This window comes from Bombina bombina, chromosome 3 (assembly GCF_027579735.1).
Source record: "Bombina bombina isolate aBomBom1 chromosome 3, aBomBom1.pri, whole genome shotgun sequence".
NCBI lineage: Eukaryota > Metazoa > Chordata > Amphibia > Anura > Bombinatoridae > Bombina > Bombina bombina.
In genome coordinates this window covers 1158140758-1158705757 of record NC_069501.1, presented here as the reverse complement: position 1 = coordinate 1158705757, position 565000 = coordinate 1158140758, and the positions used below count along the sequence as shown (strand labels likewise).

At 39.9% G+C, this 565000-nt stretch overlaps 2 protein-coding genes across 3 annotated transcripts; one reads left to right on the top strand and one right to left on the bottom strand.

The window, feature by feature from the left end:
* Window positions 1–99043: 99043 nt before the first annotated feature.
* KBTBD3 (kelch repeat and BTB domain containing 3) lies at window positions 99044–121311 on the bottom strand. Its single transcript, XM_053705060.1, has 3 exons — window positions 120725–121311; window positions 113896–114129; window positions 99044–100954 (listed from the first exon to the last, which is right to left on the bottom strand). The coding sequence occupies exons 2-3, from the start codon at window positions 114117–114119 to the stop codon at window positions 99352–99354; spliced, it is 1827 nt and encodes a 608-aa protein (XP_053561035.1). The 5' UTR covers window positions 114120–114129; window positions 120725–121311; the 3' UTR covers window positions 99044–99351.
* A 159-nt stretch (window positions 121312–121470) lies between these two features.
* Window positions 121471–523498, top strand: AASDHPPT (aminoadipate-semialdehyde dehydrogenase-phosphopantetheinyl transferase). Of its 2 annotated transcripts, XM_053708567.1 has the most exons (7): window positions 121471–121745; window positions 176803–177028; window positions 312404–312525; window positions 333004–333162; window positions 466875–466949; window positions 507757–507795; window positions 523146–523498. In XM_053708567.1, exons 1-7 carry the CDS (start codon window positions 121563–121565, stop codon window positions 523293–523295), a joined length of 954 nt encoding a protein of 317 aa, XP_053564542.1. In that variant the 5' UTR covers window positions 121471–121562; the 3' UTR covers window positions 523296–523498. The 2 variants fall into 2 exon arrangements, with proteins under 2 accessions (XP_053564542.1, XP_053564543.1); XM_053708568.1 differs by lacking the exon at window positions 507757–507795.
* Window positions 523499–565000: the final 41502 nt, after the last annotated feature.

Here is a 565000-nt window from a genome sequence, read left to right as displayed (position 1 = left end):
CAGTGGTGACTGTAATTTTAAAAATAAAAACACCTGCCTTAAAGTGACAGGGCGGGCCGTGGACTGGATACACCACAAGAGAAAGAAATGTATCAGGTAAGCATAAATTTTGTTTTCTCTTGTAAGGTGTATCCAGTCCACGGGTTCATCCATTACTTGTGGGATACCAATACCAAAGCTCTAGGACACGGATGAAGGGAGGGACAAGGCAGGAACTTAAACCGAAGGCACCACTGCCTGTAAGACCTTTCTCCCAAAAATAGCCTCCGAAGAAGCAAAAGTATCAAATTTGTAAAATTTAGCAAAAGTATGAAGCGAAGACCAAGTCGCCGCCTTACAAATCTGTTCAACAGAGGCCTCATGTTTAAAAACCCATGTGGAAGCTACCGCTCTAGTAGAATGAGCTGTAATTCTTTCAGGAGGCTGCTGGCCAGCAGTCTCATAAGCTAACCGGATTATGCTTCTCAACCAAAAAGAAAGAGAAGTTGCTGAAGCCTTTTGGCCTCTCCTCCATCCAGAGTAGACAACAAACAATGCAGATGTTTGACGAAAATCCTTAGTAGCTTTTAAATAAAACTTTAAAGCACGAACCACGTCAAGATTGTGTAACAGACGTTCCTTCTTTGAAGAAGGATTAGGACACAGTGACGGAACAACAATTTCCTGATTGATATTCTTATTAGATACTACCTTAGGAAGAAACCCAGGTTTGGTACGCAAAACTACCTTATCTGCATGGAAGATCAGATAAGGGGAATCACACTGTAAGGCAGATAACTCTGAAACTCTTCGAGCCGAAGAGATAGCCACTAAGAACAGAACTTTCCAAGATAAAAGCTTGATATCTATGGAATGCAAAGGTTCAAACGGAACCCCTTGAAGAACTTTAAGAACTAAATATAAACTCCATGGTGGAGCAACAGGTTTAAACACAGGCTTGATTCTAACTAAAGCCTGACAAAATCCCTGAACGTCTGGAACATCTGCCAGACGCTTGTGCAAAAGAATAGACAGAGCAGAAATCTGTCCCTTTAAGGAACTAGCTGATAATCCCTTTTCCAATCCTTCTTGGAGAAAAGATAAAATCCTAGGAATCCTGACCTTACTCCATGAGTAACCCTTGGATTCACACCAATGAAGATATTTACACCATATTTTATGATAGATTTTCCTGGTGACAGGCTTTCAATCTCCAAGCAGTCAGACGCAGAGAAATTAGATTTGGATGTTTGAATGGACCTTGGAGTAGAAGGTCCTGCCTCAGCGGCAGAGTCCATGGTGGAAAGGATGACATGTCCACCAGATCTGCATACCAAGTCTTGCGTGGCCATGCAGGTGCTATCAAAATCACTGAACTCTCTCCTGCTTGATCTTGGCAATCAGACAAGGGAGGAGAGGAAATGGTGGAAACACATAAGCCAGGCTGAAGGACCAGGGCACTGCTAGAGCATCTATTAGCGCTGCCTGGGGATCCCTTGACCTGGACCCATAACAAGGAAGCTTGGCGTTCTGACGAGACGCCATCAGATCCAGTTCTGGTTTGCCCCATAGTTGAATCAGCTGGGCAAATATCTCCGGATGGAGCTCCCACTCCCCTGGATGAAAGGACTGCTGACTTAGAAAGTCCGCCTCCCACTTCTAATACTCCTGGGATATGGATAGCTGAGAGATGGCAAGAGTGAACCTCTGCCCATAGAATAATCTTTGAAACCTCCATCATTGCCAGGGGACTCCTTGTTCCCCCCTGATGGTTGATATAGGCTACAGTCGTGATATTGTCCGACTGAAATCTGATGAACCTGGCTGCAGCTAGTTGAGGCCAAGCCTGAAGAGCATTGAATATCGCTCTTAGTTCCAGAATGTTTATCGGAAGGAAGGCTTCCTCCTGAGTCCACGAACCCTGAGCCTCCAGGGAATTCCAGACTGCGCCCCAGCCCAGAAGGCTGGCACCTGTCGTCACTGTAGTCCACTCTGGTCTGCGGAAACTCATTCCCCTGGACAGATGGACCCGAGATAACCACCAGAGAAGAGAATCCCTGGTCTCTTGATCCAGATTTAACAGAGGAGACAAATCTGTGTAGTCCCCATTCCACTGATTGAGCATGCAAAGTTGCAGTGGTCTGAGATGTAGGCGGGCAAACGGAACTATGTCCATTGCCGCTACCATTAGGCCGATCATTTCCATACACTGAGCCACTGACGGCCGAGAAGTGGAATGAAGAGCCCGGCAGGAATTTAGAAGCTTTGATATCCTGACCTCTGTCAGAAAAATTTTCATTTCTACTGAATCTATAAGAGTTCCTAGGAAAGAAACTCTTGTGAGAGGAGAGAGAGAACTCTTTTCTCTGTTCACTTTCCACCCATGAGACCTCAGAAAGGCCAGAACAATGTCCGTATGGGACTTGGCGATTTGAAAAGTCGACGCCTGGATTAGAATGTCGTCTAGGTAAGGAGCCACCGCTATGCCCCGTGGCCTTAGAACCGCCAGAAGAGACCATAGAACCTTCGTAAAGATTATTGGTGCCGTGGCTAACCTGAAGGGAAGAGCCACAAACTGGTAATGCCTGTCTAGTAAGGCAAACCTTAGGAACTGATGATGATCTCTGTGAATCGGAATGTGGAGATAAGCATCCTTTAAGTTCACGGTAGTCATATATTGACCCTCCTGGATCATAGGAAGGATGGTTCGGATTGTCTCCATCTTGAAGGATGGGACCCTGAGAATTTTTTTTAGAATCTTGAGATCCAAGATTGGTCTGAAAGTTCCCTCTTTTTTGGGAACTATAAACAGGTTTGAATAGAAACCCTGTCCCTGTTCCTCCCTTGGAACTGGGTGGATCACTCTCATAACCAGTAGGTCTTGAACGCAACGTAAGAATGCCTCTCTCTTTATCTGGTTTGCAGATAGTTGTGAGAGATGAAATCTCCCCTTTGGAGATGAACCTTTGAATTCCAGATGATATCCCTGGAAAACAATCTCTAGTGCCCAGGGATCCTGGACGTCTCTTGCCCAAGCCTGGGGGAAGAGAGAAAGTCTGCCTCCGACTAGATCCGGTCCCGGATCGGGGGCTACTCCTTCATGCTGTCTTAGAGGCAGCAGCAGGTTTTTTGGCCTGCTTCCCCTTGTTCCAAGCCTGGTTAGGTCTCCAGACTGGTTTGGACTGGGCGAAATTTCCCTCTTGTTTTGTATTAGAGGAAGCTGCAGCTGCACCACTCTTGAAGTTTCGAAAGGAACGAAAATTATTCTGTTTGGTCCTTAACTTATTGGACCTATCCTGAGGAAGGGCTTGACCTTTTCCTCCGGTAATGTCAGAGATGATCTCCTTCAGGCCAGGCCCGAATTGGGTCTGTCCCTTGAAGGGGATGTTAAGAAGCTTAGACTTTGAAGTAACGTCCGCTGACCAGGACTTAAGCCATAGCGCCCTACGCGCCAGAATGGCAAAACCTGAATTCTTAGCCGTTAGCTTGGTTAAATGAAAAACGTCATCAGAAATAAAGGAATTAGCTAACTTAAGAGCTTTAATCCTGTCTAAAATATCATCTAACGGGGTCTCCACCTGTAGAGCCTCCTCAAGAGTCTCGAACCAAAAAGTCGCTGCAGCAGTAACTGGGGCAATGCATGCAAGAGGCTGGAGAATAAAACCCTGATGTATAAAAATTTTCTTAAGGAGACCCTCCAATTTTTTATCCATAGGATCTAGGAAAGCACAACTGTCCTCTAAGGGGATAGTTGTACGCTTAGCTAGGGTAGAGACTGCTCCCTCCACCTTAGGGACCGTCTGCCACGAGTTCCGTATGGCGGCATCTATGGGAAACATCTTTTTGAAAGCAGGAGGGGGAGAGAACGGCACACCTGGTCTATCCCATTCCTTAGTAATAATTTCCGAAAACCTCTTAGGGACTGGAAAAACATCAGTGTAAACAGGCACTGCAAAGTATTTGTCCATCTTACACAATTTTTCTGGGACTGCAATGGGTTCACAGTCGTCCAGAGTCGCTAAAACCTCCCTAAGCAATAAGTGGAGGTGTTCGAGCCTAAATTTAACCGCTGTCATTTCAGAATCAGACTGAAGCAACGCTTTCCCTGAGTCTGAAATGTCACCCACAGATAGAAGCTGACCTGCCTCGGCTTCTGAGTATTGTGAGGGTATATCGGATACAGGTATTAAAGCATCAGAAAGCTCTGTATTAGTTCTAGCACCAGAGCTGTCTCGCTTTCCTTGTAACCCTGGCAGTTTGGACAATACCTCTGAGAGGGTAGCATTCATAACTGCCGCCATGTCCTGTAAGGTAAAAGAATTAGACGCGCTAGATGTACTTGGTGTCACTTGAGCGGGAGTTATAGGTTCTGACACATGCGGAGAGCTAGATGGCATAATCTCCCTTTTTTCAGTCAGAGAATCCTCTGGAGATAAATCTTTAAGCGCCATAATATGGTCTTTATAGTTTATAGAAATTTCAGTACATTTGGTACACATTCTAAGAGGGGGTTCCACAATGGCTTCCAAACATATTGAACAAGGAGTTTCCTCTATGTCAGACATGTTTCACAGACTAGTAATGAGACAAGCAAGCTTGGAAAACACTTTAATAAAGGTGAAACAGCAATTAAACAAAAACGTTACTGTGCCTTTAAGAGAAAAACACTTAAACTGCAAAACAGTGTAAAAATAAAGTAAAGTCTTTGAAATTTTTACAGTGTGTGTAAGGGACTAAAGCAAGATTGCACCCACTTGCAAATGGATGATTAACCCCTTAGGCCCCAAACCTGATTTAAGAAACGTTAAAAGACAGTTGAGCACCTTGCCACAGCTCTGCTGAGGCTCCTACCTGCCCTCAAATACGATTTTGTGCAGAAATAAACCCTTTGTAATGGTCCTCAGATGCCAGAGGACTCCTCTAGGGAAGCTGGATGTCTCAGTCTGAAGGAAAACTGCGCATCTAGAGCGTGAAAATAGGCCCCTCCCACCATGTACTGGATGTCAGAGGGGCCTTAAGAAAATACTCCTAGGAGTATCTAACTAGCCATGTGGAAAACTAGGTCAAATAAAGACTTATCTCCCTCAGAGAAAAAACGTCCTATTTATGAAACATATAAAACGTTTTGTCACTAAGTAATATGAGTATTAACATGACTATTACCCTGTTTTGTAAGCATGATCCCAGTCGTTGTTAAATCACTGCATCTAGCTTACCTCAAATACACAAGGCTCTGTCAGGATTTTATAGAACTTATTTATCTCTCTAGAAATAAAAATGCTGAACATACCTCAAAGCAGGTAATCTGCAGACCAACTGAAGTTTTCCCATGCTCTTCAGTTATGTGTGAGAACAGCAATGGTCCTTAGTTACAAACCGCTAAGATCATCAAACCTCCAGGCAGAATTCTTCTTCTAATTTCTGCCTGAGAGTAAAACAGTACAACGCCGGTACCGTTTAAAAATAACAAACTCTGGGGCGGAGCCAACTGCCAAACAAGCTAGACGCACATAGTAAGAGCTCTGGCTCTAAATCCTATTTTTTTAGGAGATAATTGCTAATATTTACTGCAACCAAAGTACCTAAAGAAGGTTCCAACACACTTAGGCCTAGATTTAGAGTTCGGCGGTAGCCGTCAAAACCAGCGTTAGAGGCTCCTAACGCTGGTTTTGGCCGCCCGCTGGTATTTGGAGTCAGTGATTAAAGGGTCTAACGCTCACTTTTCAGCCGCGACTTTTCCATACCGCAGATCCCCCTACGCCATTTGCGTAGCCTATCTTTTCAATGGGATCTTTCTAACGCCGGTATTTAGAGTCGTTTCTGCAGTGAGCGTTAGAGCTCTAACGACAAGATTCCAGCCGCCTGAAAATAGCAGGAGTTAAGAGCTTTCTGGCTAACGCCGGTTTATAAAGCTCTTAACTACTGTACCCTAAAGTACACTAACACCCATAAACTACCTATGTACCCCTAAACCGAGGTCCCCCCACACCGCCGCCACTCGATTAAAATTTTTAACCCCTAATCTGCCGACCGCCACCTACGTTATATTTATGTACCCCTAATCTGCTGCCCCTAACCCCGCCGAGCCCTGTATTATATTTATTCACCCCTAACCTGCCCCCCACAACGTCGCCGCCAGCTACTTACAATAATTAACCCCTAATCTTCCGACCGCAAATCGCCGCCACCTACGTTATCCCTATGTACCCCTAATCTGCTGCCCCTAACACCGCCGACCCCTAGATTATATTTATTAACCCCTAATCTGCCCCCCTCAACGTCGCCGACACCTGCCTACACTTATTAACCCCTAATCTTCCGAGCGGACCTGAGCGCTACTATAATAAAGTTATTAACCCCTAATCCGCCTCACTAACCCTATCATAAATAGTATTAACCCCTAATCTGCCCTCCCTAACATCGCCGACACCTACCTTCAATTATCAACCCCTAAACTTCCGATCGGAGCTCACCGCTATTCTAATAAATGGATTAACCCCTAAAGCTAAGTCTAACCCTAACACTAACACCCCCCTAAGTTAAATATAATTTTTATCTAACGAAATAAATTAACTCTTATTAAATAACTTATTCCTATTTAAAGCTAAATACTTACCTGTAAAATAAATCCTAATATAGCTACAATATAAATTATAATTATATTATAGCTATTTTAGGATTAATATTTATTTTACAGGCAACTTTGTAATTATTTTAACCAGGTACAATAGCTATTAAATAGTTAAGAACTATTTAATAGTTACCTAGTTAAAATAATAACAAATTTACCTGTAAAATAAATCCTAACCTAAGTTATAATTAAACCTAACACTACCCTATCAATAAAATAATTAAATAAACTACCTACAATTACCTACAATTAACCTAACACTACACTATCAATAAATGAATTAAACACAATTGCTACAAATAAATACAATTAAATAAACTAGCTAAAGTACAAAAAATAAAAAAGAACTAAGTTACAGAAAATAAAAAAATATTTACAAACATAAGAAAAATATTACAACAATTTTAAACTAATTACACCTACTCTAAGCCCCCTAATAAAATAACAAAGCCCCCCAAAATAAAAAATTCCCTACCCTATTCTAAATTTAAAAAGTTACAAGCTCTTTTACCTTACCAGCCCTGAACAGGGCCCTTTGCGGGGCATGCCCCAAGAATTTCAGCTCTTTTGCCTGTAAAAGAATAAATACAATACCCCCCCAACATTACAACCCACCACCCACATACCCCTAATCTAACCCAAACCCCCCTTAAATAAACCTAACACTAAGCCCCTGAAGATCTTCCTACCTTGTCTTCACCATCCAGGTATCACCGATCCGTCCTGGCTCCAAGATCTTCATCCAACCCAAGCGGGGGTTGGCGATCCATAATCCGGTGCTCCAAAGTCTTCCTCCTATCCGGCAAGAAGAGGACATCCGGACCGGCAAACATCTTCTCCAAGCGGCATCTTCGATCTTCTTCCATCCGGTGCGGAGCGGGTCCATCTTGAAGCAGGCGACGCGGATCCATCCTCTTCTTCCGATGTCTCCCGACTAATGACGGTTCCTTTAAGGGACGTCATCCAAGATGGCGTCCCTCGAATTCCGATTGGCTGATAGGATTCTATCAGCCAATCGGAATTAAGGTAGGAATTTTCTGATTAGCTGATGGAATCAGCCAATCAGAATCAAGTTCAATCCGATTGGCCGATCCAATCAGCCAATCAGATTGAGCTCGCATTCTATTGGCTGTTCCGATCAGCCAATAGAATGCGAGCTCAATCTGATTGGCTGATGGGATCGGCCAATCGGATTGAACTTGATTCTGATTGGCTGATTCCATCAGCTAATCAGAAAATTCCTACCTTAATTCCGATTGGCTGATAGAATCCTATCAGCCAATCGGAATTCGAGGGACGCCATCTTGGATGACGTCCCTTAAAGGAACCGTCATTAGTCGGGAGACATCGGAAGAAGAGGATGGATCCGCGTCGCCTGCTTCAAGATGGACCCGCTCCGCACCGGATGGAAGAAGATCGAAGATGCCGCTTGGAGAAGATGTTTGCCGGTCCGGATGTCCTCTTCTTGCCGGATAGGAGGAAGACTTTGGAGCACCGGATTATGGATCGCCAACCCCCGCTTGGGTTGGATGAAGATCTTGGAGCCAGGACGGATCGGTGATACCTGGATGGTGAAGACAAGGTAGGAAGATCTTCAGGGGCTTAGTGTTAGGTTTATTTAAGGGGGGTTTGGGTTAGATTAGGGGTATGTGGGTGGTGGGTTGTAATGTTGGGGGGGGGGGTATTGTATTTATTCTTTTACAGGCAAAAGAGCTGAAATTCTTGGGGCATGCCCCGCAAAGGGCCCTGTTCAGGGCTGGTAAGGTAAAAGAGCTTGTAACTTTTTTAATTTAGAATAGGGTAGGGAATTTTTTATTTTGGGGGGCTTTGTTATTTTATTAGGGGGCTTAGAGTAGGTGTAATTAGTTTAAAATTGTTGTAATATTTTTCTTATGTTTGTAAATATTTTTTTATTTTCTGTAACTTAGTTCTTTTTTATTTTTTGTACTTTAGCTAGTTTATTTAATTGTATTTATTTGTAGCAATTGTGTTTAATTTATTTATTGATAGTGTAGTGTTAGGTTAATTGTAGGTAATTGTAGGTAGTTTATTTAATTATTTTATTGATAGGGTAGTGTTAGGTTTAATTATAACTTAGGTTAGGATTTATTTTACAGGTAAATTTGTTATTATTTTAACTAGGTAACTATTAAATAGTTCTTAACTATTTAATAGCTATTGTACCTGGTTAAAATAATTACAAAGTTGCCTGTAAAATAAATATTAATCCTAAAATAGCTATAATATAATTATAATTTATATTGTAGCTATATTAGGATTTATTTTACAGGTAAGTATTTAGCTTTAAATAGGAATAAGTTATTTAATAAGAGTTAATTTATTTCGTTAGATAAAAATTATATTTAACTTAGGGGGGTGTTAGTGTTAGGGTTAGACTTAGCTTTAGGGGTTAATCCATTTATTAGAATAGCGGTGAGCTCCGATCGGAAATTTAGGGGTTAATAATTGAAGGTAGGTGTCGGCGATGTTAGGGAGGGCAGATTAGGGGTTAATACTATTTATGATAGGGTTAGTGAGGCGGATTAGGGGTTAATAACTTTATTATAGTAGCGCTCAGGTCCGCTCGGCAGATTAGGGGTTAATAAGTGTAGGTAGGTGTCGGCGACGTTGTGGGGGGCAGATTAGGGGTTAATAAATATAACATAGGGGTCGGCGATGTTAGGGCAGCAGATTAGGGGTACATAGGGATAACGTAGGTGGCGGCGTTTTACGGAGCGGCAGATTAGGGGTTAAAAGTGTAATGCAGGGGTCAGCGATAGCGTGGGCGGCAGATTAGGGGTTAATAAGTGTAAGGCTAGGGGTGTTTAGACTCGGGGTACATGTTAGGGTGTTAGGTGCAGACGTAGGAAGTGTTTCCCCATAGGAAACAATGGGGCTGCGTTAGGAGCTGAACGCTGCTTTTTTGCAGGTGTTAGGTTTTTTTTCAGCTCAAACAGCCCCATTGTTTCCTATGGGAGAATCGTGCACGAGCACGTTTTTGATGCCGGCCGCGTCCGTAAGCAGCTCTGGTATCGAGAGTTGCATTTGCGGTAAAAATGCTCTACGCTCCTTTTTTGGAGCCTAACGCAGCATTTGTTTGAACTCTCGATACCAGAGTTAAATTTATGGTGCGGCCAGAAAAAAACCCGCGGAGCGTTAACAGCCCTTTTACCGCCGAACTCTAAATCTAGGCCTTAATGTGGAAGTTGAGCAACGAACCGGATTTTGAAGCGAAAGAGTAGATTTATTCCTCAACTTTCATGCTCAATATTCGCCATGTGGACTCCGAGCCCAACTACAAACTCCAGAAGCCTTGAAATAGATTGTTTTATGGACTATTCCTATACTATTCGCTTGAATAAAGCTGATTACTTTTGCAAAAATGTTCCTGGTACCCACAGAAGATCTGAACACTACAGTACAGTCTCTGCTGGAACGACTGGCATGGCGGATGGATGAGAATCTAGCTGAAATCAAACGGCTATTACAACCAGTCAATTCTGATTTGCAAAAAATGGAGACCGTGAGTGCTGGCATACGGCTATCTAGCGAGAACCGCGCTCCTACAGAGAGCCCAGCAATCGGAAGTTTAGTGACCCGTCCGAGATCGGCACCGCTGCTGCCAGAGGATAAAGATTGCAAGCACCCACCTGCGACCTCGTTATCTGCCGACTCCATGGGCTTTCAATGCACCCGGGCCCCAGGGGATGCGGCCAGCCCTCGAAGCTGGGAAACAACTGTCGCAGTGGAAGAAGCGATGGAGCGCATGACTACACAAGCGGCCCCCGGTTCTCTACACTACAAGCCTGCTCCGGAGGGACAGATGCTGAATCCCAGTATCTCTTACCTAATAGAGAAGGTTCTAATTTTTATGATGAGAACCCAGGTGCCTTTCATCGGAGTAGGTGGTTTTCTCTGCTCTGCAGCCCATATGTCTTATGTTTTGGGAGCGGGTCTAGTGCCGGAGCTGCGGAGTAAGCCTGCTAGAAGTGGAGTGGGTTAGTGTTCGCTTGTGTCAGAGGGCCAGTGTCCGTTCAAAGGAATTCCAGTATTGTGACACTAAGCATGAACCCACATAGACATGGTATTGACTAAATCACATTGCCATTTATTACGTTAGAGAGAACTTCCAGTCTTACTAAGACTACGTTCAGGACTGTACTTAAAGTTTGCCTATATTGAGTGTTCACTGTTTCTCTGTATTTGTAATAGTGTTACCTTTGTACTGGGTGTTATTAAGAGGTTTGTCATAACGTATACACAACGTTTGTTCTGGGGGTTAATCTTCCATAAGCAATATGGCGTCAATTAATATATATTGCAGCAAATACAGTAAACTTACTTTGCCAAGTTTATTTTGATATGCTATGATATGCTCAGCCATAGTCACATAATAGTTATATTAACCCTATAGGGCTTAACGCTTAACTTGATATGTTAGAGGCATTTGCAACCTTTTGTGCTCTAGGAGTTCTGGTCTCATGAACATATACTATAGGTTGTTATTAATCTTTGTACAAGTTTCCATATATATCATAGAGACTAACAATGCAAAATATAGGAGGGTTTGGCTTTGCAGTATACTGCTACTTGTCAGCTATACATTTATCACTGCTTTTCACTCTGATATTTTTGCTTATGTACACACTTTCTACTGTGGGACTTTGCATTAGATAACCTTACCCTATGTTTGATTATCATTATAGTACCCCAAAAGTTCAGCATGCCACATTTAATGGTGGATTTAATATTGGGCATTTAGATATCAAGTCATTATATCATTCTTTGAGGACCTAGAACTGTATGTAATATGCTCCCTGAACTCCTGCCAAGGTTTTTTTTCCCAAAGCTCTATAAGTCGGAGTTTTTGTTAAATGATGATGCCCTTCTTTAATATTTGAGATCTATCTAATGTGCATCCTTATACAAGGTTCAGTTATATAGCAGTTATTTATATATGCTTGTTTAGCTAAGAGGTTCCTAGGTTCCTTCCTGTTTGCTAAACTACCTTATGCACAGGGTTTATATAGGTGCCTCTGTTTTTGGGCAATTGACACACACTGCAAACCATTGTGGATTACTAATTAGCCTGCACTCGAATAGAATCACTAGCTCTCCAGGCACTATGTCTGGTTAATTTGTCATATGGGTGGAGTTCAGTATATAGGCTATTGTTTACTTATTTTGGAAATTCAATAACTATAATACATTTCCTCAGCTTACCACGCATATCTCACACCGACAATTCTAGTTTCATAACTCACAACCCCATATTCAAGTGATTATCATTTGACTGTACTATTATATATCATATACCTAGTGAACTGTCTGCGGCCGGGATGGTTTACTCATGCTTTCATTATCAGATATAGTCAAACCAATGTACAGGTTTTCTCACCTACAATATTCCAGGGTGTAAAACTTAGCTCAATATCTAGAAGTATGCAGTTGAAATTTAGGTTGTTAAGACCGGCTCCGTATCCCCTCTCTAAGGGTTTCCCCTTAGTATTGTCCTTTGTACCCCACAAAATCTTATATTATAGGTTTGTAGTTTCAGACACAGTACCACCTCATTACTAGAGCACATTATTTATTTCTGTTGGGCCCCTCTCCTCCCTTTCCCGCAGGTTCTTGTTGCTTGCGGGTCATACCCCTACTCCCTTTTCCCTCATCGCCTATAGGTGGCATCTCCCCAGGAGAGGAGCTCATCTGGAAGTCCCCTATATCTCATCTTATACCATGTCTTATACCACATATCTCATATCACATAGTACATACATCCTCCTTGAGAATAACTGTTCCAGAATGTAATCTTATTCATCCTTTACACAAAAAAACAGGGACTTTTATCAGATCTTTATTTAAGTACACTCATAGAATACAGCTACAATGATAACAGCCTGGGAAAATTGTTAGTCCCAATATGACTTATGGCTCCGCCCTCCACCCTCTCATCTAGCTCCCGTCCACCCTTATTTTAGGTGGACAAACAGCGGTATTTATCCGCTATTGATTTTGTACTGTTATAAGTTGCTCTTATCCTATTGTCTACAAGGAAAGTGAGGCAATTTGCCCTCCAATTACGTGCATTAAGTAGGAGTAACTTGTTATGACTTACCATAGTTTGTAATTTTTCAGATAACAAATACACCTATTTTACAATTAATATACCATTCTATAAGAAGTATACGTTTTTTTGGTTGTTCAAATTCTATCAGTTTCTTATGCGTTTATATAGGAAACAAAAGGAAAAAAAGAGGTAATGCTTGATTATATGTAGTTGATTTTGTACTCGCATACTATGTCCTTTATTTTCATTATATTCTTTTGGTGAGATACACATATGATGTTTGAATTAAGATTTCTTCATTCTCTTATATGAAAAGGTTCCACTGCCTAATGGATAAACAATGTCTTGAATGCAAAATTTGCCAAAGAGATGCAAAATGTATATTATGTTTATGTTCGCTCTTTGTCTTGTATTGCATCAATAAAAATCTTTGATTAAAAAAAAAAAAAATAACAAACTCTTGATTGAAGGTAAAACTACACTAAGGCCTAGATTTGGAGTTTGGCGGTAGATGGGCTGTTAACGCTACGCGGGCTTTTTTCTGGCCGCACCATAAAATTAACTCTGGTATCGAGAGTTCAAAAAAATGCTGCGTTAGGCTCCAAAAAAGGAGCGTAGAGCATTTTTACCGCAAATGCAACTCTCGATACCAGAGTTGCTTACGGACGCGGTCAGCCTCAAAAACGTGCTCGTGCACGATTCTCCCATAGGAAACAATGGGGCTGTTTGAGCTGAAAAAAAAACCTAACACCTGCAAAAAAGCAGCGTTCAGCTCCTAACGCAGCCCCATTGTTTCCTATGGGGAAACACTTCCTACGTCTGCACCTAACACTCTAACATGTACCCCGAGTCTAAAAACCCCTACCCTTACACTTATTAACCCCTAATCTGCTGCCCCCGCTATTGCTGACCCCTGCATTATATTATTAACCCCTAATCTTCCGCTCCGTAAACCGCCGCTACCTACATTATACCTATGTACCCCTAATCTGCTGCCCCTAACACTGCCGACCCCTATATTATATTTATTAACCCCTAACCTGCCCCCCACAACGTCGCCGCCAGCTACTTACAATAATTAACCCCTAATCTGCCGACCGCAAAGCGCCGCCACCTACGTTATCCTTATATACCCCTAATCTGCTGCCCCTAACACCGCCGACCCCTATATTATATTTATTAACCCCTAATCTGCCCCCCTCAACGTCGCCGACACCTGCCTACACTTATTAACCCCTAATCTGCCGAGCGGACCTGAGCGCTACTATAATAAAGTTATTAACCCCTAATCCGCCTCACTAACCCTATCATAAATAGTATTAACCCCTAATCTGCCCTCCCTAACATCGCCGACACCTAACTTCAATTATTAACCCCTAATCTGACGACCGGAGCTCACCGCTACTAGAATAAATGGATTAACCCCTAAAGCTAAGTCTAACCCTAACACTAACACCCCCCTAAATTAAATATAATTTTAATCTAACGAAATTAATTAACTCTTATTAAATAAATTATTCCTATTTAAAGCTAAATACTTACCTGTAAAAAAAATCCTAATATAGCTACAATATAAATTATAAATACATTGTAGCTATTTTAGGATTAATATTTATTTTACAGGCAACTTTGTAATTATTTTAACCAGGTACAATAGCTATTAAATAGTTAAGAACTATTTAATAGTTACCTAGTTAAAATAATAACCAAATTACCTGTAAAATAAGTCCTAACCTAAGTTATAATTAAACCTAACACTACCCTATCAATAAATTAATTAAATAAAATACCTACAATTACCTACAATAAAACCTAACACTACACTATCAATAAATAAATTAAATACAATTTCTACAAATAACTACAATTACATAAACTAACTAAAGTACAAAAAATAAAAAAGAACTAAGTTACAAAAAATAAAAAAATATTTACAAACATAAGAAAAATATTACAACAATTTTAAACTAATTACACCTACTCTAAGCCCCCTAATAAAATAACAAAGACCCCCAAAATAAAAAAATTCCCTACCCTATTCTAAATTAATAAATTTAAAAGCTCTTTTACCTTACTAGCCCTGAACAGGGCCCTTTGCGGGGCATGCCCCAAGAAAATCAGCTCTTTTGCCTGTAAAAAAAAACATACAATACCCCCCCCAACATTACAACCCACCACCCACATACCCCTAATCTAACCCAAACCCCCCTTAAATAAACCTAACACTAAGCCCCTGAAGATCTTCCTACCTTGTCTTCACCATACCTGATCAGAACAGCCAATAGAATGCGAGCTCAATCTGATTGGCTGATTGGATCAGCCAATCGGATTGAACTTGATTCTGATTGGCTGATTCCATCAGCCAATCAGAATATTCCTACCTTAATTCCGATTGGCTGATAGAATCCTATCAGCCAATCGGAATTCGAGGGACGCCATCTTGGATGACGTCCCTTAAAGGAACCGTCATTCGTCGGGAGACACCGGAAGAAGAGGATGGATCCGCGTCGGATGCTTCAACATGGACCCGCTCCGCACCGGATAGAAGAAGATCGAAGATGCAGCTTGGATGAAGATGTTTGCCGGTCCGGATGTCCTCTTCTTGCCGGATAGGAGGAAGACTTTGGAGCCTCTTCTGGACCTCTTCAGCACCGGATGCCAGGACGGATCGGTGAACCTGGTATGGTGAAGACAAGGTAGGAAGATCTTCAGTGGCTTAGTGTTAGGTTTATTTAAGGGGGGTTTGGGTTAGATTAGGGGTATGTGGGTGGTGGGTTGTAATGTTGGGGGGGGGGTATTGTATGTTTTTTTTTTACAGGCAAAAGAGCTGATTTTCTTGGGGCATGCCCCGCAAAGGGCCCTGTTCAGGGCTGGTAAGGTAAAAGAGCTTTTAAATTTATTAATTTAGAATAGGGTAGGGAATTTTTTTATTTTGGGGGTCTTTGTTATTTTATTAGGGGGCTTAGAGTAGGTGTAATTAGTTTAAAATTGTTGTAATATTTTTCTTATGTTTGTAAATATTTTTTTATTTTTTGTAACTTAGTTCTTTTTTATTTTTTGTACTTTAGTTCGTTTATGTAATTGTAGTTATTTGTAGAAATTGTATTTAATTTATTTATTGATAGTGTAGTGTTAGGTTTTATTGTAGGTAATTGTAGGTATTTTATTTAATTAATTTATTGATAGGGTAGTGTTAGGTTTAATTATAACTTAGGTTAGCACTTATTTTACAGGTAATTTGGTTATTATTTTAACTAGGTAACTATTAAATAGTTCTTAACTATTTAATAGCTATTGTACCTGGTTAAAATAATTACAAAGTTGCCTGTAAAATAAATATTAATCCTAAAATAGCTACAATGTAATTATAATTTATATTGTAGCTATATTAGGATTTTTTTTACAGGTAAGTATTTAGCTTTAAATAGGAATAATTTATTTAATAAGAGTTAATTAATTTCGTTAGATTAAAATTATATTTAACTTAGGGGGGTGTTAGTGTTAGGGTTAGACTTAGCTTTAGGGGTTAATCCATTTATTCTAGTAGCGGTGAGCTCCGGTCGTCAGATTAGGGGTTAATAATTGAAGTTAGGTGTCGGCGATGTTAGGGAGGGCAGATTAGGGGTTAATACTATTTATGATAGGGTTAGTGAGGCGGATTAGGGGTTAATAACTTTATTATAGTAGCGCTCAGGTCCGCTCGGCAGATTAGGGGTTAATAAGTGTAGGCAGGTGTCGGCGACGTTGAGGGGGGCAGATTAGGGGTTAATAAATATAATATAGGGGTCGGTGGTGTTAGGGGCAGCAGATTAGGGGTACATAAGGATAACGTAGGTGGCGGTGCTTTGCGGTCGGCAGATTAGGGGTTAATTATTGTAGGTAGCTGGCGGCGACGTTGTGGGGGGCAGGTTAGGGGTTAATAAATATAATACAGGGGTCGGCGGGGTTAGGGGCAGCAGATTAGGGGTACATAAGTATAACGTCGTGGCGGTCGGCAGATTAGGGGTTAAAAAAATTTAATCGAGTTGCGGCGATGTGGGGGGACCTCGGTTTAGGGGTACATAGGTAGTTTATGGGTGTTAGTGTACTTTAGGGTACAGTAGTTAAGAGCTTTATGAACCGGCGTTAGCCCAGAAAGCTCTTAACTCCTGCTTTTTTCCTGCGGCTGGAGTTTTGTCGTTAGAGCTCTAACGCTCACTTCCGAAACGACTCTAAATACCGGAGTTAGGAAGATCCCATTGAAAAGATAGGATACGCAATTGACGTAAGGGGATCTGCGGTATGGAAAAGTCGTGGCTGAAAAGTGAGCGTTAGACCCTATTTTGAGTGACTCCAAATACCGGCGGTAGCCTAAAACCAGCGTTAGGAGCCTCTAACGCTGGTTTTCACGGCTAACGCCAAACTCTAAATCTAGGCCTAAGTCACCACATATCTCTTGATACTTCCTATCTTGTCGAGAGTTGCAAGAGAATGACTGGAGGTGGGGGTTAGGGGAGGAGCTATAGAGACAGCTCTGCTGTGGGTGTCCTCTTGCAACTTCCTGTTGGGAAGGAGAATATCCCACAAGTAATGGATGAACCCGTGGACTGGATACACCTTACAAGAGAAAACATCAGATATATACAGAAATATTTATTTATGAATAAATAGAACATATTCTTATATGTGAAGAACATTGGAATGTGACATATTCATATTTTATGTTGGGTTACCGCACTTGGTTAAATACAATTGGGTTTGCATGCGAGTAAGGGTGTATTTTTTACTTTTCATGCTCTACTGCCCTATTGGCGGTCCGGGCCTGATTCACCCTGCTATAGACTAGATTATAAGTGGTGCACTATTTAGGGTTCCCACTTGCGTGTTCATTTTGCTAGAAGTAAGCCTTTTGCGTGCGTCGGGTAGCGTGTGTATTACAAGTTGAAAGTAAAAAGTTTTCACATGCGCAAAAAGCCAAACTTTGAATATCGCAAATGCGTTAACGTATTCTCACATATACTTAATTGGAATAAACAATTTCCTTGGAATAAACAAAGCTTCCACCAACTCTGCATATGGGCATTGAATATATTTATATAAAGGGCCTTTTTTCTAGAGAAAACAGACCCAGTTTGGCTAACCTCTCCTCACAGTTTAAATTCTCCATTCCCCTTATTAGTTTTCTTTGAATTTTCTCTAACTCTGCAATGTCTTTTTTTAGAAATTGGTCCCCAGAACTGCACTCCATACACAGTAAGGTCTTATAGTGACAGAATTATTCCTTCCTCCCTTGCATCAATGCCTCTTTTAATACATGCTAGTATTTTATTAGCCTTAGAAGCCGCTGCCCTACCTTCTGCACCTATTTTCTCCAACATTGGTGTGTCCGGTCCACGGCGTCATCCTTACTTGTGGGAATATCTCTTCCCCAACAGGAAATGGCAAAGAGTCCCAGCAAAGCTGGCCATATAGTCCCTCCTAGGCTCCGCCCACCCCAGTCATTCTCTTTGCCGTTGCACAGGCAACATCTCCACGAAGATGGTTAAGAGTATGTGGTGTTTAGTTGTAGTTTTTTTATTCTACTATCAAGAGTTTGTTATTTTAAAATAGTGCTGGTATGTACTATTTACTCTGAAACAGAAAAGGATGAAGATTTCTGTTTGTGAGAGGAAGATGATTTTAGCAGACAGTAACTAAAATCGATTGCTGTTTCCACATAGGACTGTTGAGATGAAGTAACTTCAGTTGGGGGAAACAGTTAGCAGACTTTTCTGCTTAAGGTATGACTAGCCATATTTCTAACAAGACTGGGTAATGCTGGAAGGCTGTCATTTCCCCTCATGGGGACCGGTAAGCCATTTTCTTAGTCTCAAACAGAATAAAGGGCTTAATATGGGCTATAAAACTGGTAGACACTTTTATGGGCTAAATCGATTGCTTTATTTGGACATTTTATACATGTTTATGCTGATAATTCACACTTATAAACTTGGGGAATGTTTTTTAACGTCAGGCACTATGTTAGACACCTTTTCCAGTCAGCAAGGGCCTTCCCAGTTGTAGACTGAGCCTCATTTTCGCGCCATTACTGCGCAGTTGTTTTTGAGAGCAAGACATGCAGATGCATGTGTGAGGACCTGAAAGTAGTTGGAAAAGTTCCTAAAAGGCGTCATTTGGTATCGTATTCCCCTCTGGGCTTGGTAAAGTCACAGCAAAGGCTGTAGCTGAGACTGTATAGGGGTTAAATCTGTAACCGACTCCGGTTTCGTTATTTTAAGGGTTAAAGCTCTGAAAATTGGTGTGCAATACTTTTAATGCTTTAAGACACTGTGGTGAAATTTTGGTAAATTTTGAACAATTCCTTCATATTTTTTCACATATTCAGTAATAAAGTGTGCTCTGTTTAAAATTTAAAGAGACAGTAACGGTTTTGTTTTAAAACGGTTTTTGTGCTTTATTGACAAGTTTAAGCCTGTTTAACATGTCTGTGCCTTCAGATAAGCTATGTTCTATATGTATGAAAGCCAATGTGTCTCCCCCTTCAAAATTGTGTGATAATTGTGCCATAGCATCCAAACAAAGTAAGGACAGTACTGCCACAGATAATGAAATTGCCCAAGATGATTCCTCAGATGAAGGGAGTAGACATGGTTCTACATCATCTCCTTCTGTGTCTACGCCAGTTTTGCCCACGCAGGAGGCCCGTAGTACTTCTAGCGCGCCAATGCTTATTACCATGCAACAATTGACGGCTGTAATGGATAACTCCATAGCAAATATTTTATCCAAAATGCCTGCATATCAGAGAAAGCGCGATTGCTCTGTTTTAAACACTGAAGAGCAGGAGGGCGCTGATGATAATTGTTCTGTCATACCCTCACACCAATCTGAAGGAGCCATGAGGGAGGTTTTGTCAGATGGGGAAATTTCAGATTCAGGAAAAATTTCTCAACAGGCTGAACCTGATGTTGGGACATTTAAATTTAAATTAGAACATCTCCGCGCACTGCTTAAGGAGGTGTTATCTACTCTGGATGATTGTGACAACTTGGTCATTCCAGAAAAATTATGCAAGATGGACAAGTTCCTAGAGGTTCCGGTGCACCCCGACGCTTTTCCTATACCCAAGCGGGTGGCGGACATAGTGAATACCTTTTGTTCCCCCTCCTATATTTAAGAAATTATTTCCTATGGTCGACCCCAGAAAGGACTTATGGCAGACAGTCCCTAAGGTCGAGGGGGCAGTTTCTACTCTAAACAAGAGCACTACTATTCCTATCGAGGATAGTTGTGCTTTCACAGATCCTATGGATAAAAAATTGGAAGGTTTGCTTAAAAAGATTTTTGTACAGCAAGGTTACCTTGTGGCGCGCAGAGCGCTTTGGCTAAAGTCTTGGTCAGCGGATGTATCATCCAAGACAAAATTGCTTAACATTCCCTTCAAGGGTAAAACTCTCTTTGGACCAGAATTGAAAGAGATTATCTCAGACATCACTGGGGGAAAGGGTCACGCCCTCCCACAAGATAGGCCCTTCAAGGCCAAGAATAAGTCTAATTTTCGTTCCTTTCGTAATTTCAGGAACGGACCGGCCTCTAATTCTGCATCCTCTAAGCAAGAGGGTAATGCCTCACAGTCCAAAACAGCCTGGAAACCGATGCAAGGCTGGAACAAGGGTAAGCAGACCAAGAAGCCTGCTACCGCTAACAAAACAGCATGAAGGAGTAGCCCCCGATCCGGGACCGGATCTAGTGGGGGGCAGACTCTCTCTCTTTGCTCAGGCTTGGGCAAGAGATATTCAGGATCCCTGGGCGCTAGAAATAGTTTCTCAGGGTTATCTTCTGGAATTCAAGGAACTACCCCCAAGGGAAAGGTTCCACATGTCTCACTTATCCTCAAACCAAATAAAGAGACAGGCGTTCTTACCTTGTGTAGAAGACCTGTTAAAGATGGGAGTGATACACCCAGTTCCAATGACGGAAAAAGGAATGGGATTTTACTCAAATCTGTTTGTAGTTCCCAAAAAAGAGGGAACCTTCAGACCAATTCTGGATTTAAAGATCCTAAACAAATTTCTCAGGGTACCATCGTTCAAAATGGAAACCATTCGAACGATTCTGCCCACTATCCAGGAAGGTCAATTTATGACTACCGTGGATCTAAAGGATGCTTACCTACATATTCCTATCCACAAAGAACATCATCAGTTCCTAAGGTTCGCCTTTCTGGACAAACATTACCAGTTTGTGGCCCTCCCATTCGGATTAGCCACTGCTCCAAGGATTTTCACAAAGGTACTCGGGTCCCTTCTAGCGGTTCTAAGACCGAGGGGCATTGCAGTAGTACCATACTTGGACGACATTCTAATACAAGCGTCGTCCCTTTCAAAATCAAAGGCTCATACAGACATCGTTCTGGCCTTTCTCAGATCTCACGGATGGAAGGTGAACATTGAAAAAAGTTCTCTGTCTCCGTCAACAAGAGTTCCCTTCTTGGGAACAATAATAGATTCCTTAGAAATGAGGATCTTTCTGACAGATGTCAGAAAGTCAAAACTTCTAAGCGCTTGTCAAGTTCTTCATTCTGTTCCACGTCCTTCCATAGCTCAGTGCATGGAAGTAGTAGGGTTGATGGTTGCAGCAATGGACATAGTTCCTTTTGCGCGAATTCATCTAAGACCATTACAACTGTGCATGCTGAAACAGTGGAATGGGGAATATACAAACTTGTCTCCAGTGATTCAAGTAGATCAGAAGACCAGAGATTCACTCCTTTGGTGGATATCCCTGGACCACCTATCCCAGGGAATGAGCTTCCGCAGACCAGAGTGGGTCATTGTCACGACCGACGCCAGTCTAGTGGGCTGGGGTGCGGTCTGGGAATCCCTGAAAGCTCAGGGACTATGGTCTCGGGAAGAGTCTCTTCTCCCGATAAACATTCTGGAACTAAGAGCAATATTCAATGCTCTCAGGGCTTGGCCTCAGCTTGCAAAGGCCAGATTCATAAGATTCCAATCAGACAACATGACGACTGTTGCGTATATCAATCATCAAGGGGGAACAAGGAGTTCCCTGGTGATGAAAGAAGTAACCAAAATAATACAATGGGCGGAGAATCACTCCTGCCATCTATCTGCGATCCACATCCCAGGTGTGGAAAACTGGGAAGTGGATTATCTGAGTCGTCAGACATTCCATCCAGGGGAGTGGGAACTCCACCCGGAGATTTTTGCCCTATTGACTCAATTATGGGGCATTCCAGACATGGATCTGATGGCGTCTCGTCAGAACTTCAAGGTTCCTTGCTACGGGTCCAGATCCAGGGATCCCAAGGCGACTCTAGTGGATGCACTAGTAGCGCCTTGGACCTTCAACCTAGCTTATGTGTTTCCACCGTTTCCTCTCATTCCCAGGCTGGTAGCCAGGATCAAACAGGAGAGGGCCTCGGTGATCTTGATAGCCCCTGCGTGGCCACGCAGGACTTGGTATGCAGACCTGGTGAATATGTAATCGGTTCCACCATGGAAGCTACCTTTGAGACAGGACCTTCTTGTTCAGGGTCCATTCGAACATCCAAATCTGGTCTCCCTCCAGCTGACGGCTTGGAGATTGAACGCTTGATTCTATCAAAGCGTGGGTTTTCAGATTTTGTGATTGATACTCTGGTTTAGGCCAGAAAACCGGTAACTAGAAAGATATATCTGCTGGTGTGAATCCAAGGGATTACCTTGGAATAACATAAAAATTCCTAAGATTCTTTCCTTTCTGCAAGAAGGTTTGTATAAAGGATTATCTGCGAGTTCTCTAAAGGGACAGATTTCTGCTTTATCTGTCTTACTACACAAACGACTGGCAACTATGCCAGATGTTCAAGCATTTGTTCAGGCTCTGGTTAGGATCAAGCCTGTTTACAGACCTTTGACTCCTCCCTGGAGTTTAAATTTAGTTCTTTCAGTTCTTCAAGGGGTTCCGTTTGAACCTCTACATTCCATAGATATTAAGTTGTTATCTTGGAAAGTTTTGTTTTTGGTTGCTATTTCTTCTGCTAGAAGAGTTTCAGAGTTATATGCTCTGCAGTGTTCTCCGCTCTATCTGGTGTTCCATGCAGATAAGGTGGTTTTGCGTACTAAGCCTGGTTTTCTTCCAAAAGTTGTTTCTAACAAAAATATTAACCAGGAGATAGTTGTACCTTCTTTGTGTCCGAATTCAGTTTCAAAGAAGGAACGTTTGTTACACAATTTGGACGTAGTCCGTGCTCTAAAATTCTATTTAGAAGCTACAAAAGATTTCAGACAAACATCTTCTCTGTTTGTCGTCTATTCTGGTAAAAGGAGAGGTCAAAAAGCGACTTCTACCTCTCTTTCCTTTTGGCTTAAAAGCATCATCCGATTAGCTTACGAGACTGCCGGACGGCAGAATCCTGAAAGAATCACAGCTCACTCCACTAGGGCTGTGGCTTCCACATGGGCCTTCAAGAACGAGGCTTCTGTTGATCAGATATGTAAGGCAGCGACTTGGTCTTCACTGCACACTTTTGCCAAATTTTACAAATTTGATACTTTTGCTTCTTCGGAGGCTATTTTTGGGAGAAAGGTTTTGCAAGCCGTGGTGCCTTCCGTTTAGGTAACCTGATTTGCTCCCTCCCTTCATCCGTGTCCTAAAGCTTTGGTATTGGTTCCCACAAGTAAGGATGACGCCGTGGACCGGACACACCAATGTTGGAGAAAACAGAATTTATGCTTACCTGATAAATTACTTTCTCCAACGGTGTGTCCGGTCCACGGCCCGCCCTGGTTTTTTAATCAGGTCTAATTCATTATTTTCTCTAACTACAGTCACCACGGTACCATATGGTTTCTCCTATATTTTTCCTCCTGTCCGTCGGTCGAATGACTGGGGTGGGCGGAGCCTAGGAGGGACTATATGGCCAGCTTTGCTGGGACCCTTTGCCATTTCCTGTTGGGGAAGAGATATTCCCACAAGTAAGGATGACGCCGTGGACCGGACACACCGTTGGAGAAAGTAATTTATCAGGTAAGCATAAATTCTGTTTTTAGCTCGTTATCTAAAAAGTACAACCAAATCCCTTTTGTTCCATTTAAATAGGATGCCTGTTTATTTTTATTTCCAACATTTAGAACCTTACATTTCTTTCATGTAATTAGCAAGAGTCCATGAGCTAGTGACGTATGGGATATACATTCCTACCAGGAGGGGCAAAGTTTCCCAAACCTCAAAATGCCTATAAATACACCCCTCACCACACCCACAAATCAGTTTTACAAACTTTGCCTCCTATGGAGGTGGTGAAGTAAGTTTGTGCTAGATTCTACTTTGATATGCGCTCCGCAGCAGGTTGGAGCCCGGTTTTCCTCTCAGCGTGCAGTGAATGTCAGAGAGATGTGAGCAGAGTGTTGCCTATTTGAATTCAATGATATCCTTCTACGGGGGCTATTTCATAGGTTCTCTGTTATCGGTCGTAGAGATTCATCTCTTACCTCCCTTTTCAGATCGACTATATACTCTTATATATACCATTACCTCTACTGATTCTCGTTTCAGTACTGGTTTGGCTTTCTACTACATGTAGATGAGTTTCCTGGGGTAAGTAAGTCTTATTTTTTGTGACACTCTAAGCTATGGTTGGGTACTTTTATATAAAGTTCTAAATATATGTATTCAAACATTTATTTGCCTTGACTCAGAATGTTCAACGTTCCTTATTTCAGACAGTCAGTTTCATATTTGGGATAATGCATATGAATCAATCAATTTTTTTCTTACCTTAAATTTGACTTTTTCCCTGTGGGCTGTTAGGCTCGCGGGGGCTGAAAATGCTTCATTTTATTGCGTCATTCTTGGCGCGGACTTTTTTGGCGCAAATTTTTTTTTTTCTGTTTCCGGCATCATACGTGTCGCCGGAAGTTGCGTCATTTTTTGACGTTTTTTTGCACCAAAAGTGTCAGCGTTCCGGATGTGGTGTCATTTTTGGCGCCAAAAGCATTTAGGCGCCAAATAATGTGGGCGTCTTTTTTTGCCGCTAAAAAATATGGGCATCACTATTGTCTCCACATTATTTAAGTCTCATTATTTATTGCTTCTGGTTGCTAGAAGCTTGTTCACTGGCATTTTTTCCCATTCCTGAAACTGTCATTTAAGGAATTTGATCAATTTTGCTTTATATGTTGTTTTTTCTATTACATATTGCAAGATGTCCCAGGTTGTCACTGAGTCAGAAGATACTTCTGGAAAAACGCTGCCTGGTGCTGGATCGACCAAAGTTAAGTGTATCTGCTGTTAACTTGTGGTATCTGTTCCTCCAGCTGTTGTTTGTAATGAATGTCATGACAAACTTGTTAATGCAGATAATATTTCCTTTAGTAATGTTACATTACCTGTTGCTGTTCCGTCAACATCTAATACTCAGAGTGTTCCTGTTAACATAAGAGATTTTGTTTCTAAATCCATTAAGAAGGCCATGTCTGTTATTCCTCCTTCTAGTAAATGTAAAAGGTCTTTTAAAACTTCTAATTTTTCAGATGAATTTTTAAATGAACATCATCATTCTGATTCTGATAGTGGTTCCTCTGGTTCAGAGGATTCTGTCTCAGAGGTTGATGCTGATAAATCTTCATATTTATTTAAATGGAATTTATTTGTTCTTTACTTAAAGAAGTCTTAATTGCATTAGAAATAGAGGATTCTGGTCCTCTTGATACTAAATCCAAACGTTTAAATAAGGTTTTTAAATCTCCTGTAGTTATTCCAGAAGTTTTTCCTGTCCCTGATGCTATTTCTGAAGTAATCTCCAGGGAATGGAATAATTTGGGTAATTCATTTACTCCTAAACGTTTTAAGCAATTATATCCTGTGCCATCTGACAGATTAGAGTTTTTGGACAAAATCCCTAAAGTTGATGGGGCTATCTCTACTCTTGCTAAACGTACTACTATTCCTACGGCAGATAGTACTTCCTTTAAGGATCCTTTAGATAGGAAGATTGAATCCTTTCTAAGAAAAGCTTACTTATGTTCAGGTAATCTTCTTAGACCAGCTATATCTTTAGCGGATGTTGCTGCAGCTTCAACTTTTTGGTTAGAAGCTTTAGCGCAACAAGTAACAGATCATAATTCTCATAGCATTGTTAATCTTCTTCAACATGCTAATAACTTTATTTGTGATGCCATCTTTGATATCATTAGAGTCGATGTCAGGTATATGTCTCTAGCTATTTTAGCTAGAAGAGCTTTATTGCTTAAAACTTGGAATGCTGATATGTCTTCTAAGTCAACTTTGCTTTCCCCATTCTTTCCAGGGTAATAAATTATTTGGTTCTCAGTTGGATTCTATTATCTCAACTGTTACTGGAGGGAAAGGAACTTTTTTACCACAGGATAAAAAATCTAAAGGTAAATTTAGATCTAATAATCGTTTTCGTTCCTTTCGTCACAATAAGGAACAAAAACCTGATCCTTCACCCACAGGAGCGGTATCAGTTTGGAAACCATCTCCAGTCTGGAATAAATCCAAGCCTTTTAAATGAACATCATCATTCTGATTCTGATAGTGGTTCCTCTGGTTCAGAGGATTCTGTCTGAGAGGTTGATGCTGATAAATCTTCATATTTATTTAAATGGAATTTATTTGTTCTTTACTTAAAGAAGTCTTAATTGCATTAGAAATAGAGGATTCTGGTCCTCTTGATACTAAATCCAAACGTTTAAATAAGGTTTTTAAATCTCCTGTAGTTATTCCAGAAGTTTTTCCTGTCCCTGATGCTATTTCTGAAGTAATCTCCAGGGAATGGAATAATTTGGGTAATTCATTTACTCCTAAACGTTTTAAGCAATTATATCCTGTGCCATCTGACAGATTAGAGTTTTTGGACAAAATCCCTAAAGTTGATGGGGCTATCTCTACTCTTGCTAAACGTACTACTATTCCTACGGCAGATAGTACTTCCTTTAAGGATCCTTTAGATAGGAAGATTGAATCCTTTCTAAGAAAAGCTTACTTATGTTCAGGTAATCTTCTTAGACCAGCTATATCTTTAGCGGATGTTGCTGCAGCTTCAACTTTTTGGTTAGAAGCTTTAGCGCAACAAGTAACAGATCATAATTCTCATAGCATTGTTAATCTTCTTCAACATGCTAATAACTTTATTTGTGATGCCATCTTTGATATCATTAGAGTCGATGTCAGGTATATGTCTCTAGCTATTTTAGCTAGAAGAGCTTTATTGCTTAAAACTTGGAATGCTGATATGTCTTCTAAGTCAACTTTGCTTTCCCCATTCTTTCCAGGGTAATAAATTATTTGGTTCTCAGTTGGATTCTATTATCTCAACTGTTACTGGAGGGAAAGGAACTTTTTTACCACAGGATAAAAAATCTAAAGGTAAATTTAGATCTAATAATTGTTTTCGTTCCTTTCGTCACAATAAGGAACAAAAACCTGATCCTTCACCCACAGGAGCGGTATCAGTTTGGAAACCATATCCAGTCTGGAATAAATCCAAGCCTTTTAGAAAACCAAGCCAGCTCCCAAGTCCACATGAAGGTACGGCCCTCATTCCAGCCCAGCTGGTAGGGGGCAGATTACGTTTTTTCAAAGAAATTTGGATCAATTCAATTCACAATCTTTGGATTCAGAACATTGTTTCAGAAGGGTACAGAATTGGCTTCAAGATAAGGCCTCCTGCAAAGAGATTTTTTCTTTCCCGTGTCCCAGTAAATCCAGCGAAAGCTCAAGTATTTCTGAAATGTGTTTCAGATCTAGAGTTGGCTGGAGTAATTATGCCAGTTCCAGTTCTGGAACAGGGGCTGGGGTTTTATTCAAATCTCTTCATTGTACCAAAGAAGGAGAATTCCTTCAGACCAGTTCTGGATCTAAAAATATTGAATCGTTATGTAAGGATACCAACATTCAAAATGGTAACTATAAGGACTATCCTGCCTTTTGTTCAGCAAGGGCATTATATGTCCACAATAGATTTACAGGATGCATATCTGCATATTCCGATTCATCCAGATCACTATCAGTTTCTGAGATTCTCTTTCCTAGACAAGCATTACCAGTTTGTGGCTCTGCCGTTTGGCCTAGCAACAGCTCCAAGAATTTTTACAAAGGTTCTCGGTGCCCTTCTGTCTGTAATCAGAGAACAGGGTATTGTGGTATTTCCTTATTTGGACGATATCTTGGTACTTGCTCAGTCTTCACATTTAGCAGAATCTCATACGAATCAACTTGTGTTGTTTCTTCAAGATCATGGTTGGAGGATCAATTTACCGAAAAGTTCATTGATTCCTCAGACAAGGGTAATCTTTTTAGGTTTCCAGATAGATTCAGTGTCCATGACTCTGACAGACATCTAAAATTGATCTCAGCTTGTCGAAACCTTCAATCACAATCATTCCCTTCGGTAGCCTTATGCATGGAAATTCTAGGTCTTATGACTGCTGCATCGGATACGATCCCCTTTGCTCGTTTTCACATGCGACCTCTTCAGCTCTGTATGCGGAACCAGTGGTGCAGGGATTACACAAAGATATCTCAATTAATATCTTTAAAACCGATTGTACGACACTCTCTGACGTGGTGGACAGATCACCATCGTTTAGTTCAGGGGGCTTCTTTTGTTCTTCCGACCTGGACTGTAATTTCAACAGATGCAAGTCTGACAGGTTGGGGAGCTGTTTGGGGGTCTCTGACAGCACAAGGGGTTTGGGAATCTCAGGAGGTGAGATTACCAATCAATATTTTGGAACTCCGTGCAATTTTCAGAGCTCTTCAGTCATGGCCTCTTCTAAAGAGAGAATCGTTCTTTTGTTTTCAGACAGACAATGTCACAACTGTGGCATACATCAATCATCAAGGAGGGACTCACAGTCCTCTGGCTATGAAACAAGTATCTCGAATACTGGTATGGGCGGAATCCAGCTCCTGTCTAATTTCTGCGGTTCATATCCCAGGTATAGACAATTGGGAAGCGGATTATCTCAGTCGCCAAACGTTACATCCGGGCGAATGGTCTCTTCACCCAGAGGTATTTCTTCAGATTGTTCAAATGTGGGGACTTCCAGAAATAGATCTGATGGCTTCTCATCTAAACAAGAAACTTCCCAGGTATCTGTCCAGATCCAGGGATCCTCAGGCGGAAGCAGTGGATGCATTGTCACTTCCTTGGAAGTATCATCCTGCCTATCTCTTTCCGCCTCTAGTTCTTCTTCCAAGAGTAATCTCCAAGATTCTGAAGGAATGCTTGTTTGTTCTGCTGGTGGCTCCAGCATGGCCTCACAGGTTTTGGTATGCGGATCTTGTCCGGATGGCCTCTTGCCTACCGTGGACTCTTCCGTTAAGACCAGACCTTCTGTCGCAAGGTCCTTTTTTCCATCAGGATCTCAAATCCTTAAATTTAAAGGTATGGAGATTGAACGCTTGATTCTTAGTCAAAGAGGTTTCTCTGACTCTGTGATTAATACTATGTTACAGGCTCGTAAATCTGTATCTAGGAAGATATATTATAGAGTCTGGAAGACTTACATTTCTTGGTGTCTTTCTCATCATTTTTCCTGGCATTCTTTTAGAATTCCGAGAATTTTACAGTTTCTTCAGGATGGTTTGGATAAAGGTTTGTCTGCAAGTTCCTTGAAAGGACAAATCTCTGCTCTTTCTGTTCTTTTTCACAGAAAGATTGCTAATCTTCCTGATATTCATTGTTTTGTACAAGCTTTGGTTCGTATAAAACCTGTCATTAAGTCAATTTCTCCTCCTTGGAGTTTGAATTTGGTTCTGGGGGCTCTTCAAGCTCCTCCATTTGAACCTATGCATTCATTGGACATTAAATTACTTTCTTGGAAAGTTTTGTTTCTTTTGGCCATCTCTTCTGCTAGAAGAGTTTCTGAATTATCTGCTATTTCTTGTGAGTCTCCTTTTCTGATTTTTCATCAGGATAAGGCGGTGTTGCGAACTTCTTTTAAATTTTTACCTAAGGTTGTGAATTCTAACAACATTAGTAGAGAAATTGTGGTTCCTTCATTATGTCCTAATCCTAAGAATTCTAAGGAGAAATCATTGCATTCTTTGGATGTAGTTAGAGCTTTGAAATATTATGTTGAAGCTACTAAGAATTTACAAAAGACTTCTAGTCTATTTGTCATCTTGGTTAAAATCTTTAATTCATCATGCCTATGTCGAGTCGGGTAAAACTCCGCCTCAAAGGATTACAGCTCATTCTACTAGGTCAGTTTCTACTTCCTGGGCGTTTAGGAATGAAGCTTCGGTTGATCAGATTTGCAAAGCAGCAACTTTGTCTTCTTTGCATACTTTTACTAAATTCTACCATTTTGATGTGTTTTCTTCTTCTGAAGCAGTTTTTGGTAGAAAAGTACTTTAGGCAGCTGTTTCAGTTTGATTCTTCTGCTTATATTTTCAATTTAAACTTTATTTTGGGTGTGGATTATTTTCAGCGGAATTGGCTGTCTTTATTTTATCCCTCCCTCTCTAGTGACTCTTGCGTGGAAGATCCACATCTTGGGTAGTCATTATCCCATACGTCACTAGCTCATGGACTCTTGCTAATTACATGAAAGAAAACATAATTTATGTAAGAAATTACCTGATAAATTCATTTCTTTCATATTAGCAAGAGTCCATGAGGCCCACCCTTTTTGTGGTGGTTATGATTTTTTTGTATAAAGCACAATTATTCCAATTCCTTATTTATTTTATGCTTTCGCACTTTTTTCTTATCACCCCACTTCTTGGCTATGCATTAAACTGATTTGTGGGTGTGGTGAGGGGTGTATTTATAGGCATTTTGAGGTTTGGGAAACTTTGCCCCTCCTGGTAGGAATGTATATCCCATACGTCGCTAGCTCATGGACTCTTGCTAATATGAAAGAAATGAATTTATCAGGTAAGTTCTTACATAAATTATGTTTTTCCAGTATTGAATCTCATTTTCCATTTACCAGCCCATTTTGCCAATTTTTTTAAATCCGCTTGCAAAGCAATTTCATCATGCACTGACATAATGACCTTGCACAACTTTGTATCATCTGCAAAAATAGAGATGTTGTTATTTAATACTTGCTCCAAGTCATTAAAGTGAAGGTCAGCCGGATTTACCGCATGGATATTGGCTAAGAGGTAAAAACGTCAAAAATGTTTTTAGCCGTGGGCTGCTGTAGCAGCTAAGAATGGCGATCGGTTGAAACAAATAAAGGAGCTTTCTACATGAAGTATCTTATACTTCATGAATGAAAGTCCCCTTTATTTGTTTCAATAATCAATCCTAGCGTTTGTACAATGCTAGGATTGACTTTAACAAAAAATATTAATAAAACAAAAAAACAGGGTCCAGTATTAATCCCTGTGGGATTCCATTGATAACCTTAGTCCAATCTGAGTATGATCCATTTCCAGTTAAGTAAAGTAAATTATGAAAATGTACCGCTCATTTAAAATTCAGAGGGGGGGAGGGGGAAGGAAGGTAGGGGAAAGGGAGGGAATTAAAGGGGGAATAGAGAAAAAGAGGGATACAAGGAGGAGATGGAGTGGAAGGGTTGAAGATATCTCCAAATGGGTCAGGCGTTAAGATCAGGGTAAGAATGGAGGTGGATGATGTGGTCTTAATGTGTTTATGTATATGTCCTCAGCCTATCTTATTGGGAAACATGACTCCCAAAGAAACATCAATTCAGCATAATAATCTAGTTTACCATTAATGTAATAAAAGTATCTCTCTAGAGCTAGGTTTCGCTTCATTTGTTCTATCCACAGTTGTAGGGTAGGAGTCCTATCAGATTTCCAAAACCTGGGTATTATCTGTTTTGCACTACTTATGGTAGTGGTATAGTGTTTGAAAGGGAGCTTGGGAGTGACATGAAATAAGTAGATAATGGGGTCCAAGGGGATATCACTATTTAGAAGTTTGCACATAACTCGATTAATGTCCTGCCAAAATTGGCCTATCAGAGGACATGTCCACCAAATATGGAATGGAGTGCCTTCTTCTGAGCATTTCCTCCAGCATCTATCGGATGCTTCGGGAAAGATGTATTTTAATCTGTGAGGGGTGAGGTACCATCTTAGGAGGAATTTATAATTTGTCTCTAGGACCGTTGCCGAGTGAGCAGACCTGGAGGTGTTCTGAAAGATAGTGAACCATTCTTGCTTGGTAAGAGTATATGGGAGTTCCCTGTGCCAAGAGACCACTGTTGTATTTTGTATGACTTTTATAGGTGTTATAAGTAACCAATATAATGCAGAGATTCCATGACTAGGGGGCGTTTCCTGTGTGCACATTTTTTCAAAGGAGGTGCGTTCCCTAGTTATCAAGGTTTTATTCCTATGGGAGCTAACGAAGTGCTTGAGCTGTAAATACCTATACTAGTGTGAGAAATGCATTATATGAAGGTCCTCAAGGTGCTGTTGGGGCATCAGATTACCTGCTTCCATAAGAGAATATAAGGGTAGTGAGCTATTCAAATTAACTGTAGATGTAGGAGATAGGTATATTCCAATTGGAAAGTCGGTATTGTAGAATACAGTTGTCAGTGGGGAAGGGACTGAAGAGATGTGTTGGTGTGTATGTATAACCGTAGACCAGACTTTGAAAGTTTCCCCGATGATGGGGTTCTTGTAGATATTTGGTGGGATATTATTTTTATGTTGCCAGCAAAAGACCCCAAGTTGGGGTATATGTGTAATATCATGTTCCAAGACTAGCCATGTTTTATTATATGGTATTGGCAATGTGCACCAGTCCACAATCCTCCTCAGGAACACTGCCTGATGGTATTTAGATAAGTCTGGGGCTCCCAAGCCCCCAGAGTCTTTTGGGAAATAAAGTGTGGATTTGGCAACTCTTGGCAGGCGTTTTTTCCATATATAGGAATTAACAATTGTTTGTAATCTGGGCAAATATGATGTAGGGAGTGATATTGGAAGGGTTTGAAATACATATAACACTTTTGGAAGAATGATCATTTTATTATTTCCAATTCTGCCGAGCCAAGATATTTTTTTATGGATCCATAGCAACGTATCTCTTGTAAGAGTAGTTAGGAGGGATTCATAATTCAAGTCGAACAGTTGCTGGGGTCTCGTGGACAGGTGAACACCCAGGTATTTTAGGGAGTCATATTGTATCATATAGGGTGACTGCTGTTGCAGTGTGTATAAATCAGTCTCAGGTAAATTAATTGGGAGCATTTCAGATTTGCGTTGGTTCACTAAGTAGTTAGAGCAGGCACCAAACACTTCCAGGGAGCTCTGCACCACAGAGAAAGAGGACGTTGGTCATGTTAGCGTCAGTAGTAGGTCATCTGCATATAGCGCTAATTTATGGGTGGTGGAGTTTATTGTGAGTCTATGTATGTCAGGGTTATTATGTAGCGTGTTGGCTAAAGCTTCCATAGATAGCACAAATAGTAATGGGGAGAGCGGGCACCCCTGACGAGTGCCGTTTGAGATATTGAAAGAAGAGGATAGCAAACCATTTACTCTAATTTTAGCTGTCGGTAAGTTGTATAATGCAAAGATCCTATGAATAAAGTTATTGGGAAAGCCACATTTTTGTAGTGTGAGTTTCAGAAAGATCCAGTCAAGTCTGTCAAAAGCCTTTTCAGCATCTGTCGATAGTAAAAGAAAGGGAAGGTTATAGTCAGAAACATATTGCATGAGGTGGAGAATTTTCACTGTGTTGTCCTTGGCCTCCCTCTGCGGTACAAAGCCCACCTGGTCAGTGTGGATAAGGGAAGGTAATATTTTATTTACTCTAGTAGCTAGAATTTTGGCATATAACTTAATGTCTACATTAAGTAGAGAGATGGGATGGTAATTAGATGGTATTGTCGGATCCTTATGTGGTTTAGGAAACACTGTGACTATTGCCTCCAGCATGGAGGGTGGCAGACCCTTAGTGTCATCAATATGATTAAATACCGATAGCAAGTATGGTGTGACTATGTGGCTAAATTTCTTGTAATAAGTGCCTGTAATCCCATCAGGGCCAGGACTTTTCCCTGTCTTTAGGGATTTAATCGCCACTACAATTTCCTCTGCAGTAATTGGGGCTATCAACATATCTGAGTGTTCACCTGAGATAGATGGGAAAGATGTGGAATCTAAATATTGCAAACATTTGCTTTGATGAGTACTGGTATCCCTGTCTGTTGTCAAGTTATATGGATCAGAATAATAGTTCTTGAATATCTCTGCAATTCTTTGAGTTTCTACAGTTGTCCCACCCAGGGGATCTTGCAATGCTGTGATAAAGTGTGTTGATTTTTTGGTCTTGACTGCCCTAGCTAGTAACCTAACTGGTCTATTTCCCTCTAAGTAGTATCTTTGTTGGAGTCTGAGCGCCTGTATTTGTGCTGTTTGGTCCAAGAGTTCTGAGAGTTTATGCCTAGCCTGATCTAGTTGTACCTGTAGAGTCGTGTCTCTGGGGTTCAATTTATGAAGACAAACAGATTGCTGACAATGTGTAGTGGTCTCCTGATACAGGGCCCTGTTTTTTTTTCTGTTGGATGGATTTAAGTTTTATCAATTCACCCCTCAGGGTGCATTTATGAGCTTACCATATGATATAAGGATCTATGTCAGGGGTATTATTAGTACGGAAATAATCTGTTAAGAAGGTTTCTAGATGTTTTAATGTAAAGTAATTGTTCAATAGCGTATCATCTAGTCACCATTGAAAAGGTTTGTAAGGTAAGGAGTACCAATGCAGCGAACACAGGACCGCCGAGTGATACGACCATGCTGTGGGGGATATTTCAGCGTTAGAAATGTAGGCTATGGTGGTGTGGTCTATAAGTATATAGTCTATTCGCGAATGCGAATGATTAGGGGTAGAGTAGAAAGTAATTTTTGCTGGGATATTGGACCCACCAGGTGTCATGCATTCCCATAAGCGCCAAGTCATCTTTTATTGATTTAAAAGACCGTTTGGACATGTGGGAACGAGCAATGGAGCTATCTAACAATGGATTTAGTGGGGTATTAAGGGCTCCTCCAATGATAAGTGGCCCTTTAGAAAGAGATAATATATTGTTTGTGATCTTGCGAAAAAAGGAAGCCTGATGAGTATTAGGGATGTATATATTTACTTGTGTGATTGGTCTGCCTGCCAGCAGGCCCAACAGTGTTAGATATCGCCCCTCCTCATCTTTTTTCATTTGTTGTAGGTGAAAGGTTAAAGATCTGTGGAGTAGGATACTAACACCTGAAATTTTTTTAGAAGCATGACTGCTGTGGTAATGAGTGGGGTAAGTGGATGAGAAGAAAGAAGGCTCCTGACCATCTAAGTAATGAGTCTCCTGTAAAAACAGGATATCCATATGTCTATGAGTGATGTCAATAAATGCTTTGGAACATTTATGGGGAACATTAAACCATTTGACATTCTGTGTAATTAGTCTTATAGATTGTGGATTACTCATTTAGATATAAACTTTATACTTTATATGTTTAGCTATAAATGAATAGATAGGGTGTTGAACTGCAAACACAGGTTCTTGAACAATGCTGGCTTAGTATAAGATAATTTAGTGGGTCTGATAATATCATCTGAATGCAATACAATAAACACTGTAATATAGTAAATGTGAACAAAGAGTGAACAACACATAAACAACACAACGAAAACAACAACAATACAAACAAATGGTGTGACATCTCATGTCACTTGAACAGGGAAGACTGGCCTTACCCATTCTTAGAAGTGTAAGAAAATTAATTACGAGACATATTGCCTTTGTTAAGCTAAAAAATTATAAAGGCAATTAATTGACAACTACATACTGAGGTTCAGAATGTTCTATTCTATATCACAGTATAAACTTGTGGAAGGAAAAAGTGATAACAGATTATACAAATTAGGAAGTATTAAAGCACTGCAAGCATGTCTCACCACTCCGGCGAGTGACAAAAATCATGAGATATCCATATGTGTTACCACAGGAGGGTTCTTTATCGTCTTCGACTGGGATTGCACCTAGGGATTACGGGGAGGTCTTTGTGGTAGTGGCCTGTTGGAGGGTGGTTGGTGATCAGAATCCGGTATTGATGGTGGGAGTCTATTCCCAGGTTAGAGCAAAAGGTTGTGGCATAGACTTGCATATGAACTTGGTGCCTCTGTAGGATACTTGTATGTCGCAGGGAAACCCCCATCTATATAAAATTCCTTTTGCCCTGAGGATGGTCGTGAGGGGGAGAAAGTCTCTCCGTCTTTGCAACATGCGAGGGGCAAGGTCCATGAATATTTGCAGACGGCAATTTTGGAAGTTTATTTCTTTAAGTTGTCTAGCTGCACAAAGTATCTCTTCTCTGGCTTGGTATTCTTTTAGCTTTAGAACAATATCACATGGAGGTGCGTGGTCTGGGGGTTTCGGCCGCAATGCTCTATGGGCTCTGTCCATTGAGGTGTCTATTGTCGACGATGGGCCTAGAAGGTGTGAAAAAAGGCCTTGTAGATATTCAGTAATAGTGTTAGGTAAGATAGTTTCAGGGATTCCTGTTATGCGAAGATTCTGGCGGCGTTCCCTATTTTCTAAATCTTCCAATTTATCTTGTAACTGAGTAAGAAATAGGTCGTGAGCTTGGGTTGTATTTTGTAGGTTAGGGATTTCAGCTTGGTTGAAATCATTTTCTTCCTCTAACGCTTTAACTCTGTTACCAATTTCTGTCATATCTTTCCTTAGGCCTGCCAACTCCTCCTTAATGCAAGAGCGAACTTTTACTACTATATTGTCCAAATCTGCTTTTGAGGGGATAGAAGCCAGAAAAGCTTTACTTATCTGTATAGGTTCTTCTGCAGCACTGTCATCACTTTCTGATGATGTAGTAGCAGTGTTTTTAAGCATGGCATGTTCCTGTGAAATAGCTTGAGGATTATCAGAAACCTTGAAAAAGGAGCTCACAGATTTATTTGCAGCTGCTGAGCTTTTCACTTGTTTGTCTTGTTTGGGTGCTCTTTTTGGCGACATGCTGATAGAGTTGATATGATGCACTATACTGGGTTCTCCCAGACAAATCCAATTATTGAAGGACACTATTGCGCAGTCTGTATAAAGTGGTAGAATCTCCCTCACCACAAACTAGGTGAGCTGTGATAGTGTGTGTTCAATTGTGTTACATGCTGCCTCTGATAAGTCCCAGCTCAATTATTGTAATTGCTGAGCATCCCACCTCCAATCCAGCTGTCTTATATGGAGAAATATTGCAGGAGTATGCAGAAGCCCATAACAACATAACCTCTGGTATAGATCCTTTAGGCATTTAAATGTATGTCTGTTGCGCTCCACCATGTATACCATGTAAATGCTATTAGTGTGGTTAGGCAAACAAGGTGATTCAGATGATGCAGATCGTGTGAAAAAGTCAAAATAGTCACTTACAATTTTCATCAATGTCTTCTGGGGAACCCTGGTTAATTGCAAGGATTAACGGTATGAGCCCATGCGTGCATTGTAGTAGATAGGTCCAAGATGGCGACCGCAACTACGATCTCTTATAATAGGGAAGTTCACCTTTTCCCTGCTGTAAAAGTTCCGCTTATAAGAATTATTGACCAGCCTGGTTGTAGCACCTGAATGCTCGTTTTCCCAAAGATCTCGGGTAATGGCTCACGGAGCTCACTCACTGTGCGACCATCTAACTTGGCAGCCAGCTCCGCCCCCAATGCTACTGTTTTTTATACTCTATTAATGGCCTTGTAGGACTTCCCTGAACTAGCTAGTTCTGAGATAAAATTTCAAAACAATATGATTAAAGGGACAGTCAAGCCAAAATAAACTTTAATGATTCAGATAGGGCATGCCATTTTAAACAACTTTCCAATTTACTTTTATCACCAATTTTGCTTTGTTCTCTTGGTATTCTTAGTTGAAAGCTAAACCTAGGTAGGATCATATACTAATTTCTTAGACCTTGAATGCTGCCTCAAATCTAAATGCATTTGACAGTTAAACAATAATAAATAATTTATAATCAGACACAAAAAAATAACTAATAAATGTGATAAAAAGGATATAAAGTGTCAAACAATGCTGGAGTTGCGATTTTCACAATATCTCAAAGGAAAAAAAGAAACAAATTATGGTGCAATATTGAATACTGAAAATCGAAACTCCAGCATTGTTTGACAATTTATATCCTTTTTATCACATTTATTGTTGCATTTTGACAGTTTTTCGCCACTGGAGGGCATGAAGTTACATAGGAGTCAGCACTGATTGGCTAAAATGCAAGTCTGTCAAAATAACTGATATAAGGGGGCAGTTTGCAGAGACATAGATACAAGGTAATTAAAGAGGTAAAATGTGTATTATTATAACTGTGTTGGTTATGCAAAACTGGGGAATGGGTAATAAAGTGATTATCTTTCTTTTTAAACAACAACTATTCTGGTGTTGACTGTCCCTTTAATATTCTTTGAGATCAATGAAGCCCAGTAGATGAACAACACTTCATGGTTGCAGGAGCCCAAGTATATCTGAGTAATGTGTGAGCTGTGTTTGAAAGGCAGTGGTGTGAATTACTTTCAAAATATTCTAAGTGAAGAATCTAAGAGCCTTTCTGAGGAAAACCGTAAGTTTACCCATGTTACATTTTAAATCATGTAACATAAGAAAAACATAAATTATGCTGACCAGATAATTTCCTTTCCTTCTGTATGAGAAGAGTCCACGGCTTCATTCCTTACTTGTGGGAATACAGAACCTGGCCACCAGGAGGAGGCAAAGACACCCCAGCCAAAGACTTAAATACCCCCCCCCCCCCTTCTTCTCTTATCCCCCAGTCATTCTGCAGAATGACTGAGGGAACAAGGAACAGTAGGAGAAACATCAGGGTATAAAAGGTGCCAGAAGAACAAAACCAAATTTAAGTCCGCCCAACAGAGAATTCGGGCGGGGGCCGTGGACTCTCCTCATACAGAAGGAAAGGAAATGATCTGGTAAGCATAATTTATGTTTTCCTTCTTAATATGAGGAGAGTCCACGGCTTGATTCCTTACTTGTAGGAAACATATACCCAAGGTCTAGAGGACACTGAATGAAAAACGGGAGGGTAAAAAGAGAGGCGGACCCTGTTTTGAGGGCACCACAGCCTGAAAAACCCTTTCTCCCAAAAGCTGCTTCTGCCAAAGCAAAAAAGTAAAATATGTAAAATCTTGAAAAAGTATGTAAGGAAGACCAGGTAGTCACCCTAAATCTAATCCAAAAACCTAAGAGGAAACCACAGCTCTAGTTGAATGAGCCTTCATCCTCTGAGGAGGCTTGTGTCCCGCTGACCCATAGGCTAAGCGAGAAATGCTCCTCAACCAGAAAAACAAAGAAGCGGACGAGACTTCCTGCCACTTACGCTTCCCAAAATAGACACAAACAAGGAAAAAGTCTGACGAAACACCCTTGTAGCCTGAAGATAGGACTTCAAGGCCCGAACCACATCCAAGTTATGAAATAACTGCTCCTTCGAAAGAGAAGGGTTAAGACATAAGGAAAGAAGCACAATCTCCTGATTGATTTTGTGACCTTAAACAACTCTAGGAAGAAAACCTAACTCAGTATGAAGAACAGCCTTAGCCACGTGAAAAACTTGGTAAGGAAACTCACAATGCACGGCAGCAATCTTAGAAACTCTGCTTGCCAAAGCAATAGTCATTAGAAGAAGAACCTTACAAGACAGTAAATGTTAATGTCAACACCATGCATAAGCCTAAACGGAGCCTTCTGCAAAACTTAGAACAAGATGTTAACTCCAAAGAGGAGCACTAGATCTAAACACAGGTCTGATCTAGTCAAAGACTGGACCTCTGGAAGCTCTGTGAGCCTCTCAAGCAGTAAAACAGATAGGGCCGAAATCTGTCCCCTAAGGGAGCCAACAGAAACGGCCCTTTTTACAGAGCCTCCAGGAGAAAGGAAGGATCCTGGAAAACCTGGCCTTACCAGAAAAAGAAGGTCCTGCACTCCTTATGATAGATGCAACGATAGCCGGGGGCTTATGAGCTAAGACAAGAGTATCAACAATACTTTCAGAAAAACCTCTTGTGGCTAAGACTAAGCATTCAAGTGCACACAGTCAGCCTCAGAGAATCCAGATTGTGATGAACACAAGGACCCTGCACCAGCTAATCCCTGTAACAAGATCCATGGAGGCGAAGCCCCTGAACTGCGATACAACTCATAGATATAAACGGAGCAAACCGTCTCTCTGACGCCTGCTCCTGCTAGGATTGAACCATCCACAACAATGCGTGACATGGCAGAAAGAGAAGAAGGTTAAAAAGAAACCTCTAAGGAATGCTAGATGTCTAGCATATTCTGGATGAAAAGGCCAGAGCCCCACCTGGGTTCAAACCCACCTTCTGCTACAGAAGTGGTGGAGCTAACACTGATGCCTTGAAATCTTGATCGTCTTTCCCATCAGATACACACATTCGAGCAGTGAATGATTGTAGGGGACATCCGATCCTGAAAAGTATGCTCATAGAGAAGGTCGCTGGCAATAAGCCAAAGTGGGCCTCTGCCCACCATCAAACACCAGACCCCCCAGAAGACCAAATCTTCCAAGCAGAATGCTCGCTGAGGGACCAAAGGAATAATTGGAAGGAAACTTCCAACCCACGGACCTCCCTAGGACCTACCTAGGACACTCTCTCCCCACGGACATGGAAGCGACAAGGACAAAACCGCGAGAAAAGTTTCTGAGAACAGGGAGATCTGAACAGAACACTGGGAATTGATTTCCCCCACCGGTATTCCATGTAAGTCTGATAAGACAGAATCACCAGCACCATGCCAAAGTCACTGCCATGGCTGTGTCTATCACTCTCCATTCCCGCGTCAACAAAGAACAGAAGGAGGCTGGAGGGCATAACCTGATGGAAAATTTGCAAGATCTCAGGATTAAAAGAAAGCTGTCACAGCAGGATTCAACACTAAGTCTTCAGCTTGCTAGACAGGGTAGATAAAAATCCCTGTCCCTAAGACTAAACAGCATCCACCCTGGTGTTGACACCAGCACTTCAGGTCTAGATACAACTCTGAGGATCAAAAAGACAAGAGAAATCCCTAAAAGTCTATTAGCAGGCGAAGGTAAGAAACCCAGAAAAGCCGAGATCCGGGAACTACTGTAAATTTTGAAAGCAGGATACTGCCTCCTTAAACCCCAGATCCCAAGAAAGATCAGAACGAGGTTTACTGAAAGATACGGTTCCTAAGAACCAAATTTGCACAAAAAAGATGAAACAGGAAAGACATCCTTCTTCCGAACAAAGGAAGGGAGAACCTTACATTCTCCAGCGAAAAGATGCTTCAATATCATAGAACCCAATTAAGACCCTCCCCCTATTAGGGCATGCACCAAGAGTGGGAGAAAATATCCCGCAGTGTGATAGATACCGGGACAATGACTCCAAAGGTCACTTGACTTCTCGGACAAGACAGTTGCCCAGAAAAGAAGCCTAGTTCTGGTCTCTTGGACCCCTAGATCCATATGATCCAGTTTCAAGCACCCATCCCAGATAATACCTAAACAGGTCCAGCCTGTTAACTAGGATAGATGAGCCTGCTGTACCTGGACCAGAATGTAGAAGAAAAAAACTCCTTCTCCTAAGTAGAAAGAAGGAACAGACCTAACTAGTATCTACAACAGGTCCTACCTTTCATCTAGGATACAACGTATCTTCCGGAACACTCCCAGGCTTAAATTAAACTTTTTAGGTTCCAGCAAAGCTAGAACAACTGAATAATCAAATTAAAGAAATTAATCTCTGAGGCTTAACATTTTCCTCTAAAATATCGGGGAAACTATCACCCCGAGCAGAAATCTATAAACTTCCACCAGAAGTCTCCAACAATCTCGACCATCATAGTCGATAGTATCAAAAATCCCATGTGACGAAACGTCTTTCTAAGAAGAGTTTTTAAAACAATCCAGAGCTAAAAAAAAACAGAATTTATGATTACCTGATAAATTTCTTTCTCCTACGGTGTGTCCGGTCCACGGCTTCATCCTTACTTGTGGGATATTCTCATTCCCTACAGGAAGTGGCAAAGAGAGCACAACAGCAGAGCTGTCCATATAGCTCCCCCTCTAGCTCCGCCCCCCAGTCATTCGACCGACGGTCAGGAGAAAAAGGAGAACCATAGGGTGCAGTGGTGACTGTAGTGTACAAAAACAAAAATTTTAAACCTCACTAAAAGCCAGGGCGGGCCGTGGACCGGACACACCATAGGAGAAAGAAATTTATCAGGTAAACATAAATTCTTTTTTCTCCTACATTGGTGTGTCCGGTCCACAGCTTCATCCTTACTTGTGGGAACCAATACCAAAGCTTTAGGACACGGATGAAGGGAGGGAGCAAGTCAGGTAACCTAAACGGAAGGCACCACTGCTTGTAAAACCTTTCTCCCAAAAATAGCCTCCGAAGAAGCATAAGTATCGAATTTGTAAAATTTGGCAAAAGTATGCAGAGAAGACCACGCCGCTGCCTTACAGATCTGTTCAACAGAAGCCTCATTCTTGAGGGAACTGATGGTGAACTTTGTGGATCGGAATATGCAGGTATGCATCCTTTAGGTCCACGGTAGTCATGTATTGACCCTCCTGGATCATTGGTAAAATTGTTCGAATTGTTTCCATTTTGAATGATGGAACTCTGAGGAATTTGTTTAGGATCTTTAAGTCCAGAATTGGCCTGAACGTTCCCTCCTTTTTGGGAACTACAAACAGGTTTGAGAAAAAAACCCAGTCCTTGTTCTGCTTTTGGAACTGGGTGTATCACTCCCATTTTTAAAAGGTCTTCTACGCAATGTAAGAATGCCCGTCTCTTTGTCTGGTCTAAAGACAAGCGAGACATGTGAAACCTTCCCTTTGGAGGAAGGTCCTTGAATTCTAGGAGATACCCCTGAGAGACAATCTCTAAAGCCCAGGGGTCTAGGACATCTCTTGCCCAAGCCTGAGTAAAGAGAGAGAGTCTGCCCCCTACCAGATCCGGTCCCGGATCGGGGGCTATCCTTTCATGCTGATTTGGTAGCAGCAGCAGGCTTCTTAGCCTGTTTCCACTTGTTCCAGCCTTGCAATGGTTTCCATGCTGGTTTGGGCTGGGAAGGGTTACCCTCTTGTCTAGAGGCTGTAGAGCTAGGAGCCGGTCCGTTCCTGAAATTGCTTTAAAAGGTCTATCCTGTGGAAGGGCATGGCCCTTTCCCCCAGTGATGTCTGAAATAATCTCTTTCAATTCTGGCTCGAATAGGGTCTTACCCTTGAAAGGACTAGTAAGCAATTTTGTTTTGGACGACACATCCGCCGACCAAGATTTTAGCCCTGCGCGCCACTATTGCAAAACCTGAATTTTTCGCCGCTAATTTAGCTAATGAAAAGCGGCATCTAAAATAAAGGAATTAGCCAACTTCAGTGCGTGAATTCTGTCCATGACTTCATCATATGGAGTCTCCTTCTGGAGCGAATTTTCTAGTTCATCGAACCAAAAAGACGCCGCTGTGGTGACAGGAATAATGCACGAAATTGGTTGAAGAAGGAAACCTTGCTGAACAAAAATTTTATTAAGCAATCCTTCTAATTTTTTATCCATAGGATCTTTGAAAGTGCAACTGTCCTCTATTGGAATAGTTGTGCGCTTAACTAACGTTGAAACTGCCCCCTCTACCTTAGGGACCGTCTGCCATGCGTCCCTTCTGGGGTCAACAATGGGGAACATTTTCTTAAATATAGGAGGGGGAACAAAAGAAACACCTGGCTTCTCCCACTCCTTAGTCACTATATCCGCCATCTTAGGTATCGCAAACGCATCAGTGTGTACTGGGACCTCTAGGAAATTGTCCATTTTACACAATTTTTCTGGGCTCACCAAAGGATCACAATCATCAAGTACAGCTAGGACCTCCTTAAGTAGGGCGCGGAGGTGTTCTAGCTTAAATTTAAATGTTATGGTATCAGGCTCTGCCTGCTGAGAAACTTTTCCTGTCAGAAATTTCTCCCTCAGACAGGCCCTCCCTCACCGCCAATTCAGCTTGATGTGAGGGCACTACAGATAAATTATCCTCTGCGTCTGCTTGCTCATTGTCTGTGTTTAAAACTGAACAATCACGTTTCCTAGGAAAGGCTGGCAGTTTGGATAAAAAATGCTAATTGTAGCATAGTAATCGCAATTGGTGCACTAGATGTACTGGGCATCGCCTGCGCGGGCATAGCTGGTGTTGACACAGAAGGAGAGGAAAGCAAGCTATCTTCACTACCTTCAGCTAAAGAATCATCTTGGGCTATATTTTTAAGTGTAATTGTACTGTCGTTAAGCTAGTTGGACGCTATGGCACACTGCACACATAAATTTAATGGGGGAACCACCTTGGCCTTTGGACATACAGAACATAGTCTATCTGAAGATACAGACATGTTTGACAGGCTTAAACAGAACTACAATGCAATAAAAATTATTTTTGACAAAAACGTTACTGTCTCTTTAAATAATAAAAGAGCACACATTATTACTGAAACATCAAAAAACCATGAAATAAACATCCGATTTTAATGAAATTTTCACCACAGAGCCTTAATGCTTTGAAAAGATTGCACACAATTTTTCAGACCAATTAACCCCTTAATGCCCAAACCGGAGCTAATAACAGTTATTAACCGGTTAACACACTACAGTACTAGCCCCAGCTTCCCCTGGAGCCTTTACCTTTGTTAGGGATTATTTTAGTAGAAATAAAAAACTACAACTAACACCACATACTCTTTACCACCCCCGTGGAGATGCTACTTGTTCAGAGCGGCAAAGAGAATGACTGGGGAGCGGAGCTATATGGACAGCTCTGCTGTTGTGCTCTCTTTGCCACTTCCTGTAGGGAATGAGAATATCCCACAAGTAAGGATGAAGCCGTGGACCGGACACACCAATGTAGGAGAAAATCAAAAAACTATCCGGAACGGAATAGCAAAGAAAAAGGCAAGCTCCCACAGTGATAAGCTGAAAAGGAGTTTGTAAACAAAAACAGGTCCTGCCAACCCTGGTTCCATTACCAGGAAGGCCCTGGGTAAACGCGCTATGCTTCTCCCCCTTCTTCTCCTACTCCCACCTAGTTTGGGTTCCACCCTGCCCTCACTTTGATTTATTCACCCCTCCCCCTCTTCCTCTTTCATATAAGTTGTATCCCCCCCCCCCCTTGCTCAGTCACTCCTTGCCCCGCCTGGATAACCCGTTTGAATCTGAGTTCATTATTAGAGGTTTACATACTTTTCATAACAATGTATAAACTGACTTTCATATTTATCACAGTATTTATGTCTCCTCGAATATGTGCTTGTAGTATATTTTGAACTAGCCTGAGAGATTAGATCCATATCACACTATAAGAAAAGTGGTTGTTTTTAAAGGGATTTCCCAAAAGATCTCATATAGCAGGCTAGATGACAAGTACTTAAATTATAAAACTGTTTATCCTGACACACCAAAATGGTCTTTAAGTTACCTCAATTGGGCATATGAGATATGATAGATTTTTGTGCAATACCGGAGATCAATGTCTGTCATTATAATGTTGTCATTTTGATTTGTTATATTCTCAATAAAAACTTATTTGGAAAAAAAAAACAGGTCCTACCTGTTATACGACACAACCCCCCATAGAGCTTGGAAATGGGATTCTAAATAAACAATAAAACAAAAAGTAAAACAAGAAAACAAGGAATATCACCATCCTCCACTCGTCTTAGTTAAGATCATTATCTGAGGACTGAGATTCAACTGACGGAGTAGTAGTGGAAACCTCTAACATCGCCAAAACATCTCTCAGAAGTAAACGCAGGCGTGCCAATCTAAATCTAAATGCTAAGCCCTCCGCAGTCGAAGGACCAAAGTCAGCAGACTCCGACCCTGGAGGTTCTCCCTCTGAAGCCTCAGAGGGAACCGCAACCCCAGAGGACTTATCAGACACCAATTGTCCTTGGGCAGGAGAGCCCGGATTAACTCCTCGCTTGCGCGTAACAGGAATAGGTAACCACACTAAAGCCGTAGAGAAGGCCATGCAGAACTGCGTAGTAACGTCTGGTGGAAACAAACCCCTTACAGACGAAGGAGGATCGGAACTCAGGAAAACTGCTTATGTAGGAACAGAATTAAGGGAACACACCTCACTGGATGAAGAATCCTCAGAGGCGGATGGCTCAGTGGTCTTTAACATTGGTTGATGAGAACACTCTATTGTAGCATACAGAACATAATTGAGCAGGCTGGATTACCCAGGCCTCCTCACAATATACACAGGTATCAAATTCTGTATCGGAGGGATTCCCCTCTAAATTATCAGAATCCTCCATAAATCGTCAATATCAAATTATAGAAAGGAAAAACAACTGGCACCTTATATCCCCAATGGCTGGGGCACTCACCACCTCCTATGACCCAGACAGATAGAGAAGAAGCTCCTCTCCACAGACACCTTGTCAGGAATCAGAAGTGGTGAAAAAAACTTGACCATTCCTGGTCTCATGGTGCTCATGCAGGACCTGCCCCATCTAAGGTAAAAGCGCCCCAGCTTAATGTAAAGAAACTGCGTAGCTCTCAAAATGAAAATAACCTGTACGTTCCGTATCAGCCTAAGAGCCCAAACGTTCTTACACATAAGCAGTCAAAATCACATAACAAATATGATTAAAAAACCCCACTGTTCAATAATCCCCCTCAGGAGATATGAACCCTTGATTCCAAAAAGTTAAAGGAGTCCCACTGTGACCCTGTCTACTATCGTTAACATTTGTGTAAAATAATGAAACGATCTTACAGGAATCTATGCCGTGGAACAGTGACACGGTCCTTCAAGTTTGACAGATTGTAGCCGCACTTCTGACATGGACTTGAGTGAAGAAAGCAGGCAGTGAAACTCGTCAACACTGATTGCTTAAGGAGCTGTTAATGAGTCTGGATGGCTTCGCAGAAATACTTTCCCCACATCTCCAGACTCTAACTTTCGTCAATGCTCTCACTGAGAGGCTGACAAGACTACTTAAAACCCCAGTCCCATCTTGAAGGGTACTACCCTCCATAAGGAACTACTCCGAAATCTTCTGACACTTCTCTGCCAACCTCCTGTGACGAAAGCAAAGAATGACTGGGGGATAAGGTTAGTGGGGGAGGTATTTAAGCTTTTAGCTGGGGTGTCTTTGCCTCCTCCTGGTGGCCAGGTTCTGTATTCCCACAAGGAAGGAAGCCGTGGACTCTCCTCATACTAAGAAGGAAAAATATAGCTCTTATTCTTCAAACTTCAATGTAACATCAAGGTTATCTGAGTTCTAATCTACCTCAACAGTGAAAGACTGTACTCTACTTTTAAACTGACATGTCTATCCAGTCTATAATGTAGCCTTGGTAAAGTATTCCAGATCATTTGATTCTGTTTCACACATTTATGCAGAATACTGCTGAAATGTTGTTCATACTCAACTATATGCAACATCAGGTGTTCTTTATCAAGAACTTGATTGCAAAACTGCAAACTGCAAAACTTTGTAACTGCATAGACCTGCTCTCACACATGAGCCAAAATGACTCTAGCTCTATGAGATATGGGTGGTTCCAAAAGATAGGTGTCCCTTTCCAGGCTTCTATGTGCTCCAAAGCTAAATAAGCTTTTTCTGGATGTCTTGAGAAAGTGGAAACATATTCAAGTAATGAAAGTTGAGTCATAAATGTTACGTTTTCAACTTTCGAAGGGACCGACAATGGAGAGAAACAGGAATGTTTGATACTTTATAGAAGACAAACATAGACCTATTATCTGTGCTCAAAATTTAGTGGAAATTATCTTTCTTTAATATTGATTTAATCCCCTTTTAATATTTGTATGTTATCCATTTATGTTATATGGTTTTTTTTTTTTAAGCCTGATGAATCACAATGGTTAGGAATTTTATTGGATAACGCAATCTCTGACTTGTCTGTGAAGAACAAAAGAATTTAGGATCTTTGAAATCATAAACAGTCTGGTCTAATATTTTTTATTTTGCTCAAGGAAGTTGCCTAAATCCTTAAAAAAACATAAATTATGACTTACAAGATAATTTCCTTTCCTTCTATATGGGAAGAGTCCACAGCTGCATTCCTTAGTTGTGGGAAATACTGAACCTGGCCACAGGAGGAGGCAAAGACACCCCAGCCAAAGGCTTGAATACCTCCCCCACTTCCTCATAACCCCAGTCATTCTGCCGAGGGAACAAGGAACAGTAGGAGAAAACATCAGGGTGAAAAGGTGCAAGAAGAATAAATTTTAATTTAGGGCCGCCCATCAGAGAACACGGGCGGGAGCTGTGGACTCTTCCCATACAGAAGGAAAGGAAATGATCTGGTAAGTCATAATTTATGTTTTCCTTCTTAATATGGGAAGAGTCCACAGCTGCATTCTTTACTTGTGGGAAACATATACCTAAGCTCTAGAGTACACTGAATGCTAACAGGAGGGAAAAAGAGAGACGGACCCTAATCTGAGGGCATCACAACCTGCAAAATCTTTCTTCCTGAAGGCTGCTTTAGCAGAAGCAAAAATATCAAACTTTTAAAATTTGAAAAAAGTATTTAAGGAGGACCAGGTAGCCGCCTTACAAATCTAATCCTTAGAGGCCTCATCTTGAAGGCCCAAGAGTAAATCACTGCTCTCGTAGAATGAGCTGTAATCCTCATAGGAGGCTTATGTCCCGCTGACTCTATGCTAAATATATGACACTCCTCAGCCAAAAAGATAAGGAAGTCGAAGAGGCCCTCTGAACAGCGAAAGAAGTTCATCTAAATTCCACCGTGGCCTGAAGAACGAACTTCAAGGCACAAACCACATCCAGAAATTACATTATAAACGTTCCTTCGATGAAGAAGGATTAGAACATAAGAAAAGAACCACAATCTCTTGATTGATGTTGCGAAAAGACACAACCTTAGGAAGAAAACCTAACTTGGTTCGTAGAACAGCCTTATCAACATGGAAATCAAGATAAGGTGGGATGCATTGCAAGGCAGCAATCACAGAAGCAACAGCCAGTAGAAAAGGAACCTTCCAAGACAACAATTTATTGTCTACTTCATGCATAGTCTCCAACAGAGCCCGTTGCAAAACTTTAAGAACAAGATTTAAACTCCAAAGAGGAGCATAGATCTAAACACATGTCTGATCCTAGCAGAGCCTTAACAAAAGATGGCACATCTAGAGGCTCAGCGAACCTCTTGTGCAGTAACACAAACAGGGCCGAAAACTATCCCCTCAGGGGACTTGCAGAAAAGCCCTTCTCCAGTTCATACTGGAGAACAGAATAAGTAGGTCCTCCACAACTTATGATAGATGCAAAGAGCAACCAGCTTATGAGCTTGAATGAGAGTAAAAATAACTCTCTCAGAAAACCCTCTCTTGGCTAGGACTAAGCAATCAATCTTACACGCCTCAGCCTCAGAGAATCTAGACAATGATGAACAAAGAGAACTTGGTCAGCAGATCCCTGCAACAAGATAACTTCCACGGAGGAGATGATGACATCCCCACTAGATCCGCAAACTATATCTTTTGCAGCCAAGACGGAGCAATCAAAATCACTGACGCCTGCTTGATTCGAGCCACTACACTAGGAAGTAGAGAAAATAAATTAGATTAAAACTCCAAGGTGCCGCTAATGCAACTGTTAGCTCTGCCTGAGGATCCCTGTACCTCGATCCATATCTGGGTAGCTTGGTATTGAGACTTCATAAGATCCTCCTCTTGCAAATCTCCGCAAACATCCAGGATGGAAAGACCATTCCCCCAGATCAAAGGATTGTTTGCTGAGGATAACCACTTCCCAGTTGTCAACACCCGGAATGTGGATCGCTGACAGCGAACAAACGTGGGTCTCAGCCCACTCCAGAATACAAGATACTTCCCTCAAAGCTAGGGAGCTACTCGTTCCCCCCTGATGGTAGATGTAAGTCACAGAGGTTATATTGTCTGATTGGAATCTCATAAACTGGGACAAACCCAGCAGAGGCCAAGCCTTCAGAGCATTGTATATTTCCTGAAGATCCAAAATGAGATCGGGAGGGAGCCTTGCTCCTGAGTCCCAGTCCCTGTGCCTCCCTGGCACCCCAAACAGCTGCCCATCCTTACAGACTTGCAACCGTTGTCACAATCACCCAGGATGGTCTTAAGACGGATGTCCCTCAGGACAAGTGATCTGGACAAAAACACCAAGAGAGCAGTTCTCTTGATCTGATGTCCAGAGAAATCTGTTGAGACAGATCCGATGATCGCTGTTCCACTGCTTCAGCATGCGCAGTTGCAACTGTCTGAGGTAAAACCTGGTAAAGGAATGATGTCCATGCTGGACACCATGAGACCAATAACCTGTATACACAGAGCCACAGATGGCCTTAAGGAGGTCTGGAAAGCAAGACATGTTGAAGCTAGCTTGCAACGTCTCTGGTCCGTTAGAATATTCCCTTTCTAATATAGTACCCATGAATTCTATCCTGGTTCTTGATACAAGAGAACTCTCTCTATTTATCTTCCATGCATGGGATCGAAGAAGACAGAGGAAAGATTCCGAATGGTCCACTCTTCGAAAAATTTCTTGGAGCCGTAGCTAGACCAAACGGAAGTGCAATAATTTGGAAGTGCTGGTCCAGGAATGCAAACCTTAGGAACTGGAAGTGGTCCTTGAGTATTGGTACGTCAAGGGAGCATCCTTCAGATCTATCGTGGTCATGAACTGCCCTTCTCGAACGAGGGGAAGAAAATACCTATTGTCTCAATCTTAAACGAGGGGACATTAAAAAACTTGTTTAAGCACTTTAGGTCCAGAGTTGGACGGAAAGTTCCCTCCTTCTTCGGGACCACGAAAAGGTTAGAATAGTATCCAAAACCTCTCACTGCGATAGGCACCCGGACAATAAGAGGACAGATCCCGTACGCACCCCAGAAAGGCACTCCTTTCTGGTCATAGAGACAGGAGAGAGAGGAGGAATCTGCCCTTGGAAGGCTGAGACTTGAAACCTATCTAGTAACCCTGAGCTATGACCTCCGGGGCCCATGGAATCCTGCACATCCCTGAACCAAGCGACTAAAAGAGCGACAGACTGCCCCCTACACGATCAAGAAGAGGACCGGGACCACCCATTCATGCCGGCTTCTTGCTCTGCTTGGATTTATTCCAGGACTGAGCCGGCGTTCAAGAGCTCTTGTTTTGCTCTGGCCTAGCGGAGGACTGCTGACATGGGTTTTATCAGAACGTAAAGAACTCACAATTTTGAATCCCGTGGACCACTAACATGATTTTTTTTTTAAAAAGGTACAAACCTCTATAATGTATGTGTTTATGTATATATATATATATATATATATATATATATATATATATATATATTTACAAAAGACCAAAAGCTTGCGTGCCAACCTCACTTATGTAAATACAAAAGAACAAAAGCTTGCATCAGCACTATTTTCTTTAAAAGGTTTCCATTCTTTATTTAAGCAACAAACAGAATAAAACAGCAATGTTTCAAGTCATGTAGACCCTTAGTCATGTCTAAGGGTCTACATGACTCGAAACGTTGATGTTTTAATCTGTTTTTTGCTTAAATAAAGAATTGAAACCTTTTAAAGAAAACAGCGCTGATGCAAGCTTTTGTTCTTTTGTATTTACATAAGTGAGGTTGGCAAAAAAAAAAAAATTCCTAAATTACAAATTTAAATAAACCCTAAACACTACGAAAAAATAAAAAAAATCTAACATTACAAAAAAAACTAAGATTACAAAATATAAAAAACAGAATTATCCAAAATAATAAAAATTACACCTAATCTAATAGCCCTATAAAAACAAAAAAGCCACCCAAAATAAAAACACCCCTAACCTAACAATAAACTACCTATAGCCCTTAAAAGGGCCTTTTGTAGGGCATTGTCCTAAGTTAAACAACTCTTTTACATTAAAAAATTACAAAGTCCCCACAAAAAGTAAAAACCCCCCACCCAACCAAGGAACCATGAGTAGATTTTCTGGGGTTAGAGTTAGTTTTTTTTTTTTTAGACTAGGGATGGGCAGTTAAAGAGCTGAATGCACTTTTAAGGGTCGTAAAAGAGATGAATGCCATTTTAAGGGCAGTGCCCATACAAATGGGTAGCAATGGGTATTTTAGGATTTTTAAGACTTAGGTTTTTTATTTTGGGAGGTTGGTCGGGTGGGGGGTTTTACTTTTAGGGGGACATTGTAATTTTTTTTAATGTAAAAGAGCTGTTTAACTTAGGGCAATGCCCTACAAAAGGCCCTTTTAAGGGCTATTGGTAGTTTATTGTTAAGTTAGGGGGTGTTTTTATTTTGGGGGGCTTTTGTTTTTATAGGGCTATTAGATTAGGTGTAATTTTTAATCTTTTGGATAATTTCATTTTTTATTTTTTGTAATCATACGGCTAGATTTGGAGTTTGGCGGTAGATGGAGTGCTAACGCTACGCGTGGTTTATGTCTAACGCACGGCATTGTTTGACTCCGGTATTTAGAGTTCAAACAAAACCTTCTAACGATACTCCTAACGCGTGTATTTCACACGCGGAATCCTGCCCGCGTTTGACAGTCTCCCATAGAGATCAATGGAAAAACAAACAAACACGCTTTTTTCACCTAACACTCGATCTCGCGAGAAATACAGCTCGGTCATATGACGCATACCACATCATGCACAACAATAACACGCCGCAAATGTCACAACAACAATCACTAAACAAAGCACATAAGCATTACACATTCACAAGCGGGGGGAATTTTAATAAAATAAAATACAGGGAATACGCATATACTTTAAAATGCGGAAATACGCAAAATAACAATAAGGAAAATAAAAAAAATGCATACACTAGCAAAATAATCGCATTCAATATCACTATATATTAGGACAAACATACATATACAACACTTCACTAATACCACACCATCGCAAATTCACATTTAAACATAATACTATTGGTCAATGTTATAGAAAACGAGCACTATGACATCATCGCATTCTACACATTCCACAAATACTAACTCAAAATGAGCATGCGCAAATTCACACACCTAATACACATTGCACAAATAATAATTGCTAATAAAGCACACCTGAACACAATTTACAACGCAAATCGGTACATAATTAAACATTTACACAGGGTATATAAGCACCACACAAGCATGGCTTCTTTGACTGTGTTGCTGGTGGGTCTTTGGAGATTGGAGGTTTAAGATTAGAGAGTTTGTGCATTATTGTGAGTGAGTTAGTGTTAGTGTGAGAGAGTCAGTTGTTAGTGTTATCGTGAGTGGGAGTTAGTGGTAGTGGGAGAGAGTCAGTTAGTGGGAGCGTGAGTGAGTGAGTTAGTGGTAGTGGGAGTTAGTGAGAGTTAGTGGTAGTGGGAGCTAGTGAGAGTTAGTGGTAGTGTGAGTTAGTGAGAATTAGTAGTAGTGTGAGTTAGCGAGCGAGTGCTTTTTCTGTACACTTAACACATTTACACGCAAACACATTCAATACATACATACACTTATCAATAACACTACATACACTCCATACCCCATACCCTCTCATACTACACTCCATACCCCATTCCCTGTAGTCCCATTCCCTTTCATCCCATTTACTCTTACCCATACCCCATCCCATACCCATCCCCTAGTTACATTTAGTTTACATATCCTCCTTTTAGTCTTCTTCTTCATTTTGTTCATTTAAATACTCCTTACCCTCTTTTATTTATATCCTTTTCACACTTTCAGCACTTTTTTTGGGTCTTTTAGTTCTTTATTTTGACCCCCTTTCATTTGATCACACTCACTTTTTGTTTGCTTAGTTGGGGTTTAGTTTAGGGAAGAGATGGAGGGCAGGCAGGGGAGAGGTAGAGGGGGGAGGAGAGGGAGGGGGAGTGGAACAGGGCAGGAAGGGGGGCAGGAAGCGGGGGTGGAAGCGGTGGGTGGACCCAGCCACTTGATTCAAGATGAACAAGTGGCTGGGCCCAGTGGCGGACAGAGTAGGGCTTCACAGTCCGGGAAACAGAGGGCATCGTCACAGGGGAAGGCCAAGGCGACTAGGGAGGCGAGGTTTTCGATGGAGGAGGCCCTTGTAGAAGCCTATATGGCCAGGTATAGGAGGCTGCAGCATCAGAAGACCACCCCGACTGAGACGAGGAAACTCTGGCATGAGATAAGGAATGCAGTCAATGCAGTGGGTGGCCGGAACAGAGATATGGACTCTATTAAACATCGATACCGGGACTGCAAGATGGATCTTAAGAAAAAGTTAAGCCTGGAGGCCCGACATGCCGCAGGAACCGGTGGCGGCCCTGCACTGGAAATCGATTACTGCCGATGGGAGGAAATGTTGCGTCCCAGCATCTACGAGGTGGATGTAGTCGGTATCGGAGGAATTGATACCGGGAACCTGCCATTCTCATCTGACAGTAAGCTCATTTAAGAATAAATTCACATACGAATATATTTCAAGGGACACTATACGCAAACCTTTACTTTCATGATTGAGGTAGAGAATACAATTTGACAAAACATTCAAATTTACTTATATTACCTAATTTGATTCATTCTTTAGATATACTTTAATGAAGAAATAGCCATGCACACGGTGAACCAATCACAGGAGGCAGCTATATTCAGCTACCAATCAGCATCTTCTAAGCATATTTAGATATGCTTTTCAGCAAAGAATATCCAGAGAATCAAGCTAATTAGATAAGAAAAGTACATTAGAAAGTTGATTATAATTGTATGCTTCTAAATCATGAAAGATAAAACATTGGGTTTCATGTCCCTTTAAGGATCAGATTAATGCTATAACGTTGTTTACACGCATTCACAATTACTTTGCGGTTACATCAGTATCTAGGCTATAGGTTAGGTGTGCATTTAAACAGACTGAAAACAAACGCTAAAACATTCAGATTGACCAGAGATATCACAAACACGGTTTAGAAAATGCGGAAATCATACTGATTGTTAGATTTCAAAGTGGATTAATGAGGCTGCATTTGTAATTGTATCGTAAGCTAAGTCATTTAAAGCTTTATTTGGAAATATGCTAATATATACATTTCTTTCTTTTTCAAATATACAGAGTCTGGGGAGGAGGCAGCACAGCAAATACAGGCTCCTCCTTTTCCCCGGGATGAGAGTGGTGGGGATGAATATCCACCTCGGAGGGAAGAGGCCCCCCGTGACGAAGAGGCCACGGAAGCAGAGGAAGAGGCCCCGGAACCAGAGGAAGAGGCCGCGGAACCAGAGGCCCCTCAAGGACCCGCACCCCGCCGTGCACGGGCACCCCGCCAAGCACAACAAGAGGAAATAGCGGAGGTGCGGGTTCTACTAGACTACATTGACCAGATGCGTAACTCCCGGATACAAAATATAGAAGGCAGAACTAGAATTCTTGAAGGACAAAACAAAATCATTGAAGGCCAAAACCAAATAATAAACATCCTTACTCGAATAGAAGAAGGCCACAACAGAACCTTTAATCTCCAACAAGAGATGTTTAATTTCTTCCGGGAGACGCATGCTGGTCTGCCTCCTGCTGGTCTGCCTCCTGGTCCGCCTCCTGCTGCTGGGCCTCCTGCTGCTGGGCCTCCTGCTGCTGGGCCATCTTCTCCTGCCGGGCCATCTTCTCCTGCCGGGCCATCTTCTCCTGCCGGGCCATCTCCTCCTGCCGGGCCATCTCCTACTCCTCACCTTGGTCGTCCCAGTACTCTTCCTTCCACTCTTCCCACAACATATCCAATGAGAACTCGTCGGAGTCGGCATTTGACCCTCCCAGAGCCTCAGCCCCGTGGGAAGAGGGGAAGGAAGAGGAAGTAAGTATTTGTTTTCATGTTTAATGTTATTTTTATTTAATGTGTAATGGATAGGTATGTAATGATGTGGTTTTCATACACTTGTGGACCATACTCTGTATATAATCTACTTCTATGGGACCGGGTCCATGGAGGAAGATTGTTTGCAGAGTGTGGGTTATAAGTGTGTGAAAACCACATCACATACCTATCCTTGTTCATGATATTGATTGGTTTCTGTGATGTGATGTCCAAACTGTTTCCCGAATCGCTAACAAAATTACCATTACAATTATCCATGATGGCATATTACTGTTTGAATGCCAATAACACAGCTTAAAGGGACAGTCAGAAAATTATTGATTACAAAGAAAACACGGTATTACGCATAATCAAGTTGGAAACAACAAAACATGGAGAAATACGTGTCACTTATGTGCTTACCCTTGTATCTATGCCTATGAAAAATGACCACTTATTTGTTGTTCTGACATAACAACATTTTAGACATCAATGATCAATACATGGTAAATATGCTGTATGAGCACCAGGTTTTAGATATACAAATGCTATCCAAATGCCCTCTAGTGGTCAAATTGCATAATGATTACATGCACTCTACAAGCTCTAAGAAATGAGCCCACGAACCTCATAGGTTTAGCTAGCAAATTAAAATAAACACAGACAAATGATTAATTGGTGAGAAACCTTTGATATCATTGATATTACAAAATTGACTTTTATAATAATGCAAAACATGATTTGTTTTCTAAACTGTCCCTTTAACAAAATTACATATGCTAACATATATTTGCAGATTGTTGGTATATCTACATGTACTTGTTCAAACAATAAATATTGAAAACAGATTTATATTGACGTGTTAAATAAAGTCTATTTTAAAGAGACATTATTGTGTTAATTTATTTTTATAAAGACATTTGTTTTAACAATGAATATGGTTTAAAGTCCTTTTAGGAGTGGGGGGTGAAAATATGCTAACAATAATATATTTGGAGATTAACCAATGTGGAACTCATACATGATACAAAAATAAACATTTGCATTAAAGGGACAGTATACTATATTTTTAACAGAACTGTATGTAATAGACACTACTAGAAACAACAAGATTAACATATACTGATATCAATATTACAAAGCTTTAAACACTTTCAAAGAAAATCGGGTTAGCTCTATTGAAAATATAGATGAACCCCCATTACAAACGTAAAACAAGACAATACCCCATCATTAACATATGAAAAGACCCTTTACACAAACAGGAGAAAGCTGGAGATGGTACTCACATGAAACTTAGAGGCTTGGCGAGGAGTCTGAAAATTACTTACATTTTATTTGAACAGAAGCAAAATGAGACGTGTATTTGTTAAACAATGGACTATCTAACTAGAGACAAAATAAAATATTTTGATTTATAATGTGAGTGTCTAATGAACCTTTAATAAAATATACAACGAAATTACATTTAGAAGAAGTCGGCATCATATATTTAGCATATGATAAAGATAAATGCATATTGATTACTTTATTCTAACACAATAGCGCATATTTATGAATTAGATATCTTTAACATTAAAAACAACAGTCATTTTTCATAAAAAGGAACATATTGTTGACAAACATATTAAACAACATGGACTATAGAGATTTGCACTTGCCTCGAAATATCTTATGCATGAAAGCATTTTGCTTTCGTTCGTTTATTCAACCAGACATCCAGCAAAAGAGAATGTGGTGGTCTTTATCAGCTATGGGTCAACAATGTAACATGATGCAAACAATCCATATTTGCCATGTTTTTAAACTTGGCTTCATTCACAAACGTGTTTAACGTGCACAAACAAATATTGCGGGATTACGTAATACAATCAGACGTTTTTTTACCTTTGCATGTGACGTCTTAATTAACATGGCGCTTCCTTGATCACGTAAGAACGCAATCCAATAAAAGGCACATTCTTGATTACGTAAGAACGCAATCCAATAACAGGCACATTCTTGATCACGTAAGAACGCAAACCAAAAAAAGGCGCATCCTTGATCGCGTAAAAACGCCATCCAATAAAAGGTGCATCCTTGATCGCGTAAAAACGTCAGTCAATACAAGGAATCATTGGACAGCCTGGCAGGTGACGTCTTAAGCAACATGGCGCATCCAAGATCGCTGAAACAACGTAGCCAATACAAGGACTCAGTTGACAGCTTGGCATATCACTAAGAAACGTATTTATATTTTAGTAACTAGTATGTGTCTAGATTGCTATCTAGGAATGTCACGAAATCATGAATCATCTTTTCGGACTTGACTGTCCCTTTAACTATAGCTATGGTGTATATCTTTAACATTTAAAAGATACACATGAGAAATACATATGCCATTGATGTTTTAAGATATGCTTAGATTGTTTTGGAATAACAATAATGACACATGTATTGATCAAACGTGTCATTTATTCAAGTTGAAATATGGTCAGCCTACCTATAGCCATATATGGGAGGAGAAGTATTTTTTAACAATATTTGGAAAAACATATTCCTCATCTAAAATATGTGCATTACACACAGAGATTGATTTGGTTACACTTTTACAATAAGATAGAATTGAAAATGAAATACATGTGCTGTCAACATTACAATAAGATTGTTTATTAATAAGATTATATGTCCTTGTTCATGTAAAAAGGACAAAAACGCTTTAGAAATGGAAATCCATTCATTAACAATTGTGCTCACCATCACTTAAAGGGACATGATTTTTATTTTTAAAAAGAGGATACACAGAGACAATACTATTTCAATAAAATGAACACTTTACAGGGATTATATCAATGGATCAATCCTCAGATCATTTGTTAAAGGTGCATCAATTCATGCAGAGTTTATAAATACACACATGGATGTGAAATTTGAAATATACATATATAACAATCTATATATACATATATAAAAGAATTACTATGCTAATCATAATCATGCAATGATAAAGCTTTTAGAAAAATATATAAAGACAAAAATTAAAATTACATTGGAGATGTTAATCTTAAAGTCATTTACAATTGTATTACATATATGATTCAGGAAACACCATTATTTTTGGTAGGTCCCTTTAAGGATCAACAAGATAAACTAGAGATTTCAATCAATGACATGAATAAGGAGGACAAAGAATCGTGCAATGACATGTCTTTTATTAGTATGTCAGAAAACATCAACAACGTTTATAAATAATCTGGTAAAGATCAGGAAAATTGGAGCCATATGACAAGGTAACAGAGTGCATCACAGTCCATGAAGAGAGTTGCCAAGGGCCAGCATAGCCCCATTGGAGACATATGACAAGGTAACAGAGTGCATCACAGTCCATGAAGAGAGTTGCCAAGGGCCAGCATAGCCCCATTGGAGACATCTGACAAGGTAACAGAGTGCATCACAGTCCATGAAGAGAGTTGCCAAGGGCCAGCATAGCCCCATTGGAGACATCTGACAAGGTAACAGAGTGCATCACAGTCCATGAAGAGAGTTGCCAAGGGCCAGCATAGCCCCTTTGGAGACATCTGACAAGGTAACAGAGTGCATCACAGTCCATGAAGAGAGTTGCCAAGGGCCAGCATAGCCCCATTGGAGCCATATGACAAGGTAACAGAGTGCATCACAGTCCATGAAGAGAGTTTGCCAAGGGCCAGCATAGCCCCATTGGAGACATATGACAAGGTAACAGAGTGCATCCACAGTCCATGAAGAGAGTTGCCAAGGGCCAGCATAGCCCCCATTGGAGACATATGACAAGGTAACAGAGTGCATCACAGTCCATGAAGAGAGTTGCCAAGGGCCAGCATAGCCCCATTGGAGACATCTGACAAGGTAACAGAGTGCATCACAGTCCATGAAGAGAGTTACCAAGGGCCAGCATAGCCCCATTGGAGCCATATGACAAGGTAACAGAGTGCATCACAGTCCATGAAGAGAGTTGCCAAGGGCCAGCATAGCCCCATTGGAGACATATAACAAGGTAACAGAGTGCATCACAGTCCATGAAGAGAGTTGCCAAGGGCCAGCATAGCCCCATTGGAGACATATGACAAGGTAAAAGAGTGCAACAGGCACAACAATAAACAGAAAAAAAAGGCCAAATGGCAACCATAAAACCAAACATCAACATGTGGACGGAGGATTCTTATCAGCGCCCTTGGAGCATCTCCAGATCCTCCACTTACTGGTCATCCCCTTCATCGTCCTGTGCCTGTCCAACTACAGATTCAAGCATTGAGTTCCACCGCCTCATCTGACGTAGAGTCATATGCTGAACCTGTAGCTGGGCCTGCATGGTGTCGGCCATCCCTCTCAGGACAGCTGCGTTCCTCAACACGGCCTGCTCTATGCGTGCTAGACCTTCGAGCGTGAGCCATGTTGAGTCACAGCCTAAAATAAAGAAAAAAACAAATATTAATGATAATTACAAAACAGACAAAATAAAAAGCAAAGATACATTGTCATCATAAAGACAAATCATTCTTTAAATTAATTTGTTGACATTGATTATTTACACATGAAATATGTTCTTCAGACAGACCTAAACCATTAAATGGACATTTTAATCCAACATGTTGTCCCCTTTAATTGGTTTTTGATGATCCACTTTTACCGCTTGAGTGTCTAAAATCTTGTTAAAGGATTTACATTGTACTTACATTAGCAATTTAAAGATTTTTGTTATACTGTGGTAGGCACACCTATCCTTAAACATTTTGGCGTTGAGGACAAGCTGTGTAAACATAGCAACCAGAAGAAATTACATTCCCACTGGGTTATACAAGAGATACTGTATGAACATTTGTACATACATTGTTGGATCCAAATAGTGGTGATTGGTATATGTAGTGATATCAAATTAAAGGGACAGTAAACCTAAATATTTTAGTTACTGATTCAGATAGAGCATGACATTAAAAAAATAAAATAATTTACTTGTATTCTTTAAATGTTAGAATTCTCTAGCTATATTTTAAATGCAAGAATGTAAGTTTATAGGGCAGGCCATTTTTGGTTATCAACTTTGGTTGTCCCTGCTGATTGATGGATACATTCATCCAACAATAAAGAAAGATGTCCATATTTTATTGGAATAAAAAAAAATATAGGCATTTCTTTGTTTCAATAAAGATAGCAAGAGAATGAAGAATAATTGATAAGAGTAGTAAATTATAAATTTGATTAACATTGCATGCTCTATTTGAATCACAATTGAAAATTTTTCATTCAGTGTACCTTTAAGTATCTTATAATGTTGATTTTGAATGATACTTACAGCTGTGCCTGGGAAGGACAATCCGACACCCAGGACAATGAAGGTTGAGACAGGGGGGAGGGATGGGATTGGGTTGTGGAGGGATGGGATTGGGTTGGGGAGGGATGGGATTGGGTTGGGGAGGGATGGGCTGCTGCTCTGGGGTAGCCCGTACAGCTGGGGAGTTGTGAGTTGGGGGCAGGGCAGCTGGGGTAGCTGTACGGGCCAAAAGGGAGAGCGGCGAAGGGGGACGAAGGGGCGTTTTTTTGGAGGTATAGAACAGGACAAATGGGAAGGGCCGGGAGGGGCAGGGGGTTGGGCAGGGGACTGGGCAGGGGGCTGGCCAAGGGACTGGTCAGGGGAGGAACAATGATGACCAGAAGCGGAGGATCCATCTGAAATAAATATAATAAATATATTAACATCTCATACATAATGAAATCAAATCAACGCATTTCAACTTGATTATGTTTGCAATATACTTAGAAGTGTGTTTGAATTTCTAAACAATGATGACATGAGGATATGGTATGCATATAGGCACTCAGATGAATAGCAATGACTGTCTGTACAATTATAAAATTATTATTGTGGTTTGGCCTAGAATATGCATGTGACATCATGATGGCATGAATTTCAAATCCAAATATTTAAACAAATCCAAGCATAACTTAATGATGCCTACAGAAAAGGGGATTTAAAAAAAAAAAAAAGATTCCTTTTTTTACTAAACTGGGTACTGGCAGACAGCTGCCAGTACCCAAGATGGCGCCCGCTAAGGCAGAGGGGGAGGGTTAGAGAGCTGTTTGGTGTGGGATCAGTGAGGTTGGGGGCTAAGGGGGATACTACAAAGCAGCATATGTAAATATGCTAAAACAAAACAAAACAAAAAAACAAATATACCTTTTATTTTAGTACTGGCAGAGTTTCTGCCAGTACTTAAGATGGTGGGGACAATTGTGGGGTGGGGGAGGGAAGGGAGCTGTTTGGGAGGGATCAGGGGGTCTGATATTTCAGGTGGGAGGCTGAGCTCTACACTAAAGCTAAAATTAACCCTGCAAGCTCCCTACAAGCTACATAATTAACCCCTTCACTGCTAGCCATAATACACGTGTGATGTGCATCGGCATTTAGCGACCTTCTAATTAACAAAAAGCAACGCCAAAGCCATATATGTCTGCTATTTATGAACAAAGGGGATCCCAGAGAAGCATTTACAATCATTTGTGCCATAATTGCACATGCTGTTTGTAAATGATTTCAGTGAGAAACCTAAAATTGTGAAAAATTTAACGTTTTTTTTTTTATTTAATCACATTTACGGTGAAATGGTGGCATGAAATATACCAAAATGGGCCTAGATCAATACTTTGGGTTGTCTTCTACACTACACTAAAGCTACAATTATCCCAAAAAGCTCCCTACATGCTCCCTAATTAACCCCTTCACTGATGGGCATAATACACGTGTGGTGCGCAGTGGCATTTAGTGGCCTTCTAATTACCAAAAAGCAATGCCAAAGCCATATATGTCTGCTATTTCTGAACAAAGGGGATCCCAGAGAAGAATTTACAACCATTTATGCCATAATTGCACAAGCTGTTTGTAAATAATTTCAGTGAGAAACCAAAAGTTTGTGAAAAAATTTGTGAAAAAGTGAACGATTTTTTTGTATTTGATCGCATTTGACGGTGAAATGGTGGCATGAAATATACCAAAATGGGTCTAGATCAATACTTTGGGATGTCTTCTAAAAAGAAATATATACATGTTAATGGATATTCAGGGATTCCTGAAAGATATTATTGTTCCAATGTAACTAGCGCTAATTTTAAAAAAATAATGGTTTGGAAATAGCAAAGTGTTACTTGTATTTATGGCCCTATAACTTACAAAAAAAGCAAAGAAGATGTAAACATTGGGTATTTCTAAACTTAGGACAAAATTTAGAAACTTTTTAGCATGGGTGGTTTTTGGTGGTAGTAGATATGTAACAGATTTTGGGGGTCAAAGTTAGAAAAAGTGTGTTTTTTTCCATTTTTTTCCTCATATTTTATAATTTTTTTTATAGTAAATTATAAGAGATGATGAAAATAATGGTATCTTTAGAAAGTCAATTTAATGGAGAGAAAACGGTATATAATATGTGTGGGTACAGTAAATGAGTAAGAGGAAAATTACAGCTAAACACAAACACAGCAAAAATTTAAAAATAACCTTGGTCCCAAATGGTCAGAAAATGGAAAAGTGCTGTGGTCATTAAAGGGTTAAATCAATCTCTGTAAAACATAACATGTTGTGTACACGTTAAGATCAGATATTATAACATATGTTACTGTTGCTCAAAGACACACATCAATGTTGCATTAAAGATATACACACCCAAAGTTATGATTTACATCATTTTGATGGAGCATACAAATGACATTAGATTTGTTATTCTCAATGATTCAGATTTTCAATTTATTGTTTGTATTAATTTTTAAATCATAAAAGCATAGTACATTGAACATTTAAGATTTCTCATGTGTGTATCACTTGATGATTGTTGTCAAAAATTAACATGGAAACAAACATATGCTATACATCTTCTGAATAACAAAGGTGTAGACTAAGAAAGTTTTAATTATTAATCTTTCAATATTCAAATAAAATGAATATATAATCAGAGGAGTAAATTATATGTTTGTTTCAAATATTATGCTTCATCAGAATCATGTTCATAATATTGATTAACAATACACCTTCAATGACATATAAATGAGTCAATGGACTTACCAGAAGACCGCAAGGGCATCTCTGCATCGGTGCTGGATTCCTCTGGGCTCCCCACACCAACTCTCTCTATGAATGATATAGATATATATTAGTGAACACATTTGGGATATCACTAAATCACATCTGTATCGATTTATACGAATAATCAACTTTAAAATGTGAAGAATAGAGCAGTCATTATAAAAAAATTTTTTTTATTGAATCAAGGGGATTCCGTAAAAAATGATGTATTGAACATATGTTTAATTTCTGACTATATTAGACATCGAACTCATCTCATACGATGCTATTGCATATCTAAATATACCCATTGAGCAATGTTCTTAAAAGAATACACACAAACCACATTTTGAATAACAGCTGTTGACAAATATAAACAAAGACATGTGGCACATCGAGCCATTTGTGCAATGTACAGTAATATTGTTTAGGACACAACACATATTGATCACAATACCAAACCAAATTGATTAGTACAAATATGTAATCATGGTGCTGTTAGAGTATGCTTATATCTATAAAGTAACTCCAACAGTGAATATGTGAATTATATATCAATATTGTCTAAGGATTAACGAATCTATTGTTTATTAAAGGGACACTGACATGCTTTATTTCAATCATTGATTTCACTGTTCAAAGTGTTCCAAATGATTTAACATTGACTCCTATTATAATTTTAATGTTGCTACATTTTAATCTTAAAGGCAGATAAGCAATATTGGATTCAATAAATATTGTTTGTTGAAGGTATCCACCAATCATCAATAAAAACCCAGGTTTGTCAACCAAAATTGAGCTGCAGATAAACGTACATTCTTGATTTTAAAATACATTTAGCAATAGAATATTTCACATATGATTATAGTATTATATTTAAATGTTGCTTAACATTGCATGCTCTATCTGAATGACAACATTAATAATTTTAGATCAGTGTCCCTTTAATATAAAAATATATTGATTTGACAATGTTGGTGTTAATGAATTCTCTACTCCATATGTTGATGTAATGAATGGGATTGAGCATGCAATTCCAATCTAATATGTTATTTAAGGATATCCTAGGAATTATTTAATTTTCATCTATTAAAGGGACATGAAGCTCTAAAAGTGTAATTGTATACTTTTTGAAACTATGTACTACTGTTATCTGAACACATGATTTTAACTTTTGACCCAATGCCAATTTATGCATAAAAAAAGCAGGATAATACCAGTAATGCATTGTTTAACCTAAACCAAAACCAATATGTTTTTAGAAGAACTAAAACAATAGACTGAACCAATGTAGCTCATAAAATGTTTAAACAAAACAATAAAATCACGTTTAAAAATCATTCAATGTAAAATTTAGTTGGCATGTCCCTTAAATGATGTGATCAATTTCAATAATGGAATCTATATTTTTAAAATCAAATCATATGCAAAAGTGTGTGAATTTTTTCAAAATGTATACAAATAAGATTAAGCAATACACAAGGGAAGAATATAAATTGGACATTCAAAGAATCTTACATTAAAATTAAGATATCCAGAATAGATGGGATATCTTAAATTCGAAAAAAATTCAGAGTAGTCTTACAATGTAATCCTATGTTTTTTTTTGTTTATTCTTATTTGTAAAGATTTTAATAATCCATTTTGCAGATACATATAAATATTGAACAATGTGGATTTAGTATGTAATGTTCTGTCCATGTTTCTAAGACAAATGTCAATTAAAATGAGACATACCATACTGTGACAAGCCCTGGCTTGAGGATCCAGCACCAACATCCAGATCTGTAATATATTAAATGAGGATTGGATATCATTAATACAAATCATGCCATGTTTAAAATCTTTACATTATTTGCAAATCAATTAAAAACTATTAATCTTTTGGTAGTCCCATGAGTTAATTGTTTCCTCAATTAAATTCATGATAAATATATCCTGTACTCTTATTTTCAATCATTTGTGTTGTTGTAGCTTTAATTATTTTTTAGTGTTATTTCATTCTCATCAATTGATGGGCATATGTTATTATTTTTTGGTATTCTGCAATTTTGTTTTTATTATGTATAATATTGAAAATAAGAATACTGTATTCTTCACATATATAATAATTCACATTTCATTTTGACCAACATGTATAAAGCAATGCCACTTACAGCAAACCCATGTTAACGTGTATGCGCAATTCCATTTTCGCGATCATTGCGCAATGATTCCAAGCGGAATTACGCATCCGTCATTTGACCAACATGTATAAAGCAATGCCACTTACAGCAAACCCATGTTAACGTGTATGCGCAATTCCATTTTCGCGATCATTGCGCAATGATTCCAAGCGGAATTACGCATCCGTCATTTGACCAACATGTATAAAGCAATGCCACTTACAGCAAACCCATGTTACCAAGGGCCAGCATCCGTCATTTGACCAACATGTATAAAGCAATGCCACTTACAGCAAACCCATGTTAACGTGTATGCGCAATTCCATTTTCGCGTTCATTGCGCAATGATTCCAAGCGGAATTACGCATCCGTCATTTGACCAACATGTATAAAGCAATGCCACTTACAGCAAACCCATGTTAACGTGTATGCGCAATTCCATTTTCGCGATCATTGCGCAATGATTCCAAGCGGAATTACGCATCCGTCATTTGACCAACATGTATAAAGCAATGCCACTTACAGCAAACCCATGTTAACGTGTATGCGCAATTCCATTTTCGCGATCATTGCGCAATGATTCCAAGCGGAATTACGCATCCGTCATTTGACCAACATGTATAAAGCAATGCCACTTACAGCAAACCCATGTTAACGTGTATGCGCAATTCCATTTTCGCGATCATTGCGCAATGATTCCAAGCGGAATTACGCATCCGTCATTTGACCAACATGTATAAAGCAATGCCACTTACAGCAAACCCATGTTAACGTGTATGCGCTATTCCATTTTCGCTCTGTGACGCATATTCTGTAGAGCGCAAGAAACATCATTCCTATTTCATGTGTCACTAATCTAAAATCAGATATCTAAACATCATATGTAGTGTATGTTGTGAGATCTGTATAGGTTTAGTATCTGACTATATACACATTTTCTAAAAGTCTAATCAAATATTAAGATATTATATGAAGTTGGATAGTTACCTGGTTCAGATTCTCTTTCATCTCCTCCCAGGCCACCGGACGGAGAAGCAGCTGCCCTGGCCCCCGCGTCAGGACTTTCAGATCCCGCAGCTGGGAGGGAAGAAGAGGAGGCTGAGGATGGCGAGGATCGAAATCTTTTGGGGACCCGGAGAGTGAGGAGCTCGCATAAAGTCACCTCATAAGGGAGTAGGTATAGTTTCCGCGGGGCCTTTCTTTGGCCCCCTCTTTTACGGGCTTGTACCCAGTCCCTTATGAGGTTGACTTTTTTTGACAAGCGCAACCTCATATCTCCGAATCTCCTCATGATTTGATCCTGGCTCCTCTGGACACCACACACCAATTTAACCACATTGGTGATAGACTCCCAGAGGGCCTTCTTAACAGGCGCATCTGTCGACCTCCTCTTGTTCCCAAACAGCTGGGGATAAAAGTCCTTGACGGCGTGGACCAGTGCAGCGCTCTCCTGCTTGGTGAACCTGGGAGATGACATGCCTGCTGGGTTGTAGAATATATGTAGGGATATAATATATACTGCCTGCAGGCATTAGAGAACTGACAAAGATGGCAACGTGTAATGGACTTTTATATGGTGAAGTAAACATGAGATGCACCATTGGACAAGTTATCTGTACATCTGATTTGATAAATGTTTGAAATATTGTTAGAATGTCTGTGAGACCATCCTGACTCAAGTTGTGTTTGTGTGATGAACTCTGATTGGCCGTTCCTTAATGTTTCATATCTTAGTAACTTCCTTACACATACCTCCTGGTGGTGCTGTTACTTCATTTTTCATGTAGACTTATTTGTAACTCATGGGCCTGTCATGCGGATATGTATGACGCAGATTTAATATCCGTGATCCATTAAATCTTAATGTTTAAATTAACTTTAAAATCTAATACTGTCACATTATTAAATGTTGTATACATTTTTCGGTTTAATAACGGTCTGTTTCTTTAATACAAATACACATTTAATATTGTATGTCTTTATTGTTCATAAAATCAATTTTTTGACTTATTGTGAAGTATTGACATTGCTCTATTAAATGTATTTTAGAATGCACATTGATTGTGTGCTATTGCGTGACATTAGACTCTAATGTTTAAAGATGCAAATCTGGTGTTTCAAGATCCGTTTCCCACGCAACATTTCTGAATGCTCAAATTCAGGTTATAATGTCAGTAACTTGGATAATCTGTTTATAGATGTTAAACTGTTTGTTTGTTTGTTATTAGTAAATAAACCTCGAGCTTGTATTTGTCTGAACTGCTCATATATGTTATTGTGCAATGGCGTCTTTATTTTTAAATAGACATTACAAACAAACAATTGTATCAAATGATCTGTAGAGATAGAAAACTGTTTAGACTTTAAAATGTAACTCAATTTATCTTTGTATTTAGATATCCTCAACAGAAGAAATTTAAATGCACATGGTTGAGCCAATCATATAAGGCATCTCTGTGCATCCACCAATCTTCATCTACTGAGCCTATCTCGATATGCTTTTCAAGCAAAGTATGTCAAGATAAGAAGAGAAGTAAATACACTCTTTAAATCTCTTAAAGGGACACTGTCCAAACAAATTTAGTGTTCGTGATTCAGATTGAGCATGAAATGTTAAGCAACTTTATAATTTAATCCGATTCTCAAATGTTAAGAATTATCTTGTTATCTTTCTTAGCAAATCAATAATGATATTTTAGATTACGGACAATTTTTGAAAAAAAACTGGGTTGTCCTTGATGATTGTTGGAGAAATTAATCCAACCAAAAAAAAAAAAGTTCTGTCCAGAGTACTGAAGCAAATAAATAATCAATTTAATGCCTTATTTTTAAAGTAATGATAGCAACATCACGAGGAACATTGATAATATGAGACAATTTATAAAGTTGCTTAAAATAGAATACTCATTCTGAATGTATAAATCATTACTTTTTTAACTGTCTCCCTTTAAGTATATTTTGAGTTCATGTCCCTTTAAAGAGACATTTCACAATAATGCTTGAAAAATCAGAAACCTAGGCACCTTCCTTTTGCTAAATTAGTATAACATATGAGTAAAGCATATTTAGATTAACTTCTGGATTGTTTTACACACTGACTGAAATATATATTGTAATGGATGTATTTCGCAGTCTTCAGCTTAGAGGGACATTAAGCTATATGTTATTTATGCATTTTGGATAAGATTATAATATTTGAACAACTTAATATGTTTTGGTATTCAATCATTAGATTGTAATTATATATATTCTTGGATTAAATACATATCTACATAGGCTACTTTGATGCTGATTGTTGGTTGCACATAGATGCCTTATGTAATTGAATAAGATATGTGCATTGATGTATATTTTTCCAAGTATATTTAAAGACTGAATGTAATTCTATAGTACTTTCTAAATATGTTTAAATTCTTTTATGATTTTTTAAAAATCAATACACAATATATTTTGTGAATGTCCCTTTAAGGACAAAAACATTCGGAATGTTGATTTAACATTGTCGAAAGAAACTAAAGGGGAATGAAAATTATATATAAATATGTGATGTCTAACCCAAGAGGTAAGATTTTAAAAACTACATAATATTAATAACTATAGTTAAATGTCCCTTTAAATGACTCCACTAGAAAATAAAATCTATTAACATGGCATCCAATAACTAGCTTGTGCAAAATATGAAGTTAAATGACCTACCATTTATAAATTTAACAATTTATACATTTTATAAAATAATGTTTTGAGATACAAGATCTTATAAAATTAATTTTACATTCAACAACACTGTCACTTTAATGTAAGTGAACCACTTCCCCTTCTTAAAAGTGAAAAAAATTAATTTAGGGCAAATTCTGACTACATATCCGAAATTATTTTAACATCTAAGATTTTCACAAGAAAAGCATCGATGGATCTCACTCCCCAATTAATTTAAAAAAGATAGTTTAATTTAAGATTCTCTGAATCAGTGGATTTTCAAAAATTAATGCATAATTTGATCTTATGCATGTGCTTGTCAAATAGACAACTACCAGTCATGGGAGTCAAATTGTTTTTTATTGACAGATTATATGGATATTTATTATAATCTGTTCAAAAGAGGGTATTTAATAATAAAATGTTGATTATTACCATTTAAAAATAAATTTTTTTTTTAAACAAAACCAAAAAAATATTCCTGGAAGTCATCAGATGACAATCTGAAATTAAAAAACAAAATTTGACAAAGTTAATACACACGTTGTAAAATATTCATAAAATACATTTACAATCATCTTGTGTCTATGCTCTAACTTTGTGCATAATTTTATCAAGATATTTCTGATTAAAATTTAAAAATTAAAAAAACAAACATACACCATTATATTGTGTAATAATAATAAAAAAAATCAGAATTTCTAATTATACATAATAATGTATATCACATTTCAATAATAAATAAATATGTATGCTGAACATAAATGTAATATTTCATGTCCATTCAAATACCTCTATATCAACTATAATATGTATTCCTTTTTAAGATTGTGATACCTAAATATCTAATTATGAACTAAGTATGACTAATGTATGTAAGCTACTAATATTCGACATTCTTCCTGTGATTCTTAACTAGCATGCATTGGTAAACCAACCTGGATAATGCATGGTCTTTGAAAGTCAATTCAGGGGTAAACAGTTGATCTTCAATAGGTGTCTTATTCATCACTTCATAAATAGAGGACTGAAATACCAATCTAGAAATTAGAAAATCATCTAAGTGTCTGATTGTGATACCTAAATATCGAATTATGAACTAAGTATGACTAATGTATGTAAGCTACTAATATTCGACATTCTTCCTGTGATTCTTAACTAGCATGCATTGGTAAACCAACCTGGATAATGCATGGTCTTTGAAAGTCAATTCAGGGGTCAACAGTTGATCTTCAATAGGCGTCTTATTCATCATTTCATAAATAGAGGACTAAAATACCAATCTAAAAATTAGAAAATCATCTAAGTGTCTCCAATAGGATGCCTCCACAGCCTTATTCTATCAAATAGTTGGCACTTACCATGTTAAAATGTCTTTGTATGCTTTTCAAGGTCAGCAGATTTGAAAGATAATGCCAGACATGATCCCATTGGTATCCTTCAATTTCAATCTTGTCTTTTTCCACTGTCAGTCTGGGAATTCTTCACTGTCATTCTTCGAATTCTTCCCCTTTCATTCTTTACATGAAGTCATCTCCCTAATGGCATAATTTTTTTTTTTAAATTAATAATACAAGTGTGTGAATCAGTTCTGTACCCCTCTCCCACCCCCCATTTCTGAATCAATTTCTGTCACTAGCTTACTAAGCGTGTGTAGCATCTTGTGTTATGTTCTATGAAGTGTGAAGATGAGTCATATTGAGCAGAACTAACCTCTAATGTATGACATTGAACCATAGTCATGCTAGAGGATAGTTATGCTAGAGGATCCCTTGCTGAGTATTTACATTTTAAGTAATGTGTAAACTAAATACTATTTTAGAAAATGTATGCCATATGATGTATTTGTGTACAATTCATGCCAGCAACAGTCCATACATCTATACTTACCAGCTGATGTCCTCTTTAAAAACCAGGTGGCAAAGACTCGCTACAGGACCCAATGACCAGAGCATCACCTATATTAATAAATGAAACACATTTTTAGCATTTGATGAACAATCCTAACATATTTGCACAATTCTCTACTTGTCATTTCCCTAGAGTTCACATCTATTGACAATACTCCAGTCTAACTTCTATTATTTACCGTCTAAAGTGGCGGTTGATGATGTCTGCTCTGACATTGAGCCCCTCGTCCCGGAATGGCCCCTCTAGAACAGGATCATCCTCCTCATCTCTGAGGAGGTTTCGGTGCGCCTGGACGCCCTGCAGCATCCCAGCCCGCTGTGCAATATTATGCAGGACACTACAGGCTATAACGATCTTAGCCAACTTCTTTGGGTTGTACTGGAGGGCTCCTCCCGACCTGTCCAGGCACCTGAACCTCATCTTCAGGAGCCCAAACATTCGTTCAACCACCGCCCTGGTTCTCTTATGAGCCCTATTGTAGCGCTCCTCAGACACATCAGTCGGGCTACGCAAGGGGGTAATAAGCCAAGGCCGGCTCATGTACCCAGAATCACCTATAAATGATGAACAGAACATAATTCAAACTGAATCCTCAAAATAGTATTTTGAGTCCAAAAAAAGTTTGTGTACACGATAATCCACTAACAAATGTTTTATTTTTACAAGAATAGTCTAGTTCAATATTATTATCTATCTTCCCATTTCAGCCAAGACATGCTACATATGCGTATTTCTCCTAAACCAAACCTTCTGTAAAATAAAAACTAAATTGTTACATTGCATTCTCTGAGCATTTAAGGTAAGACATGCTACATATCTGCATTGAACTAAAAGTAGACATTAGCGGAAAGAGACAATGACATGGTTAAATTGCATTAGCTAATATCTTCCCATTTCAGCTAAGACATGCTACATATGCGTATTTCTCCTAAACCAAACCTTGTGTAAAATAAAAACTAAATGGTTACATTGCATTCTCTGAGCATTTAAGGTAACACATGCTACATATCTGCATTGAACTAAAACTAGACATTAGCGGAAAGAGACAATGACATGGTTAAATTGCATTAGCTAATATCTTCCCATTTCAGCTAAGACATGCTACATATGCGTATTTCTCCTAAACCAAACCTTGTGTAAAATAAAAACTAAATGGTTACATTGCATTCTCTGAGCATTTAAGGTAAGACATGCTACATATCTGCATTGAACTAAAACTAGACATTAGCGGAAAGAGACAATGACATGGTTAAATTGCATTAGCTAATATCTTCCCATTTCAGCTAAGACATGCTACATATGCGTATTTCTCCTAAACCAAACCTTGTGTAAAATAAAAACTAAATGGTTACATTGCATTCTCTATCTGAGCATTTAAGGTAAGACATGCTACATATCTGCATTGAACTAAAACTAGACATTAGCGGAAAGAGACAATGACATGGTTAAATTGCATTAGCTAATATCATCCCATTTCAGCTAAGACATGCTACATATGCGTATTTCTCCTAAACCAGACCTTGTGTAAAATGGCAAATAAATGGTTACATTGCATTCTTTATCTGAGCATTTAAGGTAAGACATGCTACATATCTGCATTGAACTAAAACTAGACATTTGCGGAAATAAAAATAAATGGTTAAATTGCATCCTATAGCTGAACATTACGCTAACATTTTAAAACTACAGTGGCAATTGTCAAACTAATTAACCATGTTGTGCACAAATACTCACCAACGAGATAACCAGGGAGCATTTGTCTTTCCTCAAACGGTCTCCACAGGGACGACTGAGCGAGGATGCGGGCATCATGACAAGCTCCTCCAAAATTCGCACACACATGCATAATCCTCATCTGTGCGTCACAAACATACTGCACATTGAGGCTATGAAAATGTTTGCGATTTCTGAAGGGCAAGTCATCAATTGGAGCACGCAGCGCAATGTGGGTACAATCTATGGCTCCCAAGACATTGGGCAATTGAGCAATATCAAAGAATTCCCGCTTCAGGCGCCTCCACTCACCATCATTCTGTGGGAATCCTATGTATTGTTTACTGATACGTACCATGGCATCCAGAAAGTTATCAAACACCACAGAGAATGTACCTTGAGCCAGGCCATGCATGTACATTTCTCCGGATTGAAAACTCCCGGAGGCCAGGACGTATAGACAACTTAGCATCTTACTCATGGCGAGAACAGCAGTCCTTATTCTTATACGTGGCTCCAAATGAGGTTTAAGAAGATCGTAAAAGCCAATGAGCTGTTCGCGATTGAGCCGATACTTATCATAAACCTCAAAGTCGCTCATGTTTTCCAAGGTGGGTCTCACCCTGTAGACACGAGGACCTCGAACCAGACGACCCCCTTCGTCTCAGTCTGAGCCACCGAGCTGCCTGATTCGATCAACAGCTAGTTCGCCAATAGCAGCACCAGCAGTGTCTACCATGTCATCGTCATCCATCTTTCAAAACAGCGTAACAAGGTATGCACTTGATCTGATGTGGATCACAAGTGATGCTTTGGCCATGTTGTTTGGGGGATTTATAGTACAATTAGTCCAATGGTAGTGAGTTTGTAATGATTGCTGATTGTATTCACTTGTTTGTATGTGAGCGGCGCGAATGCTTTCACAGTGGGCGTTTTTTTGTTGTTTGCTGAAATGTTGTTTTCCCACAATGAATCTCAATGTGAAAGTGTACAATATCACACATACAGTGCATGTTTGTAATGTTTGATCATATGCGTAATCAATATTTCTTAAACACGATCTTATAGTAACAAGCACACGTCCAGGCTAACATGAATGAAAGTGCATAGTTGTGTATAATGTGCATCGAATGTGATCGATCAATGTTGCTGCAACATTGTTTGTAAACGATAAAGTAACATCTGCCATCTGTAGTATTGTATATATAAGTGATTGCCGAGCTGTCAATATTGTATGCGTCCCTTTCAAATCGCAATAATAATTCAGAACTTCCCGTCTGCCATCTGTAGTATTGTATATATAAGTGATTTCCGAGCTGTCAATATTGTATGCGTCCCATTCAAATCTCAATAATACTGAATAACTTCCGGCTGTCATCTGTAGTATTGTATATATAAGTGATTGCCGAGCTGTCAATATTGTATGCGTCCCATTAAAATGGCACTAATACTGAAGAACTTCCGGCTGTCATCTGTAGTATTGTATATATAAGTGATTGCCGAGCTGTCAATATTGTATGCGTCCCTTTAAAATCGCACTAATAATTCAGAACTTCCGGCTGTCATCTGTAGTATTGTATATATGAGTGATTGCCGAGCTGTCAATATTGTATGCGTCCCATTCAAATCTCAATAATACTGAATAACTTCCGGCTGTCATCTGTAGTATTGTATATATAAGTGATTGCCGAGCTGTCAATATTGTATGCGTCCCTTTCAAATCGCAATAATAATTCCGAACTTCCCGTCTGCCATCTGTAGTATTGTATATATAAGTGATTGCCGAGCTGTCAATATTGTATGCGTCCCATTAAAATGGCACTAATACTGAAGAACTTCCGGCTGTCATCTGTAGTATTGTATATATAAGTGATTGCCGAGCTGTCAATATTGTATGCGTCCCTTTAAAATCGCACTAATAATTCAGAACTTCCGGCTGTCATCTGTAGTATTGTATATATAAGTGATTGCCGAGCTGTCAATATTGTATGCGTCCCATTCAAATCTCAATAATACTGAATAACTTCCGGCTGTCATCTGTAGTATTGTATATATAAGTGATTGCCGAGCTGTCAATATTGTATGCGTCCCTTTCAAATCGCAATAATAATTCCGAACTTCCCGTCTGCCATCTGTAGTATTGTATGCGTCCCATTCAAATGGCACTAATACTGAATAACTTCCGGCTGTCATCTGTAGTATTATATACAGGTATACCTCACTTTACAGCGCTTCACTTTACAGCGATTCGCTAATACAGCGCTTTGTGGAGCTGAAGTTCAACCTCCAAGCATTTTGAAACAGTGCTGTAAATCATTGTGAGATTGCGAGAAAAGTGACTGGCACCATTTTGCTATGCTTAGTTCACTCTGTTAACTGCATTGCAGTGCAATCTGTGTCTCAGTGCTATAGTCTGGCAAATTTTACTACAGTAATTGTCACTATTTTACAGGTACAGTATTTATTGAATACTGTGCTGTGCTAGTGTTAAACTAAACGTAGCACTATTGCACCCCTAATATATGTTAGTTCAAACATGTTTTTAAGATTTTAAACACTGAAAAGAAAGCTAAAACTGACTTGTTTCACTTTAAGGCGGTTTTCACTTTACAGCGGGGCTCCGGTCCCTAACCCGCTGTATGAGCGGGGTATACCTGTATATAAGTGATTTGCGATCTGACAATATTTCTTAATTGTCCCATTCAAATCTCCCTAATAATGCTGTTCCAAACTGTTATTTACGTATATGTTGTATTGTAGTATTGAGTGTTAAAGTTCAGAAAGGGGCGGTACAGTCGTGAATCTGTAATGTGTATGGTTGAATCTTCTAATGACGTCATGATATTATTAACCTGCCTATGTAGTTCTGAAATCCTCATTGTGTTGTTGTATTGTGCTACATTGTTATTGTGTGCTGAATAAAATCTAAATGTGTGCTTTGTGGTTGCGTGATGGGTGATGCGTGTTATGTACATGTACGTATATATTGTGATTGTGTCCCACATATGCTGACTTCTATATAGCGGTCTGGCATTGTTGTTTCTTCCCATAAAGTGACATCTGTAATCTGGTGTAATGATGTTCTTCTTGTACGTAATTCCTAATGGTTTATTGTGATGGAATCATGATGTTAAAAGTACAGTAAAATCCATATGTTCTGTTTTGTGATTCCTAGAGAGAATGTAATGTGTTTTTCCACCATCATTTGAATGCACATGTATGAGTGAATGATAAAAGTTATGTATGTGCATCCATGACTGATCATGTGTTAAGCCTATGTAGATATGCAGTTGCTGCAAGCATATGAGTTGAATAAATGAAATGCAATAATAAAGGTAAACGAGAGGTGTTTCCCATTGTGTACTGTTTGTGAATCCTGAAATTTTAAAATTATTTTTGTGTCCGTTTAAATGTGATTTTTTTGTTTAAAATGTTTGTTACTAGTGATGTTGATTTGTAGTTGATGTAATATAAAAGTATGAAACAATTTAATGCTGTTGTGAATATTCAATAAGTACAATCCATAAGTCCACCATAGGGAAATAGTCATTTCTTGATCTATTTATCATAGCTGGGTCTAACGCAGAAAAGCATGTATTTTTTTCCTATTTCTAGCGCTGGTATTTGGAGTTTTTAGGTCTACGTTATTTGCGTGCGTTAGGGAAATCTGTCTTTCGCGTGCACGAGCACGTCTTCCCCATAGAAGTCAATGGAGGCTCTAAATTTTGTTAATTTTTTTTTCAAAGACTGGTTTTCCTCGTAAAGTGAGTGACGTCATGAGCTTGTGTGAAAAAGTAACTAAATCGTGCGGAAAGAGACAATGACATGGTTAAATTGCATTAGCTAATATCTTCCCATTTCAGCTAAGACATGCTACATATGCGTATTTCTCCTAAACCAAACTTTGTGTAAAATAAAAACTAAATGGTTACATTGCATTCTCTATCTGAGCATTTAAGGTAAGACATGCTACATATCTGCATTGAACTAAAACTAGACATTAGCGGAAAGAGACAATGACATGGTTAAATTGCATTAGCTAATATCATCCCATTTCAGCTAAGACATGCTACATATGCGTATTTCTCCTAAACCAGACCTTGTGTAAAATGGCAAATAAATGGTTACATTGCATTCTTTATCTGCACACTCAGTCTAGGTTCAATTTAGACTTTTTTCATTAACTGGATTTAATCCTTGAATATATGGTGAATCAATATCGGGATCAAAGTAATACTATTAACATATCCATATAGATTTAATCTTAAACTAGTCGTTTCATAGCTTTTCAACTATACATAGAAATCTGGGTGTTTGAATAACAGTCATACCATTGAACATGTTTTATTAATAAATAATGTGACTGCAGTTAGCTATCCTTAAATAACCAGCTTTAAACTGACAGCGTGATTATTACTGCCAAATAGCACGTGATCTTGGATACAATATTGGCATACTTAATACCTTCGTATTTAATTGATGTTCAGATACAGGCATAAATATAAACAGACTTAACATATTTTTCAGCTCACTACCAATATGTATATGGACCATAGTTACATTGGACTTACCAATATTATTTAGTAACTATTTAAATAGATATATACATATCATTTACAATCTTGAGCCTGAAGATTAATTATTCAAGTTTATCACATTGATACTGGTTTTCAGATCATTATTTACCCTGACTACATATTTTGTTCTGGCTTATTTGTAGCAAACAATTGAAGAAATACAAACTAGCGAATACTGTGGGTCATAATTTAGATCACTCATTACTTTAATATTATACTGGCCTAATTATCACTTTCTGTGATCTGACCGAATATTTACTACACGGATCAGGGTACTGGAGTGTATTTTAATTGTATGTGTCATAACCTATTTAGGTTTTTAATTTTTACAATAAAGGTTATATTTTAACAGTCTTGAAATATGCGTTACCTGCCATTCCACTCGCAATGGCCATACCGCACCATAATGCAAAACTTTTAGTCTAGCCGTTTATTTGAAAAAGCAGGAATGTAAGCTTAGGAGCCGGACTATCTTTGGTTCAGCACCTGGGTAGCACTTGCTGATTGGTGGCTAAATGAATCATGAAAAAAGTTTGGGTTCAGTATCCCTTTAAACATTATAATGTTATGTTTGTGCTTACTGACCTTTTAACCCCTTGGCAACCGAAGAAGTGTCAGACACGTCCTACAAAGGGTGTCAGTTGATGACCAAGGATGTGCCTGGCACATTGTAAGGTTGTAAATGTAGCTGGACAAGAAACCAGAATGTTATTCTGTAACAACTGGTAAAAACTGTGCCAGCAAGTTGATAAGACATAATGGATAGCAGACAAGATATAGTTAATATCACAATCTGTGCCTTTAGAAATCTCATGCAACTAGTAACAGGAGTTGATAGGTTAACAGTCACAGGTAATGAATTTCCCTTGGTCAATAAAGAGAGTTCATAAATGATTACTGAGTCAGTGGATTAATATGCAGCTTAAGCAAACAGAGGTTATAACAGCTTGTTATGCCTGTAAAAGGTGGAGGATATGGCATAAATAGTTAATGAATGTTTGTACCTTAGTTGCAGATGAAGAAAGGACTGGATCCAGTTTTCAGAGCAGTGAACAATGTTTTAGATAACAATCTACTTACAACTTGGTACTAGGAGAGGTTGCTGGGAGGAACAGATGAGAGCTTTGCAGACAGTGTGCAGCAGGTGAGCAAAAATGAGGAAGTGATCCTTGTGGCCGGGACTTGATGCAGTGTAGGAATCCAAAAGGAAAAAGATCCAGTATGCTGAGCTGATTGAAGCAGAGAAGCAGGTTCCAAAGTAAGAATCCTTCACAGTTGAAAAAGTAGCAAGGTAACACAGCAGTAAATAACTATAGTGATTGCTTAAATAAAATAAGCATTTGAATTAGAGGTCAGACTTGAAAGTGGCTGCTGTGGACAAGTTGAACACAACAGGCTAAGCACAAAATAATCAAGCAATGATGTGAAGAAAGGGGAGTGGTTTTATAGGCAGGAGGAATTGAGTGGAATGTCTTAAAGGGACATTACATATCCCCCCACTCAGGACATCCTCTCTGAGGATGCAGTAGAAGGTTTATCAGGATAATGGAGATGGAAAGCCCTAAGCAGCTGAGGAGCATTAACACGGGAGCGAGGTACCCAAGAATCTTCCTCAGGACCGTAACCCTTCCAACGGAGGAGGTACTCCAGACGTCCACGAGAGATTCTGGAGTCCAAGATAGTTTCAAGCTCAAACTCTTCCTGACCATCCAACTGAATGGGCGGTGGAGGTGCCTGGGGACGTGAACGTGATGCACTCGAGATATAGGGCTTCAGAAGCGAAACATGAAATGTGGGGTGAATTCTGAAATGTCTCGGTAAGTCCAAGGTAACAAACGTCGGACTTAGAATTCGAACAATGGGGAATGGACCAATGTATTGACTGCCCAGCTTCTTGGAGGGCACTGCCGGTTTCAGGTATTTGGTGGAAAGCCAGACTCAATCTCCCAGTTTGTAATCAGGACAATAAAGTTTTTGCCCAGCTTTAGCAGTGTTTAAATGTTCTTTTAGTAAAGTCAAAGTGTTTTGTAAATTGGTTAAGTATGTTGAAGCTGAAGGGGATGCCCTTCTATCTGGTGATAGTAGAATGGATTGAGGATGGTAGCCATAAGTAGCATAAAAAGGTGTTACCCTAGTGGAGGATGAAATTGAGTTGTTGTAGGAAAACTCTGCCAAGGGAAGGAGAGAGATCCAATCGTCCTGTAGGTGAGTGATATAACAACGTAAATATTGCTCAAGTAAGCCATTCACTCTTTCTGTGAGACCATTTGCCTGCGGATGGTAAGATGAGGTTAGTCTTGGTTGAATACGTAAACTGGTACAAAGAGTTTTCCAAAAATGAGAGGTGAACTGAGTACCGCGATCGGTAATGATGGACCGTGGTATGCCATGTAAGTGCACAATGTTATTAATGAAAGCTTGTGCGGTCTCTGTTGCGGTGGGAAGAGATTTTAAGGGAACAAAATGGGCCAACTTGGTCAAATGATCGACCACGACCATAATGGTATTATGGTTTTGAGATAGAGGTAGTTCCACTATGAAATCCGTAGAAATCAGTGACCATGGAATTTCTGGTATAGGTAAGGGATTAAGATATCCAATGGGTTTCTTTCTTTCAACTTTATTTCTGGCACAAACATCACAGGAATTGACATAATCCTGAACAGAATCTGATATTTTGGGCCACCAGAAATCCCTGCAAAGTAGTTCTTTGGTTTTGTGTATACCTGGATGGCCTGATAATGGGTTGTCATGGTAGTAGTTTAGGATAAAATTCCGTAATTGTTTTGGAATGTATAACTTTTTATGATAAGTGTAAAGTCCAGTATTTTCTTTTATTAGATGGCTATCGTTTGGTAGGTCATCTGTTTGGAGTGCTCTGATAATGTCATTCTCAAATGTTGTTAACTGACCTATTATCTTTTGTGGGGGTATTAAATACATATTTTGATCTGGCCTTAAGCTTTGTTCATGGATGCGGGACAACGCGTCTGCTTTTGTGTTTAAACTTCCAGGTCTATAAGTAATCAGGAAGTTAAACCTGTCCAAAAATAAACTCCATCGCACTTGACGGGAGGAGAGAGTTTTACTTTGGCGTAAATATTGTAGGTTTTTATGGTCTGTATATATTATAAAAGGAGTCTTTGTGCCCTCTAATATATGCCTCCATACTTCTAGTGCTGATTTGACAGCTAACAATTCCTTGTCCCCTATGGAGTAATTAGCTTCAGCTGGTTGTAAGGTTCTGGAGTAATAGGCTATGGGATGTTGTGTATTGTCTAATTTAGACTTTTGAGAAAGAACTGCCCCAATTCCAGTGTCTGAGGCATCTGCTTCAACTATAAACTGACAAGTATGGTCAGGTATATTCAATATAGGAGCAGTGATGAATCTATCTTTTAATAAGAGGAAAGTTTCCTCTGCGTGAGGAGACCAGGTAAACTTAGTATTTTTGCTGGTTAAACTGGTTAGGGGTTTAACAATTGTTGAAAAATTATGATTAAATTTGCGATAGAAATTTGTAAAACCCAGAAATCTCTGTAAGGATTTCACATTAGTGGGTCTTGGCCAATCCTTTATCACAGATAACTTATCTGGATCCATTCGGATTTGATCTGGTGTTACTATGTATCCAAGAAACTTTATCTCATGGACATGAAAAAGGCATTTTTCAAGTTTAGCAAATAACCTGTTTTCACGCAATCTTGTCAAAACCCACCTAACATGTTTAATGTGATCAGATGTAGTCCGAGAATAAATTAAAATATCATCCAGGTAGATTATAACACACACATCAATGAGGTCTTTAAATATCTCATTTATAAAATGTTGGAAAGTGGCAGGGGCATTACAAAGGCCGAAAGGCATGACCTTATACTCAAATAGCCCATATCTTGTCCTGAATGCAGTTTTCCACTCATCCCCATCTTTAATTCTTATCAAATTATATGCCCGCTTCAGATCTAATTTGGTGAAAATAGTTGCACCATTGAGACGTTCTAAAAGTTCAGGGATGAGTGGAAGTGGATAACGTTTTTTTACAGTTACTGCATTCAGAGCTCTGTAATCTATAATGGCCCTTAATGATTGATCTTTATTTTTTACAAAAAATATTCCGGCAGCTGCGGGTGATACAGATGGTACTATGAAACCTTTCCTAAGATTCTCGTCTAGATATTCTCTGAGATACTGTAACTCATCTTGAGAGGGGATATATTTTCCCATATGGAACTACTGCTCCGGGTACCAAATCTATGGGACAATCAAAATCCCTATGGGGAGGAAGAGTCTCTGCTTCCTTTAAATCAAACACATCACTTAAATCCTGATACTCTGTTGGTATGCTAACATCTAACATTCCTATAGTTTGTTGTTGAAAACAAGTGGTTTTACAAAATAAGGAGGGGAATGTTATCTTTGAGTGTTTCCAGTCTATAGTGGGATTGTGTTTGACTAACCAGGGAAAACCTAAGATGATGGTATGTAGTGCTGAGGGTATTATATCAAAGCTTTGATATTCTGTGTGACCATCAGTAGTAGTTATTAATAAAGGTATCGTGTGTTGTTTTATAGGACCACTATGAATCAATGAACCATCTATTACTTTAATAAACAGAGGTTTTTGCATTGTAACACACTGTATTTTATTAGCACTAACAAAAGTGGCATCCATAAAACACCCATACGCCCCTGAATCAACAATGGCCTCAGTCTTGATTTGAAGTCGATCCCACTGTAAAGATAAAAGCAGTGTGAGTGCATTGTTGTGGTTATAAAGGGAGGTATTGCATAAATGTAATGGCTTACCCTTCCTTGATCTCTGTAGTATGGGACATGTTGCTACTGGGTGGTCTCTACTGGCACAATAGAGGCACAAATTGGAGATGCGTCTTCTATTTTTCTCCTCTGAGGTTAGTGGGGCTTTAATTACACCAATCTCCATTGGTGTGGGGAAATGGGATGCTCTTTCTGTGTAAATAGGTGAGGGTCTCTTTAAAGTGGTCTCTGTAGTCAGTCTTTCTGAACGGCGTTCCCTAAGTCTGCGGTCCAGTGTAGTTGCTAATTTAATAAGTCCAGTCAGAGTTTCTGGCATATCAAGTCTGGATATTTCATCCTTTAGTCTGTCATTAAGTCCCAGTCTGAACTGGTTTCTCAAAGTGATATCATTCCATAATGTGTCTGTGGCCCACATTTGGAACTCTGTTATAAAGTCCTCCACAGGACGTTTTCCTTGTTTTAATGCTCTTAGTTTTGTTTCTGCGCTTATTTGACTATTGCTGTCTTCATAAAGGGATGCCATTGCAGCAAAAAATTGATCTAGTGAGTCTAACAACTGACTTTGTGTCTCAAAAAAGCGGTTAGCCCACGCCCTGGGTTCACCTGCAAGATAGGATATGGCAACGCAAACCTTTATTTTCTCTGTGCAGTAAGTTCTTGGCTTCATTGAAAATAGTAGGTAACAGGCGTTTTTAAAACCTTTGAAGTCAGATCTTTTACCAGAAAAAACAGCAGGTGGGTTAATTAAAGGTTCTGGAGGGTCTGGAGATTTTGGGGCAACAATATCTTTAAGTACATTTTTCAGTGCAGCATTCTCTGCCTGAAGTTCTGTGAGCCCTCTTGCTAGAAAATCAACTTTCTGATTGAGAGTGTCAAACTCTGCTTTAACTGCCTGTGGATCCATTATGCTATATAACTTTAACTTTATAGGCTTGATTATTATGCAAGGTTGTAAATGTAGCTGGACAAGAAACCAGAATGTTATTCTGTAACAACTGGTAAAAACTGTGCCAGCAAGTTAATAAGACATAATGGATAACAGACAAGATATAGTTAATATCACAATCTGTGCCTTTAGAAATCTCATGCAACTAGTAACAGGAGTTGATAGGTTAACAGTCACAGGTAATGAATTTCACTTGGTCAATAAAGAGAGTTCATAAGTGATTACTGAGTCAGTGGATTAATATGCAGCTTAAGCAAACAGAGGTTATAACAGCTTGTTATGCCTGTAAAAGGTGGAGGATATGGCATAAATAGTTAATGAATGTTTGTACCTTAGTTGCAGATGAAGAAAGGACTGGATCCAGTTTTCAGAGCAGTGAACAATGTTTTAGATAACAATCTACTTACAACTTGGTACTAGGAGAGGTTGCTGGGAGGAACAGATGAGAGCTTTGCAGACAGTGTGCAGCAGGTGAGCAAAAATGAGGAACTGATCCTTGCGGCCGGGACTTGATGCAGTGTAGGAATCCAAAAGGAAGAAGATCCAGTATGCTGAGCTGATTGAAGAAGAGAAGCAGGTTCCAAAGTAAGAATCCTTCACAGTTGAAAAAGTAGCAAGGTAACACAGCAGTAAATAACTATAGAGATTGCTTAAATAAAATAAGCATTTGAATTAGAGGTCAGACTTGAAAGTGGCTGCTGTGGACAAGTTGAACACAACAGGCTAAGCACAAAATAATCAAGCAATGATGTGAAGAAAGGGGAGTGGTTTTATAGGCAGGAGGAATTGAGTGGAATGTCTTAAAGGGACATTACACACGTCTTCAGGGGTTTGAAGCGCTGGAAGCGATCGTGGAGTAACTTCCGTATCCTGTCCCTGCAGTGGGCACAAGTGAGCCGGAGCGCGTGCGGGAGGAGTGGAGGACGGGAGCGCACATGCGACTCAGACACAATTTATGGGAAGGAGGGAGGGGGAATAAATGTTGGAAAAGGGATCTGGGAGGGGGAGGGGGTAGGGTATTGAAAGGGTGCAGCTACACTACAGAAAATTGGGGTTGAAATAAAAAAAACAAAAAAACTTTTTTTTTAAGCAAACTGGGTACTGGCAGACAGCTACCAGTACCCAAGATGGCGGCAAATATGTAGAGGGGGAAGGGTTAGAGAGCTGTTTGGGGGAGGTTGGGGGCTAAGGGGGATCCAACACTGCATTATATATATATAAATTATGTAAAAAAAAAAAAGCCTTTTATTTTCGTACTGGCAGACTTTCTGCAAGTACTTAAGATGGCGGTGACAATTGTGAGGTGGGGAAGAGAGCTGTTTGAGGGGGGTCAGGGAGGGATCAAGGGGTGGGATGTGTCAGGTGGGAGGCTGCTCTCTACACTAAAGCTAAAATTAACCCTAAAAGCTACCTAATTAACCACTTAACTGCTGGGCATAATACAAGTGTGGTGCGCAGCATCATTTAGAGGCCTTCTAATTACAAAAAAGCAATGCCAAAGCCATATATGTCTGCTAGTTCTGAACAAAGGGGATCCCAGAAAAGCATTTGCAACCATTTGTGCCATAATTGCACAAGCTGTTTGTAAATAATTTCAGTGAGAAACCTAAAATTAGTGAAAAAGTTAATGATTTTCTTTTTATTTGATCGCATTTGGCGGTGAAATGGTGGCATGAAATATACCAAAATGGGCTTAGATCAATACATTGGGTTGTCTACTAAAAAAAATATATATACGTGTGAAGGGTTATTCAGGCATTCCTGACAGATATCATTGTTACAATGTAACTATCGCTAATTTTGAAAATAAAAAATAATTTGGAAATAGCAAAGTGCTACTTGTACTTATTGCCCTATAACTTGCAAAAAAAGCAAATAACATGTAAACATTGGGTATTTCTAAACTCAGGACAAAATTTAGAAACTATTTAGCATGGGTGTTTTTTGGTGGTTGTAGATGTGTAACAGATTTTGGGGGTCAAAGTTAGAATTATTTTTCATCATATTTTATATATTTTTTTTAGTAAATGATAAGATATGATGAAAGTAATGGTATCTTTAGAAAGTCCTTTTAATGGCGAGGAAAACGGTTTATAATATGTGTGGGTACAGTAAATGATTAAGAGGAAAATTACAGCTAAACACAAACACCGCAAAAATGTAAAAATAGCCCTGGTCCCAAACGGTCAGAAAATTGAAAAATGGGTTAAAGGGACTTTCTAAAAGGAAGCAGGATTTAAACTTAAAAAGTTTATATGTTGCCAAAACTGCTACATTTGGATACCTGGAAAATATATATTACAAAGAAGCTAATGCTTGTTTTCATTTTCATGTTGTTGTCTAAATATTTTTATTTTTTATTTTCAATTAACCCTTTGAGTGCTAAGCTAAATTTAATATTTTTCTGTTTTTTACTATTTTCAAAAAACATTTTTTTTTACTTTTTTATTCCCCCCCCCCAGATCCCCAAGACTTATACCATTGGAAGGGTCAGGCGATTACCTTTCCTTTCCAATGGTGGGTCTTAGGGGTCTGTAGCTGCTTAGATCCCCAAGATACAGGTTTCTAAGCATCATGCCCCCTTTCCCTATACTTTGTATTGACAATTTTAAATAAAGTTGCGCGGTGATGTCATCACGTCATTGCGTGTGACGTCACCGCCGGGGTAGGCGCGGATGGGGGCCCCCAGATTGCAAAAAAGGTAGTTGAGTGCTAATGACGGCTCTGAGCCAGCATTAGCACTCTTTAAAGCTAGTTAAAGCTAGAAAAGGGATAGTAATGTTTAAAATGCACAGTGATGTATTTCAAATTTGAATAGGTGCATTTTTGCAGTACACATTTATTTTAAAATGCTTCTAGTGAAAGTGACCCACATCTTGTGTGTGCTCTGACTGCAGCTGGTGTTGCCTAATGTTACATCGCCAGTGCATGCCCAGTGGGTTGTGTACACGGTAATGCTGCAATAACTCTTATTAGGAACACTAGTGTGCATTTCAGTTTTTCTTTCATGTAATTGGCATGTGCCATGAGCTAGTGACGTATGGGATATACAATCCTACCAGGAGGGGCAAAGTTTCCCATACCTCAAAATGCCTATAAATACACCCCTCACCACACCCACAATTCAGTTTTACAAACTTTGCCTCCTATGGAGGTGGTGAAATAAGTTTGTGCTTAGATTTCTACGTTGATATGCGCTTCTCAGCTTTTTTGAAGCCCGATTCCTCTCAGAGTGCAGTGAATGACAGAGGGATGTGAAGGGAGTATCACCTATTGAATGCAATGGTCTTCCTAACGGGGATCTATTTCATAGGTTCTCTGTTATCGGTCATAGAGATTCATCTCCTACCTCCCTTTTCAGATCGACGATATACTCTCATATTCCATTACCTCTACTGATAACCGTTTCAGTACTGGTTTGGCTATCTGCTATATGTGGATGGGTGTCTTTTGGTAAGTATGTTTCATTTACTTAAGACACTCTCAGCTATGGTTTGGCACTTTATATAAAGTTCTAAATATATGTATTGTTCTTATATTTGCCATGATTCAGGTTTCAGTATATTTCCTTTTTTTTGCAGACTGTCAGTTTCATATCTGGGAAATGCATTTTTAAGAGAAAAATTATTTCTTACCTGGGGTATAGTCTTTTTCAAATTGACTCTTTTTTAAATTGCGGGCTGTATTAGGCTCGCGAGGGCACAAAATGCCAAAATTTATTGCGTCATTCTTGGCGCAAGATTTTTTTGGCGCGAAAGTTACATTTGTTGACGCAAATTCGTCATTTCCGGCGTCTTAGTTGGCGCTAAGTCCTTCACGAGGTTGCTTCATCTATGATGCTAGTGTTTCGTTTCCGGACGTTTTTGGCGGCAAAAAATATTTTTCTGTTTGTGGTGCGTCATTCTTGGCGCCAAATATTTTCATTATTTAAGGAACCATTCCTTTTGCCGCTGGCCTTTTTTTCTATGTCAGAGGGCTATGCTGTTTGCATTTTTTCCCATTCCTGAAACTGTCATATAAGGAAATTGATAATTTTGCTTTATATGTTGTTTTTTCTCTTACATTTTGCAAGATGCCTCAAACTGTTCCTGTCTCAGAAAACACTGTTGGAATCCTGCTGACTGATATCAGTTCTACCAAAGCTAAGTACATTTATTGTAATGTTATGGAGATTATATCTTCAGCTGTGGTTTGTAATAAGTTATCATGATAAACTTTTACATGCAGAGAATATGTCCATCAGTAATAATGCATTGTCTGTTGCTATTCTTTTAACATCTAATGTACAAGATATACCTGTGAATTTATAAGAATATTTTTTTGATTCTATTCAGAAGGCTTTGTCTGCCATCCCGCCTTCTAATAAATGTAAAGGTCTTTTTTAAACTTCTCATAAAGTTGATGAAATTTCAAATGACCGACAACATACTGAATTATCCTTCTCTGATGAGGATCTATCTGATTCAGAAGATCATTCATCAGATATTGACACTAACAAATCTACTTATTTATTTAAAATGGAGTACATTCGTTCTTTGTTGAAGAAGTGTTGATTATATTGGATATTGAGGAGACTAGTCCTCTTGATTTTAAAGCTAGTAAACATTTAAATTCTGTTTATAAACCTCCTGTGGTTATTTCAGAGTTTTTTTTCCAGTTCCTAGTTCTATTTCTGATATGATTTCTAAGGAATGGAATAGGCCTGGTACTTCTTTTATTCCTTCTTTAAGGTTTTAAAAATTGTATCCTTTGCCAGCAGTTAGATTGGAGTTTGGGAAAAGAAGTTGTTGGGGCTATTTCTACTCTTGCTAAACGTACTACTATTCCTATGGAAAATAGTATTTATTATAACCCCTTAATGACCACAATGTACCCTGTATGTCACTGGTCGTTAAGGGTTTTTTCAGGGCATAATAGCACAAGTCTAGCAAGAACACGCTATTAATGCCCTCCCTCCAGCAGGCTTTGTGGAATAGAGCAGTCTCAACGCTGGTGGCAAGACCGCACTATAAAACAAACAAGTCCCAAAAAAAGGCGAGCGACATACAGGGTACGTCGCTGGTCCTTAAGGGGTTAAAGATCCTTCAGATAGGAAACTTGTATCTTATCTAAGGAAAGTTAATTTATTTTCAGGTCCTTTTCTTAGGCCTGCAATTTCTTTGGCTGATGTTGCAGCTGCTTCAAATTTTTGGTTGGAAACTTTAGCACAACAAGTATCGGATCATGATTTGTCTAGCATTGTTAACTTAATTCAACATGCTAATAATTTCATTTGTGATGCCATTTTTTGATATGATCAGAACTGATGTTAAATCTATGTCTTTAGCTATTTTAGCTAGAAGAGTTTTGTGGCTTAAATCTTGGAATGTTGATATGATTTTTAAATCCAGGTTTTTTTTTTCCTTCCAAGGTAATAAATTATTTGGTTCACAGTTGGATTCATTTATTTCATCTGTTACTGTGGGGAAGGGAGTGGCTCAAAATTAAGTTCTAAGGGTAAATTTTAAGCTTCTAACCGTTTTTTCGTTCTTAATAAGGAACAGAAACCTCTTCCCCAAGGAATATTTTCTAAGTGGAAGCCTTCTTCAAATTGGAATAAATTCGAGCCTTTTAAGAGTTCAAAGTCAGCCCACAAGTCCGCATGAAGGTGAGGCCCTTATTCCAGTTCAGCTGGTAGGGGGCAGATTAAGATTTTTCTAAGTTGTTTGGATCAATTCGGTCCAAAATCCTTAGATTCAGAATATTGTTTCTCAGGGGTACAGAATAGGATTCAGAGTAAGACCGCCTGTGAGAAGTTTTTTTCTCTCACGCATTCCAGCAATCCCAGTAAAGGTTCAGACTTTCCTGAAGTGTGTTTCAGACCTGGAGTTATCTGGGGTAATCATGCCAGTTCTGTTTCAGGAACGGGGTCTGGGGTTTTATTCAAAACTATTCATTGTCCCAAAGAAAGATAATTCATTCAGACCAGTTTTGAATCTAAAAATTTCGAATTGACATGTAAGAGTACCATCTTTTAGAATGGTGGCTATAAAGTCTATTCTGCCTTTTGTTCAGCAAGAGCATTATACGCCCACAATAGACTTACTGGATGCATATCTTCATATTCTGTTTCATCCAGATTATTTTCAGTTTCTGAGATTCTCTTTTTTAGACAAGTATTACCAATTTGTTGCTCTTCCTTTCTGGCCTAGCAACAGCTCTAGGAATCTTATCAAGGTTCCTGGTGTTTCCTTATTTGGACGATATCTTGGTACTTGCTCAGTCTTTACGTTCTGCAGAATCTCATATGAATCAACTTCTGTTGCTTCTTCAAAGACATGGTTGGAGGATCAATTTACCTAGAATTCCTTGATTCCTTAGACAAGGGTCACCTTTTTAGGTTTCCAGATAGATTGTGTCCATGTCTCTGTCTCTAACAGACAAGCGACAATTTAAATTGGGTTCAGCTTGTCAAAACCTTCAGTCTCTATTATTTCCTTCAGTAGCTATGTGCATGGAAGTTTTAGGTCTCATGACTGCAGCATTGGACTCGATTCCCTTTGCTCGTTTTTCATATGAGACCTCTCCAGCTTTGTATGCTGAATCAATGGTGCAGGGATTATTCTAGGATATCACAATTAATATCCTTAAATCCCAATATTCAACTATCTCTGACTTGGTGGAGATCACCATTGTATAGTTCTAGGGGTCTCTTTGGTTCGTCCAACCTGGACTGTGATCACAACAGATGCAAGTCTTTTCAGGTTGGGGAGCTGTTTGGGGATCTCTGACAGGACAAGGGGTTTGGAAATCTCAAGAGGCAAGATTACCAATAAATATTTGGAACTCCGTGCAATTTTCAGGGCTCTTCAGGCTTGGCCCCTGTTGAAGAGAAGACCATTCAATTGCTTTCAAGACAGACAATATCACAGCTGTGGCATATGTCAATCATCAGGGTGGGACTCACAGTCCCCTAGCTATGAAAGAAGTATCTCTAATACTTTTTGGGGCGGAATACAGCTCTTATCTAATTTCTGTGGTTCATATCCCAGGTGTAGACAATTGGGGAGCCGATTATTTCAACTGTCAGACTTTACATCCAGGGGAGTGGTCTCTCCATCCAGATGTGTTTTCTGATTGTTCAGATGTGGGGTCTTTCAGAAATAGATTTGATGGCGTCTCATCTAAACAAGAAAACTTCCCAGGTACCTGTCCAGGTCCATGGATCTTCAGGCGGAAGCAGTGGATGCGTTGACACTTTCTTGGTGCTACCAGCCTGCTTATATTTTCCCGCCTCTAGTTCTTCCAAGAGTGATATCCATAATCATCATGGAACAGTCATTTGTTTTGCTGGAAGTTCCAGCATGGCCTCACAGGTTTTGATATGCGGATTTTGTTCGGACCTCTTCCATTAAGGTCGAATTTTCTGTCTCAAGGTCCGTTTTTCCATTAGGATTTCAAATCATTAAATTTGAAGGTATGGAAATTAAACGCCTAGTGCTTAGTCATAGAGGTTTCTCTGACTCAGTGATTAATACTATGTTACAGACTCGTAAATCTATTTTTAGAAAGATTTATTATCGAGCTTGAAAGACTTATTTGCATGGTGTTCTTCTCATAAGTTCACTTGGCATTCTTTCAGAATTCCTAGATTTTTACAGTTTCTTCAGGATGGTTTAAATAAAGGTTTTGTCTGCAAGTTCCTTGAAGGGACAAATCTCTGTTCTTTCTGTCTCATTTCACAGAAAGATTGATAAGCTTCCTGATATTAACTGTTTTTGTACAGGCTTTGGTTTGAATCAAGCCTGTCATTAATTCAATCTATCCTCCTTGGAGTCTTATTTTGGTTTTGAAGGCTTTACAGGCTCCTCCATTTGAACCTATGCTCTCTTTGGACATTAAAATACTTTCTTGGGAAGTGTTGTTCTGCTAGAAGAGTTTCTGAAATATCTGCTCTTTCTTGTGAAGCTCCTTTTCTGATTTTTTTTCCTCAGGATAAGGCGGTTTTGCGGACTTCATTTAAATTCTTAACTAAGGTTGTGAATTCTAACAACATTGATAGAGAAATTGTTGTCCCTTCCTTGTGTCCTAATTCTAAGAATTCGTTGGAGAAATCCTTGCATTCTTTGGATGTGGTAAGAGCTTTGAAATATTATGTTGAAGCTACTAAAGATTTCAAGAAGACTTTTAGTCTATTTGTTATCTTTTCTGGTTCTAGGAAATGTCAGAAAGCTTTTGATTCTTTCAGCTTATTTGGGGTCGGGTCAAGCCGATTAGTCTCCACTTCGTGCGCTTTTAAGAATGAAGCTTCAGTTGTTCAGATTTGCAAAGCAGTAACCTGTTCAGATTTGCTTACATTTACTAGATTCTACCGTTTTGATGTATCCGCTTCTTCAGAAGCAGTTTTTTGGTAGAAATGTTTTTCAGGCAGCTGATTCAGTTTGATTCTTCTGCTTATGTTTTAAGTTTTTTCTTTTCATTTAATGAGAATTAACTTAGATTTTGGGTTGTGGATTATTTTTTTCAGCGAAAAATGGCTGTTTTTATTTTTGTTCCTCCCTCTCTAGTGACTCTTGCGTGGAGTCCCACATCTTGGGTATTGCTATCCCATACGTCACTAGCTCATGGACTCTTGCCAATTACATGAAAGAAAACAAAATTTATGTAAGAACTTACCTGATAAATTAATTTCTTTCATATTGGCAAGAGTCCATGAGGCCCACCCTTTTTTGTGGTGGTTATGATTTTATGTATAAAGCACAATTATTTCCAAATTTCTTTGTTGATGCTTTTTACTCCTTTCTTTATCACCACACTTCTTGGCTATTCGTTAAACTGAATTGTGGGTGTGGTGAGGGGTGTATTTATAGGCATTTTGAGGTTTGGGAAAATTTGTCCCTCCTGGTAGGATTGTATATCCCATACGTCACTAGCTCATGGACTCTTGCCAATATGAAAGAAGTGAATTTATCAGGTAAGTTCTTACATAAATTGTTTTTTTATGTTTCATTAAAGAGACTGGAATCCTGGCATTGTGCAAAATAGAAAAATGTGGTTGAAATCCTACAGACATTTTCTATATGCATTTAAAAACTATATTTTAAATATTAAACAATAGGCATGTGTGTAGTCACGAATCATCAGCTAGCTCCCAGTAGTGCTGCCCCTGAGCCTACCTATGCATACCTTTCAACAAAAGATAACAAAATAATTAAGTCATTTTGATAATAATAAAATTGCATGCTCTGTCAGAAACATGCAAGTTAAATTTTGATTATCATGTCCCTTTACGGTATTAATGGGACAGTCTACTCCAGAATTGTAATTGTTTAAAAAGATAGATTATCCATTTATTAATCATTCCCCAGATTTGCATAACCAACACTGTTATATTAATATACTTTTTACATCTATGGTTACCTTGTATCTAAGCCTCTGCAGACTGCCCCCTAATTTCAGTTCTTGTGAAAGACTTGCATATTAGCCAATCAGCGCTGTCTCATAAATAACTTCATGGGAGTGAACATAATGTTATCTATATGGCACACATGAACTAGCGCTGTCTAGCTGGAAAAAACTATTAAAGTGCACTGAGATAACAGTCGGCCTTCAAGGGTTTAGAAATGAGTATATGAGCCTACCTAGGTTTAGCTTTCAACAAAGAATACAAAGAGAACAAAACAAATTTGATGATATTGGGAATTTTTCTTTAAAATTGCATGCCCTGAATTATGAAAATGTAATTTTGAATAGACTGTCCCTTTAATTTAGAAGAGCAGCACCATAATGGCTATATTTGTAAATGGCAAATCTGATACTAAAATGTTTTTAATAAAGTGGAGCAACCAAGCCCCTTGTTGGCATGGAAAGGTAAATAGATGTAAAAACATGTTTGTGCTGCAACATAAGAGAATTAATTTGCAGGGTTAAAGTGATGGTAAACTTCAGACTATAAGAATGTTGCAATAAAAAATATATTAGTTTGCAAGTAAAATCAGATCATTATTTTTTTTAAGTGTATATATTTTATAATAAAAGATGTATAATCCTTATTGGTATTGTCTGATTCTTCACCCTCCTTCATTTCCTCTTTTGGCTGGGCTGTGATGTATAGAGCAAGTCGCATCAACTCTCTACATAGGCTTTCTTAGGCCTAGATTTGGAGTTTGGCGGTAGCCGTGAAAACCAGCGTTAGAGGCTCCTAACGCTGGTTTTAGGCTACCGCCGGTATTTGGAGTCACTAAAAAAAGGGTCTAACGCTCACTTTTCAGCCGCGACTTTTCCATACCGCAGATCCCCTTACGTCATTTGCGTATCCTATCTTTTCAATGGGATCTTTCTAACTCCGGTATTTAGAGTCGTGTCTGAAGTGAGCGTTAGAAATCTAACGACAAAACTCCAGCCGCAGAAAAAAGTCAGTAGTTAAGAACTTTCTGGGCTAACGCCGGTTCATAAAGCTCTTAACTACTGTGCTCTAAAGTACACTAACACCCATAAACTACCTATGTACCCCTAAACCGAGGTCCCCCCACATCGCCGCCACTCGATTAAATTTTTTTTAACCCCTAATCTGCCGACCGCCACCTACGTTATACTTATGTACCCCTAATCTGCTGCCCGTAACACCGCCGACCCCTATATTATATTTATTAACCCCTAACCTGCCCCCCACAACGTCGCCTCCACCTGCCTACACTTATTAACCCCTAATCTGCCGAGCGGACCGCACCGCTATTATTATAAAGTTATTAACCCCTAATCCGCCTCACTAACCCTATAATAAATAGTATTAACCCCTAATCTGCCGACTGGAGCTCACCGCTATTCTAATAAATGTATTAACCCCTAAAGCTAAGTCTAACCCTAACACTAACACCCCCCTAAAATAAATATAATTTTAATCTAACGAAATTAATTAACTCTTATTAAATAAATTATTCCTATTTAAAGCTAAATACTTACCTGTAAAATAAATCCTAATATAGCTACAATATAAATTATAATTATATTATAGCTATTTTAGGATTAATATTTATTTTACAGGTAACTTTGTATTTATTTTAACCAGGTACAATAGCTATTAAATAGTTAAGAACTATTTAATAGCTAAAATAGTTAAAATAATTACAAATTTACCTGTAAAATAAATCCTAACCTAAGTTACAATTAAACCTAACACTACACTATCAATAAATTAATTAAATAAAATACTTATAATTATCTACAATTAAACCTAAAACTACACTATCAATAAATTAATTAAATACAATATCTACAAATAAATACAATGAAATAAACTAACTAAAGTACAAAAAATAAAAAAGAACTAAGTTACAAAAAATAAAAAAATATTTACAAACATTAGAAATATATTACAACAATTTTAAACTAATTACACCTACTCTAAGCCCCCTAATAAAATAACAAAGCCCCCCAAAATAAAAAAATGCCCTACCCTAATCTAAATTACTAAAGTTCAAAGCTCTTTTACCTTACCAGCCCTGAAGAGGGCCCTTTGCGGGGCATGCCCCAAGAAGTTCAGCTCTTTTGCCTGTAAAAAAAAACATACAATATCCCCCCCCAACATTACAACCCACCACCCACATACCCCTAATCTAACCCAAACCCCCCTTAAATAAACCTAACACTAAGCCCCTGAAGATCTTCCTACCTTATCTTCACCATACCAGGTTCACCGATCGATCCAGAAGAGCTCCTCCGATGTCCTGATCCAAACCCAAGCGGGGGGCTGAAGAGGTCCATGATCCGGATGAAGTCTTCTATCAACGGCATCTTCAATCTGCTTTCTTCAGGAGCCATCATCTTCCATCCGACGCGGAACATCCTCTTCTCCCGACGCCTACTAGCCGAATGACGGTTCCTTTAAATGACGTCATCCAAGATGGCGTCCCTCGAATTCCGATTGGCTGATAGGATTCTATCAGCCAATCGGAATTAAGGTAGGAATATTCTGATTGGCTGATGGAATCAGCCAATCAGAATCAAGTTCAATCCGATTGGCTGATCCGATCAGCCAATCAGATTGAGCTCGCATTCTATTGGCTGATCGGAACAGCCAATAGAATGCAAGCTCAATCTGATTGGCTGATTGAATCAGCCAATCGGATTGAACTTGATTCTGATTGGCTGATTCCATCAGCCAATCAGAATATTCCTACCTTAATTCCGATTGGCTGATAGAATCCTATCAGCCAATCGGAATTCGAGGGACGCCATCTTGGATGACGTCATTTAAAGGAACCGTCATTCGTCGTTCAGTCGTCGGCCAGGATGGATGTTCCGCGTCGGAGGTCTTCAGGATGCTGCCGCTCCGCTCCGGATGGATGACGATAGAAGATGCCTCTTGGATGAAGACTTCAATCGGATGGAAGACCTCTTCTGCCCCGCTTGGATGAAGACTTCTACCGGATGGAAGACCTCTTCTTGCTCCGCTTGGATGAAGAATTTGGCTCGGCTGGGTGAAGACGACTCAAGGTAGGGAGATCTTCAGGGGCTTAGTGTTAGGTTTATTTAAGGGGGGTTTGGGTTAGATTAGGGGTATGTGGGTGGTGGGTTGTAATGTTGGGGGGGGTATTGTATGTTTTTTTTTACAGGCAAAAGAGCTGAACTTCTTGGGGCATGCCCCGCAAAGGGCCCTGTTCAGGGCTGGTAAGGTAAAAGAGCTTTGAACTTTAGTAATTTAGAATAGGGTAGGGCATTTTTTTATTTTGGGAGGCTTTGTTATTTTATTAGGGGGCTTAGAGTAGGTGTAATTAGTTTAAAATTGTTGTAATATATTTCTAATGTTTGTAAATATTTTTTTATTTTTTGTAACTTAGTTCTTTTTTATTTTTTGTATTTTAGTTAGTTTATTTCATTGTATTTATTTGTAGATATTGTATTTAATTAATTTATTGATAGTGTAGTGTTAGGTTTAATTGTAGATAATTATAGGTATTTTATTTAATTAATTTATTGATAGTGTAGTGTTAGGTTTAATTGTAACTTAGGTTAGGATTTATTTTACAGGTAAATTTGTAATTATTTTAACTATTTTAGCTATTAAATAGTTCTTAACTATTTAATAGCTATTGTACCTGGTTAAAATAAATACAAAGTTACCTGTAAAATAAATATTAATCCTAAAATAGCTATAATATAATTATAATTTATATTGTAGCTATATTAGGATTTATTTTACAGGTAAGTATTTAGCTTTAAATAGGAATAATTTATTTAATAAGAGTTAATTAATTTAGTTAGATTAAAATTATATTTAATTTAGGGGGGTGTTAGTGTTAGACTTAGCTTTAGGGGTTAATACATTTATTAGAATAGCGGTGAGCTCCAGTCGGCAGATTAGGGGTTAATAATTGAAGTTAGGTGTCGGCGATGTTAGGGAGGGCAGATTAGGGGTTAATACTATTTATTATAGGGTTAGTGAGGCGGATTAGGGGTTAATAACTTTATAATAATAGCGGTGTGGTCCGCTCGGCAGATTAGGGGTTAATAAGTGTAGGCAGGTGGAGGCGACGTTGTGGGGGGCAGATTAGGGGTTAATAAATATAATATAGGGGTCGGCGGTGTTAGGGGCAGCAGATTAGGGGTACATAGGGATAATGTAAGTAGCGGCGGTTTACGGAGCAGCAGATTAGGGGTTAAAAATAATATGCAGGGGTCAGCGATAGCGGGGGCGGCAGAATAGGGGTTAATAAGTGTAAGGCTAGGGGTGTTTAGACTCGGGGTACATGTTAGAGTGTTAGGTGCAGACGTAGGAAGTGTTTCCCCATAGCAAACAATGGGGCTGCGTTAGGAGCTGAACGCGGCTTTTTTGCAGGTGTTAGGTTTTTTTTCAGCTCAAACAGCCCCATTGTTTTCTATGGGGGAATCGTGCACGAGCACGTTTTTGAGGCTGGCCGCGTCCGTAAGCAACTCTGGTATTGAGAGTTGAAGTTGCGTTAAAGATGCTCTACGCTCCTTTTTTGGAGCCTAACGCAGCCATTCTGTGGACTCTCAATACCAGAGTTATTTTAAAGGTGCGGCCAGAAAAAAGCCAGCGTTAGCTTTTCGGGTCGTTACCGACAAAACTCCAAATCTAGCCGTAAGTGCTTTAGAGGGGCTGGACTTCAAGATTATCATATTACACACACATTGATTGGATGTTCACTGTAATTGTCACTAAAAATTTTTTATATCCTTATGTCTTTATGGAACTGTTAAAATTTGCCACTTAAATATGTCAATCCTGAAAATGTATGCTAATATGCTGAATGTGTCAAATAATGAAACACATCACTCTGAAATTTATATATTTGTAAAATCTGTAAAACATCAATAGGGTTTGGAAATATACCATGCTGATTAGGCAAACTATATCATGATGGTAGAATATTAGTAACAAAGTTACAAAGTGAAACGCTCTAACAGAGCTTTTATTGTGTGGCGCCTTAAAATGGAGGCGTGACTGGGTACCTGCTATTAAGGATGGCTCAACAACACTGCAAACTATCTGATGAAGCCCGGCCAGCCCTAAAGTGGGAGGGGCGAAACGCATCTGGCAATTGTTTGGCACATGTGGTGGAGCAGTAGTATGTGACGAAACTACCTTGCTGTTGCTCAAGATCAGTGGCCGCATTATGTGAACTGAGAACCGGATAAATACTCACCCTGGAGAGATGAAGCATCTGTTGGTGCGCAAACGTTTTAAGGATCAGCTGTTAAGCGGGCAGTAGTTGCTATGAGAGGGAAGGCAAACCTTACCTGCTTCTAAGTCTAAGGCCCCAATTTATCAAAGTCTGGCGGACCTGAACCGACAGTGCGGATCAGGTCCGCCAGACCTCGCTGAATACGGAGAGCAATACGCTCTCCAAATTCAGCATTGCACCAGCAGCTCAAGTCTGAAGACTCGCCAGAAACACGGGCCGTCAAGCTCCTTTCAGAGCTTGATATATAGACTCCCAAGGCATGTGATAGCCCTGAAGAGGGTTAGCCATTTTACCCCTTTACAAGCACACCTGAATATCCTGTATTTGACATTTCAAAAAACCGCAATCCATCTATTTCTCTGTATATTTACTGTCAATACCTGCCTACAAGCCGGGAAAAGGATTAAAGTTTGGGAGCGTGCTTTTGCACTTATGTGCTCCTATTTCCCAGGAAGTCGTGGGTGCCACTGAAGAGTCATTTGCAAGGACATTTGTTCACATACCCATGTATATGTTTTTTATGTATTTTATCATTGTGGTGTATTTAAGTATGCTTAGCAGACAGATGCATTAAAGCCTTTTTTTCTGTACACTAGTGCGGTCTTAGTCACTTGTTAGTAGTTAAGGAATTGTTAACTGCTCTTTCTTTTTTAATTTTGATACATATATATTAGTGACTATCAGAACATTGTTACATAATTACTATCAGCTTGAGTAACAGTATGAGCTAATCTTTTTATATATTTAAGTTCATCCATGTGGGCCGGCATAACATTGTAATAAAAGCATTATTATATGAACTAATTTAACCCTTTCACAGATGGATTAAAAACAAAAAAACGTTCATATACTTTTTTACTGGCAAAGATTAAATTGGCATTTGATTAGTTAAAGTTTACCATTACTTTAAGACCACTTTTTATTATGCCAAATGAATAAATCCTCATGTTTAAACCTGCAGTTAAAAAAAGCACAAAAGAAAATATGTGAGTTTATAATTGTTTTAATGGCTTTTGCAAACATTTATTTTGTAGATGTAAAAATGTATAGTTATTTTTAAACTTTAGATATATAGCACAGCAGTATCCTAATATTGTAAGCATTTGCAGGCTATCAGTTATTTAAAGCTAATATCAGTCAGATACATGCAATAATAAATCCACTTTAATTCAGAGCTACTAGTAGTTAAAAATATAAAATATTACAAGAACACAACATAATATAGAACTGGTAATAAAAAATAAGTCATTGTAAAAATGACAGGTGTTTTTTTAAATGCAGCATTTAACTGATATTTAGAGATGGCTTGTACCCCACGGATCCCTGTATTTATTGAACTGAATTACTTCACAAAAAAATTCTGTTAAGGCCAGAGGCATTGGAGAGACTTCCTCCCACTCAGATCTGTTGCTATGGTAGACTTGCACTTCGTCAGTAATTTCATCTGGAGCATAATCACCTCCTAATATATAAATTTTATCCTCAATTCCAACAGCTCCTGCATTAAAACCAGCACACTCAAAAGACCCTTCCCCCTTCCAGACACAAGTTTCTGGGCAAAAACTATAAACTTTGTATGTAGAAAGATCACATATATATAATGTATTGTTTACTGGAACTGCTTTGATTAAAGTTGCATGGAAAAACTGACCAAACTCTGCTACAAGCTCACACCATTGATCAGTCTCAGCATTATACTTAAAGAAACAATCAAGTGACGGATTAAAAGCATCAGTAATTTCAACCTCAGATCCAAGTACATAGATTACAGATTTGCATGCACTTGCTTCTGGGTAGTATATTCCTCTTGGTAACTGGCTGACAGACTTCCATTCTTTACTAAGAGGATCATAAGATTCCACATCTAGAAGACTTCTTACGTTGTGTGCTCCTTTGGTTTTTCCACCTATTACAAATAATTGTTTAAGGGCCATGACTGATGTATGCATCGTTCTAGAGTTTTTCATGGCAGGGACAAGGGAAGAATTATTGCTAGCTGGACAGTAGCACCATGTTTGATCAGTAGCATCATGATACGATTCAGCAATATGAAGCCTCACTGCTCTACAACAGCTGCCTTTACATCCACCCGTTAGAAAAATCTTTTCTCCATAGCTAGATATGCTAGACCCTGGTAAATCAATAATATGTGTATGTGGAAGCTCCAACCATTTATCAGTTTTTATGTTGTAACAAAAAGTATGCTGAGCCGCCCCATCTTCTGCAGTTTTGTGAACAAATATGTATTTCTCTGTTGTAGAAAGACGTGCATCAGGAAATAATCCCCCAGCATCGTTAATGGATTTTATTGCAGAGTCGATGACCGGCAAGCAGTTTGTGCTTTTTAATAATTGCTGCTCAGAGACTAGAATTTCTTGCAAAGTAGACTGGGCTAATTGGTGTAATCTAACTTTGCTTATTAACTGCGAGAAAAACTTCTCTCTTGTTTCCAAACTATGTTTAGTCCACAAAAGAACCGCCGTCAACACAAATTCCTCTTCAGGAACATTCAGATCATCATCTTGTAAGCACTTTTCCAGAACGCCAATATTTAGTTCCAAGAAATCTACTGATTGTGTTAGCAGTGAAAAATGCTGCAGTGCAAACTCTAAGGCTTGATCATATAAACGGGTCGAGCCATAACTTTCCGATATTGACAACAACTGCAAACAATTGTTTGTATCAATTATCTTGATAAGAAAATCACTGCAGGCTTTGGAAAGCAGTGGGACCTGAAGAAATGACGACATTTGAAAGAGCATATCCACATTTTCATCCGTTATCTCTGCTCGGCCAGTGTATGCATAATCAAGAAATGCTTTAACAGCATCTGGCGATAAATTGCTTATGGTAACACTTCCGCCGTCTCTTTCTTTCATATTTACTTCAAACATGGCTCTATAATTAAAGATAATGAGACAAACAATAATAAATACCTACTGTAAAAAAATAACCTTTGTTAATTAAAGAAGAAAAGTTTTCAAGTCCACATCACAATTAAATCACAAGAAAATCATGATTATTCATTTCAAGGATAATTGATTCTTGCAGGATGACTGCGATGCTCTGTAAGCTATTATAGCACCAAGTAGGCTCAGACATTTTAAACTTAAAGGAACATGAAAGTTAAAGGGATTAGTACAGTCAAAATTAAACTTTCATGATTCAGATTGATCATGCCATTTTAAGCAACTTTCTAATTGACTCCTATTATCACATTTTCTTCCTTTTCTTGGTATCTTTATTTGAAAAAGCAAGAAAGTAAGCATAGGAGCCGGCCCATTTTTGGTTCAGCACTTTGGTAGTGCTTTCTGATTGGTGTCTAAATGTAATCACCAATCAGAAAATGCTATCCAGGTGCTGAACCAAAAATGGGCTGGCTCCTAAGCTTACATTCAAATAAAGATACCAAGAGTACGAAAAAAATTGATAAAAGGAGTAAATTAAAAAGTTGCTTAAAATTGCTGCTCTATCTGATGAATCATGAAAGTTTAGTTTTGAATAGACTTTTCTTTTAAGGACAGGACAGTAAAGTCAAAATTAAACTTCAATGATAGACCATGAAATTTTATACACGTTTTCAATTTACTGTTATCAATTTTGCTTAGCTTTCTTGGTATCCTAGATGAGCTCATGAGCGTGCACATTTCTTTAGCCATCTAGCAGCAGTGTTTACAACAATGTTTATAGCAACACTGCTTCTATTGACTGCTAAAGACCCGTGCATGCTCCTAAGTTCCTATCAGCCTACCTAGGTTTACTTTTCAACAAAGGTTACAAAGAGTAGAAAACAAAGCAAATTTGATAATAGAAGGTAATAGGAAAGTTGCTTAAAATTGCATCCTCTATCGGAATCATAAATGTTTAATTCTGTGTTTACTGTCCCTTTAAAGGGATATTACACTGCTAACAACAACTACAGTAACATGGTTACTACTCATCATGTTGTTGTTTTTCCTCTTGTACCTGAGCTCTAGTTAGAGATGCTCTCTATTGTAACCCATTACAGAAACCAGTTAATGCTCTGTATCTTTATACTGGGTGCCGCCATCTTGTAGCTGGTGTATTGTTGCGTCCTGTGATAGAAACAGTGGGATTTAACAGATCAGTGCTGTTACTGACTTTAGACAGCTGTACATGCACTTTGGTTTAGAAAGCAGAGTCTTTACATATTTACAGTTTTTGGTACACAGTTTACAATAATAAATATAAAAAAGCCCTCAGGAATGATATAGAGCAATGCAGCCAGTGCAAAACATATGGCTCCTGCTCTGTATTCTACACTTTAAACTGAAGTGTACAAGATAACAATATAACTGATCTGTGAGTGCACACTGTTTCTGTCAAAGGGTGTGAGAAAACTCCAAGATGGCGGCTCTCAGTGTGAAGATGCAGAACTTCACTAACCAGCACTTGTAAAGGGTTGGGAAGGGAACGTCTTTAAAGAGAGCTGCAGGCACAATAGGAAAAACAATAGCATGGTTTGTAGCGGCAATGCAACTGTAGTTGTACCAAACTTTTTTATGTTTCAATTTACTTCAGGTATCACATTGACTTTGTTCTCTTGGTATCATTTGTTAAAAACATATCTAGGTAAGCTCAGGAGCAGCAATGCACTAAAGGGAGCTAGCTGGTGATTGGTGGCTACACACATTTGCCTTATCACATTTGGCTTATCACATGTGTTCACCTAGCTCCCAATAGACTACTGCTGCTTTTGAGCGGAATTTACCTATGTGTTTAACCCTTTTGTAGGGCTAAACAAAGTTATATGCAACTAATAGTGCAATTATACAATGCTGCAAAAATGGACATAAAGGATCAATGTTAAAATACTTTGCTGGCCCAGATCTGATCCATTTGTGGGGTTAAAGACATAGTTGCAATAAAAATAGCACATTACTGCATTTTATTTATCGCTCCCTTATGTCTTTTCAAAATGAATAACATTTATTTAGAGCTTAATAAGACTTTAAAATAAAAGGTGCTTTTTAACTGCATTTCCTGGTTTTGGAACTATTCTGTAGCATTGATTAGTTACAGCTAACGAACAGACCAGTTACATTGCATATAATGGGTTGTAATATAGACATCATGAGGAGTGACAAATGGAAATTATGGGGTTGATTCATCAACCCGTCAAGATGCTAATTCCGCACAAGCCTTCAGGCTCGCAGGAATCTAGAGTAAGAAGCAGCGGTCATAAGACCGCTGCTTCTTAACACGTTCGCCACCTCTCAAGACGGGGGACAGCAATTACCCCGATCGGATACGATCGGGATGAATGACACCCCCTGCTAGCGGCCAGGGGGCGGTATTGCAAAAAACATTTCACAAAAAAAATGCTTGTGCAATGATAAATGCAATAAATGATGTCCACCCGCACAATGATAAACCGCCCCCTATGGGGAAATGGAAGAAAATAAAGGATGAAGATGGAATTAAATTGAGGAAAGAGACAGATTTACTAAAAACCTCTCAGTCTCCTTTTTTCTGTGCAGCGAGTTCACTAAAGAATGGAGAGTTATGTGAGCTTTAGTGAACATGCTCTATGTAATGATGTAGTAATTGGTATCATTGAATTGGCTGGAAAAATCTACCCAGTGGGTGGTCAAAAACTAAGGAGTGTGATAAAAGGATATGCAACAAGATAAAGAATTGTAGATTGAGCAAACTAAGGAACTGCTTATTTGTGTAATACATTCAGGCACAAAAGATTGTCCCCTTAAACTTGTCACTCTGGTTACTTATAACTCAAGCTATATTACTGCATAATGGCCTGAAAATCAGAAGTTAAAATGTGAAAATAATTTGCTATAGCAAATCATGTCCGCTCGACATCGCTAAATGCCGACAGCATACACTGTCGGCATTTATCATTGATATATAGTGAAATGCTTGTGCAATGGCACCCACTGCTCACTGGCGGCCAATCGGCCACCAGCAGGGAATGTCAATCATCCATATTATATTGGACCAGGATGATTTCAATCCGCCACCTAAAAGGTGGCGAGCAGGTTAAGGAGCAGCAGTCTGATGACCGCTGCTACTTTACTTCCGTTTCATGCAAGTCTGAAATGATGGGTCTCCTAAACAGCATCCGCTGCTTAATAAATGGAGCCCCTGGCCTCAAATTTGGTTCTATTTACTATAGAAAGTTGGGCAACGAATCTTGCATGAAAAATGTATATTACTGTTCTGTAATTTGTGTTTTGTTCTTGCTGCACCTGGATTGTATAAAGCATATTGGATAAGCATATACAACATATTATAAGAATAAAAATGTGCTGATTTTAAGCTACTCTTAATTAGAATATATAAATCACCATGCCATGTGCTCCTAGAAAAGATGGTTGAATTGTGCAACATTTCAAAAGCTGTCCAAAAATAAACAGCATATGTGGATATACAGATTCCAGTAAAGAAGACTGTAATTATTCTATGTGCATCTTATATTGATGTCCACAGCTTGTGTTTGCTGTTAAAACACATTTACGTAACATAGCTCAGAGAAGAAATCTCTGTTGCAACTAACCCACCCACAGACCACTATTTCATCTTTATGGTTCTCACCAATGGGGAATAAGTGGTAGCCCATGGGAGTGAACCTTGATGCAAGTCTATTTTTATAACCGCATGGCAGCCAATTAAAAGGACAGTCAAGTCCAAAAAGGGCATTAGTTCATGTGTTTCATATACAGGGAGTGCAGAATTATTAGGCAAATTAGTATTTTGACCACATCATCCTCTTTATGCATGTTGTCTTACTCCAAGCTGTATAGGCTTGAAAGCCTACTACCAATTAAGCATATTAGGTGATGTGCATCTCTGTAATGAGAAGGGGTGTGGTCTAATGACATCAACACCCTATATCAGGTGTGCATAATTATTAGGCAACTTCCTTTCCTTTGGCAAAATGGGTCAAAAGAAGGACTTGACAGGCTCAGAAAAGTCAAAAATAGTGAGATATCTTGCAGAGGGATGCAGCACTCTTAAAATTGCAAAGCTTCTGAAGCGTGATCATCGAACAATCAAGCGTTTCATTCAAAATAGTCAACAGGGTCGCAAGAAGCGTGTGGAAAAACCAAGGCGCAAAATAACTGCCCATGAACTGAGAAAAGTCAAGCGTGCAGCTGCCAAGATGCCACTTGCCACCAGTTTGGCCATATTTCAGAGCTGCAACATCACTGGAGTGCCCAAAAGCACAAGGTGTGCAATACTCAGAGACATGGCCAAGGTAAGAAAGGCTGAAAGACGACCACCACTGAACAGACACACAAGCTGAAACGTCAAGACTGGGCCAAGAAATATCTCAAGACTGATTTTTCTAAGGTTTTATGGACTGATGAAATGAGAGTGAGTCTTGATGGGCCAGATGGATGGGCCCGTGGCTGGATTGGTAAAGGGCAGAGAGCTCCAGTCTGACTCAGACGCCAGCAAGGTGGAGGTGGAGTACTGGTTTGGGCTGGTATCATCAAAGATGAGCTTGTGGGGCCTTTTCGGGTTGAGGATGGAGTCAAGCTCAACTCCCAGTCCTACTGCCAGTTTCTGGAAGACACCTTCTTCAAGCAGTGGTACAGGAAGAAGTCTGCATCCTTCAAGAAAAACATGATTTTCATGCAGGACAATGCTCCATCACACGCGTCCAAGTACTCCACAGCGTGGCTGGCAAGAAAGGGTATAAAAGAAGAAAATCTAATGACATGGCCTCCTTGTTCACCTGATCTGAACCCCATTGAGAACCTGTGGTCCATCATCAAATGTGAGATTTACAAGGAGGGAAAACAGTACACCTCTCTGAACAGTGTCTGGGAGGCTGTGGTTGCTGCTGCACGCAATGTTGATGGTGAACAGATCAAAACACTGACAGAATCCATGGATGGCAGGCTTTTGAGTGTCCTTGCAAAGAAAGGGGGCTATATTGGTCACTGATTTGTTTTTGTTTTGTTTTTGAATGTCAGAAATGTATATTTGTGAATGTTGAGATGTTATATTGGTTTCACTGGTAAAAATAAATAATTGAAATGGGTATATATTTGTTTTTTGTTAAGTTGCCTAATAATTATGCACAGTAATAGTCACCTGCACACACAGATATCCCCCTAAAATAGCTATAACTAAAAACAAACTAAAAACTACTTCCAAAACTATTCAGCTTTGATATTAATGAGTTTTTTGGGTTCATTGAGAACATGGTTGTTGTTCAACAATAAAATTAATCCTCAAAAATACAACTTGCCTAATAATTCTGCACTCCCTGTAGATAACATTGAGCTCACGCACGTTAAGCTCCTAGGAGCACTGATTGGCTAAAATGCAAGTCTGTCAAAAGAACTGAAATAAGGGGGCAGTTTGCAGAGGCTTAGATACAAGGTAATTACAGAGGTAAAACGTGTATTATTATAACTGTGTTGGTTATGCAAAACTGGGGAATGGGTAATAAAGGGATTATCTACCTTTTTAAACAACAAAAATTCTGGTGTTGTCTGTCCCTTTAAAGGGACAGTCTACACCAGAATTTTTATTGTTTTAAAAGATAGATAATCCCTTTATTACCCATTTCCCAGTTTTGCATAACTAACACAGTTATAATAATATACTTTTAACCTCTGTGATTATCTTGTTTCTAAGCCTCTGCAAACTGCCCCTTTTTTCAGTTCTTTTGACAGACTTGCAGTCTAGCCAATCAGTGCCTGCTCCCAGATAACTTCTCGTGCACAAGCACAGTGTTATCTATATGAAATACGTGAACTAACATCCTCTAGTGGTGAAAAACTGTTAAAATGTAATCTGAAAGAGGTGGGCTTCAAGGTCTAAGAAATTAGCATATGAACCTCCTAGGTTAAGCTTTCAACTAAGCATACCAAGAGAACAAAGCAAAATTGGTGATAAAAGTAAATTGGAAAATTGTTTAAAATTACATGCTCTATCTGAATCATGAAAGTTTATTTTGGCCTAGACTGTCCCTTTAAGTAATTTTTTTTTAAGAAAAAAAAGTGTGTATAGTAAAGCCTGCAGAAAAGGTCTCCCAAACAATATTTTTTTTTCTCACAAATTAGAAATAAAGAGATAGTAGAGTCAAAATTAAACTTAAATACTTCAGATAAACTCCACGACGTCATTCCAAATACTAGCAGGAGGAGGCAAAGTGCCCCTCAGCAAAGCTGTTAAGTGTGACTGCCTTACCCATAACCCCCAGTCATTCTCTTTGCCTTTGTTAATGGAGGTTGTGCAAAGTTAGAGTCTGAAGAAATTAATTCTTTTATGGGTACTTTTCCCTGCAAGCAAGGATTGGGGTCTAGCTTTGTCCACATGAATCTCTTGAGTATGAGTAGTAGTGGCTTTTAGCAGTTAAAAGGTGGCGAGGCAGTCCTTTGCTTTACTTTTAACACTTTTCTACCCCTTTGTGGAAAGCCAGAGTTGGTTATTCTGTTCTTTCTTTTCCTACAGGCCCATGACAGGGAGCGTAATGCCTACCACACCTTGAGGATCAGCATCTCTTATACAATCCAAGGTAAGTGCCTTTGCCTTCTAGGTAATGAAGGACAGCAGCACTTATGGGGTTAATCATTGTTATTTTACAAGATAATAATCCTTGTTTAACTTAAGGATTCATATGGGCACATTTTATTGGAATTTTTCTAAAGGGGATGTTATTTCTTATTTTGAAAGAGGCAGAGTTCTCTCAATAACTAGGACAGATATATATATATATATATATATATATATATTTTTTTTTTTTTATTAGAGACATGTGTAAAAGGATCAGAAGGGTTAAGACTGGTGAGCCAAAGTATTATGTTTACTTGCGCTGTACCAAGGAAGAGTTAGTTTGTGTATTAAATGTTTAGGCATTTATTATAGACAGTTGATTTTAACTGGCACCTTTTTCTCTCTACAGAGAAGTTGTTGCGTACTTTCTTTTCAGTCCGGTCACGTGACACCCAAACTTCCGGTGGAGCGGTGCCGTTGCGACCGGACTGATTCGCAGTTGAATTTAGCTTTTGAAGTGGAAGCTGCATTTGGTGTTCTCATCAGATCGTATTGCTGAGCAAGTCATACTCCATTCATATTTCTAGTGGGGTATTTCCTTGCCGGTAGGTACCTCAGGCAATCTGAGGTATTTTTGGTATTAAGGTTTTTTCTTTCCCTAATTTTTAAGCTTTATTACATTTAAAGCTTTTTACTTTTCTGTCATAGGCAATCTGTGTTATTTTTTATCTAGGGTGTCTAAGGACATTTGATTTTTTACATTTTATAAAATGTAAAGCTTTTTATTTTTGTATCTCATTGCCTATTACTTGTGGGAATTATTAGCTATGGACTTAGAACAGGATCAGTCCAGCTCCATGGATAAATGTTTACTTTGTTCGGAAGCCCAAATTGTTTTGCCTATGCAATTTTGTTCTTCTTGTTTATCTAAGACTTTAAAATTTAAAGACAAATTACTCCCTTCTGAACCTAATGTCTCTCAGGATAATGCTGTGCGTGATATGCCTCAGCTTTCTCCTCAAACGTCCCAAGCCTAAGTTGTTTCTCATACTATGCCTTCTGTGTCCTCTCATTCACCTAGGGGTGTTTATCTACCTGGGGATTTTGCCGCTCAGGTTTTTTTCTGCAGTAACAGCAGCTTTGTCAGCTTTCCCTTCATTGGGTAAGCGTAAGAGAAAATCTAAACACTTGCCTAATGCTAAGGTTTCTGATTCTAGAACTACATTAGCCACTCTTGCTCAGATGTCTGATGATGAAACTTCAGTAGCTTCTGACTCTGACACTTTAGCAGAAAAATCTTCAGAATCTGAAGAAGTTAATTTTAAAATTTAAGCTTGAGCACCTCTGACTACTTTTGAAGGAGGTTCTAGCTACTTTGGACAACTCTGAACCGGTGGTTGCTATCAACCCCACAAAGTCCTTAAAATTGGATAGAGTCTATGATTTATCATCTTCTGAGGAGGTGTTTTCTGTACCAAGGAAGATGTCTGAAATTATTGCTCAGGAATAGGACAAACCAGGGGTTCCTTTTTTCCCTTCACCTGTTTTTAAGAAAATGTTTCCTGTGGCTGACCCTATTCATGACTCATGGCGCACTGTTTCTAAAGTAGAAGGAGCTATTTATACTCTTGCTAAGGGAACAACCATTCCTATAGAGGATAGTTGCTCGTTTAAGGATCCAATGGACAAAAAGCTAGAGGCTTATTTAAAAAAGATGTATGTCCATCAAGGGTTACAATGGCAACCAGCAGCAAGTATTGCTACGTTTGCAGGTGCTGCATCTTATTGGTGCAATGCGTTATCTGATCTTATTACAGAGGAAACTAGATCCAGGATAGGATCAAAGCTCTTAAATTGTCCAACACTTTTATCTGTGATGCCAATATGCAGATAATTCGTCTGGGAGCTTAACAGTTCTAGCTCGCAGGGCTTTGTGGTTAAAATCTTGGTCGGCTGATGTCTCTTCTAATGCCAAGCTTTTGGCTTTGCCTTACAAGGGAAAGACTCTGTTTGGGCCTGGTCTGGCAGAGATAATTTCAGAGATTACGGGTGGAAAGGGATCTTTCCTAACTCAGGACAAGAAGAACAGACCTAAAGGTTGTTAGACTTCTCATTTTCGTTCCTTTCGTAACTTTAAGGGACAAAAGTCTTCCTCTTCCTCATCTGAACCAGATCAACCTAGATCTTCTTGGAAATCCAACTAGCCCTGGAATAAGGGAAAACAAAACAAGAAGCCTTCTACTGACTCAGCATGAAGGTTCCTCCCCCGATTCCTGTGCGGATCAGGTGGGGGACAGGATTTCTCTTTTTCATCAAGCCTGCATACGCAATGTCCCAGACCCTTGGGCAGTGGACATAGTATCTCAGGGTTACAAAATGGGATTCAAGTCTTGCCCTCCCAGGGGCAAATTTCTCCTGTCAAGGCTTTCCTCAAACCAAATAAAGAAGTAAGCCTTCTTAAACTGTGTAAAAGACCTATTCTCTCTGGGAGTTATTGTTCCTGTCCCTCTAGCAGAACAGGGTCTAGGATTCTACTCAAATCTATTTGTGGTTCCCAAAAAGGAGGGAACTTTTCAGCCAATTTTAGACCTCAAGTGTTTAAAGAAATTCCTTAGGGTTTCGTCCTTCAAGATGGAAAGTATTCGTTCCATTCTCCCTTTGGTACAGGAAGGCCAGTTTATGACGACCATAGACCTGAAGGACCGATACCTTCACGTTCCCATACACAGGGAACACCATCAGTATCTGAGGTTTGCCTTGCTGGACAAACACTTCCAATTTGTTGCACTTCCTTTTGGTCTGGCCACGGCTTCCAGAATATTCACAAAGGTTCTAGGGGTGCTTTTGGCTGTGATCAGATCCAAGGGAATTGCTGTAGCGCCTTATCTAGACAACATCTTAATTCAGGCGTCATCTTTTCAACTAGCCCAATCTCATACAGAGATGATGTTGTCTTTTCTACGTTCCAATGGATGAAAGGTGAATTTGGAAAAAAGTTCTCTTGTTCCATCTACCAAAGTGTGTTTCCTAGGGACTATAACAGATTCCCTGTCCATGAAGATCTTTCTGACGGAGGTCAGAAAAGAAAAGATTCTTGCTTCCTGCCTTTCTCTCCAGTGTACTTTATGTCCATCTGTGGCCCAATGCATGGAGGTGATTGGTCTGATAGTGGCATCAATGGACATCATTCCTTTTGCTCGGTTTTATTTATGACCGTTGCAACTTTGTATGCTCTGTCAATAGAACGGAGATCATTCGGATTTAACTCAAAGAATAAATCTGAATCCTCTGACAAGAGACTCTCTCTCTTGGTGGGTGTCACAGGAACATCTGTCTCGAGGGAAATTGCTTTCTGAGACCTTCCTGGGAAATTGTGACTACGGACGCCAGCCTATCTGGTTAGCTGTTTAAGGCCCTCTATAAGCTCGGGGCCTGTGGTCTCGGGAGGAGTCCTCTCTTCCCATAAACATTTTGAAGTTGAGAGCTATCTTCAATGCTCTATTAGAATGGCCTTAACTGGCATTGGTCTGGTTTATAAGATTTCAATTGGACAACATCACCTCAGTAGCTTACATCAAACACTAGGAGTTCCTTAGCCATGAAGGAGGTAACTCGAATTCTGCTGTGGGCAGAAGCCCACAGTTGTCTCCTATATGCCATCCACATTCCAGGAGTTTGACAATTGGGAGGCAGATTTTCTGAGCAGACAGACTTTTCATCCAGGGGAGTGGGCTCTCCATCCGGATGTGTTCTCTCAGATAACCCTCAAGTGGGGGGTTCCAGAGTTGTATCTAATGGCATCCCACCAAAATTCCAAGGTTCCAAAGTACGGTTCAAGGTCAAGAGATCCTCAGGCTTTTCTGATAGATGCTCTAGTGGTTCCTTGGAGGTTGTCTCTGGCATATCTGTTTCCTCCGTTTGCTATCCTTCCATTAGTCATTGCTCGTATCAAACAGGAGAGAGCATTGGTGATCCTAATAGCTCCTGCATGGCCTTGCAGAATATGGTTTGCGGATCTGGTGAGGATGTCTTCTCTACCTCCTTGGAGGTTACATCTGAGGAAAGATCTTCTACTTCAGGGTCCTTTCCTCCATCCAAACCTAGATTCTCTGAAGCTAACTGCGTGGAGATTGAATGCCTAGTTCTGTCTAAGCGTGGTTTTTCTGAAGATGTCATTAATACTATGATTTAAGCTTGGAAGCCGGTTACTTGCATGATTTACCATAAGATATGGCATAAATATCTTTATTGGTGTGATTCTAAGGGGTTCTCCTGGAGCCAGGTGAGGATTCCCCAGATTTTGTCTTTTTTTCAGGATTGACTAGATAAGGGTTTATCGGTCAGTTCTCTAAAGGGTTATATTTCAGCGTTATCTATCCTTTTGCACAAACGTTTGGCTGATCTACCAGATGTTCAAGCCTTTGTACATGCCCTGATTAGAATCAGGTCAGTGTTTAAACCTGTTGCTCCCCCATGGAGTCTTAATTTAGTTCTTAAGGTTTTACAGCAGTCTCCGTTTGAGCCTATGCATGTTGTTGATATAAAACTTATCCTGGAAAGTGTTGTTTCTTGTGGCCATTTCTTCCGCTCGCAGAGTGTCTGAGCTTTCAGCTCTGCAGTGTGATTCCCCCTACCTTATTTTTAATGCTGATAAGGTGGTCCTTCGTACTAAATTGGGGTTTCTTCCTAAGGTAGTATCGGTAGTATCGGATTGAAACATTAATCAGGAAATTGTTGTTCCTTCTCTTTGTCCTAATCCTTCTTCTCAAAAGGATTGTCTTTTGCATAACTTGGATGTTGTGCGGGCTCTAAAGTTTTACTTACAAGCTACTAAAGATTTTATGCAATCTTCTGCCCTGTTTGTTGTTTTTTTCTGGTAAATGTAAGGGTCAGAAGGCCACTTCTACTACTCTGTCTCTCTGGTTGAGAAGTTTGATTCATTTGGCTTATGAGACTGCTGGATAGCAGCCTCCTGAGAGAATTACGGCTCATTCCACTAGGGCTATATCCTTGTCTTGGGCTTTCAAAAATGAAGCTTCTGTGGAACAGATTTGCAAGGCGGCAACATAGTCCTCTGTGCATACTTTTTCCAAATTCTACAAATTTGATACTTTTGCCTCGGCTGAGGCTTCTTTTGGGAGAAGGTGGTGCCTTCTGTTTAGGTCCTCCTGCCTTTTTTTCCTCCCTCCCTGCTCATTCCGTGTCCTCTAGTTTGGGTATTGGTTCCCACTAGTAATTGGAATGACGTTGTGGACTCTCCATATCAAAATTTATGCTTACCTGATAAATTTCTTTCTTTCCGGACATTGAGAGTTCATGACCCCGCCCTTTTTTAATTATAATTCGGCAGTGTAAACTTCAGGCACCATTTCACCCTTGTGTTTCTTCCTTTCCATTTCCTTCAGGTGAATGACAGCGGGTTATGGGTAAGGCAGTTACACTTAACAACTTTGCTGGGGTGCTCTTTGCCTCCTCCTGCTGACCAGGAGTTAAATATCCCACTAGTAATTGGAATGACGTTGTGGACTCTCCATGTCCGGAAAGAAAGAAATCTATCAGGTAAGCATACATTTAGTTTTAAAGATATTTTTAAATTCACTTCTCTTAGGAAATATACTTTGTTCTCTAAATATTGTTTGGTGAAAACAATATGTACATATCCTACACGAATGGGAGCTAGCTGGTACATGCTGGTATTTGCTCATCAGATGTATTCCTGCTAGTTCCCAGTAGTGCATTGCTGCTGTGGAGCTGATTTTAATGATATGCTGAATCTATTTTCAAGGATTAAATACAGTTATATACAAGGAATAAAGAAATAATAACATGGTCTAACATGATAGAGCATTTTCTATTTCAATGTTTATATACCTTTAAGTATAGATTAAGGGACAGCCTACATAAACATTGCTATTGTTTCAAAAGATAGATGATCCTTTTATTACCCATTCCCTAGTTTTACATAAACACTGTTATATTAATATACTTTTTACCTCAATGATTACCTTGTATCTAAGTCCCTGCAGACTGCCCCTCATCTCAGTGCTTTTTACAGACTTGAATTTTAGCCAATCAGTGTTGATTCTTGTATAATCATTAACATTCTCCACTGGAGTGCTTTTACAGAAGGGCAGGTTATCAAAGGGGAATAGCTGCGGCTTTGGGGACCAATATCTGGGGGCAAAGCAACTTTATTACAGGTGAGTGCCCCCGAACAATCTTTCTTTGTGCACATAATGATCAGTTATATCAAATATTTTTGATGTTTACTGTCCCTTTGATAGTATCTGCTGCTTTAGCAAAGGCTTTTCAACAAATTACATTATATGAGTGAAACAAAGACAAACCTGAAAAAATCGCTACTTGCTGCTAGAACACAACGATGACAAGGGATTAATTTATCTTTCACACTTATGATAAAATCAAAGAATATTTTCTGGTCTCTGAAACTCTGCAATATATTTAATATTTGCTGTCCGTGACCTTCTGCCACAAGAGAGATTGTTTTCTTTGGAGCAAAAGGAAATCCGTTGCTAACTCCTCTTCCAAATGAATCTCGAGACAAATCCATAATGATTTACCTAAAATAAATTAAAAAAAAAAATTATTTTACATTTTCAGTGCCAGTATTTAGAGTAATAGTAAAGAATATTGGCTATGAGTACGACATATAAATCTATGTAATATACAAATACCGTCTGTGAAAGGATTTTTTTTAAAAAATGTCCCATTAACCCTGTACATTGCATGTTCTTAAGGTGTTTTCAGCCCTGTAATAGCCATGGTGTAGCTGAAAGCTATTACTAGATGTCTTACTCCATTTACACTATGCAGCAATAGTGCGGTCTTGCCTGTGTTGTTGAGAGCTGCGCTATTTAACTCCTTAGTGTGAAAAAGACAGCCAGCGGTTATGTACAGTAGTACTGCACAATCAACAAAAGCATAATAAAAATATGCTGCAATGAAACCTACTCTGAATTTCAAATGAGTAGTAGATTTTCTTTTTAGACAAATTTCAGTTACTTCTATTTTTCCTGCCTCCAATATCATGTGACGGCCATCAGCCAATCAAAAACACATATATGAATACACTGTGAATTCTTGCACATGCTCAGAAGATGGTGGCTCAGAAAGTGTGCATATAACATTTTTCGCACATTTAGATAAAGTATGTGAATTGGATTTTAAAAAAATGACATTCTCTATCTGAATCATGAAATTTTAATTTTGACTTTAGTTCACCTTTAAATAAATAGCGTAGGTTTTTATTTTTTTACTAAAAAAAAGTCTCACTGTTTCTCAAACTGCCAGCCACCCTATAAAGCTCTTTCAGATAGAAAATACAATTATAAACAACTTCCAAGTTTACTTCTGTTATATATTTGCTTCATTCTCTTGTTATCCTTTGTTGAAGAAGCAGCAATAAACAAAAATGGGAGCTAGCTGAATGCAGTGGGTGAGCCAATAAGATGAGGCATGTACAGTCATGTGAAAAAGAAAGTACATCCGCTTTGAAATCTATGGTTTTATGTATCCGGACATAATAAAAATCATCTGGTCCTTAGCAGGTCTTAAAATTAAGTAAATACAACCTCAGATGAACTAAACAACACATGACATATTACACCGTGTCATGATTTATTTAACAAAAATAAAGCCAAAATGGAGAAGCCATGTGTGAAAAACTAAGTACACCTTATGATTCAATAGTTTGTAGAGCCACCTTTAGCATCAATAACTTGAAGTAATCATTTTCGGTATGACTTTCTCAGCCTCTCACTTTTTTGTGGAGGAATTTTGGCCCATTCTTCTTTACCACGTTGCTTCAGTTCATTGAGGTTAGCGGGCATTCGTTTATGCACAGCTCTCTTCCAAGTTTACTTCTGTTATATATTTGCTTCATTCTCTTGTTATCCTTTGTTGAAGATGCAGCAATAAACAAAAATTAAGTAAATACAACCTCAGATGAACTAAACAACACATGACATATTACACCGTGTCATGATTTATTTAACAAAAATAAAGCCAAAATGGAGAAGCCATGTGTGAAAAACTAAGTACACCTTATGATTCAATAGTTTGTAGAGCCACCTTTAGCATCAATAACTTGAAGTAATCATTTTCGGTATGACTTTCTCAGCCTCTCACTTTTTTGTGGAGGAATTTTGGCCCATTCTTCTTTACCACGTTGCTTCAGTTCATTGAGGTTAGCGGGCATTCGTTTATGCACAGCTCAACTTCCAAGTTTACTTCTGTTATATATTTGCTTCATTCTCTTGTTATCCTTTGTTGAAGAAGCATCAATAAACAAAAATGGGAGCTAGCTGAATGCAGTGGGTGAGCCAATAAGATGAGGCATGTACAGTCATGTGAAAAAGAAAGTACACCCGCTTTGAAATCTATGGTTTTATGTATCCGGACATAATAAAAATCATCTGGTCCTTAGCAGGTCTTAAAATTAAGTAAATACAACCTCAGATGAACTAAACAACACATGACATATTACACCGTGTCATGATTTATTTAACAAAAATAAAGCCAAAATGGAGAAGCCATGTGTGAAAAACTAAGTACACCTTATGATTCAATAGTTTGTAGAGCCACCTTTAGCATCAATAACTTGAAGTAATCATTTTCGGTATAACTTTCTCAGCCTCTCACTTTTTTGTGGAGGAATTTTGGCCCATTCTTCTTTACCACGTTGCTTCAGTTCATTGAGGTTAGTGGGCATTCGTTTATGCACAGCTCTCTTAAGGTCCCACCACAGCATTTGAATCGGTTAGAGGTCTAGACTTTGACTGGGTCATTGCAACACCTTGATTGTTTTCTTTTTCAGCCTTACTGTTATAGATTTGCAATACAGAAGCTATTGAAGATCACATTTAAATAAAGAATAATCACTTATTGCTCATCAGCCTGTGTAGTCACATTTACTTAAATCAGGCAACTTAGCCACCAATGAGCAAGCGCTACCCAGGTGCTGACCCAAAAATAGGCCAGCTCCTAAGTTTACATTCTTGCTTTTCAAATAAAAGTACCAAGAGAAAGAAGAAAATGTGATAATAGGAATAAATTAGAAAGTTGCTTAAAATCGCCTGCTCTATCTGAATCATGAAAGAAAAAATGTGGGTTTCATATCCCTTTAAGTTGTACAATGGCTTATTAATTCTGCACATTATCATTTATAATAAAATTTACCTGGAATACAGACAGTTAAAGGGACATTCCGATCAAACTTTAAATGCACATAGATGAATTACGTCTTTGAATAGAAACATATTTGCAATATAGATGTATTGGCAATAATTCTTCTAGTAAAAGTTATCACTGTTTTAATGTTAACATTTTGTCTCTGCAGGTGCATATGATGCACAGCTAGATATTCTCAGTGCACCAGCAATTTAAATACTGCAGCTGCTCAGAGCACAAGTGGGGCTTGTATCATGTCATCAATTAACAAATTGAGTAATTACCAGATGATAAAAAAACCTTAGGCTCTCTAATCAAGTGCTGTGTTTAAAAAGCAGGTGCACGGTGCATACTTAAATACAATTTTGAAACTACTACAGCTTTTATTAGTAGCATTTTTGCTAATACAGGTACTGCATATTACAAAAATGTTTCTATTTGAAACTGAAATGCAACCATGTGGATTAAAATTTTGGCTGGAAAATGTATTTAAAGGGACACTGAGCACAAATGTTTTCTTTCGTGATTCAGACAGAGCATGCAATTTTAAGCAACTTTCTAATTTACTCCTATTATCAATTTTTCTTTGTTCACTTGCTATCTTTATTTGAAAAAGAAGGCATCTAAGCTCTTTTTTGTTTAAGAACTCTGGACAGCACTTTTTTTTCATTGGTGGATGAGTTTATCCACCATTTAGCAAGAATAACCCAGGTTATTCACCAAAAATGGGCCGGCATCTAAACTTACATTCTTGCATTTCAAATAAAGATACCAAGAGAAGGAAGAACATTTGATAATTGGAGAAAATTAGAAAGTTGCTTAAAATTGCATGCTCTATCTGAATCACGCAAGAAAAAATTTGGGTTCAGTGTCCCTTTAAGGGGACATAATACTTATATGCTAAATCACTTGAAACTGACGCAGTATAACTGTAAAAAGCTGACAAGAAAATATCACCTGAGCATCTCTATGTAAAAAAGGAAGATATTTTACCTCACATTCTCCTCAGTTTAGCAGAGTAAGTGCTGTGTAAAAAGTTATAATTCAGCTGCTGTCCAGCTGCAGGTGAAAGAAAAAAACTGAAGAAATGATCTGCAGCCAATCAGCATAAACAGTGCTGAGGTCATGAACTCTTTTACTGTGATCTCATGTGATTTTACTTTCATGAGATTTCATAGTAAACTTCCTTAAACTGAATAGGAAAATAACATGAGTGTGCACGAAGCTCACTCCCTTGCCTGTCCCGGGACAGACATACTGATTTGCTGCTTAAAGTCACTCACAATGGGATGTGAATACTTAGGACATTTTCAGGTAAAATATCTTTCTTTTTAACATAGAGATGTTCAGGTGATATTTTCTAGTCAGCTTTTTACAGCTATGCTGCATCAATTTCAAGTGTTTCAACATTTGGGTATCATGGCCCTTTAAGAAATATTACGCTCAGAAAATGGCTTAACCCCTTGGCGACCGAGAACGTGTTCGGCAGGTCCAACAAAAAGTGTCAGTTAATGACCAAGGATGTGCCTGCCACGTCCTCTGGGGTTTCAAGCACTGGAAGTGATCGTGATCGCTTCCAGATGCTTTCAGGGTATTGTAGCGATGCCTCGATGTTGAGGAATTGTGCAATACCCTTTTTTAGGCAACTGATGCAGAGAGGGCCACTCTGTGTCCCCCTCTGCAGCTGCCAGCAATGGTGGCGTGGGAGGGATACGAGGGAGGCGGGTGGGCGGCCCATCGCTGGAGAGGAGTTCCTGATCCGGAAGTGCCGTCAGAGGGAGCGCGTGCACGCACGCTACTGTGATGGAGGGTGAGGGAAGGAGGGTGAGGGAGGGGGGAAAACGTGTTGGGGAAAGGGATCTGGGAGGGGAATGTGGGGAGTGTATTGAGGGGGGCAGCTACACTACAGAAAAATGGGGGGGGGGGGGGTTTATTTATTTTTCATAAAAAAAGCACATTTTGTAGCAAACTGGGTACTGGCAGACAGCTGCCAGTATCCAAGATGGCGACAAATAGGTAGAGGGGGGAGGGTTAGAGAGATGTTTGGGAGGATCAGGGAGGTTGGGGGCTTAGAGGGGGTACTACACTGCAGAATATATATGGGAATTTAGAAAAAAAAAAAAACAACTACTTTTATTTTAGTACTGGCAGACTTTCTGCCAGTACTTAAGATGGCAGTGACAATTGTGGGGTTGGGGAGGGAAGGGAGCAGTTTGAGAGGGGTCAGGGAGGGATCAGGGGGTGGGATGTGTCAGGTGGGAGGCTGATCTCTACACTAAAGCTAAAATTAACCCTACAAACTACCATTTTTTCATAATATTTTTTTATAGTAAATTATAAGATACTAGTCCTAAAGCCTGTGTACACGGGCCATTTTTTTGCAGTACAGCGGTCCCACCCCTTGCACTCTCTCTCCCCCCTCTCTTTTGCTCTCTGTCTCCCCCCTCTTTTTCTCTCTCCCCCCTCTCTTTTGCTCTCTCTCCCCCTCTTTTGCTCTTTCTCTCCCCATTCTTTTGCTCTTTCTCTCCCCCCTCTTTTGCTCTCTCTCCCCCCTCTTTTGCTCTCTCTCCCCCCTCTTTAGCTCTCTCTCTCCCCCTCTTTAGCTCCCCCCCCATCTTTAGCTCTCTCTCCCCCCTCGTTTGCTCTCTCTCCCCTTCTTTTGCTCTTTCTCCCCCTCTTTTGCTCTCGCTCCCCCTTCTTTTGCTCTTTCTCCCCCCTCTTTTGCTCTCTCCCTCCCTCTTTTGCTCTCTCCCTCCCCCCTCTTTTGCTCCCCCTACCCTCTTTTTTCTCTCTCTCCCCCCTCTTTTGTTCTCTCTCCCCCCTCTTTTGCTCTCTCTTCCCCCTCTTTTGCTCTCTCCCCCTCTCTTTAGCTCTCTCTTTCTTTCTTTTGCTCTCTCTCTCCTCCCTCTTCTGCTTTCTCCCCCCTGGCCTTTTATTATATAGGATGATGAAAATAATGGTATCTTTATAAAGTCCATTTAATGGCGAGAAAACGGTATATAATATGTGTGGGTACAGTAAATGAGTAAGAAGAAAATTACAGCTAAACACAAACACTACAGAAATGTAAAAATAGGGGTTAAAGTGACATTCCAGCCAAAATGTAAATCTGGCAATGACTCAATTTGTTAATTGTTGACATGATACATGCCCCACTGGCACTCTGAGCAGATGTAGTATTTAAAATGCTGGTGCATTGAGAATATCTAGCTATGCCTCACGTGCATGTGCAGAGAAAAATGTTAACACTAAAACAGTGATAACTTTTACTAGAAGCATTTTTTGCCAATACATGTACTGTATGTTGCAATGATGTTTCTATTCTAAGATCTAATTCATTTATGTGCATTTACATTTTGACCGGAATGTCCATTTAATGATATTTAATCACAAAACATATTTTTCCTATCTGCATTTAAATCTACTGACGTCTTGGTTGACAGAGATTAATTCAGTGCAGTTTATAGACAGAGGTGAAACAAAGAGAAAAAAATAAATTAAAATAAACATAATGTTTTCGATTCAATGGATTTAGAAGCCTCTCAAATTCATATATTTTCACTAACATCTAATGCTCATATGAGTAAGTGAATAGGCTTCAAAGAAATGTATTTTATTTTGAAGGGTACAGAGGCCTCTCAAATCCTAGTGAATTACATACCAGCATAAAAATTCAAATGTCAGCATAATCTAGAATAGATTTGCTAAAAAAAATCAGATGTTATGAGAATATTATCTCTCATTCTTTTATCGACCTCTAGACAAGATTCACTAAATAATGAGTCCTCCAAAAGTTTATACACTGGATCTGGAGAGATTTACCTCACATAATGTTTTTATTTATTTGTTTAATTATTCATTAATTTAGGCCAGTGACTAATCAATCTGCCTGGAGACTTAACCTCTTACATAAGAGAGAGAGTGATGCAGCACATTGCATAAGGATAAAAAGGGGTAGAGTTATTTAACATGCATTATATTGATTACCTGTGACGATTGTCTGCAGATTAACTATATTCTGTACAATGCATAGACATTAAGCCCCCAGTTTCTGCTATGTGCAGGATGCGATGAGACGTATCTCCGTTCTCCGAGCAGGACCACATCTGAAACATCTGGCAGGTAACACAGGCATCAACGACAGCCAGCCAATAGATATGCGTGTTGAAGCTGCTAGTAACATAAGGGATTACGGTACCTCTGTTGTTATTGGACAGAAATTACTATTTTTTGATTGGTCAGTGGGCATAATATAAAAGGAGAAGAACATCCAATCAAAAAGTAGAGTGTAAATGTACCTAACAAGAATATGAACTGCACAGAGGTTGGCTGCAGCTCCTGCTCCATGGGAACTGGGAAGCAATTGGGCTTGATAAAGTAAAACAACATTTGACAACCTTTTGGGCACAACGTTATCGTTATACCGTGAAGAAATTAATTGCATCAACTGTGTTACAGACGTGTAAACAATAGCATTCTGCTGATTCTGGACATTCACGCATTTCGGCGCCGATATTTTGCTGACACAAAATATTACTAAAGGACACGTGAGAAATGCATAGGAGCTACTTCAATATTACCTAAAACGCAAACTGTAAAATACAAATAAAGTTTTTGTTTTTCTTTAAGAAAAAAAAGATCAGCGTTGTGACTTATCTTTAACCAATAGTAGTTAGTGTTTCAAAAACGTGTATGTATGTGTTGCGGCCTTTAATTGGTTGTGGAGTTAGTGGAAGAGTGATCGTCGCTGTGTAGGGAAGTATGTGACTAGGGAGTAATGTCAGCTGCCTTTCCCCATAGCGTGCCCACGAATTATTGAGGGTAGATGGTGGGTTTGAGGGCAGCTGCCTGCAAGCTTCTTATCATGGATAGTATACGATGGGCATTTCCTTGCGGGTCGTGGGTTCCCACTCGTGATGAGTGGCTGCTATGCGCGAGTTGTGTGCAACCTGAAGAAAAACATCGCATCGGGCAGTTTGTTTTCACCCGTGATGCCAAAGCTGCCATGGTATAATTCTTATTACTGATCGTTGTTTTCATGATTCACAGAAAATCTTATTTTAGTTTTCTCTACTACTTGCTCGTTTATACATCATTATTTATCTATTGAAATATGACTAAATGCTGACCTCTGGTAGGGCCACACGTATCACAGGCAAATTCATATATTGGAGCTGTATTTCCCCAGCAGATTCAGTCATTCAAGTCCAAGTATCTCAGGAGTGATACAGTTGTGCTCATAAGTTTACATACCCTGGCAGAATTTATGATTTCTTTGCCATTTTTCAGAGAATATGCATAACACAAAAACTTTTCTTTCACTCATGGTTAGTGTTTGGCTGAAGCCATTTATTATCAATCAACTGTGTTTACTCTTTTTAAATCATAATGACAACAGAAACTACCCAAATGACCCTGGTGATTTTGGCCTGATAACATGCACACAAGTTGACACAAAGGGGTTTGAATGGCTATTAAAGGTAACCATCCTCACCTGTGATCTTTTTTTCTTGTAATTAGTGTTGTGTGTATAAAAGGTCAATGAGTTTCTGGACTGCTGACAGACCCTTGCATCTTTCATCCAGTGCTGTACTGACGTCTCTGGATTCTGAGTCATGGGGAAAGCAAAATAATTGTCAAAGGATCTGCGGGAAAAGGTAGTTGAACATACTGCATTCATCTTGCCATCAATTCTGACCAAATTTCCTGTGCCTTTGTAGCTCACACATCCCCAAAACATCAGTGACCCACCTCCGTGTTTCACAGTAGGAATGGTGTACCTTTCATCATAGGCCTTGTTGACTCGTCTCCAAATGTAGCGTTTATGGTTGTAACCTAAAAGCACAATTTTGGTCTCATCACTCCAAATGACTTTGTGCCAGAAGGTTTGAGACTTGTCTCTGTGCTGTTTGGCGTATTGTAAGCGGGATACTTTGTGGCATTTGCGTAGTAATGGCTTTCTTCTGACGACTCAACCATGCAGCCCATCTTTCTTCAAGTGCCTCCTTATTGTGCATCTTGAAACAGCCACACCACATGTTTTCAGAGAGTCATGTATTTCACCTGAAGTTATTTGTGCGTTTGTCTTTGCATCCCGAACAATTTTCCTGGCAGTTGTGGCTGAAATTTTATTTGGTCTACCTGACCGTGGTTTGGTTTCATCAGAACCCCTCATTTTCCACTTCTTGATTAGAGTTTGAACACTGCTGATTTGCATTCTCAATTCCTTGGATATCTTTTTATACCCCTTTCCTGTTTTTTACAGTTCAACTACCTTTTCCTGCAGATCCTTTGACAATTCTTTAGCTTTCCCCATGACTCAGAGTCCAGAAACGTCAGTGCAGCACTGGATGAAAGATGCAAGGGTCTGTCAGGAGTCCAGGAACTCACTGACCTTTTACACACACACACACACTAATTACAAGCAAACAGATCACAGGTGAGGATGGTTACCTTTAATATCATTCAAACCCCTTTGTGTCAACTTGTGTGCATGTTATCAGGCCAGAATCACCAGGGTATGTAAACTTTTCATCAGGGTCATTTGGGTAGTTTATATTGTCATTATGATTTATAAAGAGTAAACACAGTTTATTGATAATAAATGGCTTCAGCCAAACACTAACCATGAGTGAAAGAAAAGTTTTTGTATTATCATTCATATTCTCTGAAAAATGGCCAAGAAAACATAAAAAACATAAATTCTGCCAGGGTATGTAAATTTATGAGCACAACTGTATTCTGTCTCTCTAATCCTTCAGTGTACAATGATGTACAAAAATAAACTTCTTACTGTAAGGTTATTTAACATTGTGAGTGTTATGCTGTGTGTGGTCCCTGTTTAATCAGGTATATCCTCTCTTACTGTCTGTCCAGCTCCACAGTGTTTTTTTTATTTTTTGGCAAGCAGGGTGCTACAAAGTCAGTCAGAAACCATATTGTTCGCTCCTATTAAAGTTTTCCTGCTGCCCTAAGTAAGCCATTGTAAGCAGTCAGTGACCAAATCATCCCTTGATATTAAACAGCCTCTGAAATAAATTTACTTTTGCATTTGTTCTGTAAGTGCAGTTTTTTGTCTGCTGTGTGATCCGGATAAATTATAGATACTCTTAGGGGGAAATTGATAAACTTGTAATAGACTGTCACTAATGTGAGCCTGCAACCATAATTTAACAAGATGCAGTGTAGTCGTCTGCTTCATAACTTCTCTGCCGCCCCAGAGGGGCTGGTGTTGCATGAGTCTCTGCTTGTAGCTATTATAAATAAGGGTTGGTTTTCTGCTTGTGATCCTTGGCTATCCCCTAGTCAAAATGGATGATCTTCCTGGAGTCATACTGAAGACTAGTCATCAGAAGCCATCCTGAAGTATGCCCACAGGCCAAAATATTTAAATGAGATGACTCTAGAGCAGTGGTTTTCTGGATAAACTTGGTTGAGAGCAGGTAAAATAACCGTGTTTACTAATCAGCTGATTGTTTCACTCGGTCTTTAGTTCAGATATACTCAAAATATGGCCGGATATGGAGGCCTGAGGACAGGTTTGAAAACCAGTGCTCTAGAAGCAATCACTGGCTGTTCATGCTTGTGAAGTAATCAGTAAGGTAATCTGCTAATAATCCTCAAGTCATCACCCAGGTTGTGTTTACCTTAACTGTTTACTTTACAAGTCCTGATGATTTACAAATGATGTAAAAGTAGTTTGATGTTTATCAAATGACTCCAGGATGGTCTCTAAAGTAATCCTGTCTTGGGTCTGCAGAATGCTAACTTAGGTCCATTAGGTGACCAAGTGGGATCTGCACCTGTTTTTTTGTTATATGGGACTTGCTCAATTAGTAAGGCATTCTGTACCCCAAAGCAGTCCCTTGTTCCGTCTTCTTAGACAACCTTTTTCCAGTTTTTTTCTAAAGAGTGTCTTATGTTTGTTTGCAAATGACATCCCTCTCAATTGCACCGTTTACTATAGCAAGCTACCGAGCTGGATAAAGCTGTCAGCACTATCAACATGACAGATGAGCCAACCAGTGGCAATCGTAAAAGTGGTAACTGCCATTGGCTCAGAGGCTGCAGCAGTTTTTCTACAGCTCATGATACATACTTTAACTATGTGTTTAATACATTTGCAGGGGGTTGGTAGGGCTAAAATAACCTAATTAATTGGATCATGAATTTGTGCACTATAATGTACATTTAATAATACTGAGAAAAAAAAATGAGCATGCAGCTAAGAAGAGGAGGTGGAATAGCTCCTACAGTGAGCCAGAATCTTGCTGTTACCCAGAAGTCATGATATACAATTGCCTTACTGTGTAGGTAAAATTCTTGTTAAATTGGCTGGGGTGCCATTTCAGAATTTTTAGTTTATGTACTCCGTTATAAGAATTTTAAGTTGATTTAAATGGACATGGAGTCAAAAATAAAGTTTTGGGCAAAGTGTGCAGTTTTACAAATGTTACCATTTACATTTATCAAATTTACTTTGCTCTCTTCTAATCCTTTATTGAATCTTAGCTCCGTTCCATGAAATAATACATAGGTAGGCTTAAGAGTGTGCACTTGGGTACATAAATATTTGGACAGTGACACAATTTTCATTGATTTAACTCTGTACCCCACCATAATGGATTTTAAATATTGTGATTAAAGTGCAGACTTTCAGCTTTAATTCAAGGGATTTAACAATAAAATACAAACCGTTAAGAATTGCAGCAGTTGCTATACATAACCCCCTCCCCCTATTTTCAGTGGCTTAAAGGGACAGTAAACGCCTTGTAATTTCAAGACATTTGTGTTGTGTTGCTATAGAACAGACATCCTCAAACTTGGCCCTCAAGAGGTTTTGGAAATACATTTACCATAATGCTCAGCCAGCTGATATGCTGGCTGAGCATCATGGGAAATGTAGTTCCAAAACCTCCGGAGGGCAAAGTTGGATGATGCCTGCTATAGAAATTAACATCCTTTTTTCTGCAGTTATTTTTCACTAGCCAAACTGCACCCACCATTTGCTTTATTTGGAGGAGCCAATCTGAGCTTTAGTCAGCAGACAACAAGGCTAGCTACTGTCATAAAGTTAGTATACAATGCAGTTAAAGCCAATAAGGGACAGATACAGTATCTAGCAGAGTTAGCCTTGATAAGTCAGCATTTCAAGTTCTGAGTATTAGAAATTGCTCAATTCTCAGAGCTAAATAACATAAAAGGGGACAAAATAAACAATGAAAATATATTGCAAAATGGTTTCATTATGAATAACTATATCTCAAGGTGTTTGTTGTCCCTTTAAAATGATCATTCTTAATACTTAGGTGAAAATCCTTTTAATTGAATTACAGCCTGAAGTCTGTAACCCATGGACTTCACCAAGTTCTGCGTTTCCTCCATAGTGATGCTTTGCTAGGCCTTTACTACCACAGTCCTAAATTTCTAAATAAAACAAGAGAAAGGAAGTAGGTACTTCAAATAAGAAGTCCCTAAAAGTCTATGGAAGAACAGCACAACGGCACAAAAATCAGAAGAGACCGAATATGCCAAAAATACAAAACACACTTTTAATATACTAATAAAATAATACACACATACTAGGGATCCCTTAGTATAATGTTAATGAAACCAGTTTAAAAAAATGTCTGGTGCATCAAAGAGAACAAAGGAATAAAGTCAGATCCTCCAGTTACAAATATATGTGACTTTATATGGGTAAAACCAAAGTTATGAAGGCAATAAGACGTATGGTGGATAATTCACAGTCTCAAAGGTGCCAGAAATCCAGGCATTGTCCCCACTCTGAAGGTATGTAACAGACACGCTAGCATAGAAAAGAGGAGCCTTATATACACGTATCAACAGGTATGACCACCGTTGAAGCGTCCTCCAACAAAACCGGTCATAGTTTACAGTACCTTTACGCAAGTGCTCCTCCTAACATTGCTGCTGTATTCACGTCCTGCCTTCTGGGGTGATCCTGCACATGGGGGGATCCCATGTAGGTAAAAGCTGCTAAGCACCTTTTACCTACATGGAATCCTCTTTGGTGCACCAGACATTTTTTAAGCCGGTTTCATTAACGTGATACTAAGGGATCCCTAGTATGTGTGTATTACATTATTAGTGTATTAAAGTGTGTTTTGTATTTTTGACATATTCGGTCTCTTCTGATTTTTGTGCAGTTGGGCTGTTCTTCCATAGACTTTTAGGGACTTCTTATTTGAAGTACCTACTTCCTTTCTCTTGTTTTATATATAATTTATTCTAGGATGCATCTGCCTTACATAATATATGCATACTATTTATAAGTGAGCTCTCCCTTTATACCATATTTTCTTAGTCGTAAATTTCTGCTTATGTGTTAGTTTTGTCTTCAGCAAGTGCAATGCATGCTGAGTTGGGTTAGGGTCAGGTGACTGAATAATTGATTTAAGAATTTTCCACGTCTTTACCTTGAAAAGTTGTTTTGTTGCTTTTGCAGTATGTTTTGGGCCTATGTTCATCTGTACTGTGAATGGCTCTTCTATCAGTTTTGGAGCCTTTTGTTGAATCTGAGCAGATAGTATAGCTCTATACACTTAAGAAATCATCCAGCTGCATCTGCCAGCAGTCACATCATCCTTAAACACTAGTGACCCAGTTCCATTGGCAGCATTAGAAGCCCATGCCGTAACACTACCTCCACTGTTTCACAGATGATGTGGTATGCTTCTGATTATGAACTGTTCCCTTCTTCATACACTTAGTTTTCCATCATTTTCTGGAAAAGTCTAATCTAGCCTTCCTATTCTTGAGGCTTCCTAGTGGATTTCACCTTGTGGTAAACCTTCTGTATTTACTTTCCTAAAGTCCTTCTCTTGATTGTAGATTTTGCCACTGATAAGCCTACTTTCTGAAGCATGTTCTTGACTTGACTAGATGTGGCAGTGTTTTTCTTCACCAAGGAAATAATTTTGTGCTCACCAGAGTTGTCGCCTGTGGTTGTTTTTGGTGTTGTTAGCTCACCAGTTATATATAGCAGTGTCTACAACAATGTTTTTTATATTGTTATACATTGTGGCAAACAGTGCTGCAATTTTTTGTTTCCATTTAGATCAGTTGAAACCCCTGCAAAAACTCCATAGAGAATTTTGAACAAAACTTGTTTCTTACAGTTTTTGTGTGTTTAACCAATCCAGGTCTAAAAAGCACTTCTTTTTATACGACACACATATTTCATAGACATATCTAATTTGAATAGCCTGCCATGGATTGGCTAGCCATAGAAATGAAAGCCAAAAAATACCTAGTTTGTATACAAGTTTTCACATGGTAGCTAGGCCGGTGAGGTAGCTATTAGGCCGGTGAGGTAGCTCAGTTGGTAAAATGCCCTGACTACAAAAAAAGCCTGTTTAAAAGATCCAAGGTCACAGGTTCAAATCCTGGCAGGGCTGACTCAGCCCTTCATCGTTCCGAGGTCGATAAAATGAGTACCATTAAATTGGGTAATAATAACAACTATTACTATTCAGTTAATACGGAGAGCGAACGCTTTGAGTCCCACTGGTAGAAAGGTGCTATATAAAAAATACTAGTTAATGGATTGCACAGGGGACCCATATTCTTTCCAAAAAGTAAATATTATTATCATCATTTATTTGTATAGCGTTGCTAAATTCTGTAGCGCTGTGCACTTATCAAAATAAAAATGATCAAGGGGCATAAAAAATGGAAATGTGCTAATGTATTTTGCATTTTGTTATTGCACCAGTGCTTGCATATCCTATAATATAAAAGGCCAAGTGTGTTTGTCCGAAGCTGTCATGCGCAGTGTCCGAAGCTGTCATGCGCAGTAGAGACAGCACGAGGACAAACACACCTGGCCTTAGAGTCTACCTGATCTGCTGCGGCACGGTGATGGTGGGCGGAAGTGGGCGTGGGCGGACGTGAGCGTGACCGGGCATGGCAGGGGCGGTCGTGCGAGAGAGAGGGGAAGGAGATAGAGAGGGGGAGAGAGCAAAAGAGATGGGAAAGAGCTAAAGAGAGGGTAAGAGAGAGCAAAAGAGGGGGGAAAGAGCAAAAGAGAGGGGGGAGAGAGATCAAAAGAAGAGAGGGGGAGAGAGAGGGGGAGAGAGAGGGGGATAGATAGCAAAAGAGGGGGGGGGAGAGGGAGGGATGGAGAGAGAGCAAAAGAGGGGGGGAGAGGGGGGAGAGAGAGCAAAAGAGAGGGATGGAGAGAGAGCGCAAAAGAGATGGGAAAGATCTAAAGAGAGGGTAAGAGAGAGCAAAAGAGGGGGGCAGAGCAAAAGAGTGGTGAAAGAGCAAAATAGAGGGAAGAGAGAGGGGTAGAGAGAGAGCAAAAGAAGAGAGGGGGAGAGAGGGGGATAGAGAGCAAAAGAGTGGGGGAGGGGGGAGAGGGATGGAGAGAGAGCAAAAGAGGGGGTAGAGGAATGGAGAGAGCAAAAGAGGGGGGATAGGGGGGAGAGAGCGCAAAAGAGAGGGGAGAGAGCGCAAATGAGAGGGGGGAGAGAGCGCAAAAGAGAGGGGGGAGAGAGGGATGGAGAGAGCAAAAGAGGGGGGATGGGGGGGAGAGAGAGCAAAGGAGAGGGATGGAGAGAGCGCAAAAGAGAGGGATGGAGAGAGAGCGCAAAAGAGATGGGAGAGAGAGAGCGCAAAAGAGATGGGAGAGAGAGAGCGCAAAAGAGAGGGGAGAGAGAGCGCAAAAGAGAGGGGAGAGAGAGAGCGCAAAAGAGATGGGAGAGAGAGAGCGCAAAAGAGATGGGAGAGAGAGATCGCAAAAGAGAGGGGAGAGAGCGCAAAAGAGAGGGGAGGGAGAGAGCGCAAAAGAGAGGGGGGGAGAGAGCGCAAAAGAGGGGGGAGAGAGAGGGATGGAGAGAGCAAAAGAGGGGGGAGGGAGAGCAAAAGAGAGGGATGGAGAGAGAGCGCAAATGAGAGGGGAGAGAGAGCGCAAATGAGAGGGGAGAGAGAGCGCAAATGAGAGGGGAGAGAGGGCGCAAATGAGAGGGGGGAGAGAGCGCAAAAGAGAGTGGATGAGAGAGCGCAAAAGAGAGGGGGGGAGAGAGCGCAAAAGAGAGGGGGGGGAGAGAGCGCAAGAGAGAGGGGGAGAGAGCGCAAAAGAGAGAGGGGAGAGAGCGCAAAAGAGAGAGGAGAGGGAGAGAGTGCAAAAGAGAGGGGGTAGAGAGAGGTGGAGCGAGAGAGCACAAATGAGAAGGGGAGAGAGCACAAGAGAGAGGGTGGAGACAGCGCAAAACGGGGAGAGAGAGGGAGCAAAAGAGAGGGGGGGAGGGAGAGCAAAAGAGAGGGGGATAGAGAGAGCAAAAGAGAGGTGGAGCAAGAGAGAGAGCAAAAGAAGAGGGGGAGGGAGAGAGAGCAAGGGGTGGGACCGATGTACTTCAAAAAATGGCCCGTGTGAACAGGCTCTAGGACTAGTATCTTATATGCAAATTAAGGTTTCTTACAGTTAAACAGCAAGGCAGACTATTCCCCTGGGTTACATATAGCATAACTTAAAGGGACATTAAACCCAATTTTTTTTCTTTCATGATTCAGATAGAGAGAACTTTTTTTTAAACAACATTCCAATTTACTTCTATCGTCTAATTTCCTTAATTCTTTAGATATCCTTTGTTGAAGAAATAGCAATTCACATGGGTGAGCCAATAACACGAGGCATCTATGTGCAGCCACCAATCAGCAGCTACTGAGCCTATCTAGATATGCTTTTCAGCAAAGGATATCAAGAGAATGACGCAAATGACATAATAGAAGTAAATTAGAAAGTTGTTTAAAATGACATGCTCTTCTAAATCACAAAAGAAAAAAAATTGGGTGTCATGTCCCTTTTAACAGGATGATGGCGTGACACCATTTACTGAAATAGCTTACGGTTTTATAGGCAGAATCAAGTAATTTACAAAGATTACATCATAACAAAGGATGTGTGATGTTTTTAAGATTAACAGGTATATTGTAGTAATCACTGTCTTATTTACAGTTAAAATGACACACAAATAATAGTGTTAATATGAATAGCCTCTTGCTTATGCTCTGACACACAACAAATATCCTTTATTTACATGAAAATGTTTGATTCGTTATTAAAGTGATGGTAAAGTTTATCAGTTTAGGTACACAAACTAGTTTGTCTGTCACTTTGTAAGCTTAATGGCTAAGTTTTCAAAGCTTGTAAATTATTGACAACAATAAATCGCAATGTTTAAAACTTTTTCCCTTACAGCTCATCGCTCCTCCCATCTGACACTTCCTGCTCCGATATCTACTTACACTACAGAGTGGTCCCACCCGCTCCTACGTCACAGCTATCCGCTCGATCCCGAGAAAAATGTTTTGCGCATGCGTGGAAATAGAAGTTTTACAATTTAACATAAAGTTTGTGAGCGAATGCGATACTTATAATGGGCAGTATAGAAAATTTGCCTTTTAACCTAAAGGGAGAGGTGGGAAAGAACTGGAGGTGACAATCACAAACCTAAATCCAAATAAGCCTACGTATAGGATAAGGTAGTGCCTAATGCCAAACATAATATAATAATTTAGAAGAGAGAAAGAACAGAGGCATTAATATGGCACACTTGGGGGGGATTGTCCTCTCATACATGAGGGATAGGTGATTAAGTGGTGTTGAGAAGTGTATTAATTAAAACTTAACATTTATTATACAAGTAGATAAAATAGTATCAATGTTGTGGACCATGCCACTTTTAAATAAAAAATAGGTTTCGTCACGTAATTTTAGAAAAGAAAGAAAATAACTATAAAAATAAATATAATAAAAATAAGAGATAGTAGCACTGTAAGCTCTCTATTATAGGAGTAACCTCCTATCAACCTCAAAATTAAGTTAAGGTATATTGCACCAGGGTAAATAAGTAATACTTCACTATAGATTCTGTTAGAGACCGCAGCGAGCTTAGAGGGAAGTGTAGGAGACGTCACTATTATCTGATATACTTCTATTGCCTTTAGTTGCTAATTCAAATATTATCAGTCTCCACACTCTCCTTATCGCCAGCTAGGCTGCGCAATTCCACCTAAGTAGGTGCCCAAAGTGAGGGCCAACAATTTACCTATAGTTAAACAAATTTTAAGCTAATACCCGGTAAACTATATTTAAATACCAATTTTCAAGAGAGCAGCAGTGCGAACGGCCTAAAGCGCGTTTCGCAATGGAAACAACAGAACATACCCCCAAAAATACATTCCTAGTGAAATTACTCAAATTTGTACTGAGCCATAATTTCTTTGTCTTTAATGACAAATTTTTCCTGCAAATTCGAGGAACAGCGATGGGCACAGCATGTGCCCCCACCTATGCGAACATATATTTAGGGTGGTGGGAGCGAGAATTTGTTTTTGGAATGGATATGGAAAAATATGCGGACATTGTCCTGTGGCTCCGGTACATAGACGATGTCTTCCTGATTTGTAAAGGAGACATATCCTTATTGAAATAATTTATTGGAATCCTTAATACCAACCACCTGAATTTACGTCTAACATATGAAATTAATCACGAAAGTGTAACATTCCTCGACCTGAGAATATCGAGAGATATGTTTTGTCGGATTAAATCAGACCTCTATAGAAAGGAAACTGCCACGAACTCAATACTTAGTTTCCAAAGTGCTCACTATCCAGCAACTAAGAAATCCATTCCCTTTGGGGAATTTCTTAGATTACGGCGCAACTGTTCTGACATCAGTGATTTCAAAAATCAGGCAATGGATATAAAAAAGAGGCTAAAAGCTAGGGGATACCCAAATAGCACTCTTAAAAAGGCATATCACAGAGCCCTTCATACACCTACTAAAACTGAAATCCAAATCCAACCGGGATAATAAAGTACGGTTTGTCAGCACCTTCAATACAGCACATAAGGAAATAAGGGATATCCTCAATACTCATGTACATATTTTAAAAACAGATAAGGATTTATCCCAGTGTATTGGAGATAAAATTGCAATGAGCTGGAGACGAGCCCCTACAATTAGGGATAAGATAACGAGGAGTCATTTTGTTAAATCAATTCCTAAAAAAAGAAAGGATTTTAAGGGAACATACGCATGTGGGACATGTAAATTCTGTCCATACATGCTGAATGTAAAGCAGATGAGTAGCTTCCCATCCGGTACTATTTTGATGAATGACTTCTACAACTGTAGGAGCAAAAATATTATCTATTGTATTGAGTGCAATTGCAATAAGAAGTACGTGGGAATGTCGACACGTGAATTCAGGAGACGCCTAGGTGAACATATATGTAACATCAAAAATATGATGAATGATTTGGAACATGACAAAAAGCTGACCACAGTGGCAAGACACTTTCTAGAATTACGAATGCAAACCAGAATTACGAAGTTGGATCCTTCAGAAGGTTTCACTAGGAATAAGAGGGGGGAACATTGAAAATGCACTCCTTAAAGCAGAGACGAAATGGATTTTTAGACTACAGAGTATGAGTCCTAAGGGGCTCAATGAAACATTAACATTTAGTGCATTTTTGAAGTAAAAAACAAAGAAATTTAATGAATAAAGAAAAATAAGAAATGAACATATCTATTCTATAAGACATCTCCCAATAGTATACAATGACCTTTATTTACAGTGTGGACAAGGTTTAAATAGATACAATTTACTATCCCTGTGATCCCTGAATAAAGTAAGAACTGCAGAAAGTACAAGTAATACAAAGATGCAAAAATTTGAGTATATGAGTGGTTATAAATTAACCTTCTCTCATGACAAGACTGTTAGGATCAGATGTCCAAATTGGACTACTATAAGCTTTGAAAATGATTTCGTGGTAATAGTAGGGAAATCTCCAATACATACATATTTGAATGTTAATAACATCTTGAGTCCTTAGGGAATGTTTTGTTTAAACGTATAACATTCATAAATTTTACATCATCACTAATAGATTTAGAGATATAACAAACCTTATATAAAAAGGAATAATATATGTTAGGATGAAAATCCATAAATGGTTAAGATAGTTATCATTTCAACTTATACCTATATATTTCTTGACATTATGGATACATGAATGGACTGTTCAGTTGATATGTATCAGTATGCTCATGCAAACACAATAATGGATTATGAAGAAGTCAATAAATCTATATATCTATAGAATAAATGACCTAATTTACACACATTATAACAAACTAAGAATCGCATAATAATGAATTATTGATAAGAGGATCGTTTTGGCTGCCTCTGTATTGTCATAAATAAACATGGATTGCAAATACATTAAACATATGAGGACTTAATGTTATCGTTAGCACATAGTGCTTGTATATAACATCTCCCTCTATCAGAAAAGGCAGTTCGTAGTGAGGAGCGGAATAGAGAGATGTGACAAGGGGCGTATCTACGCCCACGTCAGCACCTAACCGCACACTATTGGGTGAACGGCACACACCCTCTGCCTTAGCCAATCGCGCATGGTTTTACGCAATTGGTACACTAGATCTGTCTGTAAAATTAGCGAACCAGGATTGGTCAGTGGACCTTTATAAGGAAACCCCGGGTGGTGATCGGGTCAGCCTTTGAAAAAGCGTATGCGAAACATGCGTTAGGCCGTTCGCACTGCTGCTCTCTTGAAAATTGGTATTTAAATATAGTTTACCGGGTATTAGCTTAAAATTTGTTTAACTAAAGGTAAATTATTGGCCCTCACTTTGGCCACCTACTTAGGTGGAATTGCGCAGCCTAGCTGGCGATAAGGAGAGTGTGAAGACTGATAATATTTGAATTAGCAACTAAAGGCAATAGAAGTATATCAGATAATAGTGACGTCTACTTCACTTCCCTCTAAGCTCGCTGCGGTCTCTAACAGAATCTATAGTGAAGTATTACTTATTTACCCTGGTGCAATATACCTAGGCCGTTCGCACTGCTGCTCTCTTAAAAATTGGTATTTAAATATAGTTTACCGGGTATTAGCTTAAAATTTGTTTAACTATAGGTACATTGTTGGCCCTCACTTTGGCCACCTACTTAGGTGGAATTGCGCAGCCTAGCTGGCGATAAGGAGAATGTGGAGGCTGATAATATTTGAATTAGCAACTAAAGGCAATAGAAGTATATCAGATAATAGTGACGTCTCCTACACTTCCCTCTAAGCTCGCTGTGGTCTCTAACAGAATCTATAGTGAAGTATTACTTATTTACCCTGGTGCAATATACCTTAACATAATTTTGAGGTTGATAGGAGGTTACTCCTATAATAGAGAGCTTACAGTGCTACTATCTCTTATTTTTATTATATTTATTTTTATAGTTATTTTCTTTCTTTTCTAACATTACGTGACGAAACCTATTTTTTATTTAAAAGTGGCATGGTCCACAACATTGATATTATTTTATCTACTTGTATAATAAATGTTAAGTTTTAATTAATACACTTCTCAACACTACTTAATCACCTACCCCTCATGTATGAGAGTACAATCCCCCCAAGTGTGCCATATTAATGCCTCTGTTCTTTCTCTCTTCTAAATTATTATATTATAATGGGCAGTATCAAAAGTAAAGTCAAGCGATTGTTGGTATCTTTTACAAGATGCCGATGAAATAGTAAGGGATTCCTACCTCTAATTATCATGCATGCGTTTCACAGGCACGCGCACCATTTACAATGCCGTGAGAAATGAAATAGCGCATGCGCAGTTGCTTGAAGGGGCGGATGATGCGAAGTGACGGCCGCCTAGCGGCCTAAATTTCAATTGGTTTAGTCAAGAACTTGATCAAAAGGTGGAAAAAAAATATATAACGGGTTGAGTATATGAGGTTTAGAAATTGCCTTTATAAAGGTTATAACTTGATTGAAACCCACATTTATTAAAAACGATAAATTAAACTTTTATTGATTTTTATCAATTAATGCAATACTTGATAGCGATTAACGGAACCTTACCATCACTTTAAGGACTATTAAATTTGACAACGCATAACATTTTGTATCTTTGAAAGTGTAACATTATTGCAGCATGCATTCATTATTTATTATGCTTCCTTTTGCTGTAAAATACATCTGAAATGTGTACTTGTTCCACTTTCTTCTAGGGAGGCTTTGGTTAGTACTTTTTAGCATAATTTCTGTGAGCCAGTTTACCCCACTTCTCCCTCACTTTGGGCTAGGTTCCGAGCTGTTGCGTGCGAGCGATAAGGGGTTTATAGTGGATCTTTGCAGATGTCAGAAGTAGCGCATGTATAATGATTTGAAAGTAAACGCGTTCGCTTGAGCGTCATTGAATTGAACATGCGTCGTGTTAGCGCGACTTCAGAGCTTTGGTTAACTGTTACACAAGACAAAGTTACACAAAACACATCAAAAATACATGTTAAAGTATAGTTACACTCATAACAACACTATATGATAGAAATTAATAATAAAGATTGCATTAAAAAGTTATAAGGGCTCAAAGATATGAGGTCTGCAAAGGGCTTTAACCCTTTGAGTGCTAATGACGACTCTGGTGCTAATGACAGCTGAGGGAGATCTGGGGGCTCCCATCCCAGCGTTCGTGCCTGTAGAGTGACAGGCATCGCCGGGGCTTCCCGTTTTGAGTAGTGACGTCACGCGCAATAACGTGATGACGTCACTGCACAACTTTATTTATACTTAACAATGTTAAGTATAGGAGCAGGTGGCATGCTGCTTAGAAGCCTGTATCTCAGGCATCTAAGCAGCTACAGACCCCCAAGACCCACCATTGGAAAGTCTTGGGGGTCTGAAAAAAAAAAAAGTTAAAAAAATTTTGTTAAAAAAATAAAAAAAAGTTAAAAAATCTTAGCACCCAGGTGGGAAAGTGCTTAGCACTCAAAGGGTTAACATAGAGATACGTACATACATATACAGGTCTAAATATGTAAATATGTTTTCTCTTGTTAAGTGTATCCAGTCCACGGATCATCCATTACTTGTGGGATATTCTCCTGCCCAACAGGAAGTTGCAAGAGGATCACCCACAGCAGAGCTGCTATATAGCTCCTCCCCTCACTGCCATATCCAGTCATTCTCTTGCAACTCTCAACTAAGATGGAGGTCGTAAGAGGACTGTGGTGTTTTATACTTAGTTTATTTCTTCAATCAAAAGTTTGTTATTTTTAAATGGTACCGGAGTGTACTGTTTATCTCAGGCAGTATTTAGAAGAAGAATCTGCCTGCGTTTTCTATGATCTTAGCAGAAGTAACTAAGATCCTTTGCTGTTCTCACATATTCTGAGGAGTGAGGTAACTTCAGAGGGGGAATAGCGTGCAGGTTTTCCTGCAATAAGGTATGTGCAGTTAAAATATTTTTCTAGGGATGGAATTTGCTAGAAAATGCTGCTGATACCGAAGTAATGTAAGTAAAGCCTTAAATGCAGTGAATAGCGACTGGTATCAGGCTTATTAATAGAGATACATACTCTTATAAAAGTGTATTTTAAAACGTTTGCTGGCATGTTTAATCGTTTTTTACATATGTTTGGTGATAAAACTTATTGGGGCCTAGTTTTTGCCACATGGCTGGCTTGAATTTTGCCTAGAAACAGTTCCCTGAGGCTTCCCACTGTTGTAATATGAGTGGGAGGGGCCTATTTTAGCGTTTTTTTGCACAGCAAAAATTAGACACAGACATCCAGCTTCTTCCTGCATGATCCAGGATTTCTCTGAAGGGCTCAAAAGGCTTCAAAAGTCGTATTGTGGGAGGTAAAAAGCCACAGTAGAGCTGTGGCAGTTGCTGTAACTGTTTAAAAAACGTTTTTGTCATTTGTTATTCCGTTTTTGGTATTAAGGGGTTAATCATCCATTTGCAAGTGGGTGCAATGCTCTGCTAACGTATTACATACACTGTAAAAATTTCGTTAGTGTAACTGCATTTTTTCAAAATTTGGGAAAATTTGTGTTTCTTAAAGGCGCAGTAACGTTTTTTATATTGCTTGTAAACTTGTTTTAAAGTGTTTTCCAAGCTTGCTAGTCTCATTGCTAGTCTGTTTAAACATGTCTGACACAGAGGAACCTACTTGTTCATTATGTTTGAAAGCCATGGTGGAGCCCCATAGGAGAATGTGTACTAAATGTATTGATTTCTCCTTAAACAGTAAAGATCAGTCTTTATCTATAAAAGAATTATCACCAGAGGGTTCTGTCGAGGGGGAAGTTATGCCGACTAACTCTCCCCACGTGTCAGACCCTTCGCCTCCCGCTCAGGGGACGCACGCTAATATGGCGCCAATTACATCAGGAACGCCCATAGCGATTACCTTGCAGGACATGGCTGCAATCATGAATAATACCCTGTCAGAGGTATTATCTAGATTGCCTGAATTAAGAGGCAAGCGCAATAGCTCTGGGGTTAGGAGAGATACAGAGCGCGCAAATGCTGTTAGAGCCATGTCTGATACTGCGTCACAGTATGCAGAACATGAGGACGGAGAGCTTCAGTCTGTGGGTGACATCTCTGACTCGGGGAAACCTGATTCAGAGATTTCTAATTTTAAATTTAAGCTTGAGAACCTCCGTGTATTGCTTGGGGAGGTATTAGCTGCTCTGAATGACTGTAACACAGTTGCAATTCCAGAGAAATTGTGTAGGCTGGATAGATACTATGCGGTGCCGGTGTGTACTGACGTTTTTCCTATACCTAAAAGGCTTACAGAAATTATTAGCAAGGAGTGGGATAGACCCGGTGTGCCCTTTTCCCCACCTCCTATATTTAGAAAAATGTTTCCAATAGACGCCACTACACGGGACTTATGGCAGACGGTCCCTAAGGTGGAGGGAGCAAAGCGTACCACTATCCCGGTTGAGGACAGTTGTGCTTTTTCAGAGCCAATGGATAAAAAATTGGAGGGTTACCTTAAGAAAATGTTTATTCAACAAGGTTTTATTTTGCAGCCCCTTGCATGCATTGCGCCTGTCACTGCTGCGGCGGCATTCTGGTTTGAGGCCCTGGAAGAGGCCATCCAGACAGCTCCATTGAATGAAATTATTGACAAGCTTAGAACGCTTAAGCTAGCTAACTCATTTGTTTCTGATGCCATTGTTCATTTGACTAAACTAACGGCTAAGAATTCCGGATTCGCCATCCAGGCGCGTAGGGCGCTATGGCTTAAATCCTGGTCAGCTGACGTGACTTCAAAGTCTAAATTACTCAACATTCCTTTCAAGGGGCAGACCTTATTCGGGCCTGGCTTGAAGGAAATTATTGCATTACTGGAGGCAAGGGTCATACCCTTCCTCAGGACAGGGCCAAATCAAAGGCCAAACAGTCTAATTTTCGTGCCTTTCGAAATTTCAAGGCAGGAGCAGCATCAACTTCCTCCGCTTCAAAACAAGAGGGAACTGTTGCTCATTCCAGACAGGCCTGGAAACCTAACCAGTCCTGGAACAAGGGCAAGCAGGCCAGAAAGCCTGCTGCTTGCCCCCAAGACAGCATGAAGGAACGACCCCCTATCAGGAAACGGATCTAGTGGGGGGCAGACTTTCTCTCTTCGCCCAGACGTGGGCAAGAGATGTTCAGGATCCCTGGGCGTTGGAGATCATATCTCAGGGATATCTTCTGGACTTCAAAGCTTCTCCTCCACAAGGGAGATTTCATCTTTCAAGGTTATCAGCAAACCAGATAAAGAAAAAGGCATTCCTAAGCTGTGTGCAAGACCTCCTAGTAATGGGAGTGATCCATCCAGTTCCGCGGACGGAACAAGGACAGGGATTTTATTAAAATCTTTTTGTGGTTCCCAAGAAAGAGGGAACCTTCAGACCAATCTTGGATCTAAAGATCTTAAACAAATTCCTCAGAGTTCCATCATTCAAAATGGAAACTATTCGGACCATCCTACCCATGATCCAAGATCAGTACATGACCACAGTGGACTTAAAGGATGCCTACCTTCACATACCGATTCACAAAGATCATCATCGGTTCCTAAGGTTTGCCTTTCTAGACAGGCATTACCAATTTGTAGCTATTCCCTTCGGGTTGGCCACTGCCCCGAGAATTTTTACAAAGGTTCTGGGCTCACTTCTGGCGGTTCTAAGACCGCGAGGCATAGCGGTGGCTCCGTATCTAGACGACATCCTGATACAGGCGTCAAGCTTTCAAATTGCCAAGACTCATACAGAGATAGTTCTGGCATTTCTGAGGTCGCATGGGTGGAAAATGAACGTGGAAAAGAGTTCTCTATCACCACTCACAAGAGTCTCCTTCCTAGGGACTCTTATAGATTCTGTAGAGATGAAAATTTACCTGACGGAGTCCAGGTTATCAAAACTTCTAAATGCTTGCCGTGTTCTTCATTCCATTCCACGCCCGTCAGTGGCTCAGTGCATGGAAGTAATCGGCTTAATGGTAGCGGCAATGGACATAGTGCCATTTGCGCGCCTGCATCTCAGACCGCTGCAATTATGCATGCTAAGTCAGTGGAATGGGGATTACTCAGATTTGTCCCCTCTACTAAATCTGGATCAAGAGACCAGAGATTCTCTTCTCTGGTGGCTTTCTCGGGTCCATCTGTCCAAGGGTATGACCTTTCGCAGGCCAGATTGGATGATTGTAACAACAGATGCCAGCCTTCTAGGTTGGGGCACAGTCTGGAACTCCCTGAAGGCTCAGGGATCGTGGAATCAGGAGGAGAAACTCCTCCCAATAAATATTCTGGAGTTAAGAGCAATGTTCAAGGCTCTTCTAGCTTGGCCTCAGTTAGCAACACTGAGGTTCATCAGATTTCAGTCGGACAACATCACGACTGTGGCTTACATCAACCATCAAGGGGGAACCAGGAGTTCCCTAGCGATGTTAGAAGTCTCAAAGATAATTCGCTGGGCAGAGTCTCACTCTTGCCACCTGTCAGCAATCTACATCCCAGGCGTAGAGAACTGGGAGGCGGATTTTCTAAGTCGTCAGACTTTTCATCCCGGGGAGTGGGAACTCCATCCGGAGGTGTTTGCTCAACTGGTCCATCGTTGGGGCAAACCAGAACTGGATCTCATGGCGTCTCGCCAGAACGCCAAGCTTCCTTGTTACGGATCCAGGTCCAGGGACCCGGGAGCAACGCTGATAGATGCTCTAGCAGCTCCTTGGTTCTTCAACCTGGCCTATGTGTTTCCACCGTTTCCTCTGCTCCCTCTACTGATTGCCAAAATCAAACAGGAGAGAGCATCAGTGATTCTGATAGCGCCTAGTATGCAGACCTAGTGGACATGTCATCTCTTCCACCAGGGACTCTGCCTCTGAGGCAGGACCTTCTAATACAAGGTCCTTTCAATCATCCAAATCTAATTTCTCTGAGACTGACTGCATGGAGATTGAACGCTTGATTCTATCAAGGCGTGGCTTCTCCGAGTCAGTCATTGATACCTTAATACAGGCTCGGAAGCCTGTCACCAGGAAAATCTACCATAAGATATGGCGTAAATATCTTTATTGGTGTGAATCCAAGAGTTACTCATGGAGTAAGGTTAGGATTCCTAGGATATTGTCCTTTCTCCAAGAGGGTTTGGACAAAGGCTTATCAGCTAGTTCTTTAAAAGGACAGATCTCTGCTCTGTTTATTCTTTTGCACAAGCGTCTGGCAGAAGTTCCAGACGTCCAGGCATTTTGTTAGGCTTTGGTTAGGATTAAGCCTGTGTTTAAAACTGTTGCTCCCCCGTGGAGCTTAAACTTGGTTCTTAAAGTTCTTCAGGGAGTTCCGTTTGAACCCCTTCATTCCATTGATATTAAACTTTTATCTTGGAAAGTTCTGTTTTTGATGGCTATTTCCTCGGCTCGAAGAGTCTCTGAGTTATCTGCCTTACATTGTGATTCTCCTTATCTGATTTTTCATTCAGACAAGGTAGTTCTGCGTACCAAACCTGGGTTTTTACCTAAGGTGGTTTCTAACAGGAATATCAATCAAGAGATTGTTGTTCCATCATTGTGTCCTTATCCTTCTTCAAAGAAGGAACGTCTTTTGCATAATCTGGACGTAGTCCGTGACTTGAAGTTTTACTTACAGGCTACTAAAGATTTTCGTCAAACATCTGCCCTGTTTGTCGTTTACTCTGGACAGAGGAGAGGTCAAAAAGCTTCGGCAACCTCTCTCTCCTTTTGGCTTCGGAGCATAATATGCTTAGCCTATGAGACTGCTGGACAGCAGCCCCCTTCAAGGATTACAGCTCATTCTACTAGAGCTGTGGCTTCCACCTGGGCCTTTAAAAATGAGGCCTCTGTTGAACAGATTTGCAAGGCTGCGACTTGGTCTTCGCTTCACACCTTTTCAAAATTTTACAAATTTGACACTTTTGCTTCTTCAGAGGCTGTTTTTGGGAGAAAGGTTCTACAGGCAGTGGTTCCTTCCGTTTAAGTTCCTGCCTTGTCCCTCCCATCATCCGTGTACTTTAGCTTTGTTATTGGTATCCCACAAGTAGTGGATGATCCGTGGACTGGATACACTTAACAAGAGAAAACATAATTTATGCTTACCTGATAAATTTATTTCTCTTGTAGTGTATCCAGTCCACGGCCCGCCCTGTCCTTTTAAGGCAGGTCTAAATTTTAATTAAACTACAGTCACCACTGCACCCTATGGTTTCTCCTTTCTCGTCTTGTTTCGGTCGAATGACTGGATATGGCAGTGAGGGGAGGAGCTATATAGCAGCTCTGCTGTGGGTGATCCTCTTGCAACTTCCTGTTGGGAAGGAGAATATCCCACAAGTAATGGATGATCCGTGGACTGGATACACTACAAGAGAAATAAATTTATCAGGTAAGCATAAATTATGTTTTTATGTGTGTTTATATATGTATTTACAGACATATATATATATACACATGTATAAACACATAAATAGATATATAGATAAGTGCATTGGAGCCCTTTGCAGTCAAGTAGCTGAAAACATGTAAAATCATATTTATGCAATATTCATTTTTAATATATAGGGCTCAAAATTTCAAGTCCTAAGCTACTAGCCAGGACAAAATGTTACTCGCCACTTCTGATCACACTCTCTTCTTCACTCCCCTCTTTGCATATGTTTAGCCACTGTGAAACATTTTGTAATATAGTTTTTATGTTATACCATAATATATTACATAATGCTACATGCAGTAATTAATTAACAAAAATAAGTTAATAGCAGTTAGAATAGAAACATCAACTAAGGGTTCTGGGGAACAGCTGGATAGAAAAAGGAAATTGTTGAACTGAAAGAATGCTGATAGTCATGGAAGGTCATAGCAGACCTGGAGATTTTTTTTTAATAATTATCATCTCTCCCTTCTCGCTTTTAACTATCTTTCTCGACTCCCGCCTCTCTTCAATTTCTCTTTTTACCCTCTCCCTTCTCTCTCAGGCCATATCTTCTCTTTCCCTTCTCTCATATCTTTTCACTCTTTTTATCTCTCTATTCTCTCTTTAAAGTGAATGTATAGTTTAATAAATGAGTGCCTGGTTTTTAAAAATACAATTAAAAACGGGCCCTTTCATTCATTAAACGTTACATTGCAGCATTTTTAAAAAATACTTACCTTTTTCTTTAGCAAACACAGACCGGCGTTCCCCCGTCCGCTTCTCATGCTGTACTTAGCACAGCAATGACGAAACTGGCTTACTCCAATCACGGCGTGACTTCACAAGATGGACGCTTTGGGGTGCATGCCATGATTGGAGGAAGCTGGTTTCGTCATTACTGAGGTAAGTACAGAGGAGCTGCAGGCAGGGGATCACCGGTCTGAGTTTGCTAACGAAAATGGTAAATATTTTTTTAAAAAAATGCTGCAATGTAAAGTTTAATGAATTAAAGTGCCCCTGTTTTTAATAGTATTTTTAAAAACCTAACACTTATTCATTCAACTTTACATTCACTTTAACTCTCTCAGAAGTAACAGTCTAAGCACTAATGTGGTCCCTACAGTCCTAGAGGAATAACATATCCTTGCACTTTCATGGATATATAATATCCCTTTAGATTATAGTTTTAGCACATAGCCCAAAATGTGTGTTTGTCAGTTTTGCAATAGGAATGTACATTCTGCAAATACAATGTGTAAACTTTGCTACTTACAACATGCCATCAGACTTCAGAACCTGCATTCACTAACTAACTAACTTTCACTCGCCACCATTACATTTCCACTCACCAATGGCTAGTGGGCTAGTGTAAATTTTAATATATATATATACATACACAGGTAGCCCTCAGTTAGGTTCCAGAAGGAATGGTTGTAAATGAAAACCGTTGTAAATTGAAACCCAGTATACAATGTAAGTCAATGGGAAGTGAGGGAATTAGGTTCCAGGCCCCTCTCAAAATTGACATAAGTAACACATAATACATTATTTTTAAAGCTTTGAAATGAAGACTTTAAATGTGAAACCGCATTATAAACCTAATAAAATAGATTGTATCATCATCAAACTAAGACTAATGAACAAAATCATTTGCTAAACCGCACCTAATAAAATTATCACACAGACTGTTTCATCATCAATCTAAGTTTAATGAACAAAAACCAAAATAATCACACAACAGACTGTATCATCATCAAACTAAGTTTAATGAAGAAAAACGTTTTTTTTACTTGCATTTTTCTGCAGCTAAGGGAAGTGGCTGCTAGATCTTGTTCCTTTAAAAACGGCTCCATTGCTCAGGTCTTTTTATACACTGATTAATTTCAGCCTGCCTGTGTTTAATCACACAACAGACTGCATCATCATCAAACTAAGTTTAATGAACAAAAACGTTTTTTACTTGCCTTTTTCTGCAAATAGTTCTCTGCATTGAGTCTGCAGCTAAGGGAAGTGGCTGCTAGATCTTGTTCCTTTGAAAGCTGATCCATTGATCACGTCTGGCTTGCTTTTCTTTGCATGTGTTTGCTGCAACACAAGCGGACAGCTCCACATACTGGCTATTTTAATGTATGCATGTGCTAATGCTCTCAATAGCAGTCAATGCTTTTCAATACCAGTCACATGACTGAAAAACAGGGCGTTATTCTGAAACGGCGCAAATTGAACCGTCGTAAACCGAGGGCCACCTGTGTATATGTGTGTGTGTGTGTGTGTGTGTATATATATATATATATATATATATATATATATATACTTCCACAATATATTCAAATATCTTTATTTTTCAAAGAGATGCGTTACATTCCAACGTTTCAGCCCACAACTGAGAAAGACCCAGTTGTGGGCCGAAACGTTGGAACGTAACTAATTTCTTTTTGAAAAGTAAAGAAGATATTCTTTCTCTATTTATTTATAAAGAATCCATATTGGATATATATATATTTCCACAATATATTCAAATATCTTGAAACGTTGGAACGTAACTCATCTCTTTAAAAAATAAAGAAGATATTTAAATATATTGTGGAAGTTTAGCTTTTATGTTTAGGATATATACAGGGAGTGCAGAATTATTAGGCAAGTTGTATTTTTGAGGATTAATTTTATTATTGAACAACAACCATGTTCTCAATGAACCCAAAAAACTCATTAATATCAAAGCTGAATAGTTTTGGAAGTAGTTTTTACTTTGTTTTTAGTTATAGCTATTTTAGGGGGATATCTGTGTGTGCTGGTGACTATTACTGTGCATAATTATTAGGCAACTTAACAAAAAACAAATATATACCCATTTCAATTATTTATTTTTACCAGTGAAACCAATATAACATCTCAACATTCACAAATATACATTTCTGACATTCAAAAACAAAACAAAAACAAATCAGTGACCAATATAGCCCCCTTTCTTTGCAAGAACACTCAAAAGCCTGCCATCCATGGATTCTGTCAGTGTTTTGATCTGTTCACCATCAACATTGCGTGCAGCAGCAACCACAGCCTCCCAGACACTGTTCAGAGAGGTGTACTGTTTTCCCTCCTTGTAAATCTCACATTTGATGATGGACCACAGGTTCTCAATGGGGTTCAGATCAGGTGAACAAGGAGGCCATGTCATTAGATTTTCTTCTTTTATACCCTTTCTTGCCAGCCACGCTGTGGAGTACTTAGACGCGTGTGATGGAGCATTGTCCTGCATGAAAATCATGTTTTTCTTGAAGGATGCTGACTTCTTCCTGTACCACTGCTTGAAGAAGGTGTCTTTCAGAAACTGGCAGTAGGACTGGGAGTTGAGCTTGACTCCATCCTCAACCCGAAAAGGCCCCACAAGCTCATCTTTGATGATACCAGCCCAAACCAGTACTCCACCTCCACCTTGCTGGCATCTGAGTCGGACTGGAGCTCTCTGCCCTTTACCAATCCAGCCGCGGGCCCATCCATGTGGCCCATCAAGACTCACTCTCATTTCATCAGTCCATAAAACCTTAGAAAAATCAGTCTTGAGATATTTCTTGGCCCAGTCTTGACGTTTCAGCTTGTGTGTCTTGTTCAGTGGTGGTCGTCTTTCAGCCTCTCTTACCTTGGCCATGTCTCTGAGTATTGCACACCTTGTGCTTTTGGGCACTCCAGTGATGTTGCAGCTCTGAAATATGGCCAAACTGGTGGCAAGTGGCATCTTGGCAGCTGCACGCTTGACTTTTCTCAGTTCATGGGCAGTTATTTTGCGCCTTGGTTTTTCCACACGCTTCTTGCGACCCTGTTGACTATTTTGAATGAAACGCTTGATTGTTCGATGATCACGCTTCAGAAGCTTTGCATTTTAAGAGTGCTGCATCCCTCTGCAAGATATCTCACTATTTTTTACTTTTCTGAGCCTGTCAAGTCCTTCTTTTGACCCATTTTGCCAAGGAAAGGAAGATGCCTAATAATTATGCACACCTGATATAGGGTGTTGATGTCATTAGCCACACCCCTTCTCATTACAGAGATGCACATCACCTAATATGCTTAATTGGTAGTAGGCTTTCGAGCCTATACAGCTTGGAGTAAGACAACATGCATAAAGAGGATGATGTGGTCAAAATACTTATTTGCCTAATAATTCTGCACTCCCTGTATATATATATATAAAATATACAAAATTTATTAGGGAGATGGTATCAAAAATCTACTTTTATTATTTGTTAATTATTATTTGGGTGCAGACCCTGTAAAAAACATAATTTTTCTGCAATTTCAAGAGAGAAAGGTTTGAAGAGAACACCGTAGTGTTATCTCCGAAATAGACAGGGATTTCAGCACTCCATTTATTTAGATCAATGCACACATTCAAAAGAATTCATTTAGAGCAGGTGTTCAAAGGCCTTCACGCAGCCAAACAACTTCTGGGTCCCCTAAACCAAAACCACACAAAATATGTTGTAAATAATAATGAATTTATTTGTGCAAACAGTCATTAAAAGAAATAAAAAAACCTCATACATTTAAAAATACGTTTTTGTACATTAAATGCATAGATAAAGCTGGCCAGCTCACTCAAAATTAATACGATGCAGATAGATATCTAAACAGGTAACTGGGTTATTGGGCAACACCCCTACCAGCGGGTAGCCCTGTATGCCTACAGGAATATGCTACCATGGATATTATTGGGGATCCATGCATAATAACTCGTTTGGTACACAAGCAAAAATGGCAACACCTATCTCAGAGGGTAACAAAAACGAGCTAGACAAGCTTGTTACCTTGATAACAATCTGAGGATCTATGAAAATTACTTGTGTGCTGAGCAAAAGCAGTGTAGCAGAAATTACATACTTTTCATTTTACACACTTTCATCAAGAAACAACACTCTGACCAGAGGGTAGCACCAATATTGAAAAAAGGTTCCGGCTACCTTAGTACTATATAGGGATCTATGTTTCTCTATTGATAGATGTGTAATCACAGCAAAAGTAACAATCACATTTGTAATGCAAGCAGTATAGGCTGTTTGAGAAAACTATCAATAAAGCTTTTCCTCATTCGCTTTAACCTTGTTTAAGGCTTAAATGTGTGCTCTTTAGTGCATTTTCCAGACAGTACATTCCATTTTAGACTTGTGAGTCCATGAATACTTTACAAATCACTTTTGTGCGATTGCAAATCCTCCTCCTTTTAGGCTGATAAAAGTCCGGGTGCGGTGCCTGCTTGCTGCTGTAGTTAGAAGAGCTGTTTGCTGTATCGAGTATCAATCAGGTGGCTGGTTCTCAGCTGTGCAAATGACGTCACACGCCAACGGCCGTTTCACCCCCCACGTGACCAGGTGTCATTGGGGCTTCCTCAGGGCGTATACTTAGCAACTCCATATGCGCTCTATTTAAACTTAGCCCTTACTTAGGATTGGTGAAAATATCTTCAGTGAAAATTGAAACAGTGTTTTTCATTGCTCAAATGTAACAAGTAAGGTCAGTAGTTCTATCAAAACCCATACTAACATTAGCAATATGGTAACATATTATAACCATTTCAGTAATTGCAAATATAAAGAAACAAAAACCAAAAAACATTGTTTGCACATATTTATAAATTAGTTACTTCCAGCAAAGCTAATCCAGCGCAAGATAAACAATAAGAAGCAGAAAATTATTGTCAATCACAATTTTTAAGTATTTAAATATTTCGGCTAAGGGAGAATAACCTCCCTATTCTTTACCATAACTGAATATAATACCATAATATTCTTATGCAGATTGTGCAAGTTTTTTACCTTTACAAGAAAGGAGCAAAATCTAGCTTTTCATTCAGGCCATTTGGTGACAATGTTTTTAGTCGAAATATCCATGCTACTTCTTTCCTAAGTAGTAAGTTATCTATATCGCCGCCCCTGCCATGTAAAGAGCATCTTTCGATAACTATAACTTTTAAATCATCAGTAGAGCAGTTGTGGCAGAGTTTAAAATGCAAGGCTATATTACTATTTATAGTGCCTTCTTTTGCATTAGCAATGTCATTGCGATGTTCTGTCACCCTGTCCTTCAGAATTCTCTTAGTTTTCCCTGTATAGTAAAGGGGACATGGGCAGTACAGTAAATATATTACATTATCAGATTTACAATGAATAAATTGTCTGATTTCATATGTTTTCTCGCCTGTGCAAAACTGTCTAGTTTTTACTATGAATTTGCAAAAGACACAGTTGCCACATTGGAAGCAACCTTGTAGCTTTTGTCGTTTTTCAAGCCAATTTTGTGCTTTTGGATTGCGTGAGAAATTGCTCTTAACCAATTTATCTTTTAAATTGGGAGCCCTCCGTGCGACTAGTGATGGAAAGTCACCCACCACGCTTTTAACATTCTCATCTGAAAGTAGAAATTGCCACTTACTTTTTAGAATATTTCAAACTTGATTCCAGTGTCCATTAAATTCAGTAATAAATCTAACCCTATTATCTACTGTTTTCTCCCTTTTATCAAAAAGCAAAGAATCTCTATTGGCTTTTAGAGCTTTCTTCATCGCAAATTTTACGTTACGTTTGGAATAACCCCTCGCTATAAATCGATTGGCCATTTCTTGTGCATGTATCTTATATTTGTTCCTACTGGAACAATTTCTCCAGAGCCTGAGAAATTGTCCAGTAGGAATTCCTCTGATCAAGGACGGTGGATGATGGCTGGAACCAACCAACAATGTGTTCGTTGCAGTGCTTTTTCTATAAATTTCTGTACTGAGCTTGTTACCTTCTTTTTTAATTATAATATCTAAGAACGGTAACTCTGATGCACTATATTCATACGTGAAAAAAATATTAAATTTGTTCTTATTCAAGTTGGAAACAAATTCTTTCAAAAGATCTACAGACTCTCTCCAAAGTATGAATATGTCGGCCGTTGGCGTGTGACGTCATTTGCACAGCTGAGAACCAGCCACCTGATTGATACTCGATGCAGCAAACAGCTCTTCTAACTACAGCAGCAAGCAGGCACCGCACCCAGACTTTTATCAGCCTAAAAGGAGGAGGATTTGCAATCGCACAAAAGTGATTTGTAAAGTATTCATGGACTCACGAGTCTAAAATGGAATGTACTGTCTGGAAAATGCACTAAAGAGCATACATTTAAGCCTTAAACAAGGTTAAAGCGAATGAGGAAAAGCTTTATTGATAGTTTTCTCAAACAGCCTATACTGCTTGCATTACAAATGTGATTGTTACTTTTGCTGTGATTACACATCTATCAATAGAGAAACATAGATCCCTATATAGTACTAAGGTAGCCGGAACCTTTTTTCAATATTGGTGCTACCCTCTGGTCAGGGTGTTGTTTCTTGATGAAAGTGTGTAAAATGAAAAGTATGTAATTTCTGCTACACGGCTTTTGCTCAGCACACAAGTAATTGGCATAGATCCTCAGATTGTTCTCAAGGTAACAAGCTTGTCTAGCTCGTTTTTGTTACCCTCTGAGATAGGTGTTGCCATTTTTGCTTGTGTACCAAACGGGTTATTATGCATGGATCCCCAATAATATCCATGGTAGCAGATTCCTGTAGGCATACAGGGCTACCCGCTGGTAGGGGGGTTGCCCAATAACCCAGTTACCTGTTTAGATATCTATCTGCATCGTATTAATTTTGAGTGAGCTGGCCAGCTTTATCTATGCATTTAATGTACAAAAACGTATTTTTAAATGTATGAGGTTTTTTTTATTTCTTTTAATGACTGTTTGCACAAATAAATTCATTATTATTTACAACATATTTTGTGTGGTTTTGGTTTAGGGGACCCAGAAGTTGTTTGGCTGCGTGAAGGCCTTTGAACACCTGCTCTAAATGAATTCTTTTGAATGTGTGCATTGATCTAAATAAATGGAGTGCTGAAATCCCTGTCTATTTCGGAGATAACACTACTGTGTTCTCTTCAAACCTTTCTCTCTTGAAATTGCAGAAAAATTATATATATACAGGTGGCCCTCGTTTTACAACGGTTCAATTTACACCGTTTCAGAATAATAACAACCTTTTTTTTCCAGTCATGTGACTGCTATTGAAAAGCATTAAAAAGCAGTGCATTTATTAAAATAGCCAGTAGGTGGAGCTGTCCGTTGGTGTGGCAGCAAAGCCAAGCAAGCTGAAAATAATCAGTTTAACCAGACCTGAGCTAAACTCAAAGGAACAAGATCTCTCTGTCTATAAATCAGTCTAGATTGGAATGCATAGAAAGAACTGTTTGCAAAAAAAAATGCAAGTGAAGTCTGTGTTTTGTGATTATTTTATTAGTTTTATAATGCTGTTTAGCAAATGTTTTTGTTAATTTAACTTAGTTTAATTATATATTCTGTGTTGTGTGATTATTTTATTAGGTTTATAATGCTGTTTAGCATTTAAAGTCTTCATTTCAAAGCTTTAAAAATAATGTATTAGGTGTTACGTATGACAATTTTGAGAGGGGCCTGGAACCTATCTCCCTCACTTCCCATTGACTTACATTATAAACTGGGTTTCAATTTACAACGGTTTCGATTTACAACCATTCCTTCTGGAACCTAACCCCGGCGTAAACTGAGGGCTACCTGTGTATATATATATATATATACAGTATATATTTATATTTATATATATATATATATATATATATATATATATATATATATATATATATACACACACACATATACAGGTAGCACTCAGTGTACGCCGGGGTTAGGTTCCAGAAGGAATGGTTGTAAATTGAAACCGTTGTAAATGGAAACCCAGTTTATAATGTAAGTCAATGGGAAGTGAGGGAGTTAGGTTCTAGGCCCCTCTCAAATGGTAAACAGCATTATAAACCTAAAAATATACTGTAGATTGTATCATCATCAAACTAAGTTTAATGAACAAAAACGTTTTTTTATTTGCCTTTTTCTGCAAACAGTTCTGTGCATTGAGTCTGCAGCTAAGGGAAGTGGCTGCTAGATCTTGTTCCTTTGAAAGCTGATCCATTGATCATGTCTGGCTTGCTTTTCTTTGCATGTGTTTGCTGCAACACAAGCGGACAGCTCCACCTACTGGCTATTTTAATGTATGCATGTGCTAATGCTTTTAATACCAGTCAATGCTTTTCAATAGCAAAAAAAAGGGCGTTATTCTGAAATGGCGCAAATTGAACCGTTGTAAACCGAGGGCCACCTGTGTATATATATATATATATATATATATATACTGTATGTATGTATGTGTATATATATATATATATATATATATACATATATATATATATATATATATGTGTGTGTGTTATGAATAAATAGAACATATTCTGCTATGCGAAGAACGCGTTAGTGCACTTGATTAAATGTGATTAGGTTTGCGCATGAGTAAGGGTGTTTGCAATATTTAATGTTTGGCTTTTTGCGTGTGTCGGGTTAGCGCTCTTGAGAAAACATTTTAGTTTCAACTTGTATTACGTGCCCAAAAAGCCTCCGTCTAGTGAAATTAAAGTGATTGTAAAGTTGAATGAATATGTGCCCGGTATCTAAAAATAATTTTAAAAAACGGACACTTTCATTCAATAAACGTTACAATGACGCTTATTTTTAATAATACTTATCTGTGTTATGGTTAACATAACGCTGATCCTCCGCCCGCAGCTCTTTCTTTAGCAGATTAATGACAAATCCGGCTTCCTCTATTTGTTGTGTGCCCCCTTTGGCGTCACGCTCGTGAGTCAGGCAACATTTAGGGGATTGTCGTTGATAGCTATTTTAAGGTGGATTTTCATTTTGGGATCAACTACCAAGATAGGAAAAGCATTCTTTTCAATAGCAGTATATTTAGCCGTAATACAGTACTGTGCATCCATATTTATTTTTGGTCTCTTTATTAAGATACAAAAAGAAAATACAGGAAATATGTACTCAAAATATAAAAAAACACAATTTTTAGAACAAAATGGCTTCAGGCAAAAGTCAGTATTTAGTATGACCTCCCTTGGCACTAAGCACATCTTGACCTCTTTTGGGCAGGTTTTCCTAAAGTCTTCTGAAGTAATCTTCTGGTATATTATATCAGACTTCTTTCGGCACTTCCCAGAGTTCTTAAGATTTAGGTTCTTTCTCTGCCCAGTTGATCCCATACCGCCTCTATAATATTCAGGTCTGGACCAGTGTTCCCTCTAAGGACAGTTTTGTGTGCAGCCCAGCAGTGAAACAGTTAACAAGAGAACCATACCTTGCCATCTGCATTGTGTAGTGTTTGTTAATTGCATGGTGTGGTTACCTAATTAACTGTTTCACTGCTGGGCCGCACACAAAACTGGCCTTAGAGGGAACACTGGTCTGGACTCTGTGGAGGCTATGACTATCAGTGTTTTATCAGCTGTTTTTCTCTCCAAATCTGATTTCACTGCATTAGTAGTGTGCTTGGGATCTTTATAATGCTAAATATAAACATTCCCAATCAGGTGCTTTTTCCAGAAGGAATGGCACGATGAATTAAAACCTATTTTTTCAGCATTCATGATCCCATCAGTTCAACAATATCTCCAACACCACTGGCAGAAATGCAGCCCTAAACCAGGACAAATGCTCCACCATGTTTCATTGAAGGCCGCAAGCACTAATTCTTCCATCTCTCACCAACTCTTCTTCTCACATATTGTTGATGATTGGACCCAAAAATTTCAAACTTGGATTTGTCACTCCATAATACTCTTTTCCCAGTGGAAAAGAGTATTATGGAGTGATTAATTCAAGTTTAAAATTTTTGGGTCCAGTCGTCGACAATATGTATCTTTATTCCAATCTTTTTGTCCTTAAGCATATCTTAGCCCTTTCACCCTGTTCCCCTTCCAAAAAAGTGGTTTCTTGGCTGCTAACCTTCCACATAGACCTTGACCTCTCCTGATTCTTTAAAGGGACATTAAACCCCCAAAAATTATTTCATGATTCAGATAGAAGACACAATTTTTAAAAACTTTCCAATTTACTTCTATTATCAATTTTTTTCATTCTCATGTTATTCTTTGTTGAAGAGATACCTAGGTAGGTAGCGTGCACATGCCTGAAGCACTACACAACAGGAAATAGTGCTGCCATCTAGTGCCCCTGCTAATGTATAACATTGTTGCAAAACTGCTGCTATATAATGCTGCAGACATGTGCACTCTCTTGAGCTTACATTTCGGCTTTTCCACAAAGGATAACAAGAAAACTAAGAAAATTTGATAATAGAAGTAAATTAGAAAGTTGTTTAAAATGTTATGTTCTATCTAAATCATGAAATAAAAATGGGGGTTATGTCCCTTTAAATTTCTTTATAACAACTTGAATACCACATCTTGAGTATCTAGTTTGTTTGCTGATTTTCCTTCGAGATGCAGAAGTATGATTTTATGTCTGTCAAATTTTGTGATTTTTTTTTGGAGGATTTTTAATGGAATGATGAAATTGAAAGTTGGTCTTATTAGCAAGCTTCTAATGAATTAAACTCATACCACATGTGTATTTAATGCTCAAGCATGACTTACACAAACCTGGATTAATAGCCATTTTTCACAGCAGTCATTTTGACATGAAATAGTAGGTCAAATACAGGTGTTAGCAATGACATTAATTAGGGTTCCATTCCATTTATGTTTACGAGAGCCAGGTTGCTGCCATTGCTCAAGTTGTAACTAGAGATCACACTAAATATTTGCCACTTTAGCCTATAGAAGCAGTTTTTTCTGATTTTTTTTCAATTTTTTTAATACTGTATACAAATATCCTGTATTTTCTGGTTGCACTCTAATAAATAGACTGAGAAATAATTATAATTATGGTTATAAAACCATTGCTAAAACAAAATATATATATATATATATATATATTTATATTTACACAGAGGCGTAACTAGAAACCACAGGGCCCAGGTGCAAGAATATAAGAGGTGAATTTGATACATATTTTTTTTTTTTTTTTTACATTTAACACAGAAAAAACATGTGAAATCAGATTACATGTCTGCAAAAGTTGGTACCCTGTGCTCACAGTATGTAAGATTGTCTGACCCCCCTATTACTGTATATAGTGACACTGTTTAACCCACCAGTACTGTATATAGTAAGTTAGTGAAACAGTCTGTAATCTGCCGGTGAGATGGCTGGCCTGACCCTACCCGCCCCAGTACTTTATAAAATGACCACAGTAGTCAGTGACACGCCCCCCCCCCCCCCTGTACTGTATATTAGGGTTGCTACCTGTCCCTTAAAATACAGAACACATAAATTACACATGCTGCAGGGTGTGCATCAGTGATGTGCGGTGACTTCAGAGGCTGGTGAGGCAGTGTCTAGGAATCGGATACGCCTTCATTCTTTAGATATCCTTTGTTGAAGAAATAGCAATTGCACATGGGCGAGCCAATATCTATATGCAGCCACCATTCAGTATCTACTGAGCATATTTAGATATGATTTTCAACAAAGGATATCTGGTTTTCTTCATTCTTTTTATATCCTTTGTTGAAAAGCATATCTAAATATGCTCAGTAGCTACTGAGCATATTTAGATATGAATTTCAACAAAGGATATCTGATTTCCTTCATTCTTTTGATATCCTTTGTTGAAAAGCATATATAAATATGCTTAGTAGCTACTGAGCATATTTAGATATGAATTTCAACAAAGGATATCAAAAGAATGAAGAAAACCAGATATCCTTTGTTGAAATTCATATTTAGATATGCTTTTCAACAAAGGATATAAAAAGAATGAAGAAAACTAGATATCCTTTGCTGAAAATCATATCTAAATATGCTCAGTAGCCACCGAGCATATTTAGATATGATTTTCAACAAAGGATATCAAAAGAATGAAGAAAACCAGATAACCTTTGTTGAAATTCATATCTAAATATGCTCAGTAGCTTCTGAGCATATTTAGATATGCTTTTCAACAAAGGATATTTAAAGAATGAAAAAATCAGATATTAGATGTAAATTGGAAAGTTATTTAAAATTGCATGCTCTTTCTAAATCATGAAAGAAAATATATTACAATTGTTTTTAGCCTGGCCCAATGGTGTTTTGGGCACAGAAATTGATGCCAACACTGGCATAGATAACATAATTCTCATTTTTGAATAAGTAACAGATATTTTCAAAGGGTTAATAACCATTGGGACACTGATTTCACTATGAATATATACAGGGTAGATCCATCTCCATGCCATGCAATTGTTTTTAGCCTTGCCCAATAGTGTTTTTGGCACAGAAATTGATGGCAACCCTGCCATAGATAACAGAATTCTCATTTTTTAATAAGTAACAGATACTTTCAAAGGGTTAATAACCATTGGGCCACTGTTTTCACTATGAATATATACAGGGCAGATCCCCTTCCATGACATGCAATTGTTTTTAGCCTGACCCAATTGTGTTTTGGGCACAGAAATTGATGCCAACACTGGCATAGGTAACACAATTCTCATTTTTGAATAAGTAACAGATATTTTCAAAGGGTTAATAACCATTGGGCCACTGATTTCAATATAAATATATACAGGTTAGATCTCCCTCCATGACATGCAATTGTTTTTAGCCTGGCCCAATGGTGTTTTGGGCACATAAATTGATGCCAACCCTGGCATAGGTGACATAATTCTCATTTCTTCTGTTATGTGTGATCAGTCCACGGGTCATCATTACTTCTGGGATATAACTCCTCCCCAACAGGAAATGCAAGAGGATTCACCCAGCAGAGCTGCATATAGCTCCTCCCCTCTACGTCACTCCCAGTCATTCTCTTGCACCCAACGACTAGATAGGATGTGTAAGAGGACTATGGTGATTATTCTTAGTTTTTATGACTTCAATCAAAAGTTTGTTATTTTACAATGACACCGGAGTGTGTTATTGCCTCTCTGGCAGAGTTTGAAGAAGAATCTACCAGAGTTTTACTATGATTTTAGCCGGAGTAGTTAAGATCATATTGCTGTTCTCGGCCATCTGAGGAGAGGTAAAAACTTCAGATCAGGGGACAGCGGGCAGATGAATCTGCATAGAGGTATGTAGCAGTTTTTATTTTCTGACAATGGAATTGATGAGAAAATCCTGCCATACCGATATAATGTCATGTATGTATACTTTGCACTTCAGTATTCTGGGAATGGTACTTCACTGGAATTACTCTGTAAAAAGTACATAAGAATTTTTTTTTTTTTTTTATATGTATTGATTATGTTAAACGTTTTTGCTGGAATGTAGAATCGTTTACATTTAGTGAGGTACTGAGTGAATAAATGTTTGGGCTATTTTTCCACTTGGCAGTTGCTTATTCTAATTATGACAGTTTCGTTTCTCCCTCACTGCTGTGTGTGAGGGGGAGGGGCCGTTTTTGGCGCTCTTTGCTACGCATCAAAATTTCCAGTCAGTTGCTCATTGTATTTCCTGCATGATCCGGTTCATCTCTACAGAACTCAGGGGTCTTCAAAACTTCTTTTGAGGGAGGTAGATTCTCTCAGCAGAGCTGTGAGAATTATATATTGACTGTGATAAAAAAACGTTACTCTGTAATTTTTTTTTTTTTTTTTTTCTGCTTCAGATTTAATTAATTTTGCTTTGCTAATGGGAAACCTTTGCTAAAGTTGTGTTGTTTACAAGGATTGATGCTATAACTGTTTTTCAGTTTATTATTTCAACTGTCATTAATCGTTTAGTGTTTCTTTGAGGCACAGTACGTTTTTATTAAATAAAATTGTAGCCAAGTTGCAAGTTTATTTGCTAGTGTGTTGAACATGTCTGATTCAGAGGAAGATACCTGTGTCATTTGTTCCAATGCCAAGGTGGAGCCCAATAGAAATTTATGTACTAACTGTATTGATGCTACTTTAAATAAAAGCCAATCTGTACAAATTGAACAAATTTCACCTAACAGCGAGGGGAGAGTTATGCCGACTAACTCGCCTCACGTGTCAGTACCTGCATCTCCCGCTCGGGAGGTGCGTGATATTGTGGCGCCCAGTACATCTGGGCGGCCATTACAGATAACATTACAAGATATGGCTACTGTTATGACTGAAGTTTTGGCTAAATTACCAGAACTAAGAGGCAAGCGTGATCACTCTGGGGTGAGAACAGAGTGCGCTGATAATACTAGGGCCATGTCTGATACTGCGTCACAGCTTGCAGAGCATGAGGACGGAGAGCTTCATTCTGTGGGTGACGGTTCTGATCCAAACAGATTGGATTCAGATATTTCAAATTTTAAATTTAAATTGGAGAACCTCCGTGTATTACTAGGGGAGGTTTTAGCGGCTCTGAATGATTGTAACACAGTTGCAATACCAGAGAAAATGTGTAGGTTGGATAAATATTTTGCGGTACCGGCGAGTACTGATGTTTTTCCTATACCTAAGAGACTTACTGAAATTGTTACTAAGGAGTGGGATAGACCCGGTGTGCCGTTCTCACCCCCTCCAATATTTAGAAAAATGTTTCCAATAGACGCCACCACACGGGACTTATGGCAAACGGTCCCTAAGGTGGAGGGAGCAGTTTCTACCTTAGCTAAGCGTACCACTATCCCGGTTGAGGATAGCTGTGCTTTTTCAGATCCAATGGATAAAAAACTAGAGGGTTACCTTAAGAAAATGTTTGTTCAACAAGGTTTTATATTGCAACCCCTTGCATGCATCGCGCCGGTCACGGCTGCTGCAGCATTCTGGATTGAATCTCTGGAAGAGAACATTAGTTCAGCTACGCTGGACGAGATTACGGACAGGTTTAGAGTCCTTAAACTAGCTAATTCTTTCATTTCGGAAGCCGTAGTACATTTAACCAAACTTACGGCTAAGAATTCAGGATTCGCCATTCAGGCACGCAGAGCACTGTGGCTAAAATCCTGGTCAGCTGATGTTACTTCTAAATCTAAATTGCTTAATATACCTTTCAAGGGGCAGACCTTATTCGGGCCCGGGTTGAAGGAGATTATCGCTGACATTACAGGAGGTAAAGGCCATGCCCTGCCTCAGGACAAAGCCAAAGCTAAGACTAGACAGTCTAATTTTCGTTCCTTTCGTAATTTCAAAGCAGGAGCAGCATCAACTTCCTCTGCACCAAAACAGGAAGGAGCTGTTGCTCGTTACAGACAAGGCTGGAGACCTAATCAGTCCTGGAACAAGGGCAAGCAGGCCAGGAAACCTGCTGCTGCCCCTAAGACAGCATGAATCGAGGGCCCCCGATCCGGGACCGGATCTGGTGGGGGGCAGACTTTCTCTCTTCGCCCAGGCTTGGGCAAGAGATGTTCAGGATCCCTGGGCGCTAGAGATCATATCTCAGGGATACCTTCTGGACTTCAAATTCTCTCCCCCAAGAGGGAGATTTCATCTGTCAAGGTTGTCAACAAACCAAATAAAGAAAGAGGCGTTTCTACGCTGCGTACAAGATCTTTTATTAATGGGAGTGATCCATCCGGTTCCGCGGTCGGAACAAGGACAAGGGTTTTACTCAAATCTGTTTGTAGTTCCCAAAAAAGAGGGAACTTTCAGGCCAATCTTGGATTTAAAGATCCTAAACAAATTCCTAAGAGTTCCATCGTTCAAAATGGAAACTATTCGGACAATTTTACCCATGATCCAAAAAGGTCAGTACATGACCACAGTGGATTTAAAGGATGCTTACCTTCACATACCGATTCACAAGGATCATTACCGGTATCTAAGGTTTGCCTTTCTAGACAGGCATTACCAATTTGTAGCTCTTCCATTCGGATTGGCTACGGCTCCAAGAATCTTCACAAAGGTTCTGGGTACTCTTCTAGCGGTCCTAAGACCGCGAGGAATTTCGGTAGCTCCATACCTGGACGACATTCTGATACAAGCTCCAAGCTTTCAAACTGCCAAGTCTCATACAGAGTTAGTACTGGCATTTCTAAGGTCGCATGGATGGAAGGTGAACGAAAAGAAGAGTTCTCTCTTTCCACTCACAAGAGTTCCCTTCTTGGGGACTCTGATAGATTCTGTAGAAATGAAGATTTACCTGACAGAAGACAGGTTAACAAAGCTTCAAAATGTATGCCGTGTCCTTCATTCCATTCAACACCCGTCAGTAGCTCAATGCATGGAGGTGATCGGCTTAATGGTAGCGGCAATGGACATAGTACCTTTTGCTCGCCTACATCTCAGACCTCTGCAATTGTGCATGCTAAGACAGTGGAATGGGGATTACTCAGATTTGTCCCCTACTCTGAATCTGGATCAAGAGACCAGAAATTCTCTTCTATGGTGGCTTTATCGGCCACATCTATCCAGGGGGATGCCATTCAGCAGGCCAGACTGGACAATTGTAACAACAGACGCCAGCCTACTAGGTTGGGGCGCTGTCTGGAATTCTCTGAAGGCTCAGGGTTTATGGAATCAGGAGGAGAGCCTCCTTCCAATAAACATTCTGGAATTGAGAGCAGTTCTCAATGCCCTTCTGGCTTGGCCCCAGTTAACAACTCGGGGGTTCATCAGGTTTCAGTCGGACAACATCACGACTGTAGCTTACATCAACCATCAGGGAGGGACAAGGAGCTCCCTAGCAATGATGGAAGTATCAAAGATAATTCGCTGGGCAGAGTCTCACTCTTGCCACCTGTCAGCAATCCACATCCCGGGAGTGGAGAACTGGGAGGCGGATTTCTTGAGTCGTCAGACTTTTCATCCGGGGGAGTGGGAACTTCATCCGGAGGTCTTTGCCCAAATACTTCGACGTTGGGGCAAACCAGAGATAGATCTCATGGCGTCTCGTCAGAACGCCAAACTTCCTCGCTACGGGTCCAGATCCAGGGATCCGGGAGCGGTTCTGATAGATGCTTTGACAGCACCTTGGACCTTCGGGATGGCTTATGTGTTTCCACCCTTCCCGATGCTTCCTCGATTGATTGCCAGAATCAAACAGGAGAGAGCATCAGTGATTCTAATAGCGCCTGCATGGCCACGCAGGACTTGGTATGCAGATCTAGTGGACATGTCATCCTGTCCACCTTGGTCTCTACCTCTAAAACAGGACCTTCTGATTCAGGGTCCATTCAAACATCAAATTCTAACTTCTCTGAAGCTGACTGCTTGGAAATTGAACGTTTGATTTTATCAAAACGTGGTTTTTCTGAGTCGGTTATTGATACCCTGATACAGGCTAGGAAGCCTGTTACCAGAAGGATTTACCATAAGATATGGCGTAAATACCTATCCTGGTGCGAATCCAAAGGTTACTCTTGGAGTAAGGTTAGGATTCCTAGGATATTGTCCTTTCTACAAGAAGGTTTAGAAAAGGGTTTATCGGCTAGTTCATTAAAGGGACAGATCTCAGCTCTGTCCATTTTGTTGCACAAGCGTCTGTCAGAAATTCCAGACGTCCAGGCTTTTTGTCAAGCTTTAGCTAGGATCAAGCCTGTGTTTAAAACTGTTGCTCCGCCATGGAGTTTAAACCTGGTTCTTAACGTTTTACAAGGAGTTCCGTTTGAACCCCTTCATTCCATTGATATAAAGTTGTTATCTTGGAAAGTTCTATTTTTAACGGCTATTTCTTCGGCTCGGAGAGTCTCTGAGTTATCAGCCCTACATTGTGATTCTCCTTATTTGATTTTTCATTCAGATAAGGTAGTTCTGCGTACAAAACCTGGGTTCTTACCTAAGGTAGTCACTAACAGGAACATCAATCAAGAGATCGTTGTTCCTTCTTTGTGCCCGAATCCTTCTTCAAAGAAGGAACGTCTTCTGCACAATCTGGATGTAGTTCGTGCCCTCAAGTTCTATTTGCAGGCAACTAAGGAATTTCGACAAACGTCTTCCCTGTTTGTCGTGTACTCTGGTCAGAGGAGAGGTCTAAAGGCTTCGGCTACCTCTCTTTCCTTCTGGCTTCGTAGCATAATTCGTTTAGCCTATGAGACTGCTGGACAGCAGCCTCCTGAAAGAATTACAGCTCATTCTACTAGAGCTGTGGCTTCCACTTGGGCCTTTAAGAATGAGGCCTCTGTTGAACAGATTTGCAAGGCTGCAACTTGGTCTTCGCTCCATACTTTTTCAAAATTTTACAAATTTGACACTTTTGCTTCTTCGGAGGCTATTTTTGGGAGAAAGGTTCTTCAGGCAGTGGTTCCTTCTGTATAATGAGCCTGCCTAGCCCTCCCGTCATCCGTGTACTTTTGCTTTGGTATTGGTATCCCAGAAGTAATGATGACCCGTGGACTGATCACACATAACAGAAGAAAACATAATTTATGCTTACCTGATAAATTCCTTTCTTCTGTTGTGTGATCAGTCCACGGCCCGCCCTGTTTTTTAAGGCAGGTAAATATTTTTTAAATTATACTACAGTCACCACTTCACCCTTGGTTTCTCCTTTCTCGTTGGTCCTTGGTCGAATGACTGGGAGTGACGTAGAGGGGAGGAGCTATATGCAGCTCTGCTGGGTGAATCCTCTTGCATTTCCTGTTGGGGAGGAGTTATATCCCAGAAGTAATGATGACCCGTGGACTGATCACACAACAGAAGAAAGGAATTTATCAGGTAAGCATAAATTATGTTTTTTGAATAAGTAACAGATATTTCTCCTGTTAAGTGTAGTCAGTCCACGGGTCATCCATTACTTATGGGATTATATCTCCTCCCTAACAGGAAGTGCAAGAGGATCACCCAAGCAGAGCTGCTATATAGCTCCTCCCCTCTACGTCATACCCAGTCATTCTCTTGCACCTAACTAATAGATAGGACGTGTGAGAGGACTGTGGTTGTTAAAACTTTATGGGCATGATTTTTACCACATGGCTGTCGTTTGTTTCTGAATAAAATCAGTTTACTGAGCTTCCCCACTGTTGTAATATGAGTGGGAGGGGCCTATTTTAGCGCTTTATTGCGCAGTAAAAATTTAGTCACAGTCTTCCTATTCCTTCCTCCATGATCCAGGACGTCTCTACAGAGCTCAGGGGTCTCCAAAACTAGTTTTGAGTGAGGTAATCACTCACAGCAGACCTGTGAGAGTGTGTTTTGACTGTGATAAAAATGTTAATATTAAATTGTTATCCGATTTTGGGTATTAAGGGGTTAATCATCCATTTGCTGGTGGGTGCAATCCTTTGCTAACTTAATACATTTACTGTGAAAATTTGGTTGCTATAACTAATTTGGTTCATTGTTATTTCAACTGTGATAGTTTTTTGTGCTTCTTAAAGGCACAGTAGCGTTTTTTATATTGCTTGTAAATTTATTTGAAAAGTATTTTCCAAGCTTGCTAGTCTCATTGCTAGTCTGTTTAAACATGTCTGACACAGATGAATCTCTTTGTTCACTATGTTTAAAGGCCAATGTGGAGCCCAATAGAAATTTGTGTACTAATTTCATTGATGCTACTTTAAATAAAAGCCAATCTGTACATGTAAAGAAAATTTCACCAGACAACGAGGGGGAAGTTATGCCGACTAACTCTCCTCACGTGTCAGTACCTTCGCCTCCCGCTCAGGAGGTGCGTGATATTGTGGCGCCAAGTACATCAGGGCGGCCCTTACAAATCACTTTGCAAGACATGGCTAATGTTATGACTGAAGTACTATCTAAATTGCCAGAATTTAGGGGTAAACGCGATCACTCTGGGGTAAGAACAGAGTGCGCTGATAATAATAGAGCCATGTCTGATACTGCGTCACAATTTGCAGAACATGAGGACGGAGAGCTTCATTCTGTGGGTGACGGATCTGATCCAAGTAAACTGGACTCAGACATTTCAAATTTTAAATTTAAACTTGAGAACCTCCGTGTATTACTAGGGGAGGTATTAGCGGCTCTGAATGATTGTAACACGGTTGCAATTCCAGAGAAAATATGTAGGCTGGATAAATATTTTGCGGTACCGGCGTGTACTGACGTTTTTCCTATACCTAAAAGGCTTACAGAAATTGTTAACAAGGAGTGGGATAGACCCAGTGTGCCTTTTTCACCCCCTCCTATATTTAGAAAAATGTTTCCAATAGACGCCACCACACGGGACTTATGGCAAACGGTCCCTAAGGTGGAGGGAGCAGTTTCTACTCTGGCTAAGCGCACCACTATCCCGGTGGAGGATAGCTGTGCTTTTTCAGACCCAATGGATAAAAAGTTAGAGGGTTACCTTAAGAAAATGTTTGTTCAGCAAGGTTTTATATTACAACCCCTTGCATGCATTGCGCCTGTCACGGCTGCGGCGGCATTCTGGTTTGAGTCTCTGGAAGAGACCCTTAGCACAGCTCCATTGGATGAGATTATAGACAAGCTTAAAGTCCTTAAGCTAGCTAATTAATTTATTTCTGATGCCGTAGTACACTTAACTAAACTTACGGCTAAGAACTCCGGATTCGCCATTCAAGCGCGTAGAGCGCTGTGGCTTAAATCCTGGTCAGCCGATGTGACTTCTAAATCTAAATTGCTTAACATCCCTTTCAAAGGGCAGACATTATTCGGGCCCGGTTTGAAAGAAATTATCGCTGACATTACTGGAGGTAAGGGCCATGCCCTGCCTCAAGACAGGGCCAAACCAAGGGCTAAACAGTCTAATTTTCGTGCCTTTCGTAACTTCAAGGCAGGAGCAGCATCAACTTCCTCCGCTCCAAGACAGGAAGGAACTGTTGCTCGCTACAGACAGGGCTGGAAACCTAACCAGTACTGGAACAAGTGCAAGCAGGCCAGAAAACCTGCTGCTGCCCCTAAGACAGCATGAAGTGAGGGCCCCCGATCCGGAAACGGATCTAGTGGGGGGCAGACTTTCTCTCTTCGCCCAGGCTTGGGCAAGAGATGTCCAGGATCCCTGGGCGTTAGAGATCATATCTCAGGGATATCTTCTGGACTTCAAAGCTTCTCCTCCAAAAGGGAGATTTCATCTTTCAAGGTTGTCAGCAAACCAGATAAAGAAAGAGGCGTTTCTACGCTGTGTACAAGACCTTTTACTAATGGGAGTGATCCACCCAGTTCCGCGGTCGAAACACGGACAAGGGTTTTACTCAAATCTGTTTGTGGTTCCCAAAAAAGAGGGAACCTTCAGACCAATCTTGGACTTAAAGATCCTAAACAAATTCCTAAGAGTTCCATCGTTCAAAATGGAAACTATTCGGACCATCTTACCTATGATCCAAGAGGGTCAGTACATGACCACAGTGGATTTAAAGGATGCCTACCTTCACATACCGATTCACAAGGATCATTACCGGTATCTAAGGTTTGCCTTCCTAAACAGGCATTACCAGTTTGTAGCTCTTCCCTTCGGGTTAGCTACAGCTCCAAGAATCTTTACAAAGGTTCTGGGCTCTCTTCTGGCGGTACTAAGACCGCGAGGAATAGCGGTAGCTCCGTACCTAGACGACATTCTGATACAAGCGTCAAGTTTCCAAACTGCCAAGTCTCATACAGAGTTAGTTCTGGCATTTCTAAGGTCGCATGGGTGGAAGGTGAACGTAGAAAAGAGTTCTCTATTGCCACTCACAAGAGTTCCCTTCTTAGGGACTCTTATAGATTCTGTAAAAATGAAAATTTACCTGACAGAGGACAGGTTATCAAAACTTCTAAATGCTTGCCGTGTCCTTCATTCCATTCAACACCCGTCAGTGGCTCAATGCATGGAGGTAATCGGCTTAATGGTAGCGGCAATGGACATAGTACCTTTTGCACGCCTGCATCTCAGACCGCTGCAATTGTGCATGCTAAGTCAGTGGAATGGGGATTACTCAGATTTGTCCCCTATGCTAAATCTGGATCAAGAGACCAGAGATTCTCTTCTATGGTGGCTTTCTCGGCCACATCTGTCCAGGGGGATGCCCTTCAGCAGGCCAGATTGGACGATTGTAACAACAGACGCCAGCCTGCTAGGTTGGGGCGCTGTCTGGAATTCCCTGAAGGCTCAGGGATCATGGACTCAGGAGGAGAGACTCCTTCCAATAAACATTCTGGAATTAAGAGCAGTTTTCAATGCTCTTCTGGCTTGGCCTCAGTTAGCAACTCTGAGGTTCATCAGGTTTCAGTCGGACAACATCACGACTGTGGCTTACATCAACCATCAGGGAGGGACAAGGAGTTCCCTAGCGATGATGGAAGTCTCAAAGATAATTCGCTGGGCAGAGTCTCACTCTTGCCACCTGTCAGTGATCCACATCCCAGGCGTGGAGAACTGGGAGGCGGATTTCCTAAGTCGCCAGACTTTTCATCCAGGGGAGTGGGAACTTCATCCGGAGGTGTTTGCCCAACTGCTTCATCATTGGGGCAAACCAGATCTGGATCTCATGGCGTCTCGCCAGAACGCCAAGCTTCCTTGTTACGGATCCAGGTCCAGGGACCCGGGAGCGGTACTGATAGATGCTCTGACAGCACCTTGGGTTTTCAACATGGCTTATGTGTTCCCACCCTTCCCGATGCTTCCTCGATTGATTGCCAGGATCAAACAGGAGAGAGCATCGATGATTCTAATAGCGCCTGCGTGGCCACGCAGGACCTGGTATGCAGATCTAGTGGACATGTCGTCCTGTCCACCATGGTCTCTGCCTCTGAGACAGGACCTTCTGATTCAGGGTCCTTTCAAACATCCAAATCTAATTTCTCTGAGGCTGACTGCATGGAGATTGAACGCTTGATTCTATCAAAGCGGGGATTCTCGGAGTCAGTGATTGATACCTTAATACAGGCTAGGAAACCTGTTACCAGGAAAATTTACCATAAAATATGGCGTAAATACTTATATTGGTGCGAATCCAAGAGTTACTCATGGAGTAAGGTTAGGATTCCTAGGATATTGTCTTTTCTACAAGAAGGTTTAGAAAAGGGCTTATCTGCTAGTTCGTTAAAGGGACAGATCTCAGCTCTGTCTATCCTTTTACACAAACGTCTGTCAGAAGTTCCAGACGTTCAGGTTTTTTGTCAGGCTTTGGCTAGGATTAAGCCTGTGTTTAAGACTGTTGCTCCGCCGTGGAGCTTAAACTTAGTTCTTAACGTTCTGCAAGGTGTTCCGTTTGAACCCCTTCATTCCATTGATATCAAGCTGTTATCTTGGAAAGTTCTGTTTTTAATGGCTATTTCCTCGGCTCGAAGAGTCTCTGAGTTATCGGCCTTACATTGTGATTCTCCTTATCTGATTTTTCATTCAGACAAGGTAGTTCTGCGTACTAAACCTGGGTTCTTACCTAAGGTAGTCACTAACAAGAATATCAATCAAGAGATTGTTGTTCCATCATTGTGCCCTAACCCTTCTTCAAAGTGTCAGGGAACATCACTTATTTGTGTTGCACACTTTACCTATGTACTTATTTCACACCACTTGTAATTTTGCTAACATTATTTTGCTAACATAAGTTTCTGTCTGTTCTGCCTGTGTTCCACACCTGCTTCCTGTAGCCTAACCACAACGCTCAGAGCTAAGTTCCATGACCCATATACTGCCTACATGATTTCCTGTAAGCTGCAAAATACATTTTTTTTCTCCTCCTCTTCATGTCTGTCTTTTTTTTCATATATGTTATGTTGCATGCCAATAAGGCCAGTAGGAAATATATTACTGTGTTAGGCTTGGCCAATAAGATGATGCTACGCACCAGAAATGCCCACGTGTGCCCAAATGTATCCACGTCTATATATTGTGCTTTTGGGTCCACAATAAACGAAACATTTGCTAATGATAACCTGCCTGTGTGTGTTATTTTGGTAATTGTTTCCCAGACGTCTGAGAAGGTCACTGTTTTTCTCCAAGACTCATCTTCCAATATTGTCCCGGGAAAATTCCTAACACAAAGAAGGAACGACTTCTGCACAATCTGGACGTCGTCCGTGCCCTGAAATTTTATTTGCAGGCAACTAAGGATTTTCGTCAAACTTCTTCCCTCTTTGTCGTTTATTCTGGACAGAGGAGAGGTCAGAAAGCTTCGGCTACCTCTCTCTCTTTTTGGCTTCGTAGCATAATACGTTTAGCCTATGAGACTGCTGGACAGCAGCCTCCTGAAAGGATTACAGCTCATTCTACTAGAGCTGTGGCTTCCACTTGGGCCTTTAAGAATGAGGCCTCTGTTGAACAGATTTGCAAGGCTGCAACTTGGTCTTCACTTCACACTTTTTCGAAATTTTACAAATTTGACACTTTTGCTTCTTCGGAGGCTGTTTTTGGGAGAAAGGTTCTACAGGCAGTGGTTCCTTCCGTGTAAAGATCCTGCCTGTCCCACCCGTCATCCGTGTACTTTAGCTTTGGTATTGGTATCCCATAAGTAATGGATGACCAGTGGACTGACTACACTTAACAGGAGAAAACATAATTTATGCTTACCTGATAAATTCCTTTCTCCTGTAGTGTAGTCAGTCCACGGCCCTGTTTTTTACGGCAGGTCTAAATTTTAAATTAAACTCCAGTCACCACTGCACCCTATAGTTTCTCCTTTCTCGTTTGGTTTCGGTCGAATGACTGGGTATGACGTAGAGGGGAGGAGCTATATAGCGGCTCTGCTTGGGTGATCCTCTTGCACTTCCTGTTAGGGAGGAGATATAATCCCATAAGTAATGGATGACCCGTGGACTGATTACACTACAGGAGAAAGGAATTTATCAGGTAAGCATAAATTATGTTTTTCAAAGGGTTAATAACCATTGGGCAAGGCTAAAAACAATAGCATGGCATGGAGGGGGATCTACCCTGTAGATATTCATAGTGAAATCAGTAGCCCAATGGTTATTAACCCTTTGAAAATATCTGTTACTTATTCAAAATTGAGAATTATGTCACCTATGCCAGGGTTGGCATCAATTTCTGTGCCCAAAACACCATTGGGCCAGGCTAAAAACAATTGCATGGCATGGAGGGGGATCTACCCTGTATATATTCATAGTGAAAATCAGTGGCCCAATGGTTATTAACCCTTTGAAAATATGTTACTTATTCAAAAATGAGACTTAGAGCACCTATGCCAGGGTTGGCATCAATTTATGTGCCCAAAACACCATTGGGCCAGGCTAAAAACAATTGCATGGCATGGAGGGGGATCTACCCTGTATATATTCATAGGGAAAATCTGTGGCCCAATGGTAATTAACCCTTTGAAAATATATGTTACTTATTCAAAAATGAGACTTAGAGCACCTATGCCAGGGTTGGCATCAATTTCTGTGTCAAAAACACCATTGGGCCAGGCTAAAAACAATTGCATGGCATGGAGGGGGATCTACCTACCCTGTATATATTCATAGTGAAATCAGTGGCCCAATGGTTATTAACCCTTTGAAAATATATGTTATTTATTCAAAATAGTAATATTTGTAGTGGTGCCAACGTATGCCCTTTTTTCAAGTTTGTATATCTAATTGTTATATAAAGAGATTCCACCTCTGTGTAACTGCATTATATGAATCATATTATTATTTTAATAAAACCTATGTTTTTATTTTAAAGAAAATTTAAAGCAGTCTGACAAAAAAATTGAATAAGAAACCAACTTCCATGAATAAGAAACAGAATTTCACGAATAAGAAACAGCTTGAATAAGAAACCAACTTCCTTGTGACTGAGCCTGCTGGGGCCCTGGGCCAATCTTTAATTTTAGGCGGCAGTGGCACTAAGTTGAAGTTAGATAACTTGAGTTGAAGTTGAACTTGATATATATTTATTACAACAAACTTGCAGCCTCGCTGCCTCTATAGTCAAGGGAAGTGAGTGACTTGACTATTTTGGCAGCGAGGCTGTAAGTTCGTTGTAATAAATTATCAAGTTCAACTTCAACTCAAGTTATCTAACTTCAACTTAGTGCCGCCTAAAATAAAAGATTGGCCCAGGGCCCCAGCAGGCTCAGTCACTATAAAAGCTGTAGCGCCTGTTTTTTTAAGTCATCAACAGTAGTCTGTTAACAACACAATCGAACACAACAACAACACCAGAACAGTCAACTTACTGTAACTTACATTACAAGTAAAGTACGCGTACTACTAAATAGAACTACTACAGACAGTCTGTCTCTGTCTCACACTGCCGCCAGGCTGAGGCCCGCCACCGCCACTGACACCTACCTAAAAGATGCGCCAATTGCCAAATATAGATAACAACAAGAAGTAGTCTTAAAGTTCTACGCTCCGGTTGCTGACTGACTTCGTTCAGTACTGTTGTAGTGTAGTAGTAAGAGAGAGCAGACTCGACTGACACCCACCACGCCTGACTCTCTGTGCCGTTGAGCTGCTCTGACACGTGACCGCACGCGGAAGGATCTATTTCATTCCCGCCCGGCACTCAGAGACAGCCAGCCCCAGTCAGATTCAGATGAGTTCTGAATTCTGAATCTGATTGGCTGAGAGTGAGTCAGACTAGTAGTGAGACTGAGAGGCGGCCAGGACGGAGGCTAGCCTCCTGTGGAAGCGTATGGGGCGCATTGGAGAGCACTGCATTAGCACCTTTTCTCCTCTTGGTGGCAGTCTCTCAGCGTCCCATACACTTCCACAGTAGTCAATACATTCATATTGCGCAATGCAAGGACAGCCGGCTGTCCTTGTCTTGCGCAATATGAATGTATTGATGTAATAAGTTATTACTGTCGGTTTTAATAAAATTCACAGTGTTGACAATTTGGTGGAGGGGTGGGGGGGTCACCTTATTTTATAAAAAAAAAAATATGAAAAAAAAAAAAATTCTAATTTTTTTATTTCTCCAACATTGGTGTGTCCGGTCCACGGCGTCATCCTTACTTGTGGGAATATCTCTTCCCCAACAGGAAATGGCAAAGAGTCCCAGCAAAGCTGGCCATATAGTCCCTCCTAGGCTCCGCCCACCCCAGTCATTCTCTTTGTCGTTGCACAGGCAACATCTCCACTGAGATGGTTAAGAGTATGTGGTGTTTAGTTGTAGTTTTTTTTTTTATTCTACTATCAAGAGTTTGTTATTTTAAAATAGTGCTGGTATGTACTATTTACTCTGAAACAGAAAAAGATGAAGATTTCTGTTTGTGAGAGGAAGATGATTTTAGCAGACAGTAACTAAAATCGATTGCTGTTTCCACATAGGACTGTTGAGATGAAGTAACTTCAGTTGGGGGAAACAGTTAGCAGATTTTTCTGCTTAAGGTATGACTAGCCATATTTCTAACAAGACTGTGTAATGCTGGAAGGCTGTCATTTCCCCTCATGCGGACCGGTAAGCCATTTTCTTACAGAAAACAGAATAAAGGGCTTAATATGGGCTATAAAACTGGTAGACACTTTTATGGGCTAAATCGATTGCTTTATTTGGACATTTTATACATGTTTATGCTGATAATTCACACTTATAAACTTGGGGAACGTTTTTTAACGTCAGGCACTATGTTAGACACCTTTTCCAGTCAGGAAGGGCCTTCCCAGTTGTAGGCTGAGCCTCATTTTCGCGCCATTACTGCGCAGTTGTTTTTGAGTGCAAGACATGCAGATGCATGTGTGAGGACCTGAAAGTAGTTGGAAAAGTTCCTAGAAGGCGTCATTTGGTATCGTATTCCCCTCTGGGCTTGGTAAAGTCACAGCTAAGGCTGTAGCTGGGACTGTATAGGGGTTAAATCTGTAACCGGCTCCGTTTCGTTATTTTAAGGGTTAAAGCTCTGAAAATTGGTGTGCAATACTTTTAATGCTTTAAGACACTGTGGTGAAATTTTGGTAAATTTTGAACAATTCCTTCATATATTTTCACATATTCAATAATAAAGTGTGCTCTGTTTAAAATTTAAGAGACAGTAACGGTTTTGTTTTAAAACGGTTTTTGTGCTTTATTGACAAGTTTAAGCCTGTTTAACATGTCTGTGCCTTCAGATAAGCTATGTTCTATATGTATGAAAGCCAATGTGTCTCCCCCTTCAAAATTGTGTGATAATTGTGCCATAGCGTCCAAACAAAGTAAGGACATTACTGCCACAAATAATGAAATTGCCCAAGATGATTCCTCAGATGAAGGGAGTAGACATGGTTCTACATCATCTCCTTCTGTGTCTACGCCAGTTTTGCCCACGCAGGAGGCCCCTAGTACTTCTAGCGCGCCAATGCTTATTACCATGCAACAATTGACAGCTGTAATGTATAACTCCATAGCAAATATTTTATCCAAAATGCCTGCATATCAGAGAGAGCGCGATTGCTCTGTTTTAAACACTGAAGAGCAGGAGGGCGCTGATGATAATTGTTCTGTCATACCCTCACACCAATCTGAAGGAGCCATGAGGGAGGTTTTGTCAGATGTTGTGACATTTAAATTTAAATTAGAACATCTCCGCGCACTGCTTAAGGAGGTGTTATCTATTCTGGATGATTGTGACAACTTGGTCATTCCAGAAAAATTATGCAAGATGGACAAGTTCCTAGAGGTTCCGGTGCACCCCGACGCTTTTCCTATACCCAAGCGGGTGGCGGACATAGTGAATAAGGAGTGGGAGAAGCCCGGCATACCTTTTGTTCCCCCTCCTATATTTAAGAAATTATTTCCTATGGTCGACCCCAGAAAGGAGTTATGGCAGACAGTCCCTAAGGTCGAGGGGGCAGTTTCTACTCTAAACAAGCGCACTACTATTCCTATCGAAGATAGTTGTGCTTTCAAAGATCCTATGGATAAAAAATTGGAAGGTTTGCTTAAAAAGATTTTTGTACAGCAAGGTTACCTTCTACAACCCATTTCGTGCATTGTTCCTGTCACTACAGCAGCGTGGTTCTGGTTCGAGGAACTAGAAAAGTCGCTCAGTAGAGAGACTCCATATGAGGAGGTTATGGACAGAGTTCACGCACTTAAGTTGGCTAACTCTTTTATTTTAGATGCCGCTTTGCAATTAGCTAGATTAGCGGCGAAAAATTCAGGGTTTGCAATTGTGGCGCGCAGAGCGCTTTGGCTAAAGTCTTGGTCAGCGGATGTATCATCCAAGACAAAATTGCTTAACATCCCCTTCAAGGGTAAAACTCTCTTTGGACCAGAATTGAAAGAGATTATCTCAGACATCACTGGGGGAAAGGGCCACGCCCTCCCACAAGATAGGCCTTTCAAGGCCAAGAATAAGTCTAATTTTCGTTCCTTTCGTAATTTCAGGAACGGACCGGCCTCTAATTCTGCATCCTCTAAGCAAGAGGGTAATGCCTCACAGTCCAAACCAGCCTGGAAACCGATGCAAGGCTGGAACAAGGGTAAGCAGACCAAGAAGCCTGCTACCGCTAACAAAACAGCATGAAGGAGTAGCCCCCAATCCGGGACCGGATCTAGTGGGGGGCAGACTCTCTCTCTTTGCTCAGGCTTGGGCAAGAGATGTTCAGGATCCCTGGACGCTAGAAATAGTTTCTCAGGGTTATCTTCTGGAATTCAAGGAACTACCCCCAAGGGGAAGGTTCCACATGTCTCACTTATCCTCAAACCAAATAACGAGACAGGCGTTCTTACATTGTGTAGAAGACCTGCTAAAGATGGGAGTGATACACCCAGTTCCAATGACGGAACAAGGAATGGGATTTTACTCAAATCTGTTCGTAGTTCCCAAAAAAGAGGGAACCTTCAGACCAATTCTGGATTTAAAGATCCTAAACAAATTTCTCAGGGTACCATCGTTCAAAATGGAAACCATTCGAACGATTCTACCCACTATCCTCCAGGAAGGTCAATTTATGACTACCGTGGATCTAAAGGATGCGTACCTACATATTCCTATCCACAAAGAACATCATCAGTTCCTAAGGTTCGCCTTTCTGGACAAACATTACCAGTTTGTGGCCCTCCCATTCGGATTAGCCACTGCTCCAAGGATTTTCACAAAGGTACTCGGGTCCCTTCTAGCGGTTCTAAGACCGAGGGGCATTGCAGTAGTACCATACATGGACGACATTCTAATACAAGCGTCGTCCCTGTCAAAAGCAAAGGCTCATACAGACATCGTTCTGGCCTTTCTCAGATCTCACGGACGGAAGGTGAACATAGAAAAAAGTTCTCTGTCTCCGTCAACAAGAGTTCCCTTCCTGGGAACAATAATAGATTCCTTAGAAATGAGGATCTTTCTGACAGATGTCAGAAAGTCAAAACTTCTAAGCGCTTGTCAAGTTCTTCATTCTGTTCCACGTCCTTCCATAGCTCAGTGCATGGAAGTAGTAGGGTTGATGGTTGCAGCAATGGACATAGTTCCTTTTGCGCGAATTCATCTAAGACCATTACAACTGTGCATGCTGAAACAGTGGAATGGGGACTATACAGACTTGTCTCCAGTGATTCAAGTACATCAGAAGACCTGAGATTCACTCCATTGGTGGATATCCCTGGACCACCTATCCCAGGGAATGAGCTTCCGCAGACCAGAGTGGCTCATTGTCACGACCGACGCCAGTCTAGTGGGCTGGGGTGCGGTCTGGGAATCCCTGAAAGCTCAGGGACTATGGTCTCGGGAAGAGTCTCTTCTCCCGATAAACATTCTGGAACTAAGAGCGATATTCAATGCTCTCAGGGCTTGGCCTCAGCTTGCAAAGGCCAGATTCATAAGATTCCAATCAGACAACATGACGACTGTTGCGTATATCAATCATCAGGGGGGAACAAGGAGTTCCCTGGCGATGAAAGAAGTAACCAAAATAATACAATGGGCGGAGAATCACTCCTGCCATCTATCTGCGATCCACATCCCAGGTGTGGAAAACTGGGAAGCGGATTATCTGAGTCGTCAGACATTCCATCCGGGGGAGTGGGAACTCCACCCGGAGATTTTTGCCCAGTTGACTCAATTATGGGGCATTCCAGACATGGATCTGATCGCGTCTCGTCAGAACTTCAAGGTTCCTTGCTACGGGTCCAGATCCAGGGATCCCAAGGCGACTCTAGTGGATGCACTAGTAGCGCCTTGGACCTTCAACCTAGCTTATGTGTTCCCACCGTTTCCTCTCATTCCCAGGCTGGTAGCCAGGATCAAACAGGAGAGGGTCTCGGTGATCTTGATAGCTCCTGCGTGGCCACGCAGGACTTGGTATGCAGACCTGGTGAATATGTCATCGGTTCCACCATGGAAGCTACCTTTGAGACAGGACCTTCTTGTTCAGGGTCCATTCGAACATCCAAATCTGGTCTCCCTCCAGCTGACGGCTTGGAGATTGAACACTTGATTCTGTCAAAGCGTGGGTTTTCAGATTCGGTGATTGATACTCTGGTTCAGGCCAGAAAACCGGTAACTAGAAAGATTTACCATAAAATATGGAAAATATATATCTGCTGGTGTGAATCCAAGGGATTCCCTTGGAATAAGGTAAAAATTCCTAAGATTCTTTCCTTTCTGCAAGAAGGTTTGGATAAAGGATTATCTGCGAGTTCTCTAAAGGGACAGATTTCTGCTTTATCTGTCTTACTACACAAACGACTGGCAGCTATGCCAGATGTTCAAGCATTTGTTCAGGCTCTGGCTAGGATCAAGCCTGTTTACAGACCTTTGACTCCTCCCTGGAGTTTAAATCTAGTTCTTTCAGTTCTTCAAGGGGTTCCGTTTGAACCTCTACATTCCATAGATATTAAGTTGTTATCTTGCAAAGTTTTGTTTTTGGTTGCTATTTCTTCTGCTAGAAGAGTTTCAGAGTTATCTGCTCTGCAGTGTTCTCCGCCCTATCTGGTGTTCCATGCAGATAAGGTGTTTTTGCGTACTAAGCCTGGTTTTCTTCCAAAGGTTGTTTCTAACAAAAATATTAACCAGGAGATAGTTGTACCTTCTTTGTGTCCGAATCCAGTTTCAAAGAAGGAACGTTTGTTACACAATTTGGACGTAGTCCGTGCTCTAAAATTCTATTTAAAAGCTACAAAAGATTTCAGACAAACATCTTCTCTGTTTGTCGTCTATTCTGGTAAAAGGAGAGGTCAAAAAGCGACTTCTACCTCTCTTTCCTTTTGGCTTAAAAGCATCATCTGATTGGCTTACGAGACTGCCGGACGGCAGCCTCCTGAAAGAATCACAGCTCACTCCACTAGGGCTGTGGCTTCCACATGGGCCTTCAAGAACGAGGCTTCTGTTGATCAGATATGTAAGGCAGCGACTTGGTCTTCACTGCACACTTTTGCCAAATTTTACAAATTTGATACTTTTGCTTCTTCGGAGGCTATTTTTGGGAGAAAGGTTTTGCAAGCCGTGGTGCCTTCCGTTTAGGTAACCTGATTTGCTCCCTCCCTTCATCCGTGTCCTAAAGCTTTGGTATTGGTTCCCACAAGTATGGATGACGCCGTGGACCGGACACACCAATGTTGGAGAAAACAGAATTTATGCTTACCTGATAAATTACTTTCTCCAACGGTGTGTCCGGTCCACGGCCTGCCCTGGTTTTTAATCAGGCCTGATGAATTATTTTCTCTAACTACAGTCACCACGGTACCATATGGTTTCTCCTATATTTTTCCTCCTGTCCGTCGGTCGAATGACTGGGGTGGGCGGAGCCTAGGAGGGACTATATGGCCAGCTTTGCTGGGACTCTTTGCCATTTCCTGTTGGGGAAGAGATATTCCCACAAGTAAGGATGACGCCGTGGACCGGACACACCGTTGGAGAAAGTAATTTATCAGGTAAGCATAAATTCTGTTTTTTTTATTTTAAATAAATGCTGTAATTACATAGATTGGCCAGGGGAGGCACTGCCTCACCTGCCTCCTGTGACTGCACGTCACTGGTGTGCATGGAGAAATATGAATAGTGCTGTCCAGAAACACAATGCATGTTGCCCTCTGCACGCCCTGCAGCATGCGTAACTCATAAGTGTCCAGGAAAACATGGCTGAGGTGGCAACCCTAATTGTATATAGTGGTACTGTATAGTGACACTGTTTACCCCCCCCCCCATGCTGTAGTAACAAGCTCTGTAATTTGCTGGTTCCACAAACATACACACACACATACATGCATAAATACACACCCAGTGACATACATACATACACACACACAGTCACTTACATACATACATACATACACACACACACACACACACAGTCACATACACACACACACACACAGTCACTTACACACACACATACATACACACACACACATAAACACCAATGGGTATAACAGAAACACTAACTCCTGTAGTCAGAGACACTAGTGAAGCATCATGTCACACTCACATGATATCAGTGCAGGCAGTGGCAAGTCAACGATTTTATTGAAGCTGTTCCCCCAGCCTCATGGGCCCAGTCGTAGTTTAGCCCCTGTATGTATATATATATATATATATATATATATATATAATTTTGTATGCATTTATTTTATTCTAATTTTATTTATTTTTTGCTCAGCTATTGATTATTTTTATGTGAAATTTACATATTTTTTTTCTAGGCTGGTCGTCTATTGATAAGAAAGTTAATTGCAGAACAACTACAGATACCATGGGACAAAATTCTGCTGCAAAGGACAGCAAAGGGGAAACCTTTCCTTGCGGGTGATATTTCTGCTCAGCATCAGACCTATAACTTTAATGTTTCTCATCAAGGAGATTATGCTGTACTTGCAGCTGAGCCTGAACGCCAGGTTGGAATTGACATAATGAAAACTGATCTGCCAGGTACACACTAATATCCATTGTTATCATCCATTGTTTAAAAAAAATAAATGACACATTCTGATTCTAAGTGATAAAGTGTTTCTTTAAAATATGACACAAAACAAAAAGGCGTCCTGGTAGTGTAATACGGACTCTATAAATGTGTGAATGTGGGAAGAATCAAACAAAATTAAATATACTCATTCATTTTGATTCCTCACACATCGATACAGACCATATTACACTATTTGAGCGCCCTCTATTTGAGTTGCATTTTCAGAATTATTCCTTGCAAACCAGAGGATTTTGAAGAGGACCAGAGCTGATGTCAAGCATTATTGGAAGTTTTCCTATATATCATTTGTGCTCTGACACTGTCCATTTGGTAATTTTATTGTAGGGAATTTTATCATTTATACAAAAAAGTTGTTAAAGGGACAGTCTAGGCCAAAATAAACTTTCATGATTCAGATAGAGCATGTAATTTTAAACAATTTTCCAATTTACTTTTATCACCAATTTTGCTTTGTTCTCTTGGTATTCTTAGTTGAAAGCTTAACCTAGGAGGTTCATATGCTAATTTCTTAGACCTTGAAGCCCACCTCTTTCAGATTGCATTTTAACAGTTTTTCACCACTAGAGGGTGTTAGTTCACATATTTCATATAGATAACACTGTGCTCGTGCACGTGAAGTAATCTGGGAGCAGGCACTGATTGGCTAGACTGCAAGTCTGTCAAAAGAACTGAAAAAAGGGGCAGTTTGCAGAGGCTTAGATACAAGATAATCACAGAGGTTAAAAGTATATTATTATAACTCTGTTGGTTATGCAAAACTGGGAAATGGGTAATAAAGGGATTATCTATCTTTTAAAACAATAACAATTCTGGTGTAGACTGTCCCGTTAAATAATTTTTGCCCTTCTTGTATTGAACATTTTACGTTTGTGAAATTCACATGTTTAGGTCATTTTTGTGATAAATTGCTTGTATTTTAGGTGAGCTATTGCTAGTTTTGGTACATTTCAGTTAATTAATTTGGTAACTATAGTTTTACATTGAATTATTATTATTATCACATAATTTATTGTGTAGTTAAAGTTTCATGGAACCCAGAATTTCTATTTTATGGTTCAGGCACAGCATACAATTTTAAACAACTTTTTAATGTACTTCTATTGTTGGATTTGCTTAATTCTATTGGTATCCTTTGTTGACGAATCAGAAATGCACTACTGGGAGGTAGCTGAACACACTGAGTAAGCAAATGACAAGAAGCATACATGTGCAGCCACCAATCAGCAGCTAGCTCCCATTAGTGCATTGATGCTCCTGAACCTATCTAGGTATGCTTTTCATTAAAGCATACCAAAAGAATGAAGCAAATTGGATAAAAGAAGTAAATTAGAAAGTAGTTTAAAACTGTATGCTTTTTCTGAATCATGAAAGTTTAATTTTGACTTACATTTATAAATCGGTCTCTTTAAGAATGAATTCATTTAAATCTTATTAGCTTTATATGTTACTGTGGTTTATAGTAAATCAGTTTAAAATAGATTTCTATGTATTCAGTTATTTTTCATTTATTTTTTCAATAAGAATAATATTGTTGCTAGTAATAAATAAATGAGGTTGGTAATTGAATAAAAGATTTACAAAAAAATATTAGTAAGCTAAATTCCAATTAGATGTAATAACTTTATAAAGATATTTTAAAGAAATCAACTCTCGTGAGTTACATATTTTTAAGAATTTAGGATTTATAATATAGAATAAAAAAACAGAATTTATGTTTACCTGATAAATTACTTTCTCCAACGGTGTGTCCGGTCCACGGCGTCATCCTTACTTGTGGGATATTCTCTTCCCCAACAGGAAATGGCAAAGAGCCCAGCAAAGCTGGTCACATGATCCCTCCTAGGCTCCGCCTACCCCAGTCATTCGACCGACGTTAAGGAGGAATATTTGCATAGGAGAAACCATATGGTACCGTGGTGACTGTAGTTAAAGAAAATAAATTATCAGACCTGATTAAAAAAACCAGGGCGGGCCGTGGACCGGACACACCGTTGGAGAAAGTAATTTATCAGGTAAACATAAATTCTGTTTTCTCCAACATAGGTGTGTCCGGTCCACGGCGTCATCCTTACTTGTGGGAACCAATACCAAAGCTTTAGGACACGGATGAAGGGAGGGAGCAAATCAGGTCACCTAAATGGAAGGCACCACGGCTTGCAAAACCTTTCTCCCAAAAATAGCCTCAGAAGAAGCAAAAGTATCAAACTTGTAAAATTTGGTAAAAGTGTGCAGTGAAGACCAAGTCGCTGCCCTACATATCTGATCAACAGAAGCCTCGTTCTTGAAGGCCCATGTGGAAGCCACAGCCCTAGTGGAATGAGCTGTGATTCTTTCGGGAGGCTGCCGTCCGGCAGTCTCGTAAGCCAATCTGATGATGCTTTTAATCCAAAAAGAGAGAGAGGTAGAAGTTGCTTTTTGACCTCTCCTTTTACCAGAATAAACAACAAACAAGGAAGATGTTTGTCTAAAATCCTTTGTAGCATCTAAATAGAATTTTAGAGCGCGAACAACATCCAAATTGTGCAACAAACGTTCCTTCTTTGAAACTGGTTTCGGACACAGAGAAGGTACGATAATCTCCTGGTTAATGTTTTTGTTAGAAACAACTTTTGGAAGAAAACCAGGTTTAGTACGTAAAACCACCTTATCTGCATGGAACACCAGATAAGGAGGAGAACACTGCAGAGCAGATAATTCTGAAACTCTTCTAGCAGAAGAAATTGCAACTAAAAACAAAACTTTCCAAGATAATAACTTAATATCAACGGAATGCAAGGGTTCAAACGGAACCCCCTGAAGAACTGAAAGAACTAAATTGAGACTCCAAGGAGGAGTCAAAGGTTTGTAAACAGGCTTAATTCTAACCAGAGCCTGAACAAAGGCTTGAACATCTGGCACAGCGGCCAGCTTTTTGTGAAGTAACACAGACAAGGCAGAAATCTGTCCCTTCAGGGAACTTGCAGATAATCCTTTTTCCAATCCTTCTTGAAGGAAGGATAGAATCCTAGGAATCTTAACCTTGTCCCAAGGGAATCCTTTAGATTCACACCAACAGATATATTTTTTCCAAATTTTGTGGTAAATCTTTCTAGTTACAGGCTTTCTGGCCTGAACAAGAGTATCGATAACAGAATCTGAGAATCCTCGCTTCGATAAGATCAAGCGTTCAATCTCCAAGCAGTCAGCTGGAGTGAAACCAGATTCGGATGTTCGAACGGACCCTGAACAAGAAGGTCTCGTCTCAAAGGTAGCTTCCAAGGAGGAGCCGATGACATATTCACCAGATCTGCGTACCAAGTCCTGCGTGGCCACGCAGGAGCTATCAAGATCACCAACGCCCTCTCCTGATTGATCCTGGCTACCAGCCTGGGGATGAGAGGAAACGGCGGGAACACATAAGCTAGTTTGAAGGTCCAAGGTGCTACTAGTGCATCCACTAGAGCCGCCTTGGGATCCCTGGATCTGCACCCGTAGCAAGGAACTTTGAAGTTCTGACGAGAGGCCATCAGATCCATGTCTGGAATGCCCCACAGCTGAGTGACTTGGGCAAAGATTTCCGGATGGAGTTCCCACTCCCCCGGATGCAATGTCTGACGACTCAGAAAATCCGCTTCCCAATTTTCCACTCCTGGGATGTGGATAGCAGACAGGTGGCAGGAGTGAGACTCCGCCCATAGAATGATTTTGGTCACTTCTTCCATCGCCAGGGAACTCCTTGTTCCCCCCTGATGGTTGATGTACGCAACAGTTGTCATGTTGTCTGATTGAAACCGTATGAACTTGGCCCTCGCAAGCTGAGGCCAAGCCTTGAGAGCATTGAATATCGCTCTCAGTTCCAGAATATTTATCGGTAGAAGAGATTCTTCCCGAGACCAAAGACCCTGAGCTTTCAGGGATCCCCAGACCGCGCCCCAGCCCATCAGACTGGCGTCGGTCGTGACAATGACCCACTCTGGTCTGCGGAATGTCATCCCTCGTGACAGGTTGTCCAGGGACAGCCACCAACGGAGTGAATCTCTGGTCCTCTGATTTACTTGTATCTTCGGAGACAAGTCTGTATAGTCCCCATTCCACTGACTGAGCATGCACAGTTGTAATGGTCTTAGATGAATGCGTGCAAAAGGAACTATGTCCATTGCCGCTACCATCAACCCGATCACTTCCATGCACTGAGCTATGGAAGGAAGAGGAACGGAATGGAGTATCCGACAAGAGTCTAGAAGTTTTGTTTTTCTGGCCTCTGTCAGAAAAATCCTCATTTCTAAGGAGTCTATTATTGTTCCCAAGAAGGGAACCCTTGTTGACGGAGATAGAGAACTCTTTTCCACGTTCACTTTCCATCCGTGAGATCTGAGAAAGGCCAGGACAATGTCCGTGTGAGCCTTTGCTTGAGGAAGGGACGACGCTTGAATCAGAATGTCGTCCAAGTAAGGTACTACAGCAATGCCCCTTGGTCTTAGCACAGCTAGAAGGGACCCTAGTACCTTTGTGAAAATCCTTGGAGCAGTGGCTAATCCGAAAGGAAGCGCCACGAACTGGTAATGTTTGTCCAGGAATGCGAACCTCAGGAACCGATGATGTTCCTTGTGGATAGGAATATGTAGATACGCATCCTTTAAATCCACCGTGGTCATGAATTGACCTTCCTGGATGGAAGGAAGAATAGTTCGAATGGTTTCCATCTTGAACGATGGAACCTTGAGAAACTTGTTTAAGATCTTGAGATCTAAGATTGGTCTGAACGTTCCCTCTTTTTTGGGAACTATAAACAGATTGGAGTAGAACCCCATCCCTTGTTCTCTTAATGGAACGGGATGAATCACTCCCATTTTTAACAGGTCTTCTACACAATGTAAGAATGCCTGTCTTTTTATGTGGTCTGAAGACAACTGAGACCTGTGGAACCTCCCCCTTGGGGGAAGTCCCTTGAATTCCAGAAGATAACCTTGGGAGACTATTTCTAGCGCCCAAGGATCCAGAACATCTCTTGCCCAAGCCTGAGCGAAGAGAGAGAGTCTGCCCCCCACCAGATCCGGTCCCGGATCGGGGGCCAACATTTCATGCTGTCTTGGTAGCAGTGGCAGGTTTCTTGGCCTGCTTTCCCTTGTTCCAGCCTTGCATTGGTCTCCAAGCAGGCTTGGCTTGAGAAGTATTACCCTCTTGCTTAGAGGACGTAGCACTTTGGGCTGGTCCGTTTCTACGAAAGGGACGAAAATTAGGTTTATTTTTTGCCTTGAAAGGCCGATCCTGAGGAAGGGCGTGGCCCTTACCCCCAGTGATATCCGAGATAATCTCTTTCAAGTCAGGGCCAAACAGCGTTTTCCCCTTGAAAGGAATGTTAAGTAGCTTGTTCTTGGAAGACGCATCAGCCGACCAAGATTTCAACCAAAGCGCTCTGCGCGCCACAATAGCAAACCCAGAATTCTTAGCCGCTAACCTAGCCAATTGCAAAGTGGCGTCTAGGGTGAAAGAATTAGCCAATTTGAGAGCATTGATTCTGTCCATAATCTCCTCATAAGGAGGAGAATCACTGTCGACCGCCTTTATCAGCTCATCGAACCAGAAACATGCGGCTGTAGCGACAGGGACAATGCATGAAATTGGTTGTAGAAGGTAACCCTGCTGAACAAACATCTTTTTAAGCAAACCTTCTAATTTTTTATCCATAGGATCTTTGAAAGCACAACTATCCTCTATGGGTATAGTGGTGCGTTTGTTTAAAGTGGAAACCGCTCCCTCGACCTTGGGGACTGTCTGCCATAAGTCCTTTCTGGGGTCGACCATAGGAAACAATTTTTTAAATATGGGGGGAGGGACGAAAGGAATACCGGGCCTTTCCCATTCTTTATTAACAATGTCCGCCACCCGCTTGGGTATAGGAAAAGCTTCTGGGAGCCCCGGCACCTCTAGGAACTTGTCCATTTTACATAGTTTCTCTGGGATGACCAACTTGTCACAATCATCCAGAGTGGATAATACCTCCTTAAGCAGAATGCGGAGATGTTCCAACTTAAATTTAAATGCAATCACATCAGGTTCAGCTTGTTGAGAAATGTTCCCTGAATCAGTAATTTCTCCCTCAGACAAAACCTCCCTGGCCCCATCAGACTGAGTTAGGGGCCCTTCAGAAATATTAATATCAGCGTCGTCATGCTCTTCAGTATCTAAAACAGAGCAGTCGCGCTTACGCTGATAAGTGTTCATTTTGGCTAAAATGTTTTTGACAGAATTATCCATTACAGCCGTTAATTGTTGCATAGTAAGGAGTATTGGCGCGCTAGATGTACTAGGGGCCTCCTGAGTGGGCAAGACTCGTGTAGACGAAGGAGGGAATGATGCAGTACCATGCTTACTCCCCTCACTTGAGGAATCATCTTGGGCATCATTGTCATTGTCACATAAATCACATTTATTTAAATGAATAGGAATTCTGGCTTCCCCACATTCAGAACACAGTCTATCTGGTAGTTCAGACATGTTAAACAGGCATAAACTTGATAACAAGTACAAAAAACGTTTTAAAATAAAACCGTTACTGTCACTTTAAATTTTAAACTGAACACACTTTATTACTGCAAATGCGAAAAAACATGAAGGAATTGTTCAAAATTTACCAAATTTTCACCACAGTGTCTTAAAGCCTTAAAAGTATTGCACACCAAATTTGGAAGCTTTAACCCTTAAAATAACGGAACCGGAGCCGTTTTGAACTTTAACCCCTTTACAGTCCCTGGTATCTGCTTTGCTGAGACCCAACCAAGCCCCAAGGGGAATACGATACCAAATGACGCCTTCAGAAAGTCTTTTCTAAGTATCAGAGCTCCTCTCACATGCGACTGCATGCCATGCCTCTCAAAAACAAGTGCGCAACTTGCACACCAAATTTAGTTAAACACTAAAAAACTCTAAGCCATCTCCGTTGAGATGTTGCCTGTACAACGGCAAAGAGAATGACTGGGGTAGGCGGAGCCTAGGAGGGATCATGTGACCAGCTTTGCTGGGCTCTTTGCCATTTCCTGTTGGGGAAGAGAATATCCCACAAGTAAGGATGACGCCGTGGACCGGACACACCTATGTTGGAGAAAGGGACATTAAACTCCCTGCTTAAAATCCTTAAATCTAGCTCCTTCTAATCAATCAAAATCAAGTAAGCATGACTGTCTATGCCAACTTGTCAGCATACCCCAAACTGTTAAAAAAAGTGTTTTCAATAACAATGGTTTACCTGTGCTTGATGCGTGTATGCATGCCGCCATATTGTGACGTACGTTACACACAGGTACACCAGTCACATGACACCTCACGCATATTGTTCTGTTATGTATTCTGAACTGTGACTAATAGTAATAAGTATTTTCAACATAGTATTACATAAGTAAGTAAATGCATGGCTTCAGGCACAAGAATTGAAAGTAGCAAGCTCTGGGCAGGGAGGGGGAGATAAGTCCGGAAATAAAGGGTAAGCCTTGAATAGGAAAATGCAAGCTCCGGTTATATCAAATGGTTGCCGAGCACTCCTGACCCTGCAGTGCATAATACTGCACTGGGAGATCCTTAACCCTCCAGCCCGAAAGTTAGATTACTCCTTGTTCTCAAAGCGTGACTCCTGCTGTGGGCTAACACAAGGCAGCCCAGTCTGTCACTGCCAGGGAGCGTTTGCAAACTCCACAACTGCAGCCTGTTACCACCGTCTGGCATACTCTACATAATGGGGAGCATGTTCAAACTAATGTCAATCACTTAGCCCGCAGTAGGAGTTACGCTTTGAGCCCAAGGAGTAATCTAACTTTCGAGCTGGAAGGGTAAGGATCTCCCAGTGCAGTATTATGCACTGCAGGGTCAGGAGTGCTCGGCAGCCATTTGATACAACCGGAGCTTGCATTACCCTTTATTTCCGGACTGATCTCCCCCTCCCTCCCCAGAGCTTGCTACTTTCAATTCTTGTGCCTGAAGCCGCGCATTTACTTACTTATATAATACTATGTTGAAAATACTTATTACTATTAGTCACAGTTAAAACAATATCGCCACAAATACTGCAGCACACGCTTTGCATGAATCACATGTGCTGCTGCATGCATCACAGTGACCGTGTGCTGCAGATGTTATTCCTCTAAGCAGCAGAATACAATATGCGTGCGTGTCATGTGACTGGTGTACTTGTATGTAACGTACGTCACAATATGGCGGCATGCATACACGCATCAAGCACAGGTAAACCATTGTTATTGAAAATACTTTTTTTGAACAATTTGGGGTAAGCTGACAAGTTGGCATAGACAGTCATGCTTACTTGATTTTGATTGATTAGAAGGAGCTATATTTAAGGATTTTAGCAGGCAGGTGTTAAAATTCCCTTTAAGAGCACATTTTGAAAGAATATTTGATGGCTCTGATCATTGCAGAAAGGAGAAAAAATGCTTCAAAATATATAGTGATATTTATGAGCAAATAAGCCCTTATGAGGAAATAAGTAACAGTTTGAATAAGCTAAAAATTGAGAGAAAAATAAATGAAAAAAATAAAAATAGAGAAAAAGGTGATTTATAATGAACAGACAGAAATCAGTGAATGAGAAAATAGATTTAAAGGGATAGTCTAGTCAAAGTTAAAAAAAACTTTTATGATTCAGATAGGACATACAATTTTAAACACCTTTTCATTTTACTTTTATCATCAAATTTGCTTTGTTCTCTTGGTATTCTTAGTTGAAAGCTAAACCTAGGTAGGCTCATATGCTAATTTTAAGCACTTGAGGGACACTTCTTATCTCAATGCATTTTACAGTTTTTCACAGCTAGAGGACGTTAGTTTCTTGTGTGTCATATAGACAACATTGTGCTCATAAATAAAAATAGAGAAGCGCTCAACCTAGGAACGAACAATAGCATAATAGCTTGTTCTATGGCTAGTTACCACCCAAGAAGGAGCCTCTTTTGCTCAACATGTGCCTTTCACAGAGAAGAACTTTCCGGATGCATATCAGTCTGATCCTGACTTCACAGTACAGTCCAGCCCCGAAATACCAGGCAATCCCCCTCTAAACGAGAAAAACAGCAAAACCCCAGACGTACAGATTCGGCTTATTGTGGGCCTCATTAGTGAGGTGCAGCCATATCCCTCTAGGCACACTGAGCAACGGGTCCACGTATGGATTCCCGCATCACACTTAGGGAGACTTCCCTAAGTGTCATAATTTGCATAAATAAAAAGAGAGAAGCACTCAACCTATGAACGAACAATAGCATAATACCTTGTTCTATGGCTCATTACCACCCAAGAAGCAGCCTCTTTTTGCTCAACATGTGCCTTTCACAGAGAAGAACTTTCCTGAAGCATATCAGTCTGATCCTGACTTCACAGTACAGTCCAGCCCCGAAATACCACAAAAATAAAATTCAATCAAATTAATATTTACAAAAAAAGGAAAAGAATTTTTTTTTTTTTTTTTTTTTTTTTACTCGCATTACAAATATATTTATATATTCACACAAAAGAACAAGCTTTCTTGAACTGAAAGATATTAATGATAAGATATTAATGATAGGATATTAATGATAGGATATTAATGATAGAATATCCCACAGGCATTGTAATTAGAAATAAGTTAAAAAAAACTGATGATGTTATCGGTTGGTAACAGAACTGTGCTGCGTCTGTGACTTTAAACTAGATAAGAAGCTCTATATCTGTATACATATAACCTGGGACAGTAACAGAGCCCCAGTACAACATAACTAGCTTCAAGTGATGTAAAGACTGTATAGCCAATAGTCAATCAGACATAGATATCATTATATGAGTTTATGAAAAGGTTAAAGGCCTTATTCTTAATCTGATATGTCCAGAATCTAGCTCCACCCAGGGCCCTTGGGTTGGCGCCAGTTCCCAACATCCTTTAGACGAGTACCCATATAATATCTATTGTTGAAATACATATACCCTTTGCTAGAGTTATACTATAAGAGAACACTGTATAGATTGTTTTAAACGGCCAATCTCGCAAACAAAAGTAGAACCAAAAATGGCTTTGTCTCAATCACTATTACCACCGATCACAACAACTGGAAATAATACTGTGGGAATTAGAACTATTGATGCAAGTGTAATTAATTGTGGTATATTTCAAGGAAACCACGCATTTAGTTCCTGACTGTAAAGTAAGTAGTCAGGGAACTATAAGGTGATGGGGGGGAAAAAAGGATGTGGAGCCACCCGCACTAATATGTGATATCATAATGATAAATATACCAGGAGGTCATACATAGCTCTATACTGACTATACAGGTGTAGCATAAAAGTTAAATAGCTGGCTTTAAGATATCCATAAGGGAGTTCAGAGCAAATGAAAGGCTATATCTCTAGACTCACACTAGAACATTTATGGCTTGTATATAGATAAAAAATATATTATTTTGACTCCTCAATGGTATAACTGCATTAACAAAGTAAAGAGAAAATAATACTCTCAATGACACGGTCATAGAAAAGGTAGGCAGACATAAAGCGCAAGAAAGGAAGATATGTAGATGGTGTATATGTGGACTTATAGAGCTGGGTGTATTAGCTTATAAACAGAAAAGCTGACATATATAGCAATAAAGGGATACATATCACAGTATGCCAAGTACAGTGTGTAGAGGGCACAATACTCACAGTGGAGGGGAAAGAAAAAGAACATTTAAAACATATATTAATAAAAAGCTTTTTCATAGAATTATAGGAGTCTAGACAACTCATGAAGGTTTGCATATATTGAAAATAAATAAAATAGCAGGGCTATCCATTTCCCCCATCACACAAAAACATTAATGGGCAAAGATTAAGTATTGACTCCCCTCTGGTGGTAAGAAGCAGTAACGGCATCTTCTATGTAATTATATTCATTTTACTCAGGTGATAGAAAACTATAGGGCATGGAAAGGCCACTCAACTAAATGATTAAGAGAAATGAAATGTTAAACAGCCTCTTAGTGAATAACAGAGGCCTAGATAGGAATTTGTCATAGAGGGGCAACAGAAAATCTTAGGCTAACACAAAGAAAAAACATAATATACCCAATACGTCAACAGCATTATAATTTTCCCAGAGTTTATAGGCCAGCTTGGAACCAAGTTGTAATGTCATTTAAGGGAATCATGATGCACTATGGACATAGAGTACACTCAGCTCACCCGATTCCAAGCTTAACCAGAGTCCAATGTTGCGCAATGGAGCAGTATCCATATTGCTGGAAGTTCCTTTGGGCAGTAAGAAAACTCTCAGATTGGGAATCCTTGCGGTGATGAATCCCCCAATCGTACTCCAGTCTCTCAGAAACTAGATATGTCAAACCCTGAGGGCGCCTTCCCAGGGTCCGACTCGCTGCATCTTTCACTTTAGCAGAGACCAGTGTAACAGGTGTTCCAGAGGGTCCCAATGTTGACCTTTCACTTTCAGCAGGGAATCGATCATGCATGCAGTTGCTTCTAGTGCAGACAAACCCGGTCCGTATCAGTTGAACTCCGCTTTGCTCCGGTGCGCGGAGAGCCGGTGTAAACTGCTGCGGTCCTGAATCAGTAGCATGGCTATGGGAGCCCGCATCCGGTCTGTTATAGGCTTCAATAGCTGGTACTGGGCGGATTGACTCGCCTGCCGCACTCTGTAGATCATCGGGTGCGGGCTGTGAGACCCCATGTAGCTGCAGAAGTTGCTGGGTTTCCTCAGGGGGTATGCTATGGTTTGCGGATGACAGTGCTAGTGCCAGTGCCCCCTCCAATTTCCGGAAATGGCTACAAAGCAAGTGCTGTAAATTTTCCTCCCAATTAGAAGCCATAATCCTTATAACTTCTGCTTGTATTGGGGCTTTATCGTGTCTCTTGCATCCAGTATGCAAAACCCTTGCTCCTTATGCTATAAACACTCTCTAGATCGGCTTCTGCGCCATATGGCCTCCACGTGAGAGAAAAAAATGGCTGCTCCTAGATGTTCTGTGTATCAGTCGGCCCGCAAAATAACTGCCTTCTCCTTTATGTAGCTGTTATTCAATGTCCCAATTGTTCTTAGTCGTCTCTTAAGACCCAGGGATGTTTATAAAGTGGATCTATGCTGGGCTGAACGGTCAAATATATAAAATTATAAGCTGTTTCAGCAGAGCTGAAGTGAAGAGCGACCGTTCAGTTCTCAGGCTAGCTCCGCCCCCAAAGGAAAAGAATTTTAAATACCAATGAGGTCATTTTCTTTATAAATTATTTTATGTTCAAAAAAATCAAGATGGACCCCTGGGAGTTAGGATTTTTTTCACAAGTAATGTTTCTGAATATATTGATATGTTTTTCAATTGTTTGTTAAAATTAAACCATACTTGGAAGAAAAATGGGAATTAAATGATCTGTTACTGACAGGTGTTGTAGCCTCCCAGTGCACAATAACACAACGAGAACAAGATCTTATTGCATTTAGGGGTGTTAAAAGTAGAGATAAAAATGCAACTTTTCGATAAAATGTATTTATTTTTAAGCAAATCAAAGTTATGGTAATGTCAAAATTAAACTTTCTTAATTCAGATAGAACATGCAATTTTAAACATTTACACATTTAAAGGGACCCTGGACCCAAATTTGTTCTTTCACGATTCAGATAGAGCATGCATTTTTAAGCAACTTTCTAATTTACTTCTATTATCAATTTTTCTTAGTTCTCTTGGTATCTTTATTTGAAAAAACAGGACTGTAAGCTAAGGTGCCGGCCCATCTTTGGTTCAGCACCTGGGTAGTGCTTGCTGATTGGTAGCTAAATGCAGCAACCAATCAGCAAGAGCTATCTAGGGTGCTGAACAAAAAACTAGCCGGCTTGTAAGCTTTACATTCCTACTTTTTCAAATAAAGATGCAAAGAAAAATTGATAATAGGAGTAAATTAGAAAGCTGCTTAGAATTGCATGCTCCATCTGAATATTGAAAGAAAAAATTTGGGTTGAGTATCTCTTCAATAATTTTTTTTCCCTCTTGGTATCCTATGTTAAATGGCATACCAAGGTATGCTCAGGAGTAATACTGAACTACTGGGACTTAGCTGGTGAGTTGTGGCTGCACATATATACCACTTATGATTGATTCACCAGATGTGTTCATCTGGCCCCTAGTAGGGAATTGCTGCTCCTAGGTTTAGCTTTCAATGCAATCTGGGGAAAAACACTGCAATGGGTATGAAATCTGTGCCTAGCTAGACGGTGCTATACTCGTAAGAAAGGATATGTATACTTTCAGCCAACATAGATGGATGCAAAATGTGTCACCCTTTGCACATGTTTTTTGGTGATCTTTATAACATTATTTTATAGTCATCTCTGCAAAATGGTAAAATAATTTTCCTTAAAGGGACACTGTACCCAAAATTTTTCTTTCGTGATTCAGATTGAGCATGAAATTTTAAGCAACTTTCTAATTTACTCCTATTATCAAATTTTCTTCATTCTCTTGGTATCTTTATTTGAAATGCAAGAATGTAAGTTTAGATGCCAGCCCATTTTTGGTGAACAACCTGGGTTGTCCTTGCTGATTGGTGGATAAATTCATCCACCAATAAAAAAGTGCTGTGCAGAGTACTGAAACCAAAAAAAAGCTTAGATGCCTTCTTTTTCAAATAATGATAGCAAGAGAAAGAAGAAAAATTGATAATAGGAGTAAATTAGAAAGTTGCTTAAAATTGCATGATCTTTCTGAATTACAAAAGAAAAAATTTGGGTACAGTGTCCCTTTAAGCTTTTTTTAGATGGATGTTTCTATTATTATATAATAATATAGGAGAAGCTATTCTCACCGCACATGTTATAAAAATAGTCTTTAAAAACATATCGATTCTTTTAAGACTTTGTCTTTGAAGCTTTTTTGTCAGATGTTCATAGCTGTTTCCATCACTAAAAAATCCAACTAAACATATTTTGAAGATTCATTATAGTGACATTTTGTTAGAATATTCTTTGATCTATACTAGTCCTTTGCTAAACTGTTACCATTATCTTAATAATAGCAACATGTAATGCAGAACATGGGCTGTTCAATTAACCCTTTCATAGTTTACACATAATAAATTACATTGGTTATAGAAGGTAACGTTAGAAGGACATAACAGTAAGAAATTGAAATGGACATGAGCTTATATTTGCAATACAAATGTATTAGCAACAGTGCGTCTTTTTAAAGTAATTAGTTTCAGTGGTAGCTTTTTCTTTTTCTGTGAGAACAGTGCATATCCAGATATATTCCCTTTATTCACCACACCTGCTACATGTGTATTGAGGAAGAACACTTTTTTTTTCTTTCTTTTATGCATGTGGGGCATGTCACTCTCCTCCTAATATAGCTGTAGGAGTTTTCAATATCAGCATTCGATCTTATAGGCCAGTATTGCCCAAACGAGCATGTTAATGCAGCATCATGGCCCATATAGGTCATAATGTATGTAGCTGTACAAATTTTTTGTTCAGAATTGAATTGTCGGGTATTCTAGGCTTACATGTTAAGTGGGTTCAAGGGGATGATAAAAAGAGGAGAGGAACTGAGGTAAGAAAAGTTTAACATACAATGTATGCATCCCTGAACACAGGTCTGTGAAAGTTCCAAATAGATAACTAAAGGGGGCACTCTTTTGAACTTATGTGTATATGTATACCACAATTAAGTACTGTATTATTATGCAAATATTCTTATACAAATGTTTCACAAATAATTATTAAACTTTGAATTATCTGATGAAAATGGAGTCCAAACGGTTAATGGAGTCCTCCATACAACAGTTCTTAAGACTTGGCTGCACTCCTCCTCCCAAAGTGGATATGTTGGTTCTGAAATGGCAAACAAATAGAGGGGCGCCTCATATGTGTATCAGTGTATCCCAAATATAGCACAGAATGAACGTTAAAAGGGTACTCACATTTGCCCAAATCAAATTGCCATATGTGCTAGTAGAAGCAGGCTGATAGATTGGGGCGTATCAGCTCACCCTCTCCTGATGTCAGGAACAAACTGCAAAATTGGCATAAGTTGATTCCCAAAGAATGCTTATACCAACAAGGTTACTATAAGCTGTATATAAGAATGGCTTGGTTAAGCCTTCTCCGTGTCTCTGTGAGTGGTGGGTGCTGTATTTCATTTGTTCGTTATAAGAATGGCTTGCCAAACCGCTTTCAGTTAAAAAAAGTATTTAATTAAAAACACATTAAAAACAATAGCAGCAGGCATAGGGGGGTTGTTTGGTATACCCTAAGAGTATGCAACACGTTTTTTGGCTCTCATACTTGGCTGTTTCATCAGGCATCTAATCTGTTAAAGTTCACTGCTTTAGTCACAGGGTGCAGCAATATGCTATCTGCAAGATGGTGGCGTCCAATATAAAATGCAGAGCTTTACCAACTGGATTATGTAATGAGTTTAAATAAGATAACGGCTTTAAAGAGAGCTGCAGGTTCAAGGGACATAAAACCCAATTTTTTTTTCTTTGATTTAGATAAAGCTTATGATTTTAATTTACTTTTATTATCTAATTTGTTTTGTTCTCTTGGTATTCTTTGTTGAAAAAGATACCTAGATAGGTTAAGGAGCTGTTTATTTGAGGTCGCATTCGCATTGTACCTATCTTTAACAGCGCTGATATGCGTGCGCTTTATTACTAAGTGGATCGCAAATATCGCCGTCGCAAAAGCGATATTTTTTTCTCCACTTATAATCTGGCAAACAAATTGGGGTTCTTCAGGAAAATAAGGATAAAACAAGGCTTTAGACGATGTCTTGGGCTTGCAAGAAATGGCGAAAGAAACCCCTTTAGGCGAAAAAGAAATACTATGGACATTGAGGTCCCTAATGTCGGAAAGCCAGAAAGGCACCAGGCAGAGAAGCATGGATAATTTAACCGGATGTTTGAGCGAAAGAGCCAAATTAACGGGCCAACTCCTGAGGAAAGTAAGCATTAAATTGACATGCTATCAGCTCGAGTAATGAATTTGAGGAAGTTTCTTAAACCTAATGACCTGAAACAAGCGACAAACCAAAGGGTGCCTGTTTGCTGGAACACCTTCAAAAGTAAGGTGGGCCACAGAAATAGCCGAACGAAAAAGATTAATTGTCCGATAAGCCTTCCCCTGTGAAAAAAAAGTTTCTGTGTGGAAATTCACAATCTGGAGGTGAGAGTCAGAAAAGGGATCAATGTCCTGTCCCATCCACCTATGAACCCATACTGCCCAGGCTGAAACATAACATTTTCTAGTAGTTGGTGCCCAGGATTCCCGCAAGTGGAGGCTAGCCTCTCTGGAAAGATCCTCAACGGACCACTATACCCCTGAGACCTGTCAAACCAGAAGGATCAGGTGATCCTGGGTCACCAGAGGATGAGGAAGTTTCTGAGCATCCACTAGGAGATCTGGCAGGTTGGGAAGAAGAATCAGTTAATTTGAGCACATCTCCAGAAGATGAGCGAACCACGGTTATGTTGCCCAGCAAGGGGTGACCAGCTTCAGTAGGCACTGGAAGCGCCAAAGAAATAGAAGTGTTGGTGCAATCAAGGTGAAAGGGGAGAACGTGTAGGCTCCCCAAACAGTCTAGTTCTGAAGAAAGGTGTCTACTCTTTTGCAGTCTGGAAAAACAGAGGTAGTTGACGGTTGGTCTGTGACGCCAAATGTTCTACAGTTAGCGGACCAAAAAGATTCTGAAAAAACATTGCGTTTCATCATCCATTCACTATAATGTGTCAAAAAATGAGAGAACCAGTTTGCCATGAAATTGGAAATGCCTGGAATATATTCAATGTGAACAGATAGAACTGGGTAGTAAGATCTGACAAAATCTTTGATCTGATACCACCTAAACTATTGATGTACTGCACGGCCAAGATGTTGTCTATCCATAAAATAATGCAACCATCTGTCGACTGTTTGGATAAGATGCGAATTGCAAAAGAGCCAGCCAATAGCTCCAAGCAGTTAATGTAAAGGTTGGTTTCCGTCCCCATCCAAGAACCTCTTGTGTAAACATTCCCACAAGACGCACCCCAACCTAAAAGGCTGGCATCGGAGGAGAGAATTAAATCTGGGGCAAATCTGAAAATTACCCTGCCATTCCCAGCCTCCATGTGTTGTAGCCACCAGGACATCTTTACCCAATCCTCGTCGGTAAGAGAAATGTAAGAAAGAGTTTCTCAGAAGAACTGTATCTTCAGCCTCTGCGTTGCTTGATAATGGAGCAGTGCCAGGAAAATGGCGAATAGAGAGCCAGAGAGGGTTGAATAATTGTTTTGATTTGGTCTGTCTTTTTCTGAGGAAGGGAAAGTTAGCCGTTGACTGCATAGATCAAGAACCCCAAAAATTATATTACCTGTGAAGGTGGTAGAAGTGACTTCTCCTCGTTTACCACAAAACCAAGTGAGGTTTTGAGGGAGGACATGACCCTTAGCTGAGACAGCAAAAGATTCTTTTCCTGAAACATATGCAAAATGTCGTCCATATAAATGACGATGCGGAAGCCGTGAGCCTGGAGGTAGTAATTTTGTGAAGCATCAAAGGGCGGAGCTGAGCCTGAAGGGGGGCGGCAGGTTAACCTGAAGAAATTGCTTCCAATGAACTGCCATTGAAACCATCAAATATGCATCTTTTAGGTCCAGGCTGACCATCCAATTGTTCAGAGTAGATCTCTTAGCATGTGTATGCCATCCATCTTGAATTGGCAATACACCACAAAATAGAGATCCCTTAGATTGATAATGGGAAGGTAACCTCTTGACTTTTTGTTGACCGGAAAGAGATTGTTGAGGAAACCCCTCGTGGCATCTTGAGGAACCTGCTCTTTGGCAATCAGGGCAATCCCCTCCTTTTAAATCAGAGATTGACTCTCTGGGCTAGATGGAGAGGTCTGGAAATGAGGGCAAATGAAATCTGTTACAAACCCTGAAGAATTTAGAGATCCACAGATATTGTCAACTAATTTTGGAAAAAATGGATGAGTCTGCCCGCAAATAGAAGGTGGAAAGGAGGGGAGAAATTACTCACTTTGGTTTGTATTGTCAGGAGCCGGGGGAACAGGATGGCCCTGCAAGTGTGCTTTTATTTCTGTGACGTTTTGGGGGCGTGCAGAATCTGATAAAAAAGGAATATTTTATGAATGACAGCGATATGTTATGAGTATTTTTATAACATGAATGACTTAATTGGTGGGCGTTTCTTTAAGAGCGTATAAATGGGACTACTCCAGTGGGCTTGTATATTCCTCTAACAAAGCAGTGGTGTACCCCGAAACATGTAAGGCCACGTCCACCTTTATGTCAGTGACAAACTCAGGAGTACCAGTGAGTCTAACAGGAGTTTAGGCGTTTCAAGATCTGACAACAGAGAAACTAGCCTACAATTCAGTTGTGCCTTTTGGAGAGGCGTAAAATCGTTTGCTCGCAAGAGAGCAAATTACAGGAACTCTCCTCAGGCTACGGAATTTCACTTGCTGGACAACTAATACTCACACATACCGGGGCTCTGAGTCTATGAAACTTGACATACCTCATATTGTTTGAGGGTAATTCTTGTGAGTACACACCCTGCAGGGTGAAGTTTTATGGTTTTTATATATATTTATCTTATATTATTAAAATTATCTGCACTACGTAGGTTGCCTTGTGCGTTTTCTATTTTTGTTTGCGTAACATATTTGTAGGAAAGCGATTTCAGCAGGAGGCTGAACAAAGAGTACACTTGTAGCACTCAGTGTCTGCAGCAATGTGTAAATTTATATCCGATACATTCAAAGAAGTTAAAACTTAACCTTTATTAGTTATAACATAAAAGTAAAGAAATGGTTAAAAACCAAAATCATGCTCTAATGACCATAGCTTAAATTTAGGCAAAGTGAGAGAAATATCTTAATCAGAGCCTTTGAATCGCTATCTGACAAGCCATTAAATATAAGGTGGGTTGGGTAAATACCGTAGCGAAACGGTCCGATATTAAATTGTTAAGTTTTGCCTATAATTATTTTAAAAGATCATTCAAATTATTTAGGTCATTGAGAAAGCTTATGAAAGTTTAAAAATTGAAAGCAGACGCCACTGACGCGTTTCACCATTGTGGCTTTTTCAAAGGGCCAACAGATTTCTACTCCACTCCATCAGATACTGAAGGACACTTGACAGAACAGCTACTTCCTACCTGCTAAACGGCATTTCATATGTGGGGTTATTTATATCCTTTATTTTGCTTCAACTTATATTTTATGCAATTTATATATGTCCTCTAATTACTAGTAACAGGGAATTGGATTTTAATTTTAAATAATAGAGATTGTATGCGCAGCTCCTCTAGCGTTTATTTTTCGGAAACACATTTGTTTTATATATATATATATATATATATATATATATATATATATATATATATATATATATATATATATATATATATATATATATATATAAAAATAATTTAATTCGCCTTTCAAAGGTTATAACACCTGGGTGCTATCTGATGAAGGGGATGTAGGCTTCCCCAGAACGTCAATAAAATATTTGACATTTTTTGTTACAAAATCCTGTGAGTGATTCTGTTTAATGTAATATATATTTGTTCTTCATTGTACATGAACAGTTTGATACAGTTCATTCCACAGTGTGGCACTGTTGGCCTATAATTGCATCTGTTCTTTCACAGAATATATCTATCTAAAAGCCATGAATATATTTTTTTTACTTATTTTAGCCATGATGATGCTGATGATTGTATACGGTACTTACCACAATAACAATATATTAATAGAAGAAATCTATGGTATAAAACAAAGGATAAGTAATAACTATGTACTGCCAGGTACTAGTTTCTAATTTCAACTTGAGTTCTTTGCAAGGTATTTGGAAAATGAACCTTAAAATAACTTACAGACAGCATTAGGCGAGTATTGTCAGACAGTGATTTAATTGTAGATTCACAAGCAAAATGTTACAAAAGCATTAGGGCTGGGCTATATGGGAAAAAAATAAAATTGCGATTTTGGACCCCAAAAAAATGCGGTTTGCGATTTTTAAAAAAAATAACTCTTAAACATACATTTCTCACTAAAAAATGCATTAAACTGTACAGAATCTTAAACTACATATTTCTCATTTACCAATACAGGCTGAGAGCGTTAAAATACACACAACAAAACTAGTTTAAATAAAATATAAGTGCAAACAGATACCTGACTATATACCGTATATATATATATATATATATATATATATATATATATATATATATATATATATATATATATATATATATATATACACACACATTATTTAGAGTTTACTTAATAAAGTCTTAAATCATTTGTATAATTATTACTCTATTAAAAGCAATTATAGTGGGAAATTTGACAATAGCATTAGCAACCCTTCAATTCTAGAGGGTTAGTTACCCTGTCACACTTAATACTATATACCCTGTACCATATAATACTATATTCCCTGACACACATAATACTATATCCCCTGTCACACATAATACTATATACCTTGTCACATTACGTTACACATTTTAGCTTATATCCTGTCACAACCTATCCCAAATTAAAAATACACACCGTATGTCACGTCTCCCCAACCATATCACATTACATCAGACACAACCCACTTTATACCCATCATGACGTCACGCTAATGGTCACATATAAACCCACCAGCTGCTGCAACCTGTGACGTTTAGACGCTTCCTGACATTTCCTACGCAATTCTGTGACGCACATCCAGTACCGTGGAGAAGGAACAGTGTTAGATTGATGTTCCCTGATAGTGACATCTTTAATGTGCACCTCTTTGTATGGCACGTGACAGCTACTACGCGCCTTTAGTGGCATTTGTACGTCATAGGGGCAGGGCTAAAAATTGTGTACTCTCGCGGTTTTTAAATCACGGCGGTTAATCGTGATTTAAAACCGCATATGCGGTTAATCGTTCAGTCCTAAAAAGCATTATTTATATATATATACAGTATATATGTACCATGATATACCAGGATCTGTGATATTACATTTTAAATGCCTGACAGGATATTAGAATGGCACAGCTAGATTAAAAAGTGAGTTACAGCGGATCTTCATTAGAAGTGATCAATTCAAGTCCCTGTAAAATATTGCTTAGATTCTGGACCTGATTTTAAAACATGACAAGTTTACAATCACTTTAACCCCACAAAGATTTTAAGCAGATAGTTAAAAATGTCCCACTCCACTCAGAGAAGTGAACTATTCAGCTGTAGCTGCTACTTGACTCTGGCTTTTCTCTGTGGCTCATAAGGTGGACTTTAAGGACTTTAAAGTAATATGAAACAGTGCTTATTTAGTAAAACAATAAGTGAAAACATTTAAAAGGAACCGATTGTGTTAAAAACCACAAACAATTTTTCTTTCAAAATGAGCGATTATTATTTTTAGTGAGATAACATAAGACTTAAAGGGACAGTCTAGTCAAAAATAAACTTTCATGATTCAGGTAGGATATTTAATTTGACAACTTTCCAATTTACTTTTATCACCAATTTCGCTTTGTTCTCTTGGTTTTCTTAGTTTAAACCTAAACCAAGGTAGACTCGTATGCTAATTTCTTAGACCTTGAAGGCCGCCTCTTATCTGAATGCATTTTAACAGTTTTTCACAACTAGAGGGCGATAGTTCATGTGTGCTATATCGATAACATTGTGCTCACGGGTGTAAAGTTACCTAGGAGTCAGCACTTGGCTAAAAGAAAGTCTGTCAAAAGAACTGAAATACTGGGGCAGTCTGCAGAGGATTAGATACAAGATAATCATAGAGGTAAAACGTGTATTAATATAACTGTGTTGGTTATGCAAAACTAGGAACTGGGTAATAAAGGGATTGGATTATCTATCTTTTTAAACAAATTCTGGTGTAGACTGTTTCTTTAAAAGGACTTTGTACACTAGATTTTTCTTTGCATACATGTTTTGTAGATGATCCATATAAATAGCCCATCTGGGAGTGCTTTTGTAACAATTTATAGTTTTGTTTATTTTTTAATAATATTTTCAGACTCCTAACCAAGCCTCAAATTATCAGATGTAGACCCAGGTCTACAGACTGCTGTTGCTCCTGTTTGTCTAAAGGGTATTTTCATATGCAGGGAAGGAGGGGTGTCTGCTCTTCCTGATTTCCCAGTCCCTTTCACTGGGTGTCTCAGCCTAACCTCATCAACAGTGCTATACTGGGAGCTTCTAAGTAAGTTTTTTTAAACGGTTTTATACTGAATTTTTAGATCAGTATCTGTGCATATTCTTCTTTATAGTAGTGTATAGTACTTGCAGCGATATGAAAATTGGTGTACACTGTCCCTTTAAGTTTTACGTCATATGACTTTTGCAGCAAATTCCCTGTACCGAGCATGGGAAAGTAACTGACAGGAGCGAATGCAGGTGTCTCCTAGCAACCACTTTAAAGGGTATAGCTTTTCCTTTGCTTTCATTTAGAGACCACAGCCCCCTTTGTGGAGCTTTGACAGGTAGTAATGGACCCAGCACAAGCGAAGTTAAAACAATAAGGGCCAGATTACAATTGGAGCGCTAATTAACTCGTCTTTTTGTGCATGAGTGATAAGGGGTTTATCGCAGGTGTTAACGCACGTCGGGTTTATCGCTCGTATTACAAGTTGAAAGTAAATGTGATCGCTTGAGGCCAATTCAAGTTAACACACGTCGGGTTAGCTCGTCCTCAGATCTCTGTTTAACTGTTTTGCGAAACAAAAAAGTCTCACAAAACACATCAACAATACATTACAGAGTACTTTACACACACATAATTTGACAAGGGCACTATGAAGGCAGGCTCCTCTATTCTTAATTGTATCTTAAGGTATATATTACCCCAGTTTATATGTATTTTATCTAAACATGAGGAGTGGTGCTAGCATTGTTCATGAATATACAAAAACGTTTGGAACTGAGTTCCACTGATAGGAAATGCGTTTATAGCATTCTATGCCCAGACTAATGTTAGAGGCAGGAGAAATGCATTTAAAATATAACCTTTATTTCTTCATTTAAAAGATGGGTAAACAACATGAAAATTAAAATCCCTATCAGAAGCATTTCTGCTATGTCTGTATAGTGTCTCTCTAATTTTTTTTACATCAGGCCTTCTTGTATTATGTAATGTTAGGGAGACACTATATTAGTATTAGTTCAAGGTAACCGTTATGCTTTACTTTTCAGCTGCAGAGCAGTGGCTATTTGTGGTGGGACTAATTATTCCATAAATTATATTTATATACCTATTAGAGCTGCAACAACTAATCGTTATAATCGATAATAATCGATTATGAAAATAGTTGTCAATGCATCTCATAATCGATTAGTTGGTTTGCAACAGCACCAGCTGCTTCACTCCAATGAGCTCCTGCACATGATATTGTGTTTTATGGTTATGCCCTTAGCCTAAAAGACGTCTAAAGTTTACTTTTCACTTTTTCAATACAGTATAAGTTTACAACTACCCCTGGCTTATATGCAACCCAGAAATAATAGCAGTCATCATTTGGATTGCTTATATTAAATCAGGTGATTTGGGACTATGCTTTGCATGATATAGTGCAGAGCTTGTTATTTACACCTTGTCCTAGATTTATGGGAGTTATTTGAATTGATGTGCACTATTATCTGTTTGCACAATTATTAGCTGATTGCATGCTATTGCTGATCATATGTACTGTATGGATACATGTGTAAGGCTTTCTCCTGTTATTGATATAAAGTCCTTAGCGCTTTTGACTTTTTTTTTTTATATTTTTAATAAATCCTTATAATATGTACCAGATTCAACCTCTAAGTATATATCTGATATTTTTAAAGCAGACTAGATATTTTTCCCTAACCTCAGGGCCGGCAATTGCATATAGGGCTAGGCAACCGCCTTAGGGCGCCACAGTATGGGGGCGCAAACTGCCGGTGACAACTGACAACCTGCAGCAGCAACATATATATATATTTTTTTTACACTTGCGGTCCGGTCCACCCCAAGACAACCTTGAATTTTCTTTGGGCAACTTTGGAAATTGGGGTGCCGTGCTAATACATTACTGTACAAGTTATGATCTAGGGAGCGCCTCAAAAAAGTGGGTAGGGATATTGTTGAAATGACACTATACTAATTGAGGTGATATTACACAAATTTAATAATACATACACAATGGTAAATGTTTAAAATAATACTGTGTTAAAATTACTCAGCACAAAGATACACTGCTCAAAAAAATAAAGGGAACACTTAAACAACACAATGTAACTCCAAGTCAATCACACTTCTGTGAAATCAAACTGTCCACTTAGGAAGCAACACTGAGTGACAATCAATGTCACATGCTGTTGTGCAAATGGATAGACAACAGGTGGAAATTATAGGCAATTAGCAAGACACCCCCAATAAAGGAGTAGTTCTGCAGGTGGTGACCACAGACCACTTCTCAGTTCCTATGCTTTCTGGCTGATGTTTTGGTCACTTATGAATGCTGGCTGTGCTTTCACTCTAGTGGTAGCATGAGACGGAGTCTACAACCCACACAAGTGGCTCAGGTAGTGCAGCTCATCCAGGATGGCACATCAATGCGAGCTGTGGCAAGAAGGATTGCTGTGTCTGTCAGCGTAGTGTCCAGAGCATGGAGGCGCTACCAGGAGACAGGCCAGTACATCAGGAGACGTGGAGGAGGCCATAGGAGGGCAACAACCCAGCAGCAGGACCGCTACCTCCGCCTTTGTGCAAGGAGGAACAGAAGGAGCACTGCCAGAGGCCTGCAAAATGACCTCAAGCAGGCCACAAATGTGCATGTGTCTGCTCAAACAGTCAGAAACAGACTCCATGAGGGGGGTATGAGGGCCCGACGTGCACAGGTGGGGGTTGTGCTTACAGCCCAACACCGTGCAAGACGTTTTGCATTTGCCAGAGAACACCAAGATTGGCAAATTCGCCACTGGCGCCCTGTGCTCTTCACAGATGAAAGCAGGTGCACACTGAGCACATTTGACAGACGTGACAGTCTGGAGATGCCGTGGAAAACGTTCTGCTGCCTGCAACATCCTCCAGCATGGCCGGTTTGGCAGTAGGTCAGTAATGGTGTGGGGTGGCATTTCTTTGAGGGGCCGAACAGCCCTCCATGTGCTCTCCAGAGGTAGCCTGACTGCCATTAGGTATCGAGATGAGATCCTCAGACTCCTTGTGAGACCATATGCTGGTGCAGTTGGCCCTGGGTTCCTCCTAATGCAAGACAATGCTAGACCTCATGTGGCTGGAGTGTGTCAGCAGTTCCTGCAAGACGAAGGCATTGATGCTATGGACTGGCCCACCCGTTCCCCAGACCTGAATCCAATTGAGCACATCTGGGACATCATGTCTCGCTCCATCCACCAACTTCACGTTGCACCACAGACTGTCCAGGAGTTGGTGGATGCTTTAGTCCAGGTCTGGGAGGAGATCCCTCAGGAGACCATCCGCCACCTCATCAGGAGCATGCACAGGCGTTGTAGGGAGGTCATACAGGCACGTGGAGGCCACACACACTACTGAGCCTCATTTTGACTTGTTTTAAGGACATTACATCAAAGTTGGATCCGCCTGTAGTGTGTTTTTCCACTTTAATTTTGAGTGTGACTCCAAATCCAGACCTCCATGGGTTAAAAAATTTGATTTCCATTTTTTAATTTTTGTGTGATTTTGTTGTCAGCACATTCAACTATGTAAAGAACAAAGTATTTAATTAGAATATTTAATTCATTCAGATCTAGGATGTGTTATTTTAGTGTTCCCTTTATTTTTTTGAGCAGTGTACATATAGTCTCATATAATTATATAAATAAAAACACAAAAATATTCATGGATCCATGAGTACAATAGATTAAATTAAAATAAAACATATAACCGTCACAAATAAAAAGTGCAATCCTAAATAGTTAAATACATAAAATGTCTCGGTTAAGAGGGATTACTAGATAAACTGTTCCAAATTGACAGTCTAAGATAGCAATCTAAAATGCCAATCTAAAATAACAATCTCAGACAGTAAATAAAATGGCTGTTAGGACTAATAAAGAATAGCTGATGTAGCTAATTAGTGACTAGTACAACTAAAAAAATGTATAATAATAAACAGTGTGTTGCGTCTCCAGGTATGGTGAATAATCCCTGATTACCAGGGTGTGAGTGATACTCCAAGTTCCTTTAGGGCGATCAAGCCCTGTGATAAGTTTATCCTATGAAGAATTGATGTGAAGGTGTCCAAGAAGATGATGATAATAATGTGTCTTTAAAATGCAACAAAAATGCAACAAAAAATGTGTCCTTATGATGTGGCAAAAGTAGTGCAAGAAAAATGTGATAAAAATGCAAAATATAAAAAGTGAAAAGTAAAAAATATAAGAATAAAAAATATAAAATATAAAATAGATCCAATATAGTCAATCTAGATCACAATTAAAAAAAGTGAAAAAAAACTGATGAAGTGTTCGTTCTGATATCCTAAATCCAAACAATAGAACAAAAAAGATTCCCAGTGTACCTGTGGAATACAAAGAACATATAGTGCAATAATGCTAGAATAATCCTAAACTAAATGAAATGAGGCTTACCATAAATAGCCAACGCGTTTCGGCCCTTCCTTGGGCCTTTTTCAAGAATTTGAATTCTGTCCAGTGCGCGCGGGCTTCTGTAGGGAAAGGAGGAGGGGGTGGAGCAGCTATGCAGGAGCTGCGCTGTCCTGACTGGAACAAATCAGTTCTGAAATGGAATGGCAGCAAACAGTCACACAGGTAAGCAAAGCCTGTACTAAAGCGTAAAGCAGAAGCAGTTACTATAGAAAAAACATAGCCTGTCCTTTAAAAGCAAGTGTTTATTTAAGCAAATAGCTCAGAAACTGCACTACGGAAAATAGCTCAGACAGTTAAGTACAAGTTTACTTTTACTCTACTGTCTGAGCTATTTTCCATGCTGCACGTTCTGAACTGTTTGCTTAAATAAACACTTGCTTTTAAAGGACAGGCTTTGCTTTTGAAATATATATATTTTTTTCTGATTTATAAGGAGCCCTGTCTGTGTTTTAAACTTAGTGCCATTTGTGGGAGTACCGAGTATCCCATAATCTGCTTAATGCAGTCCAAGCTCCGTGCAGAGAGATACTTTGCTCTGTAAAATAAGATTAATAAGCCAGGGAGTTGTTCATGCAGAGGGAGGTCACGATGTAACTGGGAAATCGGACACAAGCCCCTCACGGTAAGCAGAGGGGAGGCAAACAGGAGAGGGTCTGTTCTGTTCACTGAACTGCTCGGCTGTGTCTGTTCACTGAACTGTTTGCTTGTTCAGCTCAACTTGGGGATATAAGATGTGATTTCATTAAGAGTGACATGACACTTATGCTGCACTGGATATCCGCATTGTGATAACACCAGAAGTATGTTACTTGCTTTTTGCAGTTGTGGCATGTTGTAAATTAATATGGCAAACCCCAAGGCAGAACATACAGTGATCTGAGATGTCATAGCAGAAAATGCAGCATGTCTGCAGAAAGAAAAGGACACATGCAGGAACTGTCAACGATTTAACCTTGCAGCACTGATCCACATTTGGCTGTTCTCTTCAAACAGAAGTGTGCTCTGGCTGCACTGTGTAAGTTTTCCTTATCACAGTGCATCCAGAGCAAAGTGCTGTTTGAAGAGAACAGTCAAATATGCAGTAGCGCGGCAAAGCAGCAGTGCATTTATTGTTTACTATCTCTAACCCACCCCTTAACCTTTCCCAGTCTGCAAAGCTGTTTTTTTTCTGAATCTAAGACGTTCTTACGAGCAATGCACGTTTTTATTACTACATTTCTATGTTAGACTAAGAGAAAATTAAACTAATTTATTCAAGAGACATTTTTACAATTTCTTTTGTCTGCAGCTAATTTGCAATCCAATTTTCAACTATTGCACTATATAATAAAACTTTAAAAATGACATTATCCTCTGGTTAACCAACATATTGCAATTGAACTGGTGCTTTAGTGTAACTGCCTAATTTAAAATTGAATTTTATTTAAAATTATGATCTGCAGCAAATTTTTCACTAAAAAAACTCATCGCAGAAAGTGAAAAAATGTTCTGCCTCTGGGATGGCAAAACTATGGGTGATGGCAGACATTAAACAATTATGCTATTGGTTTACACAATACAGAAGAGGTGGGAATAAGCATGTAAATGTGTGTGTGTGTATACATTTGTGTGTGTGTGTGTATACATTTGTGTATGTATGTGTAAATTTGTGTATGTATGTGTAAATTTGTGTATGTATGTGTAAATATGTGTGTGTATGTGTAAATATGTGTGTATGTGTAAATATGTGTGTGTGTGTAAATATGTGTGTATGTGTAAATATGTGTGTGTATGTATGTGTGTGTGTGTAAATATGTGTGTGTATGTGTATGTATGTGTGCATGTGTAAATATATGTGTGTATGTGTAAATGTGTGTGTGTGTATGTATGTGTAAATATGTGTGTATGTATGTGTAAATATGTGTGTGTGTATGTGTAAATATGTGTGTGTGTATGTATGTGTAAATATGTGTGTGTGTGTATGTGTAAATATGTGTGTGTATGTGTATGTGTGTGTATGTATGTGTAAATATGTGTGTGTATGTATGTGTAAATATGTGTGTGTTTGTGTAAATATGTGTGTATGTGTAAATATGTGTGTGTATGTATGTGTAAATATGTGTGTGTGTATGTAAATATGTATATGTGTGTGTGTATGTATGTGTAAATATGTGTGTGTGTATGTAAATATGTGTATGTATGTGTAAATGTGTGTATGTATGTGTAAATATGTGTGTGTGTATGTATGTGTAAATATGTGTGTATGTATGTGTAAATATGTGTGTGTGTATTTGTAAATATGTGTGTGTGTATGTATGTGTAAATATGTGTGTGTGTGTATGTGTAAATATGTGTGTATGTGTATGTGTGTGTATGTATGTGTAAATATGTGTGTGTATGTATGTGTAAATATGTGTGTGTTTGTGTAAATATGTGTGTATGTGTAAATATGTGTGTGTATGTATGTGTAAATATGTGTGTGTGTATGTAAATATGTGTGTGTGTATGTGTAAATATGTGTGTGTGTGTAAATATGTGTGTGTATATGTAAATATGTGTGTGTATGTGTAAATATGTGTGTGTGTATGTATGTATGTGTAAATATGTGTGTGTGTATGTATGTGTAAATATGTGTGTGTGTGTATGTGTAAATATGTGTGTATGTATGTGTAAATATGTGTGTGTGTGTATGTGTAAATATGTGTGTGTATGTGTATGTATGTGTGTGTATGTATGTGTAAATATGTGTGTGTATGTATGTGTAAATATGTGTGTGTATGTAAATATGTGTGTATGTGTAAATATGTGTGTGTATGTATGTGTAAATATGTGTGTGTGTGTATGTAAATATGTGTGTATGTATGAGTAAATATGTGTGTGTATGTATGTGTAAATATGTGTGTGTATGTGTAAATATGTGTGCGTGTGTAAATATGTGTGTGTATGTATGTGTGTATGTGTAAATATGTGTGTATGTGTAAATATGTGTGTGTGTATGTATGTGTAAATATGTGTGTGTGTATGTATGTGTAAATATGTGTGTATGTATGTGTAAATATGTGTGTATGTATGTGTAAATATGTGTGTGTGTATGTATGTGTAAATATGTGTGTGTATGTGTAAATATGTGTGTATGTATGTGAAAATATGTGTGTGTATGTGTAAATATGTGTGTATGTGTAAATATGTGTGTGTATGTATGTGTAAATATGTGTGTATGTATGTGTAAATATGTGTGTGTGTATGTATGTGTAAATATGTGTGTGTGTATGTATGTGTAAAGATGTGTGTGTGTATGTTTGTGTAAATATGTGTGTGTATGTATGTGTAAATATGTGTGTGTGTGTGTGTGTGTGTGTGCATGTGTAAATATGTGTGTGTATGTATGTGTAAATATGTGTGTGTATGTATGTGTAAATATGTGTGTGTATGTGTAAATATGTGTGTATGTGTAAATATGTGTGTGTATGTATGTGTAAATATGTGTGTGTGTATGTAAATATGTGTGTGTGTATGTATGTGTAAAGATGTGTGTATGTGTAAATATGTGTGTGTGTGTATGTGTAAATATGTGTGTGTATGTATGTGTAAATATGTGTGTGTATGTGTAAATATGTGTGTGTGTGTATGTGTAAATATGTGTGTGTATGTGTAAATATGTGTGTGTATGTATGTGTAAATATGTGTGTGTGTGTATGTGTAAATATGTGTGTGTGTGTGTGTATGTGTCTATGTGTAAATATGTGTGTGTATGTGTAAATATGTGTGTGTGTGTGTATGTATGTGTAAATATGTGTGTGTGTGTATGTATGTGTAAATATGGGTGTGTGTGTTTGTGTGTATGTATGTGTAAATATGGGTGTGTGTGTATGTGTAAATATGTGTTTATGTATGTGTAACTATGTGTGTGTGAAAATATGTGTTTATGTATGTGTAACTATGTGTGTGTGAAAATATGTATGTGTGAGTATGTATGCATGTGCAAAATTGTATTGTATGTATGAATGTGTGTGTAGGTAAATTTTGTTACCTGCTATGTTGAACAGAGTCACTACTTGGCACATTATGTCATGCAGAAATATGTATTACACATTACTAGAACATTTTGTTAAGTAGCAGTGTATATAATTTTTTTTGGGGGGGGCAGCAAAATGTGTCTTTGCCTGTGTAGCCAAAAATCCTAGCACAGGCCCTGCCTAACCTTATAGCTGGTTATTTACCATTGCATATAGATATTCAAGATATTTTTATGTTATAATGAAGTCCAGGCTTACTTTATTAAGAGGCCCCTTGCCATGTGTAAATATGTGTGTGTATGTATGTGTAAATATGTGTGTGTGTATGTAAATATGTGTGTATGTATGTGTAAATGTGTGTGTGTATGTATGTGTAAATATGTGTGTGTGTATGTATGTGTAAAGATGTGTGTGTGTATGTTTGTGTAAATATGTGTGTGTATGTATGTGTAAATATGTGTGTGTGTGTGTGTGTGTGTGTGTATGTGTATGTGTAAATATGTGTGTGTGTGTGTGTGTGTGTGTGTGTGTGTATGTGTAAATATGTGTGTGTATGTATGTGTAAATATGTGTGTGTATGTGTAAATATGTGTGTATGTGTAAATATGTGTGTATGTGTAAATATGTGTGTGTGTATGTAAATATGTGTGTGTGTATGTGTAAATATGTGTGTATGTGTAAATATGTGTGTGTGTATGTATGTGTAAATATGTGTGTGTGTATGTAAATATGTGTGTATGTATGTGTAAATGTGTGTGTGTATGTATGTGTAAATATGTGTGTGTGTATGTATGTGTAAAGATGTGTGTGTGTATGTTTGTGTAAATATGTGTGTGTATGTATGTGTAAATATGTGTGTGTGTGTGTGTGTGTGTGTATGTGTAAATATGTGTGTGTGTGTGTGTGTATGTGTAAATATGTGTGTGTGTGTATGTGTAAATATGTGTGTGTGTGTATGTGTAAATATGTGTGTATGTGTAAATATGTGTGTGTATGTGTAAATATGTGTGTGTATGTGTAAATATGTGTGTGTATGTATGTGTAAATATGTGTGTGTGTGTGTGTGTATGTGTAAATATGTGTGTGTGTGTATGTGTAAATATGTGTGTGTATGTGTAAATATGTGTGTGTGTGTGTATGTATGTGTAAATATGTGTGTGTGTGTATGTATGTGTAAATATGTGTGTGTGTTTGTGTGTATGTATGTGTAAATATGGGTGTGTGTGTATGTGTAAATATGTGTTTATGTATGTGTAACTATGTGTGTGTGAAAATATGTATGTGTGAGTATGTATGCATGTGCAAAATTGTATTGTATGTATGAATGTGTGTGTAGGTAAATTTTGTTACCTGCTATGTTGAACAGAGTCACTACTTGGCACATTATGTCATGCAGAAATATGTATTACACATTACTAGAACATTTTGTTAAGTAGCAGTGTATATAATTTTTTTTGGGGGGGCAGCAAAATGTGTCTTTGCCTGTGTAGCCAAAAATCCTAGCACCGGCCCTGCCTAACCTTATAGCTGGTTATTTACCATTGCATATAGATATTCAAGATATTTTTATGTTATAATGAAGTCCAGGCTTACTTTATTAAGAGGCCCCTTGCCAAGGTGGAAAACACTTTGCATTGGTGAAGAGCTGACAAAGATAAATATAACACTTTGATGAAATTGGCAAAACCCTACTTATGCATCTCAAGCATCTGAGCACCTCTTCTCTGTTGCAGGCAATATAGCTTGCAAAAAGAGAGCCAGGAGTATGTGTCATGTTGACATTTTTACATTTCAATGCAAAGTTTCTGAAAGACTGAATAACAGAATATCATAAATAGTTATATTCTTCCTCTTTCTAGTTCTACTTCTTTTCAAACAGGTTGTGGTTTTGTTTCATTATAAAACTGTGCTCTGCTGCTTAAAAATTGGACAAACAGTTGTGTTAATGTAAAGTTTTAGTCTGAAGTTTATATGTGTAACACTCAGTATGTGGATTTTATTTAAAATATAGGAAACAATTATTGATTCTTTTTTTATACGATTAATCGAAAAAATAATCGGCCGATTAATCGATTATGAAAATAATCGTTAGTTGCAGCCCTAATACCTATGGTACTGTATACTTATTATTATGATTTTGTCCCATATAACCAGATGAGTGCTTGTGACATGATTGCGCTAATATGGTGGCAGAATATGGTGGCAGATGTTTCTATGTTATATTGGTGATATTGTGTGAATTGTTTGCAAGGGCTGTCTATGTTCTCGGTCTTTATTTTGTCAATTTAAGCACTGGTAACTTAGCAAAAGAGATGGGGGAGAGCCAGAGCAAAAGAGATGGATGGAGAGAGAGAGAGCAAAAAAAAAGGAGAGACAGAGCAAAAGAGAGCGCAAAAGAGAGGGGGGAGAGACAGTGCGCAAAAGAGAGGGGGGTGAGACAGAGCGCAAAAGAGAGGGGGGAGAGAGCGCAAAAGAGAAGGGGGAGAGAGAGAGCGCAAAAGAGAGGGGGGAGAGAGAGCGCAAAAGAGAGGGGGGAGAGAGCGCAAAAGAAAGGGGGATAGAGAGAGCAAAAGAGAGGGGGAGAGAGAGCGAGCAAAAGAGGGGGAGAGAGAGCGAGCAAAAGAGGCGGAGAGAGTGAGTGCAAAAGAGAGGGGGGAGAGAGAGCGCAAAAGAGGGGGGGAGAGAGAGCGCAAAAGAGAGAGAGAGAGCAAAAGAGAGGGGGAGAGAGAGAGCGTAAAGAGAGGGGGGAGAGAGAGAGCAAAAGAGAGGGGGGAGAGAGAGCAAAAGAGAGGGGGGAGAGAGAGCAAAAGAGAGGGGGAGAGAGAGAGCGTAAAGAGAGGGGGCAGAGAGAGAGCAAAAGAGAGGGGGGAGAGAGAGCAAAAGAGAGGGGGGAGAGAGAGCAAAAGAGAGGGAGAGAGAGGGAGCAAAAGAGAGAGGGGGAGAGAGAGCGCAACAGAGAGGGGGGGAGAGAGAGCGCAACAGAGAGGGGGAGAGAGCGCGCAAAAGAGAGGGGGGAGAGAGCGCGCAAAAGAGAGGGGGGAGAGAGCGAGCCCAAAAGAGAGGGGGAGAGAGAGAGCGCAAAAGAGAGGGGAGAGAGAACGCAAAAGAGAGGGGGAGAGAGAGAGCGCAAAAGAGAGGGGGAGAGAGAGAAAGCGCAAAAGAGAGGGGGAGAGAGAGAGCGCAAAAGAGAGGGGGAGAGAGAGAGCGCAAAAGAGAGGGGGAGAGAGAGAGCGCAAAAGAGAGGGGGAGAGAGAGAGCACAAAAGAGAGGGGGAGAGAGAGAGCGCAAAAGAGAGGGGGAGAGAGAGAGCGCAAAAGAGAGGGGGAGAGAGAGAGCGCAAAAGAGAGGGGGAGAGAGAGAGCGCAAAAGAGAGGGGGAGAGAGAGAGCGCAAAAGAGAGGGGGAGAGAGAGAGCGCAAAAGAGAGGGGGAGAGAGCGTAAAAGAGAGGGGGAGAGGGAGCAAAAGAGAGGGGGGGAGAGAGGGAGTGCAAAAGAGAGGGGGGAGAGAGCGCAAAAGAGGGGGAGAGAGAGCGCAAAAGAGAGGGGGAGAGAGAGAGCGCAAAAGAGGGGGAGAGAGCGTAAAAGAGAGGGGGAGAGGGAGCAAAAGAGAGGGGGGGAGAGAGGGAGCTAAAGAGAGAGGGGGGGAGAGAGCGCAAAAGAGAGGGGGAGAGAGCGCAAAAGAGAGGGGGAGAGAGAGAGCGCAAAACAGAGGGGGAGAGAGAGAGCGCAAAACAGAGGGGGAGAGAGAGAGCGCAAAAGAGAGGGGGAGAGAGCGCAAAAGAGAGGGGGAGAGAGCGCAAAAGAGAGGGGGAGAGAGCGCAAAATAGAGGGGGAGAGAGAGAGCGCAAAATAGAGGGGGAGAGAGAGAGCGCAAAAGAGAGGGGGAGAGAGCGCAAAAGAGAGGGGGAGAGAGCGCAAAATAGAGGGGGAGAGAGAGAGCTCAAAAGAGGGGGGGAGAGAGAGTGCAAAAGAGAGGGGGAGAGAGAGAGCGCAAAATAGAGGGGGAGAGAGAGAGCGTAAAATAGAGGGGGGGAGAGAGCACAAAAGAGAGGGGGAGAGGGAGCAAAAGAGAGGGGGGAGAGAGGGAGCAAAAGAGAGGGGGGAGAGAGCACAAAAGAGAGGTGGAGTGAGAGAGAGCGCAAAAGAGAGGGGGAGAGAGCGCAAAAGAGAGGGGGGGAGAGAGAGCGCAAAAGAGAGGGGGAGAGAGAGAGTGCAAAAGAGAGAGGGGGGAGAGAGCGTAAAAGAGGGGGGGGGGAGAGAGCACAAAAGAGAGGGGAGAGAGAGCAAAAGAGAGGGGGGGAGAGAGGGAGCAAAAGAGAGTGGGGAGAGAGTACAAAAGAGAGGGGGGGAGAGAGGGAGCAAAAGAGAGGGGGGAGAGAGCGCAAACGAGAGGTGGGAGAGAGCGCAAACGAGAGGGGGGGAGAGAGAGCGCAAAATAGAGGGGGAGAGAGAGAGCGTAAAATAGAGGAGGAGAGAGAGAGATCGCAAAAGAGAGGGGGGAGAGAGCACAAAAGAGAGGGGGGAGAGAGAGAGCAAAAGAGAGGGGGGAGAGAGGGAGCAAAAGAGAGGGGGGAGAGAGCACAAAAGAGAGGTGGAGTGAGAGAGAGAGCGCAAAAGAGAGGGGGAGAGAGCGCAAAAGAGAGGGGGAGAGAGCGCAAAAGAGAGGGGGAGAGAGAGAGCGCGAAAGAGGGGGAGGGGAGAGAGCGTAAAAGAGGGGGGGGGAGAGAGCGTAAAAGAGGGGGGGGGGGAGAGCACAAAAGAGAGGGGAGAGAGAGCAAAAGAGAGGGGGGAGAGAGGGAGCAAAAGAGAGGGGGGAGAGAGCACAAAAGAGAGGGGGGGAGAGAGGGAGCAAAAGAGAGGGGGGGAGAGAGCAAAAGAGAGGTGGAGTGAGAGCGCAAAAGAGAGGGGGAGAGAGCGCAAACGAGGGGTGGAGAGAGAGCGCAAACAAGAGGGGGGGAGAGAGAGCGCAAACGAGAGGGGGGAGAGAGAGCGCAAAAGAGAGGGGGGAGAGAGAGCGCAAAAGAGAGGGGGGAGAGAGAGAGCAAAAGAGAGGGGGGAGAAAGGGAGCAAAAGAGAGGGGGGGAGAAAGAGAGCAAAAGAGAGGGGGGGAGAGAGAGAGCAAAAGAGAGGGGGGGAGAGAGAGAGCAAAAGAGAGGGGGAGAGAGAGAGCAAGAGAGAGGGGGGAGAGAGAGAGTAAAAGAGAGGGGGGAGAGAGAGAGTAAAAGAGAGAGGGGAGAGAGAGGGCAAAAGAGAGGGGGGAGAGAGCAAAAGAGAGGGGGGAGAGAGCAAAAGAGAGGTGGAGCGAGAGAGAGCGCAAAAGAGAGGGGGAAAGAGCACAAAAGAGAGGGGGAGAGAGAGAGCAAGGGGTGGGACCGCTGTACTACACAAAATGGCCCGTGTGAACAGGCTTTAGGACTAGTGCTATAATAAGTTACACAATATATAAGTAACATTTAGCAATATAACGTAAATGAAAGAAGTTACATCACAACAAATCGGAACAAACACTGCACCTAACACTGCAATAAGCCATTTGTCTCTAAGCACAGTATTATTGCTAAAACCTATATTCAAAAGTGTTCAATTATAACACAAATGATGGATGCTATGTATATCTTCAGAATAGAAAGCATTCAACTAGTCTTTTGAAATTACTATTGAAATAGAAACTAAATAAATTTATCAGTGCGTAAATTGACAAAATAAAGACCGAGAACATAGACAGCCCTTGAAAACAATTCACACAATATCACCAATATAACAGAGAAACATCTGCCACCATATTCTGCCACCATATTAGCACAATCATGTCACAAGCACTCATCTGGTATGGGACAATACCATAATAATAAGTATACCGTACCATAGGTATATAAATATAATTTATGGAATAATTAGTCCCACCACAAATAGCCACTGCTCTGCAGCTGAAAAGTAAAACATAACAGTTACCTTGAACTAATAATATAGTGTCTCCCTAACATTGCATAATACAAGAAGGCCTGAGGTAAAATAAATTGAGAGACACTATACAGACATAGCAAAATTGCTTCTGATAGGGATTTTAATTTTCATGTTGTTAACCAATCTTTTAAATGAAGAAATGAAGGTTATATTTTAAATGCATTTTTCCTACCTCTAACATTAGTCTGGGCATAGAGTGCTATAAAAGCATTTCCTACATTACAGAGTACACTTACACTCATAATAACACCATCTAATAAAAATTATACATTAAAAAATTATTGCACACAAAAGTTATGACTCAAAGATATCAAGTCTCAGGTGTTAGGGAAAAAAAAGACTTCAAGGGGCTTTTAAAATAGAGATACATACATATACATGTCTAGAAATATATATGTGTAGATGTATTTATGTTTATATATGTCTGTAAATACATAAACACATAAATACATATGCACACATATACAGACATAAGTGCATTGGAGTCCTTTGCAGTTAAGTAGATGAAAACATGTAAAAGTATTTTTATGCAATATTTATTTTTAGTAAAGGTTTTAACTATGTATTTACTGTAAATATTTGACATTCGAAAGTTTTGCACATAGCAGAATATGTTCTAAGTAGTTCTAAATATATATATTTCTATATATATCTGTATATATTTATACCTATATATAACTGTGTGTGTGTATATATATATATATATATATATATATGTGTGTGTGTGTGTGCATATATATTGGAATGTTAATGTGAAATATTCATATTTCTCCAACATTGGTGTGTCCGGTCCACGGCGTCATCCATAACTTGTGGGAATATTCTCTTCCCCAACAGGAAATGGCAAAGAGCACAGCAAAAGCTGTCCATATAGTCCCTCCTAGGCTCCGCCCCCCCAGTCATTCTGTTTGCCGCTGAACAAGCAGCATCTCCACGGAGATGGTGAAGAGTATGTGGTGTTTAGTTGTAGTTTTTTATTCTACTATCAAGAGTTTGTTATTTTAAAATAGTGCTGGTATGTACTATTTACTCTGAAACAGAAAAAGATGAAGAGTTCTGTTTGTGAGAGGAGTATGATTTTAGCAGCAGTAACTAAAATCGTTTGCTGTTTCCACATAGGACTTTTGAGATGAGATAACTTCAGTTGGGGGAAACAGTTGGCAGACTTTTCTGCTTAAGGTATGACTAGCCATATTTCTAACAAGACTGTGTAATGCTGGAAGGCTGTCATTTTTCCCCTCATGGGGACCGGTAAGCCATTTTCTTAGTCTCAAACAGAATAAAGGGCTTAATATGGGCTATAAAACTGGTAGACACTTTTATGGGCTAGATCGATTGCTTTATTTGGGCATTTTATACAGTTTGATGTTGAAATTCACACTTTATATCTTTGGGGAACGGTTTTTTACGTCAGGCACTGGTTTAGACACCTTCCCAGTCAGGAAGGGCCTTCTCTGTAGTAGGCAGAGCCTCATTTTCGTGCCATTACTGCGCAGTTACTTTTGAGAGCAGTACATGCAGCTGCATGTGTGTGGGTCTGGAATTAGTTGAAAAGGTTCCTAGAAGGCTTCATTTGGTATCGTATACTCCCCTGGGTTTGGTGAAATCGCAGCAAAGGCTGGAGCTGGGACTGTAAGGGGGTTAAAACTGTAAACGGCTCCGGTTTCCTCATTTTAAGGGTTAACAGTCTGAAATTTGGGGTGCAATGCTTTGAATGCTTTAAGACACTGTGGTGAAAATTTGGTTAAAATTGAACAATTCCTTCATAGTTTTTCACATATTCAGTAATAAAGTGTGCCCTGTTTAAATTTTAAAGAGACAGTAACGGTTTTGTTTTAAAACGTTTTTTGTACTTTATTGACAAGTTTAAGCCTGTTTAACATGTCTGTGCCTTCAGATAGACTATGTTCTGTATGTATGGAAGCCAATGTGTCTCCCCCTTCAAATATGTGTGATAATTGTGCCATAGCGTCCAAACAAAGTAAGGACAGTACTGCCACAGATAGTAAAGTTGCCCAAGATGATTCATCAGATGAAGGGAGTAGACATAGTTCTACATCATCTCCTTCTGTGTCTACACCAGTTTTGCCCACGCAGGAGACCCCTAGTACTTCTAGCGCGCCAATGCTTGTTACTATGCAACAATTGACGGCAGTAATGGATAACTTAATAGCAAATATTTTATCCAAAACGCCTGCATTTCAGAGAAAACGCGATTGCTCTGTTTTAAACACTGTAGAGCAGGAGGGCGCTGATGATAATTGCTCTGTCATACCCTCACACCAATCTGAAGTGGCCATGAGGGAGGTTTTGTCAGATGGGGAAATTTCTGATTCAGGTAGAATTTCTCAACAGGCAGAACCTGATGTTGTGACATTTAAATTTAAATTAGAGCACCTCCGCGCACTACTTAAGGAGGTGCTATCTACTCTGGATGATTGTGACAACCTGGTCATTCCAGAAAAATTGTGCAAGATGGACAAGTTCCTAGAGGTCCCGGTGCACCCCGACGCTTTTCCAATACCCAAGCGGGTGGCGGACATAGTGAATAAGGAGTGGGAGAAGCCCGGCATACCTTTTGTCCCTCCTCCTATATTTAAGAAATTATTTCCTATGGTCGACCCCAGAAAGGACTTATGGCAGACAGTCCCTAAGGTTGAGGGGGCAGTTTCTACACTAGCCAAACGCACTACCATTCCTATCGAGGATAATTGTGCTTTCAAAGATCCTATGGATAAAAAATTGGAGGGTTTGCTTAAAAAGATTTTTGTACAGCAAGGTTACCTCCTGCAACCTATTTCGTGCATTATTTCTGTCACTACAGCAGCGTGGTTCTGGTTCGAGGAACTAGAAAAGTCGCTCAGTAGAGAGACTCCGTATGAGGAGGTTATGGACAGAATTCACGCACTTAAGTTAGCTAATTCATTTATTTTAGATGCCGCTTTGCAGTTAGCTAGATTAGCGGCGAAAAATTCAGGGTTTGCAATTGTGGCGCGCAGAGCGCTCTGGCTAAAGTCTTGGTCAGCGGATGTATCTTCCAAGACAAAATTGCTTAATATCCCTTTCAAAGGTAAAACCCTCTTTGGGCCAGAATTGAAAGAGATTATCTCAGACATCACTGGGGGTAAGGGCCATGCCCTCCCACAAGATAGGCCTTTCAAGGCCAAGAATAAGTCTAATTTTCGTTCCTTTCACAATTTCAGGAACGGACCGGCCTCCAACTCTGCAGCCTCTAGACAAGAGGGTAATGCTTCGCAGACCAAACCAGCTTGGAAACCGATGCAAGGCTGGAACAAGGGTAAACAGGCCAAGAAGCCTGCTGCTGCTACCAAAACAGCATGAAGGAGTAGCCCCCGATCCGGGACCGGATCTAGTAGGGGGCAGACTCTCTCTCTTCGCTCAGGCTTGGGCAAGAGATGTTCAGGATCCCTGGGCACTAGAAATAGTTTCTCAGGGTTATCTTCTGGAATTCAAGGAACTACCCCCAAGGGGACGGTTCCACATGTCTCACTTATCTTCAAACCAAATAAAGAGACAGGTTTTCTTACATTGTGTAGAAGACCTGTTAAAAATGGGAGTGATACACCCAGTTCCAAGTGTGGAACAAGGACTGGGGTTTTACTCAAATCTGTTTGTAGTTCCCAAAAAAGAGGGAACCTTCAGACCAATTCTGGATTTAAAGATTCTAAACAAATTTCTCAGAGTGCCATCGTTCAAAATGGAAACTATTCGAATGATTTTACCTACAATCCAGGAGGGTCAATTTATGACTACCGTGGATCTAAAGGATGCGTATCTACATATTCCTATCCACAAAGATCATCATCAATTCCTAAGGTTCGCCTTTCTGGACAAACATTACCAGTTTGTGGCTCTCCCATTCGGGCTAGCCACTGCTCCAAGGATTTTCACAAAGGTACTCGGGTCCCTTCTAGCGGTTCTAAGACCAAGGGGCATTGCAGTGGCACCTTACTTGGACGACATTCTGATACAAGCGTCGTCTCTTTCAAAGGCAAAGGCTCACACAGACATCGTTCTGGCCTTTCTCAGATCTCACGGGTGGAAGGTGAACATAGAAAAAAGTTCCCTGTCTCCGTCGACAAGAGTTCCTTTCTTGGGGACAATAATAGATTCTTTAGAAATGAAGATTTTCCTGACAGATGTCAGAAAGTCAAAACTTCTAAACGCTTGTCAAGTTCTTCACTCTGTTCCACGACCTTCCATAGCTCAGTGCTTGGAAGTAGTAGGGTTGATGGTTGCAGCAATGGACATAGTTCCTTTTGCGCAAATTCATCTAAGACCATTACAACTGTGCATGCTGAAACAGTGGAATGGGGACTATACAGACTTGTCTCCAGTGATTCAAGTAGATCAGAAGACCAGAGACTCACTCCGTTGGTGGCTGACCCAGGATCACCTCTCCCAGGGAATGAGCTTCCGCAGACCAGAGTGGGTCATCGTCACAACCGAAGCCAGTCTAGTGGGCTGGGGCGCGGTCTGGGACTCCCTGAAAGCTCAGGGTGTATGGTCTCGGGAAGAGTCTCTTCTCCCGATAAACATTCTGGAACTGAGAGCGATATTCAATACTCTCAGGGCTTGGCCTCAACTAGCAAAGGCCAGATTCATAAGATTCCAATCAGACAACATGACGACTGGCGATGAGAGAAGTGACCAAAATAATAAAATGGGCGGAGGATCACTCCTGCCACCTATCTGCGATCCACATCCCAGGAGTGGAAAACTGGGAGGCGGATTATCTGATTATCTGAGTCGTCAGACTTTCCATCCGGGGGAATGGGAACTCCACCCGGAGATATTTGCCCAGTTGACCCAATTATGGGGCATTCCAGACATGGATCTGATGGCGTCTCGTCAGAACTTCAAGGTTCCTTGCTACGGGTCCAGATCCAGGGATCCCAAGGCGACTCTAGTGGATGCATTAGTGGCACCTTGGGCCTTCAACCTAGCTTATGCGTTTCCACCGTTTCCTCTCATTCCCAGGCTGGTAGCCAGGATCAAACAGGAGAGGGCCTCTGTGATTTTGATAGCTCCTGCGTGGCCACGCAGGACTTGGTATGCAGACCTGGTGAATATGTCATCGGCTCCACCATGAAAGCTACCTTTGAGATAGGATCTTCTAGTACAAGGTCCATTCGAACATCCAAATCTAGTTTCTCTCCAGCTGACGGATTGGAAATTGAACGCTTGATTTTATCTAAGCGTGGGTTTTCGGATTCTGTGATAGATACTCTGGTACAAGCCAGAAAACCTGTAACTAGAAAAATTTACCATAAAATATGGAAAAGATATATCTGTTGGTGTGAATCAAAGGGATTCTCATGGAGTAAGATTAAAATTCCTTGGATCCTTTCCTTTCTCCAAGAAGGTTTGGACAAGGGATTATCAGCGAGTTCTCTAAAAGGACAGATTTCTGCTTTATCTGTCTTGTTGCACAAACGACTGGCAGCTGTGCCAGATGTTCAAGCTTTTGTTCAGGCTTTGGTCAGGATCAAGCCTGTTTACAGACCTTTGACTCCTCCCTGGAGTCTGAATTTAGTTCTTTCAGTTCTTCAAGGGGTTCTGTTTGAACCTCTACATTCCATAGATATCAAGCTATTATCTTGGAAAGTTCTGTTTTTGGTTGCTATTTCTTCTGATAGAAGAGTTTCTGAATTATCTGCTCTGCAGTGTAATCCGCCCTATCTGGTGTTCCATTCAGATAAGGTTGTTTTGCGTACTAAACCTGGTTTCCTTCCAAAGGTTGTTTCCAACAAGAATATTAACCAGGAAATAGTTGTGCCTTCTTTGTGTCCGAATCCAGTTTCAAAGAAGGAACGTTTGTTACATAATTTAGATGTAGTCCGTGCTTTAAAGTTCTATTTAGAAGCAGCAAAGGATTTCAGACAAACGTCTTCTCTGTTTGTCGTTTATTCTGGCAAGAGGAGAGGTCAAAAAGCTACTGCTACCTCTCTTTCCTTTTGGCTGAAAAGCATCATCCGATTGGCTTACGAGACTGCCGGACAGCAGCCTCCCGAACGAATCACAGCTCACTCTACTAGGGCTGTGGCTTCCTCATGGGCCTTTAAGAATGAGGCTTCTGTTGATCAGATATGTAAGGCAGCGACTTGGTCTTCTCTGCACACTTTTGCCAAATTCTACAAATTTGATACTTTTGCTTCTTCGGAGGCTATTTTTGGGAGAAAGGTTTTGCAAGCCGTGGTGCCTTCTGTTTAGGTAACCTGATTGGCTCCCTCCCTTTATCCGTGTCCTAAAGCTTTGGTATTGGTTCCCACAAGTTATGGATGACGCCGTGGACCGGACACACCAATGTTGGAGAAAACAGAATTTATGCTTACCTGATAAATTACTTTCTCCAACGGTGTGTCCGGTCCACGGCCCACCCTGGTTTTTTAATCAGGTTTGATAAATTTCTTTCTTTAACTACAGTCACCACGGCACCCTATAGTTTCTCCTTTTTTTTTTTCTCCTGTCCGTCGGTCGAATGACTGGGGGGGGCGGAGCCTAGGAGGGACTATATGGACAGCTTTTGCTGTGCTCTTTGCCATTTCCTGTTGGGGAAGAGAATATTCCCACAAGTTATGGATGACGCCGTGGACCGGACACACCGTTGGAGAAAGTAATTTATCAGGTAAGCATAAATTCTGTTTTTCATGTCTGGTTAGAGCTCATGAGAATATGGAATCAGGTTTGCCCGCAAGTAGGGTATTAGGTTTTTTTCCCCCACTTTTTTTTCTCTCTGTTGGCTTCTATGGGGGAATACGTGAACACGCACATGGTATTCTAAGTTCGTCTTTTAGCGCTCGAGGGTTAGCATGCAAGCAAAAACAGTTTACTTTTCAACTCGTAATACGAGTGCAACCCGACGCCCGCAAAAAGCTAACTTCTAGCTCAGTTAAAGCTTGAGCTGGAGCGGTAAATAGCGCTCCATTCGTAATCTGGAGCAATATATGTTATTTGCCCCCCCCCCCGACATATTTAGCATTTCAATACCTAATATAAATAACATTGTAGGTTAAAGGTCTGCTTAATGGGACATAATACTCATATGCTAAATCACTTGAAACTGATGCAGCATAACTCTAAAAAGCTGACAGAAAAATATCACCTGAGAATCTCTATGTAAAAAAAGGAAGACATTTTACCTCACAATTTCCTCAGCTCACCAGAGTAAGTGCTAGTAAAAGTTATCTTTCAGTTACTGCCCAGCTGCAGGTAAAAAAAAAGGAAGAAATGTACAGTAGCCAATCAGCATCAGCAATGCTGAGGTCATGAACTCTTTTACTGTGATCTCATGGGATTTCACTTAACTCACATGAGATTTCATAGTAAACTTCCTAAAACTGAATAAGGAAATAACATGAGTGTGCATGAAGTTCGCTCCCTTGCAGGTACCGGGACAGGCATACTGATTTGCTGCTTAAAGTCCTTTACAATGGGGTGTGAATACTTAGGACATTTTAAGGTAACATATCTTTCTTTTTGACATAGAGATGTTCAGGTGATATTTTCTAGCCAGCTTTTTACAGCTATGCTGCATCACTTTCAAGTGTTTTAACATTTGGGTATCATGGCCTTTTGACTTTGAGGTTCAGCCTATTGTTATGGGCTTGTCCTAGGCAATCGTTTTTAATGATAAAAACGGCTATTTCTCCAACATAGGTGTGTCCGGTCCACGGCGTCATCCTTACTTGTGGGATATTCTCTTCCCCAACAGGAAATGGCAAAGAGCCCAGCAAAGCTGGTCACATGATCCCCCCTAGGCTCCGCCTACCCCAGTCATTCTCTTTGCCGTTGTACAGGCAACATCTCCACGGAGATGGCTTAGAGTTTTTTAGTGTTTAACTGTAGTTTTTATTATTCAATCAAGAGTTTGTTATTTTAAAATAGTGCTGGTATGTACTATTTACTCAGAAACAGAAAAGAGATGAAGATTTCTGTTTGTATGAGGAAAATGATTTTAGCAACCGTTACTAAAATCCATGGCTGTTCCACAATGGACTGTTGAGAGGAATTAACTTCAGTTGGGGGAACAGTGAGCAGTCTCTTGCTGCTTGAGGTATGACACATTCTAACAAGACGATGTAATGCTGGAAGCTGTCATTTTCCCTATGGGATCCGGTAAGCCATGTTTATTAAGATTGTAAATAAGGGCTTCACAAGGGCTTATTAAGACTGTAGACTTTTTCTGGGCTAAATCGATTCATTATTAACACATATTTAGCCTTGAGGAATCATTTAATCTGGGTATTTTGATAAGTTTATATCGGCAGGCACTTTTTTAGACACCTTTCTCTTTAGGGGCTTTCACAAATCATATGACATGCAGTCGCATGTGTGAGGAGCTCTGATACATAGAAAAGACTTTCTGAAGGCGTCATTTGGTATCGTATTCCCCTTTGGGCTTGGTTGGGTCTCAGCAAAGCAGACACCAGGGACTGTAAAGGGGTTAAAGTTAAAAACGGCTCCGGTTCCGTTATTTTAAGGGTTAAAGCTTCCAAATTTGGGGTGCAATACTTTTAAGGCTTTAAGACACTGTGGTGAAATTTTGGTGAATTTTGAGCAATTCCTTCATATTTTTTCGCAATTGCAGTAATAAAGTGTGTTCAGTTTAAAATTTAAAGTGACAGTAACGGTTTTATTTTAAAACGTTTTTTGTACTTTGTTATCAAGTTTATGCCTGTTTAACATGTCTGAACTACCAGATAGACTGTGTTCTGAATGTGGGGAAGCCAGAGTTCCTTCTCATTTAAATAAATGTGATTTATGTGACAATGACAATGATGCCCAAGATGATTCCTCAAGTGAGGGGAGTAAGCATGGTACTGCATCATTCCCTCCTTCGTCTACACGAGTCTTGCCCACTCAGGAGGCCCCTAGTACATCTAGCGCGCCAATACTCCTTACTATGCAACAATTAACGGCTGTAATGGATAATTCTGTCAAAAACATTTTAGCCAAAATGCACACTTATCAGCGTAAGCGCGACTGCTCTGTTTTAGATACTGAAGAGCATGACGACGCTGATATTAATGGTTCTGAAGGGCCCCTAAACCAGTCTGATGGGGCCAGGGAGGTTTTGTCTGAGGGAGAAATTACTGATTCAGGGAACATTTCTCAACAAGCTGAACCTGATGTGATTACGTTTAAATTTAAGTTGGAACATCTCCGCATTCTGCTTAAGGAGGTATTATCCACTCTGGATGATTGTGACAAGTTGGTCATCCCAGAGAAACTATGTAAAATGGACAAGTTCCTAGAGGTCCCGGGGCTCCCAGAAGCTTTTCCTATACCCAAGCGGGTGGCGGACATTGTAAATAAAGAATGGGAAAGGCCCGGTATTCCTTTCGTCCCTCCCCCCATATTTAAAAAATTGTTTCCTATGGTCGACCCCAGAAAGGACTTATGGCAGACAGTCCCCAAGGTCGAGGGAGCGGTTTCCACTTTAAACAAACGCACCACTATACCCATAGAAGATAGTTGTGCTTTCAAAGATCCTATGGATAAAAAATTAGAAGGTTTACTTAAAAAGATGTTTGTTCAGCAGGGTTACCTTCTACAACCAATTTCATGCATTGTCCCTGTCACTACAGCCGCGTGTTTCTGGTTCGATGAGCTGGTAAAGGCGGTCGATAGTGATTCTCCTCCTTATGAGGAGATTATGGACAGAATCAATGCTCTCAAATTGGCTAATTCTTTCACCCTAGACGCCACTTTGCAATTGGCTAGGTTAGCGGCTAAGAATTCTGGGTTTGCTATTGTGGCGCGCAGAGCGCTTTGGTTGAAATCTTGGTCAGCTGATGCGTCTTCCAAGAACAAGCTACTTAACATTCCTTTCAAGGGGAAAACGCTGTTTGGCCCTGACTTGAAAGAGATTATCTCTGATATCACTGGGGGTAAGGGCCATGCCCTTCCTCAGGATCGGCCTTTCAAGGCCAAAAATAAACCTAATTTTCGTCCCTTTCATAGAAACGGACCAGCCCAAAGTGCTACGTCCTCTAAGCAAGAGGGTAATACTTCTCAAGCCAAGCCAGCTTGGAGACCAATGCAAGGCTGGAACAAGGGAAAGCAGGCCAAGAAACCTGCCGCTGCTACCAAGACAGCATGAAATGTTGGCCCCCGATCCGGGACCGGATCTGGTGGGGGGCAGACTCTCTCTCTTCGCTCGGGCTTGGGCAAGAGATGTTCTGGATCCTTGGGCGCTAGAAATAGTCTCCCAAGGTTATCTTCTGGAATTCAAGGGGCTTCCCCCAAGGGGGAGGTTCCACAGGTCTCAGTTGTCTTCAGACCACATAAAAAGACAGGCATTCTTACGTTGTGTAGAAGACCTGTTAAAAATGGGAGTGATTCATCCTGTTCCATTAGGAGAACAAGGGATGGGGTTCTACTCCAATCTGTTCATAGTTCCCAAAAAAGAGGGAACGTTCAGACCAATCTTAGATCTCAAGATCTTAAACAAGTTTCTCAAGGTTCCATCGTTCAAAATGGAAACCATTCGAACAATTCTTCCTTCCATCCAGGAAGGTCAATTCATGACCACGGTGGATTTAAAGGATGCGTATCTACATATTCCTATCCACAAGGAACATCATCGGTTCCTAAGGTTCGCATTCCTGGACAAGCATTACCAGTTTGTGGCGCTTCCTTTCGGATTAGCCACTGCTCCAAGGATTTTCACAAAGGTACTAGGGTCCCTTCTAGCTGTGCTAAGATGCGCGCATTCATCTAAGACCATTACAACTGTGCATGCTCAGTCAGTGGAATGGGGACTATACAAACTTGTCTCCGAGGATACAAGTAAATCAGAGGACCAGAGACTCACTCCGTTGGTGGCTGTCCCTGGACAACCTGTCACAAGGGATGACCTTCCGCAGACCAGAGTGGGTCATTGTCACGACCGACGCCAGTCTGATGGGCTGGGGCGCGGTCTGGGGATCCCTGAAAGCTCAGGGTCTTTGGTCTCGGGAAGAATCTCTTCTACCGATAAATATTCTGGAACTGAGAGCGATATTCAATGCTCTCAAGGCTTGGCCTCAGCTAGCGAGGGCCAAGTTCATACGGTTTCAATCAGACAACATGACAACTGTTGCGTACATCAACCATCAGGGGGGAACAAGGAGTTCCCTGGCGATGGAAGAAGTGACCAAAATCATTCTATGGGCGGAGTCTCACTCCTGCCACCTGTCTGCTATCCACATCCCAGGAGTGGAAAATTGGGAAGCGGATTTTCTGAGTCGTCAGACATTGCATCCGGGGGAGTGGGAACTCCATCCGGAAATCTTTGCCCAAGTCACTCAACTGTGGGGCATTCCAGACATGGATCTGATGGCCTCTCGTCAGAACTTCAAAGTTCCTTGCTACGGGTCCAGATCCAGGGATCCCAAGGCGGCTCTAGTGGATGCACTAGTAGCACCTTGGACCTTCAAACTAGCTTATGTATTCCCGCCGTTTCCTCTCATCCCCAGGCTGGTAGCCAGGATCAATCAGGAAAGGGCGTCGGTGATCTTGATAGCTCCTGCGTGGCCACGCAGGACTTGGTATGCAGATCTGGTGAATATGTCATCGGCTCCACCATGGAAGCTACCTTTGAGACGAGACCTTCTTGTTCAAGGTCCGTTCGAACATCCGAATCTGGTCTCACTCCAGCTGACTGCTTGGAGATTGAACGCTTGATCTTATCGAAGCGAGGGTTCTCAGATTCTGTTATCGATACTCTTGTTCAGACCAGAAAGCCTGTAACTAGAAAGATTTACCACAAAATTTGGAAAAAATATATCTGTTGGTGTGAATCTAAAGGATTCCCTTGGGACAAGGTTAAGATTCCTAAGATTCTATCCTTCCTTCAAGAAGGATTGGAAAAAGGATTATCTGCAAGTTCCCTGAAGGGACAGATTTCTGCCTTGTCTGTGTTACTTCACAAAAAGCTGGCAGCTGTGCCAGATGTTCAAGCCTTTGTTCAGGCTCTGGTTAGAATCAAGCCTGTTTACAAACCTTTGACTCCTCCTTGGAGTCTCAACTTAGTTCTTTCAGTTCTTCAGGGGGTTCCGTTTGAACCCTTACATTCAGTTGATATTAAGTTATTATCTTGGAAAGTTTTGTTTTTGGTTGCAATTTCTTCTGCTAGAAGAGTTTCAGAATTATCTGCTCTGCAGTGTTCTCCTCCTTATCTGGTGTTCCATGCAGATAAGGTGGTTTTACGTACTAAACCTGGTTTTCTTCCAAAAGTTGTTTCTAACAAAAACATTAACCAGGAGATTATCGTACCTTCTCTGTGTCCGAAACCAGTTTCGAAGAAGGAACGTTTGTTGCACAATTTGGATGTTGTTCGCGCTCTAAAATTCTATTTAGATGCTACAAAGGATTTTAGACAAACATCTTCCTTGTTTGTTGTTTATTCCGGTAAAAGGAGAGGTCAAAAAGCAACTTCTACCTCTCTCTCTTTTTGGATTAAAAGCATCATCAGATTGGCTTACGAGACTGCCGGACGGCAGCCTCCCGAAAGAATCACAGCTCATTCCACTAGGGCTGTGGCTTCCACATGGGCCTTCAAGAACGAGGCTTCTGTTGATCAGATATGTAGGGCAGCGACTTGGTCTTCACTGCACACTTTTACCAAATTTTACAAGTTTGATACTTTTGCTTCTTCTGAGGCTATTTTTGGGAGAAAGGTTTTGCAAGCCGTGGTGCCTTCCATCTAGGTGACCTGATTTGCTCCCTCCCATCATCCGTGTCCTAAAGCTTTGGTATTGGTTCCCACAAGTAAGGATGACGCCGTGGACCGGACACACCTATGTTGGAGAAAACAGAATTTATGTTTACCTGATAAATTACTTTCTCCAACGGTGTGTCCGGTCCACGGCCCGCCCTGGTTTTTTAATCAGGTCTGATAATTTATTTTCTTTAACTACAGTCACCACGGTTTCATATGGTTTCTCCTATGCAAATATTCCTCCTTAACGTCGGTCGAATGACTGGGGTAGGCGGAGCCTAGGGGGGATCATGTGACCAGCTTTGCTGGGCTCTTTGCCATTTCCTGTTGGGGAAGAGAATATCCCACAAGTAAGGATGACGCCGTGGACCGGACACACCGTTGGAGAAAGTAATTTATCAGGTAAACATAAATTCTGTTTTCAAATACAGAAATATATGAAGGAACAATTCCCCATACATTTAATACTCTATAGTAGGTATAACAAGTCATTTGGAACACATTGATGGAAAACAAAATTATTTCTCTTGTAAGGTGTATCCAGTCCACGGGTTCATCCATTACTTGTGGGATATTCTCCTTCCCAACAGGAAGTTGCAAGAGGACACCCACAGCAGAGCTGTCTATATAGCTCCTCCCCTAACTGCCACCCCCAGTCATTCTCTTGCAACTCTCGACAAAAAAGGAAGTATCTCTTCAATCAAGAGTTTGTTATTTTTAAACGGTACCGGCGTTGTACTGTTTTTCTCTCAAGCAGAAATTAGAAGAAGAATTCTGCCTGGAGATTTGATGATCTTAGCGGTTTGTAACTAAGGTCCATTGCTGTTCTCACACATAACTGATGAATATGGGAAAACTTCAGTTGGGGGAACGGCCTGCAGATTACCTGCTTTGAGGTATGTTCAGTATTTTTATTTCTAGAGAGAGGAATAAGTTCTAGAAAATGCTGACAGAGCCTTGTGTATTTGAGGTAAGCCTGATGCAGGGATTTAACAGCGACTGGGATCATGCTTACATAACAGGGTAATACTCATGTTAATATTCATATTGCTTAGTGACAAAACGTTTACATGTTTGCATAAATAGAACGTTTTTTCTCTGAGGGAGATAAGTCTTTATTTGGGGCCTAGTTTCCACATGACTAGTCAGATACTCCTAGGAGTATTTTCTTAAGGCCCCTCTGACATCCAGTACATGGTGGGAGGGACCTATTTTAGCGCTCTAACTGCGCAGTTTTAATACAGACTGAGACATCCAGCTTCCCTAGAAGAGTCCTCTGGCATCTGAGAACCATTTCAAAGGGGTTATTTCTGCACAAAATCGTATTTAAGGGCAGGTAGGAGCCTCAGCAGAGCTGTGGCATGGTGCTCCATTGATTTTTAATGTTTTTTAACGTTTTTCAATCCGGTTTGGGGCCTAAGGGGTTAATCATCCATTTGCAAGTGGGTGCAATGCTGCTTTAGTCCCTTATTCACACTGTAAACATTTCAAAGATTTTACTGTATTTTTTCACTGTTTTGCAGTTTAAGTGCTAGTTTTTTTCTCTTAAAGGCACAGTAACGTTTTTGTTTAATTGCTGTTTCACCTTTATTAAAGTGTTTTCCAAGCTTGCTTGTCTCATTACTAGTCTGTTAAACATGTCTGACATAGAGGAAACTCCTTGTTCAATATGTTTGGAAGCCATTGTGGAACCCCCTCTTAGAATGTGTACCAAATGTACTGAAATTTCTATAAACTATAAAGACCATATTATGGCGCTTAAAGATTTATCTCCAGGGGATTCTCTGACTGAAAAGAGGGAGATTATGCCATCTAACTCTCCTCGTGTCAGAACCTATAACTCCCGCTCAAGTGCCGCCAAGTACATCTAGCGCGTCTAATTCTTTTACCTTACAGGACATGGCGGCAGTTATGAATGCTACCCTCACAGAGGTATTCTCCAAACTGCCAGGGTCTACAAGGAAAGCGAGACAGCTCTGGGGCTAGAATTAATACAGAGCTTTCTGACGCTTTATTGCCTGTGTCCGATATACCCTCACAATGCTCAGAAGCCGAGGCAGGTGAGCTTCTATCTGTGGGTGACATTTCAGACTCAGGGAAGGCGTTACTTCAGTCTGATTCTGAGATGACAGCGTTTAAATTTAAGCTTGAACACCTCCGCTTATTGCTTAGGGAGGTTTTAGCGACTCTGGATGACTGTGACCCCATTGTGGTTCCAGAGAAATTGTGTAAAATGGACAAATACTTTGCAGTACCTGTTTACACCGATGTTTTTCCAGTCCCTAAGAGGTTTTCGGAAATTATTACTAAGGAATGGGATAGACCAGGTGTGCCGTTCTCTCCCCCTCCTGCTTTTAAAAAGATGTTTCCCATAGATGCCACCATACGGGACTCGTGGCAGACGGTTCCTAAGGTGGAGGGAGCAGTATCCACCCTAGCTAAGCGTACAACTATCCCCGTCGAGGACAGTTGTGCTTTCCTAGATCCTATGGATAAAAAATTGGAGGGTCTCCTTAAGAAAATTTTTATACAGCAAGGTTTTATTCTCCAGCCTCTTGCATGCATTGCCCCAGTTACTGCTGCAGCGGCTTTTTGGTTTGAGTCTCTTGAGGAGGCTCTACAGGTGGAGACCCCGTTAGACGATATTCTAGACAGGATTAAAGCTCTTAAGTTAGCTAACTTCTTTATTTCTGACGCCATTTTTCATTCAGCCAAGCTAACGGCTAAGAATTCAGGTTTTGCCATTCTGGCGCGTAGGGCGCTATGGCTAAGTCCTGGTCAGCAGACGTTACTTCAAAGTCTAAGCTTCTTAACATCCCCTTCAAGGGACAGACCCTATTCGGGCCCGGTCTGAAGGAGATCATTTCTGATATTACTGGAGGAAAAGGTCACGCCCTTCCTCAGGATAGGTCCAATAAGTTAAGGACCAAACAGAATAATTTTCGTTCCTTTTGAAAGTTCAAGAGTGGCGCAGCTTCAGTTTCCTCTAATGCAAAACAAGAGGGAAATTTCGCCCAGTCCAAACCAGTCTGGAGACCTAACCAGGCTTGGAACAAGGGGAAGCAGGCCAAGAAACCTGCGGCTGCCTCTGAAGACAGCATGAAGGAGTAGCCCCCGATCCGGGACCGGATCTAGTGGGGGGCAGACTCTCTCTCTTCGCCCAGGCTTGGGCAAGAGACGTCCAGGATCCCTGGGCATTAGAGATTGTTTCCCAGGGATATCTTCTGGACTTCAAAGCTTCATCTCCAAAGGGGAGATTTCATCTCTCACAATTATCTGTAAACCAGATAAAGAGAGAGGCATTCTTACGTTGTGTTCAAGACCTGCTGGTTATGGGAGTGATCCACCCAGTTCCAAAGGAGGAACAGGGGCAGGGCTTCTATTCAAATCTGTTTATAGTTCCCAAAAAAGAGGGAACTTTCAGACCAATCTTGGATCTCAAGATCCTAAACAAATTTCTCAGGGTCCCATCTTTCAAGATGGAGACTAACCGAACCATCCTCCCTATGATCCAGGAGGGTCAATATATGACTACCGTGGACTTAAAGGATGCTTATCTCCACATTCCGATTCACAGAGATCATCATCAGTTCCTCAGGTTCGCCTTCTTAGACAGGCATTACCAGTTTGTGGCTCTTCCCTTCGGGTTAGCCACGGCACCAAGAATCTTTACGAAGGTTCTAGGGTCCCTACTGGCGGTTCTAAGGCCACGGGGCATAGCGGTGGCTCCTTACCTAGACGACATTCTGATACAGGCGTCGACTTTTTAAATCGCCAAGTCCCATACGGACATTGTTCTGGCCTTTCTGAGGTCTCACGGGTGGAAGGTGAACGAAGAAAAGAGTTCTCTCTCCCCTCTCACAAGAGTTTCCTTCCTAGGAACACTGATAGATTCAGTAGAAATGAAAATTTTTCTGACAGAGATCAGGTTATCAAAGCTTCTAACTTCCTGCCGTGCTCTTCATTCCACTTCTTGGCCGTCAGTGGCTCAGTGTATGGAAGTAATCGGCCTAATGGTAGCGGCAATGGACATAGTTCCGTTTGCCCGTCTACATCTCAGACCACTGCAACTTTGCATGCTCAATCTGTGGAATGGGGATTACACAGATTTGTCCCCTCTGCTAAATCTGGATCAAGAGACCAGGGATTCTCTTCTCTGGTGGTTCTCTCGGGTCCATCTGTCCAGGGGAATGAGTTTCCGCAGGCCAGAGTGGACTATAGTGACGACAGATGCCAGCCTTCTGGGCTGGGGCGCAGTCTGGAACTCCCTGAAGGCTCAGGGTTCGTGGATTCAGGAGGAAGCCCTCCTTTCGATAAACATTCTGGAACTGAGAGCGATATTCAATGCTCTTCAGGCTTGGCCTCAACTAGCTGCGGTCAGGTTCATCAGATTTCAGTCGGACAATATCACGACTGTAGCCTATATCAACCATCAGGGGGGGACAAGAAGCCCCCTGGCAATGTTGGAGGTTTCAAAGATAATTCTATGGGCAGAGGTTCACTCTTGCCATCTCTCAGCTATCCATATCCCAGCAGCAGACCTTTCATCCGGGGGAGTGGGAGCTCCATCCGGAGGTATTTGCCCAGCTGATTCAACTATGGGGCAAACCAGAAGTGGATCTGATGGCGTCTCGTCAGAACGCCAAGCTTCCCTGTTACGGGTCCAGGTCAAGGGATCCCCAAGTAGCGCTGATAGATGCTCTAGCAGTGCCCTGGTCCTTCAGCCTGGCTTATGTGTTCCCACCATTTCCTCTCCTCCCTCGTCTGATTGCCAAGATCAAGCAGGAGAGAGCTTCAGTGATTTTGATAGCACCTGCGTGGCCACGCAAGACTTGGTATGCAGATCTGGTGGACATGTCATCCCTTCCACCATGGACTCTGCCGCTGAGGCAGAACCTTCTACTCCAAGGTCCATTGAAACATCCAAATCTAATTTCTCTGCGGCTGACTGCTTGGAGATTGAACGCTTGATTTTATCAAAACGTGGTTTCTCCGAGTCAGTCATTGATACCTTAATTCAGGCTCGAAAGCCTGTCACCAGGAAAATCTATCATAAGATATAGTGTAAATATCTTCATTGGTGTGAATCCAAGGGTTACTCATGGAGTAAGGTCAGGATTCCTAGGATATTATCCTTTCTCCAAGAAGGATTGGAGAAGGGATTGTCAGCTATTTGATTAAAGGGACAGATTTCTGCTCTGTCTATTCTTCTGCACAAGCGTCTGGCAGATGTTCCAGACGTTCAGGCGTTTTGTCAGGCTTTAGTTAGAATCAAGCCTGTGTTTAAACCTGTTGCACCGCCATGGAGTTTAAATTTAGTTCTTAAAGTTCTTCTAGGGGTTCCGTTTGAACCTCTGCATTCCATAGATATCAAGCTTTTATCTTGGAAAGTTCTGTTTTTGGTAGCTATCTCTTCGGCTCGAAGAGTTTCAGAGTAATCTGCCTTACAGTGTGATTCCCCTTAGCTGATATTCTATACAGATAAGGTAGTGTTGCGTACCAAACCTGGATTTCTTCCTAAGGTGGTATCTAATAAGAATATCAATCAGGAGATTGTAGTTCCGTCACTGTGTCCTAATCCTTCTTCAAAGAAGGAACGTCTATTAAACAATCTTGACGTGGTTCGTGCTTTAAAGTTTTATTTACAAGCTACTAAGGATTTTCGTCAAACATCTGCATTGTTTGTTGTCTACTCTGGACAGAGGAGAGGCCAAAAGGCTTCGGCATCTTCTCTTTCTTTTTGGCTGAGAAGCATAATCCGTTTAGCTTATGAGACTGCTGGCCAGCAGCCTCCTGAAAGAATTACAGCTCATTCCACTAGAGCGGTAGCTTCCACATGGGCTTTTAAAAATGAGGCCTCTGTTGAACAGATTTGTAAGGCGGCGACTTGGTCTTCACTTCATACTTTTTCTAAATTCTACAAATTTGATACTTTTGCTTCCTCGGAGGCTATTTTTGGGAGAAAGGTCTTGCAGGCAGTGGTGCCTTCCGTTTAAGTTCCTGCCTTGTCCCTCCCTTCATCCGTGTCCTAAAGCTTTGGTATTGGTATCCCACAAGTAATAAATGAACCCGTGGACTGGATACACCTTACAAGAGAAAACAAAATTTCTGCTTACCTGATAAATTTCTTTTTCTTGTGGTGTATCCAGTCCACGGCCCGCCCTGTCATTTTAAGGCAGGTGTTTTTTATTTTTAAACTACAGTCACCACTGCACCCTATAGTTTCTCCTTTTTCTTGCTTGTCTTCGGTCGAATGACTGGGGGTGGCAGTTAGGGGAGGAGCTATAAAGACAGCTCTGCTGTGGGTGTCCTCTTGCAACTTCCTGTTGGGAAGGAGAATATCCCACAAGTAATGGATGAACCCGTGGACTGGATACACCACAAGAGAGAGAAATTTATCAGGTAAGCATAAATTTTGTTTTCTTAAGGTGATGAGAATCCACAATTCCTTAGTGTTGGAAATTCATCATCTGGCCACAAGGAGGTGATAGACACCCTACACCAAGAGATTTTATATTCCTCCTACTTCCCTGATCCTTCAAGTATTTCTTTGCCTCGCTTAGGAGCAGGTGAAGATAGAGGCGCTCTGGATTTTATTTGAGTTGCAGGGATATTAACTCCTTCCCCCGATAAGGTGAAACTTAGAAGAGAGGGATGTAGGAGAGTACTGGCTGTGCAATGTAAAGGAGTAGGGTCACAAGCCTGCCTCAGGGGTCGCTGGGACTGGTCCCTTAGCCTTCTCCTGTCTCCCTCAATATATCCTCAACTGTATGTTACAGTGCTGGATGGGTGATCTACTGTATACTCCGACTGCATTGGGGTAAAATCAGTGGAGTGGGTAGCTACTGGGTAAGTACCTGTATCCTCACACCACACTCAGGCTATTAGTAGGTACACTACCTATTGTGCATCATAGCCAGCATTATGCATATTCTTGTCATATTCAGCCTTACCACCACAAGTGTCAGGGTAAGTATTTGTACTGATATATTAGGTGGATGTTATGCTTTAACATTTATGATTTATATGTTATGTTTATGTGCACTGATAAATTTGTGTTGCAATTGCCATTTTAAGTGCATTGCCCCTTAAGGTGTCCCCCACACGTCACTTAATCTCCTGCCGGTTACGGTTATTCTGTCTATTTTTGTGTGGAGGCAATTACAACATAGGAATCAGAGGGAGCGCTAAGCTACTACGGAGTGTATACAGAGCGCTTGCATCACACATCAATGCAGAGTTCAGCGAATTGATGCAAAAAATACGTCTTTAGCTGTACTCGCCAGAAGGGCCCTTTGGTTGAAAGTAGTGGTCTGGCTGGCTTGGTATCAAAGTCGAGACTTAACGTTAGCTTTCAAGGGAAAAAACTTCTTTGGTCACGGCCTGGATTCTATTTTTTACACGGTCAAGGGTGGCAAGGGATCCTTTTTTGCCCCAGGATAAAAGATCTAGATTTAAGGGTAAATCTGGCAACTGTTTTTGCTCCTTTCGCCAAATCCATATATCAGAAATATTCTTCCTCTCAGAGGGAAGGTCATACGTTTCTGGCTTCTAAATTTGTCTTCTAGAATTATTTAAAATTTGTTGAGCCCTGGGTTAAAAGTTAAAGATGCTTTGGACACATTTGCTGGTGGCTTTAGTTATAAGACTGATATTTTGGGCAATCTATTTTCTTCTCCTTTTCTGAGAGTTTAAGATAGTTAATTCTAAGCATGTCATTACCTAGATATGTATCCCATCATTCAGTTTTAGTAAATTAAATAGATGGTTGTCTTCTTCACAGACTTGTTAAGGTCAGGGCTTTGAAGTATTACTGAAAACTGTTAAAGATATCAGAAAGCGTTTTATATAATTTTAGATCTATTCTTGGCGTTTAATGAGTCGGAAAGTTAAATTGGCGAGCCAGATTTGTTCTGTGATTCTATTGCATATATATTTAGGAAGATAACTCATCTTAAAGGTGAAAGGATATTCTGCTTGAACTTTTTCCGATACCTCTGCTAAACATTCTTAATATGTTACTAATAATGAATTTTACCCACTGAAATAGCTATTTTTACATGTTGAATCCACCACCTATACTAAAACATTCAATATTGACTATAAAGCAATGTAACCAATAGGTAGCAGAAAAAAAGTGATCTCCCTTTAGGCTGGCAGAAAGAAAAAGCTTAGCCCATTTAGACATTTTCCTTGAAGCTGCTTTGAATACAATTAACTCTTAGCAGCTGCTTGCTTGAGTACATTGTCCCTTAAGAAAATAATTGGCAAAATCCCAAGGGAATGGGCATTGAGTTAATTGTCTTTATGTAAAATAATTTTCAGAATTTCCCTCCCACTCACCCAGACAAGTCAATTAAATATTAAGATTTTTTTTTAAGTTGAATAGCAATATTTTAGCAACTATTATTTTTAAAGAAACACCATATTTCAGTTCTTGTTTGTTTGTTTTGTGCTTATCTTAGCCAACAACATATTAGCTGAGTGTTTGCTAGGTGTTCTTTCATCATTTTCTAGGTACTCTGTGAGTCGGACATAATGATGTTCTGTGTGACTGTAGTAAAAACATTACTTTAATGGTAGTGCCTTTGCAATCTGGTGTATGCACATTGCACCTTGAAGTGGCAGCAGTCATCTCTGTATATTCTTCCAACTTCCTTTTCCCCAGAAAGACTGGCACGTTGCTCCAAAACATGTTTAATGAGATTTCTCTTCACATAGCAGCTGAAAACTGACATTATTTGTTGACAGTTTTTCTTTCCAATCCCTTGATGCCTGTATAGTGACTTTCTGGTCTTGAAGTCTTTTAATCTTGCAGAATAGATTTTGTACAACACTAGCAGTGAACTTATACACAAGGCTGGAAATTTCCACTAGTCTAAATAGAAAACTGAAGATATAAGGATTCTCTCTTGACATATATAGCAAATATACATATGAGCATATTGTTTGTTTACTATTCAAGGAGAAATGTTGTGTCAATTAGATCACATATGCATTTTTATTTCTGATATAGTATTTTTGTATTACACAGATGTTCATAGAGAACTATCAGCAAGATTAAAAGGGACAGTATAGGCAAAATTTTAACTTTCAACTTCCAATTTACTACTATCAAATTTACGTAATTATCTTGATATCCTTTTTTTAATGGAGCAGCAAAGCAATTAAATGCAATTAGCATGCTGGGGCTGATCTGCCAACATTTCCAGGACCGGTCTGATTTTCCAGTCCAGCCCTGATTTTAGCAAAATATACCAAGAGAATGAAACAAATTTTAAGTAAATAGGAAACTTACACTTACCGGCCACTTTATTAGGTACACCTGTTCAATTGCTTGGTAACACAAATTGCTAATCAGCCAATCACATGGCAGCAGCTCAGTGCATTTAGGCATCTAGACGTGGTGAAGACAACTTGCTGAAGTTCAAACCGAACATCAGAATGGGGAAGAAAGGGGATTTAAGTGACTTTGAACGTGGCATGGTTGTTGGTGCCAGACTGGTTGGTCTGAACTACTGGGATTTTCATGCACAACCATCTCCAGGGTTTACAGAGAATGGTCCGAAAAAGAGAAAATATCCAGTGAGCGGCAGTTGTGTGGATGAAAATGCCTTGTTGATGTCAGAGTAGAATGGGCAGACTGGTTTGAGATGATAGAAAGGCAACTGTAACTCAAATAACACCTTGTTACAACCAAGGTATGCAGAATACCATCTCTGAAGGCACGATACGTCGAACCTTGATGCAGATGGGCTACAGCAGCAGAAGACCACACCAGGTGCCACTCCTGTCAGCTAAGAACAGAAAACTGAGGCTACAATTCGCACAGGCTCACCAAAATTGGACAATAGATCTAGAGAGTCTCGATTTCAGCTGCGACATTCAGATGGTAGGGTCAAAATTTTGCGTAAACAACATGAAAGCATGGATCCATAATGCCTTGTATCAACGGTTCAGGCTGGTAGTGTAATGATGTGGGGGATATTTTCTTAGCACACTTTGGACCCCTTAGTACCAATTGAGCAATACTACCTGAGTATTGTTGCTGACCATGTCCATCACTTTATTACTACAGTGTACCCATCTTCTGATGGCTACTTCCAGAAGGATAATGCACCATGTCACAAAGCTCAAATCATCTCAAGCTGGTTTCTTGAACATGACAATGAGTTCACTGTACTTCAGTGGCCTCCACAGTCACAAGATCTCAATCCAATAGAGCATCTTTGGAATGTGGTGGAACAGGAGATTCGCATCATGGACCCAGAGGCAGAACTTTTTTTCATTTTCTGCAATGAGAATTTTTTAGTGAAAATTTTTCTGCAGTGTCTCTAAGGAGCCAGTGTTGCTGTGTTTGCTGCCCTTACTCAGTGTGCATGGACATGTTCATGTACAGCCTCACTGATGTCTGTTGTACATTCCCACAGTGTCTGTCTGCCTTGTCAGTATATATCAGGGTTATAATACAATTTATTTATTATTCTTTAAAACAAACCCCCAATAAAAATGTATATCCGAAACAATTTAAATTAATAATTATTCCTAAATTCTTTAGATTAGTTAAAATTTATAAACACATTGAATTATATTTATAGAAACCAGATTATGAATCAAATGATACACACTTAAGCTGTTACAATATTCTATACAAAGATCATAAAAAATATACCTTTATAATTTACCTTATTCACAATGAATCACATTAAAATATCACAATAAAATACCAGAATATGGACTGCTAACTTTAACAGTGCCTAGTTAAGCAATATAACAAGATACTTTTACAACCAATTTCTATGCCAATTTATCTGAGCTGAAATAAATATTATTTAGCTACAATAAGGCAAATTATAAAATATATAGTTGCAAATATAAATTACTAAATATGACTAGTTTTAAACTACACAGGACTATGAACACAAGCTTAAAATACAAAGTATGCTCTTTAAATTTACCAGCTGTAATCTAACTTAGAATGCCTTTTGATTTAAATATTATATATATTTAACAGTTTCTTATACTTTACCAGTTCGCCAGTTTGAGAACTCAGTTAATATCCCAATATGTCTATCGTCATATGTTCTAGGAGAATTATGCACATTTGTAAGAGAATTACTCTTGATAGTCTCTTATCCACAAAGAGTGTCCCAACATATTTGTCTTACAGAAAACTGTGTTCTCACACTGGTCTCTCTTATAAGCAAAAATGGCAACAGCAGGATTGCAAACAGTCACCCACCAACATTTTTCCACCTAGATCCCTTTCTCTGTGTGCAGAGAGTTTTTGTCTGACACAAAACTCCTCCCCATCTCTTAATTATTCAATAGATTTGGATACGCGCTCTTCTCTGATTGGCTACTGGGAAATGTCATTTTAACAGCCAGATGTCTTTTGGTTGTAATTCTGGATTTAGGCCATCTGGGACAGCAGACAAGACAAACAGTTTCATTTTCAACACCGCTATACAGTTTATATAGATTCATATATATTTTTACAATGTATATTTGGTGTATTCACTATTTCTTGTCTCAGCAAACAATTATGTCCAATTTGTATAGGATCACTTAATATTATTTAATCTGGGCATTTCATCAATATCAAACATGATACACTTCCCACAATACAAAGTAATTCTTATACATTTAAAATATATGGGAATTTAAAAAGATTTTAATACATTTAGCATGGATCTAATTAATATCTCAGTTATCATCTTAAAGGGAAACTCAATCAAAATTAAACCTTCATTATTCAGATAGAGAATGCCATTTTAAACAACTTTCCAATTTACTTCCATTAACTAAATGTGCACAGTCTTTTTATGTTTAAACTTTTTGAGTCACCAGCTCCTACTGAGCATGTGCAAGAATAAGTGTGTATGCATTTGTGAATGGCTGATGGCTGTCACATGGTACGTGTATGCATTTGTGATTGGCTGATGACTGTCACATGATACGGGGGAGTGGAAAAAGACATAACTTTTAAAATTGTCAAAAAAAAATCTTCTGCCCATTTAAAGTTCAGACTAAGTGCTATTGCATTGTCTTGTTATCTTACATTTGTTGATTATGCAAATCAACTGTGTTGACTGGTCCTTTAATATCACATACATACCTTGAGATCAGCAATCAGATGTCATTTCACATAATTATATTGGACTACTTTCCCATATCAATATAAATATTGCATATCTGTATATCTCTTGCTGAGTGTATACAAACATATGTTTTTTTATATTTTCATTTAGCAGACATTCACATTTAATATTAGACAGACAATTTCATATCCATTTATTTGTATCTATTATTTAATAGTCTGAGGCACATATTTAATGTTTGAAAACTATATATAAGATTTGTCCAAACTTCGATTCCTTAAGACTTCTATGTTTTACATAGGTTAAGACATGTTGAAATCTTGATTCTTAGGTTTTCAGCTTCCAATATTACCCTTCTTAAGCATAGACAATCTTCCAGATTCATGTGTTCATATTTAATATCTTTTTTGAATATATATATTCCTTTGAGTATCTTAAACTACATGAAAATTAGGCACAATTTCTTTATCTGAGATCTAGTTTCTCATGTGCTGTTTATCTTAGCCAACAGCCTTTTCAACTGAGAATGTGAATTAGGTCTCAGCAGGGACAATTTAACACTTGGATGAGAACAGCTGTTTCCTCTGAGTATGTTTGTATATTCCCTTATTCTTACAGACGGACCGTCTGTTCCTTACAGGGGTTCCTGTGATCTAAGTAATGAATTTATTTAGCTAAATTAATTTAGAGATTTCAATCTGGGAAGGCTATCTAACAATAATTCATTAGAAGTTATCTATCTTCTGAGACCGTGATCAAAGGCTCTTTAGATGTGACAATATCTCTTATAATTTGGGACTAATGTTTGTTTTTCTTTAGAAGTCCTGTCTATTTCTTTTGTTCTACAAGTCGGTAGTTGATAGCAAAAGGGAGGGGCTGATATCACCCATTCCAGTGTTTGTTCGCAATGCAGATAAATCAATTTATAGTAGATATTAGCTAAATGAAATATTAGATTCTATGATACATCTGTAGTTTATTTAAGGTTACTTCACAGATACCCTGACAGCCTGGGAATCTGCTCTACTGTACTGCTGGGGTCTATATGCTTATTTTGGAGGGGCTGCTTCTCCATGCTTATACTGCTGATGTATAATATATGCTTCCTAAAGGATGGTACTTAGAAATTAGTATATCTATATATCTATACTGTATATTTATTACAACCTTAGAGTTGATTCCAGTAAAGAGATCTTAAAAAAACACTGGTAGAACAAATAATATAATACACACCCATTTAAAAAAAAATCTGTTATACATGACAAAGGATGAAGCTTTTCCCAAATGAGTTAAAGGGTCACTAAACCCAAAATGTTTCTTTCATGATTCAGATAGAGAAGACAATTTTAAACAACATTCCAAACTACTTCTATTATCTAATTTGTTCATTCTTTAGATAGTCTTTGCTGAAGAAATAACAATGCACATGGGTGAGCCAATCACACGAGGCATCTATGTGCAGCCACCAATCAGCAGCTACTGATCCTATCTAGATATGCCTTTCAGTCAAGGATATCAAGAGAATGAAGCAACATAGATAATAGAAGTAATTTAAAAAGGTGTTTAAAATTGCATGCAAATTGCATGCTCTTTCTACATGGTAAGGGTCCACAACCCCATTTTTCCAAGCTTCTGTGATCTCTACACACACTAATATACTGTATATATATATATATATATATATATATATATATATATATATATATATATATATATATATATATACACACACAGGTAGCCCTCAGTTTATGCCGGGGTTAGGTTCCAGAAGGAATGGTTGTAAATCGAAACCGTTGTAAATTGAAACCCAGTTTATAATGTAAGTCAATGGGAAGTGAGGGAGTTAGGTTCTAGGCCCCTCTCAAAATTGACATAAGTAACACCTAATACGTTATTTTTAAAGCTTTGAAATGAAAACTTTAAATGCTAAACGGCATTATAAACCTAATAAAATGGATTGTAGCATCATCAAACTAAGTTTAATAAACAAAAACATTTGCTAAACTGCACCTAATAAAATAATCACACAAACACAGACTGTATCATCATCAATCTAAGTTTAATGAACAAAAACAAAATAATCACACAACAGACTGTATCATTATCAAACTAAGTTTAATGAAGAAAAACATTTTTTTACTTGCATTTTTCTGCAGCTAAGGGAAGTGGCTGCTAGATCTTGTTCCTTTAAAAAAACGGCTCCATTGCTCAGGTCTGGTTATACACTGATTAGCCTGCCTGTGTTTGATCACACAACAGACTGTATCATCATCAAACTAAGTTTAATGAGCAAAAACGTTTTTTACTTGCCTTTTTCTGCAAACAGTTCTCTGCATTGAGTCTGCAGCTAAGGGAAGTGGCTGCTAGATCTTGTTCCTTTGAAAGCTGATCCATTGATCATGTCTGGCTTGCTTTTCTTTGCATGTGTTTGCTGCAACACAAGCGGACAGCTCCACCTACTGGCTATTTTAATGTATGCATGTGCTAATGCTTTCAATAGCAGTCAATGCTTTTCAATAGCAAAAAAAGGGCGTTATTCTGAAACAGCGCAAATTGAACCGTCATAAACCAAGGGCCACCTGTATATATATATATATATATATATATATATATATATATATATATATATATATATATATATATAACCTTGAAAGAAAGATATGGATGAAACTGATAATCTTCTTTATATCCAAAAGTAAGGGAATTCAGCACTCTTTATTTGAAAAATAGGGCTTTTTATTTTGTGATTTAAATTTCAGACATCCACCTGTATGCAAGATATCCTCCTAACAGAGGTTGCTACAAACCCATCACAAGATAGAAGTCAGAATATTCAACATTTGATACATAATCATCATACAATAACATCCTAAAATAATCTAAACTGCTAACAAGACTCCTGCCCTTAAAAAGTGTATGCATATTGATACTAAACTATTTTACTTTGTTGCAAGCAATATTAGCATACTGTTACTTTAAGGAAATAAAAAAACTTTGATGCACATTATAATGGAAATGTTCTCTTTTCATCAAAGGCAGTCGCATGAAAATAAAGAGGTGCACCTCATTTTATATATGAAACTCTCAAAAGGAATTTAAAGCTGGGGTACGTTTAGAGACAATAAGCCTGCTGACCACAGTTTCCACCGCACTTAAAGTGATGACATACTCTCCCCTTTTCAAAATCAGATCTGGAATGTAAGCGCTATTTTAGATGGAGTTTTATTCATCATGTGTAATGCAGATGCGCCATAACTTGGTTATTAATATAGATATGAAATTCAAATACCCCACGTTACACCACCCACTTCAAAAGTCAATTTTTCTGTCAGCTAAATGATTGAATTACTCTCCAATCAATGCTCTAGCTACAACAAAAGTGCCATATGGGGAGAGCGCTGATTGGACAACAATTCAATCTGTTAGCTCACAGAAAATTTTACTTTTGAAGTGGGCGGAGGAGCATGCAGTATTTGAATTTCATATCTATATTAAAAAACATGTTATACTGCATCTTCATTACAGCTAATTAATTAAACTCCATCTAAAATAGCGCTTACATTCCAGATCTGATTTTAAAAAGGGGAGAGTTTACCATCACTTTAAGGTCTATAGGCTGCTTCTTTTTTGAAGTGTCACTTTTTATTAAAGCAGTTTGTTTTTCCGCAAATTTTTCACATAGGATCCTACTTGTGGGGCTAGTCACTGTGAGTGTACATATTACCTCCTCCAGAGCTGCTTGAAAAGTTCACTGTTCTCCACCTGCTCATCTGTTATGCTGCTAACAGCTGAATCCACACTGTTTGAACCAAATGCTCTGCAACATATGCTCTTCTGAGCCAATTACTGGTGAACGTGATCATCTGGGTCAGGTAACTGGTTTGTGATGTCATCTTTTTCTTTTTCACTTAAATGTGAGAACCCCAAAGTGATCCTTTTATAAACAAACAAACTTGAATAAAAGGTTTTTCTTTTCCTCTTTGCTCATTCCTTTACTCCTTAGACAGATTAGCTTGCTCCTTAGCTTTGCATGCTTGCAGCAATGTTTGTATCCATTCAAAAGAAAACTGTCCTCTCATGAAGACTCTTTGCCAGCAACATGTTTGTTTCACCCCTGCTTACAATCTGAACTGGGGCTTCGTCAGGGCTTAGTTTCTCATCACCTGTGCTTGATTATTTAAGCCTTTAAGCCCAACCTACTTTTGTTTTTCACAACACCTTTGTTATTAAAGGGACATTAATTAACTCTTTAAGTTGCATCCTAAACTGTTTAATGAGCTGTATTTTTTCTCAAGAGGGCATACAAATTTTGTTGCTTCACAACATTATGTGTTTTAACACATATCTATTTCAGCTATGTTAATCTATATTTATCTGTATATATGTGCTGCTATTTTTATTAAATGCAGCTTCCTAAGTTATTTCATGTCTTTGAAATACAGTAAAAGCTGGATATGTGTTAGTGAAGGGAAGAAACTGTTTAACTTATGTGTGCCATTTAATATAGCTCATATATTTTTACCATGTATAAATCAATTAAAGGGACATACCCATTTAAACTTTTGTCCCCCATTCTGATAATTTCCACAAGACTTTGTTTAGGGCTTCAACTCTTTTCACTATGAGGCTTCTCTATTAGAGGACTTATTGCAAAGCCATATATGACAGCTTTGCAACTACATAAACCTTTATTTGCAGTTTCCAATCCCCAAATTATTTTTTTACTCTGCATCATTTGGTATTTTGCACCTTGACAAAGCTAGCATAGTCCATTTTGTCATTAAGACCCATGGGTTTCCTTGTCCTTAGATAGTAAATACACACACACACGACATATACACACACAACAAATACCCCCCCACACACACACACAACAAATACCCCCCCACACACACACACAACATATACCCACACACACACACACACACACACCATATACACACACACACCATATACACACACACACACACACCATATACACACACACACACACCATATACACATACACACACAACATATGCATATACACATACACACACACAACATATACACACACAACTTATACATATACACACACAACATATAGACACACACAACATATACACACACAACATACACACACACACACCATATACACACACACCATATACCCATACATACACACACCATATACACACACCATATACACATACACCACATATAAACATACACATGACATACACAAACACACACACATACACACAACATATATACACACACACACACACAACATACACACACACACTTATTAAAGAACAAAAAAAAATCTGTCTGCTAAGTATTTTGGTTGGCTCCTAGACTCCTAGAATAAATTTGTTAAGCCCTGACTTACCTTTTCTGCAATGTGCTGTTACCCTGCACTGTACTGGAGTTCAGGAAGTGGGAGGAAATTGAAAAGAGAGGAACATAACAAATATTTACATTGAGATAGAACTGAACAGTGACACCTGCAGGTAGAAATTAAAAGTGCAGGCAAAAAAATACCTTTAACTGCCACTGCCGTTCTTTCTGCAGAGGCCCATCAGTTTCTGCGATTAGAAAGCAGATCGCACAGTGTTCTGCCTTGGGGATCATGGATGTGCAGCCGACAAATCTGCAGCAACTGAGTGATGCTATCATGTCAATATGGGCCAAAATATCTGAGGAATGTTTCCAACACCTTGTTGAATCTATGTCACGAAGAATTAAGGCAGTTCTGAAGGCAAAAGGGGGTCCAAACCGATACTAGCAATGTGTACCTAATAAAGTGGCCAGTGAGTGTATTTCATGTTCTACCTGAATTTTGAAAACTTTATTATGACTTTATTGTTCCTTTGAAAAAGATTTGTATTTATTTATGGGTCAACCTTATGCATATTCTTTTGCCTAATCAAAAATAAGTGCAAAAAGAAACATGCAGCCCATATGGACCCATGTTACAGCTAGATACAGGAGCTCTTTAGTGGTTGAGGGCAAGGCTGAGGAGAGCTCCATGGAGGAGATTATATGCATGCTGTTTATGTTCAGGTAGCAATATACAGAGAAACTGTAATCCAGTTATTCTGCAGGGAAGGGGGCAGTTGGGTGTTGTAATGGAGGGGCAGAACATTCACACACAGTGCAAGGTGTGAACCTGGTTTTCCCCTCACCCGGGGCACTTTCTGCTGATGTCTATGCTGCTTCAGCCTTGTTTGTCCCAACCTCTGCGCCAGCTAAGTACAGAAGTGCAGTGGCGTCACTAGGGTTGGTGTCACCCGGTGCGGTAAGTTATGGTGTCACCCCCCCCCCCCCCAGAAAGCAGACACACACAAAAACAGGCACACACACATACAAACACTCAGACACACTTAAAAAAACATACTTAGATGCACACACAAACACTCGGAAACACACTCAGACACACACACAAAAACACTGAGACACACACACACAAAAACACTGAGACACACACACACAAAAACACTGAGACACACACAGAAAAACTCAAACACGCACACACAAAAGCTCAGACACACAGATACATAATATTTAAACTGCACTGCATTAATTATAAAGCTCATGCCTAGAGCTGCTCCCTGGCTCAGCAGAGCATCAAATTAAAGATAAACAGAGCACTCTAAAATAAATCACTGAAGAAAAGGTTTAGGCGCGCAAACTATGAAAATTCTGCTCTCTGACTCTGTTCCAAGTCTGTCAGTGCACAGCCCCGGGCCACGTGCCTACCGCTTCTTATGGCCAATCACCTCTGCACTCTGCCCACCCCGCCCTCCCCTCCTACCTGTTCAGTGTGCACTTAGTGTACCGTAACCGAACCGATCTGGTGGGCATCATACGTGGCTCCTTCACTTTAGAGACAGTGTCAAACAGTCATGCGGTCAGGTACCAGGCATCCCCTCACGATTTCCCAGTTCCCGTTTAGAGAGACAGCACAGCAGTGAGTGACTCCACTGCTCCACATGTCACTGAGCAGTGAGCACAGATAGGCAGGCAGGTTTAGGCTAGCAGCGCAACTTCGCAAGCCCCACGGCACGCCCACAACATTCATAGTGAAATTGGGCAGGGGAGGAGCAAAGTACAAACAAGCAAAAGCAGCCGGGAAAACTATTTGTTGAAATTGCAGCACTGGCTCAAGGGGCAATAAATTGTGTGTCTACAACTTCCCCAGTCCCACTAATGTTCACAAATGCCAGCCCCTCTAATAAAAAAATCTATGCATCTCAACATTGTATTTCTTTGAATTTCAATAAAATTTAAAAAAAAAAAAAAAAATTTTTTTGGTGTCACCCCCTGGAGGGTGTCACCCAGGTGCGGCCCGCACCCCCCTAGTGACGCCACTGCAGAAGTGGGCACAGAGCAGCATGGCCAGTAGGCACAGGATTCAGGCTGGCAGCTTAATAGTGAATATGATTTCTCCAACATAGGTGTGTCCGGTCCACGGCGTCATCCTTACTTGTGGGATATTCTCTTCCCCAACAGGAAATGGCAAAGAGCCCAGCAAAGCTGGTCACATGATCCCTCCTAGGCTCCGCCTACCCCAGTCATTCTCTTTGCCGTTGTACAGGCAACATCTCCACGGAGATGGCTTAGAGTTTTTTAGTGTTTAACTGTAGTTTTTATTATTCAATCAAGAGTTTGTTATTTTAAAATAGTGCTGGTATGTACTATTTACTCTGAAACAGAAAAGAGATGAAGATTTCTGTTTGTAAGAGGAAAATGATTTTAGCAACCGTTACTAAAATCCATGGCTGTTCCACACAGGACTGTTGAGAGGAATTAACTTCAGTTGGGGGAACAGTGAGCAGTCTTTTGCTGCTTGAGGTATGACACATTCTAACAAGACGATGTAATGCTGGAAGCTGTCATTTTCCCTATGGGATCCGGTAAGCCATGTTTATTCAGAAAGTAAATAAGGGCTTCACAAGGGCTTATTAAGACTGTAGACTTTTTCTGGGCTAAATCGATTCATATATTACACATATTTAGCCTTGAGGAATCATTTAATCTGGGTATTTTGGTAAAATAATATCGGCAGGCACTGTTTTAGACACCTTATTCTTTAGGGGCTTTCCCTAATCATAGGCAGAGCCTCATTTTCGCGCCGGTATTGCGCACTTGTTTTTGAGAGGCATGACATGCAGTCGCATGTTTGAGGAGCTCTGATACATAGAAAAGACTTTCTGAAGGCATCATTTGGTATCGTATTCCCCTTTGGGCTTGGTTGGGTCTCAGCAAAGCAGATCCCAGGGACTGTAAAGGGGTTAAAGTTAAAAACGGCTCCGGTTCCGTTATTTTAAGGGTTAAAGCTAAAATTGGTGTGCAATACTTTTAAGGCTTTAAGACACTGTGGTGAAATTTTGGTGAATTTTGAACAATTCCTTCATACTTTTTCGCAATTGCAGTAATAAAGTGTGTTCAGTTTAAAATTTAAAGTGACAGTAACGGTTTTATTTTAAAACGTTTTTTGTACTTTGTTATCAAGTTTATGCCTGTTTAACATGTCTGAACTACTAGATAGACTGTGTTCTGAATGTGGGGAAGCCAGGGTTCCTTCTCATTTAAATAAATGTGATTTATGTGACACTGAAAATGATGCCCAAGATGATTCCTCAAGTGAGGGGAGTAAGCATGGTACTGCATCATTCCCTCCTTCGTCTACACGAGTCTTGCCCACTCAGGAGGCCCCTAGTACATCTAGCGCGCCAATACTCCTTACTATGCAACAATTAACGGCTGTAATGGATAATTCTATCAAAAACATTTTAGCCAAAATGCCCACTTATCAGCGTAAGCGCGACTGCTCTGTTTTAGATACTGAAGAGCATGAGGACGCTGATGATAATGGTTCTGAAATGCCCCTACACCAGTCTGAGGGGGCCAGGGAGGTTTTGTCTGAGGGAGAAATTTCAGATTCAGGGAAAATTTCTCAACAAGCTGAACCCGATGTGATTACATTTAAATTTAAGTTGGAACATCTCCGCGCTCTGCTTAAGGAGGTATTATCCACTCTGGATGATTGTGAGAATTTGATCATCCCAGAGAAACTATGTAAAATGGACAAGTTCCTAGAGGTCCCGGGGCTCCCAGAAGCTTTTCCTATACCCAAGCGGGTGGCGGACATTGTAAATAAAGAATGGGAAAGGCCCGGTATACCTTTCGTCCCTCCCCCCATATTTAAAAAATTGTTTCCTATGGTCGACCCCAGAAAGGACTTATGGCAGACAGTCCCCAAGGTCGAGGGAGCGGTTTCTACTTTAAACAAACGCACCACTATACCCATAGATGATAGTTGTGCTTTCAAAGATCCTATGGATAAAAAATTAGAAGGTTTGCTTAAAAAGATGTTTGTTCAGCAAGGTTACCTTCTACAACCAATTTCATGCATTGTCCCGGTCACTACAGCCGCGTGTTTCTGGTTCGATGAACTAGTTAAGGCGATCGATAGTGATTCTCCTCCTTATGAGGAGATTATGGACAGAATCCGTGCTCTCAAATTGGCTAATTCTTTCACCCTAGACGCCACTTTGCAATTGGCTAGGTTAGCGGCGAAAAATTCTGGGTTTGCTATTGTGGCGCGCAGAGCGCTTTGGTTGAAATCTTGGTCAGCGGATGCGTCTTCCAAGAACAAACTACTTAACATTCCTTTCAAGGGGAAAACGCTGTTTGGCCCTGACTTGAAAGAGATTATCTCTGATATCACTGGGGGTAAGGGCCACGCCCTTCCTCAGGATAGGTCTTTCAAGGCCAAAAATAAACCTAATTTTCGTCCCTTTCGTAGAAACGGACCAGCCCCAAGTGCTACGTCCTCTAAGCAAGAGGGTAATACTTCTCAAGCCAAGCCAGCCTGGAGACCAATGCAAGGCTGGAACAAGGGAAAGCAGGCCAAGAAACCTGCCACTGCTACCAAGACAGCATGAAATGTTGGCCCCCGATCCGGGACCGGATCTGGTGGGGGGCAGACTCTCTCTCTTCGCTCAGGCTTGGGCAAGAGATGTTCTGGATCCTTGGGCACTAGAAATAGTCTCCCAAGGTTATCTTCTGGAATTCAAGGGGCTTCCCCCAAGGGGGAGGTTCCACAGGTCTCAATTGTCTTCAGACCACATAAAAAGACAGGCATTCTTACATTGTGTAGAAGACCTGCTAAAAATGGGAGTGATTCATCCTGTTCCATTAGGAGAACAAGGGATGGGGTTCTACTCCAATCTGTTCATAGTTCCCAAAAAAGAGGGAACGTTCAGACCAATCTTAGATCTCAAGATCTTAAACAAGTTTCTCAAGGTTCCATCGTTCAAGATGGAAACCATTCGAACAATTCTTCCTTCCATCCAGGAAGGTCAATTCATGACCACGGTGGATTTAAAGGATGCGTATCTACATATTCCTATCCACAAGGAACATCATCGGTTCCTAAGGTTCGCATTCCTGGACAAGCATTACCAGTTTGTGGCGCTTCCTTTCGGATTAGCCACTGCTCCAAGGATTTTCACAAAGGTACTAGGGTCCCTTCTAGCGGTGCTAAGACCAAGGGGCATTGCAGTAGTACCTTACTTGGACGACATTCTGATTCAAGCGTCATCCCTTCCTCAAGCAAAGGCTCACACGGACATAGTCCTGGCCTTTCTCAGATCTCACGGATGGAAAGTGAACGTGGAAAAGAGTTCTCTATCTCCGTCGACAAGGGTTCCCTTCTAGGGAACAATAATAGACTCCTTAGAAATGAGGATTTTTCTGACAGAGGCCAGAAAAACAAAACTTCTAAACTCTTGTCGGACACTTCATTCCGTTCCTCTTCCTTCCATAGCGCAGTGCATGGAAGTAATAGGTTTGATGGTAGCGGCAATGGACATAGTTCCTTTTGCGCGCATTCATCTAAGACCATTACAACTGTGCATGCTCAGTCAGTGGAATGGGGACTATACAGACTCGTCTCCGAAGATACAAGTAAATCAGAGGACCAGAGACTCACTCCGTTGGTGGCTGTCCCTGGACAACCTGTCACAAAGGATGACCTTCCGCAGACCAGAGTGGGTCATTGTCACGACCGACGCCAGTCTGATGGGCTGGGGCGCGGTCTGGGGATCCCTGAAAGCTCAGGGTCTTTGGTCTCGGGAAGAATCTCTTCTACCGATAAATATTCTGGAACTGAGAGCGATATTCAATGCTCTCAAGGCTTGGCCTCAGCTAGCGAAGGCCAAGTTCATACGGTTTCAATCAGACAACATGACGACTGTTGCGTACATCAACCATCAGGGGGGAACAAGGAGTTCCCTGGCGATGGAAGAAGTGACCAAAATCATTCAATGGGCGGAGACTCGCTCCTGCCACCTGTCTGCAATCCACATCCCAGGAGTGGAAAATTGGGAAGCGGATTTTCTGAGTCGTCAGACATTGCATCCGGGGGAGTGGGAACTCCATCCGGAAATCTTTGCCCAAATCACTCAACTGTGGGGCATTCCAGACATGGATCTGATGGCCTCTCGTCAGAACTTCAAGGTTCCTTGCTACGGGTCCAGATCCAGGGATCCCAAGGCGACTCTAGTAGATGCACTAGTAGCACCTTGGACCTTCAAATTAGCTTATGTATTCCCGCCGTTTCCTCTCATCCCCAGGCTGGTAGCCAGGATCCATCAGGAGAGGGCGTCGGTGATCTTGATAGCTCCTGCGTGGCCACGCAGGACTTGGTATGCAGATCTGGTGAATATGTCATCGGCTCCACCATGGAAGCTACCTTTGAGACGAGACCTTCTTGTTCAAGGTCCGTTCGAACATCCGAATCTGGTCTCACTCCAGCTGACTGCTTGGAGATTGAACGCTTGATTTTATCAAAACGAGGGTTCTCAGATTCTGTTATTGATACTCTTGTTCAGGCCAGAAAGCCTGTAACTAGAAAAATTTACCACAAAATATGGAAAAAATATATCTGTTGGTGTGAATCTAAAGGATTCCCCTGGGACAAGGTAAAGATTCCTAAGATTCTATCCTTTCTCCAAGAAGGATTGGAGAAAGGATTATCTGCAAGTTCCTTGAAGGGACAGATTTCTGCCTTGTCTGTGTTACTTCACAAAAAGCTGGCAGCTGTGCCAGATGTTCAAGCCTTTGTTCAGGCTCTGGTTAGAATCAAGCCTGTTTACAAACCTTTGACTCCTCCTTGGAGTCTCAACTTAGTTCTTTCAGTTCTTCAGGGGGTTCCGTTTGAACCCTTACATTCCGTTGATATTAAGTTATTATCTTGGAAAGTTTTGTTTTTGGTTGCAATTTCTTCTGCTAGAAGAGTTTCAGAATTATCTGCTCTGCAGTGTTCTCCTCCTTATCTGGTGTTCCATGCAGATAAGGTGGTTTTACGTACTAAACCTGGTTTTCTTCCAAAAGTTGTTTCTAACAAAAACATTAACCAGGAGATAGTCGTGCCTTCTTTGTGTCCGAAACCAGTTTCGAAGAAGGAACGTTTGTTGCACAATTTGGATGTTGTTCGCGCTCTAAAATTCTATTTAGATGCTACAAAGGATTTTAGACAAACATCTTCCTTGTTTGTTGTTTATTCTGGTAAAAGGAGAGGTCAAAAAGCAACTTCTACCTCTCTCTCTTTTTGGATTAAAAGCATCATCAGATTGGCTTACGAGACTGCCGGACGGCAGCCTCCTGAAAGAATCACAGCTCATTCCACTAGGGCTGTGGCTTCCACATGGGCCTTCAAGAACGAGGCTTCTGTTGATCAGATATGTAGGGCAGCGACTTGGTCTTCACTGCACACTTTTACCAAATTTTACAAGTTTGATACTTTTGCTTCTTCTGAGGCTGTTTTTGGGAGAAAGGTTTTGCAAGCCGTGGTGCCTTCCATTTAGGTGACCTGATTTGCTCCCTCCCTTCATCCGTGTCCTAAAGCTTTGGTATTGGTTCCCACAAGTAAGGATGACGCCGTGGACCGGACACACCTATGTTGGAGAAAACAGAATTTATGTTTACCTGATAAATTACTTTCTCCAACGGTGTGTCCGGTCCACGGCCCGCCCTGGTTTTTTAATCAGGTCTGATAATTTATTTTCTTTAACTACAGTCACCACGGTATCATATGGTTTCTCCTATGCAAATATTCCTCCTTAACGTCGGTCGAATGACTGGGGTAGGCGGAGCCTAGGAGGGATCATGTGACCAGCTTTGCTGGGCTCTTTGCCATTTCCTGTTGGGGAAGAGAATATCCCACAAGTAAGGATGACGCCGTGGACCGGACACACCGTTGGAGAAAGTAATTTATCAGGTAAACATAAATTCTGTTTCTTTACTGTGACACAGACTTCCAGCAGCAAAGGAGTTAAAAACACAGAGTATGATTAGTGAGGACGACTGTTGGGGTACTCAGTGCAGTACTTCTCAGGCTTCTCTTACACTGCATCATCCACTTTCTATACTTCACAGTGGTGTTCTCCTTTGCATTTTTTTCAATATCTGTCTCGGACCATATAGGCTGCCAAATCGCAATCTCTGATTTTTTTCTTCACATACTTGGGGAAGAGTTGTGAATGGTTCCAAATACATGTGTATTTCTCCAACATTGGTGTTTCCGGTCCACGGCGTCATCCTTACTTGTGGGAATATCTCTTCCCCAACAGGAAATGGCAAAGAGTCCCAGCAAAGCTGTCCATATAGTCTCTCCTAGGCTCCGCCCACCCCAGTCATTCTCTTTGCCTTTGCACAGGCAACATCTCCACGGAGATGGTTAAGAGTATGTGGTGTTTAGTTGTAGTTTTTTATTCTACTATCAAGAGTTTGTTATTTTAAAATAGTGCTGGTATGTACTATTTACTCTGAAACAGAAAGAGATGAAGAGTTCTGTTTGTGAGAGGACGATGATTTTAGCAGACAGTAACTAAAATCGTTTGCTGTTTCCACATAGGACTGTTGAGATGAAGTAACTTCAGTTGGGGGAAACAGCAGACTTTTCTGCTTAAGGTATGACTAGCCATATTTCTAACAAGACTGTGTAATGCTGGAAGGCTGTCATTTCCCCTCATGGGGACCGGTAAGCCATTTTCTTAGTCTCAAACAGAATAAAGGGCTTAATATGGGCTATAAAACTGGTAGACACTTTTATGGGCAAATCGATTGCTTTATTTGGGCATTTTATACATGTTTATGCTTGTAATTCACACTTATAAGCTTGGGGAACGTTTTTTAACGTCAGGCACTGTGTTAGACACCTTTCCAGTCAGGAAGGGCCTTCCCAGTTGTAGGCTGAGCCTCATTTTCGCGCCATTACTGCGCAGTTACTTTTGAGAGCAAGACATGCAGATGCATGTGTGAGGATCTGAAAGTAGTTGGAAAAGTTCCTAGAAGGCTTCATTTGGTATCGTATTCCCCCCTGGGTTTGGTAAAGTCGCAGCAAAGGCTGTAGCTGGGACTGTAGAGGGGTTAAAACTGTAACCGGCTCCGGTTTCTTTATTTTAAGGGTTAAAGCTCTGAAAATTGGTGTGCAATACTTTGTATGCTTTAAGACACTGTGGTGAAAATTTGGTAAATTTTGAACAATTCCTTCATACTTTTTCACATATTCAGTAATAAAGTGTGCACTGTTTAAAATTTAAAGAGACAGTAACGTTTTTGTTTTAAAACGGTTTTTGTACTTTATTGACAAGTTTAAGCCTGTTTAACATGTCTGTACCTTCAGATAAGCTATGTTCTATATGTATGAAAGTCAATGTGTGTCCCCCTTCAAAATTGTGTGATAATTGTGCCATAGCGTCCAAACAAAGTAAGGACAGTACTGCCACAAATAGTAAAGTTGCCCAAGATGATTCATCAGATGAAGTGAGTAGACATAGTTCTACATCATCTCCTTCTGTGTCTATACCAGTTTTGCCCACGCAGGAGGCCCCTAGTACTTCTAGCGCGCCAATGCTTATTACTATGCAACAATTGACGGCTGTAATGGATAACTCCATAGCAAATATTTTATCCAAAATGCCTGCATATCAGAGAAAGCGCGATTGCTCTGTTTTAAACACTGAAGAGCAGGAGGGTGCTGATGATAATTGCTCTGTCATACCCTCACACCAATCTGAAGGGGCCATGAGGGAGGTTTTGTCAGATGGGGAAATTTCAGATTCAGGAAAAATTTCTCAACAGGCTGAACCTGATGTTGTGACATTTAAATTAGAGCATCTCCGCGCACTGCTTAAGGAGGTGTTATCTACTCTGGATGATTGTGACAACCTGGTCATTCCAGAAAAATTATGCAAGATGGACAAGTTCCTAGAGGTTCCGGTGCACCCCGACGCTTTCCCTATACCCAAGCGGGTGGCGGACATAGTGAATAAGGAGTGGGAGAAGCCCGGCATACCTTTTGTCCCCCCTCCTATATTTAAGAAATTATTTCCTATGGTCGACCCCAGAAAGGACTTATGGCAGACAGTCCCTAAGGTCGAGGGGGCAGTTTCTACTCTAAACAAGCGCACTACTATCCCTATCGAGGATAATTGTGCTTTCAAAGATCCTATGGATAAAAAATTGGAGGGTTTGCTTAAAAAGATTTTTGTACAGCAAGGTTACCTCCTGCAACCCATTTTGTGCATTGTTCCTGTCACTACAGCAGCGTGGTTCTGGTTTGAGGAACTAGAAAAGTCGCTCAGTAGAGAGACTCCGTATGAGGAGGTTATGGACAGAGTTCACGCACTCAAGTTGGCTAATTCTTTTATTTTAGATGCCGCTTTGCAATTAGCTAGATTAGCGGCGAAAAATTCAGGGTTTGCAATTGTGGCGCGCAGAGCGCTTTGGCTAAAGTCTTGGTCAGCGGATGTATCTTCCAAGACAAAATTGCTTAATATCCCCTTCAAGGGTAAGACTCTCTTTGGACCAGAATTGAAAGAGATTATTTCAGACATCACTGGGGAAAGGGCCACGCCCTCCCACAAGATAGGCCTTTCAAAGCCAAGAATAAGTCTAATTTTCGTTCCTTTCGCAATTTCAGGAACGGACCGGCCTCTAACTCTGCATCCTCTAAGCAAGAGGGTAATGCTTCTCAAACCAAACCAGCCTGGAAACCGATGCAAGGCTGGAACAAGGGTAAGCAGGCCAAGAAGCCTGCTGCTGCTAACAAAACAGCATGAAGGAGTAGCCCCCGATCCGGGACCGGATCTAGTAGGGGGCAGACTCTCTCTCTTTGCTCAGGCTTGGGCAAGAGATGTTCAGGATCCCTGGACACTAGAAATAGTTTCTCAGGGTTATCTTCTGGAATTCAAGGAACTACCCCCAAGGGGAAGGTTCCACATGTCTCACTTATCCTCAAACCAAATAAAGAGACCGGTTTTCTTACATTGTGTAGAAGACCTGTTAAAGATGGGAGTGATACACCCAGTTCCAACGGCGGAACAAGGAATGGGATTTTACTCAAATCTGTTTGTAGTTCCCAAAAAAGAGAGAACTTTCAGACCAATTCTGGATTTAAAGATCCTAAACAAATTTCTCAGAGTACCATCGTTCAAAATGGAAACCATTCGAACGATTCTACCCACAATCCAGGAAGGTCAATTTATGACTACCGTGGATCTAAAGGATGCGTATCTACATATTCCTATCCACAAAGAACATCATCAGTTCCTAAGGTTCGCCTTTCTGGACAAACATTACCAGTTTGTGGCCCTCCCATTCGGTTTAGCCACTGCTCCAAGGATTTTCACAAAGGTACTCGGATCCCTTCTAGCGGTTCTAAGACCAAGGGGCATTGCAGTAGTACCGTACTTGGACGACATTCTAATACAAGCGTCGTCTCTTTCAAAGGCAAAGGCTCACACAGACATCGTTCTGGCCTTTCTCAGATCTCACGGATGGAAGGTGAACATAGAAAAAAGTTCCCTGTCTCCGTCGACAAGAGTTCCTTTCTTGGGAACAATAATAGATTCTTTAGAGATGAGGATTTTCCTGACAGAAGTCAGAAAGTCAAAACTTCTAAACGCTTGTCAAGTTCTTCATTCTATTCCTCGTCCTTCCGTAGCTCAGTGCATGTAAGTAGTAGGGTTGATGGTTGCAGCAATGGACATAGTTCCTTTTGCGCGAATTCATCTAAGACCATTACAACTGTGCATGCTGAAACAGTGGAATGGGGACTATACAGACTTGTCTCCAGTGATTCAAGTAGATCAGAAGACCAGAGACTCACTCCGTTGGTGGCTAACCCTGGACCACCTGTCCCAGGGAATGAGCTTCCGCAGACCAGAGTGGGTCATCGTCACGACCGACGCCAGTCTAATAGGCTGGGGCGCGGTCTGGGAATCCCTGAAAGCTCAGGGACTATGGTCTCGGGAAGAGTCTCTTCTCCCGATAAACATTCTGGAACTGAGAGCGATATTCAATGCTCTCAGGGGTTGGCCTCAACTAGCAAAGGCCAGATTCATAAGATTCCAATCAGACAACATGACGACTGTTGCTTATATCAATCATCAGGGGGGAACAAGGAGTTCCCTGGCGATGAAAGAAGTGACCAAAATAATAAAATGGGCGGAGGATCACTCCTGCCACCTATCTGCGATCCACATCCCAGGTGTGGAAAACTGGGAGGCGGATTATCTGAGTCGTCAAACATTCCATCCGGGGGAGTGGGAACTCCACCCGGAGATCTTTGCCCAGTTGACTCAATTATGGGGCATTCCAGATATGGATCTGATGGCGTCTCGTCAGAACTTCAAGGTTCCTTGCTACGGGTCCAAATCCAGGGATCCCAAGGCGACTCTAGTGGATGCACTAGTAGCGCCTTGGACCTTCAACCTAGCCTATGTGTTTCCACCGTTTCCTCTCATTCCCAGGCTGGTAGCCAGGATCAAGCAGGAGAGGGCCTCGGTGATCTTGATAGCTCCTGTGTGGCCACGCAGGACTTGGTATGCAGACCTGGTGAATATGTCGTCGGTTCCACCATGGAAGCTACCTTTGAGACAGGATCTTCTTGTACAGGGTCCATTCGAACATCCAAATCTGGTCTCCCTCCAGCTGATGGCTTGGAAATTGAACGCTTGATTCTATCAAAGCGTGGGTTTTCAGATTCTGTGATAGATACTCTAGTTCAAGCCAGAAAACCGGTAACTAGAAAAATTTACCATAAAATATGGAAAAGATATATCTGCTGGTGTGAATCCAAGGGATTCTTATGGAATAAGATCAAAATCCCTAAGATCCTTTCCTTTCTACAAGAGGGTTTGGATAAAGGATTATCAGCGAGTTCTCTAAAGGGACAGATTTCTGCTTTATCTGTCTTATTACACAAACGACTGGCAGCTGTGCCAGATGTTCAAGCATTTGTTCAGGCTCTGGTTAGGATCAAGCCTGTTTACAGACCTTTGACTCCTCCCTGGAGTTTAAATCTAGTTCTTTCAGTTCTTCAAGGGGTTCCGTTTGAACCTCTACATTCCATAGATATTAAGTTGTTATCTTGGAAAGTTCTGTTTTTGGTTGCTATTTCTTCTGCTAGAAGAGTTTCTGAGTTATCTGCTCTGCAGTGTTCTCCGCCCTATCTGGTGTTCCATGCAGATAAGGTTGTTTTGCGTACTAAGCCTGGTTTTCTTCCAAAGGTTGTTTCTAACAAAAATATTAACCAGGAGATAGTTGTACCTTCTTTGTGTCCGAATCCAGTTTCAAAGAAGGAGCGTTTGTTACACAATTTAGACGTAGTCCGTGCTCTAAAATTCTATTTAGAAGCTACAAAAGAGTTCAGACAAACTTCTTCTCTGTTTGTCGTCTATTCTGGTAAAAGGAGAGGTCAAAAAGCGACTTCTACCTCTCTTTCCTTTTGGCTTAAAAGCATCATCCGATTGGCTTACGAGACTGCCGGACGGCAGCCTCCTGAACGCATCACAGCTCACTCCACTAGGGCTGTGGCTTCCACATGGGCCTTCAAGAACGAGGCTTCTGTTGATCAGATATGTAAGGCAGCGACTTGGTCTTCACTGCACACTTTTGCCAAATTTTACAAATTTGATACTTTTGCTTCTTCAGAGGCTATTTTTGGGAGAAAGGTTTTGCAAGCCGTGGTGCCTTCTGTTTAGGTAACCTGATTTGCTCCCTCCCTTCATCCGTGTCCTAAAGCTTTGGTATTGGTTCCCACAAGTAAGGATGACGCCGTGGACCGGACACACCAATGTTGGAGAAAACAGAATTTATGCTTACCTGATAAATTACTTTCTCCAACGGTGTGTCCGGTCCACGGCCCGCCCTGGTTTTTTAATCAGGTTTGATGAATTATTTTCTCTAACTACAGTCACCACGGCACCCTATAGTTTCTCCTGTTTTTTCCTCCTGTGGGGTGGGCGGAGCCTAGGAGGGACTATATGGACAGCTTTGCTGGGACTCTTTGCCATTTCCTGTTGGGGAAGAGATATTCCCACAAGTAAGGATGACGCCGTGGACCGGACACACCGTTGGAGAAAGTAATTTATCAGGTAAGCATAAATTCTGTTTTTCTTGATTTTGAATAGCTGTGGCCATATTTCATGTGTTTTTCCACATACATTTGGCCACCCTCTTGATTTTGAATAGTGCTACACAAACTGAAACCTAATATTCCTGTTTTTAACATTTTAAATTCCATTTTAAATGATCTTATAAATAAAAACACCAATACATTGTATCTAAGTGGTTCAGATCAGACCTTTAACTTGCTGTATATGATATACAAACATCTGCAGTGGATGAGCTTTAAGTCAAAGCATTTTTGATAATTTCTGTTTGAGCTTTAATACAGGACTAAAACAAATAAAAATCTTCTATCCTGATCTGTTTGACCATTAGTAGTTTTACATTTCATAATGATGTCGCTCAGAAGTCAACTGTTAGTCCATTATATTCACAGTTTAAATGTGTTTGCAAGTTACTAAAAAGGACTGAAAAAGTTACTATTCTACTCAATGTTAAATATAGGTAAATGCCTGTCTCTCTGTCTGCCTACCCAGCTGCCTATCAGCCTGGCACATTTGTTGAGCTTTAGCTTAGAGCAACATAATGAAGCGACCCTGTAGTCAAAATGGCACATCATTAACTATACATGATTGGTTCATTTATAAATACATTGTCCACAGTATTTATTATATGGTTATAATTGGGTTTCCCTGCAAAAGGTGATTGCTAGGCTTGGAACATATGAGGTGATTGTACTAAAGCAACATTATACATTAACATGTATGCTAGTCTTTTGGTTGTCCTTTTGTATTCTTATTAATTATTTGTATTCAACTCTAAGGTTTTCAATTGTTATTTGTGTTTTAGGAATTTAATGTATGGAAAAAGAGATGGAATTTAATGGTTACCTTGGTAATAGATAATGGGGGTATCTAAATGGTGCTTGTGTAAGTGATTGCTGTGACCAATGGCTGTGTTTTGTTATAGAATACACTGAGCAGTTAGATAAAGCTTTATAGGCTAATAAGAGAATAAGTCGTATTCTATAAATACACTCTATGGCCAAAAGTATTTGGACATGTAACCATCATATCTATTTGTGCTTGTTGGACACCCCATTCCAAATATGAATTTTGCATCTTTGTGACCATAACAGCAACAACTCTTCTGGGAAGACTTTTCATATAGCAAAGTTAGGCACTGATTTTCGACTAAAAGGTCTGGCTTGCAATCAGCATTCCAATTCATTCCAAAGGTGTTTAATGGGGTTGAGGTCAGGGCTCTTTGCAGGCCACTCTTCATGGACCTCACTTTGTGCACAGGGGCACATTCATGCTAGAAAAGGGCCTTCCCCAAACTACTGTTGGAAGCACCCAATTATCTAAATTGTTTTGTATACTGTACCATTACGATGACTCTTTACTGGAACTAAGTGGCATAGCCTAAACCCTGAAAAACAGCCCCATATCATTATCCCTCCTCAACCAAACTTTACAGTAGTCAGTAGTATGCATTCCAGTAGGTAGCCTTCTCTTTGCATCCGCCACACCCAGATTCTTCCATCAGACTGCCAGATTGTTCAGCAGGATTCTTCACTCCAGAGAAGACATTTTCACTGCTCCAGAGCCCAGTGGTGGCATGCTTTACACCACTCCAAAACATGCTGATGTAAGGCTTGTGTACAGCTGTTTGACTCCTGTTTGAGTTCCTGTGCTAATATTGCTTGCAGAGGCAGTTTGGAACTCTGTAGTGTGCAATGCAGCCTCTTTCTGCGAGTTTGCATGGTTTACCACTTTGTGGCTGTGCTCTTTGATGCTTCCATTTCACAATAATAGCATTTACAGTTGACCAGGGCAGATCTAGTATGGCAGAAATTTCACAAATATAGTTGTGGTATCCTATGACAATGCCATGTTTAAAGTCACTGAGCTCTTCAGTACAACCCATTGTACTGCCAATGTTTGTCTATAGAGATTTCATTGATATATATATATACATACAGTGGGTATTAAAAAGAATCACCCCCCTTGAAAATGATCACATTTTGTTGCTTTGCAGCCTGAAATAAAGACAGACACAGTTTTTGTTTATCCAGTTATAATTACTCAGTTCAACTTATAATATCCAAGTAAAAGATATAACACCAACATGTCAGGCAAAAATAAAGACAATTCAAAAACAGAATCACTGAGTTGGAAAAAGGATCACCCCCTTGTGTCAGTATTTTGTTGAACAAAATTTTGCTTTAATTACAGCCTTTAGTCTGTTGGAAAATTTCTCTACTAACTTTGCACATGTAGACTTTGCAATATTTGCCCACTCTTCTTTGCAGAACTGCTCCAGTTCCGTTACATTTGATGGTGAACGTTTGTGGACTGCAGTCTTCAAGTCATGCCACAGGTATTCAATGGGGTTAAAGCCTGGGCTCTTACTTGGCCATGTAAGGACATTCAACTTTTTCTCCTTTAACCATTGTGTAATCATTTTTTACTGTGTGCTTTTGGTTCATTGTCATGTTGGAAGGTAAACCTTCTTCCCATTGACAACTTCCTAGCAGAGGGCAGCAGATTTTCCTCAAGAATTTGACAGTATTTTGCCCCATCCATTATTCCTTCTATCCTAACAAGTGCTCCAGTGCCTGCTGCAGAGAAACACCTCCATAACAGGAAATTACCACCTCCATGCTTTACTGTAGGTTTGGTGTTATTTGGATGGTGAGCTGCATTGGATTTCCTCCAGACATATCGTTTGGTGTTGAGGCCAAATAATTAAAATTTAGTCTCATCTGACCATAACACCTTTTCCCATGTGGCCTCAGAATCTCCTAGGTGTGTTATGGCAAAGCTCAGTCGTGACTGCATGTGGCCTTTCTTGAGGAGTGGCTTTTTTCTTGCAACCCTCCCATACAAGCCACATTTGTGGAAAATGTGTGATATTGTTGTCACATGCACACAATGACCACTCATTGTCATAAATTCCTGCAACTGCTTCAGAGTTGCTGTGGGCTTCTTAGTAGCCTCTCTGACCAGTTTCCTCCTGGCTCTTGCATCCATTTTGGACCAACTTCCTGATCCAGAGAGGGTCTGTGTTGTACCAAAAACCTTCCACTTCTTAATAATAGACTTCACTGTGCTTCTAGGCATTGATAAAGCTTTGATATTTTCTTGTATCCATCTCCTGACTTGTGCCTATCCACAACATTATCCCGGAGATCTTTTGACAGTGCCTTGCCACCCATAGTTGATTATTTGCTTCAGTTGCACTACCAGGGACTGCGATGCTCCATGAAAGCTCTCTTCATGCTGAGCTAATCAATATACCCTCAGCTGATCACAGTTGAAGGTCAAATAGCTTTGTGTGTGCCATTGAGAAGGTGATTAGCTACACCTGATTTAGTTTATAATTAATTTTAGGAGGGGTTATCCTTTTTCCAACTCAGTGATTCTGTTTTTGAGTTGTCTTTATTTTTGCCTTACATGTTAGTGTTATATCTTTCACTTGGATGTTATAAGTTGCACTGATTACTGGATAAACAAAAACTGTCTGTCTTTATTTCAGGCTGCAATGCAACAAAATGTGATTATTTTCAAGGAGGGTGATTCTTTTCAATACCCACTGTATATACTTTTGCATAGTAAAAATTTAAATATACAGGGCATAGACTCATTTAATCAGTTCTAAATGAAAAGTTTATATGAAATATATACAGTATGCACTGATTGTGTAAATAGTACATCTTTGATCAGTGGTTGTAGCTCAGTTTATCTGAAACGTTGTAGCCCAGTTTATCTGAAACGTTGTAGCCATCCACAATATTGAGGAGCCAGCCACAGCTGTGTGAAGTTGACACTCCATGTAATTAAATTGTGAATATAAATACACCATTCGTTTGTGCTGATTTGTGCCGCAAAAACTAACGTTTGTACCGGTTTCATTTAAGAGATATTGCACATTATATTTTAGCCCATTTGACCTCAGTCTCCACCCACTTTCCACCGATTGGAGCACCAAATGCTGAGACTCCTGCATTCAAATGTGGGCGTTTTTGCTGATTTGTGCTGCAAAAATGAACATTTGTGCCAGTTTAGTTTCTGAGATATTGCACTTTATATTTTAGCCCTTGTGACCTCATCTCAGCCCACTTTCCACCCCATGTAATGGAATCGTTAAGAAAAAGAAAAAAAATACAATTTGTTTGTGCTGATTTGTGTAGCAAAAACGAACATTTGTGCTGGTTTGGTTTCAGAGATCTTGCACATTATAGTCCATGTGACCTCAATCTCCAACCACTTTCCACTACATGTAATTGCCATAAGATATATTTCCATTTGTTTGTTCTGTTTGTGCTTATTATCTGTGTTTGATGTGTTAATGATAATGTTGGAAGATAAATGGTTATTTTGTTTTTGCTTATTAGTGTCCACTGAGACTGATGTCAATAGAAATATTTGCTTCATCTGCCAGTGTTTCATCTATGACATAGTTGCCAAGTGATTTCAGAGTCAGACATATAATTTAATCCAGACATAGCAGCTCTATTCACATTTCAGTGTTGACATGAACACTATTGTCAGCTCATAGCAAATCAATATTTCATGACAACTGTACAGCTGCCTGTTAAAGTGAAGGTAAACTTTGGTCAATGAAAGCCCATTTTTTAAAAATACTATTAAAAACAGGGTCACTTTCATTCATCAAAGTTTACAAAGCAGCCGTTTTGATTAAAAACTTACCTTTTTTCTTTTCACAGCCAGAGCAGCTTCCCCTCCTCTATTTACACGTCAGCAATGACTAATCTGGCTTCCTCCAATCACGGCTTTCTCCCAAATGTGTGAAGTTGGCACCCCATGTAATTAAATTGTGAATAAAAATACACCATTAGTTTGTACAATGGAAAAAAAAACTATTTATTCTGTATATTGTTTAGGACCTTCCTTTTCCTCATGAGATTTGTAAGAAAATGTTTGTTTATGAAGAGAATGTTTGTTTATGAAGTGAATGTATATTTATCAAGAAGAGACTGTATGTTTATGAAGAGACTGTATGTTTATGAAGAGACTGTATGTTTATGAAGAGACTGTATGTTTATGAAGAGACTGTATGTTTATGAAGAAGAGACTGTATGTTTATGAAGAAGAGACTGTATGTTTATGAAGAAGAGACTGTATGTTTATGAAGAGACTGTATGTTTATGAAGAAAATGTATGTTTATGAAGAAAATGTATGTTTATGAAGAGACTGTATGTTTATGAAGAAGAGAATGTATGTTTATGAAGAGACTGTATGTTTATGAAGAAGAGAATGTATGTTTATGAAGAGACTGTATGTTTATGAAGAAGAGAATGTATGTTTATGAAGAGAATGTATGTTTATGAAAAAGAGAATGTATGTTTATGAAGAGACTGTATGTTTATGAAGAAGAGAATGTATGTTTATGAAGAGACTGTATGTTTATGAAGAGACTGTATGTTTATGAAGAAGAGACTGTATGTTTATGAAGAAGTGAATGTATGTTTATGAAGAAGAGAATGTATGTTTATGAAGAAGAGAATGTATGTTTTTGAAGAGACTGTATGTTTATGAAGAAGAGAATGTATGTTTATGAAGAAGAGAGTGTATGTTTATGAAGAAGAGAATGTGTGTTTATGAAGAAGAGAATGTGGCCCCTAGTTATCAAGCCGTCAACCTCAAATACACTTGAATTCCACAGCGTATTTGTGGCGAGGCTGATTCACCTTAGTTATCAAGCCCAGCAAAAGTAGAATATAGTGACGTAAGCTTCTATCCGCCGGACACAGTCCGACACAGATCAATTCCTACGTCACTCCAGATGTTCCGAATGCAAGTTCGGCACAATCTGACTACTTTTGCTAGTTATCAAATGACTAGCAGGTACGCTCGGCACTTTTCCGGCCCAGCGTACCTGGTTTTCAATCCGCCGCACTGGAGGCAGCGTTTCCCATAGGAATCAATGGGAGTCTGACCATAGCGAAAGTTCATGTTCGCTGCTGCCCGATATCCCATTGATTCCTATAGGAGATGTCTGCACCTAACACCCTAACATGTACCCCGAGTCTAAACACCCCTAATCTGTCCCCCCCTACACCGCCGCAATTAAATAAATGTATTACCCCCTAAACCGCCGCTCCCGGAGCCCACCGCCACTCTAATAAACTGATTAACCCCTAAACCGCCGCTCCCGGACCCCGCCGCCACTATAATAAATATGTTAACCTCTAAACCGCTGCTCCTGGACCCCGCCGCAACTATAATAAATATGTTAACCCCTAAACCGCCACTCCCGGACCCTGCCGCAACTATAATAAAATTATTAACCCCTAAACCTAACCCTAACACCCACCTAACTTAAATATTAATTAAATACATCTAAATAAATATTATTCTTATCAACTAAATTAATCCTATTTAAACTAAATACTTACCTATAAAATAAACCTTAATATAGCTACAATATAACTAATAATTATATTGTAGCTATTTTAGGATTTATTTTTATTTTACAGGCAAATTTCAATTTATTTTAACTAGGTAAAATAGCTATTAAATAGTTATTAACTATTTAATAACTACCTAGTTAAAATAAAGAGAAATTTACCTGTAAAATAAAAACTAACCTAAGTTGCAATTACACCTAACACTACACTATCATTAAATAAATTATTCCTATTTAAAACTAAATACTTACCTGTAAAATAAACCCTAAGATAGCTACAATGTAATTAATAATTACATTGCAGCTATTTTAGGATTTATATTTATTTTACAGGAACTTTGTATTTATTTTAGCTAGTTAGAATAGTTATTAAATAGTTATTAACTATTTAATAACTACCTAGCTAAAAGAAATACAAAATTACCTGTAAAATAAAGCCTAACCTAAGTTACAATTAAACCTAACACTACACTATCATTAAATTAATTAAATAAATTAGCTACAAATAACTACAATTAAATACAATTAAATAAACTAACTAAAGTACAAAAAATAAAAAAACTAAGTTACAAAAAATAAAAAGTTACAAACATTTAAAAAATATTACAGCAATTTTAAGCTACTTACACCTAATCTAAGCCCCCTAATAAAATAACAAAGCCCCCCAAAATAAAAAAATGCCCTACCCTATTCTAAATTACGAAAGTTAACAGCTCTATTACCTTACCAGCCCTTAAAAGGGCCTTTTGCGGGGCATGCCCCAAAGTATTCTGCTCTTTTGCCTGTAAAAAAAAAATACAACCCCCCCCAACATTAAAACCCACCACCCACATACCCCTACTCTAACCCAAACCCCCCTTAAATAAACCTAACACTACCCCCTAAAGATCATCCTACTTTTAGCCGTCTTCAGCCAGCCGACCACCAATGGAACAGAAGAGGACATCCGCAGCGGCAGAAGTCATCATGCAAGGGGCGCTGAAGAGGTCTCCCATCCGATTGAAGTCTTCATCCAGGCGGCGTCTTCAATCTTCATCCATCCGGAGCGGAGCCATCTTCAGACGAGCCGACGCGGAGCCATCTTCTTCAACCGACGACTTCCCGACGAATGACGGTTCCTTTAAGTGACGTCATCCAAGATGGCGTCCCTCGAATTCCGATTGGCTGATAGAATTCTATCAGCCAATCGGAATTAAGGTGGGAAAAATCTGATTGGCTGATTGAATCAGCCAATCAGATTGAAGTTCAATCCGATTGGCTGATCCAATTAGCCAATCAGATTGAGCTCGCATTCTATTGGCTGTTCCGATCAGCCAATAGAATGCAAGCTCAATCTGATTGGCTGATTGGATCAGCCAATCGGATTGAACTTCAATCTGATTGGCTGATTCAATCAGCCAATCAGAATTTTCCTACCTTAATTCCGATTGGCTGATAGAATCCTATCAGCCAATCGGAATGCGAGGGACGCCATCTTGGATGACGTCACTTAAAGGAACCGTCATTCGTCGGGAAGTCGTCGGTGGAAGAAGATGGCTCCGCGTCGGCTCGTCTGAAGATGGCTCCGCTCCGCTCCGGATGGATGAAGATTGAAGACGCCGCCTGGATGAAGACTTCAATCGGATGGAAGACCTCTTCAGCGCTCCTTGGATGATGACTTCAATCGGATGGAAGACTTCTTCAGCGCCCCTTGGATGATGACTTCGGCCGCTGCGGATGTCCTATTCCATCGGTGGTCGGCTGGCTGAAGACGGCTAAAGGTAGGATGATCTTCAGGGGGGTAGTGTTAGGTTTATTTAAGGGGGGTTTGGGTTAGAGTAGGGGTATTGTGGGTGGTGGGTTTTAATGTTGGGGGGGTTGTATTTATTTTTTACAGGCAAAAGAGCTGAATACTTTGGGGCATGCCCCGCAAAAGGCCCTTTTAAGGGTTGGTAAGGTAATAGGGCTGTTAACTTTCGTAATTTAGAATAGGGTAGGGCATTTTTTTATTTTGGGGGGCTTTGATATTTTATTAGGGGGCTTAGATTAGGTGTAAGTAGCTTAAAATTGTTGTAATATTTTTTAAATGTTTGTAAATTTTTATTTTTTATTTTTTGTAACTTAGTTTTTTTTATTTTTTGTACTTTAGTTAGTTTATTTAATTGTAGTTATTTGTAGCTAATTAATTTAATTAATTTAAGTGTAGTGTTAGGTTTAATTGTAACTTAGGTTAGGATTTATTTTACTGGTAATTTCTTCTGTTAAGTGTGATCAGTCCACGGGTCATCATTACTTGTGGGATATTAACTGCTCCCCTACAGGAAGTGCAAGAGGATTCACCCAGCAGAGTTGCTATATAGCTCCTCCCCTCTACGTCACCCCCAGTCATTCTCTTGCACCCAACGACTAGATAGGATGTGTGAGAGGACTATGGTGATATGTTTAGTTTTTATATCTTCAATCAAAAGTTTGTTATTTTATAATAGCACCGGAGTGTGTTATTCCTTCTCTGGTAGAATTTGAAGAAGAATCTACCTGAGTTTTTCTATGATTTTAGCCGGAGTAGTTAAGATCATATTGCTGTTTCTCGGCCATCTGAGGAGTGAGGTAAACTTCAGATCAGGGGACAGCAGGCAGATTAATCTGCATAGAGGTATGTAGCAGTTTATTATTTTCTGACATGGAATTGATGAGAAAATCCTGCCATACCGTTATAATGTAAACTCAGCCTTGAATGCAGTAGATGTAGCTGATATCAGGCTGTCATGTATGTATATTTTACACTTCAGTTTTCTGGGAAATGGTACTTCTCTGGCTTTTAAACTGTATACATAGACTTAACCTATTTTGCAGGGACTTGCAATAGGTTTTAAATGACAATTAATTATTGAGGTAAAATGTTTTTTTGCTGGCATGTAAAAACGTTTTTTTCTCTGAGGTACTGGGTGAAAAAATGTTTTGGGCACTTTTTTTCCACTTGGCAATAGTTTTGATTTAAATTAGAGCAGTTCACTGATCCCTCTCACTGTTATGTGTGTGGGGGAGGGGCCATTTTGGTGCTTTCACTATGCATCAGAAAAACTCAGTCAGAGGTTCATTTTCTTCCTGCATGATCCGGTTCATCTCTACAGAGTTCAGGGATCTCAAGAGTCTTTTTTGAGGGAAGTAATCATACAGCAGAGCTGTGCTGATTGTATTGACTGTGATATAAAAAACGTTTATTTGTGTATTTTTTTTTTCTGCTGCCTGGGTTAGTTATCATTTGCTGAGGGGAACAATCCTTTGCTAAAACTGTATATTCTGACAAAGATTGATGCTATAACTTAATTATTTTATCTGTTATAATATTTTTCTGTGCTTCTTAAAGGCACAGTTCGTTTTCATATTATTTGTAAATTACTTTGAAAAGTATTTCCAAGTTGCTGTTTATTTGCTAGTGTGTTAAACATGTCTGATTCAGAGGAAGATATCTGTGCTATATGTGTTAATGCCAAAGTGGAGCCCAATAGAAATTTATGTACTAAATGTATTGATGCTACTTTAAAAAATAGTCAATCTGTACAAATTGAACATATTTCACCAAACAACGAGGGGAGAGTTATGCCGACTAACTCGCCTCACGTGTCAGTACCTGCATCTCCCGCTCAGGAGGTGCGTGATATTGTAGCACCGAGTGCATCTGGGCGGCCATTACAAATCACATTACAAGATATGGCTACTGTTATGACTGAAGTTTTGGCTAAACTACCAGAACTAAGAGGTAAACGTGATCACTCTGGGATGAGAACAGAGTGCGCTGATAATGCAAGGGCCATGTCTGATACTGCGTCACAGTTTGCAGAACATGAAGACGGAGAGCTTCATTCTGTGGGTGACGGTTCTGATCCAAATAAACTGGACTCAGACATTTCAAATTTTAAATTTAAGCTTGAGAACCTCCGTGTGTTACTAGGGGAGGTATTAGCGGCTCTGAATGATTGTAACACAGTTGCAATCCCAGAAAAAATGTGTAGGTTAGATAAATATTTTGCGGTACCGACGAGTACTGACGTTTTTCCTATACCTAAGAGACTTACTGACATTGTTACTAAGGAGTGGGATAGACCCGGTGTGCCTTTCTCACCCCCTCCTATATTCAGAAAAATGTTTTCAATAGACGCCGCCACACGGGACTTATGGCAAATGGTCCCTAAGGTGGAGGGAGCAGTTTCTACTTTAGCTAAGCGTACCACTATCCCAGTGGAGGATAGCTGTGCTTTTTCAGATCCAATGGATAAAAAATTAGAGGGTTACCTTAAGAAAATGTTTGTTCAACAAGGGTTTATATTGCAACCTCTTGCATGTATTGCGCCTGTCACGGCTGCAGCAGCATTTTGGTTTGAGTCTCTGGAAGAGACACTTCAATCATCCACACTAGATGACATCACACACAAACTTAAATTCCTTAAGTTAGCTAATTCATTTATTTCAGATGCCGTAGTACATTTAACTAAACTTGCGGCTAAAAATTCAGGATTCGCCATTCAGGCACGCAGAGCTCTGTGGCTAAAATCCTGGTCAGCTGATGTTACGTCTAAATCTAAATTGCTTAATATTCCTTTCAAAGGGCAGACCTTATTCGGGCCCGGCTTGAAAGAGATTATTGATGACATTACAGGAGGTAAAGGTCATGCCCTGCCTCAGGACAAGGCCAAAGCCAAGGCTAGACAGTCCAATTTTCGTTCCTTTCGTAATTTCAAAGCAGGAGCAGCATCAACTTCCTCTGCACCAAAACAGGAAGGAGCTGTTGCTCGCTACAGACAAGGCTGGAAACCTAACCAGTCCTGGAACAGGGGCAAACAGGCCAGAAAACCTCTGCTGCTGCCCCTAAGACAGCATGAATTGAGGGCCCCCGATCCGGGACCGGATCTAGTGGGGGGCAGACTTTCCCTCTTCGCCCAGGCTTGGGCAAGAGATGTTCAGGATCCCTGGGCGTTAGAGATCATATCTCAGGGATACCTTCTGGACTTCAAATCCTCTCCCCCAAGAGGGAGATTTCATCTGTCAAGGTTGTCAACAAACCTAACAAAGAAGGAAGCGTTTCTACGCTGCGTACAAGATCTTTTATTAATGGGAGTGATCCATCCAGTTCCGCGGTTGGAACAAGGACAAGGGTTTTACTCAAATCTGTTTGTAGTTCCCAAAAAAGAGGGAACCTTCAGGCCAATCTTGGATTTAAAGATCCTAAACAAATTCCTAAGAGTTCCATCGTTCAAGATGGAAACTATTCGAACAATTTTGCCCATGATCCAAGAGGGTCAGTACTTGACCACAGTGGATTTAAAGGATGCTTACCTTCACATACCGATTCACAGAAGTCATTACCGGTATCTAAGGTTTGCCTTTTTAGACAGGCATTACCAGTTTGTAGCTCTTCCATTCGGACTGGCTACGGCTCCAAGAATCTTCACAAAGGTTCTGGGCACTCTTCTGGCGGTACTAAGACCGCGAGGAATTTCAGTAGCTCCGTACTTAGACGACATACTGATACAAGCTTCAAGCTTTCAAACTGCCAAATCTCATACAGAGATAGTACTGGCATTTCTAAGGTCGCATGGATGGAAAGTGAACGAAGAGAAAAGTTCTCTCTTTCCACTCACAAGAGTTCCCTTCCTGGGGACTCTGATAGATTCTGTAGAAATGAAGATTTACCTGACAGAGGACAGGTTAACAAAACTTCAAAGTGCATGCCGTGTCCTTCATTCCATTCAAGAGACCAGAAATTCTCTTCTATGGTGGCTTTATCGGCCACATCTGTCCAGGGGAATGCCATTCAGCAGGCCAGACTGGTCAATTGTAACAACAGACGCCAGCCTACTAGGTTGGGGCGCTGTCTGGAATTCTCTGAAGGCTCAGAGACTATGGAATCAGGAGGAGAGTCTTCTTCCAATAAACATTCTGGAATTGAGAGCAGTCCTCAATGCTCTTCTGGCTTGGCCCCAGTTAGCAACTCGGGGGTTCATCACGTTCCAGTCGGACAACATCACGACTGTAGCTTATATCAACCATCAGGGAGGGACAAGAAGCTCCCTAGCAATGATGGAAGTATCGAAGATAATTTGCTGGGCAGTGTCTCACTCTTGCCACCTGTCTGCAATCCACATCCCGGGAGTGGAGAACTGGGAGGCGGATTTCTTAAGTCGTCAGACTTTTCATCCGGGGGAGTGGGAACTTCATCCAGAGGTCTTTGCCCAAATACTTCGACGTTGGGGCAAACCAGAGATAGATCTCATGGCGTCTCGACAGAACGCCAAGCTTCCGCGCTACGGGTCCAGATCCAGGGATCCGGGAGCGGTCCTGATAGATGCCTTGACAGCACCATGGACCTTCAGGATGGCTCATGTGTTTCCACCTTTCCCGATGCTTCCTCGATTGATTGCCAGAATCAAACAGGAGAAAGCATCAGTGATTCTAATAGCGCCTGCATGGCCACGCAGGACTTGGTATACAGATCTGGTGGACATGTCATTCTGTCCACCTTGGTCGTTACCTCTGAAACAGGACCTTCTGATTCAGGGTCCTTTCAAACATCAAAATCTAACTTCTCTGAAGCTGACTGCTTGGAAATTGAACGCTTGATCTTATCAAAGCGTGGTTTTTCTGAGTCAGTTATTGATACCTTAATACAGGCTAGGAAGCCTGTTACCAGAAAGATTTACCATAAAATATGGCGTAAATACCTATATTGGTGCGCATCCAAAGGTTACTCTTGGAGTAAGGTTAGGATTCCTAGGATATTGTCTTTTCTACAAGAAGGTTTAGAAAAGGGGTTATCCGCTAGTTCCTTAAAGGGACAGATCTCAGCTCTGTCCATTCTGTTACACAAGCGTCTGTCAGAAGTTCCAGACGTTCAGGCTTTTTGTCAGGCTTTGGCCAGGATTAAACCTGTGTTTAAAGCTGTGGCTCCACCATGGAGTTTAAACCTTGTTCTTAACGTTTTACAGGGTGTTCCGTTTGAACCCCTTCATTCCATTGATATAAAGTTGTTATCTTGGAAAGTTCTATTTTTAATGGCTATTTCCTCGGCTCGAAGAGTCTCTGAGTTATCAGCCTTACATTGTGATTCTCCTTATTTGATTTTTCACTCGGATAAGGTAGTTCTGCGTACTAAGCCTGGGTTCTTACCTAAGGTAGTCACTAACAGGAATATCAATCAGGAGATTGTTGTTCCATCCTTGTGCCCAAATCCTTCTTCGAGGAAGGAACGTCTTTTGCACAATCTGGATGTAGTTCGTGCCCTTAAATTTTATTTACAGGCAACTAAAGATTTTCGACAAACGTCTTCCCTGTTTGTCGTTTACTCTGGTCAGAGGAGAGGTCAAAAAGCTTCTGCTACCTCTCTCTCTTTTTGGCTTCGTAGCATAATTCGTTTAGCTTATGAGACTGCTGGACAGCAGCCTCCTGAAAGAATTACAGCTCATTCCACTAGAGCTGTGGCTTCCACTTGGGCCTTTAAGAATGAGGCCTCTGTTGAACAGATTTGCAAGGCTGCAACTTGGTCTTCGCTTCATACTTTTTCCAAATTTTACAAATTTGACACTTTTGCTTCCTCGGAGGCTATTTTTGGGAGAAAGGTTCTTCAGGCAGTGGTTCCTTCTGTATAAAGAGCCTGCCTATCCCTCCCGTCATCCGTGTACTTTTGCTTTGGTATTGGTATCCCACAAGTAATGATGACCCGTGGACTGATCACACTTAACAGAAGAAAACATAATTTATGCTTACCTGATAAATTCCTTTCTTCTGTAGTGTGATCAGTCCACGGCCCGCCCTGTTTTTTAAGGCAGGTAAATATTTTTTAAATTATACTCCAGTCACCACTACACCCTTGGCTTCTCCTTTCTCGTTGGTCCTTGGTCGAATGACTGGAGGTGACGTAGAGGGGAGGAGCTATATAGCAACTCTGCTGGGTGAATCCTCTTGCACTTCCTGTAGGGGAGCAGTTAATATCCCACAAGTAATGATGACCCGTGGACTGATCACACTACAGAAGAAAGGAATTTATCAGGTAAGCATAAATTATGTTTTTGTATTTCTTTTAGCTAGGTAGTTATTAAATAGTTAATAACTATTTAATAACTATTCTAACTAGCTAAAATAAATACAAAGTTACCTGTAAAATAAATATAAATCCTAAAATAGCTGCAATGTCTTACGCCTAGATTTAGAGTTCTGCGTTATCCGTCAAAACCAGCGTTAGGGGTTCCTAACGCTGGTTTTGGCCGCCCGCTGGTATTTAGAGTCAGTCATGAAAGGGTCTAATGCTCACTTTCCAGCCGCGACTTTTCCATACCGCAGATTCCCCTATGCCAATTGCGTAGCCTATCTTTTCAATGGGATCTTTCTAACGCCGGTATTTAGAGTCTTGGCTGAAGTGAGCGTTAGAAATCTAACGACAAAACTCCAGCCGCAGAGAAAAGCCAGGAGTCAAGAGCTTTCTGGGCTAACGCCGGTTCATAAAGCTCTTAACTACTGTGCTCTAAAGTACACTAACACCCATAAACTACCTATGTACCCCTAAACCGAGGCCCCCCCACATCGCAGCCACTCTAATAAAAATTTTTAACCCCTAATCTGCCGACCGCACACCGCCGCAACCTACATTATCCCTATGTACCCCTAATCTGCTGCCCCTAACACCGCCGACCCCTACATGATATTTATTAACCCCTAATCTGCCCCCCCAACGTCGCCGCTACCTTATCTACAATTATTAACCCCTAATCTGCCGACCGGACCTCACCGCTACTCTAATAAATGTATTAACCCCTAAAGCTAAGTCTAACCCTAACACCCCCCTAAATTAAATATAATTTTAATCTAACGAAATAAAATAAATCTTATTAAATAAATTATTCCTATTTAAAGCTAAATACTTACCTGTAAAATAAACCCTAATATAGCTACAATATAAATAATAATTATATTGTAGCTATTTTAGGATTTATATTTATTTTACAGGCAATTTTGTATTTATTTTAACCAGGTACAATAGCTATTAAACAGTTAATAACTATTTAATAGCTACCTAGTTAAAATAATTACAAAATTACCTGTAAAATAAATCCTAACCTAAGTTACAATTAAACCTAACACTACACTATCAATAAATTAATTACATACAAATACCTACAAATAAAGTAGTACAAAAAAGTACAAAAAATCAAAAAAGAACTGTTACAAAAAATAAAAAATAATTTACAAACATTATAAAAATATTACAACAATTTTAAGCTAATTACACCTACTCTAAGCCCCCTAATAAAATAACAAAGCCCCCAAAATAAAAAAAAATGCCCTACCCTATTCTAAAATAAAAATTGAAAAGGTCTTTTACCTTAGCAGCCCTTAAAAGGGCTTTTTGCGGGGCATGCCCCAAAGAATTCTGCTCTTTTGCCTGTAAAAAAAACATACAAAACCCCCCCAACATTACAACCCACCACCCACATACCCCTAATCTAACCCAAACCCCCCTTAAAAAACCTAACACTAAGCCCCTGAAGATCTCCGTACCTTATCTTCACCACCCCGGGTATCACCGATCCGTCCAGAAGAGGGTCCGAAGTCTTCCTCCTATCCGGCAAGAAGAGGTCCAAAAGAGGCTCCGAAGTCTTCATCCAAGCGGGGGCTGAAGAGGTCCATCATCCGGCTGAAGTCTTCATCCAAGCGGGGGCTGAAGAGGTCCATCATCCGGCTGAAGTCTTCTATCAAGCGGCATCTTCAATCTTCTTTCTTCCGGCTCCATCTTCATCCCGCCGATGCGGAACATCCATCCTGGCCGACGACTTCCCGAAGAATGACGGTTCCTTTAAGGGACGTCATCCAAGATGGCGTCCCTCGAATTCCGATTGGCTGATATGATTCTATCAGCCAATCGGAATTAAGGTAGGAAAGTTCAATCCGATTGGCTGATTGGATCAGCCAATCAGATTGAGCTCGCATTCTATTGGCTGATCGGAACAGCCAATAGAATGCGAGCTCAATCTGATTGGCTGATTGGATCAACCAATCGGATTGAACTTGAGATTGGCTGATTCCATCAGCCAATCAGAATTTTCCTACCTTGGATGACGTCCCTTAAAGGAACTGTCATTCGTCGGGAAGTCGTCGGCCAGGATGGATGTTCCGTGTCGGCAGGATGAAGATGGAGCCGGAAGAAAGTATATTAAAGATGCCGCTTGATAGAAGACTTCAGCCGGATGATGGACCTCTTCAGCCCCCGCTTGGATGAGGACTTCGGAGCCTCTTCTGGACCTCTTCTTGCCGGATAGGAGGAAGACTTCGGACCCTCTTCTGGACGGATCGGTGATACCCGGCGTGTTGAAGATAAGGTAGGAAGATCTTCAGGGGCTTAGTGTTAGGTTTATTTAAGGGGGGTTTGGGTTAGATTAGGGGTATATGGGTGGTAGGTTGTAATGTTGGGGGGGGTATTGTATGTTTTTTTTACATACAAAAGAGCAGAATTCTTTGGGGCATGCCCCGCAAAAAGCCCTTTTAAGGGCTGGTAAGGTAAAAGAGCTTTTCAATTTTTATTTTAGAATAGGGTAGAACAATTTTTTATTTTGGGGGACTTTGTTATTTTATTAGGGGGCTTAGAGTAGGTGTCATTAGCTTAAAATTGTTGTAATATTTTTATAATGTTTGTAAATTATTTTTTTATTTTTTGTAACTTAGTTCTTTTTTAATTTTTTGTACTTTAGTTAGTTTATTTAATTGTATTTATTTGTAGGTATTTGTATGTAATTAATTTATTGATAGTGTAGTGTTAGGTTTAATTGTAACTTAGGTTAGGATTTATTTTACAGGTAATTTTGTAATTATTTTAACTAGGAAGCTATTAAATAGTTATTAACTATTTAATAGCTATTGTACCTGGTTAAAATAAATACAAAGTTGCCTGTAAAATAAATATAAACCCTAAAATAGCTACAATATAATTATTATTTATATTGTAGCTATATTAGGGTTTATTTTACAGGTAAGTTTTTTAGCTTTAAATAGGAATAATTTATTTAATAAGATTTATTTTATTTTGTTAGATAAAAATTATATTTAACTTAGGGGGGTGTTAGTGTTAGGGTTAGACTTAGCTTTAGGGGTTAATACATTTATTAGAGTAGCGGCGAGGTCCGGACAGCAGATTAGGGGTTAATACTTGAAGTTAGGTGTCGGCGATGTTAGGGAGGGCAGATTAGGGATTAATACTATTTATTATAGGGTTTTTGAGGCGGGAGTGAGGCGGATTAGGGGTTAATAATTGTAGGTAGGTGGCGGCGACGTTGGGGGCGGCAGATTAGGGGTTAATAAATATAATATAGGGGTCGGAGGTGTTAGGGGCAGCAGATTAGGGGTACATAGGGATAACGTAGGTTGTGGCGGTGTACGGAGCGGCAGATTAGGGGTTAATAATAAAATGCAGGGGTCAGCAATAGCGGTGGCGGCAGATTAGGGGTTAATAAGTGTAAGGTTAGGGGTGTTTAGACTCGGGGTTCATGATAGGGTGTTAGGTGCAGACTTAGGAAGTGTTTCCCCATAGGAAACAATTGGGCTGCGTTAGGAGCTGAACGCTGCTTTTTTGCAGGTGTTAGGTTTTTTTTCCAGCTCAAACGGCCCCATTGTTTCCTATGGGGGAATCGTGCAAGAGCACGTTTTTGAAGCTGGCCGCGTCCGTAATTACCGCTGGTATTTAGAGTTGCAGTGGCGGTAAATTATGCTCTACGCTCCCTTTTTGGAGCCTAACGCAGCCCTTCTGTGAACTCTAAATACCAGCGGTATTTAAAAGGTGCGGGGGGAAAAAAACACGCGTAGCTAACGCACCCCTTTGGCCGCAAAACTCTAAATCTAGGCGTTAGGGTTTATTTTACAGGTAAGTATTTAGTTTTAAATATGAATAATTTAGTTAATGATAGTGTAGAGTTAGGTGTAATTGTAACTTAGGTTAGTTTTTATTTTACAGGTAAATTTCTCTTTATTTTAACTAGATAGCTATTAAATAGTTAATAACTATTTAATAGCTATTGTAAATAGTTAAAATAAATCCTAAGATAGCTACAATATAATTATTATTTATATTGTAGCTATATTAGGGTTTATTTTAAAGGTAAGTATTTAGTTTTAAATAGGATTAATTTAGTTAATAAGAGTTATAATATTTAGATGTATTTAATTAATATTTAAGTTAGGGGGGTGTTAGGGTTAGGGTTAGACTTAGGTTTAGGGGTTAATAATTTTATTATAAGTGGCGACGTTGTAGGGGGGGCAGGATAGGGGTTAATAAATTTATTATAGGTGGTGACGGTGTAGGGGGGGCAAATTAGGGGTTAATAAGTTTAATATAGGTGGAGGCAGGGTCCGGGAGCGGCGGTTTAGGGGTTAAACAATTCATTTAGTTGCGGCGGGGTCCAGGATCGGCAGAATAGGGGTTAATAAATTTATTATAGTTGGCGGCGGTATAGGGGGGGCAGGATAGGGGTTACTAGGTATAATGTAGGTGGCGGTGGGCTCCGGGAGCGGCGGTTTAGGGGTTAATACATTTATTATAGTTGCGGCGGGGTCTAGGAGCGGCGGCTTAGGGGTTAATAACTTTATTTAGTTGCGGTGGGGCTTCGGGGGCGCCGGTATAGGGCGTAGAACAGTGTAGTTTAGTGTGGGTGCTTAGTGACAGCTTATCAATAAAGCTGGGAAAAAGCCGAAAAGCAGCGAGATCGGATGAGTGATAACTATCACAGTCCGCTGCTCATCGCCCCGTACTTGGTGCGCGGCTTTTTGACAGCTTTATTGATAACTTTGGCGAGCGTATTCAGGTCCGCGGCGGCGATGTGAGGCGAGCTTAGGCGGGCGTATTGGGGCCGGCGATGGCAGGTAAGTAGACACGTTGATAACTAGAGGAATGTATGTTTATGAAGATGTGAATGTATGTTTATGAAGAAGAGAATGTATGTTTATGAAGAAGAGAATGTATGTTTATGAAGAAGAGAATGTATGTTTATGAAGAGACTGTATGTTTATGAAGAAGAGAATGTATGTTTATGAAGAAGAGAATGTATGTTTATGAAGAAGAGAATGTATGTTTATGAAGAAGAGAATGTATGTTTATGAAGAAGAGAATGTATGTTTATGAAGGAGAGAGTGTATGTCTATGAAGAAGTGAGTGTATGTCTATGAAGAAGAGAATGTATGTTTATGAAGAAGAGAATGTATGTTTATGAAGAAGAGAGTGTATGTGTATGAAGAGAGTGTATGTTTATGAAGAAGTGAGTGTATGTTTATAAAGAAGAGAGTGTATGTTTATGAAGAAGAGAATGTATGTTTATGAAGAAGAGAATGTATGTTTATGAAGTAGAGAATGTATGTTTATGAAGAAGAGAGTGTATGTCTATGAAGAAGAGAGTGTATGTCTATGAAGAAGTGAATGTATGTTTATGAAGAAGAGAGTGTATGTTTATGAAGAAGTGAGTGTATGTCTATGAAGAAGAGAATGTATGTTTATGAAGAAGAGAATGTATGTTTATGAAGAAGAGAGTGTATGTCTATGAAGAGAATGTATGTTTATGAAGAGACTGTATGTTTATGAAGAAGAGAATGTATGTTTATGAAGAAGTGAGTGTATGTTTATGAAGAAATGAATGTATGTTTATGAAGAGAGAAAATGTATGTTTATGAAGAAGAGAATGTATGTTTATGAAGAAGAGAATGTATGTTTATGAAGAAGAGAATGTATGTTTATGAAGAAGAGAATGTATGTTTATGAAGAAGAGAATGTATGTTTATGAAGAAGAGAATGTATGTTTATGAAGTAGAGAATGTATGTTTATGAAGAAGTGAATGTATGTCTATGAAGAAATGAATGTATGTTTATAAAGAAGTGAATGTATGTTTATGAAGAAGAGAATGTATGTTTATAAAGAAGTGAATGTATGTTTATGAAGAAGAGAATGTATGTTTATGAAGAAGAGAATGTATGTGTATGAAGAAGTGAATGTATGTTTATAAAGAAGAGAGTGTATGTCTATGAAGAGAGTGTATGTTTATGAAGAAGTGAATGTATGTTTATGAAGAAGAGACTGTATGTTTATGAAGAAGTGAATGTATGTTTATGAAGAAGTGAATGTATGTTTATGAAGAAGAGAGTGTATGTCTATGAAGAAGAGAGTGTATGTCTATGAAGAAGAGAGTGTATGTCTATGAAGAAGAGAGTGTATGTCTATGAAGAAGAGAGTGTATGTCTATGAAGAAGAGAGTGTATGTCTATGAAGAAGAGAGTGTATGTCTATGAAGAAGAGAGTGTATGTCTATGAAGAAGAGAGTGTATGTCTATGAAGAAGAGAGTGTATGTTTATGAAGAAGAGAGTGTATGTCTATGAAGAAGAGAATGTATGTTTATGAAGAAGAGAATGTATGTTTATGAAGAAGAGAATGTATGTTTATGAAGAAGAGAATGTATGTTTATGAAGAAGAGAATGTATGTGTATGAAGAAGTGAATGTATGTTTATGAAGAAGTGAATGTATGTTTATGAAGAAGTGAATGTATGTTTATGAAGAAGTGAATGTATGTTTATGAAGAAGAGAGTGTATGTCTATGAAGAAGAGAGTGTATGTCTATGAAGAAGAGAGTGTATGTCTATGAAGAAGAGAGTGTATGTCTATGAAGAAGAGAGTGTATGTCTATGAAGAAGAGAGTGTATGTCTATGAAGAAGAGAGTGTATGTCTATGAAGAAGAGAGTGTATGTCTATGAAGAAGAGAGTGTATGTCTATGAAGAAGAGAGTGTATGTCTATGAAGAAGAGAGTGTATGTCTATGAAGAAGAGAATGTATGTCTATGAAGAAGAGAATGTATGTTTATGAAGAAGAGAATGTATGTTTATGAAGAAGAGAATGTATGTTTATGAAGAAGAGAATGTATGTTTATGAAGAAGAGAATGTATGTTTATGAAGAAGAGAATGTATGTTTATGAAGAAGAGAATGTATGTTTATGAAGAAGAGAATGTATGTTTATGAAGAAGAGAATGTATGTTTATGAAGAAGAGAATGTATGTTTATGAAGAAGTGAATGTATGTTTATGAAGAAGAGAATGTATGTTTATGAAGAAGAGAGTGTATGTCTATGAAGAGAGTGTATGTTTATGAAGAAGAGAATGTATGTACCGCTGGTATTTAGAGTTGCAGTGGCGGTAAATTATGCTCTACGCTCCCTTTTTGGAGCCTAACGCAGCCCTTCTGTGAACTCTAAATACCAGCGGTATTTAAAAGGTGCGGGGGGAAAAAAACACGCGTGGCTAACGCACCCCTTTGGCCGCAAAACTCTAAATCTAGGCGTTAGGGTTTATTTTACAGGTAAGTATTTAGTTTTAAATATGAATAATTTAGTTAATGATAGTGTAGAGTTAGGTGTAATTGTAACTTAGGTTAGTTTTTATTTTACAGGTAAATTTCTCTTTATTTTAACTAGATAGCTATTAAATAGTTAATAACTATTTAATAGCTATTGTACATAGTTAAAATAAATCCTAAGATAGCTACAATATAATTATTATTTATATTGTAGCTATATTAGGGTTTTTTTTAAAGGTAAGTATTTAGTTTTAAATAGGATTAATTTAGTTAATAAGAGTTATAATATTTAGATGTATTTAATTAATATTTAAGTTAGGGGGGTGTTAGGGTTAGGGTTAGACTTAGGTTTAGGGGTTAATAATTTTATTATAAGTGGCAACGGTGTAGGGGGGGCAGGATAGGGGTTAATAAATTTATTATAGGTGGTGACGGTGTAGGGGGGGCAAATTAGGGGTTAATAAGTTTAATATAGGTGGAGGCGGGGTCCGGGAGCGGCGGTTTAGGGGTTAAACAATTCATTTAGTTGCGGCGGGGTCCAGGATCGGCAGAATAGGGGTTAATAAATTTATTATAGTTGGCGGCGGTATAGGGGGGGCAGGATAGGGGTTACTAGGTATAATGTAGGTGGCGGTGGGCTCCGGGAGCGGCGGTTTAGGGGTTAATACATTTATTATAGTTGCGGCGGGGTCTAGGAGCGGCGGTTTAGGGGTTAATAACTTTATTTAGTTGCGGTGGGGCTTCGGGGGCGCCGGTATAGGGCGTAGAACAGTGTAGTTTAGTGTGGGTGCTTAGTGACAGCTTATCAATAAAGCTGGGAAAAAGCCGAAAAGCAGCAAGATCGGATGAGTGATAACTATCACAGTCCGCTGCTCATCGCCCCGTACTTGGTGCGCGGCTTTTTGACAGCTTTATTGATAACTTTGGCGAGCGTATTCAGGTCCGCGGCGGCGATGTGAGGCGAGCTTAGGCGGGCGTATTGGGGCCGGCGATGGCAGGTAAGTAGACACGTTGATAACTAGAGGAATGTATGTTTATGAAGATGTGAATGTATGTTTATGAAGAAGAGAATGTATGTTTATGAAGAAGAGAATGTATGTTTATGAAGAAGAGAATGTATGTTTATGAAGAAGAGAATGTATGTTTATGAAGAAGAGAATGTATGTTTATGAAGAAGAGAATGTATATTTATGAAGAAGAGAATGTATGTTTATGAAGAAGAGAATGTATGTTTATGAAGAAGAGAATGTATGTTTATGAAGGAGAGAGTGTATGTCTATGAAGAAGTGAGTGTATGTCTATGAAGAAGAGAATGTATGTGTATGAAGAAGTGAATGTATGTGTATGAAGAAGTGAATGTATGTTTATGAAGAGACTGTATGTGTATGAAGAAGTGAATGTATGTGTATGAAGAAGAGAATGTATGTGTATGAAGAGAATGTATGTTTATGAAGAAGAGAATGTATGTTTATGAAGAAGTGAATGTATGTTTATGAAGAAGAGAATGTATGTTTATGAAGAAGTGAATGTATGTTTATGAAGAAGAGAGTGCATGTCTATGAAGAGACTGTATGTTTATGAAGAAGAGAATGTATGTTTATGAAGAAGAGAATGTATGTGTATGAAGAAGTGAATGTATGTTTATGAAGAGAATGTATGTGTATGAAGAAGTGAATGTATGTTTATGAAGAAGAGAGTGTATGTCTATGAAGAGACTATGTTTATGAAGAAGAGAATGTATGTTTATGAAGAAGAGAATGTATGTTTATGAAGAAGTGAATGTATGTTTATGAAGAAGAGAATGTATGTGTATGAAGAAGTGAATGTATGTTTATGAAGAGAATGTATGTGTATGAAGAAGTGAATGTATGTTTATGAAGAAGAGAATGTATGTTTATGAAGAAGTGAATGTATGTTTATGAAGAGAATGTATGTTTATGAAGAAGAGAATGTATGTTTATGAAGAAGAGAATGTATGTTTATGAAGAAGAGAATGTATGTCTATGAAGAGACTGTATGTTTATGAAGAAGAGAATGTATGTTTATGAAGAAGAGAATGTATGTTTATGAAGAAGAGAATGTATGTTTATGAAGAGACTGTATGTTTATGAAGAAGAGAGTGTATGTTTATGAAGAAGTGAATGTATGTTTATGAAGAGACTGTATGTTTATGAAGAAGAGAATGTATGTTTATGAAGAAGAGAATGCATGTTTATGAAGAAGAGAATGCATGTTTATGAAGAGACTGTATGTTTATGAAGAAGAGAATGTATGTTTATGAAGAAGTGAATGTATGTTTATGAAGAAGAGAATGTATGTTTATGAAGAAGAGAATGTATGTTTATGAAGAAGTGAATGTATGTTTATGAAGAGACTGTGGGGGGTAGTTATCAAGCCGTCAACCTCAAATACGCTGCGTATTCCGCAGCGTATTTGTGGCGAGGCTGATACGCCTTAGTTATCAAAGGCTCGAGACCGGCAAAAGTAGAATTTTGTGACGTAAGCTTCGATCCGCCGGACTCAGTCCGACACAGATCGATTCTTACGTCACTCCAGATGTTCCGCACACAAGTGCGGCACATTCTCACTACTTTTGCTAGCTATCAAAAAACTAGCAGGTACGCTCGGCACTTTTACGGCCCAGCGTACCTGGTTTTCAAAGCGCCAGCCTGGAGGCGGCGGATCCCATAGGAATCAATGGGAGTCTGACCATAGCGAAAGTACAAGTTCGCTGCTGACAGACATCCCATTGATTTGTATGGGAGCTGTCTGCACCTAACACCCTAACATGTACCCCGAGTCTAAACACCACTAATCTGACCACCCCTACACCGCCGCAAATAAATAAAGTTATTACCCCCTAAACCGCCGCTCCCGGAGCCCACCGCAAGCTACTCTATACATATTAACCCCTAAACCGCCGCTCCCGGAGCCCACCGCAACTATAATAAATGTATTAACCCCTAAACCGCCGCTCCCTGAACCCGCCGCAACCTATATTAAATGTATTAACCCCTATCCTGCCCCCCCTACACCGTCGCCACCTATAATAAATTTATTAACCCCTATTCTGCCCCCCCTACACCGTCGCCACCTATAATAAATTTATTAACCCCTATCCTGCCCCCCACTACGCCGCCGCCACTGTAATAAAATTATTAACCCCTAAACCTAAGTCTAACCCTAACCCTAACGCCCCCTAACTTAAATATTAATTAAATAAATCTAAATAAATTACCTCTTATTAACTAAATGAATCCTATTTAAAACTAAATACTTACCTTTAAAATAAACCCTAATATAGCTACAATATAAATAATAATTATATTCTAGCTATCTTAGGATTTATTTTTATTTTACAGGTACCTTTCAATTTATTTTAACCATGTACAATAACTATTAAATAGTTATTAACTATTTAATAGCTTACCTAGCTAAAATAAAGAGAAATGTACCTGTGAAATAAATCCTAACCTAAGTTACAATTACACCTAACACTACACTATACTTTAATAAATTATTCCTATTTAAAAATAAATACTTACCTGTAAAATAAACCCTAAGATAGCTACAATGTAATTAATAATTACATTGTAGCTATTTTAGGATTTATATTTATTTTACAGGTAACTTTGTATTTATTGTAGCTAGTTAGAATAGTTATTAAATAGTTATTAATTATTTAATAACTACCTAGCTAAAAGAAATACAAAATTACCTGTAAAATAAATCCTAACTTAAGTTACAATTAAGGATAAGAGTGAACCAGGCGCCAGCTAACGGAGGCTAGGTGAAATAGTTTAAAATACAATAATTTATTACGTTCAATGTATAACAGCAATATACAGAAATTTAAAAATCATGGATCCATGACAGTATAAAACAATGTGCTTATACAACTAATAAAAAACAGTGTTAAACACAAATGACAATGTGTTGCAGAAAATTACACTTCTAACAGAACAAATGCAGATAGTGTATTAAAATAAATATTAAATGTCTTAGAATAAGACTCTGTTAGAATCCGGTAGGCTTGATCCACTACTAAAATATGATCTTAAAAATACATCCAATTGTCTTCTACAATTAAGTGTTGTATCCAAATAAAAAATGTGAATTAGGTGACCCAAAAAACAAATGGCTTCAGAAACTTGTCCCAAAAACAAAGCTGTTTATAAATCAAGTGGATCCAATCAATATTCAAAAAATAGTGGAAAAATTAAATAGAAAAATTGTGGAGCATGGTTGACAAATCCAATAGTGTGTCAGTAATTCCAAAAGACAAAAATATGTGTAGATTAATGAAGTGATCAATAGTGATCTTTCAACAAAAGTGCGTAGAGATCAATGAAAGCAAAAAATCAAAAAATAAAATTTCAAAATTTCAAAAGATAAAATTTCAAAATTTCAAAAAATAAAATTTCAAAATTAAATGAACCAGTGATCTTTCAACAAAGGTGCATAAAGAACAAAAAATCAAAAAATATGTAGAGATTCAAAAATAGATAAACCAGTGGTGTTCACTATGTGCCAATAACTCTTTATCCGGTAAAGGAAGTGTGAGACTGGTGGTCTCCTGGGATTTAGAGAGTTTATTCACCAACGAAATACATAAAAATTAACCTGTGGAAAGAAAAATAGATCCAATGTGTAGTACATAAAACAATAATGGAATTCAATGAAATCAGGCTTACCAATGCTGGTCTACGCGTTTCGGCCCTGCTAGGCCTTTATCAAGCTAAAAGAAATACAAAATTACCTGTAAAATAAATCCTAACTTAAGTTACAATTAAACCTAATACTACACTATCATTAAATTAACTAAATAAACTACCTACAAATAACTACAATGAAATACAATTACATAAACTAACTAAAGTACAAAAAATAAAAAAAGCTAAGTTACAAAAAATAAAAAATTAAGTTACAAACATGTTAAAAATATTACAACAATTTTAAGCTACTTACACCTAATCTAAGCCCCCTAATAAAATAACAAACCCCCCAAAATAAAAAAAAACCCTACCCTATTCTAAATTACATAAATTTCAAAGCTCTTTTACCTTACCAGCCCTTAAAAGGGCCATTTGTGGGGGCATGCCCCAAAAAGTTCAGCTCTTTTGCCTGTAAAAGAAAAATACAACCCCCCCCCAACATTAAAACCCACCACCCACATACCCCTAATCTAACCCAAACCCCCCTTACAAAAACCTAACACTAATCCCCTGAAGATCATCCTACCTTGAGTCGTCTTCACTCAGCCGAGCCACCGATGGAACTGAAGAGGACATCCGGAGCGGAAGAAGTTAATCCTCCAAGCGGCGCTGAAGAAATCTTCCATCCGATGAAGTCATCATCCAGGCGGCGCTGAAGAAGTCTTCGATCCGGCCGATGTCATCTTCAAAGAGGCGCTGAAGAGGTCTTCTATCCGGGCGAAGTCATCTTCCAAGCCGGGTCTTGAATCTTCCTTCCGCCGACGCGGAACCACCTTCTTCACCGACGGACTACGACGAATGACGGCTCCTTTAAGGGACGTCATCCAAGATGGCGTCCCCTCAATTCCGATTGGCTGATAGGATTCTATCAGCCAATCGGAATTAAGGTAGGAAAAATCTGATTGGCTGATGGAATCAGCCAATCAGATTGAGCTCGCATTCTATTGGCTGTTCCGATCAGCCAATAGAATGCGAGCTCAATCTGATTGGCTGATTGGATCAGCCAATCGGATTGAACTTGAATCTGATTGGCTGATTCCATCAGCCAATCAGATTTTCCTACCTTAATTCCGATTGGCTGATAGAATCCTATCAGCCAATCGGAATTGAGGGGACGCCATCTTGGATGACGTCCCTTAAAGGAGCCGTCATTCGTCGTAGTCCGTCGGTGAAGAAGGTGGTTCCTCGTCGGCGGAAGGAAGATTCAAGACCCGGCTTGGAAGATGACTTCGCCCGGATAGAAGACCTCTTCAGCGCCTCTTTGAAGATGACATCGGCCGGATCGAAGACTTCTTCAGCGCCGCCTGGATGATGACTTCATCGGATGGAAGATTTCTTCAGCGCCGCTTGGAGGATTAACTTCTTCCGCTCCGGATGTCCTCTTCAGTTCCATCGGTGGCTCGGCTGAGTGAAGACGACTCAAGGTAGGATGATCTTCAGGGGATTAGTGTTAGGTTTTTGTAAGGGGGGTTTGGGTTAGATTAGGGGTATGTGGGTGGTGGGTTTTAATGTTGGGGGGGGGGTTGTATTTTTCTTTTACAGGCAAAAGAGCTGAACTTTTTGGGGCATGCCCCCACAAATGGCCCTTTTAAGGGCTGGTAAGGTAAAAGAGCTTTGAAATTTATGTAATTTAGAATAGGGTAGGGTTTTTTTTATTTTGGGGGGGTTTGTTATTTTATTAGGGGGCTTAGATTAGGTGTAAGTAGCTTAAAATTGTTGTAATATTTTTAACATGTTTGTAACTTAATTTTTTATTTTTTGTAACTTAGCTTTTTTTATTTTTTGTACTTTAGTTAGTTTATGTAATTGTATTTCATTGTAGTTATTTGTAGGTAGTTTATTTAGTTAATTTAATGATAGTGTAGTATTAGGTTTAATTGTAACTTAAGTTAGGATTTATTTTACAGGTAATTTTGTATTTCTTTTAGCTAGGTAGTTATTAAATAGTTAATAACTATTTAATAACTATTCTAACTAGCTAAAATAAATACAAAGTTACCTGTAAAATAAATATAAATCCTAAAATAGCTACAATGTAATTATTAATTACATTGTAGCTATCTTAGGGTTTATTTTACAGGTAAGTATTTATTTTTAAATAGGAATAATTTATTAAAGTATAGTGTAGTGTTAGGTGTAATTGTAACTTAGGTTAGGATTTATTTCACAGGTAAATTTCTCTTTATTTTAGCTAGGTAAGCTATTAAATAGTTAATAACTATTTAATAGTTATTGTACATGGTTAAAATAAATTGAAAGGTACCTGTAAAATAAATATAAATCCTAAGATAGCTAGAATATAATTATTATTTATACTGTAGCTATATTAGGGTTTATTTTATAGGTAAGTATTTAGTTTTAAATAGGATTCATTTAGTTAATAAGAGTTAATTTATTTAGATGTATTTAATTATTATTTAAGTTAGGGGGGCGTTATGGTTAGGGTTAGACTTAGGTTTAGGGGTTAATCATTTTATTACAGTGGCGGCGGCGTAGTGGGGGGCAGGATAGGGGTTAATAAATTTATTATAGGTTGCGGCGGGTTCATGGAGCGGCGGTTTAGGGGTTAAACTATTTATTTAGTTGCGGAGAGGTGCAGGATCAGCAGGATAGGGGTTAATAATTTTACAATAGAGGGCGACGGTATAGGGGGGGCAGGATAGGGGTTACTAGGTATAATGTAGGTGGCAGCGGTGTCCGGGAGCGGCGGTTTAGGGGTTAGTAACTTTATTTAGTTGCGGGGGCCTCCGGGGGCGCCGGTATAGGGGGTAGAACAGTGTAGTTTAGTGTGAGTGCTTAGTGACAGGCTAGCAATAAAGCTGGGAAAAAGCCGAAGGGCAGCAAGATCGGATGAGTGATAACTGTCACAGTTCGCTGCTCATCGCCCCGCGGCTTTTTGACAGCTTTATTTGATAACTTAGGCGAACGTATTCAAGGTCCGCGGCGGCGAAGGTAGGCGAGCTTAAGCGGACGTATTGGGCCGGCGAAGCCAGAAAAGTAGACGGCTTGATAACTAGCCCCCTGTATGTTTATGAAGAAGAGAATGTATGTTTATGAAGAAGAGAATGTATGTTTATGAAGAAGTGAATGTATGTTTATGAAGAAGAGAATGTATGTTTATGAAGAAGTGAATGTATGTTTATGAAGAGACTGTATGTTTATGAAGAAGAGAATGTATGTTTATGAAGAAGAGAATGTATGTTTATGAAGAGACTGTATGTTTATGAAGAAGAGAATGTATGTTTATGAAGAAGAGAATGTATGTTTATGAAGAGACTGTATGTTTATGAAGAAGAGAATGTATGTTTATGAAGAAGAGAATGTATGTTTATGAAGAAGTGAATGTATGTTTATGAAGAAGAGAATGTATGTTTATGAAGAAGTGAATGTATGTTTATGAAGAAGTGAATGTATGTTTATGAAGAGACTGTATGTTTATGAAGAAGTGAATGTATGTTTATGAAGAAGAGAGTGTATGTCTATGAAGAAGAGAGTGTATGTTTATGAAGAAGTGAATGTATGTTTATGAAGAAGAGACTGTATGTTTATGAAGAAGTGAATGTATGTTTATGAAGAAGAGAATGTATGTTTATGAAGGAGAGAGTGTATGTCTATGAAGAAGTGAGTGTATGTCTATGAAGAAGAGAATGTATGTGTATGAAGAAGTGAATGTATGTGTATGAAGAAGTGAATGTATGTTTATGAAGAGACTGTATGTGTATGAAGAAGTGAATGTATGTTTATGAAGAAGAGAATGTATGTTTATGAAGAAGAGAATGTATGTTTATGAAGAAGTGAATGTATGTTTATGAAGAAGAGAGTGCATGTCTATGAAGAGACTGTATGTTTATGAAGAAGTGAATGTATGTTTATGAAGAAGAGAATGTATGTTTATGAAGAGAATGTAAGTTTATGAAGAAGAGAATGTATGTTTATGAAGAAGAGAATGTATGTTTATGAAGAAGAGAATGTATGTTTATGAAGAGACTGTATGTTTATGAAGAAGTGAATGTATGTTTATGAAGAGACTGTATGTTTATGAAGAAGAGAATGTATGTTTATGAAGAAGAGAATGTATGTTTATGAAGAAGAGAATGTATGTTTATGAAGAAGAGAATGTATGTTTATGAAGAGACTGTATGTTTATGAAGAAGAGAATGTATTTTTATGAAGAAGTGAATGTATGTTTATGAAGAAGAGAATGTATGTTTATGAAGAAGTGAATGTATGTTTATGAAGAGACTGTATGTTTATGAAGAAGAGAATGTATGTTTATGAAGAAGAGAATGTATGTTTATGAAGAAGTGAATGTATGTTTATGAAGAAGAGAATGTATGTTTATGAAGAAGTGAATGTATGTTTATGAAGAGACTGTATGTTTATGAAGAAGAGAATGTATGTTTATGAAGAAGAGAATGTATGTTTATGAAGAAGTGAATGTATGTTTATGAAGAGACTGTATGTTTATGAAGAAGAGAATGTGTTTATGAAGAAGAGAATGTATGTTTATGAAGAAGTGAATGTATGTTTATGAAGAAGAGAATGTATGTTTATGAAGAAGTGAATGTATGTTTATGAAGAAGTGAATGTATGTGTATGAAGAGAGTGTATGTTTATGAAGAAGTGAATGTATGTTTATGAAGAAGTGAATGTATGTTTATGAAGAGACTGTATGTTTATGAAGAAGAGAGTGTATGTCTATGAAGAAGAGAGTGTATGTTTATGAAGAAGTGAATGTATGTTTATGAAGAAGAGACTGTATGTTTATGAAGAAGTGAATGTATGTTTATGAAGAAGAGAGTGTATATCTATGAAGAAGAGAGTGTATGTTTATGAAGAAGTGAATGTATGTTTATGAAGAAGAGAATGTATGTTTATGAAGAAGTGAATGTATGTTTATGAAGAAGAGAGTGTATGTTTATGAAGAAGTGAATGTATGTTTATGAAGAAGTGAATGTATGTTTATGAAGAAGAGAGTGTATGTCTATGAAGAAGAGAGTGTATGTTTATGAAGAAGTGAATCTATGTTTATGAAGAAGAGAATGTATGTTTATGAAGAAGTGAATGTATGTTTATGAAGAAGAGAATGTATGTTTATGAAGAAGTGAATGTATGTTTATGAAGAATAGAATGTATGTTTATGAAGAAGTGAATGTATGTTTATGAAGAAGTGAATGTATGTTTATGAAGAAGAGAATGTATGTTTATGAAGAAGTGAATGTATGTTTATGAAGAAGAGAGTGTATGTCTATGAAGAAGAGAGTGTATGTCTATGAAGAAGAGAGTGTATGTCTATGAAGAAGAGAGTGTATGTCTATGAAGAAGAGAGTGTATGTCTATGAAGAAGAGAGTGTATGTCTATGAAGAAGAGAGTGTATGTCTATGAAGAAGAGAGTGTATGTCTATGAAGAAGAGAGTGTATGTCTATGAAGAAGAGAGTGTATGTCTATGAAGAAGAGAGTGTATGTCTATGAAGAAGAGAGTGTATGTCTATGAAGAAGAGAGTGTATGTCTATGAAGAAGAGAGTGTATGTCTATGAAGAAGAGAGTGTATGTCTAAGAAGAAGAGAGTGTATGTCTATGAAGAAGAGAGTGTATGTCTATGAAGAAGAGAGTGTATGTCTATGAAGAAGAGAGTGTATGTCTATGAAGAAGAGAGTGTATGTCTATGAAGAAGAGAGTGTATGTTTATGAAGAAGAGAATGTATGTTTATGAAGAAGAGAATGTATGTTTATGAAGAAGAGAGTGTATGTGTATGAAGATAGTGTATGTTTATGAAGAAGTGAGTGTATGTTTATGAAGAAGAGAGTGTATGTTTATGAAGTAGAGAATGTATGTTTATGAAGAAGTGAATGTATGTTTATGAAGAAGAGAGTGTATGTTTATGAAGAAGTGAGTGTATGTCTATGAAGAAGAGAATGTATGTTTATGAAGAAGAGAATGTATGTTTATGAAGAAGAGAGTGTATGTCTATGAAGAGAGTGTATGTTTATGAAGAAATTAATGTATGTTTATGAAGAAGAGAATGTATGTTTATGAAGAAATGAGTGTATGTTTATGAAGAAATGAATGTATGTTTATGAAGAGAGAAAATGTATGTTTATGAAGAAGAGAATGTATGTTTATGAAGTAGAGAATGTATGTTTATGAAGAAGAGAATGTATGTTTATGAAGAAGTGAATGTATGTTTATGAAGAGAGAAAATGTATGTTTATGAAGAAGAGAATGTATGTTTATGAAGAAGAGAATGTATGTTTATGAAGTAGAGAATGTATGTTTATGAAGAAGTGAATGTATGTTTATGAAGAAGTGAATGTATGTTTATGAAGAAGTGAGTGTATGTTTATGAAGAAGAGAATGTATGTTTATGAAGAAGAGAGTGTATGTCTATGAAGAGAGTGTATGTTTATGAAGAAATGAATGTATTTTTATGAAGAAGAGAATGTATGTTTATGAAGAAGTGAATGTATGTTTATGAAGAAGAGAATGTATGTTTATGAAGAAGAGAATGTATGTTTATGAAGAAGAGAATGTATGTTTATGAAGAAGAGAATGTATGTTTATGAAGAAGAGAATGTATGTTTATGAAGAAATGAATGTATGTTTATGAAGAAGAGAATGTATGTTTATGAAGTAGAGAATGTATGTTTATGAAGAAGTGAATGTATGTTTATGAAGAAGAGAATGTATGTTTATGAAGAAGAGAATGTATGTTTATGAAGGAGAGAGTGTATGTCTATGAAGAAGTGAGTGTATGTCTATGAAGAAGAGAATGTATGTGTATGAAGAAGTGAATGTATGTGTATGAAGAAGTGAATGTATGTTTATGAAGAGACTGTATGTGTATGAAGAAGTGAATGTATGTGTATGAAGAAGAGAATGTATGTTTATGAAGAAGAGAATGTATGTTTATGAAGAAGTGAATGTATGTTTATGAAGAAGAGAGTGCATGTCTATGAAGAGACTGTATGTTTATGAAGAAGTGAATGTATGTTTATGAAGAAGAGAATGTATGTTTATGAAGAAGTGAATGTATGTTTATAAAGAAGAGAGTGTGGGGGCTAGTTATCAAGCCGTCTACTTTTCTGGCTTCGCCGGCCCAATACGTCCGCCTAAGCTCGCCTACCTTCGCCGCCGCGGACCTGAAAAAATACGCCTAAGTTATCAAATAAAGCTGTCAAAAAGCCGCGGGGCGATGAGCAGCGGACTGTGACAGTTATCACTCATCCGATCTCGCTGCCCTTCGGCTTTTTCCCAGCTTTATTGCTAGCCTGTCACTAAGCACTCACACTAAACTGCACTGTTCTACCCCCTATACCGGCGCCCCCGGAGCCCCCCGCAACTCAATAAAGTTACTACCCCCTAAACCGCGGCTCCTAGACCCTGCCGCAACTCTGATAAATGTATTAACCCCTAAACCGCCGCTCCCGGACACCGCTGCCACCTACATTATACCTAGTAACCCCTATCCTGCCCCCCCTATACCGTCGCCCTCTATTATAAAATTATTAACCCCTATCCTGCTGATCCCGCACCTCTCCGCAACTAAATAAATAGTTTAACCCCTAAACCGCCGCTCCATGAACCCGCCGCAACCTATAATAAATTTATTAACCCCTATCCTGCCCCCCACTACGCCGCCGCCACTGTAATAAAATGATTAACCCCTAAACCTAAGTCTAACCCTAACCATAACGCCCCCCTAACTTAAATATTAATTAAATAAATCTAAATAAATTAACTCTTATTAACTAAATGAATCCTATTTAAAACTAAATACTTACCTTTAAAATAAACCCTAATATAGCTACAATATAAATAATAATTATATTCTAGCTATCTTAGGATTTATTTTTATTTTACAGGTACCTTTCAATTTATTTTAACCATGTACAATAACTATTAAATAGTTATTAACTATTTAATAGCTTACCTAGCTAAAATAAAGAGAAATGTACCTGTGAAATAAATCCTAACCTAAGTTACAATTACACCTAACACTACACTATACTTTAATAAATTATTCCTATTTAAACTAAATACTTACCTGTAAAATAAACCCTAAGATAGCTACAATATAATTAATAATTATATTCTAGCTATCTTAGGATTTATATTTATTTTACAGGTAACTTTGTATTTATTTTAGCTAGTTAGAATAGTTATTAAATAGTTATTAACTATTTAATAACTACCTAGCTAAAAGAAATATAAAATTACCTGTAAAATAAATCCTAACTTAAGTTACAATTAAACCTAATACTACACTATCATTAAATTAACTAAATAAACTACCTACAAAGAACTACAATGAAATACAATTACATAAACTAACTAAAGTACAAAAAATAAAAAAAGCTAAGTTACAAAAAAAAAAAATTAAGTTACAAACATGTTAAAAATATTACAACAATTTTAAGCTACTTACACCTAATCTAAGCCCCCTAATAAAATAACAAACCCCCCCAAAATAAAAAAAATCCCTTCCCTATTCTAAATTACATAAATTTCAAAGCTCTTTTACCTTACCAGCCCTTAAAAGGGCCATTTGTGGGGGCATGCCCCAAAAAGTTCAGCTCTTTTGCCTGTAAAATAAAAATACAACCCCCCCCCAACATTAAAACCCACCACCCACATACCCCTAATCTAACCCAAACCCCCCTTACAAAAACCTAACACTAATCCCCTGAAGATCATCCTACCTTGAGTCGTCTTCACTCAGCCGAGCCAACGATGGAACTGAAGAGGACATCCGGAGCGGAAGAAGTTAATCCTCCAAGCGGCGCTGAAGAAATCTTCCATCCGATGAAGTCATCATCCAGGCGGCGCTGAAGAAGTCTTCGATCCGGCCGATGTCATCTTCAAAGAGGCGCTGAAGAGGTCTTCTATCCGGGCGAAGTCATCTTCCAAGCCGGGTATTGAATCTTCCTTCCGCCGACGCGGAACCACCTTCTTCACCGACGGACTACGACGAATGACGGCTCCTTTAAGGGACGTCATCCAAGATGGCGTCCCCTCAATTCCGATTGGCTGATAGGATTCTATCAGCCAATCGGAATTAAGGTAGGAAAATCTGATTGGCTGATGGAATCAGCCAATCAGATTGAGCTCGCATTCTATTGGCTGTTCCGATCAGCCAATAGAATGCGAGCTCAATCTGATTGGCTGATTGGATCAGCCAATCGGATTGAACTTGAATCTGATTGGCTGATTCCATCAGCCAATCAGATTTTCCTACCTTAATTCCGATTGGCTGATAGAATCCTATCAGCCAATCGGAATTGAGGGGACGCCATCTTGGATGACGTCCCTTAAAGGAGCCGTCATTCGTCGTAGTCCGTCGGTGAAGAAGGTGGTTCCGCGTCGGCGGAAGGAAGATTCAAGACCCGGCTTGGAAGATGACTTCGCCCGGATAGAAGACCTCTTCAGCGCCTCTTTGAAGATGACATCGGCCGGATCGAAGACTTCTTCAGCGCCGCCTGGATGATGACTTCATCGGATGGAAGATTTCTTCAGCGCCGCTTGGAGGATTAACTTCTTCCGCTCCGGATGTCCTCTTCAGTTCCATCGGTGGCTCGGCTGAGTGAAGACGACTCAAGGTAGGATGATCTTCAGGGGATTAGTGTTAGGTTTTTGTAAGGGGGGTTTGGGTTAGATTAGGGGTATGTGGGTGGTGGGTTTTAATGTTGGGGGGGGGGGGGTTGTATTTTTATTTTACAGGCAAAAGAGCTGAACTTTTTGGGGCATGCCCCCACAAATGGCCCTTTTAAGGGCTGGTAAGGTAAAAGAGCTTTGAAATTTATGTAATTTAGAATAGGGTAGGGATTTTTTTTATTTTGGGGGGGTTTGTTATTTTATTAGGGGGCTTAGATTAGGTGTAAGTAGCTTAAAATTGTTGTAATATTTTTAACATGTTTGTAACTTAATTTTTTATTTTTTGTAACTTAGCTTTTTTTATTTTTTGTACTTTAGTTAGTTTATGTAATTGTATTTCATTGTAGTTATTTGTAGGTAGTTTATTTAGTTAATTTAATGATAGTGTAGTATTAGGTTTAATTGTAACTTAAGTTTGGATTTATTTTACAGGTAATTTTGTATTTCTTTTAGCTAGGTAGTTATTAAATAGTTAATAACTATTTAATAACTATTCTAACTAGCTAAAATAAATACAAAGTTACCTGTAAAATAAATATAAATCCTAAGATAGCTATAATATAATTATTAATTACATTGTAGCTATCTTAGGGTTTATTTTACAGGTAAGTATTTATTTTTAAATAGGAATAATTTATTAAAGTATAGTGTAGTGTTAGGTGTAATTGTAACTTAGGTTAGGATTTATTTCACAGGTACATTTCTCTTTATTTTAGCTAGGTAAGCTATTAAATAGTTAATAACTATTTAATAGCTATTGTACATGGTTAAAATAAATTGAAAGGTACCTGTAAAATAAAAATAAATCCTAAGATAGCTAGAATATAATTATTATTTATATTGTAGCTATATTAGGGTTTATTTTAAAGGTAAGTATTTAGTTTTAAATAGGATTCATTTAGTTAATAAGAGTTAATTTATTTAGATTTATTTAATTAATATTTAAGTTAGGGGGCGTTAGGGTTAGGTTTAGGGGTTAATAATTTTATTACAGTGGCGGCGGCGTAGTGGGGGGCAGGATAGGGGTTAATAAATTTATTATAGGTGGCGACGGTGTAGGGGGGGCAGATTAGGGGTTAATAAATGTATTATAGGTGGCGACGGTGTAGGGGGGGCAGGATAGGGGTTAATACATTTAATATAGGTTGCGGCGGGTTCAGGGAGCGGCGGTTTAGGGGTTAATACATTTATTATAGTTGCGGTGGGCTCCGGGAGCGGCGGTTTAGGGGTTAATATGTATAGAGTAGCTTGCGGTGGGCTCCGGGAGCGGCGGTTTAGGGGGTAATAACTTTATTTAGTTGCGGCGGTGTAGGGGGGGTCAGATTAGTGGTGTTTAGACTCGGGGTACATGTTAGGGTGTTAGGTGTAGACAGCTCCCATAGAAATCAATGGGATGTCTGTCAGCAGCGAACTTGTACTTTCGCTATGGTCAGACTCCCATTGATTCCTATGGGATCCGCCGCCTCCAGGCTGGCGCTTTGAAAACCAGGTACGCTGGGCCGTAAAAGTGCCGAGCGTACCTGCTAGTTTTTTGATAGCTAGCAAAAGTAGTGAGAATGTGCCGCACTTGTGTGCGGAACATCTGGAGTGACGTAAGAATCGATCTGTGTCGGACTGAGTCCGGCGGATCGAAGCTTACGTCACAAAATTCTACTTTTGCCGGTCTCGAGCCTTTGATAACTAAGGCGTATCAGCCTCGCCACAAATACGCTGCGGAATACGCAGCGTATTTGAGGTTGACGGCTTGATAACTAGGCCCCTGTATGTCTATGAAGAGAGTGTATGTTTATGAAGAAGTGAATGTATGTTTATGAAGAAGAGACTGTATGTTTATGAAGAAGTGAGTGTATGTTTATGAAGAAATGAATGTATGTTTATGAAGAAGAGTGTATGTCTATGAAGAAGAGAGTGTATGTCTATGAAGAAGAGAGTGTATGTCTATGAAGAAGAGAGTGTATGTCTATGAAGAAGGGAGTGTATGTCTATGAAGAAGAGAGTGTATGTCTATGAAGAAGAGAGTGTATGTCTATGAAGAAGAGAATGTATGTTTATGAAGAAGAGAATGTATGTTTATGAAGAAGAGAATGTATGTTTATGAAGAAGAGAATGTATGTTTATGAAGAAGAGAATGTATGTTTATGAAGAAGAGAATGTATGTTTATGAAGAAGAGAATGTATGTTTATGAAGAAGAGAATGTATGTTTATGAAGAAGAGAATGTATGTTTATGAAGAGACTGTATGTTTATGAAGAAGAGAATGTATGTTTATGAAGAAGAGAATGTATGTTTATGAAGAAGAGAATGTATGTTTATGAAGAAGAGAATGTATGTTTATGAAGAAGAGAATGTATGTTTATGAAGAAGAGAATGTATGTTTATGAAGAAGAGAATGTATGTTTATGAAGTAGAGAATGTATGTTTATGAAGAAGAGAATGTATGTTTATGAAGAAGAGAATGTATGTTTATGAAGAAGAGAGTGTATGTCTATGAAGAAGAGAATGTATGTTTATGAAGAAGAGAATGTATGTTTATGAAGAAGAGAATGTATGTTTATGAAGAAATGAATGTATGTTTATGAAGAAGTGAATGTATGTCTATGAAGAAATGAATGTATGTTTATGAAGAAGTGAATGTATGTTTATGAAGAAGAGAATGTATGTTTATGAAGAAGAGAATGTATGTGTATGAAGAAGTGAATGTATGTTTATAAAGAAGAGAGTGTATGTCTGAAGAGAATGTATGTTTATGAAGAAGAGAATGTATGTTTATGAAGAAGAGAGTGTATGTCTATGAAGACGTGAATGTATGTTTATGAAGAAGAGAATGTATGTTTATGAAGAAGAGAGTGTATGTTTATGAAGAAGAGAGTGTATGTTTATGAAGACGTGAATGTATGTTTATGAAGAAGAGAATGTATGTTTATGAAGTCGTGAATGTATGTTTATGAAGAAGAGAGTGTATGTTTATGAAGAAGAGAATGTATGTTTATGAAGAAGAGAATGTATGTTTATGAAGAAGAGAATGTATGTTTATGAAGAAGAGAATGTATGTTTATGAAGAAGAGAATGTATGTTTATGAAGAAGAGAATGTATGTTTATGAAGAAGTGAATGTATGTTTATGAAGAAGAGAATGTATGTTTATGAAGAAGAGAATGTATGTTTATGAAGAAGAGAGTGTATGTCTATGAAGAGAGTGTATATTTATGAAGAAGTGAATGTATGTTTATGAAGAAGAGAATGTATGTTTATGAAGAAGAGACTGTATGTTTATGAAGAAAATGTATGTTTATGAAGAAGAGAATGTATGTTTATGAAGTAGAGAATGTATGTTTATGAAGAAGTGAATGTATGTTTATGAAGAAGAGAGTGTATGTTTATGAAGAAGAGAGTGTATGTCTATGAAGAAGAGAGTGTATGTCTATGAAGAAGAGAGTGTATGTCTATGAAGAAGAGAGTGTATGTCTATGAAGAAGAGAGTGTATGTCTATGAAGAAGAGAGTGTATGTCTATGAAGAAGAGAGTGTATGTCTATGAAGAAGAGAGTGTATGTCTATGAAGAAGAGAGTGTATGTCTATGAAGAAGAGAGTGTATGTCTATGAAGAGAGTGTTTGTTTATGAAGAAATGAATGTGTTTATGAAGAAGAGAATGTATGTTTATGAAGAAATGAATGTATGTTTATGAAGAAGTGAATGTATGTTTATGAAGAAGAGAATGTATGTTTATGAAGAAGAGAATGTATGTGTATGAAGAAGTGAATGTATGTCTATGAAGAAATGAATGTATGTTTATGAAGAAGTGAATGTATGTTTATGAAGAAGAGAATGTATGTTTATGAAGAAGAGAATGTATGTGTATGAAGAAGTGAATGTATGTTTATAAAGAAGAGAGTGTATGTCTATGAAGAGAATGTATGTTTATGAAGAAGAGAATGTATGTTTATGAAGAAGAGAGTGTATGTTTATGAAGACGTGAATGTATGTTTATGAAGAAGAGAATGTATGTTTATGAAGAAGAGAATGTATGTTTATGAAGAAGAGAGTGTATGTTTATGAAGAAGAGAATGTATGTTTATGAAGAAGAGAGTGTATGTTTATGAAGACGTGAATGTATGTTTATGAAGAAGAGAATGTATGTTTATGAAGAAGAGAATGTATGTTTATGAAGACGTGAATGTATGTTTATGAAGAAGAGAGTGTATGTTTATGAAGAAGAGAATGTATGTTTATGAAGACGTGAATGTATGTTTATGAAGAAGAGAGTGTATGTTTATGAAGACGTGAATGTATGTTTATGAAGAAGAGAGTGTATGTTTATGAAGACGTGAATGTATGTTTATGAAGAAGAGAGTGTATGTTTATGAAGAAGAGAATGTATGTTTATGAAGAAGAGAGTGTATGTTTATGAAGACGTGAATGTATGTTTATGAAGAAGAGAATGTATGTTTATGAAGAAGAGAATGTATGTTTATGAAGAAGAGAATGTATGTTTATGAAGAAGAGAATGTATGTTTGTGTGTTTTCAAATCAGAATGAATTTGAAAATGAATATGTAAACAAAAATGTGTTGCATACGTTTTGAGTGATATTTTGAGGGTGCTGAAATAGCAATCTTTGTATTTCATGGTACCTGACCTGCTCTGTAAACATTATTGTTTGATCTGTTAAAGGGACAGTCTATACCAGAATTTTTTTTGTTATAAAAGATAGATAATCCGTTAATTACCCATTCCCCAGTTTTGCATAACCAACACAGTTATATCAATACAGTTTTTACCTCTGTGATTACCTTGTATCTAAGCCTCTGCAGACTGCCCCCTTATTTCAGTTATTTTGACAGACTAGCAGTTTAGCCAATCAGTGCTGACTGCTAGGTAAATCCACGTGCCTGAGCACAATGTTATCTATTTGACACACTTGAACTAACACCCTCTAGTGGTAAAAAAATGTAAAAATGCATTAAGATAAGAGGCCTTCTTCAAGGTCTAAGAAATTAACATATGAACCTCCTAGGTTTAGCTTTCAACTAAGAATACCAAGAGAACAAAGCAAAATTGGTGATAAAAGTAAATTGGAAAATTGTTTTAAATTACATGCCCTATCTGAATCATGAAAGTTTATTTCTCCAACATAGGTGTGTCCGGTCCACGGCGTCATCCTTACTTGTGGGATATTCTCTTCCCCAACAGGAAATGGCAAAGAGTCCCAGCAAAGCTGGTCACATGATCCCTCCTAGGCTCCGCCCACCCCAGTCATTCTCTTTGCCGTTGCACAGGCAACATATCTACGGAGATGGTTAAGAGTTTTTTTGGTGTTTAAATGTAGTTTTTATTCTTCTATCAAGTGTTTGTTATTTTAAAATAGTGCTGGTATGTACTATTTACTCTGAAACAGAAAAAAGATGAAGATTTCTGTTTGTAAGAGGAAGATGATTTTAGCAGAAGTTACTAAAATCGATTGCTGTTTCCACACAGGACTGTTGAGATGAAGTAACTTCAGTTGGGGGAAACAGTTAGCAGACTTTTCTGCTTAAGGTATGACTGGCCATATTTCTAACAAGACCATGTAATGCTGGAAGGCTGTCATTTCCCCTCATGGGGACCGGTAAGCCATTTTCTTAGTTAAATAAAAGAATAAAGGGCTTCAAAAGGGCTTAAAAAACTGGTAGACATTTTTCTGGGCTAAAACGATTGCTTTACTAGGCATATTATGCAGATTCTAAATATTAATGGTTATTATAATCTTGGGGATTGTTTAGAAAAACGGCAGGCACTGTGTTGGACACCTTTTGCAGATGGGGGCCTTTTCTAGTTATAGACAGAGCCTCATTTTCGCGCCACTAATGCGCAGTTGTTTTTGGAGAGCAAGGCATGCAGATGCATGTGTGAGGAGCTAAGAATCACTGAAAAAGCTTATAGAAGGCATCATTTGGTATCGTATTCCCCTCTGGGCTTGGTTGGGTCTCAGCAAAGCATATAGCTGGGACTGTATAGGGGTTAAATGTAAAAACGGCTCCGGTTCCGTTAATTTAAGGGTTAAAGCTCTGAAATTTGGTGTGCAATACTTTTAATGCTTTAAGACACTGTGGTGAAATTTTGGTGAATTTTGAACAATTCCTTCATACTTTTTCACATATTCAGTAATAAAGTGTTTTCAGTTTGAAATTTAAAGTGACAGTAACGGTTTTATTTTAAAACGTTTTTTGTGCTTTGTTGACAAGTTTAAGCCTGTTTAACATGTCTGTACCATCAGATAAGCTATGTTCTATATGTATGAAAGCCAAGGTGTCTCCCCATTTAAATTTATGTGATAATTGTGCCATAGTGTCCAAACAAAGTAAGGACAGTAATGCCACAGATAATGATATTGCCCAAGATGATTCCTCAAATGAGGGGAGTAAACATGATACTACATCATCCCCTTCTGTGTCTACACCAGTTTTGCCCACACAGGAGGCCCCTAGTACATCTAGTGCGCCAATTCTTATTACCATGCAACAATTAACGGCTGTAATGGATAACTCTATAGCAAATATTTTATCCAAAATGCCTACTTATCAGAGAAAGCGCGATTGCTCTGTTTTAAACACTGAAGAGCAAGAGGACGCTGAGGATAATTGTTCTGTCATACCCTCACACCAATCTGAAGGGGCCATGAGGGAGGTTTTGTCTGAGGGAGAAATTTCAGATTCAGGAAAGATTTCTCATCAAGCTGAACCTGATGTTGTGACATTTAAATTTAAATTAGAACATCTCCGCGCACTGCTTAAGGAGGTATTATCTACTCTGGATGATTGTGACAATTTGGTCATTCCAGAGAAGTTATGTAAGATGGACAAGTTCCTAGAGGTTCCGGTGCCCCCCGACGCTTTTCCTATACCCAAGCGGGTGGCGGACATAGTAAATAAGGAGTGGGAAAGGCCCGGCATACCTTTTGTTCCCCCCCCTATATTTAAGAAATTATTTCCTATAGTCGACCCCAGAAAGGACTTATGGCAGACAGTCCCCAAGGTCGAGGGGGCGGTTTCTACTCTAAACAAACGCACTACTATTCCTATCGAAGATAGTTGTGCTTTCAAAGATCCTATGGATAAAAAATTAGAGGGTTTGCTTAAAAAGATTTTTGTTCAGCAAGGTTACCTTCTACAACCAATTTCATGCATTGTTCCTGTCACTACGGCAGCGTGTTTCTGGTTCGAGGAACTAGAAAAGTCGCTCAATAAAGAATCTTCGTATGAGGAGGTTATGGACAGAGTTCAAGCACTTAAATTGGCTAACTCTTTTATTTTAGATGCCGCTTTGCAATTAGCTAGATTAGCGGCGAAAAATTCAGGGTTTGCTATCGTGGCGCGCAGAGCGCTTTGGCTAAAGTCTTGGTCAGCAGATGTGTCTTCCAAGACAAAATTGCTTAACATTCCTTTCAAGGGTAAAACATTATTTGGACCTGATTTGAAAGAGATTATTTCAGACATCACTGGGGGAAAGGGCCACGCCCTCCCACAGGATAGGTCTTTTAAGGCTAAAAATAAGCCTAATTTTCGTCCCTTTCGCAGAAACGGACCAGCCTCTAATTCTACATCCTCTAAGCAAGAGGGTAATACTTCACAACCCAAACCAGCCTGGAGACCAATGCAAGGCTGGAACAAGGGTAAGCAGGCCAAGAAGCCTACCACTGCTACCAAAACAGCATGATGGGATGGCCCCCGATCCGGGACCGGATCTGGTGGGGGGCAGACTTTCTCTCTTTGCTCAGGCTTGGGCAAGAGATGTTCAGGATCCTTGGGCGCTAGAAATAGTTTCTCAAGGTTATCTCCTGAAATTCAAGGAACTACCCCCAAGGGGAAGGTTCCACAGGTCTCAATTATCTTCAAACCAAATAAAAAGACAGGCATTCTTACATTGTGTAGAAGACCTGTTAAAAATGGGAGTGATTCATCCAGTTCCAATAAGAGAACAAGGGATGGGTTTTTATTCCAACCTATTCATAGTTCCCAAAAAAGAGGGAACATTCAGACCAATTTTGGATCTCAAGATCCTAAACAAATTTCTCAGGGTTCCATCGTTCAAAATGGAAACTATTCGAACGATCCTACCTACTATCCAGGAAAATCAATTTATGTCTACCGTGGATTTAAAGGATGCGTACCTACATATTCCTATCCACAAGGAACATCATCAGTTCCTAAGGTTCGCTTTTCTGGACAATCATTACCAGCTTGTGGCACTTCCATTTGGATTAGCCACTGCTCCAAGGATTTTCACAAAGGTACTAGGGTCCCTTCTAGCGGTTCTAAGACCAAGGAGCATTGCAGTAGTACCTTACTTGGACGACATCCTGATTCAAGCGTCGTCTCTGTCAAAAGCAAAGGCTCATACGGACATCGTCCTAGCCTTTCTCAGATCTCACGGATGGAAGGTGAACAAAGAAAAAAGTTCTCTGTCCCCGTCAACAAGAGTTCCCTTCTTGGGAACAATAATAGATTCCTTAGAAATGAGGATTTTTCTGACAGAGGTCAGAAAATCAAAAATTCTAAGCTCTTGTCAAGTACTTCATTCTGTTCTTCGTCCTTCCATAGCGCAGTGCATGGAAGTAATAGGATTGATGGTTGCAGCAATGGACATAGTTCCTTTTGCACGAATTCATCTAAGACCATTACAACTGTGCATGCTCAGACAGTGGAATGGGGATTATACAGACTTGTCTCCGACGATTCAAGTAGATCAAAAGACCAGAGATTCACTCCGTTGGTGGCTGACCCTGGACAATCTGTCACAAGGAATGAGCTTCCGCAGACCAGAGTGGGTCATTGTCACGACCGACGCCAGCCTGGTGGGCTGGGGCGCGGTCTGGGAACCCCTGAAAGCTCAGGGTCTATGGTCTCGGGAAGAATCTCTTCTCCCGATAAACATTCTGGAACTGAGAGCGATATTCAATGCTCTCAAAGCTTGGCCTCAACTAGCAAAGGCCAAATTCATAAGGTTTCAATCAGACAACATGACGACTGTTGCATATATCAATCATCAGGGGGGAACAAGGAGTTCCCTGGCGATGGAAGAAGTGACCAAAATAATTCAATGGGCGGAGGATCACTCCTGCCACTTGTCTGCAATCCACATCCCAGGAGTGGAAAATTGGGAAGCGGATTTTCTGAGTCGTCAGACATTCCATCCGGGGGAGTGGGAACTCCATCCGGAAATCTTTGCCCAAATAACTCAATTATGGGGCATTCCAGACATGGATCTGATGGCGTCTCGTCAGAACTTCAAGGTTCCTTGCTACGGGTCCAGATCCAGGGATCCAAAGGCGACTCTAGTAGATGCACTAGTAGCACCTTGGACCTTCAACCTAGCTTATGTATTCCCACCGTTTCCTCTCATTCCCAGGCTGGTAGCCAGGATCAATCAGGAGAGGGCTTCGGTGATCTTGATAGCTCCTGCGTGGCCACGCAGGACTTGGTATGCAGACCTGGTGAATATGTCATCGGCTCCACCATGGAAGCTACCTTTGAGACAGGACCTTCTTGTTCAAGGTCCATTCGAACATCCGAATCTGGTTTCCCTCCAGCTGATGGCTTGGAGATTGAACGCTTGATTTTATCAAAGCGTGGGTTTTCAGATTCTGTAATAGATACTCTGATTCAGGCTAGAAAGCCTGTAACTAGAAAAATTTACCATAAAATATGGAAAAAATATATCTGTTGGTGTGAATCCAAAGGATTGCCATGGAACAAGATAAAGATTCCTAAGATTCTATCCTTTCTACAAGAAGGTTTGGAGAAAGGATTATCTGCAAGTTCTCTTAAGGGACAGATTTCTGCTTTATCTGTCTTACTACACAAACGACTGGCAGCTATGCCAGATGTTCAAGCATTTGTTCAGGCTCTGGTTAGGATCAAGCCTGTTTATAGACCTTTGACTCCTCCCTGGAGTTTAAATCTAGTTCTTTCAGTTCTTCAAGGGGTTCCGTTTGAACCCTTACATTCCGTAGATATTAAGTTATTCTCCACCCTATCTGGTGTTCCATGCAGATAAGGTGGTTTTGCGTACTAAGCCTGGTTTTCTTCCGAAAGTTGTTTCCAACAAAAATATTAACCAGGAGATAGTTGTACCTTCTTTGTGTCCGAATCCAGTTTCAAAGAAGGAACGTTTGTTACACAATTTGGACGTAGTCCGTGCTCTAAAATTCTATTTAGAGGCTACCAAAGATTTCAGACAAACATCTTCCTTGTTTGTTGTTTATTCTGGTAAAAGCAGAGGTCAAAAAGCGACTTCTACCTCTCTTTCCTTTTGGCTTAAAAGCATTATCCGATTGGCTTATGAGACTGCCGGACGGCAGCCTCCTGAAAGAATCACAGCTCACTCCACTAGGGCTGTGGCTTCCACATGGGCCTTCAAGAACGAGGCTTCTGTTGACCAGATATGTAAGGCAGCGACTTGGTCTTCACTGCACACTTTTGCCAAATTTTACAAATTTGATACTTTTGCTTCTTCGGAGGCTATTGTTGGGAGAAAGGTTTTGCAAGCCGTGGTGCCTTCCATTTAGGTGACCTGATTTGCTCCCTCCCTTCATCCGTGTCCTAAAGCTTTGGTATTGGTTCCCACAAGTAAGGATGACGCCGTGGACCGGACACACCTATGTTGGAGAAAACAGAATTTATGCTTACCTGATAAATTACTTTCTCCAACGGTGTGTCCGGTCCACGGCCCGCCCTGGTTTTTTAATCAGGTCTGATGAATTATTTTCTCTAACTACAGTCACCACGGTATCATATGGTTTCTCCTATATATATTTCCTCCTGTCCGTCAGTCGAATGACTGGGGTGGGCGGAGCCTAGGAGGGATCATGTGACCAGCTTTGCTGGGACTCTTTGCCATTTCCTGTTGGGGAAGAGAATATCCCACAAGTAAGGATGACGCCGTGGACCGGACACACCGTTGGAGAAAGTAATTTATCAGGTAAGCATAAATTCTGTTTTTGGACTAGACTGTCCCTTTAGTCCCTTTAAAGTGAAGGTCAATTTTTGGGATTCAAAATACATCATGTTGAAGATTATCTTAAAAACATTAAATTCGCTTACTTTATATGTATAAATAACTAACCCTTTGCCCAAAAAATGTATTTATAATGTTGCTCCGTTATCGCGTTTATCTCCGCCCATACAAGACTTCCTTATTCTGACTTGATGACGTCGCTTTGTTTCTTACAACGAGACTACGCTCGTGCACCCTTGTTCTGTTTGAAATGCGCATGCGTACGGTCAGCTCAATAGCGCATGCGCGTAATTAACGGCCGTAACTTTGTATGCAGTAATTTTGCGAGCAAACAACGAATGCGCGTTACGGGGACGAGCATGATGATGATGCCGCGATGTTTACTTACACGCATGCGCATAAGCTGACAATGACGAAAACGAAAAGGGGCTGGACGCCACGGGGTAAAACAATAGATTGGAGCCAAAAGATGTCAATCAATAAAGGCACTATGACGGGCGGATTTTACAGCTGAAACGGAGCGGTTTCAAAACGTAAAATATAAATCTTTTGCTTGTATCTATCTATACTTTGATGAATGAACATCATACTCATTTTAGCTAAAATATTGAAAACTGCTAAGCACAACCCCAGACTTGACCTTCACTTTTAAGATGTGTTAAAAACTGTTATAAAATGTTTAAAGGGTCATGAAACCCAAAATGTTTCTTTCGTGATTTAGGTACAAGATAATTTGAAACATCTTTCCAGTTTACTTCTATTATCAAATTTGCTTCATTCTCTTGGTATCATTTGTTGAAGAAGCAGGAATGCACTACTGCACTGGTTTTCAATCCTGTCCTCAGGCTTCCCTAACAGACCACATTTTGTGGATTTCTAAACTAGAGCACAGGTGAAATGATCAGTTGATTAGTAAACCTGGTTATTTTACCTGCTCTCACCCAAGGTAATCCAGAAAACCTGGCCTGTTGGGGAGGCCTGAGGACAGGTTTGAAAACCAGTGCACTACTGGTTTTCTCACATGGGTGAGACAATTACAATCAGTGTGTGTGTGTGTATATATATATATATATATATATATATACACACATACATATGTATATATATACAGTCATATGCAAAAGTTTAGGCACCCCTGGCAATTTCCATGATTTTCATTTATAAATAATTGGGTGGTTGGATCAGCAATTTCATTTTGATCTATCAAATAACTGAAGGACACAGTAATATTTCAGTAGTGAAATGAGGATTATTGGATTAACAGAAAATGTGCAATATGCATCAAAACGAAATTAGACAGGTGCATAAATTTGGGCACCCTTGTCATTTTGTTGATTTGAATACCTGTAACTACCTAGCACTGATTAATTGGAATACACAATTGGTTTGGTGAGCCCATTAAGCCTTGAACTTCATAGACAGGTGCATCCAATTATGAGAAAAGGTATTTAAGGTGGCCAATTGCAAGTTGTTGTTCTCTTTGACTCTCCTCTGAAGAGTGGCAACATGGAGGCCTCAAAACAACTTTAAAATGACCTGAAAACAAAGATTGTTCAACATTATGGTTTAGGGGAAGGCTACAAAAAGCTATCGCAGAGATTTAAGCTGTCAGTGTCCACTGTGAGGAACATAGTGAGGAAATGGAAGACCACAGGCACATTTCTTGTTAAGGCCAGAAGTGGCAGGCCAAGTATAATATTTGAGAGGCAAAGGATGGTGAGAACGGTCAAAAACGGCAAACAGACCACCTCCAAAGACCTACAACATAATCTTGCTGCAGATGGTGTCACTGTGCATTGTTCAACAATTCATCGCACTTTGCACAAGGAGAAGCTGTATGGGAGAGTGATGCGGAAGAAGCCTTTTCTGCACACATGCCACAAACGCACATTTGGACAAGCCAGCTTCATTTTGGAAGAAGGTGCTGTGGACTGATGAAACAAAGATTGAGTTATTTGGTCATAACAAGGGGCGTTATGCATGGCGACAAAAGAACACAGCGTTCCAAGACAAATACTTGCTACCCACAGTAAAATTTGGTTGATGTTCCATCATGCTGTGGGGCTGTGTGGCCAGTGACGGTACTGGGAATCTTGTTAAAGTTGAGGGTCGTATGGATTCCACTCAATGTCAGCAGATACTTGAGAATAATGTTGAGGAATCAGTCACAAAGTTGAAGTTACGCCGGGGCTGGGTATTTCAACAAGACAACGACCCAAAACACTGCTCAAAATCTAATCTGGCATTTATGCAGAGGAACAAGTACAATGTTCTGGAATGGCCATCCCAGTCCCCAGACCTGAATATCATTGAAAATCTGTCAGGTGATTTGAAGCAGGCTGTCCATGCTCGGCAACCATCTAACCTAACTGAACTGGAGATGTTTTGCAAGGAGGAATGGTCCAAAATACCTTCACCCAGAATCCAGACACTCATCACAGGCTATAGGAAGCGTCTAGAGGCTCTTATTTCTGCTAAAGGAGGCTCTACTAAATATTGATGTGATATTTCTCTTGGGGTGCCCAAATTTATTCACCTGTCTAATTTCGTTTTGGATGCATATTGCACATTTTTCTCATTTCACTACTGAAATATTACTGTGCCCTTAAGTTATTTGATAGATCAAAATGAAATTGCTGATCCAAACACCCAATTATTTATAAATGAAAATCATGGAAATTGTCAGGGGTGCCTAAACTTTTGCATACGACTATATATATATATATATATATATATATATATATATACACATACATACACCCAGATAAACATTTCAGCAAAGGATAACAAGAGAATGAAGCACATTAAATAATAGAAGTAAATAGTAAAGTTGTTTAAAATTGTATGTTCTGTCTATATCAGGAATGCCTAATTATGACTTTACTGTCCCTTTAATTACAATTACTAGTAAAAAATGTTTCAATACATGTTCAATATTTAACAGTGCACAATGTGGGTTTGTGCAGACTTCACAAGCCTATCTGCCTCTACTTGGCTTCAGCAATGGTGATAAGAAAGGATATGGCAAAAGCAATGCACGTTTTGCTTACAAAATGACAGTGGCAAGCATTTAAAATGTATTGCCGTCTTAAAATGGATGATCACGCACTGAGGAAAAAGTTTTTTTTTTTTCTTTTATGCTTCCTTTTCTCAGACTAGCATTGCACTAGATCAGATTAAACAATTTGAAATTTAAACCTTTTTTTATGCATAAATATTTTGAATGTCTTAACATTTAATATTTCATGATACCAAAAATATATTTCCATTTGAATGGGAGGAGAGTCCACTACTTCATTAATCACTTGTGGGAAATATGATCCTGGCCACCAGGAGGAAGCAAAGACACCCCAGCCAAAGGCTTAAATATCCCCCCCCCCACTCCCCTCATCCCCCTGTCATTCTTTGCCTTTCATCATAGGAGGTTGGCAGAGAAGTGTTGGAAGATTCGGAGTAGTCTCTTATGGAGGGTAGTACTCTTCGAAATTGGACTGGAGTTTTAAGTAGTCCTGTCAGCCTCTCAGTGAGAGCATGGATGAATGTTAGAGTCCGGAGATGCAGGGAGAGTCTTTCTGCAAACCCATCCCTACTCAGTTTAACAGCTCCATTAGCAATCACGAGTTTCGCTGCCTGCTTTTCTTCTCTCAAGTCCATGTCAGGAGCGATGCTACTAACCGGTCACACTTGAAGGGCCGTGTTACTGTTCCACAGCGTTGATTCTGGTAAGATTGTTTCATTTTATATATATATATATATATATATATATATATATATGATAATGCAAGAAGACAGGGTCACAGTGTGAATCCTTTTGTCTTTATAGAATCTAGGGTCATACCCTCGGAAGGGGGTTATGGAACAGGGGGGATTGTATTATGCATAATATTGTTTATTGTGTTCTGCTGCACTTGTGTGAGATGAGGCTCTGTCAGTGTGGAACAGTCAGTCATTAGCGAGAGTGAGGCAGTTTTTTTTTTTTTGACCCTCCTCTTTTAAGGGTCGTGATCCAGGGATCCCCAGGCCGAACTGATAGACTCCTTGGCGGTACCCTGGAACTTCAACCTAATTTACATATTTCCACTGTTGCCTCTTCTACCTTGAGTAGTGGCCCGCATCAAGCAGGAGCAAGCTTTGGCTATTCTGATTGCTCCGTCATGGCCGCGGAGGACGTGGTTTGCGGATCTATTGGTGATGTCATATCCACTGTGGAAGTTACCTTGTCGGAAGGACCTGCTAGTTCAAGGTCCTTTTCAACATCAAAATCTCGATTCTCTGAGGCTGACTGCGTGGTGATTGAAAGCCTAGTCTTAGCCAAGAGAGGATTTTCGGAGAGAGTGATTGACACTCTTGTGCAGGCCAGGACGCCGGTCACTAGACGAATCTACCACAAGGTGTGGAGGACCTACTTGTCCTGGTGTGAGGAACGAGGATACCCATGGCATAAGATCAGGGTATCGAGGATTTTGGTCTTTCTTCAGGACGGTCTAGATAAGGGTCTTGCCGCCAGTTCCCTAAGGGGACAGATCTCGACTTTATCTGTACTGTTGCATATGAAGCTTGCAGAGCTTCCAGACCAGTCTTCAGGAATCCGGCTCCTCCTTGGAGCTTAAACTTAGTTCTTAAGGTTTTGCAGAGGGCTCCGTTTGAGCCTATGCATGCCCTTGACATTAAGATTCTCTCATGAAAGGCCCTGTTGTTATTGGCTATTGCATGGGCATGCAGAGTCACTGAGTTGGCGGCCTTGCAATGTGAGCCTCCCTACTTAGTTTTTCATGCTGATAAGGCTGTTCTGCACATTGGTTTGGGATTACTTTGCAAGGTAGTGTTGAGTCGTAACATTAATCAGGAAACAGTAGTTCCTTCCTTGTGTCCTAACCCTTCTTTTTCTACGAAGGAAAGGTTACTTCATTATCTGGATGTGGTTCGGGCCTTGAAGTTTTATCTTCAAGCCACAAAGGAGTTCAGACAGGCTGTTTGTTGTGTATTATGGATCACGCAGAGCAAAGGGCTTCTGCAACTTGTCTATCTTTTTGGTTGAGGAGTATGATCCGTCTGGCCTATGAGACAGCGGGACACAAGCCTCCTCAGAGGATTACCGCTCACTCGACTAGAGCTGTGGCCTTTTCTTGGGCCTTTAAGAATGAGGCTTCCATGGAGCAGATTTGTAAGGTGGCCATCTGGTCATCCTTTCATACTTTTGCAAAATTTTTATAAATTTTACATTTTTGCTTCGGCGAATGCAGCTTTTGGGAGAGAGGTTCTGCAGGCTGTGGTGCCCTTAGTATAGAGTTCGCCTCCTTTACCCTCCCATTTTTTTCATTCAGTGTCCTCTAGAGCTTGGGTATTTGAAGTAGTGGACTCTCCTCCCATTAAGATGGAAAACATAAATTATGCTTACCTGATAATTTCATTTCCATCTGTGGGAGGAGAGTCCACTGCACCCGCTCGTTCTCCGGGGAGGCGGACCTAAATTTATTTTAATCTTCTGGCAACAATTATACCCTGATATTTCCCCTACTGTTCCTTGTTCCCTTGGCAGAATGACTGGAGGATGAGGGGAGTGGGGGAGGTATTTAAGCCTTTGGCAGGGGTGTCTTTGTCTCCTCCTGGTGGCCAGGTTCTTGTTTCCCACAAGTGATGAATGAAGCAGTGGACTCTCCTCCCACAGATGGAAATGAAATTATCAGGTAAGCATAATTTATGTTATTAATGTCTTATTAATGACTTATTCTACTATAACACACAAATGATCGCACACTTTTCAATGCATCATTTGTGCGTACAAAAATGCGTACAAAAATGTAACACATTTTAGGTTTGTCAGATTGTAACAGTTATATCATAGATTGAGTAAAAATAATTTACATTTCCTTAAAGGGACACTGAACCCATTTTTTTTCTTTCATGATTCAGATAAAGCATGCAATTTTAAGCAACTTTCTAATTTAATCAATTTTTCTTCGTTCTCTTGGTATCTTTATTTGAAAAAGCAGGAATGTAAACTTACGAGCCAGCCCATCTTTGGTTCAGCACCTGGGTAGTGTTTGCCGATTGGTGGCTTCATTTAAACACCAATCAGCAAGCGCTTCCCAGGTGCTGAACCAAAGATTGGCCGGCTCGTAAGCTTACATTCCTGTTTTTTCAAATAAAGATAAAAAGAGATAAAGAAAAATTTAAATCCAGAGTAAATTAGAAAGTTGCTTTAAAGTGGGAACTTAGCAGGGAGGCTGGTGGGCGGCCCATCACTTGCGGGGGCGGGCGCGCACAGCAACCACTGCCACCAATGATCCCTGAATTGTAGGTGAGAGGGAGGGGGGCATTCAAAAAAAAAAATAAGTATCAAAGGATTTGGGAGGGGGGTATTGAGGGGGGGCAGCTACACTACAGAAAAAGCTATATTTGATAAAAAAAACATTGTTGTACCGAAGATGGCGGCAAATAGGTAGCGGGGGGAGGGTTAGAGAACTGTTTGGGGGGGATCAGGGAGGTTGGAGGTTAAGGGGGATACCCCTTAACTGCTGGGCATAATACACGTGTGGTGCGCAGCGGCATTTAGCAGCCTTATAATTACCAGAAAGCAACCCCAAAGCCATATAAGTCTGCTATTTCTAAGCAAAGGGGATTCCAGAGAAGCATTTACAACCATTTGTGCCATAATTGCACAAGCTGTTTGTAAATAATTTCAGTGAGAAACCTAAAGTTTGTGACAAAATTTGTGAATTTTATTTGATCGCATTTGGCAGTGAAATGGTGTCATGAAATATACCAAAATGGGCCTAGATCAATACTTTGGGTTGTTTTCTAAAAAAAAAAATACATGTCAAGGGATATTTAGGAATTCCTGACAGATATCAGTGTTCTAATGTAACTAGCGCTAATTTTGGGGGGAAAAAATGGTTTGGAAATAGCAAAGTGCTACTTGTACTTATTGCCCTATAACTTGCAAAAAAAGCAAAGAACATGTAAACATTGTGTATTTCTAAACTCAGGACAAAATTTAGAAACTATTTAGCATGGGTGTGTTTCGGTGGTTGTTTTTTATAGTAAATTATAAGATATGATGAAAATAATGGTATCTTTAGAAAGTCCATTTAATGGCAAGAAAAACGGTATATAATATGTGTGGGTACAGTAAATGAGTAAGAGAAAAATTACAGCTAAACACAAATACTGCAGAAATGTAAAAATAGCCTTTGTCCTTAAGGATAAGAAAATTTAAAAATGGTCTGGTCACTAAGGGGCTAAAGAAAAAAAAATGGGTTCAGTATCCCTTTAATAAATACTTATCTTAAAAGAAAGGGCTGCACTGTATTTGATGCTTCTAATGTCATTTTGTTGTTGCCTTTTTGCAGGTAGCAGCTCTATAGAAGATTTTTTCCGGATCATGAAACGTCAATTTACAGAAAAAGAGTGGAGCTCTATTAGAAGTATGAGAAGTGACTGGACTCAGCTAGACATGTTCTACAGGCATTGGGTAAATAAGGATGCAGTACAAGAGGGTAACAGTGGAAGGCTTTTTTAGGGTGTTAGGGGGTTAGTTTTTTGTTTTTGTTTTTTTGGGGGGGGGGGCAGCTTCTAAGGGCAATGCCCAGCCAAATAGTAGTTTTTTTTTTTAGATAGGATATTATTATTATTTTTTTTTGGGGGGGGGGGTTACTTATATTGTAGAATGGGGTAGTATATTTTGTGTGAAAAAGAGCTAAATCACTAAAGGGCAATGCCCTACAAAAAAATAGTGTTAGTATAGGGTTTTTTTTTGGAGTGTTTTTTTTTCAGTGGGGCTTTAGTTTTAGAATAGGCATAAGTTACATAACTGTTTTTTTATTTTTGGTAATTTATTTTTTCTGTAATCTTAGTTTTTTTATTTTCTGTAATGTTAACTTTTTATGTAAGGTTAGATTTTTTTATTATGTAAAGTTAGGTTGTTTTTTTTGTTAGGGGTGTTAGCTGGTTAGGCGGATTAGAGGTTAGTGGGTACTTTGCAATTGAGTTTGTAACAGTTTAGGAGTTAATAGTGTAGAGGGGTACATTGTGATGTTGGGGAGTGGCGATTCAGCGGTTAATAGTGTAGGGGTACTTAGTGATGCGGGAGTGTGGCGTTTTAGGGATTAATAGTATAGCAGGTACTTTGCGATGTGGGGGTGTTACGGTTTAGGGGTTAATAGTGTAGAGGTGTACTTTGTGGTGGGCTATGTGGCAGTTTAGAGGTTAATAGTGTAGTTTAGTGCAACTTTCTAATGGTGGTTAGAGTCCACAAAATTCCTTACTGTTGGGAATTCATCCTTTGGCCACCAGGAGGAGACAAAGACACCCTTCTACTTCCCTGACCCTCCAAGTATTTTCTTTGCCTAGCTCAGGAGCTGATGAATCTCAGGATTTTATTCAAGCATTACAGGGATTTTAATCCAAAAACATTTCCCTCAGTGGATAGTTCCTGGAAGAGAGGGACATAGGAGAGTACTGGCAGGACAGTGTAAATCTTCTCTTTGGAGTTGTAGTCTCAAGGCTGCCACAGACGTCGCTGGGAAATTTTCTTAGCCTCCTCCTGTTTAGCCATGATGATGTACTCACTCAGTATATCCTGATATATCCTACATTTACAGAACCAGTTGGGCTCTGTGCTGTATCCTAAGGAAAATGGGTAAGAACAGTGGAGGGGACGTTTACTGGGTAAGTACCTGCATGTCTCACAAGCTTGCAAAGGGTACCGTTACTATATTTATTTATTTATTTATTTATAAAATATTTTACCAGGAAGGATACATTGAGATTTCTCTCGTTTTCAAGTATGTCCTGGGATCACAAAACATTGCATTGATACAATAGGGTACAATAAAATACAAAAACAATAATAAAAATACACATTATATGCAAACATTTAACATAGAGCAGGTATGAAATATTTATCCATGACAGGAGCATTCTGTTTTGAGATATGTATAGAGGGATCTCTTAAAGGATTTTAGGCTTGGGGAAGTTTTTAAAGTGTGAGGGAGGTCATTCCATAATTGTGGCGCTCTGTAGGAAAAGGAGGATCGAGCTGCTTTTTTTTTGTATTGAGGCAAGCTAAATAATGTGCTGTTATTGGATCGGAGGTTATAGGAGGTGGGAATAGCAGGGGAGAGCATTCTGCTCAGGTAGGGTGGGAGCTTCCCAGAAAGGCTCTTAAAGACAAGGCAGGAAAGATGGAGGGTGCGTCTGGATTCTAGCGACAGCCAGTTTAGTTCTTTTAGCATGTCACAATGGTGGGTCCTGTAGTTACATTGTAGCACAAAGCGGCAGAGCGAGTTATATAACGTATTCAGTTTATTAAGGTGAGTTTGCGGAGCAGGTGCATATACTATGTCCCCATAATCCAAGATAGGCATCAGCATTTGCTGTACAATCTTTTCCTTTACTGTAGGGCTGAGGCAAGATTTGTTTCTGTACAGGGCACCTAGTTTTGGATAAAGTTTAGAGGCAATTTTTTCTATGTGGAGTCCAAAAGATAGATTGGGGTCTAACAACATACCTAAGTATTTAAAAGAGTGGACTGCGGTCAGCGTGCAATTGGATTTTGTTTTGATGCGAAGATGGGAATTTTGTAATTTATGTATTTTAGGTCCCATTCCAAAGATCATTGTGACCGTTTTGTCAGTGTTTAGGAAGAGTTTGTTTTTCGAGATCCACTTTTCGACCTCTGTGAACTGGTCTTGGAGCACTGTTTCAAGCTGCAGCAGATCAGATTTGTTTGCATAGATTACCGTGTCGTCTGCGTACATGTGTACAGTTGAGGATTTGCAGACATTAGGCAAATCATTTATAAATAATGTGAATAGTAGGGGGCCGAGAATGGAACCTTGGGGAACACCACACGTGACTGGGAGAGGGAGGGAGTCAATGTTAGAGACAGAGACATATTGTGATCGATCCGATACATATGATTTAAACCAGGTTAACGGGTGATCAGCAATACCAGAGTTTTTTAGTTTGAGAAGTAGTAGGTCATGGTCCACTGTGTCAAAAGCCTTTGCAAAATCAAGGAAAATAGCTCCAGTTAGGTCTCCTTGTTCCATGGCAGTTTGGATGTCGTTGCAAACTTTTAGGAGGGCAGTTGTAGTGGAGTGATTCGGTCTGAAACCTGATTGATCAGGGGTCAGATAGTTAGAAAGTTGGTAATACTCGCATAATTGCGTATGGACGCATTTTTCTAGGATTTTTGACAATACAGGGAGCAGTGATATAGGACGATAGTTAGAAACCAAGGTTAACTCCCCACTTTTATGAATAGGCACTACTCTTGCAGTTTTCCAGAGTTTGGGTATGTATCCAGACACCAAGGATTCGTTAATTAGGGTTGCAACAGGCTTAGCAATTGCCGGCGCACTGAGCTTCAACAGCATTGCTGGGATTTGATCAGGTCCTGACTGGTTTTTCATTTTTAGATTATCGAGGTGTTTCTTAATGACATTGAAGGGTACAGGTCTAAAATTGAACTTTTCTATATTGGGTCTTTGCTGTTTTAGTGGGGCCTGATCCACATTTGTATCTTCAGGATGCGTGCCATTTATTAGTTTGTCAATCAGGGTGGTGGAGCATCCTACAAAATAATTGTTAAAGGCATTTGCTACTTCTAAGGGGAGTTGCAGGTTTTGGTTATCCACATTGACAGTAGAGGGTTGGGAGTGGATTGGTGGATTTTGTAAGTTATTTATGAGTTTCCAAAACTTTCTAGGGTTACATATATTATTGTTCAGATTTTCACAGAAATATTGCGCCTTAGCCAATTTTGTTTGTTTAGTACATATATTTCGCCATTTTCTATATACACAGTGATCATTCATAGAGCCAGTATGCTTGAACTTTGACCACAATGAATCCCGAAATTGGTACATTTGAATGAGGTCAGCTGTGATCCAATTCAAGTGTGCTCCTTTTACTCTCACCTTACGCAGCGGTGCATGTAAATTCCAAACTTGTAGGAGTTCAGACTGAAAGAGTTCAACTGCAGAGTCTAGATCTGGGATTAGGTTTAATCTGTGCCAGGGGAGGTTCTTGATGTCATTTAGAAATGATTGAAGATTAAATTTTTTGAAGGACCTGGTGATTGTAACCTTGGGAGAGGATTTAGTTGCCTTTATTTTGCGCACGCAGTACACTAAGCAGTGGTCACTGAAATTGTTAGGGAGAACACCTGCCTCCTGGATTCGGTCGGGAGAAGTGGAGAGAATCCAGTCGAGCAGGGTATGATTATGGCTTTTGATGTTTATGCGAGTTGGGGAGGAGATTAATTGCGTTAGATGCAAAGATTTAAACAGCGAGCGACAACTGTTACTTTTTGGATTCAGCCAATCGATGTTAAAATCTCCAAAAACCAAAATTTCACTTTTTGGGTTTTGAGTTATGGATTCACTAAGGAGCTGTGCTATGTCCGAAATGGAATGCACAGGGGAGCTTGGTGGGCGGTAGAATCCTGCAACAATGATTGATTTACTGCACGGGATCTCAATTTTGCCAGAAAGGAAATCAAAGGTGGCAGGAGAGCTAGATTTTTGTAAGGGGGTGAACTTTGTGGAATTGTCAACATAAATTACAATGCCACCTCCTCTCTTTGCTCTATCATTTCTATGGCATGAATATCCATGTATTGCAATGGCAGAGTCAGGTATTTTGCGGGTTAGCCACGATTCAGAGATCACAATGATTTTGGGTTTGTATTGTAAACACCAAGCTTGTAGTGCATCAATTTTCGGTAGTAAGCTGCGGATATTACAGTGCACAAAGGAGAGGCCTTTCTTAGCTGGAAGGCTAGGAATGGAATTTGTTAGGGGACCAGGGTTAGACTCTACGTCATTTGCAAGGGCAAGTAACATAAGGAATAGGAATTTGGAAATCATTTTTGATTGGCCATATAGTGAATGTGATACTTTATAATATTGTGAGGTGGGGGTAGGAGGGTTATTTTTTATAACCCTCCACCAGCACTCAGCAGATAAGTTACAGCAACAGAGCAGGCCATGATGTATGATAATTTGTTTTCCAGTTTGAGGTGTGTGCTTATGGCGGTTATTATGTGAACCAAATTGGAGTGAGAAAAGGGTTATCATGAATAACAGTAAGGATATATTTGGATAGCCAGTTCACAGAACGTGAACGTACTAGGGGACAGTATTAAACAGATATGTCTGGGTTTCACAGCACATTGTCACCTATGTGGACTGTTTATGCACAAAAAAAAAACATTCACCACTGCCTCATTTACATACTTGGATGTATAGAAAATTAATTTGTGGCTTATACATTTTTCAATTATATGTACTTATTTTTAATGTGGCTTTGCTGATTTTCACCAGTGTAGCTTGTTTGTGCAAAGAAGAAGGCATCATTTTTTCTCAAACTGCATCATTAAAATGCTTTGATGGTGTCAGCATTAATATGGGGCTGATACAGTTTAATCTAGGTTATCTGCTTTTTTTGGTGAATTAACTATCAGCTAGATTAAGAGTTTTGCGTTATGAGGGGTGCGTTGCGAACTTGCACATTATTCTCACCGCTCACTTACCTACAGCGCTGGTATTACAGGTTTTTACAAACTCGGCGTTAACAGGCAAGAAGTGAGCATAGAGCAAAATTGAACTCCACACTGTACTCCAATACCAGCGCTGCTTAAAGGGACAGTATACTGTAAAATAGTTTTTCCTTTAATGTGTTTACAATTGCATTTTTTACCAACTGCAGAGTAAAAAATGAATGAAAATTAGCTTTTTAAGGCTTATTTGTGTATATTAACGCTCTGATTTTGTGTTTTGAAGCCACAACCTAATAAAATGGGTTGAGCTTGTAGGTATAATCCGATCTCATTACTGTATCACATTGTGCAAATATACCTGCTTCTTTATCTTATATCTGTCCTTAAAGCAATCACCAGTACTTTGAGAGAACAATGGAAAATCAACATTTTATTACCTTATCTCTGCTATATCGCACTGGGAGTGTAATTTCTTCTGCTGGCTGTGTTTACAAAGCTTATCTATAGCTGGTACACGCGGCCACAAACTTTCAGAATAGGTGGGGATACCACATGCTAAATCAACAATTTCAAATGCCAATATAAGGGTAAAGGAGCTACTTGTAAACAATTTAATACATTCCAGCAGGTAAAGTGGATCATTGGGAACAAATTAAAGGGGAGAACATTTTTTGAGTAAACTGTCCCTTTAAGTAAGCGGTGAGCTGGTTATAAGTGCTCGTGCACGATTTTCCCATAGAAATCAATGGGGAGAGCCGGCTGAGAAAAAGTCTAACACCTGCAACAAAGCAGCGTAAAACTCAGTAACGCAGCCCCATTGATTCCTATGGGGTAACACATTTTATGTTTACACCTAACACCCTAACATGAACCCAGAGTCTAAACACCCCTAATCTTACACTTATTAACCCCTAATCTGCCGCCCCCGACATTATATTTATTAACCCCTAATCTGTCGCTCCGGACATCACCGCCACCTACATTATACTTATTAACCCCTAATCTGCTGCCCCCAACATCGCCAACACCTATATTATATTTATTAACCCCTAATCTCCCTCCCCCAATGTCGCTGCAACCTACCTACATTTATTAACCCCTAATCTGCCGCCCCAATGTCGCCACCTCTATTCTAAATTTATTAACCCCTAAATCTAAGTCTAACCCTAACCCCCCTAACTTAAATATAATTTAAATAAATCTAAATAAAATTACTAACTAAATTATTCCTATTTAAAACTAAATACGTACCTGTAAAATAAACTCTAAGCTAGCTACAATATAACTAATAGTTACAGTGTAGCTAGCTTTGGGTTTATTTTTATTTTACAGGCAAGTTTGTATTTATTTTAACTAGGTAGAATAGTTACTAAATAGTTATGAACTATTTAATAACTACCTAGCTAGAATAAATACAAATTGACCTGTAAAATAAAACCTAACATAAGTTACACTAACACCTAACACTACAATTAAATAAATTACCTAAATGAAATAAAATTAAATAAATGAAATACAATTAGCTAAATAAAAAAATAAAAAAAAACACTAAATTACAGAAAATAAAAAACAAATTACAAGATCTTTAAACTAATTACACCCAATCTAATAGCCCTATCAAAATAAAAAAAGCCCACCCAAATTAAAAAAATCCCTAGCCTAACCTAAACTACCAATAGCCCTTAAAAGGGCCTTTTGCGGGGCATTGCCCCCAAGAAATCGGCTCTTTTACCTGTAAAAAAAAATACACACAACTCCCTGCCAGTAAAATCCACCACCCACACAACCAACCCCCCAAATAAAAACCTAACTAAAAAAACCTAAGCTCCCCATTGCCCTGAAAAGGGCATTTGGATGGGCATTGCCCTTAAAAGGACATTTTGCTCTATTGCGGCCCAAAGCCCTAACCTAAAAATAAAACCCACCCAATACACCCTTAAAAAATCCTAACACTAACCCCTGAAGATCCACTTACCGGGAGAAGTCTTCATCCAAGCGGCAAGATGTCCTCAACGAAGTCGGCAGAAGTGGTCCTCCAGACGGGAAGAAGTCTTCATCCAGACGGCATCTTCTATCTTCATCCTTCCTACGTGGAGCGGGTCCATCTTCAAGAAATCCGGCGCGGAGCATCCTCTTCCAACGATGACTACCCGACGAATGAAGGTACCTTTAAGTGACATCATCCAAGATGTTGTCCCTTAGATTCCGATTGGCTGATAGAATTCTATCAGCCGATAGGATTTTTTCAACCTTAATTCCAATTGGCTGATGCAATGTTCCAATCAGCCAATACAATGCAGGCTCAATAGGATTTTTTCAACCTTAATTCCGATTGGCTGATAGAATTCTATCTGCCAATCGGAATCTAAGGGATGCCATCTTGGATGACGTCACTTAAAGGTACCTTCATTCGTCGGGTAGTCGTCGTTGAAAGAGGATGCTCTGCGTCGGATGTCTTGAAAATGGACCCGCTCTGCGTCGGAAGGATGAAGATAGAAGATGCCATCTGGATGAAGACTTCTGCCCGCCTGGAGGACCACTTCTGCCGGCTTCGTTGAGGACATCTTGCCGCTTGGATGAAGACTTCTCCCGGTAAGTGGATCTTTGGGGGTTAATGTTAGGATTTTTTAAGGGTGTATTGGGTGGGTTTTATTTTTAGGTTAGGGCTTTGGGCCGCAATAGAGCTAAATGCCCTTTGTAGCGTAAAACTCATAACTACTGACTTTAGAATGAGTTAGGAATCTTGTGGGATAGGCTGTACCGCTCACTTTTTGGCCTCCCAGGACAAACTTGTAATATCAGCGCTATGGAAGTCCCATTGAAAAAATTTGCGTAGGTTGGTTTGCGGTAAGGCCAAAAAAGTATGCGGTGCCCCTAAACCTGCAAGACTCGTAATAGCAGCTGGCGTAAAAAAGGAGCGTTAGGACATGTTAACGCTGCTTTTTCATTTTACCGCAAAACTCGGAATCTTGGCGTATGTGATTCTGAGGTGCTGGCCCCTTTAATTACTCTGTTACTTCTAGCTGCCGTCATTCTTAACGCTCCTCATTCTGACAGGCAGCAGCAGGAGTTAAGAAGGAAAATGCCGGGGCTCAATTTAGGGGTGGCACAGCAGTATGCAGATCGCTATAGAGGAGAGAATGTCAACCGTTTTTCATGCCTATTGTAAATTTTGGAGTGTTTTCTGACTCCTTTCCACTGCTGATGCTGCCTTAATGCTGTAACGGATTGCTTCCCTTAGCATTCTCAAACTTAGATCTGGAAGCGGCAAAGATTATTTTTCTGTTTCAGGACCCTATGCTTATGAAGGATAATCCTTAAAAAAAAATAGATGTTATTTTTAATTCATACTAAGTCAGCTGAGATTTTATCGTGGCCTAGTATTAGTCACAGTAATTATTTCAAGGCTTGAGACAAGCTTAAAGTTCTGTTTACTTTGTCTCCTAAATCTCAAGGTTGCTTCCAGTTCCAAATTTTAATTCTAGAATACCATTTTAATACCTGTGCCTTGGCTAGAGGAACTATACATTTTTAGAAGACAGTGCTCCTTTTAGAGAGTCTAAGGGTTAGGAAGTTGGAATTTCCTACGAATAGCCTTCCTGCAAGAGGTATGTTGTCTCACCTAGCTGTGGAAAAGCCCTACAGTGGCTCAGCAGGTTAAGCAACAAAGACGGCAAAAAGAGAGGCCCAGGATTAATACTTGCCATGATTCAGTTAGTTTCTCTAGGATTATGCCTAGAGGGGATTCTAGAATGCATTTGATATTTGAGGTAACACAATCCCTCAATTGTGTTACAAATACAGCTTGGCTACTATTGATAGAATAAAATACATAGCAGAAGCAGACAGACTACTACGAGACACAGAAACATATAAAAAATTACTATTAGACCCAACACATACATTTGCATTAAGATTAACTAAACTATTGGATGATGCTAAATGTAAAGACATCTTGAACACAAAAGAATATAATTTTCTAAACCCCAAATTTCCCAAAATTCCAATCTTTTACTTCTTACCCAAAATCCACAAACACTCTACCAACCCACCAGGGAGACCAATAATCTCTGGTATTGACTCTTTAACCACTAACCTTTCACAATACATAGATGGCTTTCTCCAGGGATATGATAGACAACTCCCCTCTTATTTAAAAGATACTACTGATATTTTAAGAAATCTATAACAGCTAGAATGGAAGAGTCATTATACATTAGTTACATGCAACGTTTCGTCACTTTATATGAGCATTGACCACGAATTAGGTATACAAGCAGTGCAATAGAGATTCAACATTCAGAGATACACAAAATGAATTTATTCTTAAAGGTATAAAATTCATTCTCTATCAAAATTATGTCTCCTTTAATGGGAGTTTTTACTTACAGAAGAAGGGTACGGCTATGGGCACGAGATTCGCACCCAGCTATGCCAACCTCTTTATGGGGTTATGGGAGGAGGTTTTCTTCCCTGGGCATGAGTTGGGTGCAAATCTTGTGCTATATAAAAGGTATATGGATGCTATGATATTTATCAGGTAAGGTTTCACAGATGAACTTGATAAATTGTTATTTGAATTGAATAGTAACAATATAGGTTTACGCTTCACTCACCAATCCAGCTCTAGCCATATTACATTTCTTGAACTAGAAATAGATATTATTGAAGCTCAATTAGTTACCTCTACCCACTTCAAAGAAGTGGATGCCAACAACTTTATACATTATAAAAGTTGTCATTTAGCACGCTGGAAAGACAACATACCCAAGGGCCAATATATACGAATAAAAAGAAACTGTTAAAACATTATGGTCTATGATAAACAGATAGAAATTTTAGAAAAGAGATTCACTGAGAGGGGATATAATCCTGATATCATGTTGCAAGCCAAATTAGACGTGGATAAAATAGATAGAAAAAGTCTTCTGACTTTTTAAAAAATAAGATCAATTTTAAATCAAAAGATAGCCCTAAATTAGAGGTTCCTTTCATCATTGATTTTAACACAGACAATGTGAAAAAAATTCTTCAAAAAAATTGGCATTTAAAAGACCAAATTGCAGAATGCCCCAATATAATTTACAGGAAAGCTAGAAATATAAATAGCATCTTGGCTCTGAGTGAATTGAAACAGATAAATAATCATAATATAGAAAGAAATCTACAGGGTAACCTACTTAAAGGTTTCTTCCCTTGTTTTGGGTGTAGGTCTTGTAGGCATAGCCACAAAATCAAGTATTGAATCCCCTACTAATAAATTTAAACTGAATATCAAAGACACAATTAGATGTCAAGATAGGCATGTAATATACATTATTGAATGTTTGTGCAAAAAATTATATATAAGAGAAACCACTAGGACCCTCAGAGAAAGGATTAGGGAACACCTTTCATGCATAGAGAGGGATAATCTAGATACCCATTTATATATTCATTTTAGAGATATACATGCAAAAAATGTAAAAGACTTTAAATTCTGGGGTGTTATGAAACTAGTACCCAACTGGAGAGGAGGTAATAAAGAACAACGCCTCCTTAAAATGGAAGCAGAACTTATTTATCAAATGGATACTCTCTATCCCTCAGGATTGAATTCAGAGCTAGATATTACACCTTTCCTGTAGATCCCTCCATAAGAGGTTATACATTGTGTCAGCTATGTTGCAAATAGCAAAAATAATTTATCTAGTGTTTCTTGTCAATAGTTTAATTAATCTAGAAAGGCTATCTTTTGCATGATAATTTTTTAGCTTATTACAATAAGTCAAAATCATCTTTTTGATACATCATTATTCTGATATATCTTTGGATATATAAAGTGAATGTTCGTTATACATAATTCGATTATTAAACTCTTTTTCTAAACCAAGATTTCGAAAATATAAATATCCAATATACCTCATGAGTAATATTTAAAAAAAAAAAGAAAAGATCCCTTGTTACTCTAAATTGTATAAATTGCATTTATGTATTTTTATAGACATTCTTCTTTGGAAATTATTTCCAGCTGAAATTCCTTATCTAAGTTTTATAAATTGTTCTTGGAGACCATTAATTACCTTTGACAATGACATATATGAATGTATGAATAATAATGTTATAAACCTGGGCTTCTGAAATTACCACCTTTAATTCAGCCCCATTAGCAACTCTTAATTCCACCTTTAACTTTAATTCACAACCACCAATCAGAACAAAGGGAGGTCTATTTAAAATGGACATTCCATCATGAAGGAACATAAGTCTTGATAAAGCCCAGTCTAGGGCGAAACGCGTAGACATTCTATTTGACTAGGAATTTTCCTGTCACTGCTTTTCTCTAACAGGCCCTCCTGGTTTGCATCTAAGGACAAGATATCTCCAGTGGGAATGCAAGTTAAGATGCTAACGCACCTCGTTCACAGAGACTCTTGTTAAGCTGTAGCGCTACAGTTGCTCCGTTAACTGGTTCAAGGATTGGACTACACCTTTAACGTGACGTAATCCAAGTCACATGATCCACACCTAGGAGTCGTCACAGGTTATCCTCCTGGACGCGGACAGAGCTGCCGAGAGGAACCGCAACACGGATTGCATCTTCACGCTCTGATCTAGAGTATCAGGTACTTTGTTGCAGCGGTTCTTACCGCAAAGACTTGGAACTTTGTTGTATCTGCTATTTATGAAATATAGAGCGCTTTTTTTTCCCCTTCTGACTCTGGTGGTTGTTTGGTGCTGCCCCACGCTTAAATTAGGTTCTTTGTTTCTACTACCATATCTCTAGGATTCCTCAGCCTGGGTACTTTTAACTATTCAGTTATTTAATTATTTTCTCCTACATTGGTGTGTCCGGTCCACGGCTTCATCCTTACTTGTGGGAATATTCTCTTCCCCAACAGGAAATGGCAAAGAGAGTACAGCAAAAGCTGCCCATATAGCTCCCCCTCTGGCTCCGCCCCCCAGTCATTCTCTTTGCCGCTCTGAACAAGTAGCATCTCCACGGGGATGGTAAAGAGTATGTGGTGTTAGTTGTAGTTTTTTATTTCTTCTATCAAGAGTTTGTTATTTTAAAATAGTGCCGGTTTGTACTATTTACTCTACAACAGAAAGTGATGAAGAGTTCTGTTTAAAGAGGAGTATGATTTTAGCAGCAGTAACTAAAATCCATTTCTGTTCCGACGCAGGACTGTTGAAACCAGAGAACTTCAGTTGGGGGGAACAGTTTGCAGACTTTTCTGCTCAAGGTATGACTAGTCCTTTTTCTAACAAGACATAGTAATGCTAGAAGACTGTCATTTTCCCTATGGGATCGGTAAGCCATTTTCTTAGACTCATAACAGAATGAAGGCTTATTAATGGGCTATATACTGGTTGACACTATTGTGGGCTAAATCGATTGATTTATACAATATTTATATGACTTTTGGAGTGTTTTGGAACTTGGAAACACTTTGGGAACGTTTTTATTACGCCTGGCATTCGTTTAGACACCTAAACTAGTCAGGAAGGCCCCTTCACTCTGGTATGCAGAGGGAGGAGGCCTCATTTTCGCGCCTTAATTGCGCAGTTACTTCTGGAAGCAGTGCATGCAGCTTCATGTGAGAGGGTCCTGTGGCCATAAAAAACGATTCTAGAAGGCTTATTTCTGTGGTGAATAACCCCCAAGGGTAGCCCCCGATCCGGGACCAGATCTAGTAGGGGCAGACTTTCTCTCTTTGCTCAGGCTTGGGCAAGAGATGTTCAGGATCCCTGGGCACTAGAAATAGTCTCTCAGGGTTATCTTCTAGAGTTCAAGGAACTTCCTCCAAGGAGAAGGTTCCACATGCCTCGCTTATCTTCAGACCAGATAAAGAGACAGGCATTCTTACATTGCGTAGGAGATCTATTAAAGATGGGAGTGATACACCCAGTTCCAACAGTGGAACAAGGTCGGGGATTTTACTCAAACCTGTTTGTAGTTCCCAAAAAAGAGGGAACTTTCAGACCAATTCTGGATTTAAAGATCCTAAACAAATTCCTCAGAGTTCCATCGTTCAAAATGGATTTCAAAACGATTTTACCAACAATCCAGGAGGGTCAATTCATGACTACCGTGGACTTAAAGGATGCGTACCTACATATTCCTATCCACAAAGATCATCATCAGTTCCTAAGGTTCGCCTTTCTGGACAAACATTACCAGTTCGTGGCTCTTCCGTTCGGTTTAGCCACTGCTCCCAGAATTTTCACAAAGGTGCTAGGGTCCCTTCTAGCGGTTCTAAGACCGAGGGGCATTGCAGTGGCACCTTACCTAGACGACATCCTAATCCAAGCGTCGTCCCTTTCCATATCAAGGGCTCATACAAACATTGTATTAGCTTTTCTCAGGTCTCACGGATGGAAGGTGAACGTGGAAAAGAGTTCCCTGTCCCCGTCTACAAGGGTTCCCTTTCTGGGAACAATAATAGATTCTGTAGAAATGAAGATTTTTATGACAGAGGTCAGAAAATTAAAGCTTCTAAATGCTTGTCAAGTTCTTCAATCTATTCCTCAGCCTTCCATAGCTCAGTTCATGGAAGTAATAGGACTAATGGTTGCAGCAATGGACGTGGTTCCTTTTGCTCGAATTCATCTAAGACCATTGCAACTGTGCATGCTCAAACAGTGGAATGGGGATTATGCAGACTTGTCTCCCCAGATACAAGTAGACCAGTTAACCAGAGACTCACTCCATTGGTGGTTGACTCAAGATCACCTGTCTCAGGGAATGAGTTTCCGCAGACCAGAGTTGGTCATTGTCACGACCGACGCCAGTCTTTTAGGCTGGGGTGCGGTCTGGGACTCCCTGAAAGCTCAGGGTCTATGGTCTCGGGAAGAGTCTCTTCTTCCGATAAACATTCTGGAACTGAGAGCGATATTCAATGCACTCTGGGCTTGGCCTCAACTAGCGAAGGCCGGATTCATAAGATTTCAGTCGGACAACATGATGACTGTAGCGTACATCAATCATCAGGGGGGAACAAAGAGTTCCTTGGCGATGAGAGAGGTATCCAAGATCATCAAATGGGCGGATGATCACTCCTGCCATCTATCTGCAATTCACATCCCAGGAGTAGACAACTGGGAGGCGGATTACTTGAGTCGTCAGACTTTCTATCCGGGGGAGTGGGAACTCCACCCGGAGGTCTTTGCCCAGTTAACTCAATTATGGGGCATTCCAGACATGGATCTGATGGCGTCTCGTCAGAACTTCAAGGTTCCTCGCTACGGGTCCAGATCCAGGGATCCCAAGGCTACACTAGTGGATGTATTAGTGGCGCCTTGGTCGTTCAACCTAGCTTATGTGTTTCCACCGTTTCCTCTCCTTCCCAGGCTCGTAGCCAGGATCAAACAGGAGAAGGCCTCGGTGATTCTGATAGCTCCTGCGTGGCCACGCAGGACTTGGTATGCAGACCTGGTGAATATGTCATCGGCTCCACCATGGAAGCTACCTTTGAGACAGGATCTTCTAGTACAAGGTCCATTCGAACATCCAAATCTAGTCTCTCTGCAACTGACTGCTTGGAAATTGAACGCTTGATTTTATCTAAGCGTGGGTTTTCAGATTCAGTGATAGATACTCTGGTCCAAGCCAGAAAACCTGTGACTAGGAAAATTTACCATAAAATATGGAAAAAATATATCTGTTGGTGTGAATCCAAGGGATTCTCTTGGAGCAAAATTAAAATTCCTAGGATTCTCTCCTTTCTCCAAGAGGGTTTGGATAAAGGGTTGTCAGCGAGCTCTCTAAAAGGACAGATATCTGCTCTGTCTGTTTTGTTACACAAACGTCTGGCAGCAGTGCCAGATGTACAGGCATTTGTACAGGCCTTAGTCAGAATCAAGCCTGTTTACAGACCCATGACTCCTCCATGGAGTCTAAACTTAGTTCTTTCAGTTCTTCAAGGGGTTCCGTTTGAACCTTTACATTCCATAGATATTAAGTTACTATCTTGGAAAGTTCTGTTTTTGGTTGCCATTTCTTCTGCTAGAAGAGTTTCTGAATTGTCTGCTTTGCAGTGTGTTTCACCCTATCTGGTATTCCATGCAGATAAGGTTGTTTTGCGTACCAAACCTGGTTTTCTTCCAAAAGTGGTTTCCAACAGGAATATTAACCAGGAAATAGTTGTTCCTTCTCTGTGTCCAAATCCAGTTTCGAAGAAGGAACGTTTGTTACACAATTTAGATGTGATCCGTGCTTTAAAATTCTATTTAGAAGCAACAAAGGATTTCAGACAGACTTCATCTTTGTTTGTCGTTTGTTCTGGTAAGAGGAGAGGACAGAAAGCTACTGCTACCTCTCTTTCTTTTTGGCTGAAAAGCATCATCCGATTGGCTTATCAGACTGCCGGACGGCAGCCTCCTGAACGAATTACAGCTTACTCTACTAGAGCTGTGGCTTCCACATGGGCCTTCAAGAACGAGGCTTCTGTTGATCAGATATGTAAGGCAGCGACTTGGTCTTCTCTGCACACTTTTGCCAAATTTTACAAATTCGATACTTATGCTTCTTCGGAGGCTATTTTTGGGAGAAAGGTTTTGCAAGCCGTGGTGCCTTCCGTTTAGGTAACCTGACTTGTTCCCTCCCTTCATCCGTGTCCTAAAGCTTTGGTATTGGTTCCCACAAGTAAGGATGAAGCCGTGGACCGGACACACCAATGTAGGAGAAAACAGAATTTATGCTTACCTGATAAATTTCTTTCTCCTATGGTGTGTCCGGTCCATGGCCTGCCCTGGCTTTTTAGTCAGGTTTCAAATTTTTAATTTCTGTACACTACAGTCACCACGGCACCCTATGGTTTCTCCTTTTTCTCCTAACCGTCGGTCGAATGACTGGGGGGCGGAGCCAGAGGGGGAGCTATATGGGCAGCTTTTGCTGTGCTCTCTTTGCCATTTCCTGTTGGGGAAGAGAGTATTCCCACAAGTAAGGATGAAGCCGTGGACCGGACACACCGTAGGAGAAAGAAATTTATCAGGTAAGCATAAATTCTGTTTTTTATATAAGGGAGACGTCCCTTCTCTTGAGCGCTTTATCTATTACCATATAACTTTGTATTATTGATGAAAGACCACTATGATTACAGACGTGGACACTGTGAGGTTGAGACTTTTATTGTTCACCTTTTAAGGCTTAGACCTTGTTAGGTTCTGGCTTGGATGGCTCATTTTCATGGTCATAGGTGGCAAGAAGGCCTGTTTGTCTCAGGATTGAAATCTAACAGTAAATCCGGCAACAGGTTTCTCATCTTTCACCTATCCAAGAGCCAGTTTCCTCCAAGTTTTCTGGAAACCCATTCCAGTCTAGAGTAATCCAAGAAAAATGAGAAATCGCCTTCCAGGGCAAGGCTAGCATAAGAGTACAAATTCCAATCCAGATTTGTTGCTTGTAGGGGGGGGGGGGATTAAGCCCTTCTCAGAAGGCATGGTCTCAGTCTGTTAAGTGCAGAAGCTATATGATATGGAAGAACGTGTTCCTGTTTCTTTGTCAGAAAGCAGGAGAGTATTCTATCCAATTAAAGTCCCAAAAAATGAGGAAACTTTTAGGCACATTCTGGATCTGAAATCCTTAAATGAGTTAGTGAGGTTTTTCCTCCATTTTCAGGATGGAAACAATCAGATCCAGCATTCCTTTTTAGTTCTTAAGGCTCAGTTCAAGTCAACTATAGACTTGAATAATGCTCTCCTTCACATTCTTATCCACAAGGAACATCACCTAGTCGTTTATTCATGGACAGTTTTACCTTTGGTATTTTGACAGCTCCCAGGATTTTATCAAGTTCTGAGTGCTCTACTACTACTATAGTTCACTGACCCCAAGTACAAGGGTTTCCTTTCTGGAAGTGATTTGACAATTTTTTTGACCGATTAGCGCATGCTTAAACTTCAATTTAAATGAATAAAAAGAGAGAAGCGCTCAACCTAGGAACGAACAATAGCATAATAGCTTGTTCTATGGCTAGTTTACCACCCAAGAAGCAGCCTCTTTATAGTTAAGAAGAACTTTCCTTAAGCATATCAGTCTGATCCTGATTTAACAGTACAGTCCAGCCCCGAAATACCAGGCAATCCCTCTCTGAACGAGAGAAACAGCAAAACCCCAGCCATTTGCCTCTAGGCACACTGAGCAACGGGTTATGCGGTAATCCAGACGTGGACCCGTTGCACAGTGTGCCTAGAGGGGTATTTCTGCACCTCACTGAGGAGGCCCACATTAGGCCGAAACGTATGTCTGGGGTTTTGCTGTTTCTCTCGTTCAGAGAGGGATTGCCTGGTATTTTGGGACTGGACTGTACTGTGAAGTCAGGATCAGACTGATATGCTTCTGGAAAGATCTTCTCTGTGAAAGGCACATGTTGAGCAAAAAGAGGCTGCTTCTTGGGTGGTAACTAGCCATAGAACAATCTATTATGCTATTGTTCGTTCCCAGGTTGAGCGCCTCTCTCTTTTTATGTATGCAAATTATGACACTTAGGGAAGTCTCCCTAAGTGTGATGCGGGAATCCAGACGTGGACCCGTTGCTCAGTGTGCCTGGAGGGATATGGCTGCACCTCACTGACGAACCCCACATTAGGTCGAAACGTACATCTGGGGTTTTGCTGTTTCTCTCGTTCAGAGAGGGATTGCCTGGTATTTCGGGGCTGGACTGTACTGTGAAGTCAGGATCAGACTGATATGCTACAGGAAAGTTCTTCTCTGTGAAAGGCACAAATTGAGCAAAAAGAGGCTGCTTCTTGGGTGGTAACTAGCCATAGAACAAGCTATTATGCTATTGTTCGTTCCCAGGTTGAGCGCTTCCCTCTTTTTATGTATTAAACTTCGATTTGCTAGTCAGAATTTTACAGTCCCTATCCCAGGGGTCTGAGACTTAGTGCATGGAGGTAGTGAGTCTGATGGTGGCTGTCCATTTGCAAGCTTTTTTTTGCATTCCACTTCAATTTATGCATTCTACAACAGTGGAGGGATATTAAGTTGTAGGGTATCTTTTCCTCCTCCTGGTGGCCATGTAATACATTCCAAACAGTAAGGAATTTTGTGGACTCTCACCACCAAGAAAGAAAGGAATTTATCAGGTAAGCATAAATTATGTTTTTTCTTCCGGCCAAACTCTTTACACAAACTTTCAGGTTGTGTAAAAAGTTTAAGCGTTAAATGCGATTGCTTTTGAGCGATAACATTTACTTTCAACTTGTAATAAAATCGGACATTGCAGCTCAACACCGTCCATAGAATATATGGGGAGAACAAATTACTGTGAGTTTGTGCAAACAAATTTGTGGTAATTTAAATAGCACGCCACTTGTATGGATATGGATTTGAGAGTAAAAGACGCTGCAATCTCACGATTGTGTTCACACTCCACATGCCACTTGTAATATGGGCCACAATGTTAAATTATGGATATACATACATACACACACATATATACATATAAATGTGTATGTATATATATATATATATATATATAAATCTAAAAAGAATTATTTTTTTATCCATGTTATGTTGAAGCCTTATGTTAAAATGGTTTACAAAATCTTTTCACATCAATCTACACTTCATATCCCATAATGACAAAGTAAAATCCAGATTTTTGATAATTTTATACATTTGTAAAAGAAACTGAAATATCACATTGAGATAAGTATACAGCCCCTTTGCTATGACTCTTCTACACTTTGGTGTCCATCTGTGGCAAATTCAATGGATTGGAAATGTTTAGGAAAGGCACACACCTGTCTAAATAAGGTCTCACAGCTGAAAATGCATATCAGAGCAAAAACCAAGACACAAGGTCAAAGGAACTGCTCAGATACAGGATTGTTGAATTTGCAAAAAAACACCCACAGGATTCTAAGACTGTGAGAAACAAGATTCTCTGGTCTGATAAAACAAAGATTGAACTGTTTGGCCTCATATCTGGAGAAAACCATGCAGCATTCATTACCAGTGCAATACCATCCCAACGGTGAAGCATGGTGGTGGTAGCATTATCCCTAATGAAAGCCTGGTCCACAGCGCTCAAAACTTCAGACTGGGCCAAAGGGTCATCTTCCAACAGGGCAATGACCTTAAGCGCACAGCGAAGACAATGCAAGAGTGGCTTAGGGACAACTCTGTGAATGTCCTTGAGTGACCCAGTCAAAGCCCAGACTTGAACCCAATCAAACATCTTTAGAGAGACTTGAAAATGGCTGCCCACCGATGGTTCCCCTATAACCTAGCAAAACTTGAGAGATTCTGCAGAGAAGATTGGCAGAAAATCCCCAAATCCAGATGTGCAAAACTTGTCTTATCATACCCAAAAATACTTGTGGCTGTAATCGCTGCCAACTAAGTACTTAGTTAAGGGTCTGAATACTTATGCATCAATGTGATAGTTCAGTTTTTTTATTTTTAATACAATTGTAAATTTATCATAAATCAACTTTTTGCTTTGTCAATAAAATTAATTTAAATCATTTTAGCATAAGGCTGCAACATAACTAATGTGAAAAACATTAATGGGTCTGAATACTTTCTTAATGCACTGTGTGTATGTATATCTATCTATCTATCTATCTATCTATCTATCTATATATATAAATATATATATATATAATTGGCTCAAAATTTCAAGCCCTAAGCTATTAGCCAGCACACTTTTGAACCCACCCAAACACCTTATTGTGAAGTATTTCTTTAATTTTGTTTGTTTTATATCATAAATTAAATAATGCTACATACAGTAATAAATTAACAAAAATAAGTACATAGCTGTTAGCAATATCAACTAAGGTTCTGGGGAAGACAACAGCTGGACAGAAAAATGTTGTTGAACTGAGAGAAAGCAGAGTGTTGACATTAATGTGAGGTCATAGCAGACCTGGAAAAATGTATATATATATATATATAAATATAAATATATGTCACAAAAATTAGAATTAATACGTATTAAACACGAAGGTGTATATTTACAAAGACCTATGAGTGTGGTTCTCTAATTTTTGTGACATATGTGGATGTATGCACCGCACCTAGGCATATTAATCAAATACGTGAGTGCTTGGTAAAGACTTTGTGGACTCTATAAATATATAGAGTATATATATATATATATAAATATGCATACACACACATATATATCAGCTATTGAATAAAGTATTTGCTAAAATAAAATGTTTTGTTTTTGTCTGTAGAGAATAACAGTTTGTCTCAATTTACTCAGAAACATTATAATGTGGACTTTTTATTTTACTTGGCTGGCAAAAGTAAATACATTATTAATGCCAAGTTGTTAAACATTCATAAGGTTGACTGAACAAATGTGTGCATGTTATGATATGTGAAAAAGCTGTAGTAAATAATGCATTAACTTTTTGTAACTTTTGGGAAAGCAAAAGTTACAAAAAGAAAAGACTAAATCGAGCACTGAATATATGTAATGCTTACTTTTTGTTCGTTTTTAGGCCCTGAAAGAAAGCTTTATAAAAGCCATTGGGGTTGGACTAGGATTTAACCTTCAAAGAATTGAGTTTGAGGTTTCACCCATAAATATGGAAATTGGAAATGTTTATACTGAGACAAAAATGTGGTTGGATGAAGAAGAGGAACAATGGTCTTTCGAGGTAGGCTATATTTTTGATATGTCTTATCATTTTGAAGATAGAGTAGGTTTTTTTGAGAAGGGAAATTAATTGCTGACAAAATTAAAAAAAAGATTTTACGCTTTTCTTACATTGAGGTCAATCCACTATCGGCTCCCAATATGATGTTTTTAGGTTTTGCTAATTTTGTCAGCATGTTTTTCTAGTGATAATAATAGATGTCTTCTGCTAATAAAAGGCCCTAACCACACATTAAAGGGACACTAAACCCACATATTTTCTTTTGTGATTCAGATAAAGCATGCAATTTTAAGCAACTTTCTAATTTACTCCTATTATCACATTTTCTTCGTTCTCTTGCTATCTTTATTTGAAAAAGAAGGCATCAAACTTTTTTCTTGGTTCAGAACTCTGGACAGTACTTTTTTATTGGTGGATGAATTTATCCACCAATCAGCAAGTACAACCCAGGTTGTTCACCAAAAATGGTCCGGCATCTAAACTTACATTCTTGCATTTCAAATAAAGATACCAAGAAAATAAAGAAAATTTGATAATAGGAGTAAATTAGAAAGTTGCTTAAAATGTCATGCTCTATCTGAATCACGAAAGAAAAAAATTGGGTTCAGTGTCCCTTTAATTTTCAGCTGAAAAGCTCACAATAATGTGATAGGCTAGAGTACCTAAGTTCTTGTTATTTGATAGACATTTGCAATCCAAACAAAAATGTAAAATACAAAAAACAATTGGCATCTACAGATATTACATGTATTGATATTTTTGATGGGTACTCATGGAATGTTTGCTCAATGGATTTTTTTATTGTTACTATAAACGTATTTCTTGTTACCTTTTTCAATCATTTAGAAGAAAGCTTTTCTGATTTTATGAGATTTTCATAGTAAATAAAAAAGATAAATGAAGGAAATAGTGTTCTAGTAGAAGAAAAGTGGCTGCAACTTGTATCCACTTCTATAACTGGATTTTAATAGTTCACACACTGTAAATTGTGAAAGCGCTAAGTTATAAGGTTTACTCCATTTAAAAAAATATAGCCACTACAAGTTTACAGAAAAACCACAAGTTTACATCATCGCTCTACGTTTAACAGCATTAAAACGTTTTTTGATTATTTTTTTTTATATTAAGAATCTCATAATACTTCTGTTATTGTAATTATTCATAAGGAAAATAGTATGTATTAAAAACGTGATTGGTTGGTTGATTTTTGATTTAAAAAAAAAATGCAAAAGAACTGTAACACCAACAAACAATACAAGCCAAATAGTAATATCTTGTTCACAATGGTGTTGATTTATGCGTATATAAACACAAATATAGTGTTAGTTAATATTATTAAAATGCGAGTTTGAAACAAAAATATTTTAAGAATGAGATTTGGTATTTCTAGATATTACGGTTGTAAATGCTGTTTTCTCCCATTTGTTGCAAGTCTTCTGCGATATAGAATGTATGGCTATTTACATTCATATACATAGTATATATTCGTACGAACATCCAAAATGGTTGCATTGTCTATATGCAGTGTGTATTTTAAAAAGGCTAGTTTGGCCTTTTATCAAGTACCTTTAGCTGTCAAATTTATTAACTTACAAATGGTGCCTAAAATCTGTTGAAAATCATCAAGAAAATGAATTGTGATCACCTTGAACAGGACTGTTCCATGCTATATTGACAGCCTTTTGCAGAAGCCCGTTTTCGAGTTAAAAAAAACTATGTTAAAACAGTGATTGCGATCGACTGAAACTCGAAAAGTAATTATCAGTGGCCAAAAACAGGCCGATAAAGATTGGATGATAGATTGTGATCAACCTCTTGAAGTGAAATTTCAGTATAGACATAATACTAAAATAATAGGAAATTATCCCTATCTCATGGTGTTATATAATATTAGTTATATACAGTAGATTGCCAGTTTGATCACCTTTATCCCTTCCTCTTGAATTTTAAGTTTTGCTTCCTATAAATTGTTTTCTTTGTTCTTTTATGTTAATACTAGATGGCATTACCTTTAGAGAGGAACGCGATTGACTATGGTGTAGCTTAAATTTCCTATTGCTGAAACTCTCAAAGTAAAAGAATTGCTGGAAATTCTGTGTTATGGGAGAAAAACATAGTTGTAGTTTGGAAGTTTAAACAAAATTTAAAGAATTACAATATGAATAATGTAACACTCTGTGGTAGATTTAAAAAAGTGTCAAACTACGGAGTTTCTACAATCTTGGGCCATTGACTTTTTGCACAAGGGTGTCCCTTCTGGGAGTGATCATAGACTCATTCTCCGTGCGACTATTCTTGACAGATAAATGCAAGCTCAAGCTTCCATCTCCTTGCTGAGATTTAAAGTCTCTATACCAGGCTTCTGTGGCTCAGTGTATGGAGGTTGTGAGTCTGATGGTAGCGACTCCAGGCACCATTCCATTAGCAAGACTTCATTTGCGTCCACTACAACTATGTTTGCTCAGGCAGTGGAATTGAGACCACACCAACCTGACTCAGTTAATCTATCTCCTCAGTCAGAAATTATCTTTCCTGGTGGATATCCCCCACTCCAGTTTCTCAGGGGGGTTGAGTTTCCTTCTTCTGTCATGGGAAGTAATTACCGTGGACACCAATTTCTTTGGTTGGGGTGGGGTCTGGGACTCTCGGAGGTCTCAGGTAGTTTGGCCTCCTCAGAAGGTGAAAATACCAGTAAATATCTCTGAAGGGTCATACTTCAGCGCTTTCTGTTTTGTTGCACAAGAAGCTGGCTCCTCTTCCAGATAATCCAGCCTTTTATTCATCTTTAGTTAGAATTAGACCTGTGGTCAAAACCTTCGCCATCATGTAGTTTGATTCTTGTGTTGAGTCCTTTAATCTCCTCTTTTTGGAGCAATTTATACGTTAGATATTCAGTTGTTATTGTGGAAGGTGTTTTTTTTGTTAGCTATTTCCTCGGCTAGGAGAGTATCTCAATTGGCAGCTCTCTCTTGTGAGCTTCTGCATCTGCTGTTTCATCAGGATAAAGCTGTTTTGCTGACTTTGTATATGTTCCTACCTTATTTAGAGGATATTAACCAAGAAATCGTGTTTCCTTCCTTATGTCCTAAGCCAGAATCTCCAAATGAGAGATTATTACATAACTTGGATGTAGTCAGGGCACTGAAGTTTTATCTTCAGGCAATTAAAGGCTTTTGGCAATTTTCCAGTTTGTTTTTTGTTTTCAGGGAAGAGTTGAAGAGTCTGATACACAGAGCTTATTTAGAGGTGGGACAGTCCCAGCCTTTCACATATTACTGCTCATTCAACTCATTCTGGGCTAAATTACAAGTTGAGCGCAAAATGTTCCATAAGCTTTCTCTTGTGAGCGCAATGCTTCCGTGCACCTCACTTGTAATACCAGAACACATTCACAAAAGCAATATTTTGCGCTCAACTTGTGAGAACTAGCTCAGTAAAGTGGGTAAGTTGCACAGCGATGGGCAGCAAATTGATATATACATATACATTTATGTGTTAATATATATATATATATATATATATATATATACAGGTGGCCCTCGTTTTACAACGGTTCAATTTACACCGTTTCAGAATAACAACCTTTTTTTCCAGACATGTGACTGCTATTGAAAAGCATTGAGAAGCAGTGCATTTATTAAAATAGCCGGTAGGTGGAGCTGTCCGCTTGTGTTGCAGCAAAGCCAAGCAAGCTGAAATTAATCAGTTTAACCAGACCTGAGCTATAGAGCAGATTTCAAAGGAACAAGATCCTCCTGTCTATAAATCAGTCCAGATTGGAATGCATAGAAATAACTGTTTGCAGAAAAATGCAAGTGAAGTCTGTGTTGTGTGATTATTTTATTAGGTTTATAATGCTGTTTAGCAAATTCTTTTGTTCATTCAACTTAGTTTAATTATATATTCTGTGTTGTGTGATTATTTTATTAGGTTTATAATGCTGTTTAGCATTTAAAGTCTTAATTTCAAAGCTTTAAAAATAATGTATTAGGTGTTACTTATGACAATTTTGAGAGGGGCCTGGAACCCATCTCCCTCACTTCCCATTGACTTACATTATAAACTGGGTTTCAATTTACAACAGTTTCGATTTACAACCATTCCTTCTGGAACCTAACCCCGGCGTAAACTGAGGGCTACCTGTGTATATATATATATATATATATATATATATATATATATATATATATATATATATATGCTTATATACATATATATTTACTGGGAACACACAACCCACATAGACCGCAATGTAAAGGCACCTTTCAGTGCCTTTTTTTTATCTAACACCCTACACCCGCCAATTTTAACCCCTAAAACAGCTTAGTGCTACTCTTTTATTTTGTTATTTAGATTTTTAGTAAGGATAAACAATGCAAATTAACCAAAATAGAGTGTAAGACATACAAATTGCATGAACATCAATGTAAAAACAATGTCATCTCAGGTGTAGTATAGGCTGCTGTACATAGAAACTAAAATGCAAATATTACAATGCAACCATTAAGAAGAAGAAGTATCCACATAGGTCTTGGGTATTAACTTAAACTATACAATTCACATCTAGTGATAAACTTATTACAGTGCAACCAGACATAATCTCTAATATACACTCAATAATTACCTCATCCTCATTTTTACTAATATAGGAACTTGTGTTTTGTTCCACCATATTTAAGAAAGCTAGTTAAGGAGAAAGTGAATCACACACCATGGATAATTAAGGACATTTTAAATATGTAAAAGCATCTCTGACTAAAATAAATGAGAACAGAAATTTGGGAAAGGGAATCTGACTCCAATTACAATATAGAGCTCATAGAATTAGTTTTACAAATCTATGTAACATCCTTATAGATGATAATATACTCTAGATGAAGAAACCGCTCTAAACTTTAAGGTATGAATGGTGTGAACCAGTGCCCCACTCCATATTATATACAGTCGTACCTTATATGATGCCTTAATGTTTATCAAGATTAAAGAAAGAAATCAAGAACAATATGTATACTGTAAAGAATATTACGTAAGCTATGCCTTCTAATACAAGATAGGGTGGTTTATTAAGGGGAAGTGGAAAACGGGAGAAGAGAATATAGGGTGAACTACAATATTTTCGGACTAGAAGTATGAAAAAACATGTTTCACTAAATGTTTCCCCCAAAGTTATGCGATTGTACCTTCTAATATAGCAATATGGCCCCCTAGTGACTAACAATGGTTATTAACATTTCATTTGAAAACATTAAAAACATAAAGGGCTATTCATACATCAGCATAATTTAATGCCTTAGCCCCGTCACGGCCTCGGCCACTGGCCGCGATACAAGGACCAAAACACAAACTAAATATATTAACCATAGCTATTGGCATAACCGTGTTGTGGCAGGCATCACAACTTGTTCTTTTATCGTCTATCGGACTCCACCATTGTTTCTGTATTTGACCAGATTTATACTGCCTCAACTTTCTGCTGTTTCTCCAGGAGGTATCTCTTTATTTTTGCCAATTAGAACCTGGGACTTTGGCTTTAAGTGGCAGTGTACAGATTGTAGGTGAAAGCAGTTCCGTTAGAGACTCCTCATATCTACACTGCGAGAGGATAGCTTTCTGGACAGCTGATAAAGGTCCAGCAGGCCTCTGTGGCACTTCTCAAGTGCTTTATACTTTGTAAGTATAACTTGTAATGCGTGTATGAAGACCTAGTACTACTGATCGTGCACTATTGTGGCGCCCTCTTCTTTTCTACACTTCTACAAGAGAGTCATACACATCCCCAAACATTTTAAACTTTCATCTTTATTTTAAAAGCAGGAATGTAAAACTTTAGAGCCGGTCCATTTTTGGTTGAGAACCTGGGTTATGCTTGCTTATTGGTTTGCTTAATGTAGCCACCAATAAGCAAGCACTATCCACGGTGCTGAATGTAAAATGAGCTGGCTCCTAAGCTTTTAATTCCTTCTTTTTAAATAAAGATAGCAAGAGAACGAAGAAAAATTGATAGTAGGAGTGAATTAGAAAGTTGCTTAAAATTGCATGCTCTATCTTCCTTGAGGTCAGCATGGTCTGGTTTGCTAAACCAAAATTTTCAAAAGGTTTAATTTTCGCCACTGGGTTTAGATCAATATCTCTTGGGTTGTCAAGTTATCAACTTCCAGGTCTAACCAGGAATCATTGGAAGTAGGTAGTGAACGCTGGGGCCCCAAAGCACCACCCCTTGCCCTTTTCAGGAGTAGATGTAATAGTGGGTTTGAATGCCATCACCAAAGACATTTCTATTTCAGCTTGAGAGCCATCCAGAAAGTCACTCAGCTCTCTAATGAGATTAGCGGCAAACCCCATATTAGGTTTATGGAGTAGGTTATAGGAGTGATTCAGCAAATTTGGGAGGCAGCATTAAATTTCTGCTTTGTAACCCAGTTCCTGGTGCGGCAGCCCCAGCTACGTAAATGGTCAGCCTTGTAGAAAATTGCGATCACCTCGCGGCTCAGCTGAAGAACATAGGCGGTCAGCAATCTTGATGTGGATCTGTTAGTGTCCCAAGTCTCCTCAGGATACTGTAAAGCATAGGAATACTTCACTTTACATGAATATCTTGAAATAGACTCTTATAAATCAGGTTAAAGCCAGGATCTCCACTTAGATGTGTCTTGCCGCTTTAGCTATAAGCTCCACCCCCACTATTTTTTATATTATTAAAGCCATTACACAAATTTTTGGGGGGCGATTGGGGGGCATTTAAAAAATTAACCAGAGGTCTGACCTCTAGGTAATTTTTTTAGCTTGCGGTAGCAATAACCAGCCACTTTTTATTGCGGTAAATTAGCACTTCACTTGTAATCTATCCCTCGGTGTCTACTTCTTGGTCTTTCAAGAATAAGGCATTAGTAGAAACATTTTGCAAGGCTGCAACATGGTCGTCTTTACGCACTTTAACCCCTTAAGGACCAAGGGCGTACGCCGTACGTCCTCAAAAAAATAAACTTAACGACAGAGGACCTATGGCGTACGTCCTTGGTCTTGGAAAGCTGTGGAAGCGATCTTGATCGCTTCCAGACGCTTTCCAGTTATTGCAGTGATGCTTCGATATCGAGGCATCCTGCAATAAAAAAATTTACCCCTCCGATGCAGAGAGAGCCACTCTGTGGCCCTCTCTGCACCAGACATTGATGGCCGCAATCGTTGGTGGGTGGGAGCCAGTGTGGGAGGCTGGCGGGTGGGCGGCCATCAATGGCTTCTTTCAGTAAGAGGGGGGCAGGGTCGCCGGGGGTGCACACAGATGTGCGCACGTGCACGGGGGGCGGCAGGCGCGTGCGTGTACTGGGAGGGAGCGGGTGGGAACCGCTACACTACAGACAAAGTTCATGTTAATAAGTGAGAAAAAGGGGGGAGGTAATGATTAAAAAAGCATCTAGGGGATCTGAGAGAGATTGGGGGATTGGTGTTTGGGGGGGGGGAGCTACACTACAGAAAAAGAAAAAAAAAGTGTTTTATTGTAAACTGGGTACTGGCAGACAGCTGCCAGTACCCAAGATGGCTCCCAATAAGGTAGAGGGGGAGGGTTAGAGAGCTGTTTGGGGGAAGATCAGGGAGGTTGGGGGCTAAGGGGGGATCCTACACAGCAGCATATGTAAATATGCTATAAAAATAAAAATAAATAAGATACCTTTTATTTTAGTACTGGCAAACTTTCTGCCAGTACTTAAGATGGCGGGGACAATTGTGGGGTGGGGGAGGGAAGAGAGCTGTTTGGGAGGGATCAGGGGGTGTGATGTGTCAGGTGGGAGGCTGGTCTCTACACTAAAGCTAAAATTAACCCTGCAAGCTCCCTACAAGCTACCTAATTAACCCCTTCACTGCTAGCCATAATACACGTGTGATGCGCAGTGGCATTTAGCGGCCTTCTAATTACCAAAAAGCAACGCCAAAGCCAAATATGTCTGCTATTTCTGGACAAAGGGGATCCCAGAGAAGCATTTACAACCATTTGTGCCATAATTGCACTAGCTGATTGTAAATAATGTCAGTGAGAAACCAAAGTTTGTGAAAAATTTAATGTTTTTTTTTAAATTTGATCACATTTAGCGGTAAAATGGTGGCATGAAATATACCAAGATGGGCCTAGATCAATACTTGGGGTTATCTACTACACTAAAGCTAAAATTAACCATAGAAGCTCCCTACATGCTCCCTAATTAACCCCTTCACTGCTGAGCATAATATACGTGTGATACGCAGTGGCATTTAGCGGCCTAATTTCCAAAAAGCAACGCCAAAGCCATATGTATCTGCTATTTCTGAACAAAGGGGATCCCAGAGAAGCATTTACAACCATTTATGCCACAATTTCACAAGCTGTTTGTAAATAATGTTAGTGAGAAACCTAAAGTTTGTGAAAAATGTAATGTTTTTTTTTAATTTGATCGCATTTAGCGGTAAAATGGTGGCATGAAATATACTAAGATGGGCCTAGATCAATACTTGGGGTTATCTACTACACTACACTAAAGCTAAAATTAACCCTAGAAGCTCCCTAATTAACCCCTTAACTGCTGGGCATAATATACGTGTGATGCGCAGTGGCATTTAGCGGCCTTCTAATTACCAAACGCCAAAGCCCACAGAAGCATTTACAACCATTTATGCCATAATTGCACTAGTTGTTTGTAAATAATTTCAGTGAGAAACCTAAAGTTTGTGAAACAATTTGTGAAAAAGTGAACGATTTTTTTTATCTGATCGCATTTGGCGGTGAAATGGTGACATCAAATATACCAAAATGGGCCTAGATCAATACTTTGGGTGTCTTCTAAAAAAAAATATATACATGTCAAGGGGTAAGAAAGATATCAGTGTCCCAATGTAACTATCGCTAATTTTGAAAAAAAGTGGTTTGTAAATAGCAAAGTGCTACTTGTACTTATTGCAAAGAACATGTAAACATTGGGAATTTCTAAGTTAAAAAAAGTGTTGTTTTTTCCATTTTTTCCTCATATTTTATTATTTTTTTATAGTAAATTATAAGATATGATGAAAATAATGGTATCTTTAGAAAGTCCATTTAATGGCGAGAAAAACGTTATATAATATGTGTGGGTACAGCAAATGAGTAAGAGGAAAATTACAGCTAAACACAAACACTGCAAAAATGTAAAAATAACCTTGGTCCCAAACGGACAGAAAATGGAAAAGTGCTGTGGTCATTAAGGGGTTAAACAAATTTTATAATTTTCATTTGTTAGGCAGCTTTTTGCAGGAAGGTTCTTCAGGCTGTAGTTCATGGTAAATAGGTGTCTGCCTTTCATTTTTGTCCCCTCCATTTTCTCGTGGACTCCATAGCTTGGGTATTAGTTCCCAAAAGTAATAAATCATGGACTCTCACCACCATAAGAAAGGAAACTTAATTTATTCCTACCTAATAAATTCCTTTCTTTTTTGGTGGTGAGAGTCCATGAACCGCCCGTTTTTCCTAGTTGGCAGCAGTTCTAGTTTGTACCTCTTTACGCTTCTTTTTTACTTCTTCCTCATATCCTTGGCTATATGTAATACTGAGAGAGTAAGGGAAGTAGGATAGATACTTAAAACTCTGGTTTAGGGTGTCTATGCCTCCTCCTGGTGGCCTGGTGATGAATTGTGGACACTCACCACCAAGAAAGAAATTAATTTATCAGGTAAGAATAAATAAATATTTTTTTAAATGCATTGTTTAATAGATGATATATGCATTGGATAAACAAAAAATGATGTTAATACCCCTTTAATTGAGTGGACACAAAGTCAATATAAAAATCACTAAAGTAATTAAACAGTGTTTAGCGTGACTTATTGTTGTATTCATTCCATTTTATCTTGTAGCAAATAACTTTTCTCTGTTATTAAACTCATAAATTATATATTCCAAGTATACTTAAAGGGATACTAAACCCAAATATTTTCATTAATGATTCAGATAGAGGGGTAGATTTATCATAGTGCGAGCGGACATGATACGATATATCATACGCTGTCGGCATTTATCATTGCACCAGCAGTTCTTGTGAACTGGTGATGCAATGCTGCCCCCTGCAGATTTGTGGCCAATCGGCCGCTAGCAGGGGGTGTCAATCAACCTGATCGTATTGGATCGGGTTGATTTCTGTCCACGGCCTCAGAGCAGGCGGATAAGTTATGGAGCAGCGATCTGAAGGCTTGCGTGGAAACAGGGGCATCAAGCTCCATATGGAGTTTGATAAATCGGCCCCAGAACATGCAATTTTAAGCAACTTTCTAATTTACTCCTATTATTATTTTGTTCTCTTGCTATCCTTATTTAAAAAGCAGGAGTTTAAAAATTAGAAGCCAGCCCATTTTTGGTTCAGAACCTGAGTTATGCTTTCCTATTGGTTTGCTAAATGGAGCCACCAATAAGCAAGCGTTATCCAGAGTGTTGAACCTAAAATGGGCTGGCTCCTATGCTTTACATTTATGCTTTTTAAATAAACATAGCAAGAGAATGAAGAAAACTGATAATAGGAGTAAATTAGAAAGTTGCTTAAAATTACATGCTCTATCTGAATCATGAAAGAAAAAATGTGGGTTTAGTGTCCCTTTAAATCTATGCACACAGGTATTTGATAAAGCTTATGAATATATTTTCTTTAATTCTGGAAATAAAACACAGTACAACATCATGGAATTTGTTAATTCATTAAAGAATTATCTGCTTTATGCTTGAAATGGGTTACATTTGCTCCTTCCCTTTAATGTAAGAGACAGTTTGAGGAATGAACATTATAAATCGCCTGTCTGATTTCTGCTGTGAAGATTAACAGTGAAGGATTTTTTTTTCTATGAATTTAATAGAATATTTATGGATTGTAAATTAAACCAGGTTCTTAATACAAGTACAAATGAAAGCGCAAATACTCTCTCAGGTTACTTATGAAAATAATATTATGCATTTATAAGTCACATAATTAGACTTAAATTAATTTTTCTTCAGTACTAAGTAGGTCAGTAAAATATATGACTGTTAGTATAATGAATTAAATCAAGTAAAGCACTGGTAATTCATCTGTATGTGTAAACAAAGAACTTTACATTGGGAAAATCACCAATAGGGCTATATTACAAGTGGTGCACTATTAAGCGGGTTAGTGCGTGTATAACAATTTGAAAGTTAAATGTTTGCACGTAAGCGAAAGCCGATACTAACTTCAGCACTTTGGATATAGTAACAGCGCTATTTCTCCCCATAGACTTCAATGGAGAGAACAAACTGGAAAAAAAAACTAACACTTATCTCTCATGCGCTAACCCGATAAGCATTAGACAAATGGTGCTAATCCGAAAGTAGTTATTCATATTTCCTTCTAAATACAGGGAGAGTCCACAGCTGCGTTCATTCAATACAGAACCTGGCCACCAAGAGGAGGCAAATACATCCCAGCTAAATGCTTAAATACCTCCCCCACTTCCTTCATCCCTCAGTCATTCTTTGCCTTTCGTCACAGGAGTTGGCAGAGAAGTGTCGGAAGAATTACGGTGTAGTTCCTTATGGAGAGTAGTACTCTTCGAGATGGGACTGGAGTTTTTAGTAGTCTTGTCAGACTCTCAGTGAAAGCCTTGATAAAGGCTAGATTCCAGAGATGCAGGGAGAGTCTTTCTGCGAAAACCATCCCGACTCATATTAAAATCTCCATAAGCAATCAGCGTTGACGAGTTTCGCTGCCTGCTTTCTGTACTCAAGTCCATATCAGAAGCTGTTACCATCTGTCAAACTTGAAGGACTGTGTTACGGCGTATATTCCGGTAAGATCGTTTCAATTTTTACTTGCATGTTATCGTAAATTCAAAAGACAGGGTCTCAGTGGGACTCCTTTATCTTTATGGAATCAAGGGTTAATATCTCCTGAGGGGGATTATTGAACAGTGGGGACTTTATTCATTTTTGTTATGTGATTCTGACTCCTTTGGTGTAGAAGACGTTTAGACGTTTGGGGCTCATAGGCCATTACAGAATGTACAGGTTAATTTTCTTGCTGCACAGTTTTATTACACTTGCGCACTTTTCCTTAGCGGTAGTGATCTTGCACGTTGTACCATGTGACTGGGTGCGGTCACGTTTTTGTTTTCTCTTGTTAAGTGTATCCAGTCCACGGATCATCCATTACTTGTGGGATATTCTCCTTCCCAACATGAAGTTGCAAGAGGATCACCCACAGCAGAGCTGCTATATAGCTCCTCCCCTCACTGCCATACCCAGTCATTCTCTTGCAACTCTCAACAAAGATGGACGTAGTAAGAGGAGAGTGGTGTATTATAGTTCAATCAAAAGTTTGTTATTTTTAAATGGTACCGGATTGTACTGTTTCATCTCAGGCAGCATTAGAAGAAGAATCTGCCTGAGATTTCTATGATCTTAGCAGAAGTAACTAAGATCCACTGCCGTTCTCACATATTCTGAGGAGTGAGGTAACTTCAGAGGGGGAATGGCGTGCAGGTTTTCCTGCAATGAGGTATGTGCAGTTAACATATTTCTAGGGATGGAATTTGCTAGAAAAATGCTGCTGATACCGGATTAATGTAAGTTAAGCCTTAAATGCAGTGATAGCGACTGGTATCAGGCTTATTAACAGAGATACATACTCTTATAAAAGTGTAATATAAAACGTTTGCTGGCATGTTAATCGTTTTTATATATGTTTGGTGACAAAACTTATTGGGGCCTAGTTTTTTTCCACATGGCTGGCTTGATTTTTGCCTAGAAACAGTTTCCTGAGGCTTTCCACTGTTGTAATATGAGTGGGAGGGGCCTTTTTTAGTGCTTTTCTGTGCAGATAAAAATACTGACAGAGACATTCAGCTTCCCTCTGCATGATACAGGACATCTCTGAAGGGCTCAAAAGGCTTCAAAGTCGTGTTTGAGGAGGGTAACAACCACAGTAGACTGTGGCAGTTGTTGTGACTGTGTTTAAAAAACGTTTTTGTTATTAAGGGGTTAATCATCCATTTGCAAGTGGGTGCAATACTCTGCTGACTTGTTACATACACTGTAAAAATTTTGTTAGTGTTTTTCACTGTTATTTCAAATTTTGTCAAAATTTGTTTCTCTTAAAGGCACAGTAACGTTTTTTATATTGCTTGTTAACTTGCTTTAAAGTGTTTTCCAAGCTTGCTAGTCTCATTGCTAGTCTGTACAAACATGTCTGAAACAGAGGATACTTGTTCATTATGTTTAAAAGCCATGGTGGAGCCCCATAGGAGAATGTGTACTAAATGTATTGATTTCACCTTAAACAGTAAAGATCAGTCTTTATCTATAAAAGAATTGTCACCAGAGGGGTCTGTCGAGGGGGAAGTTATGCCGACTAACTCTCCCCACGTTTCGGACCCTTCGCCTCCCGCTAAAGGGACGCACGCTAATATGGCCCCAAGTACATCAGGGACGCCCATAGGGATTACTTTGCAGGACATGGCTGCAATCATGAATAATACCCTGTCAGAGGTATTATCCAGATTGCCTGAATTGAGAGGCAAGTGCGATAGCTCTGGGGTTAGACGAGATACAGAGCGCGTAGCTGCTGTAAGAGCCATGTCTGATACTGCGTCACAATATGCAGAACCTGAGGACGGAGAGCTTCAGTCTGTGGGTGACGTCTCTGAATCGGGGAGACCTGATTCAGAGATTTCTAATTTTAAATTTAAGCTTGAGAACCTCCGTGTATTGCTTGGGGAGGTATTAGCTGCTCTGAATGACTGTGACACAATTGCAGTGCCAGAGAAATTGTGTAGGCTGGATAAATACTATGCAGTGCCGGTGAGTACTGATGTTTTTCCAATACCTAAAAGGCTTACAGAAATTATTAGTAAGGAGTGGGATAGGCCCGGTGAGCCCTTTTCCCCACCTCCTATATTTAGAAAAATGTTTCCAATAGATGCCACTACACGGGACTTATGGCAGACTGTCCCTAAGGTGGAGGGAGCAGTTTCTACTTTAGCAAAGCCTACCACTATCCCGGTTGAGGACAGTTGTGCTTTTTCAAATCCAATGGATAAAAAAATTAGAGGGTTACCTTTAGAAAATGTTTATTCAACAAGGTTTTATTTTACAGCCCCTTGCATGCATTGCGCCTGTCACTGCTGCAGCGGCATTCTGGTTTGAGGCCCTGGAAGAGGCCATCCATACAGCTCCATTGACTGAAATTGTTGACAAGCTTAGAACTCTTAAGCTAGCTAACTCATTTGTTTCTGATGCCATTGTTCATTTGACTAAACTAACGGCTAAGAATTCCGGATTCGCCATCCAGGCGCGTAGGGCGCTATGGCTCAAATCCTGGTCAGCTGATGTGACTTCAAAGTCTAAATAACTCAACATTCCTTTCAAGGGGCAGACCTTATTCTGGCCTGGTTTGAAAGAAATTATTGCTGACATTACTGGAGGTAAGGGTCATACCCTTCCTCAGGACAGGGCCAAATTAAAGGCCAAACAGTCTAATTTTCGTGCCTTTCGAAATTTCAAGGCAGGTGCAGCATCAACTTCCTCTGCTTCAAAACAAGAGGGAACTTTTGCTCAATCCAAGCAGGCCTGGAAACCTAACCAGTCCTGGAACAAGGGCAAGCAGGCTAGAAAGCCTGCTGCTGCCTCTAAGACAGCATGAAGGAGCGGCCCCCTATCTGACAACGGATCTAGTAGGGGGCAGACTCTCTCTCTTCGCCCAGGCGTGGGCAAGAGATGTTCAGGATCCCTGGGCGTTGGAGATCATATCTCAGGGATATCTTCTGGACTTCAAAGCTTCTCCTCCACAAGGGAGATTTCACCTTTCAAGATTATCTGCAAACCAGATAAAGATAGAGGCATTCCTAAGCTGCGTACAAGATCTCCTTGTAATGGGAGTGATCCATCCAGTTCCGCGGACGGAACAAGGACAGGGGTTTTATTCAAATCTGTTTGTGGTTCCCAAAAAAGAGGGAACCTTCAGACCAATTTTGGATTTAAAGATCCTAAACAAATTCCTCCGAGTTCCGTCATTCAAGATGGAAACTATTCGAACCATTTTACCCATGATCCAAGAGGGTCAGTACATGACCACAGTGGACTTAAAGGATGCCTACCTTCACATTCCGATTCACAAGAATCATCATCAGTTCCTTAAGTTTGCCTTTCTAGACAGGCATTACCAATTTGTAGCTCTTCCATTCGGGTTGGCTACAGCCCCAAGAATTTTTACAAAGGCTCTGGGCTCACTTCTGGCGGTCCTAAGACCGCGAGGCATAGCGGTGGCTCCTTACCTGGAAGACATCCTGATACAGGCGTCAAGCTTTCAAACAGCCAAATCTCATACAGAGATAGTTCTGTCATTCCTGAGGTCGCATGGGTGGAAAGTGAACGAAGAAAAGAGTTCTCTATCTCCTCTCACAAGGGTTTCCTTCCTAGGGACTCTAATTGATTCTGTAGAAATGAAAATTTACCTGACGGAGTCCAGGTTATCAAAACTTCTAACTTCCGCGCCCCACGGTGGCTCAGTGCATGGAAGTAATCGGCTTAATGGTAGCGGCGATGGACATAGTGCCATTCGCGCGCCTGCATCTCAGACCGCTGCAATTATGCATGCTCAGTCAGTGGAATGGGGATTACACAGATTTGTCCCCTCTACTAAATCTGGATCAGGAAACCAGATATTCTCTTCTCTGGTGGTTATCTCGGGCCCATCTGTCCAAGGGTATGACCTTTCGCAGACCAGATTGGACAATTGTAACAACAGATGACAGCCTTCTAGGTTGGGGTGCAGTCTGGAACTCCCTGAAGGCTCAGGGTTCATGGACTCAGGAGGAGAAACTCCTCCCAATAAATATTCTGGAGTTAAGAGCAATATTCAATGCTCTTCTGGCTTGGCCTCAGCTAGCAACACTGAGGTTCATCAGATTTCAGTCGGACAACATCACGACTGTGGCTTACATCAACCATCAAGGGGGAACCAGGAGATCCCTAGCGATGTCAGAAGTCTCCAAGATAATTCGCTGGGCAGAGACTCACTCTTGCCACCTGTCAGCGATCCATATCCCAGGTGTAGAGAACTGGGAGGCGGATTTTCTAAGTCGTCAGACTTTTCATCCGGGGGAATGGGAACTCCATCCGGAGGTGTTTGCTCAATTGGTTCTCCGTTGGGGCAAACCAGAATTGGATCTCATGGCGTCTTGCCAGAACGCCAAGCTTCCTTGTTACGGATCCAGGTCCAGGGACCCAGAAGCGGCACTGATAGATGCTCTAGCAGCGCCTTGGTTCTTCAACCTGGCTAATGTGTTTCCACCGTTTCCTCTGCTCCCTCGTCTGATTGCCAAAATCAAACAGGAAAGAGCATCAGTGATATTGATAGCGCCTGCGTGGCCACGCAGGACCTGGTATGCAGACCTAGTGGACATGTCATCCTTTCCACCATAGACTCTGCCTCTGAGACAAGACCTTCTAATACAAGGTCCTTTCAATCATCCGAATCTACTTTCTCTGAGACTGACTGCATGGAGATTGAACGCTTGATCCTATTAAAGCGTGGCTTCTCCGAGTTAGTAATTGATACCTTAATACAGGCACGAAAGCCTGTCACCAGGAAAATTTACCACAAGATATGGCGTAAATATCTTCATTGGTGTGAATCCAAGAATTACTCATGGAGTAGGGTTAGGATTCCTAGGACAAAGGATTATCAGCTAGTTCTTTAAAGGGACAGATTTCTGCTCTGTCTATTCTTTTACACAAGCGTCTGGCAGAAGTTCCAGACGTTCAGGCATTTTGTCAGGCTTTAGTTAGAATTAAGCCTGTGTTTAAACCTGTTGCTCCTCCATGGAGCTTAAACTTGGTTCTTAAAGTTCTTCAAGGGGTTCCGTTTGAACTCCTTCATTCTATTGATATCAAACTTCTTTCATGGAAAGTTCTTTTTCTGATGGCTATTTCCTCGGCTCGAAGAGTCTCGGAGTTATCTGCCTTACATTGTGATTCTCCTTATCTGATCTTTCATTCAGATAAAGTTGTTCTGCGTACAAAACCTGGGTTTTTACCTAAGGTGGTTTCTAACAAGAATATCAATCAAGAGATTGTTGTTCCATCATTATGTCCTAATCCTTCTTCAAAGAAGGAACGTCTTTTGCATAATCTAGACATAGTCCGTGCCTTGAAGTTTTACTTACAGGCTACTAAAGATTTTCGCCAAACATCTAACCTGTTTGTTGTTTACTCTGGACAGAGGAGAGGTCAGAAGGCCTCGGCAACCTCTCTTTCTTTTTGGCTTCGGAGTATAATCCGTTTAGCCTATGAGACTGCTGGACAGCAGCCTCCTGAAAGGATTACAGCTCATTCTACTAGAGCTGTGGCTTCCACCTAGGCCTTTAAAAATGAGGCCTCTGTTGAACAGATTTGCAAGGCTGCAACTTGGTCTTCGCTTCATACTTTTTCCAAATTTTACAAATTTGATATTTTTGCTTCTTCGGAGGCTGTTTTTGGGAGAAAGGTTCTACAGGCAGTGGTTCCTTCCGTTTAAGTTCCTGCCTTGTCCCTCCCATCATCTGTGTACTTTAGCTTTGGTATTGGTATCCCACAAGTAATGGATGATCCGTGGACTGGATACACTTAACAAGAGAAAACATAATTTATGCCTACCTGATAAATTTATTTCTCTTGTAGTGTATCCAGTCCACGGCCCGCCCTGTCCTTTTCAGGCAGGTCTAAATTTTAATTAAACTACAGTCACCACTGCACCCTATGGTTTCTCCTTTCTCGACTTGTTTCGGTCGAATGACTGGATATGGCAGTGAGGGGAGGAGCTATATAGCAGCTCTGCTGTGGGTGATCCTCTTGCAACTCCCTGTTGGGAAGGAGAATATCCCACAAGTAATGGATGATCCGTGGACTGGATACACTACAAGAGAAATAAATTTATCAGGTAAGCATAAATTATGTTTTTTCCCATTTCCGTATTCCTAACGAGCATCTGAGGAGAGGATCTGTTTCTCTACCTATCTGGGTCATAGTAGGTGGTGAGTGCCCCAGCCATTGAGGGTGCATGCTGCCAGTTGTTTTGACCATAAGCTACTTAGTCGAGTTATAGAGGATTCTGATATGTTAGATGGGGGTTCCGCTGAGTCAGATTTTGATACCTGTGTATATTGTGAGGAGGCCGGGTAACCCAGCCCTCTCAATTATGTTCTGTATGCCGCCATAGGGTGTTTTCCTCTTCCAATGTTGAGAGGTTAGAGAACACTGAGCCATCCTCCTCTGAGGATTCTGCATCCCATGAGGTTTATTCCCTAGAATCTTCTGTTCCTACATCAGCAGTTGTCCCGAATACCTTCTATCCTAGATGTTAGGCTGGTCCTAGTTAAATCATCTTGGTTGGGCGTCAGATATTGGAGAAGGGCCTACGAGTTAATACCCTGCTTAGCACAGCTGTGTTTTGGAGTTTAAATTCTGCTGTGGCAGTTTTCTTCAGTAGCTAAGCTTTCCCTTTTTTGATGGGGGGAGACTGGTGACTTTTTTCTTGGAGTCTTTTCCCGTTCCTTCTAACAGGGATTATTTTCTTCCCCCCCACTATGGTGCTAATTAGGGGTTTCCTCCTTCTTTATACTCTCTATGCAGAGTTTATTTTTTCTTCCTCTTGAGGGTTACTATGAGGTTCTCTCTCCCTTTATCAGGAAAATGGTTACTTCCTGTCCTCGTGTTGTATCTGGATTTTCAGGGCTGTATCGTTTCAGTAACCCCGTGCTGATCCTAGTTTTCTTGGAATCTAGGGGCCTGTTTATTCAGTTTCCTGTTCCCTGGGTTCTGGTTGCTCCAACTTTTGGTGGTTCTGGTTTCCTCCATTGCCTGCAAGGGGTTTTAAGGAATTTCTATTGTCCTTTCCATCCTTGGCGTTCCTAAGCAGAGATTGATACTCTGGGGACTTGTTTTTTTGTTTTTATCCAGTTGGGTTCTTTCTGAAACAGGTCCTTTTTCTGTCTCCAACAGTTTGGCAGGAGTTTGAGAGTCTCTCCTTCTGAGCGTACCTTGTTCAGGATTCCCGAAGAGGTTTTTCGGAGTTGGACCTTTGGGGAATCCGGTATAGGCTTTTTTGGGCGTCCGTGCCTATCCCAGCCTTTTTCCTTAAGGGATCCTTAGGATGATCTATGGATCTTTTGGGTCTTGGGATGTTTCTCTTCCTTGCCCTCTTTGACTATGTCACCCCTTCTGTGTTGACTCAGTCTGTCAGGAGCAGCGTCAGTGTATCAGATTGCCTTTCTTATGCTGTGACTTCTGTTCGTAGTTTGGTCTTCTTCATTATGTGTCAGTCCTTTCCTCAGCTTGTTCCCTCGTTATCTTATCTTGGGGATGGCGACCTTCCTCTCCCCTGTTTCTTGGTGGGGTGGTGTTGATCCTCCTGTGTTTATATCCTTTCTTGAGATTCTCCTTTATCCCTTTTCAGGGTGTACCAGAAGAAGGGTTTGTTACCAGCTTATGGATGGCACGGCTAGTTCCTCTAGCCTGAGGGTTAGCCTGGCTACCTATCAGTCGGGGGGGGGGGGGGGTTACGGGTTGTATCATTGGTCGCTTTCTGCCCTGGTCTGTGGGCTTCTAAACAGATTCTAAATGTCAGTTTCTGGTCTGTTTCCCGTGGTTAATGATCTCTTGCTGTTCATTTCCTTTCGCTAGGACGTGGATTGCAGTCAGGCAGTTCTGTTCTAGACTTTTTGTCTCATCAGGAACTTAGTCTTTCCTGCTAAGTTTTTTTCATCAGTATCGATGCAGGTGATATTCTAAATTTTCTATTTTTGACCAGTTCTGATGGGGAGTATGTTATACATGTCGTAGTCTCTCTTGCAGTCTAGTACTTCGCTCTCCTTGGGGTTTTCGCTCTATGGAATCTTTCCTTCGGTTCTACAAGCAGCCTCTCCCTCTGTTGTTCCTTTTTTTTTTCTGGGACCGGGCCTTGAGGTCTTTTCAGACTTTTTTTAGCGTACTCAGCTTACTTCTATTTATGTTCCTATTCGGAGTGTAGGTATTGGGAGTCTCGGTTGTCCTCCTTGTCCTGTTCGAGGAGGAGTGTTCTTCGTTTGGTCTCGTAGACAGTCTCTTGGCACCAGTGATTTTCTGGTTTATGGCGTGGGCTCTTTTGTTCATGATTGTTAGACAGTTATTTGGTCCCCTCCTAACATTTATTTGATCTTTTGCTTCTGTTGAAGCAGTTTGCGGGAGATTGTGTTTTTCTCAGGCTGTGGTGCCCTCAGTTTGGGTCCACCTCTCTTGTTTCCCCCCCCGTTAGCATTCAGTGTCCTCTCTAGCTTAGGTACTGTTTTCCCAAAAGTAATGAATGCAGCTGTGGACTCTCCCTGTATTTAGAAGGAAAACATAAATTATGACTTACCAGATAATTTCCTTTCCTTCGATACAGGGCAGAGTCCACAGCTCCCGCCCCTGCTCTCTGGTGGGCGGCCCTAAGTTTAAGTTGTTTTCTTCTGGTACCTTTTTCACCCTGATATTTTTCATACTGTTCCTTGTTCCCTCTGCAGAATGACTGGGGGATGAGGGAAGTGGGGGAGGTATTTAAGCCTTTGGCTGGGGTGTCTTTGCCTCCTCCTGGTGGCCAGGTTCTGTATTTCAGATGTATTTGTAATGAATTCAGCTGTGGACTCTCCCTGTATTGAAGGAAAGGAAATGATCTGGTAAGTTATAATTTATGTTTTTACATTCCAATGTTCTTCACATACTAGAAAATGTTCTATTAATTTTATATATATATATATATATATATATATATATATATATATATATATATATAATATATACTACATCTGATGTGTTTTTTGTAAAATATATCTATATTTATATGTATATACATTTGAACCCTCATAATTTTTTAAATATTTATATAAATCATTTTTAGGTAGTGTATATATGAGTGTTACTGTTAATTTTAATGTATTTATGTTGCGTTTGGTGCTATTTTTTTTTTTTAGCCCTAACCCTTTACGGTAAGTCTTTAGCCTTGCTAACCCAACTAGTTCAAATTTAGATTATGCTTGTGTGGTCGCGTTTACTTTCAACTTGGAATATGCATGCAAGTAATCTAGCCCATAATGTTTTTGCTCATGCTCTCAAGCATCTTATTTAGATACTAATGGGATATATACCTTGATATATGCTTGGATTTAGTTGAAAATCATAGAAGTCTTCAGGTTGTGTCATCTTCATATATATATATATATATATATATATATATATATATATATATATATATATATATTTATATATATACATAACTTTTGTTCCTACATAGTGTTGATGAGTTACTAACATCTGACGGTTTCAACGTTGTATATGGAAATAATGAAGGTGCAACTTTGTATGGTAACAAACTATATATGCCATGTGAGAACAAGCATCGTATCCATCTTTAATGGGAGTACAGCACCTTTGTAGAGGACGCTTGCACCAAGGAATTCTGTGTGACCTGAAGTGCAGTAAGGAGCTGCGGTTAGACTGTGTTTGTTTGGAACGAAGCCGACACAGACAAGGTGCCGTGAGTAGCGAGTTTGTTTCTCATTTTTTACATTCCACTCTGTGATGGGACGATTTCTCCTCTGTTTTTGGATTTCAAGTTGTTGTGACTCAGCACTGAGACTACTCTGCACACATTATATAAGGTCTCATGCTGATATGAACTAGTGATGACTGATACCTGTTGTTGTACATATGTAGGATGTAAGCTAGCTAGCAAGCATACCTACAAAGAACCCTATGTATATACTCTATAATCTTTCTAGCTCTGTCGAGTGGCTGGTTGCAGATCTGTTCCTTTACTATACAATTTGTACTATGTAGGGATGCACTGAAATTTCAGCCGCAGAAATGTTTCGGCCAAATATGGCATTTTTGGTTATTTTGGTTTTTTGCCTTTTATTTTCAGTAAAATTATTGTGTAGCTTATTTCATTTATGCTAGCCTAGAGCTGCTGTTTGAGTTCATTACTTGACTTACTGTTTTGCATATAATAGCTTTCTAGGACTATATTTTACTTTATTTGGATAATTGGTTTTTCAATTCAGATTCATTCATTAAATAGTCAAATTATGCTGGAAAAAAAAACGAAAAAAAAAATATTTTAAAATAATTAGAAAAAAATACATTTCTTTCCTAAGATATGGTGAGTCCACGGATTTATCATTTACTGTTGGGAATACCACTCCTGGACAGCAGGAGGAGGCAAAAAGCACCACAATCAAACCGTGCTCCAAGTTGCTGATATGGTAGGTGAGTGCTGATTTACTACTGTATGTTGTAATTTCTATTTGGATCGTGCACCCCGGAGGGTCCCAAGAGGACTTGTATCTAGGAATTCTTAGTGATTCCTGTTTGAAACTTTGCTGTTATTGACCTGGGCACAGTATTTTTCTCAGTTTGGATACCCACGGATACTCCTACTGTTGTTTTTTTTTCTGCTACTATTTCTACAGCGTACTATATTTTGGGACATGACTGCTGAAGTTACAGCGGTGTCCTTATCTCAAGATGACCCCTATGGGGAGATAGAAGATTTCGCATACATAACATTTTTTTTCTTAACATTTATCACAAATTACTACACTTGGAGAAAATAAAGGGTTGATTACCATCTGCATGCCATATACCTTTCCAAGTATCATAAAGATAAATTTATCCCACGTGGATTTAGGGTTAAAAATATTCCCACTTTAGGTAGAGTAAATATGGATTTCTGCAGACGGTGGTGTGGGATCTTAAATAAATGTTCCCATGACCTAATGCTTCTTGCTATTGAAGAAGTATCTAGACTAAAGACCATTATAAAAAGTGATATAACCTAGATCAAAGACAAATTACTCCATGTATTAAGTAGTGACCCAGACACCGACTGGCTAACTAAATTGGCTACACAAGTCTCCAAGTATAAACAGGAACTGTTAACTTTCAAAAATAAGAAATACAATACTGTTGAGAATGACTACAGGGATAGGAAGGTATATAGCTGGTTATATGGGAAGGGTGAGATTAGATACCAGAGGAAGGGTAAGTTTAATAAAAACAAACGGGTCAATTTTGACACCATTGACAGTAGCGGGGGTGAGTTTTCAGTAGGTGAAGTAGCTAATGCTATACAGAGTAGTACCACTACCAGTGGTGTTGTCACAAGATCCTCACAGAGACCCCTTTACCTGTGGGCCCGGACACCGACACCACAGGAGGGGGGGGGGGGGGAGGAAACACCAAAAAAGGCTCAAGTCGAAAAGTGAAACAAAAGTTTATAACTTAAGCTCACACACTCTGTCTACGGATGAACTCTCGCTCCTCAATAAAGGTTTATCATTCATTCCTACTCATAGATCTGATATATTTGACTTAAGTGTAGATTTACATCGTTTTCAGCGCCAGCTTAAATTGAAAGATTTTTTTAAAAATACCGCTGAGTATGTCCCTAAACCTTTTAAGGGCAAGAGTTCATTTGAACCCCCTAATACCCATTCTACGATTAAGACATTTACCCATATGGTCAATACTGACATCGAACAGCCTGATACTCAACCTGTTGATGCGTGGGATAATCTCACACCACTAGAGAGAAGGGCCCTGAAGTCATTGTCAGACCAGCGGACAAGGGTGGGGCCATAGTGCTGTTGGTTTATTCTATGTATAGGGATGAGGCATTGCGACAGCTAGATGATGGTTTGACGTATCGCAAATTGTCATTTAATCCTACTATGGTGTTTAAACAACAGGTTGACAACCTCTTGTGTATGGCTTTGGATGCTGCGTTTATTGATGAGGACACTTATAATTTTTTAAGGGTTGACAACCCTATTAGTCCTATACTTTACCTTCTACCAAAGATACAGAAGAGCTTGTCCAACCCTCCAGGCCGTCCCATTGTCTCGGCGAGGGGTTAGTTGTTTCAGCCCCTTGCGGAGTACATTGACCACTTCCTACAACCTGTGATTAAGTCTACGGCGTCCTATCTCAAGGACTCCTCTGAACTTATCCGTCTTTTGCACTTTATAGTTGACATCCTCCCTTCTGACCTGGTCACGATGGATGTCAGGAATCTATACACCATCATTACCCACACACATGGGATGGAGATGGTCAGGAGTATCCTAACGGACAACCCTCATTACTGTGGACCACCTATAGAGTTTCTGTTGGAACTGTTGGAGCTCTGTTTAGTTAAAAACTATTTTCGTTTTGAGAATACATTTTATTTACAAACACTTGGCACAGCGATGGGGTCTAATATGGCCCCATCATATGCCAATATTTATATGTCCATGTACGAACATGAACATATTTTTTCTGCTGAACAGGGCTCCATCAGATTCTACCGACGCTACATAGATGATGTGTTCCTTGTGTGGAGCGGTGACAGGGAATCTCTGACTGCTTGGTTTGACCGTCTCAATGCCCTGAATTCTACTGTACGGTTCAAGATGGACATTGGAGATGTGAGTATAAGCTTTTTAGATCTTGAGATCTACAAGATGTCTACACCATCGGGTCTGAGATTATATACAACTCTTTACAGTAAGCCCACTGACAGGAACTCTATATTACACTACAACAGTTACCATCCAAATTTCCAAAAAAAAGGAGTCAGCTCCTCTCAGCTCCTGCGTGTTGTACGCAATAACACTGAGGAGGCCCACAAGAAGCTCCAACAGGACCACATGGCACAGAAATTTATTGATAGAGGGTATCCCAAACCACTAATTACAACCCAGTGTGCACATGCACAGTCAATCACTCTACAAGCACTGAGCCATACACCACCAAAACCGGTTGATAAGAGGTTGAATTTCGTCACTACCTACACACCGGCAGCACATAAGGTGCAACAGGCGTTTAAGCAACACTGGCCGATTGTGTCTACTGACTCTTCCTTACCATTTGGGGATATGCCCGCTCCGAGATTGGTCTACAAAAGGGCATGCAACCTGAGATCTCTTGGTGAATACTGATCCCTCTGCAAGTAACCTACAACGTACCTGGTTACCCCAAGGAAAGAAGGGGTGTTACAGATGTGGGAACTGCGTCACTTGTAATGGCATGATTGTGGGCAACAGGTTTCACCACCCACATACCAACAAGTCTTTCAATATACGCCATCGGCTAACCTGTACATCAGACCATGTCATTTACGTAATCATTTGCCCTTGTGCTTTATACTATGTGGGGAAGACCATCACTTCGTTCAGGGAGAGGCTGGCCAACCATAAAACAGCCATTCGGCTAGTGCTTGATAAAGGGTCATCTGACCAACCAGTGCACGCCACTTCCAGCAAGCAAGCCACCCTATCTCTTCTTTAAGAACAATATAGATTGATCACGTCCCTAAAGCTCGATGTGGTGATCGGGCCAAAGCCTTACTCAAGTTGGAGTCCCGTTGGATTCACCGTTTGGACACTATTACTCCGCGAGGTCTCAATATGACCATTGCTTACAGTTGCTTCTATAAATGACTGTGTGCCTCTTTTCATCTTGTTCTAAAGTCTCTACCTGCTCCTTTTGCACGCTGTAGTTAATTTTAGGTACAAATCCACTGACTAAGTATATGTGTTCATATGACTGACATGCCCTCTTGTTCTATATAATTGGACTAATGGTGTCCACTATGATTCTAATGTTGTGGCACTACATTTGGGTTGTCTGGGGTCTGAGTACATATTTACTTAGCAGTGTCTTTTTACATGCTCTTTGTTAGGATTGTATTATATGTTGTTTTTAAATCACTGGATTGTGTTTGTTGGTTGCCATAGTTACTAGTTGTTCAGCGGTGACATATTCAATTATGCTCTCTGTTGTACCTATGCCAATTGTGCTTTTGAGATATATGCTCTAATTATGTGACTTATATTGTGATGATATCACGTTTGATCTTAGGCAGATTACTTTCTATCATTTATTTTGTACCTCCGTGTGGTCACCATGGTAACGATTATGCTAGGACGTTGCTGAGCGCGTTCTGCTCACTTCCGGTTGGGCTGAGTTAGCCCTGTGTGTCCTATCCTGTTCCCATGGTGACGCATGCATGACGTGATGACGTCATGGCACGATCGCATAGGCATTTGTTGTACTGTGGAGACTGCTTCGCTAAGCACTTGAGTGAGATTGTCAGACCGGTTCCGGTTTAATGTAATTAAGGTATATGCACAGCTGTACATTATGACCTGTAACTTTGCGGTTTTTTGTAACATGTGTGTGATTGGTGGGTGGGGGTATTTATTAGGTTACTACACTGGGTTTTATTCTATGCCTGTTTTCTCCAACATAGGTGTGTCCGGTCCACGGCGTCATCCTTACTTGTGGGATATTCTCTTCCCCAACAGGAAATGGCAAAGAGCCCAGCAAAGCTGGTCACATGATCCCTCCTAGGCTCCGCCTTCCCCAGTCATTCTCTTTGCCGTTGTACAGGCAACATCTCCACGGAGATGGCTTAGAGTTTTTTGGTGTTTAAATGTAGTTTTTATTCTTCAATCAAGAGTTTGTTATTTTAAAATAGTGCTGGTATGTACTATTTACTCTGAAACAGGAAAGAGATGAAGATTTCTGTTTGTAAGAGGAAAATGATTTTAGCAACCGTTACTAAAATCGATGGCTGTTTCCACACAGGACTGTTGAGAGGAATTAACTTCAGTTGGGGGAAACAGTGAGCAGACTTTTGCTGCTTGAGGTATGACACATTTCTAACAAGACTATGTAATGCTGGAAGCTGTCATTTTCCCTATGGGATCCGGTAAGCCATTTTCTTAGTTTAAGTAAAAGAATAAAGGGCTTCATTAGGGCTTAAAAAACTGGTAGACATTTTTCTGGGCTAAAACGATTACTTTACTACGTATATTTGGCAGATTATTACTTTTAATAGTTGTTAAATCTTGGGGATTGTTTTAATAAAAACGGCAGGCACTGTATTGGACACCTTTTTCACTGGGGGCCTTTTCTAGTCATAGACAGAGCCTCATTTTCGCGCCTCTAATGCGCAGTTGTTTTTGGAAAGCATGGCATGCAGATGCATGTGTGAGGAGCTAAGAACCACTGAAAAAGCTTATAGAAGGCATCATTTGGTATCGTATTCCCCTCTGGGCTTGGTTGGGTCTCAGCAAAGCAGATACCTGGGACTGTATAGGGGTTAAATGTAAAAACGGCTCCGGTTCCGTTATTTTAAGGGTTAAAGCTTTCAAATTTGGTGTGCAATACTTTTAAGGCTTTAAGTTACTGTGGTGAAATTTTTCACATATTCAGTAATAAAGTGTGTTCAGTTTGAAATTTAAAGGGACAGTAACGGTTTTATTGTAAAACGTTTTTTGTGCTTTGTTGACAAGTTTAAGCCTGTTTAACATGTCTGAACCATCAGATAACGATGTTCTATATGTATGAAAGCCAATGTGTCTTCCCATTTAAATATATGTGATATATTTGTGTCATAATGTCCAAACAAAGTAGGGATAATAATGCCATAGATATGATATTGCCCAAGATGATTCCTCTAATGAGGGGAGTAAGCATGGTACTGCATCATCCCCTTCTGTGTCTACACCAGTTTTGCCCACACAAGAGGCCCCTAGTACATCTAGTGCGCCAATACTTATTACCATACAACAATTAATGGCTGTAATGGATAATTCTATTGCATGCATTTTTTTCCAAAATGCCTACTTATCAGAGAAAGCGTGATTGCTCTGTTTTAAACACTGAAGAGCAAGAGGACGCTGATGATATCTGTTCTGACATACCCTCACACCTATCTGAAGGGGCCAGGAGGGAGGTTTTGTCTGAGGGAGAAATTTCAGATTCAGGGAAAATTTCTCAACAAGCAGAACCTGATATTGTAACTTTTAAATTTAAATTTCAACATCTCCACGCACTACTTAAGGAGGTATTATCTACTCTGGATGATTGTGACAATTTGGTCATTCCAGAGAAATTAGGTAAGATGGACAAGTTCCTAGAGGTTCCGGTGCCCCCCGATGTTTTTCCTATACCCAAGCGGGTGGCGGACATAGTAAATAAGGAGTGGGAAAGGCCCGGCATACCTTTTGTCCTCCCCCTATATTTAAGAAATTAGTTCCTATAGTCGACCCCAGAAAGGACTTAGGGCATACAGTCCCCAAGGTCGAGGGGGCGGTTTCTACTCTAAACAAACGCACTTCTATTCCTATAGAAGATAGTTGTGCTTTCTAGATCCTATGGATTAAAGGTTAGAGGGTTTGCTTAAAAAGATGTTTGTTCAGCAAGGTTACCTTCTACAACCAATTTCATGCATTGTTCCTGTCACTACAGCTGCGTGTTTCTGGTTCGAAGAACTAGAAAAGTCGCTCAATAAAGAATCTTCGTACGAGGAGGTTTTGGACAGAGTTCAAGCTCTTAAATTGGCTAACTCTTTTTTATTTTAGATGCCGCTTTGCAATTAGCTAGATTAGCGGCGAATAATTCAGGGTTTGCTATCGTGGCGCGCAGAGCGCTTTTGCTTAACATCCCTTTCAAGGGTAAAACACTGTTTGGCCCTGACTTGAAAGAGATTATTTCAGACATCACTGGGGGAAAGGGCTACGCCCTTCCTCTGGATAGGTCTTTTAAGGCTAAAAAGAAGCCAAATTTTCGTCCCTTTCGCATAAACGGACCAGCCTCAAATTCTACACCCTCTAAGCAAGAGGGTAATACTTCTCAAACCAAGCCAGCCTGGAGGCCGATGCAAGACTGGAACAAGGGTAAGCAGGCCAAGTCACCTGCCACTGCTACCAAAACAGCATGAAGTGTTGGCCCCCGATCTGGGAAGGATCTGGTGGGGGGCAGACTTTCTCTCTTTGCTCAGGCTGGGGCAAGAGATGTTCAGGATCCTTGGGCGCTAGAAATAGTTTCTCAAGGTTATCTCCTGGAATTCAGGGAACTACCCCCAAGGGGAAGGTTCCACGGGTCTCAATTATCTTCGAACAGGCATTCTTACACTGTGTAGAAGACCTGTTAAGCATGGGAGTGATTCATCCTGTTCCATTAGGAGAACAAGGGATGGGTTTTTACTCCAACCTGTTCATAATTCCCAAAAAAGAGGGAACATTCAGACCTATTTTAGATCTCAAGATTCTAAACAAGTTTCTAAGGGTTTCATCATTCAAAATGGAAACCATTCGAACGATCCTTCCTACCATCCAGGAAGGTCAATTCATGACCACGGTGGACTTAAAGGATGCGTACCTACGTATTCCTATCCACAAGGAACATTTTCGGTTCCTAAGGTTCGCCTTTCTGGACAAGCATTACCTGTGGCACTTCCATTCGGATTAGCCACTGCTCCAAGGATTTTCACAAGGGTACTAGGGTCCCTTCTAGCGGTGCTAAGACCAAGGGGCATTGCAGTAGTACCTTACTTGGACGACATCCTGATTCAAGTGTCGTCTCTGTCAAAAGCAAGGGCTCATACGGACATTGTCCTAGCCTTTCTCAGATCTCACAGGTGGAAAGTGAACATAGAAAAAAGTTATCTGTCCCCGTCAACAAGAGTTCCCTTCTTGGGAACAATAATAGTTTCCTTAGAAATGAAGGTTTTTCTGACAGAGGCCAGAAAATCAAAACTTCTAAGCTCTTGTCAGGTACTTCATTCTGTTCTTCTTCCTTCCATAGCGCAGTCCATGGAAGTAATAGGGTTGATGGTTGCGGCAATGGACATAGTTCCTTTTGCACAAATTCATCTAAGACCATTGCACCTGGGCATGCTCAGACAGTGGAATGGGGATTATACAGACTTGTCTCCGACGATACAAGTAGATCAAATAACCAGAGATTCACTCCGTTGGTGGCTGACCCTGGACAACCTGTCACAGGGAATGAGCTTTCGCAGACCAGAATAGGTCATTGTCACGACCGACGCCAGTCTGGTGGGCTGGGGCGCGGTCTGGGAACCCCTGAAAACTCAGGGTCTATGGTTTCGGGAAGACTCTCTTCTCCCGATAAACATAATGGAACTGAGAGCGATATTCAATGCTCTCAAGGCTTGGCCTCGACTAGCAAAGGCCAAATTCATAAGGTTTCAATCAGTCATCATGACGACTGTTACATATATCAACCATCAGGGGGTAACAAGGAGTTCCCTGGCGATGGAGGAGCATCCGGGGGAGTGGGCACTCCATCTGGAAATCTTTGCCCAAATAACTCAATTATGGGGCATTCCAGACTTGGTTCTGATGGCCTCTCGTCAGAACTTCATGGTCCCTTGTTACGGGTCCAAATCCAGGGATCCCAAGGCGACTCTATTGGATACAATAGTAGCACCTTGGATCTTCAAACTAGCTTATGTATTCCCACCGTTTCCTCTCATTCCCAGGCTGGTAGCCAGGATCAATCTGGAGAGGGCTTCGGTGACCTTGATAGTTCCTGTGTGGCCACGCAGGACTTGGTATGCAGACCTGGTGAATGTGTCATCGGCTCCACCATGGAAGCTACCTTTGAGACAGGACCTTCTTATTCAGGGTCCATTCGAACATCCGAATCTGGTTTTCCTCCAACTGACTGCTTGGAGTTTGAACGCTTGATTTTATCAAAGCGTGGGTTTTCAGATTCTGTAATAGATACTCTTATTCAGGCTAGAAAGCCTGTAACTAGAAAAATTTACCATAATATATGGAAAAAATATATCTGTTGGTGTGAATCTAAAGGATTCCCATGGAACAAGATAAAAATTCCTAAGATTCTTTCCTTTCTACAAGAAGGTTTGGAGAAAGGATTTTCTGCGAGTTCTCTGAAGGGACAGATCTCTGCTTTATCTGTTTTACTTCACAAAAGGCTGGCAGCTGTGCCAGACGTTTAAGCATTTGTTCAGGCTCTGGAGTCTTAATCTAGTTCTTTCAGTTCTTCAAGGGGTTCCGTTTGAACCCTTACATTCCATAGATATTAAGTTATTATCTTGGAAAGTTTTGTTTTAGGTTGCAATTTCTTCCGCTAGAAGAGTTTCTGAGTTATCTGCTCTGCAGTGTTCTCCGCCCTATCTGGTCCATGCAGATAAGGTGGTTTTTACGTACTGAGCCTGGTTTTCTTCCGAAGGTTGTTTCCAACAAAAATATTAACCAGGAGATAGTTGTACCTTCTTTGTGTCCGAATCCAGTTTCATAGAAGGAACGTTTGTTACACAATTTGGACGTTGTCCGTGCTCTAAAATTCTATTTAGATGCTACAAAGGATTTCAGACAAACATCTTCCTTGTTTGTTGTTTATTCTGGTAAAAGGAGAGGTCAAAAAGCAACTTCTACCTCTCTATCTTTTTGGCTTAAAAGCATCATCAGATTGGCTTATGAGACTGCCGGACGGCAGCCTCCTGAAAGAATCACAGCTCATTCCACTAGGGCCGTGGCTTCCACATGGGTCTTTAAGAACGAGGCTTCTGTTGATCAGATATGTAAGGCAGCGACTTGGTCTTCACTGCACACTTTTACCAAATTTTACAAATTTGATACTTTTGCTTCTTCTGAGGCTATTTTTGGGAGAAAGGTTTTGCAAACCGTGGTGCCTTCCATCTAGGTGACCTGATTTGCTCCCTCCCATCATCCGTGTCCTAAAGCTTTGGTATTGGTTCCCACAAGTAAGGATGACGCCGTGGACCGGACACACCTATGTTGGAGAAAACAGAATTTATGTTTACCTGATAAATTACTTTCTCCAACGGTGTGTCCGGTCCACGGCCCGCCCTGGTTTTTTAATCAGGTCTGATGATTTATTTTCTTTAACTACAGTCACCACGGTATCATATGATTTCTCCTATGCAAATATTCCTCCTTTACGTCGGTCGAATGACTGGGGAAGGTGGAGCCTAGGAGGGATCATGTGACCAGCTTTGCTGGGCTCTTTGCCATTTCCTGTTGGGGAAGAGAATATCCCACAAGTAAGGATGACGCCGTGGACCGGACACACCGTTGGAGAAAGTAATTTATCAGGTAAACATAAATTCTGTTTTTCTTATAACCTGCTGCATGTGACCAAGGCTCATGTGTTGAGCCGAAACGTTATGCTTCTTATTCATTAAAGTGGTGTTTTTGCTACATCTTGTGTGCTGGCTTTATGTGGTGGGTAAACTGGATCTACACCGGATTCATCCTGACTACTACTGTCATTATATATATATATATATATATATATATATATATATATATATATATATATATATATATATATATATATATATATTAATAATTGATTGATAAAATGTTGCTAGTTAAAAAACAGTTTAAAAATTAATAAACAATTTAAAAACATATATACTATATACTATATACTGATATGCTAAGTTGATTATGTGTACAAAATCATCTCTTTCTTTTGTTTCCTTAGGTTTTTTGGTTCATATTAAATTCATATTAAAAGTCGGACAAATCAATGTCCTTGTTGAGGCCATGAGGGTGTAATGTATCCAGAAAGTGAATCCAGTAGGTTTCCCTCTATCTCAAAGTGAGAAACCTTTTTCCTCCCCTTTCGGCTGGTTTTTACTTGTTATAAAATAGAGCCCTTTAGACACTGGGGGTTTTTACCTCTTCCTATTAATAACACAGGCAAAGAGAATGACTGGAGGTGGAGGGAAGGGAGGAGCTATATATACAGCTCTGCTGTGGTGCCACTTCCTGTTAGCAGGAGGATAAATCCCACAAATAAGGATGAAATCCGTGGACTCGTCATATCTTGTAGAAGAATTATTAGTTTATTTGATAAAATAGAATTCAACTCACCATGAAAATACATGTAAAGAAATAGCCTGCAACAATAATAAATACATTTAGAAAGAAAATGCATTTCACATTTTTTGGCAGGGACTGTAGTGGGTTTAAACTGGTAAATTGAACAATTAGCTCCGGTTTGCTCATTTAAGGGGTTAGAGACTTGAAATTTGGTGTGCAATACTTTCAAAGCATCAAGACACAGGGTGCAAATTTTGTAAAGATCGGATATTTCCTTCATAGTTTTTCAAACATTCAGAAATAAAGTGTGCTCTTTTTATTATTTAAAGAGACAGTAACGGTTTTGTTTAAAAACGGTTTTGTTGCATTAATAGCCTGCCAAAGTCTGTCTAACATGTCTATACCTTCAGATAGCATATGTTCTGTGTGTATGGAGGCCAAGGTGGTTCCCCCTTTAAATGTATGTTCAAATTGTGCCATGGCGTCCAAACAAAGTAAGGACAGTACTGTCACATTTAATAAGGTTGCCCAAGATGATTCTTCAAATGAAGGTAGTGGGGATAGTTCATCATCCTCTCCTTCTGTGTCAACACCAGTTTTGCCCGCGCAGGCGACACCTAGTACATCTAGCGCGCCAATGCTTGTTACTATGCAGCAATTAACTGCAGTAATCGATAATTCTATAGCAAATCTTTTATCCAAACTGCCAGCATTTCCCAGAAAGTGTGATTGCTCAGTTTTAAATACAGAGGATGAGCAAGTGGGCGCTGACGATAATTTATCTGTTATACCCTCACACCAGTCTGAATTGGCAGTGAGGGAGGGTCTGTCTGAGGGAGAAATTTCTGATTCAGGAAAAGTTTCTCAGCAGGCAGAACCTGATATCGTGGCATTTAAATTTAAGTTAGAACATCTCCGCGCCCTGCTTAAGGAGGTGCTAACTACTCTTGATGATTGTGACTCTTTGGTGATTCCAGAGAAATTGTGCAAAATGGACAAATTCCTAGAGGTCCCTGTGCACGCTGATGCCTTTCCGATACCCAAGAGGGTGGCGGACATAGTGACCAAGGAGTGGGAGAAGCCAGGTATACCTTTTGTCCCACCTCCTATATTTAAGAAAATGTTCCCCATTGTCGACCCCAGAAGGGACGCATGGCAAACAGTCCCTAAGGTTGAGAGGGTAGTTTCTACGTTGACCAAGCGCACAACTATTCCCATTGAGGACAGTTGTGCTTTCAAAGATCCTATGGATAAAAAATTGGAAGGATTGCTTAAAAAGATATTTGTTCAGCAAGGTTTCCTTCTCCAACCAATTTCGTGCATTATTCCTGTCACCACGGCAGCGTCTTTCTGGTTCGAGGAACTAGAAAATTCGCTCCATAAGGAGACTCCATATGAGGAAGTCATGGACAGAATTCACGCACTAAAGTTGGCTAATTCCTTTATTTTAGATGCCGCTTTTCAATTGGCTAAATTAGCGGCGAAAAATTCAGGTTTTGCAATAGTGGCGCGCAGAGCGCTTTGGCTAAAATCTTGGTCGGCGGATGTGTCGTCCAAGACAAAACTGCTTAATATTCCTTTCAAAGGTAAGACCCTTTTTGGGCCAGAACTTAAGGAGATTATTTCAGACATCACTGGGGGAAAGGGCCATGCCCTCCCACAGGATAGGCCTTTCAAGGCTAAGAACAAATCTAATTTTCGTTCCTTTCGCAATTTCAGGAACGGACCGTCTCTTAACTCTGCAGCCTCTAGACAAGAGGGTAACGCTTCCCAGCCTAAACCAGCATGGAAACCAATGCAAGGCTGGAACAAGGGTAAACAGGCCAAGAAGCCTGCTGCTGCTACCAAGACAGCATGAAGGGGTAGCCCCCGATCCGGGACCGGATCTAGTAGGGGGCAGACTTTCTCTCTTTGCTCAGGCTTGGGCAAGAGATGTTCCGGATCCCTGGGCACTAGAAATAGTCTCTCAGGGGTATCTTCTAGAGTTCAAGGAACTTCCTCCAAGGGGAAGGTTCCACATGTCTCGCTTATCTTCAGACCAGATAAAGAGACAGGCATTCTTACATTGCGTAGGAGATCTATTAAAAATGGGAGTGATAAACCCAGTTCCAACAGCGGAACAAGGTCTGGGTTTTTACTCAAACCTGTTTGTAGTTCCCAAAAAAGAGGGAACTTTCAGGCCAATTCTGGATTTAAAAATTCTAAACAAATTCCTCAGAGTTCCATCATTCAAAATGGAAACCATTCGAACGATTTTACCAACAATCCAGGAGGGTCAATACATGACTACCGTGGACTTAAAGGATGCGTACCTACATATTCCTATCCACAAAGATCATCATCAGTTCCTAAGGTTCACCTTTCTGGACAAACATTACCAGTTTGTGGCTCTTCCGTTCGGTTTAGCCACTGCTCCCAGAATTTTCACAAAGGTGCTAGGGTCCCTACTAGCGGTTCTAAGACCGAGGGGCATTGCGGTGGCACCTTACTTAGACGACATCCTAATCCAAGCGTCGTCCCTTTCCAGATCAAGGGCTCATACAGACATTGTATTAGCCTTTCTCAGGTCTCACAGGTGGAAGGTGAACGTAGAAAAGAGTTCCCTGTCCCCGTCTACAAGGGTTCCCTTTCTGGGAACAATAATAGATTCTGTAGAAATTAAGATTTTTCTGACAGAGGTCAGAAAATTAAAACTTCTAAACGCTTGTAAAGTTCTTCAATCTATTCCTCAGCCTTCCATAGCTCAGTGCATGGAGGTAATAGGACTAATGGTTGCAGCAATGGACGTGGTTCCTTTTGCTCGAATTCATCTAAGACCATTGCAACTGTGCATGCTCAAACAGTGGAATGGGGATTATGCAGACTTGTCTCCCCAGATTCAAGTAGACCAGGTAACCAGAGACTCACTCCGCTGGTGGTTGACTCAGGATCACCTGTCTCAGGGAATGAGTTTCTGCAGACCAGAGTGGGTCATCGTCGCGACCGACGCCAGTCTCTTAGGCTGGGGCGCGGTCTGGGACTCCCTGAAAGCTCAGGGTCTATGGTCTCGGGAAGAGTCCCTTCTCCTGATAAACATTTTGGAACTGAGAGCGATATTCAATGCGCTCCTGGCCTGGCCTCACCTAACGAAGGCCAGTTTCATAAAATTTCAGTCGGACAACATGACGACTGTAGCGTACATCAATCATCAGGGGGGAACAAAGAGTTCCTTGGCGATGACAGAGGTATTCAAGATCATCAAATGGGCGGAGGATCACTCCTGCCACCTATCTGCAATCCACATCCCAGGAGTAGACAACTGGGAGGCGGATTATTTGAGTCGTCAGACTTTCCATCCGGGGGAGTGGGAACTCCACCCGGAGGTCTTTGCCCAGTTTACTCAACTATGGGGCACTCCGGATATGGATCTGATGGCGTCTCGTCAGAACTTCAAAGTTCCTCGATACGGGTCCAGATCCAGGGATCCCAGGGCGACACTAGTGGATGCATTAGTGGTGCCTTGGTCGTTCAATCTAGCTTATGTGTTTCCACCGTTCCCTCTCCTTCCCAGGCTGGTAGCCAGGATCAAACAGGAGAAGGCCTCGGTGATCCTATTAGCTCCTGCGTGGCCATGCAGGACTTGGTATGCAGACCTGGTGAATATGTCATTGGCTCCACCATGGAAGCTACCTTTGAGACAGGATCTTCTAGTACAAGGTCCATTCGAACATCCAAATCTAGTCTCTCTGCAACTGACTGCTTGGAAATTGAACGCTTGATTCTATCTAAGCGTGGGTTTTCAGATTCAGTTATAGATACTCTGGTTCAAGCCAGAAAGCCTGTGACTAGGAAGATTTACCATAAGATATGGCACTAATATATACGTTGGTGTGAATCCAAGGGTTTTTCTTGGAGTAAAATCAAAATTCCTAGGATTCTTTCCTTTCTCCAAGAGGGTTTGGAGAAAGGTCTGTCAGCTAGTTCTCTAAAGGGACCGATATCTGCTCAAACGTCTGGCAGCCGTGCCAGATGTACAAGCGTTTGTACAGGCGTTAGTCAGAATCAAGCCTGTTTACAGACCTATGACTCCTCCATGGAGTCTAAACTTAGTTCTTTCAGTTCTTCAAGGGGTTCCGTTTGAACCTTTGCATTCCATAGATATTAAGTTACTATCTTGGAAAGTTCTGTTTTTTAGTTGCTATTTCTTCTGCTAGAAGAGTTTCTGAATTATCTGCTTTGCAGTGTACTTCTCCCTATCTGGTATTTCATGCAGATAAGGTAGTTTTACGTACCAAACCTGGTTTTCTTCCAAAAGTAGTTTCCAACAGGAATATTAACCAGGAAATAGTTGTTCCTTCTCTATGTCCGATCCAGTTTCAAAGAAGGAACGTTTGTTACACAACCTAGATGTGGTCCGTGCTTTAAAATTCTATTTAGAAGCAACAAAGGATTTCAGACAAACATCATCTTTGTTTGTCATTTATTCTGGTAAGAGGAGAGGGCAGAAAGCTACTGCTACCTCTTTTTCTTTTTGGCTGAAAAGCATCATCCGACTGGCTTATGAGACTGCCGGACGGCAGCCTCCTGAACGAATTACAACTCACTCTACTAGAGCTGTGGCTTCCACATGGGCCTTCAAGAACGAGGCTTCTGTTGATCAGATCTGTAAGGCAGCGACTTGGTCTTCTCTGCATACTTTTGCCAAATTTTACAAATTCGATACTTATGCTTCTTCGGAGGCTGTTTTTGGGAGAAAGGTTTTGCAAGCCGTGGTGCCTTCCGTTTAGGTAACCTGACTTGCTCCCTCCCTTCATCCGTGTCCTAAAGCTTTGGTATTGGTTCCCACAAGTAAGGATGAAGCCATGGACCGGACACACCAATGTAGGAGAAAACAGAATTTATGTTTACCTGATAAATTTCTTTCTCCTACGGTGTGTCCGGTCCACGGCCCGCCCTGGCTTTTAGTCAGGTTTGAAAATTTTTATTCCATACACTACAGTCACCACGGCACCCTATCGTTTCTCCTTTTTCTCCTAACCGTCGGTCGAATGACTGGGGGGCGGAGCCAGAGGGGGGGCTATATGGACAGCTCTTGCTGTGTGCTCTCTTTGCCATTTCCTGTAGGGGAAGAGAATATCCCACAAGTAAGGATGAAGCCGTGGACCGGACACACCGGAGGAGAAAATTTTTTATCAGGTAAACATAAATTCTGTTTTTTTTTAAAGAACTTGGGGACCACATGGCTATGTAAACCGCTTTCCATGCCGTTAGGGAGACTGTGACCATGACGCGCAGTTTCTCCTGACTAGAAGGCAGCAGACATTAGCTCCAGTGGGGCCAAAAGTGGATAATTAATCACCGGATCGTTGTTTATTCAATCCGCAGTACCCGGGGGGCAGGTAGGTGTCACAGCAGAGCTGTGGCGAGGTGCAGGGGCTGTTATCCTTGTTTAAAGTTTTTTACCATACATAAAAAGTTTTTTTCAGGGTGATTTAGCTTTGCTCCATTGCTGCAATAATTTTTGGAAAATTTTAACTGATTGTTTGATTATTTAGTGCAAAAAAACGTTTTTTAGTGCTACACAGTAAAATTGTTGCGCTTTTAATATTTAAAGGCGCAGTACATATTTTTCTGAAATTTGTTTAATTCACTATTAAAGGTTAATTGCGACTATTGTAGCTATTGCTAGTCTGTTTAACATGTCTGAACTTGAGGAAACTCCTTGCTCTATGTGTTTAGAAGCCATTGTGGAACCCCCTCTTACTTTGTGTACCTCTTGTACTGAAAGGGCCTTACAATGTAAAAAGCATATTTTATGTAAAGAAAGTGTGCCTAAGGATGATTCTCAGTCTGAAGAGAATCAGGATATGTCATCTAATTCTCCCCAAGTGTCACAACCATTAACGCCCACCCAAGCGACGCCGAGTTCCTCAAATGCATCTAATTCTTTTACTCTGCAGGATATGGCTGCAGTTATGTCAACTACCGTTACAGAGGTATTATCTAAATTACCAGTTTTACAGGGTAAACGCAGTAGGACAGGATTTAATGTGAATACTGAGTCCTCTGACGCTTTGTTGGCTATTTCCGATGTACCCTCACAGGGCTCTGAGTTGGGGGTCAGGGAAATTTTGTCTGAGGGAGAACTTTCGGACCCAGGAAGTATGTTACCTCAGACAGATTCGGACGCCATGTCCTTTAAATTTAAGCTAGAACACCTCCGCCTGTTACTTCGGGAGGTCTTAGCGACTCTGGATGACTGTGACCCTATTATGGTACCACCAGAGAAATTGTGTAAAATGGACAAATATCTAGAAGTACCCACTTACACTGAAGTTTTTCCGGTTCCTAAGAGAATTTCAGAGATTATTAAGAAGGAGTGAGACAGACCGGGTATACCGTTTTCTCCCCCTCCTAATTTTAAGAAAATGTATCCCATTTCCGACACCGTTCGGGACTCTTGGCAGACTGTCCCTAAGGTGGAGGGAGCTATATCTACCCTGGCTAAACATACAACTATTCCTATTAAGGACAGTTGGGCTTTCAAATACCCTATGTATAAAAAATTAGAGGGTCTTCTAAAGAAATTATTTATTCATCAGGGTTTCATTTTACAACCAACAGCTTGCATTGTTCCAGTGTCTATTGCAGCGGCTTTCTGGTTTGATGCTCTAGAAGAGTCTCTGAAGGTTGAGACCCCTTTAGAGGACATTTTAGATAGAATTAAGGCTCTCAAGCTAGCTAATTCTTTTATCACAGATGCCGCCTTTCAAATTGCTAAATTGGCGGCTAAGAATGCCGGATGTGCCATTCTAGCGCGTAGGGCATTATGGTTAAAATCGTGGTCTGCTGATGTGTCATCTAAGTCAAAGCTCTTGGCTATTCCTTTCAAGGGTAAGACCCTATTTGGGCCTGATTTGAAGGAAATCCTCTCTGACATTACTGGAGGTAAAGGTCACGCTCTACTTCAAGATAAGTCTGTTAAGATGAGAGGTAAACAAAATAATTTTCATTCCTTTCAGAACTTTAAAGGAATACCCTCTTCTTCCTCTTCCTCCACAAAGCAGGAAGGGAATTTTGCTCAGGCCAAGTCCGTCTGGAGACCCAACCAGGCTTGGAACAAGGGTAAGCAACCCAAGAAGCCTGCTGCTGCTACCAAGACAGCATGAAGGGGCGGCCCCCGATCCGGGACCAGATTTAGTAGGGGGCAGACTTTCTCTCTTTGCCCAGGCTTAGGCGAGAGATGTTCAGGATCCCTGGGCACTGGAAATTGTGACCCACGGGTATCAACTGGAATTCAAATGATTTCTCCCAAGGGGGAGATTTCTTCTTTCAAGATTGTCTGTAGACCAGATGAAAAGAGAGGCGTTCTTACATTGTATAAAAGACCTCTCTACTATGGGAGTAATTCGTCCCGTTCCAAAACTAGAACAGGGACAGGGATTTTACTCAAATCTTTTCGTGGTTCCCAAAAAAGCGGGAACGTTCAGACCCATTTTAGATCTCAAGAGTCTAAACAAGTTTCTCAGAGTTCCATCGGTCAAGATGGAGACTATCCGAACAATTTTACCAATGATCCAGGAGGGTCGATATATGACTACCGTGGATTTGAAGGATGCATACCTTCATATTCCTATCCACAAGGATCATCATCAGTTCCTAAGGTTTGCCTTCCTGGACAAACATTTTCAGTTTGTGGCTCTTCCCTTTGGGTTGGCCACAGCACCCAGGATCTTCACGAAGGTTCTAGGGTCCCTTCTGGCAGTTCTCAGGCCGCGGGGCATAGTAGTGGCTCCTTATCTGGACGATATTTTGATTCAGGCGTCAACTTATCATCTGACAAAGTCTCATACAGACACAGTGTTGGCCTTTCTGAGAACTCGCGGGTGGAAGGTGAATCTAGAAAAGAGTTCACTAATTCCACAGACAAGGGTTCCCTTCTTGGGAACTCTGATAGATTCTATAGACATGAAGATATTTCTGACGGAGGTAAGAAAGTCAAAAATTCTAAATACATGCCGAGCCCTTCAGTCCAATCCTCGGCCATCAGTGGCTCAGTGTATGGGGGTAATTGGATTGATGGTGGCAGCAATGGACATCATTCTGTTTGCTCGGTTTCCTCTCAGACCACTGCAACTGTGCATGCTCGGACAGTGGAATGGGGACTATGCAAATTTATCTCCTCCGATAAATCTGGATCAAGAGACCAGAGACTCTCTTCTTTGGTGGTTGTCGCCGGATCATGTGTCCCAAGGGACGTGTTTCTGCAGACCCTCGTGGGTGATTTTGACAACGGACGCCAGTCTACTGGGCTGGGTTGCAGTCTGGAATTGCCTAAAGGCTCATGGTGTATGGACTCAGGTGGAGTCTCTACTTCCAATCAATATTCTGGAATTGAGAGCAATATTCACTGCGCTTCAGGCGTGGCCTCAGTTGGCTTCAGCCAAATTCATCAGATTACAGTCGGACAACATCACGACTGTGGCTTACATCAATCATCAGGGAGGAACGAGGAGTTCCTTAGCGATGATAGAGGTATCCAAAATAATTTGATGGGCGGAGACCCACTCTTGTTATCTGTCAGCAATCTACATCCCAGGAGTGGACAACTGGGAAGCGGATTATTTAAGCCACCAGGCTTTTCATCCGGGGGAGTGGGAACTCCATCCGGAGGTATTTGCCTCTCTGATTCTCCGATGGGGCAGACCGGAATTGGATCTGATGGCATCTCGACAGAATGCCAAGCTCCCAAGATTACGGATCCAGGTCAAAGGATCCTCAGGCTGAACTAGTAGATGCCTTGGCAGTGCCTTGGTCGTTCAGCCTAGCTTATGTGTTTCCACCGTTTCCTCTCCTTCCCCGGGTGATTGCTTGGATCAAACAGGAGAGAGCTTCGGTAATTCTAATAGCACCTGCGTGGCCACGCAGGACTTGGTATGCAGATCTAGTGGACATGTCCTCTCTGCCTCCGTGGAAACTCCCAGTGAGACAGGACCTTCTCATTCAGGGTCCTGACTGCTTGGAGATTGAACGCTTAATTTTATCTAAGCGGGGATTCTCTGATGCGGTCATTGATACTTTGATTCAGGCACGTAAGCCTGTCACTAGAAAGATCTATCATACGATATGGCGTAAATATCTTTTTTGGTGTGAATCCAAGGGCTACTCATGGAGTAAAGTTAGGATTCCCAAGATTCTGTCTTTTCTCCAAGAAGGATTGGAGAAAGGGTTATCAGCAAGTTCCTTAAAGGGACAGATTTCTGCTTTGTCAATTTTACTTCACAAACGTTTGGCAGATGTTCCAGACGTTCAGTCTTTTTGTCAGACTTTAACCAGAATTAAGCCTGTGTTTAGACCAATTGCTCCGCCCTGGAGTTTGAATTTAGTTCATAATGTTCTTCAAGCGGTTCCGTTTAAACCTATGCATTCCATAGATATTAAGCTGTTATCTTGGAAAGTTTTGTTTTTGGTTGCTATTTCTTCTGCTCGTAGAGTTTCTGAACTTTCAGCATTACAATGTGATTCACCTTATCTTCCATTCTGATAAGGTGGTTTTACGTACCAAACCTGGTTTCCTTCCTAAGGTTGTTTCTAATAAGAATATTTATCAGGAAATTGTTGTTCCTTCATTATGTCCTAATCCTTCTTCTAAGAAGCAGCGTAAGTTGCATAACCTGGACGTGGTCCGTGCCTTGAAGTTTTACTTGCAGGCGACTAAGGATTTTCGTCAATCATCTTCATTATTCATTGTTTATTCTGGAAAGCGTAGGGGTCAGAAAGCTACGGCTACCTCTCTTTCTTTTTGGCTGAAGAGTATCATCCGTCTGGCATATGAGACTGCTGGACAGCAGCCTCCTGAAAGTATTACGGCTCATTCTACTAGGGCTGTGGCTTCCTCATGGGCATTTAAAAACGATGCTTCTGTTGAACAGATTTGTAAGGCTGCGACTTGGTCGTCTCTTCACACTTTTTCAAAATTCTACAAGTTTGATACTTTTGCTTCTTCTGAGGCTGGTTTTGGGAGAAAGGTTCTTCAAGCAGTGGTGCCTTCCATTTAGGTTCCTGTCTTGTCCCTCCCTTTGATCTGTGCCCTGTAGCTTTGGTATTGTATCCCACAAGTAAGGATGAAATCCGTGGACTCATCATATCTTGTAGAAGAAAAGGAAATTTATGCTTACCTGATAAATTAATTTCTTCTACGATATGACGAGTCCACGGCCCACCCTGTTATTTTTAAGACAGGATCAGATTATATTTATTTCTCTTATAAGGTGTATCCAGTCCACGGATTCATCCATTACTTGTGGGATATTCTCCTTCCCAACAGGAAGCTGCAAGAGGATCACCCACAGCAGAGCTGTCTATATAGCTTCTCCCCCAACTGCCACCTCCCAGTCATTCTCTTGCAGCTCTCGACAAGGGAAGTAGCTAGAGAGATGTGGTGAATTAATGTAGTTTATCTTCAATCAAAAGTTTATTATTTTCAAATGGTACCGGAGTTGTACTATTTTAGCCTCAGGCAGAAAGGTGAAGAAGAGTCTGCCTGAAGTTTTTTGATGATCTTAGCAGTTTGTAACTAAGGTCCACTGCTTTTCTCACACATAACTGAAGAGATGGGTAACTTCAGCTGGGGGAATAGCGTGCAGGGTTTCCTGCTCTGAGGTATGTGCAGTTTTAAATGTTTCTAGAGAGATGATAATCTAGAAAATGCTGACAGTATCTGATGTATTTAAGGTAAGCCTGATTACAGTGATTTAATAACGACTGGTATCATGCTTGCTGTAAAGGGTAATATTTTTGTTATTTACTCTCATTACTTAATAGATATAACGTTTGCTTGATGTATATAAACGTTTACTACAAATGGTGATAAAACTTTATTCTGGGGCCCAGTTTTTCCACATGGCTGACTAGATTTTGCCTAGGGATAGTTTTTTAAGGCCCTCTCACTGTGAGTACAGGTTGGGAGGGGCCTATTTTCGCGCCTAAATTGCGCAGTAGTTTTTGCAGCTTGAGACATCCAGCTTCCCTGAAGGAGTCCCCTGACATATAGGACCCCTCTACAGGGTTTTTGTGCCTTCCAAAGTCGTATGGGCAGGTAGGAGCCACAGTAGAGCTGTGGCAGTTGGTTGTGACTGTTTAAAAACGGCTATATCGTTTTTTTGATCCGGTTTTGAAACTAAGGGGTTAATCATCCATTTGCAAGTGGGTGCAATGCTATTTCAGTCTATTATACACACTGTAAAAATTTCGTAGAATTTACTGCTTTTTTCACTGTTTTGCAGTTTATGTGATTGTTTTTTTCTCTTAAAGGCACAGTACCGTTTTTATTTTTGTTCACAGTTATTAAAGTGTTTTCCAAGCTTGCTGGTCTCATTACTAGTCTGTTTAAACATGTCTGACATAGAGGAAACTCATTGTTCATTATGTTTAGAAGCCATTGTGGAACCCCCTCTTAGAATGTGTACCAAATGCACTGATTTTACTATAGATTACAAAGACCATATTCTGGCTTTAAAAAATTTATCACTAGAAGAAACTGACAAGTTATGCCGTCTAACTCTCCCCACGTGTCAGAACCTATTACTCCCGCTCAGGGGACGCCAAGTACATCTAGCGTGCCCATTGCATATACCTTACAAGACATGGCGGCAGTTATGAGTCATACCCTTACAGAGGTATTATCTAAACTGCCAGGATTACAAGGAAAGCGAGACAGCTCTGGGACTAGAATAAATACAGAGCTCTCTGACGCTTTAGTGGCTATGTCTGATACACCCTCACAATGTACTGAAGCCGAAGCAGGGGAGCTTCAATCTGTGGGTGATTTTTCTGATTCAGGGAAGATACTTCAACCTGATTCTGATATGTCTACATTTAAATTTAAGCTTGAACACCTCCGCATATTGCTCAGGGAGGTCTTAGCAACTCTGGACGACTGTGACGCTATTGTAGTCCCAGAGAAATTATGTAGATTGGATAAATACTATGCAGTACCTACTTACACTGATGTTTTTCCAATCCCTAAGAGGTTTTCTGAAATTATTACTAAGGAATGGGATAGACCAGGTGTTCCATTCTCTCCCCCTCCTGTTTTTAAAAGGATGTTTTCCTATAGATGCCGCTACACAGGACTTGTGGCAGACGGTCCCTAAGGTGGAGGGAGCAGTTTCTACTCTAGCTAAGCGTACCACTATCCCTGTCGAGGACAGTTGTGCTTTTCTAGATCCAATGGATAAAAAATTAGAGGGTTACCTTAAGAAAATTTTTATTCAACAAGGTTTTATTCTCCAGCCTCTTGCATGCATTGCCCCAGTCACTGCTGCTGCAGCTTTCTGGTTTGAGTCTCTAGAAGAGGTTCTACAGGTTGAAACCCCGTTGGAAGATATTATTGACAAGCTTAAGGCCCTTAAGCTAGCCAATTCATTTGTTTCTGACGCCGTTGTTCATTTAACCAAGCTAACAGCTAAAAATTCAGGTTTCTCCAACATAGGTGTGTCCGGTCCACGGCGTCATCCTTACTTGTGGGATATTCTCTTCCCCAACAGGAAATGGCAAAGAGCCCAGCAAAGCTGGTCACATGATCCCTCCTAGGCTCCGCCTTCCCCAGTCATTCTCTTTGCCGTTGCACAGGCAACATCTCCACGGAGATGGCTTAGAGTTTTTTGGTGTTTAAATGTAGTTTTATTCTTCAATCAAGAGTTTGTTATTTTAAAATAGTGCTGGTATGTACTATTTACTCTGAAACAGAAAAGAGATGAAGATTTCTGTTTGTAAGAGGAAGATGATTTTAGCAACCGTTACTAAAATCGATGGCTGTTTCCACACAGGACTGTTGAGATGAAGTAACTTCAGTTGGGGGAAACAGTGGGCAGACTTTGCTGCTTGAGGTATGACACATTTCTAACAAGACTTGGTAATGCTGGAAGCTGTCATTTTCCCTATGGGATCCGGTAAGCCATTTTCTTAGTTTTAAATATAAGAATAAAGGGCTTCACAAGGGCTTTAAAGACTGGTAGACATTTTTCTGGGCTAAAACGATTACTTTATAAGCATATTTAATGGTTTATAACTTTGAAGAGTTATTTTAATCTTGGGAATTGTGTTAAAAAAACGTCAGGCACTGTATTGGACACCTTTTTCACTGGGGGCCTTTTATGGTCATAGGCAGAGCCTCATTTTCGCGCCACTAATGCGCAGTTGTTTTTGAGAAGCAAGGCATGCAGATGCATGTGTGAGGAGCTCAGATCCACTGAAAAAGCTTATTGAAGGCGTCATTTGGTATCGTATTCCCCTCTGGGCTTGGTTGGGTCTCAGCAAAGCAGATACCAGGGACTGTATAGGGGTTAAATGTAAAAACGGCTCCGGTTCCGTTATTTTAAGAGTTAAAGCTTTCAAATTTGGTGTGCAATACTTTTAAGGCTTTAAGACACTGTGGTGAAATTTTGGTGAATTTTGAACAATTCCTTCATACTTTTTCACATATTCAGTAATAAAGTGTGTTCAGTTTAAAATTTAAAGTGACAGTAACGGTTTTATTTTAAAACGTTTTTTTGTGCTTTGTTATCAAGTTTATGCCTATTAACATGTCTGAACCATCAGATAGACGGAGTTCTGTATGTTCGGAAGCCAAGGTTCCTCTCCATTTAAATATATGTGATGAATGTGACAAACAAAGTAGGGACAATGATGCCACTGATAATAATGTTGCCCAAAATGATTCCTTAAGTGAGGGGAGTAAGCATGGTACTGCATCATCTCCTTCTATGTCTACACCAGTCTTGCCCACTCAGGAGGTCCCTAGTTCATCTAGTGCGCCAATCCTCCTTACTATGCAACAATTAACGGCTGTAATGGATAATTCTATTAAAAACATTTTAGCCAAAATGCCCACTTATCAGCGAAAGCGCGACTGCTCTGTTTTAGATACTGAAGAGCATGAGGACGCTGATGATAATGGTTCTGACATGCCCTTACACCAGTCTAAAGGGGCCAGGGAGGTTTTGTCTGAGGGAGAAATTTCAGATTCAGGAAAAATTTCTCAACAAGCTGAACCTGACGTTATTACATTCAAATTTAAATTGGAACATCTCCGCGCTCTGCTTAAGGAGGTGTTATCTACTCTGGATGATTGTGACAATTTGGTCATTCCAGAGAAATTATGTAAGATGGACAAGTTCCTAGAGGTCCCGGTGCCCCCCGAAGCTTTTCCTATACCCAAGCGGGTGGCGGACATTGTAAATAAAGAATGGGAAAGGCCGGCATACCTTTTGTCCCTCCCCCTATATTTAAGAAATTATTTCCTATGGTCGACCCCAGGAAGGACTTATGGCAGACAGTCCCCAAGGTCGAGGGGGCGGTTTCTACTCTAAACAAACGCACTACTATCCCTATAGAAGATAGTTGTGCTTTCAAAGATCCTATGGATAAAAAATTAGAGGGTTTGCTTAAAAAGATGTTTGTTCAGCAAGGTTACCTTCTACAACCAATTTCATGCATTGTTCCTGTCACTACAGCAGCGTGTTTCTGGTTCGAAGAACTAGAAAAGTCGCTCAATAAAGAATCTTCTTATGAGGAGGTTATGGACAGAGTTCAAGCACTTAAATTGGCTAACTCTTTTACCTTAGACGCCACTTTGCAATTAGCTAGATTAGCGGCGAAAAATTCAGGTTTTGCTATTGTGGCGCGCAGAGCGCTTTGGCTAAAGTCTTGGTCGGCGGATGTGTCCTCCAAGAACAAATTGCTTAACATCCCTTTCAAGGGGAAAACGCTGTTTGGCCCTGACTTGAAAGAGATTATTTCAGACATCACTGGGGGAAAGGGCCACGCCCTTCCTCAGGATAGGTCTTTTAAGGCTAAAAATAAACCAAATTTTCGTCCCTTTCGCAGAAACGGACCAGCCTCAAATTCTACATCCTCTAAGCAAGAGGGTAATTCTTCTCAAACCAAGCCAGCCTGGAGACCGATGCAAGGCTGGAACAAAAATAAGCAGGCCAAGAAGCCTGCTACCGCTACTAAGACAGCATGAGATGTTGGCCCCCGATCCGGGACCGGATCTGGTGGGGGGCAGACTCTCTCTCTTCGCTCAGGCTTGGGCAAGAGATGTTCAGGATCCTTGGGCGCTAGAAATAGTTTCTCAAGGTTATCTCCTGGAATTCAAGGAACTACCCCCAAGGGGAAGGTTCCACAGGTCTCAATTGTCTTCAGACCAAATAAAAAGACAGGCATTCTTACATTGTGTAGAAGACCTGTTAAAAATGGGAGTGATTCATCCTGTTCCATTAGGAGAACAAGGGATGGGGTTTTACTCCAATCTGTTCATAGTTCCCAAAAAAGAGGGAACATTCAGGCCAATTTTGGATCTCAAGATCCTAAACAAATTTCTCAGGGTTCCATCGTTCAAAATGGAAACCATTCGGACAATTCTTCCTACCATCCAGGAAGGTCAATTCATGACCACGGTGGATTTAAAGGATGCGTATCTACATATTCCTATCCACAAGGAACATCATCGGTTCCTAAGGTTCGCCTTTCTGGACAAGCATTACCAGTTTGTGGCACTTCCATTCGGATTAGCCACTGCTCCAAGAATTTTCACAAAGGTACTAGGGTCCCTTCTAGCGGTGCTAAGGCCAAGGGGCATTGCAGTAGTACCTTACTTGGACGACATACTGATTCAAGCGTCGTCTCTGCCACAAGCAAAGGCTCATACGGACATTGTCCTAGCCTTTCTCAGATCTCACGGGTGGAAAGTGAACGTAGAAAAAAGTTCTCTATTCCCGTCAACAAGAGTTCCCTTCTTGGGAACAATAATAGACTCCTTAGAAATGAAGATTTTTCTGACAGAGGCCAGAAAATCAAAACTTCTAAGCTCTTGTCAAGTACTTCATTCTGTTCTTCTTCCTTCCATAGCGCAGTGCATGGAAGTAATAGGTTTGATGGTTGCGGCAATGGACATAGTTCCTTTTGCGCGAATTCATCTAAGACCATTACAACTGTGCATGCTCAGACAGTGGAATGGGGATTATACAGACTTGTCTCCGACGATCCAAGTAGATCAGAGGACCAGAGATTCACTACGTTGGTGGCTGACCCTGGACAACCTGTCACAAGGGATGAGCTTCCGCAGACCAGAGTGGGTCATTGTCACGACCGACGCCAGTCTGGTGGGCTGGGGCGCGGTCTGGGAACCCCTGAAAGCTCAGGGTCTATGGTCTCGGGAAGAATCTCTTCTCCCGATAAACATTCTGGAACTGAGAGCGATATTCAATGCTCTCAAGGCTTGGCCTCAACTAGCAAAGGCCAAATTCATAAGGTTTCAATCAGACAACATGACGACTGTTGCATATATCAACCATCAGGGGGGAACAAGGAGTTCCCTGGCGATGGAAGAAGTGACCAAAATAATTCAATGGGCGGAGATTCACTCCTGCCACTTGTCTGCAATCCACATCCCAGGAGTGGAAAATTGGGAAGCGGATTTTCTGAGTCGTCAGACATTTCATCCGGGGGAGTGGGAACTCCATCCGGAAATCTTTGCCCAAATAACTCAATTATGGGGCATTCCAGACATGGATCTGATGGCGTCTCGTCAGAACTTCAAGGTTCCTTGCTACGGGTCCAGATCCAGGGATCCCAAGGCGACTCTAGTAGATGCACTAGTAGCGCCCTGGACCTTCAACCTAGCTTATGTATTCCCACCGTTTCCTCTCATTCCCAGGCTGGTAGCCAGGATCAATCAGGAGAGGGCTTCGGTGATCTTGATAGCTCCTGCGTGGCCACGCAGAACTTGGTATGCAGACCTGGTGAATATGTCATCGGCTCCACCATGGAAGCTACCTTTGAGACGGGACCTTCTTGTTCAAGGTCCGTTCGAACATCCGAATCTGGCCTCACTCCAACTGACTGCTTGGAGATTGAACGCTTGATTTTATCAAAGCGTGGGTTCTCAGATTCTGTCATTGATACTCTTATTCAGGCTAGAAAGCCTGTAACTAGAAAAATTTACCATAATATATGGAAAAAATATATCTGTTGGTGCGAATCTAAAGGATTCCCATGGAACAAGATAAAAATTCCTAAGATTCTATCCTTTCTACAAGAGGGTTTGGAGAAAGGATTATCTGCAAGTTCTTTGAAGGGACAGATTTCTGCTTTATCTGTTTTACTTCACAAAAAGCTGGCGGCTGTGCCAGATGTTCAAGCCTTTGTTCAGGCTCTGGTTAGAATCAAGCCTGTTTACAAACCTTTGACTGCTCCTTGGAGTCTCAATTTAGTTCTTTCAGTTCTTCAAGGGGTTCCGTTTGAACCCTTACATTCCGTAGATATTAAGTTATTATCTTGGAAAGTTTTGTTTTTGGTTGCAATTTCTTCTGCTAGAAGAGTTTCAGAGTTATCTGCTCTGCAGTGTTCTCCTCCTTATCTGGTGTTCCATGCAGATAAGGTGGTTTTGCGTACTAAACCTGGTTTTCTTCCGAAAGTTGTTTCTAACAAAAATATTAACCAGGAGATAGTTGTGCCTTCTTTGTGTCCGAATCCAGTTTCAAAGAAGGAACGTTTGTTGCACAATTTGGATGTAGTTCGTGCTCTAAAATTCTATTTAGAGGCTACAAAGGATTTCAGACAAACATCTTCCTTGTTTGTTGTTTATTCTGGTAAAAGGAGAGGTCAAAAAGCAACTTCTACCTCTCTCTCTTTTTGGCTTAAAAGCATCATCCGATTGGCTTATGAGACTGCCGGACGGCAGCCTCCTGAAAGAATCACAGCTCACTCCACTAGGGCTGTGGCTTCCACATGGGCCTTCAAGAACGAGGCTTCTGTTGATCAGATATGTAAGGCAGCGACTTGGTCTTCACTGCACACTTTTACCAAATTTTACAAATTTGATACTTTTGCTTCTTCGGAGGCTATTTTTGGGAGAAAGGTTTTGCAAGCCGTGGTGCCTTCCATCTAGGTGACCTGTTTTGCTCCCTCCCATCATCCGTGTCCTAAAGCTTTGGTATTTGTTCCCACAAGTAAGGATGACGCCGTGGACCGGACACACCTATGTTGGAGAAAACAGAATTTATGCTTACCTGATAAATTACTTTCTCCAACGGTGTGTCCGGTCCACGGCCCGCCCTGGTTTTTTAATCAGGTCTGATGAATTATTTTCTCTAACTACAGTCACCACGGTATCATATGATTTCTCCTATGCATATTCCTCCTTTACGTCGGTCGAATGACTGGGGAAGGCGGAGCCTAGGAGGGATCATGTGACCAGCTTTGCTGGGCTCTTTGCCATTTCCTGTTGGGGAAGAGAATATCCCACAAGTAAGGATGACGCCGTGGACCGGACACACCGTTGGAGAAAGTAATTTATCAGGTAAGCATAAATTCTGTTTTTGCTATTCAGGCGCGTAGGGCGCTATGGCTTAAATCCTGGTCAGCTGACGTGACTTCAAAGTCTAAACTTCTCAACATTCCCTTCAAAGGACAGACACTATTCGGGCCTGGACTGAAGGAGATCATTTCTGACATCACTGGAGGAAAAGGTCACGCCCTTCCTCAAGACAGGTCCAACAAATTAAGGACCAAACAGTCTAGTTTTCGGCCCTTTCGAAACTTAAAGAGTGGCGCAGCTTCAACTTCCTCTAACTCAAAACAAGAGGGAACTTTTGCCCAGTCTAAGCGGGTCTGGAGACCTAACCAGGCTTGGAACAAGGGGAAACAGGCCAAAAAGCCTGCTGCTGCCTCTAAGACAGTATGAAGGAGCAGCCCCCGATCCGGAAACGGATCTAGTAGGGGGCAGACTCTCTTCGCCCAGACTTGGGCAAGAGATGTCCAGGATCCCTGGGCATTGGAAATTGTGTCCAAGGGTTATCTTCTGGAATTCAAAATCTCTCCCCCAAAAGGGAGATTTCATCTCTCACATTTATCTGCAAACCAGATAAAGAGAGAGGCATTCTTACATTGTGTCTAAGACCTCCTAGTTATGGGAGTGATCCACCCAGTTCCGCAGGAGGAACAGGGGCAGGGCTTCTATTCAAATCTGTTTGTAGTTCCCAAGAAAGAGGGAACATTCAGACCAATCTTAGATCTCAAGATCTTAAACAAATTTCTCAAAGTACCATCCTTCAAGATGGAGACTATTCGAACCATCCTTCCTATGATCCAGGAGGGTCAATATATGACTACTGTAGACTTAAAGGATGCTTATCTTCACATCCCGATACACAAAGATCATCATCGTTTTCTCAGGTTTGCCTTTCTAGACAGGCACTACCAGTTTGTGGCTCTTCCCTTCGGGTTGGCCACGGCACCAAGAATCTTTACAAGGGTTCTAGGGTCCCTCCTAGCGGTCCTAAGGCTGCGGGGTATAGCAGTAGCCCCTTACTTAGACGACATTCTGATACAGGCGTCGACTTTTCAAATCGCCAGGTCCCATACGGACATTGTTCTGGCATTTCTGAGGTCCCATGGGTGGAAGGTGAACGAAGAAAAGAGTTCTCTATTACCTCTAACAAAAGTTTCATTCCTAGGGACTCTGATAGGTAAATCTTCTTTTCTACCGAATCTAACGAAAGCCAGATTGTCAAAACTTCTAGACTCTTGCCGTGTTCTTTATTCCACTTCTCGTCCTTCAGTGGCTCAGTGTATGGAAGTAATCGGTTTAATGGTAGCGGCAATGGACATAGTACCGTTTGCCCGCCTACATCTCAGACTGCTGCAACTTTGCATGCTCAGTCAGTGGAATGGGGATTACACAGATTTGTCCCCTCTACTAAATCTGGATCAAGAAACCAGAGATTCTCTTCTCTGGTGGATATGTCAGGTCCATCTGTCCGATGGGATGAGCTTCCGCAGGCCAGATTGGACTATAGTAATGACAGTTGCCAGCCTTCTGGGCTGGGGTGCAGTCTGGAACTCCCTGAAGGCTCAGGGCTCGTGGACTCAGGAGGAGGCACTCCTTCCGATAAACATTCTGGAACTAAGAGCGATTTTCAATTCTCTTCATGCGTGGCCTCAGCTAGCTGGGGTCAGGTTCATCAGATTTCAGTCGGACAATATAACTACTGTAGCCTACATCAACCATCAGGGGGGAACAAGGAGTTCCCTAGCAATGTTGGAAGTTTCAAAGATAATTCTACGGGCAGAGGTTCACTCTTGCCATGCTATCCATATCCCAGGAGTCGAGAACTGGGAGGCGGATTTTCTAAGTCGACAGACTTTTCATCCGGGAGAGTGGGAACTCCATCCGGAGGTATTTGCTCAGTTGATTCAACTTTGGGGCAAACCAGAAATGGATCTCATGGCGTCTCACCAGAACGCCAAGCTTCCTTGTTACGGGACCAGGTCCAGGGACCCCAAGGCAACGCTGATAGATGCTCTAGCAGCGCCCTGGTCCTTCAACCTGGCTTATGTGTTTCCACCGTTTCCTCTGCTCCCTCGTCTGATTGCCAAGATCAGGCAGGAGAGCGCTTCAGTGATTTTGATAGCACCTGCATGGCCACGCAGGACTTGGTATGCAGACCTGGTGGACATGTCATCCTGTCCACCATGGACTCTGCCGCTGAGGCAGGACCTTCTACTTCAGGGTCCTTTCAACCATCCAAACCTAATTTCTCTGCGTCTGACTGCTTGGAGATTGAAAGCTTGATTTTATCAAAGTGTGGTTTCTCTGAATCAGTCATTGATACCTTAATTCAGGCTCGAAAGCCGGTTACCAGGAAAATCTATCATAAGATATGGTGTAAATATCTTCATTGGTGTGAATCCAAGGGTTACTCATGGAGTAAGGTCAGGATTCCTAGAATATAATCTTTTCTCCAAGAAGGATTGGAGAAGGGATTGTCGGCTAGTTCCTTAAAGGGACAGATTTCTGCTCTGTCTATTCTTTTGCACAAGCGTCTGGCTAATTCTCCAGATGTTCAGGTGTTTTGTCAGGCTTTAGTTAGAATCAAGCCTGTGTTTAAAATTGTTGCTCTGCCATGGAGTCTAAATTTAGTTCTTAAAGTTCTTCAAGGGGTTCTGTTTGAACCTTTGCATTCCATAGATATCAAGCTGTTGTCTTGGAGTTCTGTTTTATGTAGCTATCTCCTCGACTCGACGAGTTTCGGAGTTATCAGCTTTACAATGTGATTCTCCTTATCTCATTTTCCATGCTGATAAGGTAGTGTTGCGTACCAAACCTGGGTTTCTTCCTAAGGTGGTATCTAATAAGAATATCAATCAGGAGATTGTTGTTCCTTCACTATGTCCTAATCCTCCTTCAAAGAAGGAACGTCTATTACACAATCTTGATGTGGTCCGTGCTTTAAAATTCTATTTACAAGCTACGAAGGATTTTCGTCAAACATCTGCTTTGTTTGTTGTCTACTGTGGACAGAGGAGAGGCCAAAAGGCTTCAGCAACTTCTCTTTCTTTTTGGCTAAGAAGCATAATCCGCTTGGCTTATGAGACTGCTGGCCAGCAGCCTCCTGAAAGAATTACAGCTTATTCTACTAGAGCAGTAGCTTCCACATGGGCTTTTAAACATGAGGCCTCTGTTGAACAGATTTGTAAGGCGGCGACTTGATCTTCGCTTCATACTTTTTCTAAATTCTACAAATTCGATACTTTTGCTTCTTCGGAGGCTATTTTTGGGAGAAAGGTCTTACAGGCAGTGGTGCCTTCCGTTTAAGCGCCTGCCTTGTCCCTCCCTTCATCCGTGTCCTATAGCTTTGGTATTGGTATCCCACAAGTAATGGATGAATCCGTGGACTGGATACACCTTACAAGAGAAAACAAAATTTATGCTTACCTGATAAATTTATTTCTCTTGTGGTGTATCCAGTCCACGGCCCGCCCTGTCATTTTAAGGCAGGTGTTTTTTATTTTTAAACTACAGTCACCACTGCACCCTATAGTTTCTCCTTTCTCTTGCTTGTCTTCGGTCGAATGACTGGGAGGTGGCAGTTGGGGGAGGAGCTATATAGACAGCTCTGCTGTGGGTGATCCTCTTGCAGCTTCCTGTTGGGAAGGAGAATATCCCACAAGTAATGGATGAATCCGTGGACTGGATACACCACAAGAGAAATAAATTTATCAGGTAAGCATAAATTTTGTTTTTTTATAACTTCAGTCACCTCTGCACCTTTAGCTTTTCCTTTCTCTTCCTAACCTTCGGTCGAATGACTGGGGGTGGAGGGAAGGGAGGAGCTATATATACAGCTCTGCTGTGGTGCTCTTTGCCACTTCCTGTTAGCAGGAGGATAAATCCCACAAGTAAGGATGAAATCCGTGGACTCGTCATATCGTAGAAGAAATTAATTTATCAGGTAAGCATAAATTTCCTTTTTTATTCTAAACTAATACAATTTAATTTTAAATGCATTTATTTCCTGTGCTGACATAAATAAAACAAGATGAATTAGCACATAAGTGATAATATCTATCCATAGGAGTACTACTACATACTCAGGTCAGCAGTAACGCCACATCTAGGATTTAACCAAATTACTGGTTATTCATATACCTTTCATTTCTCCATTCAAACTGTTTTCATGTTTTCATTTATGCCTCTTTTTATCTCACTTGCACATCTTTCACAACCCCATCAATAATTTTATATACTAATCTTTCATATTATTCACACACCTGTGCAATCTTCTTTTACACAACCTTTATATCTCCTTGCTTGCACGCACCTTTCATATCTGTGTTCACACGCATTCACACTTCATATCTGCATTCTCACACCTCTCATTAGAATCGTTAACTACCAAAAACATGCACAACCCCTATATTTGGAATGTAACTATATCTACTTTCTGCACTTTTGGTTAATAACTTGTAATTCAGAGTTACTCTCATATTATTTATAAAGTCTATTGCATAATCTATAAATGTATAATTTGTCTAATTCAGTGGTTTTCAAAGTGTGAGGTGCAATAGAATATAAGGCAAGGCACTGGAGCAGAAACCACAAAGCAGCATCTGACTGTGAAAACATGGAACCTTTTTTTTTTTTTTTTCAAAACCAGCTTTATTGACGAATAAGAAAAACTGTTACAGACAATGCATGATACAATTAACATGGAACATTTTTTAAGAGCAAACAATGACAATTGCCACGTAGTGTGTTGGAATAAGGCGTAGCGTGGAATGTAGGTGGAAGAAAGGCACTGAGATCAAAATCATCAATGACAAGTTATTAAGTTCAAATTAAAACACTCTTGAGAGCTGTGTGTAAATCCTGAATCAAATGTAAATTCCCAGAATTAAGGATAAATACAACAATGTTCTTTAAAGAGAAAAAATAAAGTAACATCTATTATATGGGATACGCTGCTTTGTAAATTTTGTCAGAGGCGAGGCCCACCGCCTAAGACTTTGAAAAGCCGTGGTCTAAATTAATTTATATAGATACAAGATTTTTAAATATTTACATCTGTAAAATGGAGGGGATGGGACCAAGTGTAAACAACAGTTTCTTTCATGTAATTAGCAAGAGTCCATGAGCTAGTGACGTATGGGATATACATTCCTACCAGGAGGGGCAAAGTTTCCCAAACCTCAAAATGCCTATAAATACACCCCTCACCACACCCACAAATCAGTTTTTACAAACTTTGCCTCCCATGGAGGTGGTGAAGTAAGTTTGTGCTAGATTCTTCGTTGATATGCGCTTCGCAGCAGGCTGGAGCCCGGTTTTCCTCTCAGTGTGCAGTGAATGTCAGAGGGATGTGAAGAGAGTATTGCCTATTTGAATTCAATGATCTTCTTCTACGGGGTCTATTTCATAGGTTCTCTGTTATCGGTCGTAGAGATTCATCTCTTACCTCACTTTTCAGATCGACGATATACTCTTATATATACTATTACCTCTACTGATTCTCGTTTCAGTACTGGTTTGGCTTTCTACTACATGTAGATGAGTGTCCTGGGGTAAGTAAGTCTTATTTTTGTGACACTCTAAGCTATGGTTGGGCACTTTTATATAAAGTTCTAAATATATGTGTTTAAACATTTATTTGCCTTGATTCAGGATGTTCAATATTCCTTATTTCAGACAGTCAGTTTCATTATTTGGGATAATGCATTTGAATAATCAATTTTTTCTTACCTTAAAATTTGACTTTTTTTCCTGTGGGCTGTTAGGCTCGCGGGGGCTGAAAATGCTTCATTTTATTGTGTCATTCTTGGCGCAGACTTTTTTGGCGCAAAATTTTCTTTGTCATTTCCGGCGTCATACTTTTCGCCGGAAGTTGCGTCATTTTTTTGACGTTTTTGCGCCAAAAATGTCGGCGTCACCGGATGTGGCGTCATTTTTGGCGCTTAAAGCATTTAGGCGCCAAATAATGTGGGCGTCTTTCTTGGCGCTAAAAAATATGGGCGTCATTATTGTCTCCACATTATTTAAGTCTCATTGTTTATTTGCTTCTGGTTGTTAGAAGCTTGTTCATTGGCATTTTTTCCCATTCCTGAAACTGTCTTTTAAGGAATTTAATCAATTTTGCTTTATATGTTGTTTTTTCTATTACATATTGCAAGATGTCTCAGATTGACCCTGAATCAGAAGATACTTCTGGAAAATTGCTGCCTGATACTGGATCTACCAAAGATAAGTGTATCTGTTGTAAACTTGTGGTAACTGTTCCTCCGGCTGTTGTTTGTAATGAATGTCATGACAAACTTGTTAATGCAGATAATATTTCCTTTAGTAATGTTCCATTACCTGTTGCTGTTCCATCAACATCTAATATTCAGGGTGTTCCTGTTAATATAAGAGATTTTGTTTCTAAATCTATTAAGAAGGCTATGTCTGTTATTCCTCCTTCTAGTAAACGTAAAAGGTCTTTTAAAACTTCTCATTTTTCAGATGAATTTTTAAATGAACATCATTATTCTGATAATGATTCTTCTGGTTCAGAGGATTCTGTTTCAGAGGTTGATACTGATAAATCTTCATATTTATTTAAAATGGAATTTATTCATTCTTTGCTTAAAGAAGTCTTAATTGCATTAGAAATAGAGGAATCTGGTCCTCTTGATACTAAATCTAAACGTTTGAATACGGTTTTTAAACCTCCTGTAGTTATTCCAGAGGTTTTCCCCGTCCCTGATGCTATTTCTGAAGTAATTTCCAGGGAATGGAATTATTTGGGTAATTCATTTACTCCTTCTAAACGGTTTAAGCAATTATATCCTGTGCCATCTGACAGATTAGAGTTTTGGAACAAAATCCCTAAGGTTGATGGGGCTATCTCTACTCTTGCTAAACGTACTACTATTCCTACGGCAGATAGTACTTCCTTTAAGGATCCTTTAGATAGGAAAATTGAATCCTTTCTAAGAAAAGCTTACTTATGTTAAGGTAATCTTCTTAGACCTGCTATATCTTTGGCGGATGATGCTGCAGCTTCAACGTTCTGGTTGGAAGCTTTAGCACAACAAGTAACAGATCATAATACTCATAGCATTGTTAATCTTCTTCAACATGCTAATAATTTTATATGTGATGCCATCTTTGATATCATTAGGGTTGATGTCAGGTATATGTCTTTAGCTATTTTAGCTAGAAGAGCTTTATGGCTTAAAACTTGGAATGCTGATATGTCTTCTAAGTCAACTTTGCTTGCCCTTTCTTTCCAGGGTAATAAATTGTTTGGTTCACAGTTGGATTTTATTATTTCAACTGTTACTGGGGGGAAAGGAACTTTTTTACCACAGGATAAAAAATCTAAAGGTAAATTTAGGTCTGCTAATCGTTTTTGTTCCTTTCATCACAATAAGGAACAAAAGCCTGATCCTTGCCCTACAGGAGCGGTATCAGTTTGGAAACCATCTCCAGTCTGGAATAAATCCAAGCTTTTTAGAAAGCCAAAGCCAGCTCCTAAGTCCACATGAAGGTGCGGCCCTCATTCCAGCCCAGCTGGTAGGGGGCAGATTACGATTTTTCAAAGAAATTCACAATCTTTGGATTCAGAACATTGTTTCACAAGGGTACAGAATAGGCTTCAAGATAAGGCCTCCTGCAAGAAGATTTTTTCTTTCCCGTGTCCCAATAAATCCAGTGAAGGCTCAAGCATTTCTGAAATGTGTTTCAGATCTAGAGTTGGCTGGAGTAATTATGCCAGTTCCAGTTCTGGAACAGGGGCTGGGGTTTTATTCAAATCTCTTCATTGTACCAAAGAAGGAGAATTCCTTCAGACCAGTTCTGGATTTAAAAATATTGAATCGTTATGTAAGGATACCAACATTCAAAATGGTAACTATAAGGACTATTCTGCCTTTTGTTCAGCAAGGGCATTATATGTCAACAATAGATTTACAAGATGCATATCTGCATATTCCGATTCATCCAGATCACTATCAGTTTCTGAGATTCTCTTTCCTAGACAAGCATTACCAGTTTGTGGCTCTGCCGTTTGGCCTAGCAACAGCTCCAAGGATTTTTACAAAGGTGCTCGGTGCCCTTCTATCTGTAATCAGAGAACAGGGTATTGTGGTATTTCCTTATTTGGACGATATCTTGGTACTTGCTCAGTCTTCACATTTAGCAGAATCTCATACGAATCAACTTGTATCGTTTCTTCGAGAACATGGTTGGAGGATCAATTTACCAAAGAGTTCGTTGATTCCTCAGACAAGGGTAACCTTTTTAGGTTTCCAGATAGATTCAGTGTCCATGACTTTGTCTCTGACGGACAAGAGACGTCTGAAATTGGTTTCAGCTTGTCGAAACCTTCAGTCTCAATCATTCCCTTTGGTAGCCTTATGCATGGAAATTATAGGTCTTATGACTGCTGCATCGGACGCGATCCCCTTTGCTCGTTTTCACATGCGACCTCTTCAGCTCTGTATGCTGAACCAGTGGTGCAGGGATTATACAAAGATATCTCAATTAATATCTTTAAAACCGATTGTTCGACACTCTCTGACGTGGTGGACAGACCACCATCGTTTAGTTCAGGGGGCTTCTTTTGTTCTTCCAACCTGGACTGTGATCTCAACAGATGCAAGTCTGACAGGTTGGGGAGCTGTATGGGGGTCTCTGACAGCACAAGGGGTTTGGGAATCTCAGGAGGCGAGATTACCAATCAACATTTTGGAACTCCGTGCAATTTTCAGAGCTCTTCAGTCGTGGCCTCTTCTAAAGAGAGAGTCGTTCATTTGTTTCCAGACGGACAACGTCACAACCGTGGCATATGTCAATCATCAAGGAGGGACTCACAGTCCTCTGGCTATGAAAGAAGTATCTTGAATACTTGTGTGGGCGGAATCCAGCTCCTGTCTAATTTCTGCGGTTCATATCCCAGGTATAGACAATTGGGAAGCGGATTATCTCAGTCGCCAAACGCTACATCCGGGCGAATGGTCTCTTCACCCAGAGGTATTTCTTCAGATTGTTCAAATATGGGGACTTCCAGAAATAGATCTGATGGCTTCTCATCTAAACAAGAAGCTTCCCAGGTATCTGTCCAGATCCAGGGATCCTCAGGCGGAAGCAGTGGATGCATTGTCACTTCCTTGGAAGTATCATCCTGCTTATATCTTTCCGCCTCTAGTTCTTCTTCCAAGAGTGATTTCCAAGATTCTAAAGGAGCGTTCGTTTGTTCTGCTGGTGGCTCCAGCATGGCCTCACAGGTTTTGGTATGCGGATCTTGTCCGGATGGCTACTTGCCAACCGTGGACTCTTCCGTTAAGACCAGACCTTCTATCGCAAGGTCCTTTTTTCCATCAGGATCTCAAATCCTTAAATTTGAAGGTATGGAGATTGAACGCTTGATTCTCAGTCATAGAGGTTTCTCTGACTCCGTAATTAATACTATGTTACAGGCTTGTAAATCTGTATCTAGGAAGATATATTATCGAGTCTGGAAGACTTACATTTCTTGGTGTTCTTCTCATCTTTTTTCTTGGCATTCTTTTAGAATTCCTAGAATTTTACAGTTTCTTCAGGATGGTTTGGATAAAGGTTTGTCTGCAAGTTCCTTGAAAGGACAAATCTCTGCTCTTTCTGTTCTTTTTCACAGAAAGATTGCTAGTCTTCCTGATATTCATTGTTTTGTACAGGCTTTGGTTCGTATAAAACCTGTTATTAAGTCAATTTCTCCTCCTTGGAGTTTGAATTTGGTTCTAGGGGCTCTTCAAGCTCCTCCGTTTGAACCTATGCATTCGCTGGATATTAAATTACTTTCTGGGAAAGTTTTGTTTCTTTTGGCCATCTCTTCTGCTAGAAGAGTTTCTGAATTCTCTGCTCTTTCTTGTGAGTCTCCTTTTCTGATTTTTCATCAGGATAAGGCGGTGTTGCGAACTTCATTTAAATTTTTACCTAAGGTTGTGAATTCTAACAACATTAGTAGAGAAATTGTGGTTCCTTCATTGTGTCCTAATCCTAAGAACTCTAAGGAAAGATCGTTGCATTCTTTGGATGTAGTTAGAGCTTTGAAATATTATGTTGAAGCTACTAAAGATTTCCGAAAGACTTCTAGTCTATTTGTTATCTTTTCTGGTTCTAGGAAAGGTCAGAAGGCTTCTACCATTTCTTTGGCATCTTGGTTAAAGTCTTTGATTCATCATGCTTATGTTGAGTCGGGTAGAACTCCGCCTCAAAGGATTACAGCTCATTCGACTATGTCAGTCTCTACTTCCTGGGCTTTTAAGAATGAAGCTTCGGTTGATCAGATTTGCAAAGCAGCAACTTGGTCTTCTTTGCATACTTTTACTAAATTCTACCATTTTGATGTGTTTTCTTCTTCTGAAGCAGTTTTTGGTAGAAAAGTACTTCAGGCAGCTGTTTCAGTTTGATTCTTCTGCTTATAATTTCAGTTTTTTTCATTATAAGATTTAAACTTTGTTTTGGGTGTGGATTATTTTTCATCGGAATTGGCTGTCTTTATTTTATCCCTCCCTCTCTAGTGACTCTTGCGTGGAAGATCCACATCTTGGGTATTCATTATCCCATACGTCACTAGCTCATGGATTCTTGCTAATTACATGAAAGAAAACATAATTTATGTAAGAACTTACCTGATAAATTCATTTCTTTCATATTAGCAAGAGTCCATGAGGCCCGCCCTTTTTGTGGTGGTTATGATTTTTTTGTATAAAGCACAATTATTCCAATTCCTTATTTTTTATGCTTTCGCACTTTTTTCTTATCACCCCACTTCTTGGCTATTCGTTAAACTGATTTGTGGGTGTGGTGAGGGGTGTATTTATAGGCATTTTGAGGTTTGGGAAACTTTGCCCCTCCTGGTAGGAATGTATATCCCATACGTCACTAGCTCATGGACTCTTGCTAATATGAAAGAAATGAATTTATCAGGTAAGTTCTTACATAAATTATGTTATCTTATGTAATTTATGCAGTATTTACATGTCATTATGCAGCTGATACATGCAACTTAATGGTTTTATATCATGTTAATATATATAGTACAGTACTGTAATCAGTAAGGTAATGGCTGTTCTTTAAAAATAATATAGAATGGAATTTGCATTTTAGAACACAAAAACTAAACCAAAGATACAGACAGAGACGATTGGTACTTACAGACAAGGAAAAATAGTCATTTTAGCAAATTTTTATTTTTATTGTTATTTATTTGTATAGCGCCACAATATTCTGTTGCACTGGGTATAGAGATAGGGGTATAAATAAGTTTGGATTGTGATAAAAAATATGCTGAATGCAAGGGAAACATCAATCACCGATACTATTATTTGACAAAGCGACAGAACCATCCCAGTAAAAGGGGAGGAGAGAAGCACGTTATTTCTGACGCTCTGTGAACCAGCTTTTTAACCTGTGTCCTGGTCTTGGAAATACTGCTTTACTGGTGCCCCCCTAATCCACCATATTCTGCACAAGGACTGTGAATGGTGAATACCAAGTGATGACCTGACATAGAAGTATAGATAAGAACATGTGAGTCTGGTACTTTTGTGCAAGCGGAAGCCATAAGAGTGAGATTGGGAGTCTGTTTATGTGGGATTCGGATGTTTAAGCAGGAGGTATAAATGAGGATTTGCCACAGCTTTTGACTTACAGGAAGATTCAGGAGCGTGTTGTGAGCTCCTATTCATTACGTCAAAATTTGAAATTGCAACAAGCAAGTGGCAACATTTCAGTAACAAAGTGTTACCATCAATCTTATTCCATTTAACAACAGACCGCATTTTACACTTATCAATCACCTATACTAGAACACGTTTCCCTTGTATTCAGCATATTTTTTTATACCTGATACTTGATCATTTCCAGGACTATATGTTTGTTTCATTTAGTCTTAACTGTTTTATCTTAGTGTTTTTGACTTGGAATAAAGGGGGTTCAATAAACATTTTCCTATTTTGGGAACACGAGTGCAGCCTTGTCATACTTTTAAAGGAACAGTAAACTTTCAAAGTAAAGGTCATTTTTTTTATTTCTATAAATACACTTGTGTAATATTATCTTTTACCGATGTTAAAATATAACTACATTTCAATTAATATCTAATTTTTTAAGTCAGATTATAGTCTTTAAAAGTGTCTGTGAGCACATCTTTAACTTTAGCTCATTGAAAAAAAGCAAGCCCCCTCATTTAAAATGTGGCCAATCATTGCTCTTAATTTATGAATAGCTAATTATGTGAAGCTCGCTTCCGTGCACACACACAGTGCTGTAACATGCTACACGCTTGCGCAACTTTATCAAATATTGCCACTTCCGTTTGTAACATCACAATTGCACTACGCTATTTGCCCCACGTAAAAGAGACAGATCAAGTGCTATAGATGCGTGCATTTGCTAAAGTGACGCTTTCGCGGCCGATGTCCTTTGTCATGGATGTTTTTCTCTTTTTTTTAAATTTTGTTTAGATTTAGCTTATAACTGTTGCCCCATGTAGTTTTCCTGATACTATTCATGTTCAGGTCCGGATTGGGCCTCCGAGATACCGGGAAAAATCCTGGTGCGCCGGCAGAGGCAGTGGGCCGGCAGAGGCAGCTGCAGTCCAGTGTGTGGAGAGCAGCAATTTTCCAGCAAAGGCGCAAAGCACAGTTGTGTGAGGCAGCACAGTGGCAGAGCCGCCAGCAAGCAGCACTGTACACAGGCTCAGCCACAGCCACTCATATTCAGGCACTTTCTGCTTCCGCATTTACTACATGTGATGGTCCTGGATGTGAGCAGCTGTGCATCCAGCCCTTATATAGCGGAGTGGTGTGTCCTAGGGGCGGAACAGTGCTGTCCTGCCCCGCTGCTTATTCAGCATCCTGACCTGTGATCAATGATCGTGGCTGCGCATTGCAAACGGAGCAGCCAAGGACCTCACACTCAGACTGGCTCCCAGAAGTCAGGGGCACTGGACTTGTACCGAGTACCGGGGTTCATCGTCTGCTTAATGACTGACAGGAGCATAGCAGAAGCAGATATGAGACCTTTGTGATTTGCAGCGTTCCACTGACAGGAGGTAAGTGAGTGCTGGGGTGTCCGTGCCCTGGGAGTACCTGACTACCCTACATGCACCTGGGAGTTAGAATGAGTATGTGATGGGCCTGGAACTGAGTAAGGCATTACCCAGAAGCTTAGCTTACCATCAAGTATTTACGATGAACAACAAGGTTTACACTGACTGTTCAAAGTATTCTCAACCGCCAACGACTTTAGCAAAATATGGCAATTCAATATTCTATATTCCCAAGCAGTGGCTGTGTCCCATATCAGACTGGCATTTCAACAATTAACACTTTGTCTGCCAGGAAGAGATGCAGTGCATCGCTACAGCAACCAAGGGGTTAAATAGCAGTCAACACATTTGGTGGAGGGGGGTGGGACTGGACTGGAGGGTGCGGGGCTGGGCCGGTCTTTACAAATTTCTAGGGCCGGTTTGATTTCGCAGTCCGGCCCTGTTCATGTTGTGTGTATTCATCTCTTTGTGTTTTTTTATGAGTGTAATACTTTATATTAATATGTGTTTTGTGAAACTTTTTCTCTTGTTAAGTGTATCCAGTCCACGGATCATCCATTACTTGTGGGATATTCTCCTTCCCAACAGGAAGTTGCAAGAGGATCACCCACAGCAGAGCTGCTATATAGCTCCTCCCCTAACTGTCATATCCAGTCATTCTCTTGCAAGCCTCAACAAAGATGGAGGTCGTAAGAGGAGTGTGGTGTTTTATACTTAGTTTATTCTTCAATCAAAAGTTTGTTATTTTTAAATGGTGCCGGAGTGTACTGTTTATCTCAGGCAGTATTTAGAAGAAGAATCTGCCTGCGTTTTCTATGATCTTAGCAGAAGTAACTAAGATCCATGGCTGTTCTCACATATTCTGAGGAGTGAGGTAACTTCAGAGGGGGAATAGCGTGCAGGTTTTCCTGTAATAAGGTATGTGCAGTTAATATTTTTCTAGGGATGGAATTTGCTAGAAAATGCTGCTGATACCAAACTAATGTAAGTAAAGCCTTAAATGCAGTGATAGTGACTGGTATTAGGCTTATTAATAGAGATACATACTCTTATAAAAATGTAATATAAAACGTTTGCTGGCATGTTTAATCGTTTTTATATGTATTTGGTGATAAAACTTATTGGGGCCTAGTTTTTTTCCACATGGCTGGCTTGAATTTTGCCTAGTAACAGTTTCCTTAGGCTTTCCACTGTTGCAATATGAGTGGGAAGGGCCTATTTTAGTGCTTTTCTGTGCAGCTAAAAATACTGACAGAGACATTCAGCTTCCCTCTGCATGATCCAGGACATCTCTGGAGGGCTCAAAAGGCTTTAAAGTCGTATTTGAGGGAGGTAAAAAGCCACAGTAGAGCTGTGGCAGTTGTTGTGACTGTTTGAAAAAACGTTTTTGTCATTTATTATTCCGTTTTTGGTATTAAGGGGTTAATCATCCATTTGCAAGTGGGTGCAATGCTCTGCTAACTTGTTACATACACTGTAAAAAATTCGTTAGTGTAACTGCCTTTTTTCACTGTTATTTCAAATTTTGACAAAATTTGTGTTTCTTAAAGGTGCAGTAACGTTTTTTATATTGCTTGTAAACTTGTTTAAAGTGTTTTCCAAGCTTGCTAGTCTCATTGCTAGTCTGTTTAAACATGTCTGACACAGAGGAAACTACTTGTTCATTATGTTTGAAAGCCATGGTGGAGCCCCATAGGAGAATGTGTACTAAATGTATTGATTTCACCTTAAACAGTAAAGATCAGTCTTTAACTATAAAAGAAATATCACCAGAAGATTCTGACGAGGGGGAAGTTATGCCGACTAACTCTCCCCACGTGTCAGACCCTTCGCCTCCCGCTCAGGGGATGCACGCTAATATGGCGCCAATTACATCAGGGACGCCCATAGCGATTACCTTGCACGACATGGCTGCAATCATGAATAATACCCTGTCAGAGGTATTATCCAGGTTGCCTGAATTAAGAGGCAAGCGCGATTGCTCTGGGGTTAGGAGAAATACAGAGCGCGCAGATGCTGTAAGGGCCATGTCTGATACTGCGTCACAATATGCAGATCATGAGGACGGAGAGCTTCAGTCTGTGGGTGACATCTCTGATTCAGGGAAACCTGATTCAGAGATTTCTAATTTTAAATTTAAGCTTGAGAACCTCCGTGTGTTGCTTGGGGAGGTATTAGCTGCTCTGAATGACTGTAACACAGTTGCAGTACCAGAGAAATTGTGTAGGCTGGATAAATACTATGCGGTGCCGGTGTGTACTGATGTTTTTCCTATACCTAAAAGGCTTACAGAAATTATTAGCAAGGAGTGGGATAGACCGGGTGTGCCTTTTTCCCCACCTCCTATATTTAGAAAAATGTTTCCAATAGACGCCACTACACGGGACTTATGGCAGACGGTCCCTAAGGTGGAGGGAGCAGTTTCTACTTTAGCAAAGCGTACTACTATCCCGGTTGAGGACAGTTGTGCTTTTTCAGATCCAATGGATAAAAAATTGGAGGGTTACCTTAAGAAAATGTTTATTCAACAAGGTTTTATTTTACAGCCCCTTGCATGCATTGCGCCTGTCACGGCCGCGGCGGCATTCTGGTTTGAGGCCCTGGAAGAGGCCATCCATACAGCTCCATTGACTGAAATTATTGACAAGCTTAGAACACTTAAGCTAGCTAACTCATTTGTTTCTGATACCATTGCTCATTTGACTAAACTAACGGCTAAGAATTCCGGATTCGCCATCCAAGCGCGTAGGGCGCTATGGCTTAAATCCTGGTCAGCTGACGTGACTTCGAAGTCTAAATTACTCAACATTCCTTTCAAGGGGCAGACCTTATTCGGGCCTGGTTTGAAGGAAATTATTGCTGACATTACTGGAGGTAAGGGTCATACCCTTCCTCAGGACAGGGCCAAAGCAAAGGCCAAACAGTCTAATTTTCGTGCCTTTCGAAATTTCAAGGCAGGTGCAGCATCAACTTCCTCCGCTTCAAAACAAGAGGGAACTTTTGCTCAATCTAAGCAGGCCTGGAAACCTAACCAGTCCTGGAACAAAGGCAAGCAGGCCAGAAAGCCTGCTGCTGCCTCTAAGACAGCATGAAGGAACGGCCCCCTATCCGGCGACGGATCTAGTAGGGGGCAGACTTTCTCTCTTCGCCCAGGCGTGGGCAAGAGATGTTCAGGATCCCTGGGCGTCTGAGATCATATCTCAGGGATATCTTCTGAACTTCAAAGCTTCCCCTCCACAAGGGAGATGCTATCTGCAAATCAGATAAAGAAAGAGGCATTCCTACGCTGTGTGCAAGACCTCCTAGTTATGGGAGTGATCCATCCAGTTCCGCGGACGGAACAAGGACAGGGTTTTTTTTTTTTTTTTTTTATATATATATTCTTTTTTATTGAATTGAATAAAGAGAGTATAACAGTCAAAAGTTACATATAAACAGAATAGCAACAAATAATAATTAGTCATGAGGCATAATGTCCTTAGATCATAACGTTATAGCGTGACATAATGACAATATTCGGTACAGCTTTGCATATATCTAAGAGAAAAAACAAGACACACTTCTGTGGAGTAGTTCTTTTCATATTAGCTTATGAAAGGCAGTCTTTGTATACGCTAATTGCGTAATAATAATGGTCCAATAACAGTGACTACCGTATTATCATTTTATGAAGGTGTCCAAACTTATCTATATCGTAGATAATTAAAGATGCTTTAATTACAGTAATATTCTTTGTTGATAGGAAGCATACATTATGTCAGTATAGAAATGGCTTAAACATACAACTATGCCTATATATAGAAAACTAAGTAGAATAAGGAAGGGGTAAAGTTTATAAAGAAAGAAAGAAAGAAAGAGAGAAAGAAAGAAAGAAAGAAAGAAAGAAATGGGGAGGAAAGTAAGGAAAGTAAGGAGAATAGGCAACGTACTCCTTTTGGTTTGTGTATAATACGGTTGTTTGTTCTTCTAATCTGTCTCAAGAGGAAAAGTGATTGTACATGTAGTCATGGTTCACACAATTTGATACTAAACTTCAGGTTCGGGTATTACCCTGAAGGAAGGTGTCCCATAAGAACTGAATGTCATGGAAAAGGGATAATTGCCCCAATTTTAGATAGTGGAACCTCTCTAGCATGAGGTTTTTATTAACTAATTCAACCCACTCACTTGTGGAGGGAGTTTGTGCTTTCTTCCAGAATCTCGGAATTAACTAGTTGGCTGTATTCAACATGATTTGGTAGAGATGTTTACGTATTTTACATGAGATACCTGTAGGATGGCTGAGTAGTATTAGGTCAGGTGTTGGGGAAATCTGGGTTCCTAAAGTTTTGTTGATGTTTGTGAAAATACTGGACCAGAAGGGTTTAATAAATTTACATTCCCACCATATATGCGATAAATGACCTTCTAGCTGGCATCCCCTCCAGCATAATCCCGTAGATTTTTTATATATGTATTTTATTTTTGCCGGGGTGAGATACCATCTCATCATCATTTTTATATTTGTTTCTTTTGCCTGCGATGAGTGGCTTGAGTGTGACATGTGTTTGAACCTCATTTTCCATGTTTGTTGTGTAGTGGTGCTACCAGTCTCTATGTCCCATTTCTGTGTGTAAGAAGGTAACTGAGGAAAATTATTGTCTAATATTGATTTATATAGGATAGAGATAGTTCTGGAAACAGGAGTTGGTGAGATGCATAGCTGTTCGAAGGTTGTAAGTGGCCTTGAAAGATTTGCCTTGTTTCTGTGTGTTGAAATAAAGTGTTTGGCCTGCTGTATTCTAAACCATGATGTAAAGAAGTCATGGTTTAGCTCGGATAGTTGTCGAGCATTTTTAATTTTATTTCCATCCAATAGGAGGTAAATGGGTAAGAGATCTTGTAATCTTAGAGGGTTCCCACTCTTTGTTTGAAGGCCTGGTGGAAAGTCTTTATTATGGAGTAGGGTGGTAAGGGGGGAAAAATTGGGTGTATGGCATTGGGAGATTTTGCAAAACTGTTTCCAGTCTAACCAGGTTTCGTTAGAGATAAAAGAGGCCGAAATTGTCTGTTTATTATATGAGGAAGGGTTCCAGCATGCTCCACATAGATTTGTGGTATTAGCCATGGCTGACTCTATTTGAATCCAGCATTTGGAATTTGATCCGTCAGCTCTACACCAGTCTGCTATTCTTTGTAATGATATTGCTAGCTTATATGAGCGGAGGTGCGGTACTCCCAGACCTCCATCTTTGGGCAATTTATATATTGTGTTTTTATTAATACGGGGTGGGCGTCTATGCCAGATATAGTCGTTTATGATTCTCTGCAAGGAATCTAGCTCTCTTAGAATGCCTGGGATTGGGACTGTCTGAAGAATGTATAATACCTTAGGTAAGAGTACCATTTTGGCAGCTTGTATTCTTCCCAACCAAGATATAGGTTTGGGAAGCCATGTCGAGACTAGTCTTTGACACTCCGAAATTAAAGACCCATAGTTAAGTTTGCGGAGCTCTGATTTGTCAGGAGTGATACATATCCCCAGATATTTAAGAAATTTAGTTTGTATTTTGATATCATTGGTCTGTTTAATATCCTCTAACATTTGTTGTGATAAATTTAAGGGTAAATATTCTGATTTGGTAAGGTTAATTGAGAAGTTAGAAACTACGCTAAAGTGTGATAGTTCGGTAAGTGCGTTTTTAAGAGAGGTTTTGGGATTAGTGAGTGTTAGTAGTAAATCATCAGCGAAGATCGCCAGTTTGTGGGTTTGTTTGTCGAGAGATATTCCTTGGATGTGTCTATTTGATCTAATTCTGACTGCTAAAGGTTCTAAGGATAAAATGAACAGGAGAGGAGAAAGAGGGCATCCCTGCCTAGACCCATTCCTTATTTCAAAACTATCTGATAGGATACCGTTAACTCTGATTTGGGCAGTGGGATTTGAATATAGTGTCAGGATTTTTTTGATAAAAGAGTCGGGGAAGTTGAAGTGTCTTAGCGTCTCATGTAGGTATGTCCAGTCTAATCTGTCGAATGCTTTTTCAGCGTCAGTAGAAAGAAATATCGTCGGGATCTTGTTAGTCGTGACATGGTCTAATAGGTTGAGTATTTTGGTCGTATTGTCCTTTGCTTCTCTATTGGGAACAAAGCCTACTTGGTCCTGATGTATGATTGAGGGTAGAATATAATTCAAACGGGTTGCTAGTATTTTTGCATATAATTTTAAGTCCACGTTTAGGAGAGATATCGGTCTGAAATTTGCTGGGGAGTTGGGTGGTTTGCCTGGTTTTGCTAATACTGTGATATGAGCTTGTAACATGGATTCTGGGAAGGGAAGGCTGTCTGAGATGGAGTTAAAAAGTTCTGTTAGATGAGGGGCTAACTGCTTAGCAAATGTTTTATAGTAGAGGCCTGAGAAGCCATCTGGCCCTGGAGCTTTATTCTGTTTTAGTTGCTTTATTGCCTTTATTACCTCTGAGGTTTGAATTGGCTGTTCTAAGGAGTTGTACTGATCTAAAGTTAACTGTGGAACTGGGGAGTCTTTTAAATATTGCTGGCATGTCTGCCTATGAAGGCTGGATTGTCTATTCGGGAAGAGATTGTACAATTTGTGGTAGAATTCTTTAAACTCTACGGCTATGCTTTTGGAGTCTTCCAAACTACCCCCTTTAGAAGAGTTAATTGAGTGTACATATGTTTTTTGTTGTTGTTGTCTAAGTGCTTTTGCTAAAAGCTTCCCCGATTTGTTCCCTTCGCTATAGAAGTTTTGTTGTAAGTATAATAGCTGTCTTTGAGATTTAATTTGCAAGATCTTACACAATCTGCTCCTTTTCTCATCAAGTTGGGCCCGGAGTATGGAGTCTTCTGGGTGGGATTTATGTAGAAAGTCTAGTTCTGCAATGTCTTTGGCTAGTGCTTCAGTTTCCTCCCTATTTTGTTTTGTAATTTGTGCTTTTAACTTGATAAATTCTCCCCTAATTGTGCTTTTATGTGCTTCCCAAATAGTGGGGGTGTTTACATCTGGGGTCTTGTTCGTGCAGAAATATGAGTCTATGTGTCTAGCAAGGTTCTTTATCCGTTTTTTATCGAGGAGCAGGGATTCATCCAGTCTCCACTGGTAAGGTTTAAGTGGGGCAGACGGCCAGTGAATCGTGCAAGTTACCAAGGAGTGGTCTGACCATGTGGTATGTTTTATATTTGATTGTTGGACATGTGAGAGGGCGAGGTGGTCTAATAGAATGTAATCTAGTCTAGAGTAATTTCTCTTGGGGTTTGAGAAGAAGGTGAAATCTAGCTTTTCTGGGTTGAGGAATCTCCATACATCATGTACCCCCATCAGCTTAAGATTTTGCCATATGCTATTTAGGTGAGGTGTTTTGGTTCTAGTGTCAGGGTTAGTGCAGTCAATGGAGGGGTTTAAGGTAATGTTTAAGTCTCCGGCTATTATCAAAGATCCCTGAGCTTCTTTTATTATTGAGTTAGAGACTGATGATATAAAAACATCCTGATGTTTGTTAGGTGCATACAGGTTTACCAGGGTGACTGGCTTGCCGTAGAGTATGCCCCTTAAACAGAGAAATCTCCCTTCCTTATCTGAGGTTAAATGGGTTTTAGTGAATGGTAGTGACTTATGGATCAGAATGCTGACTCCGTTGATCTTTTTGTGGGGATTAGTGCAATGGTAATGTTGTGGATAGTATGTGGAGAAGAATTTTGGGACTGTATTAGATTTAAAATGAGTTTCTTGCAGCATTAAAATAAGGCCTCCTCTCTTTCGGAGGTCTGATATGGCTAGTCTCCTTTTATGAGGACAATTCAGACCTTTTGTGTTTTGTGTGAAAATTGTGATATTTTGAGAGTTGTACTTACTCATTTAAGGGTGTCATCCAGATTGTGTAACCAGCATATGGCTCCCGCATGTAACTCAGTTCTTTATGTGGAGTAGCGTTGCCAGAGTAAGAAAGAAAGAGTGAAAATATGCTAAGAAGGAAGAAAAAAAGGTCGTAAAACAGGTTTTTCAAACAATATATATCATACATTTTACAGTAAATAGGGAAAATCTATTCCCAACTGTGTGAGAACTAGTAAGAAGTAATTAATTAAATACCAAAACCTCTGGATCAAACAGTATTTTATCTTATAATGACTAAATAATATGTGTAACAATCTGCATTGGAGGTTCTCTCTCCTCCTCTTTTTTTTTTTTTTTTGAAATTAGATTTATTGAGGTTAATAGATTGGTACAAGTACCAAAACCTTAACAAGGCATCCTCACGTGTCGAATAACTACAAAATGAATTTGGAGCAGTAATAGGCTCGATAAGTTTCATAATGGCTCGGGGCCTCTCATCCTTTTCCTGTCGCCCCACTATGGGGGGTCTGTGGTTGTTTTCTAGCTTTCTTATTTTGAGAGGTCATCCATTCCTTCCTCTGAGGCAGAGCTAGGGTGCTGAGAGGACCTGACCCAGCATTTGTGCTGGACTGCTCCTCCTCCCACCTAGGGGGTTGTAAGTCCAGGTCTTTGCAGATAGATATGATATCTTTAGGCGATGAGCATATAAGGCGTCTGCCTTTCCAGATGATGAGCAGATGGAAGGGAAACCCCCATCTATATAGAATGTTCTTACTTCGAAGGAGAGTTGTTAAGGGCTTAAGTTCCTTTCTTTTCAGCAGAGTCCTCTGTGATAGATCAGTGAACATTTGAATGTCAGTATTTTCGTATTTAATAGGTTGTTGCTCTCTCGCCAATTTCATTAGTTCCTCTTTTACCTGGAAACTTGTAATACGGGTTATCACGTCCCTAGGAGGTTGCCCTTCTGGGGGTTTAGGGCGGAGAGCCCTGTGCGCTCTGTCAATTTCAATTTTGGTTGGAGAGTCCTCTTTTCTTAGTGCACTAAAGAAATCCTGGAGGTATTGCTCTAGTTCTGAAGGCAGGATGGTCTCTGGTATTCCTCTGAGGCGGATGTTATGCCTCCTGTTCCTGTTTTCGGTGTCATCCACTTTATCTTCTAGCTCAGAGATTGTGGAGTTTTGTTTTTGAATAAGGGTGTGTAGGTCGGATATAGCAGATGTGTGTGAATCCTGGTTGTTTTCAAGAGTTTCAACTCTGTGACCCATGTCTGCAATCTCCTTTTTGATGTCTGCTATTTCCTCTCTTATGCACTGCTTGACCTGAGAGATCATTGAGGAGAAGTCTTTTTTTGATGGAATTGTTTCAAACAGTGCTGTAGGGATAGTTATAGTCTCTGTGGTTTGTTCCACCTCAGAATCTGAAGTACTTTGATATGATGCATCCTCTACTTGATCTGCTGCTGTTTTGCCTGGGGTTCTGGGCTCCAAGGATTTGAAAAAATTATTTACTGAAGGTGGTGGATCTTTTAGTTTCTTGTGTTGTTTTCCAGCTTTATTAATCTTCTTGGATGACATCTTTGCACTTATAGGAACTCTGTATCTCTACTTTAGGTGCCCCAATGTGGGGTGGGAGTTTCAATGGGTCTGGGGTTTTATGAGAGGCGAGTAGAGATTGATTGTTAAGTAAAAACTTTATGTGATTGTGTTGCTTGATGAGTATGCCCTTATGTTTTTAAATTTGTTTCTCTCATCAACCTCCCTGATCAATAATCTTGGTTGCTGCCAGAGAAGATTTAGAGGATTTTGAAATCTTTCATGCAGCAGTATGTAAGTCCTTCAAGAGCTATAAGCAATTTTTCATCTGCTTTGAGGCTGAAATCAGCATGGACACAACCGGCTGCACTATAAGGCTGACAAGCAATGCATTTATGTGATGAAAAGTGCTGTTGCTTATTAGGAGAGACTATAGATTATGACCTTATTTATAACACAGCACATCCATACACAGTGATGGGCCTAGTTAGCATTATTTATGCTTGTATAAGTGAGACATTTGGCCATTTTAAGTATAGCTTGTAAATTCCATTTATTTTTAAAATTATCTTTCTATTGGTATTATTCCATTTGTGAGGTATGTCGTGGCTGGTCTGAACCCCTGGGTCTGGATACTAGTGCTAATAGTTCTCAGATCGCGCCGTCAGCACTGTGTTGCTGACTCATGCTAATGGAGGCGCACTATACCAGTGTTTATATAGCTTCTGGTTGCGGTTAACAAAAAGACTGCTTATGGGTTGGAGGTATATGCGGTCTCACTCCAAATAGACTAACCTCTCATCGGAACAGAGATCTCCTCCTCAGGCGGTAAGTCTCGGCTTCTTCACCACACGATCGTTACGTGAGGAACTTTAGTTCAGGCTGCGGCCTATCGCGGCGTTCGCATCCCCCTCCGGTACTGTTTGATGGTCTCTATGCGGCCATCTAGATGGTCGTGTGGGTTGTAGGGATCCGGTTCTTATGTAGGCTCCCTGAGGAATTTGTCTCTTGTTTTAGAGCCACACTCTCGCAACTCCGTAGGCCATGTGGTCGGTGGAAGTCTGTGGAAGTTCGCTGACCATCCGGTGTAGAGGGTGCTGCTTTCAAAATTCAAAATAGAGCTACAAATGTAGTAGGACTGATTTCCTCAATATCTCTTAACTTTTTTGGCTTCAGAGAGTTAACTGGCATATGCCAAAATCGTCCTCACACAGAAAGGGCTCAGGAGCTCTACAGAAAAGCAGCCATCTCCTAGGCTGGCTAGCTCCGCCCCTCCCAAGGACAGGGTTTTTATTCAAATCTGTGGTTCCCAAAAAAGAGGGAACCTTCAGACCAATTTTGGAGCTAAAGATCTTAAACAAATTCCTCAGAGTTCCATCTTTCAAAATGGAAACTATTCGGACCATCCTACCCATGATCCAAGAAGGTCAGTACATGACCACAGTGGACTTAAAGGATGCCTACCTTCACATACCGATTCACAAAGATCATCATTGGTTTCTAAGGTTTTCCTTTCTAGACAGGGATTACCAATTTGTAGCTCTTCCCTTCGGGTTGGCTACAGCCCCGAGAATCTGTACAAAGGTTCTGGGCTCACTTCTGGCGGTTCTAAGACCGCGAGGCATAGCGGTGGCTCCGTATCTAGACGACATCCTGATACAGGCGTCAAGCTTTCAAGTTGCCAAGTCTCATACAGAGATAGTTCTGGCATTTCTGAGGTCGCACGGGTGGAAAGTGAACGAGGAAAAGAGTTCTCTATCCCCACTCACAAGAGTCTCCTTCTTAGGGACTCTTATAGATTCTGTAGAAATGAAAATTTACCTGACGGAGTCCAGGTTATCAAAACTTCTAAATGCTTGCCGTGTTCTTCATTCCATTCCGCGCCCTTCGGTAGCTCAGTGTATGGAGGTAATCGGCTTAATGGTAGCGGCAATGGACATAGTGCCATTTGCGCGCCTTCATCTCAGACCGCTGCAATTATGCATGCTGAGTCAGTGGAATGGGGATTACACAGATTTGTCCCCTCTGCTAAATCTGGATCAAGAGACCAGAGATTCTCTTCTCTGGTGGTTGTCTCGGGTACACCTGTCCAAGGGTATGACCTTTCGCAGGCCAGATTGGACAATTGTAACAGATGCCAGCCTTTTAGGTTGGGGTGCAGTCTGGAATTCCCTGAAGGCACAGGGATCGTGGACTCAGGAGGAGAAACTCCTTCCAATAAATATTCTGGAGTTAAGAGCGATATTCAATGCTCTTCTGGCTTGGCCTCAGTTAGCAACACTGAGGTTCATCAGATTTCAGTCGGACAACATCACGACTGTGGCTTACATCAACCATCAAGGGGGAACCAGGAGTTCCCTAGCGATGTTAGAAGTCTCAAAAATAATTCGCTGGGCAGAGTACCAATCTTGCCACCTGTCAGCAATCCATATCCCAGGCGTGGAGAACTGGGAGGCGGATTTTCTAAGTCGTCAGACTTTCCATCCGGGGGAGTGGGAACTCCATCCGGAGGTGTTTGCTCAGTTGATTCATCATTGGGGCAAACCAGAGTTGGATCTCATGGCGTCTCGCCAGAACGCCAAGCTTCCTTGTTACGGATCCAGGTCCAGGGACCCAGAAGCGATGCTGATAGACGCTCTAGCAGCGCCTTGGTTCTTCAACCAGGCTTATGTGTTTCCACCATTTCCTCTGCTCCCTCGACTGATTGCCAAAATCAAACAGGAGGGAGCATCGGTGATTCTGATAGCACCTGCGTGGCCACGCAGGACTTGGTATGCAGACCTAGTGGACATGTCATCCTTTCCACCATGGACTCTGCCTCTAAGACAGGACCTTCTGATACAAGGTCCTTTCTAACATCCAAATCTAATTTCTCTGAGACTGACTGCATGGAGATTGAACGCTTGATTCTATCAAAGCGTGGCTTCTCCGAGTCAGTCATTGATACTTTAATACAGGCACGAAAGCCTGTTACCAGGAAATCTACCACAAGATATGGAGTAAATATCTTTATTGGTGTGAATCCAAGAATTACTCATGGAGTAAGGTTAGGATTCCTAGAATATTGTCCTTTCTCCAAGAGGGCTTGGACAAAGGATTATCAGCTAGTTCCTTAAAGGGACAGATTTCTGCTCTGTCTATTCTTTTGCACAAGCGTCTGGCAGAGGTTCCAGACGTCCAGGCGTTTTGCCAGGCTTTGGTTAGAATTAAGCCTGTGTTTAAACCTGTTGCTCCCCCGTGGAGCTTAAACTTGGTTCTTAAGGTTCTTCAAGGAGTTCCGTTTGAACCCCTTCATTCCATTGATATTAAACTTTTATCTTGGAAAGTTCTGTTTTTGATGGCTATTTCCTCGGCTCGGAGAGTCTCTGAGCTATCTGCCTTACAATGTGATTCTCCTTATCTGATTTTTCATGCAGATAAGGTAGTTCTGCGTACCAAACCTGGGTTTTTACCTAAGGTGGTTTCTAACAAGAATATCAATCAAGAGATTGTTGTTCCATCATTGTGTCCTAATCCTTCTTCAAAGAAGGAACGTCTTTTACATAATCTGGACGTAGTCCGTGCCTTGAAGTTTTACTTACAAGCTACTAAGGATTTTCGTCAAACATCTTCCCTGTTTGTCGTTTACTCTGGACAGAGGAGAGGTCAAAAAGCTTCGGCAACCTCTCTTTCCTTTTGGCTTCGGAGCGTAATACGCCTAGCCTATGAGACTGCTGGACAGCAGCCCCCTGAAAGGATTACAGCTCATTCTACTAGAGCTGTGGCTTCCACCTGGGCCTTCAAAAATGAGGCCTCTGTTGAACAGATTTGCAAGGCTGCGACTTGGTCTTCACTTCACACTTTTTCAAAATTTTACAAATTTGATACTTTTGCTTCTTCAGAGGCTGTGTTTGGGAGAAAGGTTCTTCAGGCAGTGGTTCCTTCCGCTTAATCCTGCCTTGTCCCTCCCATCATCCGTGTACTTTAGCTTTGGTATTGGTATCCCACAAGTAATGGATGATCCGTGGACTGGATACACTTAACAAGAGAAAACATAATTTATGCTTACCTGATAAATTTATTTCTCTTGTAGTGTATCCAGTCCACGGCCCGCCCTGTCCTTTTAAGGCAGGTCTAAATTTTAATTAAACTAGTCATCACTGCACCCTATGGTTTCTCCTTTCTCTGTTTGTTTTCGGTCGAATGACTGGATATGACAGTTAGGGGAGGAGCTATATAGCAGCTCTGCTGTGGGTGATCCTCTTGCAACTTCCTGTTGGGAAGGAGAATATCCCACAAGTAATGGATGATCCGTGGACTGGATACACTACAAGAGAAATAAATTTATCAGGTAAGCATAAATTATGTTTTTTTTAACTCTTACACTTAACTTCAGGTTTCAGGTCAGGCTAATATTTTTAGCTCTATTTGGACTTTCTCTTGAGCACAAGCCATAACGTTCAACGTGTAATATAAGCTCTATTTAGCAAGGTTGGAATATCCATTGAAAGTAACGTTTGAGCTAGAGCGATGTCAGACACATTACATTTTCTCTGGTAAATCTGTTTCACTGTGGATATGTAATATCAAGTTGTACGCTAAGATTAGTGCAGTCCAGTGATACTGCTTATCGTGTGTCGCGATAATATTAGCACTTCACTTGTAATCTGGGCCTAAATCTGTATACCTGGCCTGTTCTGGTGACCGCTGCTTCTTACATTGTGGGAAGCAGGCTCGTAAATGCAACGGCTCAAAAGCAGCTTATGCTTCTTCATACATTAAGCTCTTAAAGGGACATTAAACATTCCAGAATTGTTTTGTTTAGTTAAACACTCACCCTGCAAACATATGTACTATCTTACAATGCAGAGCAGACGCACTTTGTTTATTTTATTAAAAATAAAACATAAGAACTTAAGTTTAATAAAAATAAAACATAAGAACTTAACATCTCAGTGATCCCCTGTCCACCCATAAAGCTGGAGCTTTATTTTTTTCATTTTGAGCGCTGTCAATCAAAAAATACAAAGCTGGAGCGCACTTTCCATCTTCCCCTGCGAATGCATAATGCAGATGGCTAGTGGGTCGTGATACTCTCTGCATTGGGGTTCACTGCTTGTATAGTGCATCTGTAAAGTTTTAAAAACATAATAAAAGTGTAAAAATCACTTAGGGCTAGATTAGAAGTGGAACACTATTTTGTGCTCACGCGTACACTTCGCTAGAAGAGGCTTTTGCATGCATCAGGTTGCGCTCATATTACGAGTTGGAAGGAAAAAGTTTGCACGCAAACGTAACCTGATAAGCACAAAACACCATCTGTCTAGCAAAGTCTCTATCGCGTAAACATACTCCCCTATAGACTTCAATGGAGCATGAAAACTGGAAGGAAAAACTTTTAACATTCATATTAACGCGCTAACCAACATCGCAATAAGTCCCCTAAACTGCCACAGCCCCCCGCTAATTATCCCACTACACTATAAACCCCCTAACCACCACATAGCGTACTGCAACTAATTCCCTATACTTCTAACCCCCTAATCTTTCAGAAGTATTTGGCCATAACCCTTAGAAGGGCATTTGGTGGGAAAGTGTCTTAAAGTAAACATAGCTCCTTTGTCCATAAAAATGCCCTATTCTAAAATAAACCCTTCATTTAAAAAAAAAAAAAACTATCCTAAAAAAAAAGATCATTTGGTAGGGCATTGCCCTAAAGCAGGGCTTTTCATAGTCTTAAGTGGTGGGCCCTCGCCTCTGACAAAATTTACAAAGCAGTGCCCCCCTCATATAATAGATGTTGCATATTTTTAGACCAATTATGCATCTATACATTATAAAATAGACTTTAGAAATAATATGAGAGTAACTCTGAATTACAACAAGTGCAGAAAGTAACTACATTGCCAGTATAGGGGTTGTGTGTGTTTTTGGCAGATAACGATTGTAAAGAGAAGTATGAGAATGCAGAAGTGTGTATGCCTGTGAACAAAGATATGAAAAGGTGAAAGCAAGATTGCACAGGTGTGTGAAAATATGAAAGATTTGTATATCAGATTATTGATGGGGTTGTGAAAGTTGTACAGGTGAGGTAAAAGGTGCATGGATGGAAATATGAGAAAAGTTTGAATGGAGAAATGAAAGGGATATGAATAGCCAGTAATATGGTTAAATCCTAGACGTGGCGTTATTGCCGATTTGAGTATGTAGTAGTACTCCTTTGCATAGATACTATCAATTATGTGCTAATTCATCTTTATTTTTATTTGTGTCAGCTCAGTAGGATAACGAGTGGAGCAATACTTATTGCTCCCATTCGCGCGTTAACTCCACTAGAAGTAAAGCTTTTTGCGTGCGTCGGGTAGCGCGCATATTACAAGTCAAAAGAAAAAGTTTTTGCACAAGCGCTAACATGATGTGCGCAAAAAGACAAACTTCGAACATCGCAATCTCGTTAACGTTTTCCCCTATACAATGGAGCGTGAAAAGTGGTAATAAAAAAAACAAACCCGGCATGAAAGATGAATATTTCACATTCCAATGTTCTTTACATAGTAAAATATATTCTATTTATTCTTAAATACAAATTTCTATATATCTGATGTTTTTTTGGTATGTATGTATATATATATATATATATATATATATATATATATATTTACAGTATATATATTGCAGGTCATTTTGAAATGAAATTCGATTTTAAATTCGGCAGTTACACTAAAGCACCAACTAAATTGCAATGTGTTGATTAACTGTAGAGTAAAGCAGTTTTTTAAAGTTTTATAATATATTGCATTGCAAATTAGCTGCAGAAAAAAATAAAATTGTGTTATGTTTTTAAAATGTCTCAAATAATATTTTTGCTTTTGGTCTAACATTACATAATTAGAATGTTAAATGTAATAAAAAGGTGCATTGCTCACATTAACGTCTTAAATTCAGGAGTAAGAGCTTTGCAAACCATGAAAGGCTAGGAGGCGAGGTTAAATAAATAAATAAAAATTATACATATATATATGTGTGTAACTAATGCAGGGACATGGGAGATTTTATAATTTTACTACTAAAAATTGCCATGTTATGTGCCTGCATCATTTGCTGCATTAGTTGTGTCTGGCATGTGTCTGCAGGAATATGATTTTTTTTGTTTTCAAATAAAAGGAAAAGGCTTTCTATCATCTTAGACATTTATAAACTATTTTATGGCTTCGTGTATTAATATACTCCAGTAATTCTCCCTAAAGGTGTCATTTGCTAGGGTAATATAAAGTAATAAAGTAAATTTGGGCTGATGTGCAATGTTCCTAATAATTTGTGTTCTACATGTACACAGTTTAAATGTGTGCTCCATAAGAAGCTCCTAAATGAATAAACAAAAGTTTGTTATATGGTAAATGTTAGATACAGAAACACTTGTGAGCAACCAATGTGGAAACTGGTATCTTTTTGTTAAGTTCACAGTTATTGGGGTAGGACAAACATTTCTAAATAATTAAAGAATGAAAGACCAGAGGGGCGCCTTGTGTGTATCAATATGTTAAGACCGGATAATAGCACAAGGTCAGCCAATTGCATACTCACATTCTTTCTAAGTACACATATGTACTAGTAGGAGCCAGCTAGTAACATGGGGTGTACCAGCTAACCCACTCTAGATATGAGCTGATGTAGGAGGCACCTGCTCTGAACCAGGTGTTGTAGATAGTCAGTTGTAACAAGTAAAGTGCTATAGATGAAGGTCAACCAATGCTTGTATTGAATACAATTGATTTATTTAAAAACAGATGATAACACAGATTAAAAACAAATACAAGCAAAGGTAAGGATGCAACACATTTCTCAGCCTCCACATGGGCTGTTTCATAACCACAACACCTGGTTCAGAGCAGGTGCCTCCTACATCAGCTCATATCTGGAGTGGGTTAGCTGTTACACCCCAAGCTACTAGCTTGCTCCTACTAGTACATATGTGAGAATGTGAGTATGCAATTGGCTGACCTTGTGCTAATATCCGGTCTTAACATATTGATACACACATGAGGCGCCCCTCTGGTCTTTCATTCTTTATCTAGTTCTGGATTCATCTGTGAGGAGGAGAGCAGCTGAGCGTTTGGAGTGGAAAAAGGTTAGCCGGTACACCTTGAGTTACCAGCCTGCATCGATTAGTACATATGTGTACTTTACCCAAATGTGAGTACCCATTTGGCTTCTGGCCCTGTTTTTTTTTGGTTTGGGTGACATACTGATACACACATGAGGCGCCCCTCTTGTCTCTTTTTGTTTTTCATTTATAAATAATTATTTCACTCAATTTTAAAAATGTTTCAAAGCAAAACTGAACTTTCAATATGGGACATATTGTATAATGTGTTAAAAACACTAGTCACTAAACAGTACAAGCAGCATGACATTTTCAAAAAGCAAATTTTTAACATTTGTAGCCTTTCTTAAATAAGACTGATACAGTATCTCACAAAAGTGAGTACACCCCTCAAATTTTTGTAAATATTTTATTATATCTTTTCATGTCACAACACTGAAGAAATGACACTTTGCTACAATGTAAAGTAGTGAGTGTACAGCCTGTATAAAAGTGTAAATTTTCTGTCCCCTCAAAATAACTCAACACAGCCATTAATGTCTAAACCGTTGGCAACAAAAGTGAGTACACTCCTAAGTGGAAATGTCCAAATTGGGCCCAAAGTGTCAATATTTTGTTTGGCCACCATTATCTTCCAGCACTGCCTTAACGCTCTTGGGCATGGAGTTCATCAGAGCTTCACAGGTTGCCACTGGAGTCCTCTTCCACTCCTCCATGACGCCATCACAGAGCTGGTGGGAGGATGCACCACAGATGCTCAATAGGCTTTAGGTCTGGAGACATGCTTGGCCAGTCCATCACCTTTACCCTCAGCTTCTTTAGCAAGGAAGTGGTCGTCTTGGAGGTGTGTTTGGGCTCGTTATCATGTTGAAATACTGCCCTGCTGCCCAGTCTCCGAAGGGAGGGATCATGCTCTGCTTCAGTATGTCACAGTACATGTTGGCATTCATGGTTCCTCAATAAACTGTAGCTCCCCAGTGCTGGCAGCACTCATGCAGGCCCAGACCATGACACACTCCCACCACCATGCTTGACTGTAGGCAAGACACACTTGTCTTTGTACTCCTCATCTGGTTTCCACCACACACGTTTGACACCATCTGAACCTGAAGTAACTTTATCTTGGTCTCATCGGATCACAAGGCATGGTTCCAGTAACCCATGTCCTTAGTCTGCATGTCTTCAGCAAACTGTTTGCAAGCTTTCTTTTGCATCATCTTTAGGAGAGGCTTCTTTCTAGGACGACAGTCATGCAGTCCAATTTGATGTAGTGTGCGGCGTATGGTCTGAGCACTGTTAGGCTGACTCCCCACCACTTCAACCTCTGCAGCAATGCTGGCAGCACTCATGCGTCCATTTCCCAAAGACAACCTCTGGATATGACTCTGAGCATGTGCACTCAACTTCTTTGGTCGCCCATGGCGAGGCCTCTTCCGAGTGGAACCTGTCATGTGAAACCACTGTATGGTCTTGCCCACCATGCTGCAGCTCATTTTCAGGGTCTTGGCAATCTTCTTATAGCCTAGGCCATCTTTATGTAGAGCAGCAATTCTTTTTTTTTAATTTGCAAAGAGTTCTTTGCCATGAGGTGCTATGTTGAGCTTCCAGTATGAGAGAGTGTGAGAGTTATAACACCAAATTTAACACACCTGCTCCCCATTTACACCTGAGACCTTGTAACACTAACGAGTCACATGACACTGGGGAGGAAAATTGGCTAATTGGGGCCAATTTGGACATTTCCACTTAGGGGTGTACTCACTTTTGTTGCCAACGGTTTAGACATTAATGGCTGTGTGTTGAGTTTTCTTTCATGTAATTGGCAAGAGTCCATGAGCTAGTGACGTATGGGATATACAATCCTACCAGGAGGGGCAAAGTTTCCCAAACCTAAAAATGCCTATAAATACACCCCTCACCACACCCACAATTCAGTTTTACAAACTTTGCCTCCTATGGAGGTGGTGAAGTAAGTTTGTGCTAAGATTTTTTGAAGCCCTATTCCTCCCAGAATACAGTGAATGTCAGAGGGATGTGAAGGGAGTATCACCTATTGAATGCAAGGGTTTTCCTCACGGGGATCTATTTCATATTTTCTCTGTTATCAGTCGTAGAGATTCATCTCCTACCTCCCTTTTCAGATCGACGATATACTCTCATATTCCATTACCTCTACTGATAACTGTTTCAGTACTGGTTTGGCTATATGCTATATGTGGATGGGGGTCTTTTAGTAAGTATGTTTTCATTACTTAAAGGGACATGACACCCACATTTTTTCTTTTATGATTTAGAAAGAGAATGCAATTTTAAACATCTTTCTAATTTACTTATATTATCTAATTTGTTTTATTCTCTTGATATTCTTTGCTGAAAAGCATATCTAGATATGCTCAGTAGCTGCTGATTGGTTGCTGCACATAGAAGCCTCGTGTGATTGGCTCACCATGTGCATTGTTTTTTCTTCAACTAAGGATATCTAAAAAATGAAGCAAAATAAATAATAGAAGTAAATTGTAATGTTGTTTAAATTTATATTCTCTATCTGAATCATGAAAGAAAGATTTTGGGTTTAGTGGCCCTTTAAGACACTCTCAGCTATGGGTTGGCACTTTATGTATTTATATAAAGTTCTAAATATATTTATTTTACTTATATTTGCCATGATTCAGGTTTTCAGTATATTTCCTTTTTGCAGACTGTCAGTTTCATATCTGGGAAATGCTTTTTTTATGAAAAATTATTTCTTACCTGGGGTATAGTCTCTTTTTCAATTGACTGTCTTTTAAATTTGCGGGCAGAATTTGGCTCGCGAGGGCGCAAAATGCCAAAATTTATTGCGTCATTTTTGGCGCAAGATTTTTTTGCCGCGTTACGTTCGTTGACGCAAATTTGTCATTTCCGGCGTCTTAGTTGACGCCGGGTCCATCACAAGGTTGCGTGATCTATGACGCGAGTGTTTCGTTTCCGGACGTTTTTGGCACCAAAAAATATTTTTCTGTTTGTTGTGTATCATACTTGCCGCCAAATATTTTCATTATTTAAAACTGGCAACATACTGATTTATCTTTCTCTGATGAGGATCTATTTGATTCAGAAGATCCTGCTTCAGATATTGACACTGACAAATCCTCTTATTTATTTAAAATGGAGTATATTCGTTCTTTATTCGTTCTTTATTAAAAGAAGTGTTGATTACATCCTCTTGATATTAAAACTAGTAAACGTTTAAATTCTGTTTATAAACCTCCTGTGGGAAAAAGCCGAAGAGCTCCAAGAATCTTTCAAAGGTTCTCGGTGCACTACTCTCTGTAATCAGAGAGCGGGGTATTGCGGTGTTTCCTTATTTGGACAATATCTTGGTACTCGCTCAGTCTTTAGGTTCTGCAGAATCTCATGTGAATCAACTAGTGTTGTTTCTTCGAAGACATGGTTGGAGGATCAATTTACCAAAAATTTCTTTGATTCCTCAGACAAGGGTAACCTTTTTAAGTTTCCAGATAGATTCAGTGTCCATGACTTTGTCTTTAACAGACAAGAGACGTTTAAAATTGGTTGCAGCCTGTCAGAACCTTCAGTCTCAGTCATTCCCTTCAGTAGCTATGTGCATGGAAGTTTTAGGTCTTATGACTGCAGCATCGGACGCGATCCCCTTTGCTCATTTTCATATGAGATCTCTCCAGCTTTGTATGCTGAACCAATGGTGCAGGGATTATACAAGGATATCACAGTTGATATTCTTAAATCCCAATGTTCGACTTTCTCTGACTTGGTGGTTAGATCACCATCGTATAATTCTAGGGGCCTCTTTCGTTCGTCCAACCTGGACTGTGATCACAACAGATGTGAGTCTTTCAGGTTGGGGAGGTGTTTGGGGATCTCTGACAGCACAAGGAGTTTGGAAATCTCAAGAGGCGAGATTACCAATCAATATTTTGGATTCTCAGGGCTCTTCAGTTTTGGCCTCTGTTGAAGAGAGAACCATTCATTTGTTTTCATACAGACAATGTCACAACTGTGGCATATGTCAATCATCAGGGTGGGACTCACAGTCCTCAATCTATGAAAGAAGTATCCCGGATACTTGTTTGGGCGGAATCCAGCTCTTGTCTAATTTCTGCGGTTCATATCCCAGATATAGACAATTGGGAAGCGGATTATCTCAGTCGTCAGACTTTACATCCGGAAGAATGGTCTCTCCACCCAGATGTGTTTTCTCAAATTGTTCAGATGTGGGGGCTTCCAGAAATAGATCTGATGGCATCTCATCTAAACAAGAAACTTCCCAGGTACCTGTCCAGGGATCATCAGGCGGAAGCAGTGGATGCATTGACACTTCTTTTGGTGTTATCAACCTGCTTATATTTTCCCGCCTCTAGTTCTTCTTCCAAGAGTGATCTCGAAAATCATCATGGAGCAATCGTTTGTGCTGCTGGTGGCTCCAGCATGGCCTCACAGGTTTTGGTATGCGGATCTTGTTCGGATGTCCAGTTGCCAACCTTGGCCACTTCCCTTAAGGCCAGACCTTCTATCTCAAGGCCCGTTTTTCCATCAGGATCTCAAATCATTAAATTTGAAGGTATGGAAATTGAACGCTTAGTGTTTAGTCATAGAGGTTTCTCTGACTCAGTGATTAATGCTATGTTACATTCTCTTAAATCTGTTTCTAGAAAGATTTATTATTGAGTTTGGAAGACTTACATTTCATATTGTTCTTCTCATAAATTTTCTTGCCATTCTTTTAGAATTCCTAGAATTTTACAGTTTCTTCAGGATGGTTTGGATAAAGGTTTGTCTGCAAGTTCCTTGAAAGGACAAATCTCTACTCTTTCTGTTTTATTCCACAGAAAAATTGCTAAACTTCCTGATATTCACTGTTTTGTTCAGGCTTTGGTTCGTATCAAGCCTGTCATTAAATCAATCTCTCCTCCTTGGAGTCTTAATTTGGTTTTGAAGGCTTTACAGGCTCCTCCATTTGAGCCTATGCATTCTTTGGACATTTAACTACTTTCTTGGAAAGTGTTGTTCCTTTTGGCCATCTCTTCTGCTAGAAGAGTTTCTGAATTATCTGCTCTCTCTTGTGAATCTCCTTTTCTAATTTTTCATCAGGATAAGGCAGTTTTGGGGACTTCATTTAAATTCTTACCTAAGGTTGTGAATTCTAACAACATTAATAGAGAAATTGTTGTCCCTTCTTTGTGTCCTAATCCTAAGAATTCTTTGGAGAGATCTTTACATTCTTTGGATGTGGTGAGAGCTCTGAAATATTATGTTGAAGCTACTAAAGATTTCAGGAAGACTTCTAGTCTATTTGTTATCTTTTCTGGTTCTAGGAAAGGTCAGAAGGCTTCTACCGTTTCTTTGTCATCATAGTTAAAGCTTTTGATTCATCAAGCTTATTTGGAGTTGGATAAAACCCCACCTCAGATAATTACAGCTCATTCTACTAGATCAGTTTCCACTTCTTGGGTTTTTTTAAGAATGAAGCTTCAGTTGATCAGATTTGCAAAGCAGCAACTTGGTCTTCTTTGCATACTTTTACTAAATTCTACCATTTTTATGTTTTTGCTTCTTCGGAAGCAGTTTTTGGTAGAAAAGTTCTTCAGGCAGCTGTTTCAGTTTGATTCTTCTGCTTCTAATTTATGTTTTTTCTTTTCAGTTATGAGACTAAACTTATGATTTGGGTTGTGGATTATTTTTTTTCAGCGGAAATAGCTGGTTTTTATGTGTTATCCCTCCCTCTCTAGTGACTCTTGCATGGAGTTCCACATCTTGGGTATTGCTATCCCATATGTCACTAGCTCATGGACTCTTGCCAATTACATGAAAGAAAACATAATTTATGCAAGAACTTACCTGATAAATTAATTTCTTTCATATTGGCAAGAGTCCATGAGGCCCACCCTTTTTGTGGTGGTTATGATTTTTCTGTATAAAGCACAATTATTTCCAAATTCCTTTGTTGATGCTTTTTACTCCTTTCTTTATCACCCCACTTCTTGGCTATTCGTTAAACTGAATTGTGGGTGTAGTGAGGGGTGTATTTATAGGCATTTTGAGGTTTGGGAAACTTTGCCCCTCCTGGTAGGATTGTATATCCCATACGTCACTAGCTCATGGACTCTTGCCAATATGAAAGAAATTAATTTATCAGGTAAGTTCTTACATAAATTATGTTATTTTGAGGGGACAGCAAATTTACACTGTTATACAGGCTGTACACTAACTACTTTACATTGTAGCAAAGTGTCATTTCTTCAGTGTTGTCACATGAAAAGATATAATAAAATATTTACAAAAATGTAAGGGGTTTACTCACTTTTGTGAGATACTGTATAACAGCAAAAAAAATTCTCTCTCCACACGGTCAATCAGCCACATGCGCACTCAGAAGGAGCAGATTCTGACAAGGAAGTTGTGCCGGATCTTGCTGCCGCTACGCATGTGCTGTTGAAATGTTATACTGTCCCACAAAACTGCATATTATATACAGTGTATATATATATATATATATATATATATATATATATATATATATATAGTATTTATACAGTATATATACAGTGTGTATGTGTGTGTGTGTGTATGTATATATATATATATATATATATATATATATATACACACACGACACAGTTCAATGAATGCACATCGTCGCATATTTCATCACCGTGAGAAGTGATTGAACTGTGTCCTGTGTGTGTGTGTGTTATATATATATATATATATATATATATATATATATATATATATATAAATATGCACTTTTAATTTGTGGGACAGTATTACATTTCAACAGCGCATGCACTTACTTGTCAGAATCAGCTCCATCTTAGTGCGCATGTGGCTGATTGACCTAATCGCATTCCACACATTCCTGTTTAACATATGTGGAGGCGATTGCGTCATACAGAGCATGCGCAGTCAGAGGGACAGCTACTAAACAAAAGCAGAGGATGTTAACCCCATGGCTTCCAAAATATGTGCAGTGTATTGCACAGAAATACATTGCAGCGATCTTTGTTAAGGGGTTAAAAGGTAAGCAGTGCAGTATGGGGGGTTGAAAGGTAAGCAGTGCAGCCAGTGGGATCAGATATGCACTGTGAGGCACGCAAAGGTGAGGAAGAACTGACACACAGTTGTTGAAAAGTAATTTCACAGCGCGCAAAGAGGAACGCTCAGCTCTATGCTCTGTACTTGTAATGTTAGGGCTCAATCTTTCTGCAGACAGGCTGCATGTTCTGCCTTGGGGATAATTATATATATCTATAAATACAAATATATATATATATATATATATATATATATATATATATATATATATATATATATATATATATATATATATATATATATAAGTATATATTTAAAAATACTGAGAACATACAGTACCAACCCAGTTAGCAATTTTATTAAAAATGAATATTGCATAAATATGATTTTACATGTTCTCAGCTACTTTACTGCAAAACACTCCAATATATAAATATAATGTATAAATATGTATGTCTGTAAATGAATATATACATCTACACATATAAATACATATGTACACAGATGTAAATATATATATATATATATATATACATACACACACACACACTCCACATGTATCTGCACTCACACTTCCTGTGAGACAACAACCATGGAGCTAGATAAAAAAATGAATCCAAATAGTGAAATCACAGACTGCACACTCTGGATTTAGATATCATCTAAATCCAGTGAATGCAGTCTGTGCTTTTACTATATATATATGTATCAAATCAGTTGAATATACCCACCATTTGAGACATCCAGCTGGGTGCAATAATGAAAAATCATATAGAACCAAAAATATGGACTCAAAGGGTTTTAAGTAAAAAGCAGGACAAAGTTTATTGACGTTTCGGAGTCAGTGACAACCCTTTCATCAGAACAAATATTGTGGTCAAATACAATACTTATATAGTGTACATTATTAGTTACATACCCCCACTCTCACAAGCTGTGGTGCCAAACAGTAACAAGCAGTGTGTGTTAATAGATATAAAAGTATTTAGCTTTGTCTGATGCTATTGCACTGTCTTGGCACATGAGTGTTTAGCACAGATATATGTAAAGAACGAAATGTGAAACATAAGATAACGTTTATTACAGAGAGCCGGGAGTGGACGTGAGGCAACTTCCGATTACACGATGTTGTATATGATCACGTTCTTTACAGTTATGTATTCATAGGATATGTGATGGTGGACCTTTTAGGTATAAATATATGAGCATGTCTATGTATATTTATATTTGGTATATAATGAACTATAACATAGTGATTGTTACTGTTTGGCACCACAGCTTGTGAGAGTGGGGATATGTAACTAATAATGTACGCTATATAAGTATTGTATTTGACCACAATATTTGTTCTGATGCAGGGGTTGTCATTGACTCTGAAAAGTCAATACATATTTACCTGCTTTTCACTTAAAATCCTATGAGTACATATTTTTGGTTTATATATATATAAATATATATATAATCACCTACGGGTGCTGCCTACTTTCTTTTTGATCCGGTTTGGATGTGTTTTATTTCTTCATTTTCAGAGCTCGAGACTGTTGTAGACTTTTAGTTTTGTTTTGTTTTTTTAACATTTTTATTGAAATATTCAAAAGCATACAGTGTCATATGAAGATAAACACATTAAGAGAATTGCTTCACAATATCAACTTATTCTTTTAAAACAATTTTAAACGGGTTTGCAGAAAAAGTTCCTGGTTACCTGAGATATAAAAGATTTCCCAGAGTATACATGCACTTATCTTAAAATGGTTACATGAATATTTGGCATTCCATTCCCAAATCATATACTAACAAAAATATATCTAATAAGTTTACTAATGTAACTCAACCATTAGTCTCACATTGTGTCAAGGTGTCACTGATCAGGTATTCATATATTCCTCCCATATAAAGCGTATAGAGCGAAAGTCTTCTATTCGATTTGTCTGTCCATAGTGGTATTTTTTTAATGTCAGTGTCAGTGTAGGTGTGACTATAGATTTCCATATTTCTACTGGAGGAAGTTCAGGTTTTTCCAGTTTGAAGGAATTCATTTTTTCCCTGAATTGACCATTATTGTCAAAAGTGCTAACCGAAGTTTACATGTTATTTTAGGAAAAAGATTGAAAAGAAAAGTCCAGATGTTAAAAGGTAAGGATATGTTTAGGACGTTATCAATCTCTCTTTTGATTGACTCCCAATATATTTTTGCTACTGGGCAGTGCCACCAAATATGGTACGGAGTTCCATTATCTTGGCAGCCTCTCCAGCATGTTGCCGATACTGTTGGAAAAAATTGGTGTAGACGTATCGGGGTATAATACCACCTACACATCAGTTTAAGATTCATCTCCAAAACAGATATTGAGGAAGATGATTTACTCATACGTGCGAATATATCACACCATGTCTGTTTTGGAAGTGAGATTTCAGCTTCTTTTTCCCATTTGTTGACATAAGAGGGTAATGTTCTAGAGTATGTAATTAAAATTTGCTTGTATGTCAAAGAGAGTATTCCGCTATTTGACAATGGATTGATACACATATTCTCAAATGGGGTAAGAGGGTAAGAGGGCGATTTAGGTGCGTTTCGAACGGGTGTGTAGAGAGATAGTGTGAGAGTTTGCGGTTTCAGTTTCCCAGCTGAGTAGAATTCACAGACAGGGAAAGATTCTCTTATACCTAGTGGTTGATCCTCATTCTTCGTAAGATTTAGCGGGCATAAAATATTCCCTACTAGTGGGGTCAACGGTGAGTTTGTTGTGGAGATATGTAAGTGTTTCTTAATGTTCTTGTCCCATAGCCTATAAGTTTCTTGAGTCGATGTGGATACTGTGGTGGAAAGTGTCCTTTGGTTGGGAGGGAGCCAGCATAGCCCACCTAGATTAGTGTTGTTAGCTAATTGATGTTCTAACTGAACCCACTCTTTATTGGGTGCGTTCTTGCACCAGTCGACTATCCTGGTCAAGAAGGTCGCTAATCTGTAATGTTGTAAATTTGGCGCTCCAACACCTCCTAGCTCTCTAGGACGGAAAAGTGTGGCAGTAGCAATTCTCGGGCGCTTATGTGCCCATATAAACGTGGTCAGCATTTTCTGTAATTGATGGAGTGTTTGTTCAGGAAGGGGAATGGGTAAGGTCTGCATGTAGTACAGAATTTTAGGCAGTATAATCATTTTGATTGCGTTAAGTCTGCCAAGCCAAGATAGGAATTTGTTATTCCAGATTCTCAGCAATGAGGACACATGTAACTTAAGAGCCTTATAATTGAGCGATAAAATATCTGGAATATTAGGAGATATATAAACTCCAAGATATTTGATTGCTTTAACCTGAGTTCTGAATTGAAATTGTTGTTGAAGGTTATTTAAGGTTGCGGGTGTTAAATTAATACTTAAAGGGACACTCAATCAAAATTAAACTTTCATTATTCAGATAGAGCATGCCATTTTAAACAACTTTCCAATTTACTTCCATTAACTAAATGTGCACCGTCTTTATATATTTAAACTTTTTCAGTCACCAGCTCCTACTGAGCATGTACAAGGATAAGTGTGTATGCATTTGTGAATGGCTGATGGCTGTCACATGGTACGTGTATGCATTTGTGAATGGCTGATGGCTGTCACATGGTACAGGGGGAGTGGAAAAATACATAACTTTTTAAATTGTCAGAAAAAAAAAATCAGACTAAGTTCAGACTAAGTGCTATTGCATTGTCTTGTTATCTTGCATTTGTTGATTATGCAAATCTACTGTGTTGACTGGTCCTTTAATAGTTCAGATTTAGAAATATTTATACTGAAATTTGAGTAAAGTCCATACGTCCGTATCAAGTGTATCAGGGAGGGGACAGACATGCTGGGATTCGTTAAAGTCATGAATATGTCATCCACATATAGCGTTATTTTGTATTCTGATGAACCGATCTTATGCCCTGTTATGTGTGCGTTATCTCTAATATATGAGGCTAATTTTTCCATAGATAATACGAAAAGCAGTGGAGAAAGGGGACAACCTTGTAGACTTTTAGTTTTTAAAGTTTTTTTCCTTCTCTGGTATTTGATACTGGCGATTTTATGGTCGCAATTAATGTTGCTTCCGGCGGAAGTTAAAAAAAAAAGAAGTTTTTTTTATGAGATAATATTTTAGCCTCAGAGCTTATTTGTTTATTGTTTGTCTGTTTATTTAGTCTAACCCTGCTAGGGTTTAGAACTTGTAGTTAGTTAACCCTTGAACAGTTCTGTCATACCCTGGACATCAGGCTGGTCCTGATTGGGTACTAGTTTTCTTTGTTCTTTTGAGGTTTATATCAGACACGTTGTATCCTCGACAACAGGCTAGCTCTTTTTGGGTAGTAGGTTTTTTTACTTCTTGTTTAGAGGTTATTTTCTTGTTTTCTACAAGCTATAGGTGGACCTTCTATCCTAGATGTCAGGCTGGTTCTAGTTTATTTTGTCCTGGTGGGGCATCCAATGTTTGGTCTCTCCTATGTGTCTTTTCTCTGCGTAGCTAGCATAGTTAGCTGGGATAACGAATCCTGCTATGGCAGTATATTTGTAGTTCCTGAGGTCCTTTGGACAGGAGCTAAGGTTCTCCCTTTCCCTTTCGATGATCAGATGACTCATGGAGATCTTCAGTACCTGGTGTACAGGTTGATTAATTCCCTTCTATTGGTACTCCATTGTGGATTGAATTGTCCTATTTTGGTTCCTATCTCCTTAGGCAGTGCTTCGTTTCTGAAGATTGCTGTATTTTTCGCCTCCCCTTGCTTTGTGCAGAAGGTCTTCCTGTCATCTGGTTGAGGAATCCTGGTTCTTAGGTACCATTTTTTTCTTACAGTATCCTCTTTGGAAACCTATATACTTGGAGATCTGGGGGATTATTATGCAGTCTCTTTTGCCGTCACCTGACAGGAGTGTCAGAATACTCGTTCATTTGTCAATTCTTTCAGGGGGTTGATGCTGTTTGGATTTTTAGAGACTGTCATTTTCTCGCAAACATTTAATTTCTGAGGTTTGAGTTCTGATCTTTTTTGGGTCCTACCTTTATCTTCGGACGTTGTTGGTGTTATCCTTGAAGCCCTTTGGGGTTGAGGGGTCAGTCACTAGGATACAGCATGAGAGATCAGAGTTCAAGACCCCATGAGGGCATGACAGTGGTTGCATTAACTCATGTGCAATTTCATTACAGAAGGGTTAACTTTGTGGTTGTTCTGCAAAGTTTCTTGACCTTGATTCGGCTCCTGGTTTGGGGGGTCCGGTTTTTACCCTAGTCCTTGTCTTTGACTTGGCAGTTTGGTGACTTTGTTTTCCAGATTTCCATAAACGTTGGATCTGTTTTCCCGGCCTTGGGGAAATCTCCTTGTTTCTACTGGGGCAGCTCTTCCATTTGGCTCCTCCTGAGGTAATTTTTTCTCATCTGACTCATGGAGTCAGCTGCTTGTGCAATACCGCCCACTACTCGAGTACAGCCAATTAGATCGGGATGTTTGCAGTCCGCGATACTTTAGGTGGTGGAGAGGTTAAGTATCATCGGTCTTAAAACCTTTAACGCTAGGGCTCCAAAGCTTTAACGCTGGGGCTCTTGACCTTGATTCGGCTCCTGGTTCTGGGGGTCTGGTTTTTTAACCTTGTCCTTGTTTTTGACTTGGCAGTTTGGTGACTTTGTTTTCCAGATTTCCATAAACTTTGGATCTGTTTTCCCGGCCTTGGGGAAATCTCCTTGTTTCTACTGGGGCAGCTCTTCCAATTGGCTTCTAAAGTAATTTTATCTCATCTGACTCTTGGAGTCAGCTGCTTGTGCAATATCGCCCACTACCCGAGGGAAGCCAATTAGATTGGGATGTTTGCAGTCCGCGATACTTTAGGTGGCGGAGAGGTTAAGTATCACCAGGGGTCGGGGGGTGTTAAATTCTTAGAAAAATGAACCAAGTAGTATTACAAAATTAAAAAACCCTATGCTGCTCACTCCGCCTGTATTACTAAATGTAAACTTTAAGGACACGAACGTTAAAATGATGGTAAATTCGTTAATAGTGTTCAACATATTTTATAAGCTCTTACCTTAACTAGCACATCAATATGCTTATGTTATATAAAAACATCTTTTTACTTATTAACTTCAATTTTATTTCAGTAACGGTACACTGTTATAATCTGCCTCTCTCTAAATTTTTAACAGGGGCTGCTTTGATTGACATAAGTTTTAGCCAATCATCTGCTCACCATGCGCCCCATGTTAAATAGGACCTGCACGCTCCTGTGCCCTGAACTGCCTAATTGCGATGGAATGCTATCTGTATGGAAACCGGAGCTGAGGATTCTTATTTACAAATGCGCAAGTAGCGTAAGAGTTGCGCATGCGCATTACATCGCAATTAGTGAGTTCAGAGCATGGGAGTGTGCAGGTCCTATTTAACATGGGGTTCATGGTGAGCAGATGATTGGCTAAAACGTATGTCAATCAAAGCAGCCCCTGTGAAAAATTTAGAGAGAGGCTGATTATAACAGTGTACCGTTACTGAAATAAAATTGAAGTTAATAAGTAAAAAGATGTTTTTTATATAATATAAGCATATCGATATGCTAGTTAAGGTAAGATCTTATAAAATATGTTGAACACGATTAACAAATTTACCATCACTTTAAGCTAAGCAGGGCTGTATGTAACAAAGTACCAGCATCTAACTATGCTGGAGAGTCACAGTCCAGTCATTTTGAATAATGTGTCTGGGTTTCAGGCGGTCTGAAACCTGGACACATGATTTGAAACCCCGGAGGTGGCAACCCTACTGGGACAGAATAAACAACCGGGTGGGACACTGGGACAGCGCCTCCAAACAGGGACAATCCCAGTAAAAGTGGGACTTCTGGTAAGTGTGTATATATATATATATATATATATATATATATATATATATATATATATATATATATATATATATATATATATACATACATATATGTATGTTATGTCAGAAATCTTTTGCAAACATATTTACATGTCCCTAAGTTCCTTTTTTGTTCTAAACAATGTTGTCTGTCATGTCTCTGTATTTATTTATACCACTATATGTATATATTGTACATGTATTATTATTCTCAGCAGGAATAATTGCAAATATAACATGTAATCAGATTATCGTATGTATTTATTTGCAATCAATGGATATTTTAAAGAGATAGGAAGGTAAACATTTAAGTTGCATGATTCAGATAGAGCATGTAATTTTAAAACACTTTCAAATTCACTTCTATTTTCAAATGTGCTTTGTTATCTCGGTATCCCTTGTTAGAAAAGAATACGCACGTATGCTACACTAGTGGGAGCTAGCTGCTGATTGGTGCCTGCAAATATTTGTCTCTTGTGATTGGCTAAATAGATGTGTTCAGCTGGCTGCCAGCAGTGCAATGCTGTTCCTTCAGCAAAGGATAACAAGAGAATGAAGCACATTTGATAATAGAAGTAAATTGGAAAGTTGTTGAAAATTGTATGTTCTATCTAAATCATGAAATAATATTCTGGGGTTTCCTGTCCCTTTAAGAGCTGGGCCAGTTTTCTCTCTGCACTTGTCTAACCCCTCATGATTGCAATCTATTTTTAAAAACCACCCCTTCACAGGTGTTATAAAATGGGCTGGCATATAAGATTACATTTCTTACTGAAAAATACATTCAAGAGAAGGAAGAAATACACTGAAAATAGCATGACAGTAAAGAGGTGATTTTAATTTCTGCTGTATCTTAATCATGACAGTTTAAAGTTAGATGGGCTATCCCTTTGAGCTATCAGCTTAAGATTCTATTGAATCAAACATCAATTAAAATTTTAAAATCCTTGTCTAAAATATTACACTATGTGTCCTAATGTCAGCATCAATGTTTATCTTTAATAATAATTTCACATATACATACTTTCAAAGTATAATGCACAATGTAACAAATGGCACTTACAAGTTCTGAGTGATCAATGACACAAGTATCAAGCAATTTGATTCGTTAATGATAGTTTATAATGTGTTTTTTTAATCAGATTGGCTAATGTCATAAATCATGTGATTATGCATATTCCAAAAGTGGTGGAAAAATTCACTAGTGTGTGGGTTATTTTGGAGTAAAAGAATAGAGTGACCAGGCACCAACTTACGGAGGCTAGGTGTGAAGGATAACAGCAGGAATTTATTATACAAAAATTAAAAGCAAATTAGACGGTTAAAATTCCTATCTCATGGATCCATGAATCTTACAATAAAAATATTACAATACAATAAATGAATATAATAAGATATATGTAGGTCTAAATAGACATATGTGTATGGCTTGATAAAAAACTGATGCCGCTGAGGATGATACAACAAAAATTCAAAAATACAAGTAAATAATAGTGACCATATAGTGATCAAAAAATGTCCAGAAAATGGTGTCCAAAAAATTGGTGAAAACTTTGGTAAATTAAATCACAACAACAAAAAATCTTCAAAGATGTGTCAGAAATATGTCAGCAAAGTGTCCCAAAAATAGCAGTCCAAACAAATGAGCGCAATCCAAAACAATGAAAAATTGAGTGTTCCACAAAGTCTTTTAAAAAACGTGGTTCAAAAAAGATACAGTAAAATTAGATGATGCAAAAAACATAACAATAGTGCTGGTGAAAAAAAGAAATCCAAATAATTATGAAAAACTTTTCCTCCTGTTTTCTTCCGATGTGAGATGGTCAATTTCACAGGACAGAAGAGGAACCCATATTGAAAACAAACTGTGTGTGCAATATACAAAAAAATAATCCTATGAAAAGAAAGAAATGCAAACAATGTGTAGCAGGTTTATAAATAATTGCTCCAATAGAATTAGGCTTACCAGTCTACGCGTTTCGGCCCCTCTAGGCCTTTATCAAGACTGGTTATTGTACTTACTAGTGGCCTTTTATAGCTGTCTGTTTTGTTTGACCGGATGTGCAATATTGCAGTACTTCCGGTTTTGGTGCAAAATATTTCTCTAAATATCCCTTTTATTCGAGTCCCTCATTTATTGGAACTTTCATGTAGTGTTAATGTGTGGCATAAAAATTAGACCTAAAAATTAAAAATGTTGAACTTCAACTTGAGAGTGTAATCTCCGTATATTGGTGACGTCACTTCCGGTGGGTAAAGGCTGCCGTTAATTGCAGCTAGCTCAAATTTTTCTTTGTTATTTTACATAATCTATATAGCCGGTTGTTGCGGTTTGCTAAATTTTCTATATTTTCTATTTTCGAGTTGGTGAATTCAACGATTCGAATTTTTAGTTATGCCGGTAACCCGGCTCTCCTATTGGATGTGACGTCACCTGTTGGCCGCGAGGTGATAGGATATATGTAGAGGGGTGTGTTGACAGTCTTAGTGTCACTTATGTTTTTTTAATAATAAACTATCAGCTAAGTGAATTAGTTATATATTATTACTATTCAGTGAAAAACGAATAGAACTTAAATCAAATCAGGAATGTGTTAGATATATTTATGCTTCGATTACTTAAAGCATAATGTTAAGCCGAAATTTCTTATGTATTGTCAGAACTTTCATTACTAAAAATATAAAAAGAACTTTCATTACTAAAAATATAAAAAGAATAAATATAGAGCCACCTATATAATATATAGAGAGATCCTATAATGATGCTAGTTAGCGGTGTTATGATGAAGTAAATTAGCGGTATCAGACGTTATTTTCTAAAAGGAAATTGATTTCTCTAATTGGGTGAATGCTGCAGTAAGAATTTTTTTAAAAAAATATTTAGAAGATAAGTGAAATGTTGTAATCTTTTCTAATCTATTATAATCGATTCAATCTCGATTGTTTTAGGAAAGCACAATCTACTGCTGGAGTCTAAATTTCAAACATCGTTGTATGGATATTTGATTCAGAGCCACTTCAAAAAATTAAACAATTATACCCGGAGATAGTCTGATTCGACTCATATTATAGAGACATAATCTAAATGTTCTACCTGGACGTTGTAGATATTGTATCTTAGTGTGGAGCCAATAAGCTTAAAGAAAGAAGAGAGATAACATCTCTACTCAATCGGTATATCAAATAGAAATTATTCCTACAGAATAGTTTGTTCTTTAATAAATGGAAATTGTTTCTTACGAAATAGTTTATATCACAACAACTATGGGTAACTACCCTAAGTGGTGTATTAAAGATCAGTCTGCTAACATTTTGCAGTGTATAAATGATTTATATCTCTAAAGGACATTTGACTTGATTTCTGAAGAATGAAGATAGAAGAAGGGGGGGGGGGGAGAAGGTTTGATTTTATCCTTTTATTACATCCTTGTAGTGGAGAAAGTCGTATTGCTTTAGAAAGTTAGATAGTTGTCTCTATATAAGTGGGGGACGGGAATAGTCTCGTATTAAGGTACTGGGCTGGGTAATAGAATAGCTCTATCAATTTGGACAACCCATGAGGAGATCTAATGTACTTAGATTCCGAGGGCTCTATTGGCTTTAAATTCCCTTATATTTAGGGTCCCAGGACTCTATTAGCTCCCAGATTTTTCAGAATGGGTTCTTTAGCAGAACTAATATAAAAAATAGCCATCTAAATGAGATTAGGGATTAGGAATTGTCCTATTCCCTAGTGTACTCTTTATGAGACAACCTCCATGTTTGATAGTTAGGTTCAAAACAAATATATAAAAGATGTAGAAAATGTATATTATGAAGGTCGATAAAAGATGGAAAGGAGGGGAGAGGAATCTTGATATATCACTTATTCATATATAGGTCGTCTGGGGTTGTGTTTTCCTAGATCCTAATGGTTTTATTTCTACCATAAACATTCAGTTAGAATGGTACATAGCGAAAAGTCTTGAAATTAAGAGATATTTATCTCGATATTCGATAATAGATCATAACAATTGAGAGTCAGGACATAAGGAGAGGGTAATATATAGGTGTCACAAATTTTCCCGGATTTCCACAGCCATATAATTGCTTCTTCATCTGTGTTAAACGTTATATAGCTTGTTCGTCTATCTTTAGGGGTATCAAAAGATGTTAAATAAATGTGAGAGGTCTTCCTTATTGTTTAGTCCCTTTGGATAAAGGCAATCGAGATTATAAATCCACTTGGATTCTGCAATACGCAATTTGTTATTATAATTGCCCCCTCTCCAACATTTTGTGACTTTTTGTATCCCCATAAAGGATAAGGCTTTTGTATTTCCTTGATGTTTGGTCGAGAAGTGACGATATAAGGCTGTGTCCATGTTAAGTTTCTCAATAAGCAGTAGATGTTCACGGATTCTATCCTTCAGGGTCCTTGACGTGTGGCCCACATATTGAAGCCCACAAGAGCATTGTAGCATGTAGATGACCCCGCTATCTTGACATCGGATTAAATCATGAACTCTGTGTTTCTCTTTTGTATGATAGCAGCTAAAAGTTGCAGATTTGGTACCATGCTTACATGCCTTGCATGATGGACAAGGGAAGAAGCCTTTGATCTCATTCCCATACACGTCTTTAACACCTGTTTTTTTCTTCCTTTGTAAACTGGGAGCTAGCTTACTTTTTAGATTCTTGGTCTTCCTGTAGACGAACCTTGGTTGAGGTGGTAGTTTTTCGCCTATAATCTCATCGTCCTTCAATAATGACCAATGTTTACGAAATATATTTTCAATAATATTTTTATTCTCACTATATTCCGTTATCATGTTGATATTGAGTATATCCTCTTCTATTGTTTTTTCTTTTCTTTTGTATTTCATTAGTTCTGTTCTCTCGATTTGGCTGATTTCTTGTATTTTTTGTTCTAATTTGTTCTCGTTGTACCCTCGGTCCAGAAATTTGTTCTTGATCAGTCTTGCTTGTTCTTCCCATTTTTCATTGGTGGAGCAATTTTTCTTTATTCTTAAGAGCTGTCCACTTGGGATGTTGTCCTTCCAGGACTTGTGGTGGCAACTCATTCTATGAATGAAATTGTTGCTATCCACTTGTTTGAAAAATGTGGATGTTTCTATTTTACCTTGCTCTATTTCAATTTTAAGATCCAAGAAGACTAATTCGGTCCTGCTCCATGTATATGTAAATTTCAAGTTGATGGTATTCCTGTTCATTACTTCAATAGTGTAATCAAGGTCTTCCTGTGTCCCCTTCCATATGATGATGATGTCATCTATATATCGGCGATAGAGGACCAGGTCCGCACTTGCTGGGCAAGACTCCCAAAAAATACGCTCCCATTTGCCCATGAATAGGTTAGCGTAACTGGGTGCGAACCTGGTCCCCATCGCTGTACCACATAACTGTTGGTAGTAGTTTCCTTCTTCATAGAAGTAGTTATGGGTTAAGATATACCGAATCCCTTCCAGGATAAATGTTTTTTGTTCATATTGGAGTTCCACATCTTTGTCTAAGAAGAATTCTACCGCTTCTATACCATCTTCATGTGGGATACATGTATATAAAGACGTCACGTCGCATGTTGCAAGGATGTATCCGTCTTCCCAGGTCAATTCATTTAGAAGATTTAATATCTGTGTGGAGTCCTTTAGATAGGAAGGTAGCTGTCTCACATACCTTTGGAGATTCAGGTCAATGTACTCTGATAGATTTGAGCTTAAGGAGCCGATGCCTGAGATGATCGGTCTTCCTGGTGGTTTCTGTAGCGATTTGTGGATTTTAGGCAAGTGGTATAGTATTGGGGTTATGGGATGGTTGATGTTTATATAATCATACTCCTTGTTATTGAGTATCCCCTGTTCTTTTGCCTGATCCAAAATCATCAATAGTTCCTTTCTGTATGTTGTTACTGGATTTCCTGGCAGTTTCAAGTAGGTGTCCTCATCACTTAGGATTCTTGCGTTCTCCAATTGGTAGTCTATCTTGTCCATGATGACTATTCCCCCTCCTTTGTCTGCGGGTTTAATTGTGAGATTATAATTGTCTTCTAATGTCCTGATGGTTTTTATTTGTTGTTTGGAGAGATTATGCTTCTTGATCTTTAGTTTACTCGGTTGTATCTCTCTTAGCTCCTTACACACTATAGTCTCAAAAGACTCTATAGCCGCTCCCTTGCTATTTATGGGATAGAACGTTGACTTCGGCTTTAAGTCTGTGTGTTTATAGCCATCAGTAGTTTCCTGTGAGCTATAGATTGATTTTTCAATAGGTGATTTTGCGAAAAATCGCTTCAGAGTGAGTTTACGAATAAACTCCTTTACATTGATAAAAGTTTGAAACTTATTTAGACTCCTTGTGGGGGCGAAAGAGAGGCCATACTTTAAAACAGAGGTTTCATCTTTAGAGAGTATATAGGAGCTTAAATTGAAGATGCCTCCTGGTTTTTCTTCAATCGTTGGGTTGATCTCAGTTGTTTTGTTTTTATTTTTATTTGCTCCTCCTCTCTTCCCACGGTGGGTTTTGTTCTTCTTCTTTATGATGTTGTCGGTTTCTCTGACCTCGCTTCTCTTTGTGGTTTCGGTATTCTCTCCTTCTCTCTGTTGTGTATGTTGTCCAATTCTAAAAAAGAAGGTGATTTGATTTCTTTATTGGTAGTCGGCCTTTTAGGTCCGTCTCCTTGCTCGGTCCGTTTTGTACATTGTTGGATCCTCCATTCTTCCCTTGCGTGCCCATTATTTGCGTCCTTTTCAGAAGGGGTATATCCTCCTTTACTCCATTGGGTTCTATAATCATTTCTTGGAGTTCGTGGGTATTATTACTCCTTGTATGCTTATTATAAGTAGGGATGTCTCTCTCATCCTCATATCCAGACTCAAATCTATTATGTCTATATTGATATGGTCGCTCTTCATCATTCTGTCTCAACTGATATGTTCTCCCCTCGTAATATCCTCTTGGTGTATATGTAAAATCATTCCTATTTCTTAAATGGTTTAGTGTTCTATTGTGGTAGTTTCCCCATCTGTCTTCTTGGGTATCTCTTCTTCTGTCAGGTGAATATTCCTCTCTGGATCTAAAAGTCCTACCTTTGTTATAATTCCAATGGTACCTATCATCATATCTCCTATTATCATAGTAATTCCTATTGTGTCGGTATGTTGAGTGTATGAAGTGATTTGTTCGGTTGTGATTTCTCAGGGGTGGTCTGTGTTGATTAGGTCTCTGAGTCATATAGTAATCTTGTTTATTAGGAAAAGTTTTTCATAACTATTTGGATTTCTTTTTTTCACCAGCACTATTGTTATGTTTTTTGTTTTTTGCATCATCTAATTTTTCTGTATCTTTTTTGAACCACGTTTTTTAAAAGACTTTGTGGAACACTCAATTTTTCATTGTTTTGGATTGCGCCCATTTGTTTGGACTGCTATTTTTGGGACACTTTGCTGACATATTTCTGACACATCTTTGAAGATTTTTTTTGTTGTGATTTAATTTACCAAAGTTTTCACCAATTTTTTGGACACCATTTTCTGGACATTTTTTGATCACTATATGGTCACTATTATTTACTTGTATTTTTGAATTTTTGTTGTATCATCCTCAGCGGCATCAGTTTTTTATCAAGCCATACACATATGTCTATTTAGACCTACATATATCTTATTATATTCATTTATTGTATTGTAATATTTTTATTGTAAGATTCATGGATCCATGAGATAGGAATTTTAACCGTCTAATTTGCTTTTAATTTTTGTATAATAAATTCCTGCTGTTATCCTTCACACCTAGCCTCCGTAAGTTGGCGCCTGGTCACTCTATTCTTTTACTGCAATTTTATCTTTGGTGAAAGCTAGGTTTCACCACTGCCGGGCCTATAGGTGTCAGTTGGCGCTTGAGTATACACCTACATATTCTTCTTTGTCCTAAACACCTAGCACTACTCCAGCAGCCTCTTTTCTCATTAAATCTACATTGTTCACTCTAACCCAGGATCATTATAGCATTTACATATATGGAGTCCTTAGCTGCACTACGCCAGAACGTCCGCATAGATGTTAATAAACAATCTAAATCAATTAATATTGAATTAGAGGAAGATGAGACTGTAGATATACAGTCCATATTCAGAGACTTAGAGAAACTCCTCATCTCAGAAGTAAAGTATAAAGCCGAAATTTCTTTTTTGAAAAAGTGTCTTGAATTAGACATTATCCCAAAAGGGCTTATGACTCACAAAGAGTGTGCTTTCCCTCTCTCAGACTCCATCTCTGAGAGATGGAAAATAGTCTTGATCGAGACATCAAGACAACTCATTAAACTCATTATTGAGTATAGAGAATCCCTCACACTGGATATGGATTCTAGAATTAAAGAAAATGAGGAGATTCTATTGAATCTAGAACATTCTGGACAAGAGTCAAAAGATATATCAGACAAAAAAGATAATTTATTTAAAAAGGTAAAAAAAGTAAGGGATGAAGTAATTCATAAGAAAACCAAAAAACTTATGAGAGAGTTAGAGAATAAAGAGATAAATACTAACGAATATGAGAATAACGAAATCAGTGTAAATCAGGAAATAAACACAGGGAAGGATTTGACCAACATACAGCCCACGGTCATACATACTAAGTCTAATAATCAACAAGGGAATTACAATTTCCCAGAATCTAATCAAGATCCAGTTAGACATACTAATAAACAAGATTACTATATGACTCAAAGACCTAATCAACACAGACCACCCCTGAGAAATCACAACCGAACAAATCACTTCATACACTCAACATACCGACACAGTAGGAATTACTATGATAATAGGAGATATGATGATAGGTACCATTGGAATTATAACAAAGGTAGGACTTTTAGATCCAGAGAGGAATATTCACCTGACAGAAGAAGAGATACCCAAGAAGACAGATGGGGAAACTACCACAATAGAACACCAAACCATTTAAGAAATAGGAATGAGTTTACATATACACCAAGAGGATATTACGAGGGGAGAACATATCAGTTGAGACAGAATGAGGAAGAGCGACCATATCAATATAGACATAATAGATTTGAGTCTGGATATGAGGATGAGAGAGACATCCCTACTTATAATAAGCATACAAGGAGTAACAATACCCACGAACTCCAAGAAATGATTATAGAACCCAATGGAGTAAAGGAGGATATACCCCTTCTGAAAAGGACCCAAATAATGGGCACGCAAGGGAAGAATGGAGGATCCAACAATGTACAAAACGGACCGAGCAAGGAGACGGACCTAAAAGGCCGACTACCAATAAAGAAATCAAATCACCTTCTTTTTTAGAATTGGACAACATACACAACAGAGAGAAGGAGAGAATACCGAAACCACAAAGAGAAGCGAGGTCAGAGAAACCGACAACATCATAAAGAAGAAGAACAAAACCCACCGTGGGAAGAGAGGAGGAGCAAATAAAAATAAAAACAAAACAACTGAGATCAACCCAACGATTGAAGAAAAACCAGGAGGCATCTTCAATTTAAGCTCCTATATACTCTCTAAAGATGAAACCTCTGTTTTAAAGTATGGCCTCTCTTTCGCCCCCACAAGGAGTCTAAATAAGTTTCAAACTTTTATCAATGTAAAGGAGTTTATTCGTAAACTCACTCTGAAGCGATTTTTCGCAAAATCACCTATTGAAAAATCAATCTATAGCTCACAGGAAACTACTGATGGCTATAAACACACAGACTTAAAGCCGAAGTCAACGTTCTATCCCATAAATAGCAAGGGAGCGGCTATAGAGTCTTTTGAGACTATAGTGTGTAAGGAGCTAAGAGAGATACAACCGAGTAAACTAAAGATCAAGAAGCATAATCTCTCCAAACAACAAATAAAAACCATCAGGACATTAGAAGACAATTATAATCTCACAATTAAACCCGCAGTCATCAAATAGTCATCATGGACAAGATAGACTACCAATTGGAGAACGCAAGAATCCTAAGTGATGAGGACACCTACTTGAAACTGCCAGGAAATCCAGTAACAACATACAGAAAGGAACTATTGATGATTTTGGATCAGGCAAAAGAACAGGGGATACTCAATAACAAGGAGTATGATTATATAAACATCAACCATCCCATAACCCCAATACTATACCACTTGCCTAAAATCCACAAATCGCTACAGAAACCACCAGGAAGACCGATCATCTCAGGCATCGGCTCCTTAAGCTCAAATCTATCAGAGTACATTGACCTGAATCTCCAAAGGTATGTGAGACAGCTACCTTCCTATCTAAAGGACTCCACACAGATATTAAATCTTCTAAATGAATTGACCTGGGAAGTCGGATACATCCTTGCAACATGCGACGTGACGTCTTTATATACATGTATCCCACATGAAGATGGTATAGAAGTGGTAGAATTCTTCTTAGACAAAGATGTGGAACTCCAAGATGAACAAAAAACATTTATCCTGGAAGGGATTCGGTATATCTTAACCCATAACTACTTCTATGAAGAAGGAAACTACTACCAACAGTTATGTGGTACGGCGATGGGGACCAGGTTCGCACCCAGTTATGCTAACCTATTCATGGGCAAATGGGAGCGTGTTTTTTGGGAGTCTTGCCCAGCAAGTGCGGACCTGGTCCTCTATCGCCGATATATAGATGACATCATCATCATATGGAAGGGGACACAGGAAGACCTTGATTACACTATTGAAGTAATGAACAGGAATACCAACAACTTGAAATTTACATATACATGGAGCAGGACCGAATTAGTCTTCTTGGATCTTAAAATTGAAATAGAGCAAGGTAAAATAGAAACATCCACATTTTTCAAACAAGTGGATAGCAACAATTTCATTCATAGAATGAGCTGCCACCACAAGTCCTGGAAGGACAACATCCCAAGTGGACAGCTCTTAAGAATAAAGAAAAATTGCTCCACCAATGAAAAATGGGAAGAACAAGCAAGACTCATCAAGAACAAATTTCTGGACCGAGGGTACAACGAGAACAAATTAGAACAAAAAGTACAAGAAATCGGCCAAATCGAGAGAACAGAACTAATGAAATACAAAAGAAAAGAAAAACCAATAGAAGAGGATATACTCAATATCAACATGATAACGGAATATAGTGAGAATAAAAATATTATTGAAAATATATTTCGTAAACATTGGTCATTATTGAAGGACGATGAGATTATAGGCGAAAAACTACCACCTCAACCAAGGTTCGTCTACAGGAAGACCAAGAATCTAAAAAGTAAGCTAGCTCCCAGTTTACAAAGGAAGAAAAAAACAGGTGTTAAAGACGTGTATGGGAATGAGATCAAAGGCTTCTTCCCTTGTCCATCATGCAAGGCATGTAAGCATGGTACCAAATCTGCAACTTTTAGCTGCTATCATACAAAAGAGAAACACAGAGTTCATGATTTAATCCGATGTCAAGATAGCGGGGTCATCTACATGCTACAATGCTCTTGTGGGCTTCAATATGTGGGCCAGACGTCAAGGACCCTGAAGGATAGAATCCGTGAACATCTACTGCTTATTGAGAAACTTAACATGGACACAGCCTTATATCGTCACTTCTCGACCAAACATCAAGGAAATACAAAAGCCTTATCCTTTATGGGGATACAAAAAGTCACGAAATGTTGGAGAGGGGGCAATTATAATAACAAATTGCGTATTGCAGAATCCAAGTGGATTTATAATCTCGATTGCCTTTATCCAAAGGGACTAAACAATAAGGAAGACCTCTCACATTTATTTAACATCTTTTGATACCCCTAAAGATAGACGAACAAGCTATATAACGTTTAACACAGATGAAGAAGCAATTATATGGCTGTAGAAATCCGGGAAAATTTGTGACACCTATATATTACCCTCTCCTTATGTCCTGACTCTCAATTGTTATGATCTATTATCGAATATCGAGATAAATATCTCTTAATTTCAAGACTTTTCGCTATGTACCATTCTAACTGAATGTTTATGGTAGAAATAAAACCATTAGGATCTAGGAAAACACAACCCCAGACGACCTATATATGAATAAGTGTCAGCCGTATAGGAATCAGTCCGGGGTGTAACCCAACTGCTAGTGTGAATAGAAAAACACACGCTAGCACACTGAGAAATAACCAGGACGTGACCCACTCAGGAAACAGACAAGATAGGTTTCAAGAAATAATAATTGTTCCTTTAAGCAGGCTTGTAACAAACAAAAAGACAAAGTTCTCTTTTGCAGCTTGTAAAAGTAAATGTCCCTTTAAGCAGGTTTGTAACAAACAAAAAGACAAAGTTCTCTTTTGCAGCTTGTAAAAGTAAATGTCCCTTTAAGCAGGCTTGTAACAAACAAAAAGACAAAGTTCTCTTTTGCAGCTTGTAAAAGTAAATGTCCCTTTAAGCAGGCTTGTAACAAACAAAAAGACAAAGTTCTCTTTTGCAGCTTGTAAAAGTAAATGTCCCTTTAAGCAGGCTTGTAACAAACAAAAAGACAAAGTTCTCTTTTGCAGCTTGTAAAAGTAAATGTCCCTTTAAGCAGGCTTGTAACAAACAAAAAGACAAAGTTCTCTTTTGCAGCTTGTAAAAGTAAATGTCCCTTTAAGCAGGCTTGTAACAAACAAGAAGATATATATCCAAGAGAAGGTTTAAGGATAAGGCATAAGCAAGGTCAGGCAGGCAGAAGTTGGTATCCAAATAACAGTAATAGGGTAAGGCAAAAGCTTGGTCAGGCAGGCAGGAGTCGGTATTCAAACAACAGTAGAAGGGATTAGACAAGAGCTAGGTCAGGCAGGCAGAAGTCGGTACACAAGAGAAGCAATATATTCAAGTACTCACAGATGCCGGGGAATCAAACAAACAGGCCCCGAGTACGATCTCCCGCCGGAGTTTAAAGGCAGGAGCGGTGACGAATACAGAGGGGTGTGTCAGAGGATGCGTCACGTTGCTAAGCGACGTGACGTCATCCACACTGAGAAGCTCCGGGAGCCGCGGTGACACGGCGATGAACGGAGAATTCATGACAGCACCCCCCTCCTCAAGAACCCCTCCGGGGAATAGGACCAGGTTTAGCAGGATGAGACTTGTGGAAGGCCTTTATTAAAGCAGGAGCATTTACTTGATGAGCTGGCTCCCAGGAACGTTCCGTGACTGGATAACCTCTCCAATGAATGAGATAATACAATTTCTTGCCACGGAGTTTGGAATCCAGAATATGACTGATCTCAAACTCAGGATGTCCATGGACAAACAGAGGTGGAGGTTTAGAAAGGGGTTTAGAATACCTGTTGGACATCATGGGTTTTAGAAGAGAAACGTGGAATACCGGATGGACTTTGAGAGTCTTAGGTAAAGCCACTCGGTAAGCAGTGGAACACACTTGACCCAGTATTCGGAAAGGACCCACGTATCGTGGTCCCAGTTTGGTAGAAGGTTGTTTCAGGCGAAGAAAACGAGAGGAAATCCAAACTTTATCGCCAGGACGATACTTGGGAGCCTTCTTCCGTCGAAGATCTGAAAAGAACTTGTAACGTTTAGAAGTTACAGAGAGGATACGATGTATTCTTCGCCAATGTCGGGTTAATCTTCGGGCAGAAAGATCAGAAGCAGGATTTTCTGTGGAAGAAGTATGCAAAGGAAATGTTCTGGGCTGAAATCCGTAAGCCGCCTGAAAAGGAGATGTCTGAAGGGAGGAATTATACCGGGTGTTATGAGCCAATTCAGCCAAAGGAAGGTAAAAAGTCCAGTTAGAGTGAAAATGATCCACATAATGTCTGAGATATGTTTCAAGACACTGATTTACCCTTTCAGTCTGGCCGTTAGATTGTGGATGATGAGAAGTAGACAGGGAAATTGAAGTTCCAAAATGTTTACAAAGTGACCTCCAAAATCGGGAAACGAACTGTACCCCTCTATCTGAAACAATATCCAGAGGAAATCCATGGATTCTTACAATATGCAAAATAAAAAGTTCAGAAAGTCTTTTAGCAGACGGTAATCCTGGTAAGGGAACAAAATGAGCAGTCTTAGTGAACCTGTCGACCACTACCCAAATAGTGTTGTTTCCAGATGACAAAGGAAGGTCGGTAATGAAGTCCATGGATATATGCGTCCAAGGCTGATGAGGTATGGGCAACGGTTGGAGCAACCCAGAAGGAAGTTGGTGAGGAGTCTTATTTATGGCACATTGTGTGCATACTGAGACGTAATCTTTAACATCTTGAGAGAGAGTAGGCCACCAGACATGCTGTTTGAGATTTCGAATGGTGATACTGATACCAGGATGTCCAGAAAGGGGACTATCATGAGCCCAAAATAGAAGCTTGGAACGAAGGCGTTCAGGAACAAAGAGTAAACCATCAGGAGGTTTACAGGACAAAGGAAGATTCCTTTGAGCGGACTGTAAGTCTTGTAACCAAGAAGTTGTTAGCTGGGCTATGACTTCATGAGGTTGGAGAATGGTACCAGACTCAGGAATTGGGGTATCTTGAAATTGTCTGGAAAGGGCGTCTGCCTTAATATTTTTTGAACCAGGTATGTAAGACAAATTATAGTGAAACCGGGAGAAAAATAACGACCAGCGTGCTTGCCTGGAATTCAATCGTTTGGCCGTTTGGAGATAAAGAAGGTTTTTATGATCAGTGAGTATGGTAAACGGCAAAGAAGTACCCTCCAGCCAATGCCTCCATTCGTCCAAGGCCATTTTAATGGCAAGCAACTCTTTATTGCCTACGTCATAGTTAAATTCAGAAGGAGTGAATTTTTTAGAGAAAAATCCAACAGGATGAATCATTCCAGTCTCTGGTATTCGTTGAGAGAGAACAGCTCCAGCAGCAACAGAAGAAGCATCAACTTCCAGGATAAACTGAAAATCTGGATTTGGGTGACGGAGAATAGGTGCAGAAGAAAAAGCTTCTTTGAGAGACTCAAAAGCCTCTATAGCCTCAGGAGGCCACTTTTTGCAATTTTGCCCCTTTCTAGTGAGAGAAGTAAGGGGAGAAGTAATAGTAGCAAAATTCTTGATGAACTTCCTGTAATAGTTGGCGAAGCCCAGAAAACGTTGCAAAGCCTTCAGAGAATCAGGTCTAGGCCACTCCAAGATGGCAGAAAGTTTAGTAGGATCCATTTCAAATCCAGATGCCGATATTACATAACCCAGAAAGGGTATGGATTTTTGATGGAAAGAACATTTCTCCAGTTTAGCAAACAGATGGTAATCTCTTAAACGTTGAAGTACTTTCCTGACGTGGTGCACATGATCTTGGTGACTTTGAGAAAAAATCAAGATATCGTCAAGGTATATGATGACAAAAATATTCAAAAAATCACGAAAGATCTCGTTCACAAAATGTTGAAAAACCGCTGGAGCATTGCATAGCCCAAAAGGCATGACCAAATACTCGTAATGCCCAAATCGAGTGTTAAAAGCAGTCTTCCATTCATCTCCTTGTCGTATACGGATAAGATTGTATGCACCACGTAGATCAAGTTTAGTAAATATAGTAGCTCCCTGAAGATAAGTAAAAAGTTCAGGAATAAGGGGTAGAGGATAACTGTTCTTGATGGTAATCTGATTTAATCCTCTGTAATCAATACAGGGTCGTAATCCACCATCCTTCTTTCCTACAAAAAAGAAACCAGCCCCTACAGGGGAAGAGGAGGGTCGAATAAATCCTCTAGCCAGATTGTCCTTAATATATTCTTCCAAAGCCACGTTTTCAGGTTTAGAAAGTGGATATGTCTTGCCTCGAGGATAGGTAGCCCCAGGAAGAAGATCAATGGGGCAATCAAAAGGGCGGTGAGGAGGAAGACGTTCAGCTTCCTTTTTGGAGAAAACATCCACAAAGTCATGATAAGGCATAGGTAGAGAATCGGGAGTTTCGATTGTGAGAGCAATAGTGAGTGGTAACTTGGTGATCTTTTGAAGACATTTAGTCAGGCATGTAGATCCCCAGGAGGTGAGTTCGCCACAAGTCCAAGAAAAAGTAGGATTATGCACTTGGAGCCAGGGTAGTCCCAAGATAATGGGAAATTGAGGAGTGGGAATGACATCGAAACAGATTGTCTCGGAATGAAGTATTCCTACAGTGAGAAGTAAAGGTTGAGTAGCAAACTGAATGTATCCGGAACCCAATGGATCTCCACTGACCGTGGAAACTGAAATTGAATACTCTTTCTTTAGTAAAGGTATAGAGTGAGTAGAGACGAATGTGGAATCAATGAACACTCCTCCAGCACCAGAGTCGATAAGAGCTTGGGTATGAATCTTACTATGTCCGGTTTGAAGGGTTACTGGAACAAAAAGTTTCTTGTATAGGGAATGACTACTGTTTTGGCTTAACCCAGTTCCCTGGACTAGAGTTAAGCCCTGGCTTTTACTGGCCTGGTAGGACAATCCCTTAATAAATGCCCTTTAAGGCCACAGTACAAACACAAGCCAAGAGAACGTCTTCTCAAGCGTTCCGTCTCTGTTAATTTTATACTTCCCACTTCCATGGGTTCAGCCTGATCTGGAGTAGGAGAGGCAGGAGTGACTGGATTAGAAAAACGAGGAGCCAAACGAAAAGGAGTTCGAGATGATGACCTCTGTGTTCTATCCTTTTCTTGTTGGCGTTCACGAAATCTGGCGTCGAGACTGATACAAAGATTTATTAAGGCTTCCAAGGATTCTGGAAGCTCCCGATACACCAATTCATCCGTGAGACGCTCCGAAAGTCCTTTACGAAAAGCGGCTCTAAGAGCTCCCTGATTCCAGGTAGTTTCAGAGGCCAGGGTGCGGAACTCAATTGCATATTGAGAAACTGGTTGACTACCTTGACGTAAATCCAAGAGAGTAGCTTCAGCAGCGGATGACCTTCCAGGTTTATCAAATACATTTGAAAATACAGAGAGAAAAGTATCAACATCCAGAAGTATAGGGTCATTCTTTTCAAGCAAAGGTGATACCCAAGCCAAAGCTTTTCCTTTCATTAAGGATATAAGAAATGTTATTCTAGAAGAGGGAGTAGCAAACAGAGTAGGGCTATTTCGGAAATGGAGACGACATTGATTGAGAAAGCCCCTACATTCTTCAGGATTCCCATCATATTTATCTGGAAGGGGTATCCTGGGACTCAGTTGTACCTGAGACTGGTTGTTTGAAATCGAAGGGGGTAATGCCTCATTAGGATTAGGATTGGGATTAGGATTGGGAGGTGTAGTAGTAACCAAATTTTGTAATAAAGCAGTTATTTGATCAAGTTTAGTGTCCAGGGATTGTAAGTGAGTGGCATGAGATCCTAGTAACTGTCCCTGGTGGGCCACGGCCATGGATAATTCAGTGGGGTCCATTTTTTGGCCTGTTTGTAATGTCAGCCGTATAGGAATCAGTCCGGGGTGTAACCCAACTGCTAGTGTGAATAGAAAAACACACGCTAGCACACTGAGAAATAACCAGGACGTGACCCACTCAGGAAACAGACAAGATAGGTTTCAAGAAATAATAATTGTTCCTTTAAGCAGGCTTGTAACAAACAAAAAGACAAAGTTCTCTTTTGCAGCTTGTAAAAGTAAATGTCCCTTTAAGCAGGTTTGTAACAAACAAAAAGACAAAGTTCTCTTTTGCAGCTTGTAAAAGTAAATGTCCCTTTAAGCAGGCTTGTAACAAACAAAAAGACAAAGTTCTCTTTTGCAGCTTGTAAAAGTAAATGTCCCTTTAAGCAGGCTTGTAACAAACAAAAAGACAAAGTTCTCTTTTGCAGCTTGTAAAAGTAAATGTCCCTTTAAGCAGGCTTGTAACAAACAAAAAGACAAAGTTCTCTTTTGCAGCTTGTAAAAGTAAATGTCCCTTTAAGCAGGCTTGTAACAAACAAAAAGACAAAGTTCTCTTTTGCAGCTTGTAAAAGTAAATGTCCCTTTAAGCAGGCTTGTAACAAACAAGAAGATATATATCCAAGAGAAGGTTTAAGGATAAGGCATAAGCAAGGTCAGGCAGGCAGAAGTTGGTATCCAAATAACAGTAATAGGGTAAGGCAAAAGCTTGGTCAGGCAGGCAGGAGTCGGTATTCAAACAACAGTAGAAGGGATTAGACAAGAGCTAGGTCAGGCAGGCAGAAGTCGGTACACAAGAGAAGCAATATATTCAAGTACTCACAGATGCCGGGGAATCAAACAAACAGGCCCCGAGTACGATCTCCCGCCGGAGTTTAAAGGCAGGAGCGGTGACGAATACAGAGGGGTGTGTCAGAGGATGCGTCACGTTGCTAAGCGACGTGACGTCATCCACACTGAGAAGCTCCGGGAGCCGCGGTGACACGGCGATGAACGGAGAATTCATGACAATAAGTGATATATCAAGATTCCTCTCCCCTCCTTTCCATCTTTTATCAACCTTCATAATATACATTTTCTACATCTTTTATATATTTGTTCTGAACCTAACTATCAAACATGGAGGTTGTCTCATAAAGAGTACACTAGGGAATAGGACTATTCCTAATCCCTAATCTCATTTAGATGGCTATTTTTTATATTAGTTCTGTTAAAGAACCCATTCTGAAAAATCTGGGAGCTAATAGAGTCCTGGGACCCTAAATATAAGGGAATTTAAAGCCAATAGAGCCCTCGGAATCTAAGTACATTAGATCTCCTCATGGGTTGTCCAAATTGATAGAGCTATTCTATTACCCAGCCCAGTACCTTAATACGAGACTATTCCCGTCCCCCACTTTAGAGAGATAACTATCTAACTTTGTAAAGCAATACGACTTTCTCCACTACAAGGATGTAATACAAGGATAAAATCAAACCTTCTCCCCCCCCCCCTTCTTCTATCTTCATTCTTCAGAAATCAAGTCAAATGTCCTTTAGAGATATAAATCATTTATACACTGCAAAAAGTTAGCAGACTGATCTTTAATACACCACTTAGGGTAGTTACCCATAGTTGTTGTGATATAAACTATTTCGTAAGAAACATTTCGTAAGAAACAATTTCCATTTATTAAAGAACAAACTATTCTGTAGGAATAATTTCTATTTGATATACCGATTGAGTAGAGATGTTATCTCTCTTCTTTCTTTAAGCTTATTGGCTCCACACTAAGATACAATACCTACAACGTCCAGGTAGAACATTTAGATTATGTCTCTATAATATGAGTCGAATCAGATTATCTCCGGTTATAATTGTTTAATTTTTTGAAGTGGCTCTGAATCAAATATCCATACAACGATGTTTGAAATTTAGACTCCAGCAGTAGATTGTGCTTTCCTAAAACAATCGAGATTGAATCGATTATAATAGATTAGAAAAGATTACAACATTTCACTTATCTTCTAAATATTTTTTTAAAAAATTTCTTACTGCAGCATTCACCCAATTAGAGAAATTAATTTCCTTTTAGAAAATAACGTCTGATACCGCTAATTTACTTCATCATAAGACCTCTTGATATCTCATAAGGAATTGAAGCATATAAATATCATATATACTTATATATTGTAACACCAACTCCATCAGAGACTAACTTCTGTTTAGAAGACACCGTCCGATACCGCTAACTAGCATCATTATAGGATCTCTCTATATATTATATAGGTGGCTCTATATTTATTCTTTTTATATTTTTAGTAATGAAAGTTCTGACAATACATAAGAAATTTCGGCTTAACATTATGCTTTAAGTAATCGAAGCATAAATATATCTAACACATTCCTGATTTGATTTAAGTTCTATTCGTTTTTCACTGAATAGTAATAATATATAACTAATTCACTTAGCTGATAGTTTATTATTAAAAAAACATAAGTGACACTAAGACTGTCAACACACCCCTCTACATATATCCTATCACCTCGCGGCCAACAGGTGACGTCACATCCAATAGGAGAGCCGGGTTACCGGCATAACTAAAAATTCGAATCGTTGAATTCACCAACTCGAAAATAGAAAATATAGAAAATTTAGCAAACCGCAACAACCGGCTATATAGATTATGTAAAATAACAAAGAAAAATTTGAGCTAGCTGCAATTAACGGCAGCCTTTACCCACCGGAAGTGACGTCACCAATATACGGAGATTACACTCTCAAGTTGAAGTTCAACATTTTTAATTTTTAGGTCTAATTTTTATGCCACACATTAACACTACATGAAAGTTCCAATAAATGAGGGACTCGAATAAAAGGGATATTTAGAGAAATATTTTGCACCAAAACCGGAAGTACTGCAATATTGCACATCCGGTCAAACAAAACAGACAGCTATAAAAGGCCACTAGTAAGTACAATAACCAGTCTTGATAAAGGCCTAGAGGGGCCGAAACGCGTAGACTGGTAAGCCTAATTCTATTGGAGCAATTATTTATAAACCTGCTACACATTGTTTGCATTTCTTTCTTTTCACAGGATTATTTTTTTGTATATTGCACACACAGTTTGTTTTCAATATGGGTTCCTCTTCTGTCCTGTGAAATTGACCATCTCACATCGGAAGAAAACAGGAGGAAAAGTTTTTCATAACTATTTGGATTTCTTTTTTTCACCAGCACTATTGTTATGTTTTTTGTTTTTTGCATCATCTAATTTTACTGTATCTTTTTTGAACCACGTTTTTTAAAAGACTTTGTGGAACACTCAATTTTTCATTGTTTTGGATTGCGCTCATTTGTTTGGACTGCTATTTTTGGGACACTTTGCTGACATATTTCTGACACATGTTTGAAGATTTTTTTTGTTGTGATTTAATTTACCAAAGTTTTCACCAATTTTTTGGTCCCAGTTTACAAAGGAAGAAAAAACCAGGTGTTAAAGACGTGTATGGGAATGAGATCAAAGGCTTCTTCCCTTGTCCATCATGCAAGGCATGTAAGCATGGTACCAAATCTGCAACTTTTAGCTGCTATCATACAAAAGAGAAACACAGAGTTCATGATTTAATCCGATGTCAAGATAGCGGGGTCATCTACATGCTACAATGCTCTTGTGGGCTTCAATATGTGGGCCAGACGTCAAGGACCCTGAAGGATAGAATCCGTGAACATCTACTGCTTATTGAGAAACTTAACATGGACACAGCCTTATATCGTCACTTCTCGACCAAACATCAAGGAAATACAAAAGCCTTATCCTTTATGGGGATACAAAAAGTCACGAAATGTTGGAGAGGGGGCAATTATAATAACAAATTGCGTATTGCAGAATCCAAGTGGATTTATAATCTCGATTGCCTTTATCCAAAGGGACTAAACAATAAGGAAGACCTCTCACATTTATTTAACATCTTTTGATACCCCTAAAGATAGACGAACAAGCTATATAACGTTTAACACAGATGAAGAAGAAATTATATGGCTGTGGAAATCCGGGAAAATTTGTGACACCTATATATTACCCTCTCCTTATGTCCTGACTCTCAATTGTTATGATCTATTATCGAATATCGAGATAAATATCTCTTAATTTCAAGACTTTTCGCTATGTACCATTCTAACTGAATGTTTATGGTAGAAATTAAACCATTAGGATCTAGGAAAACACAACCCCAGACGACCTATATATGAATAAGTGATATATCAAGATTCCTCTCCCCTCCTTTCCATCTTTTATCGACCTTCATAATATACATTTTCTACATCTTTTATATATTTGTTCTGAACCTAACTATCAAACATGGAGGTTGTCTCATAAAGAGTACACTAGGGAATAGGACTATTCCTAATCCCTAATCTCATTTAGATGGCTATTTTTTATATTAGTTCTGTTAAAGAACCCATTCTGAAAAATCTGGGAGCTAATAGAGTCCTGGGACCCTAAATATAAGGGAATTTAAAGCCAATAGAGCCCTCGGAATCTAAGTACATTAGATCTCCTCATGGGTTGTCCAAATTGATAGAGCTATTCTATTACCCAGCCCAGTACCTTAATACGAGACTATTCCTGTCCCCCACTTTAGAGAGACAACTATCTAACTTTCTAAAGCAATACGACTTTCTCCACTTATTTCTTGTATTTTTGAATTTTTGTTGTATCATCCTCAGCGGCATCAGTTTTTTATCAAGCCATACACATATGTCTATTTAGACCTACATATATCTTATTATATTCATTTATTGTATTGTAATATTTTTATTGTAAGATTCATGGATCCATGAGATAGGAATTTTAACCGTCTAATTTGCTTTTAATTTTTGTATAATAAATTCCTGCTGTTATCCTTCACACCTAGCCTCCGTAAGTTGGCGCCTGGTCACTCTATTCTTTTACTGCAATTTTATCTTTGGTGAAAGCTAGGTTTCACCACTGCCGGGCCTATAGGTGTCAGTTGGCGCTTGAGTATACACCTACATATTCTTCTGGGTTATTTTGGAGTTTGGTGCGAAAAGTGTTGAGTCAAATATGGTGCAAAGTGGAGAATGGGACCTGTATTACATGGCTTAAACATGGTGCACATAGATTTTCCCAACTAATTAAAAGGAAGTTAGCTACTGTATATTATGGTGTGTATTTATTTCATGTTTATCTCTATATCTATTAGTGCAAAAAGCTTGGGGCAAAACTTTGCACCAAAGATGTAGAAATAATATTGTCCCCTTGCTTTGTAATGAGAGACAAAGTTGTAACATAATCCATAAGTAGTAATGTATTTTTCATTTTTATCCCTATATCTACTAGTGCACCAAATGTGGAGCAATAATATTTTTTGGTTTATAAAGGGTATACAATTTTTATAAAGTTTCTAATTTACTTTTATTATGTAATATACTTCATTCTCTTGCAGCATCGAACATAAGCTTTCTGTGTTTTCCGACTCCCATTGAGTTCTATGGCATCCGCGACCTCAAGGGTGGCGGATTGAAAACTAGGTACGCTGAGTTGGAAAAGACTGAGAGCGTAACTGTAGAATTTTTGATAACTTTGTGAGAGCTTCAAATAGTGTCGATTAGGAGAGCGAATGAACATGATTTCGCTCAAATACCGCGGTTTTCAACTCGCATCGATCTGTGTCAGATTGAGATCGCGGCATCGTATTTTTCATCACAAATGTCAACATTTGCCGATCTTGACGCTTTGATAACTACGGCGGATCAATCTTGCGACAATTACGACGCAAATTCCAGCGTATTTTTAGTTGACGCTTTGATAAATAGGCCCCTAAATCTCAGATTTTCAAGGATACCAAATAAAGAGAAAATTTGATTATATAAGTAAATTACATAGGGCTTGATTGCTAAAGTTAGCACGGGTTGTGATAAGTAATATTACATTGTGAAGGTAAACAGGTGCGCTTGAACAAAATTGCCCAGATTACAAGTCGCGCAGCAAATCTGTTGCAAACACACTGCACTTGTGGCTTTTTCACAATTTCCATTGCGCTGCCATTACAAGTTTTAAAACAACGTACTTTTAGCATGCGTTATGCTGCGTTAACCCACAAACCGCACACAAACCAAGTGTGTGTCTGCTGTGACATCGCTAAGCTAACATCCAGAAGCATTGTCGGTATGTCAAGAAAATATACACCATTGCAAACCTGAGCAGCAGTTTCTTTCCTTAATTCCGCTGGTTTTGTGCTCCTTAAAAAAATAGGGCATTAGCTGCAATACAAAGAATAAAGAGTCTACCGTGAACAAAATATGTGTCTGCCGTGACCTCAGTAACATCCTGAACACAAGCTTGGTATATACTCCCCAAAAAATAGTGCATATGCTCCCAAAAATATAGTACGCCTGCCATGACATCACCGAACTACAAGCCAGTATTAAGGAGCTGCCAAAAAAGAGTGAGTCTGCAATAAAACCCTAACCACAAGTTCTTATTAAGCTGCCAAAAAATAGTGCATAGCTGCTATAAAGAGATCGCCATTCGGGCTGCTAATTTAAAAATGTAACTTGCCCGCAAGGATTTTTACTCACAGTTGGCGACCGGATTGGTCTATTTATATGCCCTGTGGAAATATATATTTAAAAATAAGGAAAAAAAATTCTTCTATGTGAAGAACATTGGAATGTAAAATGTTTAGCACTATTGGTCTAACGCGCTGTCGGCTTAGCAAACAAGCGATAAGTATCAGGGTTTTTTTTTAAGTCTATGGGGAGAAGCAGTTAACGCAGTTAACCTTGTAAGGTGTATCCAGTCCACGGGTTCATCCATTACTTGTGGGATATTCTCCTTCCCAACAGGAAGCTGCAAGAGGACACCCACAGCAGAGCTGTCTATATAGCTCCTCCCCTAACCCCCACCTCCAGTCATTCTCTTGCAGCTCTCGACAAGATAGGAAGTATCAAGAGATATGTGGTGACAGTGTAGTTTTACCTTCAATCAAAAGTTTGTTATTTTTAAACGGTACCGGCGTTGTACTGTTTTTCTCTCAGGCAGAAATTAGAAGAAGAATTCTGCCTGGAGGTTGATGATCTTAGCGGTTTGTAACTAAGGTCCATTGCTGTTCTCACACATAACTGAAGAGTATGGGAAAACTTCAGTTGGGGGAACGGTCTGCAGATTACCTGCTTTGAGGTATGTTCAGTATTTTTATTTCTAGAGAGAGATCAGTTCTAGAAAATGCTGACACAGCCTTGTGTAATTGAGGTAAGCCTGATGCAGTGATTTAAGAGCGACTGGGATCATGCTTACAAAACAGGGTAATACTCATGTTAATACTCATATTACTTAGTGACAAAACGGTTACAGGTTTCATAGATAGAACGTTTTTTCTCTGAGGGAGATAAATCTTTATTTGGGGCCTAGTTTCCACATGGCTAGTCAGATACTCCTAGGAGTATTTACTTAAGGCCTCTCTGGCATCCAGTACATGGTGGGAGGGGCCTATTTTCGTGCTCTAGATGCGCAGTTTGCTTCAGACTGAGACATCCAACTTCCCTAGAGGAGTCCTCTGGCATCTGAGGACCACTATAGAGGGTTTATTTCTTCCCTAAATCGTAATTAAGGGCAGGTAGGAGCCTCAGCAGAGCTGTGGCAAGGTGTTTAACTGTATTTAACTGTGGTTAACGTTTTTTGAATCCGGTTTGGGGCCTAAAGGGTTAATCAACCATTTGCAAGTGGGTGCAATGTTGCTTTAGTCCCTTACTCACACTGTAAAAATTTCAAAGACTTCACTATATTTTTACACTGTTTTGCAGTTTAAGTGCTAGTTTTTTTCTCTTAAAGGCACAGTAACGTTTTTTTCTTCTGTTATGTGTGATCAGTCCACGGGTCATCATTACTTCTGGGATATTATCTGCTCCCCTACAGGAAGTGCAAGAGGATTCACCCAGCAGAGTTGCCATATAGCTCCTCCCCCCTACGTCACCTCCAGTCATTCTCTTGCACCCAAAGACTAGATAGGAGGTGTGAGAGGACTATGGTGATTATACTTAGTTTTTATAACTTCAATCAAAAGTTTACAATAGCACCGGAGCGTGTTATTACTTCTCTGGCAGAGTTTGAAGAAGAATCTACCAGAGTTTTTCTTATGATTTTAACCGGAGTAGTTAAGATCATATTGCTGTTTCTCGGCCATCTGAGGGAGGTAAAAGCTTCAGATCAGGGGACAGCGGGCAGTTGAATCTGCATTGAGGTATGTAGCAGTTTTTATTTTCTGAATGGAATTGATGAGAAAATCCTGCTATACCGTTATAATGACATGTATGTATACTCTACACTTCAGTATTCTGGGGATGGTATTTCACCGGAATTACTCTGTAAAAGTACATTAAACCTTTTAATAGGTATTTAATTCATGTTAAACGTTTTTGCTGGAATGTAGAATCGTTTGCATTTCTGAGGTACTGAGTGAATAAATATTTGGGCATTATTTTTCCACTTGGCAGTTTGCTTGTTTTGCTTATGACAGTTTCGTTTCTCTCTCACTGCTGTGTGTGAGGGGGAGGGGCCGTTTTTGGCGCTCTTTGCTACGCATCAAAAAATTTCCAGTCAGTTACACTTGTATTTTCTGCATGATCCGGTTCATCTCTAACAGAACTCAGGGGTCTTCAAACTTCTTTGAAGGGAGGTAGATTCTCTCAGCAGAGCTGTGAGATTTATGTAGTGACTGTGTTTTAAAACGTTGCTCTGTGATTTTTATGTTTAAAATTTAATTAGTGTTGCTTTACTAATGGGAACAAACCTTTGCTAACAAGTTGTGTTGTTTTTAAAGAGTGATGCTAACTGTTTTTCAGTTCATTATTTCAACTGTCATTTAATCGTTTAGTGCTTCTTTGAGGCACAGTTCGTTTTTGTTAAATAAGATTGTAACCAAGTTGCATGTTTATTGCTAGTGTGTTAAACATGTCTGATTCAGAGGAAGATACCTGTGTCATTTGTTCCAATGCCAGGGTGGAGCCCAATAGAAATTTATGTACTAACTGTATTGATGCTACTTTAAATAAAAGCCAATCTGTACAAATTGAACAAATTTCACCAAACAGCGAGGGGAGAGTTATGCCGTCTAACTCGCCTCACGTGTCAGTACCTGCGTCTCCCGCCCGGGAGGTGCGTGATATTATGGCGCCTAGTACATCTGGGCAGCCATTACAGATAACATTACAAGATATGGCTACTGTTATGACTGAAGTTTTGGCTAAGTTACCAGAACTAAGAGGCAAGCGTGATCACTCTGGGGTGAGAACAGAGTGCGCTGATAATTCTAGGGCCATGTCTGATACTGCGTCACAGCTTGCAGAGCATGAGGACGGAGAGCTTCATTCTGTAGGTGACGGTTCTGATCCAAGCAGATTGGATTCAGATATTTCAAATTTTAAATTTAAATTGGAAAACCTCCGTGTATTACTAGGGGAGGTCTTAGCAGCTCTTAACGATTGTAACACTGTTGCAATACCAGAGAAAATGTGTAGGTTGGATAAATACTTTGCGGTACCGGCGAGTACTGACGTTTTTCCTATACCTAAGAGATTAACTGAAATTGTTACTAAGGAGTGGGATAGACCCGGTGTGCCGTTCTCACCCCCTCCAATATTTAGAAAGATGTTTCCAATAGACGCCACCACACGGGACTTATGGCAAACGGTCCCTAAGGTGGAGGGAGCAGTTTCTACTTTAGCTAAGCGCACCACTATCCCGGTGGAGGATAGCTGTGCTTTTTCAGATCCTATGGATAAAAAATTAGAGGGTTACCTTAAGAAAATGTTTGTTCAACAAGGTTTTATATTGCAACCCCTTGCATGCATCGCGCCGATTACGGCTGCGGCAGCATTTTGGATTGAGTCTCTGGAAGAGAACCTTAGTTCCGCTACGCTGGACGACATTACGGACAGGCTTAGAGTCCTTAAACTAGCTAATTCATTCATTTCGGAGGCCGTAGTACATTTAACCAAACTTACGGCTAAGAATTCAGGATTCGCCATTCAGGCACGTAGGGCGCTGTGGCTAAAATCCTGGTCGGCTGATGTAACTTCTAAGTCCAAATTACTTAATATACCTTTCAAGGGACAAACTTTATTTGGGCCCGGTTTGAAAGAAATTATCGCTGACATTACAGGAGGTAAGGGCCACGCTCTACCTCAAGACAAAGCCAAAGCTAAGGCTAGACAGTCTAATTTTCGTCCCTTTCGGAATTTCAAAGCAGGTGCAGCATCAACTTCCACTGCACCAAAACAGGAAGGAGCTGTTGCTCGTTACAGACAAGGCTGGAAACCTAACCAGTCCTGGAATAAGGGCAAGCAGGCCAGAAAACCTGCTGCTGCCCCTAAGACAGCATGAACCGAGGGCCCCCGATCCGGGACCGGATCTAGTGGGGGGCAGACTCTCTCTCTTCGCCCAGGCTTGGGCAAGAGATGTCCAGGATCCCTGGGCGCTAGAGATCATATCTCAGGGATACCTTCTAGACTTCAAATTATCTCCCCCACGAGGGAGATTTCATCTGTCAAGGTTGTCAACAAACCAAATAAAGAAAGACGCGTTTCTACGCTGTGTACAAGATCTATTATTAATGGGAGTGATCCATCCGGTTCCGCGGTCGGAACAAGGACAAGGGTTTTACTCAAACCTGTTTGTGGTTCCCAAAAAAGAGGGAACTTTCAGGCCAATCTTGGATTTAAAGATCCTAAACAAATTCCTAAGAGTTCCATCGTTCAAAATGGAAACTATTCGGACAATCTTACCCTTGATCCAAAAGGGTCAGTACATGACCACAGTGGATTTAAAGGATGCTTACCTTCACATACCGATTCACAAAGATCATTACCGATATCTAAGGTTTGCCTTCTTAGACAGGCATTACCAGTTTGTAGCCCTTCCATTCGGATTGGCTACGGCTCCAAGAATTTTCACAAAGGTTCTGGGTGCCCTTCTAGCGGTTCTGAGACCGCGAGGAATTTCGGTAGCTCCGTACCTAGACGACATTCTGATACAAGCTTCAAGCTTTCAAACTGCCAAGTCTCATACAGAGTTAGTTCTGGCATTTCTAAGGTCGCATGGATGGAAAGTGAACGAAAAGAAGAGTTCTCTCTTGCCTCTCACAAGGGTTCCATTCTTGGGGACTCTTATAGATTCTGTAGAAATGAAGATTTATCTGACAGAAGACAGATTAACAAAGCTTCTAAATGCATGCCGTGTCCTTCATTCCATTCAACTCCCGTCAGTAGCTCAATGCATGGAGGTGATCGGCTTAATGGTAGCAGCAATGGACATAGTACCCTTTGCACGCCTACATCTCAGACCGCTGCAATTGTGCATGCTGAGTCAGTGGAATGGGGATTACTCAGATTTGTCCCCCACTCTGAATCTGGATCAAGAGACCAGAAACTCTCTTCTATGGTGGCTTTCTCGGCCACATCTGTCCAGGGGGATGCCTTTCAGCAGGCCGGACTGGACAATTGTAACAACAGACGCCAGCCTTCTAGGTTGGGGCGCTGTCTGGAATTCTCTGAAGGCTCAGGGACAATGGAGTCAGGAGGAAAGTCTCCTGCCAATAAACATTCTGGAATTGAGAGCAGTTCTCAATGCCCTTCTAGCTTGGCCCCAGTTAAAGACTCGGGGGTTCATCAGGTTTCAGTCGGACAACATCACGACTGTAGCTTACATCAACCATCAGGGAGGGACAAGAAGCTCCCTAGCAATGATAGAAGTATCAAAGATAATTCGCTGGGCAGAGTCTCACTCTTGCCACCTGTCAGCAATCCACATCCCGGGAGTGGAGAACTGGGAGGCGGATTTCTTGAGTCGCCAGACTCTTCATCCGGGGGAGTGGGAACTTCATCCGGAGGTCTTTGCCCAAATACTTCGACGTTGGGGCAAACCAGAGATAGATCTCATGGCGTCTCGCCAGAACGCCAAACTTCCTCGCTACGGATCCAGATCCAGGGATCCGGGAGCGGTTCTGATAGATGCTTTGACAGCACCTTGGAACTTCAGGATGGCTTATGTGTTTCCACCCTTCCCGCTGCTTCCTCGATTGATTGCCAAAATCAAACAGGAGAGAGCATCAGTGATTCTAATAGCGCCTGCATGGCCGCGCAGGACTTGGTATGCAGATCTAGTGGACATGTCATCCTGTCCGCCGTGGTCTCTACCTCTAAGACAGGACCTTCTGATTCAGGGTCCATTCAAACATCAAAGTCTAACTTCTCTGAAGCTGACTGCTTGGAAATTGAACGCTTGATTTTATCAAAACGTGGGTTTTCTGAGTCGGTTATTGATACCCTGATACAGGCTAGGAAGCCTGTTACCAGAAAGATTTACCATAAAATATGGCGTAAATACCTATACTGGTGTGAATCCAAAGATTACTCCTGGAGTAAGGTTAGGATTCCTAGGATATTGTCTTTTCTACAAGAAGGTTTAGAAAAGGGTTTATCGGCTAGCTCATTAAAGGGACAGATCTCAGCTCTGTCCATCCTGTTACACAGGCGTCTGTCAGAAAATTCAGACATCCAGGCCTTTTGTCAGGCTTTAGCTAGGATCAAGCCTGTGTTTAAAACTGTTGCTCCGCCATGGAGTTTAAACTTAGTTCTTAACGTTTTACAGGGTGTTCCGTTTGAACCCCTTCATTCCATTGATATAAGATTGTTATCTTGGAAAGTTCTATTTTTAATGGCTATTTCCTCGGCTCGAAGAGTCTCTGAGTTATCAGCCCTACATTGTGATTCTCCTTATCTGATCTTTCACTCAGACAAGGTAGTTCTGCGTACTAAACCTGGGTTCTTACCTAAGGTTGTCTCTAACAGGAATATCAATCAAGAGATTGTTGTTCCCTCCTTGTGTCCAAATCCTTCTTCAAAGAAGGAACGTCTTCTACACAATCTGGATGTAGTTCGTGCCCTCAAGTTCTACTTGCAGGCAACTAAAGATTTTCGCCAAACTTCTTCCCTGTTTGTCGTTTATTCTGGACAGAGGAGAGGTCAAAAAGCTTCTGCTACCTCTCTCTCTTTTTGGCTTCGTAGCATAATACGTTTAGCCTATGAGACTGCTGGACAGCAGCCTCCTGAAAGAATTACAGCTCATTCCACTAGAGCTGTGGCTTCCACTTGGGCCTTTAAGAATGAGGCCTCTGTTGAACAGATTTGCAAGGCTGCAACTTGGTCTTCGCTTCATACTTTTTCCAAATTTTACAAATTTGACACTTTTGCTTCTTCGGAGGCTATTTTTGGGAGAAAGGTTCTTCAGGCAGTGGTTCCTTCTGTATAATGAGCCTGCCTATCCCTCCCGTCATCCGTGTACTTTTGCTTTGGTATTGGTATCCCAGAAGTAATGATGACCCGTGGACTGATCACACATAACAGAAGAAAACATAATTTATGCTTACCTGATAAATTCCTTTCTTCTGTTGTGTGATCAGTCCACGGCCCGCCCTGTTTTTTAAGGCAGGTACATATTTTTTAAATTATAATTCAGTCACCACTACACCCTTGGCTTCTCCTTTCTCGTTGGTCTTTGGTCGAATGACTGGAGGTGACGTAGGGGGGAGGAGCTATATGGCAACTCTGCTGGGTGAATCCTCTTGCACTTCCTGTAGGGGAGCAGATAATATCCCAGAAGTAATGATGACCCGTGGACTGATCACACAACAGAAGAAAGGAATTTATCAGGTAAGCATAAATTATGTTATTTAATTGCTGTTTCACATTGATTAAAGTGTTTTCCAAGCTTGCTTGTCTCATTACTAGTCTGTTAAATATGTCTGACATAGAGGAAACTCCTTGTTCAATATGTTTGGAAGCCATTGTGGAACCCCCTCTTAGAATGTGTACCACATGGGCTTTTAAACATGAGGCCTCTGTTGAACAGATTTGTAAGGCGGCGACTTTGTCTTCGCTTCATACTTTTTCTAAATTCTACAAATTTGATACTTTTGCTTCCTCAGAGGCTATTTTTGGGAGAAAGGTGTTACAGGCAGTGGTGCCTTCCATTTAAGTTCCTGCCTTGTCCCTCCCTTCATCCGTGTCCTAAAGCTTTGGTATTGGTATCCCACAAGTAATGGATGAACCCGTGGACTGGATACACCTTACAAGAGAAAACAAAATTCATGCTTACCTGATAAATTTCTTTCTCTTGTGGTGTATCCAGTCCACGGCCCGCCCTGTCTCTTTAAGGCAGGTGTTTTTATTTTTAAAATTACAGTCACCACTGCACCCTATAGTTTCTCTTTTTTCTTACTTGTCTTCGGTCGAATGACTGGAGGTGGGGGTTAGGGGAGGAGCTATATAGACAGCTGTGCTGTGGGTGTCCTCTTGCAGCTTCCTGTTGGGAAGGAGAATATCCCACAAGTAATGGATGAATCCGTGGACTGGATACACCACAAGAGAAAGAAATTTATCAGGTAAGCATAAATTATGTTTTGATCACAGTTGGTGTCGAAGCGAAAAATCTTGATAGTGCGCCGCTTTTAATCTAGCCCACAGTTGTTTAAAATTGCATTTGAATCAGAAAAGAAAAATTTGTGTTTCATGGCAATAGGCAGGCCGTGTATAAGTCATGTAAATAGTAAAACTAAAGTTTACATTATTTGTGCTTTATGAGAGTTCTATATTAGGTCATTAAAACGTTGAGAAGATTGTTACTATGATGTCCTTTTCCTTTGCATACATTACATGAAGTTTTACATTTCACAAGTTACATCAGCATTCATTTAAGTGTCTGTTTTAACAAAGTAAGAACAACACAGCAATCAAAATTCCCTCTGTATTTTACAGGCACATATAGAAACAGTATTGCCAACAATAATAATTTTAATCCATTATTAAAGTAATACTGAATCCAATTGAATGCAATTTTAAGCATCTTTCTAATTCACTCCTAGGGGCAAATCTATCAAGCTCCGTACAGAGCTTGAAGCCCCGTGTTTCTGACAAGCCTGCAGGCTCACCAGAAACACCAGTTATGAAGAAGCTAAAGACCGCTGCTCCATAACATGCTCTGAGCAGGCGGACAGACATTGCCGCAATTCAACCCGATCGAGTACAATCAGGTTGATTGACACCCCCCTGCTGGCGGCCGATTGGCCGCAAATCTGCAGGGGCGGCGTTGCACCAGCAACTCACAAGAGCTGCTGGTGCAATGCTGAATACAGAGAGCGTATTGCTCTCCACATTCAGCGAGGTCTGTCGGATCAGGTCCGACAGACCTTTGTTAAATAGGCCCCCTATTATCAATTTTTCTTCATTCTCTTGGTATCTTTATTTGAAAAAGCAGAAATGTAAGCTTACGAGCCAGCCCATTTTTGGGCTAAATGCAGCCACCAGTCAGCAAGCACTACCCCGGGTCCTGAACCAAAAATGGGCTTGTTCGTAAGCTTTCATTCCTGCTTTGTCAAATAAAGATTCCAAAAGAACAAAGAAAAATTGATAATATGAGTAAATTAGAAAGTTTTTTAAAATTGCATGTTCTATCTGAATCATGAAAGAAAACATTTGGGTTCAGTGTCCCTTTAACATTCTGTCTGTTTAGTGCTTTATTAAAAACTATTTGCAATTTTCCGTTTTCTAAGTTTAACATTTGCTTTTGCCTTATCTAATCTTCTTTTCATGTTTCTTTTTCTCTGCCTTTTTATCAATGATTAAACGTTTTTACTGATATGTTCTGATGCTCTCTGTAAACCAAAAAATATTATAAAAAAAATGGGTAACATTGCTTCAGATGAAAGAATTGAGTCTATTTACTAAACAAAATATCCTACGGGGGCACAGCTAGTTTAAAGCTTTAATACACATAAAACTTGTTTCTAGTCCTGTTCTATTAAGTGTGAAATATCATCATAATCTGTACTGTAGATTTTGTTTCAAGTTCGCAATATAGCAATTTTAGCATGGTTAAATGGACATCAAATTTTAAGAAATCAACCTTGTGTATGAAAGAGAAGTACTAAGATATTTGTTAAGCATGGAAAAAGTTCAGTTAATGCTTTTAAAATGATCGTGAAGCTGAAAGTTATTGCACGATTGTGCAGAACTTTTCTTTGGGGACAGATTGCCCATTGGCTAATAAGAACAACTCCCACACATGTATTGGTAACAAAAACAAACAAACCTTAAAGTGATGGTAAATCCAAGCTTTTAGCAAATGCTAGGATTTACAATCACTAAAAATCAAGAGGAGTTCAATTCTTTAACTGAGTAAAAAAGGGTGCTTAACTCACTCTTTCTGTGCCATTGCACAGCGCTAAATTCAGCTGCTCTGGACGCCCACGGCACAGCGATCCTCTACCAATGAGGTGCCGCTTGCACCTTTGAACCAATAGCGCTGCATTCATACAGAAACCTGTCAGTTGACACGCACCACTATTGGTTCAGAGGTGCAAACATCATCTCATTGATGGAGATCGTTGTAACATGGCTAGCCGGAGCCGCTGAATTTAGCGCCGTGCCACGGCCCAGAAAGGGTAAGTTTAGCACCCTTTTTTACATGGTTGATGAATGAAACTCCCCTTGATTTTTAGTGATGGTAAATCCTAGCATTTGTTAAACACTTGGATTTACCATAACTTTAATGCCCCTTTAATATTGCATTTATCAATACCAAGAAAACAAACAAGGAAATTAATACATGGTAATTCTCCATTATAATGACAAAAGCAATCTGATTAGAGGGACTGGAAACCCCAAATTTTCCTTTCATGATATGGATAGTACATAAAATTTTAAACAAATTTACTTCTGTAATCAAATGTGCATCATTCTCTTGTTATCCTTTGCTGAAGGAACAGCTTTGCACTATTGGCATCTAGATGAACACATCTAGTTAGACAGTCACGATAGATAAATGTGTGCAGGCACCAGCAGCCAGCTCCCACTAGTGTAGGATATTCTTTTTTCAAAAAGTTATACCAAGAGATCGAAGCACATTTGACCATAGAAGTGAATTTAAAAGTGTCTTAAAATGACATGCTCTATCTGAATAAGGCACGTTTAAAGGGACACTGAACCCAATTTTTTTCTTTCGTGATTCAGATAGAACATGCAATTTTAAGCAACTTTCTAATTTACTCCTATTATCAATTTTCTTCATTCCTATGCTATCTTTATTTGAAAAATAAGGCATCTAAGCTTTTTTCTTGGTTCAGACTCTGGACAGCACTTTTTTATCGGTGGATGAATTTATCCACCAATCAGCAAGGACAACCCAGGTTGTTCACCAAAAATGGGCCGGCATCTAAACTTACATTCTTGCATTTCAAATAAATGTACCAAGAGAATTAAGAAAATTTGATAATAGGAGTAAATTAGAAAGTTGCTTAAAATTTTATCCTCTATCTGAATCACGAAAGAAAAAAATTGGGTTCAGTGTCCCTTTAATTTTGACTTTCCTATCCCTTTAAGGATTCTAATAATGAAAACAGATTTTTATCTTGCATGAAACTGATTCAGCTTTAAGTTATTTATCATGTATCTATATAACTAATTCTCAGATTTACAATTTTTACCTTGATACCCATATTGATATATGTATTTAATGCACTGGCCTCTGATGGGATAATGTAGTCAGATAATCATGAATAGTATAGAGTATACATTTTAGAATGACCCCTGACCTTTTTCTGTTGTTAATTTGATTTCTTTTTTTAATTCTAGTAGTCCAACTACAGTATTTAATTTTTATTCATATTACTTAAAAATAATTTTCCATCTTTACTAATGTAAGGGAACATGAAACATAAGCTTAAATCCTTTTTTAATGTTTAATTAAGTGTAATACAATATACAGTAATTTATCTGTCTATTCCCGTAGTAGATCTGAAATGACTTACTCTGATGTAGGTCATATAATCACATGTATTTTCTTTTCATTATATAATTAAATATATATCCACACCTGTTATTATGAGAGTTGCTTTTTGTATTTCTTTTGTAAGCTGTAGAAACACATTATATATGATTATCTGATTTTAAACCACCTGTTTTCTAATGAGATTTAGGGGGATATTTATCAAAGGTCTGGCGGACCTGATCCGACAGTGCGGATCAGGTCCGCCAGACCTCGCTGATGCGGAGAGCAATACGCTCTCCGTATTCAGCATTGCACCAGCAGCTCTTGTGAACTGCTGGTGAAACGCCGCCCCTGCAGATTCGTGGCCAATCGGCCGCCAGCAGGGAGGTGTCAATCAACTCTATCGGGTTGATTTTCGGCGATGTGTGTCCGCCTGCTCAGAGCAGGCGAACAGGGTTATGGAGCAGCGGTCTTTAGACGGGCCCTTAAGCTCCATCTGGAGCTTGATAGATAGGCCCCATGGGGTTTATGTTTTGTGTATTTCAAGGTTGCAAATTGTGGTATCTTGCTCACAAGACCCAGATGGTAGGTGGTCTTTGGGAAAATAATATAAGTTATCACCTATGCAAAGACATTCATTTAAACAATAGTGAATTTATCATGATTTTATATATTTTATTGGATATGAAAATATTACTTTTCTCTTTATTATTCATTATAATTTAGCAGGTTCCAAGTTACCTTTCAAACTTACGCACATGCTTAATGTGGTCTTAGCATTTAAATGTGAGATTTATACATAAAACAGGGAACAAGACGTCTGGTGGAGAATCCTGATAGGCACAATGGCTGGATTACACCCAGCCCAGATGTGGATAACATAAGATGACTTAAGTGGTGTCCCCAACAATTTTTTCTAGGGGGGTTTCCTTCCAGGAGGACGACAAGTGATTTTGACCAGAACCTTGGCTGGAGGGCATGACTGGGTGTGGGTCAGGCGTGCCATGGCTGGGATTGGGAGTGACGTGTTGTGGGCAGGGGTGGCTGGAACTGTTGCAGTGAATGGGCAGAGTAGTGTTAGGGGCTTTGTTCTCCCTCCAGCAGCACCCACTGCCTTATTTGCCTGGTTTATCTTTTAAATGTACTTTCCTATTGATGTAGTCACATTTAGTTGTAATCTGGTTATCATGGTTTTCATATACTTCATTCATTGATGGGCATAAAATATTTCAATATAATTTTTTAAAACCTGAAGACTACACACCTTTTAATGTGGCATTAAAAGGACACTAAAGTCATGTTTTATCTCCCTTAAAGGGCCATGATACCCAAATGTTGAAACACTTGAAAGTGATGCAGCATAGCTGTAAAAAGCTGACTAGAAAATATCACCTAAACATCTCTATGTAAAAAAGAAAGATATTTATCTCAAAATGTCCTAAGTATTCAAACCGCATTGCAAAGGACTTTAAGCAGCAAATCAGTATGTCTGTCCTGGGACAGGCAAGGGAGTGAGCTTCGTGCACACTAATATTTCCCCATTCAGTTTAAGGAAGTTTACTACAAAATCTCATGAGAGTTAAAGGGACACTAAACCCACATTTTTTATTTTATGATTTAGATAGAGTATGCAATTTTAAGCATATTTCTAATTTACTCCTATTATCAATTTTTCTTTGTTCTTTTATCTATCTTAGTTTAAAAAGCAGGAATGTGATGCATAGGAGCCGGACCATTTTTGGTTGAGAACCTGGGTTATGCTTGCTTATTGGTGGGTAAATGTAAGCCTCCAATAAGCAAACTATCCATGGTGCTGAACCTAAAATGGGTTGGCTGCTAAGATTTACATTCCTGCTTTTAAAATAAAGATAGCAAGAGAACGACGAAAAAATGATAATAGGAGTAAATTAGAAAGTTGCTTAAAAGTTCATGCTCTATCTGAATCATGAAAGAAAAAATTTGAGTTCAGTGTCCCTTTAAGTGAAATCTCATGAGATCACAGTAAAATAGTTCATGACCTCAGCACTGCTGCTGTTCATTTCTTAATTTCTTTATTTTTTTACCTGCAGCTGAGTATAACTCTTTTTACACAGAACTTACTCTGCTGAGCTGAGGAGATTGTGAGGTAAAATATCTTCCTTTTTTACATAGAGATTCTCAGGTGATATTTTCCTATCAGCTTTTTACAGTTATACTGCATCAGTTTTAAGTGATTTAGCATATGAGTATTATGTCCCTTTAACTGTGTTGAGTTGGGCATAGCTGTAATGAGTGTGTCTGATGCTCTAACTAATCATACTGTAGTATAGTAGCTGGTCTAGCCAACTAAAAGGCATTTTATGTCCCTTTAAGTTGAAGGTCAGCATGCATATGGTTTTTTTTTTTCTTAGTGGTTTCATGTTTGAAATTGAATAATCGTTGATTGAGTAAATTGTATAATTTTTACAAATGATGTATGACTTAATTTTGGATTTTTTGTGCAATTTTCTACACTGTCTATCTATCTATCTATCTATCTATCTATCTATCTGGCTTAAATTGCAGAGAGGGTAAACCATTCTACCACTCTTCATGCGTGTATTCTTTGCGCTCTATGTACTAAGAAGTGTAAACTGCTTTGGAGCCCTTGCAGAGCATGCTCGTACATCATCAGACCGCTGCTTCTTACAATCTCTACTACCTCTGAGTTGGGGGAGAAAAATCAGCCAGAAAGCGCTTACTCAGGGTGATTGACAGGCCCTTTATTTGTCGCACAAGGGGAGGGGGCGGCATTACAAACTTGCTTGACTGTGTAAGGGTACAAGGTCTGCTACCCATACACCAGAAAGCTGCGTTCTCAAATTAAGGATCTTGTCCACACAGAATTTGATACATGGGGCCCTTTATATCTTCTCCGCCCTACTGTATTCAGTAATCCCACCAATGTGAACAGCAGAACTTTCTCTGTTATTTTTCTTTCAGATTATAAATATATATTAAAATAAAACTTTCCCTGAGATGTGGCATTAAATAAATGTTTACCAGTGTAATAAATTTATTTATATAAAAATGTATTATAATATAGAAATATTATCACATATTTTAGTAAACTTACAGAATATCTTTACTTTTTACAGGAAGCCATGTTGGATAATCAGCATCATGTTGCAGTCGCTTTAGGAGAAGCCAAAAAAAATCAACAAAATCCAGAGGTATGGTATTTAATGTATTCCTAATATGCGCTAATACGAACCGATGGTTAATTTTAGTAAAACTTTAAAGTGACATTAGGGAACATTAAAGCTATTTCTTGCATATGATGGTGAGAGTCCATGAGCCCTCACATGCGGGATTAAAGTCCAGGAGGAGGCAAAACACTTCACAGTGGAGTTTTAAGTTCTCCTATATTCCCATGATTCCTTAGTCATTTTGTTGCCTCGAGCAAGGAGTGATGGTGAAACCTAAAGTGCTGAAAGGGGTTCTTTAATCAATTGGAGTACCACAAACAGGGCAGAGAATTAGACAAAGAGTTTAGCCCGGCTGTAAATATCTTCTCCCTGTGCTACCTGGTGAAATGTGGACATGCCCAACCATCCCCTGGTCTCCAGAGTGCTGCTCCTTTCACAAATCCTTGGCATCATGCTTGCACTGCCTCAGATGGGCCCGTCTACTGGAAAACAGACCTCTGCAGCTAAGGTGAGCATGGTAGGTGAAGGTGCTGACAGGTAAGTACCATACACCTTCACAGGCGATTAGCATGAACATGTACACATTTCACACAGCCTGGGGACATAGGTGCATACACCAGATAACACTACATAAAGTTTTAGGAACTTTTCAGTAGTTTTACACATTTACAGTTACATTTAGGTACTGTCTCTTTAAATTTATTGGTGCCATTGTTAGCGCATTCCAGAGCATTAGGCCGCATTTTCAGCAAGCCTTATTTGGAAGCTGAGGAGCGAATTTCTTCTATAAGGTACGACGAGTCCACGGATTCATCCTTTACTTGTGGGATATTATCCTCCTAACAGGAAGTGGCAAAGAGCACCACAGCAGAGCTGTCTATATAGCTCCTCCCTTAGCTCCACCCCAGTCATTCTCTTTGCCTACTCTAAGTACTAGGAAGGGTAAAGTGAAAGAGGTGATAAAATATTAGTTTTTAATTTCTTCAAGCAAGAGTTTTTTGTTTTAAATGGTACCGGTGTGTACTATTTACTCTCAGGCAGCAGATGGATCAAGACTTCTGCCTGAAGGATGATGTCTTAGCATTTGTCACTAAGATCCAGAGCAGTTCCCACAGAGGCTGAGGGGTGCAGGAAACTTCAGTGTGAGGAATGTTTTCATGCTATATAGCAGTGAGGTATGTTCAGTCATTTTTTTCTGGAGAGACTGTGTTTTTCAGAAAGGCTGACAGTATCCCCATGAGGGTAAGGGTAAGCAGTAATCCTAAGAGCTATAGAAGGGCATTACTAAGCTTGCATAAGGGGCTAATTCAAAGATGGTTGACACTGAGTTTTTGAATGTTTGTGGGCAAACGTTTTGTGAACTGGGAGTGCTTGGGCAATAACGTTTTTTGGCAACTTTATTGAGGGTACACTTGGCTTATTTTTTGAGTCTCAGAACCCACATGGCTAGTTTAAACCGCTCTGGTGCGGTTCTTTGAGGCTGTAAAGACATCGAGTGAGATGGGCGGGGCCTATTTTTGCGCCTCAGATGCGCAGTTGTATTCACTTAGCAAGCAGCAAGCTTCTAGTGCGTCTAATTCTTTCACCCTGCAAGATATGGCCGCAGTTATGAATACTACCCTCACAGAGGTTTTATCTAAGCTGCCTGGGTTGCAGGGGAAGCGCAGTAGGTCTGGTGTGAGAACAAATGCTGAGCCCTCTGACGCTTTATTAGCCATTTCCGAGGTACACTCACAATGTTCTGAGTTGGGGGTGAGGGATTTGCTGTCTGAGGGAGAGATTTCTGATTCAGGAAAGATGTTCCCTCAGACAGACTCAGATATGACGGCTTTTAAATTTAAACTAGAACACCTCCGCTTGTTGCTCAGGGAGGTTTTAGCGACTCTGGATGATTGTGACCCTATTGTAGTTCCAGAGAAATTGTGTAAAATGGACAGATTTCTAGAGGTTCCTGTCTACACTGATGTTTTTCCGGTCCCTAAGAGGATTTCGGACATTGTTACTAAGGAGTGGGATAGACCAGGTATTCCGTTCGCTCCCCCTCCTACTTTTAAGAAAATGTTTCCCATATCAGAAGCCATGCGGGACTCGTGGCAGACGGTCCCTAAGGTGGAGGGAGCTATTTCTACCCTGGCTAAGCGTACAACTATACCTATTGAGGACAGTTGTGCTTTCAAAGATCCTATGGATAAAAAATTAGAGGGTCTCCTAAAGAAAATATTTGTTCATCAGGGTCTTCTTCTCCAACCTATAGCGTGCATTGTTCCTGTAACTACTGCAGCTGCTTTTTGGTTCGAGGCTCTGGAGGAGGCTCTTCAGGTTGAGACCCCATTAGATGATATTCTGGATAGAATTAGGGCTCTCAAGCTAGCTAATTCTTTCATTACAGATGCCGCTTTTCAACTGGCTAAATTAGCGGCAAAGAATTCAGGTTTTGCCATTTTAGCGCGTAGAGCGTTATGGCTTAAGTCCTGGTCTGCTGATGTGTCATCAAAATCTAAGGTTTTAGCCATCCCTTTCAAGGGTAAGACCCTATTCGGGCCTGAACTGAAATAGATCATTTCAGACATCACTGGAGGGAAAGGCCATGCAAAATCATTTTCGTTCCTTTCGAAACTTCAAAGGTGGTCCCTCTACCTTTTCCCCTGCTGCAAAACAAGAGGGGAATTTTGCTCAATCAAAGTCAGTCTGGAGACCTAACCAGACTTGGAACAAGGGTAAACAGGCCAAGAAGCCCGCTGCTGCCACCATGACAGCATGAAGGGGTAGCCCCCGATCCGAACCGGATCTAGTAGAGTGCAGACTTTCTCTCTTTGCTCAGGCTTGGGCAAGAGACGTTCAGGACTCCTGGGCTTTAGAAATCGTAACCCAGGGGTATCTTCTAGATTTCAAAGATTCTCCTCCAAGGGGGAGATTCCATCTTTCTCAATTGTCTGCAAACCAGACAAAAAGAGAGGCGTTCTTACGCTGTGTAGAAGACCTATATACCATGGGAGTGTTCCGCCCAGTTCCGAAAACAGAACAGGGGCAGGGGTTTTACTCAAATCTGTTTGTGGTTCCCAAAAAGAGGGAACCTTCAGACCAATTTTAGATCTCAAGATCCTAAACAAATTCCTCAGAGTCCCATCCTTCAAGATGGAGACCATTCGGACTATTTTACCAATGATCCAGGAGGGTCAATATATGACCACCGTGGACTTAAAGGATGCGTATCTACACATCCCTATCCACAAAGATCATCATCAGTTCCTCAGGTTCACCTTTCTGGACAAGCATTACCAGTTTGTGGCTCTTCCCTTCGGGTTGGCCACAGCTCCCAGAATTTTCACAAAGGTGCTAGGGCATAACAGTGGCGCCTTATCTGGACGATATCTTAATTCAAGCGTCGACTTACCAACTAGCCAAGTCTCACACGGACATCGTGTTGGCTTTTCTAAGATCTCACGGGTGGAAGGTGAACGTAAAAAAGAGTTCACTTATCCCTCTCACTAGAGTTCCATTCCTGGGAACTCTGATAGATTCAGTGGATATGAAAATTTTTCTGACGGAGGTCAGGAAATCAAAGATTTTAACCACCTGCCGAGCTCTTCATTCCATTCCTCGGCCATCAGTGGCTCAGTGTATGGAGGTAATCGGACTAATGGTAGCGGCAATGGACATATTCCCGTTTGCTCGCTTGCATCTCAGACCACTGCAACTATGCATGCTCAAACAGTGGAATGGGGATTATGCAGATTTATCTCCTCAGATAAATCTGGATCAAGAGACCAGAGACTCTCTTCTGTGGTGGTTGTCACAGGATCATCTGTCCCAGGGAATGTGTTTCCGCAGGCCAGCGTGGGTCATAGTGACGACAGACGCCAGCCTATTGGGCTGGGGTGCAGTCTGGGATTCTCTGAAAGCACAGGGTTTGTGGACTCAGGAGGAGGCTCTCCTCCCGATAAATATTCTAGAACTGAGAGCGATATTCAACGCTCTTCAGGCGTGGCCTCAGCTGGCTTCGGCCAGATTTATAAGATTCCAGTCGGACAATATCACGACTGTAGCATATATCAATCATCAGGGGGAACAAAGAGTTCTCTAGCAATGATAGAGGTTAGCAAAATAATTTGATGGGCAGAGACTCACTCCTGCCATCTATCAGCAATCTATATCCCAGGAGTGGAGAACTGGGAAGCGGATTTTCTAAGTCTTCAGACTTTTCATCCGGGGGAGTGGGAACTCCATCCCGAGGTGTTTGCACAATTGATTCAGCAATGGGGCACACCAGAATTGGATCTGATGGCGTCTCGTCAGAACGCCAAACTTCCTTGTTACGGGTCCAGGTCAAGGGATCCTCAGGCAGTACTGATAGATGCTCTAGCAGTACCCTGGTCGTTCAACCTGGTTTATGTGTTTCCACCATTTCCTCTCCTTCCTCGTTTGATTGCCAGAATCAAACAGGAGAGAGTTTTGGTGATTTTGATAGCACCTGCGTGGCCACGCAGGACTTGGTATGCAGACCTGGTGGACATGTCATCTCTTCCACCATGGACTCTGCCGCTGAGACAGGACCTTCTGATTCAAGGTCCGTTCCAGCATCCAAATCTAGTTTCTCTGCGGCTGACTGCCTGGAGATTGAACGCTTGATTTCTCTTGTTAAGTGTATTCAGTCCACGGGTCATCCATTACTTATGGGATATATTCCCTTCCCAACAGGAAGTTGCAAGAGGATCACCCAAAGCAGAGCTGCTATATAGCTCCTCCCCTCACATGTCATATCCAGTCATTCTCTTGCAACCCTCAACATAGATGGAGGTCGTGAGAGGAGTGTGGTGTTTTATACTTAATTATTTCTTCAATCAAAAGTTTGTTATTTTTAAATGGCACCAGAGTGTGCTGTTTTTTTCTCAGGCAGCATTTGGAAGAAGAATCTGCCTGCGTTTTCTATGATCTTAGCAGAAGTAACTAAGATCCACTGGCTGTTCTCGCACATTCTGAGGAGTGGGGTAACTTCAGAAAGGGAATAGCGTGCGGGGTCTCCTGCAAATAAGGTATGTGCAGTAAAATATTTTTCTAAGGAATGGAATTGACTAAGAAAATACTGCTGATACCGATGTAATGTAAGTACAGCCTTAAATGCAGTGAAAGCGACTGGTATCAGGCTGATTAATGTATATGCAGTAAAGTAATTTTCTAAGGAATGGAATTTGACTAAGAAAATGCTACTAATACTGAAGTAATGTAATAAGCCTTAAAATGCAGTAGAAGGACTGGTATCAGGCTTATCAATAGAGATACATACTCTTTAAAAAAGGATGTTTAAAACGTTTGCTGGCATGTTTAATCGTTTTTGTGAGGTACATTGGTGATAAAACTTATTGGGGCATGAATTTTTCCACATGGCTGACTTATATTTCTGCATAGAAACAGTTAACTGAGGCTCCCACTGTTGTAATAATGAGTGGGAGGGGCCTATTTTAGCGCTTTTTTTTTGCGCAGTAAAAATTCAGTCTTAGTCTTCCTTCCTTCAAAAGTCATTTTTAAGGGAGGTAATCAGTCACAGCAGACCTGTGGCAGTGTGTTTGACTGTGTTAAAAAACGTTTTTTTTCTCTATTGATTATCCGTTTTGGGTATTAAGGGGTTAATCATCCATTTGCAAGTGGGTGCAATGCTCTGCTAACTTAATTCATTTACTGTGAAAATTTGGTTGCTATAACTGATTTGGTTCATTGTTATTTCAACTGTGACAGTTTTTTTTTGTGCTTCTTAAAGGCGCAGTAGCGTTTTCTATATTGCTTGTAAATTTATTTTAAAGTGTTTTCCAAGCTTGCTAGTCTCATTGCTAGTCTGTTTAAACATGTCTGACACAGATGAATCTGTTTGTTCACTATGTTTGAAGGCCAGTGTGGAGCCCCATAGAAATATGTGTACTAAATGTATTGATTTCACTTTAAATAATAAAGGTCAGTCTTTATCTGTAAAGGAATTATCACCAGACAACGAGGGGGAAGTTATGCCAACTAACTCTCCTCACGTGTCAGTACCTTCGCCTCCCGCTCAGGAGGCACGTGATATTGTGGCGCCAAGTACATCAGAGACGCCCATACAAATCACTTTACAAGACATGGCTACTATTATGAATAATACCCTGACAGAAGTATTATCTAAATTGCCAGAATTAAGAGGCAAGCGCGATTGCTCTGGGATAAGGACAGAGCGCGCTGGTGCTGTGAGAGCCATATCCGATACTGCGTCACAGTTTGCAGAACATGAGGACGGAGAGCTTCATTCTGTGGGTGACGGATCTGATCCAGGGAAACCGGATTCAGAGATCTCTAATTTTAAATTTAAGCTTGAGAACCTCCGTGTATTGCTAGGGGAGGTTTTAGCGGCTCTGAATGACTGTAACACAGTTGCAATTCCAGAGAAATTATGTAGGCTGGATAGATACTATGCGGTGCCGGTGTGTACTGACGTTTTTCCTATACCTAAAAGGCTTACAGAAATTATTAGCAAGGAGTGGGATAGACCCGGTGTTCCCTTTTCCCCACCTCCTATATTTAGGAAAATGTTTCCAATAGACGCCACTACACGGGACTTATGGCAGACAGTCCCTAAGGTGGAGGGAGCAGTTTCTACTTTAGCTAAGCGTACCACTATCCCGGTGGAGGATAGTTGTGATTTTACGGATCCAATGGATAAAAAATTAGAAGGTTACCTTAAGAAAATGTTTGTTCAACAAGGTTTTATCTTACAGCCCCTTGCATGCATTGCGCCTGTCACTGCTGCTGCGGCATTCTGGTTTGAGTCTCTAGAAGAGGCCATTCGCACAGCTCCATTGGATGAGATTATGGACAAGCTTAAAGCACTTAAGCTAGCTAATGCATTTGTTTCTGATGCCATTGTACATTTAACTAAACTAACGGCTAAGAACTCCGGATTCGCCATCCAGGCGCGCAGAGCGCTATGGCTTAAATCCTGGTCAGCTGACGTGACTTCTAAATCTAAATTGCTTAATATTCCTTTCAAGGGGCAAACCTTATTCGGGCCCCGCTTGAAAGAAATTATCGCTGACATTACTGGAGGTAAGGGTCATACTCTTCCTCAGGACAGGGCCAAATCAAGGGCCAAACAGTCTAATTTTCGTGCCTTTCGAAACTTCAAGGCAGGAGCAGCATCAACTTCCTCCGCTCCAAAACAGGAAGGAACTGTTGCTCGTTACAGACAGGCCTGGAAAACTAACCAGTCCTGGAACAAGGGCAAGCAGGTCAGAAAACCTACTACTGCCCCTAAGACAGCATGAAGGGATGGCCCCCTATCCGGAAACGGATCTAGTAGGGGGCAGACTTTCTCTCTTCGCCCAGGCGTGGGCAAGAGATGTCCAGGATCCCTGGGCGTTGGAGATCATATCTCAGGGATATCTTCTGGACTTCAAAGCTTCTCCTCCACAAGGGAGATTTCATCTTTCAAGGTTATCAGCAAACCAAATAAAGAAAGAGGCATTTCTACGCTGTGTACAAGACCTCCTAGTAATGGGGGGTGATCCACCCAGTTCCGCGGACGGAACAAGGGCAAGGATTTTACTCAAATCTGTTTGTAGTTCCCAAGAAAGAGGGAACCTTCAGACCAATCTTGGACTTAAAGATCTTAAACAAATTCCTAAGAGTTCCATCATTCAAAATGGAAACTATTCGAACCATCCTACCCATGATTCAAGAGGGTCAGTACATGACCACAGTGGACTTAAAGGATGCCTACCTTCACATACCGATTCACAAAGATCATTATCGGTACCTAAGATTTGCCTTTCTAGACAAGCATTACCAGTTTGTAGCTCTTCCCTTCGGATTAGCTACGGCCCGAGAATTTTTACAAAGGTTCTGGGCTCACTTCTGGCGGTTCTAAGACCGCGAGGCATAGCGGTGGCTCCGTATCTAGACGACATTCTGATACAAGCGTCAAGTTTTCAAATTGCCAAGTCTCATACAGAGATAGTTCTGGCATTTCTGAGGTCGCATGGGTGGAAGGTGAACGTGGAAAAGAGTTCTCTATTACCACTCACAAGAGTCTCCTTCCTAGGGACTCTTATAGATTCTGTAGAGATGAAAATTTTCCTGACGGAGTCCAGGTTATCAAAACTTCTAAATGCTTGCCGTGTCCTTCATTCCATTCCACGCCCGTCAGTGGCTCAGTGCATGGAAGTAATCGGCTTAATGGTAGCGGCAATGGACATAGTGCCATTTGCGCGCCTGCATCTCAGACCGCTGCAATTATGCATGCTAAGTCAGTGGAATGGGGATTACTCAGATTTGTCCCCTCTACTAAATCTGGATCAAGAGACCAGAGATTCTCTTCTCTGGTGGCTTTCTCGGGTCCATCTGTCCAAGGGTATGACCTTTCGCAGGCCAGATTGGACGATTGTAACAACTGATGCCAGCCTTCTAGGTTGGGGCGCAGTCTGGAACTCCCTGAAGGCTCAGGAGGAGAAACTCCTCCCAATAAATATTCTGGAGTTAAGAGCAATATTCAATGCTCTTCTAGCTTGGCCTCAGTTGGCAACACTGAGGTTCATCAGATTTCAGTCGGACAACATCACGACTGTGGCTTACATCAACCATCAAGGGGGAACCAGGAGTTCCCTAGCGATGTTAGAAGTCTCAAGGATAATTCGCTGGGCAGAGTCTCACTCTTGCCACCTGTCAGCGATTTACATCCCAGGCGTGGGGAACTGGGAGGCGGACTTTCTAAGTCGCCAGACTTTTCATCCGGGGGAGTGGGAACTTCATCCGGAGGTGTTCGTTCAGTTGGTTCATTGTTGGGGCAAACCAGAACTGGATCTCATGGCGTCTCGCCAGAACGCCATGCTTCCTCGTTACGGATCCAGGTCCAGAGACCCGGGAGCGGCGCTGATAGATGCTCTAGCAGCCCCTTGGGTTTTCAACATGGCTTATGTGTTTCCACCGTTTCCGCTGCTGCCTCGACTGATTGCCAAGATCAAACAGGAGAGAGCATCGGTGATTCTGATAGCGCCTGCGTGGCCACGCAGGACCTGGTATGCCGACCTAGTGGACATGTCGTCCTGTCCACCATGGTCTCTGCCTCTGAGGCAGGACCTTCTAATACAAGGTCCTTTCAACCATCCAAATCTAATTCTCTGAGGCTGACTGCATGGAGATTGAACGCTTGATCCTATCAAAGCGTGGCTTCTCGGAGTCAGTTATTGATACCTTAATACAGGCACGGAAGCCTGTTACCAGAAAAATTTACCATAAGATATGGCGTAAATATTTATATTGGTGCGAATCCAAGAGTTACTCATGGAGTAAGGTTAGGATTCCTAGGATATTGTCCTTTCTACAAGAGGGTTTAGAAAAGGGCTTATCTGCTAGTTCGTTAAAGGGACAGATTTCTGCTCTGTCTATTCTTTTACACAAACGTCTGGCAGAAGTTCCAGACGTCCAGGCTTTTTGTCAGGCTTTGGCTAGGATTAAGCCTGTGTTTAAGACTGTTGCTCCGCCATGGAGCTTAAACTTGGTTCTTAAAGTTCTTCAAGGTGTTCCGTTTGAACCCCTTCATTCCATTGATATTAAGCTTTTATCTTGGAAAGTTCTGTTTTTGATGGCTATTTCCTCGGCTCGAAGAGTCTCTGAGTTATCTGCCTTACATTGTGATTCTCCTTATCTGATTTTCCATTCAGACAAGGTAGTTCTGCGTACTAAACCTGGGTTTTTACCTAAGGTAGTTTCTAACAGGAATATCAATCAGGAGATTGTTGTTCCATCATTATGTCCTAATCCTTCTTCAAAGAAGGAACGACTTTTGCATAATCTGGACGTAGTCCGTGCCCTGAAGTTCTATTTACAGGCAACTAAAGATTTTCGTCAAACTTCTTCCCTGTTTGTCGTTTACTCTGGACAGAGGAGAGGTCAAAAAGCTTCGGCAACCTCTCTCTCCTTTTGGCTTCGTAGCATAATACGTTTAGCCTATGAGACTGCTGGACAGCAGCCCCCTGAAAGAATTACAGCTCATTCCACTAGAGCTGTGGCTTCCACCTGGGCCTTTAAGAATGAGGCCTCTGTTGAACAGATTTGCAAGGCTGCGACTTGGTCTTCGCTTCACACCTTTTCAAAATTTTACAAATTTGACACTTTTGCTTCTTCGGAGGCTGTTTTTGGGAGAAAGGTTCTACAGGCAGTGGTTCCTTCCGTTTAAATTCCTGCCTTGTCCCTCCCATCATCCGTGTACTTTAGCTTTGGTATTGGTATCCCATAAGTAATGGATGACCCGTGGACTGAATACATTTAAAGGGACAGTCAAGTCCAAAAAAACCTTTTATTTTTCAAATAGGGCATGTGATTTTAAACAACTTTCCAATTTACTTTTATCAACAATTTTGCTGTGTTCTCTTGGTATTCTAGTTGAGAGCAAACCTAGGAAGGCTCATATGATAATTTCTAAGCCCTTGAAGGCCGCCTCTAATCACATGCTTTTGTATTTGCTTTTCACAACAGGGGAGAGTAGTTCAAGTAAACCATATAGATTACATTGTGAGCACGCCCGTGGATTGTGGCAGACACTGCACTAATTGGCTAAAATGCAACTATATGCAAAATAACTAAAAGTCATGTGATTAGGGGTGGTCAGAAGATGCTTAGATACAAGATAGTCACAGCAGTAAAAAGTGTATTAATATAACAGTGTTGGTTATGCAAAACTGGGGAATGGGTAATAAAGGGATTATCTATCTTTTTAAACAACAAAAATTCTGGTGTTGACTGTCCCTTTAACAAGAGAAAACATAATTTATGCTTACCTGATAAATTTATTTCTCTTGTAGTGTATTCAGTCCATGGCCCGCCCTGTCTTTTTTAAGGCAGATCTAAATTTTAATTAAAACTCCAGTCACCACTGCACCCTATGGTTTCTCCTTTCTTGTCTTGTTTCGGTTGAATGACTGGATATGACATGTGAGGGGAGGAGCTATATAGCAGCTCTGCTTTGGGTGATCCTCTTGCAACTTCCTGTTGGGAAGGGAATATATCCCATAAGTAATGGATGACCCGTGGACTGAATACACTACAAGAGAAATAAATTTATCAGGTAAGCATAAATTATGTTTTTATCCAAGCGGGGTTTCTCTGAGTCGGTCATAGATACCTTGATTCAGGCTCGAAAGCCTGTCACTAGGAAAATTTATCATAAGATATGGCGTAAATATCTTTATTGGTGCGAATCCAAAGGCTACTCATGGAGTAAGAGAAATTGGATGAGTCAGGGAGCTCAGTAATGACAGTTATAGCCTACCCACTATTCGCACTCCTCACAAAGTGTGACAAAATAGTAAAACTTAGAAAAAAGGTTGTGGGTGGCACCACTGAAGGCTAACTGTGTAGCAAATTAAATAAAATCAAATAAATAATATTAGTAGTTAATATAATATCAATGTTGTTAGTTGATTGAGATCCAATGCAAAAATGAAGTATTAAAAAAGCCCCTTTAGGTCTAAACACAAGGTAATAAAATTCCAGTATCACTAAACCATCTATGCTCAAATAATTTATGAAAATTACAAAAAGAGATTTAGGTAATAAAACTAATTTAATATTAATACATAAAATCAAGAAACAATCAAATACATATAGCTATAATTGCACCGGTGCCAACAAACTAAAATGCCTTCAATTAAACATATACTAAATTCATAAGAGGTCTAAAAAGCAATTTCATAAATAATAGCTGTGACTATTTCATACAGAGCTAAATACACAGACAAAGATACATTAATTCATAAACTTAAAACTGCGCTGTAAAATAAACAGTAGGACAGAAGCAAAAATTATAAGAGAATTAATATAGCAGCATCTCTTAATGTCCCTTTGAATAACTTTGAATGTCCCTTTAAATAACTTTGCAGCGTGAGTGCTTAAATGTTTCAGTTTAATCCCATTCCAGATAAAAATGGTAATGTTGAAACATACAATAAACTATGACTTGACTTTTTTTCTAGTGTGCTTGTAACTTAGGCCTAGATTTGGAGTTTGGCGGTAGCCGTGAAAACCAGCGTTAGAGGCTCCTAACGCTGGTTTTAGGCTACCTCCGGTATTTGGAGTCAGTCAAAAAAGGGTCTAACGCTCACTTTTCAGCCGCGACTTTTCCATACCGCAGATCCCCTTACGTCAATTGCGTATCCTATCTTTTCAATGGGATTTTTCTAACTCCGGTATTTAGAGTCGTGTCTGAAGTGAGCGTTAGAATTCTAACGACAAAACTCCAGCCGCAGAAAAAAGTCAGTAGTTAAGAGCTTTCTGGGCTAACGCCGATTCATAAAGCTCTTAACTACTGTACTCTAAAGTACACTAACACCCATAAACTACCTATGTACCCCTAATCTGCCGACCGCCACCTACGTTATACTTATGTACCCCTAATCTGCTGCCCCTAACACCGCCGACCCCTATATTATATTTATTAACCCCTAACCTGCCCCCCACAACGTCGCAGCCAGCTACCTAAAATAATTAACCCCTAATCTGCCGACCGCAAAGCGCTGCCACCTACATTATAGCTATGTACCCCTAATCCGCTGCCCCTAACACCGCCGACCCCTATATTATATTTATTAACCCCTAATCTGCCCCCCACAACGTCGCCTCCACCTGCCTACACTTATTAACCCCTAATCTGCCGACCGGACCGCACCGCTATTATTATAAAGTTATTAACCCCTAATCCGCCTCACTAACCCTATAATAAATAGTATTAACCCCTAATCTGCCCTCCCTAACATCGCCGACACCTAACTTCAATTATTAACCCCTAATCTGCCGACTGGAGCTCACCGCTTTTCTAATAAATGTATTAACCCCTAAAGCTAAGTCTAACCCTAACACTAACACCCCCCTAAATTAAATATAATTTTAATCTAACAAAATTAATTAACTCTTATTAAATAAATCATTCCTATTTAAAGCTAAATACTTACCTGTAAAATAAATCCTAATATAGCTACAATATAAATTATAATTATATTATAGCTATTTTAGGATTAATATTTATTTCTCCAACATAGGTGTGTCCGGTCCACGGCGTCATCCTTACTTGTGGGATATTCTCTTCCCCAACAGGAAATGGCAAAGAGCCCAGCAAAGCTGGTCACATGATCCCTCCTAGGCTCCGCCTACCCCTGTCATTCTCTTTGCCGTTGTACAGGCAACATCTCCACGGAGATGGCTTAGAGTTTTTTAGTGTTTAACTGTAGTTTTTCATTATTCAATCAAGAGTTTGTTATTTTCAAATAGTGCTGGTACGTACTATTTACTCAGAAACAGAAAAGAGATGAAGAATTCTGTTTGTATGAGGAAAATGATTTTAGCAACCGTAACTAAAATCCATGGCTGTTCCACACAGGACTGTTGAGAGCAATTAACTTCAGTTGGGGGAACAGTTTGCAGTCCTTTGCTGCTTGAGGTATGACACATTCTAACAAGACGATGTAATGCTGGAAGCTGTCATTTTCCCTATGGGATCCGGTAAGCCATGTTTATTACGATTGTAAATAAGGGCTTCACAAGGGCTTATTTAAACTGTAGACCTTTTTTGGGCTAAATCGATTGATATTAACACTTATTTAGCCTTGAGGAATCATTTATTCTGGGTATTTTGATATAATAATATCGGCAGGCACTGTTTTAGACACCTTATTCTTTAGGGGCTTTCCCAAAGCATAGGCAGAGTCTCATTTTCGCGCCGGTGTTGCGCACTTGTTTTTGAGAGGCATGGCATGCAGTCGCATGTGAGAGGAGCTCTGATACTTATAAAAGACTTCTGAAGGCGTCATTTGGTATCGTATTCCCCTTTGGGTTTGGTTGGGTCTCAGCAAAGCAGATACCAGGGACTGTAAAGGGGTTAAAGCTTAAAACGGCTCCGGTTCCGTTATTTTAAGGGTTAAAGCTTCCAAAATTGGTGTGCAATATTTTCAAGGCTTTAAGACACTGTGGTGAAAGTTTGGTGAATTTTGAACAATTCCTTCATGTTTTTTCGCAATTGCAGTAATAAAGTGTGTTCAGTTTAAAATTTAAAGTGACAGTAACGGTTTTATTTCAAAACGTTTTTTGTACTTTCTTATCAAGTTTATGCCTGTTTAACATGTCTGAACTACCAGATAGACTGTGTTCTGAATGTGGGGAAGCCAGAATTCCTATTCATTTAAATAAATGTGATTTATGTGATAATGACAATGATGCCCAAGATGATTCCTCAAGTGAGGGGAGTAAGCATGGTACTGCATCATTCCCTCCTTCGTCTACACGAGTCTTGCCCACTCAGGAGGCCCCTAGTACATCTAGCGCGCCAATACTCCTTACTATGCAACAATTAACGGCTGTAATGGATAATTCTGTCAAAAACATTTTAGCCAAAATGAACCCTTGTCAGCGTAAGCGTGGATGCTCTGTTTTAGTTACTGAAGAGCATGACGACGCTGATATTAATATCTCTGAAGGGCCCCTAACCCAATCTGAGGGGGCCAGGGAGGTTTTGTCTGAGGGAGAAATTACTGATTTAGGGAACATTTCTCAGCAGGCTGAATCTGATGTGATTACTTTTAAATTTAAATTGGAACATCTCCGCATTTTGCTTAAGGAGGTATTATCCACTCTGGATGATTGTGAAAATTTGGTCATCCCAGAGAAACTATGTAAAATGGACAAGTTCCTAGAGGTGCCGGGGCTCCCAGAAGCTTTTCCTATACCCAAGCGGGTGGCGGACATTGTTAATAAAGAATGGGAAAGGCCCGGTATTCCTTTCGTCCCTCCCCCCATATTTAAAAAATTGTTTCCTATGGTCGACCCCAGAAAGGACTTATGGCAGTCAGTCCCCAAGGTCGAGGGAGCGGTTTCTACTTTAAACAAACGCACCACTATTCCCATAGAGGATAGTTGTGCTTTCAAAGATCCTATGGATAAAAAATTAGAAGGTTTGCTTAAAAAGATGTTTGTTCAGCAGGGTTACCTTCTACAACCCATTTCATGCATTGTCCCTGTCACTACAGCCGCATATTTCTGGTTTGATGAACTGATTAAGGTGCTCGATAGTGACTCTCCTCCTTATGAGGAGATTATGGACAGAGTCAATGCTCTCAAATTGGCTAATTCTTTCACTCTAGACGCCTCTTTGCAATTGGCTAAGTTAGCGGCTAAGAATTCTGGGTTTGCTATTGTGGCGCGCAGAGCGCTTTGGTTGAAATCTTGGTCGGCTGATGCGTCTTCCAAGAACAAGCTACTAAACATTCCTTTCAAGGGGAAAACGCTGTTTGGTCCTGACTTGAAAGAGATTATCTCTGATATCACTGGGGGTAAGGGCCATGCCCTTCCTCAGGATCGGCCTTTCAAGGCAAAAAATAGACCTAATTTTCGTCCCTTTCGTAAAAACGGACCAGCCCAAGGTGCTACGTCCTCTAAGCAAGAGGGTAATACTTCTCAGGCCAAGCCAGCTTGGAGACCAATGCAAGGCTGGAACAAGGGAAAGCAGGCCAAGAAACCTGCCACTGCTACCAAGACAGCATGAAATATTGGCCCCCGATCCGGGACCGGATCTGGTGGGGGGCAGACTCTCTCTCTTCGCTCAGGCTTGGGCAAGAGATGTTCTGGATCCTTGGGCGCTAGAAATAGTCTCCCAGGGTTATCTTCTGGAATTCAAGGGACTTCCCCCAAGGGGGAGGTTCCACAGGTCTCAGTTGTCTTCAGACCACATAAAAAGACAGGCGTTCTTACATTGTGTAGAAGACCTGTTAAAAATGGGAGTGATTCATCCTGTTCTATTGAGAGAACAAGGGATGGGGTTCTACTCCAATCTGTTCATAGTTCCCAAAAAAGAGGGAACGTTCAGACCAATCCTAGATCTCAAGATCTTAAACAAATTTCTCAAGGTCCCATCGTTCAAGATGGAAACCATTCGAACTATCCTTCCTTCCATCCAGGAAGGTCAATTCATGTCCACGGTGGATTTAAAGGATGCGTATCTACATATTCCTATCCACAAGGAACATCATCGGTTCCTAAGGTTTGCATTCCTAGACAAACATTACCAGTTCGTGGCGCTTCCTTTCGGATTAGCCACTGCTCCAAGGATTTTCACAAAGGTACTAGGGTCCCTTCTAGCGGTGCTAAGACCAAGGGGCATTGCAGTAGTACCTTACCTGGACGACATTCTGATTCAAGCGTCGTCCCTCCCTCGAGCAAAGGCTCACACGGACATCGTCCTGGCCTTTCTCAGATCTCACGGCTGGAAAGTGAACGTGGAAAAGAGTTCTCTATCCCCGTCAACAAGGGTTCCCTTCTTGGGAACAATTATAGACTCCTCAGAAATGAGGATTTTTCTAACAGAGGCCAGAAAGACAAAACTTCTGGACTCTTGTCGAATTCTTCATTCCGTTCCTCTTCCTTCCGTAGCTCAGTGCATGGAAGTGATCGGGTTGATGGTAGCGGCAATGGACATAGTTCCTTTTGCGCGCATTCATCTAAGACCATTACAACTGTGCATGCTCAGTCAGTGGAATGGGGACTATACAGACTTATCTCCAAAGATACAAGTAAATCAGAGGACCAGAGACTCACTCCGTTGGTGGCTGTCCCTGGACAACCTGTCACGAGGGATGACATTCCGCAGACCAGAGTGGGTCATTGTCACGACCGACGCCAGTCTGATGGGCTGGGGCGCGGTCTGGGGATCCCTGAAAGCTCAGGGTCTTTGGTCTCGGGAAGAATCTCTTCTACCGATAAATATTCTGGAACTGAGAGCGATATTCAATGCTCTCAAGGCTTGGCCTCAGCTAGCGAGGACCAAGTTTATACGGTTTCAATCAGACAACAGGACGACTGTTGCGTACATCAACCATCAGGGGGGAACAAGGAGTTCCCTAGCGATGGAAGAAGTGACCAAGATCATTCTATGGGCGGAGTCTCACTCCTGCCACCTGTCTGCTATCCACATCCCGGGAGTGGAAAATTGGGAAGCGGATTTTCTGAGTCGTCAGACATTGCATCCGGGGGAGTGGGAACTCCATCCGGAAATCTTTGCCCAAGTCACTCAACTATGGGGCATTCCAGACATGGATCTGATGGCCTCTCGTCAGAACTTCAAAGTTCCTTGCTACGGGTCCAGATCCAGGGATCCCAAGGCGGCTCTAGTGGATGCACTAGTAGCACCTTGGACCTTCAAACTAGCTTATGTGTTCCCGCCGTTCCCTCTCATCCCCAGGCTGGTAGCCAGGATCAATCAGGAGAGGGCGTCGGTGATCTTGATAGCTCCTGCGTGGCCACGCAGGACTTGGTATGCAGATCTGGTGAATATGTCATCGGCTCCACCTTGGAAGCTACCTTTGAGACGAGACCTTCTTGTTCAGGGTCCGTTCGAACATCCGAATCTGGTTTCACTCCAGCTGACTGCTTGGAGATTGAACGCTTGATTTTATCGAAGCGAGGTTTCTCAGATTCTGTTATCGATACTCTTGTTCAGGCCAGAAAGCCTGTAACTAGAAAGATTTACCACAAAATTTGGAAAAAATATATCTGTTGGTGTGAATCTAAAGGATTCCCTTGGGACAAGGTTAAGATTCCTAGGATTCTATCCTTCCTTCAAGAAGGATTGGAAAAAGGATTATCGGCAAGTTCCCTGAAGGGACAGATTTCTGCCTTGTCGGTGTTACTTCACAAAAAACTGGCAGCTGTGCCAGATGTTCAAGCCTTTGTTCAGGCTCTGGTTAGAATCAAGCCTGTTTACAAACCTTTGACTCCTCCTTGGAGTCTCAATTTAGTTCTTTCAGTTCTTCAGGGGGTTCCGTTTGAACCCTTACATTCCGTTGATATTAAGTTATTATCTTGGAAAGTTTTGTTTTTAGTTGCAATTTCTTCTGCTAGAAGAGTTTCAGAATTATCTGCTCTGCAGTGTTCTCCTCCTTATCTGGTGTTCCATGCAGATAAGGTGGTTTTACGTACTAAACCTGGTTTTCTTCCAAAAGTTGTTTCTAACAAAAACATTAACCAGGAGATTATCGTACCTTCTCTGTGTCCGAAACCAGTTTCAAAGAAGGAACGCTTGTTACACAATTTGGATGTTGTTCGCGCTCTAAAATTCTATTTAGATGCTACAAAGGATTTTAGACAAACATCTTCCTTGTTTGTTGTTTATTCAGGTAAAAGGAGAGGTCTAAAAGCAACTTCTACCTCTCTCTCTTTTTGGATTAAAAGCATCATCAGATTGGCTTACGAGACTGCCGGACGGCAGCCTCCCGAAAGAATCACAGCTCATTCCACTAGGGCTGTGGCTTCCACATGGGCCTTCAAGAACGAGGCTTCTGTTGATCAGATATGTAGGGCAGCGACTTGGTCTTCACTGCATACTTTTACCAAATTTTACAAGTTTGATACTTTTGCTTCTTCTGAGGCTATTTTTGGGAGAAAGGTTTTGCAAGCCGTGGTGCCTTCCATTTAGGTGACCTGATTTGCTCCCTCCCTTCATCCGTGTCCTAAAGCTTTGGTATTGGTTCCCACAAGTAAGGATGACGCCGTGGACCGGACACACCTATGTTGGAGAAAACAGAATTTATGTTTACCTGATAAATTTCTTTCTCCAACGGTGTGTCCGGTCCACGGCCCGCCCTGGTTTTTTAATCAGGTCTGATAATTTATTTTCTTTAACTACAGTCACCACGGTACCATATGGTTTCTCCTATGCTATTATTCCTCCTTAACGTCGGTCGAATGACTGGGGTAGGCGGAGCCTAGGAGGGATCATGTGACCAGCTTTGCTGGGCTCTTTGCCATTTCCTGTTGGGGAAGAGAATATCCCACAAGTAAGGATGACGCCGTGGACCGGACACACCGTTGGAGAAAGAAATTTATCAGGTAAACATAAATTCTGTTTTTACAGGTAACTTTGTATTTATTTTAACCAGGTACAATAGCTATTAAATAGTTAAGAACTATTTAATAGCTAAAATAGTTAAAATAATTACAAATTTACCTGTAAAATAAATCCTAACCTAAGTTACAATTAAACCTAACACTACACTATCAATAAATTAATTAAATAAAATACCTATAATTATCTACAATTAAACCTAACACTACACTATCAATAAATTAATTAAATAAAATACCTATAATTATCTACAATTAAACCTAACACTACACTATCAATAAATAAATTAAATACAATTCCTACAAATAAGTACAATGAAATAAACTAACTAAAGTACAAAAAATAAAAAAGAACTAAGTTACAAAAAATAAAAAAATATTTACAAACATTAGAAATATATTACAACAATTTTAAACTAATTACACCTACTCTAAGCCCCCTAATAAAATAATAAAGCCCCCCAAAATAAAAAAATGCCCTACCCTATTCTAAATTACTAAAGTTCAAAGCTCTTTTACCTTACCAGCCCTGAACAGGGCCCTTTGCGGGGCATGCCCCAAGAAGTTCAGCTCTTTTGCCTGTAAAAAAAAACATACAATACCACCCCCCAACATTACAACCCACCACCCACATACCCCTAATCTAACCCAAACCCCCCTTAAATAAACCTAACACTAAGCCCCTGAAGATCTCCCTACCTTGAGTCGTCTTCACCCAGCTGAGCCAAATTCTTCATCCAAGCGGAGCAAGAAGAGGTCTTCCATCCGATTGAAGTCTTCATCCAAGAGGCATCTTCTATCGTCATCCATCCGGAGCAAAGCGGCAGCATCCTGAAGACCTCCGACGCGGAACATCCATCCTGGCCGACGACTGAACGACGAATGACGGTTCCTTTAAATGACGTCATCCAAGATGGCGTCCCTCGAATTCCGATTGGCTGATTGGATTCTATCAGCCAATCGGAATTAAGGTAGGAATATTCTGATTGGCTGATGGAATCAGCCAATCAGAATCAAGTTCAATCCGATTGGCTGATTGGATCAGCTAATCGGATTGAACTTGATTCTGATTGGCTGATTCCATCAGCCAATCAGAATATTCCTACCTTAATTCCGATTGGCTGATAGAATCCTATCAGCCAATCAGAATTCGAGGGACGCCATCTTGGATGACATCATTTAAAGGAACCGTCATTCGTCGTTCAGTCGTCGGCCAGGATGGATGTTCCGCGTCGGAGGTCTTCAGGATGCTGCCGCTCCGCTCCGGATGGATGATGATAGAAGATGCCTCTTGGATGAAGACTTCAATCGGATGGAAGACCTCTTCTTGCTCCGCTTGGATGAAGAATTTGGCTCGGCTGGGTGAAGACGACTCAAGGTAGGGAGATCTTCAGGGGCTTAGTGTTAGGTTTATTTAAGGGGGGTTTGGGTTAGATTAGGGGTATGTGGGTGGTGGGTTGTAATGTTGGGGGGGTATTGTATGTTTTTTTTTACAGGCAAAAGAGCTGAACTTCTTGGGGCATGCCCCGCAAAGGGCCCTGTTCAGGGCTGGTAAGGTAAAAGAGCTTTGAACTTTAGTAATTTAGAATAGGGTAGGGCATTTTTTTATTTTGGGGGGCTTTGTTATTTTATTAGGGGGCTTAGAGTAGGTGTAATTAGTTTAAAATTGTTGTAATATATTTCTAATGTTTGTAAATATTTTTTTATTTTTTGTAACTTAGTTCTTTTTTATTTTTTGTACTTTAGTTAGTTTATTTCATTGTATTTATTTGTAGGAATTGTATTTAATTTATTTATTGATAGTGTAGTGTTAGGTTTAATTGTAGATAATTGTAGGTATTTTATTTAATTAATTTATTGATAGTGTAGTGTTAGGTTTAATTGTAACTTAGGTTAGGATTTATTTTACAGGTAAATTTGTAATTATTTAACTATTTTAGCTATTAAATAGTTCTTAACTATTTAATAGCTATTGTACCTGGTTAAAATAAATACAAAGTTACCTGTAAAATAAATATTAATCCTAAAATAGCTATAATATAATTATAATTTATATTGTAGCTATATTAGGATTTATTTTACAGGTAAGTATTTAGCTTTAAATAGGAATGATTTATTTAATAAGAGTTAATTAATTTCGTTAGATTAAAATTATATTTAACTTAGGGGGGTGTTAGTGTTAGGGTTAGACTTAGCTTTAGGGGTTAATACATTTATTAGAATAGCGGTGAGCTCCAGTCGGCAGATTAGGGGTTAATAATTGAAGTTAGGTGTCGGCAATGTTAGGGAGGGCAGATTAGGGGTTAATACTATTTATTATAGGGTTAGTGAGGCGGATTAGGGGTTAATAACTTTATAATAATAGCGGTGCGGTGCGGTCGGCAGATTAGGGGTTAATAAGTGTAGGCAGGTGGAGGCGACGTTGTGGGGGGCAGATTAGGGGTTAATAAATATAATATAGGGGTCGGCGATGTTAGGGCAGCAGATTAGGGGTACATAGGGATAATGTAAGTAGCGGCGGTTTACGGAGCGGCAGATTAAGGGTTAATAATAATATGCAGGGGCGGAAGAATAGGGGTTAATAAGTGTAAGGTTAGGGGTGTTTAGACTCGGGGTACATGTTAGAGTGTTAGGTGCAGACGTAGGAAGTGTTTCCCCATAACAAACAATGGGGCTGCGTTAGGAGCTGAACGCGGCTTTTTTGCAGGTGTTAGGTTTTTTTTCAGCTCAAACAGCCCCATTGTTTCCTATGGGGGAATCGTGCACGAGCACGTTTTTTAGGCTGGCCGCGTCCGTAAGCAACTCTGGTATCGAGAGTTGCAGTTGCGTTAAATATGCTCTACGCTCTTTTTTTGGAGCCTAACGCTGACATTCTATGGACTCTCAATACCAGAGTTATTTTAAAGGTGCGGCCAGAAAAAAGCCAGCGTTAGCTACGCGGGTCGTTACCGACAAAACTCTAAATCTAGCCGTTAGTTTGTAACTTTATAGCAGGTTAGAGGTGAATCAAAACAGTGTAGGTAGGTTTTAGATTAACAGTTCTCACCTACTCGCCAGGTAATCCCTTGATGGAACACAGTCTGATACCAATGTTAAATAACCACCGGGTTATCTCCTTAACAATTGGACCTTGCTCCTCGATGAAAGGTAAGGTGTAGTCAGCAGCTTTTTACTTTAGCCGTAAGGAAAATTCCTTCTACTATATGAGTTGTTGTGTAGAGACTCAGTGCGCGCAATATTTTTGAAAATCCCGCTCCTACCGTCCAACCAATCAGCCTCCCTTCTTGCTTGGTTAATTCAAGCTGTTGATCTTGGCTTGATGGTGCGGTTCTGGGAGCTCAGTAGCAGTTCATACGAGGCTCTCAATCAGCCTCTCCCTGGTTTGCAAACAATCTCGCAGGTGTTTGGGAAATCAGTACATCCATGCGTATCGGCTTTAGGCCTTTGTCAAGATCACGCCGATACGCGTGGATGTACTGATTTCCCAAACACCTGCGAGATTGTTTGCAAACCAGGGAGAGGCTGATTGAGAGCCTCGTATGAACTGCTACTGAGCTCCCAGAACCGCACCATCAAGCCAAAATCAACAGCTTGAATTAATCAAGCAAGAAGGGAGGCTGATTGGTTGGACGGTAGGAGCGGGATTTTCAAAAATAGTGCGCGCACTGAGTCTCTACATAACAACTCATATAGTAGAAGGAATTTTCCTTATGGCTAAAGTAAAAAGCTGCTGACTACACCTTACCTTTCATCGAGGAGCAAGGTCCAATTGTTAAGGAGATAACCCGGTGCTTATTTAACATTGGTATCAGACTGTGTTCCATCAAGGGATTACCTGGCGAGTAGGTGAGAACTGTTAATCTAAAACCTACCTACACTGTTTTGATTCACCTCTAACCTGCTATAAAGTTACAAACTAAGTTACAAGCACACTAGAAAAAAAGTCAAGTCATAGTTTATTGTATGTTTCAACATTACCATTTTTATCTGGAACGGGATTAAACTGAAACATTTAAGCACTCACGCTGCAAAGTTATTTAAAGGGACATTCAAAGTTATTCAAAGGGACATTAAGAGATGCTGCTATATTAATTCTCTTATAATTTTTGCTTCTGTGTATTTAGCTCTGTATGAAATAGTCACAGCTATTATTTATGAAATTGCTTTTTAGACCTCTTATGAATTTAGTATATGTTTAATTGAAGGCATTTTAGTTTGTTGGCACCGGTGCAATTATAGCTATATGTATTTGATTGTTTCTTGATTTTATGTATTAATATTAAATTAGTTTTATTACCTAAATCTCTTTTTGTAATTTTCATAAATTATTTGAGCATAGATGGTTTAGTGATACTGGAATTTTATTACCTTGTGTTTAGACCTAAAGGGGCTTTTTTAATACTTCATTTTTGCATTGGATCTCAATCAACTAACAACATTGATATTATATTAACTACTAATATTATTTATTTGGTTTTATTTAATTTGCTACACAGTTAGCCTTCAGTGGCGCCACCCACAACCTTTTTTCTAAGTTTTACTCATGGAGTAAGATCAGGATTCCTTGGATTTTGTCCTTTCTCCAAGAAGGATTGGAGAAGGGGTTATCAGCTAGTTCCCTAAAGGGACAGATATCTGCCTTATCCATTTTACTTCACAAGGGTCTGGAAGATGTTCCAGACGTTCAGTCGTTCTGTCAGGCTTTAGTTAGAATCAAACCTGTGTTTAAACCTGTTGCTCCGCCATGGAGTTTGAATTTAGTTCTTAAAGTTCTTCAAGGGGTTCCGTTTGAACCTATGCATTCCATAGATATTAAGCTTCTATCTTGGAAAGTTCTGTTTTTAGTTGCTATCTCTTCGGCTCGAAGAGTTTCTGAACTATTTGCATTGCGATGCGACTCGCCTTATCTTGTTTTCCATGCTGATAAGGTGGTTTTGCGTACCAAACCTGGATTTCTTCCTAAGGTTGTTACTAATAAGAATATTAATCAGGAAATTGTTGTTCCTTCTCTGTGTCCCAAACCTTCCTCTAAGAAGGAGCATCTGTTGCACAACTTGGACGTGGTTCGTGCTTTGAAGTTTTACTTGCAAGCGTCCAAAGATTTCCGTCAAACATCTTCTCTGTTTGTTGTCTATTCTGGAAGACATAGAGGTCAAAAAGCTACGGCTACCTCTCTTTCTTTTTGGCTGAAAAGCATCACCCGTTTGGCATACGAGACTGCTGGACAGCAGCCTCCTGAAAGAATTACAGCTCACTCTACTAGAGCGGTGGCTTCCACTTGGGCTTTTAAAAATGATGCTTCTGTTGAACAGATTTGTAAGGCTGCGACTTGGTCTTCGCTTCATACATTTTACAAATTTTACAAATTTGATACTTTTGCTTCTTCGGAGGCTATTTTTGGGAGAAAAGTTCTTCAAGCAGTGGTGCCTACTGTTTAGCCATCTGTCTTGTCCCTCCCGTTCATCCATGTCCTGTAGCTTTGGTATTGTATCCCACAAGTAAAGGATGAATCCGTGGACTCGTCGTACCTTATAGAAGAAAAGTACATTTATGCTTACCTGATAAATTAATTTCTTCTATGGTACGACGAGTCCACAGCCCGCCCTATCATTTTAAGACAGATTATATTTTTTTATTTTAAACTCCAGTCACCTCTGCACCTTTTAGTTTCTCCTTTTTCTTCCTGTACCTTTGGTCGAATGACTGGGGAATGGAGCTAAGGGAGGAGCTATATAGACAGCTCTGCTGTGGTGCTCTTTGCCTCTTCCTGTTAGCAGGAGGATAATATCCCACAAGTAAAGGATGAATCCGTGGACTCGTCGTACCATAGAAGAAATTAATTTATCAGGTAAGCATAAATTTACTTTTTTAGAAGTTTAACTTCTTTCTGTGCAGAACTCAAGGGGTTCACTTTTTTCTCTTTCCCCTCAGTCTGGTGGCCATCTTTACTGAGGCACTTGGAATGTTAAGCATCCTTATTAAAGGGTCATAAAACCCAACATTTTTTATTCTTGTTTTAGACAGAGCATACAGTTTTGAACAACTTTCCAATTTACTTCTATTATCACATTTTCTTGTTATCTTTTGTTGAAAAGCTCAGGAGTGTGCCCATGTCGCAGCAGTTTTGCAACAATGTTATACTTTAGCAAGAACACTAGATGACAGCACTATTTCCTGTAATGTAGTGCTTCTGATATGAGCACGCTACCTATCTAGATATCACTACAACAAAGAATAACAAGAGAACAAAGCAAATTTGATAATAGACGTAAATTTGAAACTTTTTTTTTTAATTGTATTCTCTTATCTGAATCATGAAATAAGTGCTTTGCATAAATGTATTTAGCCCATTTTTAAATATTTTCAATATTTCCCTCCCTTTTAAAGTGTAATTTCTTTTTTATTCCCTCATAGGAACTTCAGTCGTACAGTGAGTCATTATTTGTGTGTTTCCCGAGGGGGTTAACCCTTTCTGTGCCTCTTATATTGTATTTCTGTGCAGCTATCTAATTTTAGATACTCGCCTATGCTTACAATTCATTATGGAGTAAACGGGTGCAGCTAAAGTCTTAGGACAAAAATCTGATCCTTTAGAAAGGCAATCTACTGACAATTTAGCCCTTTCTCATATATGTTTGCTTTGTAATGAATTATTGGTTTATCCTTCTACTCAGCTTTGTAACCTATGTGCCCAGGCACATTCTAATCACCACAGAGCGCAACAGGAATACCCTTAGTACCTGCCTGTAACGTCCCCATGGGCCGGTACTAGAGGTGAAATCAGGGCCAGGTGGTTAATTTTATAGCAAACAGCAGCAGTTTGATTGTTTCTCCTCCCCTTTCCCTCCTCTACAAGCAGCAAGTTGGGAACCAGCTAGTGCACAGTGAGGGACACAGTATTGCTCAGCTGTCATGCTCTGCAGCATAGACAGTGCAAGGCTGATGACTCGTCCTCCCTATAGCTTCCTAGCTGCTTCCTTAAAGGGATATTCCAGCATATATTTTTTAATCCTTTATGTGAAGTTTAGGAGTTTTTGTTAAAATGGTAATGTGTGCAAATGTTATACTTTTATAAAAAAAAAATTTAAGGAGCAAGGTTTGTTTTGGATGCGTATTTATATCGGTCTAAAGCACGCCCAAACAAAGGAGTGGTTTTGCTGTGTGATCTAAAATGTTTTTGACTTTTATATGTAAATTTGTTTCCTTCAGGTTGTGAGCGCGTGCACGCATGCGCAGATGTTCAATCACGTCTTGTTTTTGTAAAGGAAGTAGTTGCAGCATCTTTTTTAGTAGTAGTAGTTTGACAAGTCACATCTTAACTATTCATTTTAAAAACATATACTTTATGTAGGGTGACCATAAAATTAATAGTGAATTTAAGCAATTTTACAACCAACACTGAGCCACTCGCTAATGTCAACAGTAGCGAAATGCGTCTCTGCCTCCTTAAACCGGCTTCTGACAGACTCTGATGACGTAATTTTTAACTGCGCCTGTGTGCAATATGCGCGCTCCGGTAAAAAAACTTCACGAGGCTCAGCACCGCTCGTATTAATGTATGCAGCATCGGATTGGCTTCAGAAAGGTAAAGAAAACTGGGCAGTGGAAACAAACAAAATTACTATAGATATATTTAAAAAATGGCTACAAATTTATAAAACGTTTATATTACAAATGTTAACATCTAGCAAACTTCATCAACCAAAACACAAGTAATAAGGCTGGAATGTCCCTTTAACCCTGCACTGAGCAGGCTGTCTTCTGAGCTTGTACAACTAAGGACACAGTTCAAGGGCCCGATCCGCGCGTAGATTTCTGGCGTCGCCCGTAGTTTTTTGGGTCATAGACTGTAATAGTCTGTATTTGTAGCAATTTGAACAAGCATTTAATTTTGTTTTATAAATAAGAACCAACAATTGCCTCAAAAGTAGGTTTGTAACATAAAAGAAGCTTGATGAATTCGTTGTCAGTGCTTCATATAATGTATTACTATTTGCCCAATAAGTGACAGTTTATTAACTTCATAAACTGTATTACTTTCAGGGCATTTGATAATGCAAACAGTTCAAATTAAGCAGTAACGTAAAATATAGTATTCCTTAATTAGGCAGGTAAAGTTCATCAAATTAAGTAAGGATAACGATTAATAATAAAATAATTAGGTCTGACCTGAGAACACAGGAATTGTTACTTGTCCGTTTGTTATGAACAGCAGCGTGGTACTCAGAGGGAGAGCGGTTGCGGCTGCAGCTGATGACGTCACCGCTACTTGCTGTGCTGTGTATGAAGCTGCTTGAATCCTGTTACCTTGTAAATGCTTCAGGGTATGATGTCGAGTTAGTTTGATTTCCTTATAGTATGAAATATCTTCCAGTGTTGAATTGAGTAGAAGAGCTGCTAGATGTAGGAATGAAAAATAAGAGATATTATCAGTAACTCTTCAAATAAGAATTTATGAGGCTGTTGGAGAGTGAGGAAAACTCTCAGTGTAACGCTAGTGCTGTGAATCCTTTCTCAATTAACCAGCAATGAATGCTGGGGGAAAGTGCTTGATATAGGAGGCTCTTAAAGGGACAGATCATTAGCAAGCAGTAACCCTGACAGAGCCCCCCACAAAAAGAAGCACAGCGAGGTTCAAGGCCTAGGACGATCAGGGTTACGTCTATGGAAGAGGGAAATCAGACGTGGAGCAGATATGTTCGAGGCAGGCTCCCAGGAATCATCCTCATGGCCAAAACCTTTCCAATGAACCAAATAGAAAAGATTCCCACGACGTAGTCTAGAATCCAGAATGCTATGAACCTCATACTGGCAATCAAGATTAGCAGAAGGTATTGGGACTTCTGATGTAATATTTGTTATGGGTAGGTTGCAAGGTTTGATAAGAGACACATGGAAAGTTGGATGTATCTTAAAAGTTGATGGTAGTTGGAGTGTAACTGTTGTTGGACCATTTACCCTGACGATAGGGTAAGGACCCAAAAAGAGTTTACCTAGTTTCCTACAAGGATAAGGTATCTTGAGGTTCTTAGTGGAGAGCCATACTTGTTGTCCTACGGAATATTGAGGACTAGGTCTGTGGCGAAGATCGTAGTACCTGCGTTGTGATGCCTGTGCCTGAAGAATATGTTCACAAATTGAAGAAAAGTTAGCAGAAATGTCATTAACCAGATCATTCACCTGAGGACATGGGGTGTCAATCTTCGGAAGTAGTGTGAAATTTGGATGTAAACCATAATTTATAAAAAATGGTGATGTGCCAGTTGTAGAACTCTTATTATTATTATAGGCAAATTCTGCTAGGGGCAAGTAGGTGGCCCAAGAATCTTGTTGGTGAGAGCAGAAACAACGTAGGTATTGCTCTAGCCACTGGTTCACCCTCTCCGTCTGCCCATTCGTCTGAGGATGGTAAGCAGTGGTGAGTTTTTGTTCTATATGCAGAGCAGCACACAAATTTCTCCAGAACTTAGATGTGAATTGGGTTCCACGGTCACTAAGGATGGTTTTAGGTATTCCATGCAGTCTTACAATGTTTTGAATGAACAATTCACTGGTGAACTTGGAAGTGGGTAGGGAGGTAACCGGTATGAAATGTGCCATCTTTGAGAATAGATCGGTGACAACCATTATAGTGGTATATTTGTTAGAGACAGGTAAGTCCACGATAAAGTCCAGGGATACCGCCTCCCAGGGTACTTGAGGTACAGGTAAAGGCTGTAAAAGACCCACAGGGAGTTGTTTAGAAGGTTTGGAGGTTGCACATATAACACATTTAGAAATGTATTCTTTGAGATCGAGGTTAAGAGTAGGCCACCAAAAAGATCTCTTAAGTAAATCCAAAGTTTTATCCCTTCCCATGTGTCCAGCAAGGGGGGACTCATGAACTGTTTTCAAGATTGAAGATCTAAGATTTGGAGGTATGTATAGCTTCCCGTCCTTATAGAGTAAGCCATCAGAATTGTAAGTAAGATCTGTATGAGGTACTGATGGATCAATAGCAGTAGCATCTTTTATCACTGTAGTTAGACTTGTTATAACACCAATGATAGAGTCCTTAGGAACAATAGTAGTAGGAATGCATGGTATTATAGGTTTAGGACCTTGTCTAGAGAGGGCGTCAGCCTTGCCATTTTTTGTACCAGGCCTGTAGGTAATGATGTAATGGAAACGAGAGAAGTAAAGACTCCAGCGTAATTGTCTGGAGGATAGAGTTCGATTAGACTGAAGATATTGCAGATTTTTGTGGTCAGTATATATGACAGTTGGTTGTGTTGCACCCTCAAGCAAGTGCCTCCAGTGATCGAAGGAACACTTTATTGCAAGTAATTCTTTCTCGCCAACTGGATAATTTAACTCTGCTGGTTGCATCAATCTAGAGAAGAATGCGACCGGATGTAAGGGTTCTTTGAATGATTTCCTTTGAGAGAGGATTGCCCCTATTGCGAACTAAGAAGCGTCAACTTCCAGGATGAATTGCTTTTCTAAATCCGGGTATTGGAGAATGGGTGCTGTAGTGAATTTATTTTTTAGAAGGTCAAATACCTGTTGAGTATGGCTTGTCCACCTGAAAGGATGATTCAATTTGGTGAGTTCAGTAAGAGGTTTGGTAATATCAGCAAATCCAGGAATGAATTTCCTATAATAATTTGAGAAGCCAAGGAAACGTTGAACATCTTTCTTACATTGAGGAGTTGGCCAATTATGAATGGCCTGAACCTTGTCATCTTGCATCTTGATTCCTTCAGGGGAGATGTTATAACCCAGAAAAGAGATATTATTTGATTCAAATATACATTTTTCTAGTTTAGCGTATAGGTTATTTTTTCGTAACCTAGTGAGAACCTCTCTAACATGCATTCTATGTTGATCTAAATTTTGTGAGTAAACTAGAATATCGTCCAAATAGACAACAACATATACATCCAAAATATCTCTGAAAAGATCATTGATTAAGCATTGGAATGTTGCTGGGGCATTGCACAGACCGAATGGCATCACTGTATATTCGAATAGCCCATATCTAGTCCGAAAAGCAGTGAGCCATTCGTCGCCAGCTCTCATTCGTATAAGATTATAGGCACCTCGAAGATCCAATTTAGTGAAAATTGAGGCGCCCCTTAATCTTTCAATTAATTCAGGGATTAAAGGTAGGGGGTACCTGTTTTTTCTGGTACGCCTGTTCAATTCCCTGTAATCAATAATTGGTCTTAACGTGCCATCTTTATTGGTAACAAAAAATATGCCTGCACCTGCAGGAGAGGTACTAGGTCTTATAAAACCTTTTCGGAGGTTCTCATCGATATAATTTTTAAGGTGTTCTAGTTCTGGTTTAGAAAGGGGGTAGATATGTCCATAGGGAATTGAAACTCCTGGGAGTAAATCAATAGGACAATCGTAATCCCTATGAGGGGGCAAACATTCAGCTTCTTTTTTATTAAAAACATCTGAGAAGTCTGCATATTGTTTGGGTAAAATATTATCCTCAACCTGTAGCATAATTAAATCTGATGATGTCTCACTATTTTGAGTGAGATGAGGAAAAGATAAACTGAGGTCATTCCAGTTTATAGTTGGTTTGTGTTTACAAAACCAATTTATACCAAGGATTACATTAAACATTGGTGAAGATATGACATCGAAAGTGAGTGTTTCTGTGATGTGTGTGCAAGATATTACCTGTAATGGTGTAGTTTGGTGTGTGACAGGACCTGATTTTAAAAAAGAGCCATCAATGACCTTCACAGAGACTGGAGTTTTCTTAGAGACCAGAGGTATTTTATTCTGTTTCACAAAAGAAAAATCAACAAAATTTCTACATGAGCCGGTGTCCAGGATAGCTTCAGTTGTTATCCTGATTTGATCCCACTGTAAAATAATAGGGATAGTTAAATATGTTGGTTTAATGGTTTTCATCAACAGGGATTCAGAGATGTTAGGCAACCTACCCTTCTTATTCCTAGCCAGAACTGGGCAGTCCTTTACTTCATGTGTAGGGCAGGCACAATACATGCACAAACTATGCAACTTCCTCCTAGTCTTTTCCTGAGAGGAGAGGGGACCCTTTATAAAGCCTATGTCCATAGGTTGTGGTGATTCCTTAGTTTGATAAACAGGTGTGGAGAGAAAGCTTTTTGTACCGCTAGCCTTTTCAGAGCGGCGTTCCCTAAGCCGTCTATCTATGTTAATAGTGAGAGAAAAGAAATCTTCCAATGAATCTGGAATACCTGTGCGTGAAAGTTCATCCTTTATATCCTCAGACAATCCTAAACGATATTGAGTTTTAAGGGAGACCTCATTCCATCCCGAATCACGGGCAGAAATTTTAAATTGTGTGATGTAAGACTCCACTGGGTTCTTTCTTTGTTTTAAAGATCTAAGTAAGTTTTCAGCTGTGACCTGTTTGAAAGGGTCATCATATAATGCTGACATTTGATCAAAGAATTCATCTAGAGATCCCAGTATTGCATCATCATTTTCAAAAAAAGAGTCAGCCCAAGCCCTAGGTTCCCCCCTCAAATATGATATCACAGTGAGCACTCTTGATCTTTCTGTGGGATAAGTGCGTGGCTTTAATTGAAAAAGCAACAAGCAGGAGTTTTTAAACTCTCTGAATCTTGAACGGTCACCAGAGAATTTTTCTGGGGGGGAGACCATAGGTTCAGGGATAGAATCTGCACTTGCAGGTTTAGGTGCCAGAGTCTCTCTTAAGCAGGCCTTCAAAGCCTGATTTTCCACTTGTAATTCATGGAAAGAACCTGATAGAGCTTCTAATCTGTCTGACAGGACTTGAACTTTATCACTTAAAAGATCTTGTTCCATAATTACTGTTGAAAGTATATGTTTAGTATAGGATAATTCTGTGTACACAAACACTAAATCCTTTCTTCCTTATGGCTGGTTAATTCTGTAATAGTCTGTATTTGTAGCAATTTGAACAAGCATTTAATTTTGTTTTATAAATAAGAACCAACAATTGCCTCAAAAGTAGGTTTGTAACATAAAAGAAGCTTGATGAATTCGTTGTCAGTGCTTCATATAATGTATTACTATTTGCCCAATAAGTGACAGTTTATTAACTTCATAAACTGTATTACTTTCAGGGCATTTGATAATGCAAACAGTTCAAATTAAGCAGTAACGTAAAATATAGTATTCCTTAATTAGGCAGGTAAAGTTCATCAAATTAAGTAAGGATAACGATTAATAATAAAATAATTAGGTCTGACCTGAGAACACAGGAATTGTTACTTGTCCGTTTGTTATGAACAGCAGCGTGGTACTCAGAGGGAGAGCGGTTGCGGCTGCAGCTGATGACGTCACCGCTACTTGCTGTGCTGTGTATGAAGCTGCTTGAATCCTGTTACCTTGTAAATGCTTCAGGGTATGATGTCGAGTTAGTTTGATTTCCTTATAGTATGAAATATCTTCCAGTGTTGAATTGAGTAGAAGAGCTGCTAGATGTAGGAATGAAAAATAAGAGATATTATCAGTAACTCTTCAAATAAGAATTTATGAGGCTGTTGGAGAGTGAGGAAAACTCTCAGTGTAACGCTTGTGCTGTGAATCCTTTCTCAATTAACCAGCAATGAATGCTGGGGGAAAGTGCTTGATATAGGAGGCTCTTAAAGGGACAGATCATTAGCAAGCAGTAACCCTGACATAGACTGACATACAAAACACGCGCAGTTTGGTATCCAATATACGGCGTAAGTACTTACGTGCGCAGATTTCAGAAAATCTACTCCAATCTCATCTCGCCACAAATTTCAGCCGCAGGAACCCTTGCACTGACTTAGAAACCAACGTAACTCTTGGAAGGCCTAACAAGTGCATGCTTAACAACATACATATCAGCAGCTTGATCACAATAGTTAACCTCTTAAAAGCATTTAATATTCCTGCCCCTGCAAGTTTGTCAAACCAATCACAAAGGGGTGCATCATGGGGCCCAGGGAGACATCATGGGGCCCAGGGGGTGCTGGAAGCCCTACAATCCCCTGTTGTTCTGTCTACACATGCTGAATCTATAGTTGTTGCTGAGGTCCATGGTGATGGTGCTGCCCCTGCTGCAGCTGGTCATCGAATTACATACTGCGGAGTTCCACTGCATGTAAGTGAAACTACTACATCCCACCCCCATTCCCTTAACCACCCTAATTACTGAAAATATATCATTAGTTCAATTCATGTTTTGGTCACTATGATTTATTGACTATCATTTCGAGGAATGAAAATGGATGTTTATACCTTATGTTCACACCTTCTGTAAAAACATTATTATTTAGATATATATACCCATGTGCAGGGATAGGCAAGGTGTCCTTCACTATAACTCTTTACCTTAGAAAATGTCAGCAACAGCCTTGGCTCGTGCCTATCCCTGCACATGGGTCAATTTCTATTGGATGTGAGAAACCTTGATTTACATCTTAAAAGTGAATATCACTATATGTACCCTTCATACACACCTATGTGATGTGGTTTAGAGAACATGAATATGTCATAAACATGATGATATTACCTTTTCTGGGCCATTTCTACACAGGCCTTATTATATTTTTCAAAGATATTAGTGTACTAAAACACCCCTCACATGGATGTGGATGACAATTATATGGTAAATAACAGAGGACAAGATTTAGGATTAAATATAACAAGATTTATTTTCTTTTAGGCTTCTTAGATGAGGGGGCTGAGGGGCCTGGAGTGGGTCTCCTGCCTCTCCTGGGTTGTGTTGATTCTGAGGATCCTGCAGGAGTGCTGGCCACAGATGAGATGCTGGAGGCAATGTCCTGCTGGTGGGTGAAATGCTCCACCAACACACCCAACAGTTGGTTCTGTTCCCTCCATCTGTTGTCACTCTGAATCTGCATGTCAGACATTACTCTCAGCATCTGAGATTGATTCTGGACCTTAGCAGTTAAAGATGCTGCCATGTCCCGTTGCAGCTCAATGGAACGCTGTTGTAAAGTCTGTTGACTCCTGTAAAACCTGCGTTGGTCCCTCTGCATTCTCTCGCAGGTTGATGTGAGACTCTCACAGGTTACTGTTTGCCTCCTCTGTAGGGCAATGTATTCATCGCCCATGGCGGAAGTCAGTGGATCCATGGGCTCTTCCCCAGCAGGGACTCTAGGCACCGGTTCCATTTCTATATCCTCAGCTGGTGGTGCAGGCTGTGGAATCTCAGCTGGTGGTGCAGGCTGTGGAATCTCAGCTGGGGGTGCAGGCTGTGGAATCTCAGCTGGGGGTGCAGGCTGTGGAATCTCAGCTGGGGGTGCAGGCTGTGGAATCTCAGCTGGTGGAGCTCTTCCAAGTGCAGCAGATGGTGCAGATGTCCGGATGGACTGATAGTCCCATTGCCTGCTGGTGTGCACCCACTCAGCCTGCTGGTAGAATCCCGGAGTGGCATGATATTGTTGGGGGGGTAAAGACATCTACCCTTCGGGGCTGGCTTGGCTCCCCCTTCAAGCCAAAGGAATAGTCCTCCGGCCAGGGCTCCTGCCAGGTATCCTCATGTAATGCTGGCGGCATAACATTCGGATTGTCAATTGAGGCAGTCCAACCCAGGTCATGCCTGGCATACTCCTGCTGGACTCTCCGGACCGGTGGTCGAGGTGGAGAAATACTTTGTTCCGGTGGTGGAGGGGGATGCATGGGCGTTGGCACCCTGGTGACTGGAGGTTCTGTGGAGGAGTCAAATGATGAGAGGGATTAGTACAGTCAGATATATATCCATGTGGGCATACAATGTACATGCTAGGGCCTATACACATTCTCATGTCAAACTCTATAACATGCATGTGCATTTGTGATATGAGGGTTTTTAATATGCAAAGTATACATGTATGTGTTTCATACAATAGTTCTGTGTACATGTCGGTGATGGAGAAAATGTGTTCTTTAAGTGACACTATGGTTGTGATGACTATAGTGTCCATTTACTGAAAACTCTACATGTGGCTTGTGGCCTGTGTTACTCTGAGATATGTTAGTATTTCACTATTCCACCTAATATCATGAATTTCAATGTGTTAAGTAGCATTAAATGGACATTAAACCCATTCTGATTCTTTCATGATTCAGCTAGAGCATGCAATTGTAAACAACTTTGTAATTTTCTTCCATTACCTAATTTGCTTCATTCTCTTGATATTCTTAGCTGAAAAGCATATCTAGATAGGCTCAGAAGCTGCTGATTGGTGGCTGCACATCAATGCCTCGTGTGATTGCCTCACCCATGTGCATTGATATTTAATAAACAAAGATTAAGAAAATAATGAAGCAAAATAGATAATAGAAGTAAATTGGGATGTTGTTGAAAACTGTATTCTCTATCTGAATAATGAAATAAAAAGATTTGGTTTCATGTCCCTTTAATGTTAAATCTCATTGTAGATGTTTTTGTTAGTAGGCCAAATACCATGCTCCTCATTGTGTACATGAATGTGTGACAATATAGGATGTTATAACTCAAATACATATAATACTGGTGTGTGGGATGTTACTCACCAGCATGCTGTGCTGATGTTGCAATCCCTGAGTCACGAGCCCCTGGAAGTCCACGGACTGCTGTGACGCTCAGGGACCTACGATTCAGCTCCTGTCACTCGTTGTATTCCGCCTCATAGTGAGGCCCACCTCCTGTAGCCCTCTGGGACATTGCTTCTTGGCCCATCTTCTCCTTAACTCTCCTCTTACAGTCGTTCCACCTCTTCTTTAGGTCATCCACATTCCTCCTCTGCTGGGACACACCATTAACGGCCTCCACCACCTTCTGCCAGGCATCTTTACGCCTACGGGCAACTCCTTTGCCCTTCTCTTGGCCAAAGAGGGCGGTATGTTTCTCCAGGACAGCCTGGACTAGAGCGAGGTTTTCAGCGAATGTGAAGTTGGGGCACCTCATACGCTCATCGTCCTGGGCCGCCTGGCTCCCTCCCTGGGATGTCCCTGGTGTGGGTTCCTCCCTATCCTCTCCCTCCTCCCCACTTCTATCCCCATGTGCACCCTCTATCCCTCTTCTGAGTGTGCCTGGCCTTGGGGCAACCCCACTCCCATCCTCCCTTCTGGCTCTCCCTCTCCCCACTCTGCTCACTCCCTGACGGGGACCCTGCTGCTCCTCCTGTCCATAATCCTCTCCCTGCAACTCCCCTTCCCTCCTCCCCCCCGCCCTAGCTCTCCCTGACATCCTCACACTACACACACTCACTCCCACTTCAATCACACACAATCACAACCAAACACTCAGCCTTTCACACTGTAAAAGATAAATAAAATGTGTAAGGTGTTATAAAAAAAAAGTGTGGTGTATTTTGTATATGTGTGTATGCAAAATGTGTGCAATATGTAAAAAAGTGACAGTAATGTACAAGCTTAACAAATCCACCAAATCCGACCTAACTAAATATTATGCAATGCGCCTCTCTCTCTACTCTAACGACTTTCTCCTACTCACTGTAGTGTGCTATAGCTCCAAGAACCAACCAAACACACTAAAGAAAATGGCGGCTGCGCAGGGGTTTAAGTATGAATTTTGAATCTCGTCATTACGTGGCGCATCTCTTAGAACTGGCGTAATTTTTTACGAGTCGTAGGCTAATTTGCATAAAACTACACTTTATTGAGACTTTACGTGAACAAAATACTGGCGCAAGTACTTGCGACGACTAAAATGTGTATTTGCGCACATTTTAGATGATCGCCGGTTTTTCCTACTTACGCCAGTTTAGCATCTGACGGCGCTGGATATTGGATAGCTCGAGTTGCGAGCTGAAACTGCGGGCGACGCGGGTTCCCTCACTTGCGCCGCAAACTACGCCGTATATCGGATCGCGCCCCAAGCTCCTAATAATAGTGAGGGATGTTTCTTCTCTGAATGCTGGGCAGCCGGCTCATGGCACATGCACAGTTATCTGCTGAAACACAGCTTCACCACCAGCCTTAACAGCAAGCCAGTGACTGACCTGTAACTAAGTGCATTGGTTTTGCTTTATTATAGATGAAGTTGAGAGGGTGACTGTATCAAATTGTGTAATTAGATTGATATTGGTGGCTTATATATATGTTTATGTATAGATTCCTCTCCGCATCTATATAGATTGTTGTTATTATCAGTACAAGCTTGATAAATGTATACAGCAAGGATTGGAAAACTCTGAACAAAACCATAAATAAAATGTTTAATCACATGATTAATATGTATGTTAATCCGGTGAGTATATAGTTTTGGGCCCAGTAAGTACAGATAAAAAAAGTAGTTTAATTTTAACCATATGAGCAGAACAGGAAATAAAATCAGAAAGTTTGATAATTTCTTTTATTAACTGCATGTTTTAAGTAATATGTTCCCATTCTACTCTTGTGCAAGTCAATGCCCTATCTTTTCACTTAAACTGCTTTTGATGTTATACATACATATATAAATCTACGTGTATTATAAATACTGTATATATATATATATATATATATATATATATATATATATATATATATATATATATATATATGTGTATATATATATATATATATATAATATATATGTATTTATGTGTATATTAGTGTATGTGTGTTATAGTGTTTGTGTGTGTTATAGTGTATGTGGTGTGAGTTATGGTAAAAGTGTGTTATAATGCGTCTGTAAGTGTGTTATAGTGTACATGTGTGCGTGTATTTGTTTATATAGTGTATAAGTGTGTGTATAGAATTTGTATGTGGGTTATATTGTATATGTGTGTGTTAGTATGTTGTATGGGTGTGGTATAGTGTGTATGAGCAGGACTGAATAAAAGTAGGGGCTATTGTAGCTGTAGTTCTAGGTCACTGCCTTTACAAGGCCCATGACCAGGGATGCCACCTAGCCGAATGTGCAGGAGGCTTATCAGTGTTGGAACGCACAGGGAGCTTACAGCTGCACATAGGATGTCAGCCTCTGTAGTCACAATTATCATGAAGGAGCTAATGTAGTTGGCTGTGCACGCCTATGCCTATGTGCTGAATCTATGTCCAACGCCAGACATGGTTTCTTCCTGGTTCCTAATCCAGTTTCTAAGCTAATTAGCAAGGAATGGAACAAACTAAGCATACCCTTTGTTCCCTCAGACAAATTCAAAAACATGTTCCCTTTAGCCTCTTAAAAATTGGAGGTATGGGAAACTATTCCAAAGGTGGATAGTGCTATTTCTACTTTGGCTAGGCGGTCTACCATTCCTTTAGAGGACAGTAACAATTTTAAGGATCCGATGGATAGAAAACTTGAATGTTTCCTCAGGAGATCAGCTCGCAGGTGTATCTTGCGTACTTGCAACTACTGCAGTTCGATGTGACATCTCTGACCTTATTTCCCAAGAAGCTTCTCTTAATGAAATTCATGATTGTTTGAGAGTGCTGCTATTACTGTTCTGACTGGAAGAGCCTTATGGCTCAAGGCATTGTCTGCTGATATAGTATCTAAAAGCAGGCTTCCTTCCCTCCTATTTCTGGGAAAGATCTTGTTTGGATCTGGACTGGATCCTATCATTGCTACAGTCACTCGAGGTAAAGGAGCTTTTCTGCAGCAAAACAAAAAAAGCTAAGGGTAGAGTTAAGTCCGCTGGAAGTTTTCACTCCTTTCGTCATTCCAAGATGCAGAGATCCTCCTCATAATTGTCTCAGATGTCAGGCACCTCCAAGTCCACAGGAAAGCCTGGTTCCTCTTGGTCTGATTCCAAACAGACCAGAAAAAAGGTTTTTCCCTTTCTCCAATTCAGCATAAAGGTGCGGCTCCCAAACTAGTTCTGGAGAGGAGACTGAAACATTTTCAGGAGGCTTGGAAAAAAATTCCGTTCAAGATCCTTGGATACTTAACATAATTTCCCTGGGATACCACATAGGCCTTTGGTCTCACCCTCCTAGAGGACGATTCCTCCTGTCTCATTCCAAAAGATCCCCTAAAAGCTAGAGGTTTCTTTGCATGCATAACAGACCTAGAAGTTATGGGAGTAATTACTTTGTTCCAATTAGAACAGACATCCTTGCTTTATTATAGATGAAGTTGAGAGGGTGACTGTATCAAATTGTGTAATTAGATTGATATTGGTGGCTTATATATATGGTTATGTATAGATTCCTCTCCGCATCTATATAGATTGTTGTTATTATCAGTACAAGCTTGATAAATGTATACAGCAAGGATTGGAAAACTCTGAACAAAACCATAAATAAAATGTTTAATCACATGATTAATATGTATGTTAATACGGTGAGTATATAGTTTTGGGCCCAGTAAGTACAGATAAAAAAAAAGTAGTTTAATTTTAACCATATGAGCAGAGCAGGAAATAAAATCAGAAAGTTTGATAATTTATTTTATTAACTGCATGTTTTAAGTAATATGTTCCCATTCTACTCTTGTGCAAGTCAATGCCCTATCTTTTCACTTAAACTGCTTTTTGATATTATACATACATATATAAACAAAAAAAGCAACAGCACCCAGAAGCTTCACAAAGATTCTCAGACCTCTTTTTTCCGTAGTGGGCATTGCAGTATCTCCTTACCAAGACAACATTTTGGTATAAGCTTCGTCCATTTCAGATGGCTTAGGAACATACAAATGCAGTTCTTCAGTTCCTTTGTTAACATGGTTGGAAAATCGACCACCTGAAGAGCTCGCTACTACCACAAACCAGAGTTGCATTTCTAGGCAAGGGTGTCTGAACTTTCTGCGCTCTCTTGTGATTCTTCTTACCTGATGTTTTATCAAGATAAAGTAGTTTTAAGAACAAACTACTCTTTCCTTCCTAAGGTTGTTTCTTCTAAAAACATCAATCAGGAAATTGTAGTCCCATCTCTTTGTCCAGTGCCAAAAAAAATGTACAGAGAGATTGCTTCATAACTTGGATGTAATCAGTGCCTTGCTTTTTTATCTTCAAGCCACTAAAGAATTCAGGAATTCTTATTCCTTGTTCATCCATTTTTCAGGTCCCCACAAGGAACATAAAGTTTTGGTTTCAAGCTTTGATTTGCAAAGCATACTTAGTAATGGGGAAGTCTTCCTCCAGAACAAACTACTGGTTATTTTACCAGAACAGTCGCCACCTCTTGGGTTTTTAGAAATGACGTTTCCATTAATCAGGTCTGCAAGGCAGCTTCTTGGTAATCTTTCCATAGTTTTGTACCTCGACCTGCCTTATCTGTTTTTCCTGCTGTATTTCATGGTAGGCTCGTGGACTGCACAGCTTGGGTAAAGGATCCCACATGTGGTGCCTTATGTACACTCACCATCTTATAAATGAAAACAAAATTTATGTTTACCTGATAAATTAATTTCTTTCATGATGATGAGAGTCTACGAGACCCGCCCTTGTTGCCTGTTGTTGGCAGTATCAGGTTGCACTTCTCTTACCTTGCTTTTCCTTTCCTGCTTTTCTTATTTTCTTCTTTCTCTTGGTCATATGTATGACTAAGGAATTAAGGGAAAGTGGGAGGAATTAGCTTTTATTTGGGGTTTTTGCCTCCTCCTATAGGACTGGACTTTAATCCCACATGTGATGACTTGTGGACTCTCACCATCATGAAAGAAAATAATTTATCAGGTAAGCATATATTTGCTTCTTATAAATCTCTAATGTATTTCAACAATTAAAGTATAGCTGCTGATATATAGCATGGATTCATAAGAAATAATTATTAAAGGAACATGAAACTCCACATTGTAGGTGATGTACGAAGAAGGTGTCTGAATAATACTTTAATGGGTATTTTTCGCTGCATGCAAGGATTGGGGTTATGCTATGTCCATGTAATTCTCTTTAGTAAGAGTTATGGTGGCATTACTCTTACTAAAGGCTTTTAGCAGTTGGAAAACAGTGAGGTGGTCTTTGCTTACCTTCCAACATTTTTGCTACCCCTATATAGAAAACCAGGGTTGTTAACTCTGTTTTTTCTTTATCTACAGGTTTATGTCAGTGAGGACTGCCCTACAGCGGATCCACAGGTAAGTCCTTTTACTTTCTAGGTGAGAAGGATGCCGCACTTAGAAGTTCCTTGTTTGAGGAAAAAAAAATGATACTTAAAGAACAAGGTGGATCCTTATGGGACTGAATATCCCTTTTAAAGGTTGGGGATTTATTGGGCAGCAGTTCAGAGTTTTTTTCTGTCATGTGAAGGCTTTTTTTTATTTTGGCTATGGGGATTTGTTTGCACAAGTTTACCTTTTATTTAGTTTTGAATTTGCGATCATGAGACAGCTCTGTTACTTCCTGAGTGCTGAACAGTTTGTTTATAGCTTGCTGTTTGGAAGCCCGATTTTGTAGGAGACAGACTGGATTTTCTGGCATTAGATTGTTTTTCCTGCCTGTCGCTTCTCTCTGATGTTTGCTGCTTTCTAGGATCTGCAGTTTTGAACAGGATTTATCTGCTGGTGTGGATTGGATTCCTGGTTACCGGTTGGATGAGTCTCTCCAGCATGGCTGGGGTGTAGAGGTGTCGGTTTTAATAATTATTTATCTATGCTTAGAATTTTATTCTAATTTTTTATATTGAAATTAGGGTATAAGGAAAATAAAGTGTTTTTTTCTCCAACATAGGTGTGTCCGGTCCACGGCGTCATCCTTACTTGTGGGATATTCTCTTCCCCAACAGGAAATGGCAAAGAGCCCAGCAAAGCTGGTCACATGATCCCTCCTAGGCTCCGCCTACCCCAGTCATTCTCTTTGCCGTTGTACAGGCAACATCTCCACGGAGATGGCTTAGAGTTTTTTAGTGTTTAACTGTAGTTTTTATTATTCAATCAAGAGTTTGTTATTTTGAAATAGTGCTGGTATGTACTATTTACTCAGAAACAGAAAAGAGATGAAGATTTCTGTTTGTATGAGGAAAATGATTTTAGCAACCGTCACTAAAATCCATGGCTGTTCCACACAGGACTGTTGAGAGCAATTAACTTCAGTTGGGGGAACAGTGTGCAGTCTCTTGCTGCTTGAGGTATGACACATTCTAACAAGACGATGTAATGCTGGAAGCTGTCATTTTCCCTATGGGATCCGGTAAGCCATGTTTATTACGATCGTAAATAAGGGCTTCACAAGGGCTTATTAAAACTGTAGACTTTTTCTGGGCTAAATCGATTCATTATTAACACATATTTAGCCTTGAGGAATCATTTTATCTGGGTATTTTGATATAATAATATCGGCAGGCACTGTTTTAGACACCTTATTCTTTAGGGGCTTTCCCAAAGCATAAGCAGAGCCTCATTTTCGCGCCGGTGTGGCGCACTTGTTTTTGAGAGGCATGGCATGCAGTCGCATGTGAGAGGAGCTCTGATACTTAGAAAAGACTTTCTGAAGGCGTCATTTGGTATCGTATTCCCCTTTGGGCTTGGTTGGGTCTCAGCAAAGCTGATACCAGGGACTGTAAAGGGGTTAAAGTTCAAAACGGCTCCGGTTCCGTTATTTTAAGGGTTAAAGCTTCCAAATTTGGTGTGCAATACTTTTAAGGCTTTAAGACACTGTGGTGAAAATTTGGTGAATTTTGAACAATTCCTTCATGTTTTTTCGCAATTGCAGTAATAAAGTGTGTTCAGTTTAAAATTTAAAGTGACAGTAACGGTTTTATTTTAAAACGTTTTTTGTACTTTGTTATCAAGTGTATGCCTGTTTAACATGTCTGAACTACCAGATAGACTGTGTTCTGAATGTGGGGAAGCCAGAATTCCTATTCATTTAAATAAATGTGATTTATGTGATAATGATAATGATGCCCAAGATGATTCCTCAAGTGAGGGGAGTAAGCATGGTACTGCATCATTCCCTCCTTCGTCTACACGAGTCTTGCCCACTCAGGAGGCCCCTAGTACATCTAGCGCGCCAATACTCCTTACTATGCAACAATTAACGGCTGTAATGGATAATTCTGTCAAAAACATTTTAGCCAAAATGAACACTTATCAGCGTAAGCGCGGCTGCTCTGTTTTAGATACTGAAGAGCATGACGACGCTGATAATAATATTTCTGAAGGGCCCCTAACCCAGTCTGATGGGGCCAGGGAGGTTTTGTCTGAGGGAGAAATTACTGATTCAGGGAACATTTCTCAACAGGCTGAACCTGATGTGATTGCATTTAAATTTAAGTTGGAACATCTCCGCATTCTGCTTAAGGAGGTACTATCCACTCTGGATGATTGTGACAAGTTGGTCATCCCAGAGAAACTTTGTAAAATGGACAAGTTCCTAGAGGTGCCGGGGCTCCCAGAAGCTTTTCCTATACCCAAGCGGGTGGCGGACATTGTTAATAAAGAATGGGAAAAGCCCGGTATTCCTTTCGTCCCTCCCCCCATATTTAAAAAATTGTTTCCTATGGTCGACCCCAGAAAGGACTTATGGCAGACAGTCCCCAAGGTCGAGGGAGCGGTTTCCACTTTAAACAAACGCACCACTATACCCATAGAGGATAGTTGTGCTTTCAAAGATCCTATGGATAAAAAATTAGAAGGTTTGCTTAAAAAGATGTTTGTTCAGCAAGGTTACCTTCTACAACCAATTTCATGCATTGTCCCTGTCGCTACAGCCGCATGTTTCTGGTTCGATGATCTGATAAGAGCGGTCGATAGTGATTCTCCTCCTTTGGAGGAGATTATGGACAGAATCAATGCTCTCAAATTGGCTAATTCTTTCACCCTAGACGCCACTTTGCAATTGGCTAGGTTAGCGGCTAAGAATTCTGGGTTTGCTATTGTGGCGCGCAGAGCGCTTTGGTTGAAATCTTGGTCGGCTGATGCGTCTTCCAAGAACAAGCTACTTAACATTCCTTTCAAGGGGAAAACGCTGTTTGGCCCTGACTTGAAAGAGATTATCTCTGATATCACTGGGGGTAAGGGCCACGCCCTTCCTCAGGATCGGCCTTTCAAGGCAAAAAATAAACCTAATTTTCGTCCCTTTCGTAGAAACGGACCAGCCCAAGGTGCTACGTCCTCTAAGCAAGAGGGTAATACTTCTCAAGCCAAGCCAGCTTGGAGACCAATGCAAGGCTGGAACAAGGGAAAGCAGGCCAAGAAACCTGCCACTGCTACCAAGACAGCATGAAATGTTGGCCCCCGATCCGGGACCGGATCTGGTGGGGGGCAGACTCTCTCTCTTCGCTCAGGCTTGGGCAAGAGATGTTCTGGATCCTTGGGCGCTAGAAATAGTCTACCAAGGTTATCTTCTGGAATTCAAGGGACTTCCCCCAAGGGGGAGGTTCCACAGGTCTCAGTTGTCTTCAGACCACATAAAAAGACAGGCATTCTTACATTGTGTAGAAGACCTGTTAAAAATGGGAGTGATTCATCCTGTTCCATTAAGAGAACAAGGGATGGGGTTCTACTCCAATCTGTTCATAGTTCCCAAAAAAGAGGGAACGTTCAGACCAATCTTAGATCTCAAGATCTTAAACAAGTTTCTCAAGGTTCCATCGTTCAAGATGGAAACCATTCGAACTATTCTTCCTTCCATCCAGGAAGGTCAATTCATGACCACGGTGGATTTAAAGGATGCGTATCTACATATTCCTATCCACAAGGAACATCATCGGTTCCTAAGGTTCGCATTCCTGGACAAACATTACCAGTTCGTGGCGCTTCCTTTCGGATTAGCCACTGCTCCAAGGATTTTCACAAAGGTACTGGGGTCCCTTCTAGCTGTGCTAAGACCAAGGGGCATTGCTGTAGTACCTTACTTGGACGACATTCTGATTCAAGCGTCGTCCCTTCCTCAAGCAAAGGCTCACACGGACATTGTCCTGGCCTTTCTCAGATCTCACGGGTGGAAAGTGAACGTGGAAAAGAGTTCTCTATCCCCGTCAACAAGGGTTCCCTTCTTGGGAACAATAATAGACTCCTTAGAAATGAGGATTTTTCTGACAGAGGCCAGAAAAACAAAGCTTCTAGACTCTTGTCGGATACTTCATTCCGTTCCTCTTCCTTCCATAGCTCAGTGCATGGAAGTGATCGGGTTGATGGTAGCAGCAATGGACATAGTTCCTTTTGCGCGCATTCATCTAAGACCATTACAACTGTGCATGCTCAGTCAGTGGAATGGGGACTATACAGACTTGTCTCCGAAGATACAAGTAAATCAGAGGACCAGGGACTCACTCCGTTGGTGGCTGTCCCTGGACAACCTGTCACAAGGGATGACATTCCGCAGACCAGAGTGGGTCATTGTCACGACCGACGCCAGTCTGATGGGCTGGGGCGCGGTCTGGGGATCCCTGAAAGCTCAGGGTCTTTGGTCTCGGGAAGAATCTCTTCTACCGATAAATATTCTGGAACTGAGAGCGATATTCAATGCTCTCAAGGCTTGGCCTCAGCTAGCGAGGGCCAAGTTCATACGGTTTCAATCAGACAACATGACAACTGTTGCGTACATCAACCATCAGGGGGGAACAAGGAGTTCCCTAGCGATGGAAGAAGTGACCAAAATCATTCTATGGGCGGAGTCTCACTCCTGCCACCTGTCTGCTATCCACATCCCAGGAGTGGAAAATTGGGAAGCGGATTTTCTGAGTCGTCAGACATTGCATCCGGGGGAGTGGGAACTCCATCCGGAAATCTTTGCCCAAGTCACTCAGCTGTGGGGCATTCCAGACATGGATCTGATGGCCTCTCGTCAGAACTTCAAAGTTCCTTGCTACGGGTCCAGATCCAGGGATCCCAAGGCGGCTCTAGTGGATGCACTAGTAGCACCTTGGACCTTCAAACTAGCTTATGTGTTCCCGCCGTTTCCTCTCATCCCCAGGCTGGTAGCCAGGATCAATCAGGAGAGGGCGTCGGTGATCTTGATAGCTCCTGCGTGGCCACGCAGGACTTGGTATGCAGATCTGGTGAATATGTCATCGGCTCCACCTTGGAAGCTACCTTTGAGACGAGACCTTCTTGTTCAGGGTCCGTTCGAACATCCGAATCTGGTTTCACTCCAGCTGACTGCTTGGAGATTGAACGCTTGATTTTATCGAAGCGAGGGTTCTCAGATTCTGTTATTGATACTCTTGTTCAGGCCAGAAAGCCTGTAACTAGAAAGATTTACCACAAAATTTGGAAAAAATATATCTGTTGGTGTGAATCTAAAGGATTCTCTTGGGACAAGGTTAAGATTCCTAGGATTCTATCCTTCCTTCAAGAAGGATTGGAAAAAGGATTATCTGCAAGTTCCCTGAAGGGACAGATTTCTGCCTTGTCGGTGTTACTTCACAAAAAACTGGCTGCTGTGCCAGATGTTCAAGCCTTTGTTCAGGCTCTGGTTAGAATTAAGCCTGTTTACAAACCTTTGACTCCTCCTTGGAGTCTCAATTTAGTTCTTTCAGTTCTTCAGGGGGTTCCGTTTGAACCCTTGCATTCCGTTGATATTAAGTTATTATCTTGGAAGGTTTTGTTTTTAGTTGCAATTTCTTCTGCTAGAAGAGTTTCAGAATTATCTGCTCTGCAGTGTTCTCCTCCTTATCTGGTGTTCCATGCAGATAAGGTGGTTTTACGTACTAAACCTGGTTTTCTTCCAAAAGTTGTCTCTAACAAAAACATTAACCAGGAGATTATCGTACCTTCTCTGTGTCCGAAACCAGTTTCAAAGAAGGAACGTTTGTTGCACAATTTGGATGTTGTTCGCGCTCTAAAATTCTATTTAGATGCTACAAAGGATTTTTGACAAACATCTTCCTTGTTTGTTGTTTATTCTGGTAAAAGGAGAGGTCAAAAAGCAACTTCTACCTCTCTCTCTTTTTGGATTAAAAGCATCATCAGATTGGCTTACGAGACTGCCGGACGGCAGCCTCCCGAAAGAATCACAGCTCATTCCACTAGGGCTGTGGCTTCCACATGGGCCTTCAAGAACGAGGCTTCTGTTGATCAGATATGTAGGGCAGCGACTTGGTCTTCACTGCACACTTTTACCAAATTTTACAAGTTTGATACTTTTGCTTCTTCTGAGGCTATTTTTGGGAGAAAGGTTTTGCAAGCCGTGGTGCCTTCCATTTAGGTGACCTGATTGCTCCCTCCCTTCATCCGTGTCCTAAAGCTTTGGTATTGGTTCCCACAAGTAAGGATGACGCCGTGGACCGGACACACCTATGTTGGAGAAAACAGAATTTATGTTTACCTGATAAATTACTTTCTCCAACGGTGTGTCCGGTCCACGGCCCGCCCTGGTTTTTTTAATCAGGTCTGATAATTTATTTTCTTTAACTACAGTCACCACGGTACCATATGGTTTCTCCTATGCAAATATTCCTCCTTAACGTCGGTCGAATGACTGGGGTAGGCGGAGCCTAGGAGGGATCATGTGACCAGCTTTGCTGGGCTCTTTGCCATTTCCTGTTGGGGAAGAGAATATCCCACAAGTAAGGATGACGCCGTGGACCGGACACACCGTTGGAGAAAGTAATTTATCAGGTAAACATAAATTCTGTTTTTTATTTACTATGGAAGCCGATCCCAAGCTTTCTCTGTCATTTAATAAATGTTTTTATTGTGCAGATGCCCAGGTTATAGCTTCTGTGCAATTTTGTTCCCCTTGCCTTAATAAGGTTTTATTATCTAAGGATAAGGATTCCTTATCTGAGCCTTCTTTTTCTCAGGATAATGCTGTTCAGGGGTTGTCTCAGCCTTCTGCTAACATGTCCCAGTATTTGACAGATTTACATGCAGTGCCCTGCGGTTCCTCTCAGTCAGTCTTTCCTAGTGTTTGTTTGCCTAAAGTTTGTCACAGTCTAGACACTCCAGGCAATCCTATTCGTTCAGTGGGAACAGGGGATAACAAACATTCTCTCTTTTGTACTAGACCCAGATAAATGGCCAAAAAAAACCTTTAATGACACCCACACTAAACTATCTCTGCTGCCACCACCTTAAAATTATTATTTGGAAAAATCCTAAGGAAAAACCCAGACAGATTAAAAATCCCAAAACACAATTTGGCAAAAATCAATCTAAAAACACAGTAGTGTTTTTACAGCCGGACAGATAGCTCAGCATGCTAAGGCACTGTGGCTGAGGTCTGTAGCAACCCAAGGGTTGCAGGTTCGATCCCCGGCAAGGTCCACAGCCTTTCATCCTTCCGAGGTTGATAAAATGAGCAGCACCTTGAGACCCTTAAAGGTGATTAGCCGCACTTTACAAGTACCCAATACATACATACATACAGTAGTGTTATTAACAGTATCTTCAGTAAAGTGGTTAAAATATAAGCCAAACGCAAAAACGTCATAAAGGAATATTAGTTATTAACAAAAAAAGGGTCATGGTGCATTTATAGCAGAGAACGAAAAGCAAAGTAAGAAAAAAGAAACCCCTGACATCCTAAAATCACGAGGTCTTCATGACAAATGTTATACATTGTGATTGTGCAAATACTACTACCATCTAGTCCTCAAAAACCTTTTTGCAAACTGCTGGCTCCAGAAACATGCACATTACCTACCTAGGTATTCTGATCAACAAAGATTACAATGATAATGACAAAGTACATTTGATAATAGAAATGAATTGGGGTTTCTTTTTTTAATTATATTCTCTGTTTTTAAGTTGACAGCTAATTTGGCAGTTTTTTTTTATTTCTTCATTTTAGTCGAACAAACAGAGGATCTATTTCTAGGCAGCGCCACAATGGCTGTGTAGTTGTAGCATCCTATTACATGCATAATATTTCTAGTGAGGCTCATAATACATTCCCTAACTTTAAACTAAATTAAGGTGTAAGGTTTCTAGGATTGGAGGAAAAGTGAGCTTCCTGTGGTACTTTTTAGCTATGGATAATTTTTCCTCATTTATTGCTCTATTTTCCCCACATTACACAATAAGTGTCCTGTAATTTTAGCGTAGACTTACTGGTGCTAGACCTGTTAGATCTTATGTACAAAGAAAACATCTGTCAAGATTCTGTTTCGGTTCTCCAGGTAGAAGCCACTGGTGAGGAGATACTCTTTCACATTTTGTTAGAATGAAAAAGCTTTGTTTTTTACCTGGTTTTTCATATACATCAAGTTGCTTATCTACTGAGATGGTTCAGTTTACTCACCAGCCAAATTAAGTACCTATTCAAGCATTGCAAATGCTGATTACAACACTGTTAGAATGATAATCACATGAACTACTATGCAGTAAGGAGATTTTTCATGAATGGGGTATTGCAGCCTCAGCGTTCTGCCATGTGCTGTAGGAGGAGCTCAGTGTGGCGAATGCTTCAGACAAATAAAGGACGGAGCTTGAAGGGCCGTGTTTCTGGCAAGTCTTCAGACTCGCCAGAAACACAAGTTATGAAGCAGCGGTCTAAAGACCGCTGCTCCATAACCCTGTCCGCCAGCTCTGAGCAGGTGGACAGGAATCGCCGGAAATCAACCCGATCGAATACGATCGGGTTGATTGACACCGAGTCAGCAGGGGGCGGCGTTGCACCAGCAGCTCTTGTGAGCTGCGGTTGCAATGTTAAATTCGGAGAGCGTATTGCTCTCCACATTTAGCGAGGTCTTGCGGATCTGATCCGCACTGTCGGATCAGGTCCGCAAGACCTTTGATAAATAGGGGCCATGGACTGAAAGTCCCCTTTATTTGTTCCACTGGTAAATCCTAGCGTTTCACAAACTTTAGGATTTACTATCACTTTAAGGAGAATTCCCTCAGGGTCATAATTTTCATATACAAAAAGAGAGAAGCGCTATACCTGGGTACGGACACTAGTATAATAGCTTGTTCTATGGCTAGTTACCAACCAAGGAGCAGCCTCTTTTTGCTCAACATGGGTCTATTATGCTATTGTTTGTTCGATAATAACTGAGTGTTGAAAAGGCTATGTTAGCAGCCTCATTTAGAGAACAAAACAAATTAGAGAACAAAATGTAAAACTACTTCAAAATAATAAATAATAAAATACCAGAACTACTTCAAAATAATAAATAATAAAATACCAGAATTATAGGCAAAATGGGAAGAATATAGAAAAAAATGTATGTCATAAGAGCTAATTTGGAACATTGTTTTTGGCATGTATTAAGATTCAACATTTTTGATGTCAGATTGGTAATTGTCTTAGCAAGGTATTTGATAAAAAGATAATATTAAAAGCTGAATATTTTTTTTTCTTATTGTGAGAATTTTTGCGGTCATACAGTTCAATTTATTAACTTGACAATTTTGATAGCTAGAAATGAAACATTGAAGAAGTGAAAATCAAGAAATACACCTTTTTGTAAAGGGACTAGGTAGTTGTTTAAAAAAGTTTAATACTACAACAATTTGATATAGAGTTTGGTTTAGAGATAAGAAAAATGGGATAGTTTTATAAAAAGCCATGATATTAATTTCACGAAAGCAAATAATTAACCCGCTAGTGAAATCTTAATCTGTTCTTGATAAAACATTACATTGAAAATGGATATTTCTCTTACATTGGTGTGTCCGGTCCACGGCTTCATCCTTACTTGTGGGATATTCTCAATCCCTACAGGAAGTGGCAAAGAGAGCACACAGCAGAGCTGTCCATATAGCTCCCCTCAGGCTCCGCCCCCCCAGTCATTCTCTTTGCCGCTCTAAACAAGTAGCATCTCCACGGGGGTGGTAAAGAGTTTGTGGTGTTAGTTTGTAGTTTTTATTTCTTCTATCAAAAGTTTGTTATTTTAAAATAGTGCCGGCTTGTACTATTTACTCTGAAGCAGAAAGTGATGAAGATTTCTGCTGAGAGGACTATGATTTTAGCATCAGTAACTAAAATCCATTGCTGTTCCCACGCAGGATTGTTGAATACAGGAGAACTTCAGTTGGGGGGAACAGTTTGCAGGCTTAACGGCTTCAGGTATGATCAGTCATTTTTCTAACAAAACCCAGTAATGCTAGAAGACTGTCAGTAATCCCCATAGGGGAAGGTAAGCCATGTTTCTTAGACTATGTATAAAATAATGGCTTAAATAAAGGGCTTAGTTGCTGGTTGACACTATTTTGGGCTTAATCGATTGCTTCTTAGCATAATTATTTATAGTTTAGGTGTTTTTGTGACTTATAAAAACGCTTATGGTTTTTTTTTATTCGCCTGGCATTTGATTAGACTCCTAATCTCCTCAGAAAGGCCCCAGCACTTTGTAATGCAGAGGGAGGAGGCCTCATTTTCGCGCCTCAGTTGCGCAGTTGTTTTTGACAAGACAGTTCGAGCAGCCTCACGTATGGTGTCCAGAGACTTCAGAGGGACTTCAGACAGGCTTATTTCTACTCCAAATAATCCCTAAGGACGGTAAAAGCCTCAGCAGAAGCTGTGGCATAATACTGTAGTGTGTTTAACCGGTCAAATTCATGTTTTAGCTCCGGTTTGGGCATTAAGGGGTTAATTGAGCTGAAAATTTGTGTGCAATCTTTTCAAAGCATTAGGATAATGTGGTGAAAATTTCATTAAAATCGGATGTTTCCTTGATGGTTATTTGATGTTTTGGTAATAAAGTATGCACTTTTATTATTTAAAGACACAGTAACGTTTTTGTCAAAAGTATTTTTTATTGCATTTTAGTGCTGTCTAAGTCTGTCAAACATGTCTGAGCCTTCAGATAGCGCTTGTTCTATATGTTTAAAAGCCATGGCGGTACCCCCATTGAATTTATGTTTGAAGTGTGCTATAGCGTCCAAGCAGTTTGAGGACCATACAATGACACTTAAAAATGTAGCCCAAGATGTATCTTTAGCTGAAGGTAACGAGGAGAGTATTTTATCTTCCCCTTCTGTGTCAACACCAGTTATGCCCGCGCAGGCGATGCCCAGCACATCTAGCGCATCGATCCCTGTTACTTTGCAGCAATTAGCAGCAGTCATGGATAATTCTCTCGCAGCTTTTTTATCCAAACTGCCAGCATTTCCAAGAAAGCGCGATAGCTCAGTTTTAAATACAGACGCAGCGGATAATTTATCTGTAGTGCCCTCACATCAATCTGACTTGGCGGTGAGGGAGGGCCTGTCTGAGGGAGAAGAAATTTCTGACTCAGGAAAAGTTGCTCAGCAGGCAGAGCCAGATACTATAGCATTTAAATTTAAGCTAGAGCACCTCCGCGCCCTGCTTAAGGAGGTTTTAGCTACGCTAGATGATTGTGACCCCTTGGTGGTCCCAGAAAGATTGTGTAAAATGGACAAATTCTTAGAGGTCCCGGTACACACTGATGCATTTCCGATACCTAAGAGGGTGGCGGATATTGTGACCAGGGAGTGGGAGAGACCAGGTGTACCTTTTGTTCCCCCCCCTATATTTAAGAAAATGTTCCCCATTGTTGACCCCAGAAGGGACGCGTGGCAGACGGTCCCTAAGGTGGAGGGGGCAGTTTCAACACTAGCTAAGCGCACCACTATACCAATAGAAGACAGTTGCGCTTTCGAAGATCCTATGGATAAAAAATTGGAAGGTTTGCTTAAGAAAATATTTGTTCAACAAGGTTTTCTTCTTCAACCAATTTCTTGCATTATTCCTGTAACCACTGCAGCGGCTTTTTGGTTTGAGGAACTAGAGAACTCCCTACAGAGGGAGACCCCTTATGATGAGGTTATGGACAGAATTCACGCCCTGAAGTTGGCTAATTCTTTCATTACAGATGCCGCTCTTCAGTTAGCTAAATTAGCGGCGAAAAATTCTGGTTTTGCAATCGTGGCGCGCAGGGCGCTTTGGCTAAAATCTTGGTCGGCGGATGTGTCGTCCAAAACAAAATTGCTTAATATTCCTTTCAAAGGTAAGACCCTTTTCGGGCCAGAGTTGAAAGAGATTATTTCTGATATTACTGGAGGAAAGGGCCATGCCCTTCCACAAGATAGACCTTTCAAGGCTAAAAATAAGTCTAATTTTCGTTCCTTTTGCAATTTCAGGAACGGACCCGCTTCTACAGCCACTAAGGAAGAGGTTAACGCTTCCCAGTCCAAACCTGCATGGAAACCCATGCAAGGCTGGAACAAGGGTAAATAGGCCAAGAAGCCTGCGGCTGCTACCAAGACAGCATGAAAGGGTAGCCCCCGATCCGGGACCGGATCTAGTAGGGGGCAGACTTTCTCTCTTTGCTCAGGCCTGGGCAAGAGATCTTCTGGATCCCTGGGCGTTAGAAATTGTCTCTCAGGGGTACCTTCTGGAATTCAAGGACCTTCCTCCAAGGGGAAGGTTCCACATGTCTCGCTTGTCTTTAGACCAGACAAAGAGACAGGCATTCTTACTTTGCATAGAAGATCTTTTAAAGATGGGAGTAATACACCCAGTCCCAACTACAGTACGAGGACGGAGTTTTTACTCAAACCTGTTTGTAGTTCCCAAAAAGGAAGGAACTTTCAGGCCAATTCTGGACTTAAAAATCCTAAACAAATTTCTCAGAGTTCATTCAAGATGGAAACTATCCGGACAATCTTACCGATGATCCAGGAGGGTCAATATATGACTACCGTGGATTTAAAGGATGCATTCCTGCATATTCCTATCCACAAGGATCACCATCAGTTCCTAAGGTTCGCCTTCATGGACAAGCATTATCAGTTTGTGGCTCTTCCCTTCGGGTTGGCCACCGCTCCAAGAATTTTCACAAAGGTGCTAGGGTCCCTTTTAGCGGTTCTAAGACCGCGGGGCATTGCAGTAGCACCTTACCTAGACGATATCTTAATAAAAGCGTCGTCTTTTCACAGAGCAAAGGCGCATACAGGCATTGTGTTGGCCTTTCTATGATCTCACAGGTGGAAGGTGAACGTAGAAAAAAGTTCTCTGTCCCCGGTCACAAGGGTTCCCTTCCTGGGAACAATAATAGACTCGATAGAAATGAAAATCTTTCTGACAGAGGTCAGGAAGTTAAAACTTTTGAATTCCTGTCGAGTTCTTCATGCCAATCCTCAGCCTTCTGTGGCTCGGTGCATGGAGGTAATCGGTCTAATGGTTGCGGCAACTGTGCATGCTCAAACAGTGGAATGGGGATTATGCAGATTTGTCTCCCCAGATACAAATGGACCAGATAACCAGAGAATCACTCCTCTGGTGGTTGTCTCAGGATCACCTATCTCACGGAATGAGTTTCCGCAGACCGGAGTGGATCATTGTCACGACCGACGCCAGTCTCTTAGGCTGGGGTGCGGTCTGGAACTCCCTGAAAGTTCAGGGTCTATGGTCTCGGGAGGAATCTCTTCTCCCGATAAACATTTTAGTATTGAGAGCGATATTCAATGCGCTCCAGGCCTGGCCGCAGCTGGCGGAGGCCAAATTCATCAGATTTCAGTCGGACAACATAGAGCTGGACCTGATGGCGTCCCGCCAGAACTCAAAAGTTCCCCTTTACGGGTCCAGGTCCAGGGATCCCAAGGCGACATTGATAGATGCTCTAGTAACGCCTTGGTCATTCAATCTGGCTTATGTCTTTCCACCGTTTCCTCTTCTCCCTCGGCTAGTAGCCAGAATCAAAGAGGAGAAGGCTTCGGTAATTCTGATAGCTCCTGCGTGGCCTCGCAGGACTTGGTATGCAGACTTGGTGGATATGTCATCGGCTCCACCATGGAAGCTACCTTTGAGGCAGGACCTTCTAATCCAAGGTCCATTTAAACATCCAAACCTAGTTTCTCTGCAACTGACTGCTTGGAGATTGAACGCTTAATTTTAGCTAAGCGTGGGTTCTCTGAATCAGTTATAGATACTCTGATCCAGGCTAGAAAGCCTGTTACTAGGAAAATTTATCATAAGATATGGCGAAAATATCTTTGTTGGTGCGAAGCCAAGGGTTACCTGTGGAGTAAGATTAGGATTCCAAGGTTGTTATCTTTCCTCCAAGAAGGATTGGAGAAAGGATTGTCAGCTAGTTCGTTGAAAGGACAGATATCTGCTCTGTCTATTCTGTTACATAAGCGTCTGGCAGCTGTGCCAGATGTGCAGGCGTTTGTTCAGACCTTAGTTAGGATCAAACCTGTTTACAGACCTGTGTCTCCTCCATGGAGTCTAAATTTAGTTCTTTCAGTTCTTCAAGGGGTTCCGTTTGAACCTCTACATTCCATAGATATTAAGTTACTATCTTGGAAAGTTTTGTTTTTGGTTGCTATTTCTTCTGCTCGAAGAGTTTCTGAATTGTCTGCTTTGCAGTGTACCTCACCCTATCTGGTGTTCCATACAGATAAGGTTGTTTTGCGTACCAAGCCTGGTTTTCTTCCAAAGGTAGCTTCCAATAAGAATATTAACCAGGAAAATAGTTGTTCCTTCTCTGTGTCCTAATCCAGTTTCTAAAAAGGAACGTCAGTTACACAATCTAGATGTGGTTCGTGCTTTAAAATTCTATTTAGAAGCAACAAAAGATTTCAGACAAACATCATCCTTATCGTTTATTCTGGTAAGAGGAGAGGTCAGAAAGCAACTGCTACCTCTCTTTCCTTCTGGCTGAAAAGCATAATCCGATTGGCTTATGAGACTGCCGGACGGCAGCCTCCTGAACTAATTACCGCTCACTCCACTAGAGCTGTGGCTTCCACATGGGCTTTCAGGAACGAGGCTTCTGTTGAACAGATTTGTAAGGCAGCGACTTGGTCTTCACTGCATACATTTGCCAAATTTTACAAATTCGATACTTTTGCTTCTTCGGAGGCTATTTTTGGGAGAAAGGTTTTGCAAGCAGTGGTGCCTTCCGTTTAGGTTACCTGACTGTTTCCCTCCCTTCATCCGTGTCCTAAAGCTTTGGTATTGGTTCCCACAAGTAAGGATGAAGCCGTGGACCAGACACACCAATGTAAGAGAAAACAGAATTTATGCTTACCTGATAAATTTCTTTCTCTTACGGTGTGTCCGGTCCACGGCCCACCCTGGCAATTTAGTCAGGTCTAAAATTATTTTTGTAAACTATAGTCACCACTGCACCCTATGGCGGAGCCTGAGGGAGCTATATGGACAGCTCTGCTGTGTGCTCTCTTTGCCACTTCCTGTAGGGATTGAGAATATCCCACAAGTAAGGATGAAGCCGTGGACCGGACACACCGTAAGAGAGAGAAATTTATCAGGTAAGCATAAATTCTGTTTTTTGGATATCTGAAGAGGCGAAAGAGTAGGAATTAATTAAAGCTTATAATTTTAAAATAAGGGTGTGTTTTTTTTTGGTTGGTTGTTTTGTTTTGTGGGGGGAGGGTTGAAACTTTGTATAAACAATGAGAGAATAATGCTGATATTCTTTAGTGTATGCAGTTGTCTCATTGTAGCTCTATTCCTATGTCATGATAACATGTTTGTTTTTTCTGTTATTTTACTGAATATTGTTACCTTGATTACAAAAATAATACAATAAAACACACACATACTGTATATATGGATAGAATTCTGCAATATCCTTCTTATAACAGTATTTTCTTTTTTACATTTACAGAATGAAATTAGCACAGGCATATCTTTCACAATACTTTCGTTTGAAGATTTGATAGCATCAGCGATCCCAATGGAACCTAAAGACTCAAGTTACTGGGACAACTTTAATTCAAAACAAGATGTTCCTTTTCGACAAAGATTAAAAAGATAAAAGCAACTATAATGCTGACTGATGCATACAAAATATTTTACTTTTGTAGATATTTATAGCTTTTTATATATATTTATAAAATACATGCATCAAATTGATTGTATAATATTTGAAATAAAAATAAATAAAATCAGACCGAAAAATTGCAGTTTTAAAAGTATCCAGAGAAGTATACGTTAATAAAGACTTAAAGTGAAGGTTAACTTTGATCGTTTCTAATGAGATATTGTATGTATCACTAGAAATGAATGTGAGTTTCATTCATCAATAGTTATACTTGTACCTAGTTCCTTAGATATATCCCTTATTTCTTGTCAAGTTCGCTATCTGTAAATCAGCCCTGTTTTTTTTCTTTTTGCAAACGATGATCACGTTGTTTCTACAGCTAATTGACTATTTGGCCGTTAGGCGGCCGTCAATCGACGTCAGCAGTTACTGTGAGGATATGTCACAGCGAGCGCGGCCCCGTTTCGCAAATGCGCATTATAAATGGGCAATGGACGTGATTACCGCATGCGCATTGATGGGAGTCAGAGGAAGATGCGCATGCGCAGTGAAAGATGCGCTTTTGCAGGTTTTTTTTGCTATTTTCCGTGCACGAGCCTACTGGACACGTATAGAGCGAGTGGGACCGCTCTATACGTCAATGCATCAAAAACCAGGAAATAACTAATGGGAGGAGATTAGGAGTGAACGGTAAGGAAAAAGCAAAGTATAAAAAAATAAAAATAACATGCAATTCCAAAAAAAAAAATAGCGACTCTATATCTTTTATGCATACAAGTGTAATAATGAAAGAAGAAGCCTCAAACTTAACCTTCACTTTAAAGGGGCAGTAACACCTTAATATTTTTATATAAAATATTTAGGAACAAATTACTAGTGGAGCGCAAAATAGAGCTTACGCGAGCATGATATTTGCACTCCACTCAGTAATACCAGCGCACATTTACAAGTTGAGCGCAATGCGAATGCGACTTCGCATTGCAGGGAAGCTTTTCGCTCATGAGTGCACTTTCATAGGCTCCAATTGGAGCCTTGTTTTCATGCCGTGAGACATGGCTAAGAATCTAGCGCAGCGATGGGCAGCAAAATTTAAATATATATGTATATGAATATATGCAAATATATTTATGTCTTTATTTGTGTATATACACATATTCACATTTAAATATATATGTATATAAGCATATACATATATTGTATATTTACAGTGAACACACAGTCCCCATAGGCCGCAATGTAAAGGCACTTTTCAGTGCCGTTTTTGTTCTAACACCCCACAACCGCTCACTTTAACCCCTAACAACTTCTTCAAGCAGTTTAAAAAAAAATATATATACAATTTTATTAAAACAAAAAGGGACCTCACACTTAATTTTGGGGTCAATTGGGGGATATTTTTAAAATTAACCAGAGGTCTGACCTGTAGATCTGTATACTAATTTGAAGTCTGAAACTTTGCTTATCTTGTAAGCGAAATCATCCTCTTCTGCTCAACATTTTTTTTTATCTGGTGCGTCACGGGCTGTCTTTCTAATCACAACGCACCCGATTGCACAGAGTAAAGCTGTCGGTTGCTTTACCTAATGTGGGAGCGTACTGCATGTAGTTAAATAGCGCAATCAGACGCTCAGTGATTAGATAGCCTGTGATGAGCTAGTTAAAAAATATTGCCAGGCAAAATAGTGCTGAATTATGTAACATCAAACACAACATTTACTGCCCCTTTAAATATATAACCGTTTAGGTGCTGGAAACTGTAATACGTAGCAACTCTACTCCATTCTCATGGGGGTTTTTTTTGTTTTGTTTTTTAAATAATTTATTAGCACTTTTTGGGGGGGTTTGTTTGTTTAAAATGATGGAAACACCTTTACAAACAACTGCATTAATATACACTCCTGTCTTGTATCAGCATGAGTCAGATGATTAAGAGATCATTACAACTGTGATGTCCACCGCTACCACCACACACAGACTATGTGCCTATGTGGCCTCAACTAAAAGCATTTTTTTAAAAATACAAATACAATAATTCTATTCAATTGAAACACTATTTCTATTCTATTCAATTTGAAAACCTTCTTTTTGTGACAATAGACCTATACAAAACTTAGTCTAAAAATAAAAAAAAATAAAAAAGATTCTAGGGCTCTACAGCTGCAGCAAACTATTGAAAAAAACTTTGTTATCCTATTTTTTATTGGCACCATATGCAAGCACCTGGTGCTGAACTATGAATTTATAAGGGCACTTGAATGGTAAGCATGATCTGTGCATTGAGCTTATCTAACATTCAGCACCCATGCAAGCACAGAAATCAGAACTGTGCTAATAAAAAGAGTAAGGCATATTTAAACATACTGCATACCTTCAGATTCTTAAGATGAATTTTAAAATTCACTTAGGTGTTATTTAACCGTGGTACATCTTTAAAATATATGTAATCAGGAAACCATGGAGGGGGCATGGTAATATGTTCTATGTGTGTAAAACTGCCCATTTATCAGTATTTTCGGGTCCACTCTAGAGGGGTATATTGGGGTACTGGTTAACCACTTTGTTTTTCATCCCACAATTGCCTTTTAATGATAAACCAGAATGTTCATGTAAAATGCAAAGTGCTAGTTCACTTATAGCAAACAATTGGGAAAAAAAACAATATACCAAATATAGCAGCATGGATAGAAAGAACCAATGACCTTCTTACAATAGAAGAATGTGATTATAAATTAAACAAATTAACACAGCTGGGATCTATTGCAGCATACATTAAAGGATACATACACTAAGAAAAGTGCTCTCTCAGGAATGAACAACAGCTGATTAGCTTGTTCTATGATGATTACCACCTATGAGCAGCTTCTTTTAGCCCATTTGTGCTTTTCACAAATAACTTTTTTTTAAGTATATCAGTCCAGCCCATGAAATACTAGGTAATCCTCTGAACAAGGAACATGCAACCCCAGAGGATCGTTTCAGCCTTCATTGGGCCTTGTCACTCAGGTGCAACCTCCCTAGGGTCATATTACAAATACAAACAGAAATAATAGCCCTCTCTGAGGAATGAACAACAGCTCAGTAGCTTGTTCTATGGTGATTTACCACCTGGGAGCATCCTCTTTTAGTCCAATTGTGCTTTACACATAGAAGAACTTTCCTGAAGTTTATCAGTCTGATCCCACCTAACAAGGTTAGTACAGCCCATGAAATACTAGGCAATCCTCTGAACAAGGAAGAAAGCAACCATAGACGATCGTTTTGGCCTTCATTGGGCCTTGTCATTGAGGTGCAGCCTCCATAGGGTCATATTACAAATACAAACAGAAAGAAAAGCGCTCTCAGGAATAAACAACCATCTGGGGTTGCCGTGTTCCTTGTTCATAAGAGGATTGCCTGCTATTTCAGGGCTGGACTGACTTTGTTAGGCGGGACCAGACTGATAAAATTCAAGAAAGTTCTCCACTGTGAAAAGCACAATTGGGCTAAAAGAGTTGGTTCTCTTTCTGTATGTAGACATTAAAGGATGTTAGATGATTTAATATTATCCTATATTTAAAGGGTAATGGCTATAATCACACCAAGTTATAACCTTCATTGTAAAGTGGCAGGGTCATTTAGATTGCAGTGGCTATTCCATCCCTCCCTCCTCTTTTTCACATAGATCTATCCTTCTGCTGTATAAATTAACCGTATTTAAATATAAGAAGTGTATCATAAAAAAAGATCTGTTACAATATAATTATTTTCAAAGTGCAAATTAACAATCATTTTTGGTTATATATTTTTTTAAGAAAACCAAATATTGAGTGTTGGACTTTGTAAGTCACATGACTTTAATGAACTTGGATCTTTGACTTTCCTTTTACATCTATTTCTAATAGCAAAAAAAATGTATAATGTTCTTTTCAGAGGAGTATCATCAATTGACAATGCAATCATTCATGCCATGTTATTAATAGTCTGTCTTTAGTTGCTTGTCTTCAGATAAATGATTGATTGGCCTTTTTGTACCCTAGCCGTTTTCACTGTATTTGCTATTACTATTGTCAGAAACAATTCTGCTTTGAAAATTCAATACCCATTCATATATATTCAGCATATCACATCTATATTAATAATACTTGAATAAATATGCAAAAGTGAGCACATTAAAAGATAGCCCATATAGCTGTTAGAAATTAGTTACATTGACACTAATTTGTGTATATATGCCTTATGACTGTCACAAAAGCTATTTACTCACATTACATTTCACTTTAATGGCAATTTATCATTAATTTCTATTGAGTTTTTATTAAATACTCAGGGTGTATCTATCTCACGATTGTTGGTTTATAAGTTAATTATTGACATCAATACATTGGATTAACTAGTTACATTTTTGTAGCTGTAAATTCAAATTTCATTGAAATATTATTTCAATGCAATATATAATCATATTATATTTATAAAAGTATAATATAATCGACAACCAGGTAGACGCTTTATTAACAAATTGAAACCTGTAAAACACAAACTAATTCAAAAGATAATAGAAAATAAGGTGAGAACATTTTATTTAACAAACTGGTATCTGAAACCTAAACTAAATTTAAAAACTATTCTGATGAACATTGCATTATTTTAATCTTTCCAGATAAGAAAATTTAGTTAACGAAACCTAAACTAATAAAATTATTCAGATGAACATTACATCATTTTAGTCTTCTATTTAGGTGCAGTTAGGTAGTTTCACACATTGCCTAAAATAAACTCGGTAATCTACAAAAGGCCAGATTACAAGTGGTGCGCTATTGATCGATTTTGCTCTCCAACCTTAACACCGCCAGAAGTAAAGATTTTGCACGTGCATATTACAAGTTGAAAGTTAAACTTTTGCGAATGAGTTAAATCCAACACGCACTTACTTCATGGTTTAGGATATCACAACCACTCTAACTTATTCTCCCCATAGACTTCAGTGGAGAGCACAGAGGAAAATAACTAATACTTATTGCTCGCACTCTAAACCAACAAGAGTTATTAATATTTAATATACCAATATTCTTCACATATAGGAAAATGTTATTTTTATTTTAAATAAATTATATATATATATACACAGGTATACCCCGCTCATACAGCAGGTTAGGGACTGGAGCCCCGCTGTAAAGTGAAAACCGCCTTAAAGTGAAACAAGGCAGTTTTAACTTTCTTTTCACTTGCCAGTGCGTTTAAAAACATGTTTGGGCTAACATATATTAGGGGTGCAATAGTGCTATGTTTAGTTTAAAACTAGCACAGTATTAAATTAGTAATCAATAAATACTGTACCTGTAAAATAGTGACAATTACTGTAGTAAAATTTGCCAGACTATAACACTGAGACACAGATTGCACTGTAATGCTGTAAACAGAGTGAGCTAAGCATAACAAAATGGTGCCAGTCACTTTTCTCGCAATCTCACGATGATTACAGCACTGTTCCAAAATCCCTGGAGGTTGCACTTCAGCTCCACAAAGCGCTGTATTAGCGAAGTGCTGTAAAGTGAGGTATACCTGTATATATATAACATTAACATCATATTTATATAGAACTATGTATTTAAAAATAAAAAGTATATTTTTTTATGTGAAAAACATTGGAATCTAAAATAAGCGCAACGCACTTCGGGTTGCACACTTTAGGTCTAACGTGGTGTCGGGTTAGCACACATGAAGAATTAGTTATCTTAAGGCATGTTATGTAAATATTGAAAAAATATTAATAATTATTCGTTATAGTTACTGTAAAAAAATAAGTATATATTCTATGGATTTTTAAAAAAAATATTTTAGTACATCTATAATAATTCTTTACATTTAAATTTTTTAATATATTTAATAATTACATAACACAACATTTTCAATTTTTTTATATTTAATATTTCTATAACGCTTCTTAATCTTATTCTTCATGTGCGCTAACCTGACATTGCGTTAGACCTAAAGAGTGGAACCTGAAGTGCATTACGCATATTTTACATTCCAATGTTCTTCTCATAGAAAAAAATTTACTTTTTATTTTTAAATTAATATTTATATATATATATATATATATATATATATATATATATAGTTGCAGTTTAAGCCCAGAACCAATCAAGTTATCTTCCCACCTGGCTTCCTAACCTGAAGCCACACAATGCATGTTTTTAAACAATCAAACTTAGAGGTGACACAGGCCTTTGCAATTTCCCCAGAGACATACAAAACGCAGAAATGGACTGCTCTCTCAGACTGGTCTGGGTGCACACTCTAAGTCACTGTAAGACTGTTTCACTGTTTCACCCCTGTTGGTTCTCAGTTTGTTTGGAAGCATGCATTGTATGGCTGCAGATTAGGGACCCTGGTAGCAAGAGACCTTGACATAGACCTGGGCTTAAACCTTTTGATGCCAAGTTTAACTATTTCATATAAGCTTTTAAACATCACTTTGCTTGTAGGAGATTGCGAGACTTTCCATATGTTGCGGTGATAATTTTATTTTACAATTTTCCCTATGGACTTTGCACTTAGGCTGGACAGGGGTTAAAGGGGTATAAAACCCAAATTGTTTTCTTTTTTTGCGATTCAGATAGAGCATGCAATTTTAAACAACTATCCAATTTACTTCTATTCTCTTGGTATTCTTTGTTGAAAAACATATCTAAATAGAAACAACAGACATTGTACGTGTTACCCAAACATCTAATCAAGAAAAGAGTTCACACGTGGGAGTGGGGGTGGATCTGGGAGCCACGTCTAAACTTAAAACACAAGAGACATCCGTAAAAGCACAACAGACTCACGTTTCCTTACATAAACAAACTGGTACATTTAGAGATACAAACCAGAAAACCACAACCAAGACACAGCTTTTTCGGCCTGTACTGAAACAACCAGAAGGGGGAGGTATATCCCTAAAACCAAGGCTAAATCACAGACATGCATTGAGAAACACCAAAATGAAGAATTAGACAGGATGAATAATGTCATTAATCTTTCTTCATATATTCTGACAAACACAGAGGAAAAAATTCTTAGCTATGGTCTATGTTTTTGTCCCACACAGAGTTTTAATTTGTTCAACACCATACTTGATGTCAATAAATTTATAAGGAAACTGACCTTGAAGATGCATTCGACAATGATGATTTAGAATTATATGATGTTAAAATGCAAAGTAATTCAAATCATCACTTTTGTGAACAGTCATTCCAAGAGGTCTGTGATGTGGTCACATTAGAAGAACTAGAAAAGGGATTCTTTAGACACAATAGAAATAAGTCCAAACAGTTTAGGCCAAACTCTGATTTCTATCCCATACACAGTAGAGGAAAGGCACTAGAACTATACCACAAAAGAGTAGTGAAGGGTTTCCAACAGCTTTGAACTACAATAAAACTTCTTCAAAACCTAATCTAACCCGGACAGAAAATCAGGCTGTTAAATCTCCAAGAAATAACAACTCCCTAGGTATTTGCCAATCAGACAAAGTGTAGTTATGGACTACCAAGGCTATATAAAAGAAGCCCACTGCCAATTAAGAGATATGAATTTTGAAATAAGAAAGAAGGCGCCACCATAGTGGATCAGTGGAATAAACAAGCTTCAAATGCGCAAGTATAGCTGGTACTTACAAGCTCCCATGTGGTCTTAGCTCTAGCATTCTTTGAACTGTAATAGAGGTAGCCTAGCCCGGTAGGCAAATTGGCACAGTGGTGCAGGTGTTAATCACACACTGTGTATAAGAACCTCAAAGTAAAATAAAAACTGTTTAAAAACAAGTTCGTGGGAACGTCTTGGTAAAAATAAAAATGCTTTATTTCACAACACAACGTTTCTCGGTCTTAGGTGACCGTTTCATCAGGTGCATAGTGACATTGTAAAACCACAAACTTTTATCGCCGTTTTCGGCGTCTACTATTGCCCATCGCGCGTGCGTGGAGGTGTGTCCGGAATCTGTGTTGCCCATTGGCCAATCTCAAGGGGGGTGTGTTGGGGGCTGAATGATGGTTCATTATGGTTGCGGTTGGTGCCGCGCCTCCAGTAAATGGAAGCTGTATGACCCCGTATATCCTACAAACAGTAATTTGATATTATATACCCCATGGGTAATTTAATGATGGCTCAGTAACCGGATACAAGTCCACGCCATGATTATATATGGAAATACATAATAACATCTTATATAAATCTTATAAACAACCTCGGCGTATGGGCAAATAGTAAATTACAACTATTAATAAAAACGGCAGACATATAATACAATTAACGGCCATAATAAAAATGCATATAAAAATATAATTGATAACAATAAAGAATACAAAAATGAATACAAAAATATACAGATAACACATTAAAAATACAAATTGATGATCTGTTTGCAAATATAATAAAAGTGGATCATGTAATATGGTGAGAACATCCAGAGTTAAATTAATTAAAATGAATTTCATTACCGTACCAATTAATGACCCTGAAACTAGCTGCCATTTGCCGTATATATGGTCAAACTTGAAGTGGAATTCTCTCATAACGACTATAGCATTGGATGGGAAGTAGAAGTGTATGTTGCCAACAGCTGATTCGCAATTGCAACTAAGTCGTAATGTAAATGGCATTAAAGTATACATATGGGGTACTAAGAGAAATGTAACTAAATATTAGCTGCAATAAACAGTTACTTGCTAGCCACTGGGAATCACGTCCTAGGGCAACATAACTAATTTACTGACCTGCTGGCAAAATGTGTCATCGCTGTTGAAATATTTAATCACTTATATTCTTCAGCAGTGATATTAAACGATTAAATAATAACTATCCTATTTTACACATATGGAACAATCTATTTTAGTTAACAACAAACCATAATATTGGTTAATGTGCACTAGATCCAAAAACCCTGTCTCTCGAGAACCTGTAAATATAGTCCAGAATAATGGGAGGGGGCTAGGATGTTAATGTTAATGCAAAACTAACTACGTATCAAACTGATTTGGGTTCATATATAACAAGTCCTGTCAAATGGGAGTATATATCACGTGACTACTATTGCTACTGTTTGTATTCGAAATTGATATGTTAAAAATTATCTTATTCATACTACGTCAACCATTTATGGGGCATAGTTGTAAAGGTATTACAGGGATATTCAAGGGATATTGAAGTTCAGTTGGTGTTGTCAGTAGACAACCCTGAGGTGGGGACCCCCATACATAATGTTGTTGATTATCCCTGCGTTGTATGACCAATTTCTGAAAAAATCAGTACTTATGTTGCCCTCTTATCTTAAAGACACTCCTGATCTTATACACAAAATTTCTAATATTTGTAAAGCTGAGAGAGAATTGCTAAGGCTCACGTGCGACGTCTCAGCCTTATATTCGAATATAGCGCACCATTTAGGAGTTAAGGCTAGTGAGTATTATCTCAAAAAAGATATCTATCTACCAGAGAGACAGAGAGATTTTTTGTTAAAATGAATCAATTTTGTTCTCAAGAACAATTATTTCTCTTGTTAAGTGTAGTCAGTCCACGGGTCATCCATTACTTATGGGATTATATCTCTCCCCAACAGGAAGTTGCAAGAGGATCACCCAAGCAGAGCTGCTATATAGCTCCTCCCCTCACATGTCATATCCAGTCATTCTCTTGCAAGTCTCAACAAAGGAGGTTGTGAGAGGAGACAGGAGTTTTTTTACTTAATTCTTCAATCAAAAGCTTGTTATTTTAAAATGGCACCGGAGTGTGCTGTTTTTATCTCTCAGGCAGTATTTAGAAGAAGAAAATCTGCCTGCGTTTTCTATGATCTTAGCAGACGTAACTAAGATCCACTGGCTGTTCTCGCGCATTCTGAGGAGGGGTAACTTCAGAAAGGGGAATAGCATGCGGGGTCCTCCGCAAATGAGGTATGTGCAGTATAATATTTTCTAGGAATGGAATTGACTAAGAAAACACTGCCGTTACCCATATGATGTAAGTACAGCCTTTAATGCAGTAGTAGCGACTGGTATCAGGCTGTTAAATGTATGCGCAGTTGAGTTATTTTCTAGGGACTAGAATTTGACTGAGAAAATACTGTTAATACTGAAATAAATGTATAAGCCTTAACTGCAGTAGAAGCGACTGGTAGCAGGCTTAGTGATAACTTTACATAACACTGGAAAAGTTGTTTTTAAAACGTTTACTGGCATGTTATTCGTTTTGTGAGGTACTTTGGTGATAAATCTTTTTGGGCACGATTTTTTTTCACATGGCTAACGTTTATTTCTGCATAGAAACCGTTGTAACAGGTCTCCCACTGTTGTAATATGAGTGGGAGGGGCCTTTTTTAGCGCCTTGTTGCGCAGATAAAATTCTAGCACAGTCTTCCTGCCTTTTCCTCCTTGATCCAGGACGTCTCCAGAGAGCTCAGGGGTCTTCAAAATTCAATTTTGAGGGAGGTAATCAGTCACAGCAGACCTGTGACAGTGTGTTTGACTGTGAGAAAAACGTTAAATCTAAAATTGATTATCCGGTTGTGGGTATTGAGGGGTTAATCATCCGTTTGATGTCAATAAATTTATAAGGAAACTGACCTTGAAGATGCATTCGACAATGATGATTTAGAATTATATGATGTTAAAATGCAAAGTAATTCAAATCATCACTTTTGTGAACAGTCATTCCAAGAGGTCTGTGATGTGGTCACATTAGAAGAACTAGAAAAGGGATTCTTTAGACACAATAGAAATAAGACCAAACAGTTTAGGCCAAACTCTGATTTCTATCCCATACACAGTAGAGGAAAGGCACTAGAACTATACCACAAAAGAGTAGTGAAGGGTTTCCAACAGCTTTGAACTACAATAAAACTTCTTCAAAACCTAATCTAACCCGGACAGAAAATCAGGCTGTTAAATCTCCAAGAAATAACAACTCCCTAGTTATTTGCCAATCAGACAAAGTGTAGTTATGGACTACCAAGGCTATATAAAAGAAGCCCACTGCCAATTAAGAGATATGAATTTTGAAATAAGAAAGAAGGCGCCACCATAGTGCAAGATCAGTGGAATAAACAAGCTTCAAATGCGCAAGTATAGCTGGTACTTACAAGCTCCCATGTGGTCTTAGCTCTAGCATTCTTTGAACTGTAATAGAGGTAGCCTAGCCCGGTAGGCAAATTGGCACAGTGGTGCAGGTGTTAATCACACACTGTGTATAAGAACCTCAAAGTAAAATAAAAACTGTTTAAAAACAAGTTCGTGGGAACGTCTTGGTAAAAATAAAAATGCTTTATTTCACAACACAACGTTTCTCGGTCTTAGGTGACCGTTTCATCAGGTGCATAGTGACATTGTAAAACCACAAACTTTTATCGCCGTTTTCGGCGTCTACTATTGCCCATCGCGCGTGCGTGGAGGTGTGTCCGAAATCTGTGTTGCCCATTGGCCAAGAGGATCACCCAAGCAGAGCTGCTATATAGCTCCTCCCCTCACATGTCATATCCAGTCATTCTCTTGCAAGTCTCAACAAAGGAGGTTGTGAGAGGAGACAGGAGTTTTTTACTTAATTCTTCAATCAAAAGTTTGTTATTTTAAAATGGCACCGGAGTGTGCTGTTTTTTTCTCTCAGGCAGTATTTAGAAGAAGAAGATCTGCCTGCGTTTTCTATGATCTTAGCAGACGTAACTAAGATCCACTGGCTGTTCTCGCGCATTCTGAGGAGGGGTAACTTCAGAAAGGGGAATAGCATGCGGGGTCCTCCGCAAATGAGGTATGTGCAGTATAATATTTTCTAGGAATGGAATTGACTAAGAAAACACTGCCGTTACCCATATGATGTAAGTACAGCCTTTAATGCAGTAGTAGCGACTGGTATCAGGCTGTTAAATGTATGCGCAGTTGAGTTATTTTCTAGGGACTAGAATTTGACTGAGAAAATACTGTTAATACTGAAATAAATGTATAAGCCTTAACTGCAGTAGAAGCGACTGGTAGCAGGCTTAGTGATAACTTTACATTACACTGAAAAAGTTGGGTGCAATCCTCTGCTAAATTCATACATTTATTGTTAAAATTGTTGGCTATAACTGAATTAGTTCATTGTTATTTCAACTGTGACAGTTTTTTTTTTTTTGTGTTTTTAAAAGCGCTGCTGCGTTTTTTCATATTGCTTGTAAATTCACTGACAGTTTTTTTCCAAGCTTGCTAGCCTTCATTGCTAGTCTGTTAAACATGTCTGATACAGATGAATCTACTTGTTCATTATGTTTAAAAGCCAATGTGGAGCCCAATAGAAATTTGTGTACCAATTGTATTGATGTTACTTTAAATAAAAGCCAATCTTTACCGGTAAAGAAATTATCACCAGACATCGAGGGGGAAGTTATGCCGTCTAACTCTCCTCACGTGTCAGTACCTTCGCCTCCCGCTCAGGAGGTGCGTGAGATTGTGGCGCCAAGTACATCAAGGCCCTTACAAATCACTTTGCATGATATGGCTAATGTTATGAAAGAAGTATTATCTAATTTGCCTGAGTTAAGAGGCAAGCGCGATAGCTCTGGGTTTAGGACAGAGCGCGCCGATGACACGAGAGCCATGTCCGATACTGCGTCACAATTTGCAGAACATGAGGACGGAGAGCTTCATTCTGTGGGTGACGGATCTGATCTGGGGAGACCGGATTCAGAAATTTCAAATTTTAAATTTAAGCTTGAGAACCTCCGTGTATTGCTAGGGGAGGTGTTAGCGGCTCCAGAGAAATTATGTAGGCTGGATAAATACTATGCGGTACCGGTGTGTACTGACGTTTTTCCTATACCTAAAAGGCTTACAGAGATTATTAGCAAGGAGTGGGATAGACCCGGTGTGCCTTTTTCCCCTCCTCTGATATTTAGAAAAATGTTCCCAATAGACGCCACCACACGAGACTTATGGCAGACGGTCCCTAAGGTGGAGGGAGCAGTTTCTACTTTAGCCAAGCGTACCACTATCCCGGTGGAGGATAGCTGTGCTTTCTCAGATCCAATGGATAAAAAATTAGAAGGTTACCTTAAGAAAATGTTTGTTCAACAAGGTTTTATATTACAGCCCCTTGCATGCATTGCGCCCATCACTGCTGCGGCGGCATTCTGGTTTGAGTCTCTGGAAGAGGCTATTCGCACAGCTCCATTGGATGAGATTATGAACAAGCTTAAAGTCCTTAAGCTAGCTAATGCATTTGTTTCGGATGCCGTGGTGCATTTAACCAAACTAACGGCTAAGAACTCCGGATTCGCCATCCAGGCGCGCAGAGCGCTATGGCTTAAATCCTGGTCAGCAGATGTAACTTCTAAATCTAAATTGCTTAATATTCCTTTCAAAGGGCAAACCTTATTCGGGCCCGGCTTGAAAGAAATTATTGCTGACATTACTGGAGGTAAGGGTCACTCCCTTCCTCAGGACAGGGCCAAATCAAAGGCCAAACAGTCTAATTTTCGTGCCTTTCGTAATTTCAAGGCAGGAGCAGCATCAACTTCCTCCGCCCCAAAACAGGAAGGGACTGCTACTCGTTACAGACAGGGTTGGAAAGGCAACCAGTCTTGGAACAAGGGCAAGCAGGCCAGAAAACCTGCTGCTGCCCCTAAGACAGCATGAAGTAAGGGCCCCCTGTCCGGAAACGGATCTAGTGGGGGGCAGACTTTCTCTCTTTGCCCAAGCTTGGGCAAGAGATGTCCAGGATCCCTGGGCGTTGGAGATCATATCTCAGGGATATCTTCTGGACTTCAAAGCTTCTCCTCCACAAGGGAGATTTCATCTTTCAAGGTTATCAGCAAACCAAATAAAGAAAGAGGCGTTTCTACGCTGTGTACAAGACCTCTTATTAATGGGGGTGATCCATCCAGTTCCGCGGTCGGAACAAGGGCAAGGATTTTATTCAAATCTGTTTGTGGTTCCCAAGAAAGAGGGAACCTTCAGACCAATCTTGGACTTAAAGATCCTAAAAAAGTTCCTAAGAGTTCCATCATTCAAAATGGAAACTATTCGAACCATCCTACCCATGATCCAAGAGGGTCAGTACATGACCACAGTGGACTTAAAGGATGCCTACCTTCACATACCGATTCACAAGGATCATTATCGGTATCTAAGATTTGCCTTCCTAGACAGGCATTACCAGTTTGTAGCTCTTCCCTTCGGGTTAGCTACGGCCCCAAGAATCTTTACAAAGGTTCTGGGCTCACTTCTGGCGGTACTAAGACCGCGAGGCATAGCGGTGGCTCCGTACCTAGACGACATTCTGATACAAGCGTCAAGTTTTCAAACTGCCAAGTCTCATACAGAGATAGTTCTGGCATTTCTGAGGTCGCATGGGTGGAAGGTGAACGTGGAAAAGAGTTCTCTATTACCACTCACAAGGGTTCCCTTCTTAGGGACTCTTATAGATTCTGTAGAGATGAAAATTTACCTGACGGAGGCCAGGTTATCAAAACTTCTAAATGCTTGCCGTGCCCTTCATTCCATTCCACACCCGTCAGTAGCCCAGTGCATGGAAGTAATCGGCTTAATGGTAGCAGCAATGGACATAGTACCATTTGCGCGCCTGCATCTCAGACCGCTGCAATTATGCATGCTCAGTCAGTGGACTGGGGATTACTCAGATTTGTCCCCTTTAATAAATCTGGATCAAGAGACCAGGGATTCTCTTCTCTGGTGGCTTTCTCGACTCCATCTGTCCAAAGGGATGACCTTTCGCAGGCCAGATTGGACGATTGTAACAACAGATGCCAGCCTTCTAGGTTGGGGCGCAGTCTGGAACTCCCTGAAGGCTCAGGGATCGTGGACTCAGGAGGAGAAACTCCTCCCAATAAATATTCTGGAATTAAGAGCGATATTCAATGCTCTTCTAGCTTGGCCTCAGTTGGCAACACTGAGGTTCATCAGATTTCAGTCGGACAATATCACGACTGTGGCTTACATCAACCATCAAGGGGGAACCAGGAGTTCCCTAGCGATGTTGGAAGTATCAAAGATAATTCGCTGGGCAGAGTCCAACTCTTGCCACCTGTCGGCGATCTATATCCCAGGCGTGGAGAACTGGGAGGCGGACTTCCTAAGTCGTCAGACTTTTCATTCGGGGGAGTGGGAACTTCATCCGGAGGTCTTTGCTCAACTAATTCATCGTTGGGGCAAACCGGAACTGGATCTCATGGCTTCTCGACAGAATGCCAAACTTCCTTGCTACGGATCCAGGTCCAGGGACCCGGGAGCGGCGCTGATAGATGCTCTAGCAGCCCCTTGGGGTTTCAACATGGCTTATGTGTTTCCACCATTTACGCTGCTTCCTCGGCTGATTGCCAAGATCAAACAGGAGAGAGCATCTGTGATTCTGATAGCACCTGCGTGGCCACGCAGGACCTGGTATGCAGATCTAGTGGGCATGTCGTCCTGTCCACCATGGTCTCTACCTCTGAGACAGGACCTTCTAATTCAGGGTCCTTTCAACCATCCAGATCTAATTTCTCTGAGGCTGACTGCATGGAGATTGAACGCTTGATTCTATCAAAGCGTGGCTTCTCGGAGTCAGTTATTGATACCTTAATACAGGCTCGGAAACCTGTTACCAGAAAAATTTACCATAAAATATGGCGTAAATACTTATATTGGTGTGAATCCAAGAGTTACTCATGGAGTAAAGTTAGGATTCCTAGGATTTTGTCCTTTCTACAAGAGGGTTTAGAAAAGGGTTTATCTGCTAGTTCATTAAAGGGACAGATTTCTGCTCTGTCTATTCTGTTACACAAACGTCTGGCAGATGTTCCAGACGTTCAGGTTTTTTGTCAGGCTTTGGCTAGGATTAAGCCTGTGTTTAAGACTGTTGCTCCGCCGTGGAGCTTAAACTTGGTTCTTAAAGTTCTTCAAGGTGTTCCGTTTGAACCCCTCCATTCCATTGATATTAAGCTGTTATCTTGGAAAGTTCTGTTTTTGATGGCTATTTCCTCGGCTCGAAGAGTCTCTGAGTTATCTGCCCTACACTGTGATTCTCCTTATCTGATTTTCCATTCAGACAAGGTAGTTCTGCGTACTAAACCTGGGTTTTTACCTAAGGTGGTTTCTAACAGGAATATCAATCAAGAGATTGTTGTTCCATCATTATGTCCTAACCCTTCTTCAAAGAAGGAACGACTTTTGCATAATCTGGACGTAGTCCGTGCCCTGAAGTTCTATTTACAGGCAACTAAAGATTTTCGTCAAACTTCTTCCCTGTTTGTCGTTTACTCGGGACAGAGGAGAGGTCAAAAGGCTTCGGCTACCTCTCTCTCCTTTTGGCTTCGTAGCATAATACGTTTAGCCTATGAGACTGCTGGACAGCAGCCTCCTGAAAGAATTACAGCTCATTCCACTAGGGCTGTGGCTTCCACCTGGGCCTTTAAAAATGAGGCCTCTGTTGAACAGATTTGCAAGGCTGCAACTTGGTCTTCACTTCACACTTTTTCAAAATTTTACAAATTTGACACTTTTGCTTCTTCGGAGGCTATTTTTGGGAGAAAGGTGCTTCAGGCAGTGGTTCCTTCCGTTTAAAGTTCCTGCCTTGTCCCTCCCATCATCCGTGTACTTTAGCTTTGGTATTGGTATCCCATAAGTAATGGATGACCCGTGGACTGACTACACTTAACAAGAGAAAACATAATTTATGCTTACCTGATAAATTTATTTCTCTTGTAGTGTAGTCAGTCCACGGCCCGCCCTGTCTTTTAAGGCAGACCTAAATTTTAATTAAACTCCATTCACCACTGCACCCTATGGTTTCTCCTTTCTCGTCTTGTTTCGGTCGAATGACTGGATATGACATGTGAGGGGAGGAGCTATATAGCAGCTCTGCTTGGGTGATCCTCTTGCAACTTCCTGTTGGGGAGAGATATAATCCCATAAGTAATGGATGACCCGTGGACTGACTACACTACAAGAGAAATAAATTTATCAGGTAAGCATAAATTATGTTTTTGTATACCAAGAAAGGTTTTTTTTGCAAACCAAAGGAACGGCCATGGGGACCAGATTCGCCCCGAGTTTTGCAAATTTATTCATGGGTATGTTCGAAGAACAATATATATATTCATCAGAATTTGGGGCGAATCTGGTCTTCTATGGTCGTTTTATAGACGACTTGCCGTTCATCTGGGAGGGCACAAAATTAGAGGCCCAATGTTTTGTAAATAGTCTCAATGATAATGATATGGGTATTAGCTTCACAGCCAAAATGGATACTGAGAATATAGAATTTCTAGATCTAATACTAGAATGGGATAAAGAGGGTAAAGTAACAACCAAAACCTTTTTCAAGTCAGTTGACGCTAATAGCTACCTTAATTATAGAAGCAACCATCATACACCCTGGAAGAATAATATTCCTTATAATCAGTTCTGCAGGATACGCAGAAACTGTACCAGCTTGGCTTAGACACATTTGATAGTCAAGCATTAATACTTAAAAATAGATTTTTGGAGAAGTACCCCAACACTCTGGTAGAAGAAAGCTATTTAAAAGCTAGACAGAAATGTAGGGAAGATTTCTTTGTTAACTATACAAATAAAGAATTAAAAGTAGGAGCTAAATCAGTGAAAGACAATAAAAGACCATCTAATATTATAATATTGGTTAATGTGCACTAGACCCAAAAACCCTGTCTCTCGAGAACCTGTAAATGTAGTCCAGAATAATGGGAGGGGGCTAGGATGTTAATGTTAATGCAAAACTAACTACGTATCAAACTGATTTGGGTTCATATATAACAAGTCCTGTCAAATGGGAGTATATATCACGTGACTACTATTGCTACTTTGTTTGTTTGCTACTTTGTTTGTATTCAAAATTGTTTGTATTCGAAATTGATATGTTAAAAATTCTCTTATTCATACTACGTCAACCATTTATGGGGCATAGTTGTAAAGGTATTACAGGGATATTCAAGGGATATTGAAGTTCAGTTGGTGTTGTCAGTAGACAACCCTGAGGTGGGGACGCCCATACATAATGTTGTTGATTATCCCTGCGTTGTATATAATCTTGTTAGAATATCTATACGGGATGTACATGATAGATTTTATATCTGCTGTTATTATTGGTTGATTGTACATACTTAAACATGTGCAGTAATAGTCTATTTGAACAATCTTATAGCATATATTATTGTTCTCGGAGTCTAAAAAATTGGGATGGTAAACTTACAAATTTAAAATTTTCAATTAGCAGAATATTTATGTAATAAAATCAAATTTAATTGAAAGCAGCCATGTCGATATTTGCATTTAAGCCATTGGGAGACAAAGTTTTGAGTTTCCATATCCAGAATGTCTCCCTTTGTCTCAAATGCAAAAATCTATTTCTACTCCATTTGAGGACAATGAACTCTAGGGGGAAAATACTAAAGGTATCTGTGTCACCTGGGTGACACTCAGCAACATGTCTCGGGATACTGTGATTTTTTATATTCTTGGCTATATTTCTCTTGTGTTCCCCCCATCTTTTTTTGAGGGGTCTGGAGGTCCTTCCCACATACTGTACCCCACAAATGCACTCAAGCATATAAACCACAAAAGAGGAGTCGCAAGTGAAATGTGTAGTAGTATGAAACTTTTCTTTACTAACAAAGGATGTGAACTCTGTTTTTTTGTCGTTTGTAAATGCACAATTGGAACGATTACATTTGAAGAAACCTGGTTTCCCTAAAATCTTTTTAGTGGTTGTACTATTTGCAGGGTTTTTTCTATTTGTACTTGTGCAATGTTTTTTCATTACAATTTTGCTGGGTGCCAGTTTACTTTTCAGGGTTGGTGCTCTTCTAAAAGTGCAATTTGGAAAAGATCCTAAATTATCTTTCAATAAAGGATCCCCTGTCAAAATGTGCCAATATTTTCTTAAAATGTTTCTAATTTTCTGGTGGTTGTTATTATATTGAGTAATAAAACGTACTTCTTTAGATGGTCTTTTATTGTCTTTCACTAATTTAGCTCCTACTTTTAATTCTTTATTTGTATAGTTAACAAAGAAATCTTCCCTACATTTCTGTCTAGCTTTTAAATAGCTTTCTTCTACCAGAGTGTTGGGGTACTTCTCCAAAAATCTATTTTTAAGTATTAATGCTTGACTATCAAATGTGTCTAAGCTGGTACAGTTTCTGCGTATCCTGCAGAACTGATTATAAGGAATATTATTCTTCCAGGGTGTATGATGGTTGCTTCTATAATTAAGGTAGCTATTAGCGTCGACTGACTTGAAAAAGGTTTTGGTTGTTACTTTACCCTCTTTATCCCATTCTAGTATTAGATCTAGAAATTCTATATTCTCAGTATCCATTTTGGCTGTGAAGCTAATACCCATATCATTATCATTGAGACTATTTACAAAACATTGGGCCTCTAATTTTGTGCCCTCCCAGATGAACAGCAAGTCGTCTATAAAACGACCATAGAAGACCAGATTCGCCCCAAATTCTGATGAATATATATATTGTTCTTCGAACATACCCATGAATACATTTGAAAAACTCGGGGCGAATCTGGTCCCCATGGCCGTTCCTTTGGTTTGCAAAAAAAACCTTTCTTGATATACAAAATAATTGTTCTTGAGAACAAAATTGATTCATTTTAACAAAAATTCTCTCTGTCTCTCTGGTAGATAGATATCTTTTTTGAGATAATACTCACTAGCCTTAACTCCTAAATGGTGCGCTATATTCGAATATAAGGCTGAGACGTCGCACGTGAGCCATTGCAATTCTCTCTCAGCTTTACAAATATTAGAAATTTTGTGTATAAGATCAGGAGTGTCTTTAAGATAAGAGGGCAACATAAGTACTGATTTTTTCAGAAATTGGTCATACAACGCAGGGATAATCAACAACATTATGTATGGGGGTCCCCACCTCAGGGTTGTCTACTGACAACACCAACTGAACTTCAATATCCCTTGAATATCCCTGTAATACCTTTATAACTATGCCCCATAAATGGTTGACGTAGTATGAATAAGAGAATTTTTAACATATCAATTTCGAATACAAACAGTAGCAATAGTAGTCACGTGATATATACTCCCATTTGACAGGACTTGCTATATATGAACCCAAATCAGTTTGATACGTAGTTAGTTTTGCATTAACATTAACATCCTAGCCCCCTCCCATTATTCTGGACTACATTTACAGGTTCTCGAGAGACAGGGTTTTTGGATCTAGTGCACATTAACCAATATTATGGTTTGTTGTTAACTAAAATAGATTGTTCCATATGTGTAAAATAGGATAGTTATTATTTAATCGTTTAATATCACTGCTGAAGAATATAAGTGATTAAATATTTCAACAACGATGACACATTTTGCCAGCAGGTCAGTCGATTAGTTATGTCGCCCTAGGACGTGATTCCCAGTGGCTAGCAAGTAACTGTTTATTGCAGCTAATATTTAGTTACATTTCTCTTAGTACCCCATATGTATACTTTAATGCCATTTACATTACGACTTAGTTGCAATTGCGAATCAGCTGTTGGCAACATACACTTCTACTTCCCATACAATGCTATAGTCGTTATGAGAGAATTCCACTTCAAGTTTGACCATATATACGGCAAATGGCAGCTAGTTTCAGGGTCATTAATTGGTACGGTAATGAAATTCATTTTAATTCATTTAACTCTGGATTTCATGGCTTACAGGATCTCACTGACTTGCTATATTTTGTTTTTGCTGTGTGTACATGGTCAGGAAAGAGCTGATCTGTGACCAGGAAAACCCTTCTTGGCTGGCCGGGCTCCTGGAACTGCCCGGTCGGCCGCACCGCACCGGATACTCACCTAACCCCTCTCCGGCTGGCCGGGCTCCTGAAACTCCCGATCGGCCGCATCATGCCAGACAAACGCTAACTTTATCCCTGGTCACTCCAGCGGCCCTTTGCCCCAGTGCTCCGCTCTTTTGGGGATTAGTAGAAAATAGACAAAAAGCGAATAGGAGATGCAACACTCTATCTCTCTATAGCCAATCCCAAAAGAAACAAGTGGACTAACCTCCAAAAATCCACCAAAGGCAAAACTAGAAAAAAAGGGGGGTGTCTGGGATGGCACTCCAAATAAGAGCTAGGAGATGAAATACGATATAGGATTTGTATTGAATAAAAATAAATAATAGAATAATTTGCATATAATGGATAATCAATATTAATATATAATATTACTAAAAAATATATAGAGCAGCATCTAGAGTTAACGTTTTCAGATAAATAAATAGAAAATGTAGTAAGGTCCGTAAAGAATGTCTATACAACCCTTAGTTGCAAGAGTGGATTGCGAAGCAAGTTTTGTATCCTCTCTTTTAATTTTGGTCGATGTGCAAATTTTTAGCGTTCTCCTTGAGCGGTGGAAGAAACAGTCCTCTTCGTGTTGCAAACCAGATCCGGTTTAAAGTTCAGGAGTATTGTAGTTTAAAACACCTGAGTGCTCCACAGGTTACACTTTAGCCCAGTGGTTAAACAGGGATAAGAACACCCCAGATGGATCAGTATGAGTAGGTCCTAGGACAGGGATTATACATGTAGAGACAGCTCAAACGTAGTTTTTATAGCTGCTCAATGTACCTGTCCTATCTACTTACGTTTCCAATCTGGGTATAGAGATGAGTACAAAGGATTCAGCCTGTCAGGTTACTTCAAATAGTGGGTGTGAGAGCAAGTGAAAAAGTTTTTAAAGGGATATATATATATGTTTGTAACTACTACAAAAAATACAATAAAAGTGTTAATACTTTATCACAATAGATCGCTATCTGACAGATCTCAGGTGACGAAGTTTTTAAAGGTACATATATATATTTTTGTGACCTTAGTAGCTCATACAATAAAAATATCAGTTTGTTACAATAGATCACTTATCTGACAGATTCCGGTAAAAAATAGAGACTGCTCTATTAAGATTCGATAAGTTGATAGGTAACAGTTTTACTAATTGATATGAATTGCTTTCAAAATTTAAAATACTATTGGGAATGTGCATACCGCTATTCAATCAAACTATTTGTAAAACCAAGTATATAAAAAAGGGGGCAATAAATAAAAGACAATAAAAAGAGGAAACAATAAAAATGTACAATTAATTTATTAGTTTATCTTCTAGTCTATTAAAAACTCTTTATTTTCATTGGACCGGATTAAGCCTATCGTGTTCCTACAAATGAAAGAATTTTTAGGGATATATGTATGTTTGTAACCTTAGTAGCTAATATAATAAAAATCCAATAAAAATATATTGGTTTATCAATAGATCACTATCTGATAAATACCAGGTGAAAAAGTATTTAAAGGGCATATATATTTGTGACCTTAGTATCTAAAAAATATTAAAATATCAAAATATCGGTTCGTTACAATGGATCATTGTCTGACAGATTTCGTTGAAAGTAGAAACCCCTCTATTGAGATTTAATAACTAGATAGGTAACAGTTTTTCTAAAATAATAATAACATTGGTAATGGGCATATCGCTATTCAATTAAATTATTTTAAAACTATTTTAAAACCATGTTTGTGATCAAAAAGCACGAAAAAAGGAAAACTGTAAGGATGTACAATTGTCTTATCTATTAAAAACGTAACAGAAAAAATCTATCATAGGAGAGTAACAAAAATATGCAAAAATATGTAAAGATATATTAAAGATATGTAAAAATATGTAAAAAATGTATGAAAAATATGAAAAGTGTTAATAACATATATTAGTAGCCCCTAGGGAGGACAAGAGGTGGGGGAATTGCCGGAGAGGAACTCCTTGGGAACTGGGGATTTTGGACACCCCTACCCCCCCTATCTTTACCAGGCTTCAACTCCGGTCCTCAGTAATCATGCCGCTTTTTGTAATGTAGCATCTGGGGACCGAGAGCTTTCAAATGACATCCTGGAAGTGCTGCCGCTGCCCCCAGGATCACCCCGAAACCACCACCTCTGTGTCCTGGAGATCTGTGGGAGTATGGCTGCTATGGCAGGTGCCAGCCTGTCTGGAATGGTGGGAGATTTGGGAGTAAGATAAAACCTTGGTGTGTGTATATAAGCAGGGTGTGTTTCCTCAAAAAAGTGTACTTCATGTTTCACCTAAATGCTAGTCGGTCTAGTTATTTGGGAGGGCTCTGCTATAATCACTTTCTTCACTACATAGCGGCCTGTTCCAGGTATAGGAAGGATCCTTCTGGTGGAGCTACCTAGTCGGGGTAGCCGGAATCCGTCAGAGGTGGGCTATAATCACTTGGCTGTTACACAGCTGCAGTTGGCAGGGAGGAAGTAGGACCCTTTTGGCGGAGCTACCCAGTCGGGGTAGCCAGGGTCCATCACATTGGTGGCAGGGGTGGGATATAAAATATTATAATGTTTCACCTGAATACTATTCTGTCTAGTTCTTTGGGTGGGCTCCTGACAACTAGTCTGCCTAGTTATTTGGGGAGGCCTCGCTAAAATCACTTTCTTCGCTACATAGCGGCCTGTTCCAGGTATAGGAAGGATCCTTCTGGCAGAGCTACCCAGTCGGGGTAGCCAGTATCCGTCAGATGAGGGCTACAATCACTTGGCACCTACACAGCTGAAGATGGCAGGGAGGAAGCAGGACCCTTTTTGGCGGAGCTACCCAGTCGGGGTAGCCGGGGTCCGTCGCAATATAAACATTTCCTAATGGAAATAAACATATATCAATATACATACAACAATAAAAATGGCCCAAATCAGATCTGTGTGAAGCTTCCTTACCCCGGTAATGTTCATGTATAAGATGAAACAGAAAGACCCACAATACTAAAAATGTTTTAAATACATATAGGGCAAGGACACAGTCCCAGATATAGTTAATAAAGAGGTATACCTATAGTGGACCCCTGACCCACTTTCTTGTTGCTGTCTATACCTATGGTGGAGTCTACTGTAAGGACTTCTATAGCTAGCTATAATTGTACATGGAACAAATTTCACACATACAAATGCTACCTGTAAGCGCACAATATCAAAAGGTGACACAGTCCCAGAAAGCCTATCACACAGATAAGTAATATTAGTAACAGAAAGCTTTTAAGAACAAATATATCACTAGTTATAAAGGATATGTGGAACAAATATCACACATACAGGCAGTTCACAACAGACAGTGATCGCCTGATGCGCATTTCGCTGTAGCTTTGTCAAAGGCGCCTCTGACAAAGCTACATGACCATATAACATATATTTTTTATTTATATGACATTTTTATCAGATTGTCCCTTTACGCAAGGTATTTACTTGCGCTAACCCGCTGTGCGTTATATTCTATTGAGATCGAGCAAGCATGTTAACTTTCAACTTGTAATATGCTCACAAATTAACACAGCCGCAACATTTTATTTTTGCGCAAGCTAACGTTACCACTCCACTTCTATTCTAGCCCAGAATACGTAGGAAATGTGTACAGATGATTTTACTTTATATATTGACTTGAGGTGCAGTTAATGTACTTTGACCACTTTATACAATACCTTAGTTTCCCACTTTGCCTGTAACATATATTTAATTATATATATATATATATATATATATATATATATATATATATATATATATATATATATATATATATATATATTATTATTATTATTTACAGCAAAGTTGTAACCATATAGAGCAAAAAGTCTACAATATATAATTGTTTAGCATTTTCCTAGTTTCTTTGTTAATTGCATGTAAAATACATTTAAGATCATTATAGCTCACGTACATTTTCTCAAAAAAAAGTACCCCTGTGCTAAAGTAATTATTTTGTTTTTCTTTTCTAATCTTACATTTCATTATTTCACTTGCAAAGCCTGAAATCACCTTCATTATTTGATTAATGAATAATTAACACCATATGACACTTAAACCTCAATTTTTAAAAACCTATTAAAATATAATTACTTCAACTGAATGATCTGGTCCTTTTGACAAGTTAATCATACATAAACTGTTTAATAAGTTAGGCTAAATGAAGGAACTACATTCTTATCTTTTCTGTACAACTGTCTTTATTTTTTTGCATTTAAAGTGTTTAAAGGAACAGTAAACACCTTGTAATTACAAGACATTTCTGTTGTGTTGCTAAAGAATAACATATTTTGTTAACAAATTTACGGCTAGATTACGAGTTTTGCATTATGAGGGGTGCAGTACTAACTTCCACGTTATTGTCACTGCTCACTTTCCTACAGCGCTGGTATTATAGGCTTCTTTAAATCCGGCGTTAACAGGCAAGAAGTGAGTGTAGAGCAAAATTGTGCAAAATTGTGCTCCATACCACACTCCAATACCAGCGCTGCTTAAAGGGACATGCCACCCACATTTTTTCTTTTATGATTTAGAAAGAGAATGCAATGTTAAACATCTTTCTAATTTACTTATATTATCTAATTTGTTTTATTATCTAGATATTCTTTGATGAAAAGCATATCTATATATGCTCACTAGCTGCTGATTGGTTGCTGCACATATAAGCATCATGTGATTGGCTCACCATGTGCATTGCTTTTTCTTCAAATAAGGATATTTTAAAAATGAAGCAAAATAAATAATGGAAGTAAATTGTAATGTTGTTTAAATTTCTATTCTCTATCTGAATCATGAAAGAAAGATTTTGGGTTTAGTGGCCCTTTAAGTCAGCGATGAGCTGGTTGTACATGCTTGTGCACGATTTCACCATAGACGTCAATGGGGAGAGCCGGCTGAAAATAAACACCTGCAAAAAAGCAGCGTAAAGCTCAGTAACACAGCCCCATTGATTCCTATGGGGAAACACATTTTATGTTTACACCTAACACCCTAACATGAACCCCGAGTCTAAACACCCCTAATCTTACATTTATTAACCCCTAATCTGCCACCCCCGACACCTGCATTATACTTATTAACCCCTAATCTGCCGCTCTGGACATCGCCGCCACCTACATTATACTTATTAACCCCTAATCTGCTGCCCCCAACATCGCAGACACCTACATTATATTTATTAACCCCTAATCTCCTGCCCCAATGTCGCTGCAACCTACCTACATTTATTAACCCTTAATCTGCTGCCCCCAACGCCGCCACCACTAGAATAAACATATTAACCCCTAAATCGCAGCACTCCCGCATCGCAAACACTAGTTAAATATTATTAACCCCTAATCTGCCGTCCCTAACATCGCCGCCACCTATCTACATTTATTAACCCCTAATCTGCCATCCCTAAAGTCGTTGCCACTATATTAAATTTATTAACCCCTAAACCTAAATCTAACCCTAACACCCCCTAACTTAAATATAATTAAAATAAATCTAAATAAAACCTACAATTAATAACTAACACCTAGATTTAGAGTTTTGCGTTAGAAAGGGTGCATTAGCTACGCGTGGTTTTTTCCCCCCGCACCTTTTAAACAACGCTGGTATTGAGAGTTCTCTGTTCCGATCAACCAATAGAATGCAAGCTCAATCTGATTGGCTAATCCAATCAGCCAATCGGATTGAACTTGAATCTGATTGGCTGATTCAATCAGCCAATCAGATTTTTCCTACCTTAATTCCGATTGAGAAGGTGAAGAGAAAATTCACAAGTGTGGCGCTTACCGTTCCTACGGGGTTTGTGGTCCGTTCACTGGGCAGTGCCGAACAGGAACAAACAGCAATCACAGAGGCTGATCAAATTGAACACCAAACTGATTATCTAACTGATACCCGCAATCTCCCCTTCAGTGAACAATGCTCTGTATTAGATCTTACCACTATGCTTAACACTGATATGTCAGAACAACACACAGTAGCCATTCCTCATTTTAGGCCAAGCATGAAAAAAAAGCAAATTCTACCCAGTCAATAGCAGAAGCAAAGGCATTGACGTGTTCCAACGCACAGTAGAACACAAACTAAAACAACTATCTGACAAAATACAGAAAGAGAAGACTAGCAAAAACAAGGAGAGATATTTGCATAACTTAAGTAAAGAACAAAATCTTTCCCTTAAAACCTTAAAAAACAATAGTCAGATAGTGATTAAGGAATCAGACAAAGGGGGGAATGTAGTGGTGATGAACCGTGATTATTATACCAAGGAAGCTTATAGACAACTAAATGAGGAAGCCGTTTACACCAAACTAACATTCAACCCCACCAAGAAATTTAAGGACAAATTAGAGGATATCCTTACCCTAGGTAAGCAAGTAGGAGCTTTCACAGAGACACTCTTTGAAACACTATCACCCTCCACACCCTACACACCAATTTTCTATTTGTACCAAAATTGCATAAGGATAGTAAAGAGCCACCAGGCCGACCAATCATCTCAGGGGTGGGTTCATTACTTGAATCCCTCTCCGAGTTAGTGGACTCTTATCTCCAACCTTTGGTTGGAAACTTGATGAGTTATATCAAGAACTCCATAGATGTCCTCAAATATATGAACAACCTGACATGGAAAGAGACATATTGTCTAGTGACAATAGATGTCACTGCATTGTATACATCCATCCCACACCATCAGGGGTTAGAGGCTCTGTCATACTTTTTGAATAATTTTTCTAACTACAATAAGGAAATTGTTTATTTTCTGTTGACCGCAGTGGAATTTCTTTTAACACATAATTATTTTCTTTTTGAGGGAAGTTGCTATCTGCAGAGACATGGTACGGCCATGGGGGCAAAATTTGCCCCCTCCTACGCCAACCTCTATATGGGGTGGTGGGAGGCCACCCCCGTCTATGGAGATGGCAACCCTCACAAGGAACATATAATTTACTATGGCAGATATATTGATCACCTGCTGGTGGTGTGGGATGGAGACATGGAACTTGCAAAAGATGTTGTCAGTAATATTAACAACAATAATATGAATCTCAAATTCACATCACAGCTCAGCCTTGATCATATAGAGTTCCTAGATGTAGACATCACAGTGAACACAGCACAAAAAACTATTAACACCTCTGTGTATAGAAAACCTACAGGGGGTAATACCATACTAAACTATAAATCTAGTCACCCACAACATGTTAAGAAAGCTATCCCTAAGGGACAGTATATCAGAACTAAGAGACTCTGTTCAGATAAACAAACCTTTGAAACACAGTGTAAAATATTGGAAGATAGGCTCTTACAAAGAGACTATCCCTTACCATTGCTGAGAAAAACAAAAGAAAATGTGGAAAAAATTCCCAGGGAGAATCTGTTGGTGTACACACACAAAACCAATAAACAAAGTTTTACCAGACAAAACAAACAAAAGGAGAGTAAACTTGTGTTTAGTACACCATACAGTTTGGAATATCACAAAATCTGTGATATTATCAAACAATCCCTACCAATACTTGCAACAGACACAAATTTAGAACACATAGCAGCAGAAGGTTGCAGGTATGTAGCAAGAAAAGTAAAACTATTGACAACATAATAGCACCCTCAGATCTAGCTAATGTAAGTACCCGTACCTGGCTCCCACAAAGATTTGGCTTTTTCAAATGCAGGGCACAAAGATGTAAAACCTGCAGCCATGTAGTGGAAGGAGTGAATTTTACTTCCACAGCAACAAATCGCACATATAATATTAGATACAATTTAAATTGTAAATCTAATCATGTGATTTACTTATTGACCTGTAGGGGGTGTAACATCCAATATGTCGGGAAGACTAAACGACTTGTCAGGGATAGAGCTCAGGAACACGTCAGGGACATTGAAGACCCAGACACATTTACACCGGTAGCAAGACACTTTAAATCAGAACATTCGGGTAATGCTGCCCTAATGTCTATACAGGCAATTGATCATGTACCACCACACAAAAGGGGTGGTGACAGAATTCAAAGGCTTGATTATAAGGAAGCCCAATGGATTTTTCTACTTAACACAAGACATCCACAAGGCATTAATAAAGAGAGTGATGTTAATCTTTTTATTTAATATCAATTAATCCAGACTCACACTTTCTGTATGTAATGCCATCCATACCGTCTATGTCATATTAAAGCTGGATAGCCAAGTATTAGGGATGTATATACACTAAACAATAAACAAATTAACAACAAAGTATATTACACCAAACCAGGATAACCTAGTATTATGGATAACACATCCAGCAATTTAGGAATAAGTGTACTTGTATATGTATTACTAACTGCGAATATAACCATTCCTTTTTTGAATCTCTATATGGTAAATTTCCAGGAAAGGGAGAATTGGGGAAAATATATTTTTTGAAGTACATCCCAATTTAGAATAAAGTTTAGGTTAACAAACATTATTGACATTTTTTATATCAATATTTCTAAAACATAGCTAATTGTGTCCCCTCAATAGTGCTCTCTTTTTCTGTTATCAGCTCAGTATAACACCAAATTCAATATGTCAACAAGGGGTTAACTTTTGTTTTTACTTTCAATTAGAGGGTATTGTTCCTTTAAATAGGAGTAACAGTGGCGGCAAAAACATAGCAGTGAACAAGTGTGCTGGAGACACACGAAACATGTCTGCTGTGCTGCACTGTTACCCCTTTTTGCCAGTGTATGCTATTGTTTAGAGCTACGGCTCTTTCTGTTTTTAAGTGCACACAATAAAGCCTTTTTTTACTTTTACCTACTTGTACTGTCCCCTGCTTTGTTACTTGGGAACTAGTAGGTTTGCAGCCCTGTAGCCGCAACAAACTTTCGCTTAATTCTGATTGGCTGATAGAATCCTATCAGCCAATCGGAATTCGAGGGACGCCATCTTGGATGACATCCCTTAAAGGAACCTTCATTCATCGTCTAGTCGTCGGAAGAAGAGGATGTTCCGCACCGGAGGTCTTGAAGATGGAGCCGCTCCTCGTCGGATGGATGAAGATAGAAGATGCCGCTTGGATGAAGATGTTTGCAGGTCCAGATGTCCTCTTCTTGCCGGATAGGATGAAGACTTCAGAGCCTCTTCTGGACCTCTTCTTGCCATATAGGATGAAGACTTCGGAGCCTCTTCTGGACGGAACGGTGATACCCGGCGTGGTGAAGATAAGGTGGGGAGATCTTCAGGGGCTTAGTGTTAGGTTTTTTAAGGGGGGTTTGGGTTAAATTAGGGGTATGTGGGTGGTGGTTTGTAATGTTGGGGGGGTATTGTATGTTTTTTTACAGGCAAAAGAGCTGAATTCTTTGGGGTATATCCTGCAAAAGGCCCTTTTAAGGGCTGGTAAGGTAAAAGAGCTGTAAACTTTTTATTTTAGAATAGGGTAGGGCATTTTTTTATTTCGGGGGGCTTTGTTATTTTTTTAGGGGGCTTAGAGTAGGTGTAATTAGTTTAAAATTCTTGTAATCTTTTTTATTTTTTGTAATTTAGTGTTTGTTTGTTTTTGTAATTTAGTGGGGTTTTTTTTTTTTGTAATTTAGTTTAGTTGATTTAATTGTAGATAATTGTAGGTAGTTTATTTAATTAATTTATTGATAGTGTAGTGTTAGGTTTAATTGTAACTTAGGTTAGGGTTTATTTACAGGTAATTTTGTAATTATTTTAACTAGATAGCTATTAAATAGTTATTAACTATTTAATAGCTATTGTACCTGGTTAAAATAAATACAAAGTTGCCTGTAAAATAAATATTAATCCTAAAATAGCTACAATGTAATTATTATTTATATTGTAGCTATATTAGGGTTTATTTTACAGGTAAGTATTTAGCTTTAAATAGGAATACTTTATTTAATAAGAGTTAATTTATTTTGTTAGATAAAAATTATATTTAACTTAGGGGGTGTTAGTGTTAGGGTTAGACTTAGCTTTAGGGGTTAATACATTTATTATAGTAGCGGTGAGGTCCGGTCGGCAGATTAGGGGTTAATACTTGAAGTTAGGTGTCAGCGATGTTAGGGAGGGCAGATTAGGGGTTAATACTATTTATTATAGGGTTTTTGAGGCGGGAGTGAGGCGGTTTAGGGGTTAATACATTTATTATAGTGGCAGCGAGGTCCGGTCGGCAGATTAGGGGTTAATAAGTGTAGCTAAGGTAGTGGCGATGTTGGGGGGGGCAGATTAGGGGTTAATAAATATTATGTAGGTGTCGGCGATGTTAGGGGCAGCAGATTAGGGGTACATAGGGATAATGTAGGTTGCGGCGGTGTACGGTCGGCAGATTAGGGGTTAAAAAATTTAATTATAGTGGCGGGGATGTGGGGGGACCTCGGTTTAGGGGTACATAGGTAGTTTATGGGTGTTAGTGTACTTTAGAGCACAGTAGTTAAGAGCTTTATGAACCGGCGTTAGCCCAGAAAGCTCTTAACTCCTGGCTCTTTTCTGCGGCTGGAGTCTTGTTGTTAGAGTTCTAACGCTCACTTCAGCCAAGACTCTATATACCGGCGTTAGAAAGATCCCATTGAAAAGATAGGATACGCAATTGACGTAAGGGGATCTGCGGTATGGAAAAGTCGCGGCTGGAAAGTGAGCATTAGACCCTTTCCTGACTGACTCTAAATACCAGCGGGCGGCCAAAACCAGCGTTAGGATCCCCTAACGCTGGTTTGGACGGCTAACGCAGAACTCTAAATCTAGGCGTAAATAATTCCTATTTAAAATTAAATACCTGTAAAATAAACTTTAAGATAGCTAATAGTTACATTGTAGCTAGCTTAGGGTTTATTTTTATTTTACAGGCAAGTTTGTATTTATTTTAACTAGGTAGACTAGTTAGTAAAAAGTTATTAACTATTTACTAACTACCTAGCTAAAATTAATACAAATTTACCTGTAAAATAAAACCTTACCTGTCTTACACTAACATCTAACCTTACACTACAATTAAATAAATTAACTAAAATAAATGCAATTAACTAAATTCAATACAATTAGCTAAATTACAAAAAACCCCACTAAATTACAGAAAATAATAAACAAATTACAAGATCTTTAAACTTATTACACATAATCTAATAGCCAATGCCATGTCAAAATAAAAATAGCCCACCCAAAAAAAAAAAAAAAAACCCCTAGCCTAAACTAAACTACCAATAGCCCTTAAAAGGGCCTTGTGCGGGGCATTGCCCCAAAGAAATCGGCTCTTTTACCTGTAAAAAAAAATACAAACAACCCCCCCAACAGTAAAAAACACCACCCAAATAACCAACCCCCACAAATAGAACCCTAATTAAAAAAAACTAAGCTCCACATTGCCCTGAAAAGGGCATTTCGATGGGCATTGCCTTTAAAAGGGCATTTCGGTCTATTGCAGCCCAAGCCCCTAATCTGAAAATAAAACCCACCCAATACACCCTTAAAAAATCCTAAAACTAACCCCCTGAAGATCCACTTACAGTTTTGAAGAGCCGACATCCATCCTCAACGAAGCCGGGAGAAGTCTTCATCCAAGCGGCAAGATGTCCTCAATGAAGCCGGCAGAAGTGGTCCTCCAGATGGGCAGAAGTCTTCACCCAGACGGTATCTTCTATCTTCATCCTTCCGACGCGGATCGGGTACATCTTCAAGCCATCCGGCGCGGAGCATCCTCTTCAATCGACGGCTTCTTGCTGAATGAAGGTTCCTTTAAATGACGTCATCCAAGATGGCGTCTCTTAGATTCCGATTGGCTTATAGAATTCTATCAGCCAATCGGAATTAAGGTAGAAAAAATCCTATTGGCTGATGCAATCAGCCAATAGGATTGAGCTTGCATTCTATTGGCTGATTGGAACAGCGAATAGAATGCAAGCTCAATCCTATTGGCTGATTGGATCAGCCAATAGGATTTTTTCTACCTTAATTCCGATTGGCTGATAGAATTCTATCAGCCAATCGGAATCTAAGAGACGCCATCTTGGATGATGTCATTTAAAGGAACCTTCATTCAGCAAGAATCCGTTGATTGAAGATGATGCTCCATGCCGGATGTCTTGAAGATGGACCCGCTCCGCGTCGGAAGGATGAAGATAGAAGATGCCATCTGGGTGAAGACTTCTGCCTGTCTGGAGGACCACTTCTGCCAGCTTCATTGAGGACATCTTGCCGCTTGGATGAAGACTTCTCCTGGCTTCGTTGAGGATGGATGTCGGCTATTCAAAACTGTAAGTGGGTCTTCAGGGGGTTAGTGTTAGGATTTTTTAAAGGTGTATTGGGTGGGTTTTATTTTTAGATTAGGGATTTGGGCCGCAATAGAGCTAAATGCCCTTTTAAGGGCAATGCCCATCCAAATGCCCTTTTCAGGGCAATGGGGAGCTTAGGTTTTTTAGTTAGGGTTTTATTTGGGGGGTTGGTTGTGTGGGTGTTGAGTTTTACTGTTGGGGGGTTGTTTGTATTTTTTTTTACAGGTAAAAGAACTGATTTCTTTGGGGCAATGCCCCACAAAAGGCCCTTTTAAGGGATATTGCTAGTTTAGTTTAGGCTAGGGTTTTTTTTATTTTGGGTGGGCTTTTTTTATTTTGATAGGGCTATTAGATTAGGTGTAATTAGTTTAAAGATCTTTTAATTTGTTTTTTATTTTCTGTAATTTAGTGGGTTTTTATTGGTAATTTAGCTAATTGTATTTAATTTATTTAATTGTATTTAATTTAGGTAATTTATTTAATTGTAGGGTAGTGTTAGGTGTTAGTGTAACTTAGGTTAGGTTTTATTTTATAGGTAAATTTGTATTTATTTTAGCTAGGTAGCTATTAAATAGTTAATAACTATTTAGTAACTATTCTACCTAGTTAAAATAAAAACAAACTTGCCTGTAAAATAAAAATAAACCCTAAGATAGATACAATGTAACTATTAGTTTTATTGTAGCTAGCTTAGGGTTTATTTTACAGGTATTTATTTTTAAATAGGAATTATTTAGTTATTAATAGTTGGTTTTATTTAGATTTATTTTAATTATATTTAAGTTAGGGGGTGTTAGAATTAGACTTAGATTTTGGGGTTAATAAATTTAATATAGTGGCGGCGACGTTAGGGACGGCTGATTAGGGGTTAATAAATGTAGGTAGGTGACGTAGTGTTAGTAGTGTTTGCGAGGCGGGAGTGCGGTGGTTTAGGGGTTAATATGTTTATTCTAGTGGCGGCAATTTTGGGAGCGGCAGATTAGGGGTTAATAATTTTATTTTAGTGTTTGCAATGCGGGAGTGCCTCGGTTTAGGGGTTAATAGGTAGTTTATGGGTGTTAGTGCACTTTTTAGCACTTTAGTTATGAGTTTTATGCTACGGCTTTGTAGTGTAAAACTCACAACTACTGATTTTAAAATGCGGTACGAATCTTGATGGGATAGGCTGTACCGCTCAGTTTTTGGCCTCCCAGGGCAAGCTTGTAATACTGGCGCTATGGAAATCCCATAGAAAAAAGACTGTACACAATTTGCATAAGTTGATTTGCGGTAAGGGTAAAAAAGTGTGCAGTGCCCCTAAATCTGCAAGACTCATAATACCAGCGGTAGTGAAAAAGCAGCGTTATGAGCATTAACGCTGCTTTTTACTCATAATGAAAAACTCGCTGCTCGCTGCTGGTGCAATGCTGAATACGGAGAGTGTATTGTTCTCCGAATTCAGCGAGGTTTGTCGGACTTCATCCGACATCACCTTTGTTAAAGGGACAGTATACACTCATTTTCATATAACTGCATGTAATAGACACTACTATAAAGAAGAAAATACAAAAGTTACTCCACGCGTAAAGTGAAAAGCCGGGTAAATGAACACTGTCCCAATCACAGACCTGGTAAGTAGTGTGAAAAAGAGATTTTTGGCATGCAGCTTGTCACTGAGCCTGACTCACCACTCCAAGGAAGACTGTTTCTTTACCTTTCCCTACCTTGCCTTGGTGCCCATGTACTTTTTAAATGATATATTAAAGTCTTTTTGTTTTAATTTGAGGAGGTTGTTTTCTGTGGATAATTTTTCTGCCACTACTATAAAGAAAAAGATAACTTACTTAGAAGCTCTCAGTTTAGCTCTGTTGAAAAGGTAGCTGGAAAGCCCACTGGGAAATAAGACACTCCCCCCTACCCCTTCTTTTGCATATGAAAATATCATTTACACAAGCAGGAGCAAGCTGAAGTAGGTATCTGACGGTATTCTCATAAAACTTTGGGGCTTGGTTAGGAGTCTGAAAATCAGAGCAATGTTATTTAAAAATAAGCAAAACTATACTTTTAAAAAAAACAAAAAAACTTTATGGGCTATATAAATAGATCATCTACAAAACATGTATGCAAAGAAAAAATGAGTGTATAATGGCCCTTTAAATAGGCCCCTAAGTGTGTTGCACTTTCACAAGAAGAAATCTTGCTCCAAAAAGAGCTGAATGTACTTCTAATACATTTTCTATGAACATCTCAAGGTCTTTACTGTCTCTTTAAAGGCACATTAAACTTGAAATGTAATTTCCCATAAAATTATTAATTATGCATAGTAATAGAAAAACATTGCTTTGTACATTTATTTATTTATTTGAACCTTTAATTTAACTCTAATAATTGTGTTTTTATTTTAACTACTCCATGGAAGCAGCAGTGCATGCTGGAGAATTGAGAAATCCAACCCCTCAACTTACTGCAAAGTGATTGCTTGATCAGCCCAGGATCTCAATTATATCTGTTCCACAGCGTATGGGATAATATAAACATAGTCAAACTTTATGACAATTTAAAATACTTTAAAACATGTATTTTAATGCAGTGCTTAATTGCTGATACACTATATGGCCAAAGTGATGTGGACACCTGACCTATGTGGACACCTGACCTATGAGAATTCCAATACCATGAGCGTTAATATGGAGCATTTGTGAGGTCAGACATTGATGTTGGACAAGAAGGACTGGCTCGCAACTGGTGTTCTAATTCATCCCAAATGTGTTCAATGGGGTTGAGGTTAGGGGGTAGCAGCCCTGCTCTGTGAGTTTGCATGGTCTACCTCTTTGTGGCTGGGCTGTTGTAACTTCTAGTTGCTTCCACTTCAAAATATTAGCAGAAATAAGGCACAGACTGGCGTGGCATCCTATGACAGTGCCACATACAGTGCGACTGCAATGTTAGAAGTAAACCCATTCTGTACAGTGGGAGCTTACAGTTTTGCACAATTGTAGCTGCTAAATAAATACAATGTTAAAAACTCTTCTTTTAAAAATGCAATTTACATAGTGCGGCCACTTTCTTCTGATGGATATTAATATCCCAGGCACCAAATCTTATTTAAAAATAAAACAATATGCCAAAATTAAAAACACTTTTATTTTAATAACCAACTTAGCTAAAATGCATAATATACTATTTTAATGTAATGTAAACTGCGTTTACTGTTAAACTTAGTTTACATATTATTTTAACTATTAGAAAACATAATCTAGTTTTATATTTAGGAAACTCACAATATAGGTTGTGTAAATATGATTATATATGCCTCCCCCTCACTGCTGAGATTTATATTTACTGGTAATGTGCTGGGAATGTTCACAGGTAGTGAACCCCATACTTTCCTATGGAATGCAGATCGCCACTCGTTAGTACAGTGAGGGACAGCCCACTTTTTTTTATAACATTTTGACTAGCATGAGCTTTATGAGACTGCCGAGACAGAAATGAAAGTGATGGCAAATCCAAGCATATAAAAACTGCTAGGTTTTACCATCATTAAAAATAAACAGTAGTTTAATTCATCACTTACTAAAAAAAAAATGCTAAACTCCTGGCTGTGCAGCGGCAGCTCGCTAAAGTCGGCGGCTCCGGTCGCCCACGGCACAGCGCTCTTTACCAATGAGGTGACATTTCCACCTCTAATCCAATAGCCGTGCTAGGATGTCAGTTGACACGCACTGCTATTGGTTTAGAGGTGGAAACGTCAACTCATTAAAGAAGAAGAGCGCTGTGCTGTGACTATAGTGAGCTGCCACGGCACAAACATGGGGAGTTCAGCACCCTTTTTTAGTAAGTGATGACTTAAACTACTGTTTATTTTTAGTAATGGTAAATCCTAGCGGTTTTTAAATGCTTGGATTTACCATCACTTTAACTTTCTTTAGTAGACATGGAGGTCCTTTGACCATCAGGCACTTTGTCTAAAGCAGATCAATACACACAATATACAAACAGTGCAATATGTATGCAGCTTCTTGATTTTAAAGGGCCACTGTAGTCAAATATACACTTGTGTTGTAACAATAGTATACCGTTAAATAAATCTTTTTTCTATGTACATCCTATTTGAAATCTTATTCGTTTTCAATATATCACTTTTTTAATTTTTATCTTTTTCCAAACCCACTGATTTATACTCCGTAACTGTATTCCAATCCTGGAGGACAACTCCAGTTGGAAGATGACGAGTACCGGACGCAATGCACATGCGCGATTTCACGCAACGTCATTGGATAGATTGAAATTTAATGTGCGCATGCATTATTTTCTGTCTGTTGTCGGTAATGTCAGATTCTGTGCCGCAATATGCGCATGCGAGACTGAAAGAAAACGATTGCGTTGAATGACAAAAATGTATTTAAATTACATGCTAATACTGGCCATACGATTGGCAAGTATGTTATTGCTTAGACGGCCCACATTTGAGGGCTGGATAACGTGACGTCATTGACAGAAAATAAAAGTTTATTTTTATGCTAAAGGAAGCTTCGTTTTTCAAAATGAAAAGGTAGATTACATTTATATTATAATTGCAATGTTTAATGTTGAGTGCGTTTTGCCTAAGAACAGCAAAAGTTAGTAATCCTTTAATATGTGAAAGAATTCCTGTAATACCTGGCAAAATTCAGCAGGAAACTTACAAACCAATGCACTTTAAAACTCAGCAGGGCAGTGAAATCACAGTAATTTGCATTAATAATAGTCAAGTATCAGCCTGTTTGTATTATAATATTAATGAGACACATTAATCAGTGCACAGATATTTGTATCTTCCACAAGTCTGTTTCTAAAGGTCACCAGTATTATATCACTGCCAGAAACCTCTATATAATTACAATTGCACTGCAGTGTTTCTTGCTTTGTTTTTTTATATTTAAGGGACATTGTAGAGCATGTAATGTTAGCACTGCCGACCCATTTATGCTTGGGACAAGCAGTTCTCTGCAGGTCCTGTGTAGTGCTTTAACAATGTATTTAACCCCATTTGCAGGTTTAAACATACAGACTGCAGGGTCAGTAGTGCTAAAATGTTTTGCTTTAACTAATTAGAGCATGTCAAGTTGGCTCTAGAATGTTCTCTTAAAATATTTTAGCCATTTTATATATGTTTAAAGGGACAGTAAACCACTCCTGTGATTTGGAACTACAGGGAGTGCAGAATTATTAGGCAAGTTGTATTTTTGAGGATTAATTTTAATATTGAACAACAACCATGTTCTCAATGAACCCAAAAAACTCATTAATATCAAAGCTGAATAGTTTTGGAAGTAGTTTTTAGTTTGTTTTTAGTTTTAGCTATTTTAGGGGGATATCTGTGTGTGCAGGTGACTATTACTGTGCATAATTATTAGGCAACTTAACAAAAATCAAATATATACCCATTTCAATTATTTATTTTTACCAGTGAAACCAATATAACATCTCAACATTCACAAATATACATTTCTGACATTCAAAAACAAATCAGTGACCAATATAGCCACCTTTCTTTGCAAGGACACTCAAAAGCCTGCCATCCATGGATTCTGTCAGTGTTTTGATCTGTTCACCATCAACATTGCGTGCAGCAGCAACCACAGCCTCCCAGACACTGTTCAGAGAGGTGTACTGTTTTCCCTCCTTGTAAATCTCACATTTGATGATGGACCACAGGTTCTTAATGGGGTTAAGATCAGGTGAACAAGGAGGCCATGTCATTAGATTTTCTTCTTTTATACCCTTTCTTGCCAGCCACGCTGTGGAGTACTTGGACGCGTGTGATGGAGCATTGTCCTGCATGAAAATCATGTTTTTCTTGAAGGATGCAGACTTCTTCCTGTACCACTGCTTGAAGAAGGTGTCTTCCAGAAACTGGCAGTAGGACTGGGAGTTGAGCTTGACTCCATCCTCAACCCGAAAAGGCCCCACAAGCTCATCTTTGATGATACCAGCCCAAACCAGTACTCCACCTCCACCTTGCTGGCGTCTGAGTCGGACTGGAGCTCTCTGCCCTTTACCAATCCAGCCACGGGCCCATCCATCTGGCCCATCAAGACTCACTCTCATTTCATCAGTCCATAAAACCTTAGAAAATATTTCTTGGCCCAGTCTTGACGTTTCAGCTTGTGTGTTCAGCTTGTTCAGTGGTGGTCGTCTTTCAGCCTTTCTTACCTTGGCCATGTCTATGAGTATTGCACACCTTGTGCTTTTGGGCACTCCAGTGATGTTGCAGCTCTAAAATATGGCCAAACTGGTGGCAAGTGGCATCTTGGCAGCTGCATGATTGACTTTTCTCAGTTCATGGGCAGTTATTTTGCGCCTTGGTTATTCCACACGCTTCTTGCGACCCTGTTGACTATTTTGAATGAAACGCTTGATTGTTCGATGATCACGCTTCAGAAGCTTTGCAATTTTAAGAGTGCTGCATCCCTCTGCAAGATATCTCACTATTTTTGACTTTTCTGAGCCTGTCAAGTCCTTCTTTTGACCCATTTTGCCAAAGGAAAGGAAGTTGCCTAATAATTATGCACACCTGATATAGGGTGTTGATGTCATTAGACCACACCCCTTCTCATTACAGAGATGCACATCACCTAATATGCTTAATTGGTAGTAGGCTTTCGAGCCTATACAGCTTGGAGTAAGACAACATGCATAAAGAGGATGATGTGGTCAAAATACTCATTTGCCTAATAATTCTGCACTCCCTGTATTGGAGCCTATCTTTAATTCTTACAGTAACCAGAAAATGACAGCTATAAATTGACATAAAGCACATTGAGATTTTATATAAAGTGTTTAATTATGCATAGTAAGAACAAAATAGCAATGATTCTGGTAGCTGGAATTAGTTGGTGGACTGCAGTGAGAACATCATGGATGGTGAATCAGAAGCACAATATCTGCTGCGGGAATTGGCATCCTCCAGAGGCAATGAAGATTTGCCACCCCTGTCCCAAAATTGCTACCTAAACAGCTGGTGGTGCAATGCTTGGAGCTCTGCAGACTGGGAGCACAAGAGGCGGCTCAGGCCACTTCAATACCAAAGCCCAAGTAAACCCCTATTTGAGGTACTCTAATACCATGAAGTTGGAATGCAAGCTGCTATAAGTACAAACCTGGTAATACATTTCACAACAATTATGATGCTATAACTGGATATTCTTTTATGAGGATGTATGCCATGCAATAGTAGCACAGTTTTGTTGTGCAATGTCATGATTTTGTTGAGAAATGTCTTCCTTAAAGGGACATGATACCCAAATGTTGAAGCACATGAAAGTGATGCAGCATAGCTGTAAAAGCTGATTAGAAAATATCAGCTGAACATCTCTTTGTAAAAAAGTATTCACACCCCACTGTAAAGAGACTTTAAGCAGCCAGTCAGAATGCTTGTCCCAGGACTTGCAAGGGAGTGTGCATCTGGCATGTGCAGGCACTGTGATGTTATTTTCCTTTTCAGTTTAATTAAGTTTTATGAAATCTCATGAGATTTAAGTGAAATCTCATGAGATCACAGTAAATGCAAAGCATTTTCTCAGCACTGCTGATGCTGATTGGCTATTGTTTTTGTGTTGTTGTTTTTTTCCAACTTGCAGCTGAAGTATAAGAGGCCTATTTAACAAAGGTCTGTCGGACCTGATCCGACAGTGCGGATCAGGTCTGACAGACCTCGCTGAATGCGGAGAGCAATACACTCTCTGTATTCAGCATTGCACCAGCAGCTCTTGTGAGCTGCTGGTGCAACGTCGCCCCCTGCAGATTCACAGCCAATCTGCCACCAGCAGGCGGGTGTCAATCAACCCGATCGTACTCGATTGGGTTGAATTGCAGCAATGTCTGTCCTCCTGCTCAGAGCAGGCGGACAGGTTATGGAGCAGCTTCATAACTGGTGTTTCTGGCGAGCCTGCCAGAAACACGGCCCTCAAGCTCCATCCGAGGGAGAGAGAGGGGGGGTGGGGGGGGAGAGAGGGGGGGGGGGGAGAGAGGGGGGGGGGGGGGGGGGGGGGGGGGAGGGGAGAGGGGGGGGGGGGGAGAGGGGGGGGGAGAGAGGGGGGGGGAGAGAGGGGGGGGGAAGAGAGAGAGAGGGGGGAGAGAGAGGGGGGAGAGGGGAGAGAGAGAGATGGGGGAGAGAGAGGGGGGGAAGAGAGAGGGAGGAAGAGAGAGGGGGGAGCGAGAGAGGGAGAGGGGAGAGAGAGAGAGAGAGAGAGAGAGGGAAGAGAGAGGGGGGATAGAGAGAGAGGGGGGGAGAGGGGAGAGAGAGAGAGAGGGGGGAGAGGGGAAAGAGAGAGAGGGGGAAGAGAGAGAGGAGGGGAAAGGGGAGAGAGGGGGGAGAGAGAGGGGGGAGAGAGAGATGGGGGAGAGAGAGGGGGGGAAGAGAGAGGGAGGAAGAGAGAGGGGGAGAGAGAGAGGGAGAGGGGAGAGAGAGAGAGGGGGAAGAGAGAGGGGGGATAGAGAGAGAGGGGGGGAGAGGGGAGAGAGAGAGGGGGGGGAGAGGGGAAAGAGAGAGAGGGGGGGGAGAGAGGGGGGGGAGAGGGGGAGGGGGAGGGGGAGAGACGGGGAGGAGGGGTAGGGGGGAGAGAGAGGAAAAGGGTGAGAGAGAGGAGGGGGAGAGACGGGGAGGAGGGGAAGGGGGG

What these genes read in the sequence shown, in the direction of transcription:
- AASDHPPT (XM_053708567.1), top strand. Translation starts at nt 121,563, where the DNA reads ATGGTGGGTTTGAGGGCAGCTGCCTGCAAGCTTCTTATCATGGATAGT. An exon ending in AATGAAAACTGATCTGCCAG is followed by an intron (nt 177,029 to 312,403) that starts GTACACACTAAT and finishes GCCTTTTTGCAG; the next exon opens with GTAGCAGCTCTATAGAAGAT. An exon ending in AGGAACAATGGTCTTTCGAG is followed by an intron (nt 333,163 to 466,874) that starts GTAGGCTATATT and finishes TACTTTTTACAG; the next exon opens with GAAGCCATGTTGGATAATCA.
- KBTBD3 (XM_053705060.1), bottom strand. Translation starts at nt 114,119, where the DNA reads ATGGATTTGTCTCGAGATTCATTTGGAAGAGGAGTTAGCAACGGATTT. An exon ending in GCAAGTAGCGATTTTTTCAG is followed by an intron (nt 100,955 to 113,895) that starts GTTTGTCTTTGT and finishes CTTTAATTATAG; the next exon opens with AGCCATGTTTGAAGTAAATA.